The following is a 576,716-nucleotide window of genomic DNA, read 5'->3' on the forward strand; positions in this document are numbered from 1 at the left end:
TCATACCCTGGTGGACGGGGCTATGGCTCCCCACACTCCCTAGCAGATCGTTACATGGAGAAACCTTTGGAATACAAGCATGCTGATCCACACAGGTATGCACACAGGTGTACACACAGGTGTACACACGGGTGTTCACAGACGCGGACTACACCTTTCTTGGCTGCTGCCTCAAAGCACATTGTGCGCTGTCTATCTTGCGTGCTGCACAATATCGTTTATTATTTAGTATCTACTGTTATCTACTGCTAGCTAGTTTATTGTGATGGTGCTGTTTTTATTATGTTGCTCTTTGTTGTTTGCTTTCTCTTCTGTTTTTTTTCTCCATACAGGTGATCCAGGCGTTTTGTTTGTTTGTTTGTTTTTTCCTTTCTTCCCCCCCTTCTCACCGTCTCTTCTCCCCTTTGGTTTTCTTTCTCTCCCTCTCTTTCTTTCATTCTTTCTCCCTGTCCTATCCCCCAGTCACGTCTGTCCCGTTTGTAGCAACCGAAAATAAAATAAATACATAATTATAATAAAGGTCAATCAAATGGACCAATATGGCAAGGCCATGATGATCCACTTGGTAAAATAAATCCGCTTGGCATCTTTCTTGGCCTTAAGACAACAATTCTGATGGCTAAAGATCCAAACGGGACACAAAAAAAGAAAAAAAAAAAAAAAAAAAAAGAAGGACGGCAAGAATAAGATGGAACTGAGAATGGAGAAAATGTGACAGGGTGGGAAAAAATATCATGATGAAACAAACAGAGCAACACGTATAGTTGAAACAACCAAAGAAAAATAATTTTGTCTTTGCAGTGCAGACACAATAATTGTAGTGAAAACATAAATTTTAGTCCATTAAGTACTAGAATTCCTGCCATCATTACTGTCAACAGACAGTGCTTTTCAGACTGTCCTTGAACACACCAGCAAGTTGAGTTTTCAACCAGCCACTAGCTGACAGTGTAAAAAAAAAAAAAACAATGACTGTGATAGATGCCATAGAAGCACAAACCACATTTCTGCAACATGATTTTAAAGCCATACACTGTTTAACTGAAGCTTTAGGGAAGTTTTTAGGGGGCTTAAACTAGGAAGCTGCACCCATAGACTGTATGGGTCATTCACACAAAAACATATATCTGCTGCGTGAAGTCTTAGTTGCAACATACTTAAAATCTATGTTTAGATTGTAAACATGCTTTTCTCTATTGCATTTGCTGCCATGGCTTCATCTTTTAGCCCCGGACTTGTGGCTCTGTCAAAATGTGTTTCTAAAATAGCAGTGAGCTCATACGCTAACTGACAGTGGTTCAATGCATATGTGATATATATTTAACTAACTGAATATAATGCATTAGTAAAACTGGCATAGTACAAGGAAACCATGGAATAAACGGTACATAGAGTTTATGCTGCATGAATATGTGAAACATATTTTAAAGTTTACTCTTACGTGAAAAAAATCTGGTTTCACTTTTCATTTGTAACACTATGCAAAAAAAATATATACATGCTGGATGTACATTAGCTACAGAAACCTTCTCTTAAGTATTTATGACAACATCTATAATGTATGGTAAAATGGTAAATGGCCTGTATTTATATAGCGCTTTACTAGTCCCTAAGGACCCCAAAGCGCTTTACACATCCAGTCATCCACCCATCCACATATACATTCACACACTGGTGATGGCAAGCTACATTGTAGCCGCAGCCACCCTGGGGCGCACTGACAGAGGCCTATGATCAACACACAAAAAGTTTGAAGTGCATACAATAAGAAGCTATAACCAGAATGCTAGAATATAATAAGGTCAGCAAGTACCAGAAAAATGTGATCACTTCTCAAAGGCTAATTCCATATCACATTCATGTTAGCACACTAATCAATTTAGATTCACCCATCAAGCTTAGTCAGATCATTAGGAAGCAATTTTCATTTTGCCCGAGAGTCCATTAGTTGCTTGAGTAACATTGGACTCTAAATTGATGCACTCAAATTGCATCTGGACTGATTTCAGAACAACAACAGGCATACAGAAATACATGCAAATGCATCATTAGATCTAAAAACACACTGTCAGTTTCAGGCAGCGATGGTGCCGACACACCGAGTAGCACCGTCTTCAGATTACACCCAACTTTGCCAGTGAGTCCAATTGCTTCAGTTATTGATGTGTTTATGGCGGCTTGGGCACTCCTGCTCCTTCACATCTTAATAGATGGAAATAGCTGTGTGTATGCTCCACTGAACATCACAGGAAGTGACTTTCAGCTACCTTACACAAGGTGGGCAAATCAGTGGGGAGCGAGCCATTATGGCTGTGTTGTGGTTCATTTGAGTGCCATGCACTGTGCAAGAAAACATGATCTTTCCAAGTGGCCAGGGGATTCTGCACAGCAGGGTCGCTGGGGAGGAGTTGTCCCGTAAATTACGACTAATTACAGCTTCGATTGAGCTGAAATCCAGTCTGCTAAGGCCCACATTTTCACTAAGACACAGGGGGGATTTCACTCTTCCCCACTTAAAGCCCAATATCCATAAGCAGCAGTGAGAGATTTAACAGCTTTTAAATAAGCTTTCTAACATGCATAGAAATGTACTGTTCATATGGTGACAAAGGATGTGACAGTATTGTTTGTGGAATTAGGATTTGTCTGTTTTCATTAATACAGCTCCATTAATTTTACTTATTTCTTTATAGATTAGTATTGACCAGAATATTTCTCAAATTACCAATAAGATCATGTGGCTTAGACCCACTTCTTTTTTCCCCAAAAATATGTTTTGCAGTACTGAACAGTCACAGCCTCATAGCTTAGCATGATGTAAGTCTGATGTAATTCCCTCAGCCAATGATTTCAAAAAAAATGAAAAAAAAAAAATGGCAAAAACAGAAAGCTGTTTCAGAGTCGATAAAAATTTAAGCCTCTATACTGGAAAAAAATATATTCGTCTTCTTTTTTTAAAATGTGGTTTTGGTTGTTATGTCATGGCAAAACAGAGAATCTCTTTTATGCAGCTTCTACCCAAGATGGGACACTTTCGCTTTCACTTATAATCATTCATAATGTGCACAAGACAAGATATGCCATAATTCCTGTCTTGTGAACTCTATTTATATTTGTATTCTGGCAATAAAGCAAAATCCCACAAAAATACCCCCTGGTGAAGAAGGGAAAGTTGAAAGGGTGTGAGATTATAGTGTTACCTGGCATACTCAAAGATTTCAGACAAATAGCTATGCTGATAGTTTGGGTTTTTTGCTGGAGCTGAGTGTGTTTTATGAAAAGAAAAAAAAATGATGATAAATATTTGGATTCCTTTTAAGCCCCTAATCAAAAACTCAACATAACCAACAGTGACCATAAATCCTCCCAGCCCTCTCTGCTTTGTTAAAGATGATCTCCAAGGAATTATTCATTTTACTGTTACCATGGGCACAGGAATAAATTGTTTCCCCCCCTCTTCTCTGCTTTTCTCTCATTTCCTCTTTTTTTCCAATGTCAGGGTTACTGTCATTAAAACAAGAAAAAAAAAAAAACAACCAAACAAAAAATTACTGTGCAACTCTGCATAGTAACAGACTTACTGAGTCACTCACTCACAAGGACATCTCAGAGACATCCACTAAAAATGGCAAAAACCGTTGAATGGACTGGAGGTGGTAACTGGGTTGTTGAAAGTGAGTGAGGTGCCCAATCTTCTCAGTGAGGGTGGCAGACAGAGCACACATTAACACCTGTGAGACTGGTAAGCCACAGCTTTGGCAAAGCCTCTTAGACCAGGCCTGTGTCATCCATTTTATATGGCTCTGGCACAGGGGCATTTATACTGTACAGCCTCAATGCTGCATTACAGAGCGGTTCAATGGCACACCATCTATAGGAGAATGTTCTTTTTGTCTTGGCACAGAGTGGTCTTTATATATAAGTGTGAGTTTTACAGATGGAGAGGCCAAGTCGGGTCAAGTCAAGTCAGTTCATCTATAGAGCACATTTGTACATCACAGAAAGCCAGTGCAATGATTTAAGGATATGTGGACCACGAGGAGGAACAGGAGCATTTTAAACCAACTGCTGCTGAGGTATTAGAGAGGAGCTCTCTAAAACTTAAAGGAGAGCATGACAGCACAGTCACACACATATCATAGAAAACCGTATTAGTATAGAATAAATGTTTACATAAACTGATCTACAAATAGCGATACAGTGACATTTGAAATCCAACCTGGCATTCTTGAAAATAGGCTTGTTCTTTGCACTGCTACGTTTGTATTTTTGCACGATGCCTTTGTTTTTGGTGTGGCATGCCTGGTATGTGGGTGTCATATTCCTCTGAGAGTTTTCAAGATTAGTAAGCGCTATATCTGTGACAGTTAACAGGCTGTCACATACGTCTTACCTCTTTCTTGTAGAATTTATGGTCAGGGCACATGCACTGATCTGGCAAAATAAACTAAGCCAGGAGAATAACATGTGCAATTAAAGCAGCTAAAATCCCATTATACTGATTAAACATCTCTTAATTGCCAGTTCATTAAGTGCACCTACTATAGCTAAAAGTAATTCAGTCTAATTCAACATTCTTGCAGTAAATCCTACCTTAATAAGGTTATAATGTTTTTTAATCGAGTTGTATTGGTACGAGGTCGTTATGGCATTTAGTCTCCACACTGACGATCGAGGTAGGCAAAATATTAGACATTCCCTCCTCCCTCTCTTTCTCTCTCCCTACATATAAATATATATATATGTGTATAAATATTGTCGTGCTGAGGTTCAGCGTAGAATCTCATCTTTCAAGTTTTATTTTTGGTTTTTGTGCTTTTTTTAACTAAATTGATGCTATCATGTTTGCAAAAAGTGATTTGGCTCTGTCTGATTCGAGTAAGCAAGCACTCACAAGATGCTGCCACATGCTTTTCCCAAACCTTTATCATTGAGCTGTAATTGTGCATAAATACCCCTCCCCACCACCATCACTGATGCTGGTTATGGAAACAGTGCACTGATAACAATCTGAATGACCCATGTCCCCTTCAGTCTGAAGGTTTGAAGGTCTATGATTTTGAAAGGACTTAGAAATATTTTTTTTATTTTAATTTGTCAGATCGCAGAACAGTTTTCCACCTAACTTCAGTTCCTTGATCATGTCTGTGTATGAGTTTTTAATTTTAAAGTTCTAACTTTAATCGCTGGGTGCATCTTATACACGTATTTATCTTTCTGAAGTATCCTGATCCCAAAACGTGATGAAATACACATTTTTGTTTCATGAGGGTCTGAAAATCACTGACATTTAAATTTGTTTTTCTATTTTCAGAAACTCAGAAACTGAGTAATTTGATGAAATTATGCAGCAGTTTTAGTGGTGAACTGCTCGTTTACTTCAAAAGTGTTCAAAACTCTTTTTTTTATTGAGTCATGTTGCTGACCTGCTGACAATACCTAATTAGTTTTAAGATGTTCCACAAGGTGTCTTTTTCAACACTGCACAAATCTGCAGTCTACTTTAAATTAAATATAGGTTTTAAATTAACTGCAAGTCTTTAGAGTCTGTTTTTTACTCCATTCAGCACAGTGTCACATGTTTTTGGAAACAAGGTGCTCTGAGGCCTAAATTATAAATTAGCCTTATCCATCATGTGCTCTAAAAATATCCTACTTGAAACACATTTCCTTACAATAAGTAGTTGGTAAAAACTCTTTACCCAGGCTGAGGCTTTGAAACAGCAAATTACAAAAAGTCTTTATGAACTTCAAGAAGTCGATGTTCTAAAGTGTTACTTTTTCACACTGTTCAATGATGTGAGAAATAATGTTTTCACAAGACGACATAGAGTCATGTGAAAACTTTCTTTTTCACATAACTTCTTCATACAGTATTAAGTCACCTCAGTATAAGAACTCAAGTCAATTTACTCAATTTACTCAATTCTTATCAAAATTATATTTTTCTGTGCTGCGTGGTATTATTATTTGATAATGCAGCAAACTGTATACCCAACGACATCATTAAGTTCCATCTTATTAGTTTAGTAGGAAAAGAAATGGACGTCATTATTGAGGAGTACTTCGAGGTAAACACAATACTTCTTTTTTCTTGCTGACATTAATGATTGGCTTCTTTGTTGTACCATAGCAGGCATATCAGATGCAGCCGCTATGGAGATGAGATTCTCCTCAGGCTAATGTTAATGGGATTCCCACACAAACACGTATCACATGTCCTTAAAATGCTAGACACCTATTCTGTTTTTGTTTTTTGGTTTGTTTATTTTTCCCTGAAAATCTATTAAAACTATTTCTGCACTCCTTAAATTCCTCTCAAATCCGATTTGAACTCAACAAAATAATTTAAAAAGGTGATAAAGTTAATACATAGAATTGATCATTTGAAAATGTTATGCACGCTGTTGCTTTCATTCTTGCAGCTTGACACGAGATGAAGAGATGTCCCCGCTACACTAACAGCTTTACAAATGCATAGGGTAACAACAGTTGTAAGGAAGTGAGGGACACATATAAGATGATGGGGGAATATGCCTGACACCTGTGAAGAGGACGCTGCGATATGGAGACACATTTATAGTCTGTAGCGGGAGACTCATAGAGGCGGTAAAATGGGATGCAGCTTATGCCACATCGCTGTTGCATGGTTGCAGAGAGGAGTGGAGGATAAAAATGATCACTGCAATCATTAAATCAAATTGACAGGTGGCTGCAGTCAGTTAAATGCTGAATTTCGTCCAGTATCTGAGGGATTAAGGAGCGACGTGAATTCTTTGTCGGTAATTCTTCAAGACAAATAGCAGGGCTCCCTAGAAACCGCCCCCTTCAAGGCAGCAGGCAGCCTGCACTAATTAGCAAGGGAGGTGTGAAGGAGAAATCATTACTTTATTCACACACTGTGCCCTACATACTCCTATCTCTCTCCCCCCCCCACGGACACCATCAGTCCACCTCTCTCCTTTCCCTATAATCTGCAGCATATTCATGCATTTGCATATAACTGTGTGCAACGCTGGTACACAGCAATGGTGGCTTGTGACTGCTAGTTCAAAACAGAGGGCAAGTGGAGGACCACACTCAAAGGCAAGAAACCGAAATTTGGGGGAGGAGGGGTGTTAATAGTAGGGCTTGTGGGAATAAAAAAAGAGTGTCAGACTTGTGAACTGGATAGTGGGGGGAGGAATGAAGAGAAGGGCTGCAAGGTGTGGGCAGCTCAGTGCGGTGCCTCCCTGGGTGTAATTACAATAGAATGGTCTCTGATTGATTGTTTGAGCTAGCAGTAGCTCCAAAGGACCTCTGTGATGTGGATGAGGCCTTTGTAGCAATGCTTAGCCCCCCCTCCCCTTCCCCACTGGACCTCAGCTGGGCTCCTATTCCCAGCAGCATGATTCATGAGCACAGGAGCACTCTTCTGACCCAGGCGAGCCTGCAGTCCAAACCATCAGGTAGCACTCAAAACAGTTGCCCTCTCTGCAATTAATTAGATACAGAAGCAGAGGGCAACCACCGCTGCCACCACCTTCCCTCTTTAATTTTCCCATTTTAAAGCCTGCATTCATAGCTGTTCATAATCAGATCTTGTTACCACAGAGCAAGGATCCACAAGAGGGAAAAATAACCACAGTAGGTTGATCTTGCTAGAAGCACCACTGTTAATACGCTAACATAATCTGCCACAGGCTTACCAGTAGGAGTACATAGTCAAAGCAATCAGATTTAGGGCTAGATTCCACAAGTAAAGTGATGCACTTTGTACATCCTGGCCACTGTCTCTTCGAGAACATCCTGAATATTTAACCATGGCTCAATTTTACATACAGGCTTTTAAAATATGATATTTATTTCATGGGGACAGAATGCATAAAAGCCACTAAAATTGAACCCTGTTGCATCCATACTCCTTTCAAAAATGCACTTATATTGAGCAGCACTTACCAACACAATGCACTCACTCTGTTTTTGCCTAGAGTTAACTTTACTATACTCAACCCTCCCTCACTAAAAAGTCAGTAGGAAAGTTAAGGAAAAGTAGATAAGAACAGAATATATACCACAAGGTATCAAAAGGAATTCCATTGTCTGTAAATGGCAGCAGTTTAAAAAAAATTTTTGCAATAGATCCTGAAAGTAAAACATCTGTGCAGGTATTTTACTTCACTTGCACCACCAGCAACTCAGAGGGCACATGAAAGCATAAAACTGTGCTCTAAAAAAAGATGCACAGAAATCCAGTCATGTGTGCTTCACAAGAAAATCTAAGGTAAATAGCAGCATTCCAAATAAATCCCCCTCAACTACCCACCCACTCAGTCCCCACCCTTGAAAAAAAGCACCCTTTCAGCACATATTCATAAAGGTTCTCTAATGGCTTCCAGAGGGACGAGGGGGCCTTCTCCTCAGACAGAGACATTTCACAGCCCCACAGGCAGAGCAGAGGAGAGCCATGAGAAAAATATCAAGTCAGAGAGAGAGAGAGAGAGAGAGAGAGAGAGAGGACGTCTTCATCATGAGTGGAATAGAAATGATGCCCCACTGGGTTCTATTAGTGAGCTTTTACATACAATGGAAGCCTCACCAAGCATGGCAACAATGCAAAACCTCCAGTTACTATGGCAGGAATAGGAAGATTGTTGAGGAAACCAAACAGTACTTATTGTATATCCAGTATAAATACTCCTTGAATGGGGTGGACCACCTTAGAGATAACTTATGGTATTCTGAAATCATGACATCCACTATGATATGACGTTATTATTATTGTTATTATTATTATTATTATTATTATTATTATTATTATTATTATTATTATTGACTTTTCATGTGCATACTCACACAGACTGGTCAAGGAGCTCTGCAAAATAGCTATCGTATTGTAATTTGGGTTGAATGTTTGGTTCAAGGACACTGGACTAATAGAAGAAGTTGGAATTGAGCTATCGAGCAGCAATTAACAGTGGACATCCTGATCCTCCCAAGAAACAAAATATATGCAATAGGCCTTGTTCCCTTGTGTTTATGTTAAAATAATGAGTCAACACCACAGTATTATGGATGTGCAGGCCCCAAGTGGAGGAGTTTAGGTACCTTGGACAGGTAAACTGAGGTTGCATCTGCAGGAATGCCAATGGTGTACGGGTCCATTTTGGTGAAGAGAGCTGAGTGTAAAAGAAAAGGTGTTGGTTTCCCACCTACATCCTGACCCTCAACTCTAGTTACAATACTGGATAGTAATCAGAAGAATGAGATCATGGATACCAGTGGCAGAAATCAACTTCCTCCAAAGGGCAAGGACTTCAGTCATGATGGATTCAGAACAGCGCCATTGCCTCTCTGCATTAAAAGGAGCCAGATGAGGTAGTTTGGGCATTTGACTAGGATGCCTGCTGGGTCCCTCCTAGGTGAGGTGTTCCAGGCACATTCTACTGGGAGGGGCCCCCGGAGCAAAACAAGGACATGCTGGAGAAAATACATATTTCAGCTCTCCTGGGAACGCCTGGGTGTTCCCCCAGATGGGCTGGAGGAAGTGATTGGGGACAGAGAGGTCTGGGCTTCTCTGTATAGTCTCCTGCCTCCACGAGCCAGCCCTGGAGAGACAGACACCTAACACATTTATATTTCAGCTCCTGATCATCTGTGTCAAAACCTTTGTCAAAACCTTGACTGGCATTGAAAGATCACAATAAGACTCTGCTAAACTATGTACCATGGACCAATTACAAGGTGCCTTTAGTTCAAGTGCATTTACCATTTTTTCCTCATTACTGGGAATCAGAGGCCCATTAACAATTCTTCATGAACAGAATCCTCTGCTCAACATGGTGCTCATTAAAACTGCACTGGGAAGGTGCCATTTTCACTTATTAGCTTAATTGCCAGGTCACTTAGATTGGACAGATGACAGTGAAGGTGTCTGTGCCAAAGGATATGTTTCAGTCAGCCACTGCTACGGAGTGTAAGCCATCAGTTGCTTAACATATTCATACGTCACATGCAGTATATGGGCCAAATTAAGCCACAGACAAATTAAACATGCTTGCTCATAAATTAAAGGACAGGGAGTGGGGGCACCTATATATCATTGGCATGGCAGTCATGAATCATTGTGAAGCTAGAACTCTTAACTTAAATGAGCGTGTAGGTTATTCTTTTACCTACTGTAGTCTTACCTACTCTTCATCCTTGGATGAACTCACCGCTTAGATATCAGCAATTATCAGTCTTACTAACCTCAGACTGCACTAAACTTTTTAATTTCTGATTGCCCGCTTAAACGCTTTCTCCTAATTTTCATCCAAGAAATCCTGAAGAGCAAAGCAAAAATTACTTTGACCCTCCGATCCTCTAAAAGGGCAAATAGTCTGTTTTGATATGTGCTTGTAGCCGCTGTGTCATTCGATGGCAGTATCCGCTTTTAGTGTCAACTTATTTCTCAGCTCATTATCATCTGTTTTTTCTTTGTGAACAGATGAAAGGGATATAAAGATTCTGCCATGGTATATTCTACTTATAGCTTAAATGAGCAGAGCAAGTGGACCCTGGCATGATTGTTGATGCCAGATGGGCTGATTTGTGTATTTCTTAAACTGCTGATCTCCTGGGATTTTGACAAGCAGTGGTGTCTAAAGTTTACTCAGAAACGGGAAAAAAAGAGAAGAAATGCACCCAGTGAACAGAAGAGATATTTCTTGTTGATGAGAGAGGTCAGAGAATGACCAGGGGCTACTGGAGCGTTCTGTGAGTGCTGGACATGCAGTGTGTGTGTACGTTTATTCTGCAGTTGTTATTCACTGTACTTTATAGACAGTGCAGGCAGAACCTTGAATTTTTACCATGTTACACAATTCTAACTCTGTTTATTCCCCCGCATTTGTGAAAAAGCCACCTGTCTGAAGCTGCTCAAATTTCTTAAAAACCAATCATGTAAATTTCTTTTTCCAGCACACTAGATCAGTTTTGGATATAAAGCAACAGTGCTACAATTAATTAGGCAAAATTAATTTTAAAATTAATTCCCTTAATTAATATTAATGTACTTCCAGGTGAGCAGTCTATGTGCATCTCGTGTTTGCAGAGGTGAGATGTCTCGTTATAGAATTTAGTTGCTTTATCTTTATTTTTCTTTACCTAGAGAGCAGCAGGTGCTTTATACAAAGTCGTGCAACCCTTAATAATAAATGGCTAATTTAAACTCAGACCTCAAAATACATCGTATTCGTCACCTGAGTCACAGTCATTGAAATAATAGCCTTTATTATATGAATAAGCCTTGATAGAGTACAAGGCTCACAAATGACCATATAATGAATTCCTCTGGTTGAAAACCAAAAATCGATCACAAAAATTATTTCTATTCTCTGAAGCCAGACTTTGACACCAAAGACACAAATAAGACAAATCACTCAAGACTATTTCTGACACAATAACAGAAGCCTCAGTTGACGAACCTTCCACTATTCTTGAGACTCGGCTTAATTCTGCGGCTAAATGTTATTGCTCCAAGCGTATCCTTTAATGTGACTCTGAAAACATCAAAGTTTTACCTTGCATGCTCTGAAACCAGTCACACATTTCTCATTTTACTCACTTAGTCTCCTCATCACATGCACAAAGATATTCATCTGATTAAGGCCTTTTAAAGATAATCTATTTTTATTTGAATCTGAAACAGATTGACGTTTAAAAGAAAACCACATAAAACGCACTTAAAAGTGGACTCAGCTGTCTTGAAGACAGGTAGACTGATTAAACATCCACATATTAAACTGAGGTCACACACGGGAACAAAGAATTCATGAGAGGGAAGAAAATATTCTACATCTTGTACCTTATCAAAAAGAAATGTGCCAAATGACTTTGCGTTAATTTTATATTACATATATCTGAAAAGCCTAGATCGTACAACTCGGAACACAAAGTAAGAGGGCAACTTTGTTGCTTTGGCAGTAACAACAAAGAAGACACAGGTGTTATGCTCAATGCTCTCTTAAACCTGCATGATGACTCTCCAGCAGTATAAAAGGAAGTGAGAGGGTTGTGTACCATACTTCTCAGGTGAACAGCTGGACTGTGGAATATTTGGCGGGCAGAAAGTATGAGGCACAGCTGGCTTTTAAGAGGAAGAGCTCCCTTGGAGCCTCTGGGAGGTCACAGCCTGCTAGGCCGTGAAGCGTTGCTCGGCAGGAGCCGTGTGTAAAGGCAGAAGGCCTGCGCCACTGTGTGCAGATGTTCCAACCCTCATCCCCTACCCCGCTCTGCTGGCTGCTTCAAAACACACAACAAACACACAATGCAAAAAACCTTGGTGCAGGGATGATTTAGCGGTTAACACAGACACCTTTCCTGAAACATACACACACGTTCATTCATACACATACATCCACTCTCCATATCTGCACAACCACGTCGCTTTCTTGTATCCTCCATAGCAACCAGCACCACCTCAGTGCTTCTGAGAGGTACTGCGGGAAACAATAAAGTATGTCTAAATGAGCTCTCCAAGGTCTGAAACACATAATCAAATGTAGGAAGGTGCCCCTCAAATGCAGCAGCAAACTGCTCCTCTTCACTTCATAACAGAGTAGCTTCTATTCATTACCCAGAGGAAAAGCAGAGTTATAGGACAAAGTAAAGATAAAAAAACCTCAAGGCTCCAACCTTCACACTGCTCGGTATTATACCTTGTTATGTATGTCTTTCACACTGTGCCACGTAGCATTCTGCAACAAACGCAATCAACAGAAAAATTAAAAAGGCTTTTCTTTCATTCCTGTGCTGTGCACATTCATCAACCTGTGTGCACCTCTGTGATCCAAGATGTATCACTGAGGTCCAACTTTGCTAATGTTTGTGTTATGATTATAAAAAACCTCACTGAATAATGTCAATCACAGACATGGGAAATTAAAAGAGATTTATCCTGGTGGAGTACGTAGCATGGGAGATGGCACCATAGGATAGGTACAGACACCGGGCACCAGCATCAGCAGTCTCCTGGCAGTGATGAACAGAGAAAAAGACAGAATGAGTGGCAGACCCTAGTGAGGGACAGCACTCACTCTGCAATCTCCTCCTCACCGTCTGTCCAACCCGACAAACCCTTGCAAACCCAGGAGACAAATCCTGCTGCTGACACCAATGGACAAGCACATCTGGCAACTAAGGTCTGCCAGGGTCTGCAATGAGAGGCCCAATCAGCCACTTGATATTCAGTGTGCCAGCTTATTCTCTCAATGGGATGCCGGAGACTGAAGGAAAGAGTGCAGAATCAAGAGGAGGGCAACCTTTTAACAGATGATTAAATATTAATCAGCCTGATCACATATCACCATAACAGCATTCAGTCATTGATATTCAACCGCTCATAAGGCCTTAATATGAGGAGATTACAGTGAGATCAACAATAGAAGAATGAAAAGTTAGGCCACACAGGAAGGGATTTGCAGCTCATCGAGATCATAGAAAGGCAAGACAGAGGAAACAAGCGCTGGCAATGCAAAGTTAAAGTTTCCTCAACTTTGACATGAGCGATTGAAGTGACAGCCAATCAGAGTGAAGGATATCGCTTAGTCACATCTAAACAGTGTGGTAAATATGTTAGAGGGTTACCCAGGCAACCGTAGCCTTGAATTTCTACTAACGACCGATCGTCAAAAACAAAACGATGTGCGATGAGCGACTTGCTTCCAGTGTGAAAGAAGATAACAGGGACGTAGACATTAACACTGCAGTGGAATATTGTTTTTCCTAGAATTCTCAAAATTTTCCTGTCTTTGTTTAAAATATCATCTCATCAGCATTTGTAAAATGCAAATGCTGAAGTGTAGAATCAAAGTACTGGTAGTTGTATTTATAGCGGTATAACCTGCACTCATATGACAGCAGTTGTTGTTTTATATGTGTTGTTAGTTCTATTGCCCTTTCATTAATTATGTACTAGAAACTGGCCAAAGGCTATATTGTTGTCTACAGTGAAAATTAAATATTGAAGCTCCAGCTTTCACCCCAGATTTCATTGTGTTAATAAATATGTTTTGTTTGCAAAACAATTTGAATTTAATAATTCATCAAAAGTGGGGGAGGCCATTATCATTCAGTATGAGCCCTGTGCGGGGCTCCAGATGTCAGGGATCATGTCTTGGTACTGACAATACATGCAAAGTCTGTGCCCTCTTTTGTACATTATTGGAAGCAAATTCTGGAGATGGGGTTAGACATGGGCATAGAAGCTGAAACATACCATGTATAGAGGTGACCTGAGACAGTCTGTCAGGGAAAAAAAATCGTGACAAAACTACAAAGACATATTTACACAAACATTCTGCGTGATCAATGTGCTCATTTGTTACTATAAAAGCAATTGCTTTTACTTAAAAGGGATTAATACTCAGAACAAGTTTCTTTTTGTAGCCTTGATTAATTTATGTATGTAAAACTAACAAAATTCATTATAATGTTACATGTTATAAGCTTTCCATTGTAAGTGTCTCTGTTTTTCCTGAGTTCTGGCTGTTTAAAGGTTAAAAACCCATAGGTCCAGAAATCCAGGGTAGAGAGAGATCATAGCGTCCCAGCGGGCTATACCATTAGTCACCAGCCTCATGTTGGTCATAAATCTAACACAGCAGAATCCCGACTCTGCCTGGAAACATGAATGCAATCCTTAAAAGTGAAATGATTCTTTATTTGTCATTATGGGATGAAAGGAAAGTGAAAACTGTGGCGATTACAGCTTTAACCTGGAACATCCAAACCTTATTGACCACTCTGTCAGCCTTCGGTAACAAAGCTTGACTTGACATTCTGTTAGCAGCAGTGCGGGGGCTGCTGAATAGAAGGGAAGTGGTGGTTGATAGGCGTGACGGAGAAGAGAAAGAGAGAGAGACAGGGGACGCCTGTTTGGGATTTACAGCAGCGGCATGCTCACCTAGCAGCTGACCGTACTGCTTCACAGGTCAGCCGCTCTAACCGGACTCCATTAATACGCCAGTCCACCTTGTGGCACACTTTATGCTCCAATGCATCTGCTGCCTCAGGGACAACTTCACTGGCACTTTACTCTCGAACAAAGTAAGAAAGAGGGGAGGTCTGGTATTCAGGAACAAAGAAACCCCTTGAAAATAGAAAGGGGTAAAGGAAAAGTCAGACAGAAAGTTTGAAGAGAAGATGCCGTTTCCTATGTACTTTATTTTATGGTCCTGTATATATATGATGAATTTTGCATGCTTGAGCTCACACTTATAAAGGACTCCGTTTTAAAGGTCAAAGGGGGGGTTTTTTTTGCTGGTTTTTTTTTTTCTTTTCTTTTCTTTTTGCCTTAAAGTTGACTCAAGTTCATCTGATATACCAGGGTTTACTTTTTTGGCCCAGTACCCTGAAGCACGCTTTAGGGATGGGCATGGACATCATAGTATAAATGTGTTTTATGGCCAGGCAGCTGCCGGGTGCAGGCTGTTTTTTATGCTTTCTGGCCGAGTACAACATGGCCACCTGCTTGGTGTAAAAACTCTCACTGCTATGCTAAGCTTAATGGGGACGTTCTGCAACGAAACAAAGATATACAAGGACGTGTGCGAGGAAAGCTTCCTGCTGCATATGGTGCGCACTTAAGCAATTCATTGGTGCCATAAGCATCAGAGGGCACAAATCCATGGCTCTTTGTGGATTTCAGGGCTCAGTGGGACCTAGGGGATACTCCCTGGTCTATGTTTCCCTTAGCTAGAACTACATGTGTCACTTTTCTGACAACTCCTTTTTTTTTCCTAAGCTCCAGAAAGCTCACTGATTATGATGAGACACTGTATGGAGGTAGTGCAACTGGATAGGGACTCACAGATGATCACCCCCAGGATTCACAGAAGAGAGTGTGTTTTTGAGCTGTGGAGGGAGGTGAGTGGCACTCAACCACCTGGTCTTCTGATAAACAAGTTCATGTATGAGGAAGAGCGAAAATGATTATTAGATGGATTTCAGAGTGTCATCCCTCCCTCTCTCCTGCTATCTTGCTTTCACTGCGAGCGGCAGAACAAAATTACTCCCCGCCAGTGAATAATAAGGAAGTTTATGAAACGTGACGAGTGCGGCGGCGCTCTACATGAAATACCAATGAGGGAGGCGCCCCAGCGTAGCAAATGCTACATCCTAATATCAACAGTCACCTTGTGTTACTCCCACTGCTCTCCTGAAGGGCACATCACAGGCAGGGTAGGAGCACACAGCATAATGTAGTGACACCAAAAACTCTAGATTTGGTATGCGGGCCCATGCAGGTGAATGTGCACATGCAGGGAACATGCCACCACACCACCACAGCAAACTGGAACCAGGACAAGGGAAGCTGCCATTGCCACCTGAGCACTGACATGCTGTGTGGCATATTCAGTCACAGACGGGGGCCAGAGGAAGGGCGTGTATGACTCAGATACAGTTGTCACTCACTGTTTGAGTAAGTGAATCAGCTTGGTGTGACAAACTTGAAGCGATGTGTGAAAATTAAACTAATGCACAGGTAATTACTAGAAAACAACTGGCAGTTGTGATTTTTTATCATAGTATGCACAATACAGACCTCGGGTGGCCCTTGACGACACTGTTTGTGGCAGTACTGTTATGGTAGATAGCTGCCCTATAACCGTTACCTTTAGGTTTTGGCTCATCTGATTATTGACTTTTCTTGTTGTTGGATTTATTTTGTTTTGTTTTTTGGTGCCCCTTCATGATTCGCCGTTTTCTTGCACACTAGAAATAAATTACACTCTTCCTGTCTACACCATTCCACAAGCCCTACTTACAAATACATTTCTAGTACATTTACTATTCATGTCATGCTATGATATAGCAACACAGAACGTAAACTCCCTTGTTACAGCCATAAATATAGCTGTCAAGCTGTTAAGAAATCTAAGAATCATTCGTGTTTTTTAAAATATAACATGTCAAAACAATTACAATTAAAACAAAAAAAAACTGTGTTTTATGTATACATTTTGCCTAAAGCCACTAACTAAACTGTCATTCTTCAAAACTTTAAGATTGGTGCTTATGTTCATCACGAACATATACAAATATTTTCATTTGGATTTTATGTTGTCTCAGTTTTGGAGCTAAATGCCTTTGTGTAGGGCTCATTGTGATATTCATATCAACAATATGGCTAATTATGACTTTTTGTTTTGGATGACTTCTGTTTGCAGTCTTGACTCAGAACAAATCGAGCAGTATGGATCCTGGAGGTCGAACACATTGATCAATGTACGTTCTATCAAAGTTTCTTTCTCCTAGATTTAGAAACTTTTATTGTTTGATTTAAGTTTACGAATTGGAAATTTGCTCCTTTCTTTTCTTTTCTTGCCACATTTCCAGCCTCTGTATTATTATAGTACATCGTAACGCTGGCAGTAATGCTCATGGTAATTGTGGTGATGGTAGAGGAGAGTGAACTACACGTACATTTCATCTTGAGAGCATTCTATAAATAAGCCTCCACAGGCAAACCTTTTTCCATTATTTCATCAATGGTGACACACTTCACGGAGCTGAGACTTTTTTTTTTTGTTAATTTATGTTAAAAATAACCATCACCTGAAAATCAGTGTGAATCGTTAATGGGCGGAAGTTCTTAACTTTTCTTTTTTTATATCGCTCAAAAATAATGCTACATTGTTTTACATCATTTTGTAGGTTTGTTTCCTGTTTACAAAAGCTCCTCTTCATCTTTTCTGTATCCTCTACCTTGTCTACAGCTGAGTGACCAACGTTTGTTTGTTAAATGAAGTATTTCCTTCTTTTTCTGATGGTCATTCCCCTCGCTTGCAGGTTATAGTTTTTCACGGGTCTACTTTGTTTGGCTGCACACTTTTAATCCCTTTCTGTGCAAAATGACTTGTTATGTTTCAACTAGAGCATTATTAATAAACTTGGGTTAAAATGCAAAGCTTAAAAAAAAGCCTGAATGGAATGGCCTCTATTTTTTATGAGTGTATGTAAGCACGTGTGCACGCGTGTGTGTGTGCATGTGTATTTATGCGTATGCATTTATGTTCGCATTCGTGGGGTCAACCCTTTTATCCTCGTCTTTCAGTGCTGAGTGCGTGAGTGTTTGTGTGTTTCTGCATTCTCCGCAGGGACTATTTCAGTTGAGGGCAAAGAACACAGAGAAACTTTGAAAGAGCTTTTATGTACTTTTGAGTGAAATGATCCTAAGAAAGGCTTTTTATAAAAATACTTTTATTCAGGCTTCCACATCCAGAAGGGCACTTACTCAATTACCAAGCTCCCTTCTTTCCTTTTTCCATCAATCCCCCCTCTATTCTTAGGCCTGTGTCTGTGTTGTGTGTGGAGGCACTGCTATGGGCAAAGAGCATGAGCTTAGTAGTAAGCTATGTAGGGCATGTCAGTGAGTATACAGTGAGTCAGTCATTTGAAACCACTCTTTGGCCATATTGTAACTTCAAAAGATCACACAGCTAGAAAAAACATATTTGATTAGTAATCTTGGTTTTGTTGGCTATTTTTAAAGCAAGCATTTAACGGTCTTTTGTTTTTTTGCTTTACTTTTAAAAGAAATCCTTTGATGTAAAACACTGGCTGTGGTAAAATATGGCATGTACAGATAAGGCTGATGCTGTATGACAAGCCAACTGAATGAGAGGTAAACTCATTCTGTCGCCCTCACTTTCGCATCTCAGCTCTCTTTTAACTGCAGCCTTGTCACTCAGTAGCCTGAAAGGCAAGACCTCATACAGGTTTGACAGATAAAAGTCTCCTCACTTCATTGCTGTTTGACATTTTTACCTCCAAGAAAAGTTTCGGCACTTCTCCTCCCTTTCTTTTTCTCCTTCCATCTCATAAACACACGCGCATATCTCGATGTGAGTCCATCTTCTCTCCTCCTGTCCATCTGCCTGGCAAAATGGGGCGTCAGACAAAGGAGACGCAGGCTAACTCAGTGATCTGAATCAAATGGCAAGAAGAGGAGGGTAGCAGAGGAAAAGAGGAGTGATGGGTGCCAGGGAGGGAGTGCTGGAGATGTGGGAGACAGAAGGGTTGGATGGTGAAAAGAGGCATGAGGGGCTAGATGTGAATTTTTTCTGACAGGTTGAAGTCTCCTCTGAGCTGACCCTCTCCCTGCTGGGAGACATGTCTCCTGAGTGGGGTGAGGCAGGAAGAAAAAACAGAAGACATACAGTAAGGTGAAGCAATGAACTGTGATCATGGAAATGCCATGCTGAATGCAGGAGTACCAGCTGTTCTCATCTGCGGGCATGCAGTATAATAATTTGATCAATTGCAAAGCACACACTCCTGCAAGAATATTTCTGTATTAAATTCACCACTTTCGGTATATTCTGCCATCACTCAACGTCAGGCAGGATTGTTGGACACAGTGCTAGTATCCAGCCATTGAAGCTTAGCGAGGCAAAAGATACATCTGCTGTCTAGGTCATTTTACATTTTCATGTACTCAGAACAAACAACAAACAAATAAAAAAGATGTATTGATTTATAAGTAGTAAAACTCTGGGACTCGAGTAGGAAAACTGCAGAAACACAGTGATAAGTGACTTCCAGTGACTCCAAGGCCGACAGGAAAAAAAAGAGAGAGATAGAGGGCAGATCTGGGGAGAATGCTTGTACGTCTGCAAGTGAACAACACAAGAGTGAAAAATGTTTTACAGTCAGATAGTTGGAGGCACTCATACATCTGATTCTGGGTGCTGAGTAAGTCAAAGAAGAGAGCAGACAGCGTAGACATTATTGAATAGAAGCCAGTTCATTATACGGCTCAGGGAATTAATCAGTCAGCGCAAAATTCATCTGTTTTTGTCAAAAATGCCAAAACATTCCATTGTTTTAATGTTGGTTTAATTTCTTTGTGACTTGAAGAATTTTTTTGCAGTGTTGGCCAAACAAAACAAGCAGCTGAAAACATAACCTTGGCCTTTTAAATTGTTGATAAAGAAAAATAATCTTTAGTTGCAACTCCTGTTCCACATGGCTACAGTCATAGCACCTGTGTCAAACTGTTCTTTAGCACAGTGGTGCTCTGACATTTACCCATAGACTGTATATAAAAGATGGACATACCCTGGGACATATTTACACGATATCACCCCTTGGTTTGCATTATTTTCAAGTCCCCACTAAAGTTTGGAGTTAGGTATCTGCTGATGCATGCATGCATGCAAACACACTTTATGGGTGCAACATTGTAAAGAGCACAGACTTCTTGAAGTGGTTATAGTACAATTAATCACAAGGAGTCCTCAAATAACCACATTAAAAATGCTCTGATAGCCAGCTGCACCATGAATACAGACCAGAGTTCCAACAGTGACTTGAATTGGTGGATACAAGGCTTAGCAGATAGCTAGCTATATGGCTACCCTTGTTGGCAACCACCTGTCACCTGTGCCTACTAATGCAATGCCTTAAGACTAAAACAAAATCATTTTGAAATATAAATAATAAAACCTTTGATGCAGCATACTGTAGTAAGTTTTATTTTAACTTTTATTTTGAGGAATGCCACCTCATGGCTTTCTATGAAAATTCCACAGTGATTTTGTCATTTTTATGGTCAATTTTTCTTTCACCGTTTCTGTGACACGACATGCAGTGTTCCACAAGTTTCTTCATTTATGTGCCCATAAAGCATGAACAGTAGTTTTCTTTTCAGCCAAAAGCATACGAAAAATGATTCCTCCTAGATTATTACCCTGATTTCCCCTAGGCTCCACACACATATGAACAGAATTAGGTAATATAATCACACAGCTTTTAAGTCTTTCTGATAGTTACTGGATTAAAGGAATCAATTTCTGATAATGAAGGGGTCTTTGGGATTGTGGAGTTTTAAATGCTCAGAAAAATTTATTCACTGCTTAACAGCCCTTCCAACAAATGTAATAGAAATGCCTTTTGGGCAATCATATTACATTATGAATTTGTAGCTACACAGCTTGCCCACTATGTTCAATTATAGCTTATATATATATATATATAAATCATAAACGTAGTATCTGGGTCTGAGGAGGAAAGCCTTTGAACGAGTGCCTTAAAACAGCCTTTTTGTCCTCATAGCCAGCAGGTGGTGACACTCAAGATTATGTTTGGGAAAATTAGTCATCTCACTTGATTCATTAACTTTGTAAACATTCTCCTGAATGGTTTTTGGTCCCAGTCTCTGCTTTTCACTTTTATTCGGCATCAAATTATTTTAATTTGAAAAACTTATGCTCCCATTTAAAGTGAAAAAAAAAAAAAATCAGGGCACTGTGAGCATACAGTGCACACATTTCTTAGTCAGCTCCACCTCCACTGCAGCTGGTTTAGTATTTGGTTGTATTCAAAGACACTGGGAGGAGACAGCTGTTCAGTTCTCTCGATAAGTAAGACTTTTTATCCCGTTGTTCACCAGCATCCCAGTTACTGTCGCAGTCAAAAACATTTACACTTTGTTAATCAAAACTTTAGGTTGCAGTAGCGCTCCTGCTAGCTATTGCCCTTTCATTCAAGTAGTTTACATATCAATGTGCAGTCTATGCTCACGTAGCAGAACAGCGGGTAAAGACAAGTACCATTGGCATCATATTTAAGTTTAGCTTCTAAACAGTGCAAAGCTGATGACTTCCATCCTGTTGAGTTAAAAGAAAATAGGCACCATAACATAAACTGTCATTACAAGAATACTGCTGTCTTTTCTTAAAATGCATTTTTCGGTGCAGCACTACTGTGATGGTCACATTAACTGTAAGTCTTACATGCTCATGACACTGAGCTGTTAATGGCACATACACCAAGACAAATGTGCAATGCTGCTCAAGCTGCAAAGTACCAAACAGGCCTATAGGTAGAGTTGTTCCTTTCACAAATGGCACACACCTGCAGAACATTAGACAAGCAAATTCTTTTACAGGCAAATTTATTTAGACACCCATGCACCCTGGACATGCATGCATTTTATCAAAGTGCCATGGTTAAGCACAAAGTGCTGCTTGAATAAGATTTCTCCTCAGACAGAATTAGCTCAGGTAAGGAGGGAATCGTTACTGCCTGCTTTGTCTCATCTCCATAATGTTTGCGTATTCCATTAGGCGGAAATGCAAAATGAAACATAATTATGTTGTATTCCCGCTGACAACTGATCTGTCACAGAGTGCATTAGAAACACGACTGTGAATAGCGTGAAGAAAGAAGGTGGCAAGAGAGAAAAAAAAAAACTTGTGTGGGCCAGGCTCATCTCTCAGAGTTTGACAAGGCTACTTACCTGGAGGTTGTAAAAAAGAAAAGAAAAAAGAAAACAGGATAAAAAAAAAATAAGTAATACCTGCCACATCCACACAACTGTACCCCTAAGCTCATTAGACAAACACACTTCTAGTATCTCATTTCCAGTTCTACCGCCCCGGCCATGACAGATCTCTCAGCCCGGTACAAAGCGCAATTATACCGAACTAGACAAATATAGCAAGGGGGTATAATAATTCTGAATCACCTCGAAAGTCAAGAAGATAAAAAAGCTGTCCTTCTTATGGTTGCAGTGCTGGTGCCTCGTAAGGAACTAGGTTGGCCTTCTTTAGCACTTGCAGCCAAGTACAAATTAACCTCCCTAGATCAACAATAAACCTAATTAGAGTTGTGTTCTGCAGCACACATCTCTAAACACAGATCACAGCTTGTTGAGAGATGAATCTCCATCTGTCTGGCTGCACACTGGGAGGAGAAGAGGCTCAGAGAAGATCAGTCCCAAGACACGTTGAGAGAAGCGCCGCGTATTTCTGTGTGCGAGTGCGAGTGCACACGAGGAGCGGGAGAGAGCTCCTTGTGACCCGAGGTATACTTACAGATGTCAGCCCTTATTTTATGATGTAGTGCTGCAGCTGGGATGTGGGACATGGCACATGCAGGGAGAACACGCCATTACATGTTATCAGACTTGGTGGTGGTGGTCGGTGGGCTGTAAAGCAAATGGTTAGGACAGGAGCAGCCCTGCCCTGCAATTTGACGCTCGCTAGTGAGACTCGTATAGACTGACACAAACTGATCGCATGGGAACACATCATGGAGAGTTAATTTTTTTCATAAATTGCTGCTCTAAAAAAAAAAAAAGACTCTTATTAACTTTAAACTCAAACTGCCTAACACAGATTTAAACTGCATATTTTTTTTTGACTGCCTATAAAAGAGAAATTCCAGAGAAAATGTGTCCCCGGCTTACAAATGAAAATTCTTTAGTATCAAATAATAAACAAATGATTGGTTTGCTACCCTGATTTTCCCCGTTGTCTAACGTTGTCTAGGTGGAGATAAGCTGAAGTCACAGTAGAGAGAAACATCTGCAAAATGATTAAAATGAGAAAAATTCCTTGAAATGTGTTTTCAGACGCTAGTAATTTCCCTAAGCTGCCATTAGACATGACAGCATTATCACTTTGCCTTTGACACTGTGCAAGATAAAGCAGCGAGGACACCAAGGTCCAAATATGTTGCTTTTATAGGTAGGAGCTGTCTCATTTATCATGTACTAAAACCTCGAGCTCTCTGTAAGCTCTGTCCATAAGTCAGAGGAGCAGGTATCTTCTGCCATGCTATAAAATGAACTGAAGATGTAATTTTAGACCCAAGTACACAGCAAGACAAAAGGTGAAGACTTGATCAAGAAATACTTGTGACGTGTGAATACAAAAAAACTACTGGCAAAAGAATAAGAGACAAAGAAGCTCACAGAAATTTGTTTATATAACAAAGTGGTTACTATTTAGTATCATATTCCATTACATAGTTTATGGAAGGACAGTGTGCATAACCATTTTGCTTTTTCATGTTTCTAAGGATACAAATAAACTTAAAATGTTACAAATATAAATGTTTCTTATGACAATAAAACATACTCAGTGACAACAAGAAAGGTAGGCAGGGATATGGCAGCTTACACACCATGGTTGGACAGGGTTTGTCAACAGTTATGAACATTGTTTGTTGATTCAGCCACAATTGTTCTTCCACAAATCAATAGTAAGCGCTAACAAAGTCGGAAAGAACTGGATATGTGGCAGCTGGGAACTATTTACCAAAAGAAATGCTTTGCAAATAGTTCACTCTGTTACTGGCAATGTTGTATTTACGAATCTTAAACAAATCTTTCTCCGCCTGAGCAGAATAACTTGTGAGGTAAAGTGCACAGTCAGTGAGTGTAAGTAACATTTCAAACTTTTCATTTAATCACTTGCCACTGCAGAGAAATGGCACCTTTACCTTTATACCCCTGCCTCGCCATTCTTACCATTACAATGAGAACATCATCAGCTGAGGTTTGTTAGTAACAACCAGTAAGAGGATGGGCCGATATGCTGATTTCTACAATAACATGGGAGACCAATTCGGGTTCATTGTCAATGGACTCTCTACTATTCTTCTAGAAAAAACACATTATTCTGAACATTCTACAAGATGGTGTGGGGGAGAAACACATGAATCACTCACAGGGACAATGGAAATGTTGTCATTGTAGAAGTGTCTTGTTTTCACTCATTATCATTCAAAAACACCAAACGTATTCAAGGTGAACACTGATGATCTGGAACTTCTATAATGGCAAACATTGTAGCGCTTAGCTCAGCACGGTGCACATCAGAATCATTACAAAACAGATTTTTAAATTACATCTCTATAAAGATGCATGAGTGTTTTGATAAGAAATAACACTTGACTATCATAATAACATCAAATTTCCTACTCTGAATGACTTAATTGGATCAAAGTTGAAATAACAATTACAGTTTTAAAAAAGCTTTTGTCTGTACAGTCTTTTTCATAGTTTAGAGAAAAAAAAGCTAAACAAACACTTGGCAAATGTGGAAGAAAGTTGTTTAAAATGAGCAAAAAAAAGAATAATTCAGTCAGATTTTGTGAGAAAAACATACTGTTACTGCTAACCACAAACCACTTGTTGTTTTAGCATACACAGTATCCAATCATAAAGGCGTAAAAGCACTAAATATCACTGTAGTTGGACGACTGATAAAACAATAGCCGTTATTAATTGCTTGAAACTGTGCTGAGGCCCAAGGGCAAGTATCTACTAGAAAGGGAAGAAAAATCACTGCAATCTCTGTGCTGTGTGCAACACGTCTTTAAAACTGCCATCAATGCAGAATCCCCTATGCAGAAACCTCATTCTCTCTGCTTTCTCTGTATGACTGCTCAAACCTTATATTCAGAGGAGAATTAAATATGCAGACTTCTCAGAGTATTGTGGGTGCACCTTGAGCCGAGATGATGTGTAAAATTGCATTTTTAGAAGTGCGCAGGCTGGGAGAGGAGGCATCATGAAACAGACACATCATAAGCTGCACTGGCAGATTGTTTAAATGAAAAAAATCTCCATCTATTCAGCCCAGGAGTCAAGCACATGGAATCCTATTTTGCCTGAGTTCCTGTTCCGATTACTGAGCTGGCATGGTGCACACAGACAATTGCCCCAAACAGAAACACACAGACACACACAAAGCCTACAGCTGAGTTCTGTTATTAGTATGGTAACCTGTCTTAAGGTAAAATGATTGCTCGTGCCCTTAGTGCTGGGGAATCGGAGGGCGTTTGGAGACTCGCTTTCTAAGACAAGGATCATCTTGTCTACTGTGCCCCTCAGTCGATAATTCTGCTCGTGCCCGGTCTCCATGTGGATTCAGCGGTTGTTTTTAGTAGCATCTGCTTACAGTTTAGGGAAGTAAGGGAACAAGGGCCACCCTAGGCATGAATACATGAATAAATAGTTGACGTGAAACTGTGTGACAGTGAGTCCATACAGAGAAACAAGCTTACAGCAAAGTTTCAACTATCACGTACACAAACACCACACACCAGGTGACTGTTTAGAGGAGTTTGTCCAGGTAGAAGAATTACACAAATCCCACCTCTTGGTGGTCTTAAAACCCTGTTTGACCTCATACATTCAATCAGATGAATTTAAATGTTTTGGAACCTACGAGGGTTTTTACATATTTATATAAAATCATGTCTCATGTTCTACCAAATATATATTATTTTTTTCAGTTAGGTTTGGGAAAAGGTCAACATTTGGGATAAAACGGACCCTTTCACAAAGTTAACCACATGTTATATTGCAAGCAAGTATCTCCTCGTTTTTGTTTTGTAATCATAGAGACAAGTCCTACTTCAGGCACTGATGACAGCACTGCCTTTCAGTAACTACTACAATAGGTTGCTTACATAAACACTTGTTATTTTAACCTCGTTCAAAATTTTGCCATAATTTCTTTCTTTCTTTTTCTGGAGATTCCAGTGTTTAAAAACCAAATGAAAGACAAAGTGCAAACCTTTTTACTGCTAGTTTACAGATAGATTAATTTTTGGCCTGTGCCTTTATTGTATTTCAAACAGATTAATAATAAAATGATGGTAATGTTGTCGTATAACCACGTGTTCCTTGCTGAACACCTGATCACAGGAAAGAAAAAGTTCATGTTAGCTCCTCCAGGCAGTTAGATGCATTTAAAAATGTGTCAGTCTCTCATGTTAGAAGCAAAAGCGACCTTGGGACAGATCAGCACCCAAAGGCAATGTTAGATATTACACAACTAAAAATAAAATGCATCTTGTCAAAATGGAGATTACAGTTTCAAAATCCATGAGTCACAAGCTCTGAAATATCGGTACAGACGGAGGCCAGCTCTTGTGGCTTTGTGGTATATGCAATGAGCTGATTTATGGAGACGACTGGCTGTTGTGAAAACTGTCTTGATGTTGGTTGAAGGAGGTACTGGCAGTAAGAAATTTTAAACAACTACTCCCTCTTTGATAAGAGCTTGGGGAGCTGCTCGAGAAAACATCAGCAGGTTGAAGGCTTGCCAACACGGGTGTTAAATCCCTGTTTTCCATTTAGAGGACAGCTGCCCCGCTGCTTGTTTGCAAAATAAAGGGTGTGTGGTATGTTCACGGGAATGAACTACTCTGCAGTCCTTCTTGGCATTAGTTCTTTCTTCAGTACACTGCAATGTTCAATACATGTTTCACGTCAAATCTGAGTGTGAAGTATTTTGATTACAGAAGGATTAAAGTAGAAGGCTTAGACTTGCAAGAATGAAAATGGATTTTCAAACAATCAAAACATTTCATTTCTCTGCAGTAACCTTAAAATGTATTGTTTTTAATATCAAACCAGCTAGAGAGGACACAAACATTTAAAGTGATGAACAATTCTTAAATAAATATGTAAAACGTCTGATGAACTGGATAAAAATAAAATGCCAGATTCTTCAGTTCTGTGTAGTTTCTTTAGGCTTGTTTGTTCTGTACTTGGTGCTGTGTGTATGTGGGATTCCTTGGAGTTTGTGTATGTGCCACAGTAAGGGGTGGTCTGTCCCTCCTTCAGATGTCTTCTAGGTCTCCTCTTCGCAGCCCTCTTTGGCACTTATCTAGCGTCTTATAGTAGGCGCGGGTGATCATCGAGCTTGGTGATTTGCATTGTGCCGTGAGCGAGATCTTTCCAGGACTGCACGACGGTTGTCTGGTTAAAAAAACAGGAAGACAAAGAATAAAAATACAAAATGTGAGAATCAGAAGGAACATGAAAGCGCTGGTACATTGATTCATACTAGCACAGGAGCTCAACCAAATCAAAGACTGTATAGAAAAACTAAAGAGGGCAAAAAAAAAAAAAAAAAAAAGACAAGAGGAGAGAGGAGAAACGACGTGAAGAAAATCCAGGCTGATTGAGAGCAGAGCAGCAGGGAAGGAGGGAGAAACAGAAGAAGCTGCTGGAGTGGAGGTGCTTGTCTCTGGTGTCATAGTAACTCTATTCAGCTCCTGATCCAGACTTCCACTCAAGAGCCCCTCAACAATTCTCTCATCAGATGCAGCATATGCACACTACACAAAGTAAATGCACCACGCACAAAAACTAATAACACTACAAAAATAGTATCCATATGGGCTTTTTCCATTAGACCAGGTCGAAGCGTTTTCAAGCCTGTGTGCTCTCTCCATCGTGACACGTTTCCACCGTGGCCTCCCTGCAGGGGACAGGTGCACTGCAACAAGCTGCTACGGAGGTGATAGCAGAGCCGCCCATGGCCAAACTATGTGGTGTCCTCACTGTCTTTAGTGGCTAAAATGTGCTAGAGATTAGAGAGACGTCCTCTGGTGTTCAACTGTCAATACTTTTGCAACTTTTACCTGAACTCTAGAGTTTATTTGAAGCTATGTGGTTCATTCACCTGTCAACCTTGTATTACTGTGAACTGAATGTTTTCAGCTGCATCAAGTGCACTAAACACTTCCTGCTTCATGAGAAAAGCTTTTGTCTGGTGAACTGGCAAAGGCCCTAATACAGAACCCAGACAGAAGCATTGTGTTGTAGGTCTTTAGCATTAGAAAGATCCTTTGAGAAATGAAAAGGATCAACCTAAGAGTCCAAACTTCAAATGAAAAAAATAACTAACATGAGTCAAAATACACAGAAAAAATTCAATCAGATATGATTCGCTGCTAGTAACAGAGAATATGCCACTGTAGCACTTGTGGTCAGAAAGCAGGCCAGTCACACTTTGGGTTTTTCTCTTGCCAGTTCTATGACAGAGTCATACAAACACTGCCTCCTATGCTATCCAACGATGGCTGCCCAGAAATGCCCATGGCATCTATTGGGCAGCCAGGTGGCAGGTGGGGCTGAACAGAACCAGGAAGCATAGCCATGGAGATGACTGCAGGCACACCCACACAGGACTCCCTGGTATTTCCAAGCGTGCCGTCGCCAATGTGCCCATTACTCAGTGCCAGCTGTAGGGTGCCAGGCGTCCCTGGCTGGGCGTTGTTTAATGGCACTTGCACCATCCATCATGTCAGGTAATGAGCTGAGAGTGACTGCGATGCAGACGAACACATACACAAACACGTTCACACGCAAGATCCACGACGACTCCCACATTCACAGCGGAGAACAGCAAGCACTCCTTCAGACTGGATACAAAGCATCATGCAGATGGTGCACAGGAGGAGAGGGGGAGGAAGAGGGAGGGATGAAAGAGACCGAAAGAAAGACAGTTCAAGATGTTTAAGAAAAACAGATAAAGGTCCTGCATTCACAAATTATTTTAGTACAACATAGATTCATGTACAATAGGCCACTGCAAAAGCTACCATGTTCTGGCAGCACATCCAAACACATCACAACTGCTTATTCATGTACTCATTTTTTCTGTTCACAAGTTGTGCTTTATTCCGTAAGCATGACTTACAAAACCTTCCTCTTTTCAAAATAAGAAGCAGCATTATACAAAAAAGAAAGCAAAAATGGGGACAGTTTAAAAGAAAAAAAAAAAACTAGATCATCCAATCATTTGCAAGCCCAATTGCTGTAACCTCATTTCTGCGCAAGCAGTCCCCTTTAACCCTCATTCTATCAGAAGAACATGAAAAACAGAGCTCGGAGAATACAGACCCACTGTCTCTGATCTGAGGTCATCTTGGGTTACATCTATTACTGTAAATAGGAAATGGGATAGAAAATAGGAATGGGAAAAACAATAGTGAAAGGGATCAAAGGCGGCTGTCTAAAGAAGGCATTATGAATTATTAGATGAGTAAAATGACGAAAGACAAGCTAAAAAAATAGTTTTAAAATCGGAAGAAAAATTGAATTCGCAGTACAAATATTATTTTCCTTTTAATAGATCATCATATCCATTTTTTGAGCGATGCCATTCTACACATTGCATTCAGGATACTTACCATCAACCAACTTGGTTTAGACAGTCAACGTTATTAGTTTAAAGTAAGCCACAGTGGTCAAAACAGGATTCCAGCCAGTATACATCAGGGAGACAAATATGGATCTTCAGCCGTCCTCTCTGTTTATAGGACTCTTTACAGATAACCACAATATTATTTAAAGTACAGATGCAAAGCTAATTATATGAGAACTGTCTACATCACAAGCGCAAACTGTTGGTGGGCATTTGAAGAGATAGTCATTTTGTATTCTGTGCAAACTGAAAAGAATGGAGACCATTAAGGTGGCCACTTGTTGAAACCCTACAGGAAAACTGCCATAAACTGGAGGCAGCATTTTTGTGGAATAACAAATGACAAGCGCCCTTTTGGGGGTATTTGTGTCTTGCCTAACTGCCTGAATATATTGGAAAGCGTTCGTGAAAGACTTTGCAAAACACGAGAAAAACTTCCAGCAGAATGCATCTCCCATCAGACGATTCTTGAATGGAGAGTTACTGGCTTCTCATAAAGACTTTTCTGTTCCTATGTTCAGGTGCATAAAAGCCCATCTTTTCCCACCCCACATCAATCTATCACAACAATTGAACAAACAGCAGCCATTTCTACTGGGAGAGAAACATTACTAGTAGCCTCTACTGAATTGAAAGCTCCGAGCACACATACATATACAGGAAGAGAGGGAAACAAAGTGAAACTGGGGAAAAGGAGAAGAGATCCACACAAAAGATGCTCTACAACTAGTTTTTTTTTTTCTTTTGGTGCGCTGATTGCAACTCTTTCTACTTGCATTGGTTTTGATGGTTTCTTTACCTGCTTCTCCCAGAGGCGACATCTTTCCCTGTTACAGTAAGACCGACACAGAGGAGCACAGAAACAGGAGAGAAATTGACAAAAGAAGAGATATTCCATGTTACAACAGGGAGATGTTGGCATACCAGAACTTAATTAAATGCTGGCTGGCACTGTTTCTCAAAATGTTACTAAAAGCACCATGGATGGCAGATGGAGGGGGATGTCACTGCCACACACACACACACACACACACACACACGCACACATATACACACAACCTCCTTTTCTCTCTCACACCAACAGAGGGAAATACATTGTTCCTTTAGTGTTAGCAGAGGAAAATCCTTGCATGTATATCATGATGATCCCTGCCACAAGGGAGAGGCTCTGAATAAGACAAGGGTAATAGGAGGAGGAGAGGACGCCAGATTACAGAGCAGCGAAAAGCAGAGGCCTTTTAAGCCAGCAAAGTCAACTCCAACCTTCTCCTGACTCTTTGGAGGGCTTCCAGAGAGATGCCATTTCTTCATATGACAGATGTTGTGTTATGTTAATGGCTAATTGCACTGAATTACATCATGATGCAGTTCTGTTAACTGCTAAAGTAGAAAAAGCCATCATTCATTCACCAAATGGTTTTCACATTGGATACTCTGAGCCCAGTAAAAACCATAAGGCTTAGAAGGCACTAGACAATGTTAGGTAAATACTGTCTGGGTAGCAACTACCCAACATCTAAACATGCCACTCATGTTCACTGACCCATATTCAAGGCCACAATAAAAAGATCATAATCACCAGCCTTTTGTGTAAATAGCTTCAGCAGGAGAGTATCTGGAGTAAAGACTGGAGCTGGAGCTCTTGTGGTAGTTGTTGTGATAGCTTTGCATCGACTCTCTTTTTTGTTAAATAAGTTAGCGATGACATGATGCCTCTGACATGTCACTGCCTTTGTCTAATTCTCCCTGTCTGAGTTGCTTCGCACTTCATATTTTGATGAGTTGAAACATAGCAAAGGTGATTAAATCTCTGCTTGCTGCACATCAACATGTTGTTTGCTTCTCTGCTGAGGGGGAAAGCGTCTGCGGCACCAGCAACAGGAACAGCCGCAGCCTTCTATCACTCCTTTTCATCTCCTTTACCTCCCGCCTCCCTCCCCTCTACCAGCCTCCGAGCTACAGAGTAATGGAACTCTGTACACAGAAACAAGATACGGCATATAAATGGGATGCAGAGTGAGAGAAGCTATTTCTTCTAACTGAAAATTATGACCCAGGTATCGCAAAACTACAGTAGTGGCAAATATAGCTCCTCGTTCACTGGTAAGACTAATCACCACAAATAAAGAGCAAGAAAGAAAACATTGTGCAGCTGAGTAAAAGGTGAGAGCAGCTGTGATAAGGTGAAAAAATACAAACATTGTGTCACAGTGTCCCGTGTGATGTTACACAGACACTCAATGATTTACAATAATCAGCTCAAAGGTATACAAACCAGAGAATTGTAGAAGATTAAAAGATTAAAGGTGCAACAAACTTTGTTTCTCCTGTTGCTCTATGAAGATCTTCTAAAAGTAAACAAACAAACAAACAAAAAATCTGAATGCTTCAAAACAATTTTTACTCTGATTTTCTGTAGTTAAGATTTTTCTTTTTTGTTGCCACAAGCGGAGAATATCAACTGTAGTTTGCAGAAAACAAAGTTCATCTTGCTTCTGGTAACAGAAGCTGAACAGATGCAGATGATTTTGTTGCAGAGTTGTTCTGAGTACCAAACCCCCCCAAAACTTATAAAAACAAAAGAAAACTAAATGGATTAATACAAAAATGCTGTAATCCATCCATCCATCCAAAACAATTTTTGGTGTCGATTTTCAAATCTGTTTTTATGTACACTTAACCATAAAAATGTAGAATTTCCATCACTATACTTATCAGCATTTTTCATTTCTACTCAGAGGAAATGCTACATAAAAAATAAAAATGTGTAAACCAATCAGCTTTCATGCAAATGGACACTACAGTTTTTACAAGATGTCCCAAAAAAGATGCAACCATAGGTAAAGTGTTACAATTCAGACGTTCTACTCACATTTAATCTTTTAATTAGTTAATCAATTAACTATGTTGATATATCCAGTTTATTTGTGTTTCAAATGCCCCAAATAACATTCACAAATTTTCACATACTACTGTGAACGCAGGTATTTCCTTACAGTCAAAATGCAACACGTTATCCACCACAGTGCAGCGATTTACACATTTGCCTATCAAGGGAAAGATCCCTGGTTTGATTCCCGGAGGAAGCACAAATCCCTTTGGGGATTGTGGCAGGAAGTGCCTCCGGCATAAAAAAAAAACAACTGCCAAATCAAACATGCTGAGCTACCTGCTGTGGTGACGACCTTGTGAATACGGGAGCAGCTTAAAGTAGCTTCTTATCTATGACTTTTTATCCATCCATTCACTTCTGCTTATCCTTTTCAGGGTTGCAGGGGGCGATGGAGCCTATCCCAGCTGTCTTAGGGCGGGAGGCAGGGTACACCCTGGACAGGTTGCCAGTCTGTCGCAGGGCTAACAAATATACACAGACAACCATTCGCACTCACATTCACTCCTGCATTCACACCTATGGGCAATTCAGAGTTTCCAGTTAACCTATCCCCACAAACTGCTTGTCTTTGGATGATGGGAAGGAAGCTGGAGTACCCGGGGGCGGGTAGAACCACGCAAACACAGGGAGAACATGCAAATTCCACACAGAAAGACCCCAGCCAGATGGTGGAATTGAACTCAGGTGTGCTGTGAGGCAACGGTGCTAACCACCGTGCCACCGTGCTGCATTTACAAGTTCATTTTAAATGTGCGCATAGTCAAGCACGGATGTGAACTGTCTATAGCCAGTAATATACATTTTTTTACCGTTAAGTAACACCTAAAGGAGTGGGCTGTACAAGTGTCAGGAGATCTGAGAGCGAGGGCGCTGCAATCTGGTGCTTGATGTGTTTTGGTGTGTTTTCTCAGCATGCCATAGCAGGCAAAGGCGATCAGACTGGCATGACAAAGGGAAATGTCTGAGACAGGTCTAGATAAACACACTGAGGCAAGATACTGAAATTCTTCCACTTTCTGTATCTCTTGGAGCCTTCCAGTGTACACCATGCTTTTTCATCCTGTATCCTTTTTCCAATTTTCTTCTCTCACTTTGTTCTACTCCCCTCCCCCCTTTTAATCCCTCTTATTACTGACATTACCTCCGCTGTTTACTACAAAAAGCTGGCCACTTGTGATTTCTAAACACCCAGGAAGCACAGGAAGCAAACCAGGTAGTAACACAGAGTTCTGGCTTAAAATGAACACTTAATCTTAAAGCATTCAGAGCTGGCAACCATGTATACGAGTTCCCATTCCTGCTTGACAGTTTGTATACAGAATCTGAAGGCAAAGTGAGTTCAACAGAGCCTGTTGAGATAAACAGTAATGAAGAGAGGTTCGTAGAGAGCAAGGTGGTCATAACACATGCAATTGCTTTTGACAGCAGAGGGATGTGGTTAATCTTTCCATCCCTCTATCACCACTCTATCTCTGTGGGTACTTTGATGTGCATGCTTGGTAATAATAGTGACTGACCCAGATAGTGAATACAGCCATTCTTTCTCCCAGTAGCCCACGACTCTCACTACCAGGATGCCACTTAAGTTCTAAAATCCTCTTTGCAAAAACAGCGCTGTCCACCTTCACTGAGAAATCTCACCACTTTCGATCATTTAGGCTCTCTCTTTTGCTGCTTTCTACGCTTTGCATTTTTTCTGCTTTCAATGTCGGGCATACTGTGCGTAAATGTGGTACATCCACGCAGAACATAATGCACGCGCAGGAACTTACTGTCCCATACTAGCCTGAAAGAAGCTTGCTCTAAGAGAAATTCCTCTTGATTGCAAAGCATAAAATATTTTTGAGGAGAGTACAGGAAATCACTGCTCATGCTTATAAATGAATGTTTTTTTATTTTTAATATTACTTTGCCTTCTCACCAGTGAAACCTTGACAGCTCTCTACCAGGGACAAAACAGCAAGAGAGAAGACATGAGGTTCTGCATGTGTTTGCGCACATAAAACCTGTCTGCACTACCTGCACTTAAGACTGTGTGTAACTTTATGTGTGTGGTAACCTAAAAAAAAAATCCATGTTTCTTCTTGGAGCTTGGCTAACATTTGTTAGGTTTTTGACTAAAGGCAACATGCCTCACAGACAAAGGGTAGTACACTTTCCTCACTGGGCTCCTCAGGTTCAACAATCTCCTTAAAATATCTCTGCAGGACTTGATTCCTCAGTCATGGAACGGTGCCTCTGAGCATTCTGGGATGCACAGACACACACAGCCCAAATGAACAGTTATATGAAAACACTTTTGCGATCGATCAGTGCCTGAGGCAAAACTCCATTCATGATTGTCCTCTCAGCAGTCAAGTTTCAGGAGGGAAGCTTAAACCTAAGTATAACCATGAAAGAAAACAAATATCCTTGAGAGCATATTCCTAAAACTGCTAAGCACTGCCCACCTGTGTGACTACTGTTTGAATTTACTTTATACTTTGACGTTATCTCCCTACTTTGGCACAACACTTAAGTATACAGTGCAGCTTAGATGTTTAACATCTCGATCTGAGTAAAATGAGCAGGAGCATTTCCGCTTCATTTAAAAATTGAATCTAACCATACACTTAGGGCCACATTTACTAAATGGGGCACAATAACGTGTGAGAGCAATCCCCATATACCACCGATAATTGTGGTTAGTTTTGCCGGTGATTTACGAGAGTCGCACTGTTTTCTAAACACAGGTGCAGTCAGTTCATTTTAATATGACATGTCCAATCTGCCGAGAGCTGCGCATTTTAGAGCAAGGTCGCAAGCTGTGGGTAATTTACTGAAAGAAAAGGCGCAGTTTGTTATTGTAATCAGAAAAGTGTATAATAATAGATCATACACGTGTACGTTAACTGTACGCTTGTGATGGCAGTCTGGCAGACAGAGTTATTATGAAGGAAACAGACTTCAGTAATTGACAGACTCCAATGCAGGACTGTAAATCATGTGACATCACGTTCTGTAGTATTTTTGTATTAAGACAACTTACATGACTTCAGGGTATAAAACAAACCGGAAATACCTGATTGACAAAAGTTTATTTCTATACTCTGCGACTGGTGGTGTTAACACTACTAGCACAATTTTTCTGTGCTCAATTTGCCTCATTTCATAGTCTTGTGTGTGAAATCTGTGATTTTATAGCTCACGTGTCTCAATTTGTGTAGGTCCACCACTAAAAACGGTTCTTTTAAGTGCCCAGCTCCTAGTGAAAAAAACATGTGCCATGTCTTGGGTCCTGAAATCATAACTATAATTACACTTAAGTGTAATTTATTAAGGTAAAACATGTTTTTAAATGTTATTAATGCAAATGCATTAAATAGACCGATGTCCAGTCAAGGCCTGGTTAGGATAGGGTCCACAGCCAACATCAGTCGGTTCTCTTGGTTCTTCAGTTTTTTCGCTTTGAACTCCGTTGTGCAGATTGTGAAATTCCTGCCACAGAAGCCACAGCATGTTAAAAAGAACCCAACGCCAAAAATCAAAGAAGTTTTCTTGCCACTGGTTTTGCATGACTTCTTAGGTGTGAGGTTTCAGGTCATCACTAATTTCACTGAGCAAATTTAGAATTAGGTGTTTTGGTAATGTTTGGTAGTCACATCTTCACCTGGCTGTGAGAAATGTCTCACTCTTCCAACACGTGCTCTTAAATTTCCATGTCTCCTATGTGTAGCAATATCAAGTACATAAAATGAGACATCTTCTTTTTGGCATTAAATATCAGCATCATTTGCAGTGAACTGTGTGTCACAAACATTAGCAAATCAGTTTGTGTGTTTGATTTAAATATTCGCCTACCTATATTTGCACGTCGAGAAAGGAGCTCGAAGAAAAGGATATGCAAGCGGGTCAGTCGCACAATCTTCTCACTGCGCTCTCTTTGTAAAAACCAACAACAGTACTTTTTTATGTTGTGGTGGTGCAACAGATTTGTGAATTTATCCCTTAATATTTTAATATTTGATTTCTGGTAATAACATGCTTAGTAAATAAACATCTTCATTTATTAGTGTTTTTTTTTTATCAGTCCATCATGTCTTCCAAAGTGTTATTTTTTGTCAAATGAACAATCAACCCAAACCACCCTGACACCATTGCCAAATGTTTACTTTTCTAATATGTTACAATTGAGAAAAAGTCATAAATTCAATAATAAGCATGCTATATGTGTTATTTTTCTGACAAAATATCTGAAAAATGTTTGTGGGTCTAATTAAATCTTTCTTTTACACAAGTCATGCATGGAGGCATGGTAGAAGTGGCAAAATATGCACACTGGACTGAAACTGAGATTCATTTGGGGCTTCACCAGCAGCCCAAGACTATGACCATGAGGCATGCAGGAGCCATGGAGAGCACAGATGGGGCCCACAGCAAAGGCCCAGGTTTCACATGCCTGAGCCAGGAGAGAGTAATCCATCAGGCCAAGGCACTCTGGTGCCTAGGGGGGGCAGTCACTGATCCTATAAGACTGATTGGGCCTCTGTGGGAGGCCAGACCTCCTGACTACACGGACATCAGTGGCTGGCTTGCTCCACTGAGGCCTGATCTGAACTGGACTGATCCAAAGCAATGACCTGTTTCCATTTGGATTCTATATCGGCAGTTATGTAGATCAAAGATAACAGTCTGCACGAAACATGTTGTGTAAAATTTAATGAAAGTGGGCATTTGAAACTTGATTTTTTAAAATATATATCTTACCTGAAACAAATTTAGGAAACATTTCAGGTACTGAAATATCAATCCTCCATAAACAGTGTTCATATATGTTTAGTTTAATAACCCTGATGCTAAAACTCTATGCTAAAATTCTACTTCAGTGTATTTAATACAGTGTAAAACTTTAGATCAAGCGATAGAAATCTAATTACTTTATCCAACTGTCTCCTAATCAGACGAGGTCAGACACAGCCTCACCCAGATGAACAGCTGGAACCTGCGGCAGCCAAGGCAAGCTGCATGATTGACAGGTGAATGAGTAGACAGAGAGATAGTTAGACAAATGGAAGCTAAGATATAGTTTGACAGACAGATGGGAGCGTAAATGGATGGTTTGGCAGCATGATAAGGTAAATAGGCTGATGGATCACCAAACAAATGTGGGAGGAGGAAGGAAGAAAATAAAAGAGAAGAGAAGAAAAGAATGCCTGTCTGCAGACAACAAAAGATAGGAAGCCAGATAGCCTGATAAACACAGATGGATTGTGTTGATACATAGGGAGGTGGGGCAAGATCGATAGATTGTTTTATTCTATTTTCTCTTGGCAAACTGGAGATTTGATGTGGCTGGTATCAAGGCGATCTGTTTCTGACGACGCCAGGCGTGACTGTTACAGATGGCAAGATAACGACACATCTCAATCTTTGGCTAGCCTCACTGCAGTCGATCTTAGCTGCAATGCTAGCACCACCGGTGGCGTCATACTGCCCATACTGCCCTGTGTAATCAAAAAGGCTCTGTGAAACGAATATGTCCTATAATAATGTCCTATAAAGCCCCTCCCCCTGCATAAGACTTCATATAGCATGTGGGTCGAAATTAGTGAGTTTGAAACAAAAAGTGAAGCGACAAAGAGCTTTGAGAGAAAAGTGACTTTGTGTCTCAGAATGGAGATGGGGGAGGAATTTTTTACTTCTACTCAGTTTTGAGCAAAACAAAATGGATGCCCTGACAACCCGATGCCTCATTACTGCTGCTTGCGTTTATCATGTCAAAATGGAAGACAAGGGTATGAGAAGTTTAGAGGCAAAGGCTCTCCTAGTTAGAAAGGTGGCTTCTCTCTGTGGCTGCTTGAGGGACATGAGGGTGCACTGCAACAGCATTGATGAGTGTTGCAGGGCTTATAATAGACAGGAAAGGCCCAGAAAGCATGCCCTTTAGAGGTGCAGCATCTCTCACTGTCTGACAGCTTACAGGGTTTAGGCTTCACAATGACACCTTCACAGTGCGCTCAAGATGACACACAAACACACATGCTCACAGGTGCATAATTCGCACACAAAGTCTCAGAAACACAAATAAGTTTGGCAGCGCACACACACACGATGATACACAAACAGGCATGTGCATGCTATCACAGTTACGCACTCTCACTAATCCATTTGCGATGTGGAGATAACACCTGACAACTGGAATCTCAGCATCATGCTGACAGTATTAATACTCATAAAACAAGCCAAGCTATAAAAAACATCCTGCATTCACTCCAAGAAGGGGGTTATGGAAACAAACATCTGTTTGTGCCATGTTAAGGAAGCAGTACAACTCCCTAGGCGTAAACATAAATATAGCTAGGAATAGTCTTGAATTTCTGTCAAACCACATAGTGGGTGAAGGAGGTAGGTTACCAGGTGGTTTCTTTAATGAGAGGCCAGCTACACAAGCGAAGGACAGCTGTGTCGATAGCAAAACGTCGCTTTTATCGTTAGTATTAATTTACGGTAGTGTCGATGACAAGTTTCAAGAGATTGGAAAATTATTTTGACAACTGAATCATGTGAATAATGTATGCAGAAAACATCTACCAATTCCAAGCCTTTTCATTTTCAAGTGTCGCTTTCTCATTTTCTATAACTAAACACATGGTGGTCAGGTTATTTACAGCCCTACTGTGTTGTATTGCAAAATGCTCCTTTTATTAAAAGTGTTGACAAAAACATTAATAGATATAAATAAAAAACATGCATGGCTAAAATAGCTAACAGTAAAAAATCTGCTCAGATCAGTAGGTAAGGCTACTGCTTTGCTTCGGGAATCTGAACTTGGTGTCTTCTGGATGTTTCTTAGGTGAGATGTTATATGTAGGTTCAACTGGGAAGAGACCCCAGGGTGAGCCCAGGACACGCTGGAAAGATTATCTCTCAGACAGCCTGGGAATGTCTTTGTCCCCCCAGATGAGCTGGAAGAGGAAGCTGGGGAAAGGGAAGTCTGTGCAGACTGCTGCCCCAATACCCCAAACCTACATACATGTTGTAAAACACATATTATGAAATAAACTTAATTGTGTGTGTTTAACGTTAGCCCAGGTTGGTGAATGATGGCCCAGTACGATGCAGAGTTCTTCTAAAAAAATCTGAATGCTAGAAAACTGCAAAGTTTTTTCCAGCAACAATCCAAGCTGCCATCAAATCTCAGGATTCTCTAGGACTTTTACCCACTCATGCCTTACCCGAGTTAATAAAACATGGTGTTGTGTGTTATTTATTTATTTATTAATCCCCTTTTTGAAGTGTCCCAGCACACAACGAGAGCAGTGGTGGAGACCACAGAGGGCTTTGCAGCCAGTGAGCAGCCTCGCTCTTTCCTCCATGCGATCACCATCAGACCCATTTGGCCATGTGAAGATGCTCCCGTCTGTTCACATGGGGGGTGTGGGTGTGCTTCCTGAAAGACTTTTCACTTTTTCTTTTAATATAAATCATTCATACTGAGAGATGCTCCCTCATGTACACAAAACACCACAAGCTTCTCCGCGATGGGCTACACTTTGCTACCTTCATGTTTTTGCTTGTGTTTTTCTTGTGCTGCTGTCAACGTGCGTTTTGGTGTGAAAAACATAAAGTAGAGGTGATAGATGCAAAATATATAGTGGTACTGTATAAAGCAGCAGCTGTGTGACTGACTTCTTTGTAGTTTGAATAAAGTTATTTGAAATTTTCTTTTTAAATTTAATTTACCAAAAGCTATCCATCTGTTTTCTTCTGCTTTTCCAGTTCAGGAACGTGGGGGCATTCCCAGCCATAACTTGAATAGGTTGCCATTACATTATTACCTCTTAAACTTCAATATCTATTTATTCCCCTTTCTAGATGTTGCTCTGACTGCACTGATATGACTTAGAGTGAACAATAACTCATCGATATTCCACCACATTTGTCAGGCACTCTTTGTCGAACTCCTCGACGTCCACAGCTTAAATGGTGGATGTGCTTCTACCTGTGTGAGTATACATTTTGAGCTTATATGCGTGACTGAGTGTGTGTATGCGCTGGCATCAGATGAAGCGGGAGCAAGATGACTACACATACCAACAGACCAGACATCTCAAGCGACAATGGATTCAGTGTGGATGAAAAATTTATCCACCTCCTTCACTTATTCATCAAGGAGGAAGATTTTTCTGCAGGGATGCCCTCCAGAGATGCGGCGCTCACATGCCAGGCGGCCTGCCGCCACTTTACCCACAAGGTTTTCAATAAAACAAGCAAACAACACAATTCCAACACCTATAAATAAGTGATCGTTCCTGAATAAAGTGCTGTACACAGAGCCCCTCACTGAGGCCACTCATCACACTTTAATGGGGCCCTGTACCAGCCAAAGTTATTTCTCTCCTCTCTCCCTGCCTTTCTATATCTTTGAGCAGAGTGAGGGAACAAAGTAGCTGTAGGTAGCTGAAACAGAAGAAGCAGAGTTGCATTCAGATCATCATCATGCCATCACCTGGCTCAACAGTGGTTAAGATACAGCACTATCTCGTTCATGATTTATGAGGCTATCAACATGCACTATCCTCCCCCTTTCCGCCTCCTCTTTCTCTCTCATCTCTTTCAAGCAAACACACACACACAAAAAACCCACAAACACGTAAGCACAAACAAAGTCCTTGAATTACTTTCTTAGTTATTTCTCCTTTTCTGGAGACAGGTTGTTCACAGCAGTTTGAACATTCAGAGTGGTGGCCCGCCAGATGCTTGGGCGTCTGTCAACGTGGTGCTATTGTTAGCTAGTTTTTGATGACATTTGCATGGCAGAAAAGCCATCAAATAAGATATACTACTGAGAATATGAGAAGAGATCACACCTAATCCGCACACCTGTGTCTTGGCAGCACTAAGTCTCTTTTCAGACCAACACACACACAGGAGCAGATACATCCAACCGCCCACCCACACCCACACAATCAAGACAGCAAACTTACACAGCAGCTTGAGTCTGATTTAGATGTGGGTTTTCCTGGGGCTCAAAGGCTCGCAATTACCATACTTGTTCAAAAACTAACACACATGTACTACACTTCTTAAAATTGAGTATGCACAGAAACAAAAGACACTTGAATTTTGGGAAAAACAACAACAACAACAACAACAACAAAAATTCAGCTGTGGTATTCAAATTTGACAAGATTCAATCTCTGACAAAAAGATATGCTTTTATTTTTATTAGTCTTATCTTTAATTACACTTAGTTTAGGAGTTTCACTGAGAAAATACAATTTTATTTGAAGATCTATTTCCTGGGGCCATTTTTTTCTGGGACTATGTGGCTGAAAAGGCCCATTATACTTTTTCTCTCACTCTGAGTGATGTGTATACTGTGCACATCAAACCTGTGCTGATTAAAAAAAAAGAATTGGGTCACTAGCATCCTGGCTAGTGGCACTTTCTGCCCTGGCCTATAAGCCCCTTAGTTACCTAGAATCCCTTGGCATCCATGTTAGAGCCAGGGCCCGCGGCAACACACCTGTGTCCGCACTTCTTCACTGGGATCAATTAGCATTAAAGTTTCAGAGCTGCTCTACCGCAGTGTGGACATAGTGTACACTGGAGGGATACAGCCTGAGAACAGCCACAAGAAAGAGACATAGACGTGAAGAGAGAGATAGATTTGTAGGCACACAGTGGACTGACACACACACACAAAGTCATTCCTCCAACTCGAACCCTCTATTAGCTGCATTTCTGGGTCCAAGTCCAAGGTTCTGTGTGTTTTTAAAGTGATGACCAATAAAAAGATTATCGCATGTACCGTCAGCATGAGCATGCTTTGCTTCATGTTCTGCTGTAGCTTACCCTGAATTAAACGGAACTGGTTTTTTCTGATTTCTTTGTCCTCTCTAACATTGAACTGATCAACCTATGAGCCACGCACTTAGAGGGACGGATTAAACTTTGAGTATATAACACACTCTGGAATAAATGCAGAAAGAGAAGGATTCTAAGTCTAATACTGTGTGTAGATGCGGGAAAACCGCCCTGTCAAATGAAAATGAAAACCAGTGAAAAAACTGTTTTTGATTGTAGTGCTATGAGAAAAGATCTACAGCCCTTAAATCTATGTGAGAGAAATCCATAAACTGGAAGATTTTCAAATTTTATAAACAACCTTTGGCTCCTAAGAGGTCATTTATTTGAATATGCAGTAATAAATGTTCTTTAAAATTCTGGTTGTATCCAGTTTTCCACTCAGAGGTTATTGTTCACTTTATCAACCTTTGCTCTTGCAAAGTTCACCACGCTGGAATAAAAACGCAGCTTTACCAGTTGAGCCACAGAGTCGTCAATAGCGACTACCTTTTCATTTAAAGGAAACCTCACGTAGTTGGTTCCAAGCAAACAGACAGCCAACAAGTAGGCGATAGCGTTTGTTTTGAAGCGAGTGCACAATCCTGGGGCTTTCACCCCACTTTTCCCACCACTGTGTGTCACTTTACAGTGAGCATGGATGTTTTTGGCTGCGAGTTCCCATCAATGCGTGTGCGTGTGTGTGTGTGCCACAGAGGAAAAAGAGCACTGAGGGCAGCTGTACCTGTGCTGCCTTGTGGTTGTCTCTTGACAGTGCCCTTCACATCACAGCATGGGCCTGGACATTGGATCTGACAGAAGTGACCTCCATGCCACATCACCCTTACTAGACACACAAACAGACCTGCACCCTACACAGACATATCTACACACACACACATCTGGTAACTTGATCACATGTAAGATCTAGAGCACAATGTTGACACAAAATACTGTATATTCTAATACATTCATATGATATACAACCACAAACTGCACCCCGCACTACACCCTCAGGGCTGCTTAGCCACCCAACCCACTGTCAGACAGCTATCAATAGGGATTCCAGCAGAGTGGCTGCTAGACAGCATGGGTAAACAAAGAAGGGATGAAAAAGAGCCCGAATCAAAGGCAGAGAGGGGACCCTGTTATTCTTCCTGAACAGGAAATCATTTGCTGGCAATTTGTAACTCATTTTGAAGCATTTTGTGTGGGGGTGCTTTTGACACATATGTAGTGATGAGGAGGTGGGTTGAAGGGAGCTTGGTGGTAAACTTTTACTTAATATATTTAAAATGTCAAGTTTGTTCTTTACAATGCTGCTATTTCTGGAGAATTGATGGCTAATCAGAATTTGTGTTGCATGTGTCAAACAGAAGGCAGTAATTGATGGGATTCAGTGCTGGCACAATTCAGTGATTGATAGGGAGCAGAGGAAGCACTGAGACTTGCATTTTCCCCCACTGTAAGTAATAAAAAATATACAGCACTTGTGCCGCTGTTTGAAACTGAGTGGAGTTATGAGCTTACTTGGCATATTTTTCCTAAACTGTTCCATCAATACCTTACTAGCATTACCATCTTCTTTAGTCGATTAGCCTTATCTTAATACTCAGAAAAACAATGCCATTACAAATAAATCAATTTCCCAAACACTTTCTCAGCACGACATATTTACCTGGCCTAATTGAAATTAAGTTGGGTGACCTTTGGGGTGCCTATGGGGACCTGGTCATTCCACTGTTCCCCTACTATATCTCATTTGCTAGAACCTCATCAATCAGCCCGTTGAACTGGGCTGAGATGTTGGTGTCGACCTTTCTCATGACATTTCCAAATGGTTACATCCTCCACCTAGGTCATGGCACCATGAAAAGTACCCAACCATGATTCATCAAGATGAGAATGACTCCATACTGCCATGTGCAGGAAATAAAATAAGCCACTGGGATTGGGGAATTGCACTGATTGCCACAAGTGGTGTGCTTTGTCCTCAGCGTCATAGAAACAGTTTACCAATGCATGGCTGACATGAATATTTAAAGTGTTCTCAACTTTGGGAATATTCAGACATATACATCATCTTGACTTGAGCCCCACTGAAGAAGATCATCACTCTGTACAGAGATGCTTTTCATTCAGGTTCTCTGTTTATGTACTATGTAGAGTCTGATGAAGAAATCCTGTATATGTGTGCAAATTTGTGTGCAATACAGGGAGAGAAGTAAAGGTCCTCTTGTGACAAGCCTAGCGGGAATAGGAACATCTGGTGGACCGGCTGCTCCTCTGGTTAACATGCTCCTCCTCAGTGGCCCCCAACAACACACGCCAAGGTACCACATGCACGCACATACGCAGGTACATGCTGATAAACACACATACATATGGACACAAAAAAGTCAAGTGTATGTACGTCATGCATACTGATGTGCAAACACAGTTTCCTTTCTTGGTCATTCCTGTCCTGGTTTAACATAAAACCATATTCTGTTCATCCCATGTAAATAATGGCTCCTCATGCCAACAGATTCAAACAAATCACAGTGGAAAGAGGTATAAATAGAAGGCCTATCATTCATGCAATGACGCTAAAGAGCAACTATGTCCAATTTGCACCAGATGCTCTTCAGAGCCAAATTAAGCCTGCATTATTACTGGTAGAAAATGTCATGTTATTGGCAAGGTGAACCCTTTCCGCTCCAACCCCTGTACTTGATGTAGCTCTGCGTGGATTTGTGCCGGCTCAACCCCATATCCGCCCTGTAATCGACTAAATACAGAGCCATGCCTTATTTTATCCATCTCAGTCTGCCACTTAGAGACGTGTATTTAAAGTCATCACTCATAACTCTGCCTCAGCTCCAGTGAAATGTCATTTGTGATGCGCAGCATCAATTAACACTTCTTCACCTTCGTTAACGAAGTAATGTTAAAGTCAGAGGTCAAATTTCCAATGAGTGCATGGTCCTATAACAGGATAGGACAGAAACACTGGGTCCTTCATGAAAGGTTGAGCTACTTGACAGAAGTGGCAGTAGACTTACTAGAAAGATTGCTCACTGCCCCCAGGGCTGGCATTTGGTGCCCTAGGCAAGATTTTGCACTAATAACTTCGACCTCCCTCACTCCCTTCCTCCACTCTATTTCTTCCTTACACGCGCAAACACACACAGATAAATTTTGGTGTCTCTTACCACACATTCACACCTTAAAATGTTCTTTATTTAAGCAGTACATCTAAATACTCCCACTAACAGAGTCAAAAAGATGACTTGGTATAAATGAGTATTTTTCAGAGGGAGGGCAATGGGCTAACATCATTATGATGGTTTTGGCACTCCCAGTGATAGTAATAATACAAAAGCACACACATACGCAGACCTAATCTCCAGCCTCTGACGGCAACAGCCAGGTCTCACCAGAGAAATTGTGGGAGGAGGATGTGAACAGCAGAAGCAGACTACACAGTGTGAGCGACCCTGCCAAGCCTGAGGAACACTCAGCTGGTCTCCTGCCAGGGCGTCAGCATCCTTCCTTCACCAATCTATGTAATGGCCGTGCTAATGATGGTAAAGCAGCCAGTACCTCAGAGAGCAGTAATTTAGACACCGCTAACACTATCGCCAGTGCAGTCGTTCCATGGTGATGATATGCTCCTGATATCAGTCATTCCAGCCCCCGGTGGTTTCTTTGTGGCAACATGACAAAACTAGATAATTAGACAAAGAGCATGTGCACACATTTTCAGTTACTTAGAAAAAGAAACATACTTGGAATGTGAACAGAAAGTATTACTTATTGTAACTGTTTACTTTCTCACTGTTTCTTATGGCTGAGAAAGTGAGCGTATTGATTTTCCTTTTCAGAAAAATAATACTGAAGAAACAACCATAAATATAAACAAGAAAATAAGAGATTGTTATGGAGAAGAGAAGGGAGTTTGAATAGCATCAAGGAAGAGAAGAAATTACAAAACATGAAAAGGCTGTTTTAATGTTACCGGTAAACAGTGAATAGAAGCCTAAAATCTCGGAACAAGAGTATATTTTTACACCAGGTGCTGACAAGCACATGCCAGCTTGCGCTTGTCAGTGCATATCCAACAGGTTCAAAGAGCAATGAACCTGTTGGATATGCATTGATTTCGCCAATACTAAAGAACAAATGTGGCATTTTAGTGGCATTTTAGCACTGTTTTACTTTAGCTGACTATTATAAACAACCTACTCCCAAAATAATGCATCTCTGGATCGTATATGCTTATTTGTCTGCAATCTGTGTTGCTGCAAACATAATGTTGCTTGTGGGTGTGTACTGTGGGTGTGTACATTTATGCTCATAGTGGAATTAACAAAATACAAAAAACCCATCCAACTACGGGCATCACAAGCAGTAACATGTCAGAAGAATTTTACCACCCAGTTGGTGCTTAAACCTTTGGCTTCTGTTTCTTCACTCGCCTCTCACCTTGTTTACACATCACTGCTGTGTTTAATCTTTAGCAATTATTAAACTGTGGCTCTCTCTCCCACAATGTGTCTTTTGTACTGTCTCCCTCTCGTCACCACCAACCAGCCACGGTTTCTTCCTGTTAAAAGGGAGTTTTTCTTTCGCACTGTTGCCAAGTGCTTGCTCAGGGCCGTGTGATTGTCGGGGCGCTTTCTAATATTGGAGGATGTTTACCTCACAATATAACGTGCCTTGAGGCAACTGGTGTCGTGAATTGGTGCTATATAAAGAAATGTAATTATTATTCAAAGTTGTGAATTTCAGCTACTCCTAGCTGCTAATGAGGGGAGGGACTGTGTGTCTGGAGATGAAACTATTGGTATTGATACAGCTGCAAATGAGTGTGTAATTTGATATTAATTTAGGTTAGTATCCTTGTACCACTTGACAACCCTAGATCCCCCAAGGGATGTACACGGGACCTCTGGAGGTGTCCTGTGGTGTCTGGCATGAGCAGATCCTTTGGGTCCAGTGGGTCTCTGTGAACTGGACTTTTCTATCCATAGGATGCTCAATTAAAACAATGATCTAGGGTACTTGGATGCCAGGCCAATGCCTTGGCTGTTCCTGCCCTCAACCTCCTTTGGATTGAAGCAATAAATTGCTGAAGGAGGATGCCGCTATCAGGGAAAGCTATTGCCATGGGGGTGTGTGCTATATCTGCAGCATTGATGAGGTGGGTGGTATGTGTCAAGAAACTCAATCCTAAATGCCTCCACCAAAGGATTTAAAGCAGAACATTAAATTGTAACGAGATGATCAATGTCATTCACTCCATCACTTCATCTTAGTGATTTTTATGTTTTGTCTAATTGGTGTAAATTTATCATGTACCACAAAATAAAAACAACAAGGTTTATTTCCCAAAATGTTATTGTCATAGTCAAGTCAAAATAGTAAAAAATCTATGTAAAATTTACATAAAATGTAATGTTCTGCATATCTGTTATGACGATGTGTGTACAAAATACATTCACTTCATTGATTGATTCTTCTAGATATCTGGTTTAGCATTCAGAAATATGTGTGGTTTTGGTGCCATATGTCAAATTTGTAGTAACTCCAATAAACAAAGCCACATGGAGATAAAGCGATGACTACTTGAATGCCTTAAAAGTCCATTCCAATGCTAAATAACCTTCCAAAACCCGTGTGGAAATGCACAGGCTCTCATCAATGCCCTATTCAGCTGAGTCTTTATGGGGAGCACTAAAGGTGATGATGCTATCAAGCTGTATTATGTTCTTTGATACGTGGCCATAGTATTAGTCATGGTAATGAGGTGTCCTGATTTAAGGAGATAATGAAATTGTGTTTTAAAGATCATCCCCTTAATCTCTCAGTGTATTGTTTACCTATGTGAAGTCATCTCTCTGTGCTTTGTCGCTTATTTAATCAGATCATCTTCACTAAACTTTTGGTTTTCAACCAAATGAGCATCTTTGCTGATCATCGTCCATGCACATGCTGCGTTAAAACGAAAGTTGTCCAAGTAGCTGCACGTAATTTGACTGGGATACATTTTGACAGAAAATCAACTTTTAATGAAGAGCCGTGTGGTGGGAGAAATTAGCCATTACCCTACAGAGCTTGCATAAAATGTTTATAAATGACAATGATGTTGGTACTGACTGTGAAGGAAGTGCAGAGCTTGGGGAACATACTGACGTTTAGACTGTCAGAGAACAGCACACAGACTTCTCATCTGGGGAGGTAGAGAGAAATGAAAGAAAGGGAGGGAGAAAGAGAGTGACAGAGGAAGAAAAAAGAGGAAGAGCACGAGGGGGCATGCAAGAGACTGCATTTATGATGTGCATGAGAAAGGCAGACAGTGAACGACAAGGCGAGAGAGTTTAAAAGGCATGGTGTCTGTTGGCTGGCAGGACGGACGCAGCGAGTGAGGGAGGTATGCGACAGCAAAGTGTGGCAAGTGCGGCAGAACAAACCGGCGGTGACTCATGGGTTTCTTCATTCACCAGCGTGATCAGATCCAGCAGGACAGCCCACCATATGGGATGGCACAACGTATTCATCCAATCAGTTGGACTATATACAGGACCAGGAAAGTAAAGGGGATGGTGTGTCTGCCTGTGTCAATGCGTGTATGTGAAAGAGAAGGTGCCCTGAAGGTTCCCTGAATATGCTGGCAAATGAAAAAAGGGATGTAAACAGGAATTTAAACAGGACAGTAATTAATGTACTACAAACTCAATTTCTGAACAAATAATACAGGCACGTCACAGCAAATAAAACATTTTATAATCAAACATACAATGCAACATGATTGATCACTTAACAAAAAATATATAAGCACTCCCATTTTGTAGGTCACCTATGATGAACAGCTATTGTTCCGCTGAGTTATACCCAATTTACATCAAACTGTCCTACAAACCCAACCAATCGTGCATGCAAATTAACCAGAAAAACATAAAAAAAGTCAACTCAATGGGAAATCCTCAGATACTAAAATTATCTGTTGTCTCTCTCTACTTGCAGATTATTTATTTATCCTCTTAAGAAAAATTAACATAACCTCTGACTCTGTCATCCAGATGACATATTGAAAGGAGTCAAATACATTTCAACAAATTATTAAATAAATCCTTCTGAGCATATAACATTGTGATAATCATTCCTGGCTTTTCCAGGCCTCCGTTAAATGCAGATTAAGGCTAAGCTTTGAGAGGTGAAGGGCCTGGCAAATTGAGCCCCAACACACCAAGCACAGGAATAGAAACAGACATAATCTAACCAAAGCCAGATATTTTTGTGAAGAAAAGAATGTTTCTACTCGGTTGGCAAGAGGCATCATAAACCCTTTTATAAGGTACCTAAAGTACACTGCGCTTCGCAGAAAGCAGAACCAATTTGCTTAACTTCACAACATGCAGGGCCCCGCCGATAAAAGTGTCTGTCCTATGCCGTGGCTGGCAAAGATATTGTTATCCACTTTGTTCCTCTGCCACCTTGCCAGCTTACACAATTTTTGCAAGACAGATAGCAATCGTTGTGGGGTAATTTAGGGATTAGACTGGAGGTGTATTGTGATCACATGCTTTTGTGGCAGCAAGAGAGTCATTTAGGATATAGGATGGCAAGACTGTCCAAGATGTACCTTTTGTTTCTTATCTAATACAAGGGTTCTTAGAAATCCTCAGGCCACTGCCAAGATTTTGGTTTTTAGAAAGTACCAGTATGTATTGTGCTCTGACTGATCTGGGAATAATTATGTAAAAAGGCAGATTGGAAGCATTTTTATACTAAATATGAAGCAGAAGGGGGGATTTTGAGACAGAGTCAGCATCGAAAAAATCGCTTCCCTCTCTGGTTTCACAGATTTTTCAGGGTTGGAGCTGCATTACCGACACAATTTTGAATACAGCGCAATATAAACAAGTATCATTTTGTTTCTGTACTTAATAACCTTTGGGGTATGACAGAATTTAAACTGCAACTTAGGCACTTCATCATAAACTAAAATAAGCCCCAGCGATGTTGTGGTTCTTCCCTTTCAAGCGCTCAAAAATGAAAACATAATGAAAATGCACGGATCCTGTGGAAAAGCTGAAGATCCTTACATTTCCTTCCTTAGTCTTTATTGTGTAGCATTTAAAAAGGAAAATAACCTCGTTGCAGCATTCTACTGTTAGTCTTATTTGCATCCAAACCTCCTGTTTTCTTGCCATCTGCCAAACAGTCTCCTTTCTTTTTAGATCCTCCACTCAAAACTATTCTGTGCCCGTAATAAAGGCCATATAAGGGTCTTCCATTTGGCAGGTGTGACACTGCATTTCAAAGATGATATATGTATTAGTAGAATAACACATTGTAGCTTGTCTCTTTCTCAGCTGTCAGAACACAATGAAACATTGTCACACCACAAGGTAGCTTTAAATATATTTACATGTATACATGTACATGTATAGCTCTTTAAAATATCCTTTATGAACTTTATGAACCTGCTAAATGATGGTGATGAACTGTAAAACAACATACTGAAAGCAAAGACTGGCTTCATGGGTGACCATCATGAGGACAGAGCACCATCCAAAGGCTAGAAATACATTCACATTTCCCTCTGACCACTGCCTCAAGGCTCACATTCTACACATTTTGCCTGTTGACCTATCTGGGGCAGCTATATTTGATGACAGCTGACAGAGTAAAAGACGGTCTGCATCAAAAAAATGGTCACATTCTGACTCTAGATAATAGATGTTGCCATTCTAAGCCAATAATAGTGTCTATAATGAAATCAGTGGAGCAGAAAAGAGGCACTCTTTCATTTCCTTATGCAGGGCCGTGTGTTTTGTACATCCCATTATTCATCAGGTCCTGGCTGCTGATAACTGTCCCATTTGCATCTGAATCAAGAATACCTTATAACCTCCACCCCAAAAACACCACCCCCATGCAAATGAAGTGACCTAAAAAGAGTGTGTACTGTATTTAGTTATTTGTGAGCAACTGTGACCTACTCTGGAGGTTATGCTAATATGGTAGCAGGGTGGAACCAAGTGTGCTGGCAAAAGCGCAAAAAAATGGTATAAGGATACTTGCAAGTAGCTCACATCTGGATGTGATATTGTTGCAAAAATCTTGTGTGATAGAACTCTCTTTCTTTTTATCACAAAGCAGGAAGTTCTTTGCAGGATGCTTCTTTCCACACTATATCTTGTGCTGCCCTTTTTCCCATTGACATGCCCTACTTCCATGAACAAAAAGACAGGACACGAGTGCATAGTAGAAAAGAGTTAGTAATCTTGGCCTTGCCTTTCAGAGGATGCTTGACTCACTCCAGGACAGTTCAAAGGCACAAGACTTCCTTATTTAAAATCTCTACTGCAAGTCAGAAGCATGCTGTGTGATATTTGTGATCAATCACAACTGCTGAAAAAAGACTGCTCTGGCTCAAATTCATAAAAAAGATGCTATCCATAAAATGGTGATCTTTTGAGGGATGAACTCCTCAGAGGGAAGTCTGTGCCAGACAAACTGTTCAAAACCCTAGTAGGCGTACAGATTAATGGAGTGTGCCTTCATATACAGTAGTCATATTAAATTCAAGATGAAGTTGGGTGCAATCTTCCACAACCCCAACTGGATATATATATATATATATATATATATATATATATATATATATATATATATATATATATATATATATATATACATATACACACACACACACACACACACACATATATATATATATATATATATATATGTGTGTGTGTGTGTGTGTGTGTGTGTATCTAGTATATGCAATGTGCCGAATCCCAGGTGCTATTTCTAAATATCCCGTGTAACGAAAAATTAAACAAAAAATATTCACATACATTGTCAAAATGACAAAAATCATCTATTTCACACATCTAACAAACACAAAACACACTCCTCTTAAATGCCAGAGGGCAAACAGATAGAAAAGGGGCGTGGGGGTCCTTTGTGCACTCTGAGTTCAGGTCCTGGCCATTAAATAAGCTGGCACTGCTGAGGTGAGCAGCATTGACAATGATGTATGGGAGAAACACAATCCATTGCTGTTATGAATTGGTTGGCTCTATGCGCACAATGCCTGCACACACACGCACATGCACAAAAAGACACGCAGACGATCACAAGCAAGTGCACAGGCATAGACACACATACAGATTCAAGTGGTAGAGCCAAAAAGTATCTTCCTCTCTTCCAGACAAATTCAATTTTCATCCAGGACATATGTAAGCTGATTAAAATGGCCAACAAAGACTGGAGAAATATGTCACATCCTTCAGGACTGGACACAATATTGAGTGCTGCTTTGGCAATGGCATGCCTACTTCTTCTCTGTCCCTTTCTGTCTAAGTCGCTGCTCTTCTCTCTCATGACCTTTCTGCATCATCTGATGCCATCATGCATCCCTTTCTTCCTTCCTTCCTTCTTTTTATGACTATCTTTTCCTTTCTTTACACAGTGACTCTCCTTCCTTCTGTCCTTCAAAAGGCAAACATATTATTCATGATACTCTATGAAAAGCACGTCAAGAGTGCATTCATTTTTTTTCCTGTTCAGCATACATAACTAATGATTTAAACTATGTTTTAGTGATGAACCCATAAATGTATAGCTACAAAGGTAAAAACTGTCTGCATATGAAAAAAGTGTATAAATTGATTGTCCTGTAATAACCTGTTGCTGACAGGTTATTAGTGTAAATTAAATTCATGCACTTTGCTCTACATGCCATGCACCATGTGGAAATAAAAGATGAAACTAAGGCTACATCACACGTACACGGGTATTTTTGAAAACGGAGATTTTCCATTTTCGTTTTAAAAATAATCCCGTCCACACATAAACGCAGAAATGAAGGAAAACGCTGCTAGGAACATGCCAAAGCAACAGGTGGCGATATATTCCTAACCGTGTAGAAATGATGGAAAATCAGAAGTCTAGAAGCCTCGGTGGGAAAGAGTAAACAAAGCTGGGGCATAGAAGCAGAACCGAGTTGTATGTGTGGAGGGACAGTAACTGTGTGTGTGTATGTAAGCATTTAAACACTGTAGAGAGTACAATTAACAGTAACAGTATTGTAGAAATTCATTTCACCGAAACAATAACGTGGCGCACAGTGTGACGTCAAAAAAGGCGCACACCTTTGACGCTGCGTTTTCTCCGTTTTTCTCGTCCACACGTAAATGCAAAAACTGAGTTTTCAAAAATATCCACCCTGGCCGGAGTTTTTAAAAATCTCCGTTTTCAGTGACCGAAAACACCGTTTACGTGTGGACGAAAGGTGCAAAACGCATAGAAAAATCTGCGTTTTCAAAAATACCCGGGTACGTGTGGATGTAGCCTAAAATTATAAAACCTCTCACTAAACTGACAATTTTACTAAGACAAAGAACGGGCGCAAGAGTAGCTTTGTTTTCTGCTTTGCACTTGTGGCTGGGGTGGAGCTTTGCCAGTCTAAAGTGTGTCACGCAGACACAAAGACACACACATGCCCATGCACTCGAGGCACCTCAGTGTCTGTTTAGCCACGGCAATAATGTCATATCACCAGAAGATGTGTGAAGAACACATCTGAATTATAAATGGGGAAGGTTAATTATGGATGGAGGGAGGGCAAAAATAATGCCTTAGACATTTCCCTGAAACACATGGTTGGATACATGGCTACGAACCCAATGCACACTTCTTGGCAAGTATCAAGTCAGAGAGACTGCTTAATTAGCTGGCTGTTGCTGGTAATGGTTTGTCCTTGCTGTGTGTGGATGTATTCAACCTCATTTCTGCTAACGAAATACATCAGATGAGTGGATAAGATGAATGTGCTTAACTCAAGCTGACAAGGTAAACAATAAAGCAGCAAAATTAGTTTTTTTAAAAATAAATTATACAAAATTATATATTCTTATAGGATAATGTGGAAACTGATAGTGAAGACAGACCAAAGATATAGATGAGGGGAGATTGATGCTTACTTTCTCAATTGGTTTCTTCAATTGTTTGCATTTTTGTGAACCAGTAATTCCTTTGCAAGAGTGTTGCACCTGCAGCTCTGAAAGATTGTAATGGGCTGTCGACCACAAACAAAAGCTGTACCCTCCAAAGGGCCGTTGAATATTTGGTTTCGTAGCAAGAAACTGGGGGATGCAGACTGGGCAGTTAGGATGACTTAAAAAGAAACAAAAAGGATCAGGGTGGAACTAACAAGGGGCGTGCTGTACCCTGAATTTAAAAAAAAAACCAATCCATTGGAAAAGAATGATGTTCCAGACACCCATGGAGACTTGTTTTGGGGCTTGTGACCCCTGGAGGTTTTGTAGAGTTGTAGGAGGATTAGTCAAATGGCCCCACTGCTTTTGTGTCACAGTCATGACAACTCACCCTGTGCAGTGTGTAGTCATAATTAAACTTTTACTGAAAACAGCAGATTCCCCTTAGCTGCCTACCATCTATCCACCCCCAACTCAACTTCAAAATAAAACAATGAAAATGACTGAATTGCCTGCACATCAGTTAGTCATCCACCAGACTTTTGTTTTGCAGAAACACACAGTTTTAAAACAATCTGAGATATGTACAGCTTTGAGATATAGACAAATATTCAGATTTCAGTTACATTTTCAGTCTATTCTGGCATACCTATGTCACCTCAGCTACAGATCATGCCCTGACTTTATGCATAATACTGCAATTTCTTCATAGAGAGATCACTGGAGCTGCATAATTTAAGTTTCTTCTGGTCTCTTCAGTGGGTATGTACACATTCCTCTGATTGTCAGCCAAATGAATACAGGTCCAATAATATAAGTGACTACTAGAAGCAAAAAAGTAAAACCTTTCTGTTTGGTTCAAGGTTTAAGCACATAATGGAGCAGAGGAAGAAAAAAAGGCACTTGGCTCTCATCAGGTTCAACTGATGCGGGATGGTGATGCACAAGGCCCTGTCTGATGTCTGCCCCTGTTGCAATTCACAGCACCCTGGGCCTTGGGACATCCACATGGCCCATTCACCCAACTCTTCTGAAACATTCAAAGCTTTGATTCCAAAGGGCCAAACTTTTGTTCCCTCACAAAAGGTCTGACCAGAGGTTCTCCCATAGATGGAAGCCCCGTTCAAAATCAGATTATTTCCAGTGAAATCCTCCTTTCTCCACCTGCCAGTTAACTATGTCAGTGCTTTTGTGTCTTCCCTGATAGAGCTCTCCAGTTTGGCATAATGGAGGCTGGATGTGCATTATTGCTTTTACTGCCATTTATTCTAGGAGGAAAGAGGCACACCCCACCCCCACACTTCTTCCTCCTTTCCTTATATTTTTTTTTCTTTGAAGAAAAATCTGGGCCACATGCCCCGGAGGAACGCAAAGTGCTTTAATTCATTCGCACCTTTTCTCTCTGGCTGCCATCTCCAAGGCCTCTCTTTATGCCCAGAAGTGATTTGTTCAGGCTGGACCATCAAAGCAATTATGGTAGCGGCCTGCTTCCCTATTATGAAAAGAGATGACTGACAACAGAGGGATAGTGCGGGGGTGGAGGGTACTTGGCTTCAATTTATTTGATCTGAAAACATTTTTCATCCACTTGAGTAACAAAACACAAACAGACTCGTCAGATTATGTTTTTGAGATTTTTTTTTTGACTAAAAACATCTCATCCAATTCTGTATAAAACATTTTTCAATTACCTTTCTCACCTTCCTGGGCAAAGCGATTGTGGCCACAGTTAGGTGATGCAGGAAAGAGAATGCCTGCAATGTAACAAAATACTGAGAGGCATGGCAGCAGTGATGTGTAGGAATTAATGTAATGGACATGAGAGTCTTGTATTACACTGCAAATGCACAGGGTCACCAAGACTCCTATCATTACTGGGCTATAGGAAGATGGCTCACCACAAAAGGGGATACTCCATAAACGGATAACGCGGGTGGAGAAAGCGGAGTATGGCGCCACTGAGCTGATGTTCCATCCAAGAGTAATAATTCTGCCTGGAGTGACACAAGGTCATTGGGATGGATAGAGAAAGGATGCAAGGAAAAGTGAACCATCCAAAGAAAACAAGGCACTGGGGTGGTAGAGAAGGACAGCAAAAACACAATAAAGTGAAGCTGATAGGTGAAAATGGTGGTTTAAAAGAACTGTAAAGAGGTAGGAGTGACAGTGAAACAGGAAAAAAAGAGGCAAAGGAGCATGTAAGGAGTGTAATGGGCTAAGAAAGAGGAACAGCAAGAGTAAGAGGGCAAAAATAGAGTTGAGAGAGCATAGTGTACACATAGCAGTGGGACAATATGACGCATTGGCTAATCTGTCTGCTGTCTTTCTATTTCACAAGCTGTCATCTTGGCCATCAAGCCATCAAGACCTTGTGCCTCTCCCTCGCTCATTGACTGATTCCCCTATTCAATTATTCAAGGTTTATAAGCAGGAACCATCTATTCAACTAGCAGCTAAACCAGTAAAAAAAAATGAAAGGGTAGCTTCTTCAGCCCATATTGACGGTCATAAAACTTTGACAATTGGCAAAAGAAAAATCAATTACTCAGACAGACACCATGTAAACATATTAATGGTGCTATCAGTTGTGAAAAAAGAGCCCTTCCATGTAGAAGACTTTAATAACGTGGACCATAAGTGGTTTAACATGCTATAGCAGTAATATAATACTATATTTAGCCAGGACATTATACTAATCTATATACACAGTATGTGAGCTGTACAATACAATGCTGATGCCAGTTCATTTGAAGTACACCTCGGACAGTGTGTTTCATGTGATTTAGGCAACGTATTTGTGGTTCAAGTTTTCAGACTGACATCACTTTTCCTTAAAAAGTGAACCTGTGGGAGCGAGCCTGTGACGCAGCAATCAGGTCAACTGCTGGCCTCCTAAGAAATGCTAAGCTTCAGTGAACATTCCCACAAAGCACACACAATCAACCAAAAACAAAGTACACACACAAAGAGATCAAACGTATAGACACACACGCCCAGACACACACTCTTTTCTTGTCGGAAATCTTAAGGAACATCACAGCTCCCATCCGCCATAATCTGCCCTGGGGCAACAGTGACCTGAGCCACTGGAATAAGCTCATCTGGAGTAGGAGAGTAAAAAATAACAGTTGAGGTAATGCAGTGTGCAGCCTCACCCTTTTCTTAGTGGGCACTGCCTTCAGGGTGGAGATGCTAGAAACTCTGCAACCTCTACTAGCACTCAACTAATGACCCCTATGCTTCTCAGGTTATGTAGTTAACAAGAAAAACCCAGTGACTAATATCTATCTATCTATCTATCTACACACATATATATATCTACACACACACATATATATATATATGCACTCCACTCCCTTCCAACTCTACCCTTTAACATGTATTTGCTTAATCCTCATCTACTGGAGGCAGAGGGTCTGTACTGTGGCAAACTGTCTATTTTTAAAGTTGACATATTACTCATCTCTTAGGGGAGTAACATTGTAATTTATGGAATTCATGAATACCAAGCTGTTGTGTTTCCTTCTTGTTTATTTCCACTCCTCCTTCTCAGCACAGCAACTGCTTTGGATAAATTCAGATAAACTCACAGAGTCAGTTGGGTAGGATCCCTGTCTTTGTAAGCACGCAGATGCCAATCAGCCACTGCTGAAGAGGGAGCTTGGTAGCTCCTTATAACATTTTGGTCATGTGTAAAAATGTGTGACAAGTTCTCTTGTCTTTAGAGGGACGTAATTGCTACACAACCAAAAGATGCATAGCAAAACACTCCTTGCTCATTTTTGTTTTATTGTCTCTTCCATCCCATTAATACTGCTAATAATCTAATCTGTTTTCTCAGTCTGAAATCAGACCACTCTTCTCCATCCCTGTTTAGTTCTCCTTTAATTCTATTACTCGTTATCACAACTATAAAACAGCTAATTCTCTGTTTATTTTTGAAAAACTCAAAATACTACATAAAAATAAACACTTTCTAGAAATTTAATGATCACGAATACTTTAGCTCCACCACAAGAATGACCAAATGTCTGCTGGAAGACCTCTGGGCAACTATATTGGCTTTCAGAGCAAATTATTTCAAATTGTACACCTGTGGGTATTTAACCAACAGTGTTCTCGCAGTAGCTCACAACAGCAAATATGCCATTGTGAGAATAAACATCAACTATATTTGCACTCATTACACTTTAATTGTATCATCAAGATCACAAATCAGAGGGCGTCTTATTAAAATCTGACAACAAACTAAAAAAAAAAAAAAAAAGGAAAACCAAATGGAAGCAACTTTAAATGGAGGTTATGTGAACAGTGTGATTTCAAAAAGTGCATGCATTTAAAACCCTCATGGGTATTTTTTGGTCAACGACAACAGCAATGTGCTGCATGCATGCACTGTGGCTGAGAGTGCTGCCACTAATACAGTGGAAGAAAATCACACAGGCAAGGGAGTAATTTGACCCCACTCAAATCCGTCCATCAGACACTAACCAAATAGAAGTCAAAAGAATGAACGATAGAAGGAAAAAAGATAGAGAAGCAGCTAAACCACTGGGATTAGTGCTAAGTAACTAAATGGGGCATATCACTTTTCCATTACCAGAGACGAATAGCTATTTCAGCTGCTGGAATCTAAATAAAAAAAGGGAACTCTGTCCTTTCACAGTCATCTGTTCATTCATGTGTAAATGCCTTAACATTCCTATATGAACAAATGGAGGTCTGCCATCATATACTTTAGGCCCATCAATAAATAAAGTTGACACAAATAAACAGATAAATAAATAAATGTGAAGAGCCTGGAAAATGGGCATCAGTCAGCATTAGTGATGGAACCATGTCAAGCACAATCATGCTCGACTGGTGGGATTCTCTGAGTGTAGGAAGCATTAGTGCTGATTGCACTGCATTTTTGTTTGTGTTGGTATGCGTTTTCAGCTTTGTGCTGTCATTTAACTCTCTCAGTCTCTTTGCTTTCTTTAACTTTATACTACACTCTAATACCATAGAAGCATTTTTCCTTCATTGCGCGGTACACCTACTCTATCCATTCCACAGATGGCTTACTTTTCTATTTCTTCTCCACACCTCTTACCACATACAATCACTTTGTGTTCCCACTCTGCTATTTACCTCTCTTTGTGCCTAATGTTAACTTGTGTTATCTCATTTAAATAGGAACTGACGGATCAGCTGAGTGCATTTGCTCTTGAGAAAGTATTATGATAAGGACCATTACTTTTCATTTAATGTGTCTTAACCACTGTATAACAATTACCACACCCAAGAAATGGTCTACTGCATACATCCTTTTAAACAAGCAAAACACCTTGTTAGTGAAAGTATGCACGTCCTACTAATGGAGTGACAGGGTTACTGTAGTTGTCACAGTTCTGAAACACAATATTGTTAACTGAAGGGTCTACGCACAGGTGCTGTTAACAGTTTCAAAAATAATTTGTCTGACTCATTTGCAACACACGAAAGGCTCTTATTCTTATTCTTACTGTATTATATTTCAGTTGGTTTTGTCATCAGTTTTTTTTTTATGCAAACGTTTAGTTTAGTTTTTTCATTTAATAACAGCTCTTGCTATTTGTGTGTTAAATAACTAACATAAGTGTTGATTACAGAGTTTTATTCCACAGGAAGGAAAACAGAAGTGTAAGTGAACTAATTATCCAATACTCTTTATTATCTAAAAATACAGAACATCAAGCTCGCCATCTTCTAATTGTTAGAATGATGGAACACCTTTTTGCACTCCAGAAAGGCAAGGTGAGACATAATTAACCTTACTGAAAAACATGTTAAATTTAGCTTGTAACACTATTATGTGAAGAATAAAGCAGGAAAGCAATGTCAAGCTGAGAGCATGTGATTTCTTTAATATCCTTCTTCCCTGCAATACCTTTATTGGTGCGTCCTGTCAAATGGAGCATTAACCATTCTTTGACACATTCTCTCTTTATCTGCATTCATAGGAATTGCTCATATAACTCACTCTTTTCCTTTACCTCCATGTTACTCAACACCACATCAAGCCTTCACATGCGAAAGTAAAACATTATCTGCACCTCATTCTGTCTGACAGATTGTAGATAGTGGCTGACAGATCAAATGCAAACATCAGTCTGGACATTATATCTTCCGCTTTAATAATAGCCACATCATATTAAGGACTTTTTAAAAAAATGACAGGCGAGGAGGAAGCATTTGATTCTGGCACCGTGTCTTATTGTCAAGGGAAGCCATAACCATACGAGATCTTATTCCACTGCACATTATTTGTTCTCTAGCTGATCATCAGTTGGCCCTGCTGCATGCCTAATGAACAATAAATAAGGTTTAATTCATCCGAAACAAGTTTCCCATCCCTCAGCTCTAAGCATAAGGTTGGATGAGATTCCACTGGAATTATATGAGGGCAATTTTTCAGCTAGTGGGATGGTCCAATTGCACAGGCATTCCTTTGGCTTTAAGCTCTGCAACTTTATAGGTCTATTAGGAATACATCAAACAATGAATGGCATCAATCTTATTGTGTGAATGTGCCTTGGGTAAAAATAAGATAAAACTTTCCATTACGGGGCCTCCAAAGCACATTTGCCCTCCAAAATTGATCCAGTATTGACAATTTACACTTAGGGTGACCTTTCATAACTGCCCACATACTTGAAAGCCAATATTATTTGGAAAGTGAGCAAGGAAATCACACATCCCACTGCAAACGCTCTAGGATGTTATTGAATATGATAAATTAGTACAGATTTGCCCTCTGCAGTTGTTCATTGATGATCCACTAGGCAGGAGAGCGAAGCTCTTCAACAGCACCCTGTTCTAATTAAGAAAGACAATACTGGACATAAGTGTTAAGAGCTCTCAGGCCTCTTGATCACTGACTTTATTTCAAAAAGAAAAGGGAAAAAAGGAAAGAAAAAGCACGTCCATAGGGGACGGAAGCAAAGTTCCAAAGGTAAGTCTTTTCAAACAGGGAGCTGTAAAAGGGGATAATGGCATCAAAAGGGCAGTCGGACAGCCCCCTGTTGATACCTTGTAGTCAAGCAGATAGCTTCCGTGTGATTCAAACAGCAAAGGGGTTAGATGGTACTTAAGAACAGAGGCAGGGGCGAGAGACCCCTGGTGTCCAAAGAGAAGGCCATTATTAAGATTTGATTTATCTTCTCAAATGCTCTATGTCACACTTCACTTACTTTACATCCTCTCTTGGCAGAGTCAAGCAACAAATCAGTTATGTGCCAAGAGTACTCAAATGGTACATAAAATCTTCATCTATATTTCCGTGATGGGTTTTCTGTTGAGGGTGAAAAATGATCAGGTGTACAGAAATGCCCTGTGGGTCAAAAGGACGGACAATGGCTTTGTCCAAGTCCTAGGACGAGAATGGCTGTCCACGCCTCAGTTCCTTTCCATCTGCCTTTTCTGTTTGGCTGCTGATAAATATCCTTATCTATGAGAAACAGGTGATAGATTTCAAGCCGTACGTCTCCACAGAACTCTTCTCTCATCTGCTCTATTGATATCTCACATCTACTAAACCATCCACGTTGCAGTATGAGGCACTAACACCTTCTGGGCCTCTTTGCCTCAAATCATGTTAGCTCCACTTCCTTTAGGATTGCCTCTAGGGCTGCCCCAATGAATAACATCTATCAACACCTTAAAGTGGAGGCCAGGAGCTTGTGGAGGCAAAGAGCTTTAGCCCTCAACTCAGAGGCACCCTACAGCAATAGTCCCTATCAGATATGTCACACATGTTTGAAGGTGTGTGTGTGAAACAGCCAAGGAGAACAACTGCCAGAGAGGTTGAGAGACAACACAGAGAGATAAAACGATGAGTACAACATATGTGTGAGCAAATTAATTGCTAAGGGAATTACGATCACTATCACTTCCTGTGATGTAATTTAAGAAACAAATGGCTGACTTTCTCCCAGATCAGGGGAAAGATGAGAAAACAGCTGCCAGCCTGAACATATTGTGATTGTCTGCATACGGGTGATGTGGTTAACAAACAGAGGCGTAATATGCATTAGCAATCATTTATGTCACGAAGGTGGTTGGAAATGAATGAAAACTGGAATATCCTTTACCAACCTCATCTTAAAGACACTTTCCTTTGGACTTTTTATTTGCCTTCTTTTTTGCAGATTCATCCCCTTTCTGCCATAAAAATTTCATGAGAGAAAATAGATAATTTAATCTTCATTAAACATACAAGGAGCTCACTCTCTGGCCTGGCCAGCTGAATTAACTGCTGGGCTTCGAAGGATTAGACTGTTAGGCTGAAATTCCGTAACTCCGACGAGCTTTATATCACTGCATCTCTGTTTCTTAATGGAAATAAGATGATCATTCTCTGTTCGCTGTCAAGTAAGTCCTTAAGAGACTTACTATAAAGAACAGAGGAGGGAACTTTTGATGGACTGACCTGTGAAGGTGAAGCAGGAGACTCGGGCAGACAAAGGAAAGGAGAGAGGCCGTGGTTTGGGATTGTAATGACATTGAAAAGGCAGTAAATAAATAAGATGGGCTTGGATCTCTTTGAAATCTGATTGATGTGTCTTTTGGGATGCCCCCCAGTATGAAAGACCTACTGAGTCTGTGGCTTTCATCCCTGACCGAAAATCGATGAGCCAGGATGTATGAGAGGCTCCTGCTCTCTCCCCACCAATCTCCTGCCAGATTCCCAGGTAACTGTCTCACAAGAAAGGGAATAAGAGATAAAAAAGGTGTATGGTAACTTATATCTTTTTAGTAAAACTTAATTTTAAATTACACTACAGCAAAAGAAAAACAAAAGCTACAATACACCCCAAAAAAGGAAAAGCAACCTTCAGAAATTAACTTCCTGAAATGAGCCTGAACTCCAAAACAGCAACATTGTTTCCCTGGTCTCCATCAATCCATCCACTTTATGTGTGTTGAATTAGGAATGGCTGGTGTAATTGCATAACACATGAGTATGGCCTCGCGGGTTAGATTTTCCATCTTACACAAAGTGGAGACAAGGAAATAGGAAATGCTTCTGGAATTGGGTGTAATTAAGACTGACGGCGGCAAGAATTGTGCTCAGCCTGACACTTGAGGTAGTCTGCTGAAGTATGGTTTAGCCTAAAGGACGACAAAGAACAGCATGCTGGGTTTAAATGAACTCCTTTCAACGCAAGTGAAGATTCTTGTATGACTAACGGAGTCTCTCTCACACACACTGCTCGCTTAAGGATGACAGGAGGTTAATCAAGCTTTAAAGCATGAGATTACAACAGACATGACAAGCAGGATTGAATAGATTTGCCACAATGTCTGCTATAACTGTTCTGAGAACATTTTCTACCAGAAAATTCAGGGACTGAATTGTCATCCCTGAGCCAGACAGAAACCACATTTACACATAAACAAAGTGCACAAATAATACTGCTTCACTGACCCGAAGAATATGTTGCCATTCTTGACGTACTGCAAAAATATTGTAGTACGTAAAACAAACAAACAAAAACACCACCAGTTCCCCACCTTATATGCTGAAATAGCAACCCAAAGACAAGCAGACACGTTGTTACACAATATGGACACATTGTCCTCTTTCATTAGATGAGACACGGTATCCTTATTTTGCATAGCAACTGATTACATTTAGAAAAAAATGTTCCTCTCTTATCACCTCAGAGTAGAGACTCCACGCGGCAGTTTATCAAACCAGGATGGGGCTTCATATAAATAAACAGGGAGCTGTCAGTAAACAATGCATTCTAGTAGTGTCACAGTGGTGTGCACTTGGTGGGAGGGTAGGGATTTACTGTAATGACGTAAAATCCATCATAAAGAAAAGTGTCATTCTGGTTACTTCCCAAAAATAAGAAAACAATTATGAAATTAACAGGAGGTTAATCAAGGCGAACAAAATAGTTTTAAATAAAGATGGGCAGTATCTAGTTTTGTAATTATGTGATCTCACTGGTCACATATTATTTCATATTGTGCAGTCGTGTCAGAAGTTTCACCTTTGGGTATTTGCAGTGTTGGTAGCCAAGGAAGTAGTAGTTAAGATGGATGTCCTCAGTGAAGGTTTATCCCACTATGAAGTTCCTTATGTCCTTTCAAACTTCATAAAATCATATAATTGATGTTAAGAGTTGTGGTGGTGGTTTTAGTGAAAATTCTTTGCTTTTGAAAGTCCAGACATCTCTGTATTCATCGGCTGACAAAGCTGGTCAGTTGCTATGCTGTGAAATCTGTTTTGTTAAATCGCAATTCGACGAAAAAAAGGTGACTATTTTACTGCTTCAAACCACTGCATCACTCCAGCAAAACCATTTAGTTACAGGGAAAATACTTTCACAAGTGCTTTTATACTGACTCAGCACAATGCTTGTACAGTAGCATTGATGAAGCTACAACAATGTGCCACTCTCATCTTTCTTCTGACCCTCTGTCATAAACAAGACTCTAATATACTTTAAAGAAATTACTCATATGGGATATGCTTGTGACAACATCATTATTCAGTACCACAGGCATGGCCAAGTGGCTTTCACAATAAAATGAACAAGGTTAGGTTTCTACAACCCTGCCAGGCTTGTAGAAACTCTGAAATTCCAAATCAATTCATGCAACAGAGAAACAAATAAAACCTTTGTCAACCAAATGTTCTTGGAAGTATTAGACATAGTGACGCTAATATGAGAGCTCTGGTATTACCAATCTGTATTTCCACTCTGGACAGCAGGGTTTAAAAACATTCACAGCTGTTGTTGTGCACAGAGCCCAGCCTAACTTTATGTAATAGGTTCTTTTCACACCTTAAATATAACCATTAGGTTGTTCCCATATAAGAGTTTAAAGATCTTTAAAAACATCTGTCATTGCCAAGTGTTAACTTGGCATATATAAACTTTTTCACCTCTTTAGATGTCCACTTAGAGGTTATATCAAAATAACTGTTGGATATGTGTGATTAAAGAACAAAAAACAAACAAACCAGCATACAAAAAGTGAAACATGACACCTTTAAGATACATCCACAAGCACAATATCAGGTTCTTGGACATGCAGCAATAACAACAAAAATACAGGGAGCCTGCATAGCATAAAAAGCAAGAATCCTTTAGAAGGACACCGTGTGCTACTGCGCATCAGCTTGACATACAGGGAAAAAGTAGGTGTAATACACAAAAACCTTGTGAGCTACCAAAGCACTGAGGTCCACAGACCTCTCCATCAGAATATTGGCTCAACATCACCAGAAGACAGGAAGTGCTATCATGCTGTGACAACAGGCTTTTAGGAAGAGCACAGAAATTAGATGACAACTGTAGCTGCTCCATAAGACAGGAACTGTGCTGAGACAACTTCCTTTTAGGGGTTGCATTAATCTTACAAGGTTTAACATTAAGGATCGAGGTGCTAATGCAAGGCCAAGTCATATAATTACATATGGATTCTGAAGACAGAGCGTAAGATTCACGCTGTCACCCAGCATTAAAATCATTAATGTCCAGTTCAATTTTCTACTCTACTCCTGCATGGTTTAATGTGATCCTTTTATCACACAATACTAATTCTAGTAAGAAAATATGCTCCAACTTTTACATTCTTATGAATGACAGAATATTTTCTGTATTTTTTTTTTTAAATTACCTATTCTATCTAATCTCTACTTCTAATATACATAGTACAGGTTTTTGTCAATTCATGTCCTGATATTGTACTTCTTAGGGATATGTGTACCTATGCTGGTGCAAAAATGGTGTATAAATAACAATAATATAAATAACATTGTATATCGATATTTTATGCACTTGATGTGACATTGGAAATGATATTCTCTTATAGGTCCTGTGATTTTTATTTCATTTTGAAACATGTTTTTGGTGACAGCAATCATTTATTAATCATAGTCTCATAGCTTTTTTTTTTGGCATACAGCAACTCTTCTAACTCTGACAGTTTAAATCTTTTCTCAGTTAAATGCTCAGCACAGGACTCTGCATGTTGTAGACCAGCTCAGCTTGAGTGTTTAACAGGAAGGATGTATAAGGTATGCAGCCAGGAAAAGTGCAGCAAGAGGAAAGGTGGTATTTGGGTTAAAATGATAGTTAAATACACACACCTAGAGTTCTGTTACCATAATTAGCACCCGACCACCACGGGGCTGGACTGGTAGGGCTTTGATCACCTGTAACAATGTTTGGGGGGGAAAAAAGGAAAGAAAGAAAAGATAGAGAAGGCAAAAATGAAGAAAAAGGGAAACAGACAAAAATGCATCAGAAGTGACACATTTCAGATATTGGCAGAAGAACTCCCATAGTCTGGCAAAAAATCCTTTAGGTTTGCTAACACACCTGCCCAAACATTCAGACACCAGCTCACAACAAACCCCAAAACAGAAATATGGAATGAAAACGTTACAGGCAAAGAATGGAGGAGGTTTTGTTTATAGAATGATGAGCAGTATTATAGCTGTTGAGACAAGAAGAAAGTGTGGGTGTGTTTGTTTGTTGTTATACAGTCTGTTATATGTGGAAAACGTAGTTAAAAAATAGTACGATTTTTTTACTGTAGCTTTAAACCTCAGCCATGGCCATTCTGTCTGGAGAAAGCATGCTGTCCCCGTGCTTTGGCTGTCTCCTACAGTCTCTCTGTGATGGACTGGTGACCTGTGCAGGGTGCACCATGCCCATCAGCCAGTGTCACCTGCAACAGGTTTCAGCCTCTTCTCTAATGTATAAAACAGTTGACTGACAGGATGAATGATTGAGCTGTAAAACTGAAACACTAGAATAACTCTGTCTATATATATATATATTTCTTCTACTCTTTTTTAAAAGACACACACATTCACCAATTATTTCGATATGTGGAGGACCCAGATGGGCAATCAGAGAGATGTTGGGTCACATAGGTAGAGTGTTACTCCAGTGAAATGCAAACTGATTTTTATACCTATTTAGTATGAGAAAAAATAAATTCTATTTCCAGATTCCAGTTTTTGTTTTCTTTGATGACTTTAATTTTGACATCTTTTCACACTGCAGGGACAGGGACAGATGATAATTTGAAAGGTAATGCTATGCATGCAAGAAAGAGGAAGTGCAGCTACAGGTTGTGTTAGGCTAAAAACAAACTCCAGCTGTTCTGCTCTGCTGTTTGTTCTGCTTTTAACGTTTTTTTCAAGCACTTCAGCCATTGTTGTGTTCACTGTTCATTTAATGACCTCTGCAGGAGGTTTCAATCGACTGTACAAAAGAAAAATGCACTTTCTGGAGAGTGCTTCTTTGCATGTTGGATTGAGGGGAGACTAATGCGACAGGAACTCACTGCATCTTTTGTATTACAAGAATGATCTGAAACTTACCCAACAATATTTTATATTCTATTGATAATTCTAATTCAATTACAGTATATCATAAAGCATTACAAAACCATGCACCAAATATTAGTTTATTTGCAAATATGTCTGTAAATGTAAATATTGGGAAAAACAACCTAAAATGTACTTTTTAGACATAAACAAAACAATTTCTGGTCTGCCTTTAAAATATATCCTTGTTTTACTGTTCTTCAACATCTACAGCACAATCATCCACTCCAGCCAACTGTCTTTTTTTCTTTTTTCTTCTTTCTTTTTTTCTAATATGATTGCCAGTGTGAAGACAGCAGCACCTGTGACTCTTCTGCAGAGCTCTGACTTGCATATCAATTGACCCTTGCGCCCCTACTAGGTGGTACTCCTCTGGGCATGGCCTATTCATCATGGCAGAATGGAATACATTAGCACCAGGATTTCTCTAAATCAGCCTCGGCCCTACTGTTAAGTGCTTCATGAATGGGAAAGGGGCAATAAATTTCTAATGACCTACACCAGGACACATGCGTCCCTTTTTTTTCTGTGCCCCCTGTTTATACGTACATATGTTTCTACATGTATCAATGCCGTATCTGTGTAATGAATCCTTGAAACAGTCACACACAGGTACAGGCGGTGAATGAACGGCACTTTCACAGAAACGTTTCATTTAAATGATAGACAGCAGTGTTGCAAGAAAGCTATTACCAACTTAAAGGGACAAGTATTTTTCTGCAGACAAGTGAAACTGACAGAAACAACAAAAAGTGCACAATGGCACCTAAATACAGTATTTTGTCAGTCGGCAGTCTGTCTTACCGTTGCGTGGTGTCCGTTTTCGCCGATCACGGAAGGCGGCCCCTGACTGCAGAGCCTCCATTAGGGAATCCATCACACCGGTTTCGTCTCCCTCTGGAAGAAAGCACATAAGAAAAGCACAAATGTTATGTTACAGCTTGTACATTATCATAGTAAAGTGCATAATAACTACAGACACACTTGTATGACACACTATATGGCTCTAATTTTAGGCATCGTGTTGTGGGTGCTCTCTGACTACAGGTCACCATATATCACAATAAAAGAGTGCTTTATTCCTGAATAAGCTATAAACAATCCCTGCAAGTGCAAGAGTATTGAGACAGAGGCCTGTCACCGAAGCCTGCCTTTTTTTCAGTAAACAGCTGGGGAGGAGGAAAATACACTTAAGAGTTTAGTTTAGAGTTTAGAGGAGCCTCAGGATGAAAGCATCCAGTGATGGTCATTGACAGATATTCTTTCTGTGGCTAACGCAGGGGAGCTAAGTGCTCTTTACAAAGATTTAGTGTGGAGTCGCTCAATACCCGAGCGCTCTGTCTTGTTTAGTCAATGACACAGGGACTGGCCTTCGAAAAACATTCCCCTCGTCCACCATTCCAGCTGTTGTGTGGATCCACGAAATAAGAGGAGTGGAGGCAGCCAGGATGGCTGACGGGACAGGTAGAAGACACTAAAAATGTCCATAAGGCCAAGACCATGATTAGTTGTGGACATACTGTGCACATGCAGTATACCACTCAATGGAAACTGGGTTCAGAAAGAGGCTTAGGTTCTATATCTGGGTCATCTATCTTTACGCCCTGATACTAATGAGTCAGAGGGGCACCATTTTTATCTTTCTGGTCCAGAACAGACATTATTTTAAACTAGGATCATTAGGGTGAGTTATTGTGGAGCTGAAGACTCGGTCATCAATTCTTTTGCGCATATGAGTGAACTAGCTCTTTCCCAGTGTTTACCATCAGGGTCCAGGCATCTTATTTCTGCACTGCACTTAGATGAAGGGAAATATTCAAAAATAAGTGGAGATGACTGGTACTTTTCCAACTACTAGGATGATCAATCTTTCGTTATTTGTGTGTACACAACACTCAGGCAAATTTATGAACAAAACATAGTGACATGGATTGGTACACAAATAATTTGAGGAAGCGAGTGAGACCTGTACATGTTTCTTGTTATTGTCCTTCAGCAATAAACCATCCCACCTGCAATCATTCATGGAAGTAAAAGAAGACAGTACAACTAAGAATAGAAGCATGTCTTATGCTAATTTTAAAAAAAGCATCTCTTCAGTCGTACTCACTAATTTTACTCTCTATCTCATTCCTTCTCTTTCTTCCTCAAGTTCTTCCCAAGGGCTACTTTGAAATCAAAGTATCTGTTCCAACTGTGTGCCGTGCTTAAAAGCAATCCTGATTAAATCAAGCTTAATTAGACCAGCTTTATCAGAACAAAACCAAAGCTGCGCCAAGTAGTGCTTATCTCAAATTGCAGCACTACACCTCAGATAGCAAGCTCATTGGTTAAAAAGGGGGAGCATGGGTTTCATCTCCTGTGGACCTGGAGAACAATATGTTGAACAACTTGCAGCCTCTATAACTATATCAAATCCCAAGATCATTAGGTACTTGTTCTTATGTAGGCTAGTAAGGACACACTGTGAGTCTGACACAACGTGTTAAGTGGCAGGTAAACATTTATCTACAACCACTGTGGTACAAGAAACTTTTTGACAGCTCCTTCTTCACTGCCTTCTTCGTGGAGACCTAAACATCACAGGGGGCACCTGACACTTTGATCAATTCGTCCTACTTCTAGCTTAACTGTAGCACAATTCATCATTTGTAATGGCCAGGACTTTGGAGCCCTAGAAGACGGAGGTTCAGGGAGAGGACTGCAGACAGAAAGAACCAAAATGACTAAAATGGGAAGCGTTCTCCCCAGTTACTTCACAGCGTTCAATTAACTATGTCCTAAGCTGTCCAAAGCTTAAACTTGAGCAGGTCTTTGCCTTACCAAGAACTTCTCCCAACTGAGCCTTCAGACTGTCTGAACTTATTAACACACACATACACATGGTGTATATATTCTACAAATCTGCAAAGACAAAGTAAGCATTTATTCGTGGAGAAAGCTGCACATTATTTGACTACACTTATTCCACTAATCCTCAAAGCAAACTTTCTCCATTGCTTACTGTAACATTGCCCACTTAAGCAGATATTTCTGCCTTATTCCTGCAATTCACTCATCTTATTTTGAGCTGTTAAACCTAAGGCAAATATTCATCTGCTTCTCATTAGCAGCTCTGGTACACTGCATGGTGTGGAATTACAGAAAAGCTAACCTTTTATGCCCACAGATCTTTCTCAAGAGGAAAGATCCCCCCTGCTCACAGGAAATTGCTTTCTAAATGGGTTAAGATGGGCTAAGACCCAAGACATTGACAAACCCTTCCAGTGATGAAACACCTATGCGGGCACCTTAACAGACAGCCCCGAGGTCCTTAATGATCTTATTAAAGCTTCTGGAAGTGTGGAACATGGTGGCAGCTTTTGCACTTTTAGGTATTTTCTTAAAGAGTTAAATCTTTAAGATCACAACCAAAGCTATGAAACTTTACCTCCCAGATAGAGATGATCTACTGTTTCCATTTATTTTCTTTGATCCTGCTTACCTCACTTTACCTGGATATCAGGTAGTACCTGGCCCCAGAAGCTGAGCCAACTGTAACTGAGTTCTAGGGATTGGCTCTTATATTTACAAGCAGCACTATCACATTTTATAATTAGAAGGGATAGAAAGAGCAATGCGGTGTCAGAAGGATTGGGATAAAAACTAAACTTGTAAGATTATTATTTCACTAAGAAAAAAGTACCTTCAGTAAGAAAAGTATCATTCACCAATCCCAGGGGCACTTTAACTTTGATAATAGTAAAGGGAGGTAGGGGAGGGATAGGAAAAGGATGAGCAGAGATACTGCAAGCGTATCCTTGATTATGTACTATTATGTAAGCATAAGATAACAAATGAAAGAATTAAGAAGGATCAGGAAGAACACACAGTCAAAGTCCACCCACAGAAGGCAGCACTGGGAACCAAAGTAAAGAGGTGGGGTGGGATTATTGACAAGGACTAGTGGAGCAAGGCAAGACACGAGGGTGTGAAAGCCTTCTTGAAAACTTTGTGGCTAGGTATTTTTTTTTTTTAACTTTTAATCACTTCTAAAACATACTGCAGCCTGGACTCACATTTCATGTGATACAAATTCCTGTTTCACATTTGTTTAGTAGCTAAATAAATATGTTTATTGCAGATTAGTATAGCCACAAGCAAGTATATGTTCTACTAACAAAAGCAGAATGAGGAATGTAAAGGTAGGAAGAGGGAGAAAGACTCAGACGTGGATGCTCATGATGAAATCAATTAACTGAGATATGGTTCTTGCAAGTTTTGCAGAAATCCAATGCATCACTGACGCCTCCTTCAAAACACTTGTCAGTCAATGACCAATTACAACTAAAAAGCTTACATAATGTACACAAACTAAACAAAAAAACAACATCTATTTTTAACTTAGGCCAATTAGAATCAGTCATCTACAACACTCAAAATATGCACTGCAATGTAAAAGAACAGCTGTCATCTTGAAAATGTGATGAAGCATAATTATTCGAAACAAAAAAGAAAAAGAGAAACATGTACCATGCACCAAAGGCATGGCACTGCTATAATTACACAGGAGTGTCAACAATGCCTGTTCATAAATTCAATTTGCTATCTGTCACCCCCTGCATGTTTTTTTTCTGGGGAGAAAAACCACAGTGGATCAATTGAGAAATCAATTTCTGATGGCTCACATGCTGCCTTCATGATTCATTGAGGGGAAAAGAGACAAATAATTCTTAGAATCCTAAAAAGCTTCTGGCTTCAAGTATGGATTTCTAATATAATGGCAAATTATGATATCCCGTAGGCCATGATTCAAAGTGCTAGCACCAGTACGACAGGTTGGTCAGCTAAAACAAACAAAGCTATTTATGTAGATTTATTTCAATCAATCTTTTTTTTTTCCCACTATCGTCTAAATTTCTATTCACTTAAAATACTATGCTCTAATCAAAGTCTCTCAACGTAAGGCATAGGAGAGCTGTCTATTATCCACTACTATCCACTATCCTCCCACTAGCAAATTCCTGAGGCTCATTTGCACTGTAATGAGATCTAATGAGAGCTTACCGGCCTTGTGCTTGATGAATTGAACCCACTGTGAGAGAAGAACACAGTGAGAGTTTAACCTCACTGCAGTCACCCTTCATGACTTTAGTAGACAAGATTAGAAGGGAAAGGAAGAATAAAGAGGAGAGGAACAACTCATTCTTAGTTTTTTTCTGCTTGCTGTGATTGTTTTTGAACACATTTGAGCCCATCTGTTCCCCCACAGAAAGTCACCTGTGCAATTAACCTGGACCATTAGCCGTGAAACAAAGGCCTCGGTGGAGGGGGGTGGGTTTCTGCTTTATGGCCAGGTGGAGAGGCAACAACCACACTTTCTTTTAATCTCATCTCTCCAGTCTCACTTGCATGCACCTGGTTTTGTGTTATTTTCACACCTGAATTCAGGCTCGGCCGGCTAGATATACACAACCACCTGCATTACTCAACACCCCCTTCCTCTCACTGCCCTGCTGCCTGCTCTCTAACTAGCTAGCTTTGAGCACAGTAACCCCTTCTACTCACCCACCTGCCCTTCTGCCACAGCAGAGGTCAGACAAAGAGCATTACAGCCGCAGAGAACACAAACGCCCAAAGGAGAGGAATCGTGCACCTGTTAGATGTCTTTCTTTTTGTTTTGACCCTTTTTTGTTACCATATCCCTGCAGTATCGCTGCCCATGACAAAAGCTTTGGCACAATAATCTGAGAAACTTTTCAGAATGGCCGTAGTCTTTAATAAGTGTGTGCAAGCTTCCTAGTTCCACTTGAATGAAGAATGAAAAAAGAAAGGAGGACAAATGGGAATTGAAGGGTCAAATGGCTAATACAAAAGAAAAATTTGCCTGCTGATTGGTCTGGACTGTTTTACTGTAACAACTAAATGAGCAAAGCCACTCATGTCCTCTCTAACTCAATTAGGGATGCTCCCACAACTCTCCATTCCAGAAGGAATGCCAGTCTTGCTACTACTTAACTTGTGCTGTGAGGTCCTGTTTGGCGCCAGGGTCAGGGGAAATTAAGTAAGGAAGACACTCAGATCCAGAAAAACGTCTCGCAGTTACTAAAGGTGGGTGGAAGGTGAATGGTGCATTGTGCTGACATGCATAAAGTACAGAGAAATATTGGTAGGCTGGCCTGGTCACTGCAGGCTTGATCTCACACATTGAAAGGATGACTGCCCTGACTACGAGAGACTGGAGGAAACGTGCAAAGAAGTTGGATGTCGACAAGGGAGAGATGAAAGTGGATTAGCCGCCGTGGCGATTTGCATTCTGTGGTGGAACGAAAGCCCTAGCGATGCCCCGAATAGCTGGATGCATGAATAAGTAAACAAACAAAAACAAAAATAAACCCTCCATCTGGATGGATGCTGCTAGGCCCCAAGTGAGAAACAGTAGGGAGGGGACACTGGGAAATGGGAAGGGGGGAAGAGAAATGCTTTCAACATAGTCATCACCACACTCTGTTTCCTCTGCTATCATTTGCTTCTACTGCCTGCAGGCCACCCAAGTTAGCATACTGCTATCACCATCTATCCATTGCTTTTGGCTAGTTTGGCCAGTAACACCAACACACAAACAACAGCTCCAACCCAGCACTGACAGATGTTAAGATGACACAGTTTAGATGAGCCACATGGGGTCATCATGTCAGGGTGCCAGCAGGGCCATGCCTGTCCTCACATCAGAGAAGACCACTATTGCCCTTTTTCTATTAATGAGGTTCTGCTTAATTTAACAACATTATGGTAGTGACTGACCCACATTAATTTTTTGAAGTGACCTCGCAGCAGGCCATATACAATAAGGTCTATACATACTTTAATGGTGTCTTCTATAAACCAAACTTTCCCTGTTAAGTGATCCCACTCTGTGGTCTTGGTGGGGACAAGTTTATTTTCAGTTTCTGTTTTACCTCATGCAACATTTTTCTTGTGTCATTGTCTACTCATCAGCTATCACAGCAAAAAGCTGCTGTTTAGCTATTGTGAAAAGCCGCAGTGCGTATCTCTTAGGTCATTATCTTTACAAACATTCAGCTGGCATAGTGCTTGTGAAAAAGTCCATGCAAAGATATCGGCTTAACATTTTAGTGTCTCAAGGCTGGGTCCTTGAGACGGAATGGTGTTTTATTGTGCAATGCTATCTGCAGCAATGATGGAGGAGGTGTAATGTGGTTTGGTTTAAACCTCAGATCTCTAAAACATAAACAAGTGAACAATGCCGACTTTGACTGTGCTTTTCGGAAACATGGACAAGAAATATAAAATATTGGTGCTACATCAACATGACAGGTTCTGATGGCAGTTTCTAACGTAAAGTATAATCAATGGAATCTTGCCTGAATGGTAAAAAAGTAAATATGTGTTTATAAAAACCTCGCCCCGAAAAACCAGGGTCAGTTAAAAGATCAGGTAAGATTAATGCATTGCCAAATAGCCAGTGGAAGAATACTCAGCTGCTCTAAAGATTGTGGATTTTATCCATCCTGCACAGAGTAGTTTATTTTTGATGAGTGGCATATTTGGATAGTGGATGCAGTTTTGGAATCCAGATCAAGATAACATCTGAACCAAACCCCACATGGGCTGTTCACATCAGTGAAAGGCGGTGCTGCCTGGGGAAGCTAAATGGATTTGACGGTCTTTGTAGTGAGGGTAATTAGGTTTGATTGACTGTAAAGTGACTGGTGAGGTCCAGATCTGGGAGGGGAAATGATCAGACACTTGAACCACCCACAAATTAATGAGATTCAACTGTGCCGGAGCTGATTTCACCAAGCAGAAGAAGAATATTTCTGAAAGCAATGGGAGAGAGAATATTGCAAGAAGGAGTGTTCCATCCGTACAGAAGAAAACAAAGTCAGAAATGATATTAGTGATTTGAGATGACCCTCTTACTTCCTAAAATTACATAAATAACACACTTTTTGTTTATGTTTGCATTTCTCCTAATACTAAAGAATATCAGAAAAATACACCAGTTCACCTTGAAAAAGTGATGCAAAATGCAGACAGATAAAAATATGGGAGAAACTATTCCCTTGCTGCCTTTAATTGCTAATGAGTGGGGTATTTATCATGAAATACTAAACGCTTCCCCATAAAGCATGAGGGTCACTTTAATATGCTGACGTTTAATTTTAGAGACGTACTGGAAATATCAAAATCGGGGAATTTAGTGGATGACTATTTTATTGTATTACTTTCATTTGCAAAATGGCATTTTTCAACAAATTGTGTTTAATCCTTGCATGCCTTTTCCCCCTACATATTTCAGTTTATTCTGTTTGGGCCAAGAGCACTGAAACGCAGTCCTCTATAATCTCTGTGCCATCATCTCCTTGAGGCAGATCCCGATTCTTACTGGAGATACAGCACAATCTAACATGCTGTAATTTATTAGAATAGGTCTATGACAGCAGATAATCCTGGTGCCCTTGTTCCTGTCTTTCAGGGTAATAGCAGAATTCACCGGTCCATATGCAGAAGTTTCAGATGATGGCTTGCACTTTTTGCACTCTAAATTGAGACAGCTTACATGCAAGGACAAAGAAAAAGCAATTTGTTCAAAGTTTGGCATTACACTGCACTTACATCCACATGCAAATGTAGCAAGAGATTTCATTTTCATAAGTCATCAGAAATCACAAATCTATAACTAGACAAGGAAGGCATGGCTGGTCTTTCGAAGATATTATTTTTTTGTGGAAAAACAGGTAGTAAACTCAGACGAGTGGTTTTATATATCACTATTGAATTCTGAAAGGTCTATCCTTGTTCGTCATATTATATATCAAACAAGAAGGTCAGTTTCAGTGCTCTAAAACTGGCTTCATTTTCTAAGCTAAGGTGAGGAAAAGAGAGAATATGTCTCAGAAGTATATATTTTTTTCCCTGGGTTTTGACCTCCGTGTCTCTATAAGCTATCTCCCCTGGTAATATTGTTTGCCATGTCTGCTGTGCTGTGGAGCCACATGCATACCTAGACAGCCAACCTGTCCAACCCACTGCCGCTTGTCAATCCCTGTCTATGATCACCTGGCTGGCATGGCTGCAAAGCAAGTATGCACTGGCCTACCGGCAGCTGTCAGTGTCACACAAAACCATCAATCTACATCTCTACTGCTGTCATTCCTGACAGGGCTCTGCCGGCCACAACCAGCCAGCTAGCTGCAGAGAAATATGTAATTTGAATTTAGCATGCCACAATAATTGACACTTGCTTTTCAGAAAAATAAATTCTTTGTTAAAAAAAAAAGAAGAAATAACTTAACAAGCACTATTATGACAACATGTTCATAAGAGGGTAAATTTGATTCACATTCCAATACATTCTAATCTACGTGTAAAGTTACATGTATGTCATCTTGATTGCACATTTAAATGTTATACTGTGTCTAACCTAACCTAATCTAACCTAACTAAGCTAATTTATCTTATATACATTGCATATACTCCTTATATACAAGATAATGAGGATGGATAAATAGAAACTGTAGAATAAAGAACATAATAATTACATAATTACAATTACATTAAAATGAACAACAAACTATATTTTACACAGCAGGCCTTGAATTATTGGAAATGTTGCTTAATGTCTGTTGGTTTGAACCTTGGCTCTGGGATTTTTAAAGACACTGAGAGAAAATGTCACATAGTCAACCTCAACCAGATGTTTTGTGAAAAAATATGAAGGTGAATACACTGTGTCATCCCAAACACAAACATTTTGCCTAAACATATTTATCTGCTGTAAAAATCCCAGTGAGCAACCAAATGTATGGATCCACATTCTGTCAGTGTGTCTGCCAGCTGTTGCAATGGACTGACGCTGGGTGGGCTCTAATTCTGTCTCTAAAAAATGATCCCTTTGCAAGTAAAACTTAATCATAAAAACAGCATCTGTGCAGCCACTGCGTTTAGTTTTAGGGTTTTAGTAATACCCTGTAGTACAATTACAAGAACTGATTTTACTGAAATATAGTTTTCCATTCAAATAATTTTCTTTTGAGATCCGCAATTAGTAAAGTAATAAAGTTGGATAACATTTCATTGTGTTTCCAACTGAGTTAGCAGGCAGTTGGTACACTCATAAAAGGTAATGTGAACTTCGAAAGTTATAACCAATATGCTTTAAAGCTTTATATTCTTCAGGTTGACAGTGTATTTTTAGATGTTCATGTCGCGAAGGGAACGTTTACACAGAGCACACTAGATTAGGTTTGGTTTTGTATCTTTTTCTGAGAAAAATAGACAAAAAAAGAAAACAAATTTCTCATGGACTAAATAAAATGTTTGTACTTTTTTCTGGTTGCGTGTTTATTTCCTTTTATGTGCCTTATGCCAAGCTGAATTGGGCTCAAAGAAGCATGTGTACTTCCCGGCTCTGTTCAAAGCTTAGTGAATTTGACTGGGGTATACAGTTGACATGTGGGTTCAGACACTTGCCCCAGACGGGGGCACTGACCTCAGAGATGCCAGCCGAGCAAGCAGCCAAAGGGGTCTGCTACTCTTCACAAATGCCTTAGAGAAGTAAAGTCCAGATGCTCTACCATGCTTGGGCACTTGACACACTCAGCATGCTGTTTGTGACATTGTTTCATATGCTGCAATAAAAAATATCCTGCTGCGCTGAACCATCATCTCGTGTTTTAGACAGAACCATTAGTTTGGATTTATTCTACAGTGTTCAACAGTTATTTCCAGTGAAGTAAAGTGATTTAGTAAATGTTGAACATCTGGTCAGTTGAAGAGAATATGGAAATCCACTTAGAGCAAATTAAAACAAATGGGGTGACTGGGTAATGATTTCATAAGCAATTTCCTACATTAGGATTTCTAATACTTCACAAAGAAAACGTGTTCAGCGCTTGTCTCATCTATCAATCACGCTTGTTGACGAAGTGTGTGTGTCACTGAACGTAGAGAGAGCATAATCGCAAGTTTTATCAACTAGGAAATGGGATTTTTCGGGGGGGGGGAAATGATTGTCCTACTGCATTTGTCCGTCAACCCTCCCCCACCCTGGTGCCATCCTGGCACAAGCTAAATGAATTAAACTCCCATTAAATATGTATTTCGTTCTTAATCATTTGCAAGCAAAGAGGATTAGGTTGCAATTTGTGAAATGACATCAAATCTATCCCTTCTCAAAAATAGCCTCTTGAAATGGCATTAAACAGAATACTATGATCCATCAAAGACTCTTTTAAGCAATAAAATGAGAAAATCTGTAAATCCATAAAACAGATAAGACAATGACCTGAGCATAATTCTCATAATACAACAGCCATATGTTTACTCTAGCTGCTTATGTTAATGGATTTGCAATCTAAATTTATTTATATTTGATCTCATTGTCTCTCTCTCTCTCTCTCCCTTCCATCTATCTATTTAGCCTACAAACAAATTTAGTATACAATAAAGACATGACTATTATAATTCTGGCCTTTCAACCTTCGGAAATACTAAATTATTTTCAGACATAATTAATTAAAGGTGAAAGGTATTAAACGATCCATCACTGGAAACATTGCTGACGCTCAGGCTGAAATAGTGATGTGAAAATAACTAATTCGGTAGCACATGTAGAATTGTAGAACAGGATTGGAGAAAAAAGCCAAGATTCTTAAGCCAAAGCTGTTAACTGGAGAGAAATGGAGGGAAAAAGTAAGATGTGAAAGCACCAAATATCCTGCAATGTGTGTTCAAACCACACAGCTTAAAGGGAAGCTAAGAGAAAACAGAAGCGCAAACCACCAAGCTGCTGTAACCTCCAACCTGCTTCTGGCTGAAGTTCAGATTCTCATTCACAGAATACATTTAAAAATCTCTGCATTTGATTGATCTTCCTCTGATTACATTCCACATAGGCAGAAGTTAGTACACAAAAATTACGAACATTTAAAGCCTGTGTAGGTAAGAACCTTCTCATAAGAAAAAAAATACAGCTCGGGCTTGATACAACTTGAATTTTAAAGTGTATATTTCAACATTTCAAAGGTCATTGTTATCACAAGAGTCCAACGAGCTAGGTGTTGGTGCTGCTGGTGCACAATCCCCACTATCTCCAAGGCCGCAGGCAACGTTGCCCATGTCATCCTTATGTTTTATTCATACGAGTCATATTATGGCATTCAGAAACTGAGATCAAAATCTGCTCTGGCAGAAATATTTAATATCATACCTACTTCTCTATCCTTCTCCATCTGGTTAGCCAGAATGAGAGAGAGGGGTAGACAGGCTCCCTCAGCTCAGACATGTTGGATTATTAAAAGTGAGGCTTTCAGAGGGGTCACGGCTTAGGAAAAAAAAATGCAGCATGCATCAATTATCTTGGAGAGTTTGTGGCATACTGAGAACTGTCTTGTCACATTTCCCAATATGGCTGAGCTACAGAGAGGTCTCTGCCTGGTGCTGACATTTAGAAGTTGGTAAATTGTGAAAATCCCAGTCAATTTATGCAAAAAAAGAAGAAAAAAATGAAGAAGAAAAGAACACACTGACTGCTCACAAAGCCCCTCCAGGCTTGAAATATCTTCTCAGTGTCATTGGCATAACTACACACAGGCACCCAGCTCTGTCACTATTATTTTTCATGTGTGAACAACTGTGACTTTCATTGATCAATACACGGCTTACTGGCATTGCTTGAGGACACAGTCTAATTCTAGCTATTTGCAACATTAAATGTAACATGCCGCCTGAAAACAGCCTATTGCTTCGACAAGACCAATGGATAAATGGGCCAATGGACTAATAAAATGACCACAATCATATTGGACGTGCCTTCTAGAGAACAAGCTTTAGCCTTTTCTATATGTCGTGCACAGCTTTCAATCTTTACATGCCCACAAATATTTCCTTGCAAGTTCTTTCGTATCCCGATGGAAGCTGGTAACAAAACTGAACGATATACACTATGTGAAATATGTATAACATTATACAGGTGTGTCCTTTATGAAAAAATATGTCTTTCTACATACATGGACGAAACTTGACGTAACGTGTAAACATAACCTCTGTTTTGTTTGGAAATGTTGTGCTAGGTATCAAAGTAAATATAAAATTCCTTCATAGCTAAGAAAGATAAGTTCTGCTCCTCCTACACACTATCCTCTTCCTTCAGTTCAAATCTATGTGAAGCAGATTTCCACGAAATCCCCTTCCATCCTCCTGTTCTTGTCCTCCAAGTTCTCCTATCTCCGGCTCGGTGGCGGCATGGGGAGAAGTGGCATACCTTTGTTCATGTCAATCAGCTGCTTCTTCTTCTGCTGGCGCTCCTGCTTCTCACGCTCTGCCTTCTCCTTCGCCAGCTTGGCTCTCTTGATCTTCTCCTCCATCTCCCTTTTCTTGTGGTTCTCCTTCACTGCTTCCTGATGAGACACACGCACAGAGACACAAACACAGATAAAATCAGAATTTGGCTCCTGCCACAACCACTTTTTTAAGCATATTCACTACTGTATAGTGTTCAGAAGCAGCAGCATGTCATTAGGAAATTCTACTCAGAGGAAAGTTTGATAGTTACAGATAAACTGCTGGAAAAAAACAAAACAAAAACAAAACAGTATATCATGCTTTATGTGTGGGGCCACAAACATTCAACTGCTAGACTTACAAAGTTTTATTATCACAAGCTCATTTGTTATGAAAAATACATCAATATGGTTGTATGGACATGCCACAACATTAAAAAGTGTAGCAGAAATGTGATGGTCTCTGAGGAGGGAAAAAGATATAATCTTTGGCCTACTTCGTGGCCAGCTGAAATGTCAGGAGTCAGAGAAAGAGAGATAATCAACAGTACGTATTCAGCCTTTACAAATGTGTCAGTTTGTTCTTGTGCCAACAGAGAATAAGATGCAACCAAGTGACCTTTGAAAAAAAAGTTGTCTCATTTTAGGTCTGTGGTGCAGCCCTGGACAGGACCCATTGTAGGTGGGTGTACACGTGGGAACGGTTATACTGTATGTATGTATACATGCATATGTGCCTATGGTGAAAGCTATTTTTGCGCTCCTGCTTATTGTGGTGTTCCCCTCATGCATGCATGTGTGTGTGCATCCGTAAGTGAAGGCATGGCCCTGTCTGTGCACTGATATAATAAGTGGCGACAGTAGGCCCCCCATCTAATGCCCCTGTGGTCCTGATGTGTGTGTCGTGTTGGCAGCTAAGACAGAGGGATTATGGGGATTGTGGGAAAGGAACAAGGAAAAAGCAGCTCATCATGCCAGTCAATAGCAGAGCTTTTCTCCATGTCCAAGGACACGAGCACTCATTGTCAGTCTCCTTGTTAGATGACAAGGGCAATGAGAGAGAGCAAGAGAGAGATAGAGGGACAAAGAGGGGTAAAGGGGTGTTGTAATAATGAAGTCGTAATACAATAAAAGAAAGTAATTTTAAAAATAGGGGAGAGTGTTAGTATTAACTGCATTTTGAAAATGGACCAAGTTAAATTTTCTTTCTGTGGCTGAAAAAGATTTGTAAACACTCACATTTCAACCAATATTTTATCATCATCGCATTCAAGCTGTGCAAATGAAACAGATACACAAAGACAAACTAGTCCGAACACTATGTTGCTATTTGGAGTTAGTAAGGCAGTGCATGGGTATACATTTAGTAAAACACTTAACTTTTTGCTCAAATAAGAGATTATTTGAGTTCAAAATGTTCAAAATGTTTGTCATCGTCCGCTGACAAGATTCATTTTGGGGATACTGTCACTGTAATGCTCGACACTTACAGCATTAGTTGCTGTAAATTATGCAGATTGCATAAAAAATCCTGTCGGCAAAACTTATTTTAAACAAACAACTAATTCTGACTGTAAACATGATTATGCAACATAATCATGGTGCTCTAATCAAACAGCACGACTAATTACCATAGCACCAAATATGTGTTCACTCATACTGTTCACTCTACCATTCTCTTTGGCCACCCCAATTTTGCCACCGGCAGCGACTGATTGTATCAAGTCTCATTTTCTTGGCAGCTCTGTATCGTAGGAAGACACAGAAGGGGAAACCATCATCATCATGAGATCTGCTTAACAAAAACACACCTCATACAGACAACCTGATTTAAACCCATATAACACATAAGGCAAGAATTCAGGTTCCTCTTGAAATGCTTAGATATTGTTTATAAATTCTGAAGACTAAGTAATGAAAGCACATGCATTACTTGCACATGCAAGTAACAATATAATTTGAAGTAACCATGAAAATGTTTATTTTTGGCCATGGCATTTGTCTCTAGGTGATGCTCATTACTATAATTAGTTGCACAAGAGGTTAATTATTTATTTAATTTTTTAAAAATTAAAATAAAAAAAAATCCCACTGAGAGCTCAAGAAAGATTCATTAACCTCTGTGTTACTGATGTGTGTTACGCTACTACATTGTATACAAAACGAGTAATGACTTTTCTAGCTTACTATATCCATAACCTGAATGTTACCTTGTTGCAATGTCCCCAGTCTGTTAATGCTTTAGTTTTTGTTGTTTGTTTTTCTTTAACCTTGATTTTTTTAATGTCCCTGATACCACAGAAATTAGTCCTGGGGCTCACACTGCAATCATTTATATACACAAAGGCCACTCCATAAGGTACACCTGTTCAACCGCTTGTTAACCCAAATATCTAATTAACCAATCCCATGGTAGCATCTCAGTGCATTTAGGCATGTAGACATGGTCAAGACAATCTGCTTAATTTCAAAGTGAGAATCTCAATCTGGAAGAAAGATTATTTTGAAAAAGTGACTTTGAATGTGGCAAGGCTCTTGGTACAAGACAGGCTGGGCTGACTATTTCAGAAACTGATGATCTTCTGGGATTTTCTTACACAACTTCCTCTAGGGCTTACAGAGAGTAATACAGAAAAGAGAAAATATCCAGTGAGCAGCAGTTTTTTCAGTAAAAATGTCTTGTTGATACCAGAGGTCAGAGGAGAATGGCCCAAACTGCTTCTAGGTGAGAGAAAGGCAATAGTAACACAAATAAGCACACATTATCACAAAGGCATGCAGACGATCATCTCTGAATGAAGAACATAGTGAACCTTGAAGCAGATGGGCTACAACAGTGGAAGTCCACACTTGGTTCCAGATCTCAAACCAACAGACCATATTTGAGATGTGTTGGAACAGGTGAGTCACATAATGCCATTTGTTTACAGCACCTTTTGTAATCTATGCCACAAAAAATGATGGCAGTTCTGAAGGCAAAAGATGTCCCAACCAGGTACTCGCAAGGTGTAACTAATGAAGTGGCCTGTGATTGTAGTGGGTCTTCAAAATACCTGATCCAAGGTGGCTGCAAAGTGCCAAGACTTGCTGCCAGCGCAGCAAGTCTTCGAGAAAATACATTTAGCTTAAAAACTGGCCTTTGAATATCCACCGCAACGACTGTTATCTTTTATAGTGACAATTTAACCCCATAACCCTTAAATAAAACTCTAAAACCCTACATTTATGGGTCCTGGCTGTGCTCTGTATGAATGTTTAAACTGAGAGACAGAACAAAATGTGGTTTTGTAAAATAGCATCTTCAAGTATGATTGACAACATCACCACTGAAGCAGCACACTGCAGCACCGAGGCTCACAGAGGCCATGAGATGAAGAGTGCGTGTCACACTCAGTGTGTTTGCGATGGAGATTGTAGGTACTCTTCTCTCTATACTTGGCTTGAAACTGAATGCTGTGGAACATCCACGTCCAACCGACCAACAAGGCCACGCAGACTTTTCCCTTTCCAGGTCCGTTCTTTCAATAATTCATGAAATGTGTTTGCTGTTCTTCCTTGACCCTTTACAACACAATACATCTCCCACAGCATGGTTCCCCTCCCATGCATACAGGTTTGCCAGTCCAATGAGGGAGCAATAAGTATTTCCAACTGCTCAGTCGCACCAGTGATCTCACACAGAGAGTGTCACTGCTATATCTCATTTGAATTTTACAAACACTACAACGCCTGGGCTTTAAGCAGCAAATGTGTTTATTAGCCATCTGTTACACTGTGTGCCAGGATGTTGGGGAAAATGTCTTCAAGAAGTTATAGGTTACAGATTGTGAGACTTCTGCTCTGCAGTATAAATGTATTCCCATATTGATAGGTGACCTCTAAAATCTGGTGCAAAGAATTTAATGACTGTGCACCACTAGAAGCATCCTGAGGAAATGTGACAGTGATTCAGCAAGAAGGTAGAGCTCAGTCTTTGCCAGAGCGCCATCTTTAGCATCATCAGCTTGATTATGATCATTTCTCATATTGTGAAGGAATTAGGGAGCTTTAGAAATATCATGCGGGCTAAGAAGTGGACGGATCCACCCCCACACACAGACACAGAAATCATCATTCTAATCTCTTAGATGCTCTATCTTGCTACTTTGTGAACCCAGTTTGGGTCTTTTGGTCACTCAATTAACAAGGAAGACTGTTAGTTCATCCCAGCCCATCTGCTGTGCTTTGATAACTCATTAATGAAAAAATCCTCATCCCCATGCTCCTGGTCAGGATTACATATAAAGACCCTGCGATTGCATTTCACTCATACTCAATTTCAGAATATGGCAGCAGCATTAAATTAACAAATTGTTGGACTTTTGGAATACTGAGTCCATGTACTGAAATCAAATAATAATTCATTGGCCACAGGAAAAAAGAGAGAATGGGACAGGAGTGAGGGAGAAAAAGAGAATGAAACAGAAGGGAAATCGAGTTAATGGATTCTCTTATCAGTTACATTCAGTTCTGTGAGGACTGTCTGTCAATGCGTTTACTCAAATGCCTCATGTCGGTCGGGTGCATTAAGCCCTAGCTTTTTAGCAAAAGCAATTTAGGGTGACTGTATTGCAATGGAATTCTTTAATACTCCAGATGCTTTGTGATGTGAATGCATTACACAAGGCAATGCAACATAGACGGAAGAAAGTCAAACAATGCAATGCCTCAATATTGAAATAAGAGTGTGAGACACACCAGGCATATTAAGAAGTTAAATTTACTTGAATGACAAAGAGTCCCAGCTTTCATCTGATTTGCCAGTTGGAACAAATCAGCAGTGGCTGATGCAGGTCAACTTTTTCAAAGATAAATAACATGCAGGTATCTCCCTAAAATTGCTCCACTGACAAGAAAATCTAAGAAGAAGCTTTCGCTGTGCTGAAAAGAAGCTAGCACAGTTGTTTTCACAGGGTAAGAGAAATAAAATTCAAGTATAAACAAGCATTGATTTCTTGTGCTCTGCGAGCAGATGAGATTAGCATTCCTGTCAGCAGAGCTGAAAAGCCAAAAACTATAAATAATATCTGAAAAATATGGTGATTAAAGGATTGTTGTTATATGAATATATTAACTTATAATCCAACCCCCATTTCACAAAACTATATCCCAGTCATTTCCCTCCCCTTAACCATAGAAGGAAAGTTTAAATCAGTAATAAAATATTCATCTGCAGCTATTTGCTTGAGAGAATAATTTATTTTCTTGGGTGGATGCTTCTTTTAGAGACATGCAACTCTGGAATCCTCAAGGGAGCGTTATGTTGTATGGTTGTGCACTTTGATCAGCGGGAATGAAAAGTTGGTTTCAAATGGGGATCAGAGAAAAGAGAGGAAAGGATTCAGACAAGGCGACCTTGCCATTCACATTAATAGATGGTGAAGACTGAGGGTGTGCCGTCTGGACATGGTGTCATCATCCTGACACCAGGAGCTTCCGGGGCATTGCCGGTAGGGATGACTAGACTGTTAAGGTGGAAAATCACAGACGCTTGAATGAATGTTTAACAGACTACTTAACAGAGGATGTTTATCTTATCATTAATATTACCTCTTACACACTAATCTCCCTTGCCCTTTATTCACTGCTGTAAGTAGCAGAGGCTGTTTTTTTATTTCCCTTAATCCAATTTAAAATGCTACTTCACATTTAGTGAACCTCAAACCTTTCTCATCGCATTTCTCAGATATCGTATATGATATATATACTTTTTATTGCAGACAAAACATACTTTATAATCAGTGGAAAGATATATTTTTATTGTATTTACATTTATGTGAAAGAATAAATATGTAAATGACACTGTTTACCAGGTTATGAAGCTTGCTGACGCTTCTTTTATTAGTAGTCTTGCTTTGAGTGACCTGTTTTATTTTTTCTTTTTAACTTAGGACGCTTTCTTCCAGTTCTCAAGTCAAGGATGTTTGACATGAAGAGAAAGTTTACATTTATCTACTCTTTCTCCTAAAAATCTACATGTTAAATGTTAAAAATTGGGTGTTAAAAAAAACAATCAGCGTCATTTCTGAAATTGAGGTTCAGAACAAAGACAGGTAAATCAAACATGGCGTGAAGACTTAACAGTAATTCTCCTGTTTATTAACATATTGTTCACCAAACCCAAATATCTTGAATAAACATTAAATAAATATTCAGAAAAGTGACTCAGAAACATAAGAAAATCTTGACAGATTATCAGATGACGGATATTATTTCAACATCGTTGTTCAGGTAATGATTAAAGTTTCATAATTTCTTTTTTAGCTTTGAAGATGTACCAAGTCTGCCAAAATAACCTAGGTAAGACCATAGTGATGTCTTTGGAGTTGTTACGATTGAAAACATGAGGAAAAATTTATAAGCAGAAGAAGTCTGAGTTATGGACTAACAGTGTAGAGTTTGAAAGCTGTAAGCATTTACCTGACAGGAAGGGTTGAGAAGCTGTTGAGGTGCATTATGGAAAATTTGCTTTCAGAGCTGGTCCATTACTAATGACTACCTCAGCCTCTTCTGCTTAGATTTTGATATTTCTCTTTTGTATATCCTTCCAAAGTCCTTCAAACTAATGGAAGTGCGATACGACATAATTGGCGTCCCCTTTTTCTATTCAAGTTCATCCATGAAAGTATAGCAGTGTAATTTTCGTACAAGTTTTCACCACCTGTCAGGACCCTGGAAGTTTGATGAAAATGTGTGCATGTGTAATACACACCCTCTGTTCTCAATTCACTGACACCTAGTGTGTACAAGTAAGTGTGTGCAAAAGTATGCGCACGTGTGGGTGGTGGCTTCTGTTAGTCAACGTATGTGCCTACTTTGAAGGAACATGTTCGTGTTCATGTGTAAAAAATCAGAAAGTTTGCACTTACCATGAAGAGCATGCGGAAGTTGGCCAGTTCTCCGAAGAATTCTTCCACACTGACCGAGTGGGGGTCAAAGGCAAAATAACTGCCTATATTTTCATACAGCTTCTGCATGTTCTTGTGCATGGTGGACAATTTTTCATACTGCTCCCTGGAACTCTTGCTGAAGCCGTGAGAAAAAGAGAGTCAAGGAAAAAAGGAGAAAGACATGTCTCAAACATATACAAAGCATATTCAAAAAGCTATTGTAATAATCTCCAGTATAATCTCACATCTCACAAGCGTGTTGATCTGTAGAAAAACAAGTCATTGTGAAAAATGATCACTTTCACAAGCTTTATAGCATTCAAAAAGCCCACCTATGCCAAGGTCAGCAAAACAAAACACTAGATAAAGAAGGGTCAGAGACAATCTAATGTGGCATTACAATAACCTCTCCATCTCACTTTGGAGTCAATGGCATGGTGAGCTAATAGCTGCAGCCCTGGAGTAATGGAAAGGTGTTTTGTAGTCAGCAGCATGACACAGATGGTTGCTGGAAAAGCTGATTGCAGTCATTGTTCTATTGTTTCTCACAACAACAGTGGGGTCAGGTTGTTTTGAACCTCACAGCTCACGTCGCACTGTGTAATTTACTGAACAGGCGGAGCACTTTTCTCCTGGTGAATGACTATTGACAGCCAGCATCAGTTAAGCATTATCGCAGCAGCCATTGACCTCTCATAGAGACTGCACTTGGACACTCGGAGACTCACATAGTCTAGGTGAGATGAGGACGACACAAAATACACATATCTACCAACATTTATAGACATGCAAGTACATGCTAGCAAGCAGTCAAGTATGGAGAAAAAAAAAAACAAAACCACTATAGAAACTCGAGAAGTACTAGTTTCAGTACATAGGCAGTGGTGTCTGACACCTGCTGTGCCTTCAATCAGTTCCATCTTCTTTCTTAAGAGGCTATTTTTGTATCTGTCATATCTGCAGTGGCACGAAGCTAAATGGCTTGCGGTGTGCCTTTTTGTTCTTGCAATTGCAGGAACTCCTAGCATTATGTCAAGGCAAAGAGGTAAGCGCGGAAACCGCTCTGTTGTTGGCTGCACTGAGCAGCACAAATCACTACATCAGTCCCCAGCCTCAGGCGACAGAAGAGCTGAGTAGAAAAAGTTTATTTTTGATGGCGAGGTCCCAGCTACAGTTAGCAAAAACCTGTACTCATGTTACAGTGTAGCCACACTGTATTTGAACATGCTAGCAGCCTACATCATTACAATACAAGGCCGGCTATAAAACCTTTCCTGAAAAAGGTTTTAATACCAAATTTCTGTGTTTTTATTGAATTTTTATTGGAGTTTTATATGAATTACATTTCATCAACCCAATTAAACGACTAGAGAATAAAATGAGAGAATTGGCATAGACATATCTGCACTTCCTTGCTGCTGATTTTAGACTGCTTTTATATCGTCTTTTATACACCTCCCCTTCATTCAACATGTGTGTGAAAACCTGAAGGTCTGATAGATAAATGTAAACGTAAAACCTTGCCAAAGTAATATATCTATTCAGTGTAGGAACTGCATTTGTTTCATAAAGTCTAAACACTATCCACCCTTCTCTTCTTTAAAAGGTCCAGTCTACCAAGTGGTGGCACTTCATCCAAAAACACCAATATAGTCACTGTTGATTGCCAGACTGGGATATATTAACAACCTCCAATTATAACAATTATAAAATAATAATTGTGAAAATATACAAATGTGAAATATTTATATTACTACTTATTAAGTGCAAACAAGAATGAGACTCGTTCCAAAACACAAATCAATGTGTCCGTTTTGGTGCAAAAAGCATCACGACACCTTATTATTCGACAGCGGCACAGATATGCTTATTAGCTTAATTTGCATACAATATTGATTCCACAGTATTGACTACTGAGTGCACAGTCCCTTTGGTTCTGAAACTGTTCAGGTCACAACTGTTGCCTCATTGCAGAATGCCAGTTAAGCATTGAGACAGTGGTTATGTTTAGTGCTTATTGTGGCTTGTGGCTCTCTGCATTTCCTTTTCTCTACTTTTCTCTCCTTTCTCTCTGTTTTCACTCACTCAAATACTCATGTATGCACATGCACTGTGGTACATGTGCCCCACTGGGGACTGGACTGAGGCTGGCTGGGGTTTTGCTCCTTGTATTTCCACATCAAAGACATGTCATATTGATGGAGCCTGACGCACACTATCCTGCAGCAACACAACCGGTATGGTAGAGCCTTCATCCAACATGCATACAGAAACGGAATGAACAGGCAAATAGACTATCTCTCTCTCTCTCACACACACACACACACACTACACAGTCGCAATGCCATTCTTTGAATGTCTTTCTGTCAGGATGTCTGTTCCTATTTTCTTTCCCTTACTTTCTCACAGTCATTGCAGCCTTTATTCTCTCTCCTCTGTAAAGATAATTTTTTTTCTTGATCCGTCTCCTTTACTTTCTTCCTGTCCACCACTGTCTCAATCAAACACATTCCCTTTATAATTCTCTTTTTACATTTCCCCATCATATTCTCTCCATTAAATTCCCTCACTCAAACAAGCAGTTCTTTCTTTCTCTTTTACTTAGAGAAAACTTTCAGAAGTATGTAGTCTGAACCTTTGACTTGAAGCAGAGCAGGGAGCAGAGGGGATGGGTCTCAAGGTAAAGCAGCATGCAGCCTTTGGTTGCCCTGACCCTGTTTGTCAGTCTTTGCTCTTCTCTTCTAGTTGTCCTCAAAGGGCCACTGCCTGCGCTTCCTGAAGACTAAACCTCATCAACACAGAACAGGACAACTGCGCCCGCTTGAGGGCTCAATGTTACAAATGTGGAAGGTATGTAGTTGGACAGATTAGATTTTTTTTCTTAAATTGCCACTCTATAGTGGTACATCTTGTCAGTTTTGAACTTTTTTACGAGTCTTTATTTCATGTGGTTAAATGCTAAAAACTAAGTGAAGCTGATATATTTGAAAGATAAACATATTTAATCTAAAAGGAGCTTGCAAAATAGCAGCTGGTCACAAACTCCTGGCTTACATAGCAACACAAGTTTCTGACAGTGTCATAACTGATAGTGCTGGTTTACACGATGTAAGATACAAAGTGTGGTGTCAGTGGAAAGCATTGCTTTACTGTAGGTTTTAAATTCTCTTTCTCTTTGCCAAAACCCAACCTGCCCTTGTACAATTTCAAAATTCTGTCTTTGTCCTAGTACAGTGTCCTCATTACTGTGTTTAATCAGTGCATGGCATGCCAAAAAGGCCACATTTAACATCAGTAAGCTGTGATTAAGGCCGCTTGTTTTCATCACCATAACGTAACATCAAAATCATATCCAAGTCAGACTTACCCTAGATGTTAAAAAGGCTTTTTGGAGCCAAACTCAATTCAATGTCATGATAAATCCCAAAGAAATAGACAAATCCATTTGTGGGCAAAAACAAAGTTAAGACAGTTTTTACAATGGCCACCTATGAGGATGGCAATAAATTACCTGCTTTGTTTACCTGTGTGCATGAGAGAATTATTAAAGTGCTGCATAATACCCTACAGTGGGGCCCCAAAAAGCCTCCTTAATAAATCTCTTGTAACCTAGTTCCATTAATGTTTATTTAATGCTTTTGCTTGCTGGCCCTTCCATCCAAGGCCCCACGCTAAGCCTGCTTTTCTCCAAACCCCACTATCCCTGCTCCCTTTATCCCCACACCTACTGCCAACAGCCCCTGTGGGCCAAATTACACCAAGGCTGCCCACTGACTGGACATAACCCATCATGTTGAGAGCGAGAACGGGATGAGAAAGGGATGAAGGAATTGAGAGCAGAGGCAGGGCAGACAGAGAGAGTGAGAGAAAAAGTGAGAGAGAGAAGGTTGTTCCTTAATAAATTAATGAATGATTAAACTATTTGTAACTGTTGCTGCTTAGACATTCAAAAATCTGCATTTCTGCTTGCATCACTTCTCTCATCTGCATATAAAAACTGAAGAAGTGGGATAAACTTAAATGCTTTAATACTGTGGGGGGGTTAGGAGGGCAAGCAGGCGGAAGCTGCCAAAATTTAAAAGAGGCACGTGCCTTCATATTGAAGGATACAGTGTGGAAAATCTCACAACTAGATCTCAGTATTATACAATTGAAGTCTGTTTTCTTACTCTCCCAATTAAAGCACATAATCCGCGCTATGATGGCCTTCTCTCTCTAGTACTTCAAAATTTGCCTCCACAGCACATAGTTCTCTAGTCCTCCACCCTTGGTGTAATACATGTGGTCGGTCTCTAGCCAGAATTTGAAGTTTATGTCAATGTATTTTGTTGGAGAACTTATTTACTCACTAATCAATGTAAATGTATGATTACAATATTCTTTTTTCCTATTAAATAACATCAAAAAATGGTTTCATTAAAAAGAAATGCAAGAAAACAGTGAGAATTCCTTTCCTCGAGTTCTATTGACAAATTGGGTTTAGTAGACATTGGTTGCATGCAAATAAACAATCTATGTAGAAGGCAAAGGAGAAATTGTATTTGCAATTATATATAACACGATTTTTCCATCCCAAGACCTCTTGCAACAATAAAAAAGCAAAGAAAATATAACGATTTCAGCAACAATAATCAAAAACAAAACATACCTTCTACAATCACTTGATAAATGAATACAGACTGCTAAAAACATGACAAAACTTAATGAGTAGTTAAATATATGTATTAAAAAATATGAATGTTTTAGGTGCCTTAAACCTCAGCTCGTATTTGTCTGAAATGTGAGCCTATTTGTTGTGCTTAAAAATGCAAGAATTCAAGACAGGCTCATTTTACAATGTGGGAAGAATTAAATCTGTACCAAACTGAATGCCTTAGTGAAACAATACTCACTGAAAGCTGCTGGATTTTGTCCAAAGTAATCAAAACAACACCTTGGATGAAAATCAACAGTGTGCCACTGAGAAATGCAGTCCTGTCCTATCCATCTTTGTCGTTGCACACTAAATTGTATTTCTTTTTTCTGCAATTTCTCTTGGATGTTGAAAGGTGCCAATAATGTCATGATTAATGCTATCAATTACATTTTCTAATATTAGAGAAATCCTAACATATTTCTTCTGTAGGTTTAGGTTGTCTCTATGGGATCTATTGCGTGACTCCTTGTCTGTTTGTGACACAGGCTGTGTTCTTGGTGTCGCTGTTATGACGCAGAAAGAATTTGGGAATTATCTTGCACCTTCCTGACTGCAGTGCACATCAACAGTGCCTGAAACATTTGCATAGTACTAGGGATGTGGTGTATATTTAATACTTGTGATGAATGTATTTTCCACACAACAGAGGCTCAGTGAATTATATTACCACTTTGACACTGGGGTCATGACCTTTACACTCTCTATACTCCTCTCCATCATCTCACCTACAGCCCCTGCCTCCTCTATCACTGGAAATTAAAAGACAGATTTAATGTCAATTTTACTGTCAATTTATTCTGCCTGTCTGTGTCTGAAATATTTATACGTGCAGAGAGGAAGGTTGCTTCTACTTAAGCATTCAAAGCTCTTCAGTACAGCACCCAGCTGGTGTTATAACAACTCAATGAGGGGGAGACTAGTGGGTGTAATGACTACATCTGATAAAGGAAAAGAGACTATATGAATTAGAAATGAGGGGATTAGGTCCATGGGAATGACCTGTTGAATCATGGATAGGCTATTAAAAAAGCTGTCAGAGCACAGGAAAAAATAATTTGGCAAAAATAATTTGATGTCCACTATCATGGTGCTGGTGAGTAAATCCGAAGACAACACACACCCACACTTACACAAAACACACAATTTTATCTTTGATAACCATTTATGGTTGTCGTCATCCTTTCATCCTTATCCAAAATAATCTCATGCCACATCGATGCCCGGGGCCTGTGCCTCTCTGTGTAATTTTCACAGAGCGGAAACATGACAATGCAAATCCACTGTGTTTACAACGTTTATACTTGTCAAATTCTAAAAGGTCAAGTCTCTTGCTTCCCCTGATCTAATCGGTAAACATCAATCCCTTCCTAACATTACAATAACTGGTGAGATGCCCCTCGAAGAAGAAAGTATGTGCAACGCAGCTATTACATTTCATTTAATAGACAAAGCTTGCTTGTAAACATTATTACATAGTTCAACAACCACAAAAAAATGCAACTCGACCAATTTTAAAGAGTGCAGAATGCTGGTACACGTAATTTGGGAAGCTAATGATACCCAGTGTTGCACATTTATTGATTTGTTCTTCAGTGAATCCAACTATCACATTTTTCTTTCAGCATAAAAAGACTGTGGAATGTAGAAGGAAATGAGTGTGATTGTTTGGTCTCATAATTATAGGAACTCTCTTTCTAACGCTTAATCACGTTTAGATGTATTCACTGTGCACCTTTGAATATTGGAATAAAATGTATTATTATAGATATATAGATATTGATGCAAAAGTTAGCTCACCTTAGTCCTAGTTAGTACATCATACTACAAACAAACCATGTTCCTCACCTTCTACTTGGCAGGAAAATCGTCTTCTCTTGCTTTATGATCAATTTAAAAGACGCGTCTGGCTTTGTTACTGTGGGAGTAAACAGATGCTTATTTCTGTAGGGCACACGGTATTGACTTGTTTTCTTGTGTATAACCTGCCTTTGTAGTTCTACCTGACAGTGACAGTGATGAATCACAATTGTTGGACTGTAATATTTGTTTATTGAGCAGGATCTCGCTCTGTCTTTTCGTTTTAATGCGCTTTATCAATTTCTAATTATCATTTCACCAACTGATAACACTGTCATAAACATGCTGTCGTTCTGCTATTCATATAAGTTAGGAAGCTGTGCAAAATATAAACACAGACACTATCATTTGTAAGTGAATAGCAAACAAATTAAAACTAATTAATTGGCAAAAGGTCAACATCACAAACATGACAACTGACTTTGTGTCATTATTAGGGATATCAGCCACGCTGTACAACTGAATCTGTCTTTACCAGCCAGCTGCAGCCACTCCAAAACATGCAGCATTTGCTAATATTCAATTAGCAAAGCAAGTTTTCAAGCTGCTTTACTTGTTAGTTTCTAAACTTGGTTTAAAGCAAATTATTACAATCGGTCCAAGATTTAAATTGTTGGTATTGTTGTGGTACTCGCTTTATATTTTATCTACAACTACCAATAGCTTCAGCAAACGTAAGGGATTCTCTGAAAAGAGCAATTTGACCTAGATTTGCTCACAGCTTCTCCAGATTATATCTTCTTTATGTAATCACCATGCATAAAGTTGAAAGTGGGACCTCTTAGGTGGCCACTTAATGCATACCTTCTAAACACACAAGTAATCCAGTCAGGTAGTGTGGTTTGCAAATGGACTTCATGTTGAGCTGCCTTTGATGTGTGCTTCCAGACTGCCGGAGTGTGTTTTAAATGTCAATGGAATCTCCTGCCTTCATGCTGGATGGCTTCAACCTTTTATGTAGCACCACGAAGCAAACAAGAACTGTTGCTAAATTTCTTGATATTATGCAAATTATATTGATATAATGTAAATAACTCAACGATAAACTCAAGTGCTGTCTGTTTTAATAGGCGAATGAGAGCAGGGGTCATCTGTTTGATGTGCAGTGTATTATTTTTTGTACTGTACAATTCAAAACAATGACTGCACAGACTGATTTATTCAGATCAATTGGAAATGTGAGTGAAAAGGGGAGAAAACCGAGATCTAACAAGGTCTACAAGTGTAGCTTTCACACAGCTTTCATTAAAAAGTTCACATGTAATAAAAATTGAACGCTAAATGGTTTTCCTTTTTTTTTTGTAATATAACAAGGTTTTTGTTTTATCAAAGGTAAGGGTGCTAGAGGCAATATCTCTTATTTGATGATAATGATGGCTTTCGAAAGCCACAATGTCTCTATGAGAACAACTAGTTAACAACTGGCCAAGTTTTTAATTTGTTTGTACAAAAAGAAAAAAAGGCAGAGGGAGAGAGAGAGGGAGAGAGACTGTATATTGATTAGATTCCTTCAGTCAGCCCACTGGCCCAGCAGCGAGCGTGACAAGAGTACAGCTCCATTCAATAGGCTTATCATTACCACAGCACAAACCCATTCAGCAGGTCATCCTGTTTGGCCTCCGGTTTGGTGTGTGCACGAGTGTGAATGCATGTGTCCGTGCACGTGCGTGTGTGAGTGTGTGTGTGCGTTTGAAAAAATAAAACAAGTTTCGATTCTTTACGCCAATGAATCCCATTTTAAGAGTACTTATCGGACATTTCTTTGTCCAGAGCATTTTCAACCTAATGAAGTGTCCTAGGAGCAGAGGGGTAAGTGAAAACGAGATATTACTAACTCAAGAAGATTGTACAGCACAAGTAAAATTTGTGCTATGTTGCTCACCATCATATGGCTTCTAAATCTAAACTTCAGGTTTTGTAAGAACTTTGGCGACAGAAATATAATAATAAAGCCAAAAAAAAAAAAATCAGTATCCTATAACTGTGTGATTGTGCTCTGTGAATGACGTGCTGTAAATTGCACTCAAAGAACAATGAGACATTCAAAGAGTCAGTGCTGAAGCATTTGAAAAATGAGGCTCCTTTAAATACAAAAGGACAACCCCGTCCTTTATTAGATTAGAGTCAGACATGAGTGGCACAAGTAGCTGTCAAAGACGTGGGGCTGGAGAAGAAGAGACTGGGGAGAAAGGAATAATGGAGCCGTCTCCATTGGCAACACAGAAGCACAGAGACTATTTTTAGCAAATTAATTTAAGGCTCTAAATAATTAACTGATAATTATCTGGCAATCAAGAGTAAGATAAAATGATCTCCCCAAGAGTTTTTTTGTCATGTGGCTCAGCGGGCAGACAGAGGAGCTTTGTGCGACTCGCCAGTCAAAAAGCTGCTGGGTGTCACAATGCAGAAAGAGGAGGAAAAAATAATTGACAGGGGGGAATACAGTAAGATGTGCTCGCTAGAAGGCAAGCGAATTTGCCAATATAGTGCCTAACGAGTGACAGAAAACTGGCACTTAAATTGCATTTGTGTGTGGAATAATGGATGTGTGCAGCAGCTGTCTCCCGAGCATTGTGTTATACATGTAAATATAAATACCACGATTAAATTGACATACGCATTCTCGAGACGTCGCTGTGCTTTAATAACAAGTATGAGTAGTTCTCATAAATCTTTATGAATGTTCAACAAGTTATGAAGGTTTTAAACGTTACTGAGCTAAAACGGAGAGCAGCGAATGAAAGTTCAGTAGTTTAGTTAGAAGTTCAGGGGAGTGGTAGTGGATGCTGTGTGTACAAGTTAGGTTATCTCTGCACCTGACCCTGACAAGATTCCCCTCTGAAGACAGAGGAAAAAGAAAGGGGGTGGGGGGGCACTGACAAGCAGTTGATGAACTGCCTCTGGCTATGTGTGTGTCCTCCAACCTGTACAAAAAAGTACTTTCATTGCCAGTATTTTCTTTCCCTTCCTGTCTTAATCTCTTTGGTCCTCTCATATTTCACTCTTTAGCCCGTTACTTCTTCTGGCCTCCCACTATTGAACCGTTTTCAAAATGAAAATTGCAATGGGTTATATTTTCATAGGACAGGCTGTCAAACAAAGTGTGCAAATCTGTCAATCCATCTTTGTCTTGGTAAAATCTTGGACACTTTTTTAACTCACTTACTTTCAGCGTGCGTATCGAATTGCAAAAACATACCGAGTGGTGTTGTGATGAGAAGAGGTAAACGAATGGAACTGAGCACCGCCTATCTGACAGCAGAATCAAGTAAATACATACTGTAATAGCTGCACCGTTGTAAGGAAGGATGTGTAGGCATATATTTGCATACTGCACCCTTTTTAAGGTTTTGGGATTAAAGAAAGAGCACAATTAGATTGCCGGTGTGATGTGCTTTGGTGAGAGCTAAAGTTGACAGGCCTACCTAGCCTCCCCACTACGCAACCTTTTATAAAATCAATGCCACCACTAAACACAACTGTCCCCTGTGGAGCCGGGCCCTGTTACAGCCTCCTTCCCCTTCTAGTGTGGGGAGGAAAACACAGACAAACAGATAAATTAGAACCTCCCCAGCTGCACTCCTCCCATCCTCAAGCCTGTCTACTATTGTGAAATGACAACAGTTACTATCAGTAATATTTAAAAAAAAAAAAATACTTTTGAAACAAGAACCCCTGCATTGTTTTTTGAACCAATTATATTTCTTATCTGTGAAAATCACTGTCTTGATTGGTTGCCAATGTGTGATAAAACAAATGGTTTTGGAGCCTCTATACACATCCAGCAGGATCTTAACATGGCTGGACCTCAGAAGAAAATATTTGCTCGCATTATCTCTGTGGAGATACATGAATTATCTCTCTAGTAAATGCTGCAAGGAGTATGTGTTATCACAACTTGAACAAAAAGGAAGAAAGCAGCAGGGAAAGAACGAAAGCATGTTATAAATAGGCATTAGCAACATTGTGTCTTCTTTTTTGTTGCACATCAATAAAGAGACTGTTCTTCAAGCACATATTTAATGGTGTACCAGCACAGGGACATTGCAAACAGTTTACTGTGATAGTACTGTTGGGAAAAAGCCCGAACTACTCACTGGCAAATGTATCTTGCATTCATTGCTTTAGTGTATTGACACGAAGATCAATATGTTCATCTTTTTTCATAAAACGCAAATTACAGTTTAACAAAAACACATAGCAGCACTACAGGTATATAGGTTGGCTGTGTTACCTTCTACAATTGCTCCATAGCACTGTCACTGCAGTCATTTGGCAGTCTGTTGCTCTAATTTGCATCAGATTACATGCCCACAGAGGTAAATTCTCTTTAATGGGTAGCATCATCCTCTGCAGGTGGCGGGGAAGAAAACGTGAGTTGGGGACACAAAAAATGATCTGCCTCCTCAAATGCTCACTTGTCAAAGGCTGTTTGCTGCTCTGATGACATCCATTTGTGCTCCAAGATATTTTCAACTGCTCAGTCTCCGTCTATTAACATTAGCTGAGGCACTTCAATGTGTGCAGATTAACCCAGTTATTTTGTATTTTGTTATTTTAATTACCTTCTGAAAATCTTAAAGAGTTGACAAGCCACAACACTATTCCTAAAATGATGCAGTTTATCCCACATGCTACATCTGTATTCTAATTGTCACTTACAGTAATGCGTGTGCTTGTGTTACAAAACAGGTGATTTAACTAGACTAGGTGCTGCTCGCCTTTTATCAGTGTGGGCAGGGGTGGGTTGTGGGTTGATGGCGGTATTGAGCAAGAGAACAATCTATATCAGTCATTAAAATGCAAATGTGTTTACCAAGTCTAGCTTTGATGCTGCACTAATAACAAGCAGTGTGGAACAATCATGAATCAAACTTGTGTAGCGACCTATTGAACGCACGCCGACGCCATGTAATGAAACAAGAGCTGAAATAAGAACAGTTTTGACAGTCAATACAGAATCCTGTCATTATCTGAGAATGTGAAAGAGAGAATTAAGCAGCACAAGATGACGCTGGCACAATTCCAAAAGTGCATTTCAAAGGAAACCTAGATTCTATGCCCTAAATGAAACGCCACTGCAAGTGAGACAGATACGAAATGCGAGTCCTCCCTGAAAATAAACATGGATTGAAGCACAGCACCTGTTTATGCATTGTAATCCAATACAGCTGGATAGACTTTGCAGGTAGCAACACACAGGGATTTCCTGCTGATTGATAAGGCAAAGTGATAACAACACGCCCGCTTTCTTTCTCCATACTAGGAAGGAATTTAACTTTAATCTACTGTTTTTGGCTTGTGACCTCTAAAAATTTGCACGTGATGCTTCATCACAGTTTGCATATAGACAAACAGTATACAACTGTGAGTTTTTTATATAAAGAGTCATTTCTGCATCTCAGATTTTTGGACTTGGTATTTCTTAGAGGCCTGATTGGGATCAGGGTGGGCGAGCAAGAGGGGAAAAAGAAATATATTAGAAGTTGGCTTCTTGGGGGGGTCCTACGTATAGCTGAGATCCATTGCTCTAATTATAACAACAACCCAGTTTTCAAACAATACATTATGGTTTATATTAAAACAATATGATAAAAAAAAACATGGAACAAAAAAATAAATAAAAGTTACTAAATAAAAATACTTAAGGAACACCTGGCAGAATCTTTCACAAATAATTAGATTAATTAGTAACTAGATAAAATCGCCTAGGGAGGCTAAGTATTTCAGAAGTAAAGAAAAAAAGAAACTGACGAAAAAACTTCTTGGACCACACAACAAACTGTATTTTTGTCAGATCACACCATTGAAAATGCTCCGAAAGGCAGCAAAAGCACAAACGTGGAGAAAAACTCCAAATCAGTGACTCTGATTAGCAAAGTGAGAGGTAGCAGACAACAATTCGCTTTTTGTGTCACAGATGTCTAGCTGTCAATCTAACTGTCAATGTAGTCAATCTAAGCAGTGGTGCCCTAAATTTTGCCTTACTAAAATCTGAACACATGACTTCTAAAGAAATCAATCACTGTAAAGTCGGTGATCAGGCATATTGAGCGAGCCTCAAGAGGCCATTAGAGGAAATTGAGTTTTGGGGATTTTTGTGTTACATTAAAAAAATAAAAAATAAAAATAAATAAATAAAATGAGCCCTGGGTGTTGACTGCTGGGTTTCACACTTTCTTTTCTTTGTTTGTTTTGGAAACAGGATTGTAGCCATCAGGGCACAAAAGTTATTCCCAGCTTATTAAATTACTTTTTTTAAAAGCTCTTTTTGAAATGATATGATATGCATGTAGTAATAAAAATAATTTTTTAACTACTCCCAAAATAATAACGGAAATAAACTTGAAGCTACATATAAGTACATGCATTTCTCCGTGCTGCATCAAAACTGTCAATGGAGAATTGTACTTAGTAGTCAGTATAAGCCTTTAATGATATAAGTTTGCATATGATAGAATACTGCATGTTGACCTTTTGATGACTTAGTATGAGGGGCCGTACAAGCCAACATTCATTCTTTTACTCTCACACACATACATTCTTCTTTCACATACATATACTTTCACTCTCACATAGTTTTATTTTAATTTTTATATTTAGATATTTTTATTCTCATGTTTCTGGGCAAATACTACATACACAATCAATTCAAGTGTAATTCTGCAGCTCTGCAACGGTTTTAATGAGCAATTAATTCCTTTTTAGTTCTGAGGTATAACATATAATTGTTTGTATTCACATTTACGAAATGATGGCACAAATGTACCAAAAGAATAAAAAAGATAATAAAGGGGTGGGGTTGTAGAATTAGCCTGAAATTTTGTTTTTCCTTCTATTTGCAACAAGAATGAGAGAGTATAACATTGTTAATTTACAAAGAATTGACTCGTGGCATCTTTTTCTTTTTTTGAAGGGTCCAAAAATCCACTATATGCCCTGGGAGTCATTTTGGGCTGTGTTCAGAAAATCTTCTCTGCTCAGCTCATCTTCTCATTTATACAATCACTCGGAATCATGAAAAGAGTTAGAAACCCTCTTAAATGCTTAGTCAATCTGAGTAGAATGGATAGAGAGGCAAAAGGAGAGGCAAGCAAACGATGGGTGAGGGAGACAGGAAGAGTAACTGACAAGTAAGAGGAGGGACAAATCTTGTGCAAATCATGTCATCTCTGTGAAAGCAGACAAAAAGTTAAAGATGGGCATTACTACAAATCTCCAATCTGCACACAGAAAAAGAAGTCTGACTTTCATTTGCCAGTGAGCCAACGCGCTCCCTCTTGTGATCTCTGAAGACGACAAAAGCGCTCAATGAACAGATTACACATTGTATCTACTGTCTTACAGTATGTAGCAAATCTCCAGCACAGAATCGCTTCCTCACATTAATGGACTCCATTTGAGTTATATAATTAATGTTTTGTTTTTTTAATAGTACGTATCTGAAAAAAACACAACTTTATTTCATATAAAATCATGGCAATCAGTAGACTGTGAAATTAAAACTAATCTCAGAAAGGATTATTATCTCTGATCAGTCTGGCATCAGGGAGAATACTTGATACTGTTCTGTTTCAGATCAAATCTAATAAGCTTAAAGGTAAGTATAAGGCTTAGTATTCATTTGTGGATAGAAAAGCCCATTCGGTACAGAGTTCACTTGTAATATGATAAGGAGATATTGTTGGGGGATTAGGTTATCTCCCTAGAGATCTATTAGTGGATAAGTCCTACTGGCTGTCTTATGAATCATTACCTTACTGGTTACATTCTGATCTGCACATGCTCTCACCCTCTACTACCAACAGAATGACCATCTACGCATGCAGTCACATACTACAGTTTAATTTAAACTCTTATAATTGCACTATAATTGTGCATTTAAAACACAACAATAGAAGCCCAACACAGAGTGCCAAAGTAGTGCACTGAAAGATCACAAAGCGTGCCACTGAGCTTCAGTCAAAAGACTAAAGAGCTGGGATTCAGCGGATTTGCAACCTGTGTCTACATCACAGCAGGGCATGTTCATTGCACTGTGTCGGATGATGAACCAAAAAGGTAGGGAACAGATGCTACATCAGCTGTATACCATGGAATAATGGCCAAAGTGACAGTAAATAACACAGGAACTAATCTTCTTCATGGGAATGCAGTTTTAGCCTAACCAGCTCTATTAGAGTGCTTTAACGGTATTAGCACAATAACCAGAAGGAAAAGCCTGGAAATGGAGACACATTTAGCAATAATTACACAAAGAATGCCACAAAGTTTAAAGGCATTTCTAACACACTGGTACTATGTGTCCCCATTCCCAACTGTCGTATTTAGCAAGAACGGGGAAAAGACAACAAACTGAACTGTGTTTCTGCACACAGCCTAGGGGTTAGATGGGTGAAATTCAATCCTCCTTTTTCCACCTGTTAGAAATCTATTATAGGACAATAAGGATGCTGAGGGGAGAAGGTTTGAGATATTTCAGGTCAGCCTTGGAGGTTAATTGTCGAGTCGTCTGTCTGGTCAGCGAGGGGATCACTGTGTGAAACCAATCCTAAAAGCAGGGGATGAACAGTGAGTGTGGATGCCGTTCAGGAGATTAGAACCGTTGATGGAAGAAGCAGAGACTCAAAGAGAGAGAGTGAAGGGAAACATGAATGTACAGACCTCAAATCAAGTCTTTCACAAGGCTGCCATTGCTAAGTGGGTTGGAAATTCTCTTATGTGCTTAAGAGTGGTTATATGTAGCCAACAAAAACACCGTAGCCAGCTCTGCTTATATTTAAAGTGCAGGGTGCAGTTTAACCTTTCCTATAAGAAAAGATATAGTTGATAAAAAATGTTAAAATGTATAAAATCATCAATTACAAGAAGGCAGGGACACACGCGCACACACTAACACACAAACACAAGACATCCTGCCCCATCCGTCCAAGTAATTAAAGCGGAGAGTGACTGATTAAACTCAAATTTAATCACATTCATGGAAATCTAAAGGAACTTCCATTAAACTAGTGCTACTCTTCTTTTAAGATTACTGTTTTAGAAAAACACACACACAGACACACACACACACACACACACACACACACACACACACACACACACGGAAATGAAATAGCAAGAAAATAACAGGCACTGAGGCTAGAAATGGGGAACTGTTTACTTTGTTTTGATGAAGGTCAAATTAAACCACCCAGTGTAGGCTGTGGTGGGGTGATGATAAATATTTGGCTGTCTTTTCAGATGTACAGTGAAAAGACATGGCCCTCCTGTGGGCATCGCTCCACATCTCTCGGGCCGCCTCCATGCCAGTCCCATTTCACAAGTTGTTCTACATCTGTGACACGAAAACACACAAACGCTTGCACATATAAATGAACGCACAGAGGCACTTTCTCCCAGATACCCACACGTACAGAATGTCCCTCATCACCTTGCTCAGAGATGAATGAGTTCGCTGCTGTCCTCAATCATTTTAATCACTTCAATGGAAAATGTCTTATTCACAGCTATCATTTCACACTGCCTTGCAGCTATCTCATGTATACACATTTCAAGCTTGCTTCAGAATGACTTCATGGCATTAAGATCGCGACTCCATGACTCTGCAAAAGATATTATAGCCCTGTATATGTTGGGACTGCCGCCTCTTCTTGTCAGTTAGGATAGCACTTTATAAATCTAGCTTTATGGATGGGGTTAGAGATTTAATAAAAGAGAGGAATTCATATGCTGTCCTTTATCCCAAAATCTTTTCAGACATTAGCCTATACAGATCTCTGAGATATGAGTTTTCAAAATGTAGAAAAATAAATGGAAAAGCTGTTAAATGTTTTTTGTTTTTGGAGGCCTTTATTGCGAGACAAGCTAAAAAACACAATAATGGAGACACTTCATTGCTGCCCTAATTTTCAGCTGGTGCAACAGACATACCTGACCTGTAATCACCTGGTAACCTTTGTTAGTTCAAATCATTTTAGTGTTACCAAAATTCAAACAGGTCATGTAACGCTACAAATATTACTGTGAGGCTTAAACTACGATTACTCTGAGTGATCTGAAGCACAGAAGCACACATGCTTCATTCCTACCCATGGCAATTCAAGCCATGGTAACTGTTTAATAAAAATAAGAATTCCATGCTTAACATTATTTTTATGCCTTAAAAAGGGTCACTGTTATGTGTGAAAAAACTAAAGTACAATGCAGTTAATTACATTTACATTTAAATTTAATTTAGATTTGTTCCTTGGATTTTGGAAAGTTGGATAAAAGAAGAACCCTGCTGTGGACCAACTAACATACAGTATATGATGAAAATTTAGTGCAATATTTAATATAATGCAAAATTATACTGTAGACTAATTTGTTGAAATGAATGTTGTTAAAAAGGCTAAAAAAAAGTGGGTGGCACAGAAACCACTATAGCATAGTAGTATTGTGTTGTCAATACTTTTTTGTGAAAATCCAGCAATACAGGGGATTTTCCTAAATATAAGCACTGATTAGCAGTAATAACACAATAACATTATGACAAAAATAGTTGCTACAGTCCTCTTCATAACCATCACATCAATTAATATGTATTTACTGTTTATCACCTGGAACAAAGGCTTATTAAACAGATGGATAGTGTACAAGTTGGCCACATTTATAAATGACATTCTAAAAAATTCAATTTCCTCATGCAAAGTGTAGGAATAGAGCAATGGAGTACATGAAAATAGATTTTTATTGCAAAAGGAGCACCATGACCTTGTTCACAGAAGTTGAAGAATATGACCGCTGCATCAAACAAGCTTGAGGCATCATAACCTCTGCTGTACTATCCATCACAAATGTGCCTCAAGAGCATAGAGCGCATGGAAACTGCAGTCAGTCATTCAAATGGCTGAAATAATTCTTTATTTTGCTACATCGGGTTTCAACTTGCCTCTAGAAACAATATGGAAACATTTCCGACCAGTTTTCAATCACAATTATAGATGGCATAATCTGCTCCTTTGAGATGAAAATGCTGTTTGATTGGACTTTTACAATAAAAGGTTTTTGGGTGTGTTGGTAAAAGTAGCGACGAAGTGTTACGGTGGAACAACACTTTGTCACCACCTTGCTGTGTTAAAAAACACTAATGAATGTGTCCTTTCAGTTAACCTTGGTTGCTATCTATCTTGTCTTACAAAACTTTCAATCCAAATCTTGGATATATAAAAGTGCCCAAATGAAGTGTACAAAGAAAATGATTGGAACATACAAGAAGAAACATTAAAAAAAGGGAAAATGCGTGTTTGAATTTTACTTTTGGGATAAGCAAAAGACACAAAACGCATTATGAAAAGCTTACGTTTTGTTGATCAAAGTGTTATTTAAAAAACCTGTAAAACATTTGTACCTATTTCTTGCCAGGTACTGTCACAAACCAATGACACAACAGCTCCTGGGATATAACAACAACAGCAAAATGTACATTTTAAAGTGTTCCAGTCTGCAAAATTTTGAATAAAAATTTAATACCTCCTATTTGTATTTTTAACTAATTTTGTAAGCTCGATAAAAAAAAATCTGTAAAAATTCGAGGACATTTTTTCATATTTTTCCGACCTGCATGAGGGTCCTTGAAAGTTGCTGTTGAAAGAAAGTTATATATTGTCGCTACAGTTCCTAACCAGTGTTTTTAAGTTATGAAAGAAAGCTGCAACACATCAAAGGAAAAAGTCCAGGGATCAAGCATAAATCGTCAACACAAAAAGTCATTTCAAGGTCAAGGTACTAGATGCATCTCACACAGTCCCGATGCTGTTAAATTGCATGGCTTAAGAGGCTAAAAGAATACACTGTGAGTGGGATAGTGAGAAAAAGACAGAAAATAGAAAAGAAGATGGAAGCCATTTAAAGCATTTTTGCAACATGTCCATTATTATTTTAATATCATTGCTATTGGAGTTAATCCCAGTGGGTTCAAGGATTTTATCTCCTAAAATGATATCGCATCATCCAATGAAAAAATACTGAGGACTAACAAAAGGTCCCACTTCACAGAAAACTGACCTATTAATCATCAGCCCAACCAGAAGGACTTTTAGGGGACAACTTATCTCAACCTATCATCTTATGCAGTGATGAAACACACCTACCAATTAACTGGTAGTGTATTGTTAATAAAAAAATAAATGAATAAATAACACAGTTAAGCACAGACTGTTGCTTGGACAAGAAGTATATTAGACCTGTTGATTAAAGCTGTAGATGCAGTTGTTTATACTCCATTTGAGTAACATTTCTCACATATTGCTGATTTGATTTGATTTGATTCACCGCAAATAAGTAATCATGGTATCAATATACAGTTACCTGCGCATCTCATATAACAGTATGGTCTATGAGCCAAGTCATTTATGGCAATCTATACCAGATTAGGGCTGTGCGATATGACCAAAATCTCATATCCCGATATAAGAATTCTATCGTCCCGATAACGATATAAATCACAAAAATGTAACATTTTCTGTATATTCTGTGAATCTCGACTTGCGGGAAGTGTTTCCAGCTGCGCGTCATGTACCTGGAGTCGAGTGTTTTAACAGATGCATGAAACGATACATTTTTAGACATAAGTTGTAACGCCCGCCGTTTTCTTTGTGAGTATTTATTACACAGCGTGCTGCGGGGAAAAGCCTGTTCTAACGTTTGAGTCTAAGGTTTACTTTTTAGCACCTGGCGGCTCTTTTACTTCTCATCCGTAAATAATCTGCTCTTTCATGTGATTCAGTTTATTTTGAAAAATCTCAACAGGATCTTGAGCTTTATTGTGAAAGGTTTATGTGGAACATAAACAAGCGGAGACGCGATGCTGTTACCGTCGTTGTTGCTAACCACAACACATAAAAACAGGCGCTTGTCTGTCGGTAGTGTGGTTATATTAAATATAAGAGAAAGAGAACTTTAAGAAATTAATATAGCCACTACAGTGACCATCAAAACGATGAAAAAATATTGCCGTAAACAGTTTATTTTGCGACACCACAAAACAAACGATAGCGTTATATCGAACAGCCCTATACCAGATATATTAAGTTAAAAAAATAGACTCACATAACTATTTCAAGTCACACATTGCATGCAAGCATCTTAAACTAAGTGAGTGACAAAGAACAGGCGCAGCACATTGATTGGTTCAATTGACAAAACAACCAGTCACTGCCTGGGCACATTTATTGGCCTGCAGAGGCACATTACTATGTTCCCCGGCATTTGTTTGGCTTACTCAATCATAGGGGCATCAGCGCTTATCGACTGTACTGAACAAAGATTTTACTGTCATTTTAAGGTCATGCAGATTTTAAAGATTAACCCTGTGCTTTGTGAACACTTACATTGTAGGCAGGAAGTCATACATGCCAATTAAGTCTTCAGACATAGCTGTCAGTACTGGTTAAAAAGTTTTAATACAGCAACATGATCAAGGTCTTTTGTATAGAAAATCAGCAGTACCTGCATTTTTGTGAGTGCCTGAATGTGACGAGGTAGCATGGAGTTACAAGCTTCTCAGCACATGTCATCAGCAAAGAATATCCTCCAAAAGCTGGAATTCAACACGGTGTTTTGACAATTCTGTCTCGGCCTTGACTGGCAGTGAATGCCAGCCAATCCCCATTTGAAATGCGACAAGGAAAAACAAAGCCTGTCAGAATGAGTTGGTGAGATGTCTACTGAGAGCCACATGTGGTGAGAAAGAGAGTTGGGCGAGAGGGAGAGTGAGAAAGAAAGAAAAAGAAGCGAGAGAGAGCGAGAAAGAGAGAGCGATGAGAAGAAACTGTACCTTCTCTACATGACTCTGTCCCTGAGACAAACGTCATGCTGCTCCCCCCACAGTGGGTGACTCTGACAGGATACTGTCTGTGCAGCACTCCCCCTCTGTGTGATTGATGAGCCTCATTTTGCCAATTAATGGAGAATCCCCTGTTGACTACCATCAGATTGCCGTTTGTAACTGTTAGTGTTTCTGACTGTCACAGATTCATTTTAATTAGCGATCTCTTTCTCCTCCGACTTTTCTATTGTGTCTCGAATTTGCAGAGCTGAGTGCACAGTGACATGCCAGGGAAATGGCCCACTGTGTTATTTGCTGTCATTAATTTATTCACAAAATGCACTGCTTAAACTGTTGGAGACAAAATCTTCTTGAAAGAGTCAACTGTAATGTCAAACATATAACGAATCTTATGATCAATTAGCAAATGTGAAGCAATTAGTGCACTTTATTTGCATAATGAACAAGAAATTGCTCTAAAGAAAGCAAATCCAGTCAATAAGTTTGGCAAATGATTTTTGGGGTCATACGTACAAGCATGCTGCCAGAGAGATGTCCCACAGTCATGCAGAGGCAGCGATCCGTGGGTTTCGTCAGGGGAGAGGAAAGCTAGCCACAAGTTATAAATCAATAGACACCCAGTAGCAAACAGTTGTACAACAATATATTCCTTGGACAGCAACAGCAAGAAAGTAATAACATTACTCGGGGACAGTAAGTATTCAAACTTTGGAATGATTTACATTTTGCAGTGACTTTAAACCTGCATACTCTGCTAAGGATACTCGGGCCTTTTTGTAGCAATTAATACTACAAAGTAATATACTGGTCTACACTGGAATAATTAAAAAGCTTTGTACAAAGGTTTGCTTTGTAATCTACTTGCCAGCATTAAAAGCTACTTATTTCACATATAAATTCTGCTATAGTAGATGTAACATTGCTATTAGTCGTCATATAAGCCGAGTGAATAGACATAACAAACAGTTATTCATGCAAACCATCTTTTTTAAGTCAACCTATGTCATTTAACTACAAATGTCTTCTATTGTGTATTCACATGAAAACAAAACAAGCATTGTACACCCTCAGTGGCTCATATTTACTAGACAAATAACTCTAGTCACGTTTCCCATCCACTTGCATTTGATAGAATAATTTGCCAACAATGGGCCTGCCATTCACCTGAGTCTCCGGGATTTCATTAAAACATCAAATGAAAGTGAAATCATGAGCCATGACGGTAGAGAGCGGGGATGGCTAAGCAGAGAAGCGTGGTTGGTGTCTACTGCAGGATTAGAGCTCAGCAACAAGTGCTCAAGGGGGGCTTTGCATCAAACCCAGGAGCCCATGACAAATGAGGGCGACTGGGCCTCTGTCTATTACCCTGCACTAAGCCCGGGCCTTTTGGGGAAGTAATGAGGTGCAGATTGAAGCCTCTGCCACTGGGTCCTTAGCCTGGCTTTCAGTAGAGCAGAAATAATCAGCAGAGACCTGGGTCAATAGTGGCAAAGCTATAGAGCAGCTGAGCAACGCATGGAAACATGATGATAAAACCGATTAACTAAACAAATCATTTTCTATTCAGAACATGACAGCTTTTTATGATTTATATCCTCTGGATATATTATCTATTAGTACTTGAGTCTTTGTGCTATATGTGAACTTTAAACAAACATTATAATAAATGTATTCAGCAGGGATGCAAAAAAGTGATTTGGACTCCAGAGAGTATGCCGGAAACAGGATACAGCATACCGCTGAGGAGACCCTACAAGACTGATAGGGCATGAGGGCTTATCAGTCCAACAAGTATATCCCCAGTACATCATGGCGGTACCTCCCATACTCCAGTACCACATCCGTTCCTGCATCTAGAGTCTACAGTCCAGGGAGTCTATCAGCAAGCTTACTCTGCTGGTTAATGAAGCTGCCACATCAGGCCAAGTGTCACAGCCTAACAAGATACTGATTGGCGAACTCCGAGGAAATTCTCTCATATGACTAGAGAGCACAGAAATGGTCTGGCAGTAAACACGACTGGCGACAGAAAAGGCAAGTGAAGCACGATCCTTTATGTTGATAATAAGCTGCGCATTTCTATTTTGCAATTTGTAATTTGTAACTATAAATGTTAAAATGTTTGGCAAGTTCCCAGTTGACACATTATGGGTGTCACAGAGTGATGTTACTGACACTGATCAAACTGATCATGTTACCAACAACACCTAAGAGGACATCACATTGACTTGCATTCATTACCTGGATAATTAACCTAACTACTCCTGTATAACCCTAACAGAAACTTTACCATTATCTTAATTTTTGATGTGTACGTTGCCGCGTAACCTAATGCAATTTTAAATATCACGATTAAACCATGGATATACGTTCTTTGCAGTCAGTGACGCAAAGCAGTTTGGAACCCGTGTACATCACCGAATGCTGAGTTTCAGACCTTGTGAAGTTTTATATTTACTTCAGTTGCTTCCTGTTTTTCACCTACAGTAAATGAAAACCATACTCAGCTGGTAGTCAGGTGACTGCCATTAAAGAACTATTTTTTCCCGCCTGGATCCATTGCAATATTACACCTGTATTGTAAAGTGTTTTTGAAGCGTTTGACTAAATCTGAGCAGAAAGTAAAACACCTCAGTGCACTATAGCACTTGTTAGCTATTGGTCTATAGAAATAGTGCCCACACTATTTGTCTTTTTCTTAAACACACTAATAATTCAGCAACACCCATATTTATAAAGCTCAGAAGATAAAAACAAATGCAACAACACATGTTATATTTCATTCATAAACCTCTTCAAAAATATAGCTTTTTATGTTGTTTTTTATTGCAGCCTTGCTCTCTGTAGATCAACAGCACCCAATGCAGTGCTGGGAGAACAGTGAACATTCCAGCATTGATGAGAACAGCTCGCACAAGAATGTATACTGTTTATTTTGAACAGGGTTCATACTTCTATGGAGAAGCGTGCTGGCATCTTGAGAATTATAACACATTTTCACAACTTTTTGTAGCTCAGATAAGTCATTTGTCTGCTTGTCAAAAATCAGTATGTCTGCTGAGATGCCACGTTCAAAGTGAGGAATTACTATTTATTCTCGTGACTGACTCATTCTTTCTAAATCTGAGTGGTTATCTTTATTTATTTGGACATTTACATTAAGGTGAAAGGCACACAAGCAGAACTAAAGCATGCAGGGAGCACTGCTACTTATTTACACTTGTTTCCCCTGAATTTTGGATAATTAAAAGGCTCCGTGGTTTATCTGTGTTTTAGCTAATTGGCCACACAGTTTACAGTGAATTTCATTAGCAAAAGAAACCACTTCAGTTGGGGTGGCGGGGTGGGCCATGAGGGGCTTGGAGGAAGGTGGTGATTAAGAGAGGGAGCTTATTTGCAGCAAGGGGGGTGGGGTACTTTTGCTTTAAACATTATACGGAGCTACTCAGCGTGTTGCCACCAGCATGTTTTAACCCAGTTTTATTATACACAAACATACAGAAATAAACATGATGATTCTCTAATTAATCTGACTTACATACTGAAACACATAAAGGTGTAATGAACTGTGTTAACTTTTCCAAACAACACTTGCACTGTCTAGAAAAAAAAGCAAAAAATACACGCTAACAAAAAACAAAACAAGAAAGGGGTATTTCAAGCTCACCCTCTATAACAGAACAATTGCTTCACTAAAAGGCATTTATTAACCTTAAGTGTGTGGTGCTGATGCAGGAGATTTCTGCACCTGTGCAAAAACCTAGCCTGAAGCCAACAGAGTGTCCAACTGTTGCTGTTTTGACAGGGGCCATCCATAAACACACCGTGGTGAACTTCTTCCTTTGAATTGCGAACTAAATCAGACTGAAGACTAAGAGAACAACAAAAAGGAGGTACCTGTATAAATGCATCTGTCAATTAGTATTAGAAGCTAGCCCCGGGACTGGAAAAAACAGTGTCTTGATTAGAGGACTAAACTGGTTTGAGAAACTCACACTATTATCTAAGTGGGTCCAAATCCTAGGACTTCAGGCTCTCTAATCACCCAGAGGTGTCAATAACTACTGTAAGTAAGTATTGCTTTTCAATCGTCACTTGTTCTTGTTGGGAAATTATCAAGAGAGGTGTGGATGTGGGAGGAATTCTACCAATTTGAATTATCTCATGATAGTTTGGCAAAATCCTTCCTACAGGGAAACAAATCCTTTTGATTTCCCTAAAACTCAGGAGTCCAGACTGATATCTAAACTCATCAGTATGACAATGCACTCCTCAAGACTCGACTATCTAAACTTTGGGGTAAAGTAAGACTATTTTCTTATTCAACTAATAACACAGCCATGTAACAACAGCTTAAAGGCACACAGCTATTCACTTATCCTTGTGAAAGAATTCAAAAGACGTTTCACTGAGAAAACTCAATCACTGTGTAAAAATGTGACACACGCAAAAACACAGATATAAAATACACTAAAAATTACCCATAGTATAATATAAATAGCAGATTTTTAATTTCTTAGTCAGAAGACCATGTTATTTTTTTGTATGAAGATGCAACAGTGATGTTCTGTGACTATTGCACTCTGGGAAGTAAAAGGTTAAACTAAATATCAGTAGTTTGTGTTAAGTCATTGAATACAGTACACAGAGATGTACTGGGCATGTCAAGGTATTCATCAGGGTCCATTCTGGTCTCTCATCATCCCCACCAAACCACCTCTCTACATCAATATTCTAGTATGCACAATCTCATCCTATTCTGTTTTATCATATTCAGCAGCAAAGTGCAGCATGCATGTGTGTGTACATCATAGCAATAGCCTCTCTGGTGAAATAGGGCTCTCTGGGGGCTTGTGTCTCAACTCTACAGCCTTTGTGAGCCCCCATTACTTCTGACAGATAGAGATCACTAAACTGCTGAACAAACACCCCATTCAGTAATTAGCATACATTACAGTAATGGAAAGAGAAAAATGTATCAGTAAAGCCAAATGAAGTGCTTCCACCAAGTTAGTTCTGGCTTCTTAGTCTTCGTTTTCTTCTTTGTCCTATGATTGAGATCTGGTGGCCATTTGAATACACTGAAGTCAGTGTTAAGCTCAAGAAAGAAGTTGATTTGAGCTTTGTGTCATGTTACCCTGCAAGAAAGAAATGATGACATTGTGGTCATAAGGGGATGCACATGGTCAGCAACGACACTCAGGTAGGTGGTGGCATATTAAGGAATGATACCGAGCGCTTAAATTCTCCCTTAAAGTAGAGTACCTGAGCTTGAAACGCACAGAAATTCACAGAGGCAGGAGTTTACCAAAGCCAACAGGACCCAAGAGACAGTCCAGCACAAAGTAACAGGATGTAAGCTGCAAGCTGGGACAGCATAAACTGAGAGGCACAACCATGTAGCTTGAATAGTGTGCAGGAACATCTGTGCTGCATATGGACTAGAAGTCCCAAAGTACTAGAGGGAGACACCACAGAAGGTGGTCAAGAACATGGGCTGAAGTCCCATGAGACTTCAAGTTCCAGACTGACAAGCAGTTGCTGGCCAACCAAGCAGACACAGTGATGGTTGATAAAAAGCAGAGGACCGCAGTTGTGATAGATGTAGCAATTCCAGCTGACAGCAACATCAGAAAGAAGGCACAAGAGAAAATTGAGAAGTACCAGAGCTGAAGAAACAACTGGAGCAGATGTGGAAGGTAAAAACCAAAGCCATTTCAGAGGTAATAGGACTATTAAGAGCTTTATCCCTCAAAATAGATGAGCAGCTCCAGCAGTCCAATCCAGGCACAAATTCAGAGGTCTTTTTCTGGGAACAGCTAAGATATTGTGCAGACCCCTAAAAAACTCCCAGGTCTATGACAGAGGACCATTATTTCTATGTAACTTTGATTATACAGGCTCGAGCGGGGTATCATGTTGAAAAAGTCCATCTATTTACGTCTTTTTTTATCAAGTTGTCACTACACTTTTTAAAACCCTGCAGGGTTTTTTGCTAGTTAAAGATGAAAGACATACAGACTGAAACAGAAGCATATGTACTCACCTACACATCCAATGTAAATTACCTTCCCATTTTCTCTGCATCTCTCTCTAGCACACACACACACAAGCACACACACACAAATGCAGTCTGACTAATTCATCACAGTGCCCAGCCGTCAAGACAACAGAGCTTCACTTAACTTTTTCAGGGTTGCTCAAGCATCAAATGCACGACTTTTAGATGTTGTTGTTCTTCCATCTGTCATGCTTCAAGGAACCAACATCCTTTTCTTTAATCCCGGCATAAAGTTTAAAAAGGTATGTTTCCCTTGATTGTGCTATCTTATGTACAGCAAAGGAAATGTCAACCCAAAAAATACGGCACTGTATTTCACACTGTCACTGTTCCAACACTTGGCATTAAAGTGCCCCCTAAGCTCATAGCAAACGCTGGTACTACAAACTTCAGTGATTCAAGCAGTCTCCACTTTCAATCTCTCCTTATGGTCCATATGCGTGTGGCTTCATTCCATCACAATGCTCATTTACACAAAACAGCCCAAGATCTGATATCTGAGGAGATTTAAAGTGGTAGAAAAATCTGAGAAAAGGGCTAAATTAACACAGACGCACACAGACACATACAGGGAAAAGGTTTCCCTCTGTATCAGATGCCCGAAATCAATTCTCGGAATGAACAGTGCCAAATGTAATTTACTTTGACGTCCTGATAATATGTACTGTACTACAATAAAACAACATATATATATTTTATAGATCCTAACATGTTAACACAAAAGAATGCATGAAATACTGAAAATCACATCCTTTTTTATTCTCCCAGTTATTCGGGAAGTAACTTTATAATCAACAATGAATACAACACTGCAAAATAAAATATAAAATATAACCATGTCATTGTTCCAACTTTTAGCAAAGTAAGATGCAAAATCAGTTTTACTGCAGTAAATCTGTATGAACGTCATTGCTAGGACCACAGCATGGTCAGGTAGGATGGGTAGGGGTGGGTGGGTGTGTGGGGTAGGGGTGATGTTTCAGGTCATGGCCAGCCAGTTTCTCTTTGCCATTCTCTGGGGAGGAACTCCAGACAGTGAAAAGGAACCATACTGCAGTACATCTACACTTCTCCATTTCCTCTCACTCAAGCATCTAGTTCTCAACGGAGCCTGGGAATCAATACTGACATTGGGGGAAAGAGCAGCTTTCTTGCCTGCCTGCTCTGCTTCATATAGTAGCTGCCGCCAGGGAAGCCTCTGCATCAGTTTTTTTCTTTTTTTAAATATAAAAATGTAAATATCCATCTCTGGTTTGAACAGACTTTTAGGGACTATTGCTCTCGTCCCTCCAATTGTGTTGATTTATCCTAAATAGATATCAGATAAAAGGAAGTAAATATAATGTTATATGTTAACTTTTGTGTGAGCCCCTAGCATATGGAAACACCCACTCATGTTTTAAATTACTCGAGAGTAATCCTTTCTTTTCTTTATAATATTAGAGACAAACATAGGCTATCCTGCTGGCTGCTTCACTGTGTTTTTCCCCATGAAAGGCACCTTAGCCTCAGGGTATTGACAACAGACTTGATTTTCACTATTGATCAAACCTATACAGTGAGAACCTTTCCTCTCAGAAAGGGCATTCAAGAAAGTGCAGAGACATGGCTAATTCAATTTGGGACTAGAGATGCTTGGGTTTAAGTGAAACACTCTGTTATCAAAACAGGAGAGGTGTCATGAGAAAAGAGTTCATGGATGCCTGTGTGGAGAGGTTTGTGGTCGGCCAAAAGATGAAATCAGGAATAAGCGATAAGTTGGTGTGAGGGGCTAGAGTCCCTATTAGAGGTCCCCAGGGGACAGGCAGCAGTGGCAGAGTGCAGTAAAAATAGCCACAGGCATGATTTCACTCTTGGGACCCAGGGAGGACTGAAGAGGGAGATCTGATCAGCGTCTCACAGCAAGGCAGCCAGATCCATTCCCTAAGTTCCCTAGGGTGCCACCTATCACACCAAGTGACTTAAACTGCTTACCACAGCCAGGCTGAACACAAACAGCACACACCTTTGCCACTGCTCGCTACAAAATAGGACAAAGAATGTCCTAATATCGCTCAAAGCGAATGTTGTTAGAGAGCAAATTTACGTCTAAACCTGTGTATTGTCTTGGAATGAACACAATAAAAAAAGGATATAGACATCTTTTCCACAAACTTATCTTGTTCATCAGCTGTTTTGGGGAAGTTTTCGATGTCATTCTCAAGCCTCTGAATGTGCCGTTCCATGTTGGTCAAACTGCTTTTTAAGATCTCGGCGGACACTGTGGAAAAGTGAAAACGAAAACACACACAATAAGCTGGTTAGTATCAACAGTTGAGTGGGCTCTTGCTCCATATAGGAGTAATCCATGATGAAAACAACACATCCCTGAAAACTTTAAACATTTAAACAAAACATATCTACCACAGAGGGAGACCGATGTGACGTACTGACTCCACATAATCCATTTGAGTATGGCCTAGAAAAGTGAGCATGAGTGGTAATATGTCTGCACATTGGGTGTGTGTGCCTGTCTGCAGTGGCTCATTAATCAGTCTGTAATCACTGCTTGCAGAGTTGCTGTGGAATCCACTATATTCAGATCAGGCCTTTCAAGTAGAGACTTCAAACAGCATGCAGTGTCTTAGGGGATCAAATGGGACAGGAGCATGGATGCAGTGGCATGTTTAGGTTCCTGTAAAGGGTTTAGTTTTATTGACACACAAATTCCAGTTTGCTCAAACTGAACATCTAATTTGAAACATTTAATATGTCATGTTGGTTAAATGGTATTGCCCAGTTTGAGAAAGGAAAGAAAAATAGGCTGATCAGAAAGCCAGTAACTAACTTTCTTTAATATCAGAGGAATGAGGAGATGGCATAAAGAGCACTTGACTAAAAGCATCTCTGTTTATTTGTTTTTATTTAAGCTGGTTTTGATCTTCCTGTACACTGTAAGCCCCGAGCCTTTTAAGAACTAAAAGAGAAACAGTTGACAAAAATACTGTACTGTATTGAGAAGAAAAATCTTTGTATAAGAGTAGTTAGAAGTGAAGCTGGTAGTGAACCTATGTGAAAGAGGGTTCGTGGTCAGCTAAACATGGGTTTATTTTACTTTCTGAGGATATGTAAGTTGAAGCTACATTCATAAAGTCACTGACTGGACTTGCACAACAGGAAAGTACACGAGGTCACAAAAACCTCTGGGATTCTTCATCTTAAGAGTGTCAGCTTTCATTCCAGTCTAGCTTTGATTTTTCACAATGTTGACTAAACACAAGCAGATGAAACCACCTACTTGGCAGAGTAACATGTATCCTGCTGATTAACAGGTATTGCCAGCAGATATCTTCCTGCTCTACTTTGCATGAACTCATTATTATTTTTTTCAAGTACTGATTGAACACAACAACCCTGGACAACTTTTAATATCTGGCACCACTTTGACATCTGCTGAGTGTTTACATCCATTTGTCTGTAACTGAAGAGAAATAGAAAGCTGTGGCAGGTCTCACTGACATAAGGGTCAACCTTGTCTTGCTTTACATCAGTTCCACAGCTCGAGTTTGTCCTCTCTCATTTTCTGACAATAAAATTGGATAGCAATATTGTGGATCGCATGCACTTCCACTACACTGTCTGACACAAACACAAAGGGTATCTAAGGTGCATTTCCATTAGAACACACACCCATACACAGAAATTGCCTATTGTGATTGGTCTAGAAGTAATGCAGTGAGAGTGATGGGTGAGGTCACTGTTATTATTAGACTTTTCAGCTAGCTAGCTGGGTAGACTGGGAGACTCACAATCCCTCCTTCTCAATTCTGGTAGAACTGACTCCTGGGAATGACACTGAGAAAACCACACTATCACATAGTCTGTTTCTCGACTGATAGGGCCCCTGAGATCCACATGTGCTTGTCACTTTGATCTCAGACTTACTAATGGTGAAAAAGGAAAGCGAGCAGTGGACAGATGAAGCAAGAGGCAGAACAATTAAATTCACATCAAGCCACTGGGAATGCGTTTGTCATTTATTATGGCTTATGATAGTTTTTTTGTGGATTGAGTGACAGTACTGAGTAATGGCTTGGCTGAAAAACTGATCATAGGAACCAAGCATAGTGTTTTTTTATGAGATCAGAGAGGGGTCATAGGAATTCAAAACAGAAATGTTAACATGGGAAGTACACCAGATGGGAAACAAGTGAAACCCAGCTAGATAGCAGATTACTTGCATACATGCATTTAGCATTAAATTTGTAGCTGTGGGCCACTTTATACTTTTCATAAATTTGTATATGTAAGTAGAAAATCCAGCATTGATTCTTATGAGATGTCATTAGCTACAGTGATACCTTCTGTACACTGAATACATGTTCCAAGTGGATGAGTGGAGAAATAAAGAGGGCAGGTAGGTATATATTATACACACAGAAGCGAGGGATGAGTGATGTGTGGTGATGTAGGAAGAAAAGAGAAAGTAAAGAAAAGACAAAAGCCATTTTAAAGCGACGCTCTAAGCTGTATGAATTACAGAGTGAGGGGAAAACTGCGGACGACATTCTTAATTTATTGACATGAGCTCAGTAAAACTGGCCATTGCGGCATTAGTCATTCCTCAGAACAAAAGGCAGACAAAATGTATTTCATCACGTTTTGCCTTGTTTCCCTCAAATAAACTGCCAGGGAAAAATACTGTGTAGCTCACAATACCAAATCAACCGCTATGATGCGAAGATGTCAACCGTCTATTCAGTCATCTGTTGAGGGGAGCAATTTTCATTTTGATTTATTGACAAATAATACCAATCATTCAACTAATGCTCTTGCAATGCTGCCAAAGGTTACAAAGGAAATAGAGATTTATTTTGAACATCGCTGCCAACGCAGCATAAAAGATCAAGTTTTAAATAATCTAAAGACTTATGAAAACAAAGACAAATGCAACATAAATCCTTAAGAGAAGGTCATTGATAAATACATTTATTCCTTTAGCAAAGTAAGTGTATGTTGGAGAGGATATGACACCGGGAAATGGGACACACAGAAAGGATGCACAAACACAGACTGCATAAAAGCATTTTTCAATTTTATATGTTGATTATGTTTAAAAATGATCTCTTAATTAAAATATATCTCAAAAACTAATGACAATAAGTATAAAACACTAAAAAGTCAAATGTTATATTGGATCAGTTTAACTGAAATTCATGTTGCTGGGAGGAATGAAAGTTTAAAAAAAAAAAATGGGTGCCTTTCTTTACAGTGACAGCCGAAGCTATTCTCATTTGAATCAACTTGTTTTTCCATTGCATTAATTCTCTGTGAATATTTGAAATCTGTAAGTCTAAGAGGTACAGTAGTGGCTATTATAATAGCACTTCATATGTGGAAAAATATTCCAGCCTCTGGAGTTTATAGGCGTTAAATTCTTCAAGAATCCAAAACAGTTTTAGGCATGCTTGCATTTTTTCAAATGCAAAGCTCTCACCATTTCATTGACTATGCAACATGTAAAGACAGGATGACCTTCAGTAAACTCTTCACATGACCAGCTACACATAATATGTGCTGAAAGGTATATTCATCACATCAGAGTAAAATTGGTTATTGATCAGCGCAATACTACCAGTCAAGACAATGACTGATTGTGTGTGTTTCTAAGTAGGTGTTGTACACATTAGTGCTACTTCAAATACTTCTACTTTAACATGACAAAGAATTTTCCTTTATCTTTTTCTTTCGTCTCGGTGGCACCTGAAAGCGAATAAGAGATGAAGTGGGAGACAGGCTACTGTACAGCAGAGGAAAGCTACAAGAGGATAAACACAACTGTATGTGTTTCCTTTTCAGGAGGAATCAAAGCAGCTCAGGTTGCAGTACTGAAAGTGATAGTGTTGCTGTGACAACATAGTCACATTGTTCTTTCTGATTACCTTGAATCATGTACTCCTAAAAACAGCAGGCAGGAGAAAGCCGCAAATGAGTAAATTTAATGGACAGCATAAAGTTGGAGCTCAGGATTACCTGTAAATATTAGGGTACAATTTGAAGCCATTGGAAATGATAATCTACCTTTGGTATGGTTTCCTATTGTTTATTAGAAAGAAAAATAGCTTCTTTAGTGATCTATTCATGTGTGAACAATTAAAACACCAGTTTGTTGAATTATTTACATGCATCGTATGGATAAACGATATTATTACTTTCACTCAGAGGGCAGGAAGTACCACAGTGTGCAAAAACAGTCACAGCTGTAATTTCCCATCAATCTTACACTAATTGTTTGCACATAAAAGGATAAAACCTTCTTGCTTTTGCTCTATTTCCTCTTTTAATTTGCATTTTCCTTAAAGCATTCATGCAAAAAAACTGTTACCATAATGAAGGATTTGTTTGCCTGATTGTAATCGATGACCCCCTGAAGAGTAAAATCAGAAATTCGTAACGGTTAATCTGTAAATCCTTGCTATGATCACTTCTGAACAGAGGCCTCAGATGTTAAGCCTGGAGTCGCTTCAACCACCACTCTCTCCCCATCCTGGAAAAAAAAAGGTAGCTAAATTTTGCAGTGTCACCATATCCAATATTCTTAAGCTACAAGATCAATCAAAAATAGAGAAGGAGAGATATGAACGTTATACCAAGAAGAATAAAACATGACTGCATAATTTTTTAATTATGACATTTGAATGGAAGTATGGGCTGCAGCCAATCGGAAACTTATAGCCAGGCACCAAAAAACACACACTTTACTGTTCCTCCCGATCTAGAAGCAGGGCTTGTTTGCAATGGGGGTCATGTCTATGAGACTTTATTGCTTTTGGCAGCCATCAGAGCTACAGCCCAGTGCCAGATCTCTGGAGGAATTACAAATGGAGTCAATTACAATATATTTTGATGCATGGGAAAGTTTAGACATTGACCTGGGGTGATGACAATTCCCTGGGAAGTGCTGAGAGTCAGGGTGATGTGTTGCTGCTATATGTAAGTCTATGCCCTCTGCAATAAAAAGAATGAGGATCTCAAAGGGGTACAATGGTTTACCTCTTCTCTCCTGACAGCCAACCTAAACGCACCTGAAGATGGTAATTTCTCTTTGTCAACACGTGTTTTTCTTTGATATTGTTATGATACGTTTCTTGTGACATGCCAATCACAGAAAATTATGAGTTAGGAATATACAGCTGGATGGTTAGGGTAACTGATTTTAAGGCGAGGTGTATGAAAAACACCAATGGAAGCTGGGTTACCGTAGCTTGAAGAGGCTTTCATGCATGTTTGCACTCGTGTTAGGCTGACTAGGTTATCCAAATAAGTGTGCTGTTGGGTAAGTAGCAGAATAAGTAAAACCTCAGCTATGTTCTCATGCTGATGATTCAGTCACACTTACAAGTACAACTACTAATTACTTACAATAACAAATGCCTGAATGCCTTTTAAAGTATGTATTTATGCCACAATTCAATATAATACCACAGTTTGGCTGACGCTGAATTGGAAGCACACACACACAAAAGGAAATGCACACATGTATAACTTCAAAATAATAATGAAGGAAATGACTAACTTAAAATACATCAAACAGGACTGCATTCACAGTAAGATGGATATGGATATGACTTGGTGTGGCATACCAAGTCATCATGATAGCCTGCAGAGGTTGAGTCTTGTGTCTAACCTCATTCACAACTTCAAAGTTACACCTTATCACATGGCTAAAGGTAATTCACCTGACACCTCTAAAGGGAAGCACTTAACTTGCTATTTCTACATCCAAGACACCAAAACCTTACTTCAGTTATGAACTGACCTGAAATCTATAAATATATTTCTTTACAGCAATACCCTATAGTTCAGAATCAGAGAACTTTTGCAAAGAAAAAAAAAGAAAGAAAAAAGAAAAAAGAGAGAGCTGAAAAAAAAAAACTTAGGGAAAGAAAAAAAAAACAGATTCAAACTGAACCAACAACAAAATCCCAGCTTTTAAATATTTAACACTGAATATAACAATGTCAATTAATATGCAGTAGCTGCAAGCACCAATTACCAGGGCGTATGCCCAAGGGTGTGTTCGTGCTCGTGCACCCCTGAACACACATCTTCTAATACAGTTAATTTTAAAAGAAAGATCAACTGCATCAGCACAAGAGCAAAGGAAAACTGTTGGATTCTAGTAAATATGTGATACACTACACATGATGCAAGAAGTACAAAATATGCTTTGTGCCAAGTTCAGGTTAACACTTTTTTAAATTGCAAGAGCAATAAAAATAGGTCTGATTTCTACATAGGCAAAATTATACAATAATCTGTGGGACAATATTGCTGCTATTTAACTAGTTTACATTCAGTCTTATCAAAGGTTTTGCTTGAGTCTAGACTAAGAAAGGCCAACTGCTGTGGGAACACTAGAATGAGAAGAGGATAAATTGTGGGAGAGGGTCATGAACTTGACTGATATTTTTATATTATTTATCTAAGAAAACCTGTCACTGGCCATCACAACTGATCTACAGTTCACCGGTGCATATTCAGAGAAGAGAAGCGACTTTTTAAAATGAGATCTTTTTCTTTCTATTACTTAAAAATTGAAGAGGGCAAAAATGTATACTAATTATAACCTACCATAATTTCTTCTCAGTTTACTCCAGAGGGACAGGTGGAAGTGTTATGAATTTTCAGCAGTTTCAAAGCCGTTTCATTTCCCTGTTTCACCATACAGTCATAATTACTTCCTATTTAGCCTCAACCTGTAATAACCTTATTTTTAAAATCATTATTATTTGGCATACCTATGCTATTTCAGTCTTGAGGGGAAAAAACAGGTTTCATTAACAATAGTATGAAAATCAGTTGCCTGCAACTAAATGAGACAGTGTGCAGTGAGTGCCCGACTGCCTTCAAAACTCTTCAGTGTTTTGGATTTTGGCTCTGTTGTCCATTCAGTAAAGAACAAAACAACAATGATATTAATGAGGAGGAGAAGAAAAAGACAAAATAAAGGAAAAGAAACAAAAACAGTTCTTAGTTATCCTATTGCTTTTTAAATTAATGTTAGTCACTCTTACTTCTCTTCTTTACTCAGTTTCTCTGGCCTCTGTTCTCCTCCCATTTGTAGCGCAAGAGCTCCCTCTGGGAGAGCCACACAGATCAAAGTCTGTAGTTGGGCATATTTACACAAATCTTAATAAAGATAACTGATATAAATATACAGCATGTCTATCAGGTACAGTAAGAAAGTAAGTTTAACTACTTTCTCTGCAGTAGTTAAACAAATATACGTAATAGATAAAACTTTTACTTGTATCAGTTAAACCAATCCTGGGATTTTTTTAAAGCAATATTTTCTCATGAAGATAGAAATGGATTATTGCAGTGCCTAAAACTGTTAATCTAATATGGCTCCCTTAAAACTAAATGTATGTACTGAAAAAAATATCTTCAGAGACTAAAATCTAACACTGATGACCATAAATGCATCTCTTCAAATTTAATATGTATGCACTACATGATTTTTTATTTTTTTATCACAAAACAAAATGTGCCTGATGTGTACTTAGTGAGAGCTTTTCAGACATAAATTCTCTGTAAGTATGGCTGAAGATCCACGTTCTACCTTTAATTCAGAGATAAATGTCATCAGTCTTTTGTAGATTTTTTAATAAAAAAAAAAATGTGTTTGTGCATTTGTGATGGTGTATGACTCATAAGAACTGTGTAGGGTGGACGATGACTCAAATCTGTGTTGGCCTCCCCATTTTCCTTTTTGCTGATAAAGCAAAAGGATATTTGTTCTTCCAGTTCTTCCAGTGTTATTCCACAACACTGGATTTATTGATCATGACATGTTGTTGTTATTGTATATCTAACTTGTCTATTACTCTGTTAAACATTTATTTTGCAATGGTTACAAAAATAGAGATGTTGACAGATAACTAAACTTCCAGCATATCTGCATTTAAAGGAAAATTCCCGTCTAGTTTGGTGATAGATCTCACTTCAAGCTCTCAGTGAAGTTCTTCAGTCCAGTATTAAAATGTCACCCTTTAATCATTCTGTGTTTGTCACCATCCACACAGACAGCAATCCATTGCATTATCCAAGTATAGCTCTGTAAACGGTCATAATCACATTGTCATCCCTGATTATTGATGAGATTTAGATTTAAATTATGTATTTATTTCAGGAGAAAAGACAGCCAGGCTGTTTTTGATTGGCCTTAAACTAAGTAGCCATAGTGACGAGATATCTGTTAAACGTTAGGTCACCTCCAGTTAGCAAACAGATTTTATCTTCCAGTGCAGATGACTGGTTAAGGTGGTTCCTTAACAACAGGAGGAGGCTGTGGAGGTAACTGAATGTCTTAAATATGCTAACTCACTAGAAGCCGTGGAACTGTGTACAAGGTATTTGGCAGTGGAAGCAGGAATACATTTTAAATTATTCAGTTTAAGGTACAGTCCTCATTCTTAATGCAGCAACCTTTGCAGGTTGGATTTTAACCTAATCTTTGCAACTCATACTTGTGTGTTTTGGGTAGCAGTGGAAATTGATTGATAGTTCTTTTCAAAATTTTCAGTGGTGTTTTGGGGATCAGCCTTTTGACAGTTCTTCCTGGAAAAGGAAAGAAAAAAAGCACCTTCCACACTTTGCTCTAAGGCTCTCCCAACATATTCACCTGCTTCATACATGCTAAAAGCCCAGGGGGCTTGGGAAGTGTAAGCAGTTCAACTTTCCTCTTAGACTTCTGTTACTATTTTTTAAAAGGTTATTATTTTTTCTCCAATAGCACAAAAAATATCTAGCCTATCTTTACTTTAATGCAGGTCAAATCGTGGAAACTATAGATTACACTTATAAATACATTAATGCTGCATGCTATGTAATCAATGGGCAAGCCTGACAAAATGTGCAAACATTTTCTGGTAGAAAATTTTTATTCTTTTTAAACTCATAAATGCTCAAAAAAACCCTTTTTTTCTAACATAGTTTTGTTACCAGCTGCTTGTTCCACTTCTGCATGTAATTTTATTGTGACCTACATGTGGCTACCGAAATTAGGATTTCCTATGTCCGTATATCACACTAATAAAGTAGACTCAGTAAGATTCATAACCCTTACATGATGACAAAGGTCAGATCAATTCCAGCACAATCCACATTTGTCTTCATTTAGAAGTCACCATATAAAGAGGACGTATGATCCCTTTAGAAACACATGTTTAAACCGTAAAATCATTAAGTATTTAAATAGGGTTGTATTCAGTATTCATTGGGCTGGAGTGTTGACATGTCTTTTGTTTTTCATTCAGGAGACGAGACTTGGTACGCATGATTGCCGAGCCATAAACATAGTCCCTTTCCACCTCAGGCAATCCTTAAACTCATCAGCAGGGTAATGAGACTTTTGAGCTACGAGATGAATTAACTGGCTATTTGTCTTGTTTTTTACCCACCACATGCAGAGTAGTTGAAGATAGCATGGGGAGCAATCCCGGACTGTGATATATGTGGCAGGACACACTGACACATAGCTGAGTTTAAGAAAATTGACTGGGTTTCCTGCAACAATGTGAAACAATTAGTCTCTTGCATTAGTCAATGTAATAGAAAAAGGACCTTGAAAGCTACTTCAGTACTGAAAGTTTGAATATAAAGCATGCATGCACACACAGAGTAAAATATAAATTGAAATAAAGGAAACCTTTTAATAGTGGAGAGAAATCTTAAGTCAGTACCATAATCCTTTACATATAGTGCTTCTAACATTGGCTTGCTGTCCAACTAAATTCAATGGATGGGACTGTGAGTGGAAACCCAAAGAAGGCTCATGTTTTAGACGCTGCACTTGTTACATAAACTTGTTTGTCTTTGCAGAGAGGGGTGGGATGATTGCTCCTTTATGTTAGAGCTATAACACAATGCAGGAAGCTGCCACGGTTTAATGTGTTCCAAACATTGGTGTATTGGTGTTCTGTAAATGAGAGGCAAAATGTAAAGAACTTTACTCTTTCATGTAAAATATTATCTATTGACCACATCTGGTAAAAACTGGTGACTTCATGTCAAGTGAAGAAGACACACAGTAATCTAAAACCTTTGCAGATGGCACCCACTACCAATTTAATTGAACATTTTATCCTTAAGGAAGAGCTTTTTATTGATGACAAGTGAGAACAAGTGAAGTAAAACCAAGTAAATAAAGGCCCCCAAAAGAATAACCAAGCCATGAGATCCCTTTAATGTAGGGGCCAATTATTAAGGTAATTAATACAATTTCCTTGGTCTACATCAGCGGTCCCCAACCTTTTTTGCGCCACGGACCGGTTTATGCCCGACATTATTTTCACGGACCGGCCTTTAAGGTGTCGCGGATAAATACAACAAAATAAAACTAGTACCGGTACCGAAAAAAAGAAGATTTATTCATAACACACGTGAAAAGACCCAGGAAAACCGAGTTAACGATAAAAACGATAACAAAATAACGCTGAAAACCGATAAAAACCATACATTTCACACCTGAGCCTCAACTCTCGCGGCCCGGTACCAAACGACTCACGGACCGGTACCGGTCCGAGGCCCAGGGGTTGGGGACCGCTGGTCTACATCACACATGCCTTCGCCAATTTGTACACTAGTCCATTTCACTTCTTTCTATATAACCAATGTAGCCAACTTTTGAACCAATATAATCTGCAGCTGTCTTTTTAAAGACAGATGCACTGCAACACTACAGCAATGTCTTTCAGTCAGCTAAAGAAGAGATTCTTATTGAAATCACTGTTTCTATTTGCAAAGATTCTGTAGGAATTATTAAATCAGTTAACCATTTATTCTGGGACGCAATGCATAGATAAACAAAATGATAATCACATAACAAATGAATATGTTAAAGGGTATTTTAAGTGATTGTAGTTACAGAGGTTATATAGTTTTTATATAGTTATTATATCTGTATTTATATATAGTTAAAGAGTGGACTGCTACAAGTGCCAAAAGACTACCAACAGCACAATGGACCTAAAATTGCAAAAGATATACAATACTGGGGTGTTTCTGCTGTTATCTAGTAGCCCACAGCAGCCTCACTGTGCTTTCCCATTTACCCATTACTTACGGGGGTTTGTAGCTTGCAGCCAGTCACCCTATTGTAATAACCAACAGCTTTAGGCTTTGCTAAAAGCTGTTGTTGCTCTAGATGCACGCTAGACACTCCATGAATATAGGTCACCAGTTAAATGAAATTTTAACCTTCTAAGTATCATAAATGTGTCTGTAAAATATGTCCTGGGGGAATTATTATAATAAAATGATTCCAGTCACAGGAGGGAGAACGTTTTTCTGCAGGCAAATTCCAAGCGGACTTTCCCTCCTTCTTGGTTTTAAACTTCATTTAGACAATGCTTCATCTGATTTGAACTGTGAATAGCAAGTCAAATTAAAATAAAATGTCACTCCTGTAATTGGGGTCCTGCTGTGTAATCAAAAAGTGCTCATGCTCAAGATGCATATGTAAAAACTCTCCATTCATAGTTTTGCTGCCACACGTAACTAAAATATAGACAACCATGAATGTACCCTTCTCAGGTTCATACAGCTGAAGTGACAGAGTAAGGTAACGGCCAGCAACAATAACTTGCTCATATCTTGGTAAAGCATAGCCAAAAAGCTTAGAAAAGCACATCTTCCAAAGGCCAATGCCCTATCTCACAATTTTAAAGGAAGCAGCTAAATATTAAATAAATATTAATAGGTTCCTTTATTGCCTAAGCTTGACTTTTCCATAAAATTTCATTACATAAGGTCGGGTAATTTGTTGTTATTCTGGTGACAAGTACCAATCAGCATAAGATAACACACCATGGCAGACGAACAAATGTGAACACAGAGCACCAGCATCACCTTTACAAATGATGTTATAAAGTAGCATGCAATGAAACTTTGTGTATATCTTGAGTAGATAACTGCTCAAAAAAGACCCATCCTGTTGCCATGGCAGCTGTAGAGTCAGTATTTGTGTACAGGTAAGCTTCTGTGCAAGGACCTAAACGGCTGAATGTTTCTAAAACCATCCAAGAATGTTTTTTATTTATTTATTACTTTGAAGGTAAGTATTTTTGATTTCTGTTCATTTGATGATGATGATGTTGATTTCTTTTCACTTTTTCAGGTTTAAGTACAGCTTGGCCAGTAGTCGGCAACGGTTTGCAGACAACCTGATGTCTTCCATGTAAACTATGGGGGACTATGGCAATCTGATGGAGACCAACAATCACAAGGAGATCTTTGGCACAGCTCCCTCTTTCAATGTGATTTAACATAGTGTCAGACAAAAACCTAATACGACCAGTTACTACAACAATTAGGAGGTGGCTGAGCCCAATTACTTAAAAAAATAAATACATAAAAAATCCCACACCATATTCCTCTCTCTACCAAATATTAAACAAAGCTTTCTCTGACAAAAATGCAAACAGTTTAAATGAGGACAAGGCCAGCAGAAAAACAGAATTGGACTGCTGTGTCTTCAGTTATTTGAATTACTTGGGTTTGTACCATGTACTTGATTAAGTTGGACTGATGGATTTCAAAGCGGAAAAAAAAAATCAGTGAGAAACATGCCCTTATATAATACTTAACTGGTCAAAATGAAGACTAGCAGCATTGCATTTAAAAGTTTTCATTCTTAATATAAACAAAGGGTAAGCAGGGCAGAGGAGAATAGAAAGCTGCAAAACTGAGGCAGAGGCCTCTCCAGGTAAAGAAAAAAAGTGTACAGGGGAAGCTGAAAACAATAATGGGCTGACATGAAACATAATCCCCTCTGTCTGAGATTTTATTGGCAGCCCCTCCAAAGAATGGTGGCTCCCCTATTATGACTTAACACATCAAAATCGCAGCATAGCACACACAGAAAAGGCCACCTGATGATAAACACAGCAGACAGCGTCAGAGGCTTTATCTTGTGGCTGCCTGCAGCTCGACACAGGTTCAATTTGGCCTGCAACAATCGATTCTGTCCCTTCTTACCTCTGCTTCATTTGGTGGAATAAAAACAGACCTTTCGGTAAAGAGCAGGTCTCAGCTGGTATGCCATGTCAAGGCAAAGGAGAGGAAAACTGGTGATAGCAAGACACCTGAATTGCAGCTGACCATTAAACAGGTATTCACATTTTTACAATCACGATATTTGAATCATGGTCAAAATAGTAGATTACAACTTGCATGGACTTTGAAAATTATATATCAGTTGTAATACACAATAATGAATAAACCCAAATGAACAGTAGAGCTTTAGGAAACTATAGCTTTAAGCTATGCAAATGAAATAAAATAAAATAAAATAAACATTTTAGGTCATCTTCTATACCTAAATAGCAAACACAGAAATTTTAAGGTAGATTGCCAGTACCCAGTACTTTGAGGCACCAGCTTGCTTAATAACTTGGGTTACAGATTAGTTGTAGAAGCTGAAAAGAAATTTCACGTACTTGATCTCGTTCTTCACCTATCTCATTGGTGCATGCAAAATTTATCATAAACAAACTTATTAGAAAATGAGGAAATTTGCTGATTGGATTATTGGCTTGTAAAGATGGTTATCTTTATATATATACGCCTTGGTTATTTGAACTATGCCATGCACCATCTATAGAGTCAGACAGTACTCTACAAGTAATAACCACATTGTAGTGACATATAATAATGCTATAAATAAATATGGAGTATAACGGAAAAAGTGTTGGTCTCTTGGTGTTAAGATTCTTGTCCATTATGCAGTACCATTGGGTTGACATGTGACTGACCACTAAATTCCTTCTGCAGCATGATAACGACCTGCTATAGATATGAAGAACTAGCTACAGTCAAAAGAAGAAAAGGAAGTCTCGCAAAAGGTGTGAACTGCCCACACAGAACCCCGCTCTTTGAAGTTCTTGCATGTTGTCTTGTGTGTTGATTAGGATTAGGAACAGAATGCAGTTTAAGTTACATCGACTGTTACGTCTTCAAGTAAACTTAAAGAAGTCCAGACGCTTTTCTTTGCAAGCTCCTTTGACTACGATGACCTGGATGACTGAGAACCTTCACAGACACATCGACTGTTTGTTAAATTTATAAAAATATATCTTTCTTGGTTACTGGGGTGCAAAGTTCTACCTCACCAATGGACATTTTACATGCACTAATTCACACAGCTACTAAAGGTCACCGAACTTTAAAACATGATGTTACTTCATATCTTGCACAGACAACCTATTGTTTGTATTGTTTTCCTGGGAAAAATTGAGGCAAGTTGATTTATTTATGTTTTTGTATTCTGCCCCTAAATATGAAAGCCATTTTTCGTGGAAGCCACCTTCTTGTGTTTAATGCAAGAGTGACGCCATAACTGTCTTTATTTGAAGAGAGCATCATTATTTCCTGAGATGAAAGCAACAGAGGTGGAAATGATATCATACTCATTACATGGGAAGAAAACACTCTGTTATGGTGGTGGGCAATATAGAACCTCCTTTTCATGACAATTATTAATACCCTGTCCCATTAATTTGCAATATCATCCCCATCTCCAATGAAGGTTATCCCTCTGCTCAGTATGCAGGCAACCTGGCCTCAAATTCTCAATTTCACATGCAAATATGGAGCAACTGATTTAAATAATATTTGAATATGGATTGCACAGTGTGACTCCATATCACAGAGCTGTAAAAAAAAAAAAAAGAAGGTGGAAAATGTAAATCGTCAACATGTAAGAGAAAGGTCATCGTGCGGACCTGTTAGATTTATTTTTTAAATTAAGGGCTTGCTGCTAAATTAAACTCATTTCACAAGACCCGAGGACAAAATTAGAGGAGATTGGTCTGATTTACATCTCAAAGCCAAACAAACACAATACAGTTCATACAGCACAAAAGAAGCAGTTTCTGATAGGATAGTGGATTTATCTAGTATATGATCAACAACAGCAGTTGCTTTTATACGCAAAGATGAGGAAAAATGGATGATTTACCAACTTGTAAACTAGTTCACAATGATATAGCTGAGTCTGCTATAATGCTGCGTTCTGTTTGCCTTAGAGTCAGAGCTCAGAGATGAGTAAACCTCTGAATGGTGTGCACTAGTAGTGATTCTAGAAAACCAAGGAAAAGTAAGCGGCTGTTCTGACTTTCCAAGTTGGAAGTCCAACTTTAGGGGGCAATCCAGTTGAAAATTCCAACCCCATACTTCAGACTTCAGCTGTAAAGCATCATCAAGTCACTGGTGCACAATTTTGCATAATGTAAAGAAAATGTGTGGCAACAACCATCTGGAAGGTGACAGATGAAGATAAGCATGATGTTGGTAGACCTAAATGTAACACATACAGTGAATGCTGCAACATAGGCAGCAAATGTACTGCCATGTCTTCGTTCCTCTCAGGTGTATTAAAAAAGGAGTAATGGTGGAATCTTCACGCAGTGGCATGTGTTAACTAAAAGGGACACAGAGGAATCTATTCCCCTGGGCCTAGTAAGACTCCAATGAGTAGTACTGTCATGTTTGCCTATGCTCTTATATTATATAGTGATGAAAACCCATGATAAAAAAAATACTCAATTTAGAATCCAGAATCAATTCTCACCCCCACAATTGCACAGGAGTTGGCGAAAGCTGCTCAGATTCTTATGACAGCATTTCATCCAAAGACACGTTTTCTCAAACAGTGGTCAATAGAGGCAGAGCATGCAGTGAAGCATGGACAGCAAAACAGAGGCACTTTACCGCAATGACCACCTAGTCAGTAAATTATGTGTTGCTTTTCTGGGTAAATAGCATGTCTGTTATAATGTGTATTTTTCCTCCGTGTCATGGTGTGATTCCTGCGTGTGAAACAACAAGAATGAGAACTAGAATTGGCTCAATAGATAAAGGCTATAAATGTTGAAAAAGCTTCGGACTTATCGGACCTAATAGCAACATATATGTGACAAACTGGAAGTAATTTCTCTATTCCCATCTGACAGAAAATTTGCAATTAAAAGTGTAGTTTGAAATTAATTTTCCCATTTATTTTAAGCACAAATGATTTTTGAGCAAACTTTTTGAACATCTGAAGTTCTTTCAACAAGTGGCTTATTAGTTGCTTCCTGACATTCAGAAAAAGAAATCTGTGGAATTGGGTATAAAATTTGCCTGATATTAATTAATCACTGATTGTCCTTGTGTAAAATTATTAGCACTCTGCTATTTTGTTTGAAATTATCCTGTTTTTCAAAGTTGTTTGTGGCATTCGGCTATAAAAACGTTGGGTTACTTAACGTAATCCCTGGTTCTTTGATAACAGAGTGAGGTGTTTCACTATGGGAATCGCCTCGGCGTGACCAACTACGGAAGCTCCAATGACACCACGTCTGTCTATGACAGACCTGTCGAGCCGTGCTCAGGGCTCCGCCCCCTCATACTAACACGGCCGACCAGCTCCTCCTAACTCATTCCAAGCAGATTTCTTTCCGTGCCTAAGCAAGGAGGGAAGTGTTGGTGAAACACCTCACTCTGTTATCAAAGAACCAGGGATTACGTTAAGTAACCCAACGTTCTTTTTCTAACTTTGCTCGGTGTTTCACTATGGGAGATATGGCCCACTCCCGGATTGCGCCAGCTCCCGAAGCTACTCTCCAGTGCTACTCCAGGATCTCAGGTCGAACCTGAGGCACCAGAATCCAGCACTGTCTGAGCCAGGGATGACTGTGCAACATCCAGCCGATAAAACCGGACAAACGTGTGCGGCGTAGCCCAGCTTGCTGCCGCACAAATATCCTGGACTGATACACCTCTGAACAAAGCCCAGGATGTGGCCACACCCCTGCAAGCCCTTACAGCTATAAGCCAGAGCTAAGGCCTCTACAATCCAATGAGCTAGCCTCTGGCGTGATACGGGCCTGCCCTTGTGAGGGGGGGCCCAGGAAACAAACAGCTGATCCGACTTCCTGAATCCAGCTGTTCTGTCAACATAAGTCCCCAAGGCCCGGACAGGGCACAAAGTGTTCAGCCTCTGCTCCCTCTCTGAAAAGAATGGAGGGGGGTGAAAAGCTAGGAGCTCTACTGTAGAGCACCTGTATGACGTTTCCAACACTTTAGGGACAAAGGCTGGGTTAGGCCTCAGGAGTGCTTTAGTGAGTCCCGGGGCCAGCTGTAGACAAGAGGGGTGAATAGATAGAGCCTGTAATTCACTAACTCGCTTGGCTGTGGTTAGAGCCAACAGCAGAGTGGTTTTAAGAGAGAGAAACTTCAACCCCACTGCCCCAATAGGCTCAAAGGGGTGGTGGGAGAGGGCGTCTAAAACGACTGACAGATCCCATAAAGGTACCAGTGGTCTAGAAACTGGGAGCGTTCGACGCGCCCCTCTCATGAAGCGACATACAAGGGGGTGCTGCCCGGCAGGTTTATCACCAAACCCCACGTGGCAGGCTGAAATAGCTGCTAAATAGACCTTTATGGTGGAAAAAGCTTTCCTTTTGTCCAGCAAGTCTTGAAGAAAACACAACAGCTCCACCACTGAACACTGAAAAGGGATAATCTGCTTTTCATGGCACCACTCTTCAAAAACACGCCATTTACTGCTGTAAACGGAACGAGTGGAGGAGGCTCTGGCATTCTGAATGGTTTCAATAACCTTCGGAGGCATGCCTGCTGCCTTCAAATTCCACCTTTCACAGGCATGCCCAGAGAGCAACCTGGTCTGGATGGGGATGGTATATCTCCCCCCGCGCCTGAGACAGAAGGTCCCTGCGGATGGGGAGTGGCCATGGCTCGTCCACCAGAAGCTGGATGATTTCTGCTATCCAGTGTTTGGATGGCCACTGCGGAGCTATTAAAATCAGTGACAGCCCCTGATCCCTCACTCTGATCAGTGTTGGGGAGATCAGGCTGAGGGGAGGGAAAGCATACAGCAGAGTTTTTGGCCATGGATGGGCCAGCACATCCACGCCCAGTGGCGCATGTGCGTCTGACAGGGAGAAAAACAGAGGGCACTGTGTGTTTTCTCGCGAGGCGAAGAGATCTACGGCAGCCCGGCCATATCTCTGCCAAATCTGTTCCACCACCTGTGGGTGAAGCCTCCATTCTCCGAACAGTGGATTTCCTCTGGACAGGAGGTCCGCCCCCCTGTTCAGAATTCCTGGCACGTGAGTTGCCCGAAGGGAGAGGAGCCGAGTGCTGCTCCACATAATTATTTCCCTGGCTAACCTGTCTAGCTGCCGGGAACGGGTGCCGCCCTGGCGGTTGATATAAGCAACTACAGTGGAGTTGTCTGTTTTCACTAAAATATGTTGACCCCGGAGATATGGCAGAAAATGCCGTAAGGCTAGGAGCACCGCGCGGAGCTCCAGCACATTTATGTGATTCAGAGCGAGTCTCTGTGACCAAACGCCATTCACTGCTCTGCCCATCATAGTTGCACCACAACCTGACAGGGATGCATCTGTGGTCGGCGTCACCCTGGATGATACTGCCCCGAGAGGTACCCCCGCCGCGAGAGCTGTCGGGCTCCTCCAAGGCCAGAGAGCTGCGATACACGGCTGCGTTATTTTTACACCCCGACTGAGATGTCGGCGAGGGCACAGCTGCAGAGAAGCGACCCACCGCTGAAAATCTCTCATCATAAGCAGTCCCAAATGTACCACCGATATCACCAAGGCCATGAGGCCGAGGAGGCGGATACAGAGTCGGAACCGCACGACTTTCCCCAGCTGAAAACGGGAAAGACAGTGAGTTAAGGATGCGATCCTCCGCTCTGAAAGTGCGATACGATAAGAGATGGAGTCTATTCTGAGCCCCAGATACTCTGTAAACTGTGCGGGTTCCAAGTGGCTCTTTTCCAGGTTGATTGTGAACCCAAGCTCCGTGAGGTGATTCACTACGACCTCAGAGTCTTTGATTGCCTGCTCGCGCGATCGTGAGCATATTAGATAATCGTCTATGTAAGAGAATATTCTGATGCCGCTGTTCCTTAACGGAGACAGCGCTGCCTCCACACATTTGCTGAACACCCTTGGGGCTAAGGATAGCCCGAATGGGATAGTTTGAAACTCGCACGCTACGCTCTGATAAGCGAACCTGAGATATTTCCTGTGTGGAGGATAAATGGCGATGTGAAAATATGCGTCTGATAGGTCGATTGTAACAAACCAATCACCTGTGTGAATTGAGCGACAAAGCATCTTGTGTGTGAGCATTCTGAACGTGTACTTTCTCAAATGCTTGTTTAACACATGCAGATCCAGAATAGGACGGAGCGACGTTCCGTCCTTTTTCGGGATGAGGAAATAGCGGGAGTAAAAGCCCTGCTGAGCTTCTTCGCTCGGAACCGCTCTGATCGCCTGTTTGTGTAACAGGGAGGATATTTCCTCCTCCAGCACATTCGCTGAATCGCCACTGGCCACAGAAGCTAACACTCCGCCGAATCTTGGTGGTTTTGCCGCAAACTGTAGTCTGTAACCATGGGAAATGGTTGACAAGACCCAGGGATGAACTGCGCATGCGCGCCACCACTCCAGCCGCGCTGCGAGCGGGCCTCTGAAGAAGCGGTAGCGTGACGTCACCCCTGTCTCCTGGAAGGAGTTGGGGCTCTCCCCTCGGGAAGAGCGTGAGCTCCCCCCGCTGGGAACAAAGACAAATTGCAGTGATTTTCTTTTGTTTTTATTTTGAAACTGGCAAACTGCCTGGCTGCAGAAATGCACGTTTTATTTCTTTTGTTACCCCCAAACCACAGTGAAGTGTCTGGTGACTCTGGGCAGTGCTTGGTGACACAGACAGAGTGCTTAGGAATGTTTGGTGACACTGCGCCATTTGTCCACAAGTCTTTCCTCCCTGAACTGGAGGAGGAGACTGAGAGGGTGCTCCTGGTGAACTGGAAACTTCCAGAGACCCTGAACCTTGGAGTGATTTGGTTACCCCTTCTAACACCTTCCTTCGGGGGAGAAAAGAGGGGTGACACAGAATGCTGCAGGTGTGCTAGGCTGACCGCTTCTTTTTCCCCTCTCCGGGGTGTGACGGCTTGTTCTTTGCAGCAACTGCTGCAAAGGAATGCTTGCCCCAAGGTCTTCGGTTCTCTACCTTGGCCTGGTGGGCACCCTGCTGGCCTCCTGCTCCTCTCTGCATTCTGACCCCACTCTGTCTCCCTCTCACAGCTGCTGCTGTTGCTGCAAAGCCAGGTCTTGGCACCTGCTGGGGCTGAGAGTTAGGTTTTCTGGGTAAGCAGAGGTTGAATGCTTCTCCCTCTTGCTTTCTGCGGGTGCTTGTTTCTCTCATTCTCTCCAGGGCTGGGCCAAAGAGACCCTTGGTTGGGTCATAGGCTGCATCCATGACCTCAGCCTTCTGAGCGTCACCTAGGCCTGACAGGTTTAGCCACAAGGCTCTCTCACCCGAGACTGCAAGGCCCATAACGCGGCCACACCCTTGGACTGCTCCCCTGGAGGAGCGAAGAATGAGATCATTAACCACGCAGATTTCATCCCAGAGGGCTGGGTTCGGGGAACCCGAGTCAAGCTGACGGCGCGTGTCTTCCAGAAGTTCTGCCTGATATGCTGATAGCAGTGTGACTGCATTAAGCGAGCATACTGACTGTGCAGCATATTTGTACATCCTTTGATAAATAGATGCCGTGAGGCGATCTATCTTGTTGGGCAAAGAAATGCTAGAAGAAGCTGAGATTGCCCTGCGGTTAGGGTGAAGGTGATACGCCACTGAAGGCTCCACTGCTGGGGGTTCGGTCAGCCCCAGTTCACCCATCCCCTGGATCTCAAGCTTAGAGCAGCCCTTGGTCGGAAGCTTGCTTTTAAAAGGGTTTGACCAATAGCGACTCATTTCTTTCATGCAGGCCGGGACCTCTGGCAGAAGCTGCTTCGATGGCGGCAAGGCTGGTGGGAGCCTCTTGCCGTCATACAGGTCGCGTTCTGCCCCTTCGGCATCCTGGGCGGCTGGCCATGGGATGCCCAGCTTGGCAGCAGCCCGTTTGCAGACCTCGTACAAATTGCTGTCCACCGGGGGTGCAACTTCAGCCCCACTCGGTGGCCTGGACTGCTGGGGAGGAAAGGTAGAGTCATCCTCCTGTTCCTCATCCATGTCCTCCAGGTCGAGGAGGTCGGAGTCGGCATCGCCCTCCACGTCCTCGCCACCCGGCTCGCCCACGTTTTGATCGAGGAGGTCCTCGAACGATGGGGGCATAAGCGGGGACTCTTCTTCCATCATGTCCGCCCAGCTTGTGGAGGCTCGCGGATGACGGATATCGTTCGTAGCAGTAGCAACCGACAGGCAGGGGTCCTGACTGTTCGTTACTGCTACTCTCAGCCTCCTTTCCAGGACTTTCTCTGGCATCAAAGCACAGTGTGGGCATCCCTGAGGGTCCGCCAGTGAAGCCTGAGCATGCTTGGCACCCATACAGACGATGCACATTGGATGAGGGTCCCTGCCCGAGATGGTGGCACCGCATGATGCGGGGCACGGGCGGGATGCAGCCTCTTTAGCCTTCGGCTCCGACCTTTTGGCGGGAGTAGGAGCCGTAGACATGGTTAGCGGAAAGGGGTGAGACTAGGCTACACCAGGCTCGCCTCGATACGTTAGCCCATAAGTAGCTAGGACTAGCAGCGGGTGTTAAATCCGATCTAGTCGCCGCGGGAGTCAGCTCGTCGTGACATGTTAGCTGCACTCCGCTAGCCAATATCATTAGCAACTTAATGCTAACGGAACCCTAGGTCGACCAACAAGCTAATGCTAGTGAGACGCTAATGTGGTTCGTGGCCTGCTAACAAGTTAATGCTAGCCAGACACTGAACGAACAGCTCGCTGTAACGCGTTAGCCCGAGTCACACAACATCGGCTACCTCGCTAACTAAAACCAGGAACCGCTGGGACAGCTCGCCTGACGCGGTTGCTGTTCCACAGTGCAACTCTAAGTACACTTCTTTCGAAGGACTTACTTAGCACGATCCAAACTGGAACCGGAAAAACTGCGTTCGGCGACGTACACGGGACGTCTGAGAACTGTTAAGCAACTAATCAAGTTAGCCTGGATGCGCTGAGGGAGCTCAAAGTAGTTTCTCACGGGAAGAAAGCGAGAATGAGTTAGGAGGAGCTGATCGGCCGTGTTAGTATGAGGGGGCGGAGCCCTGAGCACGGCTCGACAGGTCTGTCATAGACAGACGTGGTGTCATTGGAGCTTCCGTAGTTGGTCACGCCGAGGCGATTCCCATAGTGAAACACCGAGCGAAGTTAGAAAAAGAACACTGTTTTCTGTGTTAGATTATTATAAGTTGACTTCTGAATCCAAATGAAAAATACTTTTTTCCACACAGTATTTAGAAGTGAAGTGTTCAACAGTCTGGGCATCAGAAATAAAATTTTATATTCCAGTTTTTGAACTAAAAGTAAATGACTGGGTAAATAAAAAGTAAATGCATTGATGCTAAAATGACTATTGAACAATAGCGTCATACCTATTTGGCAAGCTTAGCCTATTAAATATAGACCTTACCACTGAAGCATCACACAAGCACATAACATAAATCCTTAACTGGGTGGGCATATTGTACTGTGGATTATGCTCTTTCAGTCAGTTAATATCACAAATCCTTGCACTTGTTATTGTAATGTTGCAACAGGGCCTTATCAGGAGAGTGCAGGGATCACCTCAGAGAAAACTCAATTTCCGGCTCATTTCTACAACAATCGTCATCATCTTTCTTATCAGAATAGCCTGACAGACATGCTATCACAATTCTCTAGATGAAAAACAACTTCAAAGTTCCCCAATGTTTAGTAAAAAGTCCTGTCAATGACTTCTTAGTTCTGTTGCTTAAACCTTGCTATGACAGGTCAAATGCATCGTGTCATATGCTTTTGTCATTGCACAATGCATACCATATAAATCAAGCTTTGTGATAATATTCGGAGTCAATGGAAATGTCGAGCATTGTAATGACTTCATGAAACTGCTACACGGAGACCGAAATCTGTGAGGAGTACAGTATATTGTAACATTTATCTGAGTGGTACTGGAGCATTTCCTACATACTTGAAGTTCCACATACTAGTGCAATTAGTAAATGGTCAACTGTAGGGCTATCTTGCAAACAAACACTGCCTCACCTCTAAAAATGATGCATGTAAATGAAACAAAGATCTGCAAAAGCAGTAAATTATATTTTCTATTAAAAATCATGTACATTTTTTGAGGAAAAAATATGTCATTATAACAATAATTGTGCAATATTATCTGCTCAGATATTAAACTATTGTAATTATGTTACGATTGTTTTCATCTTAAGGAAAGAATGGTTCTTGCTGTGTTAGTATAGAAAAATCTAGTTTTTTTTAAATGGAGCTTCCTTGTTCACCTCAGCTATTGGAACACTCCCAGCATTGAAAATGGTCTACTGCGACAGCCTGAATTTCTAGACTGGCAAAAAGCATTATTCTCATTCCTGGTCTCATTGTCAGCTCTCATTGAATTCTCCTGTCACAGACTGAAGCCTGATGCTAAGCAGGGCTGCTGGCCTCCCTGCATGTGTCTATCTCTGTCTACATTCATACTCACTGGCCAAAGTGGTGATGTAAGAAATCAGAGGTGGAGGGAAAGGGAGATGGAGAGAAAAAATAAAAATAACAAAAAAAATGAAGAAAGAGAATAGTTGTTTTGCTCTTACAATGAACTACTCATCCACCATGAAGTGAGCGCAGAAAAAAGAAAACTCTCTAGAGCTCATCACTCATCCTGTGGTGGTGGAGCTAGACAGGTCTGTTTCCTGTTCCTAATATTCTTCATGACACACTGTCCATTTACACTGCTGGCCTCGCTGATCCTCCTCTATTACTTTCAGGTCCAGGGAAGGGTATACTTTCAGCAACAAGTAAGAAAATTGTTTCCATTTCTAGTCATGGTGGCTGTTAAGATGACTACTGGTCAAGTGTACTTGATATTGGTATCGGTGCATCACATGTTAAATCAACAATGTGCATTTAGTATTTACAATGCAGCAAACTATCTTTTTTTTTTTTTTACAATTATCATATCATAAAGTTGATGGCTAAGGTTGCAAATAATGAAAGCATTCCTGCTATGGTATTTAAAAAATACACTATTTATGTCTAGTTTAAAGCAACGTTCAGGACTCCCAAGGCTTTAATTATTTGTATAGCACTAGGGCTGCCACGATTAGTCGTCTAGTCACGATTACGTCGACTATCAAAATCGTCGACGACTGATTTAATAGTCGACGCGTCGTTTGAAGCTTTGTAAGTTCACAAAAGCCGCAGGAATTAGTAAGATTTAAGAGTGTAATAACATGCACATGCATGCTGGTGCAATAAGCTGTAGTTTTACGTCCAATGGATGCATAACCTGATTAGTTGACTAATTGCAAAAATAATCGGTGACTAGTCGACTATCAAAATAATCGTTTGTGGCAGCTCTATATAGCACTAAAGAATATTTATTCAATAATAAAATTACCTCTTTTCAAATAGTTCTTAAACAACATTTCTTCAAGTCATATTTCAAAATGAAAAAAGGTTGTCGATTAGCTAATGTGTGTTTTGGTTCTAAATAGGAATAGGTTTTCAGCATTTAAGTGTGATGGGAGATTTACTAAAAAGCAAATGAAAAATGTGACTCGAGTCAGTCATCTTGGTGTGCACAATGTTTCTACCAGCTGTGCGTGTCAGGAGTAGGCCACTTCCTCTCCTTTTTTCCTTGTAGACAGCATCAGTGAGCTAAAATCTTCAGTGTTTCTATAGATGTTCAAAGGGGTTTAAAACCACCCTTTGATTAGGATTTATAAGTACAAAGACAAAGCCAGTCTACTGTTGTCTCAGGTGTGCACTCTAGGTCAATGTACCACTGGTAGGTGAATCTCCATCAAGGACCGAGGTTATGTTCCTTAGAGATCAGGTGCTTCTACCTTCAAAGTTTCCAAAGTCATGACCAGCTTCTCTACAGCCGGAGGCATCCCAAAGGAATTCAGCTCTTGTGGACAGTTTACCAAAGCTTGTGAATTAAAATGATATTCTTTGTAAAACAACTGTATAAATCACATTAATTACATGTTAAAATAGATATTAAAAAGTTTCTTCAGATTTGCCACTTTATAAATTACAACAGCGTCGAAATGCTCCACTTCTATGAGCCCCATACTACACCCTATTAACTCCCATGATTAAAAGGCAAATGGAAATCCCATTGAGAATATTAATATGCACCTAAGTCAGATTGTCATTCAATTACTTTTAAGCAAGAATGAAAAGTGTGCCTACAAATCTACAAAGGAAGATTTAACTGTCTGTGAAATAGATTACTGTTGTTGTTTTTCACTGCTTGGGGTGGCTCAAGACTCATCCAACCTAGTATTACCTGGAGACCTTTAGTAGTTTCTAACATTATGTACTTATTAGCATGTGAATCTGCCATGTCCATAATAATACTGATAACAATCTTATACAACACTGAGGTGTTGTATGAGAGCAATAATAAGCACAAATCTGCATCCATATAGTCTATTATATATTAAATAAAGAACAAAAAGTGCCTAAAATACAAGTGAAAATTTGCCAAATGACCCATTTAATTTTAGTTCCATTTGATGAATATTATTAGAATATAATTATAATGTGCTAATCAAATTAATATTGCCTGGAATCCTATCTGAGTGTGAGTATAACAGTCTTTCCTTATCCAATGCAAATGCACCACACAAAACAGAAAAAAAGTAGAACTGATGATAAAACTGGGGAATGCCTCTTTGGTGTTGAACAAGGTACCCACAAGGGAAACAGACCTGATAACAAATGAAGCTCTAAAACCAGGTAAATAGGTCTATGTTTCTTACACAGGAGTACTATCACTTTAACACGCATGGGTTACTTCATCGTTTAAAAGAGCAAGTGATCTATCTATCTATCTATCTATCTATCTATCTATCTATCTATCTGTCTGTCTGTCTGTCTGTCTGTCTGTCTGTCTGTCTGTCTGTCGGCATGAGTCAACTTGGGTTTCTAATAACGACAAGCAAGTCTCTTGGGCAAAAAGAGAAATAAATAAGCTTTTTGTCTACTGCAGCAGTACTTATTTGATTTGAATAATGTCTATTCTTCACATTCCTCAAGTTTCTGCAGCTGACTTCAGTAAGATACCCTCCCATCCCTGGACTGGCAAGGGGGGAATATCTTCTCAACCCAATGATTCTATGCAACTGCACAAAAACTAAAAGACAAATGATCCTTTCTGTGTCCCACCATATCGAGAAAGGCATTTTGTCTACGTAATACAGAGCCAAGTACTGCTCTGAGTTTAAATGGGAAATGGGCACTGCTTTATTATGCTGCAGTGCCTTGAAATGAATGTGGATAATAGATATATTCACAGCGGTATTAATATCCTCAGAGTTCATCTTTTTTTTTTCTCCCCTCATTCTCCATTTTCCCTCTCACAGGCTCCAAAGTACTTTGCCCTTGGCTATGCCTTATACTAAATAGATTTATGAGAACATTTGTGTCATATTTCCTCTTTTCCCGGATTGTCAAGACAGATTGTCAGTGCACCACTGATTGAGTGGAATCACCACACAGACTTAGTTCCCATTGTCAGGCCCCACATATTCATCTCTGGGGGAATTTAACAAGGCAAATTGGCCAATGACACTTCTCTCCAGCCATTGCCACTCCTGTTAAGATGGGGTCAGGGGTATGAAAATAATAGACTCTATCGCTACATTTCAAATGATTAGAGTTTCAACACTCAATAATATATTTATAAATGAAAGGATATACACAGAACGACTATCTAGCCTCAGTATTGCCCACAGTGCATCATCCTAGAAAAAGATTTGCCTAGAATGCTGCTTTATGTTGAAGAACAAGCCAGGATTCCACTGTGTGTGCTGGGCAGCTGAATTATTAATACAGCTGCTGAAATTTTGAGCATTTACACTGTTTGAGTAAAAAACCTTGCAGCCACAACTTACACTTTCCACAGCTCATCCAGCTAACTACAGTAGGATTATTATCAAAGGGGCAACCTAAAATAAAATATTAATCAAATGCACACAAATATAACTGTTAAATGAAAGTAAATGTAGTGTAGTTAAAGTAAAGGTTTACCAAAATCAGTAGCCAAGTCACTTTATTTGATGTTTTTTGTCATGCACATTAATGGTTTGCCTATCCTGTTCCACAGTCTACTGCAATACTGCCACAGTTCCCATTAATTACTTAGTTTGAGCATTCAATTAATCAGTCCGTATGATGGCGTGCTGAATTATTAATGCCTGTAGGAAATACTACCAAACATTGTGCAAAAATCGCAGCATCATTAGTTTGCCATCCTATTTGACTAGAATAATATTGAAAGAACAGTCTGAAAATAAAATCATACAAATCTATTTGAATTAGTCTCACTCTTGTGTACTGTACATTGTTTGTGTCAGTCTGTGCAAATCTAAACAAACAAGTTAATTATAGTCATGTTATAACAGATTATGAATCAACAATATGAAGTCCTTTGGACATGTAATTTCTCAAAAAGTAGAACTTTCTTGGCTCTTTTAATACATTTGCACAGTGGCTTTATCAATATTCTGCCAAAGGCTGGTGCTTTGTCCTGTACTAAAATCTTATTAGTCAAAATACATTTAAAATGTTTGATTCTGAAAGAATTATCAAAAATAATGATGGTGACCACAGAGGAGGTGCCCATATGGAAAAGATATATATAAATCTTATAAAGTTTGTATCTGTCTTGTGTGAAACTTGTATGAAAAGCATATAAGAGTGAAAACAGATATAAGATCCCTTGAAAAATTATATAATGAAACTTGTATGTTTTGGATACTTACTAAAACAATATATGAAAGTAATGAGAAAGTTGCCACTTTCATGAGTAAATCATGTAAGCCTTATATGATCACATATAAGTTTTTACTATTTCTTTTCCATATGGGTGAGGTGATTAAAGAAAATGTAGTATTGCACTATTAAATGTTGTGCACGCCATTACGATTGTGCTTATATTTTGTCTGTTTTAAGCGTTCCTCTCACAGTAAGAATATAATGTATTGTGCAGTAGAAGTGAAAAGTAGAAGTGTGGTGAGACTTATTTAAATGAAAAATATGTAAAAGTATTCCCCTGTGTTATTCCCACTAACAGGGTCCGCATATATGAAAGTAATGAACTGAACAGTTAATTTCACACAAAGTGCAGAAGGTATATACAAAGTGTTTCGTGCATGTTTACATCTGAGAGTATGTAAGGGCTCTCTGGGAATCATATTATGAGTGCACAAAAACATTTCAGTATAACTCTGATTGCATGTTTTAGGCTGTTGTCATGCTGCAGAATGAATTTGTGCCTGGCCGGATGTGTCCTTGATGGTACTGTGTGATGGATAAGAATTTGCCTGTGAGCTTAGGATTTACAAGACCAGTAAAAGCTCTATCGTGCAAAGAATCTCACAGTTGCCTGCAGACATGCTTTATTTTGGAGCCCTCAAGTCCTTCAGCAGACAAACTGCCAAATATTTTACATTTTGGCTCATCATTCCAGAACATTTTTTGGGAGGGCATTTTTTCTGTATCGTAGTTCTTGTGTTTTCAAAAATAGGTGCAACAGTAACTGAGGAATTGCTCTTCTGGCCACAAATCCTCCCTAAAGGGTCCTTTTGAGCAGACTTCTCTGAACTGTAGGCAAGTATACCAGGGTCTCACTGATTTCTGCCAATTCTGAGCTGATGGAGCTGCTGGGTCTCTTCCATTTTTGAAGGGAAGTCAGCTTGACTTTTGTCTGCTGCACTCAAGTTTCAGTGGCAAACCACTGCGTTTCCAGTCCTTACCCTAGCCTGTTTTTTGTGCCTCTGCAGAGCAGCTTAGATAGCCCATTTGGAAACACTTGTTTGCTACAAGACATCTGCCAGAAAGAGAGTTTGCTGATGACCACCATGTGGCTTGTGTTATGCTCACTCTTGCCATGATCTAAAGGTGTCTCTTTCCACCATGACAATCTCATATTTGAGTATAACCCATTTACAAATTGCACCGTTCATTAGCACTTGCCTGCTGTAACTGCTTAATTATCTCCTGTGACGTCCCCAGCCCGTCTTGTCCCTCTCTGTGTCTCTCGCTCTCTGTGTTTAGTCAGTCTGAGTGCGCTTATCACTTCCTGTTTTATTTTGACAGACCCTCGTCTCATGTGCATTGTGTTCAGTTTCGCTTCCCTCTTGTTACTGATTTATTCCTCCTGTTGTCCCAGCTGCCTCCACTTCCCTGATTACTCCATTGTGTATATATTGTCCCAGTCTCCCCTTGCGTTTGGCCAGATTGTCAGTTCTACCTCCATCGTTCTCGTCCATGTTCCATGTTCTTTGTGTTTAGTTTTGCCCAGTTTATTGTTAGTGAAAGTCTGAGTCTCATGTTGCCTTTTTTATTTCGTTTGATTTTGTGCAGCCTTACTAAACGGCTTGCTTTCATTAAGTTTATTCTCCTAGCATCTGCATTTGGGTCCTCGTTAAAACGTGACACATTGTTTAAGTTTAAGAACTGCTCCTCCACATTCGTAATGAAAAATATAGTTATTTTAAGACAAACTGATCATTTTGCTACCATTTTGTTGTGAAGTATCCTTTTGCTGAACAGAGAACAGTTAATTTTGAAATTACAGAAGCAAATAATTTAGCCAGTGTCATAGGTTTTTTTTTGTTATTGTTAATGTTGAAGAATGTTTGATTAAGCCTGATTGTCATTTGGATAGCATAATAAAGTAAAATGTAATGTGTGGTACTTATTTTACTAAAAGTTCACATGTTTCATAGTAACATTTCTTTAAAACTATATGTCCACAGTGAACTGCTTAAGGGTGGAAAAAGGAGGAGCCTTTCCCTCATTAAGATCTGGAACATTTGCAACTTGCTGCCCCTGCCTCCTTAAATAATCGTGGATTTTAATTAAAATTGACCTTTACAGAGGTAAGCTTTGAAAATAGCTGAATCCTATGAGGAATGAAGGGTCTCCATTGAGAACATTCACATATGCTGGACTTAGTTATTGTTACCCTCTAATCTCCATTATGGTACACACATTCCTTCTAACAAGACAGCCTATAAGGTATAAAAAATTTGAACTGCCTTTTTGGGTAACCCAAACTTTTAAAAACAAACAGACTGGACTACGACTGGCAGCAAAACTAATCGAATAAGCTGCACAGTCTGACTCCATAACTCAGTGGTGTTGCAGTACTGTAATTTTTTAAAAAACCCTATAGACTAGAGAACACTAAAGTAGCTAATCAAGGAAACAAAAACAAACTATGATTTCCTACTGACATTAGACAGAATTGATTGCCCTTACGAATGAGGCTTATTAACTGTACTTTTAAACCAGTGTATTCATTATACGTTCATGTCACACATCACTCCCTACGTCACTTTAAATCAGCCGCTCTCTAAAAGCCTCTTATTTTTTTTTTCCATGGATGTTTATATCAATAAATCATTAAACAGTATGCGGTTCAAGTAATGTAACATGAAAAAGAGCTTTCGATAAATGTGAAAGTTCTGATTTTATATTAAACAGTTAGATTGTACAATGTGCATTCAGATGAAATTAAAATGAATAAACCATTTTAATACATTTTCTATAGTCAGTTTGCCTAAAAGGAGACCAAAACCTTGTAAAAGATCAGGGAATAGCGTCAAGCAATTAACCTTCCGGGACCTAATATGTCCCTGAGGAACATTATTAACTGTGCTCTTGTTACCATAACGGTTTAACCATTTGTGAACTTCATCTGAAAGTAGGCAACAACAATACATTAAAATCAAACTAGTGGGTGTAAAAACTGTTAATGTCATCCAAGCCAAAAGTGCAGGTACTGTCAGCTTTAGAGCTTTTTAACCGATTAAAAGAAGAGATGTTTCAATTTTTGTGGTTTCTGAGCTTGTTATAAATACTATAACATATATCAAATAATACACATGTACGAATAAAAAAATAAAGATAACATTTTGACTACGATGACCTGTAGTTACATTAGCATATTTTGTGTAAAAATGTGAACGGGAGACCGCCTGCTTGAAAATCCAGTGTAATGTACTATACGGGATGATTGATGAATGGACAGTATGTGGTATAAGTGAGATGCCGAGTAAACCGCTTTTTGCATCCCTACTTCTTAAATAGATCCTGAAGTTTGTTTTTTTTCCCAAGAGGCATTTATTTACTGGTCTCACACAACTAATTGGTTTCTCCTTGAATAATTCATTTCCATGAAATGACAAAATTGATACAATTCAAAATGTGTGCACATGGACATCTTAATATATGCAGCGGTTGAAGACTATTCAGCCCACTTACACAATGGCTGGCAGTCCCAGTCAAGTACATAATTAGCTGAATTAGATTAAATAACCAATTACGAGACTAACAAAGTAAATAAGCCTGCAGGGATTCCACCAATTGCTTGAGAATAGAATTAAAGTGGAATTAGTTTATTGACAGGCTGAATGACAGTGTGGTCAGACAAACAACTCTATTCCTGTCACAGAGACAGAGTACCGGCTGACATCCAAGGATGAAATGTATACGTGTCCATACAGTACTTTAATTATAGTACTTTAATTACATCATTTTAACTCAGTATGAGCTACCATAATGCTCACAAAAGTAAGAGACTATAAGAATATACACCATAGGGGATATTTTTAAACTGGTTAAACTATAAAATACGTTGATATCTAGATGGTTGCAAATTTCACTCCACATTGAGATGTGCTGTGGTAATAGCACAGTAAAGATGTCTATAGTGGTATTAGCAAACTGGTCTGTGACTGGGAAAGTCTTGAGACATACTATACAGGCAGACAGACGTACCTTTGCTAGCGTTTTCCACATGCTCTAGTTCATCTGGAAACCTCAAAATTTCAGAGTAGCTCTCTTCACACTTCTCAGCCAGGAAATGAAGAAGTGTTGTATTCTGACTGACAGATTTAGTGTCTCGGAGCTGAAAAAGACGGAAAAAAAGATTCACAGATGTTTAGAGTCATTTACTTGAGGAAAACAATGTCCCTTCATTTTCTCAATGAAGGTACATGTTGTCAAACCAAAGGTTTTTTTTTCAATCCTCAATACCAGGCGCTCTTTCACTTAAAATCAGTGACTGTTATAAGTTTTTAAGCATGGTCTTTTCCCTCATTCAGGTCTGGAACATCTGCAGCTTGATATGCCTGCTTCCTTAAATAATCATGTGAATTTTAATTAAAATTGCGTCGATGTAGGCAAGCTTTGAAAAGAGGAAAGTGTTTTTCATCACAACATTTTGGCAAAAACAAAGACTTCCACAATCCTTATTTATATCACTGAAGACTATGATAGGAATGGCCCTTTTACTTAAAAGCAGTTTTTATGTGTTCCTGTTAATATACACAAAGCATTGGCTGTCATTTTGGACCAACTGCATGGTAATAACAATGCAACTAGTAAGATGTGCTTTAGAGAAAGAGAGTGGAAGTGTGTCTAAATTAGAAATTTGCTAAAACAATAGATTTCGTGGGATCAATGTATTGTATCTCTACATTATATTTTATTGTCCATAGCCACACTGACAATGTTAAACATAATTGTTTACTCAGAAACACAAGAGGGATTTCTCGGGGGGCTGTTGCTGTACATTCAACAAAATTAGTTCCTAACAAGCCAAAAGCCCAAATTCTGGAGAACTCCAACTCACACTGATTACAATACATAGGGAGAAGGTAAAATAAATGAGACCCCCTAAAATGTGCAACCAATTACTGAAGACTAAACCAAAACAGATAATAATACACATATGCATGTACAGTATATACACAAATAATAACCCCACTCCCCTGAGAATAAATGGAGCAGGAAAGTTTGAACAAAAGTAATGTACTGTATTTGCCAAGTGTGTGTGAGTCTGTTCATAAGCGGAAGCTTGGATTCTTCACATCAGTGCATAGAGAACTTGTTCCATATTCATTGCCCACTGTGATTGCTATGCTGTTTGAATGGCATGCTGGGAAAGCTAATTAGCACAGCCCACCTCAGTGTACTCATACTGATAATATCCATCCTGTAAACAGCCTGCAGCTGGACATGCCCACACATGTACGCATGGAAACACGTGTGCTCATGCGCACACATTTACGGAAAAGAACGGGCAAAGAGACGCTGTCACACATCAGCTCAAAAACACACACACACTGTTGTCGTTAGAAGAGGATCAATCATCGTTTCGCTAATCACAACTGAATTTCATGGAATTTTAATTGGTTTATTGTCATATTGCCAAACTGTTATTACTGCGCAGAGAAGAGAAACTTCTAAGATTAGTAATATGTAATATGAGACATTTAAAACATAATAATAATAATAATGATAATAATAACAAAAAATGATCCTTATCTGGGGTAATCACAGACCTATAAAATTGCATTGTATTGTTTTTCTTTATTGTATCAGTTTCAACAAGACTGAGGGACATATTTTGTTTATTCTATTTCAGATATCAGACATTATCATCACTAAAAAGTAAGATGATCTTCCATCTAGTATTGCTTGATAACTGGCCAACGCTGACTGTAGCTGGTAATAGATGTCATTTCTAAAAATAATAATAATAATTTAGAAGAAGGTTTCATTAGGAGTTTGGTCAAACGCAGCCAGGAGGTAAACCATGCTGAAATGTGAATGTGTGCCTCACTGTTTATATTTGTGATTATAACACGTCTCTAACACAATGATAACATAAAAATCCCTTCTGGTGGTAACACTTGTGACTCTGTAACATTACAACTGGTGAATACATAAATGTCTATCAACATGTTCTGTTTGCTTTTTAGGCTGGTGGGCACTGCGGTTTCTCAGCCTTCTACGTCTGCGAATTTGACTTTTTGTTCATTCGATGTAACAGAGTCAGTAATGGAAACAAAGAGTACATCTTCAGTTATTCTTTATTATTCTGTTTATTCAATTATCCACCCACACGCATCTAGATCAAAAATATGTGACTGAATAAAACAGCAGTCTACGTTTATATTTTTGACGTCAAATTATATATGAGTCACAAGTCACCGCCTCAATATCTCTGCAACAGGTTGTTCTATCATTCTATCATTCACTTATCGATTTAAAGTATTTGGACACTTTAACTGTTTTATCACACATTTACTTGTTTTGCTTTTCCCACAGGGTAGAGGTTGTCACAGAGACAGAAGACTGTCTGTCATCTGAAGACCATGCAAAGCATCTCTCATTATCCACCACTTTATATTCATAACTTCATATTTATTATACACAAATAACACTCATGTGCATCTTTTCAAAATAAGAGTATTGAGTGTTTTACTAAGCCCGTAATTTTCTAGCAGTAGTAAACGTGTAGAGGATATAAATGTTGTCTTTAAAAATATTTTAGGGTTTAAATTATTTAACAGAAGACAAACAGCGTGCAGATCATTTTAATTTTTCTCAAATGGGTTTGTTCTTTCTTGTCTGGCATCTAAATATTTCTTCCTGTGCACACAGTTGCTTTTTTTGCAGCACTACTACAGACTTTTGTGGTATCAATTTTGTTTCTGTGTTTTTACTGCCATTAACTGGCTAGCATGTTTGGTACTTTGCCATGGCCTTCCTCTTTCTCTTTTACTTATATCTGACCCTCTTGTATGTTAAGCACTTTGGTATCCCACTGGTTTTTAAATGTGCTCTATAAATAAAGTTTGTTGTGGTTGTCTGTAAGGTGTTAAACTGATAGTTCTGTATATTTTTTAGATGTATGCATCTAAAAATATTTGCAGCTCTTGATGCACTTCAGGAGAAGTGCATCAAGAGCTCTTCAACCATTCCAACTGTAAAAACAGCAACTATGCCTTGGATTTATGTTTTGAGCCCACTCAAAGCACTTTCTACTATAAGTCTCATTCATTCACACACACACATATATATTCATGCAACGTTTTATCCATGGCTAAGTACTTTTTTCAACATTCACACTATGATAGATTCATGAGTGGCAGCATATCGGTAACTTGCATAGGGATACTTTGATGACCAATGTATCAACCCACCAACCTTTTAGCTGTTAGACAACCCTCTCTACCACCTTAGCTACAACGTACACCCTATATTTGTCTTGAACAAATCTAGTACACATTGGGATGATGCGCACATTTTGTTATTAAGAATAAGGGAATTATAAGGAAAGAGAGATCTCCATATTCTACATACAGGAGTTGCTTAGCCTTGGAAACCCATGGCACGAGTCTCCTGGTGCACAGTTTTCATGCTGATGTTAATGCCAGAGGACGTTTGAACTCCGCAGTTATTGAGGAGCAGTGCGCTGACTACTTTAACGCACTATGCGCCTCAGCCCTCTTGTGCACTTCATGGCTGAGTGCTTGTGGTCCCTAAATGCTTCCACTTTGCAATAACACCACTCACACGTCATTATGGAATGATAGGAGGGAAGAAATTTCATAAATGGTCATGCTATTACAGTGCCACACTCAAATTCAGTGAACCTTTCAGAAGGATCCCTTTCTTCACAAACATTTATAAAGGCAGAGCACAGCTACGTGCTCGAGTTCACACACCTGTAACAATGGGGCTGATGAATCTGGAAGCATGATTAGCATTATAAGGTGAATTTTCTCTGACATAATAAGACTGAATCCCTAGAACAAGCAAAATCCTAGATAGCCCACTGTAGCTGCTTTACTGAAATGAAAAAAAAATCCAAATAAATTGTACTACTTCAATGATAATTGTAGAGTTAAATGAAAAAAACAAAAAAAGAAAAACAAAACAAAGCACTACAGTGCCATGTTAAGTACTTGGTAATGGTTTACTATTAAAAAACAAACAAAGAAAACCCTCCAAGATGAGTCATGTATGATTGCAAGTATACTGTATTTTAAAGAGAGAACGCTACAATACAGAAGGAGTCGTTGGTAGTAGTAACACATCCTGCTGAGGGCCTCTATAAGGGCAGAAGGACTTTGTATAAAGCCCAAGGTGCTGATGTTACTTTCACATTATTTTACATCAGGATTTTTAGTCAATGCAGCTTTGAGGTATCGTGAGAACTGTGTCAGGGGCTGTGCGGTGCCTGGGCACATGTCAAAGTTCAGAGCCATTTTAATCTCAGTCCATGCCTTGCACTGGATATTTGAAAGTCAGTACTAAAAGTGACTTTTACTGTCAGAGCTCCAAGCTGAGGAGTGTCTCCTAGGATATCTTAGCTGTTATCTTAGATGCGTTTTTTTAAACTACCCAAATAAAATATTTCGTACAACACAGTAACTACTCAGAACTGAATGAAGTGTAAATACATGTCACTATTTTAGACAAATCGTTTCATTTGAAACAGATTGAAAAAAGCTTCATTACTGTGTTGTTGAAAGCAAATTCTGAACAGTTCTATTGTTCAGTCTTTTATAACAAAACCTGATTTGAGGTAACACAATTTGAAATCCTTCAGAAGTGCATATACATGAGAACGAAGAGTAGCAGGACATATCTCCTGCAAACAAGTTCCCACTTAAATATGTAGATCGGAAATAAATAAATGAAAACAACAGAAAAACTGATAACAGAAAAAGTGGCAGTGGGAATATAGAACCCTCACATTAACAGAGGACTGTCGGCCCTTGATTGCTCAATTTAACTCCTGCAGATGGAGCAGCTCAAAAGACAAATATATTGCATGATTACTCATACAACTAAATATTACACTGGATCATAAGAAACTGAGAAAAAAAGCAAAAGCGGCATTTGAACATAAAAGTACACGCAGCTGCTGAGAAAAAAAAGCTCTGCAAATGCACACTACACTAAAATGTAAGGTTTCCTCAACTCCAATATAAATGCTTGTGCTTTGGTGTTTAAAGACACTAGTAATTCTATAAAAAACAGTAATTCCTGTAGAAATACTGTATTTTTTTACAAGGTCAGAACTGTCGGGTAGATGACTCCATTCTACCAAGTCAAGCGCCTGCTAGACATCCTGTTACGTCTAGCTTAAGTCAAACATGATCATAACCAGGTGTTCTTTATTTGAAAGAACAAATATTATTTGACTCATGCAGGATTTATACACGTATGACATACATTTAAAGATGCAAACATTCTCTTTCTATAGTCTGAATGACCATGCTTTGTCAAATTTTGCTTTTAGAGTATTTACTGTAATACAGGCATTCTTTGAGCAATATAGCTAGTAAACTTCTTGCAACCCTTTAGCAGAATTTCAGCTTGTTTAATATATGTGACCAGGATATCAGTGAGTACTCCACAGGATAGGAGATTGAACCAGAGGAGTCAAGAGGTGGAAGGTGAAGGTGGGTCAGCCTGTGCTTTTCCTCTTGCTGCTTATTCCCATCATCAGCCTCCTCCATGATGAGCCCATTAGGTACCCTGGACCTGCCACCTAGGAGGCCATTTACTTGATTGACTAAAGTGAGAAAGCAGACTTTTTTTCCTTGTCCATCAATAATGGCCAATCAGCCCCCTGAGGCGTTACCAGGCTCTACACTGATATTCCACACTGATTTAGTCAGCTTGCAGGAATACCAAAAGTACAGTACACTACATCCACCATAGAAAAGCTCTTGCTGTACAAGAAATGTGGAGGATTGCTAACTTCAGATACATGCAGAATGGGGTGGCTTTATAACACATGCATAGTTGTCTAATAATCAAAAAATCATATGAAGTGAGAGATCATCAGAATACATCAGCTCTATTTTTTTTTTTTTTCTATTTTTTTAACCTCCTAAGACCCGAACTCTTCCACGGCATGCATTTTTAATTTCTCTTTGGTATTTGGTCATATTGGTGCCCGATGAATGTAAAAACAAAGAATTACCAGATTTTTTTTTTAACCTTATTTTTGTTTTTAAGAAAAATAAGAGCCAAATATGAGGATATTCGTTTAAAATTCTGATAGAACAGTATCAGTATAATGTCCTCGTAAGTGGATATCAGGCCCTTGTAGAGCAAAATTCAGTATTTTGGTCTAAATAACCCAAAATGTGATGTCCACATATGTGGACGCCAGGTCCTAGGAGGTTAAAGCTGAAGCACAGCTAGCAAACAGTAGTTTGAGCAAAAACTGAAACTAAACAGAACAAAATGCCCAAAACATATATTTGAAATATTATTTGATTGTTTTTCACCAGTGCAAGATTGCTAACCACAGGCGGTATTAAGGGGAGGTTGTCCATTCTTTACCGACACCACAAGGTCTCAAAACATCCCCCAGTAACTATTTTATTAGTTTTATTATCAGATAAACCTACATTAAAGCAAGAAAAACAAAGAGAATGTTTGGTTGGAGTCTTTGTTCCTTCTTTTATGCATTTATGTGTGTAATATATGTCAGCGTGTTTCTTTTGTTCCGTACTTTTGGTTTTTGCGTAAGTATAGAATCATTAGTGGTTCGATATTTTAGTAGATTACCAATTTGTTTGGTAAACAAAAGGTTGCTGATTCACTTCTAGCCAGAGAGACAAATCCCCTTTGCGGCTGTGTCAGGAAGGGCATCCGGCAAAAAAATCTGTCAAATCAAAAGCACAGAACTACCCGCTGTGGTGACCCATTGTGACAAGGGAGCAGCTGAAAAGAGTTTCCCCTTCTTCTACTATGTAAGAGTTTGAGTTGGGAATATGAAAACTCCTTAAAAAGGTGACTTTAGTTGCATAACAAACAAAAACAGATCATGACATTTTAGAAACGACAAAGAAAAGCAAATTAGAAGCTATTATAGTGCATTCACAGAGGTGTAGAAAGTCTGTATATAGGTGTCTGTATTTAACTAAATTTAGATATTATTATAAATATTGCAATATTGTTCCATTTTAGCCTAAAATATTGGGTGATTACTTATGTCAATCAATCATGTACAACAACAAATGTACTTCAACTTGCTACTTTAAGAGCAACTTTCCTCTTGTGGTATTATTTTATAATCAAAAGTTGAAATCCCACATTCATGGTATCATGACCAACCCTAGCTGTTTCGGCTGTGGGGCTGATGGCTTTGTTGTGCTTTTGTAAGCGTGTGTGCATGGCTGCCAGTCTTCTCTTTCACACCTTTGGATGCTGTGATTTTACCTGGCAGTGAACACAGATGTAGCCTTTGCTGGCAGCTTCATACCTCCCAGTGTTTGTGTTATTTTGTCTATTGAAACATTTTTCCTCCTCCAAGGTGAAAGCTGAGGTGGAGGGAAAATGTTGCTGTTTGTTTGTCTGCCAGCAAGTATGCAAAAAAACTACCTGGCCGCTACTAACTTGGAGGAGAAGTGCAGCATAAACATCGGGGGGTACTGAATTTTTGTACAAATTGGGACCACTTAAAACGTAAAATCAGATCAATACATTTTGAATCATCTTTAATGTTAAAATATGACGAAACTGTGAAAAAATGCTGATTTAATGATTCTGAATTAATTAGTTAACTCCCTTATGTTCTTATAAATCTGCCATCCTTTAGCTGAAAATCACGTGATACAGTTACTAGGTTATTAAATTTCACCTTTCCTTTTCATTTCTGTTCTCATTTTAGACATTTAACCAACATGTTTTGTTTTTTTTTAAATGTGTGCTGTTTACGTTACCTTGCAAAGGAAGCTGACGTTGAAACCGAAGGTTTGGGCGTTTCTTGAGCCGGCATTCATGTAATTGCCAACCAGCAAAACCAACTCCAGGAGTTTGCTAAAACCTTCACTCTTCTTCACCTCCTCACAAGCAAATGTCACATTCATGATGTCGGGTCGGATGTTATTCACCTGCTCCTCAAACGTCAGCTTGAACAGAATGCCGTTGAGACGTGGCCGTAGGAGTTTTACTGAACTCATCTGAGGTGACAACATAAAGAAAGAATGTAAGTGGCATTTATGTGTAAAAAAAAAAGAAAAAAAAATCAAACAAGCACTTTCTTTGTACACCTAGTTTTGTAAAATCATCCTGGGTTTGTCATAGTGGAAGCAAATAAATACTCATTGCCACATATTTTCAAATACAAATACCCATATTGTGTGCTAGGAAAATATTCTTAATTCCAGGCACACAATTTTCATGTTAAAATCTCACATAGAATAATGCGTCACGACACACAACCCAATGAGCTCATTATCTGGGTGAGTTACCCTCAATATATGTATATGTATTAAGTAAGTAGCAAAACTTTGCTGATTGCAAGCAATTTGTGGCTTACTTGACAAGCAAACTGCACTTGCATGCCAGAGCACTCGTTAGACAAATAACCTACAACTATATATATATATATATATATATATATATATATATGTATGCAGATCATCACCATCAAAGCAAAAAGGCTTTCTGAATCTAATCATTACAGATTTCAGTGAAGTAGCACTATCCACAATCTAAGATATATTTGACAAAACATTGTGGGTTCATACTGTACACTAAATTTTCATAAAATGAACAAGCAAAAAAAAAAGAAAGAAAAGAAGTACAGAAATCCTATAAAGCTATACCACCTCGCTATCACCATCATGTTCAAGCTCAAATGTAATACTGCTGCAATAAACTGCAAATCTACCATAAACATGTTCTACGTTCACACAGAAATCTATTAAACAGATTTTGTCTTAAATAATATAAAACACAATATGTTCCAATGCAGTAGAAATACTAATCAGGTGAAAAACAAACAAGAAACAGATACGATATATAGCAATACATACCCATAATCCCCTCTACCTTAATTCCTTGCAGGCACAGCTATACACACTCAGTCACTTCTCTCTCTCTTACTTGAAATGATTTGTCTACAATAAGTACAAATTACACACTGAAAGCAAGCATATTGGTGACAGCTTTGGTAGAGAAAAGCTTGAACATAGCTTATTTCCCAGGGGAACTAAATATCTCTACAGTGAGGCGCTACTTCATCAGTGGGGCAGCATACGATCACAACATTGGTGAGATCATGAGGGAAACTTGCCACCCTCTGCTTCATTACATCTTCCAAAAGACACAGACAAGTAAAGAGATAAATAGTGTAATGTAACATATAGCTGTGAGCCCGAGGTCTAACATTTAGGTCTAGCATTTCTTTTGTAGACCTGTATAATGTACCTCTGTGTCTTGTTGTAAAGTGTGTGAATGCGAGAGTGAATGAATAGTGGCATTGTAAAGCGCTTTGGGTGCCTTGAAAAGCGCTATATAAATCCAATCCATTATTATTATAAAGTTACCTTTAAAGAACACTTTCTTTTACAGTTGCCTAAAGTGCTGGGTTTTCACTTGGTAAGTGGATGGCGAGAGCAGTTAATTAAAAAGTAATTATAGCAGTAACTAAGTGGAAAGGTCAGAGTAGCTTGATGATGTACTTTCCATCTCCTAGAATAGATTTACAGTAAAACAATTTAACCTGACTTTGTCGGTCATCCTCAGTAGTAGCTGTTTCAATTAGAGGACAAGTCCAAAGCTGATTTTGTGTATATTTATCTGTATTTATTTGTTTGTTTATTTCAGTCTGTTCAAAGGTGATTCGTGGTTACGAAAGTCTCTGAAAGGTCTGTGGCAATTTGTGAATTACAAAAAAGAACAATAACATATCTTTATATGTGTATGCGTACTCCGATCAAACAATTATAGTTCTTCTGAGTGCTAGACATGAAGATTACTTTGTGAAGTTGTGATACAAAAAGGCTCACTATAACTTTATTTATCTTACCACTGCAAAAGACAGAAATTTGGCTGTTCATGGTAAATTGATTAGAGGATTGGGATACATCACCAAGCCAACTGATGTCAACTGTGTACCTTTCAAAGGACTTTATTACAGACAGCATTGGTAGCCTCAGGGTATGATTTTATCATGAGACAACATTGACAGCTGATGTCAAAATATGGCATTCAGTAAGTTCTTGATGCAGAATTCTAATCAAAAATGATTGAACTGTTCTTTGCTCAAGTCAAAAGGACGCTTTCAACTACAGCCTCTGTCATTTGGAAGTTTTGCTTTTTTCTAAAAATCCTTATCATAAGCTACCAGTGTCCAAACCAAGCAGCTCCCCAAAAATGTGAGTGTGTAATGAAGTAAAAATTCAATTTTTAAACAGTGTATGCTTGCAAATATTTGACTATAACATACAGGGAATGTGATTGTTGGAATTCGGGAGGCAGCGGGCACCAGAAAATTATACTCACCACAATGCCAAACTGCTCTGACTCCACAAGCTCCTCATATTCACCCTTTAGTTCTGCTAGCGCATTCAGCTCTTTCTGCTCTGGCAGGTTCTTTATCAGGTTCTAGAAATGGAAGAACACACACACACACACACACACACACACACACACACACACACACACACACACACACACACACACACACACACACACCACAACAACAGAGCTACTGTTAATGCAAATGTAATTTTCTCTCCACATCAACATGAAAATCATTGCACAGACACGGAGGACAGTTTAGCTTACACAAAAAGATGAGAAAAAAGTCCACAAAAGCTCTTTGCTTGGACTCATACTATTGTGTTCCTATTTAGTTTACTAGGTTAGTAAATAGTTTGAAAAACTGCATATGTTGCCTCATGGACACATGCCTTTCCTAACAAGTCAACCTGCAGATGAGATCCAGGTCTACGTGAAGACTATACAGTAAGTAGGTAAAATTTTAGAAAAATGTATTTCTACTTGATACTCTACTTCTACTTTCTACTCTACTTCACTACTTGATACCACTAGAGTGCTTTGTATTTTCCTCAACACCAACCAACAACCAAAAACACAGTACTACGAATAATCAACATCAATTTGGAAATGCAAGAGAAAAAGAACTATGAGAATCATAACAATGAAATAGTTTTTTTTTAATACAGTCATGATTTTATTCTTTGAGATTTGTTTTTTTTATTGTTCATTGTTATTTTTTGTTGAATATTACACTACTACCTCATTTTTTTTCTTCCTACAATGACCCTGATTGCTGTTGTAGCTATCAGCACAAAGACATAATACTACGCTTTGTATCCACAACATTTATTCATATTAAGCAGCATACAAGCCTCAAAGTAACACATGAACTTTGGTTATTTGTCATGGTCCTGGGTCTGTGACCCAGCGTTCTGAGTTAGTGGATTTTCTAGATTTTTTTATTATGAATTCTACGCTTGGTTAATTTTATTATTGTTTCTTGTAGTCATTCCCTTGGCATATTTAGTCTTCTTCTGTTATACATTGTGTAAGAGCAATTCCTTCCTTAGTGTTTCCCCATCCTCTTGTGTCTAGTTTTCTGTGTTAATTATAGGTGTCTCCCTGTGCAGTTAGTCTTGTCTCCATGTTTATTTGCCTCTGTTACCCCAGTCATGTCCCTATGTGTCTATCTGGTTCCTCTATGCTCTCGCCCTCACTCTCTGTATGTAGTCAGTCTGTGTGCCTCTCGTGCTTCCTGTCTTATTTTGTCAGTCCTTCGTCCTGTGTGCATTATGTTCTGTTCTGCTTCCCGTCTCATCAGTCGGACTATGTTCAGCTGTGTTCCCCAGGTGTTTCCGCTCTGCTCTGTTTCCTCCTTCCTTGTATATATTGTGTCTCCTCATGTCTGTTCCAAGGGAGACGAGCTGAAATGCTTGGCTGAAATGCCCCCGACTCAAAACCTTCAGGTTTTGAGTCGGGGGCAGTCGGAGCAAGAAGATACTAGGCTCCCATGGTCGCTGCTCTTGTTTTGCAGAGCAATTCCCTGTGAGTTTCTTTTCCCTCGTGTTCACGGTAAGTCAAAAACTGTTGTTTGCTATACAAAGGACCTAATGACTGTTCAGTGTACCACTAGCCCATCAAAATCTAAGACTGTTTCTTTTGCTTCAAAAGCATCCTACATTAAAAGTGTGCATTATGTAGCTGACCCACTAAAGTCTGCAAAGTGGCTGGGCTAGCGACTCTAAAGTCACTTCACAGTTTACTTTCCTGAACCAGTCACTTCTGAGGACCCTGAATTATCCTCTTTGAAGACTGTTTACTGTGAATGTGTGCTGGACTATCAAAAGACTGTTTTTGCTCCCCAACCTGCATCAATAAATTCATAAATACAAAGACTGTTGTGCTTTTGAAACTGGTTGAGTTTTTCCACCTGTGACTTGGGCCCTGTTCCAGTTCCTCCAGCGGGTTGGACATAGCTCTCTCCCGCACCCATACCTGTTCCTCGGGTGGGAGTGGCTGATGTCCATTTGGCCCCTGCAGCAGTCCCGGTTCCCAGGCTAAAGCCAGCTGGGACACAGTCCACCTCTGGACCTGTACCAGTTCCTCAGGTGGAAGCAGCTGATGTCCGGTGGGTCCCTGCACCAGTTTCCAGGGCGAGGGCAGCTGAGACCCAGTCCACTTCTGCACCTGTACCTGTTCCATAGGTGGGGATGACTGGTGTTCGGCCAGTCCAGGAACCCATATGTTTTTCCAGAATGACAATGGTAGCTTATCCAGAGCCTGCTGTGTGCCCTGTGCAGGCCCAGCCAGAGGTCTCTGCACCGTCTGCCTTGTCCTACCCAGAGGTGCCCGCGCCGTGTGGACCTGATTCATCTGTGCCACCGCATGTTTTGTCCCAGCCAGAGGTCTGTGCTCCGCCACTTGGTCCTGTTCTGCCCAAGCCCAAGGTTCTCCGTCGCGTCTGTTGACAACCTCCAACTAAGCTGCCCGAGGAGTCCCGTCGCCTCCGGCAGTTCCCAGTGAAGTGCCGCTTGTCCCGTGGCCGGTGACCAGAACTGCTAGTTGTTTGTTTTTGGACTCACCTGCTGCTTAGGTTTAGACTTGGTCCAGGCTCTGTGACCCAGTGCTTTAAGTTAGTGGATTGTCTAGTTTTGTTTAGTTTATATAAATGAATACACACTTTTTTAAACAGATTTATTGGAACAGATTTTACTCAGTGCACAGTGGTTTGCTGATGGACTCATACAACAATGACAAGATAAGGTCACGCAGTTACTGCTCACTGTTGGTTTATTACTGTGAGAATGGCGGCCCTTAGCCAATTACTAAACCTGATAACGAATAAAAGATATCCAAATTTCTGCAGTATTGCCAACATATCCTTGCTACTGTCTATAAAATGCATGCAGCGGGTTGTCCATCAATCTACAATTGTCTTATAAATTTCTTCGCAAAAGAAAAAACAATCCTGCTGGTAGTGAGGTTAAAGATAAAGATGGAGATGAGGAAGATAATGGGAGGGGCTGCGTTTTCTGTAAATGTTAATTGTTTGTGTGAAGGTCAGCCAAGTTAATAAAATTGACCACAGCGACTTTTCCACCTCTTTTTCTCAGAGGAAAAGAGAGGAAGATGTGCCCTTTTCCAGTTCCTCACAAAGCTTCCTTCCTCATTAGCTCCCCAAATTTATTCAGCAGGAGCAGACTGGCGCAGGATCACGTGGCCAGATGGAAGCCTAGACAGGGAAAACAGAGAGCAGACACAGCTACTGGGCCACAGGCCTGGCTGACCATGCTATAGACCTCAGCAGTCATCACAGACAACATAGCCAGAGTCTACTTCCCACTAATGATGACATCTCTGTCCTTCCCTCAGGGAATTCAGCAATATAAAAAGTGAGCTATAATGCAAGCCATGCAGTCCTGTTTGGGATGAAGCCATTAAATCAAATGTTTCTTGCTTTTGCCAAAGCCCCAATTAAGGTCTGCAGCAAGCAATGGTGCTTTTATAATGAAGGCTTTTGATCATGTCAACAGGAACATAAATATTTTTTTATGATATGAAAAAAAACAAAACAAAACAGAGCAACAACAACAAAATATTGGTGCAATTGTAATTTTAAGGATCATGCTGAAGTTAATAATGACTGGGAAAACTTCGGATCATGCTAAAGTGTTCCGAGGAGTTCTATCCAAATATGTTTAGTAATGCAGCCGTTTAGACCGCTTAGGTACAGCTGGAATGCTATTACTATCCAAAATTCATGTGTAACATCCATTTATGATCCATGTTTCACTGAACCAAATGGGCTTTTTCTGTATGCAATATTCCAAAAATCTAAAAACTATCTACACTCTCCTGGTAGATAAACTCAGAACAAAATAAGCTGTGAATAAAGTTCTTCTCATGAACTCTAAAAGATAATATTAGCAGTCGGATTAGTAACAGTGCTGTCTGACATTGTAGAGTTGGCTCTGAATAAAACAACGGTAATATAGAGGAAAACTGTTCATTTGTTGCAATAGCTGCAGCTAATACTGTGACAAATCCGATCATTTAGATTATTCTCTGGCAAATAATTAGGGATATGTCTTCACACTCATAATGTAAGTCTTTCACAATGTCTTTCCATTTCCATGAGTCTGGTCTGGCACAGAAGAGACATGAAGGAAAAGTGTCCTTGGCAGTCCTTGTTGATAAATGCATTCCAGTCCATTTATAATAATGTCTGTACCTTTCAAAACTGATGCAGCACTTTTACACAGCATGTAAATCCAAGACAAGGAATTGCATATATAAACTTTAACAGAAAATGTCTGTTAAATTTGCCATTTGCAAAGTAGAAACTGCAGTTACATTATGAGTACCTTGCGAAAAAAGTGAAATTAATCTAAAACATTTCAAAATATGGAAGTTGAATGCAACTAAATGAAAAACAAAGCAAGAAGACAAGGTAGTGGAAAATCGAATCCACCTTGTGCTTGTCATTTCATTTGTCTGTCATCTTGTTAATTATCAGAAACCCCATAGAGTACAATTGACACAAAGGCAGCACCATATGTGTAGCAATGTGGGAGTCTGGGTGATGACGCTGGGCCAGACTCCTCACCACAGGCCACCAGACACACACAGCAGTCTAGGAGAGATTACTGCAAGTATGCTAGCAAAACTACACATTCATTTACCGCCTTGGGCGAAGATGAAGGCGCTACGTATCAGCACATGTGCCAAGACACGGCGAAACATGAAGCAACAACAGCATGTTGTTCATGTTAAATCCTCAAAAAAGAAAGCAGGTGTAGGTGAAATGTGTGTATCAACTGTATACACATTTGTAGTAAGATGTTTTATGCTAAATGTAGTGAAGAAACTATTGATATGAGTAGAAAACTGGCAATGTCATTGTGTACACGTTATATTAAAAAGACAACATGGCCACCTGTCAGTTTGAAAACTGTTTGGATTTGCATAGTTGAGTATTTTAGTTTTTCATGTCTTGCTTAAAAAACAAAAACATGAAACCAAGATGAAAGTGGGAACTTAAGGACACAGTGCATATCCACACAGCAGTTATGTGTCAGTCACAAGAAGGGAATGTCTGAAAGCATACCCTGCTGCTTTATTGTCTATTTTACTTTATGGCTCCATAAATACTATATATTTTTAAAAAAGGAAAGAAAAGAAAAAAAAGCATCACATACTTCCGCACAACCTGACTCATTTAATTTATTTTGCTAACGAAATGCAGGGTTATTTTAAGCAGTATTATATTAGAAAGAATACAGTTTAAGAAGGATGCAACACATAACTACAACACTCAGTGGCTAATGCATCTAAAAACAGATCGCAGCAACATGCCAGAAGTGAACACCCCCAGGATCTACAGCAACAACAATGGAATGTCATTCAGACTAAAGAAGTGTAGTTAGATGTGAAGGGAATGGATGGGAGAGGGAACATAGTCCTACTGAAGGGAGTGTACTACCAAAAGAGTACGCCAAGTCCTGAGGATCCAACTGAATAGGAATAACAAGATCTAGACAATCAACACCTACGTCCGCCAGATATGAGATACCGTGCTGGCTTAATAAGCTGGCCAAAGGAGGAGATGGAAGCCACTGACATAAAGACAAAAAAAGCCTGCCTGGATGTCCCGAAGTCAAAATGGGACACAACCTCTTGCGTGGTTGAGAATGACTGAGCTAGGATCAGGTGGGCCTTTCAGTTACATGTGGATAAACTGGTGATGGCTAGCCAATCTGAGTAGTGGTGGACAAGTGGAAGAAGAAGGCCGTAGTAATAGATGTAACGATACCACATCAGGGAGAAGGAAAAGTTTGAGAAATACTGAGACTTAGAGTGGAGCTATAGAAGGTGTGGGAATGTGAAGGTAATTGGAGCACTTGGGGCAGTGAACCCCAACCTGGAAAAGTGGCTCCAGCACATCCCGTGAATGACATCTCTGCTCTCTTGTTCTCTGTCCAGAAAAGCACATTCCTAGGAACATTCATAGATACTGACCAGGACCCTTATGCTCCCAGGCATCTGATAGAGGAGCCGAGCTTGATAAAGGGGATAAAGACTGTCCACAGGGCTAGAGGGGATTTATTTTTTTTGTTTTGTTTTTCTTTTACATACATATATATTAGGGGTGCAACGATACTCGTATCGATATTGAACCGTTCGATACAGTGCTTTCGGTTCGGTATGCATATGTATCGAACAATACAAATTTTTAAATTTATTTTATCAACTTTTCTTCTGACGATGCTGTCTGTGTTCAGAGCTCAGTGGATCTGCGTTCGACTACTCCGCCTAGGCTGCACTGTCGAGCGCAGATCCACTAAGTGCAGCGCAAACTAGCAAGACAGAAGCTAAGCTCGTTGCAACATGGCAAATTGAATTGGTACATTGGTAGGAACTACTGTGTTAGCGCAGTTTGCTCATTAACGTGTTGACGCCGTCCAGCCCCACCCACGGGGTGATCCGCGGTAGCTCGTTAACGGAGATTTGCCGTGTTGTGGCGTTAACGTCATTTCAGATTAACGCTGACAGCACTAGTGGGAACACAACGAATATGACTGCACATTTACGCCGACATCATCCTAGTGCAAAGATAAGTGGAAGCAGACAAAAACAACAAGCACGCATGCTACAAACTTTACCCGAGTCATTTAGACAGCCGTTAGCACATGATTCTCCTTATGGGGACCTGATATGTTTAATATGCTGCTGAGAGTATACCCCAGAAGAAGCGTATAGTATAGCTTTTACTTTGGAAAGAGACATTTCTCTGTAATAAACTCTCTTTTCCAAAGATGAGTGATTCCTCAATCAGATAGATTTATTTTTTATTACTTTGTTGTTTCAGCAACATTAAATTTAAAAACTGTACTTTTGAGTTAAAATATATATTTATAATTTTAATAAATGACAAATTAAAAAAGCATGAACATTTTTTGAAAAAATATCGAAACGTGACACCAAAGTATCGAACCGAACCGTGAATTTTGTGTATCGTTGCACCCCTAATACACACACACACACACACACATATATATATATATATATATATGTATATGTAGGAATAATTTCACTATTAGTACTTAGACTGTCAAGGTGGGGATTGGAAGCAGCTGAGAGGGTAAAGAAGAGTGTAAAAGTAATGAGATACAGGTTTCGGTTCACTAAACATTTGCAGAGGATGACAGTGTCTGTAGGGCTTTTACTTCAACACTTTGATCTCTGCTGCTGTCAATTCACAGTTTCATAGCATTCAGCACTCACACGCCAAGTTAGAACAACTTAATGGGCAGTACTGGGTATGCAATAACTATAAACTTTAACAAACAGTTTAAATGCTTGCATGCAGTTAAAAAAAGGATTGGTGATGTAGTGCAAATGTAATATGAAAAACACTGACATTCAGGCTACAGTGACAATGCTTACTGTATCTGCTAAATACATATATGTATATACGGTGTATATCATCATCAAATTTCATTGACTTGGACTTGTAAGTACAATAATACTACAACTCATACCAGAGCTCTGAGCAGCATATTCCCAAAAGTAAAGTCAAAATGACAAAGAAGCCCAAGAACCCTTGAGATACAATCAGCGATATTAGAGATACGCCAATCAATGAAACTTTTCTCAGAGCAATAAACTCTTTATTAAGTTGGGTTAAATAAAGAAGAAACGAGAAAGCGTTATCTGATGTCTAAAATATGATCTGAGTAAATTGTGCCCCTTTTTAAAGAGCATATGGAAGGTTTATAACAAAGACAGAGGACAAGCCATGCCTGCCATGTGTTTGACAGATGTGATTTTCTCCTTTTAATTGATTTTCTCCTCAGTTTTTGAAGACAGAGAAACATTTGCTATTATTCCCACACTTGTGATGAGAACAACATGGGACTGCCACTTATCTGCCGTGACACCTCAGCGGGCTTTTTACCTGGCTCATGGCAAATCAGTGAAGACTTTTGGTTGAATCAATAACAAAATAATCAACAGATGCAAAGACTTCTCAGCTGTCTGCAAACCTTACTTCTTAAACCAACCCCTGACAGTCTAAAAAGAAAGACTTGGGCAATTTCAAAAGTTTCTTTTTTTTTGTTTTTTTTTCTCAAATTAAGCTTAATAGTCAAAAGAAAGAAAAAAGTAACTTTGCACAATGCTCTGTGGGTGTAGACGGCATCAATCTCAAACAAAAGGTTACTACCACAACTGTAAACTGAATACATGGAACAAAGGCTATCAAGTTGTGTTTGTTTATGCAAATGGGAGTACTTTTGACTGAAAAACAATCAACAAAATAAAGTACACTGCAACACAAATTTGGCTTGGAAATATTCAGCACTACAAAAAAAATTAGGTTTACAAATCTCAAATAAGCTATTGTTATATTTAAAATCATATCGAATGCATTTACAATTACTTTTGTGCTTTTTTAAAATATCTTACAAAACATTCCACAATTAAATCTGACACTACAGGAGCGACGTACAGGTTAAAAATAAGAACAAGCAGCAGAAAAAAATGGCAAATCATGTCTCGGAGGTAAACATGTTAAACAAAGAACATCAGTCTTACAGCTGCGTAGTTTACACAATCTACATCCTGCCAAACAACATAAACACGTCAAATCTCACTGTGAGCAAAGTGACAGTGACAGATTGACAGGCAACGAACTGAGTGTGGCAGATTCTAAAATCGCATTAAACTAAATGGGAAATGCAGTCTAAGAGAAAAAGACAAACACACAGAGAGAAGAAAACAGGTTGGGAGAGATGTGGGGAGGGATTAATTTCAGGGTTGGGGCTGGAAAAGCTGACAGACTTAGTGTGACATTAAATTTGCCTTTTAGGATAAAATATGAGGATTTTTTGTTAAACATGCATACCTGAGCACTTGTATTTATGATGGAAGGTGTGAAGTGCGATTAAGAGTGAGGGTAAGAAAGCAAGTACAAGTTTACACACACACACAAAAAAATTAAAACAGAGAGGTGGCAAAAGAGGCAGAAACAAGCAACACACACACAAAGCAGTGAAAGCAAGAGATTAAAGTGTATCCGTTCTCACCTGAATAGGTGTGAGCCGTTAGGACTTACAAATGAAACTTTTTTATAAATAACTGACAATAAACTTTGCTTTAAAACATGTATTCAACTATTATCACTCCTCTATGATGTTCATATTGTTTTAAGAATACCAGGGGAAACTACAGGGAGTGCAGAATTATTAGGCAAGTTGTATTTTTGAGGAATAATTTTATTATTGAACAACAACCATGTTCTCAATGAACCCAAAAAACTCATTAATATCAAAGCTGAATGTTTTTGGAAGTAGTTTTTAGTTTGTTTTTAGTTTTAGCTATTTTAGAGGGATATCTGTGTGTGCAGGTGACTATTACTGTGCATAATTATTTGGCAACTTAACAAAAAACAAATATATACCCATTTCAATTATTTATTTTTACCAGTGAAACCAATATAACATCTCCACATTCACAAATATACATTTCTGACATTCAAAAACAAAACAAAAACAAATCAGCGACCAATATAGCCACCTTTCTTTGCAAGGACACTCAAAAGCCTGCCATCCATGGATTCTGTCAGTGTTTTGATCTGTTCACCATCAACATTGCGTGCAGCAGCAACCACAGCCTCCCAGACACTGTTCAGAGAGGTGTACTGTTTTCCCTCCTTGTAAATCTCACATTTGATGATGGACCACAGGTTCTCAATGGGGTTCAGATCAGGTGAACAAGGAGGCCATGTCATTAGTTTTTCTTCTTTTATACCCTTTCTTGCCAGCCACGCTGTGGAGTACTTGGACGCGTGTGATGGAGCATTGTCCTGCATGAAAATCATGTTTTTCTTGAAGGATGCAGACTTCTTCCTGTACCACTGCTTGAAGAAGGTGTCTTCCAGAAACTGGCAGTAGGACTGGGAGTTGAGCTTGACTCCATCCTCAACCCGAAAAGGCCCCACAAGCTCATCTTTGATGATACCAGCCCAAACCAGTACTCCACCTCCACCTTGCTGGCGTCTGAGTCGGACTGGAGCTCTCTGCCCTTTACCAATCCAGCCACGGGCCCATCCATCTGGCCCATCAAGACTCACTCTCATTTCATCAGTCCATAAAACCTTAGAAAAATCAGTCTTGAGATATTTCTTGGCCCAGTCTTGACGTTTCAGCTTGTGTGTCTTGTTCAGTGGTGGTCGTCTTTCAGCCTTTCTTACCTTGGCCATGTCTCTGAGTATTGCACACCTTGTGCTTTTGGGCACTCCAGTGATGTTGCAGCTCTGAAATATGGCCAAACTGGTGGCAAGTGGCATCTTGGCAGCTGCACGCTTGACTTTTTTCAGTTCATGGGCAGTTATTTTGCGCCTTGGTTTTTCCACACGCTTCTTGCGACCCTGTTGACTATTTTGAATGAAACGCTTGATTGTTCGATGATCACGCTTCAGAAGCTTTGCAATTTTGAGACTGCTGCATCCCTCTGCAAGATATCTCACTATTTTTGACTTTTCTGAGCCTGTCAAGTCCTTCTTTTGACCCATTTTGCCAAAGAAAAGGACGTTGCCTAATAATTATGCACACCTGATATAGGGTGTTGATGTCATTAGACCACACCCCTTCTCATTACAGAGATGCACATCACCTAATATGCTTAATTGGTAGTAGGCTTTCGAGCCTATACAGCTTGGAGTAAGACAACATGCATGAAGAGGATGATGTGGACAAAATACTCATTTGCCTAATAATTCTGCACTCCCTGTATATTCAAATCATTTGCTAAGAAACAAACTTGCCAAGGTGGAGATAGCAGGGTGAATTTTACTGAACTGCACTGAAATTGTCACTCATTTGTATCCATTTTTCTTTTGCCATGTCTCATATAGTCTTACTAATACAGAGCATATATGAGGCGACTGTCAATCACGCAAGAAAAGAGCATGCATGCAAAACAGTAATAGAAATTAATTTGTTTATGGAGTCTGCCTTCTGAGAGGGTTTCTTTGAATGATGTGCCATCTGTCACAGAAACAAAGACACCGAATTGGAAAGTGAAAACAGAAAACAAATTTTTACTTGGTTAAGGAAATACAGCACCCAGTATGCCAGAGAAGGAGCTGAATGGACCGCACATAATCAAAATTTAACTGCTGTGGTGCATTGTGAATGGACTTCCTACTGCGTGTGTAGGTGTGTGTGTCTGTGCCTGTGTTTTTTCCTTTAATCAATATTCAACCTTAGGACAGAGTACCTGGCCAGGACCCTGTGGTTACAGATCAGCAGCTTGGTGATGATCAGTGAAAAGTACATGTAGTACCTTGGGTGCTGGCCATCACTTCTAAAACACATTTTGATATAGCACCAAATCAAGCCTGATTTCTCTTTTTCCTTGCCTTTACTTTGTTTATTCAATACCTCCTCTCCTTTCCTGTCTTTTTTTTCCAGCCCTCCCAAGTCTGCATAATGTATTTCACATTTCATTGTTAAATTGGCATTTGATGCAGAGTAGAGTTATGTGCTGTGTGCCAAAATAAACCACAATTAAGCCCATGGGGACTCGTTTCTCCTGCTTAAGCTCTAATCCAACAGGCCCATACTTATCGCCATGCCCCACATGTGCACTTTTACACCATGAAAATGATGCCCAACAATGTGCCAGTCTGCTACAATCACCTGTTACAGCAGCGAACAAAGACTGGCATGGGCACTGCAAGACCCAGCAGCCAATGAGCAACTGCATGTAATGATGGGGCCATGCATATGGATGAGCATGGTGGTGATCTGGGTGATTGACAAGAGAGATAAACAATAATAACAAGCAAGGCTAGTTCCGAAGACTCCTGTGAGACCTGGTGGAAAGGTTGTTGCCATGGCGAAGTGAAGGGATGTAGTGAAAAGCCAAAAGCTGACAACACTTGTGTTTACTGGGATACCAACTAGTCAGTGTGTATTAGGACTGTATATGATGCAGTAAGTTGATATGGCTTTAAAATTGCCATTGCCAGCGAAGAACCAGACCTTTATTATTATCATTAGCTTTACATATAAATTGAGCTTCAAAGTAAATATTAAATTTATGCGAAAGGTATATTGTATTTGTGAAACATCCATTATCCATTTGTGTTCACATAGCTGAAAGAACTGAAGTAATCATCATTTTTATGCAGCATTTGTTAGTCAAGTTAGCGACCGATTATTCAGCCTGCCACTTTAAATTGTCTTCATTGATAACTGATATTGAACTGATATTGATGAAATGACAGCCAAATAATCATCACCATTTGAGAATCCGAAAAATATTAAGAACCCTAAATTATTTAAATTTATATGTATACATATTACACATCAGCGCATTTCTTTTCCCAGAGAAGTAAGGCATAGAAGATACCAAAAAAAAGAAAAAAGAAAAAAGCCATCAAACGAAACATGAAGTCAGGATATCTGCTGTTATCTTAGGGCTGTTAGACACTTTGCTTTCACTTTGAAAAGGAAAAAATATTTTCAAAAACCTACAATGCAATGAGCAAAACAGGGACTAAAGAAATGCTATAAACTGATAGCGGAGACTGCTTTTCCTGTTTTCATGTACAGGATATCACAGCAGGATCAGAATAGGTCAGACTGGGGAAATATTTATTTAAATAAGTGCTGTACTTGAAAAAGAAGGTGTAATACATACATACAGACTATTGGTCTGTTCCTGTTGATATTGCAGCATTGAATCATTTTCATTTTTTTTGCGCTAAATCAGGAGTTGAGTGCAATATATGTAACAATACCATTGAGAAGCACATTAATGCATAAATGTGATCGAACAAAGGTAAAGGGAAAAAATTAACCAAGGTATATAAAGAAATAATAAGAATAATAAGAATAAAGAAATGTCCCACTATTTACCTAAAAGCGCTGGTATGTCAACCAATGAGTAATGAAAGTGATATGCATACACTGACTCAATTAGGATATGCTAAGTTTAAATGCAAGCGAATGGCCACTATTATGCAATTCTTTGATATTTTTACTAGTGCATTTGCACACAACATAGGGCAATACTAATTACAAATGAATAGCAGCGGTGCAGTGTTAGTCATTAGCCTTTCCTTTTGAAAAGAAGATGGGGTAATATAAAATACATTGGCAGACATTAAACATTAAGGAGCCACTCTGATATTCTGCAAAACAAGCCCCTAGGGCCATATCATCCGCTGACGAGAGTTAGCTTACCACACGCACCAAAAACTGGGCGTACTAAAACATTTAGTGATGACTCCCTCATTTCAAAAAGCTAGATCACGTGGTGTGTTCTTAGTAGAGACTGAGAAAAGAGCTGCTCTCCAGAAGCCTAAAGTTTAATTCTCAATGCAGATGGGGTAAAATAGAGAGAGAAAAATAATTATCTGAATTTTAAGACTTTTATTTATAATTTGGTGAATCCAAGATTGATTCTGCAGCATGATTAAGCCCCTACATATGCCATCTTTTAACTTCATTTAGCGAGTTGGACTGGCTAAAGAAAGAGATGAAACTGAAATACCCAGGACCCAAAGTGGAGGCAAGTTCTCAAAAATAACTGCAGCAATCGACCTGATAAGTGCCTTAAAAAAGCATATCTATTAAAAGACAAAGGATGATGATGCAAAATACTGCATATATTGCATATTGCATTTATGAATTCCCCGACTAAAATTGCCTAATTTAAATATAGTCTTTATCATTACATGTTTGCTTTCACCTACTGAGGTCAATGTAGTGATGCGCTTTAATATGAAATGGTTAAATTAGAAATGGAGCATAATTGGACATCACAAGGGCTGTGATCTCCAACTATGTATACAGCATGAAGAACCACGGGCTGTTTTTGCTTGATGGAAGGAGAAAAGCTGATTAGACCTGAAAAAGCTTATATTTGCCCGGGGGAGCATTAGAAGAGGGTATACATGCATTGTAGACAGCTTAAGAATTTATAAACTGTAATCACAAAGAACTATTTCCCAAGATGTGCCAATTAAGCAATGAGGGAATGCAAGGTAGTCCAGCAGAAACATTGTACAAGAATAATAAGGAAAAAAGTGGCAAGACAAAAGAACAAGCTGAGAGAGTGCTTGGAGAGTATCCTTGCTAAGCATTAATCTAAATTCCTAAAAATCAACAACACTTAATCCGTCCTACTGTAAGTAAAAAAATAATTTAAATAAGCCTTTGGACACAGTTTCTCTTTGAGAATGCAAACTATGTTTAATACAATAATGGCAACATTGTCAGCAACTTTAACTTCTTTTGCAATTCTCCAGTGACAAGTACGCTAACAGAGAAAGGTTATGAGCTAATAACTCCCTGCATGTGTACCAGTTGATTGCACTATAAACTATTCAAGTTTACAAGTGCTTATTAATAATCTGGGCATTGTTTGGCCTCCTTGTGTTCCTTTGGCATGAACCGTAAGGGCATGGGACCAAATACCATCATTATGCCAGTTAAGCCTTCCCCCCTCTGGGGCAAAGAGGCTGTTGGGTACTTTTGGACAGATAAAAACACCAAAGGCAACAGTTTAAATCAGTAACAGTAGGCTCATGGGCACATATCCACATCATGATTGAAATAATGCAAGTGTGGAAGATGTGTTCTTAGCCAGAGTGCTGCTTAGGTCTCGTAGTCTTGCAGTGCCAAAACTAAATGCAAACACAATAGAACCTGGCCCTGAAGCCCACATGTGCCTGACTCTTTCACACACAAAAAAGGTCTACAGGACCCTTCCCATGCTGCTTCTCCTGCCACCAATAAAAGCAATGAATAGCTTTGTCAGGATGTCAGCTCTTTTAAAAGCAGACCTTTGCAATGCTTTCTGAGACTCAACCTGCTTTCACTGAGCCAACTGGTATTGTTGTTTGTCATTGTCCACACTGTTATAATCTATATGGTAGTGTGGTGACTCTGTCTTTTAAAATTTGATGAAGCTGACCTGATTTACAAAAATGACCACCAGCACTATGTCTATTGTAGTCAAACAAAGAGCACAGACAAAGAAAGAGGGCATGACAGAATGCAAATGTGTGTGCGTGTGTGTGTGTGTGTTTGCATGTGTTTGAGGACTGTGCACGCATTTATTGGTTAGATGATGCATAATGCAGTTTTACAGGGACTAGAAAACAGAGGGGATAACTGACACCGTCTATCCATTTGCATGTGCCGTACTTATGTTTGCATGCTGGGTGCATGGAGATGAAAATAAGGATTCAAGTATTCATGTAGGGCATGGATGAATGGGGAGATCCAGGACTGTCTGCTAACATTCAGGGATGTGTATATCATCTCCGAGGCGTTGATGGGCCCTAATGCAGAATAAGGAGAGCCAATCAACTCCTATCTATCCGCTCTGCCAGGGTGACACATTGTAGGGGTACTTCAAGGCCAGCGTACTGCCACATTCTGCTGACAAATCATTACATTAGACATGTCGACTGAGAAGGAAGGTAATAAGATTGAGTTACAGGGTTTTAGATGGATTATGAACACCTCTTGCTTCCTTGATTCTTTCCATTTTCACCATTCTTTAAACTTATCTGTTTAATTCCAATTGTTGAACAGACATTTGAACTTGGTTATTTTAGTTTCATAACGAAAACTGCACAGACAGTTAAAAAGGAGGAATTGTTCATGTCTCCTCTTCTTCACCACAAATACAGGCACTCTTTGTCTAATTGCCAAATGAATTTTTCAACGTGGCAATTTTTGAATGAAAAAAAAAATAACGCTAAAAATTTCCATTGCACATTTTGATTGTAGTTCAGTAACAGTAAATGACTGGTGTAAAACCAATAGCATGTACACTTTTGTTAAGAAGAACAAGAAGCAGAAGGTGAAGATGAAGAATAAGATGAAGAAAGTTTACTAATAATTTTTTTATTGTTGTTGTTGTTGTTACTCATTTACTTTTGAAAGCGTCCTTGCTTTATTTTATGTGTGTGCATCCGTCCACGAGATAAATGGTGATTGGCGTGTGGCTGAAAGTGGGTGGTGAGGAATGATTAATCAGCATAATGAATGTGGATAAGCACTGTGCAGATGGAGCCCACACTCAGGACTGTGTCACCCAGCAGGGAGTCTTTTTGCTTCCCTTCAGTGCCTCTGCATAGTTTCAACTATAGCTATAATTGTATTTGTTGGGCATGTGTTGCTTGCTGCCTCGTTTAATTTGCGAGCTCATTTCTGCACGCTTTTGCTTTATAATCACCTCATTCATATTTCAGTAGGATGGTTATCTAAGTATACAATTAGCAACATTTTCATGTAAATAAAAATTTACGCATTTGTTTTGCTTCTCTCTCTTGCCAAACATTATTGCAATGTACCATTTGCAGCAAATCGTGCTTTCAGTCAAACACAGTTTAATAAGTCCTCTTGCTTCACATTTTAACCACTACACAATACATGACATACACTTTGAGCTGTCTGCGGGTTCAAACCGATTTTTAATACCTTAACCTTAATATTTAAAATGAACTTCATTCTCATAAAATGAGAATGCATCAGTGTTATATCCATGCATTAAACAATTGCATTGGATTTTATGTATTTAGTTAAAAGCTTATATTCCACAATAATAGAATATGTATGCATTGTCACCCACTCAAATTCTATTTATACACCATATATAAAGGCTAGTAAACCTTTAATGTAAGAGAATCATAATTTAATCAATTCAAAGCAAATTCAAAAGAGACATTATATAACATTAGCATAACAGCAGGTGAATTAACAGAAGAAAGAATTGTTAATAACTGGGATGCTATCCAAACTGTTCCGCCTGAACTTTCTACTTCAGACCATGCAGACCATTATTTAACCAGCAGTGACATACATGCCAGATGTGTGCCCCTTCTGTACCAATAAGTTAACCCGGTTGGTCACCCTGGCTCCCCCTAGATTTCATGACATTAGCTTGGTTTTCAGATGCTCTTACTGAGTCATACGCTCATTCTGCTAAGCCCTGTTGAGCCTTTTTGTTAGAAACCCCACTGTCCTGCTTCATATTGAATAAAGAGTAAAATGGAGAAAGTAAATGGGGACAATAAAAAACCTCTTTCTAGCTGTTTGAATGCTGAAAAGGCTACATATGACTAACCCTAAGATACTTCTCATTGGTGTATTTTTGCTACGTTCAGCCACTATTTCTTCATCACTTTCTATATATATATATATGGTGCTGTGTGTACTGGCAATGTGTTAGTACTTTAACATACTTTTTCCTCCCCCAAAGAGGAGGGATGTGTGTCATCTCATACACACCCTATGGCTGTACTTTCACCTAGTCAGTTTAAGGGTTTATTTTGCAGGATTTACATTAGTTGATATACATATCGTGTAAGTTTTGGTGGTAAAGAATATATACTGATATATACAATATACCAACCAGAAGCAACATTAAGACACCTTTCAAGTGAATTGAATAACATTAATCACATTGTTACTTTGCACAGCTATACTGGGGAAGTTTTTTCCTGGGAATTATGTGGGCGTTATGTTGGCACATGTGCTCGCTTAGTAAACATTGGTGCAAACCAAGTAATCACCCACCTCCACACCGCAGCTGCATTCTGAGACCACACTAGAACTTTAACACAAAAGCAGTGTGATCCAGCTCATTGCCCAGGAATGACTTGAGGAACACATGACACTGATTATACAGGTCTGACTGAGCATCTACAGGATGTGTCAGAGCAAACGCAATCCAAAGAAGCCCACCTCACAACCACAGGACCCAATAGATCAACTGTCCCAATGCCAGACACCACAGGACACCCTTCGAGCTAGTGGGAATGAGAACTTTTCCCCCTTTCTCTGGACCTAAGCTTGAAATCAGCAGCCAACAATGTCCACTCCTGGTTGTCAAGTAAAGAAAAGGGGGAAAAAAGACTTCTGTACACACCCATGCACAGAAAGCAGTGTATCACTGCCAAGATTATACTAAAATCAAATGTTCTATTTACTACTCACCCCTAGGGTACACACCTCCTACTGCAGAAATAAAACAGTAATAAAAGCCAACATGCTGCTTTACTCACAAGGACAGTGCAAGAAATGTTAGTACAGATTGAGGCTCAGGCTGCACAGTGATGCATCTTCACCTCAAGTGCATCCACCTTATTTTCAATTAATGTTTTGTTTTTTTTGAGACAGTGAAAAATAAAATAGAAAAAAACAAGTAGCCTTTAGAAAGCTCATTAATCATGGTTTAAAACAAAGACAAGACGAGATGGGGTGGAGTTGAGGAGACTTTGCCAAGCCTTCACCTTCTCCATCCATTGTAATAGGATAAAGGGTGGGTCTCTATGGTCCACATGAAAATGAGAAGACTGACTTGTGCAAAAAAAACAGACCACACCAGGTCTCCACACACACAAAGTTCACACATTTTTTAGAAACTGCAAAGTAACAGAGAAGGGTAAAAAAGAAAGGAAAAAAGGGGGGAAGGGGGGTACTTACGCACCACACTGAGTATCAGTCTTACCTGGATGAGTGATTCACTCAGTCTCTCCTCGTCTACCTGGAGCACAATGTCCCGGATCTCTTCATAAGGCAGGCGGAACGAGCCCAAGAAAATTGCTGTTGTGATGTAGACAGAAAAGAGTCATTTCCTCTCCCTTTTTTATTAGACTGCAGGCTTCAAAGAGACATTTCAGCACAAAATGACCACAGACCTAACTTTCCACTTGGAAAAACTAATGCATTTTAAGCCTTTCGACTGGATAGTCTGTGTCACAAAAGCTGGACAGGAAAAAAAAATCATGATTTAACAATAACAAGTAAAACAGTGACATGTAATAATAACAATACTAATAATGAGAATATTTTTAATTAGCTGTAGGAGTGTTTGTGTCATGTGAACAGCTACATGCTTTTGTAAGGGTGGATACAAAGGTGCCCAGTGAATTTGCCTCAGGGCAAAGCCTCATGGCTGTTTCACACTCCAGGTGGGGTGGCTACATTGAAAAGTGGAGCTGATGGTGTATCCAGGTGGAAGTCACACATGGAGGTTTGGTAATGAGTTGGAGGAGAGTCACTCAACAGCTGCTTAACTACTGAAGCACTGGGACCTGATGTCTGTATGAGACGTGCAACAGAGAAAGAGTGCGTCCTTTTTTCAGCTCTTCATAGTCTACTGCTACTTAATATACAGAGTATTTACTGCATTTAAGTCAGTTATAGCATAACACGCCGTTGCTATCACTTTGATTTATGATATAGTGTTGTAGAGCTTTAGTCCCATAACATCTAGCATCATTTTCTGGTTTCACTACTTAATATACCTACCTTTCCTCAGTTCAACATTGGATATTCAGTAGTAAGTTCTCTTAAGAGTCTCCCTTCAAAGGTCATACATATTGGATACTAGGACATATTGGAGATTCAAAGTGAGGGAAATGTAGATGGGAAGGCAAAAAAAAAAAAAGTTCCAGGCTGAAAATCCAATATTTGGTGCTATCAGCTTGCACCTGGTTCTTATTTCCTGTGATGGTGTAGGTGTAGGTGTGTTGATGAGATTCAGCAGCACAATGCCGTTTTGGTGCACAATTTAGCAAAAAATTGCACCTGCACATTCGCCCATGAGGATTAGTATGTATGTGTTTTTCCAGGTGCACTGAGGTGTATTTTTGGTTTTAGTTTGTATACAAAGGAGCTTTGCATTACTGCATTACTGATATGGGAATCAAACATCTGATTCTCATGTTCCATTTTCTGTACTGTTGAAAAGGGATAGGAAGTGATACTATAAGTGATACAATATCTATAGAGATACAACAGCAAATGTAGTAGACCACGCAATGTAAGGTTTATGGCATAGCTGCTCTAAATGAATAGCATTGGTAATTATCAAAATCATTTTATGTTTCTGTAATGGTTAATCCGCCAGCATGTGGAAGCACTTTAATCGACATGACATTTTTAATGCTGTGATATAATTACTGTTGTTATCCATGAATTTTGAAATGTACTGTTTTTCCAAAAAAAGTATAAAAAAGGGTAACACATATTTTTTTTTTTTTATTAAGGCATCAAATTGCAGTTATTTACTTTCCTGAATAGAAAAAAAAATAGTTTGAATAGTTGAACGTTATGCTCGATGAATTAATTTGAGCAATATAAACATGAATTCTGTTTGTCTAATAAGTAACAATATGATTTTTAGCTTTAAACTCATTTTTGACAGATTTTTTAAATATCTGTGTTTTCTTGGTTTTTATGAAAGGTGGTCTAATAAATTTATTAAGTATCGTAGCTCTATGCTGAGTTTTTTTCAGTCCTTTTTCTCTTTCAGGAAATACAAGAACGCAGGGTTTGTATCTCTCCTCTCACAACACTCTCTCACTTAGGCAGACCCCACCTCTAAGTGTCCCTCTGGACTTAAATCTCCCAACTCTCTTCTCCGGCAAGAATAGAGACAAAGTGCACATGAAGATGTTAAAATTGCATGTATAGTAAAAAAAACAGTAGTGAATATAGCACACCAGACTCTGACAAAAGCAGACAAAACTTAAATATCTTCAATGGAAGTGAAAACAGGTGGCATGCTGCTCTGCAAGTTTACTTTTTGAAATGCGTTGGAATTCTGTATGTGCATTAATTATTTTTGTTGGTTTTGGAAAAAAAGTGGAAACAATTGGTTTTCAATGGTTTCTAGTTCTAAGCAGAATTGCAGGAACTCTTCACTGAGAAACCAGTTGGTACATATATCATCCCGTTTTAATACATGAATTCTTAAACATTATATATAAAATATATATTTTTTACTTTTTTTATATTTTAATATTTTCTTGCCCGTGTAATCCAGCTTTATTTGCTAATCTTAAATTTAAAAAGTATGCATTTTATGTAGGTTTTCCATTTATTAATTCTTTTTATACAGCTGCTACATTGTGCACAAGCAGCTGCAGAGAAAAGTGATAAAAGAGAGAAAAGTATTGTGTCGAGTACTTTTTCAATATACTCAATATACTTCCAGTTGGGGAAGTATATTGAGTAGGAGATTTACTACTCTTGAAGCACCTGACATACTGAATAAGATTAAAATTTATATGAATTGTAGTACATTGTCTTGACAAGCCACTGTAATTATTATTAGTAAGCTAACTAACTATAGTGTAAGCCTTATTTTTAAAAATATGCCTTTATGAGTTTATTAAATTCAGTTTCAGGCTAGCATATTCTGAGGAGATTTCTGTCAAAGTAAACTTATTTTATACTTGTGTCATGGTTCTGGGTCCTTTTGACCCAGCATTTTGAGTTTCTTGTATTCCAGTGATATTTTGGTGTTATGGTTTATGTTCAGGTTCATTTATAGTTTTAGCCATTCTTTTTTGAGGTTTTTTTTAGTCCCTGTTTATTTCTTGGATTATTAGGTTCCCCCTTGTGTCTTTGCCCTTTGTGTCTCCCTATGTGTGTCTGTGTTGTGCTTCTATGAGCCTTTGCATCTTGTTTCCCTCCTTGTGTTCCGTTCTTGTGTTTCCCCAGCCCATCATGTCTCCTCTCTCACCCTCACGTTCCCTCGCTCCCTCTCGTCTGCCTTTCCTCCACTCCTGTATCATGCTCCTCCACTTCCTGTTTGATTGCGAAGGTCTTCTGTTTCCACGTTCGGTGTGTCTTGTTTTGCTTCCCGTGTGGCGTCATGTTAATTCATGTCAGCTGTGTTCCCTATGTGTTCTCACTTCCCTCATTATCTTTCTATGTATTTATGTCAGCGTCTCCCTCGGTGCTCTCCCTCATGGCTGTGTGTCTCTCCGTGTGTTTCCTCATGTGCTTAGTTCTTATTATTTCCCAGTATTGTTTGTATCATTTTCCATTTTCAACATATAAAGCTGTGTTTTGAGTTCACATTCCACCTATGAGTCTGCGTTTGGGTCCTTTCCTGCCTGCTTCACACAGCCATTTCATGACAACTTGTTCATATTTTTCAAGATTTAAACCCAACTTCTGGTGAGAATTGCTTTCAAAGGGCAGGCCAAATACTTGCCAAAGTATGTTTTTGTCACAAACGCACACACACACACACACACACACACATATATATATATATATATATATATATATATATATATATACATATATAAATATATAAAATAAAAAAAATTTAAAAAAAATTCCCCACTCGCCCCTGTGGGCGGTCAATCCTTCAAGCTAGGGTCCTCTACCAGAGGCCTGGGAGCTTGAGGGTCCTGCGCAGTATCTTAGCTGTTCCTAGGACTGCGCTCTTCTGGACAGAGATCTCTGATGTTGTTCCCGGGATCTGCTGGAGCCACTCGCCTAGTTTGGGAGTCACTGCACCTAGTGCTCCAATTACCATTGGGACCACCTTCACCCTCCACATCTTCTCGAGCTCTTCTCTGAGCCCTTGGTATTTCTCGAGCTTCTCGTGTTCCTTCTTCCTGATGTTGCTGTCATTCGGAACCGCTACATCGATCACTACGGCCGTCTTCTCATGTTTGTCTAGCACCACTATGTCCGGTTGGTTAGCCACCACCATTTTGTCCGTCTGTATCTGGAAGTCCCACAGGATCTTAGCTCGGTCATTCTCCACCACCCTTGGGGGCGTCTCCCATTTTGACCTCGGCACTTCCAGGCCATATTCGGCACAGATGTTTCTGTATACTATGCCGGCCACTTGGTTATGGCGTTTCATGCCTGCTAGCAACTTGCACCCTGCTGTTATGTGCTGGATTGTCTCAGAGGCATCTTTACACAGCCTGCACCTGGGGTCTTGCCTGGTGTGATAGACCCCAGCCTCTATGGATCTTGTACTCAGAGCTTGTTCTTCTGCTGCCATGATTAGTGCCTCTGTACTGTCTTTCAGTCCAGCTTTGTCCAGTCACTGGCAGGATTTCTGGATATCAGCCACCTCCTCTATCTGCCAGTGGTACATACCATGCAGGGGCCTGTCCTTCCATGATGGTTCCTCGCCTTCCTCCACTTTCTTGGGTTTCTGCTGCCTGAGGTATTCACTGAGCACTTGGTCAGTTGGGGCCATCTTCATGATGTATTCGTGGATATTCGTTGTCTCATCCTGGACTGTGGTGCTGACACTCACCAGTCCCCAGCCCCCTTCCTTCCGCTTAGCATACAGCCTCAGGGTGCTGGACTTGGGGTGAAACCCTCCATGCATGGTAAGGAGCTTTCTTGTCTTGATGTCAATGGCTTCTATCTCCTCCTTTGGCCAGCCTATTACCCCAGCAGGGTACCTGATCACGGGCAGGGCGTAGGTGTTGATAGCCCGGATCTTGTTCTTACCGTTCAGGACTTGCCTGACCCTCTGCAGGTACTTGGTGGTTGCAGCTTTCCTGGCAGCCTCTTCATGGTTCCCATTCGCCTGCGGGATCCCCAGGTACTTGTAACTGTCCTCTATGTCTGCAATGTTGCCTTCTGGTAGTTTGATCCCCTCCGTTCTGACCACCTTCCCTCTCTTTGTTACCATCCGACTACACTTCTCCAGCCCGAACGACATTCCGATGTCATTGCTGTATATCCTGGTAGTGTGGATCAGTGAATCGATGTCTCGTTCACTCTTGGCATACAGCTTGATGTCATCCATGTACAGGAGGTGGCTGACAACTGTGCCATTCCGTAGTCGGTATCCGTAGCCAGTCTTGTCAATTATCTCACTGAGGGGGTTAAGGCCTATGCAGAACAGCAGTGGGGACAGAGCATCTCCTTGGTAGATCCCGCACTTGACGGTGACTTGTGCTATGGGCTTGGAGTTGGCCTCTAGTGTTGTCCGCCACATCCCCATTGAGTTCCTGATGAAGGCTCTCAGGGTCCTGTTGATCTTATATAGTTCTAGGCATTCCAGGATCCAGGTGTGGGGCATTGAGTCATAGGTCTTCTTGTAATCAATCCAGGCAGTGCACAGGTTGGTCAGTCTGGTCCTGCAGTCTCGGCTGACTGCTTGGTCTGCCAGTAGCTGGTGTTTTGCGCCTCTGGTATTCTTGCCCATCCCTTTCTGTGCCCCGCTCATGTATTGACCCATGTTCATCTTAGCCCCTATGATGCCTGACAGGAGCTTCCACGTGGTGCTGAGGCAGGTTATTGGTCGGTAGTTGGAGGGGACCGGCCCCTTCTGGGGGTCCTTGAGGATCAGGACCGTCCGGCCTTCGGTTAGCCATTCCGGGTGTCTCTCGTCAACTAGCAGCTGGTTCATTTGTGCTGCCAGGCGCTCGTGGAGTGCAGTCAGCTTCTTCAGCCAGTAGGCATGAACCATGTCAGGGCCTGGTGCTGTCCAACTCTTCATATTGGAGACCCTTTCTTGGATATCTGCCACTGTGATGGTTACTGGACCCTGCTCGGGGAGGTCGCTGTGGTCTGCCCTCAGATCCACCAGCCACTGAGCATTGCCGTTATGGGTTGCGTCCTTCTCCCATATGCTCTTCCAGTATTGCTCCGTCTCCAGCCTTGGTGGTGCTGTTCTCATATTGTTCCCCTGCCACTGAGAGTACACCTTGGCTGGTTCCGTGGAGAACAGCTGGTTTATTCTCTTGCCTTCTATCTCTCTGGTGTATCTCTTCAAGCGGCTGGCCAACTGCAACTCCGATAGTTGGCTAACCTCCCTCCGTGCTACCTCTTGATCTTAGCCTCTAGCCTCCTTCTCCATGGAGGGTACTGCCCCTTGTGGCTGTTCAACTTGTAGCCAAGCATCTCACTGATCACTGCTGCCGTATTGTAGATCAGCTTGTTAGTGTCGGTAATCGTGGCTGTAGGTATTGTCCGTAGTGCTGCATTAACATCATCTAGCAGACCTTCTGCGGGTACTTCACGTAATCTTGGTAACCGGCTACGGGGGGTCCAGGTTTCAAGCTTGGCCATGATCCTATCTTTCAGGTCAGTTCCTCTCGCACTCAACGATCCTTCTCCTATCGCACTTAGGGCTTTGTACCCAATCTCGGGTGGGGGTGATAATATCTCCCCCCTGATCTGGCGTCCTGGCTCCCCCTTGCCGTAGCATTTATGTTGTACCTCGTCAATCTCTAGCTGTGAGAGCAGTCCCTTCTTTCGAATGTTGGAACACTGAGCTACTAGTTGTTTCGCCGTCATTGTGGATGTTGGGTATCGAAGAATCCATAGGTCCCTCATCCTATTCATGTAACCCCTTCCGCCAGGGTTACTTGCGTAGTAGCATTCCAACAACGCCCTGTTTTCGTCTCTTGCCCACCGATGCCTTCTTGTTCCAGTAGCCCACTTCTCGTCAGGGTGCCCTGGTTCCTCAACACCTGACGCGGACCTTGTTGATCCGGGCGACGTCCGAGCCGGTATGCCTTCATATTTATCTGTCTCGCTCATGTCTGCGGTTGGCTTGCTTAGCAGAGGGGGTCTAGCCTTAGGACCCCTACTTGATACAGACGCCCCAGGCGGGAATCAAACTTGCGATCCTCTGCTCCAATATATATATATATTAGGGGTGCAACAATACATGTATCGGTATTGAACCGTTCGATACAGTGCTTTCGGTTCGGTGCGCATATGTATCAAACAATACAGAATTTTTTATTTATTTTATCAACTTTTCTTCTGATGATGCTGTCTGTGTTGAGAGTCGACAGTGCAGCCTAGGCGGAGTAGTTGAATGCAGATCCACTGAGCGCAGCGCAAGCTAGCGAGACAGAAGTTAAGCTCGTTGCAACATGGAAACTGCCTCAACGCTACCCGAAATATAACCACCCTCATTCAGATCTGGCCTTTGGAACTATTTTGGTTTTCATGTGAAGTATGACCCTGATGGTAAGCGCGTCATGGACAAAAGTACAACAGTATGTCGGATGTGCCACGCAATGCTCAATTACATTGGTGGGAACTAGTGCGTTAGCGCAGTTAGCTCGTTAATGTGTTGATGCCGTCCAACCCCACGGACGGGGTGATCCGCGGTAACTCGTCAACAGAGATTTGCTGCGTTATGGCGTTAATGTCATTTTAACGAGATTAACGCTGACAGCACTAGTGGGGACACAACGAATATGACTGCACATTTACTCCGACATCATCCTAGTGCAAAGACAAGTGGACGCAGACAAAAACAACAAGCACGCATGCTACAAACTTTACCCGAGTCATTTAGACAGCCGTTAGCACATGATTCTCCTTATGGGGACCTGATATGTTTAATATGCTGCTGAGAATATACACCAGAAGAAGCGTATAGTATAGCTTTTATTTTGGAAAGAGACATTTCTCTGTAATAAACTCTCTTTTCCAAAGATGAGTGATTTCTCGATCAGATAGATTTTTTTTTTTTTAAATTATTTTGTTGTTTCAGCAACATTAAATTTAAAAACTGTACTTTTGAGTTAAAATATATATTTATAACTTTAATAAATGACAAATTAAAAAGGCATGAACATTTTTTTGTATCGAAAAAATATCGAACCGTGACACCAAAGTATCGAACCAAACCGTGAATTTTGTGTATCGTTGCACCCCTACTATATACATATATATATATGTAGTTTTGTTTTTTTTTAATATATTTTTATTGAGAGATAAGTGTACATTAGTTTACAATGACAATACAATCTGTTCCCCTCACATATTTTTTAGTTTTTCTTACATGAACAGATACGATAATACACACACACACACACACACACACACACACACAGGCACACCCACACACACGCTTAAATAAAATTGAAAAAATAAACAAACAAAACAAAACCTAATAAGAAACCCAAAACAAACACAAACAACAAACCCCAAAAAATATATATATGTAGTTTAAAATTTTAGGGCTACACTATGTCAAAGCTTCTATACATTAACTGCAACCCCCTCAAAAAATGTCTATGCAACACCATATAAGTCTTAAGACCATTATTGCAAGGTGTGATGTATACATTCAGCACAATAGCAGGCCACTGTAATGAACAATTTTCTTAAACATTAAGTAGCAATTTAACTTTGGTCAACTTCTTTCTTGTATTTAAAATATTTACAATATGGAATGTTAAAGAACATATGTTAGTTTTTCATTGAAATTTCCTCAAATAAAGAATTTACTAGCTTTCAGCTTTTCATGATTCTTAAACAAGGTTCATATGTACATTCAAATAATCAAAAAGTTAATTTCTCTAATTTGGGCTGACCCTAAAGTCAAAAGCCAACATTAAGCTTAATATAAGTTCAAATGATCAGAATTTGGTACGCATGATTGCTATACCACAATACATAACATGGTATTTACATTACAATCACTCATACTATCCAACTACCTACATATCTCAGTCACCGGACCTTCAAAACTACTAAACATCAAAACTGTAAAGGGAACTTAGATGGTTCAGAGCCACGCACAGAATTTGATCTATGATGCTGTAGTATGTGTCAACGCGGCTCAGGAGAGCTGCATAACTGAGTACAACAACATGCTTCCAACCAATTTCCTTCCTGAAGGTGAGGTTTTCTACACTCTTATTTTTGCCTCCTGTCAAATTCAAAGCCCATCTGCTTGTTATATAACAAAAGATGGCAGTGACACCTATCATATCAACATTGTCACAGCCCATACAAGGATGCAATGACGTGCAATGACAGAATCATACAAATGCAGCAAACAGGCTTCTGTGTTTCAAACTTGTGCTCAATATTTAGCAAATTTAAGTAATTTATCACATCTCTATTCATGGAATATGTCATCACTTGTTTACAATTCTCACCCTTTCTGCTTAAATAACAATGGTGTAAAAGACATATGTAAACAAATGAGTGGACTGCAATCTAAACATTAATCCATTTTTTTAACCACTTGTATTTCATCATGGGACTGGAGCCTATTTTGAGAGTTATGGGGCAAAAGGCAGGATACACACTGGATTGATTGCTAGCCATACAATTCATTCACACTCACATTCACACCTACAGCCTAACACACATGTCTCGGAGTACCTAGAGAAAGCCTACACAAGCAAGCACCAACTGACTGGCATAATCTTAACATGTGACATTCATATTTGTTGAGGTGTTATGATCTATATTGTCACTCTGAGCTATATTATACCAAATCTTTCAGACAGGCAGATATGCTAACAAGCACACATACTATTTAAGAAGAAGGAGTAGGAGTTCTGTCTGTTTTTTCTAGATCATTTGCATGTTAACTGAAGAGCAAAATAAAAAGAAGCCTGGAAGGTGACTTAATATACCTACACTTGTGGCTACTCACGGCCACAAGTGATTTTAAACACCTACATGTAATTTTAGTATTCAGTTCTAACAAAAATGTGCTTTACAAATCAAAAGGCTTGGACACAAATAAAACACTACATACCAATTAAAAAAACTCAACAAAACACCATCCTTACTGAGGAAGACTATTCAGTTATGGTTATGGTTCATTTCTGCAGGACAAATAACTGCATCTACTTACAAAGATTCTGTGCAGTCTTGGCATCCAAGATACGAAGCTCTTTTGCCTTTTTCTTAAATTGTGGCACTTTTTCTTCACTTTCATCCTTCAGGTCTTTTCTTGCTGCAAGAAAAAAAAAGAAATATTACATACGTAGATATATAGATATATAGATACATAACATAAGAAATACTCAGACATTTTGGGGACAAGAGCATATTATTTAACCTAAATTTTGAAGCTAACTGCTATCACCATTATATAAAAGCAAGAATTAAATGACAATAAACAACATTTTTCCACCATTTCTCAAAACATAGAAAAATAATTAATTTACATACATTAGAATCTCAATGCATATTAAAAGTTAAGCGTACAGGACAACGTGCGTTAGATGCCAACAAATGGCATAAACCAATTAAAAACCATTGCTTCAGTACCCGGAAAGTAGTATTTTGGTCCTGCATCTTTTTTCTCTAGACAAAAGGCAAAAGCAAATCAGCTACTGCTGAAACATTTGGCAGGTAATCTAACTGATCAGCCTGTGATGTATTCTACATTTAAAGTGATAATCTAAAATAAATGACTGAATATATAAGAAACAGTCACACCGATTCTAAATGTGTTACATTAAATAAATAAACCTTCAATAGGTAAAAATGTTCACAAATGTGCGTGGTTTTGCCATTTTATAAACATAAGCAGCAATACATGGAAACTCTACAGTGGAACTGATTTGAATGCATTGCTTTCTGCAGTCCTTAACATATGTCATATAAGGTTGGTGATAGGCAGAACTGATTGATGTTAGCAACCTTAAACATGAAAGTGGAACTACATAATATGCAATATAATCATCTGTAGCATCAGAGGAAAGTCTTGCAGACAACTTTCTTATCTTCATTTGCATGTGCCAACACTTTTGTCATTGTGACAGTGGGTAGATGGTTGATAAGCACCGCTCCTTCCCTTAGGCCCTGCCTATTAACTTCCTAGAACCAGGAAGATAATTGTGTTAGCCCCCACAAATCCCAAAAAATGGTATTAAGTCTGTGACTGAACACGATAGACGAATTTGTCTAAGAATGAAGAGACCCTATGTTTTCATAATGGACAGATTATTGAGTCTGCACACTGGGGAAACACCACAATAACAGTACTGCAGTAACACCGAATTTGTCTAAAAACATGAGTGCCTGCAGGGGACAGAATTATACACATGCTATCCTTTTTTCTATTTTGTTTGGCAAACTAAACTCATTAAATGTCATGATGAATTATTTTTATGAATTTATCACCTGCTGGACTTTAAATAATCAGATGTGTTTCAGAAAGAAGAAATCTGCTCATGATCAAAGCATTTTAACCTTCTAGGACCTGCCGTCCACATATGTGGACATCACATTTTGGGTTATTTAGACCAAAATACTGAATTTTGCTCTACATGGGCCTGATATCCACTTACGAGGACATTATACTGCTACTGTTCTATCAAAATTTTAAATGAATATCCTCATTTGTAGCTCTTATTTTTCTTAAAAACAAAAATAAGGTAAAAAATCTGGTAATTCTTTGTTTTTACATTCATCGGGCACCAATATGCCCAAATATCAAAGAGAAATTAAAAATGCATGTCGTGGAAGAGTTTGGGTCTTAGGAGGTTAATGTTTGTCTCAACTATGTTATTGAAGCTGGGGAAAAATAGCATAACGGTAGACAGCACTATCACAATTATCAAATGTCCAAAATAATAAGACCAGTACCTAATAACTTAGTTGGCTGTGAGATTTCACATAGAATGTGCTAATACTGAATGTAATTCTACTTTATTTATACAAAATAAGCCTCTGTGGTGGAATTCAGGTGCCCTGTCAGACAACTTTAACACCTGTGTCCACCTAAATCTGTTAAACTGTAATTACAGTACAGGAGAGACTTCAGAATAAAAATGCAGCAACATGAGAAAGAAGATTCCTTAGATCCTTCGCTCTCCCCCAGTGGTTTATGAGAGGCAACACACTTTGTTGCTAATCATCACAACTGCTCAGTTTAAGCCCAAGGTGGGAGTCTCCCAGGAAATCTAGAACAAACAATCTGCTCCCTCAGCGCGGGCTTGCATATTTGAAGAAAGAATCAAAGAAGCAACATCTCCTGGGCAGCCAGGAGAAGGAATGCTAAAGGCACCTGCCTAACTCAAGTGCTTTCAAGGATGCACATGACATTTGGGATGCAGTTGTTTGCTATTGGTAAAACACTGTAACTATAATACAAATGCTACACAAAGTATTATGGTTTGATTTTCTGTCAAAATAATAGCATGATCCTTCAGGAGGCTGTAGAACACAGCACTTTAACTTGCAATATAATACACGAGTGTGCACATGCCAACAGAAAGGGTGAGACGTGGGACTTGAGAATTCATAAATGCATTTAGGAAGAGGATGTTAGCCAATTCATTAGTGGCTGTGTTTTAAGTGTTTTACACAAGGCACAACCCTCATACATACTTGCAATTAAGTTAATGTCATAAGAGAAAATCCCACTTTATTTCAATATTTTAATGGATAGTGTTTTAGGTTAATCTTTGCCAGGAAGGTACCTTTATTAACAATTACAAGTAATTAGGAAGAACGCAATAGCACTACTGAAAAAGCCAAAAGTAATAAATGACTGTTCTACAAAGTAATTAAATAACTAAATTATTTTTATTTTACTGTACTACTGTACACTGTGTACTAGTAACTAAAAATAATTAATAATATCTATCTATGTCTGTGAAGGTTCTCAGTCATCCAGGTCATCGTAGTCAAAGGAGCTTGCAAAGAAAAGCGTCTGGACTTCTTTAAGAAAGAAGTCCAGACGCTTTTCTTTGCAAGCTCCTTTGAATATCTATCTATCTATCTATCTATCTATCTATCTATCTATCTATCTATCTATCTATCTATCTATCTCTCTTATGTCATGCCAGAACGTCTGTATTCCTCAAAGAAAACAGACGCAAAAAAAATATTAATGAGTTAAAAAACAACAAATCCAATATACAGTGCAGGGCCAGTAACCAACAAAGAAATCATCCTTCATTTCCTATGTGGCACGAACAAAGGATCTGAGGAGGAGGAAATAAATAAATAAATGAAAATACGAGGAAACAATGCCCCATAGACAGAGAGCAAACTGAGCCATGAGGAGGCTGCTTTTTGGCACCAAAGTGTTCTTTTCAACCTCCATATTTTCCACACGGCCTCTTGAATCTTTCATTTCAGTACCTCAAATTCTCAACGAGGAGATCCCGGCCATTTTGGTCAGTGCCTTAGCTGTCTTTACCCTAGTCCCAAGGGCCTTGTGCTATATCGAATTAAACATAAAAACAGTGCCCTCTATAATATGAAACAGGCATATTTTTTTTTCTAAAACCATCTATACAGCTCAGAGCTCTCCCACTGGGCACTGAGTAGGGGCATCACTAGGCTGATTTCTGCAACAGTATTTGCTGGCTGACTCAATTATGCCACATGTCACATGTTTCCTCTGGGCACTGCATGTGGACTGATGGGCCCTGGAGGGCTTGCACACATTCAAGCTGCCACACTAGTTGGAGTCCCAGGTGTGTGGGGAGGATGACTATAGGTGGCATATAACCAGATGGTTGGCCGCAACAATAAAGAAGTTCTGTACATGTGTTCAAAACACAGGAGCTGTCAGATAGTTACTAAATATTCCAAACTCCACATGGCTTGAGACAAAGTTAAATTTTGACAAAAGTTTTACTTTTTATTTCCACCAAAATCCAACTTTGGGAATGTGTGTGACTCCTTTTCTGCCAAGAAAGCTTAACCTGCATAACTGTGTAGGGCCACAGCAGCTGATCAAACTCTGTGTCAATATTTAGACGTGTTTTATTACTTGCCCAGTGGCTAAAATGTAATACTTTGACAACAATGACATCTTTCATGCACACAGTTATATTTGTTAATGGAATCTTTCAAGCAATCATGCAGCGAAGCACCATTTGTGGCGGGAACAATGTTGGAGGTTTCTTGGCAGCTTGTTGGTTTCCTAGCTTCTGTGTACAATGGAGTCCTATCACATAGATACATTATTTCTGTGTCAGGCAGTCAGATGAAAACGTAGTGATAACAGAATTCTAATTAAAAGCTAATATAATCATGTAATTATTGCTATTTGGTAAAATTGGGCGATGGTCTGGGTAAGGAATATATTTTTCATCGAGAGTACTCAGTTCATGAAAGAAGGAAGAAACGTTTATTGAAATTTGCACCCTACTGTACTATCTAAAGCTCAACTTTCAGGAAGCTTATTCTTGGGCCGTATTGTTCTCCAAGGCAAACAACAGGGTCAAATGCTTTTAACATGACATGGGTTGTGCAAGTTTAGTATGGAAAATGTACCAGTGAAAAGTAGTTTTAATTCACATGGATTTGTTGTTACATCTTAACTCACAAGGCTGAAAAGATTTGAGAAGACTGTCGGGGAGGAAATGTTTTGAAATCATGTTTAAACAAAACACATGGAAATTCTGCTGGCGCCAGCATAACCACATGAAGAGAATCCTCTGGTGACTGTAATTGTAACACATTACATTAACTGAGGGGGAGTTAAAGCTTGCTCCATGCCAAAAGGAGTCACCAAATTGATAGAGGTTTTAATGAACAAAATACGTGAATGTTTGAGCAGGAAAAAAAAATGACTTGGCCTATTAAAGATGACTTGGCTTCCATGTTAAGCCTTCTCTGTGGGCCTTGGACTGAGGTATACCCTTGGGAAACTCTGTGATAACAAGAGTTCTCCAACACTTGGATATCCAGTCTGTTTGCTGGCCCAGAAACACTATCCTGGGTGCCTTCCATGCGATATCTCCCTCAAGACGTCCATAAAACCCAGGGCATTACAAAGCTAAACACTACCACATGTTCACTTCCGGACACAGACCATCCGGCTGAGCCCCAGCACCAGTCACCAGAAAATAAGCAGGCCTTGAAAAGAAATAACAGAAAACTGCAGATGACAGGTCTTCAACAAACATATTTAAAGGCAAAAGAACACAGAGTGGAACAGGCAATGTGGAGTCTGGTCCTCTACAAAGCAATTTATTCCTTCAAATGTGCAATCTGCCTGCAAACATGTGCCCTGTCCTCCATCTCAGGGACTCACACTGAGGATTGAGCTACTGGAGAGCTGCCAGTTTGTCTAAAGGAGATGGATTCTGAGGAAAAGTCACTGGCCTCAGTCACAGAAAAAACTATTCCACAGAGGCGTGGTGTGTACATAGAGCACAAAGTAGCCAGCAAATTCCTTTCATGTTCAGCATCTCTGTTTAAAACAATGAGTCTGTAAAACATTTTGGTGGGGTGAATGGCATGGATACAGTGAAGGTAGCATCAATTCATGCTTGCTGTCTTATCAATTGTGGACTAAATTATAATGAGCAGGAGCCCAGTTAAATGTCTTATGAGAGGGTAAAGACTTTTCAGCTGCTAATTAGAGAAAACAGAAAAAAAAAACAGAGCACACACTCAAGAATTAAACTTAACATATGACCAATGAAATCCATGACTAAGTTTCTCTAATACACAAAGGCTACACAGATGTCTCACTCTCAAAGCCAAAGTCAAACCACTGTGTGAATACCAACCCCCCGAGTACACACTTTTGGACCATGAAAACGCCAAAAAAGCCCCATCCCCCATTCAAACTCAGCATTGTTAAAACAGCTTACTCAAACTGCGATTAACACGTGACATTTGCATGAATATACATCTTTACTCTTTTTTTATTAGATCAATTATTCCCTGTGGATTGGGAAAACCAAATCTCTTAACAACAAGAGAACAAATTCAAGCACCTTTTTCCTTTGCTAGGTTCTAACCTTGACATGACTAAAACGTTGAAGATGATTTTATTTTGGAAAGACTCTTCAACTCAAGGTTAGCCATGAGAATGAAGCTGCAGTTGGGTGGGAGAGAGAGACGTAGATGTAGCTCTCAACCATGCAATCATCATCATGCCTAATGATAACGGGGAGTGGGGGAAGTGGCTAATAATGATTATGATGATGGTAACCGTGGATAGGGTGTTAAATATTAGTGTGAGCACACCACTGTGTCAAAACACACTTCCAGAAAATATGTATGCGCACCCTGAATCATAAATGACGATATGAGTTTTCAAGCTCACTATAGTTCTCTAGAGTTATCGGCTCTACTATCTGAAAGCATCTGGTTCTGATTATCCAAGATGTCTAAATAAAAGGTGTGTGTATAGAATGCAGGATGAGTCCTGCAGAGTGACGCTTTGACCTATGGCCAGTAATGTTTTCAGTATGCAGGGAGAGGCTAAGCCCACGGTGGAAGGTATGCAGCTGGGCCTGGAGCAGAGCCCAGGGAGAAAAACACCTCCTCTTCCAATTGAGACAAGACAGATCTCCCTTAGTGCCCTGGACTTCTGCAAATGGTGTATATTTCCCATAAAAATTGTAAGTTTTTGTCAGTTAAAGCAGGAATAACAAGGTTATACATATTTATAATTATAATCTTAACTGGTAGTGTATTATTATTGTAATTTGGGGGTATATCTAGGATCTATTTAAGAGTACAAAAGATGTTATGAATCCAGAGACAGATGGTGTCAGTTTGATTTACCTAAACTCTTATCCAAACTGGAAGCATCCACATAGTTTAGCACAGTCAATAATTCATCTAATATACTAAGGATATTTATGCAGGGAGGAGAAATGATGGTGCAGTTCAAAACATACAGTAAAAAATTACCATCAACTACATAAAATTAAAAAAAACAAAACAAAACAAAAACCCTGAGAAAAAGAATCAGTAACTCTGAGCACTGTTAATCACCTGGGGCTTGGTGTCGCCTTTTAACACGTGTAGTTAATCTGCACACATCTACAAATGACTATTGGCCTCTCTCACAGGCAGGGGAGTGTGGGAAGGCTCCAACTCTTTCTCTTAAATTGGTCATGGAGACATGCTCCTGGGGGCAGTGAATGGATTGAGCCTGACATCCAATCAGTTCTGAGAAACCTTTCTCTGGTTATGCCAAAGCACTTTGTTGTGACCCAACACGCTTGGGCGCTGGTGGGAAGGCACTAGCTGATGGTCCAAATGACTGCACCTGCCGTCTCTTTAAGACCCTGTCACGCAGTCCAAACTTTAGCATTCAGGAGACGACGCTGAAGCTCAGCTTGTATGACTATGAGGGGGACGAAGAATAGAGATTTGAAACTAAGTCTGTTCCTTGGACAACTGGTAGGATTACTGATGTCCCTGTGGTCTCTATTACCTCCACCAGTTCAATGCTGCACTGGACCAAGCCCAGCGAGTACACTTAAAGAAGCTGAAATAGTTGGAGATTTTAGGACGTGCACCTGTACTGCTGGTCACTTTTAAAAGAAATACAAGGAAAGATGTTTGTGGGCTGTCTCACTGGAGGTTACAAGACGATATGGATGTCAGTTTTACTTGTGGGCCTTCAGAGAGACTCTTAAAAAGCTAAACCAGCAGAAAAAAGCCCTAGCTAAACCAATGACTGTCATATTCACGTGTGGGATTTAATGTGTTTACTGTAGATGTATAAAATGAAATGTGGTTTATCATCAAATGTCAATAAATAAATAAATAAAATGTTTAGCAAAAAACATTTGAGTCTTTCTGAATACTCAAATGGCAGTTTAGCCACTCCATTTAGGGTCTCATCTTTGAAATAAAATGCATTCCTCTAGCACAAAGACTAATTGTGCTTTTTAAGTTACTACTTTTTTGTTTGTTTCTTTGTTTTCTGGGATTTCTACTGTCTAATAGAGAACAACACTGCTTGGGTTGTAGATGCAGTGACTGTCCTACTTTCTGAGTATATTCGACAGGGTTGCATTTTGTACATTTGTCAGCTGACAGAACATAATCTGTCTTTTTTTTCTCTTTATAAAGCAGTTATTCTTTCCCCTTTTTCTCTCTCTCTCATGGGTACCCCAGTTCTTTTCTTTTTGTGATTGCTTGTTCATTATTTCAGGATGAAAATAGGATGCTCAACAAAGAAGAAAAAAAAGTGTTTTATTTTCATTTGCATTTTGTCTCAGGGCATTTGGCATCTTTATTGTAAACTGCATTTTTACTGCATTTGCGTGTGCTTTTGCTTAGGTTGTGACACTATGAATATATCCATCCATCTGCACCCTATCAGGCAAGAGGCAGAGTACACTGTGGACAAATGCACTGCAGTGCTAACACAAAGAGACAGACAAGCAGTCACACTTGCTTCCACACCTACACCCAATGTTTCGAATTACCAGTTGACCTAACAAGCATGTCTTTGGACTGTGGGAGTAAACTAGAGTGTCTGGAGAAAACTCACACTGATACAGGGAGAACATGCAAGCATCTACACCAACAGGATCCAGCTGACCATGAGGTTTATACCAAAACACTTCCTGTCGTGAAATGGCAAGAAATAGCCACAATAGATATATCTTCTTTTCAAGTCCTCAGATCAAGATGCAACTTGTAAAAAGTCTATAGCATTTAGACTAATGGCTAAAACATTATGACAGATCAGCTTATGCAACTGTAAGCTCTCTTTGTAACCACTAGTGCTTAAAAACTCAAACTTACAGGCAACATATGTCTAAGCAAAATGGTAAGAAGACTGGTGTATGAAAGGTTGTCAAACAAGGAAAAGATGTCCATGCTTATGTTTTATTTTTAAGAAATGCGCTCAAGTATTATCTCTTCTTCTTCTTGTGAAGGTTAACCGATAGGTTGATCCAATTTGTCTACTGAGGCGTGAAAGGACTTAAGAAATACTTCACATTTCTGTGCTGGAAAATGTCAAGGTTTGCAGAGAGATGAGGACAAGAGGAGGGGGAAATGACTTTTTCTTTTCCTGGCAGCTTGACTTCACGCTTGTTAACAGCAATAGGTTTATCCTTGGCAATCAGCACAGGGTTAGGAAAATACAGTGTAATTGTGAGATCCCTATTACATAAAGGACAGCTGGTTATGTGGTTGCCACTAATGTATATGTGTTCCCCCTTCCATACGTGCATAAAAACACAAAAGCGTATAGTTTCTCAAAGCTACATGTTTACAGTTTCAATCATGTCACTATCTGATGGCTATTCTTCACACAGCTGCAGAATAGCATGTTGTGGGAACGTGAAGGTGTGAAAGCAGACGTACCCTGATTAAAGATGCGCCACGCAGCATCTGAGAATGGAGGTAAATCGAGGCAAAGAGAACATGAGTGTAAAGAGAGGCACTCAGTCGTGAACTACATTAAACTCCCAAAACCACAGCTGCTGAGCTCCTCACCTGCCTCGAGGTTTACAAGGATCATTTCTCTTTCTCCTCTTTTCTCCTTGCACTCTATTATATTTATGTTTCTAATACTTTATATATCTGTAACTTTTTTTCTTTGATTCATCTGATGTCTCCTCTTACTTGGTAACACTGAATGATGACCATTGTGTTATGATTGCATCCAGCTACACTTATTATTTTATTTTCAGCACTAGATTTTATAGTGTGTGTTGTTTTCCTACAGTATTAATCCTTGAATAAGAACAACTATCATGCTGCTACTTTTTTATATCTGTTTCAGACTTTTAAATATAGTACTGGGTTGAGATTCACCTAATTACACATGGAGTAATAACACGTGCAAAATGAGAAACAACCAGGTAACATATAAGATACCAGGAGAGTCAAAATGAAAAATGTGAGCAATCTGGATATTGCTGTTTTTGGTACTCGGAAAGCCTGCGTTGTAACATGCTTACACACAAACAAAGGATATTGTATGGCCTTGTGGTACATTCTGTTAGTAAAATCACTCCATGCTGTTGGCCACTAAAGGATCCATAAGAGACCTAAAAAGCATAATTGTGAGGAGCAACTAAAAAAAACACCCTGGAGCAACAGAAGGAGAGTTTAATGACTGAGTATTGAGAGAGCTGATCTGTAAATATACACATATAAAATGGACACCTTTATATATAATTGAAAGGTTCCTTATTATAATTTTGTGCCATCAAAAGCTTATAACCTGTAATTATTTGGCTAGTATGAAGGCCTTGACATTGCATGTTATGCAGTGCAGATAATCATATCCAACCTTTGTTTAGCGAGAAAGGATAAAAACAGGTTAGTCAGGCTTAATGAGTGATAATAACAGATTTGGCTTTGCCCTGTAGGAAAAAGTAAGAATTTAGAGGCCCAATGCAAAGCTGGCTTTTGTCTGTGGCACTCCACATCTGATGACTACAGTCGGGTGATTGTAACTGGATTCTGCAGTAGAATTAGGGCTATTGTTGCAGGGGCACAAACTCTTTAAGTGCCTCTTATTGGTCTGATTATGATGTGTTTGAGTCCTGCCGCTACCTTGCAGCCTGGATGACTCAGATGGGATTCTGTATTGACCTGTTAGCAGTAAAAAGGCTGCTGAAGCACCAAGCAAGTCACTAAGTGTAGATTTCCTTGTATAGTGAAGTGTATGAGCAAATGGAGGAAACTAATAAAGACCATGCTTTTGACCTCGAGTTTTAGTAGTTGCCCTTACCTTCAGTTCACAATCAACCTCTATCTTTGTAGGAGGCAATCTATATCAGCACACTCCACTAAAGACTAATAAAACTGAAATTATTCAAGTCCGTACACATTCACTATTTTGATACACCTGAAGTTGCTGTAACATAATGCTCTAAATTAAGAATTGCATGAATGCAATTAGTGAAGCTAATAAAAATAGTCATGCCAAAGAAGAGGTAATGTATAGCACACCAATTATCACTTTTCTGATATCTTCCGAACTACTTTCTTCACACAAGTTAATAATAATAATGGATTGAATTTCTATAGCGCTTTTCGGGGACCTCAAAGCACTTTACAATTCCACTATTCATTCACTCTCACATTCATATACTGGTGAAGGCAGCTACAGTTGTAGCCATAGCTGCCCTGGGGCAGACTGACAGAGGCAAGGCTGCCATATTGCGCCATCGGCCCCTCTGGCCAACACCAGTAGGCGGTAGGTGAAGTGTCTTGCCCAAGGACACAACGACAAAGACTGTCCGAGCCGGGGCTTGAACCGGCAACCTTCCGATTACAAGACGAACTGCCAACTCTTTGAGCCACGATCGCCCCTTTAGTATGTTAGTTAGTATGAGTCTATGTTAAAACTCCTTCTGTGAGGCGGTAACAACCTTCGAAGCAAAAAAAAATTAAAATGTCCACATAAAAGAACATGCACCTAAATAGCTGCATCTGGAATGCACGATCAAAAAACAAAAGATTAATGCAAATTCCCAAAGTGTTTCACAACAACATGCATTGTCCTTACTAGCCTTAAACAACAGCAGGTTGTGTGAGTACCAGATGTTTATCTCCAGCCAAGTGATAGCTGTCAGGTATATTTTGTGAATGTTTCGATTTTCCTCTGAAATATTAAAGCATAAGCGCATACAAGTCAAAGAAAAATTGTTGGATCTTGCCAAGACATATCATAGAAGCAAAAAAAAAAATCACAATGACATTTCTCCAGCTGCAAAGAAGACAGATCTGGGTTGAAATGAAAGAAAAGGTCAGCAATACACATTCATACAGATGCTACACTAATACACATAATCTGTTTATTCCATTGTGCAACTTTTGAATGCTTAATATGCTGTGCATAACATATCGTATTCAGCATTCGGTACGCTGCAAAATATGAAACATTTGAAAGCACAATATCAAACTTCAAACCACACACTAGCACACTGTCACTGTATAACAAGGGAAAGCTGCAGGGCAACTGCACATGCGGCACAGTACAATACAGTTTTTTCGACCTCCAAATAAATGATATTTCTACATTTGATGTGCTTTTAAGATACCACTCTGGTGAAACCACAGTAAAAAACTAAAATACTGCCATTACGGCTTTAAAAGGCAGGGTTTGTGGTGCTTTGACATGTAAGTACATCGCTTAAGCAATTTGCTGCTCTGAACGGTTATTGCTGTCATTCACTAAGCAGCCTCTGAACTGTTGGGCTCCACCTGAGAAATGCGTCCACTTGAATCAACATGTACTGTAGCAAAATATGTACTGATGATTACTTCACGACACTGAGTGGTGTGACTGCTATGCGTTATAGTGTGCTCTCGGGAATGATACAGTCATTTAAAAGCCAATGTGGAAAAACATGACATAAATCAGAGACTCATAAGTCAGACAGACAAAAGAATGAAGATTTTTAGAATTTGAAAGTATTACTGATCAAGACTCATGTGAAGAAAAAGTGTACCACGATTAAATTCCCATTTTTTATTCCTTTTCTGCTTCCAACCATATCGCTTGATTCACACAGATCCTTGTAGGAGTGCTGGGACTGGAGAGAAGTAGAGGTTCACAGAATCAACAGCAACGGATAAATCCTCTATTGAAGGTGGAGAAATATTCATCTAGAAAGGGGATATACAGAAGACTCATGCCAGCCATGTAACCCATGGAATTCAGAGTTGTCTGCCTATGCCTATAGATGGATAGATAGATATTTTCCAGCATCTCACTTTTCATTCCCCACTACCTTCGAATTGCTCTATAGACATACTTTTGATTTATAGATCTACCAATGGTAGAGCTGTAATATATGGATAAATGAATGACTAAGGTGCATAAATTATACTTACTTTGCATTAATTCAGATATTTGCTGGATTCGGTATCTAATTTTTCCAAATACCTTTACTTCAAAAAAAAAAAAACATAAAAAGAAGTGTACATATATATATATATATATATATATATACATAAAAATAAATGGCATTCCTTCATTTTAGGATGAATCCAGAGGACAGTTCCAATTCTGCAGTCTGAAAAATTTATAATCCTCTTTCATAAGAACTTCAAACAAGAACACAGAAAATGAATCTGCAACACCTCCAAGTTGCACATGCATTTCAGGCTCAGATAACTGCAGCAACCAGTTATCTGCAGCCTATTTCAGACAACCAGGTGGCAGCATGTGTTTTTGCAACTTATGACTTCCCATACCACCCACAATCAGCACCGTCCTCCAGGACTTCAAACACCTCCTCTGTTCTCCAAACCCTCCGGTCCCTACTGTCTCGGGGGAACCGAGCACCTGGCCCGGGAGTTTCATATTCCTCTCAGCTGTGCCTCCACAGCATTGCACTAGCTTGATATGCTCGCATATTAAGTACTATATTGGCATTCTATTTTTCCAGTAGTTTCTATTTAACTTTCAAAGTAGGCCACCAGTGAAGGACAGAACACCTTTTCTGCCTACCAATTTCATCAGATGTGGGATGAAATGTCCCCATGTTTATAGCCTTTTCCTGTGCACGTGTCTGTGTGAGTGTGTCAAAGTTGCAGAACAAATGAAAAAAATATATATACAATGTGTTTATGCCATCATCATGATACATGCCATCCTTATTTAATAGGATAGTATCCCACGCGTTTTAATTAGGCTCTTTTTAAAGCAAAGCATAAGCAGCATCCCACTTTCACCTGTTCTCCCTTAAATAATGGCAGCACCTTAGTCTTCCTCTCTTGCACACTGTCTCCCAGCCTCATTCATTCTGTCCATCCTCTTCCTCTGTTGTAGGTAGCTGTCTTCTTATCAGAGCTGGGAGCTCACAGAGTATTCCCATTGGCCATTGATGGGCCCCTGCCTTATGGGACTCCCCAGATTTAAAAGCAGCCCACACTGGCTTCATTTCCCAGGAGAACAAAGTGTACAGTGGAAGGTAGTGGATACATTACATGTACCCCCATTCCCTTCACTTACAAACACAGTCTACAGTAATGGCAGACCATCTTGAATGTAGCCAGTAAATTGCCATTTCTTTCAACTTTATTTGCAGTAGGTGTTTTAGAGCAACAACCAACCACAGATGTCTAACTATAAAGGCTAGAATGAATGCAATTCAGAAATTCTAAACAATTTTTAAACAAAAAATAGTCATCATTTCACAACTATAACAAAAACATGCCACCAGATTTTTTAAATCTCTATTTAGACCAATGTTAGTTAAACACAAAACCATATGCGTACGTGTCCTGGTGTTTAATGCTGATTAATCTCTCTCTTGAGTATCTTCATTTAAAACAAATGCTGTGTATTACTTGTTGCTTAAAGGGTGGGACAATCATAAAATGACAAAACACGCTGCACTGAAGTCTGGGCAGGAATTCAACAGGAATATGTGTTGGCTGTATATCTCATATACCGGATAAAGTAATTGTCAGCAGTTAACTCTGAATTTACCATCTGCCTGTTGCTGTAAGCTGGACTGGAACAGACGTAAAACAAGGAGTTTATTTTTTCCATTATCCATCAAAGCAAAAATAAAGGAAGGGGAAAAAAAGAGTTAGATTTCTCAAGTAAATATATAGTAAAAATCCAGATAAAAGATCTATTCAATGAGAGTTCTAAATCATCTATAAAGAATAAGATATCACATTTCACTGGGGTATGAAAAATACATCACATCTAGACAGGAGGATGACCGAGATGAGCACAGATAACTCACGTATGTCATGCCAGCCCCGTTGACTGGGGTCTGCATTATTTTCTGTAGCAGTGAAAGTTGTGATGAGGGAATGACTGTACTTTCCCATCTAATGTAATGCTATCACCCTGTCTCCAAAACATGACTGCTCCCTCAGTCTTCACTTCTTCTGTCCATCACTTGAAACATCTGGATTCATTTTAGAAGGTCAGGGCTAGTGAAGCAGAAACTGTCAGCAGACGTTGTCTCGATGTATGTCATGAAATGGAGCAAAGAAATGCCACCCTCAGACGGACCAGGAAATAACATTTCTGTAGATAATATAAAGTCTGAGAAGCCTTCAACTGAGATAAAGACGTGCACGGGTGCTGTAGGAACACCAACACATAAAAACTGATTATTTTTTAGCTTAATAGAAAATGACTTTTTATCTACAGAATTTTAAAAAATGCAATACGATCTACTTCCAAATCAAGGGAATGAAATAGCTGACAATATCAAATCATATACTCATATACAGTTATGAAATGAAACTGAATATGCATCTAACCCCACGACTGGGTACAAAAATGCGAAGAGGCCCTACTATGTTTTTCAACAAAGGGCTCCTCTAGGTGAAGGGAGCTGTGCTTTCAAAGCCCCCTACAAAAATAACCATATTTTTATTATGAGTTCCTTTATTAGGTGTGTGCTTTTGGGTCCTGGCTCATTTCTTCAGGGGCAAACAAAAGTAAGCTAAGCATTAGTTCCACAGTCCCTCCCACCCATCTCACCGTGCCAATACTTCCCTCTTAACTCCCTCTTCTTCCATACTTCTCTTTCTACCATCCCTCCTCCTGGATTAAAAGCTCTTAATTTTCACTAATTACACAAACTCATTTCTTTTTCTTCATGTCTCGGCATTTCTCCCTGTTTTTTCTCCATGGGGCTCATAAACACGTTTTGAAACAGGGTTTAATAAGACTGCCTTGTGAGGGTTTAGGGCCCTTAATGGACACAGGGCTTGTTTGATAAGTCTCCACTTCATCACACACTTTATTAATTAAAGTTTATATTACATTAGAAACAAAGTTAAAGCCATTTGCTCCTCAATAATGGTTTCATGTAGCTGCATATCTATGGCCAATTAATTGGAGTCTTGACTCCCTATTTGCATTTTGCCCTTGTTTGACAAAAGTGTGTTGGGATTAACTTCAGGCGATATATTGCAAGCAGAAGCAATACTATGCTTGTAATCCAGAATAATCAGAAGGTTTACAGCATAAGTGATTGAGATGTTTCTGGTATTTGCAGTTGCAAGAGCATAAAAAATTAAGAAAAGCCTTTCAGGTGGTGTTGACCCCGTCACCCTGGGGATTCAGCTTGCCACCAGTGGTATTTGTGATTTGAAGGTGGGGTCAGGCTGATGATGCTGTTTGTATGTGGGACGCATCTTGTCTGTTTTCTGAAGACAACACGGCTCTGTTAGGTTTATTAAATTGTGACTTTCTGCAACAGCTCGGGTGTTTTCCAAGTGTAAGTGGCTTTATTGCATTCTGTGCATTAACGTCAATCTAACCCCTACAATTCACACAGTGCATTTTTCTTCAAAGATCTTTTTTTTCTGCCTATATCCAGTGCATCTGAACATATGTAATATCTAGTTACAAAAAGCTATATATAATCATTACATTTAGCCAATTCTGTTGATAATTTATGTTACTGATTGAAGAATCTATTGACTAGAGGATTGACACAATATGATTCAAATTTACAAGGTTTCTTAAGGTAACACATTTACCTTTAAATCAATTCTAAAATAAGTAGTTTAACTTACATTTTATTGCTGGTGGACTTCTAATCACATATTCAGTATTACAAACAATTTCCTTTGATTATATAAAGGTGAATGCAGCATACTAAACAATCTGTTTAAAGAATCCAAGGACAAATATATTATAGTTTCTGAGCTAGAGTTATTGAATAGTTTGTATAGGTATTTGGCAGGAAAAAGGCTTTGTTATATTAAGTGCGAGAAGTAAACTGACACCTTGTGACTTTCACTGAAGCCCTGCATGAATGGACGGTGACCTGCACAAGTGACCACACTGCGCTAGTGTTTGCACTGGGAAGTAGGATGATGCAGGAGGCAACGCGCGGGAGACAGCGGGGAGCGCAGAGTGGTGTGGCCTGTCAGACATAATGAGTAAGCAATGATACACGCAGTAATTGTTGCCCACTCCAGGGACCCCCGTCTGTGTGCAGCTGAGGGTAGTGGTGTTTGTGTTCGCAGGCATGTGTGTGTTTGAGCACATCCCAGACACACGCACAAAGCAATATGTTAAAAAGAAGAGAGGGCACACTAAGGGCAGCTGCACAGAGTGAGACCGAGGAGAACAAAGAGGTCTATAAACACTTTGTGTTTCATGTTGTTTGGATATTATAGTTTATGGTACACTTGGCAACACAGCGGCACACCCACAGCACCGTCTACATTTTGGAACACATAAATAAAACATATACTTGCAAATATGTATACGTCTTCTAGGTATGTAATATGTAGCTAGTTAGTTTTGAAGACACAGTTTGTTTGTTTTTTAAATACAGGTTTTTCTGTGTATGTTTTAAATTAACAGGCTTGTTTGGTTCTTTTGTGTCCGTGTATTAGTTTGTAAATTACAACTCATCTTTTAGCTTTTAGCACAAACGTGGAACTTATTACAAGCATCAGTTAGTTTGGCTTAAAGCCACATTGCGAGCTACAAAACCATTAAAAGATCATTTATTTAAGATCTAATTTAAGTGGAAATCATCTGTCTTTTGATTTTCTAAACTGGTCAACTAAAATGTTATATATGTAACAGCATTGAAATGTATCATTTGAGGTTTAATTAACAACTGTATTCACAAGAAAATGATAAAATATCTGTCTTTAAAGTGAGAAAAAGTCTGACTAGTCATAGTTCAGTAGTGGGGAACACAGGGCCGGCATAGTTTAGCAACACGCAACAATAAATATTTATGAGAAAAGGGGGTATTAACTGGATTTAAAGCTCTTTGAATAAGGAGACAATGAGATTAATCTGTCCATCGACAAATGCATACTGCCATCTACCATCCCCAACACGATGATGTCTTTCATGAGTTATAAAGCCATATGTAGATGAGGTTTGCGGTGTTGGCAACCTGTGGTCATCTCCTTATGACTATTGTGGTCTGTTAGTGACCAGTCCTCGTGCATGACGCCTGTTACCCCAGATTAAAGCAGAGCAGCACCAGTCATGGGGGAAGGGAGGTCATATCACCGTTTACCCCGTGTCAGGGAATAAATACAGGGCCAAGCCATTGCTGAAATACCCCTTTATTGTGTGTCTGTCAACCATTGTGTGCTTGACAAATGAAGTGTATATCGTTACAGGGTAGAGAAATGGAGAGAATCCCGCAATGGTAGCAGGTGCACCACGACAGCTAATATTTGCACAGCAGCTTCTGAGGCAAACAAGCAACTCCCCCTGAAGAAAAGGGGCAACTGTGTCCTCATAAATGGCTCTGTTACAGGCACATAAATCCGGGGCTGACTCCAACAACCTATCCTTTTCTCCATTCTCGTCCCTCTTCTTCTTTCCACAAATCCCCTCAGTGCAGGACAATTGCCAAGTTGCATCTTGGTAACATGTGACATTGCAGAGGTCAAGCTAAAACTCTGAGTGTGCGGTGTGCTCATGTGTAGACTCTCTCCCCACCTGCAGTGTCAGTGCTGCCACTGCCACACACTTTACATTAAACTTCATGTTTCAGAGAAGGGTAATTTTCTTTGTTTACAATTGTTAATTTTAACTTAATTGTAACTTTTTAAAACTTCAGAAAAAAAAACCAAGTCCAACACAAGAGATGAAACATATAAAATGTGATAGATACATATAAGTTGCAAAGACATCATATATACACATAAGGTAACAACGATAAGGACAAGCTGATCTGCTGTTAGGAGCTCCCGAAAAAAGAAAAGGGTCAACCAAAGTACTATGAATAGACCTTCATCATGTTTTCTTTATGCTCACCCCTCTTTTTGTGATTAGGTGTAAGAAATGAAAGCTTAATCCATTTAGATGGAAAATCCATAGCAGCCGCCCAGGCCGTGTTGGGGTATTAATAAGATGACAATGCAGATTCATCAATGCGACCAGACTGTTGTTCCATTGCTGACTGTCCTCAGTAATAAATAGACCTTACACCAGCAAATCTGGGAACTCTCTTAATTTCCATGAAAATCTCGGCTGTGAACATGTATAAAATATTGTAGGACAATCTACTTTAATGAGTCGAAACAGCTATAAATAACATTGAGACTAAGCAAACAGAGTCAGTGGATTCAGCTGAAATGTCAGGCTTAGTGCTATATCAAACAGATCCAGTTCAATAACTGGAAACGTGCCAAATTCACAAGTAGAAGAGACAAAATAACAGCAGTCTTCAAACAAAAATCAAACGAGACATTACAGCTATATGTAAAATACGTCAATGCTGTGTCAACACATTAAGAAAAAATACATTTAAGACACCTGGCTGGATACATAAAAAGACTACAGCGTTTACACTGGCATTATGCTCGATAACATTTATCACTAAATGTTATCAGTGTAGAGACTTATAAGTATTGTGAAATCAGAATGTCTTCAAAGTGTTTTTAAACAGGCCACTGAAGTTCCTAAAGTATCTCAGTTGTTTGTTTGTTTACTAAAATAAGCCACAACCATTAATCAAAAAATCTAAGCTGCCTCAGCCATATAGGTCTAGAGTGACTTTCTGGAAACTTCCAGTGGCTAGGAGAAAATGTTTATTCCCTGGCTGGTATGTGAGCAATCGATGGAGGTCAGCTTCTATTGCATAAAGGTGGACCTACTTGCAAAAATTATGTTCCACCAATAACTTCCTTGTGATTGTTTTGGATGCTAGCAGATTGTGATTCCCTGTAGTTTGCATGGAGGTTGGAAATGTGTACAACCATTTGCCTATAAGGAATTAATAATAACCAAACTTGGAAAACCAGAAAAAGACACCATTCAAATTCATTGTAAATATTGCATCTTTTGGTGCATGTTATTTGCTGGAGTAAGGAACTACTTTGCACACATTTTTCACAGTTTCACTATCTTTTAAGTATTTTGGTGGAGCACTAGATACCTTTTTGTGACCAGTTTCACCTAGCAACTTTCAACGACCTCCTGCTACCAGTTGGGACCTTACAGGTAAAGGAAAAAAGATCAAGCAAGAAGCAAAGGAAAAGAAAGAGATACATTTAAATTCTTCGTAACTTTCTGCTGTTAGTTGGATATCTGTTCATTTTGGATAACTAATTAACATTAGTTAGAAATTAATTATTGTATGTGGAAGTGCTTAACCATAATTATGCACTCTCCTGCTGCTATAGCCTGCAATGCTTTCTCTTCATGACAGACATGGAAAATAAGCCAATCCTTAGTCTCTCTCTCTCTCTCTCGCTCTCTTTTCTCATCACCAGCACTGTGTCTGCACAGAAGAAGAAGCGTGATCTGCACCTACGCACTTCCGCTGGTCCATCTGTGCCACAAACTCTGTGTTATGGTGGGCGGATAGTGCCACGGTAACCTAGTTCCACCAGTGCTTGTCATTTTGATCTCCCTGTGGATTAATGAACCTTTGGTGGGTGCCCAGGCTAACAAGCAAACCCATCTACTGATGCATATTATAGTGCATTAACACAATAGCAGTGAAATAAAATAAGTTTGTTTTAACATCTCCAGATTGCCTGTGACAGTTGTTGACATATACACAAGCTCAACTGAAGATGATCCTTCCTCTTGGCTGGAAATAGGACTGATATGTATTCGTAGTAAGACTAATCATGGAATGTGGATCTCTGGGACTGGAGGCCCCTCTGGTTTGAGATGAAAGAATAGATAATAGAAATTCAGCTTCAAGGAACCTTAAATCCACAGCTGACAAAAAATGGTAAATTTGAAAAGCCGAATACAGTTTCTTGCTGTCTACAAAGGTGAACATTTAAATCAATAACACATGGGCATCTCTTAAGACTTGGCTGGGGCCAAGAAAAATCCATGTGAAACAGGGATTGGGAAGGTGAGGGGTACCAGCTTAGTCAATAAAATGGGCCCCTGCCCCAAGGCAACAAGCTGACTCCAGCTGTGAGACAAAACCGCAGGCCAGTGTTTAACTTTCATCCTGTCAGCCAATGGCTCTCCCAGGGCTCCACTACCACTTGCCACTCAGTGCGACATTCACCTCTTCCTCACCGCACACCTCCGCCCCCTTGATGAAAAGGCAATCAGTGAGCTGGACCTGTCTGCATGGTAGCCTGAGGCAAGACTAAAAATTCTGCAGTCGAGAAGAGTTTTCTATGCAAGATGGCATTGGAGGTAAGAAACTGCAGGCTGGATCAAAAGAAGGCATTTCTGCTACTCCAACTACAACAAAAACTACTAATATTTCTCATAAAAGACCACAGAAAACAGTCTTTTAAATAAGCACAGAAAATATCTGCCCACAAATGTACCGACGACGTAGAAAATTAGTTTACCAGTTTCTGCTTTATCTTGTCCAACATCCTACTTATCTTACTAATTTTAATAAATCAACAAAAACTAAATTACAGTAATTAAAAATCTACTCATAACATTTTTAGATAGAGATCACATGTAAACACAACAAAATAAGCATATCAGTAGCAACTAAACAGACATTTAACTCATTTTAATAAAAAAAATAATCACTCACAACACCACAATATTACATGTAAAAGTAAATACTAAAGAAGTGAACGAGTTTTCAAAAGACTGTGCTCGTGCTGATCTCAGATTGTAAACAACAACATTTTATTGATAAAGCTCTAGACTTTGGCATTGGGTTTTCCTCTGGAAGTTTTTATTTCCTTACCATTACCGATAGGTTGCTAGTTATTCTGTTATTCTGTTGCCAAACAGAAATAGTTGGAGGTCATTAACTGACATTTCAGAAAACACAGACACCCAGCAACTAACACTCAGATTTACTCTATTGAGCAGAAACCCTGCCTATTATGATGGTGTTGGTAATGTGTGAGAGAAAATAAGAGGGAATTTCTATACAAAACAAGCATAAAGAACCAAGAGGTGAGGACACGGTAATGACCTGGGGTCAACCAAAAAGGGTCAATGCACTCGATGAATGTTTATGCATAGAAATGAGGCCATTGTTAATGTTTCTTAAAAACATGTTGCCCTGTGACAGTGACAATGTGTCCATCCTTCAGCATTAAATAAGTGTCACCTCAGTATTTGTATTTGTAGCAGAATGAATGATCCACAACTTTCCCAAATAATGTGGTTCACACTAGTATCACCCACTCAGTGATACACAAAATTTGAAAATTAGTTTTAATAGGAAAGGATTTTTTTAGATTGTTGGACAGCTTGGCTCGCATTATGACTAGGACTTGAAACATCACACATGTTCATTAATGCACTGAATTATAAGATGTTAATAAAACTTTCTTCTAAAATTCTTAAAAGCTCTTTGATCTTACATTAATGCTAATTTTAGAAGTTTGCAATGTTAGCATGAGATTAAAGAAAGGATTTAATACACTATTCACGCCTAATATCAGGAAAAAGCAGCCAGACTATTCCGAATTCTGCCACCTGCCACGTCCTGCAGTCATCCTGCATTGCAGCAGCTGTGAGCGCCACAGCTCACTGCAAGTGCCAGCAGCATATAGTCTGGCTCTCACCTCTGTGCTCTGGGGCTTGGAAATGTGATGAGGAATTTAATTTAAGATTTGTTTTGGACTTACATATTTAGTGTTGTAGCTAAATAATACTGCTGACGTGTTTGTTTGTTTTTAAAGGATCTATAAGTAATGTGTGCCATTAGGTAAAATTAAATACATGACCTGAGGTAAGTATAATAAATTTACATTTAATTTTTGAGCTTTCTCCAAAATGCTTGTACTCATGGTTCAAATGTGCCATCTTAACAGTAACTTATATGCTATAAATTCCACAAAAACTTGGTAAGAACCAAGTTAAAGAACGCTGCCACGGACTCCAGGATGATGAAGAGTGAGAGTAATTATTTAACCATCCTTTCTTAGCCTCAAAGTGACAAAAGACAAATCTACAGTTGCAAATTAACCCCAGAATAATGAATTAGGAATGGAGCCCTGAGGTCTTAATTGAATATTTGCTTGACTCATTTTGTTGACAATGATGGATGTGTGCAAAAAAGAAGGCCTCAGCAAACTCATAATTCATATTTCATCATCCCCACATCTGACTTCAGCTATACAGATTTATTGATTGGTAAATGATGAGTTTTCATTGTGCAGCAAAACTGAATGAAGTTTGACATGTTCCGGTGAGGTTTGATAAATTGGGGCTACCTAGGCTTTACAGAGATGAACGTGAGCGCTTCATCTGTGAATCTCCAATACAATAAAGACAGCTTAAGAACAAAGGTTTTCAACAACATCAGCACTTGAACAAAACTGCTTGTGTTCCCTATCAAAAACTATCATCATAGATCAGCGGTTGTGCAGCAAGTCATATGCAAACTGACTTGCTGCAAATGAACTACATATTCTGTTTTACTGTGTAGCAGAACTAATGTGTAGCATTTCCATCTACAGGGTGGGCCATTTATATGGATACACCGTAATAACATGGGAATGGTTGGTGATATTAAAGTCCTGTTTGTGGCACATTAGTATACGTGAGGGGGCAAACTCTTCAAGATGGGTGGTGACCATGGTGGCCATTTAGAAGTCGGCCATCTTGGATACAACTTTTGTTTTTTCAATAGGAAGAGGGCCATGTGACACATCAAACTTATTGGTATTGTCACAAGAAAAACAATGGTGTTCTTGGTTTCAACGTAACTTTATTCTTTCATGAGTTATTTACAAGTTTCTCTTTGTTCACAGCCATTGACAGAATTTGCACAATGGGCAAAACAAAAATTGGAGTTTGGAGTTTGCCCCCTCACATATACTAATGTGCCACAAACCGGACTTTATTATCACCAACCATTCCCATGTTATTACGGTGCATCCATATAAATGGCCCACCCTGTATTACTGACATACATCCATTTTTAGATGAATGGAGAATGTATTCCTATATAAAGATCGGCTTAAAAGTTAGGTTTCATAAAAGTACTACTTCTACAGCATTCACCAAAGTGAGCTAAAATTTAACTGTGTTTATGGTACATTCTCCTTTTCTGACAAATCTACTCAATGACAGAGGATCGACTTTTACAATAAGAATGTCACTTAAAGCTGTTAAAAAGACATCTGGCAGTGACCTTGTTTTGGATGCTATTTCTGTGGGCAAGCAACACTAAGCATGTTACTAGAGTAAGACGATTTTGATGTGGGAGAAGTCACTCAAGAAAATAAGTCAGATCGCAATGCCTGGAGCACTTTAAGGACATGTCGGATATGCACAATGCGGTGCTGATCACAGAGCACACTGGGGCAGATCTCTTTAAAATGCTGTTCTATGAATGTGACAGTGCTGCTCTCTGCATTCGTATTCACAGGATTAAAACAGCATAAGGTGGTGCTTGGATTTTCACAATTTTTGTCCCAGTAAGGACTGCAGTTCTTAAAAGGGAGAAAAAAACCTTGAAGTCTACAAAGATGTTTCATAGAAGAAAAAAAAGGTTTGATCAGTGGGCCTCAGACTCAGGGACTGCTTTATACCTGGGGCTGCAAGGTGGATGCAATTAACTACCTGGCTGGATAGAAATTCAGCAACAGTGTGAAAAACCTCAAAACACAATTCTAAAATCTCTCACAGTTTTGGCAACACAAACAGATCTAGTTAGTGATAGTTGGTGAATACAGGAACACACAATGAATACAAATCAAGACGGAGAAGAAAAGTGGCATTGGTTAAACATAACAATGTGTAAATTTGTTGATTTATTTTTTTAAGGCAACCATGTCTGATACACATTAATGCATTTTTATATGTAAACCTCGAGAGGAGTGGCGATTGTAAGAGAACTCAATTACATGAATCCAATTGCCCATTGATCCAACTGAATGAATATTCTTGAAGAGGCAGGGATACAAGAATGAATGCTTACTCATGGTAAAATATAAAGAAACTGAAATGTACGCCAAATGCCACAAGACTCAGCAAACTAAACCATCATCACTTAATAAAAACATGTTCCTGACATGTTTTTCTCCACATAGTTCACTGAATACATTTGCAAATGGTTTAAGAATGTACAAAATCATACTACAATATCATCAACTGTTTGAATTTGATGCTATATAAATAAAATTGAGTTGAATTGCATTGAATAAATAGCCATGTTAACTTCAGAAATTGCCACAAAAAACAAATGAACAACTTGATTCTATAAATTACTTTAAGATTTTTAAGATCATTATATACAAAGTGGATGTTCAAACTCAAAAGTTTGAAGAAAACCAAATTAATTTTTTCTTCAGGCAAACTGGCAATTCAACCAACTGATTTGGACTATTGATAAAACTGGATCACAATTAATAAGAATACAATATGATACATGTTTCCCACTTTTTGCCTTTTTGCCTTTCTTCAGGTTGCATAGACAATTCTTGAATGACGTGTGACACCATCATTACTGCCACTGGTTTGTGACAGTATTGCAAAAGTTACATTGTGATTTCCATAGGAATAACCCGATACAGTTGGTTATATGAAATTCAGATGACTAGAAAATGATGAAGAACTTAGCTGCACTCTGTGCTTTTTTTTTTTTTTTTTTTTTTTATGAACTAAATAAACAAGCAGAAATCACATGCTTCAGCCCATATAGTCCACCTCAAATGAAAGGGCCTTTACATTAGTCATAATGTAGATAAAAGACAACCTCATCAACACATACAAGTGAAGTAATGACAGAGCATGAATGAATATTTTCCCACACAATTTAATCAAAAGGGAGTGGTGGAAAGAATGTGGCTTTGGGCCCAGACTGAGTTTGTGGGAGTGTGCATGCAGGAGGTAAGATAGGGAAAAGGAATAAGTAATACGTAATGTCCTGGGAGGATGTGAAACAGCAGAGCCCCACCACCCCCAACACACAGATGAATAATAATAATATATATATAATTTCTACCTAGAGTTGAGAGGTCACCACAAGTTTGCTTCATGTCACAAGGCTTTTTCTTATTGCCAAATGAAGACCCATACATACCAGAAGGGAAAGCCATATAACTGTTCCAAAAGGGAAAGAAACTCGAAAGAGTGCTCATCAAAGACTGTAAGTGTGTTTTTCAAATTCCAAAACAGTGTTTAATCAACAACTTCCTTGTGATGATGAATGAAAATTGAGGGAATGTGTTACTTGCACATGTTTTTGTGTTGTCCTGTATGTGCATGAACACTTGTGTTGGAAAGCCTGCTAGTGTACAGAAACTACAGTACATCTGGGGAAGTTGGCTTTAACTGATCAAGCAACCATGAAGTGGGAGTGCAGTATTTGAGTTCCACATCAACTCTAGCAATTTTGCAAATTGGGCATTTTCTTTCATGTGTGGATTGCAAACAAATTAGTTCCCAGCATATTTTTTATCCAGAAATAGACACAAAATACTCTGTAGCTGGGCCAAATTAAATATACATTTACAGTAGCCCTGTAAACATAGCACACATGCACTCGCAGAGCTAAAAGGGTAAAGATATCTTTGATGTGGGATATGTCCTAACAAACCATAGGAAAAACAACACTCCCACTTAATAATAGATTTTGCGAATTTTTAATTAAAAGGCCCTGCCTCGAAAGAGCAGCCTAATATGCAGTAGTATATATGACAGCATCAATTTGTTCAGCTTGGTTCAGAATACTTTCCTTACATTCTGTAATACAATAAGTAATAAAAAGGTTTTTATCTTCTCAAACAAAGCAGCTTTGGCATATTCTCAGACTGCTGTTGACACCAGCTCGGCTCACCACCAATATACCCACTGCGACACTAGGTCTGTTCATTTAATGGCATCCACACCAGATGGAACTTGCAAGTGACAGTGGGAGCAGACACAACTTTCAAGTTGTTCAAAAAAGTAAACATGCTGTAATAATAAGCCAAAAATTCAACCCACAACCAATTACATGACACTGTTGACCAGTAACAGGCAACAGGAGGCAATGAATGACTTGCAAAACTTCCAAGTTCAGATGGCCATTCTAGGAACAGTGCAGCGATTAAAGTCAATGCAAATGCAAACCACTGGTTAAAAAAACTGCATACACTTGTGTGCATCCACAATCAAAGCATGTTTTTTAATCTGATTTAATCTGATTATCAAACTAATACCATGAAACCTGAGAATATATTCAAGGTAGCAGTTTCTCCATATTGTTGCTTACTATAAAGGTGTGAAATAGTTACAATAATACAAATAAAAATAATAATATAAATAGATATACAAAAAAATATGTACTTTTTGCAAAACTTTAAAAAATGTGGATTTTATCTCTTTTTTTGGCAAAAAATGACACTCGATGGCGATGGTTTTAGCCTGTAACAGTAATACAAGTTAAGTTCTCTCTTATCTCCTCTGGCATGATTTTGCGTAGCGGCAGCAGCCACACACTGTGGCAGCAGCTAGACAGTTAATTACTGCGCCTTCTAGTTCCTATTTTTACCGTTTTATGGTAGGTGGTTGGCAGCATTAGGGTGCACTACCTACAGTGTTGTGTTTTTCAGATGTTCTCTGGTATAGAACAACCTGGCATTATTTTCCTTTTGTTTTTGTTTTATTATCAAGGCATACTGAACCCCACGCTGAACCCTCTACATTTGCAAGAAAGACTGCATTCACATAGCACATTTCTAGCCCAGTCTTATCAGCCACTCGAGACGCTTTACATTACAAACCGTATTCACCTATTCAAACATATTCATAAAGAGCCTCTTATTATGTGCATACAGTGCTTTTTACTATTATACACATGTGCGCACACCTATGACACACACCAGGGAAGTCTTTTCATTCTTTTTGTAGACTTGGATAATGACACGTATACCTCCTAAAGTATTCGTCATTTTGATGAAAGCTGTGGAAGGTGTTGTCTTTACCAAGGACCTGTGATCATTCACTACGCTTGTGTTATTTGAATATTGAGGCCTTCAAAAGCTTCCATATGAGCAAATCTAACAAATGGAATCGACCCTAAAACTCTGTTTAATTGATGTAGATGAGCTTTTAGCTAACTATCCAACAGGCTGCTTTCTCAGAACCCTTTTGACATGTCAGGGGGGTAAACACGTGTAATCAGTAATAGTAATTATGGCATTCTTATAATACGGTGGGCCAAGACTGGGGTGCTGCGCATGCTGGCTCACTGCAGAGGCTGACGCATCAATTAGAAAAATCATAATTAATTTTATCAATTACACCTGTGTTTACCCTGTTATGATATGTCAACATGGCTACTCTATCTTCTGAGAAAAAGAGAGCTGCTTGTTAAAGAGCTGGAAAAGCCAAACCATTACTCCATTTCTTTAAATGTGAATAAAGTTGAAATAAAGCATAAGAGTCTGCACTTTTAGCCAACACGTAATATATAACTATAACTTGAATATTTTTTTTGTTATATGTTGCTATATCATGGCTGTAACAGTGATATACAGTCTGGGACTGCAGCTTCACCCCAACAGATGGCCTCAGCTGGGGCCTAGCAGGGAGTCAAGAACACAGGAGCATACTCTAACTGTCAGGCCAGGTCCCTTGAATCCCACAGCTTTCTGCTACAATGATCCCAATCACTGTACACCTGCTCTCCATCTTCCCCACTCTTTAACGTCACTTGTAAGATAGACCGAAATATCTGAAGAAGATGTGAAAACGGGAAATTACTCTTCTTCACATACAAGCTGCAACTTTAGACCTGAAGTGAAAACTGGATCCAAGAACCTTCCGAAACCGTCTTCTGGATTTTTCCACTGAACACAGAGACGGTTGATGTATGCAGATTTGGTGAGGTCACAGTATAACTGGAGGCCATCTGCCTACTCATGCTGGACTGTGATTATGAGCCTTAAGACTCCCTAAGGTGAGAGAAGCAAACACAGGCAGTTCACTATAAAGCCTGCTGTCTCCTAGAGTGAATTTAACACTTATTTTTAGCTTGTTTGTCCTTTTAATTCGGTCTGTTGAGTTGCCCTACTTCATGAGTGCCACATACATGGCACTGTCACAATATTTACCCATGTTAGAGTAACAAAAATCATACAGAATCAACCTTATTACAAATTTAATTTTGTTTGGCAAAACTACGTGAGAAACACCGCAAGAGAGCCATGTTGCAAAACAAATACTGTATGTAACCACTTTACTCAACACTTAACAAAATGTTAGTGTTTTGGATCACAAAAATGGAAAAAGATTTTCTAGAACAACAATAAAAAAAAATACTTGTGATAGAGCCCTTGACCTTATTACTGTATATTATACATGCACACATCTACCAACTTCTAGCACCCTACATTCCAACCCATTGCGATCCTCGTTGTATCATCTTACTACCATATTAAAAAAGATGTGAATGCTCTCTGGTTTTACAAATAAATTCAATATTCAAATGTAAGTGTAGTAATTTGGACTACTCATTAGACGCTGGGAAATTCCTAATTTTTCCTTCTTTTTTTTTTTTCTTAAACCCAGGTGGTATATGTGCCCATTAGCAGGGCAATGTGTTTTGTACACATCTGTGCACTTGCTGACAAGACATACAAATTTCGCTGATGTAAAAACGGCCATCTAGCCAACAAAACTTTTAATGCGCCAGCAAAAGTAAGAAAATAGATGAAGACTGTTGGCAAAAGTGTAAGTTTTAATACTTTGATTTAATGCCTATTTCAGACGTCAAAGAAATACACAAAGACTTCTGGTGACAAACAATTTATATAAACCAAAAAAACATTTTGAAGAAAAGTCCGCCTTTAGTACCTTTAGTGATAAACAACACAGGTGAGGTCAGTGTCCCCTTTTTTCTGAAGGTTATTAAATGTTTTCCAGCTGCCTGTAGGTTTACTATGAGTTATAAATTACATGCATATGTAATTGAACATGATATTATAGTATTCGGCAATAGCTGTAGTTTTATAGTAGCTTATTACATAATAATAACATAGTTATTATGATCACCATCATTGTTAGATCATCTTATAAAAAGATTTAATATTATATCAACGATATTATTAATATTATTAGTAGTAATAGTAGCATTTATTGCAGTAGAAGTTGCAAGAAGAGGATTTATGAGCATCTGCTTCAATGAAGCTTGTATTTATATCTCCACCACAAATTAAACCATTATCAAATTTTGTTTGTTTGTGCATGTATTTGTGTGTCTAGGCAAGTGTGTAGTGGATTTCTTTATTTATCCCCATCTCAGTGCAAGTCTATAAGTATATGTTTCTGCACTCATGCTGGGCCTAAACAAAGTGGACAGCTGCTGTTGTGATTGTTATAAAATGATTGGCAGGGCCTCAAAGAATTCCCTTGGTTACAAGGACAAGGGCTATGGCAAAACAAGGCTCCTGCAGGGCGCAGCATCCCCTGCTGCTGCCATACCTGGAGGCAGCCATAGGAGCTGCCCCATCTACACTAATAGGAAGGGCAGACAAGGGCTGACACGTTTTTTGTTTGCCTGCTAGGAAAGTTGATGCATCCTACGGTTTCAGGCACGTGAAAAGAATGCTAATATATATATATAGTTAAAAAAAAAGTTGATAAAGCATGCCAGAAACTGCAGTTGAACTAGCTTAAAATGGTTGGTGGCTATAAAACACTATAACCAATGACTCTACATCATCCAGCCGCCTTGCTTATCGTCTAACTCCATGTAGGATTGACATGTACCTTTGCACTCCCTACCTCTTTATTTCTCCGACTCACAAGTCCAATGCTTTCGGATCAGTTTTGGGGGATTGTAATTGCCTTGAAACTATTGTTGCATCATTAGACCAGAGTTCTCAGATGGCATTTGCAGAGAAATAAAGGGCATGGCTAACAGCTTCTCCATAGCTCCAAAGGTTACTTTTAATCACCTACTGAGGAATCCTCTTCTACCTCCCCATTCCTGATTTAATTTTACTTCCAGCTGCAGTCAAGGGTCCATATCCACAATGCAGCAGCGTATTTGGCAGGCAGCTCGACTAATTAGGTTGTGGGTTGGTTTTGTTACAGAAAGATTTTGACCTTTGACATGTTATGTGATGATACATGAAGAAGTAGCTTTTACTTGGAGCTCAAAATATAAAACCAAAGTATAAAAAATTGGCTAACTCTGAACCTGAAACATTTAAAAAACAACAATAATATAGAAAACATATTCCACAATTGGAACCAACTCCTAAATATACATCTAAATACATTTCTACCTTTACTGTAGAGCAAATGTTAGACTGAATCGGTTTTACTATGACCACTGTTCAACAACATCTGATTTGCTATAGTGAAAAGGAGAAGAACAGGTGCCTAGTACACGTATATTTCCCTTTAGAGATACAATATAGATACATTTATTTTTGCTGCAGACAATGATAAAGATGTTTCACTTGATGCTTTAATGGCCTTAAACCTAAGTTTCCAAATTCTGCTTTGAAAAGGACAGCCGACGTAGATTTTATGTCATGGGAAGATGATTACACTAGAGTGGGCCTTTCATTCTTTCATTCCCAAAACGGGCTTCACTTTGCTTAAGAGATGTCTTTCCTCAGCTAGCAACAAAACAAAGTGGCTAAAGGAAGAACACCAAACTGCCAAATTGAAACGAAGAAAGCCATAATTCAGTTTTTACCCTGTCAGTGCATACACTAAGCTATGGCATGATTGTCAGTGATGAGTAGTGCATTTTTCTGCCTCTGTCTGCCTGACTTTTCAGCCCCTTCCTTCCTAATAAAGCAGATTTTGCAGCAGACTCAAAAGCCCACGGGTGATTCTTTCATAAATGCATAAATGAGTGGCAAATTATTATGCACAGCACTCAATTTTGAAAGTGGAGCCACACAGACGTTCATCAGATGTGTCTCTTTTTCTAGCATTATTATTTCCTTTAGGACTGAATACAGGCTTATGCAGACGAGACAGCACGCCAGATATTTCTGCTTGCGCTACATTTTTGCTCAATTCCATCAATGGTGAATGGTTCTTCAGCTGACAATGGTAAGATTGACACACATCAGACGCACACATGCATGCACACCAAATCTAGGTCAAAGATCCATTAAAATTTCAACAAAGTCCTGTGCTCTGCCATGGAGGTGCAACGAAAACAATTCAAATGAATTTTGAATGCTCACATCGCTATGTTACACCTTCCATAGTGGCTACCACTACAAAGCTGGTCCACAGGTTGCAAATCCACATGCAAACACACGGACGTGCGCACACACACACACGCATTTTCATCTTCCTCGTGCCAAAATGAATTCTCTGCTATCCATATCATTAAAATTCAGAGAAAAACAGCACTGTTCCCCCACCACTGCCATTTAAATACCAACAAAAAATAACAAAATAACTGAACAACTAAAGCTTCTTTCAATTCAAAGAGTTAAAAATGATTTGTAACACTGACCTGTACTGTAATTTTGATTATTATTCATAGAAAAGAGTTTTAGTGAATATTAATATTAATTGGAGATTTACGAAGAGCAAAAGAAAATAAACAAAAAAAGCTTCAGTCAAATAAGTAACTCTGATGTAGAAAGGCACTCAGATTCTTGGCCGCAGCCAAGGCCAATGCCCAACCTCTTAAAGTGATACCAATCGACACTAAAGTGTTTCCTTGCCTGTTTTAGGGAAATACTGCTTAAAGAAAAAAAAAACTTGTAATATCCTATAATATCCTAGACACAACTGCTGCTGTGACAATCAAATTAAAAATGAACTGAAAATTTAAATATTATGAACTTCTACTGAACAAGAAGCTCGGTCACTATGGCCACATGAAACAAACTTTTCTATCATAGCCACAGTTATCAATTATTATTAGTTATTGTTGAATGTTATATGAGTTTAAAAAAAATATCATATTTTTTTATTATGAATGAGAAATATAAAGGAGTTGACTAGCAGGCAAGACATCCAACTAAATGATTATTTGAAAACTTAAAACAACTAAAAGAAATTACACAACTGACTTCTAGCTAAATTTCCTGTGTACAAATTGATTTTGCAAAACCTTTTAGACTTCTAAGGGTGACAGAGAGGTATATCAAAGGTATCACTGATAGCACTACTGTTTACACAGGATGTTAGTTTAGATTCCACCATGGGAGAGTAGCCCCAGTAAAAATCACACAATTTCCAGCATGGCAGGAGAATTATGTCTGGTAGTGCAGTATAAAAGTTGATAAATTATCCTCAGTGGACTCCACTGATCACTGTGGAGTGAATCACTCAGAGATGAGGACTGAAGGCACAGACAGAGTGTTGCCCGACTGATATGAGTGTCCAAACTCCCTGGCCATCAGGGAATTCAAACAGCGAGAGAATTGGAGACCTACAAAGAGCATGAAAACACAAAAGCACACACAAAGAAAGTAACAGGCCTTTGTGGGATGTGGTGTACTGAACGTATATTTGAAGACAGCTGTAAAAAAAAAATAAAAATCTTTAAAATCTTTCTTTTTTACTACTATATGTGCCCGCATGCCTTCATTTTTAGGACTACAATGTGCACTTGCATGGTTTATGTTTGCATGGATGCAGAATCAGAAATTTTCAGATGTAGCATTTGGAGAATTTCTTGATTTTCTTTTTTTAAAAAGAAAAGAAAAGAAACAATATGTGCAGAGGCATAATTCCCAGTCTAAGGATAATATACGTTTTCTTCTTCTTTATTATACATTTTCTATGCTTTTTTCTTCCTTTTCAGGTCATGGCTTAGGTTATTCATAACAGCTATGACTGAAATTATATGTTGCTTTATTTTTATTAGAGCCAAGGACAATGACACCATATGTTTGCTGAAATGGGTAGCAGACAAAGCAGGTAGGAAAACACGATTTGACATGTCAGTATATACAACATCAACTCTGTCTCTGCTTTGCTTTTCACTTCTATCAAAATACTGAGGGGTGGGAGTGTACAGCCACCATTTAAAATGCATACAGGTTGACAGCTGTCTCATGCACATGTACAAAAATAATGACAAATTATTCTTGTTGTGATTTCGGTTGGCCATCAGTGGCTATCAAATTGTTTTCGTTTGCTCTAGGGCTGCCACAAACGATTATTTTGATAGTCGACTAGTCACCGATTATTTTTGCGATTAGTCGACTAATCAGATCATGCATCCATTGGACGTAAAACGTACAGCTTATTGCACCAGCAGCATCTGCTCTTACATAACTATCATTAGCTTACAGCTTTAAGTGTTTAAGTTATGTGCTAACTAAAAATAAAGACAAGATGATAGTTTATTAAATTTAAATCAAATTTGCAGATTGTTTCAGTGGAGTTTAATAAACTCAGCCGTCTGCTCCTTGCTATCTAAAATATAACAGGACACTGGAGTCTGCTTGATGTTTATTCAGCTGTGTAAAAACTGTAACTTTAATCTCAGCCAAACCGATTTACTCAGGAACAAATAAAATACTGAAAAAAAAGCCAAACAATAACATTTTTAAGTTATCTAAGTGACTTATATATCATGTTTAACCTGAGTAGTGAAAGACGGCGGTGGGTTTGAAAACGATTTGCCGGGAGTCCGGTGTTCTCACGGGCTCTAGTGAGCCTTGCCCCCGGCTAGCTATCGAGCTAGTGGGTAACAGACGTCTCTGAAAACGTCGGAGCGCTTTTGAAAATATGTGGTGTCTTGATAAACTGAGCAGATATTTGAGGTTTACACAGCTACATTCTCGCCTGAAAATATGTCAAACGTTTATTTTGTGACCCAGAAAGAATAATAAGAGTAATATTAAAACTAACTAGCTGCCGCCATTGTTGGAAACTGAGATGGGCTGCGCTATGAATTCTGGGACAAAGCTACTTCTTCTTCTTCTTCGGGGTTTAACGGCAGCTGGCATCCTTGTACATGCAGTGCTGCCATCTTCTGTTTCAGTCCGTTATTACACTCTTAAATCCTACTACTTATTCCTGTGTCTTTTGTGATCTTACAAAGCTTCAAACGACGCGTCGACTATTAAATCAGTCGTCGACGATTTTGATAGTCGACGTAATCGTGGCAGCCCTAGTTTGCTCACATTTGCTGACTGTGTATTTGTAGATTCTCCAGCAGGAGACAGGTCATTCTGAAGAGATCGTACTGCAGCCATCGTGTGGCACATAGTTATTAAATCACTGTTAATTACAATACTATTCAGAGGAAATGAAAGCAGAAAAAAATAAAACAACAGGAACGTGACACAGTTTGAATAATGACTCCCATTTCATTCTAAGTCGAGCACTCGACGATGACATTTGAAAAACAGTGTCAAATTCAGGAGCAATTCTCTGTGGGTGCTGTCAGAGCCTAATTAAACTACAGCATCTACTTTAGCGCGTGCCACCCCCCCCTGCCCTGAAACAATCTGGATTCAGTCACTCTTTTCTGTATGACTGTGTCTTTCTCTCAGTATATGTGTACGTACACAAATATTTTTGCATGTACCAAAATAGGTTGCCCTGTCTTCATGCATGTTAGGCTTATATCAGCAAAAGAGATAAGAGGCATGGTATGGATGAGACATATTTTCCCTGAGTGCCATTTGCCCTGAGGAGAGGCTTGCCCACAGTGCGTAATCTCTGAGGGGATGTGTGTATGTGGGCCTATCAACCTTCAACGGAGCCAGAAATTCTCATATCTCCCCCTGCTGAGCCAGCAAGTTTCCCTGTTAAAGGAGTAATCCTCATGCATGCAGACAACTACATCTGCACATGCAGATGGGACCAACTCAATAACAGCAACATATCGATAATGTTACGTCTGAGGCTATAGTTTTGTAGCGCTTTTGTATTTATTACTCCATGTTTGCATGTCTCAAGTGTTAGACATCTTCTTTCTGGCGAAGCAAAGCACTAAAATTATAAGTTTCAAAATGACAAACAAACATTGCAGGCAAATGGACTGCTAGCATCCACCCACATGTACATGCAGATGCACACATAGACGGCCACGAACACATAGACAGGCACAAATCAAAGCAAAGCAACCTAAAACGTAACAATTACTTCCAATATTTGTTTGAAAGCTTTAGTCACATTCTGTTACAAGGCCCAAAAATGCTAAAAACAAAATTTGAAGTGAAACAGGATTAAAACATGTCCTCGTCTTCGTCTGTTTGCGCCTCGTTTTCATGCCACTTTCGCTCCTTTTTCTCATTCTTTTCATGTTGTAATTGGCTTTCTCATAAAGTGAAGGTCATCAATGCTGTGCTTTCACTGGTGGCCTCTGCGTCTGATTCGGAGTGGCACAGTCCTAATTACCACAAAAGAACACCTCCATGTTGACCCATGATAGCTTCTCATAGCATGCGGCTATGTTTATCCACACACATATACGGGCGCACGCACATGCACATGGATCTGAGATGAAAAGATCACCGCAAACAACATGAAATGTTCTCAGCCCACACAGTTAGCTGGCGTTCGCCCATTATATGTCACGATGACAGTGTAACTAAAACATGCTTTATTAACAGCAGAACAATTTGCCTAGGTTTTAATTGGGAAAGTGAACAGGTACTGGCAGTGCATCAGATAGGAGGACTCGATGCTTATTTCAAGTGGTCTGATATGAATTCCAGGGGGTCCCCTCAATGGCTTTGTTGTGCTTATTAGTCGTCTGAACAGATAACAGATTGCATCTTAATTGGAAATCCCACCAGTAGCTTTCGTAACAATATTGTAAAATGATCCACACCTTTCGGTTTGATTTTCGGATTATGATTCGCTTATAGTAACAGGTTGCAAGTGTCAAGGTTTTAGTAAAATTGAGCAAACAATCGCAATAGCCTTATAGTTTGGGGCTTTATTTTGAGAAATTAGAAATTGCACGTACTGTTTATATAAAATAAAGAATAAATCAATTATTAGAGTAGTCGTGTGCAAAGTGTGATACACGACTCAATACAAAAATGCTCAAAGGCAGATATCCATCATGCTGCTTATATTTTCTCTCACAAACATTCTCTGGGTTACATTATCGCATCTTTGTGCCACTGTATCAAACATGTTGTGTTATTGATAATACAGTGTTTATTCAACGCTTCACACATTTGATCATTAGTTATTATTAAACTCTCGCTCTCTTCCACAGCTCGTCTTTTCTCACGTCTCCCTCCCCTCACCCACAACAGATGGCTGCCCCTCCCTGAGCCTTTTTCTGCCTGAGGTTTCTTCCTGTTAAACTGAAGTTTTTCCTTCCCACTGTCGCCAAGTCCTTGCTCTTAAAGGGTTGGGTTGTTGAAGTTTTATTGTATTATTATAGGGTCTTTAACTTAAAATATAATGCACCTTTTCAGATTCAGTGTTATATTGAATAATAAATGCATCAATATATTGGCCCATATCAGCCATGTTAACTGATTATGGCACATTGCTAAAAGACATATTTCCAAGGTCTGAGGCTGATGTCATAGCAAATTTTGTGAGGAAAAAAAGAGACCCTGCATTGACACATTAACATTAGTAAGTCTTTTTTGTTTAAGCTCCAAACATCAGCAATGGACTCAAAGAAACAGTGTTAGTTTGGCTGTACCACTATTTCACCGCACACCGTTTTCACTGACTACTAAATAATGCAGGCCGAGTGCAATTTCTATTTCAATCCTACATTTAATGTACCTGAACAAATATGCAAGTTATCTTTAGATGCAAACAATTCTCCATGCAAAATTAACCTTCACATATTGTGTGTGAGCTTCAGCAAATCCAGTGAAATACACCCACACTCATCATATCTCTACTCATTATTTGCATTTCCCCTCTCTCGAAGGCAAAAAGGAAAGGTGTGCTTCACTCTTTACATTATAGGACTGCAAGCTTGACAAATAATATACATTCAGAAAACTAATGCCTTTATGATTCTGATCAGGATGCAAGAGAAACCAAGTGCATATTGTGCATCTTCCTGAACAGTCAATAATGACTTGCCAAGGAAAGACAAGCAAGGACAAGAAAAGCCTGAGGTAGTTGCCTTTTTCCTCTTTCGCCTCTCTACTGGTCAGGCTTTAGACATTCAACCAAGCAGCCTAATTAACCCATTTAACCCATCCGCACCCATTTTATCTTAAGTTAAAAACTCACAATCAACTGTGCAGCAAATCACAAATCTGTCCAGTCGTGAAAGTGCAGCTGACCATTATCTATGGGAACATTTATAGAACCTTGATAAGCATTGCTGTATACAGACTTTCCTCACATAAGTGAGCTGTTATTTCTGTTAAGTCCTCCCACCTGATAACTGTAACTGTTAATATTTTAGCACAAAGCCTTGGTTTGCTCTGTTCCTTTTTGCGCTGTGAAATTTACTGCATCGGGCTGTTAATACAAACTCAACGCTTCCTGTAGCTGCTTCAGATTTAAAGCCCTCTAGTTCATCATACAAAGTTTTGGAGGAATACCAAATGCTACAGCAGAAGGGGGAAAAAAGGACAACAAAGCAAAGTGGATCAGAATGCATGAATCAAACATAACTGTGTCCAAGTTGGAGCATTCACATTGGGATGGCATTAGTGGAATGCTAACCTTTTTGTTCTCCAGTGTTTTGTTATTTGGCCACCACCGTGTCAGTTTAAACTGTTGTGTAAAACAAACAGCGAGTGGAAATATTCTCTGTTCTTGGGAGATTACAGTTTTCCAAGGATGTCAAAATTTAATTTCCTTTTTTTTTCCTGTCTATGTTTTTTTTTATTTGAAGCCATACCAAACGTGGGACATGGGAAAGAAGAAAGCCCAAATATCTTTGCATCAAATATGAAATGTGGAAAGACTGCATGCTAGATACAATGTCATTTGATAACTGATAATCACATAGACATCTTGATGCATTCTCAGTCATCCAGGTAAGTAAATCTCCAAAAGCTAATTCTGTTCATCTGGACGTAGCGTTTTCAGTTTTTTCGTTTCTTGAAAACGCTACGTCCAGATGAACAGAATCAGCTTTTGGAGACTCACATACACACTGCAGTGTATCAACATGTTGCAGCGTTAAAGAGTGAATGACCTGCACCTAAATACCACACATGTGCTTTTTTTAGTTTTTATAATGGTAAATGAATTGTTGAATGAACACTTTAAAATATATTTAACCTGAATTAACATTGCTGTATGCCTCATAACATAAGATGACAACAGTCATTAACCATAGAACTGCACTGGTTTTACATACATAATGCAAGCTACTTAACACAAGCTCTTCACATTATCATTTTTATTATGATAAAGTCAAAGCTAAACACCACTTAATTTGTTGACATGTGTAAATATTGTTTGCATACGTCTCAGACTCATGAGACCCATTAATTTTAATTAAATCTCCTTAAACAACATTTCAAACTAATTAGTAAGTCCACAATGGTTTTGCGATTGCTTCGAGATACTATCGTTTTTTCTCTCTCTCTTTTTAAAATTAGGCCAATTATACCGTATACAATGATACGTGTGTAGGCTCGTTACATGTCTGCCTGACTGCGAGGAGAATATCTGAGGAAATAAAATGTTCCATACTGAGATAATGAATCTAATTAAGCCATAAAACGGTGTTCCAGTTGTTTCTGATAACATAGTTTTCTTACCCTAACTCTGTGTATCACATAACCTTTCAACATTTCAAATCTCAAACACTACATTTTAAGGAACAGTTTGGCCTTTCCTTCAGCTCACTGTTTTTCTAAGCTGTCTCCACATATATTGCAAAGGAGTGAACATTCCTTGGCCTAATTTTATCTTCTCAGTGATATTCAAGACTGAACTTGTAGTCTTGCAGGCACAAGCTCCTGAGAGGAAAGGTTCAACTCAACTTGACACAAACCCTGATCAGATTAAAAAACAGATTGACCGTGGTATTGAAAACCCTTCCTCCTATTGGAAATGAAACATCGGAAAGTTAATGTTATAGAAACCTCTCGCTGTGTGATCTGATTAAATTTTGATGTCAGGTCTGTGTTCCATAGGTGTATCATATATATATGATATTTTTAAAAGCTCCAATGAGACTATAGAGAATGTGCACTTCTCACCATGAACCACAGATTCAAACCTCAGAGAGGTTTTAGCTATTGGCCTGTATCACAGTGCCCCCAACTGGTAGAAGGAAACTGATAACTGCAAGTGGAATGGTGACAGGCAAAAATCATTTCAATCAAAACACTCACTATGGTATGCAAGTACCATACGACAAAGGTACTTAAGTTAAAAAGGAAGATACGCTCACAGAAGATCAGAATGCAGTGCTTATGGTTTTCTGTAGCACACAGTGATTTTTATCGAGTTTGAAAACAATTACATTTTTGGGGGGTTAACAAAAAAAAACAAAAAAACCTCCCAGTACTTAGATTAAAAGTAAGAAAGGGAGAAAAATCGTTTTGTAAATGAAGAGTTAAAAAATACTAACCTAACGAGACTGAAATCAGTATCAGATTAAGTAAAAAAAAAATACTGAATGCTTTTCCATTTAATACAACAAGACCAAAACAGATTGACTGATTGAGTTTATATTCATTATTATGTTCATGGCTATTTGCCATATCTACTCAGGTCCCAACGAGAGTCGTGTATGACTCCAGTAACCTGCTATATGACAAGTTTAATAATATAAATTAATTAAATACTGTTAAATCGAAAATTTACCAATAACACTAAAATAATTCAACCAAATATTTATTAGGTATAACTTTATAGAAACATAAACTTGCTTAACTTTGTAGTTTAATTCCATCATAACGATTTTAATCATAATGAGGGAAAAAGGATTTCTGGATGTGTAGCAAACTCCATAATGAAATGTATGTACTTCTAATACGTATTTTCCAGCATGTTTTATACTTTGAACATAATAACCAACACCTTGAAACTTTTTTTCTGTTGGCTGGGCTGAATAAACATCAACTACTCCTATGTGCATATGTAAGCTCTTTTAGCAGATAAATGACAAGTTCACATGTTGCGGGGGGCACACTGCGCGTGCTAACTGTGTCTAACACCAAATAACATGAATATTTTTTCTCCAGGTTTGACAGCTTGTTAAGTAATGATTGTTGGAAGGTAGCAATACACCCCTGACCTGCCAGCTTTGATTAGTGATTAAAAGCTTAAGAGACCTTGAATTACAGCACTGCTAGCAAAGAGCTATTCAGATTTTCTGGTGAGAATGTGTTACAATAATTGGGACTTATTTTTTTTCTGTGCTAAAGGACAATGACATCAAGCCACATTCAGCAGAGGAAATTTCAGACATGACTAAACGAGTGTTTATTGTTGGTTTGACAGCATGTTTTTCCTAATTACAACAGACAACACAATGATAGAAGCACAAGACGCCTGTCAAGGCCACTGTGGGTGTCCTCTGGTGTGTGTTTCATGTCCTGTGTGCCATATGGTAGACAAAATAGGCCACACATCTCCATACATTTACTGAATACCACTGCTGTCAATCTCAGACACTACTTAACCTTTTAAAAATCCCACAGTTTTTCCAGACACATGTCAGTAAACTCAACAAAATATCAAAGTAGTAGGGGAGTAATGTTTCCTTCCTAGTGAAGGAGGGTAATTTCAAAATTTCACAGCTAAATCCTGGTCTAATACAGTTGACGAAAGTGTGGTGATGTATACACAAATGCTCCACTGAGATAGGTTATCATTTTCAGCAGCAATAACAGCCTGCACCGGTGTAGTTATCACATCCCTTTCCCTTTATCATCACTTTCATCTCAAGTAATGTCACTCCTTTAAACATCTCTTTCACATGTTCACCATTTACATCTCCATTTGCTGTTCAGGTGCTTACTGTTTCCACACATCTTCAAGTGAAAGCGGTTAATAAAACAATGGCATCTCTTACTATTACCTCAACTCTTCCCTGGACACAGAACCATGCTTAGAGCACTTCTATTTCTTAAGCATATGTTTGGGTGCAAACTCATTTAGAGTAAAAAAGGTGCAAACCCCATGAAGGATCTGGGAGCGCTCAGGAAGAACGCTCCGAAATATCGGCTTTAAAATGAGGATTTACATTTAAATTTAGTATGAAGAGATATGAAGCAAAATCGCTCCGCAATTAATGCAATCCCACAGCTACAAACGTATGGTAAGAGGGAGATTAGGTTCAGGGCACCTAAAAAAAATTAAAAATAAACTGTTAAGAGCATCATCTAGATCTGTCGTCACTAGCATCTGCTTAACAAGTAGTCCCAGATACATTCAATTTACATAATGATGTTAAAGTTAAAATTATCACAAATGCTCCCAACTATCTTGCAATTAAACCCATCTTTTTTTAAGATTTTTCTTTCACAGACACTAAAATTAAGAGAAAAACTGCTAAATGATCATTTTAATTCCAGACCTGTCATTTTCCGTGAGCTTGGCGTTCCAATGCTAATATTATCTTAGCATAAAGACAAGATGGAAGATGGAGAGTGCTTCTGCTGAGTGAAGGCTATTTAGGTCTCTCAATCAGCACTCACTTGGGATATTGTGCAGTTAATGTCTAAAAGTGGTTTACTCATCATCATTATCATCACTGGAATTCTTGTGTAGTCCAAGATGAGTTGTGTCATCTTGATGAGATTAAGAAAATGACAATGTTTTTACTGCACTGCATATCTGTATAATAACCAATATCAATTTTTTTTAAAAAAAAGCCATTTTTCCGCTTAGCTTTAAAGCTGCTAAAGCATCTAAACCAGCAGAAATGCCATTAGTGAAAACAATGTGCCGGGAGTTTCTTTGACAATGAAATGTCAGTGGAGTCTGTTGTAGCTCACATGCCGGTATCAGCGCCCACCTGTGTCTAAGTATGTATCAGAACACCCTGGGGGTGAATGCATCGGATTCTACAAGGTACCACCACGTTCGAAGCACAATTGTGCACTGGCTGCTCTGCTGTGGGGCCCTGGTACTTCTCTAATAATCTACCCAGCATGTGTTTATCTTTGTTGGACCAGGTTGTGTGGAGGAGGCGGTCGGGAAAAGGAAGGCAGACAGAATCCTGCCAGCCTGCATGTGAGGAGCCCGCAAATCCAGAGGGACTGCTGGCTTTGTGTGACTGTGTGCTCACGTGTATGTGTGTATGTCTGAGAGACAGAAATGGCAGCAATACAGCCAACATGAGTTATGGTCTGACACACACACACACACACACACACACACACACACACAAAACATTTAATTGCCAAAAAAAAAAAAAAAAAAAGTCTCTCCCGAGCTCCATTGTGTCTAATGTGTTCAACGTTAATCTTACCCTTTAGGGACATTTGTTGTTGTGTTAATTACACACCACCAGGAGCCCTCATTAACACACATACAAAAATGCACACGCACCAGCACACACACAAACACACTATGTATACAAGTTAGGTGGAGCAAGTAGAAGCTTAGATTAAATACGGCAGTCCAATATGGGAGAAGCAAAGCTAATGAAGCATTTACAGGGAAAGGGGTCATCGGAGATTTGCCTAAGGTCAAACAGTCTCCCGCACCTTTAATGAACAAATTCAGCCTCAGATGTAGAGAGGGACTTATGGGCCCGGAGTGGCCAGGGTGCCCTGCTTAGTCATCCACTACACCACTAGCTCATCACATCCTGCACGTGCCTTTGCTTCCACCGGTGTGCAAGCTTTGGCTAAAGCCAGTAGAGGAAGGCAAACTGGAGTCCTCAAAAACAAACAATTAACCCCAGAGTATTTTCGCTGCCCCTGTTCTCTGCCTGCCATCAGCGCTCATTACAGTCAGTGCAGCGATAAAACTAGAAATGCCGCCTTGCGATTGTTCGCCTCTGGCAACCACTAAAAGTTGCACTTTACACCCATGACTGTCCAGATAATTTTTAGTCAACACTTTGAAGGAATTTAATAAACATATTAAAGCTGTTTTTTTGTCGTTGTTCAATAACACCGGTTCCTAACAAAATGCAAAACTGATGCAATGACAGTCGACTCTGATTTAAATATAAATGCTGCTGTAAAATTCTTTATATGCACCACATATAATCTATACAACAGCAGTGAATTTTAGTTTCATTACTAGAAACCCAAATATATAAAAGGTCTTGCCTTATTATCTCATCATGGTAGACATTTGGGTGAAATGTTTTCATAATTAGCATATAAATGATTGAGTTATGGGTAAATTGTGTTTTGTGGAGTCACAATGACCTTGATCTTTAGCCATTTAAATGAAACCGGTTCATCCTAGAGTTCCCATGTCTATCGAAAGTCCCACTGTGGGCTCCTGATACATCTCGTTTACAAGAATTATATGGATGTGAGGTCGCAGTGACCTTTATCAAAGTTCATCCTTGAGTACAAATGAACAGTTGAACCAAATTTGAAGAAATTCCTCAAGGGACCCTCACAAGAATGGGGCAGACTCTTAAAAAAGAGGGAGAAAAACACGCACCAAAATCTACTATCTGTTTGTCTAACTCACATTAAACTACTTTGGTAAGTACATAAGGAGAGTGTTGTGAAGCAAATTGTTTTTCTCTTTCATAGAGGGTGAAATACCCATTTTAGGGGCAGAATAATGGGCCACAAGGTGACTGGTATGTGCTTGTCTTCATATCGCATTCACCTAACAGTGGGACTTAATTACATTGGAGGGGAGGGCTTCACATATTCAATTATAGGTAGTCAATTACAGACACAGCTGTAGCAGATTTATAAAAGATATACATTTGCTTGGGAGAAATTAGCACTGATCGCTTGGGGCAGATAGCTGATAGATGAAAGGAATACGCCTTAGGAGAATTATATGTCCATTGGCACCAATCTACATGGGGATGAGTATAAATGAACAACTGTGCAGTAAGGTTTCTTGCACAGTAATGCAGTGCAGTCCTGCATAATAGAATACATATGGCAAATTTTTGAACCCATCTGAGGGATGGCTAGGAAATTGTCCCGACACTTTCAAGGTATAAAGGAGACATTTAACTCAGCGATACAGAGCATTAGTCGCAAAGCGCAAATAAGAGGTAATAGGAGGTACGCTGAAATTTCTGTATTCAACATGTTAGGTTAACAGAAAATATTATAATAAGAATTCAAATCATGGTAACAAGATGTGAAGAACGCAGAAGTGTAGACTGACTGGCTGGAAACATTTTCATTGCTTTTCTTAGAGCTCCATTTCAGCACAGCTGAACTTTAATAAAACAGCAATATATAGTCATATTCATGTTTGCAGCAGACATGAAATATCCAATGCATTTTGCTGCCTCGTGTGATTATAATTAAAATCAAGGTGTATCAATCCTCTTAGGTTAATTTGTCTTACACAGTACGTCTGTGGTGTCTTTCCATCCTGGGGATGCTTGCGGCCTCAGAAAGGTTAATAAGCTGCTTTGCCTCAGACAGAGCTGGATTGGAGGGGAGTTGGAAAGGTGATAAAAAAAAAGGCCAAGAGAGCAGAAACAACTTAATGCAAATCCATGCAGTCAAAGTAATCTGCCACATCTTTAAAACCACCAGCTCTGCTACTTAATAGTCTCCAACTACAACTGGACCTCTACTTTCCACGCAGCAAAACATTTAAACGTGGCCTTGACATCAGTCGGTCCTCATCCCGCGATGAAAAACTGAGGTCAGAGGTCTGGGAAGAATTTGGAAATGATGAAACACTCACTGAAATACAATGTTTATTAGCATGCCCACCCACTGTGGACTGAGTCAGTTCAACGGGGCTTTATTTGCATGAAAGTCTCAGTAAACAACATTCCCAAAACACCCTGGTATTATCTGTACAAATATGTAAACAGTGCACAATTGCTAATACTCATTTTGAATCAATGTTAAAATGTGCTTGATTGCTGCAGTGTTACAGCTGCTTTCAGTGTGCTCACGTAAAGTGTAAAAGCAAATGCAACATTTCCACGACACTATCTCTGTCCTGAACTGCTTCCTTCAACATGTGTAGGTGGAGCAAAACTGCAATAAGGGTGAAACACTACCAAAAGACACACAGATTAACATGGCTAAAGTATGAGAATAGCCTCACAGCAGGAACAGAAACCTTCTGACTCTGTAAATCATGTGTTTGCTTACAGAGGCAAACGCCTGCACCAAAGGCAAAAAACAAGCACACTGAAATAATGGTTGATGCTGAACATCATTGCTCAGTCTTCTGCACATTTATCACATTCCAGCTTTAGCTTTTTCTGCATTTTCAAACTGTGTTTAATGAAACACGGTCAAAAAGAGGGAACAAAGGAAGAGATAATCTATAAAAATGGCAGTTTAGAGAAAAACATGATTCCCATTCAATGATTCTGCACTGCAACTTGTGATGCATCTATAATTTCATCTGCCATTAATAGTAACTATATGGCTTGTTTAACACTTTCAATCATTATTTCAAAATTCATCTTTTTTTATAAGAAGGTGTCAAGGGCACAAGAGTAGCAAATAAAAAAAGAAAAGAGGTAATAAATAAAAAATTTAAATATGTTTGGACCATATGCTTGTTAGATGAGCAAATTAATAACATGGACTTTAAAAAGTTTTCTTTAATTTATTAAGTTTTTTTCTCCTTTTTTTGTTACACCTACTGAGAGAGTCAACTTTTAGGGACAGAGGGAGGAAACTTTGCCAAAGAGAGCCGAGTCTAAACCTAATGCTGTGATGGAAAAGAGACAGAGACAAACATTCACACAGAAAATGAAACAGAAATTTGTATGCTATGGATATAGTGGCAAGACAATGATAAGCGGAAAAAGAAGCAAGATACCATCTTTAAGTTCAAGCGAGGTGACAGGTAGTGAAAGATGGTGAGGAGCACATAAAGGGATGGAGTGGGAGGATGGAGAAGTACAAACAAGAAAGGTAAAATAAATAAAAGAAAGGCTAAAAGCAAAGGCTAACCGTACCAATAAGTGTCTCCTGAAGGGAAACTGAGACAAGTTTAAAGGAGAGTTTATGTGACTGGTGTGGAGAGGTGGTGCTCAGTCTTTACAAGACCAGAGAAAACACTCAACCTTTTCACTGAGCTGGATAAACAAAAGTGTCTTAACATTAATTTGTGCATACAGTACTGGAAAACGTCCTTCCTGTCTGTCATTGACACAGGGCTTTTGACGGTCTTCATCAAAAACTTAAAAAGTGCAGGCTCCTTTGCTTTTTGTAGAATCTGTATTGATCCTGAAGGCTAAAATGAAGTTACTTCAGTAATGAAAAATTTAAGACAACTATATCATATAAGATATTACATTAGCATATTCTGAAAATGGTTGTCTGGGACTAAAGCATCATTAGTCAGGATGTCTTACTGGTTTTTGACAGCAACATATTTTAACTAACTGCTGCATCTGACAAAGCTCAATTCCATATTTACGTAACAAAAAAGTTTTATTCCAGCGGTGCCAAGTTTGATATAGTTCCCTTAAGTGTCGCCGCTTTTAGTGTTTTGTTTTGTTTTTCGTTTTTCAGGTGACTTTGGATCACAATCTGTAATCACGACGGTCTGTCTACTTTACTCTCTCTTTCGCTTACCTCAACCTCTTCTATCTGTGCACAAATTTACCGCACTCTGGCATGAGAAGTCATGATTGTTTATATTCAAGGAGGCACCATCTTGAACACGCAGGCCTCTGATTGTTTACTATCCTGCTTGTGACATCACGCTTGCTCCCTTCCCCCCAGCGATGCTCCGTCTCGTCTCTGTACCGTTCCAACCAGATTGGCTGTGGGAGTGTCACAGCCTGGCCCTCTTGTAGTCACAAAGCAATTCCACCAAAGAGGTTCACAGACAAATGAAACTTAATGCCATGTAACAAACTCTGCAGGCTAGTCTGCACTGTCAGGCGTTGTGTTAGCTAGTGGAGAAACAGAGGTTTGTCTGCACCTTTTGATCTTTATCTACATGAAAATCAAGACGGAGGTAGATCCACAGTGCGTTCAGACAGGTCAGAGTTAGACAAGTGTACTAGCGCTCAGTCAGTATATAAATATATTAATCATATAAATATCACCCATACAGCATGCAGACAAGCCACTTCACTTCATTATTAACGCTAATGAAAGCAACACTTAAGGCAAAACTTTAAAAACTTTTGAATTTCACTCTATGAAGTGCACACAGTGAGCAGTGAGCCCACATTACGGATTCCTTATAAAACTCACAGCTCTAGTACTCGTACTTCTGAGCTGGATTAGATATGCGCTCCATATTCTTCTGTTTGGGATCATGGGGGTGAGTTAATGAGGCTCCACCGGGGTTGTTCGTGTGAAAAGCTCCGGCGACAGTGCTGACATTGTCATCTTTTTAAAGGCAAGTCCCATTGTTAATAAGAATCCTATCACTCAATTAGGAAGGCGTGCAGACGGGAGATTTACTGGACGAAACACGAGGGAGACGCACAAACACATACAGCAACTTAATATACTGTTCCATTTGTTTAAAACTAAATGCCCCTTTCACTATATTAGATGCTACATTAAAACAGATTAAAATTTTCTGACATGTTTGGGAAGCATGGTTGTTATTATGCATTACACACCTGCAAATACCATGTAAGGGTAACTGTGAGGGAGAGTGGCCAAGATATTCACAGCTACAATAGTAAAGACGGCAAAACAAATGGAACTTTAACATTTAACTAAGGAGTTATGTTTATAACTGACAAATACAAGATGGCATTCAACATTTCTCTCATGTATTTATAGACTTTATGTCTCGCAATTTTCACTCTAGAAATATAGCTCGACAAAACAAACTTAGTTTGCCATCAAAAGGGAAAAGACGCTACTTTGGCTGCTCCCTTGTCACAAGGGTACTGAGAAAATAAAGAAAAAGCTCAATAAAGGGGAATACTTAAAAATGTTGATGAGAAGATAAAGGCAAATTGATGGAAAATATATACCTCTTAAGGTCCGTGGAGAATAAAAAAGATTAGAACGATAACAAGAAAGATTGACATATCCCAAATTTCCGTTAGCTGAGATTATCCGAGGGAGCGAGCGTGAAGAAAAAGAAATAAAATATTTAGATGCATAGGGGATATTTATTTTTCAAGAGACAGCTTTTTGATGAACATTACAGTCTACCTGAAGGCACATAAAAGTTAGCTGGATGTAGACTTGGGAGGCTGTAAGCGGCAGGTATCAAAGAAAGCTAATATTCAGAGGGCTAAAGTTAAAGTGCACCATGATAGCCAGAATGGCTCTCATCTGAGAAGAGAAGATTAAAATCAGTGGGACATCACAGCAAGGCAATATGAAGTGGGAATGAGAGGAAATTTCTCTCTCGCTGACTCACTCTCTTACAAAGATGCACACACATAATATAGTCTCCTACAATAAACCAATTACTTGTCATTAATATTTAAGGGCCTAATTTCCATTCATATGTAATATATTAAAAATGTGCAGGGATGAGCAAAGAAAATGGCTGACCCACAGATATCCGCAGTGAGCTCGCTGCCCCAAACAGAGAGAAATGAACATCGGGGTGTTTTGTGTTTTATTGAGACAAATGTCCCCTGCCTGCACCAGCAATTAATGGCCTTCCTATAAAATGTGGAAAATTGCACAATTTGAGGCGTTTCTTTTCCAAAACAGCCTCGTTTCAAGTAATAATGGACATTTAATCTGGAATGCATGATTGAGTGATTGAAATGTGAGGAAAGGTCTTGGGTAATCAAAACAATTCACCCAAAAGGGAAGTATCTCTCCACTCAGACACCGATGACAATTTACAAAATGAGTATGTGGTAAAATGCCAATTGAGATCTTGTTTGTGAGAGACTGGAGCTGTTAAACAATGAGGCTGAGAGTGAGAGTGGGTGTCTTTTTACCAGGCTGGCCCCGGCTCCAGATGGACACCATCATGTCCAAAGAGATGATTTCAGAAGAAAGCGGAGAAAGACGAGATAAGAAAGAAGAAAGAACGAGATTTCTGGAGAAGAAAAGCACAGGATAAGGACACAGAGAAAGCTGTCTTGGCGAACGGTCCCTCCTCTCAATTAACACAATCGGAAATAAACAGCCGTGTACTCCAGGGAAGCATGGCAAACCATCAAGCTTGACTCCCAAACACTTTGACATAGAAAATATCAAAAGCTAATCATTGCACAAACGCTATCAATTCAAGGCAGACTGTCCCACAGTGGGCTACAATGTCTTCACTTGAGCTTAAACTCATTAGCTTAAGGTCCTTATTACATTGTGTGTAGCTGAAGGAAGAGCTTCAGCAATAGCCTAGGGATATGTTTTTTGAAAGAGCAACAAGCTTTTTCAAGGTTTTTATCACCGAGACATATTGTTAGTAAATGAATACCGCTTAACGGGATTAAAATAATTTGCGTAGCACTTTTTGCAACATTTGCTACTATGTTTTGTGAGCCAAAACGTCTGTTAAGTATAGTGAAGAAGCACTACAGGGGCTACTGGTCAGCAACAGTTTTCTTGTCTAAGAGGCTGCCGAGTGTCTGGTGAGGTGGCCGATCATGCGTGAGTGTGTTTGATCCGGTGGCCAGGTCAGCCCTGATGTTAACAGAGTTATTAGGGGACTTATTAGGAAGAGTCAGAGAGCCAGCTAAACCCCCCACTGATTCCATCATTACTGCCGTTGTGGCTGGGCCATTACCGCCCTGCTGCTGGGGCTTTGTAGCAGGGATTGAGAATCAGCTGGTGTGCACACCACATTGGCTCAGTAGGGGAGAGCATGTGTGTGGGGCAGAGCTGTGGGGATGGAGGTAAAGGAAAAATGGGTGTCAAAGTGGGGAAAACTCTTGAAGGATTTGATCTAATTTATTGTTATGAGGGGCAGGATGACTGCAGCCATCACTTTTAGTCAGGTGTAAGCCAAGTTCAGTGCTGACCTTTACACTGAAACTTCAGGTTGGTCCGGTGAAAATATGTGTACCTTAGATAGATCCCTTAACACCGCTTTTTCTTTGTGTGTGTTTGATTTTGTTTCCTTTTTAAATTTACAAATAATTTCCGAGAAACATCGTTTCACAAAGCTCTGCCATAGATTGGTGACCTGATCATGGTGTGCGCCGCCTGTCACTCTATGATAGCTCGGATAGGCTTTATATATATTCCTCTCTGCAACTTATATATGACACATAAGGAATATACAGTCCATGTTGGGATTTCAGTTGTTCTCCTTTCTTTCTCTGTGTTGTTTCTGCTGAGAAGCCCCCCAGATATCACCACTACAAACTGGCACATGCCCTCTGTCCATCACCAATTGATGAGGGCAATGGAGGAAACATTTTGGAATAAAGGGGGTGTGAAGTTTGCCAACATCAATCTTGTTTCAAATTGAACCGCAAAGTTCCAGCTGAATGAATTGCCTTTCAAATGCAGGAGGCCATGGCTACACGCATTCAATCCCAGAGTGAATCTGTTTTGATCCCAAGAGCCGTACAAAGGCGCAACACACTGATTGATAAAGCGAACTGAGGGGAGATGAGAATAAAAGAAAAAAAGAGAGCCAAGTCAATGGAGAAGAGTGTAAAGGGGAAAAGCCGATACAGCCAAGTAAAGGCAGAGAAGATTGAATAAGACAAAAGACAAATAGCAAAAGGGCAAAAAACTATCTGAATGCAAAATAAGATAATTCTACAATTGAGTCCAAGTTGTTCTACAGAGACCAAGTGGTGTATCATACACAATTACTTGGGTGGTTTTAATAGAACACCAAGATTTCTATGATAACAGATTTGTTCAGCTCTTTGTGGGGGTGGAAACAATTGTCTGATCACAAACTGCAAAATGGTGTCAAAGGTGAAGACTATGGCACGACATCAGTGTCCACAGTTGTAACACATTTTCAACATGCTGCATTCTTCCAAGAGTAAAACAGAATAAAGCACAGCTAGGCTGAAACAATCGGGTTGAATGCTCTTCCCTTTATAGAAGCCACAGAAGCCACAGAAGCGTATTCCACTTACAGCAAAAATATGAATTAACACCAAGTCGTTCAATAAATAAACTTTGGATAAAACAGCTGGGTTGTGTTGCTGTACAGCCTTAAACCATTACATTTGTGTACATTTGATTGGCGATGGCTTGAGTTAAAGTTCTCTTTCTTTTTCTTTTTTTCTTGGAGGGGGCATGATTCATTTGAAGGTCTTTTTCTCTATTTATGCTGTATTTATTCTTTGTAATCATACAAAGTTACTGAAACTTGTAACCACAACAATGCATCACTGGAGAGCACTGATTTAACAAGTGCTGTATATTTACATATATATTTTGGCTGCTGTTAGATTCCCTCATGTTTGATTTTTACACCGTATGCCTTTCAGGATGGGGCCCCGACCGGCATTATTCAAAACATTACAATAACTATCTAAAATCCTTTTTTTTGCATAACTACATCCTGGTTTAATCTTGACCACATCCATTTAATGGGCTGGTTAAATGGAACTGCTATATTTTCAATATGTGCAATACAACTTTTTTATGTTTTTCAACATCCAAAGGCGGAAAAAGAAATGTTAAGTATGACTTAGTCAGTTAAGACCCAGAGTAGTGACTTATGTTTTAAGTTTTCAATCAAGTTGAAAAAACATATTATTATAAATGACAAAGAAAAAATAGCCACTTTAAAAGACTGAAGCCAGGCTTGAAATCCCTCCTGATTATCATTTCCTTTTCTTGGTAAAACTCATTAAACAGTAAGACTCATAAAAGCAGCAGGGGAGATGACAGTCTAGCATTCTCAGTTGTTTTAGAGGCCTCTGAGCACAATAAGCATCTGAAAATTGGGGGCTGTTAAAGTGATTCTTTTTTTTCTTTTACTGCCAAAGTGTTGTTCTTCAACAATGCAAGTAACAAGCAAGAATCCCACGAAACGTGGAGATAACAGAAGCCTTTTTTGCACCATTTTCTGAGGGCAGCTCTGCAGGGAAGGCATTTACACCTGCTTGCCTCATCTTTCACGATACACTAGGCCCCCAAAGTGTGCTTTACTTATAAATATCCACATCTTGTGGCAAAGATGGAGGGACCACAAAAAAGCAAAGAAAAAACAACAAGTGTGTGTGTGTGTGTGTTATTTAAAAAAAAGAAAGAAAGAAAACAGGGATATTGTCTGGGCAATATCCCAGACAAATGAAGTCGGTTTTCACTAGTGACTTGTTTGTCAAATCAGCACAAAGGATTTATGGTCCGTAGCTACAATGAGAGGTTACACTGAGAGTACAAGACCTCAGAAATTAATCTTTCTAGTGCTGGTCACGACACCTGAAACTCCCCCCACCCCCAAAACTCCTTTAAACTTCACATTCTCAGTTAAACAACTGGACTTGAGATAGATGAAAACTTTACACCAATACAGGTCAAATTTAAACCCAAAAATGAAACCCGATTTTTTTCTTCTTCTTTTTTAAGATAAAATATTTCATTTTTAAGCACGCTTATCCTCAGATTGAACTGAATGAATCATGAAACATGGAGAAGAGGAAAACAAATGAACTACTATCTCATTTTAGTAAAATCCTATCTAGCACCTTTTCTGCAATACGATCTACATCAAAGCCCTTCGCATTGACTTTCAACTTCACTGTAGGGAAAGGGGGGGGAGATATACAACATTAAACAGCATTTTTCATTCATGAGCAAATCATGCTCTGTTTCAACAATAGAGGAAAAAGAGCTGATTCAGTGAAGCCGCTGCAGGGGTAATTGATAGGGATCCAGCAAAGGTAACTCCCGGGGGAAATGCTGGATCATGAATTCCTACCCTGCTAGCGGGAACAAGGACTATCTATAGACGTTTTTTTTTAATCCCCAGTGGGCGAGAAAGTGGCTTTAATAAAGAATTTAAAAGGACATTTAAAGCTGAATTAAAGCCACGTGTCTGTGAAACTAAAAAAAGGTTAAGTTATAATTTATTATAAGAATCAATGGGAAATTTTTTTTACTGCACTCTCCAAGCATAGTGCTGATTTACACTTAATATGAACACTTTCTTCCTCAATAACAACTCATTAATCTAATAAACGAAAAAGTAAATAACTGTTAACTGCAGAAAAAAAGGGTTTCACTTCAATTACTTGAACAGCGTTAAAGAATACATGTTAAAAATTGTAGTGCCTGGCAGATATCCCTTTGTGAAAGACGAGAAGGGAGTGGCATGACTGTTAGGCCTATCCCCGTCACTTCATTAAGCTTTGCAATAACTGTTCTTTGCAGCCCACATTCTCCTTCCATCTGTATTATGCTGGTAAATCACCTTGCGGCAGCCAGGGGAAAATTGCTATTTATTTCACAGTACAAAAAAGAGATGACTCTCGTTTGTAGACCTGGAGGCTATGAGAAAGACAGAGCAAGAAGCTGCTGCCAGGCTGACTAGTGTCCAAACAGATGGTGGGTATAAGAGAAAAGTTGGAGGATTCTGTATAGTTATGTCCACACATGCTGACAGAGCTCCGATTTGACTGTTCTGCGCTTGACAGGACTCTGACTTCTCCCCTCCCACTGTTGCTCGAATTAGAGGGGTGTGCTGCACACACATAAATACACAAACACACATGCACACACTCACTGTCAAAGAAGTGGAAAACACTCAAATTGTCATGGGAGGAATACATCAAATGCCTTCACACACATATACACACACATATTCTTCCATATAAAAACAAACTTGCGCTGCACTGCTTGTGTTGTTCATCAGCAAGTTAGGTAGCCTGGTTGTGTATCTGAGAAACAAACTGGCCGGGACAAGTAAATTCCCAGAGCTTCTTTCACCAAAGCCTTCACGTCTTCCCTGATGGAAGATTGGTCTACTGGACTGGAAAAGGCAAGAACCAAACCAAGCATGGCTGCTCTTGATTCACACATATATGTACAAGCTCGAGTTTGTGCACGTCCACACACACAAAAATAAAAACCACTGATCTGAAACTACTCAGTGGGTACAAACAACAAATACAAAAAGGAGCTACTTGGCATTTTAACTTCCTCATAGACACATAAACACAGTGAAACACAAGCATTGGTATGCATAACTGGCATAGAAATTTGAACTGAGACCAAACAGAAACAGTGGTGGTGGTGTCAAGACAATTACGTTTTAAGTGAGGAAAGATGCTAAAGGAAGCATATGTCTGTTGATTAATTAAGGATGGGGTGGAGAAAGATGACACCTCCTTACCTTTGCTCTGTGAGGAGAAGCAGAGGGAAAGCTGAGCAAATAGGTCAGGATTCTCAAACTTCTCTTCTTTGACTTTGATCCAGAAGCAATTCTCTGCCATTTCCTGAGGCACTATCTGCAATGACACAAGGATTCCATTATCACCACAATCAGAAACCGTCATTCCACCAAGCTGCCACTCAAAAGTTCTTCTCACTGGAGATGGAGTTTGTGAGTGTTTTTGCTGCGTGCGGCCACACACATGCCCTTGAGTGGCATCTTTAGCATCTGAGTGACAAACAAGACAAACAAGAAATAACCAAACAGCAACAGGAGAATGTGAGGGATACATTAATTTTTGTATATGACGAGAAACCGCATGAACTTAGCCATGCTAAATTTTACCCGAGTGAACAGACACAAAAACCAACATCGTAGGAATCACAAGGCTGCTTAGTAAAGACAAAAATGGAGGCGTGTAAAGGAAGATCAAGACATGAACACATCTAATTACTGTAGTAGTGTATCATCAATATCTATACCATTTGCCTACTTCCGCTGTACACTGTATTAAGTGCTATAATGAGACCTCCTAAAATGACTACTTCTGTGGCTTTTTGTCAAACACTTGAATTTGCACTTGACCCAGTGCAAAGCTGCAAATACCCATCTTCGAAAACACAGTCATTTCACACTGAAAGACGTCTAAGTAAAACACTCATGCAACACAGACCAATCTCCATCTAGCTCTGGTCCATTACTCTCAATGCCGTATAGTAACAGTAATAAGTATAACAGTGTTGCAGAGTCAATCATGAGCTTGTTTTGGTGTCCAGGATAGATAACCTCTGTGCTCTTATTTGCTTCTATTCAACCCACATGTACAAACATAACACACATGTGCCTAAAATAGGTTTGTTTGTTTTGTTTTGTTTTAATTGCCTATGCGTATAACAGTTGTTTCACAAGAATTACAAATTATTGTAGCAAGAAAAATAATTTTACCGAAATAAATATGTAAATATTAAAAATGACTTAAAAAAATCTAAGGGTGTTAGCTTTCCAAGTGTTTAGAATGTGGAAGTAATTTATAGTTTGCACAATTGCGTGTGACCAATGGGGGGGCACACAGCATAGTAGCAATTTTAAGGTTGGCATTTGACTGTCCACAACATGAAAAGCAGAAAAACAGACAGGGATCTCATGAATTTTATCAAAGGGTGGCTATGACTTTTGTGTGACAGTCATTAACACGCCTGGCCCTTTGGAACTCGGTGCTATTAATAAAAAGGAAGTACTAATCAAAGCACATCGAAATTCCAGAAGTGACTACTTTAATTACAACTATATTAAGGTTAGGACATGTATATCTGCCAATATACACTATGCAGAGTGCAAGTCTGTGAAGTCACAGATTTCAGGCTGCACTCTTTTTTCTTGTTTTTTTTAAACCGACAGAAATAAAAGCAACAGAAAAATACTTAACCAAATACCTAACAAACTAAAAGGTTTCGTCTACATGAAAGTAGCACAACAAAACAGCTTGTGCTTTAGAATTTTTTTCTGCTCCTACTTTGTGCTATTAAGTCAAGGTAATGACATGAAACAATCTAACCACAGTCCATCTCTCTTTTAAGTGAGGTCCTGAATTGCAGGTAAACAAAGCACCAAAGACACTATAAAAGCTTGTGAATTAGTCACATATTTTTTCAAGACCAAATACAAGGGTATTTTGAGGTAAATCGCATAAAATGTTTTTATATATACAGAATATATAAATAAATAAATAAATAAAGTGTTACCATTTTAAATTGGCTTAAAAGAAAACTGAATGAATCTGAACTTAATTTCTCATTTTCCTAATATTTTGTTTAACATTTGGCCTGAAAGTGAATATTGGCTTTACCCTATTGGACCTGAGCAGAGCGAAACACAAATTGCAAACTGCAATTTAATGATTTAATTTTGAGCTTAAATATGAGCTACCTCAATGTGCTCTGTACAACTCATCCATTGAATCTCCACCTTATCGTGGTGAAGGTGTTTGTGTGTCGAAGTGATCCCAGGAGCTATGTTATTGGGGGCTTATGCTGGTTGCGTAGCCCAAGGCAAACTGGTCAAACCTGTAGCTACTGAAACTACCTCTTAAAACGTCCATCATCTCTCTGGTAGGAAAGGAGCCTGAACTAATGAGTGATGTTGAGCAATACCAGGTAGATATAGTAGGTATCATCTCAACACATGGCTTAAGGTCTAGAACCAGACTCCTTGAGAGAGCTTGAAAGGGATTCTGGCAAACCATCAGTAACTGAGGAGGGAAAGTGATGCTCTACTCATACTGTGTACAGTGAGGGTGGGACGCCACTGACTTCAACCAAGGATGTAATCTGGAGTTAGAAAGAATACATCTTCCTAGAGAAGCAATAAGTGGATGACTTGTCCATCACTGGAAGTGAGATCACTGACAGTTCAATAACTCCTAGACGACAGGTCCCTTGGGATGGATGAAACTCACCCCGATGTTATGTTATGGCTCTAGATGTTGTGGGATTCTCTTGTTTAATGTGCCTCTGTAGGGTCGCATGGAAATGTGGGCTACTGGAGAGAAGAGTCTGTCTCTTAGTCGAATCTCATGGAAACGAACAATGAGTACTGGAACGCTGGACCAGGTTTTTATCCTCTTTTGGACATTCAAGGCTACGTGGGAGTTTGCCGAACAAGTCTGTAAGTGCTTTGTGGACTTGGAGAAGGCATTCAACCGTATTCCTTAGGGCAGTGGTTCCCAAACTTATTTTTGCTAGGCCCCCCTTTGTTTTACAAGAAAAATGTCCCCCCCCCCCCCCCCCCCCCCCCCCCCCCTGCGAGCGCACACACGCACAAACACATCCTCCAACCACACACACCCATATTCTGCTCCATTGCGGTTTATTTCACACCTCAAACATTTAGTAAACAATTAAGCAAATACAAGTAATCTGCAATAAATTACAGGTAGTAAGAAAATAAACTACTAACTCTTTTACGCTACGTCCGCACCTACACGGGTATTTTTGAAAACGCAGCTGTTTCGTCCACACGTAAACGGCGTTTCGAATCACCAAAAACTGAGATTTTTTTAAACTCCTTTTTTGCGTTTATGTGTGACAAGGAATACAGAGTTCGTCACCCAACGTCAAAGGTATGTGCCTTTTTTCACGTCACGCTGTGCACCACGTTATTGTTTACATGAGATGAATTACAGAATGGCAGATAGAGACAAAATACTGTTAATCTGACTACCTGCAGTTTTTACACGCTTACATATACACACGCAGTTACTGTCCCTCCATTTAGAAAGGCAGAGGCGTCACGGTGTGATTATTTTACGTGTAGTTGTTTTTTCCTGTGTAATAATGTTCAACATTGCTATCAATACATTTAAAAAAAAAATGCCTCTCTGTGCATAATGGGTTTAAAAACATAAACAACTGTGGGATACTGTTTGTCGGTGATTTAGACAAATCGTGGCAGGATCAGCCTGATGTTATTTGTATCCCGCTGTAACTTTACTGTATAAAGAGCTAACATCTCCAAAATGTCAGGAGTAGTTAGTCATTACAAGAAGTGTTTGTAAAGTAAAAATCAAGAATGTGGGATACTGTTTGTCCGTGATTTGAAGAGCCCAGCGTGTGCTCCTGACGCAGGGAAAACCAATTCTGCAGAGGAGACCTACCTTGGTACTTGTGCAGGTGAAACCAAAGGGAAGATATGCTTCACCATATTTTCTAATCTTTGGCTTAGAATGAAGTTGGTTTGGAAACATATTCAGCGATGTTTCATCTCCTGCTTTGCGTTTCTGTGGGCGCCTCGTGTTAGCAGTGTCCAAGCGTTTTGTTTTTTTCCCCCCTTTTCATACCGCGCCCCCCACACTTTGGGAAGGTCTGCCTTAGGGGAACCTGTGTGGACTGGTTCAGGATACTGGTCCTCTATCCAGTCCCTGTGCAGCAGTAGTAAGAGCTGTACAGGACTTTGACTCGAATAAGTAAACGAAGATGGATGGATGGATGGTAGCTGCTCAACATTTTCTTAAAACTATAAGAGTCACATTTTCACATGTGTACGATACTTTTGTTGGACATGTATCGTCTAATAGAGGGAAGGTTTGAAATTATGAAAAAATGTCCTTCCCCTTTCTTTTTTTATACAACCAAATCATTCCTAGTACTCCTATACTTCTGCCTGCTGCACACAGCGAAGACACACGACTCATGTCCCACTTAATCGACACAAGAGACACAGATTGTTTTTCCTCAGGTGGTTATGAATTTCATTTGCATCACAAAACTACATTTCCTGTGGAGGCAAGGTTAATGCTCCTGCACATTAACCTGTTTCTGTACACTTCAGAGACAACGGTCATTTGTGCTACACTGCATGCACACAAGTCGTATAACACAACTGAACCACATAGATATTTCACAGGAAAATGACTAATCACATTTAAAATATCAAGGCAAAAACAAACACACAGGAATGCCTTCTATTAAGAAACAAACTGCTGTTTCCCCGACTGTTTACACAATGGGTATGACATCCCATTATTATTAATCTTGCTTACCGTTCAGGAACCTCCTACACAGAGTCAAACATTAGCATATTTGCCATTTTAAAGAATTCTCAAGGTGACCAATAATTCAAACCCAGAACACCACCTCAGTGCTTTTTAGTGCAGTGCAGTCACTGTTGACTTGCATTTTCACATTGTCGCTTTATGCCTTTGGTGGCATGTGGTTGGATAAATAATTGGGATAAGACAGAAAAATGTGCATGACCTGTTTAAGCACTGTAAAATAATAAGCACATGAAATGATACTGTCAACAGCCTTCATAATTATTTTTTAAGTGGCTTGATTCTACAAAATCACTGCACTTCTAGCATTATGTGAAGTAAACTAGTCTGATATTTTGTTTGCAGTCAGTAATTTCAGAATAAAACACAAGGTCACTTAAGTATCAGTAAAGAACCATTAAAATAATCCTGAGAATTCCTGGGGCAATGGATTAATTATCTATGGCAAAATACAATGCAAATGCGAGAGAATGTCCTATTGAAATTATATTCAAATGTGATGGAAAATTACACAACAAAGTCTCCATTCAATTATGCTAAGAATGTGCAAATCCAAGGACATTTGAGGAGTGAAAACTGTTTACTGTTAAATCCTTTGAAATGGGTGCTGAGTATGGAGCACTTTGGCCTATGGCTGAACGAATGTTTGACTAGATTAGAAACAGATTTAAATAGAGGTTTCTTTTAGTTTGAACCTTCAACTTTACACTTTATCACTCTGCAAACCTACCAACAAAATATACAATCAATCAGCTTCTAATGCCAGTCCAAATTGTTTGAAAAAATTTTTTTTGTAAATAATATGCAAATTAGGTAATGGAAAAATAAAAATGGAAGTGTAACATTGCATCTGTACACTCTTAAGTAACTAATACTATAAGTGAACATAAGATTATCTACTGCAGCCAATGACTGCTCAGACTGCTATACCTTGGTCCAGTTGACCCTCTTCATGACAGTTTCAGGCTTGTAGGTCTTCTTGGGCTCCAGTCCATAAGGCAGCTTAACAACAGGAAATCCAGGAGGTGGTGGAGGTCCTGGTGGGCTTCCAAACGGGGGTGGAGGCCCAAAACCAGGTGGTGGCGGGGGAGGGGGTGGTCCACCACCTGGCGGTGGAGGAGGAGGTGGTGGCGGAATGCCAGCATGGCCAGGGAGAGGTGGAGGAGGTGGAGGAGGTGGAGGAACACCACCAGGTGGAGGAGGAGGAGGTGGAGGTGGTGGTGGAACTCCAGCACCTCCTGGAAGTGGTGGAGGTGGTGCTCCAGTTGCAGTAAGGCCTGTAGCAATCTGCAAATACAGAACACAGATGTCAACAATGGCCCACATATGCATTTAAACTCCCTTTGATTTGATTGAAACTGATGTTCCTAATACAAAAAAGCTACAAGGACAGTAAAGAGGCCTCCGTGTCCTATGTGTGCAAACCACTAATCTTGCTTTTACTGATTACCTGCTCTACAAACTCAGCCACATCTACCTCCTTTAATGGAATGCATCCGTTTTATATCCTTGAAACTTGCCACTAGCTTTGACTGTGGGCAAACATCATGGTGTTAGTGTGAACAGTCAACCACTGTAGTGTTAAAAGTCAAGAATTATAAGGTCAAGTGGGAGCAAATTCAATTCACAAGACATATAAAGGTCTCATATTTACGCATTCTGTGAATTTTCTAAGAAGTTATGTCTAACTGGCATATCTCTGGAAATTAGCGAAGTTAACTTTTGCTATCAGCATATGTCATTCATTCAAAGCATTTTCAGGCTCCTTTTGTGATGTCTACATTTCTACATTGTTATGTTTCAGCCTAATTTTATAATGGATTCAGGTATTTTTTCTCTCATCAATCAATACTAGACAATATTTCAGCAACAAAGTAACAACAGTTGTCTTTTATAGATTATGTTTCAATCAAATATATAAATATTCCATTTGCAGATTCTTCTGGTGGCAGAAATAAGAACCTTAAGTCTTTAAGCTTTTTAGAGTTTCTGCTTTTCTCTATGGCAATAATGCTCAGGCACAACTAGGTATGATAGGGGGTGTCAAAGAACAGCAATGTTCATGTCTCTCTAGAGTTGCACTATTATAGTTAAATGCAGCTATAGTTAAATTTGTGTTTAGCTTTAGAAGAGCATTTGCTTCTCATTTTGTGATAATTATTCAGGTAGTGGCAAACTTCCAGTGGACTGTCATGTGCCTTTTAGCATCCATCTGGCCACTCTTCCATAAATGCCTGATTGGTGGAGTGCTGTACTAGTGATTGCCCTGTAAAAGATGTTGGGGAACAGATTGTCTCCAAAAGATGGATCTCAACAGCAACCACTAAGTTCTAAGTTACATGTCTAACAACAACAATTTATCCACGATTAATCAGCTTGGCTGGGCTGTCAGACCTAGAAAGACTGTGTTGGTGGTTCATTCATTTGAGAATGACGGTAGCTAGTAGCTACCATGTTCTTGGACAGTTTTACTACAACACAAAATTTCTTGCATCGTTATACCTTTCTGTGCATAGTCACGAACCCTATATCCTTTATGCTTTGGTTTTCAGTCTGTGACCATTATCTATGAGGCCTTATACAGAAAGATTCCAGGTGTTCTTATTTTGAAAGCTCACTTGCTGCTAACCAGCTAGTCCCAGTCCTTCCCAACTCCCTGTTAGCCAGTTGACAAAGTTGCAGTAGTAGCAGTCTTCAATACCACTCCCTCCCCAAAATGTCTCTTGTCTTATATTTGGATGTACTCCAACTAAACTGTCTTGGACTGCTACTGATGATCTACTGCAAGATAAAGGGGTACTCCAAAAGGAACCTGCTGCATGTGGATAACTGAGCCGACAAGGACTGAAGTGCAGAGGGAGGCCTTATGTGTTTGGAAAACCGTCCTCTCATTGGAGATAATTAATAATAACGTTTATATTTGTAAATTGTAAGTTTTTATTCCAGCCTAATAAATCAACAAAACACCAAAAATCTGTAATTCCTTGATATATACCAAAAATAAATTATGCAAATACAGTAAGTACACCCTAGCTCTGACAGGGTTTGATTTTCAGAGCTGATTAGCTGTCTGCTCTTACCAAATAGGATTTCCACTTGCACTTTTCATTTCTAAAACCAATTCCGTACTGTTTAAATTTTCCCTACTCACTTGATTGTGTGCTTAAAATGCAATTGGCTTCATATTTAAAGACATTACATATTGTTTCATTACATAATAGCATTGGCGGATTGTTTATTAGAGATGGAATTAAAAAGGTGTTCTGCCTGGAGTTTTTTTTTTTACACAGATTGCCCAGAGCCTCTCAGTAAAATCTACATCCAATGATTACATGTCTGTCAATCTCAAACCCTCTGTGGCCCGTTTTCTCTTTTAAGATTAATATGAGAGAATGGAAGCAAATTAGCTGCTAAATTAGAGTGCCGTTGTTTCCATACTGAGGGGCCCTCCGAGTATCTATCTCTCTATCCACCTCCCTGTTCTACCCTGTAATAATAAGCCCAGTGTTCCATGGAACTCTTGGGATCCCATACCACTGCCGCCGGCATATTCTTCCTCGGGTATCAAAATAAACACTCTCAAAACGTTGTACAGCGAATAAATGCTTGTACGTCTTTTACCTTAAAGGAAATAAGGTAATTCTTGTGTTGCAATTATCAAGGTCACACATGATTTGCATGCAGTGTATACAAAATATACAAACCCAAAGTATATATATATATGAACTAGTAAATAGAGGTCTATGTTATATGTGCAAAAACCATGATTACTTACTAAAATACAGTTTAAATTCACTTTTACTTCAGATCTAATATGTGCATTTGGCAGCATATTTTATTAAAATATATTATGCTGGCAAGTGATCCTTTTTTTATTGATGTTAGTCTACCAGAGCCCATCTGGAGCTCTGTGTAAAGTAGACAACCAATCTAATACAAAATCTAACCCACCCAAATGGATTCATACTCTTCTGAACTCAAAGGGGAGGTCAGCGTGACAGGTAATTAACTCTGAATGCTATGTGATTAAATCTTTGCCCAATCTCATCTCTGATAAAGAAATTCAATCACAAGTGTTTACTTATGAAAATTACATTAAACAAGCAAGCAATGTGTGCGGCTGAAAACAGCTATAGAGATTTTCAACGTTCAATTGATATATTCTCTCGCTCTTCCACACACACTTTCACAGATGCAGTATACAAAGCACATTATTTGTTGCTGATTAGTAAAGTCAAGAGGCAATACAGTACATAATTCATTTATATCTTAAAAAAAAGTATTTTTGTGAACTTTTTTTGTGAAGTTCACAAAAGTTCTATGCAATATGTGCTATATAATACAAAGGGCAAGCATGCTGAGAGAAAATATGAGACAAAAGATCAGTCCAACAATCAAAGTTTTCTCCAAAAACAGATTTAAAGCACCACAAATCAATGACATTAAAATGCACTTGGATTTGTCGGTGATTAAATGTGAGATTATGTCAAGGGCCACACATGCAACGGGGACACCCACCTTGGCTTCAGATTCCCTGATGAGTCTCTGAGCCTCTTTGAGCTTGTCATTTTCAATAGTTAACTGTGCAGATACAACACACACGCACATACACACACCACAGATACACATCATGGGAACACATACATTACAAGAGGCACAGAGGGCAACAAAGAGGCACAAATGGGGGTGGGTTAGATTGACAGGGAACAGGAAGACTAGTACAATAGAGCAGGTACAGTACTCACACCAAACACAATCAAGCCAGAAAAACAACAAGAACGTCCTTCACACAGTTAATGACAATGGCAGTACAGTGTTACATTCCCATGTTGTCTGAACAAGCTATTTGATGTGCAAAAGGCAAAGTAGAGTGTACTGTACTTTTACACTGAAAACAACATCTAATCTTTCTTCAAAAGAACGCCGGCGCGGAGCAATGACTGCATGAAAGGAACAAGGCGCAGAATCACTGACAGTTGGTGTACCTTCAAAAACCTAATTCTATTTCAATTTTTTCTCATTCTGGCATCACAAAATAGATTTCAACCCAGAACGCTTAGATGTGTGATGGGCATTGATTTTACTGTGCAGCCTTTGTTTTAGAAATGTACCGATTTTGCTTTGATATTTCATTCCGGGCAACTTTGCCAAAAGAAAGAAGATAGGAATATATTCCAAAGTAACAACAATTTTGTATTTTTATGGAGTTATTCCCACAGAACATTCCTTACTATGAACTGTAGAAAACGAAATATTGAATGTGTGTAATGGAAGAGAAGATGGAAACTTTTCAGCTGCGTGTCTTAAGAAGAGTTTTTTATTTTGAAATAATTTTGTATAATGGTAGTGAAGTGCAATATTCAAAGAAAAGAGAAATGCTACTTTATAGTTCAACCTCAGGGATTAAAAGTTCAAAGCTATGAGATATCTAAGTTTTAAAGAGCAAGATTTTCAGCAGGTATCATTTCTGAGAAAACCAGATAGTTAGAATAAAAGCATGTGTGACAATGTAATGATGTATGACAGACGTGAATACAATTTAACCGTGTATGCTTGGGTAAACGCAAAGGCACACATATTTACTACACTGAAACTTCTGCAGGCATTATCAGTTTAGAAGAATTCTTTAATCAGTCAAGGTAGACAGCAGTTTGGCAGTAAAAGGCAGAGAAAGTAGTCTACTACACCTCCAGTTGCTCTCGGGGCCATGCTGGGTCAGCTACAAGATCCCCAGGTTGTTAAAACCTATTAATGGGATGGCACTGAGTTTTCCAGTCTACCACTGCAGTGCTACATTATTCATCAAATCCGGAGCCAATTCAGTGAATATCTTCCCTTTTGCCTTGAAATGTTCCATGCTAAGGTTTGGGGGAAAGGTGGATGAATTGCACTTTGTTGTGATTTCGAAGTCCTTCTCCTAATGTTTACAAGGAGAATTTCTACTCAACTCAATTGGGAGATAATCACACAGACACATCAAACAGGCTGCTTGTTACAATGCCAAAGTTTCTGAAGAAACACTCTCATTAAATGTGCTGGTTCACAAACAAGGTGAAGAGAAGCAACTCAGGCATGCGTGAGTTTTAATATCTGGCAAGAATTCAGTGTAGGAGATGAAAGGTTAGCGTTAGCTCCCACTTCATTCATATTCAGTAAAACGGCAGTAATCGCACAGCTGCTTTGATGGGCAAGCTGAATGCGTGTCCTCACACCGATTTAAAGGCTCTGCGCACTCACAGTTAATGACTTTTCTACGGCACTAGTATCGTGTCAAACACGGAATAGGAAAAAAACATTCTTACAGACCGGTCTTCCTGAAGTAACAGAATCTCATCTGTCTGAGAGGATTACATTGTTGTTTGAGTTCTTACTACAGACCCAGTATTTTTTGTAATTTTCTGAAAAAAGGTATAGCAAGTGCAGTCTTCTTTTACAAATACGATACAGTATATAGTGTAGTTACGTTAGGCTGAATTGGGAATAATCTAAAGTTCCTACAGCAACACTCTGGTAATTTCTGCCAAACAAATTACATGTTTCCCTGTCGAGGTTAATGTCTCTGCAGCTCTCCAGCAGTAGCTGTTCTTTGAAGGAGCATTCAGACAAACATAGAAAGAGAGAGTTTGACTCTCCGGGGCTTCTCTGCTGTACGCTACGTGTTAATGCACCATAGCCAGCTAGTCTTCAAAAGACACAGACCTGCTCTGGGAAGATGAGGGAAAGGTGTGTTATAGTGCAGAAAACAGATTGTTAAAAGCTCCAACGAGGGAATTGGGGCAGGTAAAGGTAACACAACCTGATGCAAACAAAGACTGAGCAAGGCAAAGAAAGAAAAAGGCTGAGCAGGGGAGGTGGCGATTATGGACTGATTAAAATGGGCTTGCAGTGCTTAGGAAAGGAGTGATGAGTGATGAACTAGTTTGGGCACAATGAAAAGCCAAAAAAAATTCAGCCTGTTTGAGGTACCTGTTATATGACCAAACCCATGAACAAACAGCATGGATTTATAGATGCTCAGTGGATACAGGGATAGAAGAGATTTGTCCTTTTAGATGTCACAGGTAAAAACACGTCCTGTTATTGATCAGACACTTAGTAAATACTAAGGTATGCAGATGTTTACTGCAGTACGCTCTCTATGGTACAAACTGAACTTACAAGGTTTGACTTATCAGGACATAATAAAGGATTATATATTCCTTACAAGGTCTAAAAATTAAGTAAATGCAACCTGAAATAAACAGCAACCGTTTCATTATTATTAAAATTAAGCCATAATGTAGAAGTCATGTGTGAGAAACAAAGTAAACCCTATAATTCAAAGGCATGTAGAACTCCTCTTAGCAGCAATAACTTCCAAATGTCTTAAAGCAGTCGTTTTCTGGATGACTTTATCAGTTCCTGTTGTGGAGGAATTCTCGCATCCTCGTATTTACTGTGTTGTTTCGGTTTATTGATGTTCGCAGGCATTCATTTATACACAGCTCTCTTAAGGTCCTGCCACATCTTTTCATTCAGGTTGAGGTCTGGACCTTGACTGGGCCATTGCAATACTTTGATACTTTTCTTTCAACAGCCATTTGCTTGGGATCATTTTCCTGTTGTGTGTCCTAGTTTTAGCCAAGCTTTAGCTGCTGGACAGATGGCCTCATATTTGAATGTAAAATACATTTGTATACAGAAGAGTTCATGGTCTACTCAAGAACTGTTAGGTGCCAGGGTCCTATTTCTGCAAAACAAGCCTGCCTGAAAATCATCACCTTTCCTCCACTGTTCTTGACAGTTGCTATGACATGCTTGTGGTGATATGCTGTGTTTAGTTTTCCCTAATGTGGCGCTGTGCATTATCCCCACTTTGGTTTTATCCATCCAAATGAGATGGTTTCAGAAGCCTTGTGGTTTGGTCATATGCAGCTTTCCTAACCCAAGCCGTGCTGCGGTCGTGGCTCAAGAGTGGGGCGTTCGTCTTGTAATCGGAAGGTTGCCGGTTCGAGCCCCGGCTCCGACAGTCTCGGTCGTTGTGTCCTTGGGCAAGACACTTCACCCGTTGCCTACTGGTGGTAGTCAGAGGGCCTGGTGGCGCCAGTGTCCGGCAGCATCACCTCTGTCAGTGCGGCTGTGGCTACAATGCTATACAATTGCCATCACCAGTGTGTGAATGGGTGGATGATTGTGTATAGTGTAAAGCGCTTTGGGGTCCTTAGGACCAAGTAAAGCGCTATACAAATACAGACCATTTATCATTGGCTTAATCCAGCCAACCCTATCAAACAAGCCATAATTGTTCAGTCCTTTTCTAACTGTTATGTCATGAACTTTAACATTTAACATGTTAACTGAAGCCTGCAGAGTCTGACATACATAGCTTGTAGGTGTTTTGCAGCTTCTCTTGCATTGAGCAGTCAGACTGTGGTGAATTGGCTGGCAAGTCCACTCCTGGGAAGACTAAATGTTTCCACTTGTAAATACTCTTTCCCACAGTAGAATGATGGACTACAGTGGGACCATTTGGACAGGTACTTATGACCCTTTCATCACTAATGAGCAGCAACAATTGCTTATTCTGAGATCACTGCAGATATATTTCCTCCTATGCATTGTATTAGCCCACACCTGTATCATCCAGATGTGCAAATTGTCACGAATTGCTTTTAAAGAGGAGCTCACACACGCTGATGATCAGTTAATCAAGTGCATTTGATTAGCAGCACCTGACTGCTACTTAAACTCTTAATTCCCAGAACTAGAAGGGTGCACTTGGTTTTTCACACATTGCTTCTGTTATATTTGGCTAAAGTTTTGTTAAATAAATAACAATATTTCATGTATTGTTGTTCATCTGAGCTTGAACTAAAATTATTTTAGAACTTACTAGGGATGATAAAAGTTAATTATAAATATGTAAAACTCCTTCTTTTTATCAGGGCTGTGCACTTGCACACACACCTACATTTCTATTAAACTGTTAGATGTAATGCGTTAATGTTGCATTTGTTATGGCTCAATTTGACACCTTAGAGGTTACAAGTGCAGGTAAGAAGTGGAGACACACCCTGTAGGCGTATGAAGCACAGAAGTGAGATCTACACACAAACTGAATCCGAAGGAGAAAACGGCTACTTAACTTTGGCTATGAAAACAGCTTAAGTTCATTCTGCATAACAGTATTTTTTGTAGACTGACGTGAGATGTGAAAGGTTCTGAGCTGTGAAAGTGATTCCTGGACCACATATGCAGGTGCAGTTTATCAGTTGGTAAGTACCAACATAAGCCACAAGATATGAATGTTTGAAAGAAAAAGCAATCTCTGGTATGGATGTAGCTATACCATCTTTCAATGCTGGTTTATATTAAATTCCCTAAGCAGGGAGGCAAACTGCCTTTTTGTCCCAAGGTAGTACTAAAGTGTTTGAAATTGGGTTAAGGGGGAAATAGCAGTCATTTTCTGCATTCAAAATGGAAGATTTTGCCTGGAAGAAATGATGTGGAGGCCAAGAAAAAGAAATGCAATCGATGTCTGTGATGATAGAATTTCATAGGAAAAGCTTCAATAGAGCAATTCGTCCATATAAAGAAATACAACTTAAGAAGGAGATTGACCCCTTATTAAATCAAATGTTCTTGCATGGGTGATAACTTCCACTTACATTAGCTTTGCATCTGTAAGTGGGGTGGAAAGGTATCCGGATAAAAACAAAACTTTCTTTTAGTGGCGCAATTACTTTTCTGTGCTACGATTTTAGGACAAACACATTTATTTGCACATTCTTAGTCTTTCATTTTAAAAACAGAAAAGGTTTGGACAACCAAGCTTCACCTATCTTTGTTTTCTTGTTTTTTGGGGAAAGATACAATATAAAGATCTCTGGGGAATGCAACATTGTTCTGTAGAGTAAAAAGATTTCTTCATGGATTTACCTGGGACTCCAGGGCTTGGATCTTCCCCTCCAACTCTTTGATTTTTTCTTCCTTCTTTTGAGACTCGGCTTGGGCCTCCTGCCGTGCACTGAACTCTTCATCAAACTGCAACAAGAAATACTAAGATGTCTATGTGCAGAACACATATAAAAAGATGTAAACACACGGGCACAGAGGTTGGTGAGTGGCAGGGTGTCTCCAGAGATTGGCCACAGGGCATGTCAACAGACACCAAAACACGCCATCTTACACTCTCTGGACAATTTCTGTTCATAGGCCCCGTGTCCCTAGAGCCCTGTTGTCCTCTGTCTTTGGTTCAGGCTTGGCTTTCATGTATCCTGATGGTTCTAACCTTTGCAGAAACTATGCCGTGTCGTTACAATGATTTCACTACCCCAGTAGGGTGCCCGGTACGATGATGGGGCATGATTCTTAAGGAAAAAACATTCCCAGGACCCCCACTGGGGTGTTGTCAGCCTGTGATAATGTTTCTCCATAAAATACAATTTATTACTAAAAGTATGACGCTGAAAGAAAGGTTTTGAATTTTATTTCTCTCCAAAAATACAAACCATCAATCAAGCCAGTAATTGAATGATACCACAACTAATTTAAAATACAGTAAGAGGCCCATAAAGCATCAGCTTAAAATGCAGAACTGTAAAACATCAGAGTCTGCATATAACTTAACTCTACCCTGGCACTGTGCACAAATAAGTATACATCAGAACATCTGCATTGATTCTTGTAATGCTGATACGGATCATGTACCGTCACAGCCAGGTATTGATCAGGGCATGGAAAATCAATAGCTTGTCTGGGAGCTCGGAGGAAGAAAAAACTTTCCTGATGGGAGCTGACCAACCGAGGGGCGCTGCTGGAGTGATTAATGTCTCACCTTTTTGGAGAACTCTGTTGCCTTCTGCTCACTCTCTTCAACTTTGGCTTTATCCACAAGCTGATCTGCAAGAGAAGTTGGCCATGGTCAAAAGATAATTCAAATGCATCTGTGGGTGTGCCTTACAGGCTCCTAATGTGAGATTTGCAATTACAGTCGCATATTGTTTTAAAAGTAAAAGCTAGGGATTGTTTTTTCTTTGTTTTGTTTTTTGCAAATGTACTTATCTCTCACCCCTTCATCTATTCCACTTCTTTATTAACATCAGTGTTTTATTGTAACAAGAACACCACCACCGACTGTTAGCTATCTGTTGCCTAAGGGTATGTGCCTTGAAACAAAAAAAAGAAATCAGAGTATATAAATATGGATCAAATCAGACGTCTCTATCTTTTATTTTATTTTGTTAGCTTTGCCTTTACAAATCCCATATTTTACATCTGCCCTGTAGGTAGCAAAAGTGCAAATTTTAGGCGTTAATTATTTGCTAAATCACATATTTAGCTACACATTTTTCATTTAGAAAATGAAAAACCTGTGGTGAATGTGGATAAAAACACAAGTGAATAGACACCTTTCAAAAACTAAATGAAGATGTGAAAAGAAAAACTGATATATATTTTTTTCTTTTTAAAATTACTTGATTAAATCCAAGTGAACTGAGAAGGAAAAAAAAGGTCTTTAATACTGCACGGATCCTCTGTGCTTAGGTTTAGAAACTTTTAATGACCCTTTGTTGGCAAGTTGCAGAACTGTTGGTGACACAACTGAGAGACACAAAGTGGTGTTATTTATTTCTCTGTTTAAAAAGATACCCATTAGTAATACAGTGCAAATAGATGTTTTCACTGGAACACTACAAGCAAGATTTTTCTAAAGTCTAACAGGGTTTTTTTTTTCCTGAATTAACTGGATTCAGTTAACTAATAATTAAATGACCCTCTTATCTTATGACAAGTCACTGGAGATGTTAGACGAAGGATCTGGGAGAATAATGAATACAACTCCTAATATAACTCCTGAAGCACAGGATCTAAAAAAAGTCACCTTTACTTAAGGTACTTGTTTTACCTTAAGTAAAGGTGACTTTTTATTCATATATTAACATTTAGATTTTGTTTGTCAACACATATCATATCATATGACGTAACAGGCACAGTTCAAACCACTGCATCGCCGTGCCGTCTTACAGTATGTGTAATTAGCAAGTAACAAATGATTATGAAACAATTCTCTAGTTACCAATCATGTGGGTGAAGTCCACGTCCAATCTTTTATTATAGACAAACTCTGGGTCCATCCCGCTGCGATGGAGGACCACCTGAGACACACACTCTTCTATCACCTTGTAGTACTGAGGCCTGAAGAGTCACGAAACACAGTAGAACAATTAGACAAACCACAGAAAGATATGAGTGACGCAAACTCCACAAGGCTAATTAACCACAAATGAATCTGTTATCCAGCCCAGAGGTCACAAAATGCCATGTCAAAAAGGGTGCTGCTGGACAAAATAGGCACCCTATTAAATTTGATCAACCCTTACATGGAATTAGCAGATTAATGGGTACACAGAACCCAAGTATGTGTTAGCCTTTCAATTTCAAGGTGACTGACAGTAGCCGAGGCCATGCTTGCCCTCTTGCATAATTTGCAATCATCTTTGCCAATTAGAGAAACCATAAAAACTGAAATGTAAATCTAATCAGTGTAATGTGAGTAATTGAAAGCACAATGAATAGAAAAACATGTCAGCCAGTTAGGAGTGTGACAGAGTGCTTGGTGTTTTCAAGAAGGTTGTGCGAATCAGCCCGAGAGTCCGACTCTAGCACACAGGTTGGTATGTGACCTTTTCTCTGTACCATTATCAGCTTTAATTGCAAGTGACATTTAACAAATACAATGTCAGTTTAAGCTTCCAAGCCAAGAGATAATTATTTTCTAAGCAAGACATTGACCAGAAAACCATTAAATGTGAAAAACTGACACTTAATGATGTTCATAAAATTAAACCTAAATTATGGATTTTTTCAATTATTTTAAATATAAATGAATAAATACAAAGTATTTATACAGGTGCACACAGATAGGACCAACTAATTCTTTCAATGCTATTTATTTATTTTTTACTGGGCAATAACGGTTATTATACAATTAATTGGTGGAATATAGCATTATCAATTGGACAAACAGGATAAACAACCTAGTGGTTCAATAATTACATGAACTCCTTTCATCTTTTTTAAATAAACATATTTTTAGTGGGTGCAGTGAGCAAAAGCTATGTCCCTCTGTTAAAAAGCACAATTACATGGTACACCAGTTCAGAGAGGCTTTCACTGGCAAATAATACTAATTTAATGTAGATTAATTCTATTGTTATTTAGAAAATATGTGTGTATTTGCGAGCAACCATTTGGGTGTATAATTTTACAACAAGAAGATGACAAAGCCAACACTGGAAAATCTGTAAACCTGTATGTGGCTAATATTAATTCATTATTAGTTCATTTATAGCTTCCTAAAAATGAAAATCCAAGCTGCCAAAAATCCTGACATTTTATTCCATTTTTGATCTAAATAAGACACTCAAAGTCTGATCAAAGACTGCCCACCTGAATGGCTCTGTACCAGAGCATTACAATGAAAGAGCATTAATGTCACGAAAAATAAATAATTATGTTAGCAGGCAGAACCGTGAATAATGTGTCTGCTGTCAGGTGATTTGTCTGAAAAGATAAAAAAGTACATCATTCAAGTATGTATCTGAGCAAAAAGGAACACACTTTGTTATCAAACATTAAATGCAGAAAAGTTTTTGTTTTGTTTTTTTCTTCGGGGCTTTAACTCTACACAAAAATTCAAAGGCTATGTTCTGATGATACCTTGTGGGTGGACAGACCATATCATGTTATGAGCAGGAATATGAAAAGCCACAAAATTCTGAGCCAAAGCAAATAAGAATAAATCAGCATTTAGGTGCTCTGTTTTGAAAGCATGAAATGCCATACATTAAGCCTGGTGGATTCGCCCACTCATGACTGGAACAAGCGAGTGAAAGCTCACACATCGCCCTGCATGGCTTAAGCACTATGGCACTCGGCTTACAACTGTCACCAATGTACACCACATTATTATCTCAATAAGCCGCCCTATTTTCCCTCCGTCCTCCATCCTCCGCCACCACCAGGCAGATAGGGGCTGGGTGGAGATAACTACAGACGGAGAGAGTGACCCAGAACTGTCAGGCCCCTCCACAGTGGGCAGGGCTGGGCTCCAGAAGCAAGCATATGTCCCCTGCATCGTTCCCCACCTCTTCTTTTACTTTGGCACCTTCATTTCTTCCAGTGATAGCTTGCAGTTCAGCACAGCCCCAGCCACTTGATCCAGCTCTGCTCCACATAGCCAGTGTAATCCCCATATCACCAGGCTCCAAAAGAGCAGATCTGCTCTATATTTACTGGGTGGGTTTGATGTGCTCCCATTCATTAGGCTTTCAGTGAGAGATTAATTATCAAAAATACACCAAAACCCCAGAGGGGAGAAAAACAACTAGTGTTGTGTTAGAAGGAATTACAGTAGACAGAGCAGCTGCCCATTATAGAAGGTCTTATTATTAGAAGACTAATTATAATATTTAATGAACGCTCATTTAATGTTATTATTTGAAAGGAGAATTAAGGAGCCAAGTGTAGCGGTAATTCAAATTAATACAATGACAAAGAAATGTAATGTCTTACTTTGTACAGAAAAATACAACTACAAGTTTATTCATGTGAAAGCTACCTTTAAAAGACTTCCACCAGTAAATAATCCCAGTAAACCCATCCATTTACTGGCCTCCCACTTTGTTTTAGTTTCATGTTGTGGAAATGGTATAGCCACACAAGCCCGTTTCACTTTCCCCCAATTTTAACCACAACCCTAAAAGCTGATAACTTTTAGGGCAAAGGCCAAAACATAGCCGATAGTATCTATTGGAAATAGCTGCATGCAGTGTAAGACTGTGTCCTCCATCATCCTAACTGCACAGCAGTGATGTACGAGGGGGAAAAAAAGGCCTCAGTCATAATGCATTTCAGGTGATAATGTTTGGGTATGAGATTTTCCTTGCTTTTGTTATGCAGGCTCAAGAAGAAAAAAATATTCCAAAACATATCTTTAAAAAGGCCGTCAGACTTTTATGAGTTTTGGTACTGATCTCTCTTTACTGCTGGCTTACTCTGTGGACACTCGAGCTGAGGTGGACATAGTGATACTGGACGGTTAATGTGAATTCTATTTCTCACTTCCTCCAAATAGATGAGGACTACATAATTCATAACTCGAGGGGAACAGCAACTTGTCTATGGTAAATTGATCGTCCTCCTCACAGCTTTCCTTCATCTTTGAACTCTCTTTTTTAAGTCTTATTTCTGCAAAAAGATCTGACATAGCAGCGAAATCATCAGAATCACTCTATTTAGAAGAGTGTCGACCTTCCCGGCTACTAATATTTTTCCTCTTCAAAGGTAAAATAAAAAGCAACCCCCACAGGTTAAAATCAATTAAATTAAAACTACCGCCTTTACTAACCAGTTAAGTTGCAGTTTACAACCATATCTGTATAGATTTATAATTTATGTAGTGAAGACTTTGAAGAAATATAATACGAGGGCAATGTTAAGAATTTAGCAACCTGCCAAGAATGAAATATCTATGGTGTTGAATCGTGGGCAGAAAATGTTCCCTCATTTTCCACATTATGTCAAAGTGAAGTCGACTTTGGACCTTTTGGATAGAAAATGTCACCGCTTCGTCACTTTATCCCATTCTACATTCAAGTAAAATTTAATGTACAGTAAGTTGGCGTTTGATTTCCTGGATTAGAGCTGTCTTAGATTTCATAAAATTAGGCCCAGTTGTTCCTGAGGAATCAACACTGACATGAATTGGACGAAATGATATCAGACCTTTACCTCCACCCCCAAAATCTAATCAGTACTTACTTGAGTTCAAGTGAATCTCAGCACCAAATTTAAAAAATGCAGTCAACCTGAAAACTAAACCCGTTTGTCCACTGAGGTTGCAATTATGGAGGCATTACTTTATCCCTACAGTACTCTGATCAGTGTTTTCTTTTCTTTCTTTCTTTTTTTTTTACTTTGGAGTTCACAATAAAGGAGATTACTTAAAAATGTTGTGTTACAACAAAATCACACTCCAGCTAATAATCATTCTGAAATCTGACGCCAGCTACAAGCTATTTTTAAAGCTTTTCTCCCCTTTCAGAATGTAATTACAGTGTACACGTCCACATTTTTTGTAAGTTAATGCTATTTTATTTTTTTACTTTTGGACCCAGTTGAGCAGCTGCTTTTCACATATCTCATATCTGCTAATTCGTGCTCAGTAACAGGGATGTTAACAAAATTAAACAAAAAAGCCTTATTATTTGTCAGATTATTGACAAATAACCAGACAGAAAGCACCAGCATCATAAACATGATGATTGAAAACACCAGCTCCTTAACTTATAGAACAAGGTACTAGCCTCAACCTGTCAGTCAAAGCAACCAAGTCCCTAATGTCAAACCTTAAAATTTATGGTTTTTGTAGCACTTTTTATGGGGAAAAAAGTAAAGGAAAAACTACACTAAACTTACAGAGAGCACCACAAGGTCATCGGTCAATACAAAGTTAGTGGTAGGTAAAAAAACACAAACACAACTTACCTGATGTAATAGTCATTTCTGATGAGCAATAGGTGCTGAAGGATTGACAGGAAGTAGGTCTCTGAGGCAGTGTCTTTCACCATATTGGACAGGAGATGGTACACCTCATTCATATCAGTGCAAGAGTAAGGTTAAGGAAAAGCAACTTTACTGCAGTGACATGTTCTACTTTCTAGAGTTATTGCAGATATGCTTAACTTCTTTGGAAAACCCCCCCAACTTGAACTCCTTATTATTCAGGATCATTCAACTGCAATAAACATTTAGATTTTCATTACTTCTTACTTCTTTTCATTATAGTTATTTATCTTTGCCAGCTTTTCTTACAAGGACTCTGTGTGCAGAAGCAAACAGAGATGCGATTCCTCTTATCTGTCCTCTCTCAAGAGAGCTAAAGCAGTGTAAACAGCTAACTTGTGGAAAGGGATCAGGAATGAAAAATGCTCCCCTCTGGTATCCCTTTTATTCCAGACTTTTCAAGAGATGGAAAATTAATAAGAGAAAAACTGGCTTGAATTTTTAAGCTAAGAATGATGAGCATCAGATTATTCGTAGGGCAAAAGTACAGTTGAGTCTCAAAACTGAAATTGAAACTGACATGTAGGAGGAGTAAAAACTGATTTTATTTAATTTCCAAAAGTTATTGATTACATCTTATGTTTGCATTTCCCAGGGGGAGGTAGTGATGGCTTTGGCATTGAAAACAGACATAAAATTGAACTATCCTACTTTTTTATTCTTCATGTGTAAATATGTATTTGCAAGTGATGAATTAAAAAAAAGTTACTGAGAGAAAAACTTGATGTCGTATTTAATGCAGTAAAATATTTGTGCTGTTCTCATAACCTCCTTAAAGTGTAACTCTAACAATTAAATAAATACAGAAAATGAGTGATCTGGAGTCTGTCTGATTTGTTTGCTTGAGAAAAGACGATTTCCCAATGGGCACTCATCTTCTCGGGAAAAAAAAGTGGAATAAGCCTCTCAGAAATGTGCACACATGCAGAAAAAAAGTCAAGCTCGCAGAGATAAAAACCTGATTGCCATCCTAACACGAAGTGCAGATCTTGACAATGTATGTTAAAATATTTACAAAGAGAAACGCAGTAACTACAAAGCAATCGAGTTAAATTTGCAGCATGTTGGCACCATATGTCGTGATTTCCCTCCATCCTGCTTTTGGTACAGAAAATATCCGTTAAATGAATGTGCAGAAACTGATCTACGATCTTTATATGGCCTGGCTTGCTGTCACCCATACAAAACGATCTGCACGCACTGCAACTGGAGCAGATCAATTCTTTTAAACACTGTTTGACAGTCCGATTAATTGCTATTAATTTCAACAAAGTCTGTAATTAAACTCTTATCCCATATCAAATTTTTAGAGAAGCAGGGATGGGAATACAGGCTTCTCTAAAGTATCATTTTGCCTTCCTTGCATTAGTGGAGTTTGAAGCCTAGGAGAATTACCAGGCCTGTGAGATTCAATTATAGCCTCACCACAGCAGCATTTGAGAGGACATGAGAAAGAGCTCACACTGGGAAAGTATCCAACTAGCTTCATCTATCACTAAACTGCAGACATAAACCTAATGTAAAATGCCAATCTATTCATTGGCACCTCCTCTACGCTCACTTTCTTACTCTCTGTCTCTCTTTACACTATCTCTCCAAATAATGAATAAACATGAGTGGCAGTCAAGTGTGATGTAGGCCAGTCTGTGTTGGGGTCAATCAATCACCATTCCACAGATCATTAATATTTATTAGTGGCCTGGAGTCACCTCCTCGGCACCTGGACCTGGGTCGGACACAGAGGAGACAGGCCTTTTCAGGTTAATATTCATGAAACTGCTGCAAGACACATATACAGTCTTCAGGTAACAGAGGTACTACCTGTCTGTACATATATAAGAATGTGTCCGCATGCAGGCAAAGAGACAAAGGGTAGCCCTGGGCGTTGAGATTATGCTCATACCTAACAGATCAATACCAAATTGTCCTTCGAAACAAACATTGGACCTTCTCATTTGTGAACCTGCTCAAGCACATCATTAATCTCGGTGCACTTTTTCCCCCTACATCTTCTCTCCACATACACATACATTACCTCCTCCCCTAACCTACATGTGTCAACAGGAACTGTCACTCACAGTAGCACTTTGTGCATGTACTAGAACTGTGGGATTTGGTGGAAGAAAAAGGTTGTGGGAATGAACATCTGCATAACAATGCCAGAGTCTGGTTTCTCTGCTCACAATGTCAGCTATTCATACATAGCCTTAGAGAAGATTTGTGAATTATTAAAAGGTTCTTGTCTGGGGTGCTTGAAGAAGTTTCCAACTTGGGACTAAATTACATATCACCTTATTAACTTCTACTCTGAGTGTTTGGAGTTAAATGGACATCCACAGAGAGCTAGAGGTCAAAATTCACCTTTCTAAATTGGGCAGACTGTTACTTAAAGAGAAAAAAATATGATATGTTACCATTTAGGACAATATCTGTTCATGGGAAATTTTAATTGTCTACTGTAAATGTTAAATGGTAAGAAAGGGAAAGAGTATTCCTATTCAATATCTCCCTCAGGAGTCTTACTAGAGTCCGACCAATGATAACAGACAAAAGACAAAAAGTGAAATGAAGAGGAGAAGAGCAAATAAAAAAAAGAGAGGTTGGAGGTTAAGATTGCGAGGTTATTTACCTAGTATACCTGGCCAGAGATGAAGCTGGATAATGTGCTCAAGCTCCTCTAATCCTTCTCTAATGAACAAAGCCATGAGGGGGCTTCAGCCTATAAAGCTTAACCAAACCCACGATATACACTCATCTCTCACTGCTAGTTCTGCAGAACCGTTCATCTGTATATTCTCACAGAGGGAGGACAAAAGGATATTCCATCTCTGCGCGGATGTCATCCAGGCGATGTGAGAGTTCGATCGAGTCCTCCTCCTTGTTCTCATTGAACACCCTCAGCTGGATGTCCAGCTCTTCTGTCTCTTTTAGCTCCTGCAGTGAGTTAGACATACAGTATATAGTTGAATGAATGCAGAATGTGTTTTAAGTTTTACCAAAGGTCATCCTGTACTGCAGATTATTATGTTGCAGACGCAGTAGCATGTATGGGTTTGTGAAAATTTTACTTCCACTTTATGGTATTTATAACTTAATTTATTCTAAAAAAAGAAGAAAAAAAGTAAAAGAAAAAGAAAAAAAACTATCACCAAAATTTCATCTCCCTCTTCCAGGTGTACAGAAAACTGGGAACTGAGATGCTGTGAACTCTCTCGCTAAGTATTCCAGACAGTACCAATTCCTGCACACCTGTTCCAGCCACAAGGGGCTACAGAGGTGCTCTTTACAAGTTCTCTATGAATCACTGGCAGTGGAATTTACAGATGGAGACAGGGCCAAATGTAACCCAATTTCTGCAGGTATCAATCACCCTGCACCGTTTTTTGGGCGCACCATCTGTCTTCAGCAAGCAACGCTGGTTCGGAGGGAGGTGCACAATGGCACAAAAAAAGGAGGGAAGGAGAAGAGGAGGAGAGCCAAATACATGCATCAAGGACTATAAGAACAAAACAAATTGTTCTTTCTTTTTCAGTGGACTAGTTCTCTGCCAACAGCAACACTGACTCCTGAGCATAACTCATAATTAGATGAAAGAGTGTCAGTTTGAATGTCGGCACTAAAAGCGGTAAACGTGGCATTCATAAATGGCTGTACACTGAGCCTCTTTCATATCAGGGGGCAGAATTGAAGATAATTAAAGTAATGACAGTAATAATCAACAGGCACAGCTGGGATGACTTATTAACAACTGGCTATGTGACATCTTCACCCCACTTGTGACAAATGAGAGTTTGAATGATGAGTTGGAGCTCGTTTGCCTTTCGGCTCATGCGAAGATGCGTAAGGTTGCTGATAATGATGCCTGCGTGATGAGGTGCTAGCAGTGCATAATACTTGGCACAAGCTTCTACTACTACTAATTAAATTAAAACAATAAAATGTATTCCTCTAGTATTTGTGTAATGAAAATAACTCAGTTTAACATCTCAATAATTTGGTTTGAATGCCTGAATGCTGCCTGACCACAATTACATAAAACATTCACATCCCAATTATTTGGAAGTTTAAAGTGCACAAAAAGCTATTTGGGTTGTGATGAAAAGGAAATCTTGCTTTCAGTAATTATAATAAGAGAGAGGTAACTTGTCGTGGGAGGATTGGCAATAACGATGCAAAATTATGTTTATGGCACGCATGTAAACAATGTGTTCTCTGGAAATTGCTAACTCACAGGAAGGATCTTCTTTAGACCGCATCTTAAAAACTCGTTGCGCAAATGTATCCTGAAGTCCAGGTCGTCAGGGGAGGTGACCAGGGCATTGATCAGCTGCATGCAGGCAACCTGTGGAGCAGACAAAACAACGAAAACAAAACAAAAACAAAATCAAGAGAAAAACTCATGAGAAACTATCGACTAAATATTTTACCAAAAAAAAAGTATCATCATCAGATATGTAACTCAACTCTAAGATGCATGTTTAGTCTAAGCAGCGTAACTGTAATTTGAGGTGAATATTTGCACCTTAATATTTCCTTTCAAACTGCAAAATTACAGAAAAAGCACCGCGAGGATGAGGTGAGGGAAGTAAAGAGAGACAAGTCAAATGAAAAATTGCAGAAAGTAGAAAATACAACCCTGGTATGTCTATTGACTATATGTGCATTATTAATGGATTTATTGGTAAGGAGAAATCCTCAAAGTGAGTGGTGGTGTGTGTGCCTGTGTGCTAGGTAGGTGGATGAGGCTGGCTTGGGTAACGAGGAAATTACTGATGAATAATAATGACCTGTAACGTGTTTCAGGGGAGGAAGTCGTGAATAAGATAGTTTCCCTTAGACAGACAATCGATAGCAGGCTAAAGGATTCCCACAGACAATCTAAAAACACTGCCTCCTGAAACCTTGACCCTGTACTGTCGGTATATATGCGTTAATAACAGCAATCGGAACAATTCTGATTCTGTGTGGTTTCCCGTGTAAGCTTTATGATTTTTCAAGGTTTAAAAAACGCTATTTGGGTAAAAAGTTTTACTAAAATCAGTTTAACGTTTATTTCCATAAAGACCAACATTGTGTCCTGAATCAACTTTTTCCAACCTTAATACGACCTGAACACGCTTTTTATTTTCTACTCAGTGAAACAAAAGTGAAAATAACGCCACTTTGATTTTTCTGTTACTGCAGCACTCATACAAAATGCATTCATATTCTCTTGAAAAGTATACGTTTGTTGTAGTAAAGGATGCACTGCAGCTGACTATGTGCCACTACTGCCAGAAACCGGAGTGATGACAGACTTCTCCATGTTTGAGAAAAGCTTGAGGGCCTCAAACTGAGAACTGTGCACTGAAACCTGACATTTTACTGTATCCACCAGAGGCCAGACACATAAAAGAAACTCCACCAAACCTTCACAGAATTTATGTGAGTGAAGAAAGTCATGGAGCTCATGAAAAATTCTTTCTCTTCTGCTGCATACAGATAGATACTTACATCAATCACCTCAAACATACCTCAGTCATGTATTGTGGAGTGGGAAGCGGTCGGGGGTAAGGGCATTATGTGTGTTACGTTTAGAGAGCTGCAGTGCTGCCAAAAGGGGGGTTCCAAACATCGTAATTAAAAGCGGCACTGCCAGGACGGTTTTAAAGTTGAAAGTCAGAGTTCTTCTCATGCTCGGCAGACAAGTATACCCCAAACTGGGGTAAAACGCATTTTAATCACATTAGCGAGGTCTAGTTCTGGAGCCTATTCCAGGTTTTGGATAAAAAGTCTATTAATTTCCTCCGAACCCCTTGCATCAGCAAAGCATTTTAATTTACTTCACAATTACCAGCTTCATTTCATTAACGGCAAAATTTAAAGGAAAAACAACAGTCTCCTAATAAAAGAATATCTACTTTCTCTTCTACCACCCGCCTCATCAGTTTCCTTCATGACTTTTCCTTCAAGACTTCTCAATCCCTGCAGCTAAAGTAATTTCTTAAGTAATTTCCTCCTTTTGGCTTCGCAAATACACATTTTAAGGGGTGTTGTTTTCTTGTTGCTGAAGAATACTCGTGAAGGATCTGTAAAATGGAGAATTTAAATGAAGCAGCAAAACGAATAAAAAAGATAGACGGGAGAAAAATATAAATTAGGGATTCGACATCCTTTTTATTATTATTTTGTGATGTTTTCGAAATGAATGTGGAAATCAGCAGCGGTGAAGGAGGTGTTTGAGTAGAGCTTCTCAGCGTAATAGTTGTAGAGTCACATTGCACCTGGTTGTGGAGGTGTGTCAATGTAACTACTAAGTTTGGAAGCACGAATGCAAACCTAGTGCAGCGCGTTACAGAACAACAGTGTTCTGGTTATTGTAGTTACCATTGAAACACGAAGGTCACTTTTATCCACCAAAGGTAATAAAAGGGGAATGATGAATGCATGCTGTGTGTGTGTGAATGCTTATGTGAGTGGACTTGTGTGTAACCTGGAGCTGCTGGGCCTCATGGTTCTCCAGTCCTTCCACAATTGGAGCAAATCTCTCTTTATTGTTCCTTTCTGCAGCAATTGTCATAGCAGCCAGAATCTTATCCAAGCTGGTAGAAAACAGAGAACGGGCAAACACAAAAGTCAACAAACACTTTTATCACATCGCTACCAGGACATTTACTCACAGTTTTCACCTCAGGCATCATGTATCTTATTTTCCCTTGTGTGTTGGCATGAACATTTACTCAGCCCATCTTTGTTCAATCTGACAAATTCTACCGCTTTCAATCCCTTTGTATACAATTTAGTCCTTTATTGTTGCAGTGTCCAATTTTAACCGTTACTAAGGCGATGGCAGACAAAAACAGGGTTTTCCTGCAAATGTGTTTAGTAGTCAAAGCAACTGTGGAATCGTGTATTTGGCTGAACGAGATAGGGTCCAAATTATTGCAATTAGTGCTCAAACACTCAAATACACCTATTGAGAAGGTAAGCAAATTAGAGCACTTGCAAAGGCTCAAGGCAGCTCAACTAAATAGTGTGTTGGACAATTTTAGCCTCTAAATTCTGAATAAAGTATGCTGCACATAACCACACCCACACAAACAGGGCTGCAATAAAAGTAAATTCATGTCTTATGAGCGGTTACATGAAGAGTTATTCACAACATGTGTAACCAATAATTGGCAGCGAGTGGCCCCTGTCACTGCAGAGCCATCGTTGCCATTTTGCTTTCGTTAAATTTAGGACACTAGCTCAGCCTACTGTCATGGAAGTCAGGGAATAAATGCTATAGTATTAGCATTGTAAGTAAACAGTCACACTATACCAAATGAATGCATGTTTATGTATGTACAAACATGTGCCAAATAAACTTGCAATTTTGATTTTTCTTAATTTGTAAAGACTCAACCAATAAAATGTTTAGGGTCAGGAATAACCAGAAGGAAATCTGTGAGTGAGGAAGACCATGTGCTTGACCGACGAGACTGTATGTGCAGACTAAGCCTGACAAACAGATAAATAGAAGGATGATTCTTTGTGATAGAGGTTACAAAGTCAGACAAACGCGGGGAGCTGCATACTGAATAACTTTAAAGCCAGTTCAGATGACGCTTCAAAACAGGCAAGATAGATCTGCTTAACTCGCTGTGTTCCCTTTTGATGCTGTCAGCTAAAGTGGGTGTTGAACATGAGCCAGCGTCACAATGTTGGTTGGGGAGGAAGTTTCTGAGCTAAAAAAGTGACACCTCAGCTCCTTTGGCTGTCATTTCTACAAGATACGGGTATTTTAATGCAAGGCTATGATCACGGCGACGATCTCCATGTTTACTTCAACATTTTCTTGAATGCTTTGACTGACACGGATGAGACAGACAGAGAGAGGGGGGTCTGTCCTATCTATATAGCCAGTATCTGCTTAAAATAGTAGTTGTGTATGTGTGCGTATGCATGCAGTCTCTGTGTAAAGAAGAGACTGAAGAGAACATGGATCTATCTGAAAAATCATTATTATATAAAATCAAGCTCGCTTTGGGAATGATGTGCATTGCTAAAATGTTCAGTCAAACTAATTGTGACTGATTGTCTGTATTTTGACTTCCCAAGGAAGTCACAGCTATGCGAAACTCAGTACCCCAGTACTGCTAATAGTGATAACCTGTTAATATAGCGTTCCTGTCTGAGGCAACTTTAGAGGGCAGCTCTGCTACTCATTCTAGCCTTGACAATGTGAAGACCCAAATGTAATCCCTTGTTGCTCTAATTACTAGAATTAATGATTCTAATGGTAGGATTCATTAACAGTGCCCCCCCCCCCCCCCCCATCCCTAAAGTGTCCAGGTTTGCACATCCTGGCTCAGGAGGACTGTTTACTAGAAAAATGGGAGAATAGTCATTATTGTCTTAGTGGTTTGACCCATGCCTCACCTTTCATGACAAAACAAAATGTCTCACATCTATTTGAATTGGTATTTATAGAAGTAAAAATGTTCGTTTTTATTACAAACAGTACATATAGTTATAATTATTTCTTGTCTGACAATTACATTATAGTAAACACATGTTCAAGTGGCATCTTTAGAAGCTGATACAGGGCCAAAAATCTAAACAAAGAAAATTAAGAAATAAGAAAAAATTACCTGGATTAAAAACCTTTTTTTAAAAAAAAAACAAAAACATATGCAGTCATAACTGAGGCCTATCTGAGTTGTCAGAGATAGCAGACACATTCCTGAACTCAGCTTCTCCAACAGAATTTGTGGGTTTGTTTGTTTCCAGCACTGCATACAGACTGACTTTGAAGTGCCATTGTTATTCTAGTCTGGCCCTGTGGGAAACAATAAAAAACACTCCCCTAAATCCAATTTATACGCTGTCAGCCTGGTTGTGTCTGCAGCAAGCTACACTGAGAAGTTCACCACATTAAACAGACTAAACTGCATCATCTGAGCATGTGATCCAAGAGATTTCTACACCGACTAAGGTCACCTGTAAATGCAGTGGCAACTCATAGCGGGTAAACACATAAGCATGGGGTGCAATCTCTGTATGACTACATGCCACCCAGTGAGAGAAGATTGAAGCGACAGTAATATTATAGGGATGTCCTGCACTCTTCCCTCTATTTCAGAAACAGGGATTTGTATACACAAAGCAGTGATGGGCCATGTCTTTCATTGTTTTTCTTTGTTTTTCCATCAGTCAATCATTTATTTCTATATCAGCCGCAAATTATTAAAAACTATATAGAAAACCTGAGAAATATGTGATCCTATCAACACTTAAAATCCCCATAGGAGATAGGCTAGGAAAAAGTACGGTAGCAACTTCAAAGGTCAATTCATCCACATGACCCAAAGTAAAGACCACAAATAAGAATTTTATTCAAATTCAACCTTATTTAAAATCTTTAAACCTGCAAAAAAAACCAAAGCTCCCAATTTAACGCACTGACCTGCAAACTGAGACAAAACGTATTATGTCTGCAGACATCGGTGGTTGGACTTTGATAGACTACCTACGCATGTGAACGTGATGTCTCTGAATGGAACTTACATGTTTTCCTCTCCGATAATGCAGCAAGCGGAGAGAATTTTCACAATCTCTGTCATCATGCTGGTCTGTTTGGGGTCAATCGCTCGAGCCAACAAAGACAAACTCCGCTCATCTCCCAAGATCCTTTGCAGTCCATACTACGGGCACAAAAGAAGACAGGAGAGGATATAGAAAAAAGTCCACTGGGTATAAGTTAATGAGAACATTAGCATTCATAGAGAACTTTCACTTCAAGTAAAAAACTGAAAAAAATCTCCAATCTACGTAAGTTATAGTTAGCCTTAATTTTCTTATAAGGAGGGACAACGAGGCCGAGGGAGAAAATAGAGAGGATGATGAATTAATTTAATTCAGGACAGGACTATAGGGACAAATACTTATAGTCTCATGTACCTTGTAGTCTCACCACAACTGAAAGAATGGGTAGAGATGACCACATGTGGGGATTAACTCTAACAGAAGCAATATCAACAGTTCATCTATCCTTGAAATGTGTGCCACTTTTGAGAAATGAGCCAGACTACCCAAAAAAGGATAATTAAAAGATCTGAGACTGTGGGCTTGAAATGGTAAAATTAGCTTTACACTCCCATTATCCCAGGCTTGTCAGAGTTCAGATTCAAATAAGGTTTGGAATCTTGGCCTCTTGAGATATTTATAAAATGTTTAATGTAAGTGAACTAAGAGTTTGCTCTCTCGTGCTTTTTATTTTTTGGTAAAATAAATTTACTGTTCAGCTGGTGAACATTTCAGGCCAGTGACTCTGTGTACTCGCTCAGATTTTTTCGTTTGCGTCAGAGCAATATCACTTCATACTGACATGAAAAGAGATTTTTATGTGGGTGATCAGTTGTGTGGACGGCCTTATGTCTGTTGAATCATACAGACCTTATTGTTCATGAAAGCCTTCAAACACTGGATAAGTTTATGCTGGTTGCGTTTATCAATGGGCTCTTGCCTGAAAAAAAAGAAGAAAAGACAGATTTTACGTATTGTGATCGAATGAAAAGTACATTGTGCAAAAACTCAACAACAAATATATGAGGTAACTCACTGTTTCTTGTCCAGCAGCTTCTCCAGTGCCTCCAGAAGAAGTCCGAGACCCTCATGGCCAAAGTTATTAACCCAACTGTAAATAAAACACATAGACAAAAAAAAACTGGTCACACGATACTCATTCTAAATTGTTATTGCCATGCTGGTTTGCTGTCAGCCACGCTGATTCACAGAAAGAAGCAAGCACAAACAACAATATTGCATTAACCTCAGAGGAAATGAGTCACTCAGAGTAATATCAGAGGTTTAACACTTAACTCGATAAATTGACTGTTGCAGTGATTTTTAATTCCTAACAGAAAGTGCTGCAAATCAAAAACCCTCCTGCCCTCTCTCTGACACTGAATACAGTCTGAATCAGTTTACATTTAAACTATACCCATTTACAAGCAAATGAACACCCATCCATCTTAACTAGTGTTCCCATTGCCAAGCAGTTTGTATCCAGCACCCCCCCGAGCTACAACGTTACTGTGCCAAAAGATTAAGCAATGCAAGAAGATAACATTGTAATCGATAATGGATCGCGGGAGATAACTGGCTATAAACCTCAGCGTATCAGGAGACAGCAAATGATCCAGTGCAGATGAGCCCGTTTGTCTAAGCCAGCGGAAGAGAGAAGCAGGAGGAGGCTGGGAGGGACTGTGTGGTCACAGCGAGATTATATCATTAGCATTACTTGTTTTTGGGCCTCCAACTGTCAATAATGTAAAATATATGGGGCAATTTTATGACATTAACGGGGCATAAGTCAACGATTTATCCCACCTTTTTGACAATGATTTGAAATAATAATGGTTTCAGGTATTAAAGCCATTTGTATTGACTCAGTGAGTCGGAAGAGACCCTCAATTAGGGATGAGATGCATTAGCCTAAGGCAACTAGCAAAGTTGAGGTGAGGTATTTCTTTGATCTGTGACTAAATTAGCACGCACAACAAACCCTACCTACCATTACTCACATTTCATTACCAGACAAGCAGCGCCAGTTTATAAGTTATTAATATTTACCATGGTATATAATGATGATCTGTTTTCTTAATAAAACCAAAACACATTATAATGTTTAGAAATGTCTTTATAAATGTCTGTTTACCAAGAGCCTTCCAATTTGAATGTTTTTTTCCAGTATGTACTTTGCACATGCTGGAAGCCATGAAAGAAAAGAAAGACCAAATTGGCTCAGTTTACTGCAGAATAACAATAAAGCTGTATGTATATGTGATACAGAGGAGGTAGAAGTTAATGAAAGGCTGCGACAACACGGAGGGAAAGGAGGCGACATGGCTCAAGAATCACAATTCACTAAGTCCACAGTCTTTGTTTATGCTCCTTAGTAATGATGGTAATGTCAGTCTTCGGAGAGCAGGAAATTGGACCAATATTTGTGAACGGAAATTTGTTCATTACACAGTGTAACTGTAATATGGGATTTTAGGATGCCATGAGACATCTCCGAGGTGTGTGAGAGAACACTGCAGACAAAAACAAAAAAAATACTATGTCCTCTGCCATAAGGACGTTTTTACATAATTACAATTTCATGCTTTGCAATCATGTTCGTTATCACAGTAAACAAGGTGTAAATGTGTAGTATGACGACTCTGTTTTGCTGTCTGCAGAGCATGATTCCTTCCACCTTCAAAGGAGTGTGTGTTTACACGTTAAGTACATTTTAGCAATGCTATTGTTATTTATAGTGGCTGATTTTTTTTTACCTATTAATTTACAAATTAACACTCTGTGCTCACAATCTAGACAATGTGTTTGTTGAAAGGGTTATGCCACTTCTGTACTTTCAAAGGGTGCAACAATAATTCCAATTAAACTATGAGACTGAGAGTGTTTTGTTTGTTTTGATAGTGTTCGTTCTCTCTTTGCTTTTTTTTTTCAGTTTGAAATGCAAATCATAAACCCCCTTCAGTAAATATATAAATTGTCCTTTATTACAGGGTAATTCAAAAGGAAGATAAAACGTCATTTTTGATGAAAAAAAATACTTGGATAGGAACATCGTCAGGTTTATAGTCGTGTTTTACGAAAAAGAGGAAAAGGGGAGTCTCCTGTTAAATACACTACATGGACAAAAATATCAGGATGCATGTCTTAATCCTAAGTGTTTCACTCCTATTGCTACAGGTGAATAAAATCAAGCACCTAGCCATGTAGTCTGCCATTCCAAACATTTGTCACTCACAAGGTTACTCAGAAAAGTTCAGTGAATTTAAGCATGGTACTATATGTACTCCTCCTAGATATTATTGCAAATCACATCAACTGCATGAAGTTACAGAGCAGATACTGAGGCGAAGAGTACCTGCAGCACAGTTCATACTGCAAAATAGCTTCTAATGCTCTGCATTTCTTTATATCTTGCTGTCAAATTGAGAATAAGTGCAGCAAACATACATATAAACTCAGGGACAACAGAGTTTAGACAATTCTGATAAGTTTGAAAGTCATTAGTTGATGTGGACATCTTTATTCTTCAGCACGGTCTGTAAGCTTTCTTGTGATTTCTTTAAATAGTTTTTCAGGCTTCTTGAAGAACATTCAGAACTCTTCTTTGGATAAGCTTTTAATGTCCTTCTAGTTCTTGTGTAATTTGGTGCACTTTCGTGACGTATCATCACAAAAAACCAAACAAATTCAAAAACAGCTTTATGGGAGAAAACTAGCCTTACTATGAGATTTACAAATGCATTCTTTTAGCAGACAAGCTGTACTAATTAAAGGAGAATTCAATTTGTAAAATAAGCAAGAGAAGTTTGTGGAAACTGCATGTTTGCCTTTCTGTATGACTGCTAGACTGAATCAGAATAGGCAGAAAAGAAGAGAAACTGGGATTGTCTGTGCCCTAAATTTTTCATCATAAATGTGCGTCTTGCTGAAGGTTGCAACATAATGCAGTCCCCTAAAGGTTTCTAAGGCACTAAATGTTTTTCAGTCCTCCCTACATCCCAGACTGTCTATCATTTTCTGTCCCCTCACGTATACCCTTAGGTCCTCTACAGGTTGCCTTCCAAATGTCCCCAAAGTTACCACTAAGAAAATGAGAGATGGTACTTTTAGAGTGTTTGTCCTCAGGCTATGAAATGCCCCCTTTCTGTTCATCAGAGAACTTACCTGAATGGACAGCATACTATTACAGCAACTAAAACAAATAACCCTACTTTTTCCACTATGGTGCGGTAATAATAAAGTAATAACAATGATGCCAGCCTCTGTAACAGATCTATATTGTTGTTTTTTAAATACAAAATACTTTCATAGTTAGTAAGCAGAGCAACAAAACGTGTGCTGCGGATGTGGCCATAGGCTCTTGTTTGGTCAAATGTAAAGTACCTTAACGCAGAAACAACATGAGATGAGATCCTTTCCTTATCACTTTCTTCTCCTAATGTGGGAATACATCTAAAAATTTCATTAACTTGGGGGAGAACTTGTTCATCTAATATTGATGGCTATAATCCTCTAGTTAAGTGCCACCAAATTGTGTTACTTTCTGCAATCATGTATATTCCCCAGGCAAAATGAAAAATTCATGGTTGGTCTTAGGGAAGCAATTTCTTATTTTATATTTTGTGGGGTTTTTTGTTTTTTCTTTTGAAGGGGAGGGGCTCTGTTAGCTTGATGCAATTATGTTGCAGTTATGTTAACTGCGAGAAAATGTATGCAGTGAAATTCTCACAGCTTATCTAACAAACAAGAGTTCAAAATGAACTATATTTTACTAACAAGATTTTTGTTCAATGAAGATTTCAGGTCCATAAAGTCTCAACTAGATTGTAGATTTTTCTCAGCACTGCAGTAAAAAGAGCAGTTATGTTATAACATGTACTAATGTCACGGGTTACATATGTTATATGCATGCAACCAATGTCTATGCCTCTTATATTTGGTTCTGCAGCTTGTTTGAAGTGTAAAATTGTTTCTGTTATTATATTTACTATAATTCATACTAAAAAAGAGTGATTCCTTTACAAATTAATAGTATTTAGATGGAAAGATATGCTGTAACTTATTTTTTAGCCTATACTTCTGAATCCTCAAATAAAACATGAAAAAAGGAATCAAACAAGCTGCAGATGTACTCTAGGACAATGTTGTCAGTGCCTACACTTTTGTATGTTATTAAAACAAACTCAGAGCAAAGATCATGGAAAAGAAAGAATAAAGAACGTGTAGAGTTTTACAAGTACATCGCCAGGGAAGTGTTACTACATAAAGAGAAGATTACTTGCACATCACCAGCCACACTAAGCGACTCAACATTGGAAGAAGCAGCGAGTGGGAGACACTGTCCCACCTTGTTTGTCTGATCACTGGTCTTGTGTTTGGATAGACTGTGTGTGTATTGATTTCAGTTTATAGACCAGATTTATTATTTTATCAGGGCTTGGTGAAGGGTTATGTTACTGAAAGCTTCTGTGTCTGTAAAGTATCTCTCATATTATATTACAGGGCCGAGGCATACAACTGTTCCTTTGTTGGGACTACTGACCTATTCACCACTACAGAATCGGGACTTAGGGCCAAGGTGCCATGCAACACATAGGCCTGAAAAATAAATCTTGAAACCAAGCACCACCAGTGTCTGTTTAGTGATTTGGCATGCCAAACATGGGGGTACATTACACTGTGATCAATATAAAAGCCACCCTAAATGCCTATAAAGCACAGTGCATATCAGATGACAGAAATTAAATATGAACATTATCTTTCTGTTCCTTACATATTTACGCAAAATGCTTTCTACAAATAACTATTAAAAGCAGCAACATTTGTCTCCGCTTTTCTAGTGTATCACAGTTTGATGGATTTCGTGGTTTGTCCTTCCACTCTACCTCCCTTTGGTGGGTACTTACCACTTATGACTGGGACTACCCGGCCTTGATGCTTGGAGATTCTCCAATACAACTATCTTCTTGCACATTGTGTTGACTGTTCTCAAAGCTGATTGTCGATGAGTGTTCTCAGACCTTAGCACGCACTATGTGATAATCAATGCTGTTCCTTCATTTCTTTTGGCTCTGGTTTTGACTCATTAGTCTAGAGGTAAAGTATTGCTACTGGACCAACATAGAGATAAACACAGCAACTAGCACTCTCATCCCCAGAGCCACATTATAAGCTTGCCTACAAACGTCATACATTATTTGCACACACTTTGAAGTTTCTATAATATATTACTGTGGATAGACTGATGAATTAATTCAACACCAGGCTGTAGCCAGCAAGTATCAATTAGGGCTGCCACAAACGATTATTTTGATAGTCGACTAGTCACCGATTATTTTTGCGATTAGTCGACTAATCAGATCATCATCCACTGGACGTAAAACGTACAGTTTATTGCACCAGCAGCATCTGCTCTTATATAACTATCATTAGCTTACAGCTTTAAGTGTTTAAGGTATGTGCTAACTAAAAATAAAGACAAGATGATAGTTTATTAAATTTTAATGACATTTGCACATTGTTTCGGTGAAGTTTAATAAACTCCTTGCTATCTAAAATATAACAGGACACGGAGTAAATTCTTGAGCATCTCACACTTCTGATAATCAGCTGTCTGCTCGATGTTTATTCAGCTGTGTAAAAACTATAACTTTAATCTCAGCCAAACCGATTTACTCAGGAACAAATAAAATACTAAAAAAAAGCCAAACAATAACATTTTTAAGTTATCTAAGTGACTTATATATATTTAACCTGAGTAGCGAAAGACGGCGGTGGGTTTGAAAACGATTTGCCGGGAGTCCGGTGTTCTCACGGGCTCTAGTGAGCCTTGCCCCCGGCTAACTATCGAGCTGGTGGGTAACAGACGTCTCCGAAAACGTCGGAGCGCTTTTGAAAATATGTGGTGTCCTGATAAACTGAGCATATATTTGAGGTTTACACAGCTACGTTCTCGCCTGGAAATATGTTAAACGTTTATTTTGTGACCCAGAAATAATAATAAGAGTAACATTAAAACTAACTAGCTGCCGCCATTGTTGGAAACTGAGCTGGGCCGCGCTATGAATTCTGGGACACTGCTTCTTCTTCTTCTTCGGGGTTTAACGGCAGCTGGCATCCTTGTACATGCAGTGCTGCCATCTTCTGTTTCAGTCCGTTATTACACTCTTAAATCCTACTACTTATTCCTGCGTCTTTTGTGATCTTACAAAGCTTCAAACGACGCGTCGACTATTAAATCAGTCGTCGACGATTTTGATAGTCGACGTAATCGTGACTAGTCGACTAATCGTGGCAGCCCTAGTATCAATGACAAAAACATTTGTTTTAATCCTGCAAAATAATTCTTAAACTACACCCTGTTTCTAATGCTGTTTGATCCTTAGCCATAGAAACCTTTACTTCACACAGAACTGAGTTAAATATTTAGAAGACTGTAGATGAGCACTGGGGGAGGGGGTGGGCAAGGTGAACTATCAAGAGATTGAAATACATATTGAAGTATTATGGACACTGTGTGCATCCAGCATCTGGCATTTATACATACAAAGTGAGTCAAAATCCTTGACCTGTGCTGAACCTGACAGAGAACAGCAAGCAGGCAGGATGTTTCAGAGCCCAGCTAACATGCACCTTTCCCATCCGTGCTGCCACTTTGCTCGGCAGTCTTCATAATATCTTTGGTCTCCAACTCCGGCTGGCTATAGCAGCTCTTAAATATAATGCATCACAGCACAGAACATGTTACGATTGTGTGTACCATATGAATAAATTCCTTGCAACCAATTTTTCATATGATAAAGAAAAAAGCTTTATTGAATTAGAGCAGAAGAACTGTCCACAGAGTCATCTGCGGCGGTGCTGTTATTTCATAGTGCTACAAAACCAAGTAATACAGTCTGAGGACAATATACCTGGTGTCAGCACTCCACAAATGTAATTTCTGGCATAGTCAAGGAAGCGCAGGAACAAGAACAGTGCAGTACTCAAAGGGAGCACTTTGCACTTGTAATGGTATTCAAGTCTCAGCTTGATACTGAAACATGGCTTTAACAAAGACTAAAGATGTACCACACAGGTGAATGTAGAACTGAAAGTATGCGTGTGTATGCGCGTGCGTGTGAACATGAAAGGAGTGTGAGGTTGGAGAGTGGAGGTTTCTATCAGAGAGCTGACAGCACACCATGCTCCCTAGATACTTTGAAATGACTCCCCACGGAGTGCAAAACACTCTTGAAATTTCTAATTATCCCCAGAACAACACCAAGAATACCTACACACCAACATAGCATCACTGCAACCTGAAGGTATACAGAAACCAGTATTACTGCTAAAACACTGCTGGACACAGTGTTTTTTCTCAATTTAAATGCGTGGTATTGTGTAAAGCTGCGTTTATTGAGGAAGATTAAAGAATGGACCATTAGGTTTGACGCAATGTATCAACACATTCCTCAGGCTTCTGTAAAGATGAGCTTCATCTTTCAAGTCGAAGGAAATGCAATGGCAAGCACTTCCCTGGAAGAACTAATTCTATTTTCAAAGTCATTAAGTTGCCATTTTGTTCAAGCTTTTGTTGCTGCCACCTTTTAGAGGAGATGTAATTGCAGTATCAGTGTTCACCTTTGAGAACATGTTCACCAGAATTTGTGCCACTATTTAATATCTGCAGACAACTAGTGAAACATTAGGACAGCTCTGCAGCTCTACTAAATTCTGCGGCAGAAAGGATTGCCTTTGTAGGTCACATAAGGTGATAAATCCTTTTATTCATAAGCATAAAGGAAAGTGTGTCACTATGAGAGTTTTCCACAGATTTGACATAAGTTCTCTTAGGATGTTTGTTTACAGGTCAAACATAAAACAGGTTTTATTTATTTATTTTAATACTTTCCACTTAACTATACCACAATTTTATATATCGCATTATATCAAAAATAATAACATGAACCGTAACCTATGAATAATGACTAAGAGCGAATACCAAGAACAGTAATTATAGCTTTATAGTCAGTTATTTCCTATATCTACCAGCTATTTTCGATACTGAAGCAAAATAGTTTCCAACGAAATCAATATAAAATTCAAATCAGATTTGTCTGAATTATGTATGCATGCTTTGGGGCTGTAACAGATATGGCTATCTTGGAGGTTAACAGATGGTGTCATAAAATGAAATAGGCATCACTCTTAAAATACACGCAGACACTGAGGACATTTATGTCTCCAAAATCATTTTCATTGCCTGTGAAGAAGAAGGGCAAACATCAACTTTGAAGTCAGCCGCAAGGGTACAAACTAGTTAACTTGCTCATTTCTCACTCCTTCTCACGTCCACTGAGAGGACAGTGTCATAACATTCGTGCCAAATTTAACAGTCAAATAAAACTCTGACTGTTCTAAGTGATTTATGCTCGTACTATTGTCAAAGTAAAAAGCAAAAATGCATTCTCTAATGAAATAAATTATTCTGAAACAACAGAAGGCCACAGTGTGTTTTACCTTCAGGTTTCTACTAAACACTTGTGTCATTTGCAGTTTTATTCCTCCTTGATGAGTAAACTTTTCGGAGAACCTGAGGGTGACTGAGCGTGGTAGACTCTCACTGCTAAGAAAATGACCACACAGGAAAATTTTTACTAAAGGAAGATGATAAAACTAGATCATCATGGCAGAGAATTAAATTGCTATTTTTCTATTATTCCACAAAGTTGGATGGAAAGAAATAATGCTTAATCCTCAAAGTTCAGAGTCTGTCTTATGTGTCGAGCTAACTGATCTCCCTGAACTTAAGCAGGGACAGCTGTTTTTTCTGCTACGTTTAAAAAAAAAAAAAAATCAAATTGACAAGAAGTCTGATTAAGCTTACAAAAGACTATCGAGGATAACAAAGTGGATACAGAGGATTAATTATGGATGATTCACTGCCATATTTCCACATCAAAAATGACAAGAGTTGAAACAGTTATTCATCTCTGTGAAGAATCTATGTCTGACAGAGCTATCTCATTGATGTCTACTGTGTCTGAATTCTCACACAAGAATCATTTACCAGTGCAGTGCTGTGTTAACTCATAGCAGTCTTATTGAGGGCCACTATTCACACTTTGTACTTGTGCCAGACGAGATTTCAGGCCTACGCTGTCGAGGGGGTATACACAACCTGTGAGCTGTTTAGATGCTCGCATTTGTTTCAATAGCCACAACAGCAGAAGGACAGATGGATATGCTTCTGGGTGCTGGTGTTAATTGGCCGTTGTACATGAAGCAAACAGAAAAGGCCGAGGGAGTAAGACTCAGGCATATAGAGTCCCAGTTAGTGCTATTACATTTAAACTTTTATGCCAAGGGAGCGGCTTTTTTGACACCTTATAATTGACTTTGTGTGAGTTTTTGCCAGAAATGTAAAATGTAAACAAGCTCAAGTATATTGATATATTTTTGCAGGTGAAATTTGACAAAATGTTTCAAAATATCTAAATATATATGAAATAGTAGACCTAGATTAAGCAGTAATGTTTAATGGTTTTTGACCATAAAGTATATGCAGAGCACCGAGATGTCCTTGGCAGAGATGTCAGTGTTTCTCAGTGTGTTGTTCATTGCTTAATCATGCTGGGCAGTAGGACAGACAGCCAACAGGATGAGCAACTTTATGTCAGCAGGCATTGCAACTCCCCAGCCCATAAAAAGCCCATTACTACCGTTCCATGCAACCACAAGCATTCACCTGGGAAAAGCTGGTGAAACTGATTCAGACTCAAAAACACCCTGTGTGGCAGAGCAGCAAGATCATCACAACAACCCACACCTTGAGTATACAGACAGAGAGAGAAGCTCTAGTGTCAGCAAATGTCTCCCGCCTCCACAAAAAGAGCCCGCAAGAAAATGCTCTAGATAAAATGTTCGACTTGTACCGTGAAGCTTTCACATAATGAAAAGTTAGGAGCCCGGTTCAATTTTGGTTAAATATGTCTTAGGGATCTGAGGGCCAGCAGATCTAATATGGAGGTAGCTGTAGGGATTCAGCAAAGTCACAGTGTAATGCCGAAGACAAGACTGAGAGAACTAAAAAGCCTGGACAGTGAAAATGTGCTTTTGTGCTGATAACCACTTAAACCCCTCTCCTCTTTTCTATTTAAAAGTATATTAATAGAGTAGCAGTTAGGATTAGTTCATGAACACCAAAACTACCAGATGCAAAAAATCTAAACATATGAAAGAAGAGTATTTGCTGTACTGGCAAATTTTAAAAAAAAGTGTCAGTCGACTGCTATATTAATAATGTAGAACTATCTCAATCATATCAATGTCTCTGCATGTGGTAAAACAGACAAAGAAGCAATGACATGAGTGGGAAAAGTTGGGTTGAAACGCGGCAGGATTTCTTTCCTCTCTAAATGAGAAAATAACGGGGTGGTAATTTTCTGTAAGTTGGCATCTCTCTTCACATCAGTGGATTAAGAAATTAATGAAAAGTGGCTAGTCAATCTGACATTTCTAAATTAAGAAGCAAGTATCCAAATGACAAAATTAAAAGGGGGAGAATGAAGTAGAGGATAAATAATTGGCAGGGGAAATTTTGACAGAAAGAGAAGTGGAAAACATGGCAGTTGAAGAAAAAGAGAGTGGAAACAGAGAAGGCACTGGATGCTCCAGGCAATGCCATCTGTGGGTGGATCTGCAAAGGCTGCATGCCACACACCTGTGTGGGACTGCCTGGGAGATAAGGCCCTCAGCACAATGGCCCTGTGGCCACCTGCGCTGCCAAACAGGTGCGCAGCCTAGCCAATTAAACTATTAGACAAACACAGGCCTCTGGGAGCAAATTAGCAGCCTCCCCAAACATCAGAGGAAAAACAAAAAGCAATAGTAAGCACTGACAGTGAAGAACAACTACACTTTGATGGGGAGACTTCTATCTCATTTTTGCATTTGTATTTATGTTAAAAGAAACAAAGTTTGGGTCGGTTTGTTTTAATTTAAAATGATCATTTATCTGTCATAAATCCAAAATGACGTTTGAAATTTACAGGAAGTAAGTAAGGAGACAGACTGGGAGGCATTTGCCTCACAGAAAGTCTTTTTGTTTCTTTATTTTTCAGTTTCTTATACACCAATATTTGCTTTAAGTTCATCAATGATTGGTGCCATGTCATTGACAATGATGAATTAATTACTTTTAATTGCGGTATCAATCCCTAGACTGAAACAGCTCATGTTCTTCTCATGTTCAAAACATTCAAAGATTAAACTATTAGCAGATGATTTAAGTAATTATAAAAGGCTCAAATATGTTATTGAGGCTACGTTATCTCAAATGACAACAAAAAACATCATAAAAATTACCTAGTTGGTCACCAGTTGTTTTTATTTCGAGCCTTCTTAAAAAAAGGGGCTAATATCAAACTTTCTCCTCATTTTCATTTTGGCTCCTTTATGGTTATCAGCACGCTTGCTTGCCCAGAGCTCAGGATCAGAGGAGGAGATGCTGCGCCACTGATGTTTGAGTACAACACTGAGTATGGGCTGGATAAGTGGGATCTGCCACAACCAATTTAGTGGTTGTGGGAGCTCTTAATTCATATTTATATTTGAGAGTTACAAAAAAGAATCAAATCTAAACAACAAAAAAAAGCTTTTTCTATCAGGCATGGCCTAAATACTGACATGCACTCCCTACTTTGGGCGTAAAAGATGCTAAAAAGATGCAAACATTGAAGATGTCGAGGCAGATGGATGCCTGTGGAACAAATGGTGACCATTTCAAAAACACAACAACACAGTTTGCTTTTAAATGCGAAAAGATAATCTGGATTGTTGACCGGACACTTTCCCAGAGTTTTTGTGAAGCAATACATTTTGTTGTATTCCTTTCTGTTTGTACTGTTTAGATGTACTGTGAAGTACAAGTACCACATATAAATAACAATTAAATAATTTATTAAAATATACATATTTAAAAGCAGTCAAGTGCATCATTATTCTGAGGTGCAACTAAAAACCAATCATGAACAGACTGCTCTGCACCTTTTTCATGGTTATTTCCATTATATGCTAACATACAATCAAACTATACCAAAGGTTACATTAACATAGTGTGAGTGAAATGCAGAGTTCCTGTGTGTTGTGATCCATAACAATTAAGTACATATTAATTAGAGGAAACCTTATTCATGCTTCAAGAGTAAAATAATAAGAGCTGTAAAGACAGGCAGGGGACAACACTTGCACAATCCTGCCCAGAATCACCATCCAAAGATGGGTCCCTGGGTAGGTCTAGTCATTCGTGGGAGGCAAGTTTTTCATAAAGCACGGGTCACTCATAAGCTGGTCAAAGGTTCAGCCGTTTTACAAACACCCACAGGGCAAGCCTGGCCTCAGTTAGAACCCCTAGGCACCAGTTGGCCTTTCTAAGTGGAAAGGCTGACTCCCTACAGCTTGCTGGAGATTTCGGGCAGTGACTCCACAGAATGCAATCACTCTAGGGATAATTACTTAGCTATTAATTCATGTCGTTACATATTATATAAGGGCTTTCATTTGTTTTAAGCTCAAACGGTTATATGTTAGTACATGACAGTGTGCATGTGTCACATAATCTTTTTAGCCACCTGAATATTCTTGTGCTTAAAAATTCAAATGCATTTCAGGTGAATTCCTTAATCTCCCAAGTTTGATGTGGAAGAAGAGAATTGCTGTCAATGAAAAGTTCCACTGTGTCCATTTCTGTATATAACTGGCTGTATTGAGCAGCTGTTGTGCACAATTTGAACAATAACATGTAACTATATTGCCTTTGCTTTCAAACTGGTTAATGCAGGGATGGAGCAGTAATGCCAGTAGTAGCACACAGATTAGATAAAAGCTCCTCTGAGGCTATGCTGCCAGGTCTGTTCTCTGTATGCAGGGTCAACATAAAAATGCTTCCACTTATACAGTGACCATTTACTTGCACCACTCATTGATTCACATTAGGAAACGGCTCCTGAACAGTGGGATGATAAATAATTTAGGCAATCTGCTGTCACTAAGCCTAAGTGTGCATTGCACCAGTGAGACTAAATTATGATTGAAGATCTCGTTTACAGGAGAGATTGTAGAATTTAGTTACCTACTATAGAAATGGCTAGGGGGAAAAGCCTTGTAACAAATGACCCAAAAGAAAAGCAAACAAGTGATACAGGTTCGCAGAGGATTAAAGAAAAAGGCCCCTTTTATGTTTGTTTTTGTTTGCTAAGAAGCAATTATTATAGCCAGATGTGCTCATTAGCAAAAGCTTGCTTTTTGAGATCAAAATCAAGAGTTTCCAATAACAAAATAAACTGGACTATAAATGCACAGACTGTGTGGGAAAATACAGGAAGTAAAATAGAAAGAACAGAAGAATAAGATCTTAAAAACCACACGATGAATGAGCTACATGAGTTAAAATGATGCTTTTAAAGATCTATATGTTTTTTTATATATAAGGACTAGAGGGAAAACTGTGGAGAAAGTGCATAATGTGTGGGGACAGTAATAGCTAAAATCATCAGAACAGCAATCCTTCACAGCAAAAATGTGTTTCCAATAATAAAAAATATTTTAGAAAAGTTGTTTTTTGTGGGGGTGGGGTTCCTTATCATTCAGATTTTTGCCCGAGTACAAGACAGTTGGCAGAATGTGACAAAAGCTTTATTTACTAACCTGACAGGGTTACTAGTGAGAGACACTCGGAGGGATTCCAGGCAATTGAGCAGCTTTTCTTCTGTGATGCCAGAACGCAGTTCGTGGACGTATTCTTGGGAAGAAAGGGTACACTCATGCTTACTGTTCCTCAGTCCACCCTGCAAACAAAATATCAGTGGAACAGTTGTTAGAAATCTTCAGACCATACTATAACTCAACTTTTGGAACAATATCTCCCTAAATACACAGAAGCGAATGAAAAACTGCAGGTCAATAAAACAAAAAGAAGAATTTGTTAGTGTTAATCAAAAATCCCTTTTATCAGTTTGTTGTATGTAGTAGTATGAGTATGTGGTGCTTTTTTTTTTTAACTTTTCACTTTTTCACATTAAAATCTTTTTTCATCTTTTTATTACACGATAATTATAATAATAACATTTGGCTAGGACATCTATGTTTTAGAAGAAGGAGAAGCTGCACCAGCCACTTTCCCTTTCCTACTCAGCCAAGACTCTAATGATGGACTGTACTGACAGAGAGCCAAAAACAGGATGCACATGCTATCTGCAGCCACTCCTGCTTGAAGTAAATGGATTCTTGTGTTTAATCTCCACAGGGATCTGTTGCTACACTGATACTTACACAATGAGACTATTGGCATCTATTGGCAGCAATACACACATTTTCAGCACAACAGTGAAACACACTGACACTCACTTTACATTCACTGTCTAAGCACACAGTGGAGTTAACATTGTACTATATATTGGACTACAGCGATCAATGAAAAACTGGACTATAAATGAAAAAAGCTCCATATGCAAACTGAAGAATACAAGACTAACCCTGCTTCTCCTTGTAGTGCGCGCTCTGCAAACTAATTTAATTTACCAATTTCAGTTGTTCTGTTTTCATTGTTAATATGACCAAGGTACCATACAAATCACATGAAGAGACAATGCAGAAAAAACATGTATGCCTAAACCAGACTTGGAGGCAAAATTATATCCGCTGTGTTCATCCCTGGATTGCTAGTTTCCTACAATGTGAGCTGTGCTAATAGCCAGTTTGGGAAGTAATAAGCTAACTCATTTATCTAGAGAAAAGAGAAGCTTGCTGATCTCCTGCAATGCACAGTGAACATGAAAGAAGCACATTTTTTGTTGCAAAAACCAGATGCAGTCTAAGAACAGCAAGCTACCGCTGATTCTGAGCTTTCAGTGTAAACTGAGCTCACAGACTGATTGACCGAATAATGGCACAGAATCTCTCATATGTATTAGATTCCGGAAAATGCTAAATCACATTCTGTAAATTACTTGAGTGATTCCTGCCAAAAGCAATTTCATTTCATTACCAGAAGAAATGTAATCACACATCGTACCTTATATACTGTATCGGCTGTAAGAATATTAATGATGGATCTACAAATTACAGTTGAAAAAGAAAAGTTTGGGGGGGTTTTTTTGTTCAAATGCATGAACCATTCTTCTTTTGTACTGTTAATCTCTTATTTTTCTTTAAAAAATAATCAACTCTCCTGTGTGACTCTGTCTTTGTGACTGAAAATATGACTTATCATTAGCTTAAGTATTAAAACTTATATATATAGGAATCCTAATCGGTAATTATACTCTGGAATCTAAATATTGCAAACATTAACAACCATACGCATCTTTCCTTAAAAATTCTAAAATGTTGACAGCCAGAGAAAAGCTACAATAGTAACTGTAAGACACAAATGATAAAACCACATATATAGAAATGCAAAATGTAATAGATTTTTATTCAATTAGGAGTAGAGAGACAGATACTCCAAACTCTCAACGAGGTGAAATGAGAAATACAAACCTTGAAATAGATTTCAAGGTTGAAGCCTGACAGTGATGTAAAACTGTTTCATAGAAATTACATAACAATTACACTTTCCTGGCAGTTAAGGTACTTCAAACAACATATGTATTTTTAATCCTTGAGTGGTAGAGCTTAAGTTTTTGAAATCAGTTCTAAAAGAAAAGTTCATATCATTTGTGTCTAACTCAATGAACCTTTAACTCAATAACTCAGTGTGCATCCGCGTGCACGTGTTGTTAGACTTATAATTTAATGACTCTACTTTATTAAATTTGATATGCACAGAGTTCAAGTAATTAGCATTTTCAATCACAATGTAATAATCTTCCATTGTTTCACTAAAAATATTCAGAAGCCACAGTGTATCCCTAAAAGAGTAGCTGATAAAGATGTCGTGAAAAGACAAAAAGCACTCTGAATTAATATCTTGATATGAATCAGTTAATTTAGACATGGTAACAAATTATTATTTAGGGACAGCAGATAGCTGTTTCTACTTTTACTCTTTTAAAAAGCTAAATAATGAAAAATAACATGGCTTAAGAATGACAACAGATGGGGTCCTGACTTGTTCAAACAGGCACAGCAAGAACATATAAACTCTACTACAATTCACTTCAAATGCAGAACCTGGCTGTGAGGCAGTGTCTGAGTACCTTTTTAATTCCAAATGTTACATTTAGGCTTTTATTTTAGATGAAATAACAATTGATCCATACCAGTTAAGATGTTTAAGTCTTGATCTGAACTCTATCTGAAAAGGAACTGGACCGATGAGCTACTAGACATACTGTCTTTACTGGTACGCTTAAGTGTTCATTAATTGAAAATACTTACTTTTCTGTTGAGCCTCAAAGATGTATTTTTCTCTATCAAGTAGATAAGAAAAAGACTGGATCTAGAGTATTCATTACCCAATGCTGCCTGGACAAGGATCTTCCATAGTAAATGGACCTAAGTCATTAAAACTATTGATTAAGATGGTGCATTACCATTAAGTGTCAGATCCAATCATGCTAAGCATGCACAAGCAGCATATAAGCTATTTAAAAGCTACTTGTCCTCCCAAAAAAGTAGAAGAAAAATAATTAGATTTAGATTATCAGAATGAGCATTTTTGAGAGTTGGTGTAATATGCTGCTTATCCCCTGAAAAAGCCATTGTTGTTTGCTGCAGAATCACAGCAGTCAGATAACCAAACCTTTTGTTTCTGTACAGAAGGACAGAGTGTTAAAAACACACTGCTGTCTGCAGCGATTCAGTTTTGATAACAACAAAAGCTAAAGCAGCTCAGTTGGGTAGATAGTGGAGAGGTCATGTCAGAACTTTGCTCAATAAAGTTTGGAAAATAATGCCTGGTGAGTGTTAAAATCACATTAGTGCACTTCATCTAAATCTGAAGACCAAATACCTGCAAATTGGCAAAAGCTTGATGTTGGTTGTTGTAGAGCTTGATGAAATGGAAAGGAATGGACTGGCATTTACAAACTGCTTTTCTAGTCTTACTGATCACTGAAAGCATTAAGCCACATTCACCTTTTCACACATTTATACAGCACCCTTGTTTACGCCCTTACGTTCTTTACCTTTCCTCCATAGGCAATTTGGAATAAACAAGCATTACAACTGACCAAAAGTCTTTTTACAGCAGGAGTTAGATCGATTACCCAGAGGATGGTAAGCAAGACCAGATTCAAATTCAGAGGCTTCCAACTTCACCATATCATGGTTCAGTAACTGAACACTCAGCAGTTTTGATAAGAAACTCTTACAAACTTGAGAAAAAGTTTATTTGACAAATTCAGACTTTCACAGATAAAACCTGTGACATCCTTAAATACCTCCAATTTTGAGCAAAGTAATCAAAGCCATAATAATATAAAAGTTTATCAAAAATTGCAGGAAAAACCACTGCATACTGTTAGAGGGAAAAAATATATAAATGTAATGCTGCTTAAACTGGCGTTTTACTTTTGGATACAACTGATTAAGAGACACGATTTGCAGAAAAATACTTCCGCAGCATTGGGCAGTGAGAGGCAAGTGCATCACCCACTTTTTATTAATCTTCTTACCCCTCAATAGTTCCCAGCAAGCATACCGCTATATCCAGAAACACTAGAGCTCTGGTTTCACCACAGGCTCTGACCTCTGGAAACCAAAGACACTGACCATAAACTGTTTTTTCATGACCCTAGCCCAAATCAATAGAATCCTTTGGGATAATATCAACATTACACTCCCATACCGGCAGCAGAGAAACAATCTGAGGAGCAGGAGGGGGGATTACCTGCTGACCACTGGGTAATAGAGTTTTCCTCCCATCAGGTTCTCAAAAAATGGTCAACAGTACAAAACTGTCAAAAACAGTCCGTACAGAAAGGAAGCAATGGAGGGATGGGAGATGGTGTGTGATGCAGCAGTAAGACATGAAAAGTCAAAGAAGCAGGGGGCATGAGGGTGATAAGAAAAACTAGGGAAGAGATACAAAAAGAGAGTATGGGGAGAAAGGGCAGGGCAGAAAGATAGAACACCTCTACAGTAGAGGACAGACACAGCCTTTTGACCACAGCCTAGAGCCTCATCTCCTGCCGCTTATTGAATCCCCTATTTGTCGATAACAGTATTTCCTGCCAAAGAAAATAGTGCTGGGAGCAATTACTTCACCGAGCCTGTCAATTTCATTTTGGGGGGTTAGGGGAGCATTGAGGCTCATTCCCTCCTCCTCTATCACCTCTGTCTACCTTTCTGTATGCCACGGGGAGTGACTGAGTGCAGTGCCTGCTATCGAGGGCAGGGCAGGGAGACAATGCCAAGGCGCCTGCACCTCCACATGTCATCTTCACCTGTAATGAGCTTATAACAAGCTGGCAGCTTCTTCAGTGCCCAGTGCTCAACACACTCAGGCACACTGATAGATACATTATTCAGCTTCTTTGTCAGCTTACTGGAAAACCACATAAGCAGTAACATGTCTCGCCTGGAAGTTAGTGCTAGGAGATAGCTTCCAGGCCAGACATGCTTCTGTCATTCAGTCTGCTGCGCGACCTCTCTCTATCTTTCTCACACATATGCACAAATGCACAACAGGGTTTTGTGTATGGCTCAGAATGGGCCTTTGGGGGTGACTGCATGCGGCAGTAAGCTTGATCATTCTGTACAAAGGCAATGCCTTTGTTACCTTATTTGACAAAAATGATGTATTTTTCTGGCGTTTCTGATGATTTGATAAACTAAAATATGTATTACAAAATTTCATAAAACATACCATCTACCAAAACAACTTGGGAGAAGTACACATGCTCTTACCTAACTGGAACAGCTGTTATTTAGATAAAAGGACAATGATGGTACAATCACACAAAAACTTTAAGTTTTTGTGACTGTGACTAAACGGAAATTCCAACATCTTACAAAATCATGTTTGGAGACTTCTTCAAATACTACTTCTTTTACTGTTTAGAAAGAAATCGACATACTTACAACATAAGTCTATCGTATACTCTTTATTATTTCCTTTTAACAGCACTATCATCATTTTGTGAACTGACCTTTGGCCCTCATAACCAGGGGTTAGAGCATTCTGACACCTTTGATTAAGGAAGAATTAAATCTGATAGCCACTTTAATACATAATAATATCAAGCAAGTTCATTTTTCATGTGCTACAGCCTGGAGATTTTGCCAGCTGGTGCCACAGAGATACTCACTCAACAAATCAGAAAGTAATGTCACCCCGTGGACGCACCTGCACACGTTAAACACATGCCTGCCATGCGTTCATGCGTGCAGATATCAATAAAGTCGCGGTCATGGTACTTTAGCATCTATCTAGTGCCACAGAAGGGAAGAACATAAATGGAGCTGCTCTTTTTTTTTTTTTTTTTTTTTGGAAGTGGCAGGTAATTTCAAATGTAGATTACTTTTCTACAGGCTGGCACACAATCTGTCTGCCAGCTACTGTTACAGTTGGTGCGTTTGAAGACAAACGCTTAATGTGTGATAACCTCCTTGTCAGAAACAAAGAAAGATTCAAAAGATGCAAGAAGGAAGGACAGGAGAAGAAAATGATTCGTTTGAAATGTGAGGACTTTTCAAAAAGCAAAAATGGATGAAATAAGAATTTAAAGCGTGGATGCAATGTCCAAAATGATAATAGATTTTTAACGATCACTACAAGATAAGTTCACAAAGTAGCCTATGGAGTTCATATTGTCAAATATCTTTGACAAAAACAGATTATCATTGAATTTGTTACCAAAGATTGTGTGAGTATTTTTTCAATGCAATCTTTATCCCTTACTATTAACCACTCATCGCCCATTCCCATCCAACCACACTCACCCTACTGACACATCATGATTAGGGCTGCCACGATTAGTCGACTAGTCACGATTACGTCGACTATCAAAATCGTCGACGACTAATTTAATAGTCGACGCATCGTTTGAAGCTTTGTAAGATCACAAAAGACGCAGGAATAAGTAGTAGGATTTAAGAGTGTAATAACGGACTGAAACAGAAGATGGCAGCACTGCATGTACAAGGATGCCAGCTGCCGTTAAACCCCGAAGAAGAAGAAGCAGCTCTGTCCCAGAATTCATAGCGCAGCCCAGCTCAGTTTCCAACAATGGCGGCAGCTAGTTAGTTTTAATGTTACTCTTATTATTCTTTCTGGGTCACAAAATAAACGTTTAACATATTTTCAGGCGAGAATGTAGCTGTGTAAACCTCAAATATCTGCTCAGTTTATCAAGACACCACATATTTTCAAAAGCGCTCCGACGTTTTCAGAGACGTCTGTTACCCACTAGCTCGATAGCTAGCCGGGGCAAGGCTCACTAGAGTCGTGAGAACACCGGACTCCCGGCTTCAAACCCACCTCCGTCTTTCGCTACTCAGGTTAAACATATATAAGTCACTTAGATAACTTAAATATTTTATTGTTTGGCTTTTTTTTTGTATTTTATTTGTTCCTGAGTAAATCGGTTTGGCTGAGATCAAAGTTATAGTTTTTACACAGCTGAATAAACGTCAGGCAGACAGCTGATTATCAGAAGTGTGAGATGCTCCAGAATTTACTCTGGTGTCCCGTTATATGTTAGATATCAAGGAGCAGACGGCTGAGTTTATTAAACTTCACCTAAACAATCTGCAAATTTCATTAAAATTTAATAAACTATCATCTTGTCTTTATTTTTAGTTAGCACCTTAAACACTTAAAGCTGTAAGCTAATGATAGTTATATAAGAGCAGATGCTGCTGGTGCAATAAGCTGTAGTTTTATGTCCAATGGATGATGATCTGATTAGTCGACTAATCGCAAAATTAATCGGTGACTAGTCGACTATCAAAATAATCATTTGTGGCAGCCCTAATCATGATGCAGTCATGACCACAAAATAACACAAGATGATGCAAATCAAAGGAATAAATAAAGAGAAACCCACAACAAACCAAGGAGTTACAAAGAATAAAGTAAAGAAAGAATAAATACATATAAATATATCTCTAATTCCATTTAGCCATTTTGGAAAGTTGAGGGTTTCGCATGATTGACTCTAGCTGAGGATGATTCTGAAGTGTTTCACTGAAAGGTCATGTGGTGGAAGCCACCTCTGAACCACCAGTGTTTTGGTAGCTGTTATGCCTGGTAATCATAATCAAAACCTGGAGTCATCTAATAGAAGATGTAATACTGAATCAACAGATCAACAGTAAAATTTGTATTTGTCAGCACTGACAAGATGTGTATTGTAACCAGGGCAGGCTGTGGTATTCATACCACATTTTTGGGGTGTAATAAATCAAAACATAATAAAGCATATGGTCCCCACTCTCTCTCTCCCCCCCCCCCCCCAAAAAAAAAAAATCAAGACATCAATCACAAAAAACAAAGAAAGAAAGAGAGGGAAAAAAACAATTAGTGCTTCTTTATGTCTAATAAATGAAAATTACTATCACATCCTACTGCTCTATGTAAAAATAACAAAATAATAAAGATAGAATCTGAGCAATTAGTGCATATGAAGCAGCACGACAGCTATATTATAACTTAATTTCCTGTTCATTAGGAGTTGATAAATTAGTTGTATTAGTTATAGAGAAAAGATACCACAAGAGTGGATACACAGTCTACCGACAGGTAGAAAAAGTGTCTCATGTCTCACCTTTTTTCTTATAATATAAACATGACCTATGAATAATGCTGATGACTCAACCGCCAAAGAAAATAAGTTCTGCACAAAACAATCGCAAAGTGACCAGTGTGAAAGATTCTGCACTTAATAAATGAGAAATTCAACATTTAACACAATCTAAAGTTTGGCATGTGAGTGTGACAGCAGTCACAGTAAAGGTCAACAGGAACACGGATCAGTTGAGATGCTGGTTGGCTGGACAATGACTTTTCCCTAGCCCTACTTAAAGGACAGAGTTCTGGTGCCGACAGATAAGACATTTCATCTAGCCACCAGGGCGCAGGGCTCCCAGCACAGTGGGGGATTTCCCCCCAGACCATGTGGCCAAGTATTTCATCTCTTCCTCTCATCGTCCATCTACAATTCTGTCTTTTTTTTTCCTCTTCTCATATTTATTCTTTTCCCTTGCTATCTTACTCCATCCAAAGTCAGGTGTTTTTTGAAACGTGGGTAAAAGCTACAAAGAAATATGTGTTTATCTGTACACACCAGGGGCTTTTCTCCTCTTTTATTTATTTTCATTCTCCATCTTCTACCTGTTGTGGTCAGAAAACAAAATCAGACAGCTTTATTCTCCTACGTCTGGGCAACTACAACCTGGTGATAACACGGACACAATTAGGCCTACAACATTCTTTCAATAATCAAGTCAGTAGCTTGTCTTTGTGTCTAATATCTTTGTGTCCAGACAAGACAAGTTCACTACAAAACAGTAGCAGACTGAGAAGAAACACAAAAAACAAGAAGAAAAAAGCAACAATGCAGTATTGGGTTGGTTAAAAAAAGCATTGCAGAGTTTATTTATTAAACTCTGGTCTGTGGCCAAGGCATCGAGGTGTTTTTGCATTTCTGTGCTGATCACCACAGTCTAGAGTAGAGCAGGGCGATATGACCAAAAATATTTATCACGATATACATTTGAAAATTTGCGATAACGATATAACTGACGATATAATTGACACTAGACAAAATACTTTACAACTCCACAACTTTGTTAGTTAAAAAAAATCAATGTATTTCACTTAAACAAGCAGCTGTTTTTTATGTGCATTAAAGTTATATAAAAATTTAACAGCACATTCCTTGCTGACAGTAACCAAAAGGCATTTCCAGTGGAAATTGGCCGACATATCCTCAGCATAACCATGTATGATATCCACAAAACTTAAAAGAGGTTATACACACTAGGGCTGCCACGATTAGTCGACTAGTCACGATTACGTCGACTATCAAAATCGTCGACGACTGATTTAATAGTCGACGCGTCGTTTGAAGCTTTGTAAGATCACAAAAGACGCGGGAATAAGTAGTAGAATTTGAGAGTGTAATAACGGACTGAAACAGAAGATGGCAGCACTGCATGTAGAAGGATGCCAGCTGCCGTTAAACCCAGAAGAAGAAGAAGAAGAAGAAGAAGCTGTGTCCCAGAATTCATAGCGCAGCCCAGCTCAGTTTCCAACAATGGCGGCAGCTAGTTAGTTTTAATATTACTCTTATTATTCTTTCTGGGTCCCAAAATAAACGTTTAACATATTTTCAGGCGAGAATGTAGCTGTGTAAACCTCAAATATCTGCTCAGTTTATCAAGACACCACATATTTTCAAAAGCGCTTTTCGGAGACGTCTGTTACCCACTAGCTCGATAGCTAGCCGGGGGCAAGGCTCACTAGAGCCCGTGAGAACACCGGACTCCCGACAAATCGTTTTCAAACCCACTGCCGTCTTTCGCTACTCAGGTTAAATATATATAAGTCACTTAGATAAACTCAAAATGTTATTGTTCGGCTTTTTTTTTTTAGTATTTTATTTGTTCCTGAGTAAATCGGTTTGGCTGAGATTAAAGTTATAGTTTTTACACAGCTGAATAAACGTCAAGAAGACAACTGATTATCAGAAGTGTGAGATATACTCGAGAATATACTCCGGTGTCCCGTTATATTTTAGATAGCAAGGAGTTTATTAAACTTCACCGAAACAATCTACAAATTTCATTAAAATTTAATAAACTATCATGTCTTTATTTTTAGTTAGCACATACTGTAAACACTTAAAGCTGTAAGCTAATGATAGTTATATAAGAGCAGATGCATGCTGGTGCAATAAGCTGTACGTTTTACGTCCAATGGATGCATGATCTGATTAGTCGACTAATCGCAAAATTAATCGGTGACTAGTCGACTATCAAAATAATCGTTTGTGGCAGCCCTAATACACACACAATACGGTAAGGTTATGTTGAAGCACCCTACGTATCACTCCGCGAGGCTCCTGGCTGCGATAGCCGTAATCCCCGACAATCCATCAAGCGGTGCGGGTTCGTAGCTTAGCAAAGTCGTACTGAAACATTTGACAGATTTTCGAGCGCCGTGTACGACATAAAATCATTTCCAGGTCAGTAAACACAACCAGAATTCACACATAAGGTACACGGTATTATAAGGGGCACTGTCGATTTTCAGAAAAATCAAAGGATTGATTTTAAGTGTGCCGTATTTTCCAAAAAACACGGTAATAACAACGGCCCGCTAGCATGCACTACCAAAAATAGTGCTTTGTTGTGTATCTGATGGACGAAAGCTAAACCAGTCCCACCACTCAAGTTGCATTTTTACAAACCAATTCTGGTTCATCTGTTTCATTCAACGATCCGCTTTCGCCCTTCTCATTCTCCGTCGCCGCCATGCTTTTTCCGCCATGTGCGTATGAAAACAAAAGCACTGCACATGCGTGTTTTACCCATATTCTATCGCGATATTTCATTTTCTTATCGTTGCCCAACATTATACCGGTATTACCGTAAACGGTATCATATGGCCCAGCCCTAGTCTAGAGGATGAGTCCACAAAGGCAGAAGCAACAATAACTCCACCCCCTCTTTTTTCCTTTAACACAAAGATGCCCACAATAGTTTGGGAAAGTAATTCAATTACTTATGGTTTGCTGCTTCTATATTTTTATGAGGTAGGGCTTGCTTTCTATGAATACACTGAAAGGTCAGATATAAAAAATGTATATACATTAAACCATTCAACCATAGGGCTGAATACATATTTATATTAGAGCACTAGAGTTTTTCCATTATTATTAAAGATACGAGCCTTTATTTTCCAAACAAGATGCTCTGATGCTTACAGAAAAACCCTGACATATCTTTAGATATCAGCACACACATATACGAATAGGCACACGTGAATGAAAGGTTTTTCTACCAGGAACTACATCACAAATAATAAAATCATTTATCGAAAGCTCTATGTCTGTGGTTTTTGTGTTTTTTTTAAAGAAATTTCTGGCAGGGTTTTGTTGCAGGGCAGTTTCTTTGAAGGTGCTGCTGCAACAACAATTATGAAGTTTCCATCCTGTAGCACTTATGTTGCAACCTTTCACCACATAAACTTTGCCAAAGTTAAACTAGAAGTCTTTGGTGTAGGCTAACCTATTTTTGAGACTTCCACCTTGACCTTTGCTACAGTAACAAGGGTGACTGCGTTCACCTTTTTAAGTGGCTCACCTCCTTCCTTTGTCTTTCACACTTTTACCCTTAGCTTGACCCACACCAGACAGCTCAGGTTTTGGAGAAACCACACACAAGCACCGAGTATGTCGATCCTGCTGGCTGTGCTCCTGATACAAACAAGTTGAGGGCAAAAAATAAGCAACGTCAGCAAACTCTGGGCTTTCACCTGAAGCTCAGATTTGACCTGCAATATGATAACTTTCATCTACGGTAACTGAAGCGAAATGTTGCCCAAAAATATTCTGTTGAGAAACGCTGGATTCCTAATCATCACTTGACACCAGGGGGCAAAGCAGTGATCATCAGTTAAACTCAAACCAAAGTGTACTACTGGCTAAATGAAAAGGAAAATCCAGAAAAGTCTATGCAAATAATAGCAAGCGAGTGAACCACTGTAACCTTTTGAACTGTGGAAACTTGAAGATGAAATTTAAATGTCTGCATGTGAATAAGAAAAAGAAATCAATGAAACACGATCAGGGGGAAAAACTCAAGCACAGAGCAATCTTCATATTTAAAGCGAATAAATTACACACTTAAGAGCTCAATTAAAAAATGTATCAATAAAGGAAAAAGTGCGCACATGCCCAATCATGTAATTTTGTATTTTTTGTATTTTTGCAAGAACCATTTACTTACACTTTATACCTTAAACTACTGTCAAAAGAAGATGCCTTGCACACTCCTGTACATACACGTGATACAACTCTTATACCATACACCATGCTTTGGTCAGATATGATGATTTAATAGTTTTTAGTTTAATTTCTTTTAAAGTTTAATTACTTTGATTTAAGCTCACACCAGTGTGGTCCTTACTGCCTGGGCAGTCTCCAAATAAATAACTACAAATAGTGTAAATTGTAAGAATTGTGTTCTTTGTTAACCGTTTGAATTGGTGCAAGTAATTGTGAAGGCTCTAACATAACTTCCCCCACTGGGGAATTAGTGGGAAGTTTATGGCTTATGGCTACAGAAATGGGTATGGTTTTGGAGCACCTACATGATCCTCTGTTTTAGGTCCTGGAACCTTAATGTCTGTAACTCCTTCGATCAGAACTTTGGCCTTAGCCTATTGATTTTCTGTAGCTGTACTGTAACAACTTTAACATCCCAATGCACATGTATACACAGCCATATGCATAGTGGGCGTTCGTTTCAAAAATGTACCCAAATTTTACTCAGTTAACTTCAGCTCTCTCTCCTTTTTTTTAAACACAGCACTGCTTTTTGAATTTTTTTATTTATTTAATTCTATAATTAACTAAAGGCCACTGACGCCACAGTTAATTAATGCCTGACAAGCAGGACTGCTGGAAAGCTTGTAACACAAATTTTGAGCTTTTTTTTTGTATGTCTGTGTGTTCTTGTGTGTATACGCACTTACATTAATATGGTTCTGCTCACACAATAGCGTGTGCATGCTTGAGAGCCCGTGTTTGCACACGTACGTTTGTTGGGTTATGTTTGTGTGTGGTGCAGAATATTCCCCTAAGCAGTTCTCCCTGTGCTTTGCAGGGCTCACGCCTGCACTGAATTTCAATGACACTTCTATGAAGATAGGAGCAGATGTCAGCCAGCTCACTGAAAGTCAGGTAGAAGAGAGTGAGAAAAGTAGAGGGAGTAAAATTGAATACATACTAGCCAGAGAGGGAAGTCTTAAGTTGCGCATCTACTTGTAGCAGTGTAGTACACGAAAGACGTAATTTCTTTTTACATGAAAAACAAGCAAAATGTGAGAATAAACTCAGATATCAACATTTTATTTTGTCTTTTTTACATTATCTGGATGATACCTGTTTAAGTTTTCCCATTATTTATCATAATAAGGGAATTGTTTGATGGCTAAAGGAGCATTTGGCTTTGCAGGTTTCTTCCTTTTGGACAATGGCCTCATAGTACCACTACTAAGTGCCACATCTACCAGTCCAAAATATAATTAGATACACAATATTTGTATTTCATAAAATCTAAAAATTCTAAAGCTGTTTTTGAGTAATGTAAAAACTATTGGAAAAATCATGAAAATCATGACCATCCCTAACAGTAACTGGACCTAAACTTGCTAATAAACATTACAGCTAGTAGCTATAGCTTCTGCACAGTTTTACTTGAATTAGCAAGAAATGATGGGCTTTTAACTTGATGTGTTGTGCTTGATCCATTTACATTCTCAGTGCAATGCATTATATATGCTTGTGTGCTTTTTTCCCTAATCCACCTAAGTTGTCCAGCTACTGAGCGAATATTAACAAAAGGTGATGAAATGGATAAGAGACAACTGATGGACTGGGTTTTGTGAGTTGAAATTCCATCAATAAGATCATTACAGAGACTTATGGATTTTTTTCTCCATTAGCTCAAACTAAAAATAAGCCCTTGCAGTGACTCACCCACACTGCTTTCAAGATAATGTACTACACTCCAACCACTCACCAATCAATTCAAGGTCAGCAGGTGGCTCAATATTGTCCCAAAAGTTTCCCGAAAGCACGAAGACGTGGGGTATTTTGCATGTAGATGAGGTGACAAAGTGGACAAATTTCCACAGTTACATAAAGTGTCAAATAATGACAGGAAAAAAAAAACCTTGAAAGATGCAATAAGCCTTCTTGTCATTTGTTTCCCACTCATGCACTCCCACTGTTGTGGCGGATGGGGTTAACAACTGAGCAGTTAAGCAGCTAAAGTCACACAGGATCTAATTTAGGTTTTCACTGTTGTCTCTGCTGCATTGATTGCAATGTGAAGGCCTAATGAACTCTGTACTTTGTGCTCTTGTATCTAGCTCTGGGACCTCAGGTATGAAGCCAAGCGCTGCAACTACTGACTAAAAGTTTGGAAAAGGACTACAAAAAAAAAGTCTGAAGGAAGAGAAACAACGCTGACACTATTAATAAATGAGAAGGAGCACTGATGCTGGTTTCTAATGTGTGACCTGTTTAACACACCTCTGTCCTTTTTCGATGATCCTCTCCATAAGGGACTAATCTTGATAAATCATACATAGGACAAGCACAATATGGGGGCAAAAGGTCCACGTTAGTCTAATATTCATCTTTTCTCCAATGCTTTCCGAAGAGATTTAGCTGAATAACAACCCCAGTTCTAAGAATAAACAACACTTCAATTACCTTTTGTTGACTTCAAAAGTTGCAAGAGATTATGTGTGTAGACACAACGTGAGGCAACAGATCATCAGCAAAACATTCATCCGGAGAGAGAAGTGGGTTTAAGGTGTCTAGCCATTATGAGGATGCATGACTAAGCCTGAAAGCTAATAGAGCGCTACAAAGCAAGCAATAAGAACCAGACAAGCCACAGAGCATTGTTTTACCTCATATGATTTGGACCTGAGAAGTTTATATAGATCTTAAAGAATGATAATAAATATTTCTAATACACTCGGGCATGTATGCTGACTCACAAAGAGTCACTCTGTAATCTAGCAATAGTACATACACACACACTCACACACACTCACACACACATAGGCAGAGACCAGAGACGATGGAATGTTGTATTACTGTATTTGCTGAGGTATGTGTAACAGTGCAGACTGCCTGGTTCCAGCTTAGTTTCTCTCATGTTAGTGAGTGTAGTGTTGCTTTGGCCTTTTACCGCCTGCTGTTGGCCTTTTGTGTCTTTGTCACTGTGTGAAATTAATCAAGCTCTGCCGGCTTGGCCTTAGCCCTACGCTTCTGCTACTGATGGGTGCCAGACTGGTGATCCAAACCTCTGAATCACCCAAAGTTCACAGTCTTGTGTTTTACTGGTACTATAGACTTGCCCACCTTCATCTACACAGCTTGTGTGAAACAAAAGAAAAAGTTTACACAATAAAATCCTAATTGTATATACAAAGTGGGGGCCTCCATCTCACTCCCTAACTCTGGATGAGAAATAAGGATGTACTACGTTTTATGCAGCTTGTACTAAGTAAAGGTTGATGGGTCTATCTTGATTAACTTAGCACCTGCATACCCATGCTTAATCTCTGCTACTGAAATATTCTGCATTCTTATCAGCAAAGCACACAAAACCCACAGACCATCATTTTCTAGTCATTTCTCCAACCTGAGAACAAACTTTCAAGAATGTGCAATAAATAAAAGGGAGGGAGAAAATAGGCAGAATGAATGGGACAAAAAACTGGGCACAGGTAAAAATGATTTGGCAGGGACATTAATGATGTCCAATCCCTACACAGGTTCAGCGGGCAGATTATGATGGAGGGGACAAGCATGATTTATGACAATGACAGTCCTAGGAGAATGGAGATGGGCCTTGCCAGAAGCAGAGTGGGAGGCATGCAAGTGTGTTTGTATTTGTGTTAATGTTTGTGTTTGCAGTACTGACCCTAAACTTGGACGGATTTTAAATGGGAACAGACTGAGCTCTGACCAGGTAAACACAGGAATGTACACACCAAAAAAAAAAACAAACAAGCAAAAAAAAAAAACAACAAAACACCAAAAATAACACATGCACTCAAACTGACAAAGCAAGAAAAAAGCTCGGCATTTTCCAAACCTCGAAGCAGTGGGTTGGGTACATCGGATTCAGCTTTGATCTCCCTCTCATGTCTGCATTGGGGTTGTATCATCTCTAATAACCACAGATACATTTCCTCTCCCCTTCCCTGTTAGCTAGATAAATAGGATTTCAAATTGTCTGGTGCTACCCCATCAGAAGAAAAACATGATCTATGAAATATCTTCCCATGAAAAACCCATACTGAGAGATTATCTTCTCATCACACAGACAGCACAGCTAACAGATAAGGGTGAGAGAGAGGATCTGTACTGAAAGTGGAACACAACAACTATGTGTGAAGAAGGTGAATGTGAATGTGTGTGTGTGCTCAGCATTGGGTCTTTGAATTGATGTTTGTGTGCATGTAAATAGAAAATATATCAAAATAAATTTGCAGAGAAAGCAAAAGCAATGCAGTTCCACTCTGATTTCCTCCACTTACATCCCAAGCCTAGCCCCCTCCCACGGTAATCAAGTAAGACTGGAAACTTTGCAAATTTACACTGAAGACTCAGGAAACAAAAACTACTTCTTCTGATATCCATGCTATTACTTTGTCTCCATTGAGAGTCTGCAGCCCATTCAATAGCAGTAGAAACACCTATTCATCAAAGCATCTGTGTTCAGGTCCTGCCTAATAACAGATGGAGAGATCTTTAACAGCCCATAAATGAAGGCTCTAAACTCGAGAGAAAGCACTTGCATCAGCAGAGTAACAGCTAAACGAACTCTCTCCTAGGCTGGGCTTGACTACTCCAACAAAGCAAGATTAATTTGCCTGTTGAATTGAGGCTGATGTCCCAAGCATGGCATGCTGCCTAGCTGATGGTGAGGTGCAATGGCGTCTCCCATGCGCCAAGAACATTGGTTAAATGTCAACACTGCAATACTACATTCAAAAAGCAGAAAGTGGATTCCAAAGCTTTAGTTAGAAGAGAGCTTGCATGTCTTTATCTGGCAGCAAATGTGTGGTCTCGATATACAAATCAGACATTTAATCAAAATGATATCTGCATCCACTGCTAACTTGCACATCTATGGTAAACACAAATCAATTAGCAAATGATTTATTACAGAGATATTAAAAAGAAATCCCTGAACCACATCAGTGCTACCATAAATAATAAATCAAAAAAATATAATTCAGCACATCAGTGAACACAAACTTTAACCTTGGTTTAATTATTAAAAAACTTCACCTGTCCAAAAAGAAAAGAAAAACATACCCAGTAAGACTCTGTTATGAAGTAAGAGAATAGGTAACAGCCTTGTCATATGCACACAGTATTTCCATCTTGGTCAGTGCATCTGTTGGACATGTGTCTGCAAGGTGAACTCGAGACACGTTGAAGACACTGTAGCTTCTCAAGCAGAGACCACTACAGTGCTGCCTTCCTTTTTTGGCCTGTTTTTCCCCCATGTCTGACAGGTGTGACCTTTCGGCTGTGCTGGTAGCAGCCACTTTCGTCCCCAGATAGAAGGCCTGGATTAGTCACTACCTCTCAGGATTGTGGCACCTTGCACAAATGCGCATGTGAGGCCCAAGCGCTCCAGCATGGCCAAAGGGCCGGCTATGAAAAATAGAACACCTAATGCCTGGAGATAGAGACATTCATCAAAGACCAGTGCCCCTGCCTCTCTGCTTTGTGTGCTGCCTTCCCTGCCTATTCTCTATTCAGTACTGAGATGCAGAAACAACTCACTTACTGCAGAGTCATAAAAGAAAGATGGAGAGTTTTATTATTATTGCTGTAAGAATGTAATATTATTTCTAGACCTATTCCCTCAAAAGAGACCCTTGCTTTTTTTTTCTGCAGCCATTCACAAGTGATCTCTTGTGTTAAGAAGGAAATGAAGATATCAGAGTCTCATAAGAATAGACATCAACAGATGGGTGCATATGGAACTTCTTCACTACTCGATTCAGCACAGCGGGTCGCCTCCATTGGCCACCTTTTGAATGACAATTGAAAGAAGACCACTGAGAATATCAGGATGCCAAAAATATCCAGGGAAATGATAGCCATGCCGACTAATATCAAGCAGTGAGACCAGTTAACCTTTGCAGTGAACTGCTAAACCCTGGAGTACAGCCTGGTAATGACATCTCTTCCTCCGTGCCTTCGTTCCATCTCTGCACTCCTCCCTGTTGATCCTGGCAGGTCACAGAGGAGTACTATGGTTAAAGATGCTGCCCAGGGTGTGTTCATGCTGAAATATAACAGAACACACGGAGAGACTGCTTTCTCTTAGTTTATTCAAATTCCACTCTACCAACAAGGGGTTAGCAAGATACTGGGAGGTGGGGGAGGCTACTGAAAATATCAAAGTCTAAAGGTTCTGTACCAGGAGACGTTAGCTGTGCCTGGAAGACATGGTAATGCGAGCAAACCTATGGAGAAAAAAAATGTAGACGGCTCAGAAATACTGAGTTCAAACATGAAGATCAGGATCAGGACGATATGCATGCCAAACACATGCAGGATACATTTTCCTTCCAAATGTATCCAGTTCAGATCTCTGAATTGCTACTGCAACTTCCATTTGAACTTTGCTTTTCTTATGCAATAGGAAAACTATGCTGAAAAAGCTTTGGCACCAAAGATCGGGCTTCCTCCAGTGGGTGAAGGTGATTTTTCACATAAGGACTGCATGTAACAAACACGGCAGACTGTGCCAAAGGCTATCCAGTAGGATTTCAGATACACACACACACCATATTTCTCAGTAACACCACAGCTCCAGGTGCCTCACGGGGCCACAGCCTTCCTTCATCCCTTCATCTATCCCCCTGTACCCTTCTCTCTCTGAACGTCATCTTTTCTCTCTCAAAACCTTAGCTTTAGACGGACCTTCATTGGGAAAGCTCCTGCTGTCATACATAGGTCTTCGAAGAGCAATAGGAAAAGGAAAGAAAAAATCAAAATGAGGCAATACTCACAATAGTTCAGCAATGTAGCAAATCAAACTTAAACTGCCCCTTCCAGTGTTGTATACAGTAAATGACCTATGAAGAGGAACTGAGCAAGTGTGTAAGTACCATTTCACTAATAAGAGCACACTGCAGTGCTGTTTCATGTACCATAATGTGTCTGTTTGCTCAAGTGACTGAACATTGCATCAGGCATGCAGATTGTGTTTGTGCATGCGCCTTTGTGTGTGTTCTCTGCCTATGCCAAGGGCCTCTCAAACGTGGGGGGTAAAGCGCTCTTTAAGAATGGGATTTAGTAACGCACAGGCAGCTCTAGCATGGCAGCTTCAAAGCGGAGGCAGGCAGAAATTCCTTCCGCACATGTGCGTGTGTGATGTATTTTTTTTTTTCATGGATAAACCTATTGCCATTCCAAAGACAGTTCATCTAAAAAGCTTTATATGGTAGTACCGCCACACACAGCATCATCAAGAAAAAAAGCGTGCTTGAATGACTTCAAGTATTACATGCTGTATGTTATACGAGCGAACCAGGCAACGGAGCATGAGAAGAGGAAAAAAAGGGTGAGGTATGGTGGATGGCAACATAAGGAGACTTCAGTGAAAGTAAAAGGGTTTCATTTTCAGTTCTAGTGAACTAGGATTTTCTACAATAAAGCAATAAGGTGCAGGTGCTTGGATATGAAAGAAATTATACTGTAATCTTGATTATTTAACACAATAATTTATTAACTTAGCAAAAAAAGAGCTACTTAAATTTAAGGCATAATTTTCTTTTTTTTCTAAGGGAATTTTTCTGCCTTTAAATATAACAAAAATTATTTTATTTATTTAATTTGTGATCACACAGAAAAAACAATACTGGCCAACATTTTATCAGTGATTACAGCTTGTCAGCAGCAGTAGCATTGTAGCATAATACTACTGACATAGTGTTATGTACAGTGACAAATTAAGAGACAGTCTAGGTAGTCTTTTCAATGGAAATTTTGAGTGAAAGTTATGGATGTGCATGAGCACTTGACTAGGTAGTGGAGGAAGCAGTTTTATGCAGTACAGGAATAAGGCCCTGACCAGCAGGTGATATTAACCATAAAGCCTATATCAATAGATCCGACACCACGGAAGGATGTTTGTAAAAACCGAGACCCGGGGGCCAGCAGATTTGCATGCCTCATGGACCTACACGGCAGGTATGAGGAAAGTAACAGAGAGCCGAGGCTGACTGCCAAGAGCCACGTGCTGCTGGAAGTGGGTGAGACATTCTAAGAGCAAATTAAAGACAAAGGCAACCGTTAATAAAACTCCCACAGAGTCACAGATGGAAAACTTCAGAGTTTTACTTCCTCTAGATATATGTTGTTGACCTAAGGTTCTCTTTTTTGTTCAATTTTTATACCAGCAACACTAAACAGTAAGTGAGTTTGATCTTTTAAGCAGGGGTGAAGGTGCACTTCTGCAAAAGAAAGGGGTGTGCTTGAGTTACAACACAACAAAAAAAGAGAAAAAGAAAAAACAAGCTTTGTAACGACAGTAAATGTGAATAAAGTAATTGTCTCAAGTTTGTTATCTACCGAGTCCTACAGTGGTATGGTAAATGGTAAATGGCCTGCATTTGTATAGCGCTTTTCTAGTCCCTAAGGACCCCAAAGCGCTTTACACTACATTCAGTCATTCACCCATTCACACACACATTCACACACTGGTGATAGCAAGCTACACACTTACACACTAGACAACAACATGAAAGTGTGCTTTTCCAGAAATGATGACAAATCCAGGGTAATATTGTAAAGATATAACAGGTCTAAAAGATTTTACCAGCTGATATCTGCAACTACACACAGATAAATGAACAGCTGAGCTGTATTTGCATGTGCAGCACTCACCTAAAGATCTATATTTAACCCAAAACAGTGAAATTGTAGTTTTTTCTTATTGTTTTGTGTGTGTATGCTTGGATTTAGTTGACTATACAAGGACGCCATGGTAGTTATTTTATCCAGTGGTGTCACTTGTGATACACACGCAGCATGATTTCAACAACATTCCAGATGAGTAGCACGAGTTCCTGGTATCTGACTTCGAATCATGTCAGTGTGTAATAGAACATGAACATATTACTTGCCCGAGAATCACCCACTGATTCATTTCATTCCATTTGGTTTAGCTGACCGTAACTCTGTCTGGTCCCACTACCCCTGCCAGCCACTACAGACTGATATGCCTCCTCCAAGGGAGTGATGAGTAGGCAAAGATTGCTCAAACTTCTGCTCAGTGGGCTACTCTCTGCCAGCCAGTCAGTCAGACAGGCAGCCAAGTTAAAAGATTTATAATTTGATCTGAAAATTAGTTATCTAAATTTGCCTGGTGACAGAGACAGGATTTTATGATTTTTCCATACAGACAGCTTTCTGGGCCGCCAGAAAAGTGACAAGGATAGAATTGAAATGAAGGAGTCTGCCAAAAAGCTAACTATAAAATTCCATCAGCCAAAGAACTCTACTCCTCTGGGCCCTTGCCCAATGGGCAACAGGAGACAGGGAGAGGAAAAGATATTCAGAAAGAGAGAGAGAGCTACGAAGAGGAAACAGATGGGAAACGGAAGAGGATTTACGATGGGTGAAGGTCCCCTTTTAACCCCAATATTTGCTAAGAGGAAAAAGGATGGTGAAATTACATTACAGGGTTCGCGATCAATACCCACAAATATTAAATTGCCCCTGAGTTCTTCTGCCTATACACACGACTTTATGTGGAGCAACACCATTTAGAGCTAACGTTAGCTGGTGTAGCGATGACGTTCCTGACGCAATCATCGGCTACTGAGCGTCGAGGCCTGCCTCCAGTTCATCTTTCATGGGTCACTTGCAAGATACTATAAAACCAAAGCGCAGAGTCAATATTAATGAGAGAAGACATATTCCAGGCGGAGCTGGTGACAGCAAGTGTATCGGCAGCCTTTTCCACCTTTATCTGCCTATCAGTGGGTGAACAAGGCCATGTTTGAGATTAGGTTTCAAGAGAAATGTGGCGAGTGAGTATGACTTGCCTGTCACTGCATCTACAAACACCTCAGAGAGTTGTCACAATAATGGAATTTTTGTTTGGAGGATTGTTAGGAGCGCTGGGAACAGGGCAGACAGATAAACAAGAATATGGGTTCAGTTGTCATTGCTGCTGTAAACAGGGACACTAGATTATCAAATGTTTTCATCAGTGAAAACATGAGTACTATAATTTGAGTCCTATTTGTGTTGATATCATGATATGTGGGTTTATCAAGAAACCCTTAATGTGACTTTTAGAGATCTAACTTTTCACTATTCTGCTCTGTTATAGACAGTTAGTAGGGGTAAACTGTGACACAGAAAGTTGTTTCTTCTTCTTCTTTTATTTTTTTTCTATGAATGATCAGGCATGCCATGTGTTAGGTGTTATTTGCAGGTAAACCACAAACTAATTGTAAACCACAATTAGTTTGTGGTTTACAAATTGTAAACCACAATTAGTTTGTCCCCTATTAGTAAAATATGATTTCCCTAGTAAAAATGATTTTGTGTCTCCAAAATATTGACAATGTTTTTCATGCAATTGAATTTTTCTGCACTGATCATGCATAAAATTAGGCTATTATTGATGTATGATTCGTGCATGTGGGTGATTTATCACAAATTTGCTACAATAACAATACCAGCATGCATTCTACTCTTTCCCAGCTTCATTTCCATCTTTGTTAAAAAATAAAATAAAATAGTTAACTAATATATTAACCATAGCATTCAAAAGATAAAGATGTACTTATTTTCGCACAGGAGGACAGATTAGTACAGTGTATTACTATTATTACTGAAATAAACAGCCTCTCTTCTCACTTCTCTCCACATGTGGTACAAGAGGCACAGCAAGTAACAGCAACTACTTTTATGTATTTACTTGTTAATATTCAAATTCTTATTAGAAGAAATAATGATATATACAAGCTAACTTGATGTTTTATAATGTTGCATCTGTTCTTTCTGACTACAAAAAAAGTTGAACTAGTGGATTCCACGAAAGCAGCGATATTGTTTGAACATGCCAGTATGTGTAGGCAGAAAATGTCAGGTCAAAGAACACTGATTTTTGAAATATATATGGACTAGACATCAATTAGAGCGACTGAAGGAATGCAGAAATTGCATTGTATCTTTGTGTTTGAAACAACATTTTAGTTCCTGGTCAAGGCAAACTGCACATGATGATTAAAATTATCAGTAATCAGAAAAGGACACTAAGTTGTGACTTCATGACTTTATTTTAAGAAAATAAAAATGTTTTTCTAATGCTCAAATTTCTCTGAAAATACAAACCCAATATCTTGAGAAATTTCATTTTTTAAACTTGGAATCCTCAAATAAAAGCATAACAAACTTTGCAAGCATGGAAATTTTTAACTTCCATAAACATTTGTCTCTAAAAAAAACAGTAGCTTTCGCTCGGATTTTCAAGTTACTTAATGGGATATTTCTCCTAACACACGGAAGTGCAGGACTTGAATGATTAACATGCAAAAAGGTGCATTCAACTTGCCATGCACCAGTGACGGCAATAATGTCCCACTGTGGATGCAAAATCCCTGGGGTTTAATCGCCTAAATACAAAGAGTGAAAAGGAAGAGAGCATCCTCATTCTAAGCAGGAGTAACATTAGCTCAGTCAGGCTAAGACAAGCATCACATTCATGGACCAACAATGGAACCAAGCGCTGTGGTAAATTGGCCTGTATAAGCCCCATAAACCATTCCAGATAATGCGCAACTGGTTAGTGGGCAGACATAATGAGGTTTATCGCATTGTAAATGCACACAATTGGCCCTGTTTGGTAAAATACAACAAATGCACACGGGCACTGAGGTGTGAAGCTCTTTAAGAGTTTCTAAGAATTATGGGAGCGGTGAGTTCGATGTGTGCTTTAGCTAAAAAGCTATCATTATCCAACAAGTAAGAGGATTTAAAAAGCTGAAGTAATTTATCATCAAGTGCATACCTCAATCCAAAGTAAGGACCCTTTCATGCTGTCTCCATTCTTTGTGTTTTCAAATCGACAACGTTTGGCATGTTTAATGAAAACTTCCTGAATTCCCAGGATCTGTGAGAGTGCTCCTCTATTTCCCCTGGTAAGGGCTCACTGGCGGCATGAGTGTAGTGAATGCTGCCTCCCAAGTGGGACCCTGAGAATGCACCTGGACTCCGTAATGGAGACACCCACGTTGGAACAATTAAGTAATTGACAACTATCCTATGGGGATTTTTCAGCTTAGGTTCTGTTTGAATGAGGTGACAATAATAAGCAGAGGAAAAAAAACAATACAGCAGCACATAAACAAGAGTGTGAATATTAATGTTGCAAGATCTCTGCCCTGGCAACACTATCAGAAACATCCAGGCCAATTAATTAGAGTACGGGACTTGACCTTCAAGGTGCATCCACTACAGTTGTTTGTTCACAGGAAACAAGGACAGATTTGCTCATTTGAGATTAAAGGAACACGGGGCAGAATTAATGGCTGTTTAATTCTGGATGCACTTATTTATTGACAGCCAAACAGCAAAATAACCCATACGACAAGCATAATCACAAACGGTGAAATATTTTGACAGTAATTTTGACAGTAAAGCAATAAATACTCAACTCACTTCAAAGTGAGGCTTTTCTGATATATTACAAATTCCATGTGTGAAATTTACCGTTTAACATAATAAATGCAGGATCAACTCAGGATAACAAAACATGAAAATAAGAACGTAGTCGTATTTCTTTAGCAACGTGGAAATGGAATGGTTTTGGAAAGCCAAACGTCAAACAGACCACCTTAACTTAAATTTCAACTTAAATTGAAAATGGCAACACCACAAATCCATTCACTTTGACATTCAGATCCGAGCTATTGTGCCAATTCCAAAACCCACAGTTAAAAAAAACCCAGTGACATTAGCTGCCTCGCTTTCCTGTGACACATCGTATAACAAGACAGCTCACCAGTGGAAGGAAAACAGAAGCATATCTGGAGAGACATCACACCCAAAACTTGCTGCTACTTTGTTATTGTTGCACCCCTAACAGTTTGTTTTTTCCTCTCTACAATGTACAATATAATGTAATAAAGAAAACTATTTTTGAATCTCTTGGCACCTCTCACCGAATATCCAGGGTGTGACTGAGCTGGAGCTTCATGACACCTTTAGCTGGATGAGCAGTTAAGGAATTGCGTAATTCTGAATCATGTTTTGCATTTATGTATATAATTAAAGACTTGCTACTATATGGGTACAGACCTTACTCATCATGCCACACTCAGTTACTGCAGTAGTATAATGGCAACTAATAATTATTACAAAATAATTTATTGTAATATTGTATGTATAATATTGTAATATAGGAAATTCATAATAAGTGGATGCAAAAACAGGAAACGGACAAAAACCTCATCAAAATATTTATTTTCTTTGTTCTATCCATTTTCTTCTGCTTATGCAGTTTGGGAGGGGGGCTGAAGCACATCCCAGCTCTCATAGGGCAAGGAACGGGCTGCACCTGGACAGATCACTAGTCTGTCGTATGGCTACCACAGAAGAATTACATTCACACCTACAGGCAATTTAGAATTCCCAAATAACCCAACAAACACATGTTTGGATTGAAAGCCAGAGTACTTGGAGAGAACCTGCACAAGCACAAGAAGAACATGCAAACTCCAAAAGGAAAAGGTCTCAGGCTAAATTTGAAGCCAGGATCTTCTTGCTGTGAGGGAACATTGCTAACCAACACACCACCATCCTGCCCTCTGTGTGCCTTTAAACCAAAATTAAATAAAACATTAGCTGGCTATGCTGTTTCAGAGCTACTTTCAGCTTAACATAACCAAACACCAAATCAAGCACCCTTGGTTTTAAAGGTTTGGGGTAAAGTTATTAAGGTGCTGAAGAAGAACACCAGTTTCGTATTTAAATCTGGTAAATCTGGACATGAAGGATCAAGCCGGTTAAGTTTAAAATGAATGTTTTCACGCATCTTGATTAACCTTGACAGAACTTTAAAACTCATTTTGTAAGCCATTGATTTTTATGCCAGCATGGAGTTAAAATGAAACCTTCAAATATCTGCACATTAATAAGAGGGATCAATCAGTTTCATCGTGCATGCTCGCCTATACTGGATATTTGAACAAATTGATGGACACTGAAAAGGAAATCAATACTTCCCAACATGTGAAAAGAATAATGCAGTAGATTCCAGCTTTTAATCATTACTACAACAAGCACATTCACTGTCTTCACTCAACACCATGAAGGGAAAACTGTTCCAGAATCGTTCTGGCTTGAATTTTCTTTCTGATGCACTCTCTGTCTCCATATGTGACTACTACACATGTGTCTTCTCATGTGCAAACCCCTTTATTCGTGTTTGCACTTGCACAGATTTCAGTGTGCAAGCGTGGCTATGTGCAGTGTACACATTTGAAACGATGACAGGTGGTGGGAGGGTAGTAGATCTTTTGAGACTTGTCACAGTGTTCCGGTTTATGAGCCAATGACAGGAGACACACACCCATCCACATCAAAGTTTATTACAGTTCATCACCTCCCCACCTGCGGTGTAATGACATTTAGCCAATCCTATAAAAATCCCAGGAAACCTGTGGGTATAAATCAATGCCTTTCCACCTTTCCAGCTGCTGCTCACATCCATTATTAAAGCTTCCGCATCATATTCGATAGCGAGCGCTCTTATGACAAGCATGTGTACAAGTATGTATTTATGCTTCTCTTCCCCCAAATTTGCCTTGGCAGAACAAATGAATAGACATTAACAGACAGAAGCAGCACACATATACACATACAAACACACACAAGCGACATGCCATACTGTAGCAACCGGGATCTTCACATCCCCAGCTCTGTGGAGAAAAGGATCAGTGTGTATCTCTGCTGACAAGCAGTTTACATAAAATCCCATTCGTTTCATCTAGGAAACCCTGGTAAGTGTATGGTCTGTTGCAACTGGGTATAGGAGTCTACCAGCTCCACCTGTCTGGGACTGGGGCTTATTTTTTGATTTTTTTAGAGGTTCTCAACAACTGTCAGTTGTATATTTCCCTTGCTCTCACACACATCTAAATAGAGTTCACAATTTGGTGTAATGACAGTTTGTTTCTGTGCTTTTGAGCGTGTGCACCCTTGCCTGTGTACCCATGTGTGCGTTGCTTGTGTATGGATATTATATGAAATTAAAATTTAGGTGTGTGGTTCTTAATGCAGTGAGTGACTACCCTCTGCAGGCAAGCAGGGTGAACATCAAGCTGGCAGAGAAACAGGAACACAGTAACAGGAGAATAATGTTTAGATGAAATGAGGACACTACAGTAGAGATTTAAATGCTACTGTACAATCAAAGAAAAAAACAATTGCACAAATGATTGCTCTCTTTATTTTTGATAAATTAACTGCATTTACTGCTATGCTTGATGGCTGCTTGTATTACTTTTCAAAGTGCACATTTTTAGACCCATTTGCCACTGATGAGCTCTGTGCTGCTATTTTAATACTTACTGAAAACCATTATTTATAATGAGTCATCACGGAAGACAAGTACATTATCAAAGTGGAAATATCTTTTCATTGTAGCTATTTTGTACACATTTATGTTGTTAAAGGGAAAATTGTTTTCCTGTGACGATATGTGTCTCATTTTTTATATTCTGCACATTTCGATGCTAATGTTAGCATTTTCAAAACACAATATAAATGTCTGAAAATTACATCTTTTATCACAATCACTTTCAAACAAATGAATGGAAAGTGACACAGCTTAAATGGTAGTTATGCTGTTTATGATAACAAAATTTTATAAAAAGGACCTACTAGAGATCTGACAAAGTTCAGTCATCATTTATTTGGCAGTTCGATTTGAAGCAGTTTTGATGCCAAATTGCCCACTATAACTATTAGTCATTAATTTATTCCAGAATGCACTTCATGTCTTTCATATCATGCGTTGAAGGAATAGTTCAATTTCCTAGAGAAATACATGAAAAACACAAGCAACACAGAGGCCATAAACAAGCCAGAATGCTAATCTATCAATACCATTGAAAGGTATGTGCACAACCACACCAATTTCATTTCCATCGATGGGAGGTACATCAAGCTCTATTCCCAATAGGTTAAACAATAGCAATTCAAGTGCCTCATTGCTGCGCACCAAAAACAATGCACCGCATGAGTCTTTGAATGAGCTGTTGAAAGAAAACAGCCACTTTCCTGTCAAGGTGAACATCCTGAAATTATTAGCATTATTTACAGCACTGAAACACTGTGGAGAAGAGTGAAGAAGGAAACAGTAAGTACTTGAACACTGTGTTTAAAAGGTAGAATATATTGCCAGGCATGGTGTGGGGCTGCATCTTGATTGTCTCGGTTGGTGCAAACTGTACAAGGAGAACTGCTTTGACGAGGAAGATCATTTGAGGTGGCTGTAGCATGAGGACATCTTTTAATTTAGTCTCTCTAACATACACTCTCTCTCCTCCCTTCCTCACAGCCTGACTTTCTAGTCTACTGCACTGGCTCTTAACACATGTTAAGTACAGAGGTCAGGTGGATGCTAGGGGTCTTTCTGTTCTGTTAAAAAGAAGAATCAGCTTATTAAAAAGTGAGCTCAAGAGGAAGCATCCATATTCCACCTCCCACTGCACACAACCACTTTAGTGAGCTAATTAGCTACTTGGGCCAGTATCTGGTGTCAATGGGGGAAACAACATATTTCACTCTGCCAGCTTCTACTGGTGACCTCGGGTGAACTTTTGATGCATTACTAAAGCAGATGCCCAGAGATGTCAGTGGTACCCGGCGAATTCAGCTCATCGTTTACAAGCTAGTGCGATCTCTTGGCTTAAAGGTCTCTGATCCTCTAAAATAAGATAAACTGTTTTACTGGTATATGTACAAAGTTGGGTTTGGTTACCAACTCAGATGAACTCTGCCACGCTTTTTTTTTATGTGCACAGTACCACAAATAAGCTACAATTGCTATCCAGTCATTTCAGGATCCCACCTTAGCTCTGATGAGTACAATAATTTGACATGCAAATAGCAATTACTGTAGATTCACTTCAGTTGACATTCAACAGCGCTGGCTTTTCATCCGCCTAGTTTTCTGTAATCACAATTGAGGATCATGCCTTTGCTAGAATTCAAGTGAGAGAAAAATACGACTCTGAAGTTTGCTGGATATTTTCCATGTGTCTCCTTAAACCATCACTTACTGATTGCATCCCCGTGCTGCCTTCTGGCACAGCAGCCTGGGTCTTTGATTAGAAAAGACTCCCCCATAATCACAAGTGTATGATTATGGCATTAGGCAGGATTCTCCACATTAGAATTTGCAATCAAGAAATTGGCGTCAGGGATCGATACAATGCAGCACCTCATCTGATGGCAGAGTGGGGAGAAGGAGATTGTGTGTAGGCAGAGGAGGCTTAGGATCAATTAGGAAGCGGCTGCCACGTCCAGACATTACTTTTAATCTTCTAATGCATCTGCGCGAGGACGTGGGGCCTAGCGTTTGTTGGCATCTAAGAAGGAGGAATCGATCCTTTCTGTACATTTTGACGCCACTTCGTCGTGGGCCGTTTCAACAGCATTTAAGACGTAATGAAAGGAGGGAGCTTAAATCCGCTTACCCACTCTCCTAGAAACTGTATTTGGTGTCACACTTTAGGTGAAGCTGAAACATCTTAATCCTTTGAAATAGTTTCTAATACATTTGAATACCTGGTTAATCTCTCAGATGTACTGTAGTCTACTATAGTGCTGAAGGCTCGCCTACTGTGTTGACATCCTCTTTCCTCGTACTGACATTTCAGGCACATAAAGGGATCGAGGTAAGAGGCCTTGATTGACCTGCACAGTCCCACAAAAGACAATCGCTGAGAAACACAACCAGATGTAAAAGTTTTTTTCCTGCTATCCTTTTACAATAAAGTCAATTACTGAACTCATAATTGTGAACGCATGATACAGTGACAAATTATTTCACTGTGGGTAATAATGTTTCATTGGATAATCTTAACTGTCTGGAAGAGATTCATGCTACAATTGTGCTGAAAATAATACAGGGGACTTGTGTTGTATGGAGTCCTTATCAGTGTAGTCCATGTGGAGTGTGTGGCTCATTCCATTAATCAGGCATCATTTAAACCAGCAGGCTTGGTGACAGGGGGACCCAATCACTGGTGAAAAAAGCCATTCCCGACATTCCCACTCCATGTCCCCTGCACTAATGCACTGTGGCAACCTTCTAACTATCCAATTCCAGACCCAGACCCCCACAGTTTACACAGTCCCTCAGCTTCATCCCAGTCTCCATCCCTTCACTTTCATTAGACCCCACACCTCTATCAAAGGGAGAACGGAGGAAAGTTGCAGTTCCATCTCATGTCAGAAATTTGCCTCTAAGGAACAGGACAGTGGGGTAGAGAGAGCACAGACTAAGTGTAATGAGAAAGAGAGAGAGAACGAGAGATGAAGGAGGAAGAGCTCAAAGCCTCGCTGAGCGGTGCATTTCTAAAGGGTTTAACCAGAGTGCTAAAGCTCACAAAGATAATATTGTGCGTCAAGTAAACATATGCCGTAGAACACGTCCATGCACACGGGTGTGTGTTCATAGTGGATAGTGAAGAAGAGGAAACATGGCATCAAAAAGTCTGACAAATTACATATAATATCTATTCATACATTGTGCCAAGTGCTTCAAATGAGGTCTTATAATCTCAGCTTTAAAAGGTGAATTACTGAAGCAACATGATGCAAAAAAGCCATTACCTAAACTGCAGGCTTACACACAGAAACTCTCCGCTAACATGTGGCAAGTAAATCTTGTCTTAAATTATGACAGCATAGTGTATTTTGAAAATTGTTATCTGCACCGATCAAATACGACAGTGCAACAAACCAAAAGCCTTGTTCACATTTTCCTGTTTTTAAGCTTGTTTGAATTTGGACAGGTTCTGGAAAGTTTCCAGGCAATTTATTTATTAAGAGCAGTCATAGCCTGTAACTAAACATGCTTTGTAATAAATTAACAAGAATTTTGTTTATCAGATACTCTGTTAACAACTTTTTTTTTACTGTCAAGCACTGACAAATGGTCATCAAAGTGCCAAGAACCTAAGCCAAAACTGCTATCAATTAATTTTTCGACTACTTGACAGATCGCGAGGTTATTTTTAACCTGGAAATAGGCAGCAATCATGGTTAACACTAGCTCTGAATGCATTTAAAGAACTGTGAGGCCAATATAAAAATTCCTCTCATATTAACTACATTTTCCAAGGTAATGTTGCCATTAAATGTATGTGTAATCTCACAAATATCGAAATGGGCTCAGTATTCTGTGAAATATGTTTCATGAATGAATAATTGAGCTAACATCAAAAGAAAAAAGTAGTTTGAATGACCTTTAGTCATCATTTAAAAAAAATAACCCATCATCAACAGTTTGGGAACTGAATGACAAGACTACAAGAAAAGTGCTCTAAAGGAATAGTGTTCCTGTGCACCTTGATGGCTATAGATATTCATATACTGTTGTAGTGTATATATATATATATATATATATATATATACTGGACTGGATATGTGTGTTCACCCGACAGTGAAAGGAAAACTAATCCTGCTGACAGACTCTAAACCTGACCTGAGCTGTGACCCCAAACAGCAGCAGCCCATGTAGAGAAAGATGGACAAGCTGGCAGGATGCCTGAGCTTGCAAACATCTTCTCTTTTCCAAGCACTCTCAAGAACTGACAAAGCTTTAAAGATGCTGCTGAGGTTCTGAGACCAGTAGCGCAGAGAAGCCACCCCCACACACGCACATCTGAGAAGAAATGATATTCTGTCCTGCGGAGAGAGAAAGTTATAACTCAAAGATCCACAACAGTGTCATGATTAAAAAGGCGGAGCGAAAGAGAAAATGAGTAAAGGAAATTGGCAAATGTTCATTGAGATTGTCTGTCCTGTGTGTGTGTGTGTGTGTGTGTGTGTGTGTGTGTGTGTGTGGGGGGGGGGGGGGGGGGGGGGGTTTCTGTAAAAGAGACAAGTAACGAAGGTACAGGAGACAGAAGAATAGCTATAGAACCAGCACAAAGGAAAGGGGCACCAAACATGCACTGTTTAATCAGTTCTTCCTAACAACTACACTGAAGTTAAATTTGGATCTGGAAAAAAATTGTTTTTATGCCAACAGTGTGTACAGCACAGCCCCAACTTCCAGATTTCTGCAAAATGTTTCATTTCGAACCTCCCTGCAAACTCTATATAATCTTCTTAAAGCATAGCCCACTTTTAAGAAAGTGAGAGCAGTATCGGGATACATGCAGAGGGTCAAAAAATGAAGAACACAACATATAAGGACCCTTCAATATGAGCTCCATACTCAAAACTTGATGGACTTGGGATTTCAATGCTATAAAATGTTGCTAGAAAGGCTGTGTGGATTTTAAGGAAAACAGAGGTGAATTTGAGATATATGGTGGTTGAATCACGCTGTGAGTCTAAACATATGGGTTGGGTATGGTTGTTAACTTGCAAGTTGAAAGGGTACGGGGTAAGATAGAAATAGGAGTCCCTGTGGGCCTCCGCCACTCCAATTTCAACCGTGGCGTCCCAATTAAAATAGTTGCAGGGCAAAAGAGGTTTCTCTACTAGGCTGGAAAAAAAGGTTCACAGACCCCCTTCTGAGAGGAAAGACGAGGCAGCAGATTGCTCAGATTTAAATGATAATTTCCAGAGAAAAGATAAAAGCTCAATACCTATTTACGACAAACCTTTCCAAAACAAACTTTCTCTCAGCGGTATGATTGCACAATATCTGGACAAATATTTGATTCCAAGCAATTATGTTACTGAATGTTACTCATGTGCTCCACTGCTATATGTGCTTTTTACTGCATAATTCATCTTTATATATGACTGAACACAAGAAAGAGACAGTCATCTTGAAAATGGGAACTTTTTCAAAAGAACAATTGAGCACAGAAACATGATGCGTAAAATCTTTAACTCAAACCTTAACATAATAACAGATATTGATCGTGGCAGTGAGAGAGATAAGAGCAAGCCTACCTCAAAATAAAATGAATCTAACTCCCTTTAATTGAGCTCCAAACACTGCATTATTGTGTATCTCCACTGTCAACATACTCACTGATTATTTTTTCCACAAGAAATGTGACAAACAAGAACAATCTCTAAAACAGTACGTATTTAGTTTTGCTTCAGTTGCCCTTCATTAGGTCCTCTAAATATGGCTGGCCAATTATGCCTTTCTTCCATTGCAATTGCATTATTTTATTTTTATTTATTTTTTTTATTTGAAGTGATCTGCAAAAAAAGAAAGAGCTCATTATCTTGTTACTGGCTTTCTGTCCTTTAATCCTAATGAAACTGACAGTCACAAATAGGCTGTGTAACCACTCTGCTTAAAAAAGAGACGATGCTTTTAAAAAAGCCCATTGTTTTCGTTTCATTTTCACTGATCAACATAAATGGAAACATTAAAAACTGTAGCCCAGAGTAGTGTTGTTCTATCTAACTGCGGAGTTCATGAGACAAACATAATGTAAAAGATTGAGCTGACAAAAGGCCAAACGAAGGAAACATAAATTCCAGTCTTTACACAGTTACAAATACAGGTTTTATGAAACAACTGTCAGTTTCATGTTTACCAGCAAAGATCAGTTACATGATGTAGATATGAATTTTGTAAGAAGAAACAAGATGTGCCTAAACATATTATGTTGCACAAATGATCTAACAGACTTCTGGATTACATGTCATCTTGTTCTGATTTGCGAATGTTGCAATCCCCCATTCATGGTATTTCACCATATTACAATAGCCAAACCTCCAGGAAACAGTCACATAATCACGCTATCAATATTGTCTCTCCAAGCGTAGACTCTTAAGAAAATAAAAAAGAATAATCCACACATTACACAAAGTCTGACTGTAAGTAGTTATAAGATTTTAAAGCTACAACTTCTCCATTATCAGGCAACTATGCTTTAAACACTTCATGTACAATATATGCTTCAAAAGACAGAGATCATTTGTTTTTTGAAACTATACTAACTCAGTATCAACACAGAGGCTGTAAATGCATGCTATTAGGCCACTGCCTTCAAAATGATGCAACACTCAGACAATCTAACATCTTTAACTGCAACTTTACCACTGCCTAAGGAAGTCCTTGCTCTGCAATCGACAGGCAAACCATAGCCACACTAAGTTACATAAAGTTGCATGCACAGATAGATGTGCGGTAAGGATACTTAACTGTCTGTCAGCTTATATTAGGACTAAAGAAAATACAGGCTGTTCAGTGGGGAAAAGTGGCCGAGAAGGAGATGAGTGCGGTTGCCTGACTTGACTTTCACCTTCTGTCAACAACACGGGTTGAAGTTAATGAGGTTGTTCCGTGGTCCTATCACTGCCAACCCCGGTGGCTTCTAACACTATAAATTCTCATTTCCTACAGCGTCTTCATGAAGTCTGCTCCCTGCCACATTTTTCCGAAGACAATGCCTCCACATATCTTGCAAAATGAAATCTGGGACATCCTTTGTTCATAAATACAGGCATTGAAAACAGAATGGACTGAACTGCGGCTGTGTGAAGTCACAGTGACATGGCACACATATATAATCAATGCGTCACACATCTAGGAGAGAACAGGGACAAAGCCCAATGTGGCAGCAATAACAACCAAAGGTAGATCATTATAATAATGCACATGTGTGAGTGTGTATGTGTTGGGAGTCTGTGCAGATTTAATCATCAGCATGTGAGCTGTCAATGATGAAGCTAAGTAGGTTGAATCATTGAGTCAGATGCGAACAAAGAGTGGCCCAATGCCCATTGTCACCACAAGGTCACATGGAAGATATAGGTTAGAGAGAAATTCAGGAGCAGATGGAGACGTCGAAACTTCAAAATCAAAAAGAAAGAGTTTAAAAAAGCAGACCAAAAAAAACAAAATTATCTGCAGAAGCAAACGACCCCTAAAATATTGTGACCTTCATTTAAAATCAAATCATTCTGAAGGACTGTAAAAAATGTACCAAACAGCAGCTTAAAAGCAGGCTGAATATGTGAAAGATTTGTCTTTGTAAAGATTTTGAACAGCCAGTATGACACGCAGCTCTTCTGTCATACATGTGGGGGGACCGGAAGAACGCCTACCTTCCCAAAAAAATTATCACTGTAGTAGTACAATCTGTAAATTATTAAGTTGGTGTTACAATTGCCTAACCTCAACCAATCATGCTGGTGTGATCTATAATTCAACAAGGGCTGCCGACTTTCCCTTATTATTACCAACACAGTGGAATTCCAAATGAGCTCACTACTCATCCTCACTCTTTGTCACTCTATCAGTCTGTCTCTCTCACTTCTCCTCGCTGTCTGTCTCGTCTGTCTCAGTGATTGTCTCTTTCTGAACCTGACAACAGCACGCATTTCTAAATACATCGCATACATCCATTACAGCTGTGCACGGAAATCTTCATTAGCAGTCGGTCTTTGCAATAAGAAATAAAAAAAAAGAAGAAAAAAAATCCAATCTGAGAGGAAATGCAGCAATGGTATCGGTGCTACTCCAGACGACATGAGAGGGTGAGCGAGTGAAAGTCGCAAAAAAGCCTGTTTGATCATCTTCCTAATTACGTCTGTAACAATACCCAAGTTGTTTTGCACAGAATCAGCTAGAGAATATGCAAATAGGCACTGCTACTTTGCACCCGTATGCTGAGTCTGGGCAGAAGAAAAAAGTGCATTGTGGTGCTTTCTTGTTTTGAATTTCAAAAGGAAAGTGAAAAATGTCCAAGAATTCTCTTTATAACCCCAGGCATTAATTCTGCATATTACAATCAATTATAGAGATCTGAATAGCAGATTTATCTATGGAGAGAACATCTGGAGAGGAGTACTTCAATAAGACTATTGTATCAAAAAGGACTCCTCTGTGGAAATGAAATGCTACGCTGCAACCAAAGTCTGCAAGAGAAGACTCTGAGAAAGGAGACGCAGGGTTAGGGGTGCAATTAAGACAAAGGAGACAGTAGACAACTCCCTGATTGATGGTGTTGCATATTCAGTAACACTCTGCTAATACCGGAGGACGGGCAGCCGTGGACGGGCACACATACCTCCACATAAACATTTAAAAATACAAACATATGCGTTTCAGTACTCACGTCTATAAGCACACTGAATATGGACAAAGAAAAGTATCAGAGAAATTCAAACTCATCGCTTCTCCAACTTCACTAAACCAATTTCTTCCAAACACTGAAGCGCAAGCACTTAATACACTAGCAAAAAGAAATGCAGCAGTTGAGCAAATAAAGTTGATTCCACAGAGTACATATTGTCTTACACAGTGCAGTTCTCAAGGTTACATGTAATAAAACTTCTTAACACAAGCATTACAAGTAACACTTCTCTCTATACTTGAACTCTTCGGTAACATAGAGATGGTGTATGAAGACGATTCGATTCTTTCATTTTAATTGTTTTGTTTTTAATCAAACAGTTTATCTACTTTTTCTAGCCTCATTTGCATATGACAAATGAGGCAGTGCGTTTGAAATGTATCTTTCACTGTATATTTAAGTGAGAAAAATAAAAACAGGCAGTTAAGCGCTGTGCAAACCCTCATACACTGGTATTCCTCATGCCTCTCTGTTCAATAATTAAACAGAAAGAGTTTTGGCAGTGACATGGTGGGGCCTGCATCTTATCTATCTACCTACCTGAAGGTCCACAGAGACTGCGTTTTATGCAATAAGAAAAGCTTTTAACGGGCCAGAGTCAAAGTGAGAGCTGAACCTGACCAAAACAAGAAACCAGAGGCCTGAACAGGCCCTTCTAATGTTTTGCACAGATGTGGAAAGGCAGCAGCTCCAACCAGTGACTTTCTTCCTTTCACATGTCCGCTCTCCAGGGGTGTAGAAGCTTGAGAGTATACCAAGTTCACAGAGATATTATATTCACAGCAAGTAAAACACTAGCAAGGGACAAAAAAAGCTTAATCTTTTTTTTGGCATTTCTGTGAATTTGGGCAAATACACAGTCATGCCAATGTATCTGTGGCACATGTCAAGAAGCCGCAGGTAAAATTAAAATGTGTGCAAAACTGAAGTTTAGAATTTGAATATATGAACATTTTCCTGGTGTCCACATTCTTTACTACCTTAATTGTAGCACTGGTGTTGGTTTACGAATGCTCACATGTACGTTTGCTACCGCTACAACAAAAACACAAAAGAAGCAAAGCCACCCACTTTGTGTATGAAGTGATATGGGTTTGAGCAGCAAGCAATAGGAGCGCACAATCACAAACGCACCTAGAGAAAAACCAAAAAATACTCACACACACACATTCTCACACAGTCATGGAGGCACAAACGAATACACAAATGCCACAGCCAGCTTGCCATCTCTCTGCGGACAGGAGGAACACTCCCGCCACATCATTTCAGAGTGCTTTTCATCACAGTGTGACAACATGTCAGCTCCAGTCTCCGTCACTACGCCACACTGCATTGATATTCACCAACTGTGCAGCAGCCTGGGACACAACACAGCCATGCCAAAAATATGACAATGGAAGAATAACTCTCTTGCATTTACTTTCCCACTCACACGCCCACGTGCTCATACTGAGACTGTTACATACATGGCACATGTGTGTGTCCTTACTTAAAAGTTTTACGCGCTGTATGAATGATGAACATGGGGTTTCCACACAAAGCCTTGAAGTCTGCCATCTATATGCTGCTGGTCAAATGAACTTGGGCTCATTTATGTGGCCATCAGATTGAATTACTTTTTGCTTTTGTTCTGCGTCTCGTAAAGAGAAGCTCGGAACGCTTCTGTACATGATATCAGGGATCCTTCCTGAACCACCTGTCAGACAGAATGACAGCCTGATTTATTGACTGACTGACAGTGCCAATTCTCCATATATTCACTCTAAACTCATCCCACAAGCTACACTCAAAAATTACTATTCAGCAACCACTCACATTTACGCCCCAGAGGCAAAGAACAGGAGACTTGGGGCAGAGAAGGCTGCTATGGGAGAATGGAGTGGTGTGTGTAGAGCTTTGTGTTTTTCTTTTGTTTTGTTTTGTTTTGTTTTGCGTGTGTGTGTGTGTTTTAAATGCACACATTTTCCAGGTTGTATTGAGCATCGTGTCATAATTTAATAACTCTTCCTTTTATGATCTGAAATATAAAAAAAATCAGAGACAAAAAGAAAACAGTCACTAGTAAACCGTTTTATGACTTTTCCGTATCTAGAGAATATTAGGATTTTTACAAATGCACTTACATTGCATTGGTGTGAAGCATGAATCATCCCTTGATGTGTAGGGGATATGAAACTGATGAGGAATCAAATAGGCAGCCAAGTCAATCTGCTCTACAAATATTGCCTGCACTGGAACACCAGGTAAGCATGTAATGAAATTTCTAGTGTAGTCTAAAAATCCTGCACAAGAGTGTGATTATGCATCCTCTCTTTTGACTGCTCTGAATCTCCCACACAAACACATACCAGAATATTAATACAAACACATTGGCTGGGGAGATGCATTCAGTGGAGCAATTAAACGTCCCTATGTGTCTGCATACAAACTATCAGTCAAATCACACTCTACAGGTATCCTCTGCGGAGAGGGGGTTGTGTGGATTAATCCACCCCTGCGTGTCCGAGCTGCATGGCTGCTCCCCCAGCCAGAACTACCAGGCTTGTTAAAGTTGATTTATTAGGCCACTGTTTACTTTGGCTTTCCTAGGCACGGCAAGGTCAACAATAATGGTTCTCTGAATGGGAATAAATTTCGACCTGGGTATATATGGCCATCACTGCTTTTCCCTTCGAACCTTTCATGGTATGCGAGATCAAATCACCCTCTCCTTCCTACTCTTGTGCACACACCCACTCAGTTTCTGTCCCTTAGTAACCAAAGGATCACTTGGGAACATCTAAATTGGTGCCCCCTCTGCAATTACTTTTTATTCTCACTGTATCCTCCCTCTTCTCCCCTTCTTCTAGCACTGCATGATGCTTGATACATCTGTTCATGCATGTGGGAGTAAACAGCCGTTACATCAATTAAGGTTCTCTTTTTTATGCAGCCCGAGGTAGGAGGGGGAACAGGGAAACAAAAGAGTTAACATCTACAAACCCAGCTGGATAACAAGGTGTATAAGTACACTTGCATGCTGATAAAACAGTGCATCACTTGCATATGAAAAAAAAATAAGCCCCCGCCCTACACAAGACTGACAAGGCAATATAGCTGCACAACTTGTGACTTCTCTGTAGAAGATAGAAAGGAGGAAAAAACAACTTTATTTACCCTTTCCAACCCTGTCCATCAGTCAGTGCCAGTGTCAGGACACATGCAGTTTTTATTTGTGCAAGTGAGGATTTCTGGTGATGGTTGACACAAACATGGAGGCCTTACCAGTCTCACTCGGACTTGTGAAAAATGAAATACCTTTACTCGTACTGTTTACAGGGATGTGAATATTTTTGAACAATTAAATAATTCCACTCTTATCAGTAAACACTATTTATTTTTGCACAGCTACGTCTTTTCAACTGGCATGGAAGAGTTATCGAATGGTGTAATGAAAGCAGGCGAGTGTGCCATTTCCAGGCCTTTAAGCATAAAAGAAAGAAAAGGATGTGCAAAGACTTATACAAAAGATCTCAAAAGCTAGGTAGACTATACTGCACAGCCAGTAAAGAAAGACATATAGGTGGCTACCCAAAGCTGCTCTCTTTACAGATGTAGCCATTCTAGGAACTGCTTTTATTTCACAGTGGCTACAAAACTGCTGCAGTGGTGTTCCACTGTGAGCAGCAATACACCTTGCAAATCACAATACGGTTCATAACTCATCACATGATTGTCATGGGGTTTCATGACACCAAAATGCAACAAATTCAAAAGATGTAAAACAGGAATCCATATGCTTTGCAACCAATTTATCACTAACTGAAGACAAACACAGAAATAAAAATTATAGGTGTTACTCGGCCCAGTTCAAAACTAAAAGGGATGAAGAACAGGCAATCATTTGAGGCCTTCTGTTAATTCTCAATTCACCTGTCCTTACACAAAGACTTGTCTTACTTTTATAAGACTTTATATTTCCAGCTGGAGTTATAAATGAGTAAAAAAGCAATTTCACTGAATCTTTACACCCTTGTGGCTATAAAAGACTAGACCTCAACATTTGGCTGTTCCTAATTTTTACTGAGCTCCGGTTTTCTTTTGCAGAACATTCTGTAGAAAAAGATGCTTGGGGTAATGTAGAAATGGTGTCACCACATACTTTTGCTCAGCAGACCAGCTCTGACTCAGTTGTTTACAATACTCTTAGCAATGTCTGCAGCACATGTAACAGAGAACACATCACAGCTGAGAAGACAGAGGTACAGAGTCAAGCAGAGTTAAAAGGTACACTGGAAACTAGTTTGTGTGATAGGTTGCTGGAAAATCTATAAATAATAACCTCACCATTTTCCATTTTTAGTATAACTATGTCGCTGTAATGACTTTATTCCCTAAAAATCTGTACCAATCTGTCTCTATAAAACACTACAGTATCCTAAGTCCCTGCTAGAGTGACTATTGATAATATATTACAGCAAAAATTGATCTGAGAAAATCTGTTGCTTCCAATAGCTTCATTGAATTAGGGTCGGAATTAGATGTGCGCTACTGTGGGTGTGAGAGTCGTTTTCAACCTTTATCAAATGTCATCCTTTTCCTTCTACATTTGTCACTTTTGTGCTGTATCTAATGAAGCAGAAACGCCAAGTTAAAAAAAATAAAAATAAATAATAATAATGTAAAATATATCCAGGGTGATTTGTCAAGATTGTGACATTTTGGTGCAGAGCTCAGCTCAGAGCTCTTTGATATAGTCAGCGTCTCTGTGAGGTTTATAGCAAAAACCTAATGCAACTTTAGCAGAAAATTAGCCCTTCCAAATCTACCCACTGTTCCTCTATCACTGAGCGGACTAACACAACCGGCTATTTAATATTCCCCACCAAGCACTAAAATGTTCTGTAATGCATCAGAGGCACATTGGTCAGATTACCATAAACGTCTGTACCCAAACGCTTAGTTTAATTTTAAGAAGTTAACTTTTGCCTGGAGCATACCTCCGAGCTCAGATGAAGTGCATTTCAGTGTGTAGCCACCAGCGCTAGCTCATCAGCAGCAACACGCTGTGCTGATATGTAAAAGCTCATTGTGTATTTAAATGCTCTTCAGAGTAGACGGAAGCAAATGAAACAATCTAATTTTTGTAATAACTCCATTTTCCCTGATGAAACATTCAGATATAAAACAGACAGTTTTTCAGTTATCGTAAAGGTCAATTATAGGGGAAAAAAAAAAATCAAATATATCAGGCACAAACACAATTTGAATCTCACAATGTGAAATGCAATATGACGGAAATACCATGAACTGACAAGACTAATATATAATTAATATGGAATATAGAGTATAGAATGTATTGTATACTGTTAACCTGTAATCACATAAAAGAATAGTGAGTTGAAAGGGGAGTAATTTTACTTACTCTGAAGCTATTTGGTTATTAATTGCAATATAATAAAAAACAGTCCTCAGAGTGAAGAGACCATTAACAATAGCTGCAAAGTCATTCCTTTGACAGAGTTACAGGCACATCAGCAGCATTTTCTTCACAACTTCTCTGTAACTAATAAACTTTCACCTCATTATGACCTTATACCAATAGATATCTCTCTATAAATCCAGACAGGCAGATAGATAGATATTCAAACCTCATTTTTAAACAGTCCTTCCACTTCAACAAACATTTTTTATTCCAACAGCTAATGCAAAGTGTTTCTTGAGAGCCTAAGATATCTTTGAGAGAGCATCATTCCAGTCATTAGATTGTGCTAAACCACAGCTCTTGAAGCAAAGCACTTTAACACCCCATAAATGCTCCACTCAGTCAATGGCTTTGATGAGGCTTTTGATATGCCTTCAGTCTATTAGGTAGTCAAAGACAATATACTAGCATATAAAAAGGAAATAAAGTCAACTTCCTTTCATCCATACGGTATCCTCAAATCAAAGACAGACTTAAACAATACTTCTACCGCACAGGACCTAGCAGCATGTATGGATAGACTTTTGCTCTTTAAGTGTACAATGTAAGGCAAAACTGATGAGGCTTAACAGCTGAGATTGTTTTGCCACTTATTCCAGGGAATTGGTTCAACTGAGGACATTTTGCAAGGGAAGGTTCCTTTCCACACAGCTAGATTAGACTATGTTCTTATATTAAGTGAATGGTATTAAATGTAGAAGACTTAGGTGCCTTTATGGAGTGATTTATATGCATAATTGGTCCAGTCTTTAAATAAGCTTAATTCTGTTTGTACACTTTTTTTCAACAGTGCTCGACTAGGCTTTTTTCATATAAAGGCACAATTCGGAAGACTGCTACTTATCTTCTAATGAGTCATCAGGAACATTTCTGGCATAGGTTTAATGCATTATCTCCTTGTTGTCTGCCAAGACAAGCCACCAGTGGTCACTCATTTGGAATATCTCGAAATCTAGTAGTCAGATAAACGTTGATGAAAAAGGCCTTTGGTGATATACAGTATAATCGGTTGAAGGAATTCAGACAAAGGCAAAAAACAGGAAATCAGTCGAGTGACACGAGTGAGACGAGACCAGGAGTGGTATGAGGCAGATAAAGGAAGCAAAAAGAAAAGAGCTATTAGAGGAGAACGTCGACATGAAATGAAAGAAGTCTGAGTGAAATGGCAAAAATATAGACAAAAAAATGTCGTATAGTAAAATACCCTAAAGATACATTTCAGCAGCGGCAACTAACATAACTGTGTAATTATGCGCAACCAGACACAACGCTGAATCTGTTAATCAGCTTTCCTCGGTGGGGTGCTCAGTACCTCTCAAAGAATAACACAGTAAAGTCCAGCACTAAAAAGAAAGCACTGTAATCTTCTACCCAGCCTTGGTAACTAACACATAATGGGTTTATCTCCAGCGAGTGCTTATGATTGATACATGGCTTTTTAAGTGTTTAGTTCTCTGTGAAAGAATCTCACAAACACAGGTCAAACACTCTTTTTTAACCCTCAACTAATTCTCTGACACTTCTCTAATAGGATTGGCTGTGGATTCAGTTAATTGTATTGCTACACACATAAAATAATCAGAATTGTAAAGCAATGCAGGCTTTAACTTGATCTAGCAGGAATAAAAAGTTTATGTATATATAAATTATTTGAATATCAGTATTCATAGTAGCATAAAGAATAAAGTAACAAAATGACATAATCAAAGCAGGCTATAAATAACCTTAAAGATAGACACATTTTTGAAGAAAAGAAAAACAAATAAACCCCCTTAATTTCTTACCATCAACTGAGAAGCTGTTCTTGGTTTTACTCCATGCTTTTATCAATCTAATTTTATAATCACGAGACAAGCATGACGTATCGGCTTCCAGGCGATCCGACTCTCTTTCTGCCAATGCCAATAACTTTATAAGTCCCTTCTGCTGGAACTGGAAAACAGCCTAATACTACACACTGAGAGGTTCATTGGTTCCATACCCCAGAGAAGTCATACTATTGCGGGTGCAAGAGGCGATCACAAAACACTGTCTGAAATCGTACATTTTTTTTAAATTGTTTTGAAGATACATTTACAGTTTTAACGTCTTTATTATTTTTCGTTATACAAAGTAGGAATTGAAATCACAATCTGGCTTTTTTTTTTCATTTTCACATGCAAGAGCCTGAAATGTATAATACCATTTATTTGAATTATTTCCACTAAATGAAATAAAACGTATCATGCCTCTCCAACTTTTAGTACATACTGCAATTATAGGCATACAACCAGGTGGCCACTACCCGTGAGGTTAACAAAAGAAAAAAAGAGGCTCTCCTGGTTCTCTGTAAATAATTAGTAGATTTTCTCCCGCACTGATTCTCACTGTGATCTGCAGTTAAAACAGAGGCCAATTTCATCCCTGGAACCATCAAGACATAATCCATCGTAAAAAAGGATGAAAAGAGATGTTATTCTTATTATCTAATTAATCCTACCCATGCCCCGAGGTTATTTAATTTGTTGAAAGACCATTAAAAACCTTGCACCCAGCAAATAAAATAATGAGGATCTTAATTTGCTCCAATTCGGGAAGGCATTGCCATAAACAAGAGCAGGCAGTATCAGGCCCTCCAGACAGGCCAAGTTACTCACAAAATTAGGCAAATGGTACTAACAGCAAACTTTTGGAAATGTAATACCTCTGACAGCAGTGACAATAATTTACTCGTTGTGCCCACATGACACCCTATAAACAGGAAAACAAAGCATTAACTTGTCAGCGCGAAATGATGTCTATTTAACTGACTGTGGCGCAGGGAAAGCTGTTTTTTGTTTAAGAACTTGATGTGTCTATTATGGCAAAAGGAAAAGATAAACTAATTCATCAAAGTGAGATTAAGTGTGTTGAAAAGCTCGGTTTGTCAGTTATAGCGCATCAAAGGACAAACTAAAATCCATCAACGACAGATTAACAAGACAAAAGAAATGTTTCAAGAAGAATACGGCTTAGAAAGGAGTTCAACTGCAGGGGTAAGAATCAAGGAAATGACAATGAGCGACAAAAGCACTTTCTTCTCTCTAATACACCAAATGATGGCATGCAATATCGCTTCATTTTAGAAAGGACCATTATTCCAACTACTCTGAATCTAATTTGTGAAAGGACTCTGAATTCATTACCATGATACAATAGAGTTTAGCCAAGTCACAAGCTAAGAAAAGAAAACAAGAGTCGCTCCAGCAAACTTTTAAGAACAAAACTTTTCTGGAAAACTTTTGTCCTAGCTTACCGATGCATGAGGCCCTGAATATTCTTAGAACCATACTCTTAACATCCATCATACCCAAGTAGATGTGGCATCAGAGAGGCAGCACAAAATGTGTTATCTTAAAAATCGATCTCTAGCTTTAATTAATTCTTTCGTTTCTGAAACCAGCATCGGATCGATAAGAACTAGGCGCTACTTGAAGAATGTCATAGATAACACTATGATAATTTTGAATATTAAGCTCCACTTTATCTGCAAATGCCATCCGTACTGCAACTACCATCAATATTCCTTAGGCATCCCTGTGACAAGATTCATGTTTTCTAATAAAAGAGTGATTCCCCAGCCCTGGTCTGGCTTGATGCCTAAGAATAATGTCAAGGAAGTGTTTATTGAACCCAGAGAAAGATGGCACTGGGCCATTGTTCAAACAACAAAACACAAAACAACAGACAATAATCATAAAACAGAATAAAACCACACACCACTCCCTGCTCTTCTTGGGGAATATCTAAATTCAGAGGGGCAGAAAATACCCTGCCAAATTGTGAGCTCATTTGCTTATTCCTTTGAGTGTATTTCCTCCAAAGCTCAAGTGACCACTGTTGCGCGTCTGACCAGCATATTAAAAAAAACGTCATTTAGTGTTAGCATTACTCTAGGGAATAATAAGTTCACTAGATAATGAAGTTAAGCTCTCTGGAAGCCAGTGTTTCCGTATTTCTGCATAGTATTTCCCCCTTTTACCACTGTCTGGTCTTCTTCTCTCACTCAACCGGCTGAAAATTCTCTTGTCTCTGTGTGGAATGCACACATACTGATCTCAGCATGGCACAAACTGCATTCCTATGGCTTTCTTTAGCTTTGTGCAAAAAAATAAAATAAAATAGATAAACTAATATACCTAAAATGCCTTCACTTCCCATGCTGAGGATTACACCCCAATAGAAGCAATGGTTTTCCATGGGGAGAGGATAATACCATGGAAATGGAACCCCGCTTCTACACCTACACGTACTATGAAGAAAACAGTGCTGAAAGGCCACTAGAGCCAATGATGTCTCTTTAGGTGAAGATTACATACTAAAACTCAAAGAAAAATCTTAGTGAGAGACTTTTGTTAGCTTAACCTGTTCCTGCCAGGATCTGTTATAACAATGACCTTATAATGTTGCTTATCCCAGACTTTCCCATGTGTCTTAACCTTTTGATCCCATCCATTTTCCTCCAAGTAAAGTGGGAAGAAAGTCTGGCAAGGCTTGCATACGTGTGTATGTGCATAACGTTCATGTGTATGAACGTTTATGTGTGTAAAATACTGCAAATGAAAACTGATTAGACAAGAGAAAAGGTATTATTCCAACTAACAGTGATCGCAGTAAAAGTACATGGCTCTCAGACCCTGAGGCTTTCTTTAAGCCAACAAATAAAAAGTGCCAAAACACACGCACACACACATTAAAACACTTTCCACCGCTAGTTCTCTGTGACCGCACGATAGACATACTGTTATACAAGAAAGAAAAACCCACATACAAGTAAGCGCATCACATTTTTCTGTGCCAAAGACCACCTTCAGCCGTACTGGTAGGTAACATGCTTCCTCTGAGCCTGAGCCAAGCTGCTCCTAAGCATGCATGTGGGAGTCGACAAAGCTCAGCCCACATAACGTGTTTACATAGTTGTACACTGTCTCACTGGGGAATACATTATATTTGAAGCACAGAAATATACATTAACAATCAGCGTATTCAAGTGCAGCAAACATACCATGCTTGGCACGGCTCTCCTGATGACTTTTTATACAATTTCCAATGTTTACTTATAGTCTCTAAAAGGATGATTGCAATTGGCATCAAATAAGTCTGAAAAGATGCATTTGATGGTAGATTCATACATAACTGAAATACTTCCAGAGCACAGAGGAAAGTATTTTTTTTACAGAAAGGAGAAACATAAGTCCTTAACCTCCCCCCCTTCTTCACAGTCTGTTGTTCAAAGTTGTAAGGAAGCACAGGTACAAAGGTGAAACACTTATTTCCCTCCCCCCTTCTTTAGTGTGATGTCTGCCTGCTCACCATGCCACACTAACACGGAATATTTCAGAGCTCTTCTCTCTTTAAACACTAAAGATCGGTCTCACCGCTCAGTACCACTTACCAACTTCAAGGTGATGCAAACGCCAAAGCGTTAACTCTACAAAGTACATAAGTTTCAGACAGAGACGCATGCTCTCGATAGAGAGCTGGGAAGAAAGTGTTAGTGGAGGAGGGGAGAGGTGACAGGCATGTGAGGAACACCTTCTGAAGTGTCAAAAGATGGGCTCAGCTGATGAAAGAGGATAGGAAAGAGGAAGGGAGTAAGAGAAGGAGGGGGAGAGCAGGAGACAGAACGAGCTGATGTCACATCTGAGGCAGTAGAGAGGCTTTCAAGTCAGGAGCACTGGCTGTAAATTCCATGCAGGAGCTTCTCTTGGTGAATTTTAAGGTTTATATGTGCACATTTTTGTGTATCCATGTGTCTTTGATAAGAAGTACAAGATAACTATATGCATGAATGTGTAACAGTTGTTACGCTTGTGTACTGAACACGAAAAATGCGAAGGAGGTGGATTGCACGTCTGCTTCCATGTGGGTAGCAATGTAAAACTACATACATAGAAACAACCTGAAGGTTTGCACCAGGGGTATTAATTGCACATGTTGGACCTACTCATCAGTGCCTGAGAAGAGGAGAGGAGTGTAATGATTAACAGTAATATAAACATAAGACCACCTTTCCTGGAACCTGCAAGATCGATCCGCTGGCCTCGGCTTGCATAGAAAATTGCTGAAGACCAATCAATCCCTCTTAAGTTTTGTGAATCCAGTTGGGTAGCTTAGCCTTGAGGAGACCAGACAGGGGCATCAATGTGGGCACAAGGGAGACCAGGGGAAGACAAAGCCTTGTCAATAGTGCTTCATTTTCCATCAACTCTGTTCCTTAATCACCCTGGTCTCAATGTGCCTTTCTATCTGACAGGCCCACTCCCATTCCAATATATCCAACATGAACTAGCTCTAAACAAACATCTACCTGCCTCTTGCTCAGCTGCTCGAGAGAGCTACCCTCATCTATCTAAGCCAATAGCAAAGGTCTTCATTACAGAGTGTGCAGCGAGAGGGTTGAGGAAAGTTTGTCCTTATTGATGGCGTCTCCATTGTCTTTTCCTCATTTAAAAAAGGCACTCCTCTCAGTAATTACCTTCTCTGCCTCTCTTCTTCCTGGTCAGGTCACAGCTACTCCAAGTCCTTACAAAGACAATTAACTTAGTGGGGGGGGGGGGGGTCCCCTAGAGTGAATAATAAGAACCAATAAAGAAAGAAATATATTATCATAGAAACGCTGGAGTTAAAGTTATGAGTTGTACAAAGGCAGCTGTGGCTAAATACACGAAAGAGCATTATTCAACCCTCTCAGTTTGTTATTTTGGAGTTCTTTATAAAGTATTTGAAAACATTTGCATTTCAGTGAACAGGGAAATAATAAAGAACTAATCCAGAGATAATACAGCAAACAGAGTAACATAATACAAGACAAACAATAAGTGTGCGACAGGAAGGAAAGTAAAACCGGTATTAAGCCAGATAAAAGTGCAGGCACACCTAAGCACTATTTAAGACAATTGTGGCAGAAGCCTCATCTTCATTGAGTTAATTAGAAGTACCCCACAGTCAGCATCTCAGGGTGTGGGTAGGAGGACCTGAGGGAGAGCAGACTGTCTTTGAGTCAATTGGAGTAAATGGCAGGCCTCCCTGATGAGCTCACATCAGCCCTTGGAGCCTCCTGCCGTCACGTCCCACTTGATGGTAATTATTTGGAAAGCAAGCACTCTGCAAATTCCATTATTTAGATTTGGGGGTTGGCTTACTAAATCTAACACAAATTACCATCTTGGCCACAAAATTCTGTGTCTCCACATGTTTTCAATTTATCAGGCTATTTAATAATGCTAATGTTGTAAATAAGCATAGCAATAGTTAAGTTACTCTGAATGCATCGGAGTACTAATTAAGACTTGATGCAGGATGCTGTTATTGTGTAAACCATATTTAGTAGGACTGTGTCTTAGGAATGCTGCAAAAATATATTGTAGAAGCTATTTTGGATATTTTTCACAAGCACTGAGTTCAAAATCTTTTTTTCATTCTTTACAAAATTACAGATTTTTACAGATAAAAAGATTGTGATGCCAACGAAGTTATAAAAGTGAGGCACGACAATGCAGTGGCAGGTAATACTGTCATTGCAATTTAAGTCTTTTGATTGGTGCTGTGTGTTAAGGTATTAAAGTAAACACTCTATCTTTCATTACTGTGGTTTTTCATTGGCATACTGTTATAACTGGAATGATGTAGGTGTATTGATGCATGCTCAATCATCCAGGTAAGGAAACCCCAAAAAGCTGATTCTGCTCAATGTTGATACAGCATTTTCAGTGAAAGAAATGTCTTGTTTTTGTTAATCCCACCCCAAAGATTGGGTCTCCCAGCACAAACAGAGTAATATAGTGTACGCAGTTACGTGCCATAAGGATTGCTGTGAATGATATATTGCTAAAACCAAATAACCTCTGGCTAAGCACAACAAAGAAGAGCTACCTTGTCAGGCCAAGACTCCATAGTCTATTTACATAAACAGACCAATAGCCATCAGGGAGGAATGCTGGTTTGAGTCAAGGAGGCCATTTACACGAAAAGGGAACGACTATCCTGAACCGAGAAAGGGGGCTACAAAGGTGTGATTGCTGCCATTCCCCAGTTCTCTGCAAATGGCAGTCATGGCCACTGATCGATGATCATAACAATTTGCATAGTAACGATCATGAAACTAAATTCACACCCCATTGTTGGGCAATAGTGCTAGTTTCAGTCATTATGCAAATATAGAGTTTATCGGGTTTCGAAAACATACAGTCAGCTCAGACTGAAGGAGTCACTTGGATGAGTGATGAAGTATCTCTTCCACTTTAATCAACTTCCTGGATCCTCCCCGGTGGTGTACTCACAAAAAACAACAACAAAAACCCCTACAGTTTAAATATTACACCTGTTTCTCCTAGCCTATGTCTACTACTTTAAATGTAGGTCTTTTGCATAATTTTGTATTCCTTAGCCCAGCATTGTTTTTTGTGTTGCATTAAGCCGAAACCTAGATGTTTCAATGATTATTTCACTGTTACAACCTTTGTACAGCCCAACATTAAAAAATTAGCAAATGCAACTTCACTCCAGCAGCTTAAAAAAGCAGCAGATCCCATGTGAAGTAGAATCAAGAATATTTTGACATTTTTTGTTGTTTGTTTACAGACCTTATCCTATTCTTTAAGCTTAGAATCAAACAGTAATTGTTGTCAACCTATCTGATTGCGCGCCATATGGCATGTCAAGCTGTCTAAGCAAGTCAAAGATGGCAAGCACCTCACGCAGCACTTGCAGAGACCTTAGTTTCACCGTCTGATTTGTTTAGATTCTATTAAAATTCTAACTGTCAAAACCATCCTCTACCCTCAAACTGTCACGGAGACACAGTACTGAAGTTTAATACGTGGTGCTGTCTGACTGTGAATGACACAAGTCAAAGTTGACAAAGATCCAAAATCTGCTTCTCGTTCATGCTTGTGCAATCTTTAAACAACCAGGGACAAAGCTTGAGAACAGAAAAAATACCTGTTAGAAAATGTTTATTTGTTGCTATTTCAAATCATAGTAAGCACTTAAATCATGATCATGAGAGGCCCGTATGCCTAAATGCAATACAAGCTTAAGACAAATGTCAACCCATATAGCAGTAACCATTTTCATGCTGTGTACATTTGGATAATCAGTATCAAAGTGCACTATTTTTCAGTAATGATATTGCACCCTAATATGGCTGTGTGATATATGGACAGACAACTAAACAGAGTCCCAGGATGGAGCAGGGGAGGAAGCAGGGGATAAGGATATGGAGAAAAAAAGGAAACGAGTACAAAGCCCCTCAGGAATTGCAGCACACAGACACTTCTATTTATAGAGGCGGGACTAAAGCAGGAGAATGACAGGCATCTATGGTGTACCTGGAGCACCACTGCACTCACACAACACAAACATACCCAAATATATGCATACTGAAACACTTTTGGAACAAATAAGTCTTCTTTTTTTGAAATTATTCCGGTGCATTTCCATCTTTCTTTCTCTGTGCCATATAATGCTTAATCATGGGTCAACATTAACATATCACAAATCTTACCTATATAAGGCAGGTCAAACTGTATATTCAAATCATAGTTGCAACTCTGGAAATGATAAATGGACTGGTTCTTATAGAGCGTTTTCCTGCTCTATTCGAGCACTCAAAATGTTTTATGCCTCTTTCACCCATTCACATCCATTCATACAATCACTTTTTCTATGCTTTTGCTACCTAAGTGCTTTCCTTCTAACATTCATACACATTCACATGCTGATGAACACATCGGAGAGCAGCTTGGGGTTCAGTATCTTTCCCAAGGATACTTTGGCATGTAGAACGGAGCAGCCAGGCACTGAACCACCAACCTTCCAATTAGTAGATGAGCTACAGCAACGCCTACTTGGAGAGATCGATCAATATGTTTTTTGTTTTTTAACTGCGTTACTTAATGCCACTTGGCAATAACTGCTACCTCAGCTAGCCTTCAGTATATGATTGGCTAATAGCTGTGACATGTAACTGTGAATTGCATGCTTTATGACCACAAAAATGTGACTATAGTCACAGAGTGATCATTTCTAAAACAGCAGATTTTTAAAATAAATGGATGGATGGTGTCTGAAATATCAGTTCCAGTAACCTGCCAGGCAGATAATCAGCCAACCCCATGAATTTGGCTCAAAATGAATGAATTTCTCATCTTTTTCTTCGCATTAAATTACGTGACTCATGAACTGGACAAGATAATTGCTCATCAGTAGCCTCAGGAAAGTTTTTAATTTGTCATCAATACCCTAAAATATCAAAGACAATGCTGCTCCTAGCTTTACTTAGCTTCATCTACCTGTGCTTTATATCTGTATACAAATAAGTACAATGGTACAAGGTGGCTTTAAGGCTTACGTTCAATAAAAATATTTATTAAAAAGGTTGTTATATAGTTCCATATTGCAAATGAAAGGTAAGGATAGGAGTAATGCACAGAAGGCCTCTGAGGCATGTAGGGCCTAAAAATCCTCTCCAGCAAGCACCACAGCTTAAACAGACTGGGAACAAACACAGAAGCAAGGAAAGACAGAGATAGAGAGGTGTTGGTGTCTGTTGGGCTGGGTGTCTAATTTGATGAGTAATACTCAATCTATATCTGTTACAAAAACTCTAGCACTAGATGGGCAGGTGGAATCAGATATGCAACATCTGATATGCACCCTGCCTGAGCTGATTATATTCATTTTTAGTATTTTAACTGTCCTAGCTAATCTAGGAGCCAACAACCAGAAGCTCAACATTAGCAGCCTTTGGCCCTTTTTCTGTATAGTACTGTTGATGTTATGGCTAGAGTATTTTCACTCTGCTTCTACTCGTGATTCTTGAGATCATTAATATGCAAATAAAAGAGAAAAAATAAAGTTCTGATATACAATATTCTTATTAATTTCAGTGATTTGAGTGATAATATATACTGGATTTGTTTCTGAGCAGTTTAAAGGCAGATGTCTTTAGACCTAATCTGCTAATAACTCACTTGAAAGTTAACAGACGGTCACAAGCTCATCATATTATTTTAAGTAAAATTCTAATCTAAAAAGCAACTACCGCCATTAAATACATTTACCTGATTAAGAAATTTGGTGTCGAAGGCTAAAACTGCATAACATGAAAATGTACATGTAAATCAAACTTAATTGCACTTAATATTAATGTAACTTTCAACCAGTGCTTGTAGTCATTTACTGTACAATATCATATTACAAATTATGCCCATATCATGGATTTCTTTTTAAATATTTTTATTGATTATTCATCCATGTAGAACAGAAACCATAGCAGCGGCCAAAAATTTTCCCAATCCAACCTGCCACTTATTTGAATGAGAAGTCCATCCATTCATTAATCATCTATATGGCCTGGCCTGTATAGCGCTTTACTCGTCCCTAAGGACCCCACAGCGCTTTACACAACCAGTCATCCACCCATTCACACACACATTCATACACTGGTGATGGCAAGCTACATTGTAGCCACAGCCACCCTGGGGCACACTGACAGAGGCGAGGCTGCCGGACACTGGCGCCACCGGGCCCTCTGACCACCACCAGTAGGCAACGGGTGGAGTGTCTTGCCCAAGGACACAACGACCGAGACCGTCCAAGCCGGGGCTCGAACCGGCAACCTTCCGATTACAAGGCGAACTCCCAACTCTTGAGCCACGATAACAGAGATCTATGTCATTAATCGCTCTCTTTCACCAAGTCTAAAAAGGTAGAGATGAAGTTAGTCAATAACAAGGGACGTCTCATGTAAGTGTACAGTGTGGCCTATTCAACAAGACTGAGATATATATATTAGTGCTAAACAATGTAGAATTTAGCAGGGGAAACGAGAGATGTGCTGAAAAAGAGATACAGGATGAGAATCCTTTTATTCCTCTCACTGTAGAGTCTGTTGCTTTACACAGTACTGAAAAAATATGTCACTGACACAATAGTTTATTTTTTAAAAATTGAAATTAAATGAGCCTATTAATCTTTATTCTGTGAACTAAAGACTCCTGTAGGTATTCATCTACTCAAACCATTTTTATGTGGCTCTCAGAACTACAGGTGCTTTTGTAGGACCTATGTTGCTTGACACTCGTGCACAAAAGCAGCATGTGATGATATACCAGTTTGAGGATGCCAGTGAGGATGGTGTTAGTTAAGAGGCTTAGCCACACAGGCAGATCCACCTAGCTGGGCCCTGCTGACTGCCCCTGGGCCAGCCACATGCCCTCATTATCCTCCTGACACCCTCCTCTCATCCTCCTCCAGCAGTGGGGCTAATCCACACTAAAGGGGTAGGGCGTAAACCTGGCAGAGGTGTTTCCACTACAACTATGCACCTGTTCTGCACACCAATACATTGTGTTGTTTTAGTCATTAAAAAACAAAACTGATGTGTCAAAAGTGTCAAAACCAACTTACTGGAAAGTCTGCAGGTGCTAAAAATCCCCAGACTGCTGATCATATTTGGTCACTGAAAGTTGCACAAATCCTATCATACATAGTGAGACAGGTCTTATCTTCAAATATTGTTCAGTATTCCTATTCAAGCATAATTTGCTTTCTTCTTGAATTTCAATATTCAGTGATGTTCATGCAGCCATTGTGGAATTATAACAAATTCCAAACTAGGCTCATATAAAACCAACAAAAACATTTAATTAACTTAAGCTTTAATATTTTATTTCCTCATCCATTAATGCAACATAAAGAATAGGCTATGGGTGGAGGTATGGTGGGGCTGCAACAGATTATTATTTTGCATGGCTTGTAGTTCCAGTCCCATAATGGCCAGCAAGTCTTCTGTGCTTTAGGGAACTTATATGCTTTTTCATGTGAAAATGAAGCTTGAGGCTATTCCACAGTGTATCAATCAGTGTGACTGAGGTTTGAAGATGCATGAAACAAACTGGTGGGCTGGGGAATCGTGTATGCCTGTGTGCATGTGTGCGTGAGTGTGTGTGCGTGTGTCTGTGTGTGTGGGGAGGGTGGTTGGAGTGGAGGGGGTTTGCATCACATTTTTTCAAAGTCTGGGGTCAGCAGAAATGCAGTATAATTCTCTTGCTGAGTTGCCATGCATGAAGCTCTTGTCAACAGACCTAGACCATCTGTCCTGCTATTTACCACATCCTTGTTTTTCCATAAGCGAAAACTCCACTTCATGTTTTCAGTGAGGAGCTGCATTTATGTATAAGATAAGAGAGAAACTGCTAATTAAGAAGCATACTTCAAATAACTAGAAAACTTTTCATGTCATAGACTTAATTAACTTAAGTAAAAAGGGGGGAAGTTAAGTAAACTGCATTCTTGTCAAAAGGGGGAATAGGGTACTAGAAACAATTATTAAAAAGCACTTTTAGTTAGGAGACTTCTGTCTTAAAAACTCTTAAGACTTAAGAAGTTAAATGCATTTGAAATCTCCATCTCCATCCCAAAGCCCTTTGAGATCTTAGCATAAAAATGTTTGTGCCCTGTTCAACTGTCAGAGAAAAGTCAGAGAGTGATGGAGATGAAGAGAGTTGAAAATGAAAGAGGAATTCAAGTGATTAAACTAGTACACACAAAAGATTCACGCTAACCATGCATAGCGAATGGCTCTCACACCTAAAGTGAGGGCATCGTCTTTAATCAGAGGATAATTTATTGACTCCCATTTAGAAAACCATAATACTAGTGATCAAGCCCTTCAACCGTAAAATGCAATAAACTAGGGAAGTGTTTTGTGAACAAAGGCAAATAGCAAGGCCCCACACATCATTATGTTCCTTTCATATCCCATTAGATTAATCCCAAATGCATTTTTAGGTTAAGAAAGTCATGCCATATGCAGCCAGAATCAAGGGTAAGAACGCCAAATTATCATTACTTGTCTTCAGTTCACTGTATGAATTCTCAACATCCATTTTCCACTCAACCTGTTCTCACCAGAGGTGAAATGAATCATTGCAACCAAGGACTGAAATATTCAGGAAAAAAGAAATAAAGGTTGAATTTGTGAATATCATGTTACATATATATCTGACTATGCAAGGCAGTGTAGCGTTAACCCTCTTCATTTATCAAGCCAATATTTCAGCTCCTGCCCATCATTTTCCAAAAAAAGAGTTTTATACATTGGTGAGGTAGTTTTTACAAGAAAACAGACCTAGTTTTTTTAATATGAAAACATTTTAATCGAGTTAATGCCATTTCTACTTTACCTAACGCAGAAAACTTTCAGGCTCTCAATGACTCAAAAAGCTGGTCCTTATTCCAACAGCATATACAAGTTATTTCTCTCTCAATGGAGGCACAAATTCTTGTCCATCGGGGAGAACAAAGCCATGTAATTGGTTGCTTCCCCACTTGAGCCCCAGATAGCACAATGTTAATAACAAACTGATGAGAAATTCATTAGGGCTCCAAATAAAAACAATCTCTCCTGGATAAGAGACGAGTACATTATAATTAAACTGATGCCTCGTCGTTTTCATTAGGCCGTGGAGCCTGAAAACTTGAAGACTGAACCACTGAGATAGATGCAATTAAGCACGATTGTTTTACTACACATTTGAGCCTAAAGTATACAACAGAAGCACCATGTTAATACAACAGATTCTCATGGAGCGGGGAAAAGAGGCCTACAAGTTATATTGGAAATTAGCTGACCACAGAGGCACATTCTAGCAGATTTACTCCACAGTCTGTGGGAAGTGGGCAAGTCAGGATTAGTTACATAGCGAGGACGTAGAGTGTAATTAGGAACTTTCTTCCAATCACTTTGCCTGAATACTCCTTCCTCATCTTTACACCATATTACCTAGTCACTCCACCTTTCCAGCTGTCGTCCTCTTTATTCCAGCTCTGCACTGCCATTCCTCTCTAACATCCTCCGGTGGCTTCACAGAATTCTGAGATGGCCAGCTTCCAGGCCAGCAGAAAGGGGAAACAAAGGGATCAGACACACAGATTTCTGTGTGCTTCTGTGCTGTGTGCTTGTTGTGGCAGGGGAGGGAACCACTTGCTTTTTAGCTGTCAGCAATGCCCGGCAAAAACCTGCCTGGCCATAAAAATACTCAAGACCAAAAGTGTAAGATCAGGACTCAAATGTTCCCAGTTTTCTTATCAAAGCACCAGCAATACGTCCTCAAAAAACAAAGACAAACCAGCAAATCAAACAGATATGTGCATATATACTTACAACACTCAAAGAGACACAAACATGGACAAAATGAAAGCCTTGGATGTAGCATAATACGAACAAGCCCATTCAGTATCACTGGTGACTGAATACTGTTCTCAGTGTGAAAGTACACAAAAGCAAATATCCTTGCTTCAGAAAAACTTGGTTTCACAGGCAAGATGACTGGTTGCCTTCAATCTCTCAAACTGAAACATAATATGAAGCAAACAGAAACATGAAACTTAAACCTTGTCCATTTTATTGGTAAAGAAAAGCCATTAATGAAATGACACAAGGGCAATTCATAGAAAGCTTAGAGTTTACAGCAAAAACTTGCCTCCTTACAAACAACATGTGCCACTAGCCATTTCTGCTACATTCTTGCATTTGCCATTTCATGTACAAGTTACAGAAGACTGGTGAAAATGGCCCGTAATGCACTGTCAGCTGAACATATGGATGGATGGAGTTATTGTTGTTTGACCTCAGGGAAGAAGGAGGGACATGCGGGTCACATTAATGTGGACCAATAATCTCTCCCTGAGTCATTAGGATGATCAATGCCATTCTAATGAGATAACATCTGGAACAAAGGACCCTAATAGCAGACAGCTGCTGGGCAAAGTGAGGTAATTAGGAGAACATTCAGTGATGCTAACTAATGCTGTAGTCATTGTGCCCAGGTTTTGTACCCCACCCTGTTAACATCCAAAAAACAACATGTTGAATATTTCATATCTTCTCTAATAACTAATCACTGCAGAATAATATCAGTGTTAATAAATGAGAGGAAAACTGTGGGAAATGGGAATTAGAAATACCTCAAAATCTTGCCTTGATATGAATGCTTATCGAGCGGCAATAAATTGGTCAATTATGGAGAAAATCTGTTTTGAGGTAACCTTTCAGCTTATTAAATAAGCTATAAATCAATTTTTAGAGCAGAATGAGTGGCTGGCTTTTAATGAGTGGACGTGTCTAATCTTTTTTCTTTGCTTAGTTCTCTCAGACTGTGTGCATGTATAGAGAGGAAAATACTACATGGTGACCTGGTGTAAAGTTAGACTAAAAAACAGTATTTTGCAGTGTTCACCACAACTTCAAAGTATAACTTGAAGTAGCACACTGATAATTCAAGTGACTGAATGTAAGTTGCTCAATTAGAGGACAACATTTTTAAAAAAGAGAACAAAAAGTATCCACCTCCAAACACTGGCTAAGCAGGATCCAATTAGTCTTATGCATAGAAAGAGGAATAATGGAGACTGGCCTCAAAGAGAAACCTTATTATTAGTCCATGTAACGTGTCCGTACACACCGTTGGCGATCACGAATAAATATAATTACTATGAACAAAGAAAACTGTGTAGTCTAACATAGGGTGAAATGATACTCCAATGTTGGGCTCCAAAGCACTAATTACATAGAATAAAAAAAAAATCTTGTAATACATGTAATACATGAATGTCTATGTACAGATATACATGCATATATTGAATGTGCATGTATATTCCACACTATGTGATGTTGCTGGATATTCAAATGCTAGAAAGGTTCCACTGCACCCTGCTGATAAAACTGTACTGCACCAAAATTTGATTTGTACCAATACTTTGGGAATGACAGTGTTTTAATAGGAGTTGTATATCCTGAGTTGCTTGTGATGGTGACGTTGTGTGTGTGTGTGTGTGTGTGTGTGTGTGTGTGTGTGTGTGTGTTGCTTCCAGTCCCTGCTACTACAGTGGGAATGCCACTGCTGCAACTTTCATAGCAACTAAACAATAAACATTGCCACAAATAATGTCGACGTGTTCTTCCTGACTGTTGAGCGCACAGCTAACTTGGAAAATGACAGAAATGTGGACCAGTTTAAAGGATTCAAAGGTTAACATATGTGGCACATAACATAGCATCCTGCTGATTATCTCAAATACAATTATGATTTAGTTGGTGACAAACATTTTTTTTCTCCATTAGGAATTTTTAACGAAATTAGGAACAATGAAAGCCTTTTTATTTTTCTTTATCACTTTATCTGCATTAACAGTGTGGCAAACAACGCAGACTGGGCATGGTAACTTAATCTCAAGAACACAAGTTTTAAATGTTAAAAAAATATTATTTTGTATTGGAAATGGTAATTCTGCGATATCAACTGGTAATATCTAGTTGTAAATATAGAGGTAACTATTAATTTAAGCCTAAACTCTGAAATTGAGATTACTGTATAGTAAACAGCACTGTAATCTTAATCTAATTTACAATAGTTCAGTTATCAATGTTCTGGTGCTAATTCACTGCTAAAAACTACAGCTATAAGAACTAGGGCTGAGCTATATCATACCGTTCACAGTAATATTACACAATAATATGTAATGTTGGGCAACGACAGGAAAATGAAATATTGCGATAGAATATGGGTAAAACGCGCATGCGCAGTGCCTTTGTTTTCATACGCACATGGCAGCGACGCAGAATGAGAAGAGCGAAAGTGGATCGTTAAATGAAACGGATGAACCAGAATTGGTTTGTAAAAATGCTGCAACTTCAATGGTGTGGAACTGGTTTGGCTTTCATCCGTCAGATACACAACAAAGCACTATTTTTGGTAGAGCATGCTAGCGGGCCGTCGTTATTACCGTGTTTTTTGGAAAATACGGCACACTTAAAATCAATCCTTTGATTTTCTGAAAATCGACAGTGCCCCTTATAATCCCGTGTGCCTTATGTATGAATTCTGGTTGTGTTTACTGACCTCGAAACGATTTTATGTCGTACACGGCGCTCGAAAATCTGTCAAATGTTTTAGTACGACTTTGCTAAGCTACGAACCCGCACTGCTTGATGGATTGTCGGAGCATTACGGCTATCGTAGGCAGGAGCCTCGCGGAGTGATACGTACTGTGCTTCAACATAATATTACCGTACTGTGTGTGTATAACCTCTTTTTAAGTTTTGTGGATATTATACATGGTTATGCTGAGGATATGTCGGCCAATTTCCACTGGAAATGCCTTTTGGTTAAACTGTCAGCAAGGAATTTGCATTTGCACAGTTAATTTTTTATTTGCACTAATAAAGTTGAGGAGTTGTAAAGTATTTTGTCTAGTGTCAATTATATCGTCAGTTATATTATTATCGCAAATTTTCAAATGTATATCATGATAAATATTTTTGGTCATATCGCCCTGCTCTAATAAGAACATAAATGACAATTTTAATAACCCTGTCATATATAAGATTCAAACTTACCTGAGCATATTTTCTTGTTCTGCAGTCATATTAGCTGGCAGTTCTTTTTAAGTTCCATGTTTAGCCTTTTACTATTTTTGCCATCATATCATTTAAATAATAAAAAACTGTTAAATGTAATAAACCTCCCCAAAGAAGAAAAAATATGCAGTGAGTGAAAGGCTAAGTATTATTTATTCAGTTTTTTCCCCTCCTAATTCAAACACTTCATTGGCTTGTATAATTTTCAAATAATTAAAGAAAATGTAATTCAACTAAATAAATAAAAAAAATGAATCTTCTTTGCACTCATTCCTTTACTTCTGCTTCATATGTAAACTCGTCCCGCATATGGAGCACATACTGTATGCAGCAGAAAGTTACATTAATATGGATAGTTAGGGAAATATGAAGAAACACCATCATGGCTTGAGTGCAGTCAACACTGCAACAACACTATTCCTCTGAGAGCACGACAGCAGTGGTGAAAAAGCTCCCAACTAACAGTAATTGGTTTTAAAATAATAGAATTCATTACAGTTACGGCGCTTGTTCAGAAATGCAAACAGGAGAAGAAAAAACATTCACTAGAGACTTAGGCTGAACTGCTTCGCTAAAAACCATGGGGAGATGAAAGGCATAATTCAAATGACAATTTTAGAACCTTTAGTTCATTTATATCAGAAGCTCAGAAGATGTTGCTGGGATAATAACATCATGATTTTTTTCTGTTCTTTTGTTCTAGTTGCAGGGCTTGGAAGAACTTTTTCCCTCTCAATTTCATTCTTTTGTGGTGGCAAATTTCTCCTCCTCACACAGAGACATGTGAGGTGACACACAAACAATCTAGCAAACAACACCCGTCGCCAGCAGAGACAGCCAACTGAAAGCTAACATGGGAAATCTTGACAGGGAAGAAGAAAAACACCTCACACATGACACTGAATTTGCTGCTTGTCTTATTAAATGACTGTGTAATTATACACATCAGGGGTCTGCATTGTAAGGTCCTATGTTTTTATTACATCCAGCTGCAGACTTTGACTCAAGGCCTGCATCTCAGGTATGACGAAAGCATTCACCCAATCAGCTTTGAAAGAAAGATCATTTTTCTCAAGACCACTCAGGATATAAAGAGACAGGTCAGCCATCTCAGCATGATTGGATGCCACCTCATGCTGCGTCTATAGCCAACATCAAGGACATCACTATTACAAACGCTATACATCTGCCATCAAATCAGCCTCAGGCCAATATCGAGTAATTGGCTCCATTCTAAGGAAGAGCTTGATACATCCTGTCTACCAACTGATATAGTCAAACATATATGTGAATAAATAAATTTTTTGCTCCATTTACTTATATTTATTTGGCACAATACCTGTCAGAAAAAACAAGATCACCATATGGCTGTGCATTAAAAATGGATGCCTTATGTTAGCGAGGGCACCTGAGATGAATGATAATATGGAAAAAAATGATGAGTTGAAGAGCAAAGATGTTTCTTTAGCTGCGCTCGATCAACAATCTTTATCCTGAAAAACAACCTCTCCTGTAACTGAAAGTCACGCCTGACCAAGACCATGCTCCAGCAGAACACATATTGCCACGAATGTGTGTCTTTTCAAGAGCACTGGTTGTCAATAAGCAAATATGGCTCACATGGAAAGATATGGTCAGAAGGTTTGATGTTTGTATCTCTGAGGAAAAGCAACTGCATAGAATACACAAAAAGAGGGAGACATTGATATGGTGTCAGTGTACAGGCATAAAGCATAAAGGGATGTATACAGACAACCAGGAGGAAGGACAGAGATATCAATGGTGTTGTTCTGTAAACATAGCTGACGTCTTATTGTTAAGAGACTAAATCTGTTTTCAGCATTGGACTGATCATTCATAGCATATGGGAAGTCAATAGAATGGGTCTTGTTAATGGCAGGCAAGGGAACACATAATTCCTTACAGGCCCAGATTATGCAAGTGAAAAATCAAAAGGAAAAAAAAATGAGTGTACCCAATAGAGTTTGGCGCTCTTCCACCATGTAAGAGGCAGTCTCACTTTTGTATTAGGTTGAAGGAAAAATAACAATAAATGAATAAATGAATCAAGCCTCCTTTCCATCTCTAGAGTTGTAAGGGAAAGTTTTTCTTTAGAGAAGACAGACCTGCCTGAGTCCTATTGAGACATTTCACATGTATTCTTCCTTTTAAAGATCAGATGTCTAACAAATGGCATTAGTGGCACACATAGCCGTGTGTTGCATGGGCGGCAAGAAACCCATTAGGTCAATTCCATAGCAACAATGTGGCTTTTGAGCCCCTGTGGTGCAACAATGTATTTGTCGATTCAATGGGTACCCACTGCCACCAAGTGCTAGCCTTCAGTACTACATTAGTGGCTGGAGAACTGCAGCTGTTGCCATGTCTATCTGAGCAGAGACAGACCACGATCGTCCACGATGAGCTACTGTACTTGACTAAGATCCAATGTTATCAACACTGTTGTGAGGCATCTCAATACTAATATTTGTCTTCAATACATAAAGTTAGGCTGTGCACAATTAAAGCACACAAAGATGTCCCCGTGCAATTCACAAAAAACTGTGACCAGTTTGGCATTTTAACACAAGCAGAGAGCAGCCAGCATGCATGAATGCGAGGTGCTGCCAACTCACTCAGGATAAGACTCGCATTCTCTGGGACAGCTGAACTACGCTTTACCAACCATGCCTAAAGTACATCATGGCAACCTGAGTATTTCTATCTAGTGCATGACCAGTAGGGCTGCTCAAATACTGCAAGAATCATAATCCAAATTATGCCGGTGAACAATGAGATCACAATTACTTGACACAATTATTCAATGACTTTTTTTCCTTTCTTTTTTTCATCATGCATTTTACAGTTGTTAAAATTCTGTTGTTGCTAGTGTTCCTTGTGGACCACCCTAAAATCAAAGGTTAATAACTGAATAGATTTTAGCTTTTTTCTTCATTTAAGGACCAGAATGCCCTGTATTTAACACAAAACAGGAGCTTTGTGGCAAAAGAGAATGGAGCGCAATTATTGTTTTAACTCGATTATCTTATTTTCATAATTGTTTGAAGCAAAAAAAAAATGTAATGGGATTAATTGCACAGTCCTAATTACTAGTTAATGTATTCTCATTTGTTCATTCATTTATTCTTCCATCCATTTACTAACTAGTGAGCGGCAAGCCAACTAGCCACATGATGCCAATAAACAGCGAAAAAGTGATATAGCTTGAAGGTTTCCAGTTTAAAACTATGACCCATCTCTCCAGAGCACCCTTCAAAAAGAAACTGCAAGCCAGACAATAACACAGCAAGTGATCTGGCCTTGATCATGTCACCAATCATTACGGCAGAGAGCTGTCTAGGGAATCAGGGGAAACCTGGCTGTTGATGAGGCGATTATATGGCTTTACTCTTGTGCGTCCAAGTATGACAGCGCTATGAAAGCATTGCGGCTGATAGGCAGAGACTATACCTTGTTAGCACGCTGTTGTGCTGAGTGGACTAGTTGACTGAGCAGTAGGGCACTCCCACAGGTCCTGGTGGGCTTACTGCAAGAATAGTGAGGGATTATAAAAAAAGGCCGTCAATGTGACTCTCACCAAACCCAACATCTGCAACAACTTTGTCAATTTGTCAACAGCTACCTTTTCTTCCTACCTGTCCTTCAGCTACCAAGGTACAAAACAGAGATATTACAGATCAGCGGGGTCAAGGCACTTCTTACATTGGAATGCAAGTGAGTGTGAAGTCTGCATTTCGAATGACTACAAATGTACAAAAAGAGAGCCTGGCAAGGTTATGAACAGGAGTGCTTTCTCACATCGCCCAATGCAAGCATTCTCCATGCAAATCTTGACATATTCAGACAGAGCCCACATTTCACAGAGATCACATCTAGAAAAAGAAGCCGACCGCATCAACCAAAGCAAATAACTTACTAAATATACACAGATGTAGAGGGTATCGAAGAGCTAAAGAAGCAAATAAAGAAATCGGGAGTGACTGGAGAAGCAAGCAACCATAAAACATGGGGATACACAGAATTTCACAGCTGTGTGAACAGTTAAAGCAGATGCGATGGGATGTGATGGTGGATGCATACAGAGAGCTGGGTTGTAAAAATATGCTATAAAGTTTATGGAGCCTAATGCGGCCCTGCAGGAGCCTCCTGCCGAGCTGAGCATGCCGACAGTGCTGTTGAGTGTTTGACAGAGCTGTGGGAGAGAGATGTACAACTGAGAGCATAGCCCGTATTCACAAGCTCCATCACTAGTGTGGGATGTGCATACAGTACATAAAATTCACAGATATGCAATCAACAGAACTAAGAATCCTATTTTTTCCTCCCCGCCCTTCTCTAAAATAGCCAGTCTCTCCTGTGCAATATCTAAATCGTCGCTGTAATATGCAAGTGTGCTGAAAATTCATGGAGAAAAACAGTGCTTCTTACTACCGGCACAGAAACACCTTCATGTGGACACACCAACACAAATACAGGGAGACTATAAAGCGCTGCCATAGTCACTGTTCAATTCAATATCAGCATACTGTGACCACTTCAGCCTTTCATGTTCCCTTCAAAATAACGAGATTCAGCTCGCCTCTTCTGATTGAAGAGGAATGATTGTTTCTTCCTTTGAAAAGACATGTTGTATAGAAAAGATGTGTGAGGGGAGAAATGAGGAAGGAGAGAAGCTTGCAGAAAAAAACCATAAAAACTCAAGCACAAAAAATAAAAAGAGGACAAATGCTGATGGAAAGTAACTTCTTTTTCTCATCCCCCGTGGGAGCTGTTGTTGACTTAATCCTTCCCACACAACCCAGCCTCTGTCACAGCTAAAACCTTGCTTCTTCCACAGCCAGCAAAGGTCAATCCAACCATAAATGCCTGAAGACAAGTCATTCGGCAAAAAAACAACATTAGCTGGTAGGAAAAGTTCAACATGACATGACAACTGTGATAGCTATTACATATTCACAATGTTATTAAGTTATCCATAAAAGTATTTATAAACTACCGTGTTGAACCCTCATATCTTCCCAGAAGAGCCTCAGTGTGCCATGATGCTCATTCTGTGAGTTTTTCCTCAAAAAATGTTCTCCTACTTGGTGTTCGAAAGCACTCTCTGACATAAAAGTCCATCTGTCTCCCACAGGTGTTAATTTAGGTTGAGATTTGGTGACTGCAAAGGCTGTAGCATGTGATTAATTTTTATACTCATCAAACCATTCAGTGACCTCTCATCGCCATTGGATGGAGGCATTCTGGAGAGGACCATTCCCATCAGAATTGTAAAGTTTTATCATTAGACAAAGGTGATTGCTCAGAAAAGCTTTGTATCGATTTGCAGTGACCCTTCTGTCTGAGGGGACGAATGGACCCAAACCATACCACTAAAATGTCTAGAGCAGCATGAATGAGCCACTGTTGTAAGACATTGTGGCAAATATAGCATGTTCTGCCTAATAACTGCCAAGGATATAATAGTAACCGGACTGTTTTTACAAAACAAGAAAAAACTGATAATGAGTAAGATGAAGAGCTTATAAATTAACAAATCTGACATTAAAAGGTGGTTAGTCTACCAAACTTGGATACGCTACAAAGCTACGACATAACAAATGAACTGGTAAACAAAGAAGCACAATTCTCATGGACAAAAAAAAACATTTGAACAATGACAAGAGAGCCCTTTATGCCTCCACAACAAGTCAAGAAAGGATGTACATGTTTCCTTGTCAATGATCAAAAGAGGACTTCACCACCATAACATCACAGGATTCACCACACAAAATACTTTCAAACACAAAAAAATATCAAAAACATACAAAAAGAGACTGATACAGTTTTAGATCTGGTTGTAGATCTAAGGACAAATGAAAAAGATACCAACCTGAATCAAAAGGATGGAAAGAGGAACGTTTGTAGATGCAAATGATACAATCGATGAGTTCACAAAGGAAGAAAGGCACATGCCTATAAAACTGTTTATGACAAAAGGGTTCCCTTTGACCTGCAAATGGAGCAGAAAGGAGGAACCTGGATTTGTCAGGTTGATGTCCAGGTTATTCAAAGAGATGGAATTCCAGTGTGGGCTCGTTTCCCTCAACTGCATTAGTACAGTTTGACTTTGTAGGTGTGACAGGGTTTTCCTACATAAAGAATGCTTCTCTCCATCATCTCAAACTCAAATGCAGAAATTATGCACAGAACAGTAAGGCATGACTAGTTATCCAGATATTTACATCTGAGCCCCAAATGATAACCACTGGGTTTTCAAGCTGTAGTCTACATGATAGTGCCCTAACACATCCCAGTGAAGGATTCTGGGAATAGAATTTTCCTATAATTTGAGTCATTAAAGCAACAAATGTTCAGTATTTATTAACAATGATAGCAAAGCATATTTAAAGATATCCTATGTGAAAGTATTTTATCAAATAAATATTTCCTAATCTCACTCTCAGGCAACTTTTTATGTCAATCAGAAGAACTCTAAAATTTTCTTTCAGCCAATCAAAGAAACATCTTATTGAAACGGTCCCCTCCAGAGCATGTTTCCTTGATCTTAATTTAAAATAGAATCTATGTTGAACACTGGCTCAGGGCATGGGAGGCACACGCTATTGATTAATTTTTCATTCCTGTTCTTTTAAAGAACCAAGGACATGTGCCACATCAAATCTGCTCAACCCTCAGCACCCAGTTTAATAGCTTGCTTGAAACAAAAAGTCTTTTGAGGTATGTGGTTTTAAAAGGTAAGCAGGGAGGGTGCCTTGATTTCCTTTCAGGCTCACCATATTTCTTTTACTTTTTACTTTTTTTAGGGTCCTTCACAAGCACTCCTGGCACTGTGAACGAACACTTGATTGGAGTTAAAGAGGAGCCAGATGTCTGCCTCATATCCTTGCAACTCTCTTTCTATGTCCCTTGTTTCCCATCTGGATGCTTTGTGATTCTCTATCCTAACGATAACTATTTGCTAACAGATTGTCCAAAAATCCTTGGCACTAACACAGAAGATTAGGAGCACAGGTAATTCAGCTGAGATACATATAATATCAACCAATAAAACAAAAAAATGTATATCAACATCCTTCATTTCAGTGCTAAAGTGCATTTCTCTTGCCTTTCTCTCTAAACTAAGAAATTTAGGGGTTTTGACTGCTGATCATAAAAAGTTATGTCCAAATTTTGCATATTGACTGAATGCTCTGAATGTGAATTTTTACCTAAGGTATTGATTAACTATTAACAGTAATTGATAAATTCGTGAGGAAAAATGCATCTTTAGAAAATAATGATTTAAAAAATACATCAATAAAATACCTCAGGTGGATTGCAAATGAAACTATCTCAAAAATGAGGAAAAGATCAAGGTTTAGTGCTTTTGCAATGCTGTGCGTGATAGACACACAAACATCTTTTCATTTAAATGTTGAATATACAGCCACATTTGAACAGATTAATGAAAACGACCTTGTAGTTGAACTAAGTTATACTCCATGACATTAAGATGTGAGATTTTTCTAATGTATTCCTATCCTCCTAAACTATAAACAATTACGTAACTGCATACATCCGCACAACTATGCACACAAGAAAAAAACGTTGATGTTAAAGACATCTTTAGCTACACTGAAATTAAAATGCCAACATTCCAATGCAGCAGGAAAAAGAAGAATGTTTATGAAGTTCATCAGCTATAGTGAAGCCAATACAGCCTCTTCTGACCTTTTTTCTCAGGTTGTCTGATGCGTTTTAGGATCTCTGGTCCAACCCACACACTGAAAACACACACAACCACACCAGCCATCACCACCTGACATCTCAGAACTGACCATGATGTTACCATGGAAATAAGCAGTCATCTGTCCAGTCATACAGATATTGATCACCTCCCTGTGGTCTAGAGATTGCAGTTTCTTTTTTTCTTTTGCCTGCATCACACAACCTCTCACAATCAAAGGCTTTCACGTTAACACTGCAGTAGACATTGATGTATTGTTACAATGTGGCCCTTGACTTGTGACGTAAATCAGGCCAAGTTTTACAAAGCCTGACGCTATAAAGCCATTGTAGTGGGTACAGGGAACTGCAGCACACTGCGTAAAACATGTAGTTACTTATATGTATATGTTATATACAATGAATCTTAACATCAAGGGTAAAGACCACAAACTTGGGGGGGGGGCAGAATAGGGGCATTAATAGGGAATCCACACATTGAGAGCATATGCGGCTTTGCAATGTTGTACAGTTTAACAATGGCCAAAGTGGATTACAGGTAATTCACACAGTCTCTGTATTCCTAACTCATTCTCCATGAGGAGAGAGCCAGGGAGGTTTCATGCCTTAGACAGAGAAGTTACAGTTGTATTTTCCCTGCAGACAATCCTAACCAACACTTCCCTTACAGCACATAAGAGAGCACTCTGTCCAACCGACACACGCAGACAGCATGAAAATGGGAATCTGCCAGCAAAGCAGGGAGTTGTACTGTAGGCCATCATCGGCTAAATGCTCTCCATCTGCACCCCGAACACCCCCACTAGCTTTCAGTTGGGCTTTCAAGAATGACAGTTTATACCTGCCTGTATGTTAGCCATATCTATGGGCTACTGGTAGAGGGATGGCACAGAGGTTACAAATGCCAGGTCAAATGCATCAGTATTAGGGCTGCCACAAGCGATTATTTTGATAGTCGACTAGTCACCGATTATTTTTGCGATTAGATGACTAATCAGATCATCATCCATTGGACGTAACGCGTACAGCTTATTGCACCAGCATGCATCTGCTAATTAGCATTGGCTTACAGCTTTAAGTGTTTAAGGTATGCGCTAACTAAAAATAAAGACAAGATGATAGTTTATTAAACTTTTAATGAATTTTGCAGAATGTCTGGGTGGAGTTTAATAAACTCAGGCATCTGCTCCTCAGTGTTGCAAACTCTTCAGTAAGGAAAATCGCTATTGGCTGTCCTAAAAGTCGCTAGAAGTCGCCAAATGACGTCATCGCCTAATTTGCATAATTGGTCATGCTAATGTAATTGTAACCTATGCTGTTGGAGAGAGAAATAACATCGTGGAAGAGACATAAAGTGAGTAAAAAACGTCCTAAATGCAGTTTGAATTTATTTAGAACTACAAATTAAATTTATTTTAGCAATTATTGTTTTTTAATGTCACAATTCCAACCCTGCTCCTTTATCCAGGCCTGGACCGGCAAAAGTGACCCGAAATTGGCACTCTGGTGGAGTTACTTTGTGTGTGAGAGTGTGTGTTTATAAGTAGTTTTAAACCTTGTGATCCACAAAACAGCATAACAGTAAAAGAAGAACTGACTGCGTTACAGTCAGTGTGGGAGCAGCGGCTTCGCTCATGCGCGATTCATTTGCCGTTTGGACGCACAGGTGTGAATGTCTCCTGCCCTGATAGCAGCTGGGGGAGGACTATCCTCCGCCTGTGAGCGCTTTGGCACGGGTGAGGTGCCCAAGGCAGCACCGCTGCTTGTTGAGAGTAAGAGCAATACGCGTTTTCACGTCAAAAACTCGTCATAAATAAGTCTCCAATAATGCCAGAAAAAGTCGCCAGATTTGTCGCTAGTCGCTTTTTAGAAAAAAAGTCGCTAAGGGGGTCTGAAAACTCGCTAAATATAGCGACAAAGTCGCTAAGTTGGCAACACTGCTGCTCCTTGCCATCTAAAATATAACATGTAGTGAAAGGAGTCTGGTGTTTTACGCAGGCTCTAGTGAGCCTTCAACCCTCCAGCTATCGAGCGGGTGGGTAACAGACGTCTCCGAAAACATCGGGGCACTTTTAAAAATATGTGATGTCTTGATAAACCGAGCAGATATTTGAAGTTTACACAGCTATATCCCCCCTGAAAATATGTTAAAGTTTATTTTGTGACCCAGAAAGAGTAATATTAAAACTAAGTAGCTGCCGCCATTGTTGGAAACTGGAATAGGCTGAGCCGAGCTATGAATTCTGGGATAGGTTGGGCCACGAAGGATACATCCGACTCATCCTTCAAATTCGGGGAAAAGGAGGACGCATTTGGAGGAATCTTCGAATTTGGAAAGCCTTCGTCGCGTCGCTGTAACGTAATCGGCCTATAAATGCGGCCTCCGAAGGATGCAGCCCGTAAATTTGGACACAGCTACGATACTGGAGACTGCTTCTTCTTCTTCTTCGGATTTTAACGGCAGCTGGCATCTTTGTACATGTAGTGCTGCCACCTTCTGTTTCGGTCCGTCATTACACTCTTAAATCATACTATTTATTCCTGCGTCTTTCTGGATCTTACAAAGCTTCAAACGACGCGTCGACTATTAAATTTGTCTACGATTTTGATAGTCGACAATGGAAGCAATGCATTTGACCAGGGTCCCTGCATGGTTTGCAGAACTTCTTAATTTAGGTCTCACAATTCAAACTTGATTATGATTTTGTCATTTTATGCCTAGTGAAAACAAATCGGCCATTGCCGCTGATTGAAAGCTACTCAGTCCAGGTCAATAGGGGCAGAGCTGAAAAACCGGTTCTTCCAACGGAAATAACCAAGCACAAAAGAACAGTTTGACAAAGAAGGAGAAAACTCAATCGATACAAATGGTTCTGTTAAATGCCTTGCAGAGCGAGGTTTGTCTGAGATCATGGGCAGAGCAGAGGCCAGGTCACACAGTGCTACTTTACTTTGTCTGTGTGTTTCTGTTAAGCTTTACAGTCCTCCTAATCCTCACAAAGCTTAAAGTGACAATTCAACACTTGCCAAACTATGAACCAGTAGATATTAAAAAAAAAAACACAAAATAATTTCTTCTTTACAAAAGACGGATGCCATTTCATAGGTGAAAATAAGTAATCTGCATATTATAATGTGAACAAATGAATGTGTATTGCCAATACAGTGGGAAATTCCAATAGTATACTTCAAGTAAACTACCTGAAGTAAAATGAAGAAGAAGAATAAGCATTTCTAAGGAACCAGTCGTGTTCCTGTCACATGGGGAGCTGTTGACAGCAAATTTTGATAAACAACCATAAATTTTTCCACTATCCTAATATGGTCGAATATTTCTGCTTTAGGCAGAAAAATATTGCAGTGCACTGTGGGTCAGTGTGTGTCTGTGTACAGTATTTATGAGTGTGTGCAAAGTCCTTTTAAGTGTTATACTGTATATTTTTAATGTGGATCCAAAGTGTGGTACATGTGCACCTAAGAAAGATCCTCAGTTTGATCTCAAAAAGAAACGCGAATCCCTTTGGGGTTGTGTCAGGAAGAACATCTGTCAAATTAAACATGTTCAATTTAATTTTATTTATGTAGCGCCAAATAACAGCAAGGCGACATGTAGAGCTACCCAATGTGGTGGCGGGTAGTCAGAGAAGCTTTACTGTATATTCTCTATGTGCATTGTATCTCACAGACAAAATGAAAATGTGTGTGAATGTGAGAGTGAATGAATAGTGGTATTGTAAAGCGCTTTGAGGGGTCCCGAAAAGCGCTATATAAATGCAATCCATTATTATTATTATTATTATTATTAAAATCATTTTGATAAACAGATTAGATTGAAGATTATGAGAATTTGTGTAAAAGCTATCCTTCTTTGTGGATATTAAAGTATTGAAATGCTAATAGAAGTTACACTGCAATCAATTTCAAAGAGAATCAGCAAAAACCAACAAAAGGTGTCCTGACTCACTTTCAGGCTGTATAATTTCAAGATTTCTCATTTTAAAGTGCTAAAAATTTGTATGCAGGAAATGTGTTGACAGTTTATAGCCTTTTCAAATTAAAGCCCATTGGTAATATCACAGGTGAAAATGAAAAGAAAATGAAATGACCCTCACTTGCACAGTTCAGAATGCGCTCCTCAACATCCTTCCAAAATGAGATAAAATGATGTGTAATGTGTATTTGTGAGCTTAGGGAGTGAATAAAGACAGATACATAGAAGTACAAAGATTCACAAGCTAAATAAATAATGGGCTACTTACCGCAACTTTGCTCCCAGTTATCTGCATGCAGCGATCAGCGGAGGAGGTTAATGTGCAAAAAGACACAAACAGCACAATCATTAGTAAGGCCAGAGAATTCTCTCCATTACACGTTGAAGCATTAGCGTAACTTATGGGACATCACAAAAATTCTTCACACAATTAAAGCACACACTATACACTTACAATTGAAAAAAGCCAACAAGAGAACATTCAAAACTGTCGTCACATGCTGAAGATAATGTCTGCGTTTGGCAGCTGCAGTGTTACAAATTATTTTGAATATGAATATTTGCTCGGCATATGAAAACACGCCGAAGTAAAAGTTGCGGCAACAAAAGCCGAAGTCATGTTTAGTCATGCCATCTTCCACACAAGGTAATAATTAAATGATTAAGGGGATAAAATATGATTGCCCTTGTGACTGACTGATTGAATGAGTGGTACAGAACAGAACAGTGGCTAGTGTGGGCAAAGAGGCTCTGTGGACTGAAATCAATCTGCTGCCATTAACGTTGGGCTTCAGGTGTCAAATTTGTGTGGCGGAGCTACCTTGAACCCATGCAGTCAGCACGATTCTTGAAGTTTAACCTTGTTATTTGTCAATAGTGGCAGGTAACGGAAGTGATTTTCATTACTGCAACTGTGGGGCTTGTTTCACAGTAGGAGTGTGTCTGTCAGCAGAGTAAATGTATTCTAATCTGTGGTTGAGCTCTTCTTTCTCTGCTGTATGCTTCTGAAGAAATGCATTTTGATTGCAGGAAGTTACAGGACACACTAGGATACCCCATCTCTCTAGTATGCAGAGAAAGGAAGTACAAAACCTACCTTTTTGTTTCATTTACTGTCACGCACAAACTCTCTAGATCTGTGGCCATATGATGCTTGATTCCCCTCTCCATCACTCCATCACATAAAGCGTCTTCTACACGTCATCACCTGATCGCAGAAATACTACTTTGTATTCACACTCTAACTACATTTTCCTTGCTTTCCTGCGAATGCAGCATATCACCATTTAAGACGGTGCTTTACCTGAATCCTGCAGATTAGACTCCTTGAAATGAGTCACATTGATGTAACTCAGAGCTCAGATATTTTGCATGGATATTGATGCCAACCAGATCAACTACGTATTTTTAATATTCTTTCATAGCAGCTTGACCAAAATAGCAGACACTATCTTTAGTGTGTTCAGATAATAGCCAGAGAGGAGCTTAAGGGGGAACGGCACAGTTTCACTAACAAGTTTTTAGTTTGGGTGCAATGTAACACCTTTTTCTGAAACAAGGACAAGTTTTCTCATTTTACTACCTTTTGAGTTCTGATGCTTAGCAGGAGAAGTCAATAGGCACACGTATAAAAGGATAAGTCAATAGGTACAAGTATACAGATTTTTTTATTCAGAACAAATACAATTATGTCTACTCTTTTTTTTCTTTTTCTTTTTTCCAAATAATTACGTAAACACTTATCAGGCTAACAATAAAGTGCTTGAATGACCTCCGACCAAATCCGAGTCCCACTCAGAGAAGAAGGTGGCACATTGGTTACATCAAACAAACCAATATTTGAATAAAACTTCATTAAAAACACTAGAACGTCCCCCTGTTAAGACCCTGCCATAACACCTTTCCTGGATGAGACAGAGCAAGTCTGGAATTATACACTGAAATATTCACTGCTGGTAGTCAAAACTAAATCTCAGAGAAATTCTAATAGTATCAATTGTTTAGATTAGTTTGGCACATATGTAAAGGGAAGAAAGCACAGGAAAATAAGATGAGAAAGAAGTGCAACTGTTCATGCAAAGCTGATGGACAAGGATGTCAGTAGACACACTTGTGCAAGAGCAGCGTTGGATTCCACTGAAACACAGCTCATATTCAAATGAACAGGGTTAATGTGGATTTCTCCTGTGAAAAGACATCCCGTTTGTGTTGGGGGTAATTTGCTAGACCCCTGCTGAGGCACCCTGGTATACTATGGGAAGTGTTCTCAAACTTTCCTGGCAACAGACCAGGAGAGAGGTGGCAATTCACAGGAGAGAGAGAAGAAGAAAACCTTTAACTTCCCTTTGAAAGACATATTTTACAAGAGAAAACAAAGTAAGAATTAGTCTTTTCCCATATTATGTCAGTTTCGAGCCAAACAGCAGTTGGATGTGGTATGTCAGTAAGCATGAAAGGTGAATATACTGTACATACAAGAAAGGAGCACCCCGTGAGAGAAACCTGAAGCACTTAAAGCTATTGAACTCCAGGAATACTGCCTATTCCTGAACACTAAGGCACATGTTCAATTGAGCAAGTCTGCAGAGACAGACAAGAAAAGGGTTACACAATACAAGGGGGATATTTCTTGTTCCGCCAGCATTTACTGATTTAAACTTCTAGTTCCAAGTCTATGTTCTCTGCAACTGCATTAAGTTGAGAAAGAAAGAGGTGAATTAAAGTGTCTACACACAAATTTCACTACGTATGAGTGTGGAAGAAATGGTCCTGGTTGCCCCCCTTATATTTCAATGACTGAAATGAAAGGTAAGTGCAAATCAGACACCTATTAAATAGCGTGTGGAATAAAAAAAAAGAAAAAGAAAAAAGACAAACAAAGCATGTTTGTAGCCGTTTGACACCAACAAAAACCGCAACCTCCCAATGCAGCATACATCTTTGCTAGATGAGCAAAATGATATTAGCATTGAATGCACAACAGCAAGACAGAGAATCCAGACAGACAGACATTAAAATGCACTCCTACATTCGATCACCACTGACATGCGTATTAGCACCATTAGCCCCCAATAATGTCCAACCTTTAATTTACAGACATATAGGCTCATTCGTGCAGACTGAGTGGAAAAAAATGATGGTGATTTTGAAGTCTAAATTATAAAAGGTCTCAAAAATTTAAACCCTCTTCACACTTGTAAGGCAACTGCTGACAAACTATACTGCGCCGTAACACCAGGCAAAACAGACAGCAATGAGTGACTGGGTTACTTCAACCCACATCACACAGTCCATCAGCAAAGGAACACTACAAGGCAGTTTGAGGAAGCTTTACTGTTACATACATTTGTAAATATTTAAATAAAGTAACATTAAGAAATATCTTTTTTTTCATCTATCAGGACGTAAAAGAAAGCGAGGCAATTAATTGTATAAATACACTTTATTGAAAACAGGAGAACAAATCTACTGATGACTAAATTTTGCAGATGTGATCACCTTATCCAACTTGGCCATTTTTTGTTCTTGTTTTGTTTGTGTCTTATATTTTTTCATGCTCTTAAAATAACAGAATTTCTTCCTGGAGTAATCTCTGATATACTCTAAAACAGTGAAATAAAAGTCTTGCTCCTGTCTCTTTCATACTGTAATTACAGGAATAATTGTTGTGTATCACGTTGCTAACTGCAGCGAATTGGCAGCCGTGTCACATTACTATTGCAATCATATGTTAAGAAATTGCAAACTATTAAGTTGAAGCACATTATCTTCATGTATTATTGGTATGTAATGGCGTTTGGATATATAGCTGTCCTGTAATATAGTGTGACTGCATGTGCACTTGCATGAATCAGCATGCACACAATCATCACTGACATTCAACCACCCCCTTTCTTCAGACCTATTAAATGTGATAGCAGGGTGCTGACAGACATCCCATTTTGTCCTCTGTCCTTTGACTACATGGATTACGTTATTCATTTGAATAAAATATCAGTGCTCACAAAGCATAATGGGCCCTGTGTGGAATTCAATCATCTCGGATAATCATCATTATCAATAATGCCAGTTAATTACCATAACAATGAGGCAGGTAATAAATGATGATGTCAAGAAGGAGCTACCAGGTTCAGGAAACAAAGAGGACAGAAATCACTTTTTTTTTCTTCTTCTTCTTCTTCAGAAGTGATCTGAATTTTACAGCACGAGGCTGGCCATAACTTCAATAGACAATACAAGAATTTATCATACATTCATGGATTGCTGCCAAAACTGTTATTGCTTAAAATGATTAAGCATCGCCTCTCCACCAAATTACTCCAACACAAAACAGGCAAAATCATTTTAATTAATTTTATATCTAATCTCATTTTAAAACAACTGAGAGTCAACAGACCAACAAAATAATTCTGCTAAGCATCCATAGCATGCAAAACTAAACGGCAAAGCATGCTATGGTGCAGTGTAAAGAATTATCACAGGTTTACTGGTCAGAAATTTGTCATATTTCACTCCTGTATTTGATTGAAGTGCCTCTCATTGATATACTGCAGCTGAACTAAGAGCAATATTAAACATCTTCTTTAGAAACAAATAATGCAGCAAGAAGACACCACCAAAAATTCACATGCAATTATACACCTGGACAACCAACCGTTTTCATGCAAGCATGTGACTGGACCATCCATGATTGAGTAAGTGAGGGATTGCCTTAAATCTGGAAGATTTTGGCACAACAGGGGGAGAAGTAAGGGATATAAATCAAAACTGCAATCAAAGGCGTGGATTTCAAGCATGAGGTGTGAAGAAAGGCAGCAAAAGTGAGCGTGTGCAAGAGCAGATGACAAAGCAAGCAAAAAGCATCATGTTGTCATTCTAGAGAGGTGTGTTAAGTGTTGTGATATTTCAGCCCACCAGTTACAACTGTACAATATATCTTAGCTTATAAAGACATAACTCTGAAATGCATTCTCTCACTTACAGATTTGGCCGTGGCTGAGATGTACTGGACCACCATCTCGCGTTTGGTGCTCAAGTCCTTTTCTCGCAGAGGCGCTTTGCGATCCTCATTCAGGTTCATGTCCTCCTACACAACAAGAAAGGCAAAATGTTAATAATGAAGCTCTGTGATACTCAACAGTTTTAAGTAAAAACAGATTTTACAAAAATACTTGACATTTGAACTTGAATTTAATAAAACATTTCAAATCAACTGCATTTCACAACCTCAAACTTGTTACAAGGTTATTTACAGCACAATGGTTTCACTAACAAGAAGAAGCTTTTTCAACAAACACACAATTATTGTTCCATTTCCACTAAAATCCTTTAATAGAAAATCCCGTGTTTCCATGGCTGAAAAAAAGTTTGCTGTCTGTTTCTTTATTAAAGTCACGTGGCTCAGCAGCAGAAAATAATGGCAATAATAATTAGTCCTTAAAACGAAAGTAGCAAGGCTGCAGCAATAAAAACTGTACACCCCAACTCAGAACAGGAGAACAAAATCAAACGCACTGCTTCTATTGAGGCCATGCAATCACATCAGATAGGCTGGATAGGCAGTATCTGTGTGTTATTGGGAGTATTATCTTCATGCTACTTTAATTCTGCATCACAAAAGAGGTCTTTCATGTGAGAGACATCAGGGGATAGAGCGAAGGCTGGACAGAGCGCTAAAAGCTAGGGAATGACATGATGATTAGAATGGAGGGGGATGTTTATCAGAAGCACTCTCTCACAAAGAGATGGGTAGAATGAACAGAGTGAAAAACATCCTCCTCAGGGTTTTAGAATGGTGAACCTAAAGGTGTGGAGGCATGCTGCCCTCTGCTGGGAAGCAGAGAAAATCATTTGTCTTTTAGTACACGTTGATCTGTTCTGACAGTGATTTCCTTTCATGCAGTTAAGTGTAAAATTCAGCTAGAGAAAAAAAACGAAGCGTGTGAGTTGAAAGTAAGAACACTGTTTTGCGCAGAGGTTTGAATGTCTTACCACAAATAACCTGATTCAAAAGGTTTTTCTTCATTTGTTAGCGAAGCATGGGCAGGAATTCCATCCAGGGGCACGGTGACCTGAATTCCTTCAAGCATATTTCCTCTAGTAAATACCCTTTGAGCTACAAAAATCATTAATATCTCTGGGAGATAGAGGAGGGGAGAAAGTGCAGCTGAAACTTTTACAATTGGCAGGTTTTTTCACCCAAGGAAACCAGCAGGTTTTTCAATTAATCTCTGAACCCTGCTAATTTATCTGCTTAATTGGCATTCAATAAAGGAGGCAAAATGTGATGGGGTGAGTACAATATGGGAGGGGTAGGAGCAGTGGGCCTGCGGGACGCTTGTCAGGGGGCAAACTCGAGGAATGAGCCCTCATGTTTCGCCTCCAAAATGATTAATGCTCTATTATTAATTATACCCTCACAGGCTACATAAAAAGGAGTCTCAAGATATCATGCCTATGCTGCTGATGTAACTGAAATGAGGAGATCTGAGCTTGTATAAATGACGGTGAAGTTACGGGCACAAAGATTCCTTGTTTGTCTCACACTGGTCTGGCAAAATCGACTAAGAATGTATTTTTACAGTAGCCATGCAATAAAAACACAGCAGAATTTCTGCTGATTGCTTCGTCCTAAATATAGTCGAAGCAATCAACGAGTTTTCATATGTATTGTGCAACGCTCTTGACTAGCCAGTAACCTAAATCCAACTGAGCAGGTGTTTGACTCACTAAAGACCAGTCCCCAAACAAGCAATAACCGAAGATGGCTGCACCACAGGCCTGGCAGCACCTCACCAGGGAAGATACCAAGCATCTGCTAAAGTCTGTGGATGGTAAATTTCAGGTATTCATTAACTGCAACAGATTTTCATCAAATTATTGCATAGTTTAAGGTTATAATTTGACCTATAAAATGAGTTTGCCCTTGTATTAAAAAGGCGTAAAAGAAATTACTGCATGGATCATATAATTTGGACGTAAGCGCCCTAATATTAAAATCTTGAGCACAATGCAAACCGTTAGACACTCACTGCTGTGTTTAGTTTCTAAAATATATATAAAATAATACAAGATGGCCCTAAAATTCCAAAATCCTGTGGTGTGGTAAGCCTAAAACAGAGCAAAACCAGGGCACTACAGGCTTTGTATCATTGAAAAGGAAAATTAATGGGAGCCATCAAATGCATCTCAGGCAGAAAACAGTATGGAGTGCTCACCCTATGGGGAAAACTGGATCTAAGAAAAGTAGAAGTATAAAATGTTTTGCTTCAACTGTGACAAATCAATTATTTTGCCCACTAGCCTCAAGTCTGATCCATGAGTGTGTAAGGGCACATGCAGTAATTCTCCTGTGGGCTGGTTTTAATGTCCTGGTGCAGAGTGGAACTGCTGAGGGATCACATAGGAGCTTATTACGAGGAGTGTTCATCCTGACAAGGTTCACAGAGAGGCACATAAAACCCCAAACTAGCCACAGCAGCACTGCAATGTCACATTCTTCTGTCACTGCTCCTCTGTCTTTGCGCGCACCTCAATACCATTCCCCTGCTCGAAAAAGATATTCTCTAAAGAGCGGAAACAGAGACAAATTGGCACAGAAATCAAATCAGTCGAATCAATCAAGTACGGATGTCATGCTCTTGCAGGTTTTCATGCTGGCAGCCAAGTAAAACCATCATCTGGGCAATAATGCCACGACTGCTAATGGCAACTTGGGAGGAGAGTACCAATATGCAGCAGCTACTGACACATATTCACACCATCAGGCAGACAGTCTAAATTGAGGAGATGAGTTCATGCGTTTGACCTCACAAAACACCACGCCTATGCTAGTGTAAAGTCATAACTCTAAACATTAAAAAAAGGACTGTGGTTATCGTGATACCTCAAGGTTTAGTAAAAATCTTCAACAGAACAGTGAATTCTTTTTATATGTTGTTTTTGTGCTATTAGTGAAGTCGACTACAGCATTATAGCTGCGTTCCTAGTGAGACGCAAATACATGAAATTCCATCAACTGATTTATGTCTACGCATTTTGATGAGATCCTGTGAATTCAAGCTGTGCACATCTTAGGAAATTCCATGACAAAACACATGGAGTAAATACAAACACAATTCCCTCCTAAGGCAGCGCTGAAAGTAAATGTTTTTCCATGCATTTTAACTTTCCCCCTGTACTTTTACAAATATACTCCTGCTCTTAATGGTTGGTTTCAAAAAATTCTAGAAAGAGTTCATTTGGGTTTCCTGGCCATTGACTGAGTGTTTCTTCCTATATTTTGAGAAACCCTTTTGATGACCTTTCAGTAATAGGCTACGTGCTATTTAGGCTTTGAGATACACAGCGCAATGTGTAACCACTTTGCAGCGGAAAAAAGTATTTTCACTTTCCTGCTAGTCATTAACGCACAGTAGGGGGTCTCACTAATATGCCATGGGTCAGCCCTTTATTTGAAGCCAGCAAGACATCAAGACTGCAACATGTAGGACCATAATAACAATCAATTACAGAATGGGTGTAGAGACAAAGAAGACAGAGAGCAACTGGAATGTGTGTTGAACAGATAGATGTTGAAGAGAAGCTACTATCATCAAAAGAAACTACACACCACAGTTACTTCTGTGTTTACTAGGTTTGACCAGAAAAGTTTACTGTCTATGAGTGTAAATAGCGCTTGCTTAAAAAGTACATAAGTAAATAACCCTTTTTTTATTTTAATTTCATTACTGCAATTATACTTCCCAACCCAAAGTGTCAAGGCCTGTCAAATGTCAGACCAACAAACATGCCTTCTGTGTCATCTGTCACTGAGCAAATTGAAGCCTGGGTTTAATGTCACGCTGCTGTGAGCACAAACATAGTAATTGAGAGGTGAACTGAGTGACAGGGATGAGCACCCAGGCAAGAAAACACTGAGCACTCGCCTGATGAAAACCAGGAGCACTGGTCGTATTTCTCTGGCCCTGGCAATAAAGACCATTGTATGAGAAAAAAGGAAAGGCAGGCACCGTACCACGCACACATACACACTCAGAGACATTATCCACAATAGTACACACGACCTATGCAATGAAGCCAGAGTAATTCAGCTCCTCACTTCAAAGAGATGGGCTGAAAGCTTTTTGTAAGATTTCAATCCTGCAGTACATAAGGCCAAAAATGCATTTCAATGGAGAAAATCACAAGTGTGACAGAGCTTTGACCCCACAGATGAGTGCGAAGTGAATTTCAAAGTTTGGTACTTCTCACACTGGCCTAAGGAATACGTAGGTGGAGACCGGCCTCACAAAAGCTTAACATCTGAATATAAAACATTTACATTTTCTATAAATCTCAGGTCATTTTGGTTCAGTTAAAAGGTAATATTGGTTCCATAATCTTTTATATCAACAAATCCAATGAAAACACAGAAACCACAATGAACTAATACTGAGTAGTGGCCGAAGTCTGTGTTTAACGTTGTTATCCATAAACAATTCTAAAGACAAAGTACAGAGTAGTTCCTAGATGTCAGAGAGACATGCAATTCTGCTTATACTGCTTTGCAACTTTGTTGGGCAACTTATCGCAATCTGTATACAAGTATTTTGAAAAATACAAATTTATGGTGAAACAAGTATGAATGCATGTCACACATCAATGTAGATTCAGTCACTGAGAAATTATTTGAGCTGCAATGCAGACGCAGCAAAATTAGAGAGACAACGCTGAAGTTTCCTGTGTAACCCGTACTGCCCGGGCGTCTCACCTGAGGCGAAAAAGGCCTTCTTCAGGGTTGGGCAAAATAAACACCATGATACAGGAGAGAAATCACATGATGCTGACACAATCAATTATAAACCACGTAATTTTCAGTGACTCTTTTTTTGTTAATTAAAAAAGAAAAAAAGAACAACAACACAAAATACTTCCTCAATCACAAGCATTGGCTTCTTTCCTCCACTAACTAATCTCTGGAGATTGTGAAAGCCTCCACCATTATTAAGACTGTGGTGTTATTTCAAAATAATCTATGCCTGCATTTTTCATAATGAACATATATGTCATCCGGTGCTACATTATAGTTTAGTGGTGCCTTTATAATTGTCTTTCGACAACAGCAGAGATACAGATAAATAAAAATGGTTGTGTAAATACAACCATGGGATTACTGGACAATTAAAATTAAAGACAAGCTATTTAAAAATAATTTAAGCATCACGGTAAACTCCAGAAATAAGACTTTAATAAAAATTGGTTAATTTATTGCACGCTGTTTACTTCAAATGAGGATCAGTAAAAAAAACGAGAGGTATGTGTAATCCTATGAAACGGCACTGTTTTATGCAGGAGTTGTCTACATTACCCCAAGGATATCATGCTAACACATAGTTACTAAAGGTTGTGTGTGTCATCCTAATATTGTTTTGTGGGGCTTTAACAAAGATGGTATGGATATAACTCTATAAACGTATAAGTTACATCAAGGGGTTTTTTCCTGGATTGATGCTAACGTTAAAACACTGAAAAAAAATCACAGTTATCTCTCTAAATCCACAGATAAAGCTGTCTCGACTAGATGACAGCTCTGTGGGATCCTGGTTTCAATCATAATGTTGTTAATGTTAATCAAATTGTTTCTTTAGTTAAAAGAACAGCATATCATCCCTGTTTGAAAGGACTTTTTTAAGAGACACTGTGTAAAACCAGGGTCGGTCTGGAGAGCAATCATTCTATTATCATCCCCCAGCAGCAAAACAAGAATGCATCTGTAGTGAAATATAGATATAAAAATGCCTTTCAAGCCCTTTTTTTGTTTTAACTAGCTCCACACATACTCAAAATAACAGCACTGTGCTTCATAGTGAAATTTTCATTACTTATTATTGTGTGAAATTTAGTACAGCAGATGACGTTGTGCAAGAGAAACACAAAGCTTACCATCATCTTCTCAAACAGGTCGATGATTTCTTTTTCTGAGAGGTTCATGGACCGCTCATCAAAAAGGGGCTGAGGAACAGGAAGTTCAGTTTGGATAGACAGGGGATCTGTTGGGTGCTGTATCAGGAGCTTTTCCTTCTTCGTCCCTGTTTTCCTAAAACTGGTAATACGATCACGCTGAAAGAAAACAGATTAATTGACATATTAAAATATCGCACTGCCAATGAGCTTGTTTTGACTATAAAGTATATGGATCAATAAGAAAAAAAAAACACATTTTTTTAAAACAACTAGATTGAAAGTTTGTCTCCTGCTATCAAAAGACAGCACAATTATTATGCACTGATTTCAGGAACAGATGTGTTTCTGCAAACAAATGAAAGTGAGGTTAAAACAGAAAAAAAAACTATCGATTTTTTTTCTTTAATTTTTACTTTGTATTGAAGAAACTAATTACAAAAAATATCTGCCGCATATAGCAAACACCTGTATTTTGTAGATTCCAGTTTGACTTAAAAAACAAACAAACAACTAAATAATATACTTACCGTCAAACCCACAGGATTGCTCAGTTTATGCTCAAGTGATTCTAGCATACAATGCCACTTTTTAAGTTTGCAGGGTAGGGTACTAAGAGACATTCCTTTTTATATTAATTGGTTAATCCTATTCTTATGAATGCAGTAACATTAAGTGTAAAAGCAGAAAAGTATATGAACTGCATGCAACCAGTCACTGTTAGTATTATCAAAGGGAGAGAACATGCTGGATGAATGAACAGATATAAATGAAATTAACAGACAGACATATAATGATGACATACATGATGTTGCAAATGTCAGTTTACTGAAGTATTACCGGATGGATCAAACATACTGAAAGCTGATTATTGCAGCAGTAGTATGTAATAATAATATGTTGGCTGTACATCCCAAAACTCATGTAATACTACATGCGTCGGGCTATTTGTTAACTAAAGATATTAAAAAGGCCCAAGGTAAAACCATCTAATCAGAAGTGCTACTAATAATTGCACACTAAATGATCTATGACCTGCTTACAAAAGCAGAGATGCTGAGGGCTAAGTTATGTTCATAATGAAAAATTTAGGCAAACAGACTTTGTTGGTGCAGAGTGCACTACAATAAAAAATGTCTTTCACGGCACAGCTTTAGAGAGCGCTACTGCGGACAGACTTATCATTATTTGCTAATGTGTAGAAACCCACTGTATCATTTTACCACATGATGTAACTCATATACAATTTGCTTCTGGCACATTTGATCCATCCATATACTTCAGTTAAAAGTCCCATGCAGCTATTAGAAAACGTGAGAGGATGTAAAACAAAACTAATCACACCAAAATTAAACCAAGCACCTTACCATATCATCAGCCAATGTTTTTATGTGTATGTTCTGTTGGAGGGAGGGTACAGTGTGAAAAACAATCCAACAGAAAACGACAACACTGGCAAGTGCACGTCCCATCTCAAGTGTTTTCACATGTACAGTGTCCCCTGGATACCGCAGCGTTTTCTTCTCTCTCTTTGGTATCACAGAGTAGAAAATGGTGTTGCATTTCCCTCTGAGATACCAAATTAAATTTTTAATAATGCTTGCATACATTAGAGAATACATAAAACACATGTGCAAATTGTCTTGGTACCACAGAGGGCAATAGCTCATTCCTGTCTTGAGCAAATCCCAAATACTGTACATGTGCATATGCAGGATATGGTAACACTTGATGATCCCAGACAATAAGGTAAAAGTAAAAGCGTTTGTGTTCAAGAATGAACACGACAAATACAAGCACACAAATGAGGTCCATCAGAAAGCACCCATAATCAAACACATCTACATCAGTTTAAAAAAAAACCAGAAAAACCCAATAACATGCAAGTTAGCACTGCTAGGTTAAAGTTTTGTGTATTCCCAAAATAATAAATTTTCCCAGGGAATGTTGTTACAGCATGACACAATTAAACACCAAAAGCTTCTTTTATTCCTGTAATTTGTGTTCTGAAGAGCATCCTTTGTAGTGACAGTGGCCCAAAAAAATTCAACCACTTCTCCTAATCCAGATATTTATCTTCATCTCAGACACACTAAGAATGGCTACTGCCAAAGGCTTGTGGCTCGGCAAGGGACAGCCATTTGAAACACACCTCAAATGGGAATCAGTAGCAACACTGCCATATGCTGTGGCGCTAGGCTGTAAAGTACTAATGAGTGGGGAGATGTGGGGTAGCGATGGCCATAAAGCCTGCCTCCAGCCGCGGATTTCTCCACTATTCTAATCAGGAAACTACTGATGCTGGGGCGAGCAAACAGATTGGCGCTAACCTGCACCTCCCTCTGTGTATCTTCATTGGCTGTCGCTCTGGGCAACACAGAGCAGACACTCAAACTGCCATATCTATCACTAGTTTTGTCGGCTACAACTGATCAACAGTTGGGAGATAAAGCTATTGACTAGAAAGAACAAAGTGTCAGTCTCGATGTGCAGTGTTACCTAAGCTGTTTTTTCAAGTTAAAATAACACAGGCAGTGTTACATATAGAGGGTTCTGCTGGGGATGTCCAGGTATTTGTTTCGGTATTGTGAAAGCCTTTATTGCTTTTAAAAAGGCAGCATGACACTTCACAACATGTGTAACGCTAATAATTTAACCCGAGCAACAACTTTTCTCATTTGTAACTCAGTACGTATGTATCATTAAGCCCAGCATTCTCTAGCAGCCTAAAACTGTGTGAAACAATAGCTAATTTTCAAATGGAGTACTTAAACATTTTCTAATCAATTTAACAACAATCAAACCACTGTTTGGTTAATTGCCTTGACTTGAGGGCCTTTCCTTGCCCATTATCATGGCAACATCGCAACATTGCAATTTAACATCTAACAATTAAGCTTGCATGTCCTCTGGGCTTCTCCCGCTTATTAAAGTAAACTTTTTCATCATAATAAATGTTTATTACCAAACACATATTTCTCTAAATAACCTAATCAAATTAGCTCTGGGTCCCTCCTTAATCAAATATGATTATGAGTCCATGCAGATCCTTAAAAATGAAAACACAAAGCAATATCCCACAACTTGAGAACCAATTTGGGGACACAAAACCATACAAGTATGCATATTTCCTACAATAAATGTTAAAATTAATATTACAAACTACAATTAATGTTAGTATTACATTAATTCGTGTAAAGATATAAAATATCACCATTGGAAGAAGAAATACGTTTCTTTTCCAGGCTGGACAAAAGACTAGTTTTGTTTCAAAGTGACTATAATTGCATATCTTTTAAATAGCAACGCTTGTTATACTCAACCAATTAAACAAGACCATCTGCGTGATGTCATTTTAACTCACTCACTGGAACTATCACTATAAAATCAGTAGCCACGATGCCACTGTAAAATGGGTTTAGAAGGAAATTAGCTTTTACTTTAATTAGTTCTAATAATAAAAAAGAATTACTGTGAGATAGCCATTGTTGGCAGTAAGGCCTGTAACACAAAGTGCTTCTGACAGTTCTTGGTAAATTCATTAAACTACCTCGTGTCCCTGTTTAATCAGATGCTCTGTTCATCTACATTCTATTAGATTTTAGCAACGATTCCTGATTTTCAGCAAGCAAAATTTAAATTTTGGGGAAATAAAATCAAAGCTGATAAAAGAGACTTTAAGAAAGCTGTGAAAATTGTATAATTAGCCTTGAATGCTAGCAAGTAAGCATCAGTAGCACAGCAAAAAAAAACAAACCCTGTGTTTTATTAGGTGCTCATTTGTTTAACTTCTGTTGCTTATTCAGAAAATTAAAATTAACAAAGTTATTGTCAACAGAAAAATATTTTTTGGTCAAAAAGAAAATATTTTATCTCTTTATTAATATAGAGGGTGTTTTTTTTTACAATATAAAGCACATTGAGGCAACTGTTGTGGTTTCACATTATGTAAATAAAATTAAATTTATATGAGTTATCAGCTTGCTCCTATATCCTAAGTATTGACAAGCAAGAAATATGTCGGTGTAACAATTGCATTACTTAAAATACATACTTATCTTAATTTTGTGTCCAAGTAAGAAATGAATTATTGTGAACGCATCATTATCAAAACACAGCAGCTTAGCAGCCTCAGTCAGTGATGACCTCAATTCAGTAAAGCATTCAGAAACCTGTACGTCAACATAGTACACCTGTCTGAACACTGCAGATTATACACAGATAGCCACAGTTACATGTCTGTGGTCATTGTCAAACCACAGTTAAAAACATGAGGAGAATATTGACCTGTTCTAAATGTCAGTATAAAGGCCGTTCAAATTTGGTCTGCTGCTCCTCAACATTTCAAAAGAGTACACTAGAGCTCCCACTCAAAAACCATTCATCTAGAGATACTGTGTGGATTATGCTAAAAAGCTGCTTTCCTCCAAAGAAAAACAAAGCACCACAAAACTGTCACACTACATCGGAGAGTAACGCTTGCTCGTCGTTGTTATATCAAACAACAAAATTACATAATTTGTCTTTGTGTAATCTGATAAGATCTGCTGCACTACCAATGTACTGATCAATTTGAAAGGAGTAGCATCAGACACACAGAATACGGTCCGTGTAACTGAATTAGACCAAGTCAAAACAAATTAATTCATCTAAATAAATCCTGTTACAATGGCTTCTCAATCACTGCTGTTGCAAACACAGAGGTAATGCAAAACACTGCCTAAGCTACTGCAAAAGATTTCTCAGTGCGCACGTATTCTGTTTGACGGTATCTATCAAGGTTTTGCATATGTTTGCACAGGGAGGATAATGTTTTCAAGCAAAGCACGGAGGTGGAGAAAAGAGGCAAAAAAGACACACTGAGATACAATTTAAACCTGGCAATCAATGTGACTTATATTTCAATTAGAACACATTTACTATCATACTGAATGTAGCTGTCACATAGAAATACAAGTTCCCTCATCATGCTTTTCCACTCACAATATTCCAATAATTCTTTCTGAATCTTTAAATGACAATAAACATCTGCTCTATAGCCTTGAGTGTGATTATTATTTAAACTACATATTTTCTATCTTAGCGGTTCCGACACTTCCCTGAGAGATTTTTGAAATCTCTGAACATCTTTGGAGATTAATATCTACAGCAGGTCTATTAACATCAGTCAGTTTTACACAGCTAAGGAGCTTATTGAGAGATGTATTGAAGGAATTCAGAGAATTGCTACTTTGATAAAAACTAGCAATTTGAAGATGTCACTAAGGGAAACTGAATTTGAAATAGTCTAATTTTTACAGACTAACAATATCATAACTAACAAAAAGATTAATAAAAAATAGCTTGACAAGACAAATAAAAAAGATTTCACTGCCACAAAGCATGTCTATCTAGACTTGTGAGCAAATTTACAAGTGGCTCAGTGTGAGAAGTGAATCAGTGTTTTATTTTCAGTCAGACTGAGAGAGAGCGCATATGAAGTGGTACATCGTAACAACAGAAATACCTATATTAAAACACTTGTCAAATCTGAAAGATTCTGACTCCTATACTCCTTCTGACTACATAGTGTCATTACTGTAGGCACTGCCACAAGCATACACACACACGGAAAGACAAAAACACACACAACGAAAGACAGCCTTTTATACATAACAGAAAAACATATTATAGGCATAGAGCAGAATGACACATTTGTCATCTCAATAAAATGAAGTAACGATTCAATCGAGCTCATAAAATAAGGTTGCTCTCCTAAAAAAGAACTGACATAAACACTTCTCCCTCAGTGTTTAATATTGACGTAGGTAACTTTGCCTTATTTTATTTAGGTTTGAAAAAACGCAGTTAATTTAAAAATGGAATGCAGCACGTTTCTATGAGTGACTTTAAAAGTGTGTGAGTTTGTGGTAGCCTTATTAGTCTCATGAAAGTGCTGGTACTGCTTAGTTTCCCAAAACAGATACTGAAAAGAGGAAGCACACAAAAGCTAGTACAGCTAAGATTTGAATGGCTCCACAATGGATGGTCTGACCATGTGACTGGGGACGAGCACAGTACTGCCCTCGGGTTATCTCCATCTCTTTTGAAAGCACATTCTTACTGTATCCTTGAAGGTGGCAAGATATGTGGTCATTATAAGAGCTGAGGTTTGTAAGAAAAGAAGGAGATCTTTTCACACTGTTCATAACATCACATAAAGTGTTATTTGTATTTTAAAATCTACTGAAATTAACCTGATCTGGCAAACATTTTTTTCCAACTGCGAGAGGAATTTTACAGCAGACGTTTTCCTCTGAAATTCAGCTTAAAACATGCCATGTTCACACCTGCTATAGCAGTTGTTTTCCCTAATTGCTGACAAGTGCAAAAACATGTGAACCATGACCTTGTTTTTATCTGCAGGCTGTTGACTAAATGGTGTGTAATGAAACTGTACGTAACACCAGAGCCAGGCAGCAAAATGTTTAAAATGATAGTCCCGGTGCGCCCAATAATATGCTTTTATAAATGTCACAGGAGTGACTATATCGGTAACATTCAATTCTACCACTGTATTTTAAATGTTGACTCATTCATGACACACCCATGTTAAGCCTTTCTCACTTGACATGCACTGGGCACTTGACTAGCACTGACCTCCCTTCACTGACCATCCTTTATCACATGAGGTTCATTTAAAAAAAATTAAATTAAATTAAAATACACTTCAGCCTCTCCACATTGTGTTTTCTACATTATTAACTGGATGTTGGTCCAACAACATGCAAAATGTAAAGAAACTTCTTTCATTAGGCCTACATCAAGCTCAGTGGAAGCTCTGTCAGAACATGCAATCTACTCATCATCCTAACTGTCGAAAAAGCAAATCCCAAGTATGATTCATGCATACATGGACATGACATATATGCATGTCATACATGGTTTTTATTAAATAACTGAGGCAGCCAAAAAACAAATTTCCTATTTTCATGTCTCAGATCTCATCCACTGATACATGTGAATAAGGCTCATAACAGAGGGGGACTTTAAAGGAGTGAATGTGTTTCTTCCACTGTGTGACTAAAGCATTCATCACCACTTCCTCTCTCAAACTTCCTGAATGTCATTAAAAGACTCACATGTGGTCTGTTTCCTGCTGTTGCTCACATGCCCCCCCCCCCCAAACACAATGCCAGTCATGTTAATATAATAACAGAGTATGTAAAAAATATAAACAAGAAAGTTAGTATGACAAAAATCTTGTCAAGACTGGCAAAATAAAATACAGGGCATACGTACAGTATTGTGTCCCCCTCATTTCTTTGCTTCCAAGCAGCTAGACAGTCTTCTAATGTCTTTAAGTAGAGCAATAGTTCTCCAAGCTTTCTTGAAGGTCTAAATTTTGCTTTGGCTACTTTTTGCACTGATCCCAGCCCAGTCATTATATCTGATCAATTTCCTTGCAATGTTTATTTGTTTCTTTAGGCCATTTAACACTGAGCTTTGAGTCAGCCTATTCCTAAAATGTATAATTTGTTTGCATTTCTTTGGCCGAATCCTTAAAATGCTTGAAGAAACTGGACAATTGGAGGAAAAAATGGCTGACCTAAAGAACAGTAGCTGGACATTTTTCTTAAGAAATGGATAAATATCCAGCCAAGATCTACTTTTTGCCATAGGCTCAAAAGAAATAGTCTCAGTGGATGGCTGACTGTCAAGGAGCAATTCTTAAAAAATGAAAGTTGGGAGAAAAGCTGAGATAAGATAGATTACATAAGCAATCAACTGTGGCAACAGCTCTTATGAAGTGATGAAATTTAAAATCTGTGGTTGAAACTGTCATCAGTATGTACAGAGAAAAGCAGGAAGGAGCTACAACAGTGAGTGTCTATAGCTATCTGTAAAACACGGTGGAGGCTCAGTCATGATTTGAGGCTGGATTTCAGCCAGTGTTCTTGTTAAGACTGATGCAATTATGAATGCAGGAAAATACCATCAGATTTTGTCCCTCTGTCCAATACCACATGGAAAGCATCTGATTGGAAATGCCTACATTTCTCAGCATGACGATGATCTCAAACACACTACCAAATCTGTGTAAGCAAACCGAAAAACTATCAGTCATGGATTGACATCCTCAGAGCTTGGATCTCTGGATTATTTAAGCAGCGTGGAAACATCTTGACATAGAACAAAAAAAATCTTAGACTCCTTAAAGAAATTACAAGAGAGTTAAGCTGTTTGCATGAATAAGCTTTGTTATAGTGTATATATTGACTTTCAAGATCATCAGAATTGTACAAACTCTGGTTTTGCCTTACGCATCGTATTTAGATGCATTTTTGTAATCTTTTCAATAAGTTGCTGCACCCATTTCTCATTTTCCTTGCAAAATATAAAGAAAAATGTTAATATATTTTACCACAGCACTGTAAATGGCTCAAGTGTGTGACAAGCTGACAGCTTGTGTTCACCACATGCCAACATGACCTAAAATGATTTCCGAGGCTTCCCTCACGTATCAAAATGTCAGATGCATCAAATGACACAAAAAAACAAAACAAAAACGTAATTCAAAGTATGCTTCATGATGTGGTACTATCAGCAGCGTTAGCAGTATGAGCTTTATCCATTACTAAAGTATGCGCTTGTTTCCCGTCTCCAGTTTCTATACACAGTACAGGCTATCTGTTGTCTGTTATTACAGGCAACTAAAACACATGTGGGATCATGCAGCAGAACGATCTCGACATCAGAGGTCTGAAATTGAAGAGGTTAATGATTAAAATAGAATAAAATAAACTCCATTTAACTAAATGAAGCACATAAGAAACCACTAGATGATGATGCTGACGGTTTCTGGGGCCAGTAAAGTTACCTAGCTTCAACTTAGCCTAATGCAATAATAATCAATTTCCTAGCTGTCCACATAGCTATTCAATATATATTATTATACACCAGACAGTTTGATATGTCACAACATAAAAAGTACAGATATAAAAAAAAATACAATTAATTACTAGTACACCTGACTAAAACTGGCAGCCTATTTTCATGACAGTAATGCTTCTGAGACCAAATCTATGCAGGGCTCGCAAAATCGCTAACCCGACGTCCCGGGGCTAGCGATTTTTCCAGTCGGGCTACCAAAATCTATCTCTGCCCTGCCCATCGGGCTATCATAGGAAGGAAAAATATATGTCAATGCTTTTGCATTCTTTCGGAAATGTAGCTGGGTAATTATGTCATTGGCATCGGTGAGCCACTGTCAATATGTGACATATTGAAATTGCGTTTGAATTTGCGCTTGTTTTTTGCTTTCACTTTGCAATCGCGCGAACTGTGTATAGAGAGCGACAGCACTGATTGGTGAGTGACGATAATTTGCGCACCAATTCCTCTGACATCGTCTTATCAATCGTTAGCTTACTATGCAAACATGACAAGTGAAATCTCCCACAGCAAGCTTAAACATGTGAGAGGTTGATCGCGCAGAGAATCGCTGAGCGTTATGTGAGTGCCTGTGTAAAAGCAGCAGGATATATATTTTAGTTCTGCTGAGCCAAATAAGACAGGTCAGGGTGAAGAAGTGACAGCCAAAGTAAAGCTTACCACAAAACGGAAAAGTTATGACAAATCAGACTATAAGGCAAAAATAAAGTGCAACTTTATGGTTTCATGGACAAAATAATTTCTGTGGTTGCAAAATGACAAGCTAAATAACCAGGGGTGCCCATAAGTGGCCCGCAGGTGCGCATTCGCTGTCAAAATAAAAAACGCGCACAAGATAAGAAGTTGCAACGCGTGTTTGCGTACATAAGATTTTCTGGAGGAGGACAGACATTTGTTTAGAACTCTTAAAGATGTCGAAGAAGCAAGCTCCTTTAAGCAATTACTTTGGTGTTCCTCCACCTCTTTTATTTTGACAGCGAATGCGCACATGCGGACCACTTATGTGCACCCGTGTAAATAACATAATGTTCTGCCGGGTGTGTTGTTGGTTTTCCCTCGATTTCTGAGTCGACAAGCGTCTTTGTTACTGGGACCAGTAATTTTAAGAAAGGCCCCCATTAGAACCCATGAGAAATGCAAGAAATGCATTATTGCTAAGTCTGCAATATCTTTCCTGGAACAAACACCAATTGCAAATAACATACTAAAAATGAACCTGAAAAATCTGTTTAGAACAGCTACTATGTTGCAAAGAGTGAACTACCACTGGCAAAATTTAGCAGTCTTTGCAAACTTCAAAAAGCAAATGGCCTAGATCTTGGTTCCACTTGCCTCTTACCCGTGACTTCAGTGGAAATTTCAAATTCAGGATCTGACACAGACTGATTCAAGTCCTACACAATTCTTACAAGTTCATAGAAATTTCTGTTCAATTAGAACCAAGTATTTGAGTTGATGATTGTAATTTTTATACAATGTTGTAATTTGTGTTTCAACAATTTTTTGATTAATGTTTTGTTTCCATTATACTTTAATGTATAATATTGTAACGGAAACAAAACAGGAAACAAAACATCAATCAAAAAATTGCTCTTTTTTATTCGGGCTACTTAAATTTATTTTGGGCTACCAAAAACTGAAGAGTCCCTGCACAAAGGGCTACCAGGGATTTTGAAATTTTGCGAGCCCTGCTATGATACAGTAACACTGCTATCCTTGCTATCAGGAGTAGAATATGGCTTGCACTCCACTTGCAGCTAACAGCAAACTGGTTAACACTAGCATAGAACCAGCTTCAGTGTGACCCTACAGATCCCTGCTACACATTTACAATACTGGTATCAAGTTTTTGTTTTTTTGTGGGGGGTTTTTGTTGCTGCTTTTTTAATAAACCTCTTTCACTGCCCAGTGCCTTGTGGCTGTGTCATGACATCCGGCCTCTCTGTTCCATATTTCCTGCAAATACTCCACACTTTCATTTGTCACCTTATTCACAATAACCAGGCCAATCCTTACTTATGTGATCATTATTATCTCATTTCTCACAATAGTAGAATTTTGTTTTTTGTTTTTTACCTTGAATATAAATGCCTTTCAGCATGAATGTGACATTATCGTTTTGAACACTTGTTTTTTCTTTAAATACGCCTTTCCACATTGTCCAGCTTCTCCAACTAGTTTCTCCACCCACATTAATTAGAATTCTCCATGTTGACACATGACACATAATCTGCATGCTTTGCTTCAATGTGCAACCACGATGTATTATAAATCCTGGTGGTGTAAAAAAAAATTAAATGGATGCATCTGAAATAGGAATTGGTCTCACTAAATCGGACATAGTTTTGCAATATAATCTGAAGCCACTAAAATTACTTATATCTGCACACTTTTAGAGAGTTACAGAAACTGTTTTCCACAAATGCCCTTTATCTTCAAAAACCACCGTTTACCATGCACTAACAGTATGTCTGCCAAATTTTTAAAACTTATTTTAACAACACTTAAATGGACTAATAACATGCAATATTTCCCAAAACATAGTTAATGAGTGTTTCTGATTTTAGTTCAGCTTATGAACCACAAATAATGAAACAATCTGGCAGGCTCATGCTGCAACAGAAACCAACTGTCAAAAGAAAAAAGGAAGCAGAGCAAAAGTGCATCTGATAACATGGAATAATAACTCAGAATTAATTCATAGGCTCGAAGCCAACATAAAACAAATAGGATCCTTTTTTAAATTTTTTTTTCCCTTTAGGGGTGCAACAATACATGTATCGGTATTGAACCGTTCGATACAGTGCTTTCGGTTCGGTACGCATATGTGTGAGCAATTTTTATCAACTTTTCTTCTGACAATGCTGTCTGTGTTGAGAGCTCAGTGGATCTGCGTTCCACTACTCCGCCTAGGCTGCACTGTCGAGCGCAGATCCACTGAGCGCAGTGCAAGCTAGCAAGACAGAAGCTAAGCTCGTTGCAACATGGCAACTGCCTCAACGCTACCCGAAATTGAACCTTCCCCACCCTCATTCAGATCTGGCATTTGGAACTATTTTGATTTTCATGTGAAGCATGACCCTGATGGACAAGAGTAAAACAGCATGTTGGATGTGCCACGCAAGGCTCAATTACATTGGTGGGAACTACTGCGTTAGCGCAGTTTGCTTGTTAACGTGTTGACACCGTCCAGCCCCACGCATGGGGCGATCCGCGGTAAGTCGTTAAGGGAGATTTGCTGTGTTATGCCGTTAACGTCATTTTAACGAGATTAACGCTGACAGCACTAGTGGGAACACACCATTTACTCCGACATCATCCTAGTGCAAAGACAAGTGGAAGCAGACAAAAACAACAAGCACGCATGCTACAAACTTTACCCGAGTCATTTAGACAGCCGTTAGCACATGATTCTCCTTATGGAATCAGACCTGATATGTTTAATATGCTGCTGAGAGTATACCCCAGAAGAAGCGTATAGTATAGCTTTTATTTTGGAAAGAGCCATTTCTCTGTAATAAACTCTCTTTTCCAAAGATGAGTGATTTCTCGATCAGATAGATTTTTTTTTTATTTTGTTGTTTCAGCAACATTAAATTTAAAAACTACTTTTGAGTTAAAATATATATTTATAATTTTAATAAATGATAAATTAAAAAGGCATGAACATTTTTTTGTATTGAGAAAATATCGAACTGTGACACCAAAGTATCGAACCGAACCGAACCGTGAATTTTTATGTATCGTTGCACCCCTACTATCCTTGTATCCTTCACATTTCATATCTAAACAAATTGCCGTACAGACATGCATGTTCTTTAAAGCTTAAACCACTTTACTCCCAACCAACCATTTCACCAATTTGCAATCGATGTGTATTATAAATTAATTAGGTTAAGGAGAAGATGCTTATCACAGTACTACAAAGCAAACTATTGACCAGTTTGCTCTGCGGTGCAAACAGGAACAAATGATGTTTGAGATTCTGAATACTATAAACAATTTTCTTATAGAAAGAAACAAGTACAAATTGTATACATCATTACATTACCTGTCAAGCCTGCAGGCAATAAAGAAGATTGGATCTTATACTGTGTATTGACAAATTGGAAAGTTTGATCATCAGCACTTTGATTGTTGAGCAGAAATTTTAAAATCGTTGTATCTTACAATAGCCCCACACAAAAACACCTGGAAATGACACATAACGCACCAGAACAAACAAAAAAGCTGGCTGATCCCAGTCACTTATGCAGATTCATTGTAGGCTCTATAAAGACTTCCTACATAACTCTAAATCAGACTTTATTCACAAGGGGTCACCCCAACCACACTGAAAGCACTTCTTAGTGCAATCTCCAAGGGATTTGTGTCTCCTCGAAACATCAAACTGGGTCTTCTGCTTGTTTGGCGAACGTGTAAACCACTACACCACAGAGCCACCAGAGCTAAAGCATTTGATAAATATACTGAGTACTTCAGCATAGTCTTGCCACAATGTTGGTCTAACTTTGATAAAGTATAGTGAAAAATATTGATATTCAATACCGTAGCTTATTGCTGAGTTTTCACACAGTGTAGAATAAAGAAAGGCATGCATGTGCCTAAGTCTACTACAATATACATATATATATAACTGAGAACTGGTTCCCAGTTATTGGTTCCCACATTCCTAATCCTAATATATAACGTCTCAGTGTTATCATTATATTTATGCAATGTGATGCTTCCTTCCTCTGTGTTACTACACTATGAGATCATCTTTTAATCTGGAATTCAAAAGGAGTAACAGTTCTCTCCCTCTCGGTCAAACCAGCTCCTCTGAATTCCTTTTACTAAAGAGCCCATTCCATCTGGCTGTTCTCCTGGATGTCATACTTTTGCAAAACTTCAAGACAAGGACATTATAACAAAGAGAAGCTGGGAACTATTGAAAATTTGAGTTATGACCCAAAAGACTGCAGTGCTGTTGTAATGTCCTTGGCTATGCTGAGTATCTACACCCTGGGCCCATAGCCCAAATGGTGCTGCCGTGATGTAATGCTGCCCAGTGACTTGTTAAACAAACACACAGCTTTCAGTGTTTTTCCTCTAAAGACTAATTTGACTTTGCATTGACCAAACCACGCCAGTTTCTGCATTTTCTTATCACCAAAGCACATGGGACAGTGCTCTTTAGCAGCGCTAGGTGTGATTATGAAACCAGTACTTTGATACTGTTTACAGCCGGTATTACCCCTCCCTCAAGTCTGTTCCACATCCACACAGCCTGCACTACATGCCAAAAATGTCACAACACAACCCTGCATATGTGTAGTAAAATTTAGAGATTTAGTTGCATAGCGCTTGCACTTTTGTTGCATTAGCCCTTTAAACAGCTGCATTTGTATAATTTAGCGTATATACATGACTGTGGACAGCTAAAAAGTTGGGATAAACACAAGAGGACAAATCAAAACTGAACTCAAGGAAGAATAATCAGCTTCCTCTTTCAAATTTAAAGCTAATGTTAGTATTTTTGCAACAGCCGCATTTAAAGCTGCCTTCTGCTTCTGCCTGTTGTGCTCAGAGAGTTGCGCAACAGTGAACACGCCTGACCATGAGACCAATTTTTTAGTAAAACAAAACCAAACACTGGTCTTACATAGACTTCTTGAGTGATTTACTGACTGATGATGTCATTCTGGCACTCTCGCAAACATCTTAAACTTGGGAGGCAGGATAGTCAAGAGTTTAAGGCTGTCGTAACGATTTCTTAAAGGAACACCCATTAGTAGCTCTGGGAGTGCATGTCAATTCGCCCCACTTTGGGATTTCCTGTCAGGCAGTTATTTTGGCCACTCTTTCCTTTACCTTAACTTTGGTGTAAACAACCTGCAATTGCCTTTGTGTGTTTCAGTTTTAGGACAATTACTAAAAAATGCTAAACATGCAATAATGCTCAAAAACAATGAGCACCACCTAAAGAAATATCAGAGGCATTAACAAAGACATTTCATTCAGAATGTTCTCCTTCAATCATTCCAGTATGCTTGAGTGAAGACAGAAACACTAGTCAATCTAAACTGTGCCGTTTTCAGTTCCCTATTTAGGAAGTGTGGCTGCAACTAAACTTGTGACCTACCCAGCCAATAAGTCACAAAATAAAGCAACACTAACAGAGCTCATAATGAAGATTTGGGAGGTGACATGAGAAAGTTGCACAAAGTTCAATGGCAGCCAAACTTTCCCTTTTTCCACAAATGTGGAAAAACAGACGTGAAAATCAAACGGCAGCCAAGCTGCTTTCTGCAAGCACTGACTTAGGCAGTGCCTGCGTGCCGCAGGCACTGACGTGCACTTCACACCCTCAGCATTACAGTTTAGACTTATCATTTAACATCGCACTGTGGACGGTAAATAAAAGATTGTAGCTACAGTTTACCAAATAAGGGAATTACAGATTTTGGATCCTGCAAGAGATGCTGTTTACACAATTCCTCAGAAAAGTGTATTAGTTTCTCCCAGGAACTTTTAAGAACAGGATGACTAAAAAAAACCCAAAAGTGATTGTTTAAGCATTTCCACATAAGCCAAAACAAAACTTCCACCAAACCTTGCAATGTCATTTCAGGGCAAGATATGGCGTGCAGGACCCGGCCTAATGACACCACGGCTTTAATGATGTAGATTCGGGTTTGCTGCTTTTCAAAAATAAGCACAATCCTTCCTCTGGATAAACTACTGCACAAAGTCCATCCAATGTAATGACGATAAATTAATGTTAAATGGGTTTTCAGTTGTTATCTCATAGACACTGCCCAAGGGCTGCCTAAGGACAAGTTTTATCAATTGCACACACTCATGCTGTTCATAAATCGCCCCCACAAACCTCATGTACATCATGCTGTACACTGAGTCATACAGTAAATTAACTTGTGCTTTGTGTGCATATTAATATAAGACCCCCAACTGTCACAACAAGGATGCTCTTCAAAAACCTATCAGGAGATGTATTGACAGGAATAATCACATGATGCACTGAGTGCCTCAAAAATTGAAGCACTCAGCGAAACAGTACCTCTTTGCTCAACTCTAGCTGCTATTAGCCCCTACATTAAACCATAACAACAGCACATGAATTACTGTTTGTGTCTCGTCCTGCACTAAACAGGGAAGTTCTGCATCGAGAATATGCTTTGTCCTGGAATAATGCTCCTTGGTTTCATCATGAGCTTTAAAAAGGAAGACTGTCCTTAGCATTTATAATAAATCTTTTTTCTTTTTTGACAGCCCTAACATGAAACTTTCTGCAGCTGCAAAGCAGTGCAACTTTCTGGGTCTTACTAAAGTTGAGTGTGACATAATAGGCTGCTTCTGGGATTACAGGATGTGTCAGTTGACTTACACCCTAGTTCCACGCACGTTACACACGAGTGAGCTATTAGAATACCTACCAGCTTTTTGTTTTTACCCTCATCCTCGCTGGATTTCTTTTTAGAGGGCTTATTTGGATCCTCCCCACCGCTGGCTTGATCCATTGCAGCGTTAAGTTAATTTCCCTTCCAGAAACGCCTAATGCGACGTCCTCAAACGCTGACAAACTCCACCAGTGGGCTATTTCAACACACTTTTTACTAGAGGCTCTCCAAGTTATGTGTTTTCAAAATTCATTCCGTTTAAAAGGCTGAAGAACAATTTCAAGTTTCAAATAGCATCCAAAAGAGTCGAGGAGTTTGCTTGAAGAAGAGGTGTGGTAGGGTGGATACACGTTCTCCTCGGCGTAGCAGTATGTCAGCTCACACGCGGGGAAAAAGCTAGAAAGTAACACAAGAGTGTGTAAACAACAACTGATTAGTCCAACATATTCACCCGGGTTTTAAGTTTCAACAAATGCTTTGTCTCCACGCGTGTTTCCATAAGCAGCAGTGTTTAGTATGCAGAATGCATTCAGTAAAGACATCTAACCGTGAACGGTAAAACAGATGTAAAGAGATCCATCTGAGTTAGCTATAAATAGCCATCAATTATTTTTATATTTTTCTTTTAAAGTAGCATTTAATAGACCCCCTGTTTATGGGAACAGGCGGCTAAATTGTTACAGAAAGCAAAGTTACAACCGTGTAACTTAGCAATAGAGGAGTAATAGAGAGACAAAAACGTTTCAGGGTGCCCTGACAGTTTTTAACGTGCCTCGTCAAAGCCACTATTTAACTGTCATTAATCAGAATATATATACAATTGCTGTACTATAGGGAAATCACCGTTGTTCTCTTGCTTAGAATACTTTACACTGCTGTACACAAGCGAGCAATGGGCGACCACTGCCCGGCAAGCACTGTTTATTTTAGCGGACACAGTAGCACACCAGCACGTATAAAACCATATAAAATTCAAACGTGAAGATTAAATAAAAGAAAAAGAAAACTAAAAAAAAAAAAAAAATCCCATCCAGGGCTTACCTTTACAACCAAACGTGAATACCAGGCCCACGGAAATCCCGCCCACCCGTTTTTGACTGGACTTTGAAATACTGAATGACGTAGAATTCAAGCTACTATTGGCCAGATGTCTTGGCAGTCACGAGGTCGGCGTGGCGTCGGTTGTGACGGAGAGGTCGCACCGATTTCACACAACGTGGATGGGGTTCAGTCAGCTATAAGAATAGATCTGTAACGGAGGCACCGTATGAGCGGCTGACCGCGGATAGGAAGCAGGGCGGGAATCTGCGTCTGGAAAACACACCCAGTGTGTATACGTGTGCGCGTGTGTGTTTATTAATATTAGCACACACACACGCAACTTTTTGTGTCTGCAGAAACAGCTGGTGCCATTGTTACCCAGCTATACAACGGAGTGCATCATATAGGCCTGGCTGTTTGCGACTGCATAAAGACAAAAGGTAGATGCAGATGTACGTTTGAGGAGAAGACCCCAGGCACTAAAATAAGTAATTAATCAGGTGTAATATCTTTAATTGGTGGGCCAGATCCCAATTCTGAATTTTATGTTCATATAAAATTTATATTCACATTTTCCCAATGCAGACTATTAAATCTCTTTTACACAGGGACTGCTACAAGCAATTCTCTAAAAACTGCAACTAACAATTATTAAATTTTTCAGTGGAGTGTCTACTATATTTTTTTTTTTTTCGAAGAAGAAGATATGGACTCTTAAATAAAACAGCGGCTCCATATAAGGGAAAATAAGTTGTCAGCAGCAGATACTAGAAATTCTTAAAGGGAACTGTGAAATTTTTATGCCTACTGTAATAATACAACATTTAAAGGTCAATCATAGCAAAATGTTATAAATTATAAACATAAAATTATTTAGCGCAGACTTTTTTTTAATATAAGTATTTATTAAATGAATGCCCTGGGTTTACCCAGAATATATGTTTTGCACCATTAGAACAGGTATGTCATTCCAATACCTACTGTTATATAATTATATTAAGGCTTAAAGTTGCCATTTTATTATATGTGATACTATATTAAAAAGTACCTTTGCATCTCTGAGCTTGGGGACACCCAAGCTTGGGGCACCAGATTGAATGATGGGCAACAGTATGGCTAACATTTCAAACAGACTTAACTGAAGACACTGAAAGAGCTTGTCAGCCAAGTGATAAACAATCAAAACATACAATTTTGCCCTTTTCTTCAGAAGACAGGGGCAGGATGAATTGTTGCTATATATAGGGTACATGTCAAGTTGTCTGATTACCCTACAGACGAAGACTGGAAAAGCAATCATTAACTATTCTGTCTTCATATCAATACTGAGCGCTTTTCAGCTATATATTTAATGTGTCTTTTATTTCATCTGATTGCGAAGAAGTGCAAATCTACCACTCAATGTTATGGTTACAGTAAACCACTAATTGTGATCTAAACAACAAAAGAACTTTGTATTCCAAAACTAAAAAAATAAATAAATAATATTTTTGGAGCTTCCTTTTTAAATTATGTGTTGCTAATGAAACCGCATCAACAGCTAGCTGCTATAGTCAAACATACACACACATGCACACACACTCACAGACGCTTGCAGTATTTCCTATTAAAATAAATCTGACTTCTGCAATCAAGAAAAACAATATTCAAAATAAAAACATGGAGTTGATCTAACCACAGCGTGACCAAAACGTATCATTACTGGTAATTTCGGTCTATAAATAAATCTTCTTTGTCATGCTGTCATGGTCACATGTCATTCTGTGGCGCATGACAACCATAAGCTGTCATGTCTAAATGAGACTTGATTTCTCTGCGGCCAATCTTCCTATTAGGAATAAAAGTATAGAACCCAAAGATGTGTTGTAAACACACATGACTAATGTGAGTAAATAATTTGGTCATGGCTCTAAAACTGTGGTCCTTGGCCTAAGTGTGATTGTCCAGTGTGGCTGTTGGCAACAGTCCAAAGAGGCTTGGAGACAATTTTATCTCATTTTTTTAAGTTAGCGTTACAACCTTTCGACCACTAACGAAATGCTTGGAATCCAAAACACAATAATATGCACAGCACTGGAAAATAAAAGAAAACCAAACAGAAAAGAAGTAAGGTAGTAAAGTAAAACAAAAAAGAAATTTAGTTGAGTGATGGCCACCGAATCTGTGCTTGTACTGTTAGCATGACTTGCACATAACAATACAATGTTGTCATTGTGACTTGTGCCAAGAAGAATAAAGTTGCAAGAGGAATTGCACTTGCACATTATAACCCACAGCAGGTACAGTAGGTATTTTCATTTAAATGTATTATATGTTATGATATATAATATATATACAATGACTTGCAGTAAGTTTATAATGGTGGTGTGTCTTTAGATCCATTGCTGAGAAAAAATAGGAGGAGCACCTTATGAAAAAAACCTGACTGAAAACTATAATTGGCAAATTGCAAGTAAAATATTAAAAATAAAACAACTTATTCTTTAGAAAAATGCATGGCATCACTGTTATATGGATATTATATTGAGAACTTTTTGATAACAAAAACACACGAGGGTGTCAAAGGTTGGAGGAAGATGACCCAAACATGAGACTCCAAACTGAGGCTAAAAAACAAAAAACTAACCTTTATTAAAGTCAAGGCAGAGGGTACAAAACTACAAAACAACATGGGGCAGTAAGAAGGAACACACAAGGGCATGTTAACAGACAGTGACACAGTGAACAAAGGAACGATTGTACTCAATGCTCGCACACGCTGAGGGCTAATGGGAATTAGACACAGCTGGGAGGAAACGAGACACAGGTGCACAGAATCACACAGGAGGAAGAAAAAATAAATATAGGACACAGAAGATAACTAACTATCAAACTAAAACAGGACGTAAGTAATAATAACCAAAAAGGGAAACTGAGGCATAAAATTAACTTTAACGTGAGGATCAGTGGTTGTTGATCAACGGTCATGACAATTTGCATACTAATGATCAAGAAACTGACTTCACGGCCCATTGTTTGCCAGTGGTGCTAGTTTCACTTATTATGCAAATGTGTGGTTTAAAAGGTTGGGGAAACCTGCAGTCAGCTAAAGACTGAAGAAGTCATTTTGGATGAGTGACGAAAGGTTTCTCCCACTGAAAACGCTACGTCCAGATGAACTGAATCGACGTTTTGGGATTTCCTTACCCGGATGATTGATGCATGCATCAAGCCATTTTAACATAAGGAAACTACACAGAAGGAAATCACAGAGAAAAACACTGACAGAACTAATAAACAAACAGTAACAACAACTAGGACTAAAAATGGAAAATATCTAAGGAATACACAACCATAAAAATATAAACAATAAGCACACTATGTATAAAAGTGAAAAATTTAACAAAAAACTGAATCTGAAAGTCCAAAAACTGATCATTCTGGGTCGAAGACCTAAGAGCATGACAGGGGTGGCTTATTTTCCACTGGGCAGTACCTTAACAATCTTGTAATTTCATGTGATCTAATGAAGAATGTCTAAGCTAACTAGTTAAAATCCAGAATATGGTAGTGACATTATGTTATAATGTCCAGTTTTCATCTTCAATACTCTACCATACGAGTATGTTGCATTAGTGTGATAAACTGTTGAGAAGGAACTGACAGAGAATTGAAAAAACAACAAAACACACAAACAAAAAAACCCAAAACAAATATGCAAATTGAAAAACACCTTTAAGCTTAGCCTGCCAAAAGACAAACATTTTTTAGGATTTTTAAACAGAGTCAGAGCTTGTTTCCTACAATTTACATTTTTTTGTAAATGGAGCAGTGGATAACTAATTGCATTAGCCTAAGGCTGAAAAACATGGCAGGATTGCAACATCTGATGTTTTGCAGCTCTCCGCTCACACAGGCGTGGTGCTGCGTGCAGCGCCACTTGCACTGCATGAAAGATGTTTTGATTTGTGCTGGTTTTACTAACAAATTTTTGGAAGAGAGGATGCAACAGCAGTCCACAGCAACTGTAAAAATAATCTCAAATGCAAAGTCACTGGAGCTATGCCACAGGGTTGGATACGGGAGGGACTTGTCCTGCCTCCTGCCTATCTTTTTGAGTGTCAAACCAAACAATAAACATCAAGTGTGAAAAGACAGTTTTGAATGAATATACAGTAAATTCTACAAAACAAAACAAACAATAACAACAACAAAAAGTAATGTCCTAATGCTCTGTCATCAATACAACAATCAATAAATAGCCACTTTCAGTAAATAGGCAATTTCATGAAATGGGTTGTTCAAACACCCTTACTATTTCAGCACATTCCAGCTTCTTTTGAATGATACTTGGAGTTCAGCTGACTGAAAACAGCCCCTGATATTTAAGTAGGTCATTCAGCTTTCCATCTGTCCATACTGGACTCATGTCACCTATTGGATGTGTAGGGAAAAGAAAACAACACAAAAACAACTACTCATCACGTGCAAGTTAGAAAATACAGACTTCTTTTAAGAAGATTAATAAAAAGATGTTATATTTCTGTGGCACACTCTGGTGCTGGGGTACTACTTTGCACTACATATCCCTGCCTCTGCTGAATTATTAAGTGGACTCGGAGCGGCAGATTGTAATATTTAAGAGGAATCTTATAGAAAAATTCTAGAAGTACTACTAGTAAGTGTCAGTGTCAAACTTATGCCTAATCATGCATAAGGCATCCTTTTGAAAGTGCAAGCTCCAACTTCTTATTTCAACTTGTTGAAATGCAGTCATGCGCTGGGGCCGCTGTGGCATATCAGTAGAATGTTATGCTTACAGCTTGTTGGCTTTGATGATGATGGGCTGGTATAAAGAAGCAGCCACAACTCCGCTGTGAAAAGATAAATCCAGATCTGGCCGTCATTCACTGCATGAATCTTAGAACTCGCCATCCATGATGCCTTAAAACATATTACAGAGGAGAGTCATTTTCAGATATTTATTGACTCTCTGTACCAATTTTCCTCCTAAAGTCCAAAAGCCTACTGTTCATCTCAGTGAATGGACCAAAGGTTGCCTCCTTCCCTGTCTGCAGATTTGCAGAGATGTGGATAAAAATCGGGTGAAAAGCTGAAGATGACCCCATCCACAGAAAAACAGAAAAAGGGGGCTGTAGTGTCATAAAAGCCGACTTTTATCTTAGTCTCACAAATAGAAAATGTATCTCTCTGCTGGAAGAGTGGTATTATGTGAAAGCTGCATTTAATTATGGTATGCTAAACTACCAATAAATATACAAATATAGTAAATATAATAATAGGCTTCAAAGTCTCTAGGTGTACTGTTGTTCTCAAATTGTTTCCATGAAATTTTTTTTTAAAGCCTTCTCTTTTTTTTTTCACAAATTGCTAACATATTCTTGATACTCGTAAATAATATATTGCAGTGTTAATGTTAATGTTATTGCTTGCAATAGTGTCATAAACCTGGTGAATCTGTTGTATTTTTTGGTGGCTATTCACCGGCACCAACATCTCCTATATAGCTCTGTAATTAAATACATACAGGTGCTCTGGATAGGAGGCATTATTTTCCCAAGAGGGTCATCTGAACATTCTAAGATGAATAAGAGCCTGAAAACCACATATTCAGATTTATTCTGTGTATTCATTTTGCATCTGAAACAATCATTCAATGAATTATGGAGATCTTAGTTGAAGATGGTTGGATTCAACTCATTGTTTTGTTTTGGAGGTCTAGTGTGTACTTATTGTAAGGCCACGGCTATGTCCTTGGACAAGCTCCCTAACGCTAGTGAAGACCTTTATGGTAGCTCTGACACCAAGGATGAGAGTGTGTAGTTTTTGCAAATGGATGAAACAGTTGTAAAGCACTCTGTAAAACTAGCCAGAGTTAGAGATACCGTATCACTATGTTGAGGTGCTGTTACAAAAAATGTGTCAGTCTAATCTGAATCTTGTAGCTTTATAAATCTTATCATATGAACCTTTTACTTCCTTTTATTAGCACCAAAGCTGTTAAATAAATATTTGTATCACTATTAGAACAAATTTTCAATCAGCATTATTTCTTCCTTTTATAAAAAGGGAGTTTTGTGGCAAACATTTGTTGAGGGAAGTGAAAAAAGTAGTGGTTTTGATAACTAAAAGCCAGGAGAAACAAAAAAAAAAACTTCTTTATTTGTCTCAGATGCTTTCAGTCAGTTAATAACCAACATCTGAAACACTGGAATATAAAAGCCAAAATAATTTTTGTTTGACCCAACAATAATTGCCCATGATAAACTCTTTTCATTTTTTAAGTTCAGATTTAATTGTACACAATAGCTTTTCTGGATGTTGGTTTACCTCTTTCCATGAAAGCATGCTGAATGAGTGCACTGTTTAAAGGGCACTTAAAAACATCTCTCATGTGACAATACAAAGATGTTCCTAGGAGCACCGTGTCACCACACAGTGTTATGCAAATACAATAGAAACTCTGAGCATGCCTCCAAATCATTTATACTCAACAGGCACATGAGCTGAAGTGAGAACAGAGACTGAACAATATCCCATTTACATCAGCCTCAGAATGACATCAAGCATGAAGACCTTTCCTTGACTTCTACTGCATAATGATGATAATAAATCAGAAAGATAGATCTGAGATCATGAAACAGATGGGTAACAAAAATGACCTTTTAAAACTTGGTTTGACTTAGTTAACTTTAATATTTTATTGGAAACAAACACAATCATAGAAATTGAAGATTTTTTTTCTATCAGAATCAGAAAAGTCAGCTTCTATATTAATATTCATGTGGAACATATTGTAAGATCTGTGAACAACTGGAATAAAAGCTGAAATTCAAAGCTCAAAAGTCCACGGGTTGCTATTACTAATAACTTATAGGTTTGCAAACTTAACCGTACATTCACTGGACTATTTATTAGTTACACCTTGCCAGTATCAGTTTGGAGCCTCTTTTGCTTTTATAACTGCCATAATCGTTGTGGCATAGATTAACAAAGTGCTGGAAACATCACAATTGAAGCTTGAGTCCATTTTGCTGCAGATTTGTCGACTGCGCGTCCACGATACACCATATCCCAAAAGTGCTCTTATTGGATGATTGTGGGGTCATGTAAGTACAGTGAACTCATGTTCAAGAAACCATTTGGAGATGATCTGAGCTTTGCGACATGGCGCGTTATCCTGCTGAGAGCAACCATCAGAAGATGGATATAGTGTGGTGATAAAGGGATGGCATGGTCAGCAACAATACTCAGGTAGACTGTAACCTGTTAACAATGCTCAGCTGGTACTAAGAGGCCAAAGTGTGTCAAGAAAATATCTCCCACACTATTAACAGCAGCAGCAGCAGCAGTCTAACCGTTGATAAAAGGCATGATGGATTCATGCTTTTGTGTTCATGCAAAATTCTGACCCCAAAATTGAGATCCATCAGACTGGGTAATGTTTTTCCAATCTTCTATTGCTCAATATTGATGAGCCTGTGTGAATTGTAGCCTCAGTTTCCTGTTCTTTGCTGACAGGAAACCGTACTAGACGTCTGCAGCCCATCTGCTTCATGGTTTGACACAATCCACTTCAGAAATACTCTTCTGCATACCTTGGTTGTAACAAGTGGATATTTGAGTTACTGTTGCTTTCTATCAGCTCAAGTGGTCTGGCCATTCTCCTCTGCCCTCTGGCATCAACAATGCATTTTTGCCCAGAGAACTGCTGTTTACTTAATATTTTCTCTTTTTCTGACCATTCTCTGTAAACACTGGAGATGGCTGTGTGGGAAAATTCCAGTAGATGGGCAGTTTTGGTTTTTTTTAATACCCAGGCCTGTCCATATGATACTGACATGTTGTGTTCAGATTCACTGAAATCAACCTTCTTCCTCATTCTGATATGCAGTTTGAACTTCAGTAGGTTGGATAGACCATTAATGCAGAGCTAAAAACACATCATTGCTGCCGTATGATTGGCTGATTAGACAGCAGTTGAACAGTTGAAAAAACAAACAAACAGTTGAACATGTTTATCTAACAAAGAGACTAGTGCGTATACACGAGAGCCATGACATGCATATACATGTAAAAAAGCAAGACAAGACCGGTTTGGATCCAAGGTATGCGTCTGTCAAACTTGGACAACCCGCATCCTGCTGCCATAACAATCTGTAAGGATACTATTAATATAAACTGCAACGCAAGAGCAACCTTTGATGATTTGTATGGTAAACTGCAGCAAGATTCTACAGCAGAGGCTTTTATTTGGCTTGAAAACAAATTGGGCTTTTTAGAAAGAACAGTTGTTAATTCTAAAATCTAGCCCGAAAACAAGAATTAATCAAGTATTTGCCTCAGTCTTACTTTTATGGGCTTACATTTACTGAAAGATATTTTATGACTTTCTCCAAGAATATACATTTCCCAGATGTTTAACATATGGCAGACTTCCTGATGTCAAGCACTTTATGCATTTCCCGAGGCTCATGAATGTTCAAGGTGTTGATTTGTTTGTTTCTGTGAAACACCTACAACACAGCCATCAATAGAGCCACACTCACCCTCTTTCAGTAATTCTTCGTACAGTACTCTCCTGTGAAAGAGTCAGTGGGTTCCATGGAAACTGTTAGCTTTGGTGACATATTTGAATAAGCAAATGTTTGATCCATCCTCTTTGAAACAGTTACTACAATCCAATATAAAAGCAGTATAATCGAGGACTAGAACAAGTATAAAATAATTCATTCAAAAACAATATCGACAGATTTTATCTGTGACGCAAATAATATTTAATCCACTGAGGTTCAGGTCTGAGGGTATAGTTTACATGTTTCCCCATCTTCAAATCCCCCCAAATATTTAAGCTGGATTTAAATATTTCTTTTTTACTTGTGTCCCTAGACTAGACCTTTCCATAATGCATTTAATGCTTCTTTGTTGGGGCATTACTTAGTGCTATTATGGTTTAACTTTAATTTTCAGAGAAAATGCCTTCATGCTTCATGCATGGTCTTCATGCACATTTTGGTATAATGCAAAATTCTATCCAACATAATAATAGAATACTGATACAGTATCTGAAATGGGGAGCTTGCTATGCCTCCAAGACCCCCAATTAAAGGAAACAGCTGAAAACATAACATACCCAACACCATGCCTTACAGCTGGTATGAGCTTCTTATAAAAAACACGTTATACATGTTCCAAAGTTCACAGCCCATTCTAGGATACTTATGTCATATGTGATCTTGCCTGTTGAGAAGGCAGATTGTGGGTTTCGGGTTTCTTTAGAATGACTCATAAAGACAACACGAGTGAGGTTATTCTGTGGTCGCAAATTTTGAAGCCATCCTGATAACCTTCTCCCACCAACGATGTGGAGATCCAACCCTTTTAGATCCAATTAAAATCAAGACACTTAAAAAGATGCTCTGGAAAAGAGTAGAATTCTTGGAACAGAGTTTAATACACTGAATCATATGAAGAGCAGGAAAAATACATACAGACATTTAGCAAGAGAATTATGTAGCAGAAAGCAAGCAAAGCCAAACCCCGGGGTGTACAGCCTTAAGCACAGACAGCAGAGCAACACAGAGACGGACAGAGAGTAACAGCAGAGGGGGAAAAAGTGCTGGGGGTGTCCTCTGGTCCCCTAATATATAGGGATCAGTATCCCCGCCCCCTGCTGCTGGGTAACTTTCCCACGCACCCAAACACAGCTGCAGGGGTCAGGTACAGGCCAGGGTACGGGCAGGGCTCTGGCTGAGGGCCCTGCCCAAAGGGACACCCTTAGGTCAACCCTGTGCTTTGCCTTCTGACAATAGGTCACACATGGTCAAAAGTCACACATTAATCCTAATTATTAAATCTTTACAATATATAATCTTATAACTACATAGGTTCTTAAAACACTTCAGTGTAGTTCAAAGTATGTGCGTGTGTGTGTGTGTGTGTGATTATATCGTATGATATTTTATCGTGATGTGTTCAGGCAATGTTACTGTTTTGGTTGTGCTGCATGAAAGACGTTGAGTATGTATTAGGGAAGGTTAGTCACCGGAGCTGGAGAGTAAATTATTCAGGCGAACTCTCAACAGCATTAACTGCCCTTTTACTGTACCACCTTAATAAACCTCGGTGAAGCAAAATGTCTTGCGCTTAAGACAGTTAAAATATATATGTTCAGTGCACATAGATATATAGTGTATATAGTTACATAGTTATACATATCACACAAAAATCCACCACAATTCGTTACAGGAAACCAAAGCCAAATATAAACAAAGAAAATATGCCCTGTTATCATTCTGAGAACTAGTTTCAGTTCCAACCCATTAACTATTAAGCTCTAATTTTTTTTACACCCCTTCAAAAGCCTGTTTGAGGTACGAGGATTGGGAATGCATTAATGTCAGTGAATGTTGTTAAAAATAATTCACAAGAAACATGCTTGTGTACCCCTCCCCCCACACAGAAAATGGAGCAGGGAGCAGTCGCTCTTAAGGCCTTTTGGAAAGAGCAGTTGTTTGTTCTAAAACTGCTAAAAAAAATTAAAGGAAAACTTTGAAAACACATCAGATGTTATTATGGTACTCAGTAATTTGTTTGCTTTCATGTATGCCTGACAGTGTCGAGGCATGCTCGTGATGCAAGATGGTGTCCCAGGGTATCTCCTCCCTGATCTAGACCTCCCATCATTGAGCTCTAAGAAAGTCTGAAGTGAAACCTGGCGGTGTCAAATGGACCAAAACATAATGCATAACGGATGTAGCTCAGGTAAACATGGGAGCCAGTTAATGCCCTTAATTCCTGTATACAACCCTTCCCAAACATCACTGACCTACCATTAAACTGGTCATACTAAATTATGTTACAAGCAGCATATATTCTCCACTGCTTCTCCAGATCCTTTCACGTCTGTCATACGTGCTCAGGGTGAACCTGCTCTCTGAAAAGCAAAAGGTGCCATTTGCAGACCTGCCAGTTCTGGTATTCCATGGCAACAGCCAATATGGCTCCACAGTGCCAGGCAGTGAGCACTCAAGCTCCCAGGCCACCCTCATGAAGTCTGCTTCTGATTATTTGATCAGAGACATTCACACCAGTGGCCTGGTCATATTGTATGGATCTGCAGTGCTAAACCTGTTCTTTCTTGCACAAAGAAGCAGATACTGGTCCTGCTGATGGTTAAGGACCTTCTAAGGCCCTGTGCAGCTCTTCCAGAGAAATAAAATATTCTCCTCTGTCTCGAGACTCTGCTGGTAGACACAGTAAACCATCTGCCAATGATATATATTCATGTGACATCTTGGAAGAGTTTTTATTTCACTCACACAAAAGCAGCTGAACCTGACTACAACCCACTTTACTACTAACTAACCAGCTCATTGTCCCAAAGGTTTTACTTACTTGGTGCTATATTCTGATTAAAATGTTTTTGTTGAGCTGGCTGTGGTGCTCCTCCTTGTAATGCATTATTTTTGTGGTTGCTCATTGCTTTCTGTATTGTGCTTTATTCACCCACTTCATGTCATTTTGAATTTCTATTGGTCAGAGTATGATTAGCATGCTTAATATATATATATAACCAAAATATGAGATCCATGACGATATTATGTGTATCATCCAAATGACACAGACACTGCATTTACTCTGGTCCAAAGCAAAATACATAATCTGATCTGACAAGAGTGAAACAACTAAGTAAAGTGTAGCTGAGATTGATGAGGAACAGAAGGATGAATCCTCGATGATTTCTTGCAGTATTTACTGGTGAGGGAAAAAAAGCTGATTATACTGGATGAAAATGTTGACCTGATAAAGACAGTACTTGGCTGTAGTTTAGGAGGTGATCTGCTGATCGGAAGGTTGGTGGTTCGATTCCTGGCTCCCCCACTCTGCATGCCAAATATCCTTGGGCAAGATATTAACCCCCACTTGCTCTCCGATGCATCCATCATACGCATGAATGTGTATGAGTGTATGTTAAAGCACTGACAAAGCTTAGAGTGCTTGTGTGAATGGGTGTGTATGGGTAAATGGGGTTTGAATACTCCAGGAGAGTAGAAAAGTGCTGTATAAGAATCAGTCCATTTACCATTTATCCAGTATTTGTAAGTAATATTTACTGGATCCCATATTTCAAAGAACAAGAAGACCATCTTATTGTGAACTGCAAATAAAAGAACAAATACACAAACAAACATGGAACTACATTTTCAAATGATTACTAAATTGGAACAGAACTTGTTGCTCCTGTTTGCTCCCTTTGGGATGTGGATTGTCTGTGTAAACAGGCATAAGTGGATGGCAATTAGTGTGCACAAACCAAGCAGTAAACAACTTGACTCTCTATCCGCAGCAGCTTCACCCTGAGAAAGGGCCATTGTTCAGGGCAGTCAGAAAATGAGTACAAAACAGGATATACTCCTAGCTTTCCTGTAAAAGGGTGCAGACAAATATTAAACTGAAAAGACTTTCAGGGCACCGGCACAAAAGGCTTTACAACACCACACACTTTTCTGCACTCTTCCTTTTACAGACTTAAAAATGGGTAATTACTCATTTCTAACTTGACAGTCCCCACAGGTGACTGTGACCTTAATCAGGATAACAGATTGCGGTGGTCACCACTTTCTGTGGGCCATGTTGTTTTTTATTTTCCTTGTAGGAGTCTTGTACATCTTTTAAGTATGTGATTTTTTTTTTTTATCATGGACTGACCAGCCTCAGTTTTGATTTATTGTTGGGGCCAACCAATGTTCACAAAAATATATCCAGTCAAATTAAAAGTTAATTAATTGAGGATGACATTGTTGCAAAGAAGCCTCGAGTCCCTGACATGACAGCAAAGTTATATTATACTTGAAGACTCTCCAAATTAAAAGCATACTTTGCAAATAAGAATATTAGGTTCCAAGTTAAGAAGTATTAACCCAAGAAAAATTACATTTTCATATACAAGCTAGATTATGAAGACAGCTTTTACATGAACTGATCATAAGACTTAAGGTTGCCAAATCATTCTTAACTCTTCTCATATGTAATGCACAAATCCTACATTATGCATTAACCTCAGCTTTAGCATCTGTGCATGTCTTATTTTTCTTTTGTGCGTGTCTCATTTGTATGTACACTGTGGCTCCGAGAATCCCGGTGGCTACATGCCCCTGACCAAGGCCTTTAGCCTTCAACTGTTCCACTGGCCAAAAGCAGAAGACACTGATGGTAGAGTCAGTACTGATATGTGGATCTATGAGAACATGGGAATATAAAGTCAGCACTATAAAGCCATAAAAAGAAGCAAATGTCTAGATGAAAAAGTTATATCCTTTATTGGTATTGACTGCTTTGAGCCACATGAATATGAGAGAGGAAAGGAGAAAACTGAGGAAAATAGAAACATGAGCTAGAATATTAATGCACTCATTTGAAATGGGAAGCTGCTGAGAATACATTGTAAAAAAAAGTTACACAGTGGTATCCACACAGTGCATGACCAGCATGGCTGATAACTCAAGCACAAATTCCAGGGAAAGTACAGGAAGTATAGTTGAACTTCAGCCCATAATGTAATTCCACAGTGCTTCCCTTCTAGGGGACAAAGTCCTTATAGGCGTGATAACATCTCTGCAGATAATAATCACATTCTCCTTCCCACTGCACCAGTTTCTCAGAGGTAGGTTGATTTTGTGGAATACATACATATTGTAATTACTATTCCTTCATGCAGGTAGAATAAAACTAATTATTTGCATTTTTTAAAGAGAATGTACAGCATCACAGCATTGAATGCTCGAGAGAAAACTTTAATCAAATAAAAAAAAAAAAACACTTTTGGCTTTGGTTTGATAAACACGGTCTGATTCCAATTCTTATTTTGGTATCAAAGAAGCATACAATACATTTTTTAAATAGGTTTCATAGGTTTATTTTAGGTTTTAGGTTTAAACAGTCAGTGTTCAGAAAACAGTGAAGATCAGTGTAAGTAAAGAGAACATTTAAAGTGTTGCACAATTTCTGTATGCAGCAGGAGAGATTGTTTTGCGAGTGAATATCTTCATTTGCATTCTGAGGTCATGCCACTGTGACTTTGCAAATTCTATGTCCACGGTCATTTCAAGAACATCAAAGGTCGTGATTGACCGGCAAAGTCAAGCGCACTGGAAGAAAACTGTTGATAAGACTTTTGATAACAAAATAAACTATGTGGAAACAGATAAAAGTACAATATTGAAGCAGTTATGCCTTAAGCATCAGCATCATAAACCTTCAAGGCATTTCAAATCCCCAGGCAGGCACAGAAAGCCCTCAGTGTTGAGAAACACACAAAATCAAATCTCCATGGACATGTTCCACTTGTGACCCCACTAAGAATATTAAGAGGGTGCCAGTCACTCACAAGTTAACTGTCAACTCAATAAATGTCTTAAGTGTTGTGACAAGATAGAGTGGCTCTGTTGGGTTTTTTCTGCCTTAGCAGAATTGAATATTGCCATCTTGTTGGTTGGCATTATTCAATGGTGTCAAGCTGTTTTGCATGAAGATCTACAAATCTGGTGCAAAGATTGCCTCTTAGATGCCCTGCTTGAGTAAACACATGAGTGGAAGTGGCTGCCACCACAAACTATGAGCCCTATCTTAAGAACCACTTCAGGCCCACTCTTTCCCAGTGACAACAACCAAGTGTGGAATGCAGTCACACACTAATCTCACGCATTGACTCAATAACAGTTTGAGTGAGTTTCAAGATTTAGGACTTTACTTGTAGCCAAAAGCACTTATAATTCAAACACTTATAGTTCAAAGCCTGCATGAATGGGGCTGGGTACATCAAGAAGAGCATCAAACATGTTGATTTTTAAGAATGACATTTCCATGCCTGATTGGTCAACAGGATGCTGGTAGAAACTGGCCTATTGTTGGCTAGATACAAAGAAGAGAAGAAAGGGATGCAGTGAGAGAGCAGGAAAGGTAGTGCTGAGGCGAGAATTGGGAGTTTAAATGTAGAGATTATGACTGGCAAAGGGAGAGAGCTAACTGATATTATGGTTAGAAAGAAAGTAGATATATTATGTGTTCAGGACACTGGGTGGAAAGGAAGCAAGGCCACGAGCTTTAGAGGTGGTTTTAACTGTTTGACCATGGTATTGATAGGAAGTGAAATGGAGTAGGGGTTATCTTGAAGTAATAGTGTTGTGGAGGTGAAGAGTGTCAGACAGGATCATGAGTTTGGAGCTCGAAATTGCAGAGACGATGTTGAATGTTGTCAGTCTGAATGCCCCAGAAGGTGGATGTCAGCTATAAGAGAAAAAAGATTTCTGGAGTGGTGGAAAGTGTTCCCAGGGGGGAGAGAGTGGTGATTGGAGCAGATGTCAGCGGACATGTAGGTGAAGGGGACAGGGGTGTTGGGTAAGTATAGTGTAAGTATGGGAAGAAATGCAGGAGGGCAGATGGTAGAGGATTTCGCGAAAGGGATGGAAAGGGTGAAGAGGAGTGGAGGAAGCTGCACACTGGTGGACTACATCTTATGTAGAAGGTGGAGAGGAGAGAGACTGCAAGGTGGTGTCAAGGGAGTACTGGAAAGTATTCAAAGTATTCACGTTAGTAAAGAAACACTGTGATAGTCAGGGAGATAAAGAAAGCATGACACCAAGGGTGGAGAAAATGACTTATATCCACTGGGCTCGACAGAGAGAGGTGCAGCTGATTAGGGTGGTTAAGGGTAGAGATGGAAATGTGCTAATGATGAAGAGAGTGCGTTGAGAAGATGGAAGGAGTACTTTGAGGAGTTGATGAAAAATGAAAATGAGAGTGAGAGAGAGGAGGATGGATGCGAGACTGAATCAAGAAGTGCAAAGGATTGGCAAGGAGGAAGTGAAGGCAGCTATGAAGACAATGAAGAGTATAGAAAGTATGGGGATGTCAAGGAGAGAGAACAGTTCACATTTTAAGCAGGTTGTTTAATACAATCTTGAGGGAGATTTACAGAGAAGGTCAGAAGGAGTTGGACTGTCTTAGAGCATCTAGAGATATGATAGGGAGGAGGAACTGTGGTGCTGAATGAGGAAGTCAGGACTAGCAGAGAAGTATGTGAGGCTGGTGCAGGACATATATGACGACAGTGAAACAGTGGTGAGGTGTGTGCTAGGACTGACAGATGGGTCAAAGGTGGGGGTGGGAATACATTAGATCTGCTCTGAGCCCTTTCTTGTTTGCAATTGTGATGGATAGGTAGACAGACAAGATGAGGCAGGAGTCACCATGGACTGTGATGTTCATGGATGACGCGATGTGTAGTGAGAGTAGGAAGAAGGTAGAAGAGAACTTGGAAAGGGGGAGATATGCTCCGGAGACAAGAGGAATAAAAAACAGATGTAACAGTGAAGATGCAGGGAGCAGAAGTAGTGAAGGATAGTGAAAGGGAAAGTTTAGAAGATGGTTATGAGACCTGCTATGATGTATGCTTTACAAATGGCAGCACTAGCAAAAATACAGGAGGACAAGATGAAAGTGGGAGAGTTGAAGAGAATAAGATTATTGTCAGAAGTGACCAGACCGGGCAGGATTTTAAATAAAGTAAATTTTAAAAAAGAGTATATCAGTGGGAGGACTCAGGTCAAGTATTTTGGAGACAAAGCTGCAGAGGCAAGGTTAGCAAACAAATTGGACAAGCTATAGCTGGGCTGTTTTTGTTTTCTTTTTTTAGAACACACATGGCATGGATTATTGAGGAGTTGGAGCAGTCAGCGGTTGTGGTCAGTGAAGAATAAATGGGAATAGAAGGGGGGAAAAGAAGCACACTGAAAAGCGCTACAATCCCAGGGGAGTCATAAATCAGGACTTAAATTCTATTCTAAAAATATTTTGTTGTGTTTTGAATTAAAGAACGCTGCTACATGGTAGATTATCCACAAACATAAATACACATCCAAAGCACATTTATTATGAACCAATGACAGATATTTATGCCAGATAGATTTATTACAACACTACCCCGTAAAAGGTCCCGTGGCTTCTTCCTAACTATGTTTTTGACAAATTTAATACAAAGAGCTAAAACACATATGGTTAATTTGTTCCCATGTCAGTGGGAATTCTTTTTGTATGTCTATGTGTCGCTTAAGAAATTGGAAACTGCCACCCTATGCCCACGTTTGTGTCGAAGTCAACACATTAGGTGTGATACCGTGGACTATTTTTGGCTCTTCAAACACATACAGTGAACTCCACCTCTGCTTCTCCGGTGTGGAGACGAAGCAGCCTGCGGGTCTTCACAGAGACAGGAAGAGGGTAGCTCTGGGACAGGAAGACAAGCAGATTTCCCTGGTGAGAAGCCCCATTAGTCTGTCATAGATTTACAGAGGAAAAACACAATGGAAGCTGCAAACACAGTTGAACTCCCTGCTGGAGACTTGCTAAAGCCTAAAGTAATAATCTCATTATTTTTATCTAACAACCATGAACATTTTCCCTTTTGAATTGAACTCGTGTGATATGTAAAACGTATTAGCAAATTCTAGTACATTAACTTTTTAATTATTAAAAAAAAAGTCGAGTTGTTTTGTTAAAAGAATATTTGCTTGATAAGAAAAACTCAGACAAATTCATTTGGTTTACCTAAAACAATGAAATGAATAAGGTGGGACGCAATCTTACGTTTAAAAATAATCTTAATTACATAGACCTTCAAATATGGTGCGATTTTTTAAAACGAATTCTAGTTTTTGACATACTTTGAACAACTTTGAAAATAATATATGTTTGACACACTAATTCATAATTTTTTACACAGTAAATCTGATACATAATGGGGCCTCCACAGTCTCCACACAAAAAAAGAGCGAGAAAGGAAAGAAACACATCATACTGAGAAATTTAAATGAGTTGATCAGAAAATAGAAAACTGTGAAAACCAGCAAAACCTAAACCTATAAACTATAAATACACATTCCCAATCTGCATCATCTCTCAAAGCCTCTGTTCTCATATCATCACTACCAGACTCCACCCTACATTCATCATATTTCCTGTACAACTCCAAGAGAGCCTATCTGCACCATCCAGTGAGAACACAGTGCCTAGTACAACAGTTGGCTTTCAACAGACATCATTGACCTTGATATCTAATTGTACAGTGGAAATGGAGCTAGCTCCAATGTGAAGTCATTTAGTATTGCTCTTTTTCAATTATACGGCACTGATTGGCTTTGCTAACATGCAAGGATCCCAGAGGGCCTTTCTGGGCAAACAAAAACACTGTTACAGCAAACCCTGACCGTGGCTCTTTTACAGGGCTAACTCTGACAAGGAAAAACACCGACGCAGAAAATCGGTGAAAGGAATATTTGTGACCAGGCATACAGATGTAATGCAGTACGTAACTACAGACAGTGATCACTGTTTATAGGCGTACTCTCTGACTTTTCCATTCAAACAGAGAAAAATGACCTCGCTGAGAACAGAAAATATATACAATGAAACATTAAGATGAAGGGCTTTGGTAAGTGACAGACTAATTGTTCAGGGACAAGATGAATACATATTAATCTACGGTGCTACATGAAAAGGCATTTGAAGAACTAATAGTGAGGATGATAGACTCTTGTGTTTGGTTGTGTGTGGTTTGTTTTTGTCTCCCTCAAGGGCGAGACATAAGACTGCACACCTGAATTGTTTCAGCCTAATTGCAGGTTCCAACAGTCAACCAAGTCTTCATATCTTATTTTGTTTCATTAGGAATAATTGCATTGAGCCAACATGTACCATCAGTTGTAATGTTTATTTATCTGGAGGGTGGTTTTTTACAACAACTAAAAAATAAATAAATATGATGTGAGTCGTGATGATCAGCACCATCTGCTGTTATACAAGTTGCGTGATCCATACAAATAACCCACTGGAAAGCAATAGAGAAGCACTTAACCAACAGTGACATCTAGAGGTTTAAAATCAGACAGTATATCTAATCCTCCGATAAGCATGCATTGTGCCGTTTGTACGAAATTATCTGCTAATTGTGCTGCATAAAATCCTTACTCAGTGTGCCACTATGTGGAAAAAAACTGTATGTAAACCAGTGCAAACTGAAAACTACGACTCTGCAACATGGACGATCCAGTGTAATTTATTTGGCTTCTGGCTGTGGCCATCCAGTTAGTCATGCAACACTGTAATTTGGTGATCAGTGGGAGCTCTAGGGCAAGAAATAACAACGTAGATGGCTTCACGAGGCATGGCAGAACAAATGACAACCATTTACCATCAAATTACATTGCTCTGCAAGGTCAACAGCACTGTGTGGGGAACCTAGAAAGTAAAAATTTTAAAGCTACTGTGCAATTGCATGAAACCGGTACTGCAGAGAGCACAAATATGGATGTAATTCGTTGTAATCTATACAACAGTGACTTCTTCTTGTCAGTAATAAATGCAGGTAAAAGTATGAGTTGAATAGAATAAACCTAGGACAGATTCTTTTGAAATGGTAAATGGACTGGTTCTTATATAGCACTTTTCTACTCTAACTGAACACTCAAAGCACTTCTTACTGCAAGCCACAATCACCCATTCACAGTGCTTTATTCAATGCCTTAAGTGCTTTCTAACAATCACACACTCACACTCTGATGGATACATCACAGAAAATTTGGGCTTCAGAATGTACCCAAGGACACTTCAGCATGCAGACTTGGGGGTAGCTGGGACTGAACCACCGCACTTGTGTGACATGTGAGGTATCCGAAGACATCAGGAGATTTGAGACACGCTTACCCCAAACAAATAGGAACAAACCCCATCATGCATAATGATTGGCAAGGTTAGCCGATTGTTCCATATGAAATCAGACTGGATACATTTACAGACTTCACAGGTTACGTACCGTAAAAAACATTTCTTTTATAATATATTTACCATGCACCAAGAGATAACTGAACAAATGGCTGCAACTTCTTTAAGTGTAAAGCCTCTTATTCTATAAATATGACGTGGTTATCCACTTTTACCCATTTGCCAGGTGCTCAAAATGTTATGATCTATTTTGTGACGGTTTAGGCTGCGAGAGTGAGATTGGTAAATTGTGCTTCTGGTCAGTGGTCCCAGCAGGCAGACTGGTTCATTTAAGAGGCATGCAGTGCCCCTAGCAACCCATTAGGATTAGAAGCGAAGAAGGCCCAGCAGTGGAAGACCCCTTTTTTTTTTTTTCTTAAGACACACACACTAGCTACAGCAGCCCCAATACATTTCTCTCCCACTCACAGGTACCTCTTTTATCTCCCACCACTAACAAAACACTGTGTCTGCCGTGCTGCCATTCTCACTCCTCTTCCTATATAAGTTTTTACTGCTTTGGGGAGGCAAGGGAGAAGGCTTCTGTGCGAAATGGATGAGCAATCACAGGCCCTTCCTTGAAGGTTATTACCCACACTTCTTGGCTTTTCTTCACGGCCACCATGAAGCCGATGGAGGAAAATGACAATGGTCAGGTTTGTTGAGTCAGAGCATTAAGCCACAAGCAGGAGAAATAGGTTTGACACTACAGGCTCTCCAAATCACCACACTGAGCCACCTAAATGCCACGGCAATAAGCAAAGAGACAGGCTGCATTTTTCATCACAGAAGGGGAGCTCGTTTCAGAGCGAAGGAGATTGGCGCATCTCGTTTGGTACTTTTCTTAGAGCGGCGGATGTGAAGTGTTGTCAAGGAACAGCTTCACAGCGGTAGGACAAAGCTTTCATTAAGGCTTAAATTGAGGGACATCACTAGAACCCAACACATCTGGGGAGCTTTTTAGTTCAGGTAAAGCAATGCTGAAAACAAATGAACCAGCCAAAAACTCATTACACAGCCAAAAACACAGCATCACATGACAGCAGAGACAAAACAAAAAGTAAAATTAAAAAAGAAGGTCTGGTTTATTATCTCCCATCTGAATCACACATCTGGTCAAGGAGCATGATTAAATCCAACCATCTAGTACGAGCTAAGCTTTTTACAAAGGAAAAGCTGTCACCATGGCTTATTCTCTCAACTACGTGGTTAGGTTTGTGAAACGAGCCACCCTAGCTCTCTCAAAATCGTGTTTTGGAACACGTCTACAAGCAGTGAGGTGCTTAAATAACTCACCACTATTATTATAAGTTAAGCTCCACAAAGTCAGTGTGCATTATATTACATTTTATGAATTTCCTCACAACAAAATTGGTGTTTATTGTTTAAACATATTCCTCTTGTTCAACCACTGGAAGCATATGGTTAGCAATTTTGAAATTAGGCACAGAGATTGGAGACTGTCCCCTTGAGCACAATGGTACCACCCATGGGTTGAAGTTAGAGGTGTGTTTATGCTGTAACATTTACCCCACTTTTAAAATAAGTTCTGTGGTTCCGAATTGGATTTCTTTGACTAAACTGAGCTCAAAGCACCCTAGTGTCATTTTCTGCAATAAGGAATGGTACCATATGAGATTTTATGAAACAGTGTACAATGTATTGCCAGTCTTCAGGGAAAAAATCCACACCAAGTGTCAACAAGGTTACCCAATGTATTTTATATTTTTGGGCAATCGAGTTGCCAAACAGGAAATATGGCCATGTCTCAGAAACTGGCAAACTGGCATGTATTGATGCCAAATGCAGTATAATGACTTTGCACCCCTCACCCAGTGCATTATTTGACTACTGGTGTTCTGCACTTTTAATATGATCACATCAAGTTGCCATGGCTGCTTGGCCCCTTCATCGCCTCTTGCAGCTACATTCTGGCCATTGTTATTCTCCACAAACATGACACGAGCCTGGCTTGACAAAATACCAAATCCATTTCCCCCCCTCCTAGGTTTGTCTTCCTATCTCATGAATCACTAACTTCTGGAATCAAAGTGATGAAGCGTAATCCCGGAATGATGAATGCCATCTTGCATTAGATGAAACAAAACAGTTTAAATTGCAGTGAGGAAAACTGGAGTTCACAGTGATGCTACCTAGCAGGCACGCACTCATTTTCACCCAGAGAAACCTCATAAATACAAGAGCACATTTGAAATCTGCACACCACCTCTGTGTTGAATAATTGATGAAGGGGTGAAGCTGTAAACACAGATTTACTGAAGAAACAACACACTATAAAAGTTTCCTGGAATGTCAAAAAATATGGTCTGAAATTATTTACTTGAGAGCTGCATGCTGTTGAATTTTGGTGCTCCCACTGACTGTATTTCTCTCGTCCTGTTGTCATGCCATTGTTTCAAAAGCTGCTCTGCTGTTTTTTGGTGCCAACTCCAAAGATCGAGTAGGTGCCTTTTTACATCGCTTTTTCAAAAAAAATGAGATTCATGGCAATTATTTCACTCCTCTGGTGGATTAATACAACTATACAAAGGATAGCTAAGACGTACAGGCATTATTCAGAATTCCATGTCATGAATAAAGTAAATTATGTGGAAAAGAAATTACAAAACGCAGATGCAGGCAAATCCAATTTAATACTATGCATCAAGAAATGCTAAAGTCTGAGTTTGTATATCCTTTGTGCAACAGACAGTCATTACTCAGCATTCTCAAATTAAAATAAGAAAAGAAAGAAACTCACAAGGATAAGGGATTATTATTGCCACTCATTTCTTCTAAATCCATCTCCTCACTTTTCGGCCACTTGGCACTGAGTTATTAAACCCCAATGGCTCCCTTTGATCTGGAAACTTATTACGAGGCATCATGTTTTCATTATCGTGAAGATGACATCTTGATCACTCTATGATTTATTCTGCCTCATTCAGTTCGCTCAAGAACTGTGGAGGAATGGGTGAAACCCACATATATATACACACTGGCAGTACATAGCAGGGGATGAATGAGGACGCTGTAGGAAAGGGATACATTCATTTTGGGGACAGAATCCATTATAGCTGACCTGTCAGCCCTTCAGCTCACTTTTGATTATTTCATCTACCACTTCATTTACTAGAAAGATTAAAGTTTCTGCAAGACAATAACTCTGGTAATCAATTTTATGGTTTAATAACATGTATATTTTACATGTTCCTGATATATATATTATTTACTAAGCTATCCAACAAAGTGCTGGGTGTGATAGCTATATTTAAATCTTGACTTAAAGACTAGGAACAAGGGGCATCACTATTTTATTTAAATTTAGCCAAAAACAAAATATGAAACAAGCATATTTGAGAATCTTGAGGCACTCTTTTAAAACGAATAACAAAAATAAGGATCACATGCAAATTTTACACTCAATAGAAAAAGGTGCAAAACCTTTTATATAATGTGTACTGAAAGGAGCTGATTAAAAGTCAGACCCAGCAATGCTTCAGTGAACAGCAGAACACTGGTGTTAGTGGGTATCCCCCAGGTATGAATGTATAAAATGGAACAGTAATGAAAAAATGCCCCAATATAAATTAAAAATGATCATACGGTATGATTTTAATTTTCTATTTTTCAAGGATAATCAATCACTTTATATTGCAAACCACCAACAGTACAACAGTTGGCGCTCGTAAATGAGAAAATACAGACCTAATAATCTGTGGTTGTAATTCTCCGCCTGCCTTTGCATTACATGCAAAAAAAAACCCCAAAAAACCCCAAAATAAAACTTGAAGGATCAATAATTTACATCATATAATACAGAATAACTAAGGACATCTGTTAGAAGTGTTATTCCACTGGTTATGTATAGGTGCCTTTTGTTTATTTATGCACACACTGGCAACAAGACAGGAGCCCACATTAGCATACTTGTTGTCAGAATAGTACGATTAAATGCTGTACCCTTGAAAACTCAGAGTAGATCTGTGAAATTTGATCCATTGAAATCATTGCAGCATTAGGTTGTATTTGTTTTGAGCTACACAGAGTTATTAAGAGTAAAGTTTGCTTTTTGGCTTAAAGAAGGCCAAAAAGAGTGCCAAACACTTAATGTTTGGCATTCAGTTGTTTTTGCTATATGATTTCTTTCAAACTAACAGCTTTATTTTACTTGCTAGATATAAATGGACTGTTAAAACAACATTCACTGGGGGGTGAGTCACTGAAGGTCATGGAACAAACACTCAAGATGAGTAGAGGCAATGCTCATTTCTTGAATCACAATGCCATCCAGTGGTAGACCTGTGTTCTGCCTCACTTCTGACTACACAATCCAAAAACATTTTTTTAAACTCTGTGTGTGCGTTATATGAGGACTTCCATGAAATATAAATATTGAATATTTCGGACTCAAACTGCACAGATAGTGAGCACGGGATGGATTTTTGAAAGTAAGGACACCATAAAAGACTCTTTTTGCTGCTTGAAGGTCAGATTAGTCATAATAGCCCCTGAATGTAGCGATGCAATATCTTTTATGAGTCTACCGGCGGTTTACAATCGAACAAAGTCATGTTATTAAAAGAAAATATCTGTGAACAAGTGATCAGAGTTACAACAGTTTCACCTTGAATGGCACAAATTTTGAAGAGGAAAATTTCTTATAAACTGAGGTATAGAATTTAAAAGACACTGGCATTTACCTTTATCTTGGAAAATGGGGCATCACGCATCCTTATTAGAAATAAATGTCAGATACAGCAAGCATTTACTGCTTAGATTTTCACCTGTTTTAATGATTTGAATATTATGTCTTTGAAGAACTTACTGCATAAACATAAAGGCAAACTGAGCACATAGAGAGACATTGTTTCATGTGATAATATAATTAAACTGTTAAAGGGCTATTGTGCTTCTCTTTTCTTCCTGTCATTCAGTATATGCTCTTAGAGTGGTGGATGCTGCAGCCAAAGCCATCACTTCATGATGAAGTCAGTGCATATATGAGTTTAAAGCCCATGCCTCAGACTGATTTAAACTATCAGTTTATATGATGTCACATAGGAGCAGCATTATCAATCATTATTATGGTCACTTGAGGCACACAGCTCTCACAATGAGCACAGAAGCTCCACCCGCTAGCTTTTCAAGCTCTGTTTGTCAAGGGCAGCCAATTAGATGAAAGTTGGCCTTAAAGGGAGGAGAGCTAAAATTCATTTCAGGCAGTGACTGGCTGCACCAAAGCCTACAAGTACCGGATGAGTACTTTTTTCTGTGAATGATTAAAAGCTATGTTGAGTCAAAAAATAACAAGTAGATGTCCCTTTTAAAAAGGTAAAAAGCACATGCTCTACTTTATTAAATAACAGAACTGGGACTTATACAGAGAAGTCATTTTTCAAAGAGGGATAATTTTTCCATTTGAAATTTCAATAACAAAAAAAGAAAGAAAAAAGAGAATGACATTCAACTCTGAAAATCATTTTTAAATAATCAGACTATAGTAATGATAATGCTACAATTTCTTTGAAACACTGGATGTTTTCCACGTTTTCTTCTGCAATTAAGCAAGCATTTAAATATTTCAGAAGCTATATTTTCTCACCCTTGATCTTGTCTATGTGACTACAAATCATTTACCAAACCCCTAACAGGATCATAATGTATCATGTAAGCAATCCCAAAATTTTGAGCATTGTGATTAATGGGCTGGAAAATCATTAGAATGTAAACAGAGGCAGTTGGTTCACAGTCCTCAGGGTTTGACAGTTTGAAAAATATGTCTAATTAACCCGCTGAACTGACCCATGGCCCACTTAATTCCACAACTCTAAAAGGAGGACACCAATCACAGCACAACTACCCCCTTTACTGCCTGCTCGGTCATAACAAAGTCACAAACAAAATTATGAAAAGAAGCAAATACAGAACAAGTGAACAATTTACATTTCTTGTGAAGATATGCTTTGGTTTTATTTTACTTTGTACAATGAATTAACTAATACGTATTAGGGCTGCCACGATTAGTCGACTAGTCATGATTACGTCGACTATCAAAATCGTCAACGACTGATTTAATAGTCGACACATCGTTTGAAGCTTTGTAAGATCCCAAAAGACGCAGGAATATGTAGTAGTATTTAAGAGTGTAATAATGGACTGAAACAGAAGATGGCAGCACTGCATGTACAATGATGCCAGCTGCCGTTAATCCCCGAAGAAGAAGAAGTAGTTCTGTCCCAGAATTCATAGCGCGGCCCAGCTCAGTTTCCAACAATGGCGGCAGCTAGTTCGTTTTAATATTACTCTTATTATTCTTTCTGGGTCACAAAATAAACGTTTAGCATATTTTCAGGCGAGAATGTAACTGTGTAAACCTCAAATATCTGCTCAGTTTATCAAGACACCACATATTTTCAAAAGCACTCCGACGTTTTCGGAGACGTCTGTTACCCACTAGCTCGATTGCTAGCCGGGGGCAAGGCTCACTAGAGCCCGTGAGAACACCGGACTCCCGGCAAATCGTTTTCAAACCCACCGCCGTCTTTCGCTACTCAGGTTAAACATATATAAGTCACTTAGATAACTTAAAAATGTTATTGTTTGGCTTTTTTTAGTATTTTATTTGTTCCTGAGTAAATCGGTTTGGCTGAGATTAAAGTTACAGTTTTTACACAGATGAATAAACTTCAAGCAGACAACTGATTATCAGAAGTGTGAGATGCTCGAGAATATACTCCGGTGTCCAGTTATATGTTAGATAGCAAGGAGTTTATTAAACTTCACCGAAACAATCTGCAAATTTCATTCAAATTTAATAAACTATCATCTTGTCTTTATTTTTAGTTAGCACATACCTAAACACTTAAAGCTGTAAGCTAATGATAGTTATATAAGAGCAGATGCTGCTGGTACAATAAGCTGTACATTGTACATCCAATGGATGCATGATCTGATTAGTTGACTAATCGCAAAAATAATCGGTGACTAGTCGACTATCAAAATAATCGTTTGTGGCAGCCCTAATATGTATAAGAAATTGAAAAATTATCTGCATGGTGCAAAACCCCAAATTTTATAACATTAAAAAAAACAGTCTTTTTTTATAACATGTCTTTTAATCTAACAAAGATCTAACAGAAATTCTCAACCATATCATTAAAATATCTGTCACTGCAATAGCAATACCTCTTTCCAAAAACGCAAAATATTTCATAGATTTTCTAAAAATTCAATTTAAAGAAGTTATGTACTTACATGTATACTTACTTCTTAAAATAGAAAATAATAAAGACAATCCTTAAAGAATATAAAGGGGATTTTTGCATAGCAGCATCCATAAACATCACAGCCTGCAGGGGTAGCTACATCCTTAAAACACATAAACTTGCTACTACCCCAAAGCTAGCTACAATGTTTCAGATTTAGTGTAATTTATGTAAAGTATGTCCGATGATCCAAAGTGAAAAGAAACGAGCACACGTTTAATAGACAGTGTTTGAATTCTTTTTTCTAACATTAAAGCTTTGCACTGTGAAGGGGAACAAAAAAAAAAATCCAACTCGCCTGTCAAAAGACATTATAGGAAGAAGACAATTTTAAGAGGAAAGGTTGTTACCCAAGTTATAGCAGATGAAGACTGAGAACAACCCATGTCTGCACTCCAGGCTGCAGCTGGAAGATCAGTTCAGCTCTGGGGAGAAGAGGTGAAACTGGCCAAAGTGATGGCCATGATGTTGCAGGGCTGGAGGTTGATAAGCTTTATAAGGCAACCTGCACAGACTAGATTTACCTGGCAGGAGGTGTGAAGCTCCCACGGTAGGCTGGTACAGCGGCAAAAGTTCTAAATCCAATATTATCTTCTACAAGCAACCAGCAAAAGGAGCTTAAGAGGCAGAAAAAACAGCCTTGTGGCTTGCTAAAAACTTGAAACATTAAAATGGTAGATTAACATGATATATTTACTATCAGTTGGAAAGATAAATCCAATGCAAACCAGTTGACAGCCTGCATAAACTCATTTTTAAAAATCAACTCACAACCCCCCCTACAATTTATATTGAGACACCATTTATTTTAAAGCATTTTGAGGCTCATCAATTCATTTTTGTCTAACTGCATCATATTTCATTATTTCATTTCATTCTCATTTGATGGTGATGATGTGGTCAAATCTCAATGTCTTTGTAAGATTATAAAACCCTGTTTTTAACACTTAATGTGAAACATGATGATGGCAGATAAAAACCTTTACGCTGTATAGAACTTTAACACACCGTGCAAATGTAATAGCTGTAATTCCCTTGATACAGCTTTGTATGACACTTTAGATACATTCTCAAATGATGGTATGCTGCTTGCACTGTTATTTCAGAATTAATGTAATTTCACTGATTGCCAGCTGGGGGCAGAACAAGCCTGCAAAAACCGGACAGTAGTGCAAAAGAATGCATGTATTAAATAACAGCTGGGGTAAAGGCAACAATATTGGGTGTGTGTTATTTTTGTAATTATATATTGATGCTGGGCTTAAGGTGATGAGTTTCAAAAGGAATGTATCCATACTCGTACACCCTGTATTTTGCAGTATATCAAATTGTACCTAGTGAGAATAGATGGTTATTGAAGTAAACATCCTCTTTCGCATAAACATAAAAGAGACTGTAGTCTAACAAATAAACAAACTGACGAATACAAGGAAAAAAGACAGTAAAGATTAAGAAATGTGGTACTGCAAACTACTGAACTACATAGTACACGTTTGTTATTGATGCTGCTTGCCTCATGATGCAGATTATTAATTCATGATGAAGACAGCCACATACAAACTGCTACAGCAAATCATTTGGAATATGCATATTGGCTTTATATATGCATACAATGTGGCCACTTTTAAATCTTATAATAAGCCAAATTTAACTGAATTGTTAAATGGGTCTTGGACGTCAGATGACAGTGCTGACCGTCACACACTGCTGTGTGATGTCCATTCGTGCCTGCTGTTAATATATTCATGGGCTAAAAGTGGGGCCCTCTCACCTGTGAAATCATGGCTACAAACAGACTTTTTATTGCCCTCCTGCTTCTTCAATCAGTCTGAAGGGGAATAAAATAACGATGGCCCACAAAACACCTGTGGAGAGGCTGAAAAGGTGACTAATGCATTCAGTCAGACTCGCACCCAAGGATTCAAGCATTAGGGGAAACATATTCACCACGATACACGAACACACAAACACAACTAGAAACATGCAGTGAGCACTGCTGGCATGTGTGCTTGACTATGACCACGCTGTGCACTGAGTGAAGTGTTCCACATTATGGCATTATGGAGACATGAATCAACTGTGAGCCACATGCAAACAAGCATACATGTGCTACAAGTAAATATATGTATGCATACCCATATTACTTTTTATTCCATCCAAGTTTCTGTCTCTTGCTTGTAGAAGCTTCTCCTCTCTCTCTTGCTAAGGGTCTGAGAAAACGAGTTAGAGGAGGCTGTCAAATTAGAATTGGAGTTGGCCTACTTATTCGCTGAAAAACGTCCCATGTGCCTTGCTTCTGGATGGAGAGGCACACTTTGACATGTCTCTTTACCTTATCTTCATGGCACACTTCCACAGAATTGCAGAATCTTTACTATTTGAAACCAAGTAAGAAAAATGTCAGCCGAAACGTTTGACTCAGTGATCAGTACACACAGCTGGGTTTGTGAATTTGGATAAAAAGCTAGCATATATCTGTGCAGAATAAAGTTACTCTCTAATGCAACGGATATGGCCCATGTCAAGTATTTGAAGTCTTGTTTAGTTTTTTAAAGTAACTGAAGTAGATGAGTAACTTCACCATTTGAAAGTTCAGCCAAAACTTTTTACCAAAAGCAAGCTGCATGCTGACATCAGCACTGACTCTTTCAGCTAAGGTATAAATCATGGAAAGATCATTCTCACTGGTCTCTGCTTGACTCATTTGATCTGATGACCACTAAGCGACTCCACTGTAGCACTTAAATATCAGGCTTTTCTAGTACACACTGGCGGACCCAGATTTCCCAGATTTTTCTGTCGCAATGTAAGGTGTATAGAGCTGTAAAAGTTTACTTTTTCTTTTAATTACCATTGCCCTATTTTCATAAACAGTTGCATAACAGAAGCTTTGGGGAGAAAACATCAGACATAAAATCAAAAGCAAACACCAAAGCTGATAAGTGACCTAGAAAATCAGATTTGGAACAACAAGAGACCAGATACCCCATTCATTACAATATAAAGTCAGGAGCTAGTTATACCACCATTAGCTGTACTGTAGCTACACTGGCTAATCCTTCCCACAGCATTTTGGATAAATTGCTGGAAGGCAGCTTACTCTGCACAATTTAGTTTCTCCCCATCCAAAGCTTTATGGCAGCAGTTCCCAAAACGCAGCTTTATACAATCCACCGCACTTTAAATAAAGCGTTACTGTTTTGTTTCACCAAAACATTGAGTGAAATACACACAGCATGTTCAAAGCATGTTCAGGTCCATAAAGCAAATAAAAACAAAACAAAAAAATCTTTATTTTCCAGCTGTCCACCGTCAGTGTAGGTCAGTGTAGTTTTTTGGCTCATCATTACCCCATGTAGCCAAAAACAATGGGTCGTAATACCTAGGTTAGAGGTGTCCAACTCCATGCCTCAAGGGCCTGTGCTCTGCAGGTTTTAGATGTGTCCTTGGTCAAATACAGCTGATTCAAATGGCTAAATGACCTCCTCAACATGTCTTGAAGTTCTCCAGAATCCTGGTAATGATCTAATCATTTGATTCAGGTGTGTTGACCCAGGGTGGTATCTAAAACCTGCAGGACACCGGCCCTTGAGGTCTGGAGTTGGACACCCCTGACCTAGGTACTGGTATTCTCTGCGTAGCTTTTTTATTTAAACTGTTTATTATGCTGAATTAAAAGAAAGAAAATAGTGACCTTATTATAAAAACTTAAAATTAATAATAAAGTTTTCCTTCAACAACTTAGTGGATAGTAAGTACATATATAACTGGCACTGGAGATGGTGATAACATGTTTTATTTCTGACGATATTCAAGCTTAACAATATTGCAATGCTTCAGGGATAAGAAGAATATTTTCTACCACATCCTTTTTTTCAAACTGGGAAATAAAAATCACCTGTATTAGCCAGAATCTGTTAATACAGTGCAATGGAAATACTGCAGAAATCACAGGCATTTTAGAGCAAAAAACCCCCCAAAAAACAAAACGTATTAAACAAAACTATACATAGTACATTCAGGAAAATCCCCCACATTTTATTTCCAAGGTGAGTGCTATATTTACTGTGTGTTTACATTACAAGATGCCAACATTTGCAATTGCCAGGAGATGTCTAAGATCATATTTTTGGAAAAGAAGGAAGCAGAGAAAACATAGATTCGAATACTCAAATAGTAACCCTTTGGATTATAGTGTTTACATGCAAAATGTGGGGGAAAAAAGTTACATTTTCTTCCTTCATAGAGGGATGATTTCCTCTAAGCCCATAACCTGTGGGGGTCATCTTTAGTTTTTTGCTTATTTTTTTCACACTGCTATCTTATCTCCAACCTGTTTGACTGTCCTGCTGGATTTCCTGACCAAGCACACACAGAACTTTGTGATATTGGATTTTGGCCAGAGACATGGGGAAGAATCCAGAGCCAAAGGTAGATAAAGTGAGAGCAAAAGCAGGGCAAAGAAGAAGAAATGGATGATGGTTTGGAAAAAGAAATGAAAGAGAAGATAAGAATGAAGAGACAGAGAAGGCAAGACAGAAAGGAAAAAATACACCGCGGGGGTTATTCGGTGAATGGCAGCAGCCACAAAACCAATGACCGTCCATGAGTTAAAATAATCTCACTCGTTTTGACCTCATGGCACTAGTTTGACACTGATGGGCAATTTCATGGGGCTGAAAAATAGAAATGGGACTGTAAATGGTGGAATCTCACCATTGGTTTGAGTCCCACCTATTTAGTACCAGTAAGGTTATATTCTCCATTAAAAAACCAAAAAAACCAAACTGTTTTCTTCTCCATTATTTTCAAGATTCAATTTTCTGAGGACAGTCCTTATATTGAAGGCTCTAACTTTAATCAGGACAATTTAATCCTCAAAACTAAATTTTCATCCTAAACCGATTCAGTAGTTGCAGGTTTTTGCCTGAACCTTCACTCATCCCTTGAGGCCAGTGAAAACCCCAACATCACCTGGTCTTCAGCTGCACCTTTGTTATGGAAGTTATTTAATGAGAATGTGTTTGCCACAAGGGGCGGGCAAAAGAAAAAGCTGACTTGATATTTTTAAGACAGGGTAACATTGATGAGTCTCTAATGCATTCCAAGGGGAATGTTGACTTGGCTCTTTTTAGCTTGAGGATACACATCCTTACCTTGAAAGTATTGCTGTTGTCCTCAGAAAATGAGGCTAGTGTGGACAAATCAAAGGATGAGAATACAACGTCCCTTTAGGCAATTGGGTTTTTGAAGACTCAACACAACTCAGTGATCAAAAATGTCATAATTAAAGAGTCACCTCTGCAGCAGCTGACACAACAGTATGCCATAAGGGTTGCCTTTGTGTCCATTTCTTGGCATCACTGCAGTTTTAGCTTTAATAGGCATCCATGCATGCTCATGTTCGGTTTAAATTTAGTGACCAAGGCTTTAAAAACCTCGTGAGAAGAAGGCGAGTCTGACAAAATGTGGAGCTGATTGTCCCACTGCACCCACCAGTACCTTTAATTTTCCTCCCCCTTATTTAATTCCACTGCTCTTTCTCTGATTCTCCTGCTCCTCATTTTTCATTATTTTTATTTTTTTTCTGTGTCACTATTACACTGCCCACTTCCCTCCCTTCTTCCCTCCCATCTCCAGCTATAAATGAATGAACCGTGTGTTCATTAAACATGACACTTGGAAATAGAATAGCCTGCCACTGATTGAATGGAGTGGAGTATTATAATGAGGCGAAGGGGGAAAAAACCCAGAAGAAAATAATTTTTCATTTTAAAAAGAGGAACACATAAATAGCGATCATTATTGGTTCACACCACCTCTGCTTATCTCACTTTGCCACTGTCAACAAACAAAGTGCAACAACTTAAGCATGTTGTTTATATATGCATATGTATATAGCCAACATACCATCAGTACAGGAAAAAATTGCATGGTAGACAAAGACTGAGGCGAAAAATGCATTTTGCACAATCTCATCTCTGGTAATTCACTCAAACTCAGTGCAAATATATTTACAGACAGCATTATCAGAAAGCCATAAATAAAATAGGTAATTTCAGATATACAATAGAGGAAATATAGACCAATGATGGCAGCAGCTACAGCAACAGCAGAAGCAATTTATTATTTACATAAATATTTTTAGTATGTATGTAATATAATCATTTCCGTGTTGCTACAAAGGCAGGAATGTGTATCCACAACAGTTCGTGTGACTCTATTGATCTTCTAAACAGAAAATTGGATCGAAATGTTAAAAACCCCACAATTTCCCATGTTAAGCAGGATGATAAATTGACAGCAGTGTTCAGACTTTGTACATTCAAATAGAAGATGTTGACATCAGAATCTAAAGGGGAAATTTTAAAACTCATGAAATACGATTTGCAGTGTCATAGTGTTCATGGGATCAAAGCTTTAAAAGTTTTACTGTGAGACTTAATAGATCAGCCATTTAGGAATCGAAGAAAAGGGAGTAAAACCCGCAAAGAGCCAAGGTGTGGACTGAAACACTGTGGTGTTAAAAGGGGAAATCCCTTTTCCAATACAGTGGATAGTCCATTTGCTGAGTCTTCAAGGATCAGGAAGAGGGAAAGCAAGGAACACGAGCTACTGGTGTCAAATGGTGTATGCCATCAAAGCAGCATGCTCAAGTGATCATGTAGTCACTGCTGACATAGTTAAACCGTGAGCACACAGTGAGCCTTGAAATATATTCGACTCTAAGAGCCAGAGGGGAGCGTCTTGATCATGCAGATTTTCTACATGTCAAATACCCTCGCTACCATAGATGTGCTGTATTTGCACTGTATCTCTAGTGGCTCCAAACCAATTTTATTTATAGAAGATTTATCCCTGTATGCATGGGGTGCAATAAAAAAAAGGTAGGTTTAGGTAGATTTTTCCACAAAAATAAGCAGAGTTTTCCTAAACTCTGGAGCCTATTTTATTATTCATCAATTCTGTTTGTGTAATATTTATGAAATAATTATGACCTTTGATAAAACAAGTTCAGAACTTAGACTAAACTATAACCACGATGTTGCCATCAGGAGGAACTGCTCTCACTTAATGACTGAGCTCTCCATTCTTTTCCAGCTCAGGACCATGGTCACAGACTTGAAGTTGCTAATTCTCATTCTTGCGAATTCACACTTGGTTGCGGACTGCTTCAGTTTGAGAGAACAGGATGAACTACATCATCTGCAAAAAACAGAGATGAGCTTTGGAATCCACCAAAGTGGATTTTGGCTCCACCTATAAATTCTGTCCATAAAAATTATGAGTAGAATCATTGAGAAAGGGCAGCTCTGGTGAAGACTGTTTACTGCCAGCAATGTGGACCAAGCTCAAAACAGATTTATTTTTAGCCATTAGCTGTCTGCTTAGCTTAAGTATCTTGGTACGTCATTGTTTTGCAGCAAGCAGTGGGTAAACACATTTGGGCAGCAAAAATGATCATCTTAGACCTTAAAACCGGGATTTCAGCAAAGCACTGTGTGACAACCAGAGATGGGCAGTAGCGCGTTACAAGTAACGTGTTACTGTAATCTGATTACTTTTTTCAAGTAACGAGTAAAGTAAGGGATTACTATTGCAAAAAAGGTACTGTACGTGCTTACGGGAAAGCACGCTGCATTACTGCGTTACTAAAACCGTGATTTTTTTGCGAGAGTGTCTCATGACAGTGACATGACAAGCACCGAGTGCGCTACCACAGAATAGGAAATTCACAGACAAACTCACGGATTCTTCCACTGACCGCTGCGGCACACCTGCACCAGCGCAAACATCTGCCTGCTATACAGGTGAAAATAGAGCAACAGGACCGCTGAGTCTTTGATTTTATTTATTTTCTGCTGTGTTTCACTTGCATTTATTTCAAAGACTGAGTATAAACACAAACAAATGTTTTATTTAATGTGCGGGAATGTGCAGAAAATAAGTTTAAATGTTAAACAAATTTCTTCCAGTCAGTGAATGTTACATATAATTTAATGTTTGCTTGATGCATAAAGTTAAAAGACTAAAACTAATAAAACAAGTTTTAAAAAGAGACGTTTCCATTTGATTACATTTTGTATGATGGATTATGCAGAAAAAGTAAATTGGGCTGAAAGATCTATCGCTTTATCACCTATTCAGGTTGTAAATCGTGTTTTTAAAAAGTAACTAAGTAACTAAGTAATTAATTAATTTTGAAAATAGGAAATCAGTAAAGTAACAGGATTACTTTTTTGGGGAAGTAATCAGTAATTAGTTACTGATTACTTTTTTCAAGTAACTTGACCAACACTGGTGACAACACAGTGGTTCCATCCATCTTTTCTAGACCAATTGTTTTCCCTCTCTCTCTGTTCACTATACTAAGCAGCTGTTGATTTTAGTTCTTTAGCAATGTTTTTAAAAGTAACTCTTGGAAAAATAACTCCAGTAGACATATTTCCCAGTTCTAAACTCAAAATTAGAACTAGGTTGTTGCATTAAAAATCCTGCAACAGGCTGCAGTAAAATATTGTTTGAATAAGTTTACAAGATCACATAAAAAGTTGAAGGCCAGGCTTTATCAAACTAGTGGTAAGCAAATTAAAAATACTAACTTTGGGTTATTTTTCAGAAAAAGAGACATAATTAAGCCTTTAAGGGAAAAAAAACACCCTACAGGGATCGTTCAAGCCCATGTGTCAGGTTGGATCAGCGGTTAGCAGGCTGACAGGAGAAGGACACTTTTTACCACTAGACTTCTTTAACTGCTTTGACGCCCATGGCACTTCTCAGTGAGAGCAAAAACAGCTACCACAGATAATTTTATGTAAGTAGTGATGAGAGTTCTGATGATGCTGTAGCTACATCCTTGTTAGGAACTTAAACCTTTGCTTTCGTAAAATGGGAAAAACTCTCTGTATGTGTGTGTTTGTATTGAGAATATTGGGTAAGTAATAGTAATGTGGCTCTAATTTATGAGTTTAATTTTGTATTTATCTCCTTCTTAATTATGGTTTCACACATTTATTTGCCTTCATTACTGTCAGACATCCACTTATAATGTATAATATATGGAATCCAGCACTAGCAGCATAATTAGTTAAAGTCAGACACCAGATACCTCAGCATTACAAGAACTCCTGTTAAAATGTTTTATGCATGCGGGCGCAATCTTAATAGAAAAAATGAGAATATTGATGCCAAAATGTACAGAAAAACTGCTAGTTGGCTTTCTCTGATAGAAAATAGCAGGCGGACTGCACTCTTGTCAGCACCTGTGGGAACTTGTCATTATGTTAATTTATTCTTCTTGCTCCTCTCTCCTCCCATGACCCGGAAATCATTCCAGTCCCTTGAGAAGTAATAGAGAAAGGAGGTTTCTGGAGAACCACCATAAGAAACCACATATACTGCTCATCTCTTGTTTTTTTCCTTAATTGTTCTCCTTGCATCTGAGCTCTTCCCAATGAATATGTGATTGGCATAATGAAAAGCATCTTTGGTATCATTTCAGACCCCGATTCGATAATGCTGTGCCAGCTGTTTAGCCCTCACATTGATGGGGTTTTTGAAGATTGAAGATGTAGTGTCCAGGGCAATACTGTGAGACGGAGACTCTTTGTAATAGGAGAACCTAAAGCTTGCATATTATTAAAGTATGACTGTGGAACAAATGAAACGTTGACTTAATTGGTAATTGGTCATGATTAGTACTTCCAAAATTATTCCTTATCCATCACTTTGATGAGGAATAGTTATCCAAAGAACTGTCTGGGTGATATTTTATTATCATCATCGTCATACTTATTATACCAATCCTTAAAAATAAACTATAAACAGCAATATTCATAACTGAGTAATCAGCAAATTAGACCACATTCAGATCTTACACATTATAAAAAAACATGTGAGAAAATGCATATAAGTTTAATTAAATTTATCGCACATGTAAACCTGATTTCTGTATTTGCCAGAAGTGTACCTGCGTCTAATTTTGGGGCATGAAAGTAAAACACTCAGCTGTCATCTTTTGGCATGCCATGTTTTACAGGATAAATTTAATGAAATTAATTTGAAACATCTATTCAATTCAATTTAATTCAATTCTATTTTATTTATATAGCGCCAAATCACAACAACAGTCGCCTCAAGGCGCTTTATATTGTACATCTGTCTCTGAAGTTGGTGTTACTGGCTATTGCTGGTGTTTCTAAGTGGGTCAGTGATATTCTTGTGTTCTCATTGCATTCTCCATGCACTCTGTTTGCTGCAAGGCATGTCAGGGTGTCAGTGAAATCTAGCCCTACTTTTTGACCAACTCTCTGTATGCTGGACTAGCCTCCATATTGCCAAGCCTATGGCTATAGCAAAGCAATAGCTCTCCAATTGGATTGTGGGGAAGACTGCTCTTGCTATCCAAGTTGGAATTTGAAGGCACTTCGATGGAGGTCTGACTGACCACTCAAAGAGCACTCAGCAACAATCATACTGCACTTCAAAAATAAAAATGCAAAAATAGATAAAGCACTTAAAATATACACATTTTAAATGCATGAACAGAAGCGTAACAAGAGATGGGAAAACATGCAAAGCCCACGGAAAGTTCCAACTCAGAACTTTCTTGCTGTGAGGCAACAGTACTACCCACTAGATCATCCACTTAGTGTGCCTAACTGTGTGTTTCCATCATGCATTTTACTGCAAGCTACGTTAGGGTGTGTATGTGCTTGATAGATATCACGGTATCCAACCAATCACGATTGTGCAGCCGTCCTATTTAAGATGTAGCACTCCTGCTATCTTTGGCTTGAGCTTTCATATGACATCATATGGAAGATAACAAAGCTTTATTCTGCTCCCCCAGTTTATAGTCACTTAGTTATTATCTTGCTTTGCCAGCTAGAGCGGCAATAGTTGTTACTATACCCTTCAACTAAAATGACACAGTCTTATTATTATGTCATAAAGTGTTTTGCTTTTTTATTAAAGAAAACCTATTGATGGAAACTGCTTTGGAAATATATACAAATTTGGTAAAAGCCTGCTCTCTCCTGGCACCCTTCAAATGTCTGCATTTTTGCCGTACTTTCAAAAAAGTCTGCATCTGGCTGTGGTGCTCTATAGCCATATCTGTGGCCAGCCTACCTGTTCACCTCCTTATCTAATGATCCATCAACCCCAGCTCCGGGCAAACAAAACTTTTATTCATTTTGCTGTAGCTCATCTTTCTTGCATTCCTGGTTAATCCCGTGTTTCCCTGTGCCACTTCATAGTCCTCATCCCTTCTGCTTCAATCAGCTCCACTGTCCTCAGCTGCCACGCTTCTCTGTGGTTTATTTCTTAACTCTGCTCACTGTGCCACTGACATATTAGAGCCTTACTCAACTGCCATGCTCGATCCCCTACGTGCTACACAGAGTTTATGGAGGATGCTCGATACCTCCAAACACTAACCCCCTTCGTTACCTCCCACCCCCTTTTGCCATAACGCTCACTTTTAATTAAAATGATCTGGATCTAATGTGTTCTTCCTTTGCACGTGCTGCACATGCTCATCAAATTTAATGAAATTCACCCTGACAGGTTTTTGCATAATCTTACTGACAAACCAATAAAGGGTACTGATCACATACTTTTGCCTCAGCTCTCAGGTGCAAGAAGAGACAGACTCTAGCCAGTCTGTCTTCTGGTAATAGACCCTCACAGAGCACTTGTTTTAAAAATAATTTTAAAAAGAGAAAGAAATAGAAATAGATTACTCCCCAAAACACACAGACATGTTGATTTCTCCAGCATTTCTAGGGGTTTCATTCTATTATGAACTGACATAATCCCTCATTTTGCATACTGCGATAATAAACTCACTCATTTGTGACAAGTTAACATTCAGAGCACACATCTGTTTTACAGCTACTGAATGCTATCTGTAGAGTGTTGCTCATGTGGCCAACGTGAACCAACCATCAGCAGTTTAAATAGTGGCAGAGAGCATGCCAGCTGGACAGCAGCACTTCACGGCCTTGTAAAAACAAGCGAAGCCATTATATTGGAGGCAAAACAACTAATAAGAAGATTTAAGCTTATACAGAAATGACCATCTCTTGGTGGTTAAATGTAGGATTTACAGAGTGACAGCAATGTTCACTGTGGGGGGGGGGGGCAAACTATTTCAAAGCAAACTTTGTATTTTATCACAAATCCACTTGTAACTAAAATATATGCACTGCAGATTCACATCAAAGTGCTTATTCTGGGTGAGCATGGCGAGTACTGAGGTTTTGCAGACGTGACGTGTAACCATGTCATGCTAACTTGTCTGTCATTTTGGTTGAGTGGCAATCATGTTGAAAAAGTCTTATTCACTTGTCCTCCCTTTTCAGGCTGCTATTCACTGACCCTTGAAGAGTGTCTTGTTTTGAGTGTACTTCTGCTGTAGCATCCACAATTTACCCAAAAACTGCAGCCTTCTGCAACTCAAACCAAATTAAGTGCATTTATTTCAAGACAAATGACCCCAGCCAAACAGATAGGAGCTGGCTAAGATGTCAGCCAGTGACTTTTTAGTGTTTTTCCATTGTGGAGGAGTAAAAGGAGTAAAAGTTGCAGCTTTTGGAAAATGTTGGCTGCAGTGCTGAACCACAACTTTTACTTTGAAGGCAAATGTTTTCTGTTACTGGACTGCAGCACACCTTTTCAATTTTTACAAGATGTAGTAATTAGCAACTACTTGCAAACAAATTGATTTCTTCTATGCAAACTACAGGTAATGGTGGTGATCAAAGGAAGCTTCTGGTGCAGCACCCTGTTTGCAAGTGATTTCGCTTAGCAACAGCCGGCAACCTTGAGGAACCGCTCGGCAACCAGTTGGGGAATATAGATATTTCCCCAAGAGCTGCACTGCTGTAGCTGATGATCTCTGCATGATCTCTGCCACAGTGGTGTACTATGTCCGATCTCAAGTGTGAGAAACCAGTAATGCACTAAAATACAAATATGATATGTATTTTATCTTTTAATCCCCTTTGAAAGAAACATGCAGATATCGGCATCCAAACATACAATAGACTCAAAAGCTTTTTATAATTCTATGCTAGTGAGAGACACAGTGCTGTGTTTTATCAACTGATCTTAAGGCAATACAAAAGAGCAGAAAAAGGTCGACTCAGAGTAATTGAGTAAAAAACAATCCTAAACAAAGGTTATACACCATTGCTTCAGTTCATTCTCCTGTCATTCACTAAGTCTGCTAATCCTGCCTGTTTAACCCCGTTGCCCATAAGCAATAAAAGCCTAATAACTAGTTTTACATTGCTAAACATTGCCTATCCTTCTTGCTTCAAGTAGGTTAGTCCTTTAATGGGTTATTAGTGACAGGAAATGAACGTGGGTTCCAGAAATGACTCCCAGTAACAAAAGGTGACAGGAAGTATAAATTTCAAAACCTCATAAATCCTGATGGGTGAGATAGCGCATATTATCTGGTATCAGTCTCACAATCAAGTATTTATAATATCAGCTTTATTACATCCTGGGGGACAGTGTACACTCCAATCACTGTGCATTTTAATTAACTACTTGGCAATTAAAGCCACAATGAGAATTAGGTTGTATAATCGCCTTACCCCTTGGCAATTCATAAAACAAATATCTTGCAAAGCAGTGATGTGAAACAAACAACTCATTCCCCGTCATAGCTGTGGTACATTACTGCTTAGTGCAAGCTTTGACTTGGGAGTGAAGAAGCCCCCAGCATTTTGTGGTTAAGGGAAAACACAGATTCTCTGAATAATGTTTGGTTTTAATGCCCTGCCAAACAAATGGAAATTATGAACAGTGAAAGCAGGGCAGATGGTGAAAACTTTGAGAAATATGAACAACTAATCCCTGAATGCATGCTCAAATTTACACTACTCTCTACTCAGTTGCAGTTATTAGACATAAAGAGTGACAAATTTTGAAACCGCAAGGAAAGTCTTTTTTTTAAAAACACCTGACGTACAGATTTCCTGTCTGCCGTACCTGTTCCTGCTGGCCTCCTCCAATTTGCTTTGCTCAGTAGACTGGAAATGAAGAATGATAGGCCTTGTAAGTGTCCGGCCTCAAACCACTCTTTCTAAACTGCGCTCTCCACAAGTGTGCTACTTATTTATAGATGATGGGTATGGTGGATTAACAAGAAATCCCAAGACTACAGTATGGAGAAATGACTTTGAGGGCTTTTGGGCGGTGTCCAGCAGTCCATTTCGAAGCACAAAACCCAGCTGAGCCTTTTGGCCAGGGTTATAGATGTGGCACTCATTGGTTTTAGACAGCGCATGAAAGACTGAGGCTCTTAAAGAGGGGGTTTAAGTTACTGCTGAACCCTGGTGTTTACAGCAGGGGTGCTTTGTTATTCCATGGAGAGGGGTGATTTGTTCTGATAAGTCGTGACTGAGTGCTGTCATATTTGGACAGCATGTCATTAGTTACATCGTGATGCGCTTGCATCTTATGTTTAGTTGCAGCTAATGAACAGAATTGATAAAATATGTGTATAAATAACGCTATGAGAGGGGAAAATAACATCTGTGGATGTTTTTCACATTCCAAATGCTGGTTAGATTCACAGTGAATCAGCTATAAAAAGCAGCAGTGAGGCTTGCACTGAGTAAATTAGTGAAAACTGTGCCCTGTCCATGCCCGTCTGTGCTAGATTAGTTCTGGGTGACAGTATGTCCTGGCAAAGCTCTGGGTCTTGGCACACGCCGGCAAATCTATGTAGAGACTTTGTCTGACAGCATTTGGCACGACTGTACAACATAAGCACGCTAGCTGCAACATTTTCACTCCTCTACAGATTTATTTAAAAGGACTGAAGGGTTCAAACAACATTATGGTTGGCCAGAACATGCTAAATCTTGAATTTGCCCTTTTTTTTCCTTTTCTCCCATGTAGATAAGCAGTGTTGCTCTTGGTCTCGCTCAATGCAACACCTCCTTTCAGTCACAAGCAGAGATACAAAGTGCAGCCATGCAAAGCAGCCTGGGCACTTTCAGGTGGTGGGGCAATATTTTATATTTATCAGCCTTCCAAAGAAAGTGCAAGCCTTGCTATATGCTTACAGAGAGGGTGAAAATAAAGGCTTTTCCACAGCCCTAAAGATGTTTACAGGAACAAAAGCTGTTCTCCAGTGACTTGTTTATTTACTTAGGTGTAAAAATTGTCTCAGCTTTTAAAAGACTGCTATCTCAAGTGACAGTAAAACATAAAAAATTAATTGTTGATAACATACAGAAAACATTAGCAAGGCTCTTCTTTAATGTGACCACTATTTCATTAGTAAGACTTTGTTACATTAACTCATACATATTCACAATGTCTCATTAGGAATAGGAATAAAGGCACTGGGAATGTAATTGAACGTGCTTCACAATTATTTCACCACTTTGGAAAAAATTCAAAACAACTCATCATTTTTCTTCACTGTAATTGGTCCGATTAGCATTTTTAGTTACTTAGTGGCTGCTTTCATTTTAAAAGCAGTGATGAACACCGTATTCTACATGCCACCAAATGAGAGATAAAGGTTTTATCTGCAAAGTACAAGAGCATTTAGGTGCTAAAGAGTTAAATTGCCTCGCAATTTGGTAGAGATTAAAGAGACCTAGAGAAGGAGATTAAACACCAGACTTACATTCATCAGTTTGATGAGGAAAAACAGATTCTAAATGATTCTATATGCTTGCTTGTTTAAAAAGCCACCATGTTTGCTAGCAGGCTGATGATAAGGACTTAGTGTGTATGTGTTCAAAAGTAGTTTATACAAAAGAAAATCAGATTTACAATCATAGGCCACTTAAGGCTGAATAATGTGTGTCTCTGCTATGCTTTAATCCAATATCTTTATACCTGAGTGACTGTTTATGGTTTAAAACACTTCCTGGATTTTATAATAATTTTATTTTAATTCTCAGCTCCATTTCACACACTGACTCCAAGAAAAAAAAAAGTGCTGCATCCTCTTGATACCTGTCATGTTGTTATGATCAGTGATGTATCATTCGGAAAGGGAAATTCTCATTAATGGCTTTCAGTTTCTGCTGGTTGGACACAGGACAGTTTCTGATTTAATTCTGTGGCTTTGTGATTACTTTCAATACAGAGACAGATTACACAGCATTATGGCCAAGACTCTTATAAATGAAGAAGAATATATTCAGATTTTCAGATAACGTTTGCACGTGTCTAATGATCAAAAACTGTCATTTGACATCTTCTTCATCGTCATGCTTTGACTACAACATGGAGAGGAACCTTGGCTACGGACAATTGAAGAGAGTGGAGACATATTTTAACTGCTTCCTTACAAATTATGAATTAGTCAATTTTATAAATTAAAAGAAGCTACATAATAATGTAATGCAGCCATGTACTCAGTTGTTTATTTTTGTAAATTGAAATATCTCTAGTCTGAATCTGCCAATCATATTATTTATACCAGCTTCTAGCATGCCAAACAGTCTGAAACATGCAATGCTGGCAAAGATATGAATACATTACCCAAGCCTATTTGAACGATGTCTCCTCCTCAAAGTTATCTTGGTTCACAGGGCTGCAAAAACATAGGTGAATGCAGTCTTCTTCAGCAGCGAATGATTCTGGGGGATTTTAAGTGATTAACATGTTATTCATCTGAGATGCACCTCCGGCCCGGGTTTGTGCATATTAAGAAAAGTGAGAGCTTTGCTCCAGTTTGGCTTGTCTCACTTGTTTCTGGTTTCAGGTGATATTGTAATCTGTGTATAGCACTGTATGCGGTGGGGGATTTGCAAAGATTTAACTCCACAATTCATGTACAGAAACATTAATAGAGCAGTCAAGAAGGACAAATAATTACACCATCATCATGACTATTATCTCCTGCCCTTTTGTTGGCTGTTTGAGCCCTGAGGTCAGTCCAGTTTGGAGATAGTATAAATATAGACGTTAAATTCAACACTTAAATCTTTGACAGACAGCTGGACAGCTCCTGTAGACGGGCAGAAGTCTCAATGCAGAGACTTCTACAGGTCACAGCAGAAACAGCAAACCTGCAAGATCGTTTGACACCAAAACACATGAAGTGAACAAGCACACAGCATACCACAGGTTCCAATTTATCAGCAGGCATTTAGCTTTTCTTTTTAAAGTGCTCTGCAGCTGCAACCTTGTTGTACCTCGGTAACAGGCAGGAGGGCTTGGCTTGAATTCAGAAGAAGGCAGTGCCAGAGAGGTGTCTCACACTGCTACGGTGAGTAGGAACAAACCAGCCACTTCAGCAACCATGGTTTTGCCAAGTCCAACTCAGTTTTCCCTGCCGTTTCGCTCAGTATGATGCCTTCTGGTTCCAGGCACTGTGAAATGTTATTCACCCAAGCGGTGCCATATTTTGTCATATTTGTTTATTTAGATGGGTACCTAAGTGTTTCCGGAAACAGAGTGCGAAATGAAGAAGTTATGATTTATGTTGCTGGTTTGCCTCGATGAGGTGCTATCTAAGCATCTACTTTGTTTTCATCCAAATGAAGAGTCCTGTAATTGATATGTAAGGTCTTCTCAAGCATGAAAGATAGTAATTCACACATATCTGAGTGTCAGCTCAGCTACTACTTTGCACTCTGTGTACAACAGAGATTGTCAGTGCACAAGCTCTGATTACAAATTGGACATCTTTTAAATTAAAACTCTGTTAAATGTTGTTTTAGTTCAGATTACTTCATTCATTATTGTCTGTGTTTTTATGTATTTTACTCAGCATGTATTGTGTCATAGCTGATAAGATATGATAAAAAATGTTATATTAATGAAATCAGCATCCATTACATTTTTATACTATATTATATATTGGTTAATGATTTCAAAATATTAATTGTTTTGAAACAAAAGTGTCATTACTAAGTCATAGAGCCCCTCCTCAGCCCGAGGGTGTCAAATACTGCAGTTTTTTCCAAGAAACTGACGTTCCAGAGAACAAGGTGCCCTTTGGCAATGGTGCCAAGATGCACCTGCCATTACAACAGTGAGACAGGTCTCAGAGGCAGTCACCGTCACATTTGGTACCCTTAAGCATCATTTTTCAACACGCTCGGTAAATGCTGTGAACAGCTGTGTTTCAACTTTATAATAGCCATCCAAATAATGTTTTAGATGCACATCACGATATTTACTAACCATTTAAAATGCATCATATATATGTGTTTCATTTTATTTTCATCATCTTATTAAAATAACAATGTTATTTTTAATGGTTATTAACCATTTTTACCATGGAATAATTTTTAATGATCATTTTCATTAATTATACGTGCATATACACGTCATTACTTACAGAGTATGTAGGGAAGGGAGAGATTTGTCTGTCTGTCTGTTTGTTAGCATTCTAGCGTGCACAATTTTAGACAGATCATTTTCAAATTTTGTGTGATGGCAGATATCGATAACGGCTCGAGCTGATTAAACTTTGCTAATAATCAGGTCAAGGTCTCCCCAGATGCGAAACTAAGTGAAAAGTTTATTTTACCCTCAATTTTTTAAACTTTTGACTCTTCAAACTTCAAAGCAATATACTAGCCCATGGGAACCATTATCATCTAGGTTGGCTAAGCATTTGACCTTGTCCTTCACTGTTAAATAGTTGCCTGTTAAAGCTGACCTTGAAAAAATAATTACAAGAAACCATATTGAGTAATATATCATATGAAAGAGCATTGAGAGAGTGGTACAACACATTTTTTTTTCAATACAATACAATAAAGGATAGCAGGATAGTAGGATATAAGGATAGATCACACTTGATGGTTTATTCACAAATAACAAGGAATCCCAACATAATCCAACAAGATTTATAGGCGAAGCATTGATTCAGGTTTCTTTTCTCTTAAAACATGGTTTCCAGTGTCTTCCAATAACACAAGTTCAGCCATAGTCCTTATAATTTGACTTACTATTTATAAAACACCAAATCCCGTTTATTACACCTTGCATCTACCAATTAATTCCTTACACCTTTAGGTGATAACTCCTATCACTTACATTCAATTCAATTCAATTCAATTCAATTCAATTTTATTTATATAGCGCCAAATCACAACAAAAGTCGCCTCAAGGCGCTTCATAGATACAGAGAAAAACCCAACAATCATATGACCCCCTATGAGCAAGCACTTTGGCGACAGTGGGAAGGAAAAACTCCCTTTTAACAGGAAGAAACCTCCGGCAGAACCAGACTCAGGGAGGGGCGGCCATCTGCTGCGACCGGTTGGGGTGAGAGAAGGAAGACAGGATAAAAGACATGCTGTGGAAGAGAGACAGAGGTTAATAACAGATATGATTCAATGCAGAGAGGTCTATTAATACATAGTGAGTGAGAAAGGTGACTGGAAAGGAAAAACTCAATGCATCTTGGGAATCCCCCGGCAGCCTACGTCTATTGCAGCATAACTAAGGGAGGATTCAGGGTCACCTGGTCCAGCCCTAACTATATGCTTTAGCAAAAAGGAAAGTTTTAAGCCTAATCTTAAAAGTAGAGATAGTTTCTGTCTCCCGAATCCAAACTGGAAGCTGGTTCCACAGAAGAGGGGCCTGAAAACTGAAGGCTCTGCCTCCCATTCTACTTTTAAATACTCTAGGAACAACAAGTAGGCCTGCAGAGCGAGAGCGAAGTGCTCTAATAGGGTGATATGGTACTACAAGGTCATTAAGATAAGATGGGGCCTGATTATTTAAGACCTTGTATGTGAGGAGCAGGATTTTGAATTCAATTCTGGATTTAACAGGAAGCCAATGAAGGGAAGCCAAAACAGGAGAAATATGCTCTCTCCTTCTAGTCCCTGTCAGTACTCTTGCTGCAGCATTTTGGATTAGCTGAAGGCTTTTCAGTGAGTTTTTTGGACATCCTAATAATAATGAATTACAGTAGTCCAGCCTGGAAGTAATAAATGCATGAACTAGTTTTTCAGCGTCACTCTGAGACAGGATATTTCTAATTTTAAAGATGTTGCGCAAATGGAAGAAAGCAGTCTTACATATTTGTTTAATATGTGCGTTGAAGGACATGTCCTGGTCAAAAATGACTCCAAGGTTCCTCACAGCGTTACTGGAGGCCAAGGTAATGCCATCCAGAGTATGAATCTGGTTAGATACCATATTTCTAAGATTTTAAGGGGTGAGTACAATAACCTCAGTTTTATCTGAATTAAGAAGCAGAAAGTTAGCGGCCATCCAGGTCTTTATGTCTTTAAGACATTCCTGCAGTTTAACTAATTGGTGTGTGTTATCTGGCTTCATGGACAGATAGAGCTGGGTGTCATCTGCATAGCAGTGAAAATGTATGCTATGTCTTCTAATGATGCTGCCTAAGGGAAGCATGTATAATGTAAACAGAATTGGTCCTAGCACTGAACCCTGTGGAACTCCATAATTAACCTCAGTGTGTGAAGAGGACTCTCCATTTACATGCACAAATTGGAGTCTATTAGATAGATATGATACAAACCACTGCAGCACAGTACCTGTAATACCTACAGCATGTTCTAATCGCTCTAATAGGATATTATGGTCAACAGTATCGAACGCTGCACTGAGGTCTAGCAGGACAAGCACAGAGATGAGTCCACTGTCAGAGGCCATAAGAAGATCATTTGTAACCTTCACTAAAGCTGTTTCTGTGCTGTGATGAGCTCTGAAACCTGACTGAAACTCTTCAAATAAACCATTCCTCTGCAGATGATCTGTTAGCTGTTTGACAACTACTCTTTCAAGGATTTTTGATATGAAAGGAAGGTTGGAGATTGGCCTATAATTAGCTAAGACTGCTGGGTCTAGAGATGGCTTTTTGAGTAAAGGTTTAACCACAGCCAGCTTGAAGGCCTGTGGTACATAGCCGACCATTAGAGATAGGTTGATCATATTTAAGATCGAAGAATTAATCAATGGCAGGACTTCTTTGAGCAGTTTTGTAGGAATGGGGTCTAAAAGACACGTTGATGGTTTGGAGGAAGTAATTATTGAAGTTATCTCAGAAAGATCAATTGGAGAAAAAGAGTCTAACTTAACATCAATGGTACTAAGAGTAGCTGTAGATAATATTACATCTGTGGGATGATTACTGGTAATTTTTTCTCTAATGATAAAAATTTTATTTGTGAAGAAGTTCATGAAGTCATTACTAGTTAACGTTAAAGGGATGGTTGGCTCAACAGAGCTCTGACTCTTTGTCAGCCTGGCTACAGTGCTGAAGAGAAACCTGGGGTTGTTCTTATTTTCTTCAATCAGTGATGAATAGTAAGATGTTCTGGCTTTGCGGAGGGCTTTCTTATAAAGCAGCAAACTATTTCTCCAGGCTAAATGATGATCCTCTAAATTTGTGACACGCCATTTCCTCTCCAGATTACGAGTCATCTGCTTTAGGGTACGTGTTTGAGAATTATACCACGGAGTCAGGTACTTCTGATTAGAGACCTTAGTTTTCACTGGAGCTACAGTATCCAGAGTCGTACGTAGTGAGGAGGTGAAATTATTAACAAGATAATCGACCTCTGTTGGGGTAGCGTTCAGATAGCTGCTCTGCTCTGTGTTGGTACAGGGCATTGAAGATGATAACAGTGGGTGGATTATATTCTTAAACTTAGTTACAGCGCTTTCAGAAAGACATCTACTTTGATAAAATCTACTCTCCACCGCTGTGTAATCAATTATTGTAAATGTAAATGTTATCAGGAAATGATCAGACAGGAGAGGGTTTTCAGGAAACACTGTTAAATGTTCAGTTTCTATGCCATATGTTAAAACAAGATCTAGAGTGTGATTAAAGTGGTGGGTGGGTTCTTTTACATTTTGAGAGAAGCCAATTGAGTCTAATAACAGACTAAATGCCATGTTGAGGCTGTCATTTTTAGCATCTACATGGATGTTAAAATCACCCACAATAATTATTTTATTTGAGCTCAGAACTAAATTAGATATAAAGTCTGAGAAATCAGACAGAAACTCTGTGTAAGGCCCAGGTGGACGATAGATGATAACAAGTAAGACTGGTTTCTGAGTTTCACAGCTGGGGTGGACAATGTTAAGCATCAGGCTTTCAAATGAATTAAAAGTCTGTCTTGGTCTTTCATTAATTAATAGGCTGGTGTGAAAAATTGCTGCCACACCGCCCCCTCGGCCTGTGCTTCGAGGTTTCTGGTAGTTAGAATGACTCGGGGGTGTTGATTCATTTAAACTAACATAATCATCCTGCTGCAACCAGGTTTCTGTAAGGCAGAGTAAATCAATTTGTTGATCAATTATTAAGTCATGTACTAACAGAGACTTGGAGGAGAGAGACCTAATATTTAATAATCCACATTTCACTGTTTTACTCTTTGGTTCAGATGTGGATACTGTATTGTTCTTTCTTTTTGATTGTTTATGTTTAAGTTGTTTGTTGCTGGTTTTTAGTTTGTTTTTTGTCTTTTTGGAAGCTGACACAGTCTCTATGGAGATGGGTTTTTGGGGGGGTAGCAGGAGGAGAGAAGCTGCAGAGAGGCGTGTAAGACTGCAACTCTGCTTCCTGGTCCCAACTCTGGATAGTCATATTTTGGGGGGTTTAATAAATTTGTCCATATTTCTAGAAATGAGAGCTGCTCCATCCAAAGTGGGATGGATGCCGTCTCTCCTAACAAGACCAGGTTTCCTCCAGAAGGTTTGCCAATTATCTATGAAGCCCACATCGTTTCTGGGACACCACTCAGACAGCCAGCAATTTAAGGAGAACATGCGGCTAAACATGTCACTCCTGGTCTGATTGGGGAGGGGACCAGAGAAAACTACAGAGTCCGACATTGTTTTAGCAAAGTTGCACCGCGATTCAATATTGATTTTAGTGACCTCCGATTGGCGTAACCGGGTGTCATCACTGCTGACGTGAATTATGATTTACATCACCTCTAGATTGCTTAAAAATAAGATCATTTGCATGAGTTGAAAGTTTTTCAGGTTTTTTAAGTAAAGCACGTCTTTACTCTAAAATTTAAATCAATCGTAAATCTATTTTTACAACTGATTTGAAGAAAAAGGAATAAATTGTCCATCCCGAAAACAAAATAATGCTATGTCAGTGATACAATGGTGCAGAAGAAATTGAAGAGTGAAATTATACTTTGCTGTCTCAAAAATCTAATTAATTGGGCTCATGGACTATGTTAGAACACTGAGCATATTCATTATATTTGATTGACCTGAAGTATTTTCCACAGAGTAACACATGGAGCAGAAAAATGGGGGAGAAAACAACAAAACAAGAGCAAAGTGCGCGCCTTATAAGTCAGACTAGATTAGGATGGGCAGTATGAGTTGCACACAGACATGACTCACAAGTCATCCAAGCTTTGGTATGCTTTGGACCAATTAGCTCAGATAAAGTGTTGCTGTGCATGAAGATGTGCGTTTATGGAATAAAGTAATGTGGCGAGCACTACATCCTGCAAACATAATGCAAATAGTTACCTTTCCACTTCAGCAGAGCAAGATGAGCCAAATATGCATCTCATTTACATCATAATATGGGGAGTACAGGAGAAACAACATTTAGGCTGGGACGTGAAGGGGAAAAATGAGGTCACTTAATTTATACCCTGCGGAAATGATTTTTTCCCTCATATGGTGAGAAAGCACAATGCTGAGCATTACATATTGACACCGTTTCTTGTGCTTATACTTTAATCCTTAGCTCCTTTACGCAACACAGAAAAAAAATGAGGATTTCGTTCAGTCTCCACGGGTTTCCTAACACTACTGATTTGCACTGAGTATAAAGTTATGTTTTTACACAGCTCTATGGCTTCAGGCAACAACAAATGGCTCCTAGTTTTGCCTGAGGCTGCATTTATCAAAATTGCTCAACTGTCTCTGGCTTTCTTTGCAAATGTAGTCTGCGAATATGCAGCGGTTTCATAACCTTTGCGTATTTGTCATTTGTTTGACTGTGTAGAGTTGAAACAAATGCACATTTAATGGATGCAACCTTAATGAGGAATTGAAAAATTCATGAAAAGATGACCATTAAGGTTAAAGCTTTGCTGAGGTTACCCCTCCAGCGTGCTTCTCCAATCACTTATTAATAGACCTCTTGCATGTTTTTGACACCGACTGTCAAAGAAACCATTTTGACTCTTAATGAAAAGGGAGATTTTACATTCTGCCAGTTTGCAGAAAGATGTCAGAGTGCAGGAACAGCACAACACTTTATTTTATTAATCCATCTCAAACAAGTAAAGAGAGAGAGAGACTTAAAATGACTAAAAATTGTGCCACAAAAGGGAATCCTGTCTGCTACCCTTTTGCATTTTCTCTAAGATAGAAAAGATATTCTGAGACAGCTGGCATCACATCATGTAAAAGGCAATCGTTGCACGTGAATTTTCTGTGCATTTTCTTGCACAGCTTTTTCATTAAAACTTGGCCTAGTAACCATGCATCGACATAAACTGCCATAAGACACGAGCTTCCCTTGAAGCAGTCTGTCCTCATTAATATGCAGCACAGGTAATGTGCTTTTGGACACACTCCATTCACTGTCACTTTGATTCAAATTAGAATTGGAATTTAAGGTTATTAAATGACCTATGAACCATGTCACATGGGAAAAAAACTGGATCTGTCTTTAAGGATGAGAACATCCGTACAAAAAAAAAAGTCCTTTTCCTACATAACATATACGATTTCAGGATTAGTATGTGTTCCCTCCTACATACCATTCCAATTTGTCACCTTTAGATAACAAACTTCCATGCTGAGATTACAGAATCACAGAAGTTATATTCACCTCATCTGTACTGAAAATGAAATCAGCCTACCTAAAGATGTTTTTAAAGACTTTTCCACTTTGCTACTTTTCAGGCATTAGACTCCCAGTGACTAGAGTCTGTCAAGCTTACAGCAGACAGAGTTTACCGGCACAAGGTCTTTTCCCCTAAATTAAATTGGAAAGCAAACAACAACACTTTCAACATAGGCGGTCCCTTACTGTTTATGATCAAAGGGAACTCACGCCTCATCCTTTCTCTCTTTGTAGGTTTATTTCACCCTTCCAAATAAATACCTTTCATGTGAAAAGGTGAAATGGGTGAGCCAGGGGTGAATCAGTTCATACATTACTAAGCATTCACACACGTCCATGCATATTAATGTAAATGCTTAAATGTGCATGCGTACAGACTTGATCCACAAATGAATGGCAGACTGATAAGGCAGAGGTGGCACATTGCTAGGCTTGTTAGGCATGCACATTGACATGCATGGAGTTCCAAAGCGTGACTTACTATCGCCATCCAAGAACATTAAGAGATTTCAGCGTGCTAAGGCCTTATTCTTTGCCATGCTCGTAATCGTTTCCCTCATCTTCCAGTTGCCATATTTGTCAGCTCTGTTTTGCCAGTGCGTCTCCAAGATAGGTCCAAGCTGGTCTCATCTGTTCACATGATTAACTCAGTGAGGAGAAATCTTGCATCTCACCTTTATTTGTCTCTCGCTTGCACTTTGGCTTTCTCATCTCTTATCTCGGTCCTACTCAGAATCTTAACTATGTGCCTTTGCTGCAGGACTTTCTGAGTACTATGATTCTAAGTAGAGCACTTCCTTATGGCTGATTGAAATGATCAAGAACTGAACTTGCCGGAAGGGCTAAGATACATTATCTTTCTGCTTTCTATTTAAAATTTAACATTTACTTTTAGCAATACGGTGCTTCATAATCACTAAATATGACAATACGTGTATTCAGTTTGCACATTTTTTACAAGCTGAATGCAAGTTGAAAGGGTTCATAGAGGAGGTTAAATGGTTTTAGTGCTGGTAGAAGGTTTTGTTGTATTAATATTTTTTAAGCTGTGAAGGGCACGAGGATCATCTGCAGAAAAGCTGCAATTATGATTTGTTTAACTTCTCTACTCATAAACTGAGAGTTTAAGTAAAGTGCATGTTCTATGGAGAAGAATCCAGACACACATAAATGCAAGTACTAGACTACTGGAATTTATTATGAGATCATGACCCTTTTCTCATTATTTTCTCCCAAAGCTTCTGAGAAACAACAAGCTTTGATGTGTAGAACATGATCCCTCCACATCTGCTGTAGTAACTCGGTGCCATAAATCAATAATATGAAGAGATAATATGTATTTTTCCTCCTCACTGCAGCACACAGTGTTGTGGATGATAGTAAAATGCTTATATCAGTTTCTTTGGTTTAACAGAAAAGGAAATGAAGCCAATGATCACATTCATCACTTTTTGTTAATTAGGTGAGATAGAAACATGTTCATTGAAATATAAACAGTAAAATTGAGTGTAAGAAAATATTTCCTGAAACACTTTTATAAGCCTGTTTTGATAAATATGAAGATTCAAATATTTTGTGTCTCGGTTGCTTTGCTTATGCCATTAAAGACTAAATGAAATCATTTAGTGTTGTTTTCATCAAAGTCTCACCTTCACTACAAATAATAATATTTGTGCAGACGTTTGAAGTGTGTTTTTCCCACTCATTGCTGAAAGGAAATATTTGTCTTGGTGAGTTTTTAGTCTGGTTTATGTTTCTTCTATGCCTCCTTGTCTATGTTGGTTGTCCTTGTGTTCCACGTGTTGTCAAGTCTATGTCTCTCCATGTTTCCTGCTTTATTTTGTAAGGTCTACTGTTTCCATGTTCCCCAGGTGTTTTCACTTCCCTCATTACCCTTCTGAGTATTTAAGTCCTCTGTCGTCCTCTGCTCAGTGTCGGTGTGTCTGTTTTCCTCCCTTCGTGTTATGTCACGTTTTCAGGTACTCCATGATTCAGGTCATGCTCATGTTTATTCTCAAAATTCCTTGCATGCTCCTGCTCTGAATCCTGTTCGTCTGTTTTGTCATGGCCATCACGGTCTATTTTTCCAAGTTCATTTCTCATAAACGGCTCATCATTTCTGCTTCTTCTCTTCTGTGTCTGCATTTGGGTCTGCATTATAAACACACCGGCTCCTCAGCCGGGGCTGAAGGAACAACTGGAGCAGATTTGGAAAGTAAAGTCCAAAGTGGTCCCAGTTTTATTAAAATGCATTGTCAAGGCATTCACAATATCTCTGTCTCTGACCAGAGGAGTGTCCTTTATCCTTAAGATGCAGATGGACAGCTGAGTCTTGTCCTGTGGAGGTGGCTCTTCTATGTTGTGCCATGCGCTTGTGAAGTGGCTGTTTGGTCTCTCCAATGTAGAGGTCTGGGCATTCCTCGCTGCACTGTACCGCATACACCACATTGTTAAGTCTGTGAACTAGTTTCTGTCTGAGTGTGTTGCTGGGTCTGAAATGCACCGGGATGTCATGCTTGGAGAAAACTCTCCTGAGTTTTTCTGATACACCAGCTACATAGGGGATGACAATGTTGTTGCGTCTGTCTTTCTTATCCTCCCTCGCTGGTGTCTGATCTTCTTTTCTGTGCCTCTTTGCTGACTTTATGAACGCCCAATTAGGTTAACCGCATGTTTTGAGTGCTTCCTTTACATGTGTGTCTTCCTTCTTTTTTCCTTCAGGCTTAGAGGGAACATGTTCTGCCCGATGGTGTAGGGTCCTAATTACTCCAAGTCAAAGAGGAGGTACTGGTCCGTGTGTGTGGGCTTCCGGTAAACTTCGATGTTGAGGTTGCCATTCTCTTCAATGTGCACAGCGCAGTCCAGGAAAGGCAAACAGTTATCCTTTGTGTCTTCCCTGGTGAACTTGATGTTTTTATCCACAGCGTTAATGTGCGCAGTGAAGGATTCCACTTCTTGTGTCTTGTGATTTTGCCCCAGGTGTCGTCTACATATCTGTACCAGTGGCTGGGTACTCTTCCTTTGAAAGAGCCAAGAGCCTTCCTTTCCACTTCCTCCATGTAAAGGTTGGCTACAATAGGCGACACGGGGGAGCCCATGACACAGCCATGTTTTTGTCTGTAGAAACCCTCGTTGTATTTGAAGTATGTTGTGGTAAGGCAGCGGTCTAACAGTGTGCAGATCTGATCGGGTGTGAAGTTGGTCCTGTCTTCTAAGGAGCTGTCTTTTTGTAGTCGTTTTCTGACAGTCTCCACTGCCTCCGTGGTGGGTATGCAAGTGAAGAGAGAGACTACATCAAAGGACACCATGGTTTCATCTGGATCCAGGGTAAGTTTCATTAATGTAGCTTCTTTTTGATAAAGCGTATAGGCCTGGATCAGGTGACCCAATCCCTGCTTTCTCTGTATTATTGAAGGGTCTTTATAATTTACATTACAAAGTGCCTAAAGGCAACTGTTGTTGTGATTTGGTACTATATAAATAAAGTTGAACGGAATCCCTCAAACTCCCCGGCCTCTGGAGGGAGACCAAGGTTTGAGGAACAAACCTGTACTACACACCCAAGTGGGTGGGAATGGGAAGGAGATCATATTTATATATAAAACAAAGCATAAAATCTTTATTTTTTTAAAGCAAATCTGGAATTCTAACATCTAACCACAAACATTTGTATAAAAACTAATTGGTTGTTTATCCAGCTTAATATATCTCAAAGTGTACAATAAGGAAGCAAGCAATCTATCATGACTTTTTTTTTTTTTTTTTTAAGTTCCATTTGACATTTTTTCCATATCCTGAGCCACAAAAGACACAAAACAGATAATCAAATGTCTCATGCAGCCATGACTGTTCTGTTATGTAGATTTCACAAGACTAAGGAAGTTAGAGAAACTGTCAGAATACATTTGCTCATGTCACCTCCCCCAAAGCAGCAGCTGAGGAAAAAGGAGACTTTTCAGTATTGGAACTCAGCCTGACAGCCTCCCAGTGAGATTTGGCTCCAGTGCAGCACAGTCACCTCTATCTCCTCTCTCTTTTAGGGATAGTTATCTACTTGTCAAAGCGAGGACAGGGCAGAGGGAGAAGGAGGAAGAGAGAGAGAGCTTTCACACCCATCTCCACTTTCTGAGACTTCTCACTTGATTAATGAAACAATTGACTCAGTGATTAACGCCTGTGCACAGAGTTACTAAAAAAAGCCCAAAGGGACCTGAAATGGCAAGATATTGATTTCCTCTCTTCCCTAGTTCAATACCCATCTCACCTGCCATATCACTATGACAATTTGCATACTCACTGGGCTTACTTTACAAAATGAAAAAGTCTGAACAAGAGACTTGCCCTGTAATGTACAAATAACATTTCTTCTTGTGTCAGTGTTGGATATGTGTAGTTAAATGAAAATATGGACGGATAATGAATGAATTATGAGGTTGGTATATCAGCTTATATCAGCTCATTGTCCCATCATCCCATCCCTATTATTGTCCCATCTTTATCTATTATCACCCTTGATCGCTGTGACCCGATGACGGTACTTCTGTTGTCAAAAGTAGAAAGTTATCCTGCTCTTGTGATTATTGTGAAAAATTTGGCTCTAACAAGATCAGTGGATGTACAATTCAGTGCATTTCTCAACTACAGGGACATCCTCATTTGTGGCTGGACTAAAAGTGTTTGCAGCTGATTTTTTGGAAAGCTTCTGGATGACATTGGGGTCACATTCACTTTAGCGAGAGTGAATGTGACAAAGACTCATGCTGATGTGGCATCCTGTAAGTAGCAACTGACATATATATCCCACTGTAACTGTCTGCAGGCACAAATGTGTTAAGGCCAATTACGTAGCTTACATGAAGAAATAATAAAAAATGTAAATAAATAAATAAAAGTTGAGTACACATAGCAGCAATATTCTGCTCTTTACCACATAATAATGATTGCACAGAGCACCAAACATATAGATATTTGTCAGATACACATCGGACTGCAGTAAGGTACAAGTAGTAGAAGGAAAACCAGTAGTTGTTTTTTAACTGTCAACGAATTTAAACTCAAGACAACTGCCTTTTTCCCCATCCTGATAGGTGCTTTTGAATCCACTTTCCCACTTCTAATGGTGGCTATTGAATTCTCAAAATTCAATTCGTTGGATTTGGGCAAAGGCATATGAAAAAAAATCACAGTTTTTTAGGGCAATCATTTGAAAAGATCACTGGTAGGAAACACAGTTTCCCTATAAACCACTTTACAACCACATTTTCAAACTGCTGAAAATCCAAAATGAAAAACAAGTGGGTTGTAAATATCCACTATAATCACTGACCGACGGAAAAGAGGAGAAACACATCTCGGCAAGTTCAGTGTATGCAAAATGAGAACAGCCAGCAAAGAATATTACAATGTTTAAAACATATCTTGCTATTTTTCTGCTTGATATTTGGCATTTATTGTCTATTCAGTCTGTATGTAAAGAACTGAGCTTTTACGGAGTTTTCAACCACAGCAGACACAGTTTAACAAGGTGATCTGCTCCTTCAGCACTCCAGTGATGACTGATTAAAAATAATGGCGAACAAGATGGCATAGATGAAGAGGGGAGTGCGTACTGTCATCATTTACATTTGCCCCTCCCTGAAGGTATAATGTCCTTTAGGTAAAGCATCATTTTGTCACATGTAGAGATCAGAGGAGGGTCACAGGACCAGCACCTTAGTTCCTGAACGCCCCCTCATTAGGGAGACAGCAGAAAGTGCAGATTCATTAATTGGAATTGTGGGCCTAAGGTGGTGTGAGTGCATGAAGGCTTTAAAAGGGAAAGTTATTGTGAAAGTCTGCTCTCCTTTTGTATTAGTCCACTGTAAGCTTCTCTTTTTAGGTATTATCCGATTTAAATGTGACAGAGTGAAGGTTTATTATAATTAAGTGCAAGTTGAAACTTCCATTTTATTGTTTTTTTAAATTTGTAACCGGGCTTAATAATACCAGAGAGATCGTCACCAAAGCCTTTTTTCTCAGGTAAAGAAAAAAACAAGCAAACAAAGAAGGAAATAAAACATTTTAATTTATTTTTTTTAAATGTTAAATCGGTGGTGGAAATTTATTTCATAGGAACAGTGAAAAATAAAAAAGTGAATATATTAAAGTTATTAGATCCCTCCTTCCTTGCTGGATTTTATTTGGTCAAAATAAAGTCATCACTCTGTCATGTGGAACGTTTCAGGATTAATTTGCAACAACCTGCATGACCTCCAGATACGTTTTGTTTTGACACATATACAGCAGACTCAAGAGGAAGCCGCAGCAGCTACAGCAATATCTCCAATGCAGCCGCTTCTAAACATTCAAAGACAATTTCATTTTATTAACTTTGGCATGTTTGTTTGAACCATTTCGACAATGTGAGGAAATGCTTGATTAAAAAAAAAACATTAATTTTCTCCCTTCTTTACCAACACATGGCTTCCACATGTCATAATAAAAGTAACATTATTTTTCAGTTTAATTTAGAGAAGGGATATATTAAAAACATACTGGAATATTTTCCAAATCAAATTAAATCACAGGTATAAACAGAGAGAATTTTAGTTAAAATTATTTAAGTGCCTTCAGCTAGATGGATAAGGCTTAGGAAAATGCAATAAGTACACTTTCTTTCTTTAAACCTATTTCTTGTATTTGACTGTTACAGTGAGGAAGCAGGGTATTGACACACAGCTAATTCTCTGGCCAAGCAGAAACAAATTAAACACTTTGTCACGGTTCTGGGTCAGTTTTACAAAATCAAAAAGTCTGAACAAGAGAATTGCCCTGTAATGTACAAATACTGCCCCCAGAACTGCTTGCCCGTCGCCACCGTTGCCGCCCGCACGGTCGGCCCCCAGAACTTTTTGGGGCTCGTGTTGGATTTAGTTTGATTTTGTCAGTTTTCCTGGACTCTCACTCCTTGTTTTTTGTTGGTTTCCGTCCCTCCGTCCTGGACCCCCTCCGCCCTGGCCTGGTGCTGTGGTTTTGTTCTGTTTTTTCCTTTTGGGGCTGTCGGGAGCCAGCCCTTGGAGGGGGGGTACTGTCACGGTTCTGGGTCAGTTTGACCCAGTATTTTGAGTTGTTATGTTTTGGTGTGTTTTTGCATTTTGGACTCTTTTCTTATCAGAATCAGAATCAGAATACTTTATTAATCCCTGGGGGAAATTATTTTTTATTACAGTGCTCCATTATAAACCAACATTAAGACAAGACAGACAATACGCTAACTAAGAATAGTACAATATATACACAGTGTTGGGGAGTAACGGAATACATGTACCGCCGTTACGTATTTAAAATACAAAATATGAGTAACTGTATTCCGTTACAGTTACCGTTTAAAAAGGTGGTATTCAGAATACAGTTACTTTGTTGAAATAAATGGATTACACTGCGGTACTTTCCTGTTTCATTTTGTCGCGGGTCAGGACTGTTTGGGTTTTGTTTGACAGCTACGTTCTGTTGTTCCAGGCGGCAGCGTTACGGTTGCCATGGTTACAGGGCGACGCTCTCTCTCTCTCTCTGCGACTGTGTGTTTCCTGGGTGAGAGAGCGCCTTTTCGTTGTTGTTGTTGTGCTAAGCTAACAGGCAGAATGCTACAAGCATAGCTCTAAAGAATGTAGCATCATGGGCAGTGTAGTCCGTGTTGCAGGGAGAATGGACTGCCATACACGTTATGGGTCTGTGAGCGCGAGGAGGGAGAAAAAGGGGAGTGGAAAGGTACAAGTTGTCATCGAGCAAAAACGGGAGCTGGAAGCATGTAAATATAATAATAACCACTGTAGCCAAGAAGAGAGCCTGACGAGCCCAGCTGTAAGTAAGCTATTAAGACTCGACTGTACACTGTGTTCGTGTTTTCCTCCGAAAACAATAAGTTCCATTGCAGCAGTCTTTCAACGCCTCTCTCTGTCTCTCGCAAGAAAAGTTGACCCACACAACAAAGTAAAGCTATTTTTCGGCTACGAGCCGACAGGGACCCCGCCGTATTAGTCAGAGGTCCCTTTACTACGGTTCGGAGTCGCGGACCTTCAGTAATAGTAATAAATCACACAGCAATAGTACATTCACGTTGTTGTTGTTTTATCCTATTGTAAAGTGTCCTTGGGTGACTTGAAAGGCGCTCATAAATAAAATTTATTATTATTATTATTATTGTAAAAAGCATGATAATATATTAAGTATTCCAAAGTATTCAGAATACGTTACTGTCATTGTGTAACGTAACGGAATACGTTACAGAATACATTTTGGGGCATGTATTCTGTAATGGAATACATTTTAAAAGTAACCTTCCCAACACTGTATATACATACATAAGACACTCATAAATAAATAAATAGCTGGAAAAGAAATGTGTATTTGTAGCAGTAACCAGTGTGTTAAGTGGATGCGTTGTACAGGGAGATGGCCACAGGCAGGAAAGATTTCCTGTGTCGTTCAGTGGTGCTTTTCGGTAATCTCAGTCTCTCACTGAACGTGCTCCTGTGACTGACCAGCATGTCATGGAGTGGGTGGGAGGTGTTATCCAACATTGTCTTTATCTTGGACAGCATCCGCCTCTCCGACACCACCTTGAGGGAGTCCAGCTCCATCCCCACAACATTACTGGCCTGCTCCCCCAGCATGCAACAGCATAGAGGATCGCACTGGCCACAACAGACTCATAGAAAATCCTGAGCATTTTCTGGCAGATGTTGAAGGACCTCAGTCGCCTCAAAAAATAGAGACGACTCTGGCCCTTCCTGTAAAGTGCAGTGGTGTTTTTAGCCCAGTCCAGTTTATTGTCAATGTGTACTCCAAGGTATTTATAGTCCTCCACAATGTCAACACTGACCCCCTGGATTGAAACAGGGGTCAAGTGTTTCCTGGTCTTCCTGAAGTCCACGATCAGTTCCTTGGTCTTTGCCACGTTGAGCTGCAAATGATTCTGCTCACACCACGTGACAAAGGAGTCGACCACAGCCCGGTACTCTGTCTCATCATCCCTGCTGATGCATCCAACCACCGCAGAGTCATCAGAAAACTTCTGAAGATGGCAGGTCTCTGTGCAGTGGCTGAAGTCTGTGGTGTAGAGGGTGAAGAGGAAGGGGGAGAGGACAGTCCCCTGTGGTGCCCCTGTGTTGCTGATTACCTTGTCACACACACTGTGGAAGACGTACATATTGTGGTCTTCCTGTCAGGTAATCAACAATCCAGGACACCAGAGAAGCATCCACCTGCATCGCTGTTAACTTATCACCCAGGAGGGTCGGCCTGATGGTATTGAAAGCACTAGAAAAGTCAAAAAACATGACCCTCACGGTGCTCGCCGGCTGGTCCAGATGGGTGTAGACACGATTGAGCAGGTAGATGATGGCGTCCTCAGTTCCAAGACGAGGCTGATAAGCGAACTGAAGGGGATCCAGGTGTGGTCTTACTATGGGTCGCAGCTGGTCCAGGATGAGCCTTTTCAGGGTCTTCATGATGTGGGAGGTCAGTGCCACGGGCCTGTAATCCTGGGGGCCACTGGGACGTGGCGTCTTTGGTACAGGGACGAGGCATGATGTCTTCCACATCACTGGGACCCTCTGCAGACTCAGACTCAGCATAAACAGTTTATGAAAGACTCCACACAGCTGGGGGGCACAGGTCTTGAGGACGAGGGGACTCACTCCGTCTGGTCCAGCAGACTTGCCTGAGTGAAGTCTCCTCATTTGCATCTCAACCTGGTATTGAGTGAAGGTGATGGGTGGGGGAGGGGTGACAGGAATCTCACAGGAGGCAACAGCGCCATGTGAAGAGAGAGGCTGGCACAGTGGTGTGGCTCTGGATTCCAGGCTGACTACAGGTGAGGTTGTGGGGGTGGGAGCAGACACTGTGGTGTCGAATCTATTGAAAAACAGATTCAACTCGTTAGCTCTATTCTCACCTCCCTCAGCTCCCCTGCTGTTGGTTGGCCTGAATCCAGTGATGGTCTTCATGCCCCTCCACACCTCTCTCATGCTGTTCTGCTGGAGTTTCCACTCCAGCTTCCTCCTGTAATTGTCCTTAGCCTCTCTGATCTTGTCCTTTAGTAACACCTGGACCTTCCTCACCTCCTCTTTATTGCCCCCTCTGAAAGCCCTCTTCTTATAATGATGATTATGACTCTATGTTTCAGTTATTCTTGTTTAGGGATTAGTTCGTAGGTTTTTGTGTTCTCATGTTTATTGCAGGTTTAGTTCAGTGTCTAGTCTGTCTCTCTGTGTCGTGTCTGCGTTTTTGTTTAGTGGTGTCTTGTTTCCTGTTTTACTCTGAAGGTTCATGTTCCTGTCTTATGTCAGTCTTTCTAGCTTTGTCCCCCCTGTCTCATTAGGTCTTGTTCCTCCCAGCTGTGTTCCCCTTCTGTCTCTAATTCCTTGATGACTTCCTCAGTGTATTTAAGCCCAGTGTGTCTTTATGTCAGTGTCAGATCGTCTGTTATCCTCACCTCGTATTTTTGTAGTTTCCCTTATTGTGACACTGTGTTTCATAGCCTGCTTAGTTACTCTGTGTTTATAGTTGTTCCATAGTTCCTTCACAGAGTGTCTTAGCCTTTTTAGTTTACACAGTGTTCTCTGTCTTCTTAGTTTTCCCAGTTTCAGTGTTCCCTAGTGTTTTTGTCATGCCTTCTTCCACAATAAAGGCTTGCCTTATTTTGGAAACCTAGTTCTGTCTCCACCGTGTCTGCTCTTGGGTCTACCTCATTCTTCACACCGGCGCACCCCGCCGTGACACACTTGCTGCTCAGGGCATTTGTGATCATGTGGCATCATGGATTGTGACCATTCTGCTACCAGGTCACCACTAGATGGGAAGTTTAAAGTTAAAATAAGTCACATAGTTTGATCAGAAGTTGGAAATTGAAGGGGGGAAATCAGACCTCACTGCAGCAGAAGTGACAGCTGGACTTTCAGCTGACTCTGGCTCTTACAGAAGAGGACAGCCAGTTGTCCAGATGTACCCTAAACAGGGTCCCACACACCCCCTCTGCCCATGAGGCCTGTTATCCTCAGATGGTGCCATTCATGCTCATCCACACTCCACATCTCCACTGGGCAATGAGCCGTCACAAAGAGACAAACATTTGCAGACAGATCTCACTGCTCAATTCATCACACTGTGCAGATGCACATCATTGAACATGTGGCTCAATGACCGGCTGACACAGGTATCTATTTATCATGCATGCTCACACTGACTCCAGGACGAAGATGTTCACATAACTGCTTGACCAAATACACTTTACTTTCTATTGCCGGTACTCAGCCAAGTAAGAAAAGTGCTTTCTCAACAAATATTCAGGACAGCATCACTTGAGACGAAGCAGAAAACTAATGCCAGGTTCAGGCTGCATAATATCAGCACAAGAATAACTTTACCATGGGGACTGACAATAGATGCCAGCAACAAACTCTGACCATTTTATGATGGGAGGCGTTATCATAAGTTTGTATCATGCATGAATTTTGGAAGAATTTGCTTGTGACACTGTAGGAAGTTGTCATGTAGCACATGGAGTCTGCATCAGCCACGTTTTCACTACTGGATAATCCATTTGGTTTAGGTTAGTGGCTCCCTGAGTAAAGTGCAAAGGAGGTAGAACACAGAGTGTGTACACTCTGTCTCTTGCCAAAATACAATAGGCTGTTAGGGCCATCAGAAAATGTTAATGTCATGCATGTAGTGAAAGTCAGCAAGCCATGATCAGTCGGGATACTCTGTGTTCTCACAAATATCTCTTTGCCAACCGACTTTGTAGATCTAGGAAAAAGGAACTTAAACTCATCAAGGTAATCCATCTATACATTGTCTTCTGCTTATCAAGTTCAGGATTGCAGGAGTCTAGAGTCTATCCCGGCTGTCACAGGGCAAGTAGCATCCTGGAAGTATCGCCAGTCTGTCGCAGGGCTAACACAGGCAACCACACCCTCTACCATTCACATCTACCACCCATTTAGAATCAACAGTTCACCTAAACCATGGCTGTTTTTGGAGCACGAGTGGAAGTTGGTGTTTTTGGAGAGAACCCACACAACCACAGCAGCATTTAAACAGAAGATATAAGAAAGCACAGCAATAATCTATAATAAATGATAATCCTTTCCTACATCAAGACATACTATTTCATTAGCAGCCAAAATGTACAAATATGTGTTGTAATTTAAGAATCTAAGACAAAAGGGCTTGCATTCACAATAAAAGATAAACACACGAATAGTGTTTCGCAATTTATGTGGCTATAATTCCAGTAGTTACAACATTAAATATTCACAAAAGCAGCTGTTAACTTGATGGCGCCTCATATTATGCTGTGTGCTTTTATTTAGAGTCAAAGAAGACCCCACTAAAGAGAAACACAGCAGATGGTAATAAAATAGCACTAAAATGGAAATAAATTTATTAGCTTTTCAGAAAGCCTTGAGGCATCAGTATGATCTATATGTGCTGTCATGATATCATCATAAACTGCAAGGTGTGCATTGATTTTTCTTTCTTTCGCTCTAAGTGCAACACGGACCCGTCAGCATGTGTTTTTTCTTGCAAAAAAAAATTATGCGTTTGAACAGTAAATATATTAGCAGTGTTTTCATTTTTATGTAAGCTTCTTTGTTTTGTAGGTATATTTCAGGTGAATATGAAGGAGGTAAACACTCAGAAATCAAAGCTCAATTATTGCTTGAAGCCACTTCTGGCACTGCTCATCAGTCTGAGTAACAACATTGTTGTTTTTCTCAAGTTTAGGATGGAAACAGAATCAAATGAGATGGATTTGTACCCCTCTCAAATTTATGCTTGCCTAATGCCGAGCAGCAGCTGGAGAAACAAGTTTTTTTTTTCCTTCAGCCCAGCGGCTTTCACTGGCATAAGTGTGAGTGCAAAAAAAGAAAAAAAAACACCACCTTTTTCTTCCCTTTCCGATGTGTCATGAGTCTTCTCTGAGCATATTCTAAAAACTTTGCAGGACTGTGTAACAACATTATTACTGTGCCATTGCCTTTAACTATAGCTTGATATTTTAACTTCTACACGAACTCCCTTCCCCGTTCACACCATTTAATTTGCCTGCCTTACCCTGAATATGACTTACCCTGAATATGACATGCCATTACCGCATTAACAAATTCAGATGACGACATTGTTCATACAACTGGTGACATCACAAGAGTAATTTTAAACATATGTCACCCACTTGATTGCATAAGTAGGGGTCTCAGTGACGGAGAGATTCTCTGCTAGTGCTTGTGTTGTTTTTCTCCATATGACAGAGAAACGCGAAGGGATCTGTTTACTGCAGACAAGTCACTGTGATTGCAGAAGCCATTAAATGTTGCTACCCTGACAGCTGTTCAGGGTCATTCGTCAAATGATGGAGTGAGAGAAAGTTGGAAAGATGAGGCGAACAGGAGGGGATGCAAATCTGCTGAGGTAGGGAGCGCACAAGTTGATGAAACATTCCTTGGACGATTACCCCCAGGTTCAGCTGGTCCCCGTCGGCCAGTCAGACACTCTCATTTTTTCACTTTACTGCTCTGCGCTAAACTTCAAAGAGTTCACTTAGTGATATTATGGCATTACAGAAAGTTTCAAATTTATATTATTTCAGCCTTCGAACCTCCTTCTTGCACCTTTTACTTACGGGGCAGAAAAGGAAAAATCCTAACCAAGTGTTTGCCAAAATCCCCAGTTTCTTCACACAATCCAAAGACATGCATATTAAACTGATCTGTGATTCAATAATGCCCAGTGGTGTGAGTGTGGTTGGTTGGATGTCTCTATGTGCTAGCCTGGGATAGCTGGGATAGGGTCCAGGCCCGCTTTGAAATTGAACTGGAAAAGCAGTTCAGAAAATGAATGAATGGATGAAAAAAAGGGCAGAGAACGCCAATCCAGTTTCTTTACATGCTAATTGTTATGCCTTTTGGTCAGAAGTCAAAGTGATAAATAAGTTCAAAGTTAACAAATATTATAAGTGATTCATGCTAAAAACAGTTAAAATGTCTGGGTTCGAAATTTGCTCAGAGTGAATCATCGTTATCACAAGTGATCTTTGTATTGTATGTGCGGAAACGGGAGCGAGGGAGCGCTCTGATCATTCGCATATCTTTGACGTGTTTTCTCCGTTAATGCCGTGAAAAGTGTTTCGGCAGTATTAAAAGAGTGAACGAGTTCATGTACACGCTAAGAGTGCCCTACACGCTTGTACCTTGGGAAACGTTCGTCTTTGTGAGTATTAATATGTTCAGAGATAACTTTTATATGTGGTTACCTGGAGTGAACTGTGATGCTAATGTAACGCACGTGTTAAGCTAGGCTAATCTTTAAGTTTGTCATTAAGATGTGTATTAGCTAGCGATTTATTTTCATTTTCTGTATATTTCAGTTACAAATAAGAAATAGCAAGGAGAAGCCTTGAGAGAGATAAGGCTTTAAAGGATCTTCATTAAAAGCAAGAAAAGCAAGCCTTGTGTGGAAGATCTCCTCTATTTTGTTCGCTAGCTGTCTAGCTTCACATGGTCACGTGTCGTGAGGGCAGCATACTAATAATTTTATTAACGTAAGAACACAGGTGAAACTGAGCTTAAGGAGCCACAATATGTAAAAGATGCTAGGAAGCAAGTACAACCACAGCACTTTTCTGGAAATCCTAGTGGCCAAGAACACTTGGTCCTGCGCACAGGACCAGATAAGCAGCCTTGCTAATGATCAGATGACAACCAGAGGTATGAAAGACCTGAAGACATGGAAAAAGTTAAGACCAGGTGTCCATTGAAGTTACACTCCTGAAAATTGCATCCTTGTTAAATAAAAATAAATAAGATTAGGAACAATACAGCAGCTGTGGTTAGTGAAGAAGGAGAGGGGGTCATACACTAATTGAAAGGTCAGGGGTTCAATCCCTGGTTTCCCTAAATCTCTATGGGGATTGTGTCTGAATGGATGAATGAGGTTTATATTAAAAAAGCATTGTAAATGCTCAAATTGAGTAGAAAAGCGTTCTTAATAGTAATAATGAATTACATTTACAATCTGCAGCAAAGCCTGTGGTTTGCATTGTTTATGGGTAGATTTAGCAATTTGGCTTAAGTAAAAAAAAAATAGAAGTTTGGATTAAAATATAATTGTCTAAATAAATGCTTTGGGCTTTCTGTCATGCTAGCCTTGTTCTGCTATAAACCACAGCAAAACTGATCTCAACAAGAATATTTGAATTAGTAAACATGACCAGAAAGAAACAGAACAATGCCGTAGTTACTTCAGGCTGTTACTTCATGTTGGGCTGATAAAGATTTTTAGGACACCTTGATCAGACCTACCTGGACTACTCTGAAACGCAGCCTCACTACCCCTGATTTTAACTGTCACTCTACAAACACACAGCCAGACACACACCTATATGCACAAATATTCCCATGTCCACATGACAAAGACAGGGATTATCTCATGCTGTTTACTCTTTGGTCACCTCTCAAGGACACAGACCTTTATCAGGGCTGACCAGTGCTGTTTGTCCCACCTTCCTCTCCTCCAATATGCCACTGAGTTATGGAGCGCCTGCTGATGCTCCTTAAAGGGCAGCGGGACGAGTGAGAGAAATGCAGCGTATGCTTAACACTAAGCCGATGGCTCCAGACACTCCCCATCCATCACTGTCTGCCCTGAGCAACCTCTTTTTGCCTGCCATTCCAACATTGAATTGCAGGCCCTCCAGGCCATAGTTACATTTAGCAAAATTTTATATTTTATATTTGCAAACAGCATATTTCAAATATGCATAACAAACCAAAATTTACAAATGAACAAAAACATCTCTTTTGCCTTAGGCATGAGCGCCTAATGCCTGAGGGTCTGGGGGAAATTATTAATTTATTATAGTTTAGAGTGATATTGACTTCTTTTGATGATGCAACAAACCTTTGTTGTTACTTGCTGTGTGGGCCTTATTTAATAAACACCTTTCTTCTGTTTCATGGTTGTTTGTGGTGGAAATTGGCCTGCTAGTGTAGCCATGAAGCTATGCAATTATACAACATTCTTCAAGTTTCAAAGGTCTTTTTTGTTTGTTTGTTTTATAAAGAAGAATGGTAGTGTATGAATCAAAACAAAGCTACTTATTAACCATTCAAGGTCACAGCGCACTTCCAGATAAGGCAAATTTATATTCACTTTGTGAACACAAGGAAGACTTATCATATCCCAATCTCAATAATGTATGTATCCTGGTGATAGTGTAGGCTTACAAGATTATGATCAGGTTTAATTGGAAGCCTGTGTCATTCTCACTCTGACGGTTTGCCTTTTTTGGTCAAATATAATTTTCCCATCAACACTGCTGGACTTCCAACAGAGATGGAATTTAAAAATGACTCATTTATTCACAGCTGCACTCTTCCCTGGGAGGCACTTAACCCGTTTAATCCCAGAGCATGATTCATGGGTGCTTGAAACATCTCAGTGTGTTCAAAAAGTTAATAACAAATCACCTGCTAAATGCCAATAAAGATTCAATGAGTATTTGAGATGATGATACTAAACAATGACTTTAATAATTAGTATTTGAGATCATCCTAATAGGTGGAAGACACATGGTAAGAGGAGTCGCATCTTCAGGTCAAAGACTCCCAGCTGTATGGACTTGGACAATGTCACCACCCTTCTCCAAATCCCAGCCTGCACAGTAAGGCTCCTTAAAAAGCCCATTTGCATGGGCACGTATGAAAATCAAGCCTACCATCAAGTCTTGCAGCCTTTCAATTCAGAGAGTGACCAGGAATGATAGCGTCGTCTTTACTCTTGGTGGTGAAACAATCTTATTCTTAGGGGGACCCGTGAGAGGCCTCGTAGACTATGCACGCCAAGCATGTGGTCTCAAGCATAACAACTCAACTTCTGCACAAGATTGACTGTTGTGTCCTGCCAGGACGGTCAATCAGTCTGGAAAGGGTGAGGCTCTTTTAGATCTAAGAGGCTTACAAGACCTGGCTATACAAGCTGCCAATCTCCAAGCACAAACATGATGCAAGTGGAGTGCAACTCAACCAGTAAATCAGGGCTCACACAATCTCAAACAAAGCCACTCAAGGATGGGGTGGAGTGCCAAACATATGATCCAAACATATAAGCCACCAAAACGGAGAAGAAAGACCTTGTCATCTCTGAAATACCCAAAATGGATGCAAAAAATACACAATTTTGGCTGTGAGCCAACAACAGGAAGGTAAATGGTCCACCTGGCAGGCCATCATCAACAGTAGTGGAAGAGGTTCTCATCTTATGACACTCTTGGAACCTCCATGTCTGGTACGGTTCACATGAATCCCGCCAGCTGTGTCACTCTTCTAATCCCAACCTGAGACATATTCTTTCTGGCTGCACGACAGCAGTGTCATGGGGCAGCTGCAGAAGAATTTAAAGGAAGAAGGGGCTGGTTGCCATGGAGATTGCAGACATAAAAAGGATAACCTTAAAGACAGCGATACTGATGGTGATAATGACAACTAACAAATATATGAGACCACCATCCAATGTAAGGTTCATGCTACAGCTGACCTAAATTAACAGTGCTTGTAATTTTCTGTAATGGTTGATCAACAAGTATGCCCAAGCTCTTTAATCAACATGATATGTTCAGGGTAACCCATATCTTAAGACTGAAAATAAGAGACGCAATAATAGATCTTAACTGTAGACAAATCAGTTACAGTTTTGACCAGTTTATATTTACTGTTCATAGCAGCAAAGCCTTTAGGGCGTCTATGTGTTCTTCCAGGTGATAATTAATGTGGAGAGCTTGTTGCTCATTCATCTGTGCAAGTAAATTCTGCATAAAAAAGACAGAAGAAAATAGGAGCTTATTTTGCCACAGTGTTGTGTCTTATTTGCTGTAGGTCCGTGTTAATTTGGATGTGACTGGGTTCACATTTAATCTGTTTTGTCACCGATGTCACTTTCAGTTGTGTTTGTTGTTGAAACTTGGTTCACAGTCATGCTAGTGGGCCGTAAATAAACAGGAAAAGTAATGTTAGTTCTTATGGTATACTGCTGCATCTTTGTGCTGTGTTTTCAGTAATGTCATTTCTTATCCTATCTTGGGCTCTTTACTCACTTACTGGTAACCTACAGCAGCAGTGTGGGAATGCTTCCTTTTTTATTCATTCATCTGCGAATCTGAACAGTAAGTAGAATCTGTGGCTCTTGCAATTGTTTTACATGATTCTTTATGAGGCCAAATAATGCTTTCACGTCATAGTCAATGTAACATTGATAAAAGCAGTGAAAGGTGACTTTCATGAAGACTGTATGACTGACCTAAATGTTTTTCCATGGATATTCAAAAGTTGAATGGGAGGCAGAGCCTTTAGCTATCAGGCTCCCAGTTTGGATTTGGGAGACAGCTTTTAATTATTTCTATGAAATGTTTTTTTCAGAGTGGAATGATTGACATCTTTAATGACTTTAAAGAATGACCATTGGGTGCACAAGTTTAAATTTTGGGGGGATTTTCTCTAATCGACACACAGCCAAAAGTATACTTACTGATCCAAACATACATGTACACCTGCACTAATATTTGGTTAAATGTCCCTTAACAAGTTAAAACTCAGCCACACCCTTTTGGTAGCCAACAAGTGTCTGATAGTAATTGACCCCTCTCTCAGCACAATTAGTTGAGTTTGTTTCAATTTGTTCACTTCACTCTGGGCAGTGATGCTGGTAGTCCACTAGTTTCCATTTCATGGCAGACTTGAGCCTTAGTGGTTCCTGTGCTGTTCTTGAAATTTTGGGCCTTCTTCTAGACACATCTAAATAACTTGTACTTACATTGTTTTAAAAGTGGCTCGAGGAGATCTTGCCAACGTGTAAATCTACAGTTCTCCTTAGATTTTCACCAAGTTCCTTGGATTTTCCCATTTTTCTGAGTATTGGTTACTCCAAAAGTGCTATCAAACAAATCATTTTATTCTGGCAAAGAGAAACTACCGGTTAATGATCATGATCACTAATGACAAGTTAATAGTTTGTCAAGTTAAAAGACATTCTGGAAGTTCTAGAACTACTTATTAAAAAATGTAAATCAGTTAGTAGATGAGTTTGAGGGATTGTATATATATAAAAACCTGTATTTATACTTTTGACAGAGAGTGGATTAGAGAAAATGCTAAATAAATTTTAAACTTTAAGCTTGCACCTGATTCTTGTTTTTTTTTTTTTTTTTTTTTTAAACTCATTAAAGAACCATGGTGTACAGTCATTTCACCTTGGAAAAAGAACACTTCAGAGAAGTCAATAAAAGCCCCAAATTACCATTACCTTCATGCCAATAATAAGTGTATGTAAAGTTCTGACCACAACTATATATTAAATAAATAACATTTTAGCTGTTAAGGTCACTGTTATCGCTGTAATGTTTGAAAGTCCTATCCCAAATTACATTTTACTGTATAAAAACATGACATTAAAAGATAAACAAAAAATTTGCATCAGGAAGCGAGCCTCATCAAACATTCCTGAGGATGTGCAACATGTCAGATAACTACATTTACGTCTATCAATGGGTCTCTACGGGTCTTGTGGAAGGCAAGAGCTTTATTGCATATCCCTCTTCAGGATGTTTCCTTTATAACTGGAGTAGAACACGAATGAACAAAACTGAATTATTAGAAGATTACATCTCGCCCCTGCTCCTTTCAGTTCCCCCATGTGGCTCTTGATGACATTGGGAACTGCATGATGCTCATATTCCCCTCCATATAAACCCAAATACAAGGTTTTCATTTGAGCTTAACAAACCAAACTCAATCAAAACGCAGTCTTAGCGAGCTCATGTCAAAGCAGTTATAGGTATGCATCTTACTTTTAGTTTTAGTTCAATATGAATGAAACACATTTTTTAAATAATTGGAGATATTTGTATTTGCTATAAAATATAGACCTGCCACAAAAAGCCAAGGACATTGCTGGACAGTGTAGGATACGTCATAAGTTTGCAGGACATTAAATGTGTGTCTGTGTGCGCGCGTGTGTGTGTAGAGGCTTCAAAAGCCCATGGTTGCTATAGAGACCAGCAGAGAGAATTATGAGTGGAAAAGGCACAAAGGGAAACATCATCAGTGTTTGTGTGGTTATTGTTTTAATATATTCCCTGACATTTTGTCGTCTTCCTGCTACAGCATAGTTGCAGTCAGATGTCTGTCTCTGCAACACCTTCCAAATTAATTTCACTGATCTTTTCTTTATAGCTTTACACATAGCTTAGTGTTTGGTTGGCGTGCAACCCCTCCATGTGCTCCAGGTTGTGTTCCCATTAACCATATTTATTGGTGTAATTCCTCACTTGTAAGACAGGAGGTGCAATATTGCGTCCCCCCCAGTGTCATTTGCTATCATTCCATTATTGTCTACTGGTTTTATTGCATTGTAGTAGCAGCAAGAAAACATTAAACCCATTATGTGACCTTCCCCGGCTCTACAACCCCACTCTGTTCCTCAGTAACTTTAAAGTCCTGAGGAAAGCGTGATTTAAGATGAAATATTCTGGGCTTCAGACAGAGTTTGTGGCAGCAGCTTACATTTGTAAAGCCGGAGGGATGCAAAATGAGGTCTAAATTTTTTTTTGCCCTCAAAGTGACAAAAAGAGACAAAGAATAAGCTGTGCTTTTCTTTCCAGGAGCGGTAACACCATCTAAACAAATCAGACCAGCAAACACTAACACGCCAATTTTATTAATCATTAAAAGAAAACAGCAGGAGTGTCAAAAGACAGCTTCTAAGTAGTTTTCCACAGAGTGGTTTCTCATTTCACAAAAATGCCTCTTTCTACTATCAATTCAAGCACAAATGTCAGTGCTACCTTATTTTTCTACTTTAATGATTTATTTCACAAGCTCCCACTCTCTCTCTCTCTTTCTTTTCTACATCCATGCGGCCATCACAAAGGAAAAGAAAAGTGGTCAGTGGGCCTAATTGAGGCATTAGATACACTTTCCTGATTTTGTAGAAAAGCCCCATTTATTTCTTCTTATTGAATTTTTGTTTGTGTTGTTTCTGTGTTATTCAATTTTACGCAGCAGTTTGTATTCATTACGGGGCAACAGAGAGTCAGTGAGCATCCAAAGACAATGCTATGTTAAACTTAAGTGTCTCCATTTGTGCATTGATCCGAAAGTATACGTGCATTACCATCTAAAGGCTCCACACTTTTCCTCCATCATATAAGGAATTGAGACCTCCTAAAAATATCTGTAGGGTTAATTTTGAAATTTAAATTAGCTGCTGTCTCACAGAGCATCTGAATATTTGTCAATTATATGATAAATCCTGAATATACTATAATTCGCTAATGCTCTTTCAAACACCTGTGTTTCCCTTCGAGAATTTTTTTTTCCAACTTCATCTTCTGTGTCACGACATCCATTTATGTTCTGCTAACTGTAAAAATAAGATTTGCAGTAATTTTCTTTCCAACATCTGTAAAAAGCAGCTTCTTTCACAACTAGAGATTAGTGAGGAACACTGCAAATGCTACAGCAAGAGAGAACCAGGATGCCAACTAAGGGGGGGACATCAACCTCATACTCCAAGATTGGGTACCATGCCCCAAAAACAACTGGTAGGTTCAATACCAAAGCAGCTGGCCTGAAAGAGATGATCATATCTAAGCTGGAAACCTGGACCATCCGTGGCTGAGTCTACTAGATGTAAATGCAGCATTATCGATAATCCCTACTTTGACTATCACTGAAACTGATCAGCTAATCTATACCAAGGTGATCCTCGAGATGCTTGGCAATAGGATGAACCACAAGGAGGCATGCCAAGGCAAGATCAAGACAACATGGAGGAAAGTTAGCAAGCTATCAAAGCTGCTGAAAGGTGTGATGAAGAATGGGATGCCTAAGAAATACAACAAGCTGCCCATCTCTGAGACCAAGCAAAGACTCACAGCCTTGGCTAACTGCATGAAGACACGAAAACAATAGAAGTCAGGAGCATAAATCGGACGTTCTCCACTGAACTATCCAAGGCGTACTCAAACAATATAACGAGGCTGGAGACTGAGAGCCAAATCCAGCACTAGGGAGAGTCAGAACCACCATCCAGGATGAAACAACAAAGATCATTGAAATGAAATTCATTGTGGTGGTTTTAGTGGCATTTTTTTTTTCTGAATATCTTACGATGCCCTTCATCTCGTCAGACAATATAGACCTTTTAAAGTGTACTTCTTTATATTCCTGCCACATAGATAAAGGAAAACAGGAAATGCCACACTTTCCTGGTAAGAAAGAGTATACTGTCAGTTAGCTCCCTGGCCTTATTAGTGTATCTCAGCAGGGCATCCAGAACCAATCTACAGTTACTGGTTGTGTCAGGTTTCATGCGATATTGGGCTTATGTGTCTTCTGCTTCCCCAGAGAGTTACCCATGTGTCTGAGAGACGGTGAATGTCGGCTTCTCTGAAAAGAATATCCCGCAGGTGTCTCAGCAGGACACTGTTTAAAGAAGGCCTCCAAGAGAGTCGAGCACTAACTCCCAAAACCCTGCCTGCAAGTGAGATTGAGGTAGAGCGTCATGCAATTCTATGGCCTGAAAGGAAGGGGTTTCTGAGCCATAAAATCAAAATAAGATAAGAGCCCATAAAAGTAAAAAGAAGTGAAAATTTAAAAGTAGTTAGGTATTTTTACACCAAATGAGTCTTCACTCACCTTACACGCATTTGAAGTAGAGAAAGACTAAAGATGCAATTTCTTGCAGGCTAGAAAGTGGTAAGTGTTTTGCAAATTTGAAAAAGGCTGGAGTGAGACAAGTCCCTGAGGGTCTGTCATTTATGCAATATAAAAAAAACACAACAGGTACTTTTGAGGCTTGAAAACCACTGTTCTGGGGTTTCAAAGAAGAACAGCAATAGTTGTGACGAGCATGGTCCAAGCATACAGTCTGACAAGAGGCTGTGACTATCATTTATAAAGGCAAGAGTACAAGTTTGGGTACTTTTACATTTTAATAAACCATAAACAAAATATGAAAAACAGGAGTGAAGTGCAAATGCTGCAATTTTTTGCGGTCCCTTTTGAGTGGGTGGTCTGTGGTACAATAGAGACACTTGCTGCAGGGCACAAAAGCTGTCTCAACTTAAGAGGGTTGACCCAAATGTTCATGTACAGACTTGGTGATTAGAGGAATTCATACATAAGAGTGAGGATCTTAATTTGTCTGCAGAAACCAAAACAAGGGGATTTTTTTCATACCAATATAGCACATCTCAGACAACAGGGTGAATAATGAATTGAGAGTGCAACTGAAGTATTTCAAAAAGAGAATTCAAAATGCGAAAGTGAGATAATTTTGAGATCTACAATCAGTTCTCATTAGCAGGCATCGCTCTGCATAGATCACCTCCAGATTCATTTTCAAAATAAGACGTTGTGCCTTTGCATGTCATAAACCTAATTAGCCATGATGGATGCTAGACAAGTTTTTGACAAGAACTAATAACTTTGTTGATCATTCCCTAAGAGTTTACTGCTTCCTCTTCTTCCACCTCCTCCTCCCACACTGTAACCCTGCCCTTCATCATGTCTGGGGATACTTTGACAAAATAAACCCACAACATGCTGATGAATTATTCAAATTTGACTCAGTGATGTATGAAGAGTTGCGAGAGAGATGCGGTTATCACTACCGGCAAACCCCCTTCCTCCAGCTGACTGAACCTCCAGTCAAACCAATTACCATCCACACCCCTCCAGCTTTTAAGCACCGTTTGAGAAGGAGAAGAAATAGGAGCGGCTGACTACATTATTCTCAAGTTGCTGCAGTCAAAACTGCTGCAGTGCAAAGATGGAGGTGATGGAATTTATCAATTCATAGTGCAGGAGAAAGTGAATTACTGTTGTTTGTCACTGGCAATCTATTCTGCTGAGAGGAGCAGGGCTACAAATGTGATGTTTTATAAAAAAAAACTTGCAATATCTTGTCATAACAAACAATTTTGATCCCTATCGACGATCGTTTATCGTTTTATTTCCTTATGTTTGTGTTTTATTTTTTGCTGTCTGCCCCTGCCCCTCGCATGCATTGTGCGGTCTGTTGGCTGACCTTGTGTATACGACTGGACCTGGCATAAAATCCCCAACTAGCAAAGAGGGTGAAGAGGTGTGAGTAAACAAGGAAGCAAAATAATAGCATTACAGGCAGCAGTTGCTCAGCAGTACTTAGAGAATCTACATTAGTCTGACCTACTGCACCAGTTTATCCTCTCTTGAGAACATGTCATGTTTCCCTCCCGCTGCCCACTGCCAGATCGAAAATATGACCGTCGACCCAAATTGTTCAGCCTTCCCTCTCTTCTTCCTCCCAGATTTGTCCCAGATTTTAAATGCATGTTTCTCTCTGCTTCACTCTCTACTGTGAGCCCTTGGCTGCTGGTCTGAAGCTATCTTAAATATTCACAACCAGAGAGAGGGAGTAACTGAAAGAATAACACAGTCACCAGAACTTTACCTTGTGCAGCACAAGTCTTGAAAATTATATAACTTTCTTGTAAGTGACCTTAAAGAGGTCAAACAAAAACAAATTAAAAAATATGCACTATGTGGCATTTTACTTTATATACACATAAATATTGTTTGCCTGGAATAGAAATAATAATTTAGAAAACTAAATGGAAGCTACAACTGACCATTTAAATCATGGTAGATGACGGTGTTAAAGCAACCAAACACTGGGGAAATTTTGGGGGGGTCATATAAATAAGCCCATGTAAAACCGTGAACCTTTCAGAAAGAATTGGTGTTGACTTTTCAGTAAACCACCTGATATTAAATAAGGTGGGACTCTCCCCAATAAATAAGAAAATAGTGGAGAAGCTTCTCGTGACCTTTGCTTAAACACGACCAAGTAGTGTTGGTGCTTAAACTTACCCAAACGGGGTTTGTAAACAAAAACATTCAGGAAAATCTAAAAAGTAAATCTGGTTGCACAAGGAAGTAGACCCTTTTTGCTTGGGTGAAAGCATGTTTCGAGTCTGCCTCTGCCACTTCCACCTTTTCCTCCAAAAGCAAAGGTTGTCACTCTTTATATTACTCTGGAGACCATTTTCCCATTGAGGCATTCGACCAGCAAATCTACAAACACATTTTTATTTTTGGAGAGTTATTGGCAATTGACCTGTTATGACATTTAGGTAGGAGTTGCTAGAGTCATAAAATACAGATGAAAAGCCAAAAGTACTAATATACAGAGATTTGTACACTTTCAGAGTACCAATCTGCACTCCTGCTGAATCATGATGTTTAAGTGTGCAGAAGTAATTGCCCAGCTCAAGTGCTGTAGAGTGTACTTTCCTCTGCTTTTTCTTTACTTCTGTTGAAATACCAAAGGTCATGACTATAAACGAACACCTGTGTTGTGTACAGTGCTGTTGAATCTCCTGCTGTATTCCAGCTGTGGGCTTATTTTATTGTCAGTGTGAGGACACACGCAGGTAACACAGATGAAGGTCAGGGTGCCAAGTAAATTGAGAATATTTAGCACACACTTTAGAGAAATTTGTTTCTTATTAGCTCATTGTTGTTTCTTTAGTATGGAAATATTATAGTTTCCACTGAATGGATTTTACTTTTTCTGTGACAGTCCCTCAAAAATTTAAACCAGCATATACTGAAAATATGTTGAGCTTCTTGAATTCACTATCCAATTCAATTTTATTTACACAGCGCCAAATCACAACAACAGTCACCTCAAGGCACTTTATATTGTAAGGTAGACCCTACAACAGGGGTAGGGAACTCCAGGCCTCGAGAGCCGGTGTCCTGCAGGTTTTAGATGTGTCCTTGATGGGGGAGGCACCAAGATGGCGGCTTGAACAGTCGTGTTTTTTCAGGAGCTCCGAAAGAGCGCAAAATTTACTAAGTAACTTTATTCTCTTTCCACTCGAACTATAACTATGGATGCCCAAAAGGTTATTAAGAATGCAAAGCTGCAATTTGTGCCGTCAAACCCCAATGTTAAGACGTCGTCGCATGCTAAAGTCAGTGACCATGGCTATGCTAGCACTGAAGCTGCCAACGTGGGCTTAAACAAGCGAGAACGGGGAGCAGACTCGGCGCCGCCAACTCCTTCAAAACAACCGCCAGAGGAGAAAAGAACAAAATCTTCAGAGAAAGAAGATGATATCTCCAATAAAACTATTTTTGAAGCCATTATGGGACTTGACAAAAAATTTGAAGCACAACTGGAGGATATCAAGGAACAAAACAGACAAAGTGCAGCTATGGTTGCCAGTTTGGCTAAGGCTGTAGAGTTTAATGCTGCAGAGATAGTTGATTGCAAACTGAAAGTTGTTAAACTGGCAAATGCGAATGAACAGCTGCTTAAAGAAAACGAAGACTTGAAAAGAAGAGTGAGAGAACAATGAGGTGGTGCCTAAAACTGAAAGGGGTGAAGGAAGACAAAGACGAAAACATTAGAGTGAAGGTTTTGCAAACGCTTCAGAAGATTGCCCCTGACTTGAACTTAGAGGAGGCCGTTGATATTGTCCACCGCTTAGGGAAACGAGTTGATGGCAGAAACAGAAACATCATTATTCTATTCACACAGAGGCGAATTAAAGAAGAATTGTGGAGGCGCACCAAAGACTCTTCAACCTGCAAGCAAGAAGGCATCAGCTTCGCAGAGATGTTGCCGCAGGAGGACATACAAGATCGACAACGCCTATGGCCTCTGGTGGAGGAAGCAAGACGTGCGGGTAAACGAGCCTACTTTCGTGGTCCACATGCCTTCATTGATGGACGCAAAGTTGAGGAAAGACAGGAGAACTAAAAATGACAAAAAACTGAAATAGTGGACACTTGTTCGCGGTCTGAGGAGCTCAGCATTTAGTACTTTTTTTTTTTTCTTTTTTCTCACGTGGTGAGTGATATTCTGTCTATAGTTCATGTTGAATGTTAACATTTGTTTTGGTTCTTTAAATGTTAGGGGTTTAAGAGAATCTGTTAAAAGAAAAGCCTTATTTTTGTACTGCTAAGGTAAAAAAATCAAACTGTATTTTTCTACAAGAGACTCATTCATCTGATAGTGATGTATCTTTTTGGTCAAACCAATGGGGTAGCAAAATCCTGTTTAGCCATGGCTCAACGAGGTCGGGGGGTGTAGCAATTTTATTCAATAACTTTCCTGGAGATCTTGTACTACAACGGACTGACTTGAATGGTCATTGGTTGATTGCTGTAATGAGAGTTGAAAGTTTGTTTTTCATTTTAGTCAACGTTTATGGATATAATAATGAAAGTCAGAATAAAATTATGTTAGAAGATATAACTTCAAATATTTTTGAACTTAAAGGTCGATACCCTACAGAATACATTTTAATGGGTGGTGATTGGAATATGACTCCTGATGAATGGACTGATAGATGGCCCTCAAGGACAGGTAGACCACAAAAAAATAACCTAATTATAGATTTTTTGATAAATAACAACTTGACAGATATTTGGAGAGTAAGAAATCCAGGAATTAAGAGCTTTTCCTGGTTTAAACCAAATGGAGCTTGTAAATCTAGAATAGACTATTGGCTAGGAAGTGACATCATTCTTAGCCACACTGTAAAAGTTGTGATGTCAAATGCACCTCTATCTGATCATTGCTTTATTGAACTGTGCTTAGAATCGGGAATTAGACAATCAAATAAAAGAACTTATTGGAAGTTCAATGCCAAACTTTTACAAAATGAAGACTACTGCAACATAGTCAAAAAAATTATAAAAGATATTATGGCTGATCATCTAATTGTAGGATATATCAGTAAATGGGAATTCATTAAATTCAAAATTAGAGAATTTAGTATTCAATTCAGTAAAAACATAAGTCAAACGCAAAGAGAATATGAATGTAAATTATTCCAAGAAATTACTTATTGCTGTAGTAAAGATGATCTAAATACCCAAGAAAGGAGTAAACTTATGGAGTTGCAAACTAAATTAGATCACCTCTACCTAAATAAAGCAGAAGGAGCTTTTGTGCGTTCACGGGCCAAGTGGATTGAGGAGGGGGAAAGAAATTCCTCATATTTTTTTAATTTAGAAAAGAGCAGACAGAAAAGAAATTTTATATCTTCTCTGTTAATTGATGGCATTGAATGTGACGACCCTAAAATTATGGAGAATGAAACTTATACATTCTATTCCAATTTATACTCCTCACAGTTCTCCCAAGCAGATTGTGATGTCTTTTTTGATCAAATAGATAATCTGATCCCTAAAATTGATGAATCATTTAAGGAATTTTGTGAATCTGACTTCAGAATTGAAGAGTTAGATGCATCTGTTAAGAAAATGGCACTTAATAAATCCCCTGGTCCAGATGGGCTTACAGTTAATTTCTTCCAATTTTTTTGGGAAGACTTACGGGAAATTTTATTCAAAGCTATACTGGCCAGTATTGAAAAGGGAGAATTGATGTCTAGCATGAAACAAGGATTAATTACATTAATTCCTAAACCAAACAAAGATAAACGACAATTGGATAACTTAAGGCCCATAACTTTATTAAATACAGATTATAAAATTTTCTCTAGCTCAGTTGCAACAAGGCTCAAACAAGGGGTTTCAAGTATAATTAGTGAGACACAATCAGGGTTTTTGAAAGACAGGAACATTCATAATAATATCAGATTGGTTTTAGACTTACTGGACTACAATGATCTAATTAGTGATGACAGTTTTATTCTTTTCTTGGACTTTTATAAAGCTTTCGATTCAGTAGAACATCCTTTTATTTTAGAAACACTAACTTGATTTGGATTTGGGGATAAATTTAGGAAGATAATAGATATACTGTATAATGATATAAATAGCTCTGTGTCATTAGGCTATGGTACTGGTAAAAGATTTAGCGTCAAAAGAGGAATTAGGCAAGGGTGTGGAAGCTCTCCGTTGTTGTTCATAATGGTTGTGGAGATGCTCGCAATTCTAATTAAGAACAGCAGCGTTGCCGGAATTGAGATTATGGATAATTTTTTAATAATTAGTCAACTTGCGGATGACACTACTCTTTTCTTAAAAAATGAACATCAGATTCCCCTGGTAAAACAAATAATCACTACATTCTCAAAAGCTTCAGGCTTAAAGTTAAATTTAAATAAATGTGAACTATTGGCATTAAATGAGTGTAATTCACAATTACTGTACGATATAAAGGTGAAGAAGGAGGTAAAATATTTGGGCATCACAATTTCAAAAGATCACAAAGTCTTAGAAAAAGTGAATATTTTAGATAATGTTGACAAATGTAAGACAATCTTAAATAAGTGGTTACAAAGAGACATCACAATTTTTGGAAGAATATTATTAACCAAAATGGATAGTTTATCTAGATTTATATATCCAGCTTACTCTTTATCAATATCGAATAAAGTTATTAAAACAATTAATAGCTTGAATTTTAATTTTATTTGGAGGAATAAGTGCCATTATATATCTAAAGATGATTTGGTTAAACCATACATTGAAGGCGGTGGAAACGCAATTGATTTTGATATAATGAATGGTGTTTTGAAACTTAAATGGTTAAAATCCTTCCTAAATAATCCACACTCCATTTGGTTTTTTATACCAAGTAAGGTCTTTAACACACTGGGGGGTATCGACTTTCTCCTAAAGTGTGACTTTGAAATTACTAAGCTACCTGCTAAACTCTCTGAATTCCATAAACGGGTCCTTCTTTATTGGAAAATGTTATTTAAACATAATTACACTCCACATAATAGCCCAATTTGGAACAATAGATATATACTGATGAACAGGAAATCTATTTTTATTCAAGATTGGTTCTGAAAAGGTGTTTGGGCAATTGCCCATTTTGTAGACGAGGAAGGACATGTTCTAGGACATCAAGATTTTTGCCAAAAGTTTAATATCCAATGTTCTAAAAGTAAATTTAATCGGGTTATAAAATCCATTCCATTGTCACTTAAAAACATAGTTGTAAATGATATAATATATTCTGACATCTCCCCCAAGTTAAGGCAATTATATATAGATGGTATTCGATTTTGTGATGTTAAATGCAATAATAAGTTTCTTAGATCTTCATTAAGGAGTCTTTATTCTCCAAATTTACTTAGACGTAATTACATATTAAAAGATTTCCAAAGGGAAGAAATTGAAAAAATAAGAACTGATTATATCAGCTTCCCTATCCCTCCTAAAGGGAAAGAAGTCCAATTTAAAATCTTGAATAAAATTTACCCGACAAATAGACTCCTTAGTGATAGATTCAAAATAGAAACGGGTAATTGTGTATTTTGTGAAACAGAAGAGGAGGATTTGGACCATCTATTCTTTTTGTGCAATTTTATACAAATATTTTGGTTGGATTTTCATACCTGGCTTTATTCCAGTGGGATTCAAATTACCCCATTTACCTTAAATATGATAATGTTTGGAGTGTTTTTGAAAGAAAAGAAAGCTAATTATGGTGTTAATGTGTTATTAATCTTGTGCAAGCATTTTATACATAAATGTCGCTTTTTTAAAACTAAACCAACACTAGCTTACTGGAAAAACGACTTAAACCTGTTGGTTAAATCTTTGACTTTAGTTAAAAAGAAAAAGGCTGCTTTTTTTGTTTCCTTTATGGAAGATTTTGATTTAGTGAGTTAATAATCTGTTAAATTATGTGACCCCATCTTTATATATATATTTTTTTTTTTTTCACTATGTATGAAAGTTGCTAATATGTAAGAAATGTCTATTCTCTGAATCTGTAATATATGGTGCATTTTGTTTGTATGTTTATATTACTAATAAAAAAAAAAAAAAAAAAAAAAAAAAAAAAAAAATGATGTGTCCTTGATCCAACACAGCTGATTTAAATGGCTAAATTATCTCCTCTCCGGCTGTGTCCCAATTCAGGGTCTGCACGCTTGAAGTACGCATTTTAAGTGCGATTACGTCACCGCCACGCGATGACGGCTGTCCCAATTCGAAGTGTACTTAAAATGCATACTCCAAATGCGCCGTCGATTTCCCCAAATATCAAGCGTGGTCCGGTGCACGCTTCGTGGTCCCATATATCCCACAATTCATAGCGCGGCGGTGGGTGTGGATAATTTTGCAAAAATACGGCAGAAGGGAGCGGCCAAGAGTGAACTGTCAAAAGTAAGTCCTGAATATGATGTCACTTATTTATGTGCGAATGTTTAATAACGAAGAACATTAAAACATTACTGTTGGCCACATGTCGGCAAAGTTGTGTGACATTAGTGATGTTTGTACTGTCAGCGTTAACTTGGTTTTAAAGCCTCTACTGCTATATATATATATATATATATATATATATATATATATATATATATATATATATATATATATATATATATATATATATATATATATATATAAAAATATATATATATATATATATAAAAATATATATATATATATATATATAAAAATATATATATATATATATATAAAAATATATATATATATATATATATATATATATATATATATATATATATATAAATATAAATATATAAATATATATATATATATAAATATATATATATATATATATATATATAAATAAATAAAATATTGGCCATATTATATTTACATTACCACAGTGAGATGATGTTAGTCTCATGAACAACATTAGCTAATTGTTATTTACTAACTAATCTTGAAATGACTGTTCAGTACAGAAATGAAGCCCAACAATCATGTTTTACAGTCCTGTGGTCTCAGCCTCAGATACTCAACTAATCAAAGTGATGTCATGACAAAAATGAATGACCAACAAAACATTTTTTTCTCCTTCATTTCTGTCAAACAATGCTGTATGTGACGTTTCTCGCGGTTAGTATCATGGTTGCTAGGCAACCTGAGCAGCATGGCGAAGGCTAGACCGTCCCATTTCACAAGCCTCTCACTTCCGCACTTCTCGTACTTATAGTACGCACCGTACGTAGTACGCGTAGTGCGCGTACTTCAAGCATGCGGTCTCTTAATTGGGACACAGCCAACATGTCTTGAAGTTCTCCAGAGGCCTGGTAATGAACTAATCATTTGATTCAGGTGTAGGGACCCAGGGTGAGATCTAAAACCTGCAGGACACCGGCTCTCGAGGACTAACGTTCCCTACCCCCGCCCTACAATAATACATACAGAACAAAAACCAACAATCATATGACCCCCTATGAGCAAGCACTTTGGCGACAGTGGGAAGGACAAACTCCCTTTTAACAGGAAGAAACCTTGTTATTGCAAAAAGATGAATTTCTAAAAGATTCTTGTAGAGTGGATACATTTTGTTCTTAGTCAGTCCTAATTATTCTGAAATGTATGTTGAATGTTGCCATGTTAACCTTCTTCAGCAAAGTATTTGGTATTGCCTATGACAAATAATTATTATTTATAAAAGCTAAAATATACAAAAAAATGTTAAATTTAGTTTTTGTACTTCAGACATATGCATATTTGCTTTTGTAAGGCAAATAATGGTATCGGGATTTATATATTATAATACACGAATATAGGAATGATCAAGTGCTCTTTTTACTGTGCTGTGTTTGTGTTAATGCATCTTGTTTTGTGTTTTTATATTTCTTGTACAGTATTTGAGTGAAGCACCCACAAATTTGTTTATTTTTTGTACAATAAAGGGCCTTTCTATTCTGTTCTACTTTGAAAGCAATAAAATGCAGATGGGTGACTTGGTAGTTTGACCTCTGGATTTCTAACGTCTGAAGTAGAAAATGAAATAATCCCTTGTGAAATCTCTTCTGTAATAAACTGATCTGGAGTGACATCACAAATTACCAAATTAAACATACTTAGTCATCTGAAGTGTAAAACCGTTTTTTTTAGTACAGTTACAACCTTTAGTGATGAGCCAGTACATAAAGTGCCATTTCACATGAGCACATTCCTGATGCAGCACAGTGAATCACCAGCTCTTTCTTCAGACTATTCTGAAATCAGTAGCATTAGTTAATGGCATTTTCCCCATGAAACTCTCTTTTAAGCTTGAGCAGCAGCTATATAACATGCAACCCAGGAGATGTCTGGGTATGGTGGCCTTTAAGGTCTGTTACCTGCAAAAGTGGAAGAGTACAATACCAAACTTTTCCATTATAAAAAGATAAGATGCAGTTGCTCCTGGTTTCATCATACATCATGTTGAACTCTGCAGTTTCTACCCTTTTCGTCTGGGCACCTCTGGCAGCTCAGAAAAGCTTCTGCATTGTTTATTTCATGAAACGTGACTCAAATCCCCCTTAGACTCATTACGTTGGTGAAACATTTCCTCATCCTATTGCATCAATAACAATTGAGAGCAGACAAATGAACCTGCTAAGATTCAAGGCTCCTGACCAGAAAGGGGTCAATCAACTGTGTGCTAATTGGCTCTATTTTCACCCTGAGTAATTCTGCAACTAATTTGTATTGCAGCTCAGAGTCACTGATCAATTATGAAAATGTTTTCATAGCGCTTGCACTCAAATTTACCTTCATTTGTAACAGAATCTGAAATAATAAGAGGTTATCCACATTTTAATTTCACATATCCATGTTGGTGTTTTGTACTCTGGGCAGTGTAAAGCTGGCCCCATGAAACACTGCAAAGGTAGATGTTGCTACTTCAACTGGAAACACTGGCATTAAACCGATTTCAGGTGCAATTGCTTTGGTAGTGCTCTCTGTATCTATGACATAGTAGGGCCATTATTCACTCCACACTTCCTAATAAAGCTACTCAATCAGACTATGTTACATACAAATACAACAACTGAGTTTAAAAAAAAAAAAGAATGGTTTTAGTGATTTAGAAAAGAATGTACCCATTTTTCTCAGTCAGTCATGCAACAATGCTCACATGCAATATGGACATTGAGTAGTTGCCCTAAAAAGAGATTCTATTGTTAGTAAAGAGGAGAAATCAATACAGTGATTTTATCTTCTTCAAAGTAAATAGGGCTTTTTTATTCAAATAGAGACTTAGTTTTCCTGGCTCATCTTTATTAAAAAGTGAAATAAAAAACAAGCACCTTTTTATGGATTAAGTGATACAGTGTTAAAACAGAGTTTATCTATGTGTGATTTTGTTAATAGTAAATCATCTTTAATTCTAATCCAAAATCCTAAAATTAATATTTTCAATAAGAAGATGTTATGTGTGTTGGTATGATTCAGCTTCGATCTTGGCAGATTAGTGTTTGTGACTCTGACCCATCATTATCCATGATTTTGAATAAGACAAATTATGTTAAGTATGTTGCAATTGATAAACACAGAGTCATAACTTCCAATAATAGTTTAAGCCTACTGAATGAAATAAAGATAAAGACACAAGTCACTAAAGGATGACTGCAGAAAATGAAGCTGTGCAGCGCAGAGATTTCTTTCCGTGAGGGAAAAATGACAACTTAATTCACTTCTTCTGTTGGCTAATTATAATTTAACACATTACCATATTGTTTTGGATTCTATTCATTTCCATCACAAACTCACAAGAGCAACATAAAAAGAAGCTGCAGGGCACAGCATTGTTGTTTCTCACCATTTCTACCCCTGCGAGTGTCACAGGCATTACATGGAAAATAGGACAGCCATTGAACACTCCTTCAAACTCCACTCTAACAGAAATGAGTCACACAAAGGCCGTTTAAAAGTGTTACTTCAAAAGTGTCCTTTATAAGCCTTCTCATCTTAAAATATAAGGAAATCTAAATGTTTTCTTCAAGAATTTATTTCGCAGCCGATGAAGTACATTTTGCCTCGGTGAAGTCAAAGAACAAAGACAGCATAAAGCACCTTATTTATAGCTGCTGCGTGCTGCTGCGCCTTAAAGCTGCGCTCAGCTGCACGTTCACGTCAGCAAAGGCTGAGCTGTATTTCATGGTCACAACTCATTGACATAGTGACTTGTGTCATAAAAAGACACAGCAGCTAAAACGTACTGCATCACAGTTGTAACACGACTCAGAGCAGACCGATTCCAGTCCGCTCAGTATAAAAATCATTACCATTGATCAGTGGAGAATGGGGCCTGACTTGAGTGTTTGTGTTTGTACAATAAAAATAAGAGTGGGCATCTGATAAAGAACACAAACATATTGTTTATTATTGGCTTCAGCAAACACTGAGTGCACCTGTGTTTAATTTAAAGGCAGAATCAATCTTTTTTTTCATGTACATTCAGGATATATTTACATGCTATAGAAAATTTAAGAGATATGAATACAAAACCAGTAAACTTGGATTTTTTTTTAGGACTTGGATAATTATATCTATTATTTTTAGCTTTAAATCAATTGTGAAAAATGTGGGGTTTTCACTGTATATCAGTCCAGCATTTTGTATCGCAATAAACACTCGGCTATTATTAGAGAATGATTATCGTCCTATTTAGAATTTAAAAAATGCTAATGAACAGCAAGATCCTGTATTAATCACCTTAATTAATCCTTAATTTGCAAACATTCTTTCCATCTTCCAGCAAATCTGCTGTCTGATCTGAAAGTCTCCAAAAGTCTTCTTGCACACATTCGTGTTGTTCAAATATTCTTCCTCCCAGACTCTTTGCCTTTTCTCCATCTCCGCCTCATCCTGGTTGCTCAGAGAGCCTCATCTGAGTCACCATCTGCTTCACTTCTACTACCACCAGTGTTTAGACACCAAGGGTCCTATCCTACTTCCTGATATTGCTGAGACTCAGCTATACTATGTTGCTTCATCAGTTTATTAGTCAAAACTGTGCTTTAGTAAATGCAATGTTCAGTCTTTCCAGCTGATCAGTCCTTGTCGAAGCTATCATCCAACTTCATTCAATGCTTGCATCATAAAGACTGTGTTTTAGCAAGTTTCTTTGCACTTGAAAAATTAGTGTAGCTGTTTTTTATATTTGGTAGTCCTCGTGTTAAAAAAGCTGCAACTGAACAGCTGCTACTAACAGTGACCAAACTCGATTTAACCTATACTAATAATATTTTTAGTATCAAAGCAGTTTTTACTTTGTGTCGCTTTGGTTGTACCATCAAATTCCTTATATACATGCGTTTATGTATTAGTCACGTTCCTTAAAATAATAATCAGGAGAAAGGGTTAATAAGTAATAAGTGTCCAGGCTATTCAAAGGTCATACTCACACATAAAGAGTCTTTTGGTTTAGTGTGGAGAATTGAAATACAAATGCAGATCACAGGGTTACTGATCGTCCAAAGTTAATTCAGTTAGTCAGTACTGTCCTATATGCATCTTTAATATAGGGTCTTATCAGAGGTTCTGACAGACTTGTCAGCAGGAAATAAGACTACAAAGAGTCTAAAAAGGTACAGGAGTGATTTTTTTTCCCCCATCTTCTTCTTGGAGAGACGGAAGAGAGCGGCTCTCTCTGGTATGAAGTTCTTTTCTGGAATTTAACAAAGTGCTCACTTTGCTACGATACTGAAGACCAAAACATCGGACTCAGTGTCTGCCCTCTTGGGGGAATGTAGCACAAAATGTTTGCTATATTCTGATAAGAAATGGTGCTACCCAACACGGAAGATACTGCAAACTCATACACTCTACAGCATGAAAGACCGACACTACAGGAATGCAAAAGACCGAAAGGAGATGCACTTTGTTTTTGAACTGGCCGCCAAAACATCCATTACTGACCTTTCTCTTAGTGCCCTCCATAATATGTGGAACCAGATTCACACCAGTCATCACAATTGGACCCTTTATTTCCATTTTAGTCTGTTCAGCTAATCATACCACCGTTAAACACACCAGACCCTCGTTAAAGCTTTGACCAGCCTCTTTTTAGCTCTTTGCAGTTGTTTGGTGATGTCAAGGAATGCCATGATCGTCTGACAGGGGTCAGAGTGGCAGTAGGTCAGGTAGAAGGAGCATAAAAAGAATGACATATTGCACTTCATTTTAATTTTGTCCGCATTCATGTGTCTTTGGGGGAGTGTAGAGAAAGTACTGTTGAATTTATCTGAAGTTATGTATAGGTCAAGCTCAAACTTCCTGTATTACTTAAAGGAGCCTTAAGCAGAAATTAAATGCAAATTTTAATGTTTAATGGTTTGTATTTTGGAGACCTATTTTCATATTTTGGACTATTATTAGCCTCTGAAAGTAACTGTAACAAGTCATGACATTCAGTACTATTAAACACAGCTTTACAAGAAAATGCACAAGGTGTTTTTGAATGGTAGGCTTTCCTGGGTTAGCAGATCAAGCTAGCGTTGAACCCAAACACACACGACCTGTGTGTTTTGTAGGCTTTCTTTTCATCACAAAAAAATAAAACCCATGACTTGGTTAAATAATGGGTGGCATGGTGATGCTGTGATTAGCACCATCCTGTCACAGCAAGAAAGTTGTTGGTTCAGATCCAGTATGCATGTTCTCCCTGCGTGGATTCTCGTCAGGTACTCTGGCTTCCTCCAGCACAATGGAGTTAGCTTAATTGGTGTGAATGTGAGAGTGAATGATTGTCTGTCTCTATGTCTTAGCCCTGTGACAGACTGGTGACCTGCCTAGGGTGTACCCTCTCTCTTGCCTTGTGACAGTTAGAATAGGTGACCCAGAATAAGTGAAGAAAATGGACGGATGGTTAAACAATAACGCTATTTGATTACAAATGTGACACTGCCCGTTACATTTTTGTACTTTAACTATATTCCTGTAACTCAAAGATTGCAGCACAGTCATGACCAAAGGTTTTTGCAGTGTTTCATACAGTTTGATCTAGATTATCTTTACATAAGTCTATGATATAAATGAAGAACAATCACAAGTATTTAATACATCTAAAAGACTTGCATTGGTAAATAAATTAATAGTTGGTTTGGGCAGTGGTGCCACTGGACTGGAATAAGGATTGGAAGTTGGCGCTACAGCCAATCACATATCTTTATACTGTAAAAAAATTAAGATTTGCTAGCTAGCAGTCTTTGCTAAACACTGCTATCTGTCTGCTGGCTCCAGTTTCATCCAGTAGCCTAATGTATATTTATTGTTTGCCTCATCCTCATGGTCATTCACTTTCCCAGACTTCCTTTCATATGGAGCAATATAAACATAACCATCTTCATTTAACCATGTTGAACAGCTGTTGCAGTGGCTCAGTGCTGCTTAACTCAGACACAAGTTAAACATAAATATGTCTTCAGACTTCATTCTTACAAGCATACAACAGATTTATGTTGTTACTGTCTAAAGCTGTAGCTGAGGTTGATTTGTGATATGTCTGCAAACTAATTGGAATTTCAAAACAAACGGCTCCTCCTTTTAAATGCGCTTTAAGGGCAATTGCTTTTGAAATGTGGGTTAGGGTGCTGGAGTGAACTACGTGCTTGGGAATCATAAAATAGACTTTGACTACAGCTAATATGAATAAAATGTAGAGCTGATGTTGTATTAGACTGACTTTGACGTTGTATTCTTCCAATATTTTGGCTGATTGGCTCTGACTGACTCTTGTCATTTACATTGTGGCGCACATGTCCATCTGTCAAATCCTATCAGCTTTCTTTTGGACTGCATGCCCACCTTGGCTGGCAGTATGAAATGAATGGATGCTTTATGCATGCAGACGGATGGTCATGTCTGTCTAGATTATTCGTTTTACTTTATGCATCTGCATCTATTTCTGCACATTTATGTCCCCATGAGAGAATTTGTCCCTTACATTTAATCAAATGATACAAATAATATAACACTTCTACATAAAGTTTGAAATCAAGTTTCTGAAGCTGAAAACACGACTGAGCAAACAGCAAATGCCACAAGGATTAGACTGAAATGGGTTTAGGGCCATATTTATGTATGAGGGGGTTAGATATGACCAAGCACGTTCTTCATTGAATGGTAGGTAGTTATTGAATAGGTTCATCCTTGTACCTCTTAGAATACCTGATCAGAAAGTTTCTTCCTCACAAACTCTGTTAGGTGATAATGTACGAAACTTATTTATGAATACTGTTTTGGAAAGAAAACCCAAGACCGCAGTACTCATTTCAAAGAGGTCTGTGCATTGACATAAGAAGAAAACAACACAGATGATATCAAACCAAAAGTAGGACCTCAATAAATGAAAAGAAACCCAAAAAGAAGATAAAGGGGAAAAAATAAGAGGGAGGTAAAAAGCAAAACAGCCCAAAGAAAAACAAACAAAGCAAAAGAAATATTGCAAAGGAGTCTGCTCAAATCCCCTCTGAATTTTGAAAAGCTGCTTAGTATGTGTGACACAATTGTTGAATTTTGTGTTTTTTCTGCAATCTGTTCTTAATTCACATTGTCTTCTCATTATCACATACTTATCTACTCATCTATTCACATTATTAAATATGGAATTTTCTCCAGAATGCACAGTAGCATACAGAAAGGAGAATTTTACATCTAATATTGTGCAACGGCAAGAAATCATGAAAAGTATAAATACACAGAACATGGATGAAAGAGGACAGACTTTTAGTTGTTACCAAAGTCCTGTCAAATCCGAACAGCTGAGATAAAACCAATAATACCAGATAGGATGGCACCTTAACCTTGTCTCTGTATAAGTTCCTCTAAACATTATGTGGATAATCACCTCTTTAGGCCATAAACAGCACGGACCGCTGCACAAAGCTTTTTGTATTCACCCAGACCAACAGCCAAGCAGAATGTTATTTACTCTGAAGCAGAGGATAAGGAAGAAGTTAGACCACAAACAGACTACTCCAGCCACAGGTCTAACCCTCTGGGGGAGAGCTCGAGATTGGGATTTTGTGCCAGGCTGTGCAGCCATTTCTCTGCGACTAAAGGAGCGTACAAACTGCATAGGGAGAAAAAAAATCACTTCCCAGGAAATTCACAATTGGCACAAATGCTGGCAGCAACAGGGCTTCGGAGAATTGCATAGAATTTTAGTACAATCTTTACTCACCTGCATAAATGTGTTGCTAACGTAAATAGTGATTTCTTAGTAGGTTTCCGCTAAAGACAAGGGGAAATATTAGCCCCAGTCTCTGAGACCAACTTATTAGGTTGCTGTGTTAGAGGTCAAGTTTGGCATGTTACCACACATGCTTCACAGTTATATTAGGATAAAGCTGGTTAAAGAAAACGTCGCCTTTGGTTGTATGGGTGAAAGGGAAAAAAGTCAGAGCGACTGCCACAGCTGCAATCTGACCTTTCACTAGTGTGCCTCCTATTAATCTACAAAGCTGAGATGAGGGCAGCGCAAGAGGTTAAAGAATAACAGCAAAGATAAGACGCTGACAGCATTTGCCTCAGATGTCACTTAGGTAGCTTATCAGTTGTGTATTTTCTCTTTTTAGGGTTGTACCTTTTCATTTTATGACATCAAAATAAAACTTGAATCATATTCAAATCATAAAAATCTCTCTGAGCAGCCAGTAGCTTATTGGCCTGTGTCATGGCCCCGCATTGTTATCCAAGAACTACAGCACATGCCCTGTCTTTTATTTGTATTGCAGAAGATTTTGGTGATTTGTGGGATTTGATGACAAAACGTTTGACTTGAACGAATGTGATATTCTTGAAGGTGGTTTGAGGAATCGCAGTGCCTTCATTAAGTATTTTCTCTGTTTTTGGTTTTATTGGCAAAAATCAATCTGTCGTCTATTCTATGTGCTGTTAAGTACAGCATTGTTTCTTTCATCAGTTTATTTTTCACCATTTCAATTTGTTCAGGTAATATCTTGAAAGCTGGATGCTATTTAGTCTTTGCCTTTTCTGTGATTTCTGTGCAAACATGTAGCTGGTGCAAAGTCAGAGAGTTGAAAGTCAAATAATCTTGAATCTAAATCTATGGGAGAAACAGATTTTACTAGATAGGACTGATTCTATATCATCTATGTTCTTTAGTAACCACTATTTCGGTGGTTCATCAGCATCAGTGGACTTCTTTCTTTTGGATGAGTTTTTCTTCATTGTGTTGGCTTTAGAATCCATATTGTGTTGTTTGCTTTACCAATGGCCAGAAAATGCTTCCAAGTCTGTTATATCCACCACAATGATGATTGTTTTGTTTCCTCTCCAGGTCTATAATTCACACCATGCCTGTACCCTTTTCTATTGGATGCTGTACCTTAACATAAACAGCCATAATCACTTCTGTGAAAAGTGGCTCTACTCCAGTCTGCATGTTGAAGCTGCCCGTGATGCAACCATGTGAGAGTGTGTGAAAATGTTAGACAATGTTCTTAGGAATAGAAAAAAACAACCAAACAACAAAAAATTGCACGAATATTTGTGTTACAGGTTAATGAGGCTCGCAATAAAAAGCGGATCTGCATGTGGATGGTCCATTTACCATCCACGTGCACTCCCAAGAATTTTAATTATATAGCCCATCTCACGTGTGATAAGTTCATTTACATGAATCACAGTGTCTGAATGTGGCTTAATTAGGTTTGCTTGAAGGCACAATACCTGGCTAATCTTTAAATACACCTCTTAATTGTCGCTTTAAAGCCTGAACCACTAAATAATTACCAAAAGTACAACTTTTTGTGTTTTGTGAAATCTCTTACAACATACCCCCCCCACACACACACACACAAATACATTAAATATTAACATTAAATATTAACTCATATATTTACATATATGAGTTTAAACTTATATCATACTTGAAACATAGGGCTTTTTTGTAATTTATTCCTTAAAAATGTCTCTCAAACCCACAAAAACTCATTTATCTAATATGTTAAACTTGGCTTCAAAGGGTTAAATTCCTGCCTGTTTTCAATCAACCTCATTGCATTCAGTTTAAAAATGTTAATCTAATTCCATAATCATGATTTATACTCCTGTCTCTTGCTTCTCTCTCATACTTCATGTAATGCAATATTGCAGCTTCTCTGGGCCAGTGTTTATTTTCTAAAACTCCCTCTTGCTTCATCTACCACAACTGATGTGTGATCTTGTGGTTTGGCCTCTAGTGCCAATAACACATCTATTTAATTTAAGGACCCTACTATATTAAATAGAAAATGGCCAACAATCACACGATCCCTTGTGAGCAAGTGTTTAGCAGTGGTGGAAAGGAAAAACTCAGTTGGAGATTTGACAGAGAGTCAATGAAGAGAAGCACGGATGTTTTACAGGAAATAAAACCTCCCTTTCTAGCCCCTGTCAATACTTTCACGGCAGTGTTTGGAGTTATCTGGGGGATTTTTGTGGAACTTTTAGAAGAGCTTGATATTAAGGAACTACAATAGTCCAGCCTAGAAGTAATAAATACATTAACTAGCATTTCAGCAGTCTTAAATATTTGTTTAATGTCTACATTGAAGGAAACATCCTGTTCAAAAAGGTCTCGAAGATTCCTCACAGGAATCTCACTGGAAGCCAAGGTAAAGCCATCCAAGCTAAGTATCAGATTAAACACCATGTTTCTGAGATTTTGGGGTCAAATATGATAACCTCAGTTCTCTCTGAATTCAGGAGGAAACAGTTCTCCCATAAATGAAGGGCTAATTGTGTCCTGTAACTTTACTCAAAGAATCTGGATGGGGCATTTTTCCTTCTGGTCACGGTTTTTGCATTTCCACAGCTGCTTCCACATTTATGCTTAGTTAAAATTATAGTGTCTCAGTTCCTGAATGGCTGCCTCAATTTTCGAGAATTTAAATTCTTCACAGTAACAGCTTCTGTTCTGTTACAGCTAATGTATATCATCTACTAAACACAGTAGATGTTAACTTTTACTTCAACCCCTGGGCTCTGGATTTGCAGAAGACAAGAATATTAGCATTTAGCATCATTTTCACATTCACTACATTTCCCCTTTGATCTTTCAGCTAGAGGGAGGTTTAAGGCCTTGTCACTTTTATCTTTAAACTTGACAACAAATCTACCTTCCTCTTTAAACTTTACCATTTTTCCTAATTTCCCAAGAACCCCCCACTTTAACTACTATTCCCTGATCTGTCTCTTTTATGTTGTTTTACTAGACGTTTTTTATATAGCCACCCTTTCCCTCTTTGCTGGAAAGGCCAAACGAGCTTCTATTAAACAACTTTTAGATGTTACCATATCAGCCAGTGTCTTGTACAAAGACACTAAATATCCAAAGCAACTTCTGCCTTCACATCTCTGACCTCTTTAACTTCATCCTTCTTTCCCTTCCTTTGTTTTTGTGCCCACACGCTCTTCCCGAATTCTTTCCTCTTGTGCCTCTTTTCCAGTCAGCTCCACTTGTTTTGATAGTGGTGTGACCCATGTTATTTTATTAGTTTATATGTCATTTTCCAAGTCCTTCCTGTGTAATTCCTTGTCTCTGCAATTTGTTACATACCCATAAGTCTGCTAGGGTCCAACTGGGCCAGAAAAATGTTAAGCTTATCAGATGTTGATGGTAAGGTCTCATCTACAGAGCCTTTACATAATAATGTACTAAATACAAATTCACGCTTCAGGTAGGTGAAAGCACTGTTACAAGAATGATGCCTTGGCTGTTGTTTCTACAGCTGTGTGTTTCAGTGTCTGCAGCAGGGTTTAATCGCCACTTTCCTTTTAGAACACCTTCTGGATAATCCCTTTGTTTTCTTTTTAATTTTCTCAGACTTTACGTGGGCTTACCTGTTATATCTTTTGACCTCTTTTAAAGTTCTGAATGTGTGACCCACTCGCTCATAGAAAAAGAGCCGAACTCAAAAACAGAATTTGAATGAGCCGATGTAAATTCATAAGCCCACTGGAATGTGAAGCTAAAGAGGCTTGTGATTTTTCACTCCTTTTTAAGAAAGAGAAACCTAACGCATCTTTAATACCGTTCTTCATTGAAAGGGGACCAAGTAATTGGATATGACGAAGGTTAATCTGCTGTATTTTCACACATAAAGACAAGTAATGGTTCTGCCTACTTAGAACATATTAGAGCTGCTGAGTGGAATCAACCAGGAAAGATGACTGACAATAAAACAGACAACTGTGCTGCTGCCCTGTGATTTCTAATATTTAGAGGTGCTAATGGACACTGAGACTGGCTCTGCTTTCTTTCGTTTGCCAGTACATGGGGATGCATTCAATGACCTGATGCAGTAACACTGTCTACCATAGTAGACAGGGTTCCATCTAGTTCAAGCCACAAATATATTGATCTTTTTTCCAAAGAAGATAGGGCACTTGCTAACCACAGCACCCACCTCAGCAGTTCATTTAATAAAACCAGCAACATCCCTGCAAAAGCTCCACTTTGGTGATGTTTCCATGTGGAAAATCACTCTTTTTACAATATTGCCAGGATTAAAGGGTGCAAAGGTGGTGGCAGGTTTACCTCAGTCATTTGGTTGATAAAAATATTGTATTTTGGTTCAATGAAGCTCCTTAAAAAAACTGGTGAACAACATTTGCTTTGCCCATACTGCAGCTCCCAGGGCTTAAAAATGAAGCTAATACTGAAGTGCCAAAAACTGCCGCTCCTCCAATGGCTACTTTATGAATGGGTCCAAAAGCGAGTCACTACCTGTAGACCCCCATGTTAAAATGCCCATTCCACAGCTTTGTACAAAATGTGGCTTTGTTTTCAAAGAATCATTTACTCAAAAACCAACAACTATAAATGCCTGTTTTGTTCTTTTTCTTCTTTCAAATTTACCTTTTCATTTGTCCATGTGGTACAAACCCTTAAAGAAGCTTTTTGATCCATTTCAGGTGAGTGACATTTTAGTCTGTTAGTAGTAATTAGCAGGTTTATCTGTGGGTATGCATCTCCTGGGTATAATAATAATAATAATAATAATAATAATTCTTTTTAAAATAACAGCCCAGATTTTTTTTTGTTTGAACTGAAATAAATAAGACTTGTGTAATTTAGTTGGGGTTTTTTTTTTTTTTTTCTAAATTAGTGATTAGAAACCAGTTTTGTCCACAAAGTGCTAACATTCTGCATACTGATTGGTCAGCTAAGGATTTACAAGTCATGCTCCCTTGACAGCAATAGTTTACCAATGATAACTAGATGTTGTAAATGTAATTAAACCACGGCACCTAATTAGATTTGTGCATAGAAAGCTGCTGGCTGTGATGGTCAAAGGTGATTGCTATCAGGGGACTGTTGCTGGAAATTACCTGCTGATACTTGCAAAATGGTGAATGGCATAAAACAGCTTGTGGCGCTGTGGATAATACTTGAAGAAGGCTATTTTATTGCGCTAGAAATCTTAAATAATAACAATTTAAAAATGAACTTTCACATTTTACTTACACGTTTTTGAGTGTTTTAGTCCAAACTGGTCATCAGCTAGCGTCTAATTAGGTCATCATCGGAGGCCTCACTCCCTTCGTTCTAATTAAGGATAATTACACCAGAGGCAGGTCAAAACAAAAGCTACTGTTCCTTTAAATCTTCACTCCTTTCAAATTTTTTGGAGCGAGGGAGGGAAATACAGTGAAAAGGAGACGAAACCACATTGTCAAGGAAAAGGAGAGAGGAAAAAAGAGACCCACACGTAAACCGACACTCCCCTTGAACACATGCACCAGCGCACTGACAGTCTGACCAGTGCAGTCCAGCCGCCTGAAGCACAGCGCCCGCTGTTTGCATGTGTTCACCCCCCCCTTGGACTTGGTGGGAGGGGGGAGAAGTTTACCCAAAGACCAGCCTGGATCACTGAGAGAGACGATGCCTTTTTCCTCCACACCGGTCTCACGATTCTTCAGTGGATTTGCTGATTCCCACAATTAACCTTGCAAGTTATTCATCGGGAGTGGGGCGAGATTTCGAGCCAGAGGATGCTCCCACAGGTCATTCGGATACTGTATGTCTTGTCTTTCTGTTTTTTCCAAGGAGTCTTTATCAGGTGAGGGAGCAATCTGCTATTCTCTCAGTGTTTGTGCGAGTTATTTTCTCTCTCATCAACTGCTTCGCATAAACTTTTTTTTAAACCATTTTAATCGACGCTACTGGCTGTAAGACATCTGTCATTTGTTTACTTATTTAAAAGACTTTATTATAAATTAACATCTAAACGTTTTAAATGCTGGTTGGAAGGGGGGAATGGAAGACTGGTACATACGAGAAAGAAACCAATCAATTAATTAATTAATTAAAAAAAACTAGACCTGCTGTTTACGCACAGAACAAAAAGATGCCGCTAACTATGAAGTAACCACGGAGTCACTAAACCCTGTTTGCCCAGAGGTGTCAAACTACCTGTGGAATTCCCGGTTGCATTGAAAGGTTGAGTGATGGCTTTTGTGGGTCGTTTAAATCGCGACATTAATACTCCAGTGTAGGATAATCGTGGTCGTGGTGCTGAACAGTTTAACGGGAGCCAGTGATTACAAAGCTTGCTGGGGTTATAAAAACTAATAAAAGCTGCTGCATACTGAACATTTGGATGCATGTTTGAAAATGGGAGCTGGGAGTGGAGTATATTGTTTCTGTGCTTAGTTTATTCACTACTGCAGGAAATGTCATTCATTGTGGGTTCTAGAACACATTTTATTTCCACGCCATCATTCTTTCACTCAGTCCATCTAACAATAACCAAGCTCCTCTGTCTTCTACTTTCCATGTCACCTTCCTCTCGTCCTCCCTCAACCTCTCTCCCTCCTCTTGGTGGCAAAAAGTTTTATTTGCAGTGAACACTTTTCTTATTTCATGCCCTGCCACCCTCAGGTGTGAGCGGAAGGGAATTAAGATCTGCATAATCCCAGAGCGGAACAGAGCAGTGACTCCGTGAACCCAGGGGCGAGGAGAGCAGCTCTTAGCCTGGAGAGCAGTCAACTGACAGCACCTCCTCTGACAAATTATATGCTCTCCTACCAGTCATTCTGCTAGCCACGTAGGGAGGGTGGCATGAAGGAAAAGGAAGGGATTAAGGTGTAAAAGACAGGCAGAATCAGATGGAGTCAATGGACACGTTGGGGGAATGATGGAAGATGAAAATGGGAATGGAGCAACCTGGGATGGGGAGAAATGGGAACAAGAAATTGAAAGAGTGATTCATTTAGCTGGAGATGGTGTGAAGATTAGCAAAGTGGAGAATGAGGCTGGTAGATGGAGAGAAATGGTTCAGATAGGAGAAACGAGATGAGATGGAGAAAGAGGGGGGGGGTGTATGTTAGGTGGGAAGTGCTGTAAGAGATTTTGGGGAAAAATGTCATGTGAAATAGTGCTCATCAAGCAGGATGGATATATGTTTTGGACTGGGTGTTTGTCAACAAGAGGAAATGAGAAACGGGAACGAAGGGTGTAATAAATAACCAAGTTCATATCATACTTTGAGGGTTGGGAGATGGTTATGTGTTGACGTGTGTATGTAGAAAGAGGCGATGTTGTGTCTCTTTAACTTGAATGACAACCTGGAACAAAACATGACACGTTCTCTTTTCCTGAAGCTTTTCTGCCATCCACTTCATTTCTTTGTGTGGTATCCCAGACAATTTCTGACCCTGCAAGAGGAAACTTAAAAATGCTGAGTTTTAATTGCAAAGTTGTTGATTTATGTTAATTTAAGCATCTTTAAAACTTGCACTCACAGAACTGAAACATGACAAACATAAAGATAATCATGGTGCTTTGCTGCAAGTCGTATTTTAAGTCCACAGCACTTAAACAACTAACTTATACATAACTTCTAAACTTTTGGCTTTTTTATAATGGATATTTTCTTTTGCATTTTATCGCACTACTGCAAGAGAAACACCAGCTGGCTGGATTATATTAGCTGTTTCCCTTGCTATGGTTCGTGCTTGCTCACCGTTACAGTTTACTGGACACTTTAACAGAACAGTGCCACTGTAAATGTTCTTGCTAACACCTTATTGCCAACACCTTTTAAAATATTAGCTGTGAAAAATATTGTGTGCATTTGCAGAACAGGGTTTCCTGAACTTGATTTAAAATATCTGTTTAAATAAAGTAAAGCTGGATCAGAAAATGTGAAAATAGCTTAAGAAATTAGCTTTGGCTTAGTCATGAGTTTTTGTTTTAGTCATACTGCCTCATATTTTTTTTTTTTTTTTTTTTTTTTTTTTTAGAACGCACATTATAATGGGGAGCTATGAAAGTGGACCAATTATGTTTTCATTTTTTTCTGTTATAGTCTTAAAGTTGATAATATTCACTTAAACACGGCCAAGTGTCAGATAAAATTGAAGCAATCCACGTGAGCCTAAAGCTCAGGCTTCACTTTTTTTTTTCAATTAATGACTCTATATGATTTTCATAAGAGTGATTATCTCTAATAAGGTACTCCAGGCACACAGGTCTGCCGCAAGTATGGAAGCCACACCCAACTGCTGTTCAAAGTTCCTGTTTATAAGAGGCATCCTATCAGAAGTAAGTTAGGTCAAAGAGAGGCTGGCCTTGAAAGCAAAGGAGCCAAAATGGCTTATTTCAGACAGCAGATGAATTGAGAGGCTGCAGCAAGGCTCAGCATGAAGTTTAAAAAAAACTGAGTTATGCAAAGCTGCTCTAGCCAAATCCAAGAATTAAAAATAATAATAATTAGCTGCAAATTAGCAAAAGAGGTCCACATTACAACAGAGAACTTCTCCCACTGTCACCTCTGACTAACACCATTTGATGTGTTGTCTGAACGGGACTTTCCACATGGTAGAACTTGAATTTTTCTCTTTGGGGTGTTCAGTGAAAAACGAGTTGGTTGTTGATACTGTAATAAAAAAAAATAGCCAAACTATCACACATGCAGTCTTTACCATGTGAACATCACATCAGAGGAAATTGTGCAAATATGTCCCTGACCTCTGGTCATCTGGCATGTGTACTGGGAAATTGCAAGAGAAGAGTAGTGGATTGCATGAAGTGAAGGGCAGAGGATTGCACACCAAGGATCTCTGCTGTCCTTGCCTGCAGTCAGCTAGAGATCATGAGTCAGAGCTTAAAAAATATCAGAGAGTAAGTCTTATCAGATGGAGCTGGGCACTTGCGAGCCTGATTAGAGTGAGTGTGTGTGCACGCACAGGCAGGCATACGTGAGAGCATGGTAGTTCAAGAGGAGGCATGGGATCTTTCCCTCTTAACTGTAATGCATTAATTGGAGTAGATAAAGACTTAACATGACCCCAAACCTCAACTTGAGAAAATAGGTCAGCCATAAACATTAAACATTATATGAGTGACATATTTGGAGATAAACATGATCAAAAATTCTGTAACCCAGTTAGAGACATAAAATAAGTTTTTTTTACTTTTTAGAATCTTCACTGCATTGCTGGCACGTTCGGTTTCTCATATTTAGTTTATAATGTGAGGAGTAGTTTTAATGCATCAAGGCATCAAAGCACAGTGTGGGCATCCCTGAGGGTCCGCCAGTGAAGCCTGAGCATGCTCGGCACCCATACAGACGATGCACATTGGATGAGGGTCCCTGCCCGAGATGGTGGCACCGCATGATGCGGGGCACGGGCGGGATGCAGCCTCTTTAGCCTTCGGCTCCGACCTTTTGGCGGGAGTAGGAGCCGTAGACATGGTTAGCGGAAAGGGGTGAGACTAGGCTACACCAGGCTCGTCTCGACACGTTAGCCCGTAAGTAGCTAGGACTAGCAGCGGGTGTTAAATCCGATCTAGTCGCCGCGGGAGTCAGCTCGTCGTGACATGTTAGCTGCACTCTGCTAGCCAATATCGTTAGCAACTTAATGCTAACCGAACCCTAGGTAGGGTTGCCAACTCCCTGAAAAATAAATAAGGGACACCTCGTGGCCAGGGCCGGGCAACCCAGTTGTCTTCACCCTTCCCAGTGTGGTAGCTCTTTTTTTTGTGTGTGAAGTTATTTTTGAACCATTTGACTTGAATTTGATTTAAGCAGATACATATTCTTTGTGATATGACCATATGGGAAACAAATGATCATTTAGCCATTTATTTTTAGCTCAAAATGACAACATTAACACAGTAAAACAGGTCTCTTTCTTAAACAGAAGCCTGTCATGCTTAACTTTTGAGAATATAAGTAAATCTTTCTTTAAAAGAACTCTGTCCTGCTTAACTTAAAATTATATAAATTAATAGAAAACAATAGAACGAAAAATATTCTTGTAACAGTGCACATATAGTGCATTTAGTACAATTGGCTTCAGTTGAGGTATTATTTCAGCTTTTCTAATGCTAATCAGCTGCTCCTGTTTGTAAACCCACTTGTTCCCATGATTACGCATCATAACTCATCATCATTATTAATCTATGTATTACTTTTATGTATTAGTGATCTATTTGTTGTAATCATCTATCCTTGCAGTTGTTTATTACACAAAATAAATTATATTATCACACTTCTGGCCACATAGCGCCGGCACACAGTCCAGTGCGCTTTATAGGTGTTATCGTGCATTTTCCCAGCCAGGTGTTTTCCTTTTCCCATTCCTCCCTGTACTTTTGCAGCCTTTTTTTCTTTCTCTGAGCGAACAAACATTGCTGGTCTAATGCCGGGCTTACACTGTGCGATATATTTTTTTTTTTTATTTTTTTTTTTTTTGGCCCATTTTGAGCCAATTTTTGAGTCGTGCGACCGATTTGGTGATCGGCCCGATTTTGGCCTTCATTGTGTAGTATATGTGGGGTAACGAGAAGCGATTAACACCTCACGACCAGCTCCCGATCATCAATCGCTCGTGACGTGTCACCGCAGCCGCTCACACTGCTCACGTGCAAACACGTAAACGTCGGTGAAAAAGACGGAGCAGCACGGCAGTGCAGCGTGTGATCTGGACACAAGCGATGGAGGCACAACTTTGTAGAACTTTGGAAAGCTCATCCGAGCCTTTTCGATGTGGCGTCACAAAATTATCACGACCACAACAACCGTGAAAATAGTTGGATTTACATTGCTGCTTAATCACAGCTGCCTGATCAATGTTTTTCATTAGCAATTTAGCAAAGTTGATGGTGGTGGTGTGTGTGTGTGTGAGTGAAAGACAGAGAAGACGTACTCCTACACTGGACGCCTGAGAACTGTTAAGCAGCTAATCAAGTTAGCCTGGATACGGTGAGGGAGCTCAAAGTAGTTTAGAATAGAATAGTCCTTTAATTGTCTCACAAGGGGAAATTTGGTTGTAACAGCAGCCAAAAAGACAAATATACAAACAAACAGTACACAGGACACGGAACAGAAACATACACAATTTTTCTTACATATTTACATTAAGAACAATGGTTACTATAAACAGAGAGTACTGTACAGTTATTAAATTAAATAAAAATAATTACAGGTAAGAGGCAAACCAGGTTGTAGTGCGAATTGGTTAATTAACTTATTGCAGTTACAGCATTGATGTAAACATCTATGTTTGTTGGGAGCAGTTCAGATTGTACAGTCTGACAGCTGCAGGGAGGAAGGACCTGCGGAAACGCTCCTTAATGCATCTAGGATGCAGCAGTCTGTCACTGAAGGAGCTCTGCAGTTCAGCAACATCTACATGCATGGGGTGGGAGACTCTGTCCATCAGAGATGTTATTTTGGCCAGAGTCCTTCTGTCTCCCACCACCTGTACTGGGTCCAGGGTGCATCCCAGAACAGAGCTGGCCTTCCTGATGAGTTTATCCAACCTCTTCCTCTCAGCTGCCGATAAACTGCTGCTCCAACATACCACACTGTAAAAAATGACAGATGCCACCACAGAGTCATAGAAGGTCTTTAAAAGCGCTCCCTGGACTCCAAATGACCTCAGCCGCCTCAGCAGGTAGAGTCTGCTCTGACCCTTCCTGTAAAGAGCATCAGTGTTGTGGCTCCAGTCCAGTTTATTATTCAGGTGAACACCCAGGTACCTATAGGAGTCCACTATCTCAATGTCCACTCCCTGGATGTTCACCGGTGTCAGTGTGGTGGGTCTGCGTCTCCGGAAGTCCACCACCAACTCCTTCGTTTTCCCGGCGTTGATCAGCAGGTGGTTCTGCTGACACCAGTCAACAAAGTCCAGAGTCCACTGTCTGTACTCTGAGTTGTCCTCACCTGTGATGAGGCCGACTATGGCAGAGTCGTCAGAGAACTTCTGTAGGTGGCAGCGTGGGGAGTTGATGGAGAAGTCTGCAGTGTAGAGGGTGAAGAGGAACGGTGCCAGCACAGTTCCCTGTGGGGCCCCCGTACTGCAGACCAGCGTGTCAGAGACACAGCCCTGTGACCTCACATACTGTGGACGTTCTGTGAGGTAGTCCAGTATCCACTGGGACATGTGGTGGTCCACTCCTGATAGCTCCAGCTTGTCTCTCAGAAGTCGTGGCTGGATGGTGTTAAAAGCACTGGAGAAATCAAAGAACATGATCCTCACAGTGCTTCTAGGCTTCTCCAGGTGAGTCAGAGCTCGGTGCAGGAGGTAGATGATGGCGTCCTCCACCCCAATGCCAGGCTGGTAAGCAAACTGCAGCGGATCCAATGAAGACCTCACCAGGGGGCGCAGATGGTTTAGAACCAACCTCTCGAGGGTCTTCATCAGATGCGATGTCAGGGCTACCGGCCTGTAGCTGCTGAGGTCCTTGGGATGGGAGGTCTTTGGTACCGGTACCACACAGGAGGTCTTCCACAGCTGTGGTACTTTCCCCAGTGACAGGCTCAGGTTGAACAGATAACCTAGGATGCCACACAGTTCATCTGCGCAGCATCTCAGGAGCCTGGAGCTGACGCCATCTGGACCTGCAGCCTTCCGCACCTTGATCTTGCGAAGCTCATTCCTCACTTGAAGTGCTGAGATAGAAAGAGTGGATTTTGGGGGAGGGGTGTGTATGTTGGAGTCCACAGAAGCCGGGGGTGGGTATAATGACTGGGAGCTGGGAGGTGTGAAGCTGAGAGGTGTGAAGTCCTGAGATGAAGGACAGGCAGTCCCTGAAGATGAAGGAGATTGCAGCAGGGGGGACGATGCTGTGGGAGGGGTGGGTGTTTGATCAAACCTATTAAAATATTTATTTAGGTCATTCACCCACCCCAAGTCTCCTGCAGCCTGGGGGGTTGGTTTTTGTCCTGAGATTGTCTTCAGGCTGTTCCAAACCCCTCTGATGTTGTCCTGTTGCAGCTGCTCTTCCATCTTCCTCCTATAGTTATCCTTTCCTTGCCTTATCTTCCATTTCAGCTTCTTCTGAACAACTCTCAGCTCCTGTTTGTCTTCAGATCTAAAGACTCTCTTCTTCTCCTTGAGGAGAGCCTTAATTTCAGGATTTATCCATGGCTTGTTGTTAGAAAAACAACGTACCTTTTTGATGGGTACGGTGTTGTCCACACAGAAGTTCATGTAATGCAGTCTGTGATGCTGTTGAGGTCATCCTCCAGGGGGCTGCAAAGGTTGTCCCACACAGTAGAACGGAAACAGTCCCTCAGGGCCTGTTTCTCACGGGTAGAAAGCGAGAATGAGTTAGGAGGAGCTGGTCGGCCGTGTTAGTGTGAGGGGGCGGAGCCCTGAGCACGGCTCGACAGGTCTGTCATAGACAGACGTGGTGTCATTGAAGCTTCCGTAGTTGGTCACGCCGAGGCGATTCCCATAGTGAAATACCTCACTCTGTTATCAAAGAACCAGAGATTACGTTAAGTAACCGAACGATTTGTTTTGCTCCTTAGCAAGGTTTATGTTCACTGCCGCCATCTTGGATTGTTAAACTGGGGTTGGCCGGGCGGCTCCAACTTTCAGATTTGGAAATCCGACTTGAGGGGGCGTTCCAGTTGGAAATTCTGACTTCTACCTTAAACTGGAATGTACTTTAGCTGAATATATCTACTGGAAGATATTGATCAGCTTAGGATTGTCCTTCAAATATTTGTGATGGGGGAAGTGACCGGAAAAGGGTTACTGTGTGGAGGTAAGCATGGACGACACAGAGCGCTCAGTTCTCACTCCTTCTTTATTCCTCTCCAACATCAACTGAACACATCGCGCCACAAAACACAGCAACACACTTCCTCAACACTGGGTGTGAGTGGAGCCCTCTAGTGGTCCACCCCCCCGAACACCCAGCAGAACTAGTCCAGGACCCGGGGTTTAAGCGAACGGCTGAACCGGGGGGTGGGGAACTGACAGAGGAAAACCCAGCTCGGGAGCGAGGCTGGCACTGGCGGTCAGAAAAAGCATCAGATAACTCGGGCTCCGTTGATTGTGGGGCGCTCCTGGGTGGGGCGCTCCTCAGCCCGGTGGCAGGTGAGTGGCCTGGGCCGGTACCACCTGATCATCTTGCATAACATCTGCAGGCTTAAGTCTGTCAACAGAGACAACCTCCTACCAACCGCCAAAGTCCAAAATGAAATGTTTTTCGCCCTGTTTAAGAACCCTGTATGGCCCGTCATACAGTGGACGCAGTGGAATCCTATGGGCATCGTGCCTGACGAAAACGAAACGAGCAGAGTCCAACGACCTCTGAACAAAAGTGTTAGGCAGGCAGTGGTGCACAGGGCCAGGAATAGGAAATGAGTCTCTTGGGGGGCGAAAAGGCAACACAGAGGTATCAAAACATGGGGGGGGCTCTCAGGTAAGAATTCCCCGGGGACCCGGAGGGGCTGGCCGAGGACCAGTTCAGCCGAGGTCTTCTTTAACCGCGCTACGCAATCCCAGCAAAACACACGGAAGACGGTCGACCCAGTCGCCACCTGTTAAGGAAGCCCGGAGCGCGGCCTTAAGTGACCGGTGAAACGGCTCGCACATCCCGTTAGCTTGTGGGTGGTATGCTGTGGTGCGGTGGACCTTGACCCCCAGGCCATCAGCCATGGCAGACCAAAGCTCAGAATGTCAGCAGGGGGACCGAAACGCGAAACCCACGTTGACAAAAATGCTCTGGCCACCGTCACCGATGTCTTGGATGCCAGGGGTACCACCTCCGGCCACCTGGTCGTGCGGTCCACCACAGTCAAAAGGTGCGTGAAACCCTGTGACTGCGGCAAGGGACCAACCAGGTCCACGTGAAAGTAATCGAAACGCCTACCAGGGACGCGGAAACGTTCGAGGGGTGCCTGCATGTGCCGCAGGATTTTCGAGTGTTGGCATGGGATACAAGCCGCCGCCCAGTCTTTCACCATTTTGCGAAGGCCCAGCCAAACGAACCTGGCGCTGACCAGCTTGACCGAGGCCCGGACGCCGGGATGAGAGAGGGCATGCACCGAGTCAAAAACACAACGACATCATGAAAGGGGAACCACCGGGCAGGGGCGGCCGGTGGAAATGTCGCAAAGCAGGCGCGGACCGCCGTCCCACACAGTGGTGTCCTCCAGCACGAGGCCCGTTTTCGGTGACTGAAGGGCAAGGACGTCCGGGTGAGCACGTTGCTCAGCGGCCATGGCAGCGTAGTCTGACTCTGTCGGGCAGCGGAACCACACCTTCAGCGGAAATGCGGTGCCCGAGGAAATCCAGAACAGGCAACCCAAACTGGCACTTGGAAGCGTTGATGATCAGGCCGTGCGCTGGAAAACCTGGCGCAGATGGGACTCGTGCTGGCTCGCTGAGCAGCTGGCCACCAATATATCGTCCAGGTAAACAAAAACGAATGGCAGCTTGCGCAAAACGGAGTCCATCAGTCGCTGAAAGGTCTGGGCGGCACCTTTCAGGCCAAACGGCATGCGCAAAAACTCAAACAAGCCGAAAGGGGTAATGACAGCGGTTTTAGGAACATCTTCGGCGCGCACGGGAACCTGGTGATACCCCCGCACCAAGTCAATTTTAGAAAAAATCGAGGTTCCGGCGAGATTGGCAGAAAAATCCTGAATGTGGGGGATGGGGTAACGGTCATTCTCCGTGGCATTATTTACCATGTGAAGCGGAGAGGCCCATGCGCTGTTCGAGCGCTGTACAATGCCAAGGCGCTCCATGGCTGCAAACTCTTCCCGAGCGACGGACAGTTTCGCGGGGTTGAGGCAGCGCGCACGAACACCGGGGGCCCGACCGTGGAAATATAATGCTCAACCCCGTGCTTCATTACCGTGCTAGAAAAATTAAGGACAGACACCGCTGGAAACTCTAAAAGCAAACGCTGAAAAGCATCCCCGGGGGTCACTACATTAGCCCGAATCAGGGGCTCGGTGGCCTGAATAAAACAGGGTAGCGAAGAAAACGAGAGAGCGTCAATTAAACGTCTGTTAGCAACATCGACAAGCAGTCCATGGGCATACAGAAAATCAGCACCTAAAATAGGTACAGAGCTAGCGGCAACAACAAAGTTCCACTGGAAATGCTGGCCATGAAAACAAACAGTCACCAACCTTTCCCCAAACGTTGTGATGGGAGAGCCATTAGCTGCACAGTTCGCTGCTAGTCTGTCGGCAGCAGTAGGGGGAAGGAGGCTCTTCTGGGAGCCGGAGTCCACGAGAAAACGTCTCCCAGAGCGCGAGTCCTCTATGAAGAGCAACCTTTCTGTATTGCCAGCGGTCATGGCTGCTATAGCGCACTGGCGGGTCCGTTTCCCTGGGCCGTGAAAGCGCAAGGCGGCAGGCAGCGACGCGCTCTGGCGCCAAAATGCTGATGGTAGAAACAGATGCTCTTTCCGCGGTGCCGGCGTGTAGCAATCCCTGCCGTCATCAAAGGGGCGGATGCTCCGGGGGAGGTAGGTGGAGGCGTGGAAGGTGCCGCCGCCGGGTCCGTAGCCAGGGCGTGGACGTCGAAAGTGCGTCTAGCCAGGAGAATGCGATCCGCTTCTTCAGCCAGGGAGCGATAATCCTTCGCAGCCAGAAGCGGGGAGTTGGCGAGGACAGCTCTCACGGCAGCCGGTAGTTGGCGGAGGAAGAGGTGGGCAAAGAGGAATGCCCCGTCATCCGGACCGAGCATGACAGCATGTTCTCCATGAGCTCAAGACCAGTACCGCCACCCAAGCCTGACAGGGTGAGGAGCTTTTCGGCTCGTTCAGCGTTGGAGAGGGCATAGCGCCGAAGAAGCAGCTCTTTAAGGTCGGCATATTTCCCTTGGGTGGGTGGGTCCCGGAGGAGAGTCATTGCGCAACGGGTGGCCAGCGGGTCGAGCGAGGCCACCACATGGTGATACTTCGTGTTGTCAGCCAAGATGCCGCAAAGGGCGAACTGAGCCTCCACGTGCACGAACCACGACGGGGGATCGTGGAGCCAAAAGTCCGGCAGTTTCAGCGCCACAGCAAACGTAGCTGCAGCAGGAGGCGAGGGACCGGCGGCCACTGATGCATCCATAGCGGAGTCTGTGTTATCCTCGGCCTGTAGCATGCTCGAGTCATGGGTCACCAATGTGGAGGTAAGCATGGACGACACAGAGCTCTCTGTTCTCACTCCTTTATTCCTCTCCAACATCAACTGAACACATCGCGCCAAAAAACACAGCAACACACTTCCTCAACACGGGTGTGAGTGGAGCCCTCTAGTGGTCCACCACAACTGTACTATTACAAATTGAAAAGTTGCTGTTCTTAAGGCTTGTGAGACAAGCATTTTAAAGATGTATATCAAAATCTATGCAATATCCAGTCCAAGGGGATCAGTTTTGGCCAGTGAGCTGATGCTCTAATGGCACATCAGCTTTTTTTTTTTTAACCTTATGTCAAATTTCATGAAAATGGTTTGTAGAAAAGTCAAGATGCAGGAATCGATGTTACAAATATGTCTTTTTGGAATAAAATGTCTGCCATAACAGTGCTAATTGACATTTAGCAAGCTTGATGTTTCTTTTGAAGCCCGTTCTAAAACAACTGCTAAAGAACAGAAAAAGGACTTCTTTATAGTAAGCTCCCTGGAAAGAAGTAAATACGATTTTTAGCCAATACAGACTTCAAAAGCTCGGTTTCTGGGCGAGGACAAAATCTTTCTGTGATAGCTTTTAATTAAATTCTGATGGTCCTCCCAGCTGGCACAGAAGTATCTGCAACAGCAAAGCAATATCTGGAGGCTAGTAAACAGCAGAGAGAAGAGGACTGCAAAGATTGTGTGCCTTCACTTTAAACATTTTGCAGCCCACAACGAGTTGTCCAAAACACTTGCATGGGGAAAACCCTGTTGAGAAAATGCCTCGCACTTCCATCAGAGAAAACTTTTGCATGCATTTTTTAAACCCTTTTAAAATTAAACTTCACATGTGACGTGTGTAGCGGGGTTTTAAAAGACGGCTGCACATGGCAAGACAAAGAAACAAATCGGTAGGGTCTAACAGTGATTTCACCTTGAGTTAGACTTTAACAAACACTTTTGGGGTTTTCTCATTCTTTCCAAAAACACAGAAAATCCCCACACACTTGGTTGATACACAGATTAGAGCAGCAAGGAGTACTGGCAAAAGGAAGTGTGAAAGGAGAACAGATGGGATGTTTATGTGAGTTAATGATGAAAAAATGAGAGCCAAGCTGGATACAAGAGGCGAGCAGATGGTTTACTCTCCACAGCCACCACCGCCATGAGCAGTAGAGGCATGCTTATCAATGAAATATTAACCCAATAGACAAAAAAGTCCTCAAAAGATAAACAAAGAGTTCATGTTTTAGCACTTGTAATCTTCAGATTCCAATGAGGATATCATAAAAGTTAAGTAAGGCTTGTTAAGGAAAGGGAAAAAACTTATTTTTTTCTGCACATTCTCAGTTTTTAATAACTCTGTGCAGCTGGAAAAAGGCAAAATGAACATCTTCTATTTAAGTGCAGCTTTTAATAAAAGGGTAGCACACAGTCACATCCTTGTCAAGGAGGCACTGTCTGACATAGATCTACCCATTTCTTCAGTGGGCATTAGATTTGTATTTGGATGTATGTTGGAGGTGACAGTTCAGTGATGGTCTCTAGCAGCTGGCCTGTTCCTTCATTGGTCAACTGACACCTCAGGCTGAGAGATGTGACTGATTATTTGACATACGTTTCAGTTAAACCACATATAACCTTTCCCTTTTTTAGTTACATCAAAAGTGTGTAAAGGCCTCATTTGACAGATTGGAATAGTTTTCAGGTGCTGGTGGATGAAAACAGTGTTTTTGTCCTCAGGGATTTTATATGGGCAAATATGCCAGTTACTTTCTCATATCAAAATCCAACCATGAGTTAAATGGCTATGATCATTCATATCATAAACCAGTTTTGTATTCTGGATGAGAACTGGATCTCTGCCTGTCTTTTCCTGTCCACACTAAACCATGTATTTTTGACATGCCTCTGCCGCCAGCTGAAATCAAAACCCCAAGCAACTGAAGCGTAACTGATGCGCATCAGCTCAGGGTAAACTTTTAATCTTTAAAGATATGTAGCCAGCTAATGCTAAGCTGAAAGAGCATTAAATGCAACATTGTCCACTGGTTATGGAGGGAACCTCCAAAAACCTTTCAGACATGCATCAATATTTTTATGTAGCCTCTGCAGTTTTCATCGGGTAATGGAGAACTTTTTAGCATCTTTCTTTCTTTTGAGTAAACAAACCAAAACTTCATGTTCATCTCCTGATGCAATCCCTTCATTATTAATTTAAGTAGAGCTGTCCATCAGTTGTGAGCTAAGATGAAAAACTGCACAGTTTAGGTTGAAGTAGTTCCCTTCTCTGCGTTAACCCCTAAAGTAGCCAGGAATTGCAAAAGGTAATTAAGTCAGCCTAATCGATAGCCTCATTCCCTATGTGGGTCTTCTCTTTATTTTATTTTATTTTATTTTATTTTATTTATTTTTTTAAGCTTCTGCCGATCAGGAAACTCTTCAGATCTACATATACAGTTTCTATCTGGCAATTGTTTTAGTTTATAGAGTAACAGCAGTATTTCATAATCTATTTTATGTTTGTTTTTTCCTTTTGCTTTTTTTTTAGGTTTAATATGTAATTTTACATAAAGCTATGTTTTCGCTGACAGTTGTTTGCCAAAATGTACCGGAGGCCGTGCAATATTCTAGAAATGAGCCTGTTTTTAAAGCACTACCAACTACCTGTCCAAATATGGTATCCGCAAATAATAGTTTTATGGTCGTCTTCTTGGTATATAGTTTTTTTTTTTTTTTGTTTTGTTTTTTTTTAATTCTTTGAATCATTTATTGATATTAAAACCTGTAGATGATAGCATCCTTAAAACTGTATGCTTAACTACTTGCCTTCTATAATTCTTCGAAAATGGTAACACTGATGTTCACTTATGAAACACTAAGTGTAGAGTTCAACTCACTAATTTACATTCTACGCAGCACCCTGACTCTTTTAGATTATGTTGTGCTTTAAAATGTTGTAAATTGTGCTCCATTCACTGCTTGCTTAAATAATTCAGTGAAAGAACTTGTTTGATTTGTATACCTGAGTAAAGCTCTATACCATAGTCTTTGTGCCAAATCTTATTTGTTCTTGATTCTAACAATGGCCTGGCTTCACAGTCAAACTGCTAGTGTCGCAGTTCTTTATTTATTTATTTTAGTTTTGGTTGCAGAAGGCAGCCAGCCAGCTGAGGTGGAGGCGCGGTAGGTGTGAAGGTTTCAGGTGGCTTCATCAGGTTTATAAAACCACAGTTGTGTTCTGCAAATACATGTTGCTGCATCTTTGCAGCCAAAACAATCCAGCATACCATCTAACTCTCTCCAGTGTCTGGATAAGAAAATGTGACACAGTGGTAAGGTAATGCAATAAAGGGGAGCTCTCCACTCTTCTTCTCTAGCTCTAGCAAATTAAAAATACCCACTTATTGACTAGGAGAGCACTTTGGCTCTGAGGTTCACCATTGTAGGTCATTATGCTCTCTACAATTAGAATCATGAAGTGGGGAACCATTATGAAACCCTCCATCATGTCATTACATCTGACCAGATGGGGCTTGCTGATTAAACTTCACTTTGAGAGTGAGGGGGAAAAGTGTGGTCTCAGAAAGTAAGACCTCATAATATGCTGCTGGCCAAAAGAAGAAGTGGCCAGTGGAGTCAAGCTGAAGAGCTGCTTTGTAATTGAATCCGAAAGTCATTAACCGAGCCATTTAGAGTGACCATGCTATAATCAATCATTAATTACATAGGGCTGTGTTAGCTTTGTCAGCCAAATATTGCAGGCTACAGCTAACAGTCGAACAGCAGCATACCACAATTTATTAATCATTTTGCTTGTTTTGTTTTTTTTCCTTTTTCTTTTTTTTAACTTGTCTAACTTGCGCTCTGATTTTATGCACTGATTATGTATGTACAGTAGATGATAAGGATCATGTTGAGAAATGTTGTTTGAAGACTTTGGAACTTCTTTTTTTGGGAGGGGGGGTTGTTTGGTGTTTTGGTAACTATGAGATAGTTTTCTCCCAAAACATGGCACCATAGTTTTCACTAGCTACGTTCACTCACTCACTGGCTACATTATTTAGGTACATCTTGCTAGTACCCGGTTGAAAGCCCCTTTTGCCTTCAGAAGTGCCTTAGTTCTTCAATTAGGTACTGGAAACATTCCTTACAGATTTTGGTCCATACTGACATGATGGCATTTAGTGACTGTTTGCATGTGACTCTCCTGTTCCACCACATCCCAGAGGTGCACTATTGAGTTAAGATCTGATGACAGTGGGGCATCTAAGGAGATGCTTTTCTTCATACCTTGGTTGTAGTGAGTGGTTATTTGAGTTACTGTTGCCTTCCTCTCAGCTGAAGGCAGTGTGCTCATTCTCCTCTGACAACACAAGGTACTTTGGCACATTTTGGCCTTGTCATTGGCTTAGTGAGAGTAAAAGTTGGGAAGCATAACTGTGCGATGTTGGTAATTAATAAGGTTAAACAAAAACTACACCCGGGTTTCAAGCAGAATTCCTAATGTTGATTTGGGAAGCTGAATATAAGGACTTTGTGTTTTCTTGCAGCACAAACCAGATTTAATCTTTATTGTGTACAAGAAGAAACTTTTGGCTGATCCCTTATTTCCCAATGGGATCCACATGCTTGATTTTACACAAATGTTGCAGTGGATTCCCTTCCTCATGCAACCCGCCCATTCATTCAGACTTGGGACCAGCACTAAGAGTAGACTAGATGCTGGGTTTGCGTCTCCGCCTGGTTTTTGATCAGGAAATGCAAAAACGACCATACCATGGAACCCCTAATATCCATACCAGCATGTATGTTTACACAATGTTTTAATCGTAGCCTTTCAGTAGTTCGTAGCAAACCCAATTTTACCAGATAAAGTCAAAACAGCATAAGAAGTATTGTCCTCCTACATTTTACTACACCCTAAGTCACATACAATCAGTAAAGGAGAATCTGTCAGGTGGTAAAGGTGGTTGAGAAAGATTAAAGCTGTATTTGTCAGATAACCCAGGGTAAGGGAGTCTCTCCTCTTCAGCAGCATTAAATAAGGGAAGTTCACTTGCAAAGTCCTATATAAGGACCCTATATAATTCTCCTATACACTCAAAGAATTACTGTGTGTTAAGGCTTACTTTTGCTCTCACATGGTAAGAATAAAATTACAAGAAATGACGGTTTCATCTGGTGAGGAAAAAGCTTCCTGAGATGCTTTGATGTCAGTAGGTTTTCTGCCTTTGCTGTAACCGATCCAATAGGGTCTTCAACCATCAGTTTCAAAGAAATAGCTCTATATTGATGGTTGGACTTACTGTATGTGTCCATTATGTGACACTTTGTGATGTAAGTGGCCCATTTACCCTACGTGGCCTTCATGTGACTCTCTTCAACAGAGTAGAAAGCTGCTTCAAGGGTAAAGCAACATTGTTCATATACCTCCACAAATCTGCCTTGCTAGCGGACTTTTTTTTTTTCTCTCCACACACACTGATGAGATGACTAGTTGTCCTTGACAGGAGAAGTAGAGTATTAAACTGTAATGGTATCATAGTGTGCTTAAGTTTAAAAAAAGAAATCTTTGCTGAGGAGAGCACAACAGTGTGAGCTTTTGGAAGGTGTTTGTGTTAATCCCAAGGATATTCTGTGTTATGTTGGCGCGCTGTTTCTTGGTTGCTCCTTGGAAAGAATGAATTTAAAAGAATCTGTTTTCTCAAAGTAATTGTTGTCTGAGGTCTACAGTAAAAGTAAAGAATGGAAAAGTTTAGATTATCTTCTAGGTCTTTAGAATCTTATTTATTTTAATTATTATTGCACTTATTTAATCACAGGGGCAAAGGTCTGTCTTTATAGATTCAAAGCAAACCTTATTCTGGACGAAGATCATTTAACGTGGATCTTATATAAAATACTGTTGAACCAACTTAATAAGCCCAGAGCCCTTATTCATTAAAAAGTAGATTTTATTTAATGGAGATTTTGAGGCTTAACATAAATAAAATACTGTAATTAAGTTACTGGTTCAAATACATTTAGTAATATTATGTACAACCTCCTAATGCAGTACTTTAAAAAGATGGAACAAGGCAACAAAAGAATAGATACGAGCAATTCATGCTGCAATTTTCAGTAACTGCTTATTTCTCCAAAAATGATGTGAAACCCAGTTCTTGCAATTCGGCAGCATGCGTTCTACAGAAAGTCACCTGGCCTACCTGAATTTGAGACATGTCCCCCACTTAAAGAGGCCCTGAATTGCGTGTCAGCTGAAATCTGTGGAAGACATTTAGCTTAAATCTAAAGCGAGAGCGTTAAAAACACAGTTTTAGCCTTTGACATTTTGTGTGCAGTATATTTCAAATGGATGCACAAATTTAGGGCGCAACAGTGGTGTTGATGGTGCGTCAAATTCAGTGGCCTCCGAATTGACTCGTGTATGCTTATTTTGCCTTTCTTTGCTAACCTCGTTACGGACTAGTGAAAGCAGTAAAGCAGAAACCCTTGTTTAATCTCTAAATCAAAGAAATGTCCAGTGTTACAAAATATTACCAGCATATCACATTTAAGACTGTCAAAAAAGTATACACAGTCTTTGAGTCCATTAGATCCCAGCCTGAGCCTCTAACTCTTCCTCATTTTGTTGATTCAATTGATTGCCTGGCGGACATTTGTCTACCCCAGAAAGGAGAGACATTTTAGTTTGTTTGCTGCAATCATGTTAGTGGGTCCATAGATGTCCCATGTCTAACATTGAAATGGGACAACTATAATATTCATTGCTTGAATTAGTTAAATTACATTTAAATATTAATTTATAAGCCCTTGATCATGAATTGGATAAGTGGAAGCGGGTAAGGGTGGATGGGTAAGTTTAGACGTTTCCTATAGTTAAAATGTGTTTTACTACCAACATTTCTGAGATCAGCTTCTTGAAATTTGTTTACGCAGATTGACTGTGCCTTATTTATATAGCCCATGTTGCCATCTTTAAAGTCACTTTTGAAAGTTGGTCTTTATGATTTTCATCATCTCTCTCTGTTAGTGATGTCCAAACTGTCATTTCAAGGTAAGCCAGCTAATATTTCAAAAGCCTTGGTGATCATAACAGCATAAAATTTCCCAGTGAGATTCGGAAAAAAATTAATTTTAACATCACAATGTTAAGGAGAATAGTTTTTGATTATGTTTTTATGGTTCTCTTGGAGGGCACTGCTTAGATGACTGGCTTTATGCTCAAAAGATGTGCTTTTACCATGATTTTCTTTTTTTACCTGGTGATACACACTCTTTTTAGTTATGCAAGACCGTGCTTTGTTCATGGTTATCTCAGTCCACACGCTCACCTCAGAGCTTGCTAACCATCCATAACGGTGCTGGAGACACATCTCTCCATCATACTGAGCAGACATCATGTGAGCTGAACAGATTCGTTCTCACCTTGCCTCCTGACCACTGAGATTCCTTCCAGTTTTATTCATTTTTTTAAATGTCCCTAAAAGCAACATTGTCTCCTCAAATAGTGTGCTAAATGGTGTGGTTCCCTGTGTATGAGAAGTGTTTGCTGATCAATAAATGCGTCACATAAAGGCTGTTAATTAACATCAAAAGGCTTTTACTTTTCTTACCTTTTTCTTACGTTTGTTGTTTGCTTCTCTCTCACACAGTGGAATAATTAAATCCACCTGATAGGAAGACATAAAAAAGCACAACAGTGTATGTCAAACAGGATTAGTTCATAGTCTGTCTGAACGTGTTTTTCTTTAACAGGCTAAAGGATTACCATAGCCATATGCCTTTGTTCTTTGGAAAAAGCTGCTAGACATGCAATGCTTGTCCAGCACCCAAGAGGCTCTTGTGAATAAGACATCACCCTGGAAAAAGTGCACAAAGCAAATGGAGCAGTGCCTGAGTTGTCTCTTGGACTCGAGCCTCTGAGGAAATCTCACAGAGCCAGACTTTGCCTCTCTTGAGGGTTTTACAAATCTGTGAGAAAGAAAACACGAGGACTTTTCTATCTACCCTTGGCTTTGTACCATCTCATGTTTACTGAGGCATAATCAGTGATTTTAAAAATTGCAACGTGAAAATTGTAGCCTGCAGTCAAAGTCTCAGCTATAGCTGTGGGAGGGCTGGAGACTATACCAGCTTTTATAGCACCAGAGGCAGGGAACACCCTAGGTGTTGATGTGAGAGAAAAGGAGTTATATTTGCAAAAAATATATAAGATTACCAGAAAATAGTGTTTCATGAAATAAATATTATCTTGGGGGGGGGATCTCATTGTATAGCTAATCTTTGCAGACTGTTATAATCAATTATACACTTTAATGGGCAAAATTTATTGGGCTGCTTAAATATTCCAGGCTAAAAAAGTTGGTAAAAAGACTAAAAACTAACTTTTCTTTCATCGATGTGAAATTATACATTAGCAGCACAGGTAAAATGACAAACTGATTTCACAAAGCATTGCAAGGCTGCTCTCTATACGAGTGTGATTCAGAAAATCCCTGGTAGACCCAGCTCCACGGTGTCTTTGTCATGACGTTGTTGCTTCCAGCCAGCAGCTTGATCAAGCGAAACAGGCCAGCGGCTATGCCTACAACTTCCTTTTTCTTCAGTGTCCTGTCCAATATATGGGTCATGCAGAGTGCAGTTACTGTCTTTGTGTGTGTGTTTGTGAAAGTGCTGTGCGTTTCTGTGGGAAGATTTTTCTGTATGACAGTCTGCTCTACCTTCTAAAACCTCACTTTATTATACAGATTGACAGCAAAACCACCAGCTTTTAGGCTTTTCTTTAAAAGCGCAGGTGGACCATGACCAGGGCCAAGTGCACACTGACTCACACACTGACCCTTAGCTTTCTTATGTCTTTCTTGTTTTTTGCAATAACCGCTCTAGTTCCTAAGGTAAAATAGGAGGGCCACCGCACTGTACTTCCCCCCACAAAGAGTGACCTTTGAGAGATAATAATGAAATGATAATGAAACCATAGTCAGAACTGTGAAAAAGCTTTAGTGCGCAATGTAGTGTAGGGAGGGAAACGCCATTACATCATCATCTTGATGTGGCTAGCAAAGAGCTAATAAAAGAAAAGATTATGATAACTGGAAAAAGAAGCATCAGAGGATGTGATTTGTACTGAGACCAATGCGCGCTGACACTTCTTTCCATATTCATATAGGTGCACGGAGCAAATGGAAGACATTTATCATAACAGAAGAGTCTACAACGTGTAATTACGTGTTCAGCTTACTTAGTTTGACAGTAGTCTACTTCTGTAAGAAATGAACTGGAGAGATTTCTCTGTTGCGTTGAGATCTGAGTTGAGTCGCTGCAGCGATGCAGACACCAGCAGTGAAGAGACGCACTTTAAATTCCTTCATTATGTTATCCAATTACCGTGCCCATTTGGCTACATAGAAAAATGCTTTCCCAACTTGCTAATTATTGCATTTTGTTTCCTTGAATGCAAGACATGGTGAAGATGGAGATAAACATAGTGCTTTGACCATGGCTTTTATCCTGCATTTGAACACAATCATTCAACTATAAGAAGGTTCATAATAACAATATGAATTTCAATGTAACATGTAGCAAATTATGTATATGACTATGATCCAATTGCAGTATGAAAATGAAGCCATGGTACATTTCAAGTCCCCAGACACATATCAAGGCAAATCTTTTGCAGTCGGTATCGTCCCTTCTTTGTATCAGAAATCCTGCTAGCTCTGTTTCACAGAGACTGACAGGAGGCAATCCATGCTGATATCAGATTGTAGACGTGAAGAAGGTGGGCTGAATACAAAGTAGCTTGAAGAGACATCTGGGAAGATGGGTAGGTCTGAGGAGGCTTTGTGTTAGATTCGTCTCTCTTGGGTGGGCCAAGTCAGTCCCTGGTTGATCGCAGGAATTGCCATTTTAACTTCTGCTGTTGGAGACCTTTAGTTTGTTGATTAGGCTTTGGCCAGAGCCAACAGGAGGTACACAATCAGCAAGCTATATACAGTTAATCCATATTTTTAAATCAAAGTTCAATGCCTTTGGTAAATTTGAAGGATGCCTTATGGAGTACCTTATATAAAGGTTCTGGGTTCCCAAGTTTTTAATAGCAAGACTATATTCTGAAATCTACTCAAAAAAGAAAGAGAAACTTTTGCTAGATAATGTATGTGGGAGGAACAATTCATTCTGCCATGACATTTTGACAGCAGATGTTGCAATTAGGAGTTGGAGAGAGAGTAGATTCAGATTTAACGCAGCGTTATTCTCACAGATAAACGCATTATGTCATGAAGAATAGGATAATATATTTCCCACAGCTATAAATTTAAAGTCACTAGACAAGAATGCATTAGAGAACTGAAGATTAGTAAAGGGTGTATGAGAACAGCCTGGCTGTTGGAGTTCACTGTAGTAGCAACGTGATGTTAAATCTGTCATCGAGCCACAGCTCATTGTGTCCTTGTCATTACTGTGGCAAAAGCAAGTCTGTAAACATGTATTTATTGGTAATGACCCTGTCTGCTCTTGATGCACTATATATATGTTGTTGTGTTTAAAACTGGTGTTTATCACTTTCTAATCCAGTAAAATAATAGAGTACATTGTATTATCAAAATATAAAAATACATCGATTAGTATTGTTCTTTTGTCCAGACCCGCTCCATACACACTTAAGATTATTTCAACCAAAAATTACAGTGTGAAATTTCCACAAATTCGTAGTTCAGGCCTTTTGGAGTTAAACATACTTCATCCCTTTCTCTCTTTGATGACATCCACCCTTCCATTGAGACCATTTCTGATGAGCAGTAGATGGATCCACCGGAGAGCCAGATGCATCTCTCAAGTCCTGAGTCAAGTCTTTGCTGGATTTCTGTGTTTTGTTTTTTTAACCTATTTCTTAAAGGCATCTTGCATTAAAACACAAGTGTAAGATCCCGGTGATGGCCCGATTAAGTGACAAATCATCTGCTGTAGGATGCTCTGTCGGTAACTGTGTTTTCATACTCAAGGTGTTATAGGATGGCAGTGGTCATGTCATTGAAGATAAATGTGCAAGGTTAAATTACAGTGTGCTCCAAATACCATTCCCCAATGTGCCTATTGATCAAAAAGCAACAGCAGTAGCCAAAGGCCATCTCATACAGTGGTGTAAAGACAAGGGCTACACAGGCCATTAAAAACAAAAAATGGCATGTCATTGTATTTCCATGAAGCACACCATTTTGATAAGATGCCTGTCACAAGCTTGAATGATTTCTGTGGTTTGGTTGGCCTGATAGAAAGTTCTGTCAATTATCTAAGAGGTATTAGATCAATACATGAGGCGCAAGTAAATGTCAAGGACAAGTTGGCAAGTAGGAAATTAGAGCAATGTGGCAACAGGCAGAGAAAGCAATTTTCTTCTGTTTCCCATTATGCTAATGGGACTAGAAACTTAGTATTTCCATGTACTATATGAATATCTAATGGCCTTGATATCCCCCAGTGCTTCCTTGTTGGAAACCAGTGAACATCCATACTGTGAAAAGATGTGCTTTTCTGCGTCTTTCTAATGAAAAAGTAATTAACAAAATATGTTTGAACTCCATTGGAAGACCCTCATCCCATCTGATTTGGTGCAATTTTTATCTGTTATATGAAAAATAAACTGATTGTTATTACGTTAAAAAAAATTGAACATATTTGTTGAAAGTAATATTTTTATGTGATAATTAGCTGCTTCGTTATCTGTCCCTGAAATTAGTGGGCAGCTTTCTATATCTCCTGAGGCATGGAGGCTATATGTCGTGAGAAAAAGAGGAATCAGTGAATTTTGCAGCTGTTGGTCTCTTGCTGACCTAGCCTCCCTTCCCCCTCACCCTACCCAGTCCAGTTATGTCCTTATAGATTTGAACTCTATGTAATATATGGAGAACGACAGCTCAAGCCTCTTTTATTTTACTGGATGTGCTGATGTCCGTTATAACTAAAGGATACACCGCACTATAAATGCCTAGCATTTGTCAAGTTATGTAGCTAATCTTTTTGCTTGACCTGCTTGACCTGCAACAGCAGCATATTCCTATAAATTATATTTCCACTTTATAAACATGGCTCAATTGTAATGCTATGGATTAAATCCAGTTCCAACATTCAAAGCTAGTGCAGCAATGATTGTGCTTTTAATGCTGAGAGCTGAAATGTTAAGAGTGCAAGAGTGTGATTATCACAATAAGCTCTTCAAATTTAAAAAGCTTATACAAAAGCAAATACAAAAGATCAATTTCTGATCCAAAGCCGTTAAACAAACAGCATTGTCCTGTTGTATCTCTCACAGATTTGTTAAAAATTAAACACTGCCATAAAAATTTGTTTAACAACCACTATTGTGGAAACTAATGGGGTTCCTTATATAGAAATAAATCAATTAATATAAAATGTTTTCTTGTATAGCTTGTCTAGAAAAAAAAAAAAAAAGATAATTTGGATTCAAATAAGTTTTCACATTTTTTTTTCACCAATTTTTAATTATTAATTAGGTAGCGAGTATCATCATATTCCAAAAACACAATATAACAGTGGTGAAGCTAAACCAGAGCAAGTTGTGAGCTGCAAAGGTAAACTGTGAGCTGGAATTGGCCATACAGCTCTGGTAAGCCAAGAGAAGCTGATGCCAGTTTCGCTGTAGCTTAATTAGTTTGCACTGTTCTCTGTTGGGATTTTCTTTTTAAATATATACTTAAAACTAGTAAATTAATCTCTATTCATACAACACTTTTCAAAATCTGTCTGTTTTGTGTGAGGAAGAACTGTAAAACAAAGCAACCCTGACTAACACTGGCCCCTGCGTTGTTATCCGTAGACTTTTGTTTGTTTGTTTTTTCTTTTTCCTGGACTGAGGGTCGTGTGTACACAAGATAGCAGGATAATGCTTCTGTTACATTGACCAAAATTAACGGCAACCTGAAGGTTTATTTGTTTATTCAATTTATTTATTTTTGTTGAAATCCTGGTGGAGTGGAAAGGTAATCAAATGCTTGCTAGCTCTTCACCCCAGTTGTACTTACTTTGGGTACACATGGTTGATCTGATAAGACGCTCCTGGCAGGTTTGCCAAAACAGCTTTTTCCTCTTGTAGCTGAGTACACTGATGTGAATTTGTGAGTTCAGGAAGATGCAGAGAGGCCTTTCAAACTGAAAAAGTCTTTTCATTTTCCATATTTATATAAAGCCTAACCTATGATAGATTCAAACAGTAAAGTCAGGGGGGGGGGATGTTTATAAAAGCAATAAAGCAAATTACCACTTCAAAGACATTGAAATATTTCTTACTGGCTACACTGTTATAACTATTTTTTCCCTGCATCTAAATATGTGTGTATACAATCACCTTTTGGCTTTGACTTTAGCTTTGTTTTCAAAATCTAATAAAAAGTCACTTGCTAACGAGAGTGTTACAGCCAAAACTTGCTTTATAATGGAAGGAATGACTTGTTATTCTCAACAGCAGCCTGGCACCGATCCTCAAATGAAAGGGATGCAGGGGGAAGCAAAAGGTCAGGCTAATTAAATGTCAGCAAAGAGCATCTTAATAATTGAATCATTCAAACAAAGAACCACATAATTTAGTTTTTAAGGGTTCTGATGAGCCACTTGCAGCCTCTCTTGTAGTTTTATGGTCAATAGATTATTATATTGTTCCATCTTAACAGTGATTCCTGTACACTACATAAACCTCGATAGACTTCACATCCAAAAGCAATTGACTAAGACATAGTTTCCTGATAAAGATGTCAATTTTTGGAAGGAGTTCAGTCTTTCCCAAAACCTCCAGCACTACATCTTAAACATCTGTCAGGACTCATTAGTCGGAATACAAGTGAGTAAATTTTCAAACAGTTGTATTTGTGCCAGAAACCTAAAGATAAAATTGTTTTGACACGCTTGTAAATGGCTTAGGCTGTTTCTTCTTTCACCCTCTCAGTTATATAAGATCCTATTGTGACACCATAAACAATAGCAAGAAATCCAGTTGGATATGCGTCAGGGTTGATAGAGAGGTGATGTTGGTCCTCGAGGGAAAACAAACCCACACGTCCTCCTATAGCAGCGGGTAAGAAGTTCATCCATTGACCTCAAGAGTTTATTTATCCTATTACTCTTTAAATATTCTTTACTTTTGTGCTTTAAATGCACTTAAACTTCTCTCTGCATACTATATTTTCATTATGTTTGATCACCATCAGGAAACATCGTAAAACTACCAGCACTTTATTAACTGAGAAATCTCATACTGCCATTTCCTGTGTGTATTTCCCCAAGCATAAGCAGAAATTACTCTCAGTCAGCTCTATAAAGTGGGGCTGTATTTCACTAGAAGTTTCTGTCTTAATAGTTGGCTCGGAGCACTGACGCATGCATAGTACAGTATAGAAATGGTGAACCTTGTCCTGTGAGCTAGGCTTACTGCGTTGTGGGGCAGACTGAGTGCCTTGACTGCAGTTAACCTCTTCATGATCTTTTATTTCCCAAAATGTCATGTAATAGCATCTTTTCTTTGATCATGAGCCATCCACATCAAAAGCATTCACATGGCACTGCCAACACATGCTTGTTGTAGGGTCTTATTCTTTGTCTGTCAATATTTCTTCAAGATTAAAGAGTTTACTGTCACAGTCATTTGTCTTTGAATTCTTGTGACCACCTGTGAGAGAAAAATCACACTTTAGGCCAAACAGGATGCTTTATTGTTCTGTGTTGGTTTGTGAAAGGGACGCAACCCAAGACAGATTGTTTGTTGTTATCAGTGGCTTACTGCAAGTAAGAGGCTGACCATCAATCCATCCCCTTGTGCACCTGTTTGTGTTTGTAGCCAAGTGCTTGTGAGAGGGGAAAAACAGATAAGAGAGGTGCGCGTATGACATCAGTGTTACTAGAGGGGAAGAAGTGCGTGGAGTGAGGGGAGTTATGGGACCAGTGAGAGTCGAGCTTTCACAAAAGACTGATATGTGCACATCTCTATGATGAAAGGAAGGGCTCCAGTGATAAGGCTTGTATGTTCATGGGCATGTTGTTTGGTTGTCAGTGAATCCATCTAACCTCACTATGTATGCAAGGCAACAAGCTCGCTTTACTTGTGGTACAGACACTGGTAAAATTAATGAGCACAGTAACAGTAAAATTAGAGTTACAGAGGTATAGATGAGCTGTCAGATTAGTTGTACTGTACCAGAAGTACCGTGGGTAAGCACAACACAATATTCAGTCTAAAAATAAAAGTTTAAAAAATATAAGCTTGCTAGTAAAACTATCACAGAAGTGATAATCAAATTGTAAGTGTTGGTCTTTGAATAACAACAGCAAGTTGAGTACATTTGAATGAATTCATTAAAAAATAAAGCTGAAAATGCTTGCTTGGAAAAATGGTGAACACTGCTTAACCGTTAAGTCCACACCTTAAGTCAGTTTTTAAGCACTCGGGACTTTCTAACATTCACACACAAAATCACACTCCAATAAATGCATCGGAGCTACTTTGTCCAGTGATACTTCACCACATTGCATGGAGGAATCGGGGCTCGATCACAGACCTTCCAATTGGTAGACTGACTGTAGTAATTACCGTGCAGGCTATTTTCGGGTACAGTTGGTGTCCATCAGAACTGAGAATTACAGAGGCAAAATGTCACCATATGGAAATGAATATATCAGTCTGCGAAGGAATTTCAATTTTTAAAAAAAAATCTGTTGAGTAATATAAAACAAGTAATGGCACAAGTGGATAAATTGAGTCACAAATTGGACTTCTTGCATGCAGTAAACGCTAAACTGGCCACAGTGATCCATCACTAGAGCCCCCTTTTTTTTTTTTTAATGCCTAATTGTAGTCTGTGCTATTGCAAATAATGCATATCTTAGGACCAACTCGGCTTCACACATGTTTAAAAAATATTGTCCCCAAAGTCACCCTGTAAACTATAAACTGACTATGCAGTTTTTGTGACTCTAAAGCAAAGAGCATAAGATTGGTAAATCAGACTGGTTCCAGACTTGATCAGGAAAACACAGGGTATCAGCAATACTGTGCCTTCCAAGGGACTGAACCTGCCATCTGTACATAGCTTTAGATCTTGACAGAATCATGAACTGTTAACAGTTGTATCAAATTCATGGGGTGCAATATGCTGTGCTGCAGCCAGAGCCAAACAGAAGTCAAATCCAATGTGTACTGTTCTTTGCGTGTTCCTTAAGATATCTCCCTTTGTTACTCTTCTTCTTTTTCCTTTCACTCCAGGCTGTTGGTTATTCTTGTCAGTGGCTGCCCGAGCCTTACTGGAGCTCGTATCAACTCCTTCCTCTCCCCAGTGTGACATTCATAGCATTACAATTGAGCCATCAATCTGTCAAGCTTTACCCCTGCTAAGCCGCAAGCAGTGGGAGGCACAGAAGAGGGACAAGTTTACCTCTGCTTCTGTTTTGCTTCTCAGTAGTTAGGGTCTAACAACTTCAATAAGTCTTTGTCATGATGGGAAATAGATAAGCTTTTAGTTGCCAGCTGAGGCAAGCCATTCAGTTATCATTTTTCACCCTCATTTCGCATCTACTGCTGTGTTTTGTGCTGATGACTGACTTGCTGGCTTCATTTATTTTTTTTCTTTGCCCACAACCCCCACTGCTACCTCTCAGACATGCATACACTCCTTCACTACTGTTTTTCATATCCTCTCTCTTCTCTTTCTCTATGTATTTGTTGCTCCCGTCTTTGCCTCTCCTCCTGGGTAATGTCAGACTGAGCTCCTGTAAGGAGGAGATAAAGCACCCCAGCAGACAAGAGCTTTCACCTTCTGACTTCCTGGACAAACTCATGGGGAAAACATCAGGATATGATGCACGGATCAGACCCAACTTCAAAGGTACAGCGTATGCCATGGCAGACCGTCACAGTAGCCCTCAAGAAAATCCTAGAGAAAGTACAAGCATTAGAAAACAAGGCAAACAGTAGTGAGTCTGTGCTGTGAAAGCTAAACAACTCGCCAAGCTTATGTGCATTTGCCGTGTATGTGTCTTCACCAAAACTGTAGGAAGATTCTAACATTTAAAGCTGTTCGTATGCTTTATGCTATGGGATACACAACCACTGTAATTTTGTCTCAGTATGACCTTACTTCCAAAAACCAAAATTCTGTTACATACAAAATATTTGTGCAAAACTGCTACCTGGATTTTCTAGAGAAGAAACAGTTTGAACCACCCACAAGTCACCAGGAGAGGATATGGGTAGATGGTGTGCACACAAAGCACCTGAGAGTAAGGTTATCATGTGTGACCCCCACACATTGAACACAGCTCCGCGTTGCAATAACATTTTTAAGTCACAGTCACTGTAAGCAGATGAAAAGTAGTGGTACAATGGATACATTTTCTATAGCCTTAGAAGGTGCAAAGACAAATATTCACAGTGGTGCTTTTTCATAAATTGCAGGGACAAGTGTGCATCTATGTTCTTATCTCTTTTCCCCAGGTCCGCCTGTGAATGTCACCTGTAATATTTTTATCAACAGCTTTGGTTCAATCACAGAAACGACCATGGTAAGAAGAGCATGTACAAATATTACAAATTTCTTAAAAATGTAAGTTTTGCTTTTTCTTCGTAGCCCAGAAAATTAAATATTGTAAATACTCTTTGACATGATTATAGCAGCAGATTATGGTACAGTTGTATCTCTCTGCATTATTAATAATAAAAAATACTTCAATTTTCATTTTCCTTTTCTAACTTATTGGTTTCTAATCCTTTAAGTGCTGAAGCAATTTCTGTTTCCTGGAGCATAACAGTGCAACCTTCAGAGACCATTGGGGTCACTGACATGCTGATAATGAACTGTCCACTCTGCAATTAAAATGAAAAATTGAGAAAATGAAAGAGAAGGGTGAAAGGACAGGAAAAATGGCTCCCCTTACGTCTGCATTAACACTACAGTAAAGCAGTGAAGTGTTTAAGGGTATCCGGGGGACTTCCAGAGCTCCAAAGCTACAGTCAGGTTAACCCAGAAAACATTAATATTTTAACTGTAGGACTTTTCTTATTTTATTTTCACTTGTTTGCTAGAATAAAAGAAAAAAAAGTTAATAACTGCAATTGGCCACAGAGAAATTATCAATTAATTGTACTGATTAGATTTCTAATTTAATTACTTATGTATTCTGGCTGCAGGCCAGGCTGTGTTTGGTGTATTTCCTTAGCCTGGCTTGCATTATCAGCTCTCAGCGCAGTCTTTTCTTTTCTTTTTACTAAACCTGACAAATATAATGCAGCAAACAAAGATGAATTATCTGTAATGACCTTAGTGCTTGCTCTTTCTTGTTAGGTGTGATATGAATATTTTTCAGATTTTCCATTTATTTGCTCAGTCTCCAGGGTTTTCACACATTTCACATTTCTCAAATGAAATGATGTTCAAGGAAATATAAAGTAGAAAAATTATATTACTTAATGTTGTATAAAGTTTCAAGCCGTACTCCATCCCAAGAGAATAACTTTCATGATATTTCTGTCTGGCTTTGAGAAGTTTAGCTTCAATTCAAAATAAGAACAGACAAACAGTGACCTGTATCAGACTGGTCCCAAAAACTTCTCAAACTACAGCAGAACAATCCCCTTCTGAGTTTTCCATCTAACTGCAACCTCCACTGATGATATATTTTCCATTAACTACCCTGCGTTCTTCCACAGGACTACAGGCTCAATGTATTTCTACGGCAAAAATGGAATGACCCTCGTCTGGCATACAGCGAATACCCCGACGACTCCCTTGATCTGGATCCATCCATGTTGGACTCTATCTGGAAACCTGATTTATTCTTCGCAAACGAGAAAGGAGCCAATTTCCATGAGGTCACTACTGATAACAAGCTGCTACGGATTTTCCAAGATGGCAGCGTTCTTTACAGTATCAGGTAACTAAAGATTATATTTCTAGAACAGCAGGACCACTGGTACTGGGTTATCTATTTATACGTTTAGAAAACACTTTAATTTATTTTTTAACAACATGAATTTATTAAATTTCAGTCTCTAGTAGGTTTGGATTTGTGAGTGAGAGTCTGACCTGTAGAATTTTTTTTGTCCATTTCTAACCATAAACCCCCTAAAGAGGGAATTATTTATGTGTGAAGTCCATTTAATTATATTCAGTTTGAGCTTGAGACTTTCTATTTTACTTCAGATTTTGTTCTGTCCCCTTTAGGCTTTATATACAACATTACTGTACATACAATATATTCCAAACCAAATTCAGAAAGTGTTGAAATGCTGTGGAAAATGTAAATGAAAAGAAAATGTAATGAATTTGCAAATCTCATAAACCCATATTTTATTCACAATAAAGAACATGGTAAACATATCAAATGTTTAAAGTGAGAAAATGTACTATTTAAAGAAAAGTGTAGCTCATTTTAAATTTTTTGGCAGCAGCACATCTCAAAGGTGAGACAGGTCATGTCATGCAGATTCTTGGACTCTTTTTCTTGATATTATGTGCTGTAGATGATTAGATATTTGCAGCCTTACTCAAATTATGTATATGCATCAGTAGGGCTGTTCGATATAATGATATATATCGGATGACGATATAAAAACGTCTATAGTTTCATTTTACGCTATCGTTTGTTTCGTGGTGTCGCAAAATAAACTGTTTACAGCAATATTTTTTCATCGTTTTGATGGTCACTGTAGTGGCTATATTAATTTCTTAAAGTTCTCTCTTTCTCTTATATTTAATATAACCACACTATGGATGGACAAGCGCCTGTAAAACCGTCGCGTGTCTGCTTATTTATTTTCCACATAAACCTTTCACAATAAAGCTCAAGAACCTGTTGAGACTTTTCAAAATAAACTGAATCACGTAAAAGAATATGCAGAGTATTTACAGATGAGAAGCAAAAAAGAGCCGCCAGGTGCTAAAAAATAAAACTTAGACTCAAACGTTAGAACAGGCTTTTCCCTGCAGCACACTGTGTAATAAATACTCACAAAGAAAACGGCGGCCGTTACAACTTATGTCTAAAAATGTATAGTTTCATACATCGGTTAAAACACTCGACTCGAGGTACACCACGCCCAGCTGAGAACACTTCAGGCAAGTCGAGCTGTCCGAGATTCACAGAGTTTACAGAAAATGTTACATTTTTGTGATTTATATCGTTATCGGGACGATAGATGTCTTATATCGGGATATGAGATTTTGGTCATATCGCACAGCCCTATGCATCAGCAAATCATTACTCAACTTGGGCACTCCATTTCTGCTAAATTCAGTGAAGATGCCCCCCCCCCCCCCCCCCCCCCCCCCCCCCCCAAAAAAAAAAATGCTCCCCAGTCTAGTGCTAGCAGAGAAATGGAAAATAAATCCCACTCAAACATGACTTCTTAACTAAAATATAAAATATAGCAGATTGCTGAAATGCCAGTTACACTCATCTTACTGCATCTTTCCACCCAACCAGTGCATGTCTATGCGCACTGGAGGTCACCAAACTATTAATAGGGTGCAAACATGTCAAGTGGCAAGTGTGTGACGGAGTCTTTGATGCGATTTTGTTTAATGACACTCTGCGCCAGCTGGGAAATTTGCAGCCGACTTAAACGATTGCACGGGAGGAGTAGATGTAGTTTTACTCCGTGCTTGTGTGTCCCGAGTTCCCATTTTAAAGCTTTAAACATGTTTGTAATTAAAACGCTGATAAAATGTACACAATAGAAAACAATTTAATCACAAAAGTCTGTTCGCGTTAAGTTATTATGTTGTGCAGTGATATTTATAATGTTTATATGTTTTGTTGTTGATTTTCCCATCACGAAATTACTATTTTACTGAAAAGAAAAACTTCTTTAGGAAGAGGGAGAGGCATAAACATTGACATCATCCATTGAAAACAGACTCACAGTATTGCAAATACAGATAATCACCTCCTCATTCCACTGATTTACTGCATCTCTTAGGTTTGCTTGCAAACTATGTTCGGTAATTATGCATCAAACATCTTTGTTCCCTCTAAGTGCATGACACAATTTAGGCAGCGAGTCAATCAGTGGAGTATTTGTAGTTTGTTCTTCTGCTGGTGAAAGAGATATTGTCATCATAACACAGTTGCAAATGGGTGCCTGAGTGTATATTGCTGCCGGCTCTTGTCTCACCTCTGGGCAATGCATTACAGCAGGTAATTACAGAGCTTTCCTCCAGACAGACTCCCAAATAGCTCTCTCTCTCTTCTCTAAGAATCCTTGAAGGCTTAATGCATCAAAACAACAAATAAAAGTCGGGATGCCTGCACCAATTACTTCTCTATTACTGTGGTGAGTGAGTGAGCGATCAAATGGCAGACAAATTCAAGCTGTTTTCCAATCTACTATTTTTGAAGAAAAGATCTCTGTTTATTATTTTTATTTATTCAATTACTTTTTATTGAACATTTTCATACAGACTCATAAATTGCAAAACAAAGCAGCTGACGCTGATAAAGCCACTTTTTAAAAATGTTGTAATCGATCGTTTCTTCTTATGCTTCGTGTCTTTTCCTTGAGCTCTGTCGTGCCCTCTGACATCCTCTACATCCTATTTCTCTTTTCCAATCTGTTTTTTCTATCTCAGGCTGACTCTTACCCTGTCTTGCCCTATGGACTTGAAGAATTTCCCAATGGACATTCAGACCTGTACCATGCAGCTTGAAAGCTGTGAGTTTTCATTTCCTCCTCTTCCTTTTGTTTCACTTCTCTTTTATCCTCCTTTAGTTTCTTATTTTCTGCATTTTGCCCTTTTCTACATTTGCCTTGCTGTATGCCAAACCTACAGGTTTGTGTGAGCATGACGTTTTGTAATTGCTTCATATGTTTGTCCATATTTCTAATCGATATTGCTAATATGATTGTTACTCAAGCTGGTGTTGACCATTGGCTGTACTATTTCACAAAAGGAGCAATTGTCCACATATTGCTTAACAGCAGTAACGGACATTAAATATTTATTAAACTACGACTGCAAAGGTGAAACTGTAAGACCTCTACCAGCTTGATTGAGAAAGATGCTAATGTGCAAGCATATGTGTCCGAAATAGGTTCCTCAAGCTGGGTGCAGTCTTGCAGTCAGGGATCCAATTGTACTTAATCCATCCACAATCTGATATTGCCGTGTTGTTCCTATATCACCATAATTAATGTTGCTTCCTGGACACTGTTACAACTGACCGGTCATGTTGCTGTGATGTCATAGCTTTGAACTTTCTAGAAGTTTATCTTAAGGGTTTTCAAATAGCAAAACATCTAACAGTGCAAAAGGGTCTATATTAACCCAAACCATAACCAGCATTTGTAGAATTAGTATAAGAACCACTGTCTCGTGGGTAAAAATCCTGTGACGGTGAGTCATGCTATGTTGTATAGACCGATGTTTGCTTTTTTTGTCCTGTAGATTAGGATCTGGGGAATTTTACACTATCAGGTAAAGCTTTTCTATGAAATACAATTGCATTTACCGAAAACAGCCTCATTCTTGTTCCCGTTTTAAGAGCAAACATGCCATTTCAAAACCTTTTAAGCTGTGGAAGTTAGGCAACTATAGAGGCAGATGTTGACTGACATTACGTCAACAACAGTAGTATTTTTATCCACTTGGTAAAGCTAACTATATTAGTCAGTTACTGAAAATTGGTGCTGCTACTGATAGCAGCTGTCATTTTATACCACAATTGCCAAAAGGTGTCAATTAAGTTGGTTTGGGCATCTAGTTAGGATCCCTCCTAGGCATCTTTTTTTTGGGGGGGGGGGAGATTTTCTGCTTATGTCTGCTGAGTGAAGACCCCAGTGTAAGGCCTGAAACTCACTTAAAGGAGTATATCGTATCTGGCCTGGGAATATCTGAGGATCCCCTGGGAGGAACTGAAAACTTTGCTGGGCAAAGGGACAAGTGGAAAACCCCAGCTATGTTGCTGCTGCAATGTGACCTCAGACAAGGGAAAAATAAAATGAACTTCCCCCCCCCCTTGAATCATTCACATTTTCTTACATGAATTGTCAACTCCTTAAACTTTTGTTTCTATCTTTAGTCTGACACTGTCTCCACTCCTGAACATTTCAGTGGGAGAGAGGATTTGATTTTCCCCTAATCACTCTTTAGAGACTAACCTCTTTGTCTGAAGCTATCACAATTTTAGGTTGACACTGAAGTGCAGTCGTGCAAACATATTGGTTTTGCTAGGGTTTAAAGAGCAGAGCAGACCAAAGCAAAATCAAACTGCGATGTTACCCCCCTTGTATAGAATGCATACCATCTATGTAAAATACTCTTGAGGGGATCATGTCAATTTCAGCAGCACAAATGCAAAACAGACTGATTCCTCATTTGCACAGCTTGACAACTGCTTGGCATCAGCATTGATGCCGCCAGTGACACTGGCTAATCTTTAGTCCTGTTTTTTGATGCTCATTGGACTGAATGTTTGACAGAGAAGCTACTTTTTCACGTCACAGTGCCAGACAAATCAGTCAGCTCAGTGGAGTGGACAGTTTCAAAGGTTTTGACCAAGGCACCACATTTTCTCCGCATTTATTAAAACCAGAGAGTTTGGAAAAAATGTAGAAAACCTATTTGAAACCTATTACAATGTTATGCACTGATAAAACGGAGTAGGAAGAGTATTCTCTTCTATCAGACTTCCTTTGCCTTTAGCAGAGATAGTATCTGCCCTCATGAAACCAATTTCCAGGATATAAATAATAAAACTTTAATTTTGTGTCCCTTTTATTATATGTGACCCACCCTCTGTGCCTAGGGGTGACCCAATTTCCCTTCACAGGGACAAAAGAATTCAACTTTGGCAAAGGGTGAAATAGACAGAGCCTTCCAAAAATTCAGCTTTTATCCAAATAAGTCTAGTTTAAAGTTTTAACCGCTATCTGGATTTGTACCTGATCAAGAAGCAGAGGGACAAGCTGAGTTTTTTTTTTTTTTTTTTTTTTTTTTTGTTAATCTAATAAAATATAAAGACATTTCACCCTTCAGAAGTGCAAGAAGAGGAGACGCTCGGGTAAACAGATGTGTGCCTGATGTGGCAGTGTCTGTCTATATGTGCGTGCGTGTATGTGTGTCAATTCTGGGGGTTACTGTATCACATCACACTGCCATTAGAGGAGAGGTAATCATTTATGATTAAAGGCCTACTGAGGATGCTGCTAGTGTACACCACCCAAGGGTGCGATCACCTTGGCTTGAGCTTAATGTTAAGAGGACATTATGGGTTTTGCTGTCACTACTAGAGCTCTCACAACACCATCTGCTCAGCATGAGAGAGTGAGAGAGGAGAATAATGGGGGGGAGTTTATCTTCTGAGGTTTAGAGAGCCAAGGCCACGGGCTTATATAGATATATAAATAGAGCCAACCATAGGATTCTGCCTTATTCTGACACTTCAAAACCTCATATATGCAGCTTATACTAGTTTGCTTTGCCACGAGCCATTAATGTTCAGTAACCCCAAATCTACTTGGAAGTTACTCTATTAGTGAAAGGCAAGACTAAAACAGGAAGTGTGAAGCATAACCGTAACTTTCATTAGGTGAAAGACTTTATAACATGAAAAAAGAGATGGCATGTGACTAATGCTCATTACTCTACCTTGCTGAGATATTCTAGACATACTGGCTCAGGAATTCCATTTTTATTGCACCTTGAAAGCTGTGTCAGTTGCGTTTTGACGTCTGTTAGCTCCGTCTGGCAGAAGAACAGAACAGAAAAGCATCTCATTATCTCAGGAAAGCATTGGTATTCCCCTTGGTTGTTGTAGCAGGATGTCTGAATGACAGTGACTTCTCCTTGTGAACGACATAAGCGTGTTTTAGTGGTGGTGTTTTTCAGACTGGTGGTGTGGGATTGGATGTAACATCGTGAATAATTGATGTCTTTTGTAATTCAGGCCCTAAAGGGTCCCAGTAGACATCAGTATTATTTAGATGTGCGAGGAACTCCTTGCTGTTGTTGCATGCAGCATGCATTTTTAATACACCTATAATCACGCAGCTGTGAGGAGTGTAACCCTTTTTAAAAAATGATGCAAGTCAACATGTGAATGTATTTGTGTTTCAAGAAAAACAGTTGTTGACTTATCCCAAGTGTTTACATCTAAGTGCTTCTCTAAACTGTGTGGCAGTCGTATTCTGCTATGTTGTAGTTCGTGCGTTAATGGTGTGTTAGCACCAGTTTCTTCGAGTTTCTCAGGCAGATATGCTCCTCGTGTCGCCTCCTTAGTCTGTAACCTTCAAACAACCACAACAACACAACTGTTGCTGTGCAGTATGATGTGACCTTTACTGTGACAAACAGGATGGCAGAGGGTAGCTGGTAGCTGGACAGATGGGGAGAGGAGCATTACATCACCACAGCCTTCCAAGTTTCATTCTGCCTCTCTCCAAGTCTCATTTGCCAAGGTTTCTAATGTTTTCTCATGCACGGATTTTATACCGTCGTAGCAAGATCCCCTTGAAAAATTGGGTTAAGGAGGAGGAATAACAGCAGAGATAACAAGGATATTCAATAGCTGCTGAAGCAGGTTATCTGAGTTAAACAACCCACAGACTTTTTTTTTGTAAACTTCTGCAGAAAATACATGATGTGAAAATAGTGGGGTATATATCAGCTAAATGCCTCAAATATCGAGGAAGGTGCAAAGGAAAAACACAGAAACAAGGAGGGATTTGTTTAGAACGAGTAGAAGAGACTAAGTTGTAATTGGAAGAGCACGTTTCTCACCATTTGTGTCTGTTCTCTCCTTTTTGTGCCCCTTGGTTTCCTTTCACAGTTGGTTACACGATGAATGACTTAATCTTTGAGTGGCTGTCTGAGAACCCAGTTCAGGTGGCCGATGATCTCACCCTCCCTCAGTTTGTGCTAAAAGAAGAGAAGGATTTGGGCTACTGCACTAAGCACTACAACACAGGTGCAATAAGTGTAACCAAGTTACCCATGTTATAAGACTTTTTTTTTTTTTGCATGTTGCAGTAAGCCACATTTTATTCCTGTACACCCTGCATAATTCTGATTGCATGAAGTCTAGTAGCCTTCAAGAAAAATGTCATTTTAAAAGACAAACTTGTTTCTTACTGTATTTATATTTCAGGTCATGACACAAAAACATGAAAAACAAGTAAAGCAAAACAGGCAGTCTTTTCTCTTATACCATGTTTCTGCAGGTCAGTTCACCTGCATTGAGGTGAAGTTCCACCTGGAACGTCAGATGGGTTACTACTTAATCCAGATGTACATCCCTTCCCTTCTCATTGTTATCCTCTCATGGGTCTCTTTCTGGATAAACATGGATGCTGCACCAGCCAGAGTTGGTCTGGGCATCACCACAGTACTTACAATGACCACACAGAGCTCCGGTTCAAGAGCCTCTTTGCCCAAGGTGAGTCTTCAGCACAAAAACGGGTGAAAAAATACGACTTTTGTTTAACTTTCATGCAAGATTGAGCAATCAGTATGTATGTGTATGTATGTATGTATGTATATATATATATATATATATATATATGTATATATATATGTATATGTATATATATATATATATGTATATATATATATATATGTATATATATATATGTATATATATATGTATGTATATATATATGTATGTATATATATATATATGTATGTATGTGTGTGTGTGTGTGTGTGTGTATATATGTGTGTATATATATATTTTTTTTTTGAGACCTACACTACCATTTAGAAACCTACAGCCCTGGAAAATTGTTAAAATTCAGGTGAAGTTTAAAATAAACATATCGGTCTGCTGGATTTAGCATGTTGCTTTTAAAATTAGAAGATCTGAGATGGAATAAATCACATCTAAAATGTCAGCAGAGTGCAAAGAAGTAACTTTTCTGCCACAGGACCTGAAATATTATCCTCAGAATCAAATGAACAGATTTTGAAACTCAATTCAATTCAATTTTATTTATATAGCGCCAAATCACAACAAAAGTCGCCTCAAGGCGCTTCATAGATACAGAGAAAAACCCAACAATCATATGACCCCCTATGAGCAAGCACTTTGGCGACAGTGGGAAGGAAAAACTCCCTTTTAACAGGAAGAAACCTCCGGCAGAACCAGGCTCAGGGAGGGGCGGCCATCTGCTGCGACCGGTTGGGGTGAGAGAAGGAAGACAGGATAAAAGACATGCTGTGGAAGAGAGACAGAGGTTAATAACAGATATGATTCAATGCAGAGAGGTCTATTAATACATAGTGAGTGAGAAAGGTGACTGGAAAGGAAAAACTAATAATATTCCCAGATTTGTCCAAAAACTTAAAGTATGAGAAGAAATAGGATTACATAACGCTATCAGCTCCAGAAAAAGGTCACTGACCAAGTGAAACATATGTAATAAATGGCATTGTGAACTGAGTTTGAAAATTGTACACTATTCTGACATTTTCAGACATATCCTTGAAAAAGTGATGCAGGATTTACAAAAACCATTAACTTTGCTGATATTACCTGACAAGACAAATCAAATGTTTCATGAGATAGCAGCAGAGAATCAATGTCTGTAAAAGACATTTTACGTGTAATTGGTTCTGTATGAGTATAGATTTAATGCAAAGGCCTTGTGACTATCACAAGAAAAGCATCAGACACACTATGTCAGCCATTTCAGATCTATACACAACCTTAATCGGCACTTATTTATTTGATGACTGCAGTTTGTCCCAGATTTGAGCTGAATTAAACTGTGCATGTACTGAATTCCTGAGACACTTCAGTGAGAGTTTAACGGAAATCAGAATTTGTTTCATCCTGTTATTACTCCTACAAAGTTGTACTGGCTGTGCCCACCAAAGTTAAGTCAATGGAAATGAAAAAAAAGATCTTTATTTTGTCTGTATGGGGTAAATGGACTGACATCTATACAGCACATTTTTAGTCTTTTGACTATTCAAGCCACATTTACCTATTCACAATAACATTACAGCAGCTTATTCTGTGACGACCCGCTCCACCTCCTGAGCCACAGGGAGTAATTTAAAAGAAACTGTTTGTAAATCCCTCTCTTTTTTTCCTTGCTTCTCTGTATGTATCTGTAACAGTCAGTAAAATGCTGCTCAGTTGAGTGAGTGCCTGCTCGGTTGGTGTTGCTGATGTGGTGTGACATATCTTCTCTCATGAATGACATGGCCAGGGGACTCCCCAAGCCTTAGCTGTGACCTGCCTCATGGCTATGTGTCAACAGCCCACAACCCACTGACTCATTTGAATTCTAGGCCATCCCAAAGATGTATGTCATTATAGCCCAGAGCCAGAACGGGCAGACTGTGAACAACCCACGAAATTATCCATCAGCCTTATTGATTGGCTGTTGATTACACTGTGACCTTGTCCTTTTCCAGGTGTCTTATGTGAAGGCCATTGACATCTGGATGGCAGTGTGCCTTTTGTTTGTGTTTGCTGCCCTTCTGGAGTATGCAGCAGTTAACTTCGTCTCAAGGCAACACAAGGAGTTCATCAGGCTGAGGAAGAAGCAGCGGCAGCAGAGAATAGTAAGTGTAAATGATGCAAACACACACTGCTACCAGAAAGAAAAACATACACACTTGTATTCAGTGTCACAATCTAGTAGATTCTGAAAAGCATGGATGAAGAAAGAAGACTCTCGAGTCCTCGTCATCCTATTTAGCAATGAATTTTGCCTCTTGTTGTTGTGCGATGCTGTAGATTCAGGAGCTGACAGCATCAACACGCTACAGCTGGCTGTCACATTAAATAAGGATCCAGTCTCTTCAGTTCAGCTCGTGAGCAGTGACCTGTTAGAAGATCTTGTGATCTTTTACCTCTGCCACTACTTTTGATGCAGAGCAACAGGCTTCTTACCAACCTTGTGGCACTGAATTACTCTAAATTTGACTGTTATGACAGATATGAAAAGGTTATACTGATTAGTGTAGCCATCCAGTAACTACTGCAATTTCACAGAAATTCAGGTTCTTTCTTTGTCCTTGCTCTATTTTTTCATCAAATTTTGTGAAACTGGGCTCGGTAGTTTTTGAGTAATTTTACTGAGCAGAGCTAAGAGTTGACTTTTACCAACAATGTACAATATAAGAATATCATCTTCTTTTTTTTTTTTTAAACACTAAAACAACCCTATTCCAACAGGTAGACATGTAAATGACATATGGGCACTTTCCAATAAGCCAACCAGCCAGCAGGTACACTCTAAATGTCAGTGAAACACTGAACTCCATGTATTTATAATTTTCTATCACACAATAAAGTTTGCAGCTATAGTTGGTAAGTAGCTATCAAAGGGACACAAGCATGTTCATATTGTATGTGCAGAAGATAAATGGGTATAACTCCCATTATTAGGCTGTCCATTTGAATTAAAAGGGTAAAACTGTGATAGAGCAAACATTTGGTTTGTTCTTATTAATAGTTTCTTATTTACCTGGAACGCTTGAATTTGTGTTTATTAATAGTGATCAGTCTAAAAGTTGCAACACCAACCCTCTGGAAAGTACGCCTCAGTGAGTGGTATCTTTTGGTTTTCTGGTCCTGGCATATTCTTTCATCCAAAAATATATCTCCTAAACTGAATCCATATCCCAAATAGCAGTTGTTAGAGACGACAGCTTGTAAGTTGACAAATAAAAGTCTTTAAAGAGTGGTAAGACAGAGATGTTTGTCTCAAGAGAAACAAACAGGACATTTTGAAAATGCCATTAAACACCTCCAAGTCTAGGCAGCCTCCTAGACCTGTGGCAGTGTTCCCTGTAAATGCAGGAGAGTCCAGCAGATTTGCAGGACAGCTTGCCTCCTGCACAGTAGAGAGAAAAGAGGAGAGATGGAGAATAATGGTCTGTAGAGAAAAGGACTTCCCCTGTTCACATCAGTTGGACAATTACTCCCACAGAGGAGTTGGAGGGCACAAACTATACATCTGAGGGATATTGACGCCCGGCCCTGTAGTTGTAGCAGAGAGATGTTGCGAGTCTAAGGCAAACAAATCCCAGACTGACTGAGGCTTAATCAATGAGAGGCGAGATTTCAACCAGCTACTGTATACTGTGCATACCCACAGCGATCAAATGTGTAAAAATAAATACATGGATTTGTACTTCCATTTATAGTCTTTACAAAAATAACTTGAACTGGCTCCCTGAGGATTCTTTTTTTGTCTTCAAAGTCGTTTCTTTTCACTAACATCTACACTCACAGTATCTCTTTAATTAAAAGCTAAGAACATCTACTTGAGTTTGTTATTTGGACCTAAAATTTGTGTGTATTATGTATTATGATATAATATGAACATGATTTTTTAAAATTTATCTCTAATACTCAAAACAAATCAAAAATATAAGGTAAATGCCTTCAAAACTAATTTTTTAATCATAAAAAATGAAATGGTCAGTAACCGCTATCTCTGTTTGTCTACCATCCTTTCCAATGGAGGTATCTGCTAGTCAGCCTGGGAGCGTTGAGTCGTTGCGAAAAGCCAATGACATCCCTGGTAACAACTCAACCTACAGGAGTCTCAATCAGCACTGCAGCGCTTGTGCCAGGGTAAAAGGAGTAAACAATCTAACCCTGTGTCAACCCTGACCTTCCCAACCCTATTTTTGTCCATGCATCCACTTTTTCAAATTGTTTAGAGCAACTTTCACCTTAAACGTGAATTCCTGACCTCTTTTCCTGAATTAAACCCAACTTGTGCTGATCTCATCTTGTTTCTATAGTCATGTCCCTTTGACCTTTAGCTGTTGAAATTTTTGCACTTTGCCCTTTATTCTTCCCCGGTGTGTAACCTGTTTTCAGGCTCCAGGTATTGTTTCCTTGTCAAAGGAGAAGCCATGCTGTTGTATTATATGTGGAATGTGGTTTAATAATGTCTTGCTGAACAAACTTCAGCTACTTTCTGGATAAATATATAATCTGGGTGGTAGTACATGTTCTCTAAAACTTGAAATGTGTCATCCAATAGGATTCAGCGTTAATAGTGCCTTCACAGAGGAGGAAGCTATTAGATATGGACCCCAGTACAGTCACAGATATAAACTTTTGAATTGTGTATTGATAACAAGTTAAAACCACGGTATTCATGATGTCCAGAGAATATTAGACTTTATTTGTCAGACCACAATGCAGTTATTCACTTTGCCTCATTTCAGTTTTGATTGAGCTTGGTCTGGTCTTGGTCAGGTGATGGTCTGTCTGGGGCTAAAGCAACAGGTGCCGATATAATCCTAACCATGTAGAAATCTTGGCCAATAGGAAGTCTAGAAGCCTGGATGGGAAAGAGTAAACACAGATGGCGCATAGAAGCAGTCTTTGGTCTTTTCTAAATGGAGAGACAGTAACTGCGTGTGTATATGTAAGCGTGTAAAAGCTGCATATAGTAAGATAAACAGCAACAGTATGTTGTCTATAAGCACCATTGTGGAAATTTATCTCATGTACACAATTACATGACATCAAAAAAGGCGCACACCTTTGACGTTGGGTGAGTTTTCGAAACTCTCCGTCCTGGCAGGAGTTTTTAAAAATCTCAAAACGCCATTTACGTGTGGACGAAAGGCCCAAACGCATAGAAAAAGCTTCATTTTCAAAAATACCCGTGTACATTTGGACATACCCTGGATTTTGTTTTTAAACGTTGTTTCTTCTCATGTTTTAACTTGGTTCACTGATAGTGGTTTTCAAAAATTCTGAACCCGTTCAGTGATTTTTCTTTTTTTTTTAATTTGTTTGTTTACTACAGAATTATCTGTTTCTGGTGCAGTGGCAGAACAATCACTGCCAGTCATTGTAACCTTTCAGCTGTGTCCTACATATTTCCTGGACACTCTTCTTTCAGTGATACAGTCCATCCATTGAGTCATCCATTTTCTTTCGCTTGTCCAATCCCAGCTCAGTGATAACATATAACACTGAAAATGTATTTCCATTGTAATAGTGTGAAAGATTAGTCCTTACTCAGATGCACATTTTATATTCAATGGTGTTAATGATCTAACTAATTTTGTACCAGTGAGTAAGCATAGTTATTCACTGGTAAAATGACTAACCGATGTAATTAAAGATCATGAAACACATGAAATTTTACCAAAGCAGGAAAAAAATAGCTCGTCTGTTCTGATCATTTGTGTTTTTAGACAATAACTTTACTCTCCACAGAGCACAATGTGGTAATCAGAGCGGGTTCAGTTGAAGTTATGCCAGTATAGCTGCTGCGGAGAGTACAGAGCAGAGACGACGAGTGCCTATTATCTTTAGAGAAATGCACCATTAGACTTTAGCACATGATGTTCTGTATCGTTTAAGGTGGCAGAGGGATAATTAAGCTGTGCTAGAAGAGCGGTGTATTCCCTATCCACCTGTTGCATAGTGCAGTTTACCAGTGGAGTAGCAGGAAGTTGGTCGCAAGGTGTAAGTTTACAGTAAGTTAGTATACTTAGATGTGCACTCTTAGTATCTTTCTGCCAAGTCTGTACAGTACTGAGAAACGACATTCAGCAGAGAACCAGAGAGCTGCCAGGGTCAGTGAGAGAGAAACTGAGAGAGGCGGGACATGGGGATCAGAGCTTTCAGGGCCCTTCACACTGACTACTAATCATCCAATTTAGATCCCACATCTTCACTTTCCCCTGCTAAAGTGAATCTCTCAAAGTGTCAGAGGGCTGTCAGAGTTAAGCTGCATGTCTATTAATATTCTCTTCAAAGGGCCGGAACAGTGTCTCAATAACTGTTTAAAAAAAAAAAGTGCATAGCCATTCATCAAAGCATAATGCCAAGTGCAAGGTTTTTTGGCGAGATCATGACTTTATTAATATTTTGAGCCATTTTATTAACATTCTGAAAGGTCTCTCATTCTATAACTTTGAAAAGGGGAAAGATGGGGGTTATTATTTTCAGAGTGACAAAATATCTTTTTCCACCTAAAGAAGATGCCCTCATTTTCACTTCTTTGGTTGTTTGAATGAAGTCGATTGTTATAGATACTTTTAATCTACTTTAAACTCAACATCTTCAGGGATACGCCAGGCAAATTTTGAAGCTCTTAGGATAATCTGGAAGAAGTCACATTTTTGATAGTCAGGCTATGGACCCAAGCTCTTCTCTCTGTTCCCAGTATCATCATCAAATCCAAATGCATGATTTAATATGAAAATATCATATTTCTGGCAGTATTGTGGGCTCAGTCTATCACCCTAGAGTAGACTCTAACTGTGCAAGTGGTCACGTTACAGCTCTCACACACCAGATGCATAATCTCACTGGACAAATTTGCAACATTTATTTTTTCAGATCAAGCTTGATTTTTTTTTTTTTTTCTTTTCATTTCATGAAAATAAACCGATCTGACCAGTTTAACCACGGCATTTGGCAGCAATTGCACTTGGAGCTTAAAACATGCACTGATATTGAATATATGATGATACGGAAATACTGAAATAATACTGGTTTACCTCCAACCCACAGCCAGACGCTGATGTGGGTCAATTAGCTCTTTGGTATCGTTTCTCTGCCTCCTCAGATGTTCCCAATTCTGCCAACAAGAGCTCAAACTGCCCCACTGACTTCCTGAAATATGTATGAAACATGATACAGCTTCAACTCTGGATCAAACCCTTCTCTTGAGAATGGGATGAACCCAGAATCTCTATTTCTTCCTTTTGTTGTTTTTAAAAAAAAAAAAACAGGACCAGCTTACGATCACTTGATGCAGACTTTTTTGCGGACTACGTTTTCCGCTACGATGGAACACTTGCTGTGTTTATATACGTTACACTACGAGGTCACATCTGAAGAAGCCCGAAGAATTTTGTTTCGTTTTTTCACAGTGCACTTGGTGTGTAAAAGCCTTCAGGTACCGGTGTTCTTTGCTCCCATTTGTAGCTCACCTCAGAGTTGAAAGGAGTTGGACTTTGTACCTGCCCATTTCATATTGCTAGCAGTTATCTCTACTGACTACTACCTATGCTGATGCTGATATAACTGTGGCAGCAGAAGCATGCAGCACTACAAAGTAAACTGCTACAGTTTATTTGTGCTTTCAGATGAGTTTCAACCCTCAAAGCCGGCCTTTTTTTTTTTCCCCCTTTCCCTGTCTGCTGAATTTTTCTAGTTTTTGAAAAATCACTACTTATTTAGTTTTAAGAGAAACAGATGTTGATGTTTTTTCAGCTCTGAATCTAATGTAACAATGTTGCTTTTCAATACAGTTTTATGTATGTATTATAAGTTTGCTTGAGTTTTGACTTCTGTTTCTCTTAAATATAATTCTCCTAAACTTAGGCTGGTGTTATACACTTGGTGACAAATCATCACCGTTTTCAATCTCAAGGTTTTCAATCTTTTTTTTTTTTTTTCTTCTGTTTAAGCTATTTTATTAAAAAAAAAAAAAAAAAACAAATGTCAGGAATTTGAAAACTTTTTTTTTTTTTTTTTTGCTATTGTTGTTTGGGTGATCTCATTCTTACACTGCGCCGCCCTTTTGTGCTACTACACCACAGATGCATTTAAGAATAAGCCACTGAGCGGAAATGTGGAAAGCTGTATGCTAATTCTTGTTGACAGCGAGAGGCCAATCTGTTTTTCCCTGCTTGACTCCACAGGAGGAGGAACTGGTGAGGGAGAGCCGCGGTTTTTACTTCCGGGGTTATGGCCTGGGTCACTGCCTGCAGACCAAGGATGGCACTGCTGTGGAAGGAGCCAGCGTGTTCACCCCACCACCACCTCCAATTACCATGTTTGATGGAGAAGTGCTTCACAAGCGTTTCGTGGACCGAGCCAAACGAATTGACACCATATCCAGAGCCGTTTTCCCCCTGAGCTTTCTCATATTTAACATCTTCTACTGGGTCACCTATAAAGTGCTGCGACATGAAGACATCCATGCAAATTTGTAAAACACTCTGCCAGTCTGGGATGTTGTTGTTTGTTTGTTTGTTTGTTTGTTTGTTTGTTTGTTTGTTTTTTTCTCGAAACCAAAACTGCCTGTCAATCTACATTACAATGAGGAACCGTGTCAAAAGGCACATCTGCTTCTCAGAACCACTGCTAAAAATAAAAATGTTGCGCTCAGGTGCGTCTTCAGGATCTTGGACATAGAGCAGTCAAGAGAAACTAGATTATGCTGCGTGGTTTCTGGCTGTTGTGTGCATTTCTGTCTTGGATTGATTTGCCTGGATTACAGCAGAGACAGGACACTAACGGTACTTTTGGGTTCATGACCTTTGCTTCAAAAGATGGATAAATGATTTCAGCGAAGTTGGTCCTGGCTGAACAAGACATTCTGACTTGAATTTTGACACTACCCAGCTTTGAATGAATGTTTTTGAAAATATTTTTTTTAAACAACTTTAACAAATGGGTGCAAACAGTACGGGAGGGGAAGGGGGTCTTTGATATTTCTGACTATTCAGTACGTGATGATCATTCAGTTTCAGTATCTGTAACAAGAGATTATATATAATGGTGTATAAAAGTGTATATAACAAAGCTGTTCATTATACTGCACAAAGCACAAATATGTATTTCCTTTTGTCTAAATTTAAATAAATTAAATAAATTGTTATTCTGCCAGGAAAACAGAAATGATTTTGCTTCTCTTTAACCTTAGTATTCAAATGATTCGTTTTGGGGGGTGGAGGGACAATGTAGTCAAAGAAATCAGTCACAGAAAAGCTGAATCACACACAATTACTTTTCTGTTGCATTCATTTAATAGCAGCCATCAGCTCTAAAACCCCAAGTGGAAAGAAATTTAAAAAAGGTTCTGAATAAAGAATTATTACAAATGTTACAGATGCAAAATCTTAAATTGACATTAAGATTGTTGGAGTTTGATTTGTGATAACATGCCACTTGCATGATAAATCTTGCAGGAACTCACTGAAAGATTGCATAAGGGCTGCTATCCTCAGGAGTGGTTTGGAAGGTGTGGAAATTCAGGGATGCAGTAGAGGGAGAGCATCGCCAGTGAGGGAGGACGAATGGGTTTTTTAATGGGAAATCAGAGGGTTGTTTTATCAACTAATGAGTTTGAAAAGGGCTTGGTGTTCCACTGCTAATGACAATGAATTCAGAGAGGCAGCCAGAGCCTACTGTCCTTTTGTTGGCAATCCTAATCAACTCCTCTGTATTGTATGGTTCCCCTGGTAATGAAAATGCGTGTGTGAGAATCCTTTAGTGCATGTGTGTGTTTCATCTGCCTGCTCTTATATCAATAGGGTTCTGGGGGGGGGGTTGTGCTTTAAACTTTACTGGGTTAAATATTATCCTATATGTTGCTATTTCTGGAATCAAAATCTAGCGTACTGGATGAAAGGCTTAAATAAGGAGCTACTGTTATATAAATGTAAAAAGCATTTACACGTCAGCTTGAAGGACACGTACCTTGAAGTCCTTCATACTTGCTTGTGACAGCTTAAATTTCTAAAACATTCTGCAACGGCATGCAAATGTCTAAAGTGTTGACTGTTGCATGCCATGGCTAATGCATTTCCCTTCCTTTAATCTGCAGCCTTTAGGACATTAGTTTGAGGAAATTTGGGGAAATAAGCTGATTTGCTTTTTTGCCTCTAGTTAATTGAGATTAGAATCCTTCCCATGTCTAACTCTATTTAAACAAAAGTCACAAATTGACACTTTACATCTCATCTGTTTAATCCATGGTGGATGTGGGTGTTTGTAGTGGATCCCTTGGGTAAGCTAGGAGGGTGTGGACTCTGGGAGTTTACTATGGCTCATTCAATCAGACTGGGATCTGGGGAGTTTGTAATTTCTACGGTTCGGCCCATCTTCTTGTAACTTTAGGCACTTTTGAGAAGTTTTTTGTGTGATGTAAGATGTGTTTTCCTCCTAGTTAGACTGTTGCCATTGATGAGTGCAGTTGCCATGCGGGGCTATGCTCCCAGATGGTGGGTCCACATGAATCCCAAGAAGAAATCTCCGACAGCAGAACACTGCATTTAAACAAAGTATGAACACCAAAGATTGAGGTAGAGAAAAGTGTCTATTCTGTGGCTGGTTAGTGAGCAGTTGTTGACAGTGGCTAACCTGAAATAGAATATCCTGAGGTATACTGAGCTGCACTTAAAACCACCTTGCAACTGCAGGTTGCAGGTTGCTGTCATTGCCTCTAGTTTGCATTGAAAATCTTGACTTGCAACTGTTTGCAAACGACCTGTCTGGCCTTCAGAGTAACGTGTTGAGGTGTGTTGGTTGCAGCAGTGAGGCAAAACCATGACTTTAAAGGCCAGCATTCTCTATTTCCACTTTTTCCAGTTTCATTACAGCTTGGCAAGTAGTTTATGCAGCCAAGTTTCAAGGCCTGTGTAAATGCGATTTTACTGAAGTAGACCTCTCCACTGTGTGTGCTGTGCTGTTGATTCATTTTGGACCATTTTATGTGGTAGGAAATTTGTGCTGTACTTTTGGTGAGTAAAAATCCAGTGTTTTAACAGTCTAAGGAAACAAAACTAATAAATAAGGAAGACTAAAGAAAGTTTGTGCATTGTACCCATATGGCTGTTGTTTCCTTTTGCAATTTCCAGTCCAAATATGCTGTTTTGGCTTGTCAAAAACCAGATCTAGTTGCATTCTAATGTAGATCTGTGTAAATTTCAGTGTTCCTGGCTGCAAAAACAAAAAACAGCCAGTTTGCAGAACCAAAAAACAATTTCTCAATACAGACATTCAGAATTTACATTGTTGATACCCACACAACAAAAGGTCAAATTACATTTTGAAACTCAAAACACTAACCAAAATTTCTCACATCTGAAACAAATAGTATCGCACAGAGTATCCTCCTTTCATTGTAAGTCAGGGATGGAATTATTTTGACTCTGAGGGGGGGAAACAGCACATTTGTTACAAAATAAGAAGCTTTTCTAAATCTTCAATTGACTGACACACGCAAAATAGTCCCAGTGATTTCTGGCACATTATGCTCTATTGCCTCTTCGAGAAAACAGCATGTCCGCTCAAATTGTGCATTATTTTGAGGACAGAGGAAGACTGATGGATTCCAATAAAGCAAGATCTTTGCTATGCTGGCTGGATTTGCACCCTAACTTTCATTACACACAAATTCCCAAGAGTGCGATGACTTTAATAAAAACCCTTAACCCATGCACTGCCACAAGGCACCAAAAAGAAAACCAAAGCCATTAAACCAACTGATTTATAAATTAGTCCCAACGGAAGGATGGACCCAAATGAAAACATAAAATATTCATTGTTCCAACCAGATTTACATGCATCCAGTCATGTGCTATGTGTGGTTGTTTATTTGAAGGCCTTCTCCAGGGAATGCTCAATGCTGACAAATGACACACATGACTTTAAGCCATGTGATTGTGTATGAATAAACATACAGTGAGCATGGGAGAAAGGAATATGTGTTTGATGGAGCTGCTGGTCATCATGTTCGAGGTATGCCTTTACTGTCTCCCTTGGGAGTGATTAACAGCTTTCCCCCCGCCCCATTTTCACTCAATGTCAGTAGTGCCAGAGCTAAAACTGAAGAGTGCAACCTAAGACCTGCAATCAATACTCTTCTCTCATAGTATAAGCATTTCACCTGTTCTCTGCAGACAAAATTGTATGTGCCTTTAGTCGTTGGCTCTTCTCTTCAGGTCCTCATTAAAAATGTCTTAGATCAGTTGAGCAAACTGCTGTTTATCTAGTTGGAAAAAATGCTTTAGGAACCATCAAAAATAAACCTAGTGTAGCATAGATAGATGATATAATTTTAATCAGAGCTTATGAGTTAGATCACTGTTAGCAAGCATTTATCACAAAAAAACCCCCCTGCTTGTATAAGAACTTTCATAGCAGAATGCTAGATAAAGAAATATAGCATCTAAGGGGAAAATATTGCCTTCTTTTGACAGTGATGCATTGGTGAGACAATGCTACACGTGTCAACTTTAAATATATGAGAGTAAACAGAGGAAACTGCTTGTTCCACACAACATTATGGCTGCAAATCTTGTGAATGTCACCCAGCATTTGGATAGAGATGTCCTTGCACTTTAAATACACCTTTTTCTTCCCCCATAGGCATACTTGTGAATTCAGTACTATGTAGGTGGTACAATGGTTTCATGCAAATATCCTGTCTTTCCTCTACTGATGATCCATTATACAATGACACACATGCAGCTGGATCTATGTGACTATTTGGTGCCCAGTAGGCTTTTCAGTGTATGCGTATTCATTATTCTTTGGGTAGTAGTGCAATCAAAATCCCCCTGACAAACACGTCAAAGGAAGGTTTAATTTCAAATCCTGTGTTTTTTCTGTTTTGTGAAATGCCCCATCCTTTGGAAATGGTGCTTCAGATCTCCTGAAAATCCACAGCAGGTACTCAAGAAATATGATATATGGAAAACGGCTAAAAGGGAGATAAAATAAAAAGTGAGTTTATCATCTCCAAGTCTAGACACAGTAACTTCCTTTCAGTCAATACAACATGATACTCAATTTTACTTATATAGTGCCAAATCATCACAAAAATTGTTTCATGTTCCTTTTAAGGTAAAGAAGACTTCCATGAGAAAAAAAAACACTGGGCAGCAGTGGAAAGGACAAAAAATACCTTTTTTGCACCACAGCTTTGTAGCTTTTTTAGGAACCACTAATTCCACAGCTGGTACATCAATAAACAGGTGATGTCTTTTGTTAATGAAGAATTTGCAGCCAAATTCTTGAAACTAACTGCTGTAAGTTTAGAAAGCTGTGAAAAGTCACTGGACACAGTGTTGAAGCTTTAGTAAATAATTCAATAGACAAACCCATCAACAATCTTTTCTGCTGTTCTTCTTGCAACAACAATGTTCAGACATTCATCAATACCCTGACATTTTTGCACATTCAAAAAACATGCCTAGCAGACAGCCTTTTAATATTAGCTAGATAGCCAGGCAAACACGCGAAGCTGGAGTCCACCCCGGTTATATGACTCGACACTGTTGATGTAGCTATGATTGATGCGTCAGCTGGATCTTTCAAATACAGACAGATAGACATCCAGTCTGCTCATTTTAAACCATTCCTCGAACCTGAGACAAGAAAATATTTCTCAAGAACACTGCAAAAAACAAAAAAATATATATATATTTCAAGCAGCACTGAAAAACTCCTCACTGTGTATACTTATACAAGAAATCCCATGTGGTTTCATTTCCACTAATCCCTTGCTGTGCTTCTACATTTCTGTAATTCCAACATCTGAGAGAAGCCCTACAGCTGGGAAGACTGCAGCTCAAGGTTTACATGGATAATGCTTATAGATGTATATGCACACTGCACAGTCTTTGTGTGTGAACAGGAGAAACAAGGAATTAGTCACTTCCCTGTCCCTCTGTAGAGAGAATAGGTACCAACTGAAATGATGTCAACCACAGAATTAGATTTTAAAACTCCGGGTCAGAGTTTAGTTGAAGATTGAATTAGGAATGATGCCAGTTCCTCTGCATATTACAGTAGTAATACATGTAATGCAATGTGTTGCATATAAAGTATGTCATCTGTGCAATGCCAGAAAAATTTATGCCAGAAAAGTAACCAGGATTAAGACAGGGGCACAAGGACATAAGGACATGTACATTTGATAAAAGGAGACCAGGGGGGAAGAGAACAGACAGTTTTAGGACTATTAAACCTAGAAATGTGCCTAATGCTAAGAGGTCGGGGTCAAAAATATATACATGTATATTTTCAAACCTACTTGGTTTACATCTCAGTACTTGTTTCTTCATTTCCTTGTTTCAGTTATGGCTGTTACTCATTTCCTGTTTTATTTTATTGGTTATTTGCTAGTCTCTTGTTTGTCCCTGTCTGATTTTGACTGACTGTCTTCACCTGTATAATTGCTTTCACTTGTGTCACCAGCTAGTTCCACTTCCCTGATCACCTCACATGAATAAATAGTCAAGTCCTTCCCCTCAGTCTGTGTCTTGGTGTCAGTTAATTGTTAATGTGGCTCCTCACACTTATGCTGGTAGTTTAAAATCAAACTACAGTGATTAGAGGATCTAAATGCCCTTATGTACGTCATATAACACTTAATCATGAAGGTTGGAAAGGGGAATGCATATGACTCACAAAGGGAAATTAAATGTTTGCCACACTGAGATAAGTTTGTAATCCCGTGCCATCATAGTTTTTCATCAAACTGGATAGATGATCCAACATAACTCTAACCTTTATTAAGGTTTTCAGTGTCTGACAAAAGTTAAATTAAACTAACAATAAAACAACCTTAAACACAACTAAGGCAAACTGATTTTGTAGTGTCAGTGTCTGTTAAATAAAGCACAATGTCGACTCTTGTCTTTTAGCAGGTTTAATTCAACATCTGAAAATTTGCTTTGATCATGTTATGATAACTTTTTACAGTTTTTTTCAGATATATATTTCCATTTTTCAGGCAACAGTTTCATAAGAATTACATTGTATTACAGCAGAATTATGTTTATATATACAAGGAGAAACAGATACTTCTTTTAAGGGTTCACAGCACATTGTATATTATTGTCCAAAATCGAAAAGACAATATTAATATTTACATGATCTGCATCACTTATGTTACTTATTATTTACGATTATGATTATGAGTTATGGCCATTTAAGTTTTGTTTATATTTACATTTCGTTACATGTAAACTCCACGTGATTAATACAAAAACACTAAAAAAAACTGTGTAGGTTTACAAAGTAATTATGGGATGATCTCCTTTCCTTTTTAAAAAAGGATGGTCTGGTGTATCCTGATGTAATAAATGTAATAAATAAATGATGTAATAAAGGAAGCACCAAAGAACTTTTTCTCATTAGTATTTAGAAAATTTGACTAGCTCTTGTTTTGGATGCCATGTAGACACTTCTGGGTCAGTTCACTCAATTAGAAACCTATCAAAGCTAAATCGATTATTCAATCCCAGCCCAGGTCTGGAACATGAAGCCAGTGCAGAAGTGTTTAAACCTACACCTACAGGCAGAGTGCTTTCCTCTCGAAATATTTCCTGTTTATTCAAAGGATTAACTCTGTGTAGTCCACAGAGAACAAATTAGCTAATTTTTCACAAAAAAACAAACATTGCATTGAGATATTGGTTCTTTTACATAATTATTCCCATTTTCCATAACTTAAAACAAGTTTATAATTATGATCCTCGCATCTTGTTTGTGTTTCACATTGCCTTATTAAGATAAACTAAATGCAAAGAAAAAGTCAGTAAGTACCCACCAACCCAGGGCCTGACACCTGTGTCTCTGCCTCCGTTCCACCTCTCCTGCTGCTGTGCAAGTGAACAGAGGATTTTCTCCACCTCCTTGTCTCCCCTGTCTAACAGACACGACTGTCACTGTCATTAATGCCAGTGACAGTGAGAGTAGGGGAGGCAGACAGTTCGCATCCTTTTTCCGCTGCTGCTGCTCTGACACAAATCAGAGTTGGAGGTGTTTGGCTCAGAGTGGTGAACTAAGAGGGAAAATAATTATTTTCCTGTGAGACGGTGCATGTGTGAGCACACGCACGTGCCTTCGTGTGTGCGTGAGTGTGTGTTAAGACCGCTAAATGTCTCTTTGGCTTCTCACCAAAGAGATAAAAAAATAAAGAGCAAAAGAGACTTACACAGTCATTCGCTGTTCTTAAGGAATGGTCATTCCTTTTATTACTTCTATTTCTGTGACTCATAGTCAAAGTCGTTGAACACCAGAGACTTTGATACTTTGATTTTGTATGCCAGTGTTTCTAATTCATTTATTTTGTAGACAAGCATAACAGCATGCATACAGAGAAATGCTGGTTTGATGTCACTTTTCAATTAGTTTTGGGGATTACTTTTTACAGTCACGCTGCCAGTTCAGTGTAAGCATTTTTTTATCATTAGAAACAGAAAAGACTTTATCCTGAAGGCCGCCTTCTCCTGAGGGCATTTATAAAGTGAACTGTAAGGTTCTTATGAATGGATGATGCAACTTTACTGTTCAATTTAAGAACCTCAAGTTCACTCCGTCTTAGTGCATCAGAAATTTAAAGAGCAGCAGACAAGAGATGCTTCTTGTTCACGCAGACAAGCAGCAGCAGCGGTCTGTTTTCTCAGGTAAAAGCCTTTTTAAAAACTCTGCAGGTACACTTCTAATCCTGGGGTATTTTTGGAATTTTAGTTGGATCCTTGGGAAACTCTAGACTCACCTGGATCTTCTCTAAAACACTGTAGAAGCACATCTTGTACAAGTACAGTGTTTTCCCTGGTAGCATTCCTTCTGCAGGTTGAGCTCAGGCTGTGGCCTCAGCAGATTCATTGTTATTGCTTATTAATGAGACTATTGTTTTTACAGAACAGAACAGAAGGTCAGGTGAACTCTCCAGCACCTGTGACACAGTCTGAACTGTTGAGGTCATCAGGGCATTTATCTTTGGGAAAATAAAAACATGTTGGTGTTGATCACCAACAAAATTTAAACTCTTCCAGTGAACTCCAGTCATTTGCATAATTCCTTGCTTTGCAGGCCTTGCAGCAGTCTTTGGAGTTAGCTATAACTTCTCTCTAACCTGGTGTTTTTATGGTTATGAAACTGTACTTTGCATCTCCATAATTTATGCTGTCTTTAAAACACTGTAAAACTCTCTGGCTTCCCCTGATTAGCCTCCAGGCAAATGCTTATCTCTGTAAGCTGATTAAAAACATGACCTTATATTTTATACTGTACTGTTTAACACTGATTGCTCCTGAAATAATGAAGCTAAAACTTATCTGCCCCAAAAAAGACTTTTTAGTAACATATGGATTTAAAGAAATACATAATTGTAATTATGGGATCTGCCTGTGCTTTAGTCGTGAGGTTGTACTTTTCAGATGATTATTAACCTTTGGATTTGCACACTAGCTTACCCTACTAACTTTGGTTTCAGGGACATTTGGCTTTTGCACTGTATGTTTTCATGCCCATGGGTCCATGCAGATGTCTGCATGCCTGTATGTTTTCCCACTAAGACTTTCCATTAAAATGAACCAACTGTGACCTGAAGTGGCAGACTTGAAGTGAGTTATTACTTGCTGATGTGTTGCCAACTGTCCTTCTCTCTATACACAATTAAATATCTTCAAGTCTTTAGACGAGTTTTCTTGAAATTTCTTTAAGCAGTCTTCAGGAGTAGTTCTCCAAGCTTGTTGAAGGATAGTCTTAATGTCTTGCTTGAATGTTGGCCAGCTTTTGTTCCATTTTCTACCAATAATGTTGATTGCACTCTCTGTCAGTAATTCCATGACATGAAAGTGTTTCAAGACCACTTTAATTGTCATGCTGAAAAATGCCATGCCAATCAGCTGTTTCCCATATCTGAAAATTGCATGGTGTGTGAAAATCTGATGGTATTTTTCTTTGTTCATATCGACTTTGACAAGATCCCCAACACAACTGGCTGAAATGCAGCCAGCAGCAGCAAACATGACAGAGCCTCCACTGTGTTTTAGAGATGGCTGTAGACACTCAATGTTGTCCCCCTCCTGACCTCCACAGACATACTGATGATGATTTGAACCAAAATATTAAAATCTGGATTCAATAAAACCTGTTGCCATTGATTTTTCCATATAATTATTCGGCATCTCAGCCCTTTCTCCTTGTTTTTCTCTCTTAAGTGTGCCATTGTCAAAACCAGCCTTCATTAATCATCTTAAATGGTAATGAACAAAAATGGGACTAAAAAAAATAGTGAAAAGGCTGCCGTTGTCCAAAGAAAACCTTTGAAAGACCTTCAGAAAGCCTACAGAGCTACTGCTCAGAATCACTTAAATTAAAAGAAAGTCTTCTTGTAGGCAAAGAATAAAGAAATGAGGAGTGCTTAGTACTGTTTAACCAAGGACTGAAGATGAACGTTCTCACTGCAAAATGACCCAGGACTGGTCAGTGAAGTTCTTTACTATTATTGTCTTTGTAATGCAGATGAATAAGGATATCCGGGTGTGCCCACTCACAGTGTCACAGCTGGCCAATTAGAAGTTCCTAATGAACACTCTATTTTTTGTTTTTTTACTCTAATAGTGACCATAATGTAGACAATCATCATTACGGTGGTGATGACTGAGAATATAAACTCATCAGGTTAAGTGCAAGAGGACAGTTTTCCTATAGACTTCTTTACTTCTTTTTTCTTTGCAATCAGTTGCCCCCTGTTGTCCTTCCAGATAGACTGCAGGTTTAATGCAAGATCATACTTGCTTTTCCCTTACCTGCATCACATGTAGACTCGAAACACGCCAAAAGACACAAGTTTCACAAATGGATAAGCAGGTGATCTTGCTCATTATCACTATATTTCCTTACTTCTGTGAAAAGTTCCTATTATCGTTGTAAATATCTCTAATTTCTAAGGTCTAAAATGGCCCTAATACATACAAATGTATCTTGTAATAAAATAGATACTTCAAATAGATCTACAAATAGCATCATAAAAAAAAATGTCCTCCAATTCCTTATTTGAAGGTGGCACCAGCTCTGACAATTCAAAAAGGTCATTTTCTTCTGCACTAATTAACGACAGGGCAAAGAAAAGTTCCTTCCCTAAATATCACATATCCAAACGAATGCCAAACACAGCATGGTAATGAATGCTTGGGATGTCTCTTAAGGTTAGCTTTTCCATCTTCATCTTAGTTGTTTTCAGCAGCAGGTCAAAGGTAATGCTGAATCTCTAAGACCCTGTCAGTGTGCTAATTCTTTGCTTTGTCTCTGCTCTAAATTAGTATGCAGTTTAACTTCAGACATCTTGAGCAAAATAAGTAAACCCTTTTCTTTTTAAACAATACCACCTTATTGCATATTTTAGCAATATAACAGTTTCTGGATGAGCGTTTAAGTGATCTCTAATATTTGCCCTTGATGCATGCAATCAGTTCATATAGGAAATCTCCGATATGAATTGCTAAAACATGGTGGAGGTTCTTTTTATATTTAGCCAAGTTATTTTTTTTTAATATATTGAAATTTGTTTGTATGTGCTAAGCCAATTAAGAAAAAATTTGCAGTTTCAGCACACTCTAGGTTGAAGTAGCACTCGCTGACTCCCTACCTTAGATACCAAGACTATAAGGACTGTATTGCCTCTATAGCTTATCCATGAAGAGACTGCAGCACTATAAGCATTTTGTGTGCTTCACCACCTGCAGTCACAGATAACTGTGAGTGCCGTGGTAGGTCTCCCAACCCAATTCCTGTCATCCAAATATCTGTTCCTTCAGTATGAGTGTATCCTCCTTCTACTGAGGTGGGTGATCTGATACTGTTAGAGGAAAATGTCATGTACCTCAGCCTCATCTCTTGTTTTTTATCCTTACTGTTTTACACGGAACTGAAGTGGTGCAACCAGGCTATGGGTTCACAGCAATAAATAAGAAAAAAGGCTTCTTTCATGTGGTTTAAATATGGGACACGCTGTAGCTCTGCCTTATGGGAAAGTAAGTGAAGTGCTTTAATGAACATGTCACCCTGTGTTTTCTGTGTGAGGACACAGTGCTTATAAACCAAGTGCATTATAGGAAAAGCCTCTTTCTTCTAGAAATGGAAATCATCCTTTCTCCCTGTTCACAGCCCGTGGTTGCTGCAGCCTACTGGAAACAACATGACATCCAGAATCAAGGCTGGTAGTCTTGTGGTTGGGTGCTGCTGGATTTGATAAGTTTAATCTAATCCACACATCAGTGGTAGATAAAGAACAGCAGACCAGCGACAATTTTGCTACAGCAGGGCAGCTATGCTTTAGTTGCAGGGGTAGCTGTGGTTTAGTAAACCTTATCAAAAAATGTCATTTGCAGGTCTGTGACAGGATGCTAACTCTACTCTCTGTCATGCAGCCCCCCACACACAACTTCCTAAACATTCACACTGGACCAAATGTATATAAATAGAATTCCCACCTTACAAGGTTGATTGCCATGCAACTAGGATCTTTACATTTGAGAAGGATAGCCATCCAAATGTCAGTGAACACAAACAACTCAGAGACCGTTTGAGAAGTGACCTGCCTTGTGAGGTGCTGCTTTCAAAGCTGAGGCGTCACATCAACCTGCTTCAGCTGTCACTGGTGTCGTTGGTCCTGCAACACCTTAAGTCAGTGATAAGTAGGAAGAATGGGTTCGTGAGAATCTGCCACTGTAACACGGTGGCCTCTGTCAACAGCATGTTGTCTGAGCAGCCTGAAATACCAGATCATTCTCATTCCTGGGGTGTAAAATAATGTTTAGTGCATTCACAGTGCTTCATTTGTTTTTTAATACACGTTTTTCACAAAGCAGTCTTTATTTTACTCTGTCATTTTGTTTTTAGAACTTTGAGGTGAAAAATTAATTTGATCCATTGTAAAATAAGGCTGTAACAGGAAAAACGTGAAACAAGTGAAGTGCATTGAATACTTTCCGCATGCACTATTGTTTTGGCAAGCTGTTGCCATGGCATGCAGAAAGTGTCTTTTGGTGACACCAACCAAGTAGTTTTTAGTGCCCAAACCTAATCAGTGAAAACTAAATTTAAAAAAAAAGTGAATGAAATGAATCAGTAATTGCAAAAAAGTGAAGTGAAAAACTCAAAAATCACAACAGAACATAAACCAGGGCCTCCTGTTTAATAAAGCTCAGCCTTATAAGAGATAGGCAGCACATGACACACAGCATTATGTCAAGCCTTTGAATGAGAACATATTACAAATATATTAGCAAAGAGTTCAAGGAGTTTAAGGGATAGTGGTACTTTCTTTTCTATCTATTGTAGGTTAAGTAGGAGAAACTAGTTTTTCTGGTTTGCTTAGTTTACTTTTTTACAGTAACTCAGAACCCATTTGTTAGGAGCTCACGACAGGGTGTTTAATAATTCAATGTTTAAAGGTTTATTTTCTTCTACAAAACCATGTAAAAGTAAGCTGGAGGTTGTCCAGAGACACACAAGGAGGGAACTTTGAAGTCAAGAGCGTCCAAGTTTAAGTCACTTATGGCATTACGGCAATGTTCAGGTACACTGCTTAATACCTTTTTTCTCCTCCAGTTTCTCAATAAGCTGAGTCCAAGCTATGTGATATTTTTATATATCAGCATTATAACAACCAGTGTTAATCACTTGGCATGTCATAGGGGAGGAGATGCAATGTGTTTACTCATTACTGGCAGCTGCCTGAAATTTTAGTGGGCAAAGAGGCCAATAGTGACTCAGCAGGGCTTTCCACCTACTGTAAATATGTGATCATGCTTTCAATACCGTGACAAGCAAAATAAACAAAGCAAATTTGACTCCTTGCTTCTGTTATCTAAGAAACACAAGTTTGCGAAATATCTGGTAAACTTTTTCTATCAAACTAGGGAACCTGATAAAATACAGCTAAGCCAGCACTTCCTCTAAGTCTTGTTGCCTTGGAAACAAAGGGGCCCGTTGAGGAGCCAAGAGTGAATAATTCTGTGAAACTTGGGGATGTAATTGAAGAGGAGGCAACGAGTCTATGGGGGCTGAAGCATGAAGGTGTGCATATATGAGTGTGTTTGCTTTTGCGTGAGCATGCATGATGCAGGAAGCTTGCGGTGGAGAAAAGGGACTCTGCTGTTTGAAGGAGATGCACCAGGATCAACACCAGTGATTCGAGCGTGCGAGCTCTTCTCTCACCTTTTTTTCTCATTGCTGTGAGCAGTCTCTGCAGGAGCTTCAAAAATAAACATCACATCTTTCTTTGTTAACTCTGTGAGCTTTGCAGCTGCACACTGTTTCAGTGAAAAACCCTCCACCGCGCTGAAATGTGAAAGACGAGACTCGGGAGGATTCGGTGGGTGATACCACCCCCTTTTATTTACTGTCCACTTCCTGCTGAGTTATAGTCTGTCCCATCCAGTTATCCAGTGTGTCACAGCGTGGGCTAAACCTTGCATTTTTTCATTGTTTGCCTGTGCCCGTGATGTATGGAAGTTAACTGCATAGATGAATGTCATAAAATGTCCTTGTCCGTGGCTGTTTGTTCACCATTACCACAAAATCTTAAAGTTTTTCCACGGCATCATTGAGGTTTCTTCTTTCAAGTCAGCTTAAAGTAAACAGAGCATTACATGTAAGGAGAGATGCACACAATAAATATATAGAGATATTAAAAATTCCTTCCCATCATTAAACCTGCACCAATTAATGATTTAATTAATTAATGTAAAAATAATTAATCATATGGTTCAATTCAATTTTATTTATATAGCACCAAATGACAACAACAGTTGCCTCTCTGCGATTTATATTGTAGACCCTACAATAATACATACAAAGAAAAACCCAACAATCATATGACCCCCTGTGAGCAAGCACTTTGGCGACAGTGGGAAGGAAAAACTCCCTTTTAACAGGAAGAAACCTCCGGCAGCACCAGGCTCAGGGAGGGGCGGCCATCTGCCGCGACCGGTTGGGGTGAGAGAAGGAAGACAGGATAAAATACATGCTGAGGAAGAGAGACAGATATTGGTTAAATGTCAAATTTACTCTTTGTTTTCTAAGTTTCACGTCTTGTCGTTTCGTTTACACACCTCGTATGTCACATACTCACCTGATCCTCATCTGCCACAGGTTTTGATCCCAGCTATCCTTTTACATATGCATCCTTGTTTTCCTTGTTTCTATATGGGGAAATTGTCATTTCACTTTCCTGCAGTTCACTAACTTGGGTTTGCAAACTACTCTCATTCTTTTCTTCTCTTTTTCAGTCCTTAGATTATCATGCCATATTTAATTAAACTTAAAACTAGTGATTAAACTCAGAATATAATGAGTAGGGTCTTTTTTTCCACAGGAAAGAGTGCAGGTTTTAGGCGTTTCCACATTGGCTTCATTTTTAGATCTTGAAGTTGCATCCATCTTTTATACGTAGTCTGTGATTCCAAATAAAGATTTTCTCTGTCTGTTTCTGTGTTCAGCCTTTTCAGACTTTACAGCCATTCTACTGCCTTGGTTATCTTTCAGTGCTTTTTTTCTGTAGCAGCAAAGTAGATTGTTTAGCAGCTTAGAGGAGAGAGCTAAAAGAAAAAGACTACTAGACAAGTAGACGCTGTCAAATGGCCAAAAACACAACCACAAATTAGTGTAAAGTGCAAGTTTACTTTACTTCATGTATCTTTGATGACAACAGCCATGTTAAAAAGACTGCTCTTTAAATTTACTTTTATAAAGAGCATTCGATTTCAAGAGTACTTCACAGTTTTGGGGCTTAAAACAGAAGGTGGCCTCACTGGTATTCATAAGACACACAAGAAGGAGCAGTCGACGACATGATCTAACATCATCTTATTTCTGTACACGCTCTCCAGGTAAAAATTTGCGCACTCATTCCTGGTTTTCCAGTATAAAAAACTTTGTCATAGCTTCTTATCATGAAAGTAATACTCTGAGATTTCTGTCTCACCCAAAAACAGACTGTTCATGAGAGGATTACCTTTTATCTGCCCTTTTCTTTTCTGTTTTGTCAAAGCAAAAAGGGAAAATTCAGTTTTGTGATGTTGCAGATTAGAAAGTGTTTTGAATCGTAGCAGGCTGATTTATTCGAGCTCAAACAATGCCCAGGCGTCTGTACATGTCAGTTTTATTTTGCCTGTTTTAAGTAGTTTTATCACATTAGATGAATTCAGAACCCCCTGTTAAAATTGCCTTCTAATCTACAAAACCGACTGGAAAAGAAAAATCACAAATTCAGACAGAAAAATTCAGAGCGTAATAGCAGTCACAACCTTTAGTCTCTGTCAGATAATTAACGAGCCGTGAACAGGCTTTGTTTTAACCTATCAATCCCTCATTAGCATTTAATATAAAAAGAACTAAGCACTGAAGTTTTAGCATCTTCAAGCATACAGAAAACCATCCTAATAGGTTAAAATCTCATTTGAATCCAATTATACCTTTGCCATTTGATTCAAGTGTTGCAAAGCTTACCAGCCAAGTGCAACAGGAGTAATGAGCTAAAACCTTCATTTTCACAGTCTGTAAACAATAGGGGGGATGAGAGGACATGGTTGTGGAATTGCAATCATGGGATCTCATGATCATGATGGTGAACTTGCCTTGTTACCATGGTGATCCTGTTCATAAAATTTTAATTCCTGCATCACACTGGCCATGCTTTCCCTCTAAAACGAATCATAGTGGGAGCCATGTTTTCTGGCTTACTACACTATTTTAGTCCATTACGATCACTTGTGTTGTTTTGCTGTCAGAAAACAAAGTTTCTAGTTTAACTAACAGAGAAATACGACTTTTTTGATAACCTTTTTTGTGGCTCTACCACACCGTGCATGACCAGGTGGAATAATATGACTTGATAACCTGCTTCCTTCAGGCTATTGCTTATTTCCATCACCAAATAGAGCGATATGACAATACATTTCTGTGATAACAGAGAAGCAGAATGGTGCGCATGACATTATTTGTTTTGTTCTCGAAGCAAAGAGAATAAAAGATGTGCTCCGGGCTCCAAACTCACCCAGAGAAATCAATTTTCAGGTTCATGGTTACCTGAGACATATTGAACTTCTATACAGAATAATTTCTTCAGGTAACACAAAAGCAGTGTCTCAAAGAAAACACAAGCTGAATTTTTCAGACTCAGATGAAAAATTAAACAGAAAGTGCAGGTCAAAAAGCTTGAAAGTGATTTTACACTTTCAGACTACTGTATGCCTGGAGTACATTAAAACTTTAAGGGCTTAGTCCAATATACTAGTGTAAGCTTTCAAGCTGCAAACTGCTTGGTTCATGGTTAGTCTGGCATCTGAAATCTAATGGTGCATTTATGGCATCACAGTTTATTAATATGTGAAAAGGTCAAGTTTGCATCCGTCACACAGATGCTACCTTTCCACAACGAAAAATGCTTTAGAACTGGTCAAAAGGTTGACTTTATTTTCACTTTAAGCATTGCATAAAGTGTCCAGAGCTGCTGTTGTACTTCTAAAAAAAAAACATCTACCTTGCAATCACAAATAACCTGCGGAGTTTATTGACTCTATAAGCCAGAAAACACCCAAACAAAGGTCACTCAGTCTGGAACTTACACAGCAAAATCAGTGAAGTAAAGCACAATGAGTGGCAGTGATGGAGGACTAAAAAAACAGCTTGCAGCTATTCATGCAGTGGCTGAGAAAAAAACAGCTCACTCTGGAATAACACCTTTTGACATGACCGCTTTAAAAATGTGTTTTTCTGTAAGTGCTAATGAACTCCATTTCAAACTAAAAATGTGCTACATTTCACAATATTTTCTTTATAGGTCTAATTAGTCGCCAAATAACAAAAGTTTGTATCATTTTACATATTGGTCGTGCTGGATCCTTTCTGTGTGAAGCTTGCAAGTTCTCTCTGTGCCTGTGTGAGTTCTCTCTGGATACTTTATTATAAACTGCCCATGTCTGCGGATATGAGTTGTAGGTGTTAGTGTGTGGTTGTCTAGCTGTGTTAGGCTTGCAATAGACTGACGACTTGTCCAGGGTGTGCTCTGCCTCTCACTCTGCGCCAGCTGGCATTCACTCTTTGCCACAACCCTGAATTGCATAAGTGGTTAAGACAATGTATGAATCCATGTATGTATAGACAAACTGACAAGATAAAGTAAAATGAAAGGATCACAAAGGTTAATACATTTCCCCTTTCAAGGACAGCATGAATGTTTTTAGCCTCCCAAAATGTCACTAAAAATATAGTATACTTTTTAAGACATTTCAACCAAAACTCCAGTCGTCAACATCAAGATACGATTCTGTGAAACAAAACAAAGTTAACCACGTTTATAGGCCAGGAACCTTTCACTTCATGTTTACATTTGGGGTAAATTTTTTGAGGAGGGCTACTGCTCAAAAATATTATTTTAAAACATCAGGAAGAAAAACAATTTGCAAGAATACACATAAGAGGGCAAATAGCATGGAGAGTGTGTATGTGTGAGGAGGGTAAACAAGTTATTGCAACAAAAGTTCTTTTTGATTCAAATATCAATTTCCCTGAGCCTGGTTCTGCCGCTGGTTTCTTCCTGTTAAAAGAGAGTTTTTCTTTCCTACTATCACCAAGTAAAATTCCTCCTCATGTGAGGGATTGAACTAGATTAGACTGCCCAACCTCCAACATCAACAGCTTCCCATTGCAATACAATGTATACTTTAATCTGACTGGTCCTGCATACAATTTAAAATGTTCCTGTGTGGATTGCAGGGACATCAAGTGGCAACCATAAGCAGTCAGTCCATCTAGTAAATGCTGCTGCTGCTAGATAGAAAGTCAGATGATCATCAGAGTATTTAAGGTTCATTATCTGAGCACGATAACATCAGGGATAAATTTTCAAGGCCATCCTTTCAGTAGCTGTCTAGACATCTCTTTCTGGAACGGAAGGGTACATCATCCAAGTCACATTGCAAAAAATCGATCACTTCTCAGTCAATACAAAAATTAAAACAAAGGTACTCAGTATTGACTTCAATGCCCCTGCAATTATTTGGTTTGCCTCTAATTGCTAAATTAGGTGAAGGGACTTAATTCTTACCTGGAACAGTACGGTCTAACTGGAAAACCTAAAACAATATTTTCACCAGAGTTGTGGCAATACACAACTGTCCCTTTGACTTAAATAGACACAGACATGAAAAGTACCGCAGAATAAGACTGAAACAGATGCCAATTAGACAGCCTCAAAACTATTAGAGTTAATGTCCCAGACACTAAGCAGAGCAAATCACTGATTTCATCAGAAAATGTACTGCCTGTCTATTTCTTTTGGCTTTTGCAATACACTTTGTTTACCAGCAAGACCACGCAACAGACTATTCTATCTAATTACTGTAAAAAATGTGCATCGTCGGGAATCCTAAAGGTAGGATTATCCCTGGCAGGTAATCAGTGTTTCTGTAAGAGAAACTGAAGCAAAGGGCAGCCTTTGTGTGCTCCCTGACTTTTACTTCAGTCTACAAACTGAATTTTGTATTGATTCTACTATTAAAATTGATTTTCTCAATATATACTGAAGTGCCTTCCACAGAGATGTTCTAACTATCTCCATTGGAGTAGCCTCTTATTAGTAATAATATTTCAGATGTAATCATTAGGAGAGTAATACTGAACAACATTCTCGCATTTGCAAAAGAGCAGAATCATAATGTGGTACATAATACTGAGAGCTGTTGTTTATTGCAGAGTCTAGGTGTGAGAAGAGAAAATATTTCAGGTTCTCTTTCCTCAAGGAAAAACATCCAATCTTGAAAAAGTAAAATATATTTGAGAAGCCCAAACTAGACAAACAAGACACTTCTTTCAGTTCAACCCTTTAGCTGTAAAGCAGTGAATAATTTATTATTGAGGTTTTTTTAAGTACCTAAGCATCCGAAAGTGATCTGCACAAAAATAGAAAATGAAATACATGACACTTTAAAATCAAAGTCAAAATCATGTTTAATGTCACATAATTGCTCAGAGAAAGACTGAACATTAGTAAGGAGTGAAAAACTGTGTGAGCTATTTAAGGAATGCATGTCATCGCTTCACATTGCTCTAGACATCTTTATCTGCTGGAATACAGAACATGCAGTTACATGGTCCCTTGCTGAGAGAGATTTAATCCGATTCCTGAAGGACCAAGAAATCCATCTTTGCTCTGTGTGCTTATACATCTGTGACTTTATGGGAAAAGGAAATGAAATATTCCTGATGCCATTTCATGACTACAACATACTGAGTGAGTGGATTTAACCATACAGGAGATATATATATATATATATATATATATATATATATATATATATATATATATATATATATATATATATATCTTTCTAATATATATCTAATATATATCTTTCTAATTGCATTTTCACTTGTAATAATGGTAATAATGAAGCACTGAATTGCTGAATTATATTGAGAATCTAATTAAAGATATCATCTACAATTCAGCTGGATAACCATACAACTTAGTGGTTCATTCTTTCTAATCACATGGTAATTATAGATATCCTAAATTTAAAAAAAAAAAAAAAAAAACTAAATATTGAAGTATAATTTGAATTGTAGGCTTGAAGATTTTTGCCACTGCAGCATACTGTCCTCTCTCAAATATCCAGTCCAGTAAAAGGAGAACTGGCTAAACAATGTTCATATGTGCGTTTCAGACAACTGTAAAAGAAATCTTGTCACTTCAATGAGTTATTGTGGATTTCTAACATTTTGAACATTTATACTAAGCCAAAACACAATTTTGACTCATCCAAATGCATCTGTAGAGCTATAAAATATATTTATGTGTAAATAGCCAACATCCCCCAATTTTCTTTAGTTAGAAATGTTTGAAATCCAGGGATTGAACCATCAAACTCCAAATAGTAGTAGATGACCTGCTCTACCTCCTGAGCTGAAACTTAGAACACATGGTATTCCCAGGCCCATCCACGTTTTAAGCAAGCCCAATCCTGCTAAGCTTCCGAGATCATACATGCACAGGGTGGTATGGTTGTAAACTAACAAAGTATTAAAGAGTTATAGTTAGCTGAGTGTCTCCACCATCAGCCATGTGCAGTCTTAAAATGGGGGGAGAGGAGCTTTCCTTCAGTTGGGTGAAGAAATAAAGGCAGGAAATACAAAAAAACACAAAAACCAATCAAAAACAGAAGATTTCAACCAAACATATGAAGCACTCTGCTAGTGAGAGGACAACTACGTCAAAGAGTCTAGTTTGACAAACAGATGGCTCATAGGTCCTCAACTGGCAGCTTTTTTCCAATAAGGAGAAATCATTTGGAAGAAAAATACAATTTATTGCAAAATTGAAACATTGGGAAGCAACATCATAGGGTAAAATCCTAGATAAAGGCAGGATAGTTACAGACCCCCTGGAGTGTAGAAACTGGTGGTGGAACAGAGTCAGCAGATGGCTGATGGTGACTTTGAATGAGATGCCCTGGGCAACCCGGATAAGGTGGAGATGAGGAGGAGAAGAGCTCCACAACAAAGTGCCTGAAAGGGAGAGTGACAGATCTCAATGAATTTGAAGAAAAGGGATTGGAGGCTGACTGGCTCCAAAAATGTATGACAAAGGATTGTGTGACAAGAGCAGTGACATTGAAACTACAACTGAGGTAAATTTAACAGGGAGAGAAAATCGAAGTGCCAAAGAAAACAGTGATGCAGAAATAGCAAATAACATCACAATGAACAGATACATAATGTGAGAACAGATTTTCCTAACCATCTAATTCTCAGTCATAATGAGCTGTTATGAAAACAGCTTAAACATGTGGTAAAAACAGAAGCATCTGATCAGGATGTCTTCCCAGCACCAACTATGAGGTGGTATCTCCCACCAGAAGAAAGCCCTAGGATAGAAGCAGGACACCCCAGAGAGATTAAATCTTGCAGATGACATGGAAATGCCTTGGTGTCCTCCTGGAAGAGCTGGCCCAGGAGACGGAGGTCTGGGCATCTCTGCTCTGCAAAGGTCCAAATGGAAGATCATCTGACAAAAAGTTGAGAACAAAGTTATTACTTTAACTAACAACTTAATCTCTGTGGGGTATTAAATCCATTTTAAGCTATTTTTATACGTGTTTGATTATTAAAATATAGGTTTTCCATCAAGTCTAGGTAATATAGACTACTTGTCACACGCCATGAGACCTCTGAATGAAAGCAGCTTGACAAACAACAAAAAACCAAAATAAATCCTCTGATCATTAAACACGCTGGGTTTTACACTTAATATAATCTTTACTTCATTAACAAAAACATTTGCACAAGTGATTTGAATTTAACTAACATAACCAAGCTGAAAAATGCACTCAATACATTGACTCATTTACGGGTCATGAGTTTGCCACTAAAGGTTATTACCAGAGACCGTTTCAGATACACCCCGTCCAACAAGGACCTAATTAAAGTAGCCACATCAGCACATGTAGGCTCTTTCCCCTGTGACACTGGCATAAACAACTTAAGCACCTAATTACACAACAACAGATGATTCCCCAGTGAGGATATGTGAGCCATAGAGTGTTAGTCGTCGTATTTAAGGAAGCACAACTTTCTGATGGCATTTACTTGCACTGCTACCTGTCCCCATAGAGATCAATACAGTAATGAAACTCGGTGGTGAGGAGGCACACCGTAACACAGCTTTTCCTTTTATTTTATCACCCTGCACTTCATAACAAAGTTGCCAACATAAGTCAGCCATGACAGTCATTTCAATTATATGACAGTGGGGAAGAAAGAACATGATGGATTGGTGTCAAAGCTCCGGGGAGCCATATATACCAGACAGCAAGCACGGGCTGCCCATATGTCAACAATCTCCATTAACCACTGTAAAGACAGAGGCATGCTCCTCTTTTATGCGGTCCTGTGACAAAACAATGGTTTCCATCACAACCGGGGGCGACATCCCATTTTTACAAGAAGAAAACTGTGTATTCAGATGAGCTGGATTGGCCCATCCATCAGCGGGGAGGGGAGTCAAATTGAAATCTGACATTTAGAGCCTCAACGCCTTTGCTCACTGGCTCTGATATGAACTATAGCATGTGACAAATTGTTTGTATCAGGCCTGTCCCAGGGTGAAGCCTCTGATAATGTTTAGGGTTGAAATAGGCACCCTTGACATTTCGCTGAAAGGTCATGTTTTGTGTTCATTAATGCTCCCTTTTTACATGCACCCACCGGTGGAGGGGGGATCAGGGGGGTGATATTATTGTCATAATCTGGGTGCGTGCCAACTCAGGGATGCGTCATTTGTTTTGACTCCTCTCAATATCAGAATGCAAGGAGTCATGAGCAACAAAGACGGAGTGTCAGCAGGAGGATCACAGGGAGGTTTTACACAGGCAGTCTGCTGATTCAAATTATGTCACCTCTCCTTTGCAACTCTGTGCCTACCCCGAAACAACTGATCTGACAGCCAAATAAACCAGTTGCGGCTGTCCCTTAAATTTCTCCAAAAGAGCAAAGTAGCACGTTTAATGCAAGACTCATCGCTCTCTCTGTGTGTGTGAGACGATTTCACAAATAAAAACATCCAGGATTAATTAATTCTGTACCAGGGTGTCCGTTTACCTCTAAATTAAGAAAGCTATCTGTAATTCATTTTGTGTCAGCGGCAGACAAATTAGTGTCTCGCATCCATAGCTAATACACAGTTTGAAGCAACGTCAATATGTACAAAGTCTGCATTATTGCTGATGCTGTGCGAGGCATTTTTGATTAGGCGGGCTCCTCAGGGAACTATGTGGTAAATTGGTCCTTTTCTTCTTTTGTTCTTAGTGTCTGATGGAAAGAAAATGCAAGTATCAGGTGAAGGGTTTTCATTTAAATTTGAGTATCTCCTATATTAAAACATGGCTTTAGTTTGGGCAGAGGGTGATTGTTCCCTAGATTAATCTACTTACTCTTTACTTCCCAAATAAAAAAAAATTTAAAAAAAGAAAAGAAAAGTGTATGTATGTAGGAAGACCTGAAAGACCAAGGTTTACATAGCAACTAATTTTGATCACTATCCAGTGAAAATCTTTTATCATATTAGATGATTAGATTGTTTTAACTGACAATTAAGACAGTTACTTGAATCATTAAACTAAATAAGCTATTTAGGATGACACCAGAAGAAATTAAAGTCTGAAATTAAGGCTGTTTCTCTCAGGAGTTGACAATGAGGTCCAAAAGTCTGAGATCACTTTGAAATATACTTCTCTTTTTCATCAGCTTCAAATTTAGAACACACTGTTATTGTGTTCTGAAAATCCTATCTAGGTAAAAAATAATGTCTTTGTATAGTGTATAGTGAGCTGACATGGATAACATAATGTTATCATACCAAAAAGCCCGGTGTTCCTATAATATAATTCCTGCTTTTTTTAGTCTTCAGGTAACCCTATAATGGTTCAGTGGGACTGAGCTCTGTTGACTGTAGAAGAAACTCCATGGCAGTGAGCACTCCTTGATGATTTTTGGTGTTTAAGTATTCTTGCAAAGCTTCGAGGAATCCTTTGGCCTCGGTATAACTCCTTCTCCAAAAAGATGCAAAGGAGAAAACATGCTATATCTCTGGAGGATTGCTTCTACTTAGATGCAGCACCACTGTTTTGACATGGTGGAGTCAAAGCAGTGGATAAAATCTTCATACTTTCACTCTAGGGGTTAATACTACTTATTCCCACTGCTAAATGCTTTTTTAAAGAGCAATGTGCCGCTGAAAACATGATGCACAGTCATTCTATAACAGGTGTACTATTGCTACAAGGTAATTTACTCGAATATGTTTCTTTAAGGATCAAATCCACTCGATCTTAAGTGGACTGAAAACTATCAACCTCAAAGTAATAAAAATTTCTTGCCATGCAGGACAGTAATGATGATAGAAGTTAACTGCGATTTTTAAGAATGGCAATGTGCTCTACTACATTAAATTACCCATATGCATTTATCTCTGTTAAAGCATAGTGATGGAAACTGAAATTCTGTCCTAAGCAATGCATACTTTAAGTAATGCGGGACTCAGACAGGCATTTTAAATGAGAGATGGAAGCTTATTTTTAAAAGCTTTTGTTAGAGACAAAACTTGTACAATTACTACAATAGAGTGTTTTCATACCCAATTTAGTCTTATAAATGTGCATTAACTTTACTATTTCCCCATCTACCAGATTAGGTGTGAAATTAATCATGTGGTTTCGGTGATGTTTTTGTATTCGGGTGAATCATAAAACCATCACTTGCCTCGTGGTGTCACCTGACTTTTCATGTTTTTCACCTGAGTTTTGCGTTAACTCCCGGCGCTTCCTGGTTTCCAGTAACGTCATTGGACGGTAACAGACGCATTTTAATTCAATTGGTCCAGCTTTGTGTCACTCATCCACGGGAGGCGGGCTGGCTGGCTTTGGCACTAGGAAATGAATAGTGAAACAACTACAGTCGTTTGTTGCCGGTCACTGCACAACTATTGTCGAGCTGAAAATCAAAAATGAGCAGAGCTGCCTGTCTTCTCGTAATTATCAGCTTAATGAGTCCTGCTGCTGAGGCGCTGGACAATGGTCTGGCGCTGAAACCCACCATGGGCTGGCTGCACTGGGAGAGGTTCATGTGTAACATCGACTGTGAAACGGACCCAAATAACTGCATCAGGTAAGAAGTGATCCGGTTATCCTGACGTGTATGTACGCTAAATCAAAGCACAAGCCTACATACTCTGTTAAAACTGAACATATCACTGAAACACATTTAAAAACCTCACCTAAAAGAATTCACCATTGATTACAGGAAGTGGCATTTGCATTTAGCCAGGTAATCAGGTATTATTAAAGAGGAAAGAAATTTCTTGTGACAACTAGTAAGTACGCCTTCACCATTTATTATGTGTTTAATCTGCCTTGAAAGTGTGGTATTTTTATACAAGTACAGAGGAACTCGTTATGAAGGGCTGTCATAAGAATAAGAGCAGGATCACGTGATTGAAATAGTCGTTGACAGCTGATTAAGTTCGCCTTTCTTTGTTCTCTGGATTCAGGCATTGGGGGACGTTGATGTGTGAGATATTGGTGTCAGCAAGTACTGTGTATTGTGGAAGCAAAATCTGCAAAAGCTGTAACATAAAAGTCATTTATTGTTAAAGTCTAGTGGAGAAATATGTAAGGTCCAGATTGGTTGGGGGGAAAATGATGCACATATAAAACAAGGTTTTAAAAATGAGAAAACTCATTTTTACTCATTTAAAATAGCCAAAGTTTCAAATAATAAATGTCAATACATATTGAAGCAATCTGGCTCAACAGAGGATAAGTAAGCATTATTTTGTAATCAAAATCATTCAAAGCTGCTCTAGAGGAGCTGGAAGTGATCACAGTAGGTCTGTTTTAGGCCCGGGTGTACTTGATGGTGCAGGGTAGAAGTGGGCAGATCAAGCCAATAGCGATACCTACACTGATATTGGTACTGGATCAGTACTAATGACACACTGCTCTCCCCTCCATAAGATGCTGTTATATGTGAAAAACATTAGTATTGTTTTTGGTATCTGTAATATTGGCCTTGTATTTACTTGGTATGGGATTGATACTAAAATTTGCAGTTTCGCACAACACTACCGCAGAGTTCATTCAGGGTTTTCTCATAATGATGATATGTTAAGTCATAATTACAGGTTAACATATGTATTTTCTTGAATTAAAGATAACATAAACATGGTTTTGTTTCTGTTTTGTTTTCAACCTCACTAATGCCTCCATTTTTGTGCCTGGCATATTTTTCCTCACAAAACGTAATGTTATTCACCTCTGAGCAAACCTTTTGTTCAGTGTTATAATATCTCCTTTATCTCTAAATATTGGTGTGTGCCATATATCCATTACACATTACATTGTACACTGGCTTCTAACGGCTACTATTAGCCCCGCCTGTCTCCTCCTGTTGCCTTGGCAGTGAGCGTCTGTACATGCAGATGGCAGATGTGATGGTGAAGGAGGGCTGGAAAGAGGCCGGTTACGAGTACGTCTGCATCGATGACTGTTGGCCCTCCCACCAGCGTGATGCCCAGGGCCGCCTGCAGGCAGACCCCAAACGATTCCCAGGAGGCATCAAGAAACTGGCCGACTATGTGAGTATTAGTTATGAAAGAGGAATGAAAAGTCTGGATGTGAATATAGTATTAATGCCATAATTCCTCTATGGACATCAAACAGAAAAAGCTTCAGAGAGACTCGGTGAAAGTGAGAAATACTTTACTAGCTGGGAGAAGCAAAATGAGACTATGTGAGAGGATATGACTGCGTTTATTGTAGCTTCCAGCTTTGGGGCAGCAGTTTGAATAATATACACAGTTCAAAGAATGATAAACCCATTTTATGTTCAACATGCCGCTGTGAATTTTATGGTATGCAGTATTATCATGTCAGTACAACGTGTCTAAAATTTCAAATGTTAAAAAGTTCTTGAAGCCCTGGTTGAATATCTCTAGAAATAAGTGATTACATATTCATCATATACCCATTCAAGCTGACCTGCAGGTATTTACATAATGAATAGGAAAGGACCAGATGTGGAATCTGTTGTCAAATTACCTACCAGTATAGCACCTGGAGCCAGGGAAGATGTGCAAGCACATATTGTGTTGGACAGGAAAGTGCTGCCGTTGACTCTCTTCGCAGGAGACTCACAATAGAAAGGAGCTGGAAGCCATGATGCCAGGCAGATTTCGATGTATAAGGCTTCACGTATAAAGATTGCTAAAAATATATTGTCTAGCAGGAAAGGAATATATTTAGGCCCACTAAGGCAACCTTGAGTTCTGTATTAAAATAATCAAGTTTAGAGCTGTGCAACATTGCCACCTACTGGAAGAAATATATTGCCTGCTCAGAAAGTTTATGCTTTAAGCAGAATCAGTGGTTTGTTTGGTTTTTTTTCAGTAAAGTAGCCCCTTGGGATGATCTGTTTGCTTTTTGGGGGGGTTTCATCTTTTTTAGCAATTTGCCTGTGCAGCTGTGGCTCAGGAGATAGAGCAGGTCATCTACCAATAGGAAAGACAGTGGTTCGATCCCTGACTACTCCAGTCTGTATGTCTAAGTATCCTTAGGGCAAAATGCTGAACCCCAAGTTGCCCCTGATGCCTTCATTGGAGTGGGAGTGTATGAAAGTGTGTGTGTGACTGGTTTAATGTCAGTCCATTTACTATTTAACCCTTAAAGGGATATGGTACAAGCTTTTTCCAGCGTGCACAGGCACAGTGGCATGGTTGCTCAGATGGGCTCCAGCACCCATATGACCTTGAATTGGACAAGTGAAAGAAAATGGATGTCACTGGTATTTGTCATTCACTGAGATGAATCAACAAATCTTTAATATTTTTTTATGCTTTAAGATCCACTCTAAGGGCCTGAAGCTGGGTATCTACGCAGATGTGGGGGACAAAACCTGTGCTGGATATCCTGGTAGCCTTGGTTACTACGAGAAAGATGCTCAGACTTTTGCTGACTGGGATGTTGATCTGCTCAAATTTGATGGTTGCTTCATGAATCGGGCTTTGCTGGGAGAGGGTGAGTTTTTATTTCTGATTTGCAGTGCCACAAAGGTGAACAACACATACAGACACCTATATGAACGAACAAAAAAACTCTCCGCCATTCTTGGGGGCATCTCCCATTTTGACCTCGGGACTGTCCAGGCCATATTTGGCACAGATGTTTCTGTATACTTTGCTGGTCACTTGGTTATGGCGTTCCATGCCTGTTGATATGGGGCTGGATTGGCTACAATCTTCCTCTTGCACTCAACGATCCTTCCCACTTGGTACCCAATCTCGGGTGAGGGTGATGATATCTCCCCCCCTGACCCCTTGCCGTAGCATGTGTGTTGTACTTGTGAAAGCAGTCTTCTTCCGAACACTACTAGTTGTTTCATGTAAGCTCTTTTCATCTCTCTATGTTTTTGTTTCAGTCCTAAATTTCCCTTTCTGCTGTAAGCTTGGTTAGCATGAGGTGTGTAGCCTAGATGTAGCTGGATACATACGCTCCAGGCGGGAGTCAAACTTGCGTCTCCAACTCTAAAGGCGTGTAGTCTTATCACTATGCTATCTGGCTGCTTACAAAAATACATATAAAATATAAAGTATATATAAAAATATACACGCAAACAAACAATGTGGACATGTACTCTCCATCTATACAGGAGGTCAAATTTCTTTCCTAAACATTTTATTTACCAGTTAAGGTGTTTAAAGGGTTAACTACTAAATATTTGCTCTGTTTAAGGCTACATAAACATGTCAAAAGCACTGAACAACACTGGACGGCCTATCCTGTACTCTTGTGAGTGGCCGTTGTACGAGTGGCCTTTAAAACAGGTGAGACCTTGTTTTAATGGTTAACTTGTTTTTTTTTAGAAGATGCTGCAAAAATAATGGAGTATACTCAAAATAAAGAGCATTTCTGTGCTTCCAGCCCAACTACACAGCTATCCGTGAGACTTGTAATCACTGGCGCAACTTTGATGACGTGTTCGACTCGTGGAGCTCCGTCAAATCCATCTTGGACTGGACTGCCGCTCATCAGGACATCATCGTCCCTGCAGCTGGACCTGGAGGCTGGAATGACCCCGATATGGTACTTTGTTCTACTGAAGGCCTTGGACATAAGTGGTTTTACTATCATGATCCTGCTTATTTTGCTTCTTTTTATCTAATGCTAATCAAAATTCACAAAGATGTTGATTAATCTAAATCTCCTCATACTTACTATTGTATTTAGACATTTTTTAGTAGGTTGTGGACACACTGTAGCATCATCACTAAGCCTGATTTGCTTATGAATTTACATATTGAATTACTTTATTTCTCTAGCTTGTAATTGGGAACTTTGGCCTGAGTCACGACCAGCAGGAGTCTCAGATGGCGTTATGGGCCATCATGGCATCTCCTCTGCTCATGTCCAATGATCTCAGAGACATTTGTCCTCGCTCCAAGGAGCTCCTGCAGAACAAACGCATCATAGACATCAGCCAAGATTCAATGGGCAAGCAGGGATATCGCACTGCCAAGGTGGGTGTGGGACTCAGTATGATCTCCTTCTGCAATGGCAGCCTGTAGTTGCTGTTTAGAAATGCTACATGGTTTGTAATCAGCCTGACAGGCTCTTTATAGCATTAATTACAAATGATCAGTGTGGGTAATGGCAGATGAAGGTATAAACCAGTAAGACTTCCCCTTTTTCTACAGGGGAACAATTTTGAAGTGTGGGAGAGGCCGCTGTCGAAGAACCGCCTGGCTATTGCTGTGCTGAACAAACTGGAGACTGGCGGTCCTCGAGGGTTCAACATTGGGGCTGCCCCCGGTTGGAAGATCTGTGGCCCGCAGTGCAACGTCACACAGATCCTGCCTCAGTACAAGGAGATGGGAGTTCAGACTCAGCAGAGCAAAATAATTGTATCTGTCAACCCTTCAGGCACAGCTCTGTTGACTGTCACTCCCATCAGCAGCGATTTTACAAGGCTTCACAAGCTGAACTGGCAGGGTACATTTGTCAGACGAAAGCACACCATTTTGTAGTCCTCAGGTGGTTAAACGCACCCGAGATGTGTACAATATCTAAACTGTCTGGGAAAAAAATGAAGCTGAATAAGTTTTAGGTGTTTATCTTGTGTAAATCTTAGTGAATTAAAATTGTAGCTTAAAGCTGCCTGGAAATGGATCACACTTCATCGGTCCCATTTATATCCAATAAATTAAGAGACAAAGCTTGAATTTTTGTACAATGAAAAAAAAGAAAAAAGGATTCAACTCAAACACTCAAAAGTATGTTTGGATCCATTTATTGAAAATAGTGACAACTTCATCCATATGACTGGACCACAGTTTAGAACTGGATGACCTGGCCCTGTAAGAAAACGGAGGGAAAACATTTGTGAGAATGTGCAACTTATATTTGCATTACTTTACATTGGTGATTGCCATGAATTTATAATTAAATTCTGACTTTTGTACTGTAGTTGAATAAGACTAAATAAAACCCAGTATCTTCACATTCATCAGCTTTACCAGCCTGTTGTAAAGCACTACCACATATGCATACAGACTGGATATGACTTAACTTTTGTGCTGTTGATGAGGAAGACAGAAGCTTTTAAATAGAGTAAAGTAGTAGAGTAAAGTCTGATTAATGAGGTAACCCATGTCATGGGGGGGACACAGGAGCCAAATTACCTTGAGGCAACTGCTGTTGTGATTTGAAATTGAAATAAAAGGTAGCCAATCATGAATTTGAGAATCGTGTATTAGAGCTTCTATTGAAGGAAGAAAAAACAATTGATGTTTAAGAAAAAATAAAGAAGACAAGCTCAACAGAAAACCTTGTAAAAATAAATAAAAACTAATAACTGTATTGACAGTATATATATTGAGATCAACTCATGCATCGTATTTTAACCACCACAATAAATCAACACCCAACCCTGAGTCACCATCTCATCAAAACAAATACAATTTACCACTAACCACAAAAAACAACAACAAAAAGAAAAACAATCTGTCACTGAAAGCGAAATATGCTCCAGTTAAAATCCAAGATGGGCTGCATATTTATCAAGTCTAGCAAACAAACATTTCCTAATGCAATTCTGGTGCTATAGCGTGTGAAATGCGTTCATACATGCAGACACATGCCTCTTTCACAACTCAATTTCAAAAGCGGTTTCTTACTAATTACATCAGAAAAGGGTGGGCAGAATCGAGTCGGACATGGTCAGGGTTGGCCCTTTCCCTCGTCTAACACACAGAGCTCGTGTCAGACGCTTTCACACTACTGGAAAAAACTGTTGGGGGTATTTTTCCACCTCCTGAAGAGTGTTGCCTAGGCAGACGCGCCGACAAATACTCTAAAATCCATATTTTTATATGTACATCTGAAGAATTAAACAATTGCCAGAACGAATAATTCTGACAGGAAATGGGATGACCAGAGAGCGAATAGGCTCAAGATAATTACATATCCGATCAAACTGCATCCAACATTTGCATTCTCGTGCACCTTCTTTGAATATCTTGCAATATCCATCTTTAGCGTGCAAAGCTACAGTGCATGTGTAACAACAGCTTTATACAAACTATTTTTTCCCAAACAGGAAATCCATGTTTAAGTGAAAAAACAGCTGATATGCAAAATGTGCATTTTTATCATGATTAACATAACAGATGTCAATATGTCACATGAAAAACTAATAGTGGGTTATGAACATGAGGTTATTAAACTGTAAATGTGTAACACAATATAATTACCTACAAATATAAGAAGTCAGAATATTTTGATAACAGATTTCTGTGGGATGATTTTGACACCAAACTGTAGCTTTAGCCGAGATTAAACCCACTATGAAAAGTACTACTGAAATAAAGTTCATATAAAGAATATGTTGTATTTTTTTTTTTTTGTTGTTGTAAAGAATAGTTAACTTCAATCTTTACAATACCAGGGACATATGTGAGTCTTACCTTTCTCTTCTTGTCACCACCCAACTCGAAGTGCTTACATCTCTTGATGGCCAGCATTCTCTTGGATCTGCAGTTGGGCTCCACACACTCGAGCCTCAACACAATCTTCTTTGTAGTCTTAGCCTGTTTGACAGTATTTCAGTGAGTGTCATTTCCCCTCACATATATCTCAACACGATTAATCCAACAGTACAATGCTGTGAGATAGTATTTACCCTTTTCATGATCATTTTTTCCTGTGAATTTGTCACACCTTAGCATTTTAACACTAGATAAAGAGATCTGAGTAGGGCTTGCTGTTGCATTTTGGATCAGTCCTGCAGCATAACCCGAGGGCACTTGCACATAAAGGCACAAACAGATGGCTGGACATTCTCCTTTAGGATTTTCTGGCAGAGAGCAGAATTCATAGATCCATCAATCAGAGCGGCAAAACAGCCTCTGACCATCACACGTCTGCCACCATGTTCGATTGGTATATTTTTATCAAATGCTTTTAGTTGTGTGCCAGATGTAACATTACTTACATTTTCCAAAAATTTCAACTCTTTTCTCGGCAGTCCACAGAATATTTCTGTCTTGGAGGGGGAGGGGGGTCAAATGTGAAACCATTTGGTCAGTAATGGTTTGCACCTTGAAACTCTCCCATTTTTGCCAACTCTCTTCACACTGTTGAATCATGAACTCTGATCTTAACTGAGGCAAGTGAGGCCTGCAGTTTTTTAGATCTTTTGTGACCTCTGAGATGAGCCATAGATGTGCTCTTAAGAGTAATTTGGATAGGCTAGCCACTCCTGAGAAGGTTCGTTACTGTCCCCAAGTTTTCTCCATTTGTGGACCATGGCTCTCTCCATGTTTCCAAAGCCAGAGAACTGCATTGCAACCCTTTTCATACTAATAACATCAATGTCTTGTTTGTCAATGTTTCTTGATTCCTTTAGATTGTGGCGTGATGTGCCGCTTTTTGATATTTTTTAAAAACTTAAAACCTGTACAACACATTGAAGTAAGTGACTTCTTCATATCAACAGATATGGCAGTATTCAGCCCTATGAGAGGCTCTTGAAATTTTACTCAACTACCCAAAAAATGTGGCTAATTACACTTAAATCATGATTTCACACAGGGCAAAGTAAAAACTGTGCTTCCTATTTACTTGAGTTATTTTTTTATAATATAAAAAATTAGTATGATGATGATCTCAAACTTTAAAGTGTGACAAAATTAGCAGAAAAATATAAATCTGGAAAAGGACATACTTTTATTACAGCACTGAATGAGAAAGCCATGGTTACCTTTTTTCGGAAAATCGGCTTAGACTGACCACCATACCCACTCTGCTTTCTGTCGTATCTTCTCTTACCTGAAAAACATTTAGTTTAGTCAACACATACTTGAACAATTAATAAAATAAAGCAAGGATGCATTGATGCATGGGTTCAAAACAAAATATTGGCCCATATTTGCAGACATCTTACAATTTCCCTTCTGTGATAGGAAAAAGATTGCAGATATATTAAGTGCTAAGACACTAATCTATTGATTTATCAAAATATGTGACAACAATTAATCAGATAATGCCATAGATGAGGCCAGTGTCATGCTAAATATTTACTGCTGATGCTCGTGTGACTCTGTGTATATCTTTGTTTGTATTAATAGATGTAGTAAGCAGAATTTACTGAGTTATATATAAAATAAAGAAATGACCTGTTTTACAAGAATCCCTATGACTCTTTGTCATACGGACACTTAGCAGTACCCTGTGTTTTACACGTCATCAATCCAGTCCTTTTTGGCTACTTAAAATATATTTACGGAGATGCTGTTAAATTTGGTGCAATTTGTTCTACACTCTTGATCAAATCTACTGTAAAATAAACTTTTAACTGCTTGTATTTTGCGACAGGAACGTTCTTCCTGGCTCATAGTGACTTGATATCACTTATAAAAGATGTTTTTGACAGATCACAGGTCAATGATTTATATACAGACACTTTTTTGGCGTTAGACACCAGTGCATCCCTTAAATACAGGACAAACATATTTACCCTGTACATAAAGAGAATCCTTCCCCTTCTTGTACTGGGTAACTTTGTGGGGCTGGTGCTTCTTGCACTTCTTGCAGAAGGTCCTGCGGGTTTTCGGGACGTTCACCTGCACAACACAGAGAATAACATTTGAGCAGACGTGCAGTATACACAAAATACCACAACGCGGACTAACTAGCCACGTCCAACAGGCCCAAGCCATAAAACTCACAACACTTATCAAAAATCAAGTGCACAGCTATCAAAGAGTTTTGTTCAATCATTTTCGAAATTGACCTTAATACACAGAAGCACCGAGTTTATCATTTAAACTGTGGCCGGCAGTGTTGGGGCAAGCTAACACGTTAGCATCGCTATTTTAAAGAAAGCAGCGTAAACAAGTGATGCTCCAACACTTTTTACAAAGCAAAACACTTTTGGACATAGCTGTTAATTGATTGTGATGTTTAGCTTGTTTTGTTTTTTGTTTTTTCGCTTCTGACAGAAAGGCCGGTTAGAGTAGAAAAACCAACAGTGGCGTTTCGCCACTAAGATAGCATCCATCAATATAACAGCGTTAAATATACCAAAGATGGCCAATACCGCCATCGTTACGCACATTGTAACATTATCAACATGACCGGGTGTATCAAATACAGAAATTGCACTTTAATCGGCAGGATTGAGTTAGATTTGTTTTAGGTGTAATGGTAGCATACCATGGCTGCAACCCGATGCAGAGGGAAAGAGGAAGAAGGAGGCCGGAAACAGTTCTTAAAGTCGCCCCTTCAATAGACCTCAGCCGTAGAGAGGTCTGCCCCCTAGCGGCCGGAGATGCAAAGAAGCCAAAATCATAAAAAGACTGCAAACACTCCCAATTTTAAGGAGAGTGACAGCCATGGATGCACAGCATAAACCTGACAAAACTCAGTGGCTCAGTAATATACTAAAACACAAGCTATACATTTTACTCACAGTGAAAAAGCTTTAATGCCTGCAGAAGTTATCATTTTGAAATATCTTTTAACAACGTAATAAGCAGGTGAGAAACTAAGAAATCCACTCAGGTTACAGTGTAACTATATGTAACAACCAAATATGGCCTTGCATTAATGTTTAGCCCGCTTCCACTTATCACCAAAACTGTCCAGAAGGCTGATATGAAAATTAGCAGCAAGAAAAAGGGGAAGTAAGCCCTGTCGATTCCTCTCTGTGGGTGTGTTTTAAGCTTCTTGCATCACAGACTAACACACATTTTTTGGAAAGCCAGCTACTGAGGCAAAGGTCCATGCCACTCTTCAAGCCTCAGCATCTGCAGTTGTCTGATGTGTGTCATTTTTCGACATCTGGGTAAGCAGCACTTGTTTCTAAAGGAAGTATTTTTAGTCGCACTTTGTTCACAGAACTATAAATGAGAGAAGCAACCTTTGAGTACACTTCATCTGAAAGACCGAGGCCAAAAGTAGCATAGATTAGTGCAAGTACTCAACTGAAACCCACTGTAATTTCGTTTGTATGCAAATCCTGTGAAATAACCAATGAAATTATGAATCCACAAGTGACATTTTCAGCTTAAAGTCTAACGATGTATAAAGTTTTGAATGTTTTCCGGACATAAACGTACTGTTGTGTGCTGAGTGCTGATAATCCTTTATGTGCATACACTGACACTGTTCATAAAAGTGCTTTCTTTGTAGCAGAAAAGTGGTTAAATGTAAAGCAAATCGCTATTGCTAATCAGGTTGTACTTTCACACAGTTACTGACTCTCCATGACAGGTATCTTGCATTGAACTGTCATAGATTGTATTATCATTTTTAATACTTACGTGTGCATCATGGGAAATTCTCGTATCCTGACAAATAGTTCTCACAAGTTACCACAATGTTAAACTTATGTGGTATTTTAATATGCCTGAGTATTCTTTGCGGTTAGAATCAGTCTTGTGACATTACTCACTTTTTTTTCTCTCTGTCTGTTTCTTTGTTACGTATGCTCACACAGAGACACACGCAAACACACATACACAAGTACGCATTTTATTGCACATAGCACTTATCTACCAGGAAACATCAGGAAACACAGCATCTTTACAGGTTCCTGTTAACATTAGTCTTTCATGATAAGGTTGTGTCTGCTGTGTCATTCACATCAGACATCATGCAGTCAAAATTTGTGCACTTTAGAATAAAAAAATGCAATAATGACCATTTATAATGATTTATTTGCTACTTAATTGCCTTTCACACATAGGGTGTAGTGACACATTTGGGCTGTTTTAGATTATATAGTCCAGCTCACACAGAGAAGAGTAAAATTACAAATGGAACCTGCCAAAACTGGTACATTACATGCTTTTCAAATGTCCAACTCATGCACAGCAACATTTAAAAGAGAGATACTGTCAGGTAAGAAGAGGTGCAGGCCACAGGGTTTCTTCTCTCTTCATATTGCAAAGCAATACTGATGCAACTTCCCTATGAGTTTGTCTGTGTCAGCCACCATGAGTCAACTCCCATCAGAAAAGGCAAAAGAAATAATCTCCTCTGAGTAGCCATGATGCATTGGTAGCTGCACAGTTTCAGTCAAAAGACTTCACTTATTTAGAGGCACATATCAAAGATTTGGGCGTGCGCCCTCAGAGTTTATCGACCTTCACTCGAGTTAGTGATGTGAGAAAAGACGGGTCGTGTTAAATGAGGAATGAGTAAACAATGTTTCACAGAATAGGGAACACCTCTGTCTGCTCATGAAGGCACAAACAACACCAGCAGGTAGTGTCACTCGAGTGTGAAGAAATGTCAGACTCCCTGTTAGCAGAGAGCAACAGAAGCTTCTCGTAGTGCTACAGTTACAGTTCAGATGATAGAAGGAAGTTCTCTCTCTCTCTCTCTCTCTCTCTCTCTCTCTCTCTCACTAAGCTGAAAATAGGCTGAGTTGAAGTGCGCACACATCTGACAGAAACTGACACACAGTGAGCGCTCGGCCGTGTAACGAGGGTGAGTCTGAGAATTTGATAGTTCACATTTGAGCGGTAACCGGTAACAAATAACTTCCCTGCATTGGTGCACTTTTGTTGCACTTTTAGAACAATGTGGTGACGGGAATGCCTTGGCTTTTCTTCTGGTCATTTGGTGAGATTTTAGTTTTAGTTCTGCATTGGTCAGAACCAAAGAAGACTTTGCTTCCCAACCTATCATCAACATCAATATCTTTCAGCTTTGTTTTCATCAGTTGTCGTGATTTTCTGCGTGTACTGTCATTGCAATACTATTTATACTGAATTAAGTTTCAGCTAGCTATATTTCCCCTAAAATATCAGGCTGTTAATGTCGCTATGTTACTAATTTCCACAACAATTAATTATTGTATGCTCCCCTTCACTCAGATTCTATCAATGTGTCTTGTTTTGGAGGTGCAAGTTTCATTTCAGCGCTGGTGGTTAGGAGGTGCTGCAAACAAGACACACTACACTGCCATAAAGCAAAAAGAGAGCCTTTTTCATTTGCCTACTTATCTTATGTGCGTGGTAAAATGTATAAATGTGCCCGAGGGGAAGGAAGCCTTCTGATAGTAGGAGTGATATATTACATGATATGTTTGCCAGCAAACAAATTTTATTTAGAAGTAAAACAAAAAAATGAATCATGTCTAGACTGTATAGTTATATAAAATGAAAGAACTATTTAGCCAGGTTTTTGGATCAACAAATCAGGCACTTGATATCCATTCCAAAGGCAAAGAGGAGTTAAATACTGTATCCAGATGACCAGGATGTAACAGCTAAGACAAACAGATGTGCCACAGAGGCAAATGTTGGAAACCGAGGATGTTGCTGTCAGGAAAAGCAGGGCTTATGCAAACTACACCTAATCACACAGTGATATGCGCTAACACTGCATGCCTGTTCATCTCTTTCCAGATCTCCACTTTCACCTGTTGTAGTGGCACTGCTCCAACTCTATGAACAGTGGGTAGGTATTACATTCTTTAAAATGCTTTTCAAAGGAAATGAAAACACTGCATACGTGTAAAGTTCAGCAACACTTGAGGCTTTATTATAATGCTGAGCACAGTCACAATGGGTGAGCCAGTCACAGCTCTCAGCAGAATTACAGATGCTGTTGTAGTCGGGGTGTGAACATGCTGTTTAGTGGAGAAGCATTGTGTTACGCCATGATTACTCTTTTTAAACGTATCCATTTGTCACTTGTTCCAGTGCAGCTGAATCCTGATTGAATCATGTCAGACTCTATACTGGAAGAAGTCTTCATTAAAAGATCTCAACAGAAGAAGAAGACCTCACCTTTAAACTACAAAGAGAGAATGTTTGTTCTCACAGCAGAAAAAATATCCTACTATGACTATGACATAGAAAAAACGGTATGTATATAGAACTGAAGAGAGGTTTGTTTCATATTAATGTTGGCTGGCAACCTTGAGCCACCAAATAAATACTTGGCTCTTTATCTTGGACTTACCTGACTGTTTCCTCTTCTGTTAAGCAGAAGCGAAAAGGTCTGAAAGGGTCAGTTGACCTAGAGAAGATCAAGTGTGTAGAGATAGTCCAGCCAGAGCCCAATGCCCCACAAGATCGCACGTATCCATTCCAGGTAGATATTTTTCAATCCAATTTTCATTACTGAAGTTATAAACAAGAGTCAAATGCAAATGCTTTGTATCTGATTAAACTTTATATAAAATATACACTTTGCTTGCTTTCACTGCTGTTTAGCTTCGGGCCACAACAAGTAACAGGAAGATTATATAAGAATAGAGCTGCAGAAAAAGAACAACAACAAACACTTTCCATTAAAAAAAAACACGTACGAGCAGCACACAGCAGCATGAGTGAGGCTCTCCAAGGACTGTTCAGTGCTCCAATAGTTAACACTGTGAAAGTTAATTGTTAAGAAGTGAAACTTCCTCTCACACTCAGATGAGCTAGGGGCTTTTAGTGCCAATGTTGCCATAAATAGTAAAAGTTCAAGCTGAACATGTCTTAATTAAAGAAAAAGCAAAGTAACACTTCGTGGGTTCATGTGTTGAATTTCCATTAACGCATTTGAAGAGACTTTTGCCACACTTGCAGCAATCTATTCTGCAATACCAAACTTGAAAAAAATAAATAAAAAAAATACTGAAAATTGCCGTCTTGCTCCGCTGTGGATTTTTCCATAGGTCATTTATGATGAAGGGCCACTGTATATATTTTCTAAGACTGAAGACACCCGGGCTGAGTGGATAAAGAAGCTCAAAGAATGTAAGTGTGCATGTATATTCTCGCATTTCGTCACGGTATCTCATATCATCTTTCATGAACATGACCATATCTTGTGTATCTGAAAAACTATGTGGCCGTATACGTGTACAGTGGTGCGCTTCAACAGCGATCTGATGCAGAAGTACCATCCGTGCTTCTGGGTTGATGGGGTGTGGTTGTGCTGCCACCAGGAAGTTAAACAGGCCATGGGTTGCAAAGTGCTCGATAGTAAGAATGGTGAGAATTAGACTCCCCTTAGTTTAAAGTCTAAAATGATCAGGTCCTAAACTTTTAAATTAATATATCAAATAATGCCTTTATAGGAGTGACATCACAGCTATCTCGAAGGTCAACAAGGAAGCCGCTTCCTCCAACCCCAGCAGAGGTATAGACCTAGGACTTTGAGATGAACATTCACCAAGTACACACTGTTTTCTTCTATATGAAAAAAAGCAATCTTTTTTTTTTTTTTTTCCAGAAAAAGCCTACTCGTCCTTTACCTCCACAGCCTCCTGACCCACCAGCTTCCTCTGCAGGCATGACTGTTGTAGCTGAGTACAATTACACACCCATGACACCACAAGACCTGGAGCTAAGGAAGGATGAGGAGTACACCATCCTGGAAAAGTCAGATGCAAACTGGTGGAGAGCTCGAGACAAATATGGGTAAGCTGACTGGAGGTGACCCAAAAATGTCTCGTAAGAAGAGTGTGACCGCACGTAGCCCATCAGACAAATCAAAAATCAAGCGCAATCAGTTTACTCTGGAAAATTACAGTGGAGGCTAAAGTAAACCAACTGCAAGCGTTATAATGATAAAGACAGATAATCAGTGATGATTTTGAAGCACACAGATTAAAGATAATTTATATAAGAGAACGTTCAAAAAGTGGCTTCCGGGGCTACACGGCTCGTTAGTTCATAAATTTTGCATAACGAGTAGAAATGAATTTATATAATATATGATTCACTTGAATGATTTGTAAAAGTTAGAATCTGCTGGTGTTAAGAAAAAGGTCCAGCAAAAGTTCACGTTTTGCATGTGCCATCTGTTAATGTTCTTTTCTTTTCCAGAAAAGAGGGTTATATACCAAGCAATTATGTTGTAGAAGCTGAAGATGGGCTAGAAAGATTCGAGTGAGTATCAGTGTTATTGCTTTGCCCCTAATTAGGTGTATTAATGTCACATATGGTTATACATTTTATTATTTTTAACCTAATTCATTCTTGGTTCCTTATCTGCACTCTAATTAATTTCTTATTGTTGAACTAATACAACAACATTCAGGAAGAATTAAAAATTGTTTATTTTTTTTATTGACAGCTGGTATTGCAAGAATATGAACCGTAGTCAAGCAGAAAAACTGTTAAAGGCTGAGGTAAACCCATGACTGTCATTACCAAAAATATGTTTCCGGACTGTATTTAAGTCAAAACTTATGAAATATGTTGTTGTAATCAGAACAAAGATGGAGGCTTCTTGGTGCGGGACTCCAGCAAGGCTGGGAAATACACTGTGTCTCTGCTCACAAGGGGTGGCGGGTGAGTAAGTTTAGCGGTGTTAAACACTGCTACCATTTATATAGTGTATCCACTAGCTCCAGTCATGTGTGAACGCATGAAAAGAAGAACTGTTTGTAATGAAAGAGGAAACAGTGGCCCGCAGAGGGAGAGAGATGTAAATGACTTATGCAAAACTAGGACTAATGTGTCTGCGGTACTTTTTTTTAATTCCAAGACTGAGCTACCCTGTTCAGAACACTGAGGAGATTTTACCTAATTATGCATATATGATAAATCATTCCTGTTCGGTGGTTCCAGTGAAAACGTGCAAACTAAATTCACCCGTGTTACTCTTCTCTCTACAGGGAAGCTGTTGGAAGCTGCCGACATTATAACATCTGCACCACCCAGCAGAGCCAGTATTACTTGGCAGAAAAGCATAATTTTAACACCATTGCAGAGCTCATCAACTATCACCAGCACAACGCAGCAGGTCAATATAACTGCCCGGGCCATATGGATACATAGTCTCAGCTTTAATACTGTGGTATTTGTTACACAATAAACTCATTTTCAAATTTGGTTACGGTAACAGGAAAAAGGAAATGAGTCATAAGCAAGTTTGAGTGGGGAGTAGGGGGCCATTGGAAATTTTGTGGGTTTAATTATTCTTTTTTTATTATTAATCTCCACTTTATTTAACTTAAATTTACAGTTGCTTTTTAATGCGAAAACACTTTTTATTTTATTTTTTAACATCTTCTGTAGCCCTTTCACTCACATGTCAAAGCTCAATGAATTAGTTCATTCTTACAATTCATATTCCAGTCATCTTATCAAAAATGACTATCTTAATAGGTAATGTGGCTTTGTTATCTCCCCCACTAGGCATGGTTAGCAGACTGAAACACATCGTATCTAACCGGGCACGGCCCCCATCCACAGCAGGCCTTGGTTATGGTAAGATTATGACAGCACTTGAACTGCAGATGAAATTTAATTACACCTGCTTTCTTGGATTATGAATGTATTCTTTTTTATTATAACAGCTTTCAGAGAGTGTATAGAAGCTAACATGTAAGATACTGATTATTGTTTTAACAGTGTTTTGTGCTATTAGTATATTTGGCAAAGTTGTTACACTTTTGTGCCTAGTATTAGATCAGAAGATTAAAAATGTTTTTCTGTCTGTGCACCTGATTACCTGGTTTTTAGTTTGATAAAAGGAAAAATGTTTCTAGTGTTTATGGTAACCAAGAGTGGCATCTCATTTATATCTCAGCAGCAGCGCTAAAAAGATATATACAACGTGTCAAGCAGTTATTTTAATGAGGTTGTTACATGCTAAAAGAGCACAATTATTTCCTCTTGTTTGACGTAGGTGTGTGGGAGATTGACCCACGCTACCTCACCTTCATCAAGGAGTTGGGATCTGGACAATTTGGAGTGGTGAAGTATGGGAAGTGGCAGGGACAGCATGATGTGGCCATTAAAATGATTAAAGAGGGCTCCATGTCAGAAGATGATTTCATAGAAGAAGCAAAAATCATGATGTAAGCACAACTAAATGATAATAGCTGAATATCTAACTCACTCTAAGATGAGTCTGTTTGTGCACAAGACTCATAAAACTGATCTGTCATATTGGGAATGGTAGTTCCTATAATGTCTTTGAGGAAACCCAGCTCACAGTGCTTAAGTTCCTTCTTCTTTTTGCTCAAACAAGGAAGCTTCGCCATGAGAACCTGGTCCAGCTCTATGGCGTGTGCACCAAACAAAGGCCTATTTATATAGTGACTGAGTACCTTGCAAATGGCTGCCTCCTCACATACCTCAAGGAGGGCCTGAAGCAGCACCCAACAAGCATCCAGCTGCTAGAGATGTGTAAAGATGTCGCTGAGGGCATGGCCTACCTCGAGTCACACCAGTACATCCACAGAGACCTGGTGAGAGACAATGATCCACTGTGTCAAAGCTTAAAAAAGAAAAATCTCACTGCTTTCCTGTTTGCTATCCAAAGATAACGCTGAAGGTTTAATTATTATTCCTGAACCAAAAGTATTGTTTGTTTTATCTCCAGGCTGCCAGGAACTGTTTAGTAGATGGAAATGGCACTGTCAAAGTCACTGACTTTGGGCTATCGAGGTAAAACACTTTACATAAGTTGCAAAAAGAACAAGACACACTGGTACATCATCAGCATAATATTAAAATACTCTTCCTCCAAACCTTCCAGGTATGTTTTAGATGATGAATACACAAGCTCGGTTGGCTCAAAGTTCCCTGTCCGCTGGTCACCACCCGAAGTCCTTCTTTACTGCAAATTCAGCAGTAAGTCTGACATCTGGGCATATGGTAAGTAATACATACTGTATATATTTTTACTGTTTTATTGATGTACTTCAAAGTGAGTGGACACAGAAACTTCAGTATTAAAAATAATAAAGGTGCAAATGACTTAATAGGTTAATTAATAATTACTCTACTGTATAAAAAACAGTTTTGGTGAATACATAGGGAAAATAAATGTGCTAACAAAATTATTCTTTAAAATTTTAATTAAATAGTTAAATGGAAAACTAAATACATACATCGGGAATTTATATTACAATTAATGCATTAATACCTTCATTTAAAAATATATATTTTTATGCATGTGATGTTTTATTGTTCTGTTAATATCTATTTTTGACCTTTATATTTTATTTTTGGAGTTAGGTCCCTCCATATTTAGTTTTGTCTGCTCAAATTGCATAAACGCATAATGATTTTAAATTCTAACCATTTATATAATCCATTAGGGGTTTTAATGTGGGAGGTGTACACTCTGGGACGGCTTCCTTATGAGCGCCTCAACAACACGGAAATAGTGGACCAGGTGTCCCGGGGCCTGCGCCTCTTTCGCCCCCAGTTGGCCAACGAAAGAGTTTACAGCATTATGTCAAGCTGCTGGCTTGATGTAAGTGAATTTTCATATTTTATTGCAAGTTGACATTTAATATTGGCCCTAATCCTAGAGTTTGTCTTTGCTGTTCCTTTCAGAAAGCAGAGGAGAGACCAAACTTTCAGGAGCTGGCGCTGACTGTTCAGGATCTGCTATATGAGCTCCAGTAGGACTCCGAATAATGTATCAGCACAAAACATCGACAGTTCACTCAGAAGCCCACAGAGTCGTATCTTCAGATGCCCCTGGAAAGATAACACAATCAGTGAAAGTAACAGCACAGCGAAGTCCTCTGAAATGTGAATATGTGTACTGTGAATATCACTGTTGCTCACTGATTATACTATCCTTTCCATCACATAAGTAGAAGTACATTCCTATAGAGTAGCATTTCAATTGTGTACATTTTATTAAAGAGCACCGGATTGAGTTTGTATGTATGTAGTGAATTTTGTGAAATATTTGTTGAATGTGTAAACATCTTTGCATGTCTAAACAAGCTTTGTACGCGCATATGTATTGCACAAATAAAAGCCAAGTATACCAGGCTTTGAAATGTTTGAAACATCATCATGTGGAATGAAAATTAAAAATGAACATGTGCAAAAGATGAAATGAAAATTTCCAACCATGCGACAGACCTGCTGTATTCACGTATCTATATAGGACGGCGTTATCCTCACCGAATTGAAAACAAACGCTTAAACACACCCTCAAATGGATACGGCTGTTACGAAAGTTTACGTGTACAGGATGACGACTCTTGTCACACAAACGTGCTCTGTGATTGGCTGAACTACTTCCCGTTTCCCGTCGTGCACACACACGTGAAGGTCAGCAATAAAGCCATTAAGCATTTACAGTTTGCAAAATATTACTAGTACGACCTCTTTATAAGCAAGTATGGACAGCCAGGGAGCGACAGCTGACCCTCAGCTTCAGCAGTTCATCGAAATCGAGTCTCAGAAACAAAGATTTCAGCAGCTGGTGCATCAAATGACGGAGGTCTGCTGGGTAAGATAAGCGTTAAGCTACCAGCTCAGCTCTGCCATTTGCTATGTGTATAAATATATCTGTTTTTTTGACTGATGGCTGGTGTGTCTTATATTATACACAATTTTAGGCTTCCGTTTTTAC

At 39.1% G+C, this 576,716-nt stretch overlaps 7 protein-coding genes across 15 annotated transcripts in view; 4 read left to right on the plus strand and 3 right to left on the minus strand.

Annotated features, from left to right (window-relative positions):
- Window positions 1-23,721: 23,721 nt before the first annotated feature.
- diaph2 (diaphanous-related formin 2) lies at window positions 23,722-387,881 on the minus strand. Of its 8 annotated transcripts, XM_084951520.1 has the most exons (32): window positions 387,726-387,881; window positions 386,721-387,080; window positions 371,718-371,750; window positions 370,333-370,509; window positions 364,391-364,495; window positions 359,678-359,698; window positions 287,427-287,566; window positions 273,775-273,849; window positions 273,609-273,678; window positions 272,721-272,857; window positions 269,662-269,770; window positions 267,421-267,531; window positions 266,011-266,123; window positions 263,112-263,228; window positions 258,640-258,758; window positions 257,398-257,462; window positions 256,500-256,604; window positions 251,100-251,162; window positions 247,512-247,868; window positions 241,994-242,108; window positions 187,169-187,270; window positions 177,278-177,372; window positions 158,741-158,842; window positions 156,172-156,411; window positions 148,409-148,538; window positions 116,665-116,789; window positions 88,064-88,228; window positions 81,137-81,272; window positions 68,674-68,766; window positions 66,619-66,684; window positions 30,565-30,592; window positions 23,722-27,529 (listed from the first exon to the last, which is right to left on the minus strand). In XM_084951520.1, exons 2-32 carry the CDS (start codon window positions 386,802-386,804, stop codon window positions 27,391-27,393), a joined length of 3,537 nt encoding a protein of 1,178 aa, XP_084807646.1. In that variant the 5' UTR covers window positions 386,805-387,080; window positions 387,726-387,881; the 3' UTR covers window positions 23,722-27,390. The 8 variants fall into 8 exon arrangements, with proteins under 8 accessions (XP_084807646.1, XP_084807605.1, XP_084807586.1 ...); XM_084951479.1 differs by lacking the exon at window positions 30,565-30,592 and having other exon boundaries at window positions 66,634-66,684; window positions 387,726-387,880; XM_084951460.1 differs by lacking the exon at window positions 30,565-30,592 and having other exon boundaries at window positions 387,726-387,880.
- On the minus strand, window positions 136,514-148,402 carry LOC146392651 (uncharacterized). Its single transcript, XM_084951528.1, has one exon. It carries the CDS (start codon window positions 138,065-138,067, stop codon window positions 136,514-136,516), a length of 1,554 nt encoding a protein of 517 aa, XP_084807654.1. The 5' UTR covers window positions 138,068-148,402.
- A 97,001-nt stretch (window positions 387,882-484,882) lies between the features above and the next one.
- On the plus strand, window positions 484,883-532,396 carry glra4a (glycine receptor, alpha 4a). Of its 2 annotated transcripts, XM_084951557.1 has the most exons (10): window positions 484,883-485,478; window positions 513,556-513,680; window positions 514,289-514,356; window positions 515,501-515,724; window positions 518,421-518,503; window positions 522,619-522,756; window positions 523,010-523,224; window positions 525,210-525,359; window positions 527,272-527,382; window positions 531,435-532,396. In XM_084951557.1, the coding sequence occupies exons 1-10, from the start codon at window positions 485,411-485,413 to the stop codon at window positions 531,726-531,728; spliced, it is 1,476 nt and encodes a 491-aa protein (XP_084807683.1). In that variant the 5' UTR covers window positions 484,883-485,410; the 3' UTR covers window positions 531,729-532,396. The 2 variants fall into 2 exon arrangements, with proteins under 2 accessions (XP_084807683.1, XP_084807674.1); XM_084951548.1 differs by lacking the exon at window positions 527,272-527,382 and having other exon boundaries at window positions 484,915-485,478.
- Window positions 532,397-556,722: 24,326 nt separating this feature from the next.
- Window positions 556,723-562,380, plus strand: gla (galactosidase, alpha). Its single transcript, XM_084951578.1, has 7 exons — window positions 556,723-556,989; window positions 558,283-558,457; window positions 559,721-559,895; window positions 560,610-560,701; window positions 560,799-560,960; window positions 561,197-561,394; window positions 561,572-562,380. The coding sequence occupies exons 1-7, from the start codon at window positions 556,829-556,831 to the stop codon at window positions 561,899-561,901; spliced, it is 1,293 nt and encodes a 430-aa protein (XP_084807704.1). The 5' UTR covers window positions 556,723-556,828; the 3' UTR covers window positions 561,902-562,380.
- Window positions 562,149-566,691, minus strand: rpl36a (ribosomal protein L36A). Its single transcript, XM_084951598.1, has 5 exons — window positions 566,589-566,691; window positions 565,891-565,996; window positions 565,135-565,202; window positions 563,840-563,962; window positions 562,149-562,229 (listed from the first exon to the last, which is right to left on the minus strand). Exons 1-5 carry the CDS (start codon window positions 566,589-566,591, stop codon window positions 562,209-562,211), a joined length of 321 nt encoding a protein of 106 aa, XP_084807724.1. The 5' UTR covers window positions 566,592-566,691; the 3' UTR covers window positions 562,149-562,208.
- Window positions 566,692-570,111: 3,420 nt separating this feature from the next.
- Window positions 570,112-576,127, plus strand: btk (Bruton agammaglobulinemia tyrosine kinase). The gene is made up of 17 exons (XM_084951568.1): window positions 570,112-570,252; window positions 570,378-570,482; window positions 571,051-571,132; window positions 571,244-571,369; window positions 571,456-571,517; window positions 571,611-571,798; window positions 572,207-572,269; window positions 572,457-572,511; window positions 572,595-572,674; window positions 573,001-573,128; window positions 573,524-573,595; window positions 574,017-574,188; window positions 574,362-574,581; window positions 574,716-574,780; window positions 574,872-574,990; window positions 575,437-575,594; window positions 575,678-576,127. Exons 1-17 carry the CDS (start codon window positions 570,112-570,114, stop codon window positions 575,747-575,749), a joined length of 1,908 nt encoding a protein of 635 aa, XP_084807694.1. The 3' UTR covers window positions 575,750-576,127.
- A 249-nt stretch (window positions 576,128-576,376) lies between these two features.
- Window positions 576,377-576,716, plus strand: part of timm8a (translocase of inner mitochondrial membrane 8 homolog A (yeast)) — a 1,179-nt gene continuing 839 nt past the window's right edge. Inside the window, exon 1 of the mRNA XM_084951603.1 lies at window positions 576,377-576,593. Within this exon, the coding sequence (XP_084807729.1) occupies window positions 576,483-576,593 (111 nt within the window). The 5' untranslated portion in view covers window positions 576,377-576,482. The remainder of the gene's footprint in view (window positions 576,594-576,716) is intronic.

Source organism: Perissodus microlepis, chromosome 2, assembly GCF_051167445.1.
Source record: "Perissodus microlepis isolate ML-2025 ecotype Zambia chromosome 2, ASM5116744v1, whole genome shotgun sequence".
In the NCBI taxonomy this organism is placed as follows: Eukaryota; Metazoa; Chordata; class Actinopteri; order Cichliformes; family Cichlidae; genus Perissodus; species Perissodus microlepis.

Excerpts from the sequence above, each read along its gene's own strand:
- diaph2 (XM_084951520.1), bottom strand. The coding sequence starts at position 386,804 with ATGGATCAAGCCAGCGGTGGGGAGGATCCAAATAAGCCCTCTAAAAAG. Across the intron at positions 156,412-158,740 it reads CAGAGCAGTTTGGCATTGTG|ATGAGTTCAGTAAAACTCCT; the intron begins GTGAGTATAATT and ends TTGTCACCTCAG. Across the intron at positions 116,790-148,408 it reads TGTGGAAAACGCTAGCAAAG|TGTCCGCCGAGATCTTAAAA; the intron begins GTACGTCTGTCT and ends ACTTTTCCACAG.
- LOC146392651 (XM_084951528.1), bottom strand. The coding sequence starts at position 138,067 with ATGTCTACGGCTCCTACTCCCGCCAAAAGGTCGGAGCCGAAGGCTAAA.
- btk (XM_084951568.1), top strand. The coding sequence starts at position 570,112 with ATGTCAGACTCTATACTGGAAGAAGTCTTCATTAAAAGATCTCAACAG. Across the intron at positions 571,518-571,610 it reads TTCCTCCAACCCCAGCAGAG|AAAAAGCCTACTCGTCCTTT; the intron begins GTATAGACCTAG and ends TTTTTTTTCCAG. Across the intron at positions 575,595-575,677 it reads TGTCAAGCTGCTGGCTTGAT|AAAGCAGAGGAGAGACCAAA; the intron begins GTAAGTGAATTT and ends TGTTCCTTTCAG.
- gla (XM_084951578.1), top strand. The coding sequence starts at position 556,829 with ATGAGCAGAGCTGCCTGTCTTCTCGTAATTATCAGCTTAATGAGTCCT. Across the intron at positions 560,702-560,798 it reads ACGAGTGGCCTTTAAAACAG|CCCAACTACACAGCTATCCG; the intron begins GTGAGACCTTGT and ends CTGTGCTTCCAG. Across the intron at positions 561,395-561,571 it reads AGGGATATCGCACTGCCAAG|GGGAACAATTTTGAAGTGTG; the intron begins GTGGGTGTGGGA and ends CTTTTTCTACAG.
- rpl36a (XM_084951598.1), bottom strand. Across the intron at positions 565,203-565,890 it reads GGATTCTCTTTATGTACAGG|GTAAGAGAAGATACGACAGA; the intron begins GTAAATATGTTT and ends AATGTTTTTCAG. Across the intron at positions 563,963-565,134 it reads AGCCGATTTTCCGAAAAAAG|GCTAAGACTACAAAGAAGAT; the intron begins GTAACCATGGCT and ends ACTGTCAAACAG.
- glra4a (XM_084951557.1), top strand. The coding sequence starts at position 485,411 with ATGCTCCCACAGGTCATTCGGATACTGTATGTCTTGTCTTTCTGTTTT. Across the intron at positions 513,681-514,288 it reads GATCAGACCCAACTTCAAAG|GTCCGCCTGTGAATGTCACC; the intron begins GTACAGCGTATG and ends TCTTTTCCCCAG. Across the intron at positions 515,725-518,420 it reads AGCGTTCTTTACAGTATCAG|GCTGACTCTTACCCTGTCTT; the intron begins GTAACTAAAGAT and ends TTTCTATCTCAG.